The sequence below is a fragment of the Malaclemys terrapin genome, chromosome 6, assembly GCF_027887155.1.
Source record: "Malaclemys terrapin pileata isolate rMalTer1 chromosome 6, rMalTer1.hap1, whole genome shotgun sequence".
In the NCBI taxonomy this organism is placed as follows: Eukaryota; Metazoa; Chordata; order Testudines; family Emydidae; genus Malaclemys; species Malaclemys terrapin.
The window spans coordinates 53,974,718-54,551,433 of NC_071510.1; the positions used below are offsets into that span (position 1 = coordinate 53,974,718).

The 576,716-nt window shown below is 41.3% G+C and overlaps 4 protein-coding genes and 1 long non-coding RNA gene across 6 annotated transcripts; 3 read left to right on the forward strand and 2 right to left on the reverse strand.

Annotated features, from left to right (window-relative positions):
* Positions 1 to 85,296: 85,296 nt before the first annotated feature.
* On the reverse strand, positions 85,297 to 104,013 carry LOC128839351 (uncharacterized). Its single transcript, XR_008445403.1, has 3 exons — positions 103,925 to 104,013; positions 86,632 to 86,859; positions 85,297 to 85,900 (listed from the first exon to the last, which is right to left on the reverse strand). It is a non-coding gene; the product is annotated as an uncharacterized LOC128839351 (long non-coding RNA).
* On the forward strand, positions 103,634 to 371,828 carry FBN2 (fibrillin 2). The gene is made up of 65 exons (XM_054032264.1): positions 103,634 to 104,418; positions 105,300 to 105,382; positions 110,547 to 110,645; positions 111,128 to 111,223; positions 114,317 to 114,412; positions 156,068 to 156,265; positions 169,972 to 170,097; positions 194,778 to 194,903; positions 203,672 to 203,824; positions 204,575 to 204,808; positions 207,317 to 207,454; positions 212,624 to 212,743; positions 213,372 to 213,497; positions 214,709 to 214,831; positions 216,447 to 216,569; positions 221,898 to 222,050; positions 222,824 to 222,877; positions 224,673 to 224,798; positions 227,562 to 227,687; positions 236,237 to 236,356; positions 242,478 to 242,615; positions 245,957 to 246,007; positions 246,545 to 246,670; positions 253,790 to 254,017; positions 255,832 to 255,957; positions 258,479 to 258,607; positions 260,579 to 260,704; positions 261,247 to 261,372; positions 262,295 to 262,417; positions 262,566 to 262,691; positions 265,569 to 265,694; positions 267,060 to 267,182; positions 268,895 to 269,017; positions 271,096 to 271,221; positions 278,581 to 278,703; positions 283,176 to 283,298; positions 287,126 to 287,287; positions 288,455 to 288,523; positions 289,204 to 289,329; positions 292,060 to 292,185; positions 293,868 to 294,020; positions 305,131 to 305,199; positions 307,054 to 307,179; positions 311,506 to 311,631; positions 312,036 to 312,161; positions 313,236 to 313,352; positions 317,063 to 317,191; positions 317,737 to 317,856; positions 331,666 to 331,791; positions 333,049 to 333,201; positions 333,676 to 333,741; positions 334,083 to 334,208; positions 334,338 to 334,457; positions 335,664 to 335,786; positions 336,378 to 336,509; positions 338,956 to 339,081; positions 344,498 to 344,704; positions 346,333 to 346,458; positions 347,082 to 347,204; positions 350,158 to 350,274; positions 350,943 to 351,071; positions 354,705 to 354,824; positions 359,243 to 359,474; positions 360,596 to 360,767; positions 363,454 to 371,828. Exons 1-65 carry the CDS (start codon positions 104,201 to 104,203, stop codon positions 363,826 to 363,828), a joined length of 8,703 nt encoding a protein of 2,900 aa, XP_053888239.1. The 5' UTR covers positions 103,634 to 104,200; the 3' UTR covers positions 363,829 to 371,828.
* A 27,411-nt stretch (positions 371,829 to 399,239) lies between these two features.
* On the reverse strand, positions 399,240 to 520,019 carry SLC12A2 (solute carrier family 12 member 2). Its single transcript, XM_054031296.1, has 27 exons — positions 518,995 to 520,019; positions 478,312 to 478,431; positions 476,103 to 476,178; positions 473,581 to 473,676; positions 469,885 to 470,024; positions 468,071 to 468,181; positions 458,177 to 458,285; positions 457,489 to 457,616; positions 457,317 to 457,401; positions 452,270 to 452,421; positions 436,264 to 436,371; positions 433,157 to 433,280; positions 430,720 to 430,821; positions 427,129 to 427,284; positions 423,146 to 423,245; positions 422,523 to 422,634; positions 418,704 to 418,844; positions 418,334 to 418,440; positions 416,289 to 416,368; positions 412,259 to 412,399; positions 411,565 to 411,612; positions 409,625 to 409,747; positions 408,860 to 408,971; positions 406,707 to 406,793; positions 404,343 to 404,478; positions 403,253 to 403,320; positions 399,240 to 402,178 (listed from the first exon to the last, which is right to left on the reverse strand). Exons 1-27 carry the CDS (start codon positions 519,628 to 519,630, stop codon positions 402,043 to 402,045), a joined length of 3,534 nt encoding a protein of 1,177 aa, XP_053887271.1. The 5' UTR covers positions 519,631 to 520,019; the 3' UTR covers positions 399,240 to 402,042.
* LOC128838850 (uncharacterized) lies at positions 462,954 to 464,710 on the forward strand. Its single transcript, XM_054031300.1, has 2 exons — positions 462,954 to 463,187; positions 464,182 to 464,710. The coding sequence occupies exons 1-2, from the start codon at positions 463,016 to 463,018 to the stop codon at positions 464,655 to 464,657; spliced, it is 648 nt and encodes a 215-aa protein (XP_053887275.1). The 5' UTR covers positions 462,954 to 463,015; the 3' UTR covers positions 464,658 to 464,710.
* Positions 520,020 to 520,692: 673 nt separating the features above from the next.
* Positions 520,693 to 533,944, forward strand: LOC128838849 (uncharacterized). Of its 2 annotated transcripts, XM_054031298.1 has the most exons (5): positions 520,693 to 520,795; positions 523,898 to 524,215; positions 525,304 to 525,796; positions 527,318 to 527,587; positions 532,354 to 533,944. In XM_054031298.1, the coding sequence occupies exons 2-4, from the start codon at positions 524,041 to 524,043 to the stop codon at positions 527,415 to 527,417; spliced, it is 768 nt and encodes a 255-aa protein (XP_053887273.1). In that variant the 5' UTR covers positions 520,693 to 520,795; positions 523,898 to 524,040; the 3' UTR covers positions 527,418 to 527,587; positions 532,354 to 533,944. The 2 variants fall into 2 exon arrangements, with proteins under 2 accessions (XP_053887273.1, XP_053887272.1); XM_054031297.1 differs by lacking the exon at positions 520,693 to 520,795 and having other exon boundaries at positions 522,758 to 524,215.
* The last annotated feature ends 42,772 nt before the right edge of the window (positions 533,945 to 576,716 follow it).

Consider the following 576,716-nt stretch of genomic DNA (forward strand, 5'->3'; position numbering starts at 1 on the left):
TCTTTATTACGGTGCTTTTAAATAGTCTCTATGCTGCTTGCAGACATTTAACCTTTATGACAGCTTGTGGTGAGGTGTCCAGCCCACACTTGCCCTGAAGTAATTAATGTAGGCTAGGAAGGGGGCCAGTTAACCAGGCCATAGCTGAGGGAAATCAGGTATTTTAAATAATCCCCTGACTGAATAATGAGAGAGCCCAGTTGAGGAGGAACGAGATGGGCTGGGTTTATAAAGACAGGAAGATGGTAGTAGAGAGGAGGCTGCAAGGAAGTCGTCTGTAGTCCCTCTCTGGGAGAAGGGGAGGTGTGTTGGGGCTACAGAGGCAAGTAGCTTACAGTTACTCCCTGAGAGGAGGGAGTTTGGAGGCTGGCAAACCCAGAAAAGAGGGGAAAGCAAGAAAGTTAGGAAAGGCTCAGGGAAAAGGCAGTAAGGTCTGGGATGGAACAAACCTTGGCTGCTGACTAGAGGGTCCCTGAACAAGAACCTGGTATAGAGGACAAGCCTGGATTAGCTCACCAACCACTGAGAAAGTGGCACCGCTGGACACTGAAGGGAAAGACACTCTGAGCCCATTCATAAGAAGAGACTTTGATACCCTGGAAAGGGATGACAGATCTGACTTGGTTGGAGGGCTGAGCCATGAACACAGAGCATCTTGCCTCACTGAGAGCCAGGAAGAGAAGGCGGGTCATGTGGCAAGAGGCAGAAAGGAGGTGTCAGACCTAGAATCAGATAATCCCCAGAGGAGGCGCACTAGTGGTGGGCAGACTCTGTTACACAGCTCCTTCTAATTTCTGGCTAACAAGCATCTTCATTTTTGTGTAATTCCCCTTTTTAAAGCTATATGATACCATGTTTATAAACTTTTCCAGTCTTTCCATGAAGGAAAATTGACTGCTAGCTAAAAAGCTAACCTGTTGGAATGTCTCCTATTCTCACAGCTTCCCCCCTCCCCCCCCACCACACTCTCTTTCTCCCCCTCCAACCCTGTCTCTCTCTTTTTCTTCCCATCTATAAAATTTAATTGTAACATATGTACTGTGTGCATATATAAGTAAAAAGAGGGCTGGGAACCAAAATGAAGAAAATAAGAGCATTGGTGTCTGGGCAGCAAAAAACCAAAAGGCTATTTTGAGTACCCACTGAAAATAAAGCAAGCATCATCAATCTTTCAGTCCTGCCAAGATGCGGCAAGAGCAAAACATCCCAGCAAATTTTATTTTCTCTGTTTAGAGAGTACTGTCACTAGTTCTCATGGTCCATTAGTAGGAAAGTATTTTATCATACTCTCTCTTTAGGGTGGTTGCAAAATGTAGTGGGCACCATTCAATCTTGGGGCCTCGTTCTCCCCTAGTCAGGCATAGCTCATGCTGTTTATACTACAGGCTTCATTTCTGTGTTTCCCAGACCAGTGTTCCAAAAGGGTTTGTGGTTTGACCTCCCACTCTTCCCCTCATTGTCAGAAGCTAGGAATTCTACCCTCAGAACTTGTGGATCCCCCAAGATCTACTAGAGTTATAGGCCATCTACCCATATAACTTGTGCCTCCATACTTAGTCTGGGGTACCAGAGACTTCTTGACTCTATCTGCCCCCCAAACTCCATAATATAGAGGGACATTTCACCACCCATAATTGAAAAGAAGGGTAACGTAAAGGAACCTGCAAATCCCAGCTAAATTAGACAAAACTACATGTAAAAGCATGCTGTAAACCAACCTCCACACAGAAAACATCATAGAAATCTAAATTCAGAATTCTGATGCCTATCCAAATGTACAGGGGACCCCAGGAAGCCACATGGCTCAATCTCCCTCCTCCTTTTAACCTGGTGGTATTTTCTTGTGAAGGACTGGTAACTAGCTACCAGCCTGAGTGGCATATTTGGTGGATGTCCTCACCTTTGAAAGATGACAGGCAGAGTTACTAATCACTAAAATTGTGGGTGGTATTCGAGGGATGTGATAAGCAGTCTTCCTCCCACATTGCACCAATGAGTAGCACAGAGCTGCTCCCAAAAGGTTTTTTCCTAAATGACTGAAAGAAGGCATCTACTCCCTCTGAGTAAACAAGTCAAATTGGCTCCTTACAATCCTTTTGAGACTAGACCACATGTGGTAGGCTTAGCAATTCAGAGAATCAGAACCAGTACCTTGTGTAACCAATCACAGCCAGCAAATCCATCGCAATATTTGATAAAGGAAGGTGAAAATATATCAAAATATTTTCACTAATTTTAATAGCAACAAAAATGTTTAATGAAAAATCTAGATTTCATAAAATTGCTCCAATTCTGTGAAAGCTTTGCAAACTCAAAAACAAGAAAATTGACCAAAATCTACATTATGAATGTTTAGCCAGCTCTAAACAGACAAAGCCATATATAAAATTCAGAGGCCTGATTCCTCAATTTACCTGTCTGATTTATCTTCCTTTGTAAAGCACATTGAGATTGATCAAGGAAAAGGCTTAGATTACCATTTTTTATTGTTCCCTGGAATTCTGCAGTAGAGGCAGTCTAGGGAAGAATATTACTTTTTCCTCAACACTGGCAAAGGTCAAATTTCAAATAAAATAAAAGAAAGAAACAGCCCATTAAGAAATTACAAATAACAAAACAATAATTTCTAGGCCTGTCTGGCACCTACATACAGTGACTGGCGCTCTCTAAATATGATAGAGTAGATGCAGTCATGCAATGCTTATGCTACTCAGTAAATAATAATTAGAAAATTTCCATTTTTTCTGATCCAATTTTTGAAAGGATTTTGGCTTGAAGTCATAGGCTTCATGTGTCTTGTTTTTGTTCACATATTAGGGACTTATATATTCTTTCACAGATAGCACTACAGGATGTATGGGAAAAAGATTTGAGTGATTCATTAAATGCAAAAATTTGGCAGCACATATGGGGAAATATTTATAAAGCAGCTCAAGAAATAAGAGCGCAACAAATTCAGGTTAATATTCTTCACAGAACCTGTTGTTCACCATCCACATTTTATGGGGTTGGACTACAGACAGATGCTACATGTTGGAAATATAGAAAATTCATAGGTGCTTTTCTTAATTGCATTGAGTTGTCATAACTTTAATAATGATGCTGTAATTTTCTCAGTTCCAGGCCATTGATAGAATAAGCATTCATAGTGATGCAGCTTTATAAAAAATATTTGAAAGCAGCTTATTTTTAACTTCACAATTTCGAAGGATAGTCAAAGAGCAGGAACTGCACTCCGGCCATTAAGAAAAAATGTCACGATTTGATTTCTAACCAGAGCTGTAATATCTTTTGGGTCAGTAAAGAAGTCTCTTCTCCAGGGTGAAATTTTTACCCCTCATGATTCCTGACAAGTGATCTTTGCCAAAAAACAGCATAACTCTGGGTTTTCTGAGTTAATTCATATCATGCATATCATAGACATAGTAGTATTACCATTTACAAGTTATTTGGTTCCCTCGCAGTCGAAGTGATGACAACAGTAAAGCATGGCCATGTCATTAGTGTTAATGAGAGAACAGGTTTGTTTAATATGAGAACCCAGTTAAACATTTTTGAGTCAAAACAGATTCATAGATTCATAGATTCTAGGACTGGAAGGGACCTCGAGAGGTCATCAAGTCCAGTCCCCTGCCCACATGGCAGGACCAAATACTAGACCATCCTGGATAGATATTTATCTAACCTACTCTTAAATATCTCCAGAGATGGAGATTCCACAACCTCCCTAGGCAGTTTATTCCAGGATTTAACCACCCTGACAGTTAGGAACTTTTTCCTAATGTCCAACCTAGACGTCCCTTGCTGCAGTTTAAGCCCGTTGCTTCTTGTTGTATCCTTAAAGGCTAAGGTGAACTCGCTTTCTCCCTCCTCCTTATGACACCCTTTTAGATACCTGAAAACTGCTATCATGTCCCCTCTCAGTCTTCTCTTTTCCAAACTAAACAAACCCAATTCTTTCAGCCTTCCTTCATAGGTCATGTTCTCAAGACCTTTAATCATTCTTGTTGCTCTTCTCTGGACTCTCTCCAACTTCTCCACATCTTTCTTGAAATGCGGTGCCCAGAACTGGACACAATACTCCAGTTGAGGCCTAACCAGCACAGAGTAGAGCAGAAGAATGACTTCTCGTGTCTTGCTCACAACACAGCTGTTAATGCATCCCAGAATCGTGTTTGCTTTTTTGGCAACAGCATCACAGTGTTGACTCATATTTAGCTTGTGGTCCACTATAACCCCTAGATCCCTTTCTGCCATACTTCTTCCTAGACAGTCTCTTCCCATTCTGTATGTGTGAAACTGATTGTTCCTTCCTAAGTGGAGCACTTTGCATTTGTCTTTGTTAAACTTCATCCTGTTTAACTCAGACCATTTCTCCGATTTGTCCAGATCATTTTGAATTATGACCCTGTCCTCCAAAGCAGTTGCAATCCCTCCCACTTTGGTATCATCTGCAAACTTAATAAGCATACTTTCTATGCCAATATCTAAGTCGATAATAAACAATATTTTTTTCTATGAAAAGGCTATATTAACCCCTTCTGTGCTGATCTTCTGATCCAGCTGTTGCACTCCATTGACATTTATGGAATGTTGGGATATACCATGTGCTATTAGACTGCAGAAGCATAAAGAATGCCATGCCAGATTTGAATAAGAGAATAGTGTCTGACAGTTAATATTAGCAGATGCTTCAGAGAAAGAATCAGTTTTTACCCATAGTGGAGAATTATGCCAATATGTCAGAGACGTGCTTATGTGGCACTGCAGACATTAATTTGTATTTAATTAAAAAGAGACAGCCCAGGTTTCTGGTGACTGTATGCCCATTCCTTTATTCAACAAGAAAGAAGAAGATGTACTTTTATTGCCTTATTTTAAGTAAAATCCTAAAGATTTGTTTTTGTTAGTCAAACCTTTTACCTTGGCAAACTCTCTCATTTCTGATTCAGTGGTGTCACAATAATTTTAGTTTTACTTTAGGAAACATAAATTCTATGGCTGGCCCTAACCAGCAGTGTTAGTATTTTAAAATGATATTGGAGAACTGATAATCCTTTTTATTTATTTATACTACATAAAAAGAGAGTTAATTAGGCGTTTGCCTGTTTGTTCTCAAATAGACTGAAGTTATTACAGTAAATTCCTCAGAATCAAATGCAAGTGACATAAAAATAGATCCCAGGAGGATGAGTGAAAAGAGATGGTCCACATGTACTCTATCCAACCTACACAGCATGCATAAATAGTCTTGGAGCCATCAGCCGGTCAGAACAGTTAGTGTAGATGTTTGCCAAAGAGCCAGATGCTGCTGTTGGAAAGATATCAGCAACACCTCGTGTGTAGGGCCATGGGTACTGAAGAAGGAGACAAGACAGCAAATAAGAAAGAGTTCCTGGGGCTTTGATCCTTTTCAAAACTGTAATTCAAATGACAATACTTGTTAGATAAATACTGGGTCTTTGTTTTCTTATTCTGTGGACCCAAAGATTACTCAGAGTTAAGAGGTAGAGATCATATTTGCAGTAGGCTTGGAATTTTGAGAAGGTAGGAAAAAATGTGAAATTAAACAACTGAAACTGATTTGCACTGAATATAGGAACACATTCCCAGCACTTTCAGAATAAAACGTGTTAATGTTCTGACTGAAAGTATGCTTCAGCAATGACAATAAGCCAAAAAAGCTGCACTCAACATAAATAACATTTTCCATTGAGGTATTTTTTACATTATAGTCTGCATACAAACACTATTTGCAGCAAACCAAATACTACATTCACATGATGCCTCCATTGAAGATAGGCAATATAGCTGAAGTTCAGTGGTGAATAAATCTTGATTTTAAGTCCCAAAGCTTCTAATAGACTGAGTGTGTGAAGAGGCCAATAGTAAAGATTGGCCTAACAATTTCCATTATAAGCCTCTGTTTTCAGTTGCTTATAACTTTGCCAGTATTTAATTCACTTGACTGACATTTCCAATGCTTGGTCCCTGGCTGATTTTTTTATTTTTGAAATTTTCAACAAAAATGGATCAGCCATTTCTGAGAATGAGGTTAGGAAAAATAGCTAATTTTGCTAACGTTAAATCCAAATGTTTCATTGAAGACCTCTGTTCGCTCCACGGTTTAGAGCAAGAACTTGAAATTGGAAGTGGGGGAGGTAGTACTAGGGTCAGAGAGCTGACTTCATTGTCTCCCTGAAATCCATCCACATTTTCAAATCTCTGAATACTGTCATTTGCACATGCTCAGTACAGCTTCAGAGAGATTGCTACTATGTGTGATCATGCTTCTTGGCTCCATTGAACCTTCCCCACTCCTTCAGATGGGACATGGCAGCAGCCACCACTCCTTTGCTCTATGAGAAGAAGTGCTATACTGGGAGCCAGGAATTCATGTCTCAGCTCTTGTACTTACTGTTATAAATAATTTTATGCACTTCACTGCCCTTATTATTAAGCAAGACCTCATTTCCCTGATCCCCATTTTTACAGATGGAGTAATTGAGATGTTGCACAAGCTTTTAGTAGGCAGAGCTGGGAATAGAACTATGTCTTTAATATGGCACACCAATGTCTCACTCACTTAGCTATACTTCCTTTCAGAATTAATATGTAAAATCTATGTACTTGTCTGTGCTGTCTATAACTACTAAACCACCCTCTTCTCCAGAGCCAGGAATAGATACCAAGAATCCTGATTCCCTGCTGTCTAACAAAGCATTGTGTAATCCACTGGGAAAGCATGTATGTCGCCCTCCTCAAATGATTGGTCCACATAGAAGATGACAACCTCCTACTATTGTCAGCTACTCCATTGTGCAAGTGGTAGAAGTCTGTGAAAGAGATCTAAAACCATTGACTCAGAACCTGCTGATGGCCCATGTGGAGGTCAGTGTAATTTCACATAATGGCATTTCTGTTTTTTAAATTTTCTTTTTAAAGAAAAAATAGGAAATTGTGTAAGAAACACTATGTTTAAAGAACATTAAGTTTGCAAAATCAAGCACTGAGAATTAGGAAATGTTAGAAATAAGGGACTCCATGCAACCTTATTTCTGCCCTCTGGTCGAGGCAGAAGGTTATAAGAAGAGGCAGAGGTTATAAGAAGAGCACGGGTCTTCTCTTGTTTTGGGACACTAACCATAAATCCAGGAGAGCTGAGTTGTACTCCTGTCTCTCAGAGACTTCCTATGTGATTTTTGGCAAATCTGTCACAGTGCAAATGTATAAAGTGGATGAATTAAGATTGCATGGGCAACATGATTCTGTCATTTCCTGACTTTTGTTTGCTAGACTTTGCAATCTTAACATTCTATAGAAGTAGGTTTTTTTTTTTTTGTATGTTATTCACAATTCTCCCAATCCTAGAAACAGTTTATCCACAGAATTCCCGTTGACTTCTTCAACTGGAGTTCAACATGTTAAGTATGTTCAGGTCTGGGCTCTTTACTTTGTAATAATAGCAGAGATTTTTGAAAGGTTTTTTGGTTCTTCTCTTTTTCTAAACAATAATTGTAGTTCAGTTCGTATTTTTCATCATAGCTGAAACTACTATATTACTTTTTTTGTTTGACTGATAAAAATTTATACCTTATGATACTGTGCTACTACAACAGTGAGAATCTAGGAAAACCAAGTAAGTCAATCCTGGTGTGTTGGATCTCTGTTTATTTTCGCCATGTTTAAGATTAGGTGGGGGTGTTGTTTTACTGTCACTAAAGACTGGTCTTGGCACTTGCATTTCCCCAAACTAAATTAAGATTATTTTACAACAATGAGAGATTGAGGAAACTGCTAAATTAATTCATTGAGTTTTTTTAAAGCAACTTTGGGTTAAGGCATAAATCCAGTACTTCCAATGGAAAGGAAAGCAACTTCTGAAAATGTGTCCCCTGGTGTTTATTAAATATGTGTAAACTATGTTTGCAGAACAGTATACACACGAGATACTAAACCATGTAATCTTTCAAATGATCTGTTAACATAAATGTTAATATAAACCCAACATCAGCACTAGTTTAAAACTTTATTCACTGAGAGAAGACTGATTTACATTACTGTCTAAATCATGTGTCACTTAAATTATGGTTTGAAAAACATTACACATCCAAGAGTGTGTCTGTGTTTCTGTGTGTATAGAAAAGACCCAGGTAACATTTTTTATGCAGTGAATATCTATTTTTAGTTATTAACCTGATAGTACAAGAAAAAGGGGGGAAAGTACCCTGAGAAATGTGCCATGTGCACAGTGATTTTGATTGTTATCTGACCCCTTTTAAAAATGAGCTTCTTCTGCAAGTCATAGAATCATAGAATATCAGCGTTGGAAGGGACCTCAGAAGGTTATCTAGTCCAACCCCCTGCTCAAAGCAGGACCTAATCCCAACTAAATCATACCAGCCAGGGCTTTGTCAAGCCTGACCTTAAAAACCTCTAAGGAAGGAGATTCATGCTCCTACCCTGTGTCATGTAGCTGGGTCTCCTGTCTCAGGTAATTTCAATGCCTGTTACTTTGATAATTATAGAAATGTCACTTATTCATGTGTGGCTTTTAGCCCCTAGCAATGTTGGCCAGACTAGTAATATGAATTTACTTATCCAGGACTGAGACATTCTGAATTGTCTGTTCAGAATAGTTCTCAAATGCAGAATCACTATGGGCTATGTCTACACTTGGGAGCTGGCAGGTACGATTCACAGCTCACATAGACACACCTGTGCTAGCTCTGCTCAAACTAGTGCACTAAAAACAGCAGTATACCCAAGGTAGAACAGGCAGCGGCTCAGATTAGCCACCCAATTATATAGCTGGGTGGTTCATGCCAGGCAGGTATGTAATTGGATGTTTAGCCCAAGCTGACACCCGTGCTACTCCAGTTACACTGCTCTTTTTAGTGCCCTAGCTCAAACAGAGCTAGTATGGTACATCTACATGATCTGGGAATCACCCCTCCAGCTTCAAGTGTAGACATAGCAAGTTCTGTATGCTTACAATTACAGGAAAACATGAGGCCATACGTGTTGCTATGACATACATTGTCCGTACCTTTCAAATTGCCATCATTTAAAGGATACTACACACAATTAAGTTTTTACTGTTACTGAGTCAGGCTTCCACATTTTCCTCATGCTGTAGCTTGTGTGTGTCTGTGTCATAACTCAGACTGAAAAATCTCATTCTCTTTGTCTTGTGCTCATATGTTGCTATGGTCAGTGCCAGGGTTTTAAAAAAAAGGTGAGAGAATCACTGATAGGCAGCTCTCAGAACATTAGGGAGGCCTTGTACTCTTTGGTCAACCTTTTTGAGGCCCTTCCTACAGTGATACATTATGCAATGCACAATTACATACCTAGAGTCTGTTTCCTCCTCCCGGTCATCTTGAGGACAGAGAAGGAAGAAGACCTCACATAAGGGACAAGAGTGAATCATACCCTGCAGTTCTTAAACAAGTGTTTGAAACAGTCCTCTCTCTGTCAGGAAATAACAGAGACTAGTACTTCTCCAGCTGCCTCACACAACCTCCCCTACAGCTCCAGGAGCAGCTCTAGCTGCTCTCCCTTTTCTGTTGCAGTTGCACAGCTTCTTGCCTGGCCAGCTGCATCACTCCAGAGAGAAAGTAGTTCTGGCTCTTCTATTGTCTGCTTTTCTAAAGCGTTGTGAGACCCCAAAGGAGTGGAGCACTAACTACCACTGCCACATCAGGAGAATTCCTGGCAGGGGGAATTGTAGATGGTTTCTTCCCTCTTTGCACCACCTTAGCAATGTAAAACAAAGCACAGTATCTACTCCAAAATATTGACCCCTTTGTCTTTTTGAAATAACGTGTTTGGCTCTCAGGACACCATGAGGTTAGCAGTATCACCAGGCGTGAACTTCAGTAGAGACAAGGGAATAACACCAATTATTTTCTTCAGTTTTGTGCCAGAATTTTAACAAGGAGTTCTCGTATAGGATTTGCTGTTAGAGGGAAGTCCCTGGCCCTGCTCCAATCTCTCACAAGTAGGATGCCAGTCTTTTATAGATTCTTTCCTTAACCATGTTGCCATTGATGTCAAATCCTATGTATCTCTCTTTGGTAAAGAGATGTTTTATACAAAAGAATATCCAATTGACTGTTCCAGTTTCATTAATCGAGGAAGCTTCTTTCTTTCTCAACATAAAACATTCATTACAAAATAATTTTTTGGGGCTTTATATTTCTCAGAATCTCTCTAGCTGACTCTCTCTGGCCTTCACTCATTGTTTGGGTGAGATTAACTACCCCTTCCTGCTGTTTGTGGTAATTAGTATTGTCCAAACAGTGCTTAAGAATGCTTTATAATGCCTGGCCAGAGAACCCTTTACCTTGGCTAAAATTTACTTACATAAATTAAGTGTTGAGAGTCTCTGGGTTAGGCTAAAAGGGGTAAAAAATAAGGGAGATGTCATGCTAGGAGTCTACTACAGGCCACCTAACCAGGTGGAAGAGGTGGATGAGGCTTTTTTAAAACAAATAACAAAATCATCCAAAGCCCAAGATTTGGTGGTGATGGGGGACTTCAACTATCCGGATATATGTTGGGAAAATAACACAGCAGGGCACAGACTATCCAACAAATTCTTGGACTGCATTGCAGACAACTTTTTATTTCAGAAGGTTGAAAAAGCTGCTAGGGGGGAAGCTGTTCTAGACTTGATATTAACAAATAGGGAGGAACTTGTTGAGAATTTGAAAGTAGAAGGCAGCTTGGGTGAAAGTGATCATGAAATCATAGAGTTTGCAATTCTAAGGAAGGGGAGAAGGGAATACAGCAAAATAGAGACAATGGATTTCAGGAAGGCAGATTTTGGTAAGCTCGGAGAGCTGATAGGTAAGGTCCCATGGGAATCAAGACTGAGGAGAAAAACAACTGAGGAGAGTTGGCAGTTTTTCAAAGGGACACTATTAAGGGCCCAAAAGCAAGCTATTCCGCTGGTTAGGAAAGATAGAAAATGTGGCAAAAGACCACGTTGGCTTAACCACGAGATCTTGCATGATCTAAAAAATAAAAAGGAGTCATATAAAAAATGGAAACTAGGACAGATTACAAAGGATGAATATAGGCAAACAACACAGGAATGCAGGGGCAAGATTAGAAAGGCAAAGGCACAAAATGAGCTCAAACTAGCTTCGGGAATAAAGGGAAACAAGAAAACTTTTTATCAATACATTAGAAGCAAGAGGAAGACCAAAGACAGGGTAGGCCCACTGCTTAGTGAAGAGGGAGAAACAGTAACAGGAAACTTGGAAATGGCAGAGATGCTTAATGACTTCTTTGTTTCGGTCTTCACCGAGAAATCTGAAGGAATGCGTAACATAGTGAATGCTAATGGGAAAGGGGTAGGTTTAGCAGATAAAATAAAAAAAGAACAAGTTAAAAATCACTTAGAAAAGTTAGATGCCTGCAAGTCACCAGGGCCTGATGAAATGCATCCTAGAATACTCAAGGAGCTAATAGAGGAGGTATCTGAGCCTCTAGCTATTATCTTTGGAAAATCATGGGAGACGGGAGAGATTCCAGAAGACTGGAAAAGGGCAAATATAGTGCCCATCTATAAAAAGGGAAATAAAAACAACCCAGGAAACTACAGACCAGTAAGTTTAACTTCTGTGCCATGGAAGATAATGGAGCAAGTAATTAAGGAAATCATCTGCAAACACTTGGAAGGTGGTAAGGTGATAGGGAACAGCCAGCATGGATTTGTAAAGAACAAATCATGTCAAACCAATCTGATAGCTTTCTTTGATAGGATAATGAGTCTTGTGGATAAGGGAGAAGCTGTGGATGTGGTATACCTAGACTTTAGTAAGGCATTTGATACCGTCTCACATGATATTCTTATCGATAAACTAGGCAAATACAATTTAGATGGGGCTACTATAAGGTGGGTGCATAACTGGCTGGATAACCGTACTCAGAGAGTTGTTATTAATGGTTCCCAATCCTGCTGAAAAGGCATAACGAGTGGGGTTCCGCAGAGGTCTGTTTTGGGACCGGCTCTGTTTAATATCTTCATTAATGACTTAGATATTGGCATAGAAAGTACGCTTATTAAGTTTGCGGATGATACCAAACTGGGAGGGATTGCAACTGCTTTGGAGGACAGGGTCATAATTCAAAATGATCTGGACAAATTGGAGAAATGGTCTGAGTTAAACAGGATGAAGTTTAACAAAGACAAATGCAAAGTGCTCCACTTAGGAAAAAAAATCAGTTTCACACATACAGAATGGGAAGAGACTGTCTAGGAAGGAGTACGGCAGAAAGGCATCTAGGGGTTATAGTGGACCACAAGCTAAATATGAGTCAACAGTGTGATGCTGTTGCAAAAAAAGCAAACATGATTCTGGGATGTATTAACAGGTGTGTTGTGAGCAAGTCATGAGAAGTCATTCTTCCACTCTACTCTGCTCTGGTTAGGCCTCAGCTGGAGTATTGTGTCCAGTTCTGGGCACCGCATTTCAAGAAAGATGTGGAGAAATTGGAAAGGGTCCAGAGAAGAGCAACAAGATTGATTAAAGGTCTTCAGAACATGACCTATGAAGGAAGGCTGAAAGAATTGGGTTTGTTTAGTTTGGAAAAGAGAGAGGGGACATGATAGCAGTTTTCAGGTATCTAAAAGGGTGTCATAAGGAGGAGGGAGAAAACGTGTTCACCTTAGCCTCTAAGGATAGAACAAGAAGCAACGGGCTTAAACTGCAGCAAGGGACGTCTAGGTTGGACATTAGGAAAAAGTTCCTAACTGTCAGGGTGGTTAAATCCTGGAATAAACTGCCTAGGGAGGTTGTGGAATCTCCATCTCTGGAGATATTTAAGAGTAGGTTAGATAAATGTCTATCCGGGATGGTCTAGACAATATTTGGTCCTGCCATGCGGGCAGGGGACTGGACTCGATGACCTCTCGAGGTCCCTTCCAGTCCTAGAATCTATGAATCTCTGAATAGGCAAATACTTATAAATAACAAATCCATTAAAATCAGTTTGTGAATATTTCAAATTGTAACTGTATGTGATGGTGTTCTAAGCCCTTTGGGGTACACATGGAGAACTTTTAGGCCAGAAACAACTCATTTCTGTTTTACAGTTTTTTTTAAAAAAGTGGTTCTAGGAAGAGTATATAGGCATGAGTACAGACAGGAAGGAACAGCTGTTTTCCTCCCTTCACTGATTGTCTGAGGTGAAGGAAAGAAGGTGTGCTTCTGACCCAGTCAGTTGGAGCAGGTGGACTTCCTTAGTCTGACAAGGGGATGTTAATGGTTGTTCTCCATACGGAAGAGAAGAAATGCAAGAGAGATGTAGTTAGAGGAGGAAGTGCATGTTGGGGAGGGTATAGACTCAATTATCTGTTTAATCCATTTAATGTTCTGAATTCGTTTTATGCTTACTAGCTGTAAAAAGGAAGCAGTATGATTCAGTCACTTGGGATATAAATACTGTTTGTCTGAGTGACTAGAGGGAGGAGTAAAAATATCAAATTAAAGAAAGGGTATTTTTATAAAATAAAACTGTTTGTGAGCTGTCTTTCTCATTGCCAGATCCTGAGACTTCAATGCTGTGTTGTGAAACAGATTGGAATGTGTATGTCCTTTTGGCACTACCTCTGGCTGGCAGTCAGATTGCTCCATTATTTTCTCCTTCTGTCTGTAGCTATAACTATTACAGGGTGCATGCTCAAGGGTGAAGAGACCAGATACTGATTTGTAAACTTTACTCCCTCTACCCTTGATATAGGATCATTAGGTCTCTTGGAATGATTTCTTCGATGTTGTCTGCAGGACACTAGCAGCCATGAAATGTCTGATCCGGCTGTTTGTAGAGTCAGTGGAATGCCTCAGCTCCCCGATATTCTGGTCACTTTATAACTTCCCCTCCCTCTGGCTTCAAAGAGAACTGTGGACTGCTAAATCTGCAGAAAAACTGCATACTTGTAACCAATCATGTTCTAAAAGGCCACTCAGAATGGCAACCTTTGTATATGGTCAACTTCAAACACCATAATAAAAATTATTACTATTGCTTGGGGGACAAAAGTAAAAAATGTGTACAGCTTCCCTGCCTCCCACAAACATGCAAACACAATCTACTTATCACATCATGGGGATTCCTAGAAGACCACCCGAAGAAGACCTTATTAGACATATTGAAGGGAAGCCATAGAGGGAGCATTTGGAATGTGGGAAGATTAGTGTAGCTGAAGATATTACTCAGCTAATGCTCATTTCTTTCAGATGCTAGTGATCCATACATCACTGACTCTTATTTGTATTCATGGAGCACATATTTTGAGGTGGTGCTTTTACTAATTGGATTCACAGCATATGCCTTTGCTGTACAGCTGAGTGTCGTGTTGCTACGAAGTAGGAGGTAGGTAGCAATAATGGGTGGGATATGGGAATTTTTCCTTTAAAAAAATCGCACAATATAATTTTCAGATAAAAAAGAGCCCTTTTTACTCCAGCTGTACCAGTGATATAAGCACAAAAGTAAATGTTTGGTTTTGAAATGGAAAGTTAGAGTGGTGTTAATGACTTGAGTGGAATGTGAATGTAGAGTTTTTCCCAGGGACCTAGGGATCGAATCTGAGCTTGCTTATGCCAGTGTAAATTAGGAGTAATTCCACTGAAGTCCACACAGTTATAGTATAAAACAAGTCTAAGTGAGATCAGAATTCAGAATCAAGTCCCTACATACTGAAGAAGGGGAAAACTTTTTTTTATTTTTGGCTGCAATTTTCCAGACAAACACAGCTGCTCTTTTGTCCTCTTCAATGTGATAAAACTGTAGCCAAGCAAAGAAATACGATGTCCAAAGACTTGATTTTTTTAAATAATTGAAAGTGATTAAGATAGTAAATGAATTATGTCAGCTCTTGCATATCAAATTCTTGCACTTACAGCTTTGACATTCCAGAGATGAATGGTACAACAAATATCCATAGCCTATGTGCATCCAGCAAATACAGTATCTCTGTGAAGAAAAGCTACATGTGTAGGACTTTAGTAGAGAGATCACAGCATCTATCAGTCATTTTTCTCCAGCACAAGTATCATTCTGAAAGCTGTGCTACTTTTGATAGCTGCATTTTTGACAATGGAGTGGGGGTGAGGGGAGCCACATTAGCACTCAGTGTTTCACAGTTTAGAAAGCTGTAGATATAAGATAGCTAAGCTTGAGTCTTAACAAACTTTCCTTTATATTGAGATTATGGAAATCCAGCAGGCTGAGCTTATCTCTTGTTTCCTCATGAAATCAAAAACTAAACCCTGGAAATTAGAGATAAAATGTGAGTTGAGAAAGAGACCAGCATAACTTGCATAGAAAAAAAATAATCACTACTGATCACAATGCTGCTCTGGGTCTCTTAGATCTCTACACATGACTGACCAAATATCCCCACATACCACTGAACAATATTTCTAAGGATGCCATTGTAAAGATAAAACAAAATTTGGCTGGCTGGCAATTTCCCGATGTAGTGCAACTGTAATGTCAATTACGCCAAAGCAGGGTACCCTTAGATAACCCCTTCATGTTGTTTGCCCACAAACCTATCTCTATGAAACATTTTTTTAACAGTATGTACCTCCTGATATATGTCAGCTTTTCATGTAGCAGCAGGAATTAGTGCAGGGTTTGTTATTCATTAACCTTTATTTCTATGTAGATATATAGACAGCTAGTGAAAAGAATAAAGAGGTGAATGATTACCTTTACCAGTTCTCTTGGTGCTGAAATTTTATGGTATTTTGGAATTGAAGATAGAAGTGGCTGCTATTTATTTAATAAAGATTCTAGTAAATTCCAGCAGCTGAACATGTAATTAGTCCATCTGAGATAAAAATTGATATTTTCCCATGTCCATATTTTTGTACTACATCTATACCCATCTCAACTCAATGCAAAGCTAATGTAAGAATACAGCCGTATTTCACTTTTTAATTGCACATGGACTTCACATTTTGACTTTTAAAAAAATTATTAAAATACGTAATTGTATGCTGTTCCCAGAGGACATTTATAATTAAATTATAGTTTTGTTTCTGATCCAAGCTGTGAGAGAAACACTCTCATTTGCAGTTGTTTAACTGCCAAGCACTCAAATGGAATAAGCAACCAACTGGAATAAGAGTGACTAATTGAGTAAGTACTTTCTGGGAATAATTATGACATTTAGCAAGCAACAATTTTTTCTATATTTTTTTAAAAAACATTGGGTTCTTTAGTATCAGAGGGGTAGCCGTGTTAGTCTGAATCTGTAAAAAGTAACAGAGGGTCCTGTGGCACCTTTAAGACTAACAGAAGTATTGGGAGCATAAGCTTTCGTGGGTAAGAACCTCACTTCTTCAGATGCAAGTAATGGAAATCTCCAGAGGCAGGTATAAATCAGTATGGAGATAACGAGGTTAGTTCAATCAGGAAGAGTGAGGTGCTCTGCTAGCAGTTGAGGTGTGAACACTAAGGGAGGAGAAACTGCTTCTGTAGTTGGATAGCCATTCACAGTCTTTGTTTAATCCTGATCTGATGGTGTCAAATTTGCAAATGAACTGGAGCTCAGCAGTTACTCTTTGGAATCTGGTCCTGAAGTTTTTTTGCTGTAAGATGGCTACCTTTACATCTGCTATTGTGTGGCCAGGGAGGTTGAAGTGTTCTCCTACAGGTTTTTGTATCTTGCCATTCCTGATATCTGACTTGTGTCCATTTATCCTCTTGCGTAGTGACTGTCCAGTTTGGCCAATGTACATAGCAGAGGGGCATTGCTGGCATATGATGGCATATATAACATTAGTGGACGTGCAGGTGAATGAGCCGGTGATGTTGTAGCTGATCTGGTTAGATCCTGTAATGGTGTTGCTGGTGTAGATATGTGGGCAGAGTTGGCATCGAGGTTTGTTGCATGGGTTGGTTCCTGAGTTAGAGTTGTTATGGTGCGGTGCGTGTTTGCTGGTGAGGATATGCTTAAGGTTGGCAGGTTGTCTGTGGGCGAGGACTGGCCTGCCTCCCAAGGTCTGTGAAAGTGAGGGATCATTGTCCAGGATGGGTTGTAGATCACTGATGATGCGTTGGAGAGGTTTAAGCTGAGGACTGTAGGTGATGGCCAGTGGAGTTCTGTTGGTTTCTCTTCTGGGCCTGCCTTGTAGCAGGAAGCTTCTGGGTACACGTCTAGCTCTGTTGATTTGTTTCTTTATTTCCTTGTGTGGGTATCGTAGTTTTGAGAATGCTACAATAGTTGGGAAATGGGCCAAAATAGGAATAGTAGTTGTAATCTTCATAAATTTACTGTAGTTTATGGAGGACTTTTTCTTATGCCTGCTGTTTTAAGGGTTAAACTACCTCTGTACTTTTAATTAACTTTGTTTAGCTTCAACTGGCAAATTAACTTCTGCAGTAAATGTAACTACCACAATCAAAAAAACGTCTAATGTAGCTGAAAATCAGATATCAACTTAGAGGTGTGTCTATTCAATGTGGAGATCTTAGTTACACTTAGTACAGGTTCCAACAGGGCATAAATGTTAGGAAATAATTTTATTTATTCTTTGTTGCATGCTGGCACTTTGCTCAAAGCTATAGTGTACATACAGCTACTTTTATTTTAATTTTGGATTAACTATTTTTTTTTTCCAGAAGATGGAAGAGCAACAAACCGATCTAAGGCTTGATCCACACAGGGACTTAAGCATTTGTAATGGTGAGCAAAATTTAAGTGCCGAGGAAGTTTCACTGCCTACTGGGTTAGGTGGCAGCCAAGCAGTGGATTTACATTTGGGACTTAGGTGCCTAAATCCCTTTGTGGATCAGGACCTACGTGTTTTGTTCAGTTAAAATGTCTGCTGAGAGCATAATATACAGTCTGGTGTGCTGGGCCAACACTGGCATTATGTAGACATCATATAGTTATGTAACATTGGGTATGTCTATGTTGGAGGGGCTAATGGAACATACATAGAGATTGATCTGTAAAGTGCTGCTATGTGTCCTGGACTCCCTCTGAAGTCTGTGGAAGTTAATGGTACTGAGTACCTTTCAGGGTCAGCTTTATCTGCATATCTCTGTACTTACATAAATATTCAAAGGATAATTGAAAGTTTGATGAAAAAGCAAATGGCAAATTCTGTAAGCATGAAGAGAGGGGAGAATGGTATGTATGTGACTATGCACATGTCTAAGCAATTTTAGAATCCAAGTTGCAGGTCCTAGAGAGTATAGTCTGTGCAATGTGGATACCCTCAAGAGTATTGTTAAAATTCTAGGCTATTTAAAAATTACTCAGGCCAGGAAAGATAGACGTGCACACAGACCTCAAAGTGCTGTTCAATCTCAAGGGCATTTAAAACTATCTTACGGTAATAAACCTTGTTATGACAAAATAAAATAAACTTGAAACATGCCTGGGAGCAGAAGGAAGAAAAGAATGAAAAGTGGTAGATGACCTGGCTAAGTGAATTAATGTAGAACAGTGATGTCAGCCTAATGTCTGCAATTGACAGGATCAGCCAATTAAGCCATGAGATCTTTCTTACTCATTTCTGTGAATTCAACAACCTGTAGTCCCAGTAACCTCTCTGGCACCTCTCAGATAGCCAAATGAGCGTGGGGAGAAAATATAGCATGGGAAAGACATCACTGCAATTTCTTCCTCAGTGATGGGTCCAAACTGTTGTCCTTCAAACTCCAGGACCTGTGTAGCAGGGGACAGTGACAGGCCCCTATATAGCTCAAGAAGAAACCTTTTCAAAACTGACTTCCTTGGGAAGAGAATGAGAAGAAAAACAATGATAACAAGGGCAGGATTGATGAGAAGACTTAAACTTCAATATATAATAATAAAAACCTTGCATTACAGAAACAAATTAAGACCCTTATTCTGAGCCTTTGAAGTTCTCCTGTCTTCAACTAAGAATTCATTTTGCTGAGAGTAAGCTATGTTTAGTTCTCCAGATGAACTAAACAGCATATTGATTTGAATGACAATTATTGTATGGTATTGTTTTGTTTAAAACCTTCAGTAAGTGTATATATTTTAAGTGTTCATGAAAAGAGCCAGATTGACAGCATGTGAAATTAATGTATGAAGAGATGCTGGCCTCATTCCAGGATTAGAATGTGAATGAATAGCTGAATAAGAGCTCTGTGTAAGTGCAACAGCTTTTCTCTCTCACCAACAGAAGTTGGTCCAACAAAAGATATTACCTCACCCACCTTGTCTCTCTAGCTTTCCAGGCTAAGCCTTAATTTGATACATGCAAAGCCCTAACTAACTTTGATAAAACAAAATCAATACAACTAAAATGTCTCATATGTGATCCTTTGAGGGATTTTTTAAATCTGAGAGTAGGTACTTATCAGATACAACAGTTTGTGTTATAAGAATTTTTCACTTTTGCAAGAAAAACTCCAAACTGGATTTATTTTTAGTCCCAGATCATAGGTTCATAAAATCATAGAAAAGTAGGGCTGGGAGGGACCCCAGGAGGTCATCTAGTCCATTCCCCAATCCCCATGCAGAGGTAGAATTAAGTGTAGTTCATCTAACCTGGTTTTAAAAAACTCCAATGATGGGAATTCTGCAACCTATGTTTAGAAGGCTTGGATTGTGTGTGTTTAACCTATGAGAAATCAGTGAAGTTACGTGAATTCTGCACGGTTTCTAGTTAAGACTTGAGCAATATCTGCTTAGCAATCCATGAATAAAAAACAGCCACCTGGAGTCAAACAGCTTAGCCACCTGAGGCATTTCTTGTGAGAATAAATTGGGTACCCGCTTCATCCCACGGAAAACAATGGGAGGGGAGAGGATGTGGTGGTGTAGTCTCCCGTGGTTAGTACACCCACCTAAGAGATAAGAGATTCTGGGTCCAGTTCCCCTGCTTCAATCACTCTCATTATTTATCTACAGTGGAACAGCTTCACCAGGCAAGACTGAGGGTATCCCATATCAGATTATCTCATAGCTCAGTGGTTAAAGCACTCTCCTGAGAGGTGTGGGAAACCCCTGCTTGAATCCTCTTTCTGGGAGAGAGGGAGAAATTGAAACTTGGTCTCCCACATCTGAGTCAAGTGCTCTAATCTCTGGGCAAAAACTATAAGGCCACCACTACCAACTCCTCCTCTGGCAGCCCAGATTTTGACTGGGACCAGATCCAGTGGGCAGACTCTGAGTGGTCTTACCAGATTAGGCCTTGCTCGTTACTTAGGGTGTTTGGCAACCTATTTTTCCCCAGTTCATGAATCACTCTGTGGCTTAGGCGATAGGCAACTGAACAGCTAGAGTAAGGCAGCAATGAGCAGTCTCAAAGACAGGAACATAGGTGTCTGGGGAAATTTTACCCCAAAAATTTAGGCACCAAGTGATTTTTGGTGCCTACAGCATTCAGCAGGAGTTTTGTAAATCACAGAGGAGCCAAAATTGTGACTTGAGTGCTTAAGTACCTTTGTAGGTCTGGGCCCTCGATCTTAATGGCATCACCAGTCCATTGAGACATCCCGGAATCACCTACACGCCAAGGATCTAATCAGAATGATTTTCATTAGTTTATAGACTAAAAAGCAAAATTAGATTAGATTTATCTTTAGTTCACTGTTATAAAGTGGGGTTTATTCTACAAGATAAGAAAATAACTATTTTTCTTTACACATAACTAACCTGAGATTTTTCATTCCTTTGCAGGCCAGAACAACAGTTTCAAACCCTTATTTTTAGACTGTACTACTAGTGAATGGTAAGTAAAGGCTCTTTCCAGCTGTTAAATTAATGATAGTTCATCTTTTGTGCTTTTGAGACAAGTGTGGAAGCAGAGAGCTAAGTCATACTATCACTCTTAGCTTGTGCAAGTGCTGATAAAACTCCCATCAGACTTGCCTGAAAGAAATTATGATGACATTTATCATTTTTTAATCTAATCCAAAGAAGCTTTATTAAAAACCAACTCTTTAGGAAGGGTAGATTTAACTTTGCATACAGAATTTCACTTGCTCTTTTGTTCACGGAATAATGTATCCTCATACATTCAAGGAAATTAAAGTCTAGATAAGATTTCAGAATTAAAGGCCCTATCCAGCAGCAAATATTCACCCTTCCCAAACATCTAAACCCCAGATAGTCTAAGATCCTGGCTCAGTAGGAGTTGAATAGGCAGGTGGATCTAATTAGAGGCCTACAGTGAAATCCAGTTTAAACAGAAACACCTCCAGATTTGCAAGTGATGGATGTGGCTGGGAAGTAGAGAGCTACTGAGCTATATACCTACCAAGCCGCACAACTACTTCAAACCTCCCTCTCCCCATTTGTAGCAGTGAAGCAAGTGAGTTTCTGCATGAACAAGGTCTATCTTTAGTCTACAGTTGGCAGTGCAGTTCATCCCAGGTGGACAGACAGGGAGAATCCGACTCCCCATCATACAAGAGGAAGCAGGGGCTTTTATAAATAGCTTTCCCTTGATGTCTTCTGGAATGGACTTGACAACCAATATGACACAAAATCAGTCCAGTTTTCACAATCCTATTCTATGCCAAGGAATCTAACCAATTACCTAAAGAGGTACAATGCTATGTACCTCTATAACAAGTCTTTAGAACCATCCATTACCTCTGCTGCTTACCAAATTTTATTTTCATTCTGGAATGAAAGGAAGAAATCTTATTCTGAATCCCAGAGCATGAGAAGAGACTTTTAGCAGGCAGTTTAGTCTTCCTGTAAAATGAAACCAATAGTCTCATAAATTTAGCTGCCTGATTACTTTGCCTTCTTGGCAGAATCATAATGGAATAATCAAAACCTTTTATTCTTACAACAAAGTTTCTACTTTGTAGAAAAAGCTGGATGGAAGTTTTGTTTTATCTAGGTTAACTTGTAAATTCTTCTTATATTTTTCATTTTTATTATTTGCCCAAACATTGTACTGAAAATAAGGAAATCTGCTATTATTATTAAAAGACTGATAAAATTGGATAGAGTAGAATATAAATGTTGTTCTTTGTTCTGTAAAAATGGTCACTATATTCAGCTACTTTAAAACAAAAAACAAAAACCACTGATTGCATTTCACATCCTGGACTTGTTCAGACCAGAGTAAGAAATGAAACTGGTACGATATAAGGTATGTTCTAGGTGACTCCAGGGAAGTACAGCTACAGTAAGCACATGCAATTTAGCAACAGTTAATGTCAGGGAGCTAACTGCTTAGAACAGTGAAGATCCAGAATTGCTTCACAGTATTGATTACACAAAGTATTTTTAGAAAGACTTTTGCTTTCTCCTAAAAGAGTTCATACCAGGCATTTATTGTAACAAACAGCAAGAGAAACTGGACAGGCTGAGAATTCTGTGGGAGAGAGGGGCATTAAGATGATTTTCACATTTTTTGCTGGCAGTTGGATGGAAGAAGTTATCTCTTTAACTAGTTTTTATCTTGTTGTGTAAGCATCCATCACTATAGTATCTGCATATCTCCCAAGTGTGTGTATTTTTTAAAAAAAAAGACAATAGTTTCCCTCTCTTCTTTCCCACCAAGTAGGAGTAAAATGCTTGAACAGAGTTAAGGGTGAACATTTGAGTGGGTGTATAAGCTGTTTAGTTTTGAACACAATGCTGTTCTTAATCTTACTTCTTGTGGGAGTTAGTTCCATAGTATAAACTCAGTGAACGTTTTGTTTCCTATATTCAGGAGTATATCCTATAACACCTGATCTACACTAATGTTGTAAAAAGCAACAGAGGGTCCTGTGGCACCTTTGAGACTAACAGAAGTACTGGGAGCATAAGCTTTCGTGGGTCAGAACCTCACTTCTTCAGATGCAAGAATGTTGTAAGTTGATCTAAGTCACGTTACTTCAGTTACGTAAGTCTACTTATGTGTCTTCACCAGGCCTGCTAAATCAACACCGCTGTATCGATCACAGCAGTGCCTATTTAGCTGATAATGTAGACATGGCCTTATTGATCAACAATTTAATTATTCCAATGCAATGTAGCTGTCATGGGGGTTCACAGTCATCAAACGAGAGAAGGCAATTGGGGCCAGTCCCATGGTGGGCTTTGAATATCAGGACAGAAACCTTGAACTGGACACTATATTCAGTGGGAAGACAGTGCAGAGTGTCCTTGTGATATGCTCATGTTCTGTTGTTTAGAAGCCAGACTACTACATTTTGTGCTATTAGGAGGGTTTTTTTAGGGCATATAGCTCATTTCTAGATTGCAAAGATCAAGCTGGATAGAAATTGACCTTTTTGGGGTCCAGTCGCAATGAAAAGTCCAAAAGAAGCCAAAGAGTGTGGCCCAGCAAACTGATCATGGGTGCCATTGATAGTGGAAGATGCGATGTGACTTTCAAAGTACATCCCTTGCTCACCAGTATCATTTTCAAATTGCCTGTTATCTTTAGTTAGATGGTCTTAATCCACTGACAAAGCCAGGAGATGGTGATATTTATATTTGAAGTCAGAGATATAGAGCTGGTTGTTGTCTCCTAACCCCTTGCTCTTTGGCTCATATTTTCTGAACTTCTCCAACAGCTACATATAGATGCTGAGTAGCAGTAATTGCTTTGCTGCATCGTTTTCATCATGACCCCAATGTCTTCAAGCTCAGATAAAGTGTAGCATACAGCATTTCAGCAGTTTATCTATTTTTGCTGTAGAAAACATCGGCAAATAAGCATCTGCTCACATTGTGTGAGGAGTATGTCCAATTGATTATCAGCTATAGTCATTCTCACTCTGTTTCTAAATATATTTAGTAAAGTTACAGACAAAGGTAGAGCCTGAGGTAAGTATTTAATGCCTCTTGACACCCCCATCTAGCTGAAAACTCAAGATTTTGAAAACAGTTTTTGTTCTGAGCTAAGCTAAGATGTAAGATTCTGCAAAGCTTTAATTATTTTACCTAGACCATTTACAACCTACAACAAGAATAAAATAGCAGGAAGTTCGTTTTCTTTTTGCTTGGCCAAACTCCAAGGTGATGATTTTTTTGTTAAAATTGGTCTATTCAGTCAGGCTGAATTTGGAAAAGCATGCTTACTTTCACCATAAAACAGCAGAAAGGATGTTGTTAAAATTATATTTGTGATGCTCAGTTGCAACTTTGCAAAGGGCCTCAGATTAGGCAACTAATCTCTATAATTTGTTCTGATACTAAAATTCTGACAATATTTTAACGAACAGAAGTTGTTGACTTATCCCTCTGTAAGCACTTTTTCAGCTATATCTTTTGAAATATGGAAGCAAAATAAATAAATAGAAATTTACATTAGCTTTTAACATTTAAGTATCTGTTTTGTTTTATTGTTAATGAGTTACAGAGAACTGAGTAAGAAGCACGCTATGATTTTTTGGCAAAAAAAACCCCTCTGATTTAAAAAAATTCTGTTTAAAATAAACAAACAAACATAGCATATGTAATGAGCTCAGCTAGAGATTGGTTTGGGACCCAAATATCTGTCAGTACCACCAAGTATTTTCTCATCAACAAGATACACCACTGCTGAAGCATGAAAGAGGGGAAAAAACAAACATTAAAGAGGGAGAAATAAAACTACGTTGTATATTAAATGTTCTGGAAACTGGGGAGGAAAATGTCATGGTGTGTAGAGGTGTTTATGAAACATCCTTCTTGGATGTATTGTATGTTTACATATTGGGTGAAAGTATGTATCATGTGTATATATATGTTCTAAATTTCTGGGTGGATTTTTGTTTTATTTTTGTTTGGGATTTTTTTCCTCCAGAAGAAGTCACTTCCTATGCTGTGGTTTGTTAATTTATCAACATTAGTGGGACCCAGGAACCAGTGTCATTAAACCAATGCCAGATCGCAGACTCTAGGCATTACAACATATATCATAATTTCATAAATAATGGGAGAGACAAACTACAGGGATACTTTATGAGCCATATCTAGGCCAACAGAGAGAATTCAAAGGACTAACAAATGGCAAAAACATCTGAGATAAAAAACAAAAGGTAAATTCATTTTAAAATGCTAACATTGTTAAAATGTTAAATAATACCATCAATTGGCTATCTAAAGGACAGAAACAATCTGAATTTATTTTGAAGACTTGAATAGGAAAAAGACAAGCATGTTTGTTAATTTATTGGTTATGTTAGAGCTATGCAACTGGTTTCAGAAACAGTTGGCCTTGATTGTGGCAGCACAACAATCTTCACCCATGTGGAAAATCTGTTTAAATTAACATGCAATTATGTTTACATATGTTTGTGCTTAATCCCTTTATTTTCCTGAATGAGGGATTTTCTTTCTCTTCTATATATACAAATGCTGTGTGATGACAAGATTGTGATGGACTGGGGGCAGTAAGACTTTATGGCTAAGGAGATTGGTGATTGAATATATTTGCTTTCATCTCTTAGTTACAGATTCAAGTCCAGCCCACGTCAACAATTATTTAAGTTGATGTTACCAGTAGGCAGTCCAGTGTTCAAAATTAATTCAGTTCAAATGGAGAGAGATTCACATAAAACACTACTACAACTGGAAAGAATTAACACACTTCTTAGTGACCTCAACAAAGAGGCCATGGATTAAGTGGTCATGGAGACTGAACTACATTTTTTGTATCTTTTATATCCTTACACCTAGAGAGTTTTGGTCTTTTTTGGAATAGAATTAAAGTGCATTAGTACATTCTTTGCAGGGCCGGCTCTAGGCACCAGGCACCCAAGCACATGCTTGGGGTGGCACCTGGTAAGGGGCGGCGGGGGGAGCGCGGCACGGCATTCCGTGGGGGGAGGTGCTCCAGTGGCGCGGCACTGGGGGGGGCGGGCTCCGGTTGTGCGGGGCTCGGCGAGGGGGCGGCGCGGGCGCGGCGCTGGAAGGGGGTTCCAGCGGTGCTCGGCGGGGGGCAGGTGCGGGGCTCGGCGCTGGGGGGCAGCGCGGGGCTCGACGCTCGGGGGGGGTGCGGCGAAGGCGCGGCGCTGGAGGGGGGTTCCGGTGGCGCTTGGCGGAGGGCGGGGGTGGGCTCCAGCAGCGCGGGGCTCGGCGCTGGGGGGCATCGCGGGGCTCGGCGCTCGGGGGGGGTGGGCTCCGGCGCGCGGCGCTCGGCGGGGGGGCGGCGCGGCGCTCGGCTGGGGGGGGCGGCGCGGCCTGGCGCTCAGCGGGGGGCCTGGGGGGCGGCGCTTTTTTTTGCTGCTTGGGGCAGCAAAAAAGCTAGAGCCGGCCCTGATTCTTTGTCAAGAATCTGGCACTTCTGCTGTCCATGCTGTACCAACTTTCTGACTGAACAGATAATTTAATCTCTAGAAATATTATTAATCTAGGAACAAAGTAAATTTTAAGAAATATTTGGAAAATATTAGCATATATAAATTACCTGGTCTGGATTACATGCATCCTAAGGTATTGGAGAAATTAGTTAATGCAGTCACTTTAGCAGTAACAACTATGTCTGAAAAATTACAGACAATTGGGGGAATGTCATAGGATGAGCTGGCCCTTTAACAGTGTTGGGATTCGACTTCACCTGTGCCAGACTTAGCTCACCTCCCTGGGTGAAGGGGATGAACACAAAGATCATGTAATAGGCCTATTGAGAGATATAAGGGCAGCCTGTAGTCATTCAGGCTCAAGAGGATACTCCATTAAAAACTGGTTGCACAGCTGGGATAGGCAGTAGTGAGGTGGTCAAGGCCGGGTATGTAGGAAGAGGCCCTGGGAAAGAAAAACAAGGTATTTTGGGCTAGGGGGAAGAGAGCCCAATTATTTGGAGTTCCAGGGTCAGAAACTCATAATAGTGGACGGGCGCACTTGGAAGCTGAGTCCAGATAAGAGCTAAAAATTGCTGAGGAAAGCTTGTGCCTGGCTAGAATCTAGGTGAAAGACTATGTTGTGTTTCTTTTTAATTAACTCTGGAAGGAGTGGACTTTTGTGACTTAGATGGAGGGCTAAGAAACCTCTTCACCCCCACCCCGCCCGCCACTCACCCCTACAGCACCAACTTCCCGTCTGCCGGGTGGGTGCTCGACCACCCCCCACCTCTGCACTGCCCTCGCCCTACCCCCATTCGACCCCCTTCCCCCAAGTCCCTGCCCATGCCCTGCCTCTTCTCAGCCTCCTCCCCTGAATGCACCATGTCCCCGCTCCTCCCACCTCCCTCCTGGAAAGCGCTAAGCACCACCAAACAGCTGTTAGGCAATGGGAAGCTCAGGGGGGTGAGGAGGAGCGGGGACGCAGCCCGGTGGGGGTGGGAGAAGGAGGCGAGGAGGAGGAAGCTTGGCTGCAATTTTTCCCCATAGGTGTTCCAGCCCCGGAGCACCTATGGGGTCAGCGCCTCCCTCTCACTCACCTCCTTACCTGGAATATCAGGACAAATGGCATCCTGATCGTACATTGATTGGGACGTGGGACAAAGGATAAAATATCGGGACAGTCCCAATTTTATCGGGACATCTGGTCACCCTAGAAAAGTCCCGTAACCAATAGGAGAAAAAATAGGATAATTCTTGTGCATAAACACAAAATATAGCAATAAGTACAATATTTTATGTGCAACTTTATTTCTTGATTCTTGATCTTTATTGGACTCCAAAAAAATGGAATCACGACATATCAGACAAACAAATTTGGATATATAATACAGAAAATGCATGCTTAATATTTACATCTAGTATAAAGAACTAAAACTTCATAAAATTAGGACGGAGATAAAGATTGATAGAAAGTACAGAAGAAGTGAGAGCACACAGCATTGAGAGAGGGGGTAAAAGACAAGAAAGAAAGTTACACAGCAGTAAACAGAAGAAAGAGAAGAAAAAATGGAGTGAAGGAAGGTAAAGAAAAGAATCTCACATTAAATGTACATATCGTTTGATATGTCTGTGCGCACACAGTGCTAGTAAATTGAAAGGAAATATGAATTGGTATGAATTTTGTTTTTCAGCTCAAAAAAGCCCCACTCATATAAGTCAATCCAGTTCTGACTGAGATTGCTATCAAGGCTGTCAATTAGTTTAAATTCTTATGGTGTTTTTGGTTTTTTTTAATAAGGACAGTTTTGTCCATTGGGAACTGTTCCAAGAATGGGGGCCACCAGTATCATATACGTTACTAACAAGCCCATCAGACTGTAACACCTTTCAGTCACTACACATCTAGGCTTACTCATATTGAGAACCTTTTGCTTTCACATGCTGTCATGTGCAGTTCTTACTAATAAACAGTACTGTAGCTGTATCCTACTATATAGCACTGTGGACTTTTTTCTCCCATCAAATTAACTTTCTGTTACTCTTAACCTGAATGGCATTCTTATCTGTCACCCACTTACTCAAAAAGGTCTTTTTGTAATGTATATCACACTGTCTGAAGAAATCATCAGTTCCATGGGCTTTTGAAAATAGTACTTTTGAATGAACTGTGACATTTTAATAATTTTTAGAGTCTGTCAAGTCTTTAAGCATCTCTTTCTTGCCTGCCCAAGAATAAATCTAGTAGTAATATCTTCTCACTTTTAACAAGCCTCGCCAATTTCTTTGACACTTCATGGAACTAGGTTTCTTTATATTAGAATAACATTTCTTGAGACACTTCATCAGTACTGCTGGTTTCCATGTGTTATCTTTGACAGTATCTCCCTGTTGAGTTAAATATTTGGCATTTGTGTTTATAATATTGTCTTTATTATGGCTTTTACTGTTTCTCTCGCCTTCAAACTTGATCTGGTGCTGGCATCAATAGAAATGTTTTCATTATGAAAAAGGGTTCTGGTTCTTCTTACCAATAGTAGTTAGTTCCGTCAGCAGGAATGTTTCTTAAGTCCAGTAAAGCTGAATAAACTCACACATATGTGTATAGTTGGTAATACCCACCACAGTTTTGGATTCTCTGATGTTGAGTGTAAATGATTCCTTATAGCTTTTTTGAAAGCCAAAAACCTCATCTTGTGAACAGAGAAGGCCAAGAACATATCCAGCATTGACCAATGAGTTAACTCCTGTCTGGAGTTAATGACATTTTGAAAAAAATGATGTTGAGATCCAGTAGATTATGGTACATGTTTATGATGGATTTGGTAGCTGTTTTGAAATGAAAATGCCTATTAAATATTTTAAAACTAAATAGTTTGTAAATGTACTAATTGTGGTGGCATTGTCCCCAACCTTATTTGCATATCTTAAATTTATCACTAATAGCATCTCTGAATCTCAAAAAAATGGTATTGTGAATCATCCAGTAATTCTGCCTTAATTTCATAGATTTTTAGTGCCAAGAGGAATCATTATGATTACTTAGTGTAATTTGCATAGCACAGGCTACAGGATTTTCCCTGTTTATTTTATATTACCTGTAAGTATACTAGGCTTTTCAGAGTAAGTGCTGGTCCCTGCCCCTAAAGTTTATAAACTACTGATGGATTTAAAAGACAAGTGTGTGTAGGTAGGTAGGTATGGGGCAAGCAAATATATTGGTTACGGATGTATAATTACATGGATATTCAGTACACACATAATTACATCTTGGTGGTTCAAATGTGTTTATATTTTTAACACTACTTGTGTTAGGATGAACTTTGTTCCAGAATCTTCTCTTTTCATTCCCTTCCCCTTCTCTTTCCTTCTTCTCCTCTTTTTCCATATTCAACTTTTGGGTTTTTATGTCATTTTAGTTCTTTTTATCTTCCAAGTATAGTCATAAGTAACTTACACATCCAACAACAAATTATATGTAATGCAACCTCTCAGTGTGTATGTGCCTAAACTGAGTATTACCTTATTACTGTAGCCCTCGTCCTTCACCCCATCTCTCCACCGTTTATGAACCTCTTGTTGCATCACATCTAAAATTAGATTGCAAGCTTTTTGTGTGATATTTTGTTAGAAGAACTGAACACCTGGAACTCCAACTGAAGTTAATAGAAACCTTCTGGAAAAGTTTATGTATTTCTGTAAAGTGCTTAACACATGTTTAACCACACACAGACAGCCTCAAAAAGACAATGCAGAGTAAATATTTTATAGATACTCATCTTTTATGGATTGCTAATAATGAATAATCATTTGTCAATCAATAATCAATTAACTCGTAGTTGAAAGGGGTCAAAATTACAGCTATATGTTCAACATAGTGTTTCTATGAGTTTAAATCAGTTATGTTCAACATAGTGTTTCTATGAGTTTAAATCAGTTCAATAATTAAAACCTTGAATAAGTCAGTTTTGATTGGATTTATTAAATAATCAGTTAGTTACAGCACATAATTGAAAGAGGCACATAGTTACCTACAATCTGGGTCCCTGCAGTCTCCAACAGTCTGCTCCTACTCTATTATAGAAGTTCTAACTACCTGCTGTTAGCCTGTCATAATTATACCCCTAGGTTTTGGGGTGCCTGCAGTTTTTGATTTCTAGTGGTTCTTTGTTTTCTTACCCAAATATATCTTGTTTTTCAATGCACTTCAAGACTTCTATCATTCTTCATAACAAATGATGCTTACTAATTTTGTCGGTATGTTATATTTATGTATATTCCTGTCTACTGCAGTTAGGACATTGCTTGTTCAGTCAGAAGAGCATGGCACTACATTAAAAGGTCACTGTATCTTAGCAATTTTAGCAAGCTTGTATTTTTCATTTCTTAGTATGACCATAGAGGATTATCGGAGCCTGGTTCATGATCAAGCTATAGGCTTTCTAAAAGTCTGGTTCATAGGCCAACAGGCTTAATTCTGCAAACTCATACCTTCACTCACATAAATGCTGTGGGATTATTTAGGTGCACAAAATTATCTATTTCAGTACTATGACCCTGATCACCATAACAGCATCTAATGCATAAAGAGAAAGTTCTTAGGCCCTGGTCCTGCAATGAGCAATGTCGGTGCAGACTCCTGTGCCCAATGCAAAGCCCCCTTGAAGTCAAGGGAGCTCTGCATAGAGCTCATTACAGAATCAGGGGCTTAGTTTGTATATGTCTAGTGCTTGTACTGTTTAACACACTCTTTTAGTATGTGCTTAAAATAAGTATAGTTCAGACAAAAAGCTAAAGACACACATGGATTTCTTTAAAACATTATTTAGTCAGTACTATAGACTGATAATGCTATTGCTATTTGGGTATGTAACAAGTTTCAAGTCATGGCTTCCTGGAAAAGCCTGGAATAGTTTTTCCAGGAAAGTGTTGATTCAGGAACCAGCAGTGGTTGAGGTTGTCACTTTATTAAATAGCCCAAGGCAAACATAAAGAGGTTCTCTGAACTTAAACTGCTACATGGTGCTCTGTTTTACGTGTGTGCTTTATATTATGTCCCAAATAGGAAATTTTATTTTGAATTTCTTCAGAGTATTCTCTATCACTATGCTTTAGAATTCAGAGGTAGTCAATAGGCGGACCATGGGCCAAATCTGAACCACCAGATGCTTTTGAACAGACCCCCAAATCTTTTTATTTACTTATTTTTATCATTATTTTTATTATTATTTTCTCTGGAGTCTGGATCTTGACTATACCTTGACCAAGGAATTTGGACCTTGACAAAAATAATTTATTACCCAGATGTTGAGTTACCTGGTGCCTTATTTCAATTTCTACAGTTTGGTGTTAAGTTGATTTTCTATTCTTTCTTAAGGTGGCATGGGAAACATTGCACATAATGGAGACACCTGTCATGGTTCCATAGTTAAGGCTGAGTTTTGTACTTGAATCAGGGTTTCAACCTGTTTGATTTATATGAAAAATACAGTTTATTCTCCCCAAATTGCTGCACCTACCCTGTGGGCGCAGAAGGATTTTTTTTTTTTTTTTTTTGAGAATTTACAAGCAAATCCATAAATTAGACTGGCAATTAATTTAAAAGGGTCCTTTAAGAAATTTAGCCATCTTGTCAGAATTTTTTTTATCCTGAATGGTCTTAATAATGGAATAATACAGACTTCAAACTTTCCACATAGTTAAAACTCACTCAAATATTGTGCATATGCATTTTGAAGAAAAAAATTAGGATTAATGGTCACTTTTTTGCCATTATTCTTCATAAGTGAGTTTTGTTCTTCAGCAGATACGTTAGTAAATTCCACAAAGAATTGTCCTCTTCAGAATGGCTGCTTTGTTTCTCTCCTTGTTTCTCTCATCGACTTATCTTATTTTGTTAATGTATCCTGTGACTCTAGTAACCAAAACCACACTGCTACCATCAACAGATTCAAGAATATTCTTCTTTTGATTCTTGTGAAGTAGGCTTATACCTGTTAGAGGACAGTTAACATTCTGAAAAGGGGTCTCTGTGACTTGTGTGACTATCTGCAGGTACTGTATATCAACTCAATTCTTCCACACAAAACTAAGGACTATAGTGTATGGTATCTGATTATACTGGTCTACAATTTTTGAGAAGTCATCTGCTTCAGAGATAAAATGTGCTATTTATTATGTATTTTCATGTGCTGAATTCAAATATGACAATTAAAAAACTGATTGGCTACTGTTTCTAAGATATTTAAGTTTTTACATTTTATGTCTATGTATATTGTGTAGATAGTAGAGTTTTAATCATAAATTGTAAACCTAGGTCTTTTCATGTGTTTATGGTTGCTTTACATGATAATATTTCACCTGTCCTGTTTATGTAACACTTTAAAAATCAGCAAAAGGGTTATATAAATCAAATTTATTATGAAACAAAAGGCAAAAAACTATTATGTACATAATTTAGTCCTATTCAGTGTCTACTCAGCGCTTCTTGGCTTGTCTCTTGTCTTCATTAAATGGAGCATCTCTTGTCACTGTCCAGCAATAGTCTGCAAGCATTGATGGGCTCCATTTGCCCTGATAGCATTTCTCCATTGTTGCAATGTCCTGGTGAAATCGCTCGCCGTGCTCATCGCTCACTGCTCCGCAGTTCGGTAGAAAAAAATCTAGATGAGAGTGCAAAAAATGTATCTTTAGTGACATGTCGCAACCAAGGCTTTTGTATGCCTTGAGGAGGTTTTCCACCAACAACCTGTACTTGTCTGCCTTGTTGTTTCCGAGAAAATGTATTGCCACTAACTGGAAGGCTTTCCATGCCGTCTTTTCCTTGCCACACAGTGCATGGTCAAATGCATCATCTCGAAGAAGTTCACGAATCTGAGGACCAACAAAGACACCTTCCTTTATCTTAGCTTCACTTAACCTTGGAAATTTTCCATGGAGGTACTTGAAAGCTGCTTGTGTTTTGTCAATGGCCTTGACAAAGTTCTTCATCAGACCCAGCTTGATGTGTAAGGGCGGTAACAAAATCTTCCTTGATTCAACAAGTGGTGGACGCTGAACACTTTTCCTCCCAGTCTCCAATGACTGTCGGAGTGGCCAATCTTTCTTGATGTAGTGGGAATCTCTTGCACGACTATCCCATTCGCAGAGAAAACAGCAGTACTTTGTGTATCCAGTCTGCAGACCAAGCAAGAGAGCAACAACCTTCAAATCGCCACAAAGCTGCCACTGATGTTGGTCATAGTTTATGCACCTCAAAAGTTGTTTCATGTTGTCATAGGTTTCCTTCATATGGACTTTATGACCAACTGGAATTGATGGCAAATCATTGCCATTATGCAGTAAAACAGCTTTAAGACTCATCTTCGATGAATCAATGAACAGTCTCCACTCATCTGGATCGTGAACAATGTTGAAGGCTGCCATCACACCATCGATGTTGTTGCAGGCTACAAGATCACCTTCCATGAAGAAGAATGGGACAAGATCCTTTTGACGGTTACAGAACATGGAAACCCTAACATCACCTGCCAGGAGATTCCACTGCTGTAGTCTGGAGCCCAACAGCTCTGCCTTACTCTTGGGTAGTTCCAAATCCCTGACAAGGTCATTCAGTTCACCTTGTGTTATGAGGTGTGGTTCAGAGGAGGAGGATGGGAGAAAATGTGGGTCCTGTGACATTGATGGTTCAGGACCAGAAGTTTCATCCTCTTCCTCTTCCTTTTCCTCGTCTGACTCAAGTGAGAATGATTCTGGTGCATCAGGAACCAGCAGTCCTTCTCCATGGGGTACTGGGCGTATAGCTGATGGAATGTTTGGATAATGCACAGTCCACTTTTTCTTTTTTGACACACCTTTCCCAACTGGAGGCACCATGCAGAAGTAACAATTGCTGGTATGATCTGTTGGCTCTCTCCAAATCATTAGCACTGCAAAAGGCATAGATTTCCTTTTCCTGTTCAACCACTGGCGAAGATTTGTTGCACAAGTGTTGCAGCATATGTGTGGGGCCCACCTCTTGTCCTGATCTCCAATTTTGCAGCCAAAATAAAGGTGATAGGCTTTCTTAACCATAGTGGTTATACTGCACTTTTGTGATGCAAAAGTCACTTCACCACAAACATAGCAGAAGTTATCTGCACTGTTCACACAAGTATAAGGCATCTCTGCTCACTTTGGCTAAACAGAAATGTGTCCCTTTGCAAAATCAAACACTGACAAATAGGAGAGCACAACACTGTATGATTTCTAGAGCTGATATAAGGCAATTTGTTCAGCAGAGTGATGTAAGCTTCGTTATGATTGCATCATCCATGACTTCTAGGAATAACATGATGCAATTCATATCATGTATGACGCAATACCAGCTTCAGATTGTATCATTCATTGTTTTGCCTAAAAAGCAAGTAGTGTCCAAACCCAGTCATAGATTTATTCATAGATCCAGTCAAAGATGTATTTTAGTCATTTCTGGTTTAAATTGAGATTCCCTTCCCTTTATAACTCACTTATCCTCTGCCGTTCCCAAGTCAAGGGTCGTATATACTGATCCAATAGCATATCTTGAAAACTAGAGCCAATCAACAATTTTAAGCATCATTTTCGTTCTCAGTGACCCAGAATTAGTAAAGTTTGACTACATTTATTTCACAAGCATTTTGCCTGTAGAGCAGTGTTATTGGTGAACATGGAGTATCAGGGAGTCTACAAAAACTGGTTTATCATATAGGCCAGTGGAGTCCACATTTTTAGCATATAGAGTGAATGTACTATTTCAAAAAAGTCAAAGGCTAAAAGCAGTACTTGAAGTCAAATTCTCTTTCCTATTGAGTAGTACAGAGGGAAGAGAGACCTCCTACAAATTCCCTGCTGGAAATTCCCCTGGAGCAGGAGAGTCCCACTAGTAGTCACAGTGCCAGTATAGCTGACTCCTGCATATCTCTCCACACTGTCCATGGTGCAGGAGGTGTATCAAGCACAGATAGGAGTGTGTCAAGGGGCAAGAAGAGAAATGTCTGGAGTGCACTACATCCTGGTTATCCTTAACTGGCGTATCATCCCTTGTGAACCTTAGCCAGCTGGCAAAGTCCCAGGGAAGGGACAGCAGATGCTCTGAATGATGCTGGGCGACTGCAGGGAAAGAGTTGGAGACGTGTCATCCTTTACCACCTTTCTGTAATGGCAGGGCTGATTCCAACATTTTGGTTTAAAAGTTGCAAATTGGGGCTTAGGGAACACATTTGCAATCAAATACATTTTCCTCTTAACACAGTTCTTTTAAGGGCTACAATTTAGAGCAAACAGGAATATATTTTGAGTTGACGGATATATGAGGTTGCGTAGTTAACAGATGCAGTAAAAATAAACCTTCTGATACATTAGGAAATAAAGTGCTGATTACTGAAATGGGCCTCATGGATGCAAGTGGAAATTCCTAGGTGTCTAGTTGAAAAATCTATGAATTCCTGCTCCTGCCTTATAAAGGAGAAGCAAAAGGGTACTAATTTGCAGCAATTGGAACTGTCCATTATTTGTTTTCATTGTACCAAATTTTACAATTATACTAGGGTGACCAGATAGCAAATGTAAAAAATCGGGACAGGGGGTGGGGGTAGTAGATGCTTATATAAGAAAAAGCCCCCAATATTGCGACTGTCCCTATAAAATTGGGACATCCGGTCACCCTAGATTATACATAGAACTATTATATTTCATATTTGTATTACAACATAGCAAATAAGTTATTAGGGACATTGCTAGAACTTTCCTATGATTTTTACCTTATGATAACATTTGCTAATTTTCTCTTCCCTGATATAGTTTTTAAATGACGTAAATGTTCCATTGCGATGCCATGTTTAAAAAAAATGAAAAAGCAATAGTCTATAGGAATTAATTAGGAAACTAGCTCTGCCTCACTTTTGCTTTGACACTGCATCATATATTTGTTAAAGAACTATCCAGAGAATATAACATTGCTTGGTGTTGTGTGACTCTCTGAAAGAGAATTGTATATGCTGAAATGGCAAAGACAATCTGGTGCATAATTAGGACCATAACTCAGGGTATGTCTACACTATGAAATTAGGCTGAATTTATAGAAGTCGATTTTTTAGGAAGCGATTTTATAAAGTCAATTGTGTGTGTCCCCATTAAGCGCATTAAGTCGGTGGAGTGTATCCACAGTACGGTGGCTAGTGTCGACTTTCAGAGCGTTGCACTGTGGATATCTATCCCACAGTTCCCGCAGTCTCCGCTGCCCATTGGAATTCTGGGTTGAGCTCCCAGTGCCTGACAGGGCAAAAACATTGTCACGGGTGGTTTTGGATACATGTCATCAGTCGCCCCTCCCTCCGTGAAAGCAATGGCAGACAATTGTTTCATGCCTTTTTTCTGTGTGCCTCCCCGTGTTCTTGGGCGTCTAGGTGACGAGGCTATGGAACTTGGGGAGGAGGGCAGGCGGTTATACAGGGGCTGCAGTGGCGGTCTGTGCTCCTGCTGCCTTTCCTGCAGCTCCACCAGATGCCTGAGCATGTCAGTTTGCTCCCACATTAGGCTCATTGGCCTCTGGGATGGAGATGATAGGGGGAGCGTAGAAACATTTGCAGCTGCGGGAGGAAAAAAAGCAAAAGTAGTATTTAAAAAGATACATTTTAGAGAACAAAGGGAAGACTATTTCACACTGAATCAAGCGATTCACATTACATACCACATGTGCTTCGCCCTTCCCGCCCCCACCACATGGCTAGTATCAGGAAAGATCCCTCTCTGTCAAACGCGAACAGCTCAGCATGAACGGGCCTCCACCCATCGCATGGCAAAGGCTTTTAGAGTACCTGCAGGAGAGCTTCATGGAAATGTCCCTGGAGGATTTCTGGTCCATCCCCAGACACATTAACAGACTTTTCCGTAGCTATACTGGCCGTGAATGCATCCCAAGTCTTCAGGGCAAAATTAAACATTAAACACGCTTGCTTTTAAACCCTGTATTATATTTACAAAGGTACACTCACCAGAGGTGCCTTCTCCGGCTTCATGGTCCGGGAGCTCACCTTGGGAGGATTGGGAAGGTATTGGCTCCAGGGTGATGAACAGTTCCTGGCTGCCGGGGAGAAGGGATTCTCTGCTTGCCTGCTGTGTGCTTGCCTGATGCATGGATTCTTCTCCCCATACAGCGATCAGATCCAGTACCTCCCGTTCGGTCCATGCCGGAGCTCTTTTGCAATTCTGGGACTCCATGGTCACCTGTGCTGATCAGCTCACCACGCTGGCCAAACAGAAAATGACATTCAAAAGTTCCCGGGGCTTTTCCTGTCTACCTGGCCAGTGCATCTGAGTTGAAAGTGCTGTCCAGAGTGGTCACCATGGAACACTCTGGGATAGCTCCCAGAGGCCAATACTGTTTCATTGTGTCCACACTACCCCAAATTCAACCCGGCAATGTTGATTTCAGCGCTAATCCCCTCATCAGGGAGGAGTACAGAAATTGATTTTAAGAGCCCTTTAAGTCGACAAAAATGGCTTCGTTGTGTGGATAGGTGCAGGGTTAAATCGATCTAACATGGCTAAATTCGACCTAAACTCATAGTATAGACCAGGGCTCAGAATTTATTCTGTATGTGTGTGGGTTTTGTATGTAAAACTCTTAGTATTATTTTAACATTGAGGTTTTTCTGTTTCATACATAGACATTTTTACTAGTTTTTGGAAAGTACTTCTGCACTGAATTAGGTAATTCATTTGTCAAAACACAGGAGGCAGGGAAAGAGAGAGGTTTAAATAATGTACCCCCATATGGAGGCCAAAAAATTCAGAATGCTTAATGGTAGGTGACTTGGCCATTGATTCTGCTGGAAATTGTAGGTGTGGAGTCAATTCTGGTGTAACCCTTCTGCCCATCTAAGTTGGCAGCAACAAGGGCCGGGTTCTGTATCTAGGGGTTCTGTTTCAATAATGCAATGCAAAACTGGCTCGAGTCCCCACCCAGTGGCCTGGGACAATTACATACCACCCCCCTGGGAGCCTCTAAGAGGCAATACTTCCCCTCTCGCAAGCACGGAGTCTGAGTGTAGCAGAAAATGTTTAATAACATGAGGTAAATGACATCAGCATTAAATTGGAAAAAAACACCACAAACAGGATTCATAACACAAACCATGAGCAAAAGACCCACCCAGCAAATTGGGCTGTGTCCTTTCCCTTTGGTTCTTGAATCCAGCAACCCAAAAATCACCCAGAGTCCCCAAAGTCCAACACCCCCAAAGTCTCTTGGGTCCAGCAACCACCCAAAGTCCCAAAAGTCCAACAACTCCCAGAGTCTCTGCCCCTGGTCAGTGCAGCCCCAGAGTAAAAGGGGGGCACGCAGGGTGTTAAGGGCACCTTACGTGATCCAAGGCCGGCCAGCTGTCTCTCCGTGGGGTTCTGCCACAGCCTTCACCACGAGCCAGTCCATTTCCTGCCGTCCCATGAACTCCTCTGCTCTACGAGCCGCTCTAGCCGTCCCCGCAAACAGCTCCACTCGCCGTTCCTTGGGCCGCTCCAACCGTCCCCACAAGGCTCCGCACCGCTCGCTGCTCTTCCAGTCTTCCCTGCAAATTGCTCCGCCAGCTGCTTAGCAATATAGCTTCAGGCTCCCCTACTAGTTAACACAGCACTCAGTGATCTCATCTCTTAATAACTTTAGCTCTTTTGTGATTTCAGCTGCTAGTGATTTCAGCTCATAGTAGGGGAGCCCCAGTGCTGGTGCACCATTGGCCCAAAGTGAATTCAGCTCAGCAGCCTGTAACTAGACTCCTAGTCAAATCAAAGTTAGCTCTGACATTCAACAGTGAAAAGAGGAGGTGGTGCAATTGGTGTTTCAGGCCCTCAAAGGGGGCCCATACCATCAGGTACAAATGCCTGCCCCATCCTCTCTCAATCCACTGGGTTTTGTAACCCATGCCCCTTGTCAAGCAAGTGCTACTTAGGTAATGGTGAGTCCTTCTGTCATACAACAGTTCCACTGGCCTTGATTCACAGAATCAGGGTAACAAAACTTTATTCTTCCTGCCCCAATAACAGAGAAACTGGGGATCCCACACCAGCCAAAGTAACCACTTTTAGTTGCTGTTGTTTCATGCCAGGCGAGTAGGTGTGCCTATGCAAACAAGATCAGCCCCTGGATTTCTTTTCCACACTCGCCATAACTCACCACCAGATGTCAGGGTAGAGCTCATCCTGACTCTGCTTACATCGGTAATATGCCGTGAAATCAATTCCAGTATACCAGCTACCATTGATGGTCCAGCATAGACGTAACAGGAAGCAAACCAGTAAGACTTTTTTTCAAAGTATGCTTGGAATACTTAGAAAGTACTAAAAACCACTATCTGCTAAAAACTTTTTTGAAGTGCACATTGCTGACCCTACAAATCCTCAGAACTGGATTGTTTGAGTAATTTGAATACCATAGTTTACTTCCTTATCAAGACATGCTAGGTGAGATGAAATTCAGTCACTAGTCTTGTAAATATTTTAGAAGGAAATTAATTGGAAAGAATGTAATCTGGTGAGCGATGGGGAAGAGACAAAGATGAAGCCCCAGATTGTCTGCTGTAGCCAGTTTCTGGTGGTCACACAAGAATGTGGGGCAGACATTCAGGAAGCCAGTTATAGTATTCTGCTTCTCTAGGGGATCTATGCCATCCCTCCCCCCTGGAATAGTTATCACAGTCTGAGAACAGCTGTTTAGTTTTCCAGGAGCCACCTGCCAGCTAGGGATTTCCAGAGCACAGCAGCAACACTCCAGCCATGCTCCGTCCCCTCCTTGTTATGCCATGAATGTTTAGGGGCTGATTGTGTTATCTCCATGCTGACAGGGTTTCCCTGGAGGAATCTACAGCTATGGAGACCTGGCCAGTTTCTGGCCCCTTTGTTCTGAGTGATTCAAGAGGGCTGGACTGGACAAGAGACTCCAGCCAAAAGTGAATAAACAGACTCTGCACTGGGAATCTGTTGTCAGAATTGGAGATATCTTCTCCTGACCTCAGAGCACCGGGTTAGCTTGCTCAAATTCCCTTCACCTGATCCTGTATTTGGTCAGTGAATCTACGTAGTTTCACATCCACTATTTACACTCTACCCTTTGCTTTGACCCACACCCAGCCCTTCTTCCTTCTGTTGCTGTACAGACAGATTCCAGAAAGCAGTGTTTTGCAGCATGCCAGGTTATGGAATCTCCAAGCATATCTCCTCAGAAGCTTTCCCCCATCCTGTTGAGTGAAATCATGCTAGTCCTACTGCTTTTAGGGCTTTCTGAGCTTGTAGATGGGGGGGTGAATGGTAAGCGCTGACTCTCAAAGTAACTGTCTTAGCAAAATAATGCTGCTTATGCAATGAGAAATCTTGTAAGTTAGTAATTTTGTGCTTTAACTATAACAATTTAGTGGAACAAAAACTGGAAGTTTTACCAGTTCTGCTCCTAAGCAACATGATTTCAGATATTGCTTGACCTCTGATATTTAATTGCAAGAATTCAGACCTGTTGTAACTATATATGAAATAAGACTTCAGCAGCAGACCACAGAATGAACAATGTACTATACTGTTGTTTTTTCTGTATGTAATTTATGGTTTCCCTTGTAGCATCTCAAATGCCTACGTATAAAAAATTCAGATATGATATTTTTATGATGTCATGATGAGACCAAATAGCTCAAGGGTAGTTCTCATAACAAATTATTTCAGAAATCTGCTTCAAATTAAGTTTCATGGTATAGTTAGAGGTGGGGTTTTTGTGTGTATGTGTGTTGATAATATAGATGTGAAATATCAAAGTTTTAAAATATGTCTCAATTGCTAAACTCTGATATTGTAATATTAAAAAAAGGAAAAAAACATTTACCTAAAGGAAAAATAAAATGAAATGTCTGTTGCCCCTCATTAAAATCTACAATTTGTGGGTGAGTTCTGGGATAAAACAAATACAAACAATGTTCTTCGGTTTTTAACACATAAGTCCCATCAAAGTCTTCCGGTAAATAGCTAATTAATTATTAATTAAAAAGGACAATACCTAAGAACTAACCCCAGATCCCTAGAATAATAAAGTAGAACTACCCTCAGGATCAGAACTGGGTGAATACTGCATAAAAGTACTCGTAGACATTCCAAATATTCCTTGATATTATTCACAAACCTTTCACCAAACATTCACCAGAGTAATTTTGACTACAAGAATGTTCAGGAAAACAAAATTTTCACAAATATATATGTGTTGATGCAAAGGTTTGTGCCAAGAGACTTATTCAATCACTTTTGTTTATAAGTCTCAACCATCTAGTCAGGGAGCAGAAACATTATTATATAGCAAATACATAACACAGGGCAAATTACGAATTGTGAACTGCAGATTTTCAGAGAATATTACAAAGAAACTCTGTGCTGAAATTTTCATAATAAATGCACTGAATTATTTCAATTTGTAAAAATCAGTCTGATTTATGAAAAAAGGGGTTAGTTTTTCTATGAATAGTTTGCCTTGCTCAGTTCAGTATACATTCTGAAACAATAAATTCAACTTTGCCATATATGAAATTTACTTAAGCAATGACTCCAATTAACAAGCTTTAGACAAATTCTCTCCATTTTCCTCAGTTGCTCCCAAAATACATAGTTTTCTATTGTATTTTATCTGAAGTTTTGGTAGGTACAAAAGTGCCACTGCTGTATTTTATACCAAAAAAAGCACCATTTTCAAAATGGACTGTGCAACACTGTTAACTTGTCAATCATTGTTCTGACCCATTCACCCACTGTGGCTGGAGCACTGGTCTTATTTTGCACTTTTCTCAGTGCAGTATACCAGCTGCTCTCCCAGCCTTTAAAGAGATGTTATTACATGTTTTAGCCCATTTTATGATTCCTTCATAACATCTGGCCCATTGGGAGCTGGGAATACTGCAGCTCAGGTTTCAGCCTATTTTGATATATCACCGCCACATGCTTATCTGTCTGACAGCCCATCAAGAATGAAAGAAAATCAGGATCTGATATTCCTGTTTTTTCTAATGTGAAAAAGAAAAGAAGATAACTTTTGTGCAGAAAAAAATTAAGGCCATCATAAACAGTATTTTAATGTTCTAGTTCACGTTTAGACTTAGGTTTATGATGGAGAAATCACATATTTTTGGGAGGGGCGGGGAGGTAAGGAGCGGAGCTTGTCCTGCTATGAAATCCTAGCACCTGATTCTGATCCCAGTTACACTGGCATAAATCAAGAACAACATTGACCTAATTTCAGTTGCTCTAGATTTACACTGTATATGAGAACAGAATTTGGCCCATAATGCTGATCTGAAGGAGAACTCCTAATAAAAACTTTGTGTAATTGTAATAACTTCTGTGGCATACTCTGATATCACAAAAGTTGGAATATGATACCTTCACTCAGTCTGTATCTAGTAGAAAAGGCAGTTGGGTTGTTAGGGTGCAAGCTTTTATTCAAAATCTAATATCTGAAATAATAGATATTTTTGAAACAATAGATATATGGTGGGGGGGGATGATAGCTCAGTGGTTTGAGCATCAGCCTGCTAAACATAGGGTTGAGAGTTCAATCCTTGAGGGGGCCACTTAGGGATCAGGGCAAAATCAGTACTTGGTCCTGCTAGTGAAGGCAGGGGGCTGGACTCAATGACCTTTTAAGGTCCCTTCTAGCTCTAGGAGATGGGATATCTCCATCAATTTAATTCTTAATTCAATAGTAAACAACACAGAAAATTACTGGTTAAATACATTTCCTTATGTATTTTAGTTGTAGGCATATTTTTCCTTTTCACATTTTCTACAGTGCACATAAGTACAGGCAGTCCTCAGACTTACGACACAATTAGTTCCTGAAAATTGCGTTGTAACTCGAAACCGCAATCCACTCCATTGCAGGACTGAGCATTGTAAAGTCAAACCAACATTGTAAGTTGAATCAGGATGTCAATTCAGAAACGTTGTAAGTGCCGTTTGTTGTAAGCTGTATGTTGTAAAATCGAGGACTGCCTGTATTTTGTTAGAATTTTTTTTAATTCAAATACAAATGGATCCCTACCTGAACACTTCACCAGCTACATGTATTTAGTGAACCTAATGAACTCCCAAAACACACATCCCCTTATCAACAATAACATTTCATGTCTGAGTAATACCCTTTTTTAAAAAAAGTCTTAAAATAACTTAGTGTTAGTCTTGAATTTTTATAGTACAAAGTGGGTTTTGATAAGAAAACTATGTGGTACAGAAAATTGATGTGAATAAGCACTGATATGAAAGATAGCAAGAAATATTACATGAGGCAGCTGAATGAAGAAAAAAGTAAAGAAACAGGGCTTTAAGAAACTGTTACAAAGAGAAAAGGGTAAGGCAACAGGAAGTAGGAGTTTACAGTTTTGCCAGCTCCCATGATTTTATCGTGTTTCACAATATTTAATGTTTTTTCTTAAAGCTCCAGCTGCTGGAATCAAGAGATTGCATTAAAATTGCAACTTTCTTTTTTTTTTTTTTTAAAGAAGTTTCTGTCCTCATGGTTACAGAGAAAAAAGCTTTAAAATGTGAAATTGCTGCACCCTAAAGTCTCAGAAACCAGAGGACTAATAAATTTAGGATTCTTTTATTTTTATTTTCTAAATTTTATGTTTTAAGATAATTTTGTGAGTTTTGTGTCCTCACTCAAAATTTCTGAATACTTGGAGTTAAGAACATAAAAATGGCCATAGTGGGTCAAACCAATGGGTCATCTAGCCCAACATCCTGTCTTCCAACAGTAGCCAATGCCAGAAGCTTCAGAGGGAATGAATGTAACAGGGCAAATATTGAGTGATCTATCCCCTGTTGTCTAGTCCCAGAATCTGTCATTCAGAGGTTTAGGGACACGTAGAGTGTGGGGTTGCATCCCTGACCATCTTGGTAATAGCCATTGATGGACCTATCCTTCATGAATTTATCTAATTCTTTTTTTGAGCCCAATCATACTTTTTGCCCTCACAACATCCCCTGGCAATGAGTTCCACAGGTTGACTGTGCATTGTGTGAAGAAGCAATTCCTTATGTTTGTTTTAAACCTGCTGCCTATTAATTTCATTGGGTGACACCTGGTTCTTGTGTTATGTGAAGGGCTAAATAACACTTTCTCCACACCATTCATGATTTTAAGGGCCTCTATCGTATCTCTCCTCAGTCATCAAGCTGAACAGTCCTAGTCTTTTTAATCTCTCCTCATGGAAGATGTTCCACTCCCCTAATCTTTTGTGTTCCCCTATTCTGTACCTTTTCCAATTCTAATATATCTTTATTGACATGGGGCAACCAGAATTGCATGCAATATTCAAGGTGTGGGCTTGATAGTTGTCTTATCTATCTCTTTCCTAATGGTTCCTAACATTCTGTTAGCTTTTTTGAGTGCTGCTGCACAGTGAGTGGATGTTGTCAGAGAACCATCCACAATGTCTCCAAGATCTCTTTCCTCAGTGGTAACAGCTAATTTAAACCCCATCATTTTGTATGGATAGTTGGGATTATGTTTTTCAATATGCATTACTTTGCATTTATCAACATTGAACTTCATTTGCCATTTTGTTGCCCATTCACCCAGTTTTGTGAGATCTTTTGTAATTCTTTGCAGTCTACTCTGGACTTAACTAATCTTGAGTAATTTTGTATCATCCGTAAACTTTGACACCACAATAATTACACCTTTTTCCAGATCATTTATAAATATGTTGAACAGCAGTGATCCCAGTACAAATCACTGGGGGATACCACTATTTACCTCTCTCCAACTGTGAAAACTGACCATTTATTCCTACCCTTTGTTTCCTGTCTTTTAACCAGTTACTGATCCATGAGAAGACCATCCCTCTTATCCTATGACTGCTTACTTTGTTTAAGAGCCTTTGGTGAGGGTCCTTATCAAAGGCTTTCTGAAAGTCCAAGTACACTACTGGCTTACCCTTATAGACATGTTTGATGACCTCCTCAAAGAATTCTAATAGATCTGTAAAGCATGATTATCCTTTACAACAGCTGTTTGACTCTTCCGCAACTTACTGTTTTCATCTGTGTCTGATAATTCTCGTCTTTACTATAGTTTCAGCTAACATGCCTGGTGCTTACCAGCCTTTAATTGCCAGGATCGCCGCTGGAGCTTTTTTGAAAAAATTGTGTTATGTCAGCCTCTATACCAGATGACTGGAGAAGAGCAAATTTAAGTGATAGGTTACTGTGAAGGGGTGTGCTCCCCACACTTCTCCTGAAAGGGTTAATGTAGGCCAGATGGGTCTATTAATCTATTAGGCAGCAAGCTGGAGGATATTTAGGCTGAGAGGAAAGTCCTAATTAGGAGAAGCTCACCTGTGCAGGAACAGCTGGGCTTCTATAAAACCGGTGAGTTGGTAGCAGAAAGGAGGCTGTAGAGAGGAGGGTTGCAGTCACTCTTCCTGGGAAAGGGAGAGGAAGGGATTTGGACCCAAGCGGAAGGGTTTGTCTAGCAGACCCAGGTGATAGGGGTTAGCTAGACTGGTGGAGAATGCGGGCCTAGGATAGTTAAGGTATGAAGTAGTCCAGGGGAGTCGCAGGAAGATTTCTGCTAGTACAGACCTTGGCTGCTGGAGTTAGGGCCCCTAGGAACTCAGACTACAGAGCGTGCTTTGATTCCCTTACCAGGCACTGAATGAGTGTCACAATCTGGGCAGTGAACTTGAAGTCTGTGATAGAGGGAGGGTACAAACTCCCTCTTTATTACTTATAGGTAAATAAGATAAGGATTAATTATTTAAAGCATGATTTTTCAGAGATGCTTAGCATCTGCAACTCATTAACCTCAACTGGAGTTCAGAGCTCAGCACTTCTGGCACATCAGGTCCTCAAGTATATTCATAAAGCACATACTAAATACTTATTGTCCTCTGGTGACTATGCCTTTCAATGGGACAGTCACCAGTGTTTAATAGACTAAAAGTGGTTCTCCACTGTTGTGACTCAATGTGCCATTGCCTTGTTTATGTTATAATTTTGAAAGGGTTGTACACTTTTGTCCTTTGGACTGTTGATGTTAGCATCCGTAAGTGTAGCTTCGATCTCATGATTCAGTGCAGTATTACAGGTTCTTTGATTGAGAAACCAGTTTGTGTATTTTTTAAAAAAAAAACGTATCCAGTCACAGATGCCAAACCCAGAGGTGTGAGGGAGTTTAATGAAAATGACATATTAACTTTCAAGTTATATGATTTAAACTGAAAATTGAGTTGATCTCTTTCATTTTCCCCTTCACATACCTGCTCTACTCAAGTATTTTCTGATGAAATGTAAGCATTTGTGTAGATGAGTTAACCCCCAAAAAGAGGAAGCCAAAAATTGGAATAGAAACAGGAGTTCAGATGAGTGAAGTTTGTGCGGCCTGGCGGGGAGATTTTAAAATATACTCAAGGTGAGGAGCAGGCTCTAGGAGTACCACCTCCTTTGAAAGCTAATGCTCTGAAATCCAGTAGGTGCTTTTAGAAATCTCCCCCTTCTATTTTTAGACCAAAAACCCACAATTATATATTACTATTGAACTTAAAGCATTAAATCTGAAATCAAAAAATCCAATGTCTATTCACAGGTTAAATTCACCATAGAGTCTACCTTTGTCATTGCAGAGGTCAATGGGGGCAAAAGTCCCCCATGGAGTAGCATTATAGTGCTACAGGAATTAGGGTGATGAATCAACAAAAAAGTGCCAATGATCCCATGCGAGAGAGACGAGCAATAATGATACGGGAAGCTTTACGTTATATGGGTTCAGTACTTTTTTATATATATTACATATTCTATAAATTACATGTTCTATGATCTTTCTCTCATTTTGCATTTCTGAATGTTTCACAAAACAAGTGAGGGACAACAACTTCTTGCTGAACAGAAGAAATTCTGCATGTAAATAAGCTGCTGCTTAGTATTTGGGCACTGGTGGAATGAAGTCAATGGAGCTATGACAATTCACAGCAGCTGAGGATACGCCCTTTAGAATTTAATGGAGCAAAGTAAACTGCAAAAGAATTAATCAAAAGATGAATCTCCATCTTCTAAAGGGAGCAATTCAGATTCATTTGTGTTAGAGTTCAGAGATGTCCAAGATAATTATTATTTGCTCTCTTGATTAATTTATTTTATAATAACTTCTCAACATATTCGGTTAATCTTTCTCTAAAAAGAGAAAACATTCTTGTGAAGACAGGCCTTCTTCGATTTGTACAAGACAGAGCTTGTAGAAGGTTGGTGAACTGGAAAAATCAGGAGCTACCATGTTACCTGAGTACACCGAGAAGGACCGTAACCTGAAAGTGTATACTCTATTCTGTGCTTCTAATGTTGAGCCATATTGTTCTCTCCCATAGTAAAATGTCCAAGAGGTGGCTATGGGGGAGAAAAATGCCGCAATGTTCCCCTCATAAAACTTCGTCCACATTATTCTAGCAGGAGTGGTTTGCTCTCTCAGTGTAACAGGCCGTCGATCCAGCCCTCAGTCATCTAGGCTACCAGGAGTCTACAGGAGGTGATGATTATATGCATGGAAGGTCTGTGCTTTTGTCCCTTACTTCTTCCTTCCCTGGTAGCGTGGCTCTAGTGGAGTCTTGCTGTGAGAGACTATCCTGGCTGCAGCTGCCCCAGGGAGCTCCTAGAAGGCAGCTTTGCTACATGGAGGGGCTATGTGGATCAGGTAATACAGCAGCTGTTTCCATTGCCTTTACTCTGTAAATTGCAGGGCTGGTGGGAACCTTTATAAATTCTTAAACCTTATGATGGCAACCAATATATCCTATACAGACCACTTGTATCATTTGTTCAGTGCCTTTGCAGTTATAATTACAGTTCCTGCCAAAAAAGCAATGCTAATCTAAACCATAGAATAACCTCAGCCAGCCCTCACTGTGCCTTCTACCCAATGCCCAAGAAAAAAGGTAAGTTTTGCAATGTGTCTGCAAGGTTAACAAATCCAGGCCCTGGCAGACCAATAGGAGAAAGAAGAACAGGAGTACTTGTGGCACCTTAGAGACTAACAAATTTATTAGAGCATAAGCTTTCATGGACTACAGCCCACTTCTTCGGATACATAAGGTGCCACAAGTACTCCTGTTCTTCTTTTTGCGGATACAGACTAACACGGCTGCTACTCTGAAACCTGTCAATAGGAGAAACACATTCCAGAGTTGAGGGGGTCTTCCCAGAGTGCCAAAAGCTCCCTCAGCTTGAGTGCCTCTATTGGTGGTTGCTGCAGTGGGATGGGACAAGAACAGAGGCAGTCACTAAGATAACCAAGTCTTAAGCCATTTAGGGTTTTTCAGGTCAAAACAATACCAGGCAGTTATACTTCCCCTAAAATTTCCTCCAAATGTGAGCCCCTCAAGAAGAAGAGATGAGAAACTGTACTTCTGGAATAGCTGCTATTTTCTGTTTTTAAAATAATGGGTAATATAAGTGATAATCATAGGGTTAAAAGGGACTGCAAGGGTTACCTAGTCTAACCCCCCCCTAATCTAGTCCAACTTCTAGTCTAAGATGTACTACTACTAAAATAAAATTAATTTAATGACTGGATTATTTTGATAATGCCCTTTTCTGCATGGTATACATATAGTTTAAATACATGAACTAATATTTATATAGTAGGTATAAGGTTAAAGTAAAGAACATCCATAGATTCTCAATATCTTTGGCCCTACTCCAACTGTTTTGTGCCACTCTGGTAGTGCAAAGCAGCCATAAAGTGAATAGTTTAAGGCTTTTGAGGCTCCTCCTTGCATAGGGGAATCTTTGGATGGCACCTCCTGACCCCTGGCATAGGGGTTGTGGCTGGGATAAAGAAGTGGTGGCTGAGACTTCCCTGCATCATGATGGTCCCCAGCAACCCTTAAGGTTGCAAGAAGCCTGGCATAAGTTAGAGCTGCTTTAATTTACACCGGGGATCAAATCAGCCCCAGCCTGCCCTAGGGTCAGGGGAGCACAAAAATGATTTGACCCCAACTTTTCCCCCACTTCCCTCAGATCTTGCATTGAGCACCACTCAACTGGACCATAAAATCTGGTCCCCTAAATCCACTATGGGATAGCATAATACTGGCAATTATCAGCACTGTCATGATGGAGAGCTAGTATTGATTCCTGGTGTTACTTTTTTTATTCTGAAGGGAATCCTGTCCAGCACTCTTAGTGTGTGACACAAACCTTCAGAAGTTGGAGGGATGATAATGTGTGTCAATATTGAGAGGAATTTCAAAAGACAGGTGCAGGGAGTCTTCCACCACAAATGCGAACAACAAATTAATCACATAACATAACAATGCCTACTAGAAATTTTTAGCAGGCTAAACAGCATAGGCTACTATGGTTCATGCTGAAAGGTGAACTGTCAGACTGGAGGGTGGTTACTAGTGGAGCTCCTCAAGGGTCAGTCTTGGGGCCAATCTTATTTACATTTTCATAAATTACCTTGGCGCAAGAAGTGAAAGTGTGCTAATAAAATTTGCAAATGGCACAAGTTGGGAAGTATTGCTGAGTTGGAGGAGGACAGGAATATCATACAAGCAGATTTAGATGACCTTGAAAACTGGAGTAGTAGAAATGGGATGAAATTTAATAATGCAAGGTCATGCACTTAGAGACTAACAAGAATTGTTGCTATAAGATGGAAGCAATCGAGGAGAAAAAATACTGGTGCGCATTGGTCAATCACAAGATGACTATGAGCTGCCAGGGTGATGTGGCCATGAAAAAGGCTAATGCAATTCTAGGATGCTTCAGGTGAGGTATTTCCAGTAGAGCTAGAAAAGTAGTATCACCATTATACAAGGTACTCATCTGGAATACTATGTGCAATTCTGATCTCCCATGTTTAAGAAAGATTAATTCAAACTGGAATAGGTACTGAGAAGGGCTGCTGGGATGATCAGAGAAATGGAGAACCTACCTTATGAGAAGAGATTTAAGAAGCTTGGCTTGTTTAAGCTAACAAAATGAGTGATGGGGGGGAAGATTTGATTGCTCTCTATACATTCATTAGAGGGATAAACACCAGGGAGGGAGAGGTATTATTGAAATTAATGGTCAATGTTGGCACAAGAATGAATGGGTAAAATGGCCATCAATAAGTTTAGGCTTGAAATTAGATGAAGTTTTCCAACCATCAGAGGAGTGAAATTCTAAAATAGCCTACTACAAGGAGTAGTGGGAGCAAAAAACCTAATTTGTATTTTAAGACTGAGCTAGATAAGTTTATGGAGGGGATGGTATGATGGGATTGCCAACAATGGCATATGGCCCATCCGCAACTGCTGTTAGCAAATATCTCCAATGGCTGAAGATGGGATGCTAGATGGGGAGGTCTTTGAGTTACTACAGAGAATTCTTTCCCAGGTGTCTGTCTGCTGGGTTTTGCCCACATGGAAGGGTATAACCTATTGCTATATTTGGGGATCAGGAAGACATTTTCCCCCAGCTCGGATTGGCAGAGATCCTGGGGAGTTGTCACCTTCTGCTGTAGCATGCAGCTTGCATCACTTTCTGGTTTGAACTAGAGTAAATAGTGGGTTGTCTGTAACTTGAAGTCTTTAAATCTTGATTTGAGGACTTCAGCAGCTTACCCAGAGGTTAGGGGTCTATTACAGGAGTGAGTGGGTGAGGTTCTGTGGCTTGCAATGTGCAAAATGTGAGACTTAGATGATCATGATGGCCCCTTCTGGCCTTAAAATCTATGAGTCTAAATAATCACGCTCAGATCATGCTACCTTTAATTTTACTGCTTAATTGTCCTGCTAAAGGCAATATAAAATTCCTTTCAAGAGGAAAAATTTTGAATGGCATTTACTATAGTGATACTGCCAAAATGTGTTACCATACATTATCTTCTTACTGCGCTCTACTTTATGCAACAACTTCATGGACTTTGTACAGACGAGTCTTACACCTCATTTTTTCCCCCCCACCATGCAGGATTGCTTGTTGTGAAGGAGTAGGGAAAAAATCTCTCTAAAGAAACATTTATAGTTATAACACATTTACAAATTCTAGCCATGTAAATATCAGATACAATACAAAAGTCATTATAAAAATGAGTTTTGTTTATTTTTAATTTCTAGAGAGAAAAGGTCAGTATGGTTAAATTACTGGAATGGAACTTGAGAGTGTAATGGGACCAAAAAAATGGACAAATAGTTTATTCCCCCCAAAATTCCTTTTTCATTCACCCAAAAATATTGGTGAAGTAGACCCACAGTTTCATCTGAGGAAACATTTTCCATGGTCAGCTTGTATGTATTCTCTCCCTTTATAACCTTTAGCCCAGTGACTAGGGCACTTTCCTGGGATATTGGAGACCCAGCTTTGAATCCCTTCTCTGGAGCAGAGGCTTGATTTCAGGTCTCCTTCCTCCCAGGTGATCATCCTAACCACGAAAGTTGAGGCTATTCCAGTGTGGTTTACTCTCAACCTCTCCTATTAAAGTTGTTCCATTTTGTATAAATACTTAAATATTCATGGGGCAAGGGGAGGGAATGCTGTGAAAATGATTCTAGCCTAGTAACTAAGGTACTCACCTGGGAGTTAGGAGAGGAGTCAAATCTTCTGTGCCTAATTCAGAGCAGGGGTTTGAATCCACATCTCCCAGGTGCATGCCTTAATCAGCAGGCTATTGAGTGTCTGTCTCTTTCTCTCTCTCTCTCTCTCTGGTCCAATGAATATTTGAGTCTTGACACAGAGTGGACAATGTCAACAGGAGAGAATGATGCACAGTGGAATGGCCTCTAGTCTTTTGATCAGGATCTCACCTGGGAGGAGGGAGACCTGTATACCTGCACACATTATCCCATCCCCCAGTTTGAGTCTTGTACAATATCTGATAATTTTATATGCAGTATTATCATATGAACCTATAATGTGTATATACACACATCTCTGCAAAGCCTTAGCTTTTATTTCCTAAAACAGTCATGTGTAGCCAAAGAATAAGCTTTCTGTTAAGAGCAACAGAGGGTCCTGTGGCACCTTTGAGACTAACAGAAGTATTGGGAGCATAAGCTTTCGTGGGTAAGAACCTCACTTCTTCAGATGCAAGTAATGGAAATCTCCAGCGGCAGGTATAAATCAATATGGAGATAACGAGGTTAGTTCAATCAGGGAGGGTGAGGTGCTCTGCTAGCAGTTGAGGTGTGAACACCAAGGGAGGAGAAACTGCTTCTGTAGTTGGATAGCCATTCACAGTCTTTGTTTAATCCTGATCTGATGGTGTTAAATTTGCAAATGAACTGGAGCTCAGCAGTTTCTCTTTGGAGTCTGGTCCTGAAGTTTTTTTGCTGTAAGGTGGCTACCTTTACATCTGCTATTGTGTGGCCAGGGAGGTTGAAGTGTTCTCCTACAGGTTTTTGTATCTTGCCATTCCTGATATCTGACTTGTGTCCATTTATCCTCTTGCATAGTGACTGTCCAGTTTGGCCAATGTACATAGCAGAGGGGCATTGCTGGCATATGATGGCATATATAACATTGGTGGACGTGCAGGTGAATGAGCCGGTGATGTTGTAGCTGATCTGGTTAGGTCCTGTGATGGTGTTGCTGGTGTAGATATGTGGGCAGAGTTGGCATTGAGGTTTGTTGCATGGGTTGGTTCCTGAGTTAGAGTTGTTATGGTGCGGTGCGTGGTTGCTGGTGAGAATATGCTTAAGGTTGGCAGGTTGTCTGTGGGCGAGGACTGGCCTGCCTCCCAAGGTCTGTGAAAGTGAGGGATCATTGTCCAGGATGGGTTGTAGATCACTGATGATGCGTTGAAGAGGTTTAAGCTGAGGACTGTAGGTGATGGCCAGTGGAGTTCTGTTGGTTTCTTCTTCTGGGCCTGTCTTGTAGCAGGAGGCTTCTGGGTACACGTCTGGCTCTGTTGATTTGTTTCTTTATTTCCTTGTGTGGGTATCGTAGTTTTGAGAATGCTTGGTGAAGATCTTGTAGGTGTTGGTCTCTGTCTGAGGGGTTGGAGCAGATGCGATTGTACCTCAGTGCTTGGCTGTAGACGATGGATCGTGTGGTGTGACCGGGGTGGAAGCTGGAGGCATGAAGGTAGGCGTAGCGGTCGGTGGGTTTTCGGTATAGGGTGGTGTTAATGTGGCCATCGCTTATTTGTACGGTGGTGTCTAGGAAGTGGACCTCCCATGTAGATTGGTCCAGGCTGAGGTTGATGGTGGGGTGGAAGCTGTTGAAATCATGGTGGAATTCTTCCAGGGTCTCCTTCCCATGGGTCCAGATGATGAAGATGTCATCAATATAGCGTAGGTAGAGAAGGGGCATGAGTGGACGAGAGCTGAGGAAGCATTGTTCCAGGTCAGCCATAAAAATGTTGGCATATTGTGGGGCCATGCGGGTGCCCATAGCAGTGCCACTGGTCTGGAGGTATATATTGTCACCAAATTTGAAATAATTGTGCGTGAGGATAAAGTCACAGAGCTCAGCAATAAGTTGTGCTGTGTCATCATCAGGGATACTGTTCCTGACAGTGCCACAGGACCCTCTGTTGCTTTTTACAGATTCAGACTAACACGGCTACCCCTCTGATACTTTCTGTTAAGAGTTCCCTTAACTCACCTCATGAGCTCAACTGTGCTAATTTATACACAAAATGCCTTAGGGAGTTTTTAGTTTTTTGGAAAGTACCCTTCAAACATGGGGAGCTTGGCTGTTTGTTATTTCCTGCATATTTGATAGCAACATACCGTCTGTTTATTCAACAACAACAAAAAACATTAACATCACTTATTATCAAGCATACTTCATAATGCACTCATGCAAGGATGTCAGTAATAGAATACATTTTAGATATTTTTAAAACATGGACATTTTAGATACCACTTTTTATATATATAAAGATTCATAACTTCCCACTAACCAATAAAAAAAAGAACAACACATGCACAATAACACACTTGGAATAGATTTTAGCTTTTTCTAAGAGTTTAAAGAAACTCCTTAAACTCTTCTTGAAAAACACAGTTCATACACTATATAAAATGTTCCCTTACATAAGAAAATGATGCTCAGGACTTGGATTGCCATTTAGAACTGAGGTCATCTATCAGACAAATATTAGGTATGGCCAAACTTCCTGGAGTGTGAGATTCGCCAAATGTCTGGAACTATAGCATTTTGAGTCCCCAAAGTCAGTTTGAGTTGGTAAACAGTTCTTGCTTTAGTTTAAGGCTGTATCTTATTACAAAGAGTGATCAAGCTTTTTTTTAAGTTATGTACTCATAGCTGAAATTTTGAACAATTTATCAGCATTGATCAACATTCTTAAGATAGTACTTGAGAACACATTGTTACAATTGTACCACCAAGGTTGGAACCCTGATAAATACATTTTCCCTGGTTTAGAGACAAGACTTCCTATATGCCTTCTGTTTGCTACTTCTGTTACTATAGGAGCCCTGCAGATTTGGAGGTGTCTTTTCCCCTTGGATCATATGGACCCTCTGGGCTGGGAAGTCTTGCTCAGTGAATACGCTAGTGGCTAGGGCACTCACCTGAGATGGGGGAGATGCAGGTTCAAGTCCCTGCTCCAAAGTGGGGATTTGAACCTTCATCTCTCACATACCAGCTGAGTGCCCTAGCTATGGGGCTTTTGGATGTAAGGAGCGAGGACATCACCACCCCCTTTTTGCAAATGGCATCTCAATCACTTTGTAGCTCTAAGCCCAAAATGGAAACATTTTGTTTTGGAAATGTTGAAGTTGTTTGTTTTGTCATTTAGACTGAAACAATTCACTGAAATCAACCCACATTCGTAGGGAAAAAAAGTTCTCTGAAAATTTTCTCCTGTCTCTAGTACTGAGCTCATTCCAGAAGCACATGGCAAGAGGAATAGTATGGCTGTCCCAGGGTGTGCTTACATTACAAGTGCTACACAGCGTAGCTGCAATGCTACACTGCTGTAGAGAAGACACTTGCTACTGTGATAGAAAGGGTGTTTCCATTGCTAGTAAATCCATCCCCCCCAGAGGCAGCAGCTAGGTTGATGAAAGAATTCTTCTGTTGACCTAGAGGGGTCGATATCAGAGCTTAGTTTAGCTTAACTATGTCTCTCAGGAATTTTTCACCCCCTTGAGAGACCAACTAGATTGGCCTAAATTTTAGGTGTAGACCAGGCCTCAATCACCTCTTCCTACTCTCAGGGGAGGGAAATGAAGGCAGCAATGGATTTTTTTTAAATCTAAGGCACCAACATATGGCTGGTCCTAGTTGTGGGAGAGGGGGTAATTTGGCCCAGTGTATTTATTTTTCATTATAATTTGTCTCCTTTTTTTTCTTTCTTTTGAAGTGGGGTGGCCTGGAAAGAGGAAGCAGGGCTTTTGCTGTCTCATTCTCGACTTTTCCCAGTTCCCTAGAAGCTGTCCACAGATCCTCCATGTGAATCAGGATCTGCAGCTTTGGAAGGAAGGAGCTGGGGTGGGGCTGGGACAACTCTATGTACCACCATCACACGTTCAATCCCATCTGGATTCCTGATCTAAGATGATGCTAACGTGGTCAGCATTAATTTAGGCAGACTCTCCACCCACAATGTCCTCAGGTTGATGAAAGAATTATGTGGTTCATAAATTATTTTAAAATTCCTTTTTAATTATTTTAAAATGCTACCTTCAAAAGAGTAGGATTAAAAAGCTCTTGAAATGAAAGGGGCGAGAGAATGAGCTATATCAATATAACAGGGCAGATCTGAGATCCAGTTGTCTCTAACAACTGCAAAATTGTGAAAAAAAAAATTGTCAGTCAGAATTACAAATTATAGTTGGCAGCATTACTATAGAACATTAAAAATGTTATGCTTCATTCCACAATTAATTCCTGTGACATAATTTATGAGAGGGACTTTGTCATCATCTTTGCTCTTCTGTGAATGATTAGAAGACTTTTTTTGGCACATCTCATAGACTGTAACTGTTGATACTATAAACAAGAGATACTTAAAGACAGATGTCCATGGACTCCACAAAAAAAGAAAAATTCCCCTTACATTGTTCAAGTACATCTTAGCAGCTGCAGTAGTTGGCATTGGCCATGAGATCTGTGCAACATTAAACTTTCTGGTTTTCTAAGCATTTCAGGTACTATTTTATACCATTCCGTTGTATCAAGCTTTCCATTATTTTTGGCAGTACATCCTTAGGAATGTCTGCTTCACTCAAAGGCAGTGCTGGTGCCAGCCTTGCATTGGGAAAAGAAACTGAGATCGAACAAAAATATTATAAAAAAGGAACAACAAAAAAAAATCTTTCACAAATTCACCCTCTCTTTCAGAAGATGGCAGTTCTTATGATATATTTGAATCACTTGGGAAATGCAGTGACCACATTGTATTTGCCAGAATTAGAGGCTTTTCAGCAAGATTCATTCACATAGGTGCTTTATTTAGTTGGCTAAAATACTCAGAAAAATCTGAACAATTCTCAGAGGCAGAAAATAGGCTTCATTCAGTCTAAAGAAAGCAAAAAAAAAATTTTTTTTTAAATTTGGACATCTGTCACTGAAACACCTGCTTTGGGCCCATCCCTTAGAAGAATGTTTTGGCTTAATAAGTTGTGTGATGAACTAAATTACTGATAGTTTGGATGGTGTTTAAAGTACTCTTTAAAGGTGTTTCTTAGCTTTATGTCTAGACTTATAGTCTGAGATCAGCAAACAGCCTTATTTAGCAGCTATGGGATAGATTGTGCTTTTAGGAACAGGCCCAAGCGAGGGGTGGTGTAGGCAATAACACCCCAGGAGTAGCCCCAGATGGCACTGTGCCCTGACTCCACTCTCTGACACAATTCCCTCACCATTTATCCCTTGCTTTTGGTAGGGGAAGGGTAGTAACTTGCAGGTATACATGAGAAGCAAATTACGATACCCCTGCACTACCTCAGCTGCACAACTCTAGTGGTCTGGTCAGGAAGTAACAGAAACATCACACCTCCATACACCTGTGTTCTCAGACCCAAGGTCCAGGGAGACCATTAGGGATGTAACTATGTGTGTGCAATTGTATCAGCTAGGTGGACATGTTCTTTCTCCATAATCACAGTCATAAGCTAGCCTTAGGTAGCTATTAGTAAACCACCGAAGGCCAGATTCTGCCACCCTTCCACATATTAAAGATTAACTTACTCCATGAGTAATTCTGTTGAAACCAATAGGACTACTCATGTAGTTATGTTTACTTGTCAGTGTGAGTAAGGGTTGCAGAATCTGGCCCAGAGTGAAGCAGTGAAACCTGAGAGAGTTGCACCTCAGCTGCAGGTAATAGTTGAGATGGTCCTCATTAGGGGTGTGATATTTATTCTTTGTGGTGGGCAGAAACTCCCATTAAAGCTAATAAGTGTCATGCAAATCCTGCAGGGTGAGAACTGGATCCAGTGTTATGCACTAGATTGAACAGATCCTAAGCAGAGATTAAGTGGACCTAACTCTCTTTTCGTTGAAGCCAGTTCTACACGAGTATAATTCTACTCACTTTGGTGAAGTTTCTTCAGATTTATACCTGGGAGGGGAGAACCAGTTCTGACATAAATTGTCATCCTGTGACAAGTGAATCTTTGAGATTTTGGTGAAAAACAAGATAAATTAGCTAGCAGCAAGAGATTTAGTGGGCTGGCCTATATTCTGTCTACCCATAATGAATATTCATGTAGTGTATGGGGAAGCAAGACCGGGACTAAAATCATCCAGTCACCTTTCCTTTTTAATTTATTTTTATAACTTCAGAACCTATCTATGTCACATTCATCTGCGAGCATTTGTTGTTATTAATCACATTTGTTATGGTAGTGCCTAAAGACCAACCAAGAACAGGACTCCACGAAACGTAGACAGTCCCTGCCCCAAACAGCTTACAATCTAACTAGACAAGATAGACACAGGGTGCAGAAAGAGGTATACACACAAGCAAAGTGAACAATGTGATGACAGCAAATGTCATGTTAGGTCCATGATTTTTTTACATTGTATTTATTTGTTTTGGATGCGTTTGGTTCAGAGGGGATAAGCTAAATGGAAAGAAAGAGGAGACATTGAAGGAAAGAGGATGAAGAGGGGCAGGTTTGAAGAGAAGCTGAGGTGAAGAGACTGTGAGGGAGGTCAAAGAAGATGGTTGGAGCAAACAGTCAATCAACACACGGCAAAGAAAGTCCAGTCAAAACTATAGTAAGTTCTCCAAATGTCCAGAGGTCCCTGGTTTGGATGCTTCTGGTCCTACGGGCTGGAGTCTCTGGCTGGCTCCATTCAGTAGATTTCACCCAAGATTTCACATGACAGGCGGGGGGGGGGGGGGTCACTACCTGGGTCCTCGTTCCTCCAGAGTGTGTGTGTGAGATCTCCCCCACACAGTTCTGTATCCAGTGGGACTTTAACATAATTTCCATGCTTCAGCTATAATGAGCTATAATGTATTTTTATAAAACAAGTGTTATTTTAGACATTTGAATTGGATGTAATTTCTGTACATTTATTATTCATTGTTAGGATTCATCATGTACCCTTGACAGCCAGGGATCTAACACTGGGGATTTGTCCAGCTAACAGGTGTAAATTGTAACAGAGATATTTAAAAAAAAAATCATGCTATATCATATGAACAGATTTATTTAGAAAAACATTCAGGTTTCAGACATATTGGCCTTGTCTGAATAATTTAAATTCTCAGAGATTGGTTTGTCATGTGGTTCCCATCTGATTGGAAGCATTACTCTTTATGATAAACCAATCGCTTCTTTGATAACCAATCAATGCTCACTTGTTGCATCATGTCTTATTTAGTTGCAATGTATAGAGTGCCCAACCATTCCTATACACAAACAAACTGAAAGGGGTATGGAGACATCTTTCACACTCAAAGATGTCATATCATCTGCTTACCCCTATCAAAGTGGAACAAAGTGGTCCTATTTGTTTATCTGAAACAATGCTGCAATAAAAGATAAATTGAAAGTTTGTAAACATACTATAACAATTCAAATACAGTACAGTATAATAAAGATCACTGCTCCCTTGGGGCCAAATTCTTTCCCCTTGCATCAAATAATACCCTATTCAACAAGTAGTTCTAGGGAAATGAACAGGACCACTGAATATGAATAAGAATAGCAGAATCAGACCCTTGATAAGTATGGAAGTATCCAAGGAAAGACAACACTGCCGTTTAGGGCTGGACAAAATTTTCCATTGCATATATTTTTCAACAGAAAATTGGGTTTTGAGGAAATGACAGTTTTAGCAAAAAGTATCTGCTTCTGCAATTTTGGGTTTTGTCCAAAAAGAACCACAAAAATTACTGTGAAAATAAAAATATTTTTATTTGGAATGCTACTTAAGTACCTTATAGGAGTTCAGAGTAGCAGCCGTGTTAGTCTGTATCCGCAAAAAGAAGAACGGGAGTACTTGTGGCACCTTAGAGACTAACAAATTTATTAGAGCATAAGCTTTCGTGGACTACAGCCCACTTCTTCGGATGCATATAGAATGGAACATATATTGAGGAGATATATATACACACATACAGAGAGCGTAAACAGGTGGGAGTTGTCTTACCAACTCTGAGAGGCCAATTAATTAAGAGAAAAAAAACTTTTGAAGTGATAATCAAGCTAGCCCAGTACAGACAGTTTGATAAGAAGTGTGAGAATACTTACAAGGGGAGATAGATTCAATGTTTGTAATGGCTCAGCCATTCCCAGTCCTTATTCAAACCGGAGTTGATTGTATCTAGTTTGCATATCAATTCTAGCTCAGCAGTCTCTCGTTGGAGTCTGTTTTTGAAGTTTTTCTGTTGTAATATAGCCACCCGCAGGTCTGTCACTGAATGACCAGACAGGTTAAAGTGTTCTCCCACTGGTTTTTGAGTATTTTGATTCCTGATGTCAGATTTGTGTCCATTAATTCTTTTGCGTAGAGACTGTCCGGTTTGGCCAATGTACATGGCAGAGGGGCATTGCTGGCACATGATGGCATATATCACATTGGTAGATGTGCAGGTGAACAAGCCCCTGATGGTATGGCTGATGTGATTAGGTCCTATGATGATGTCACTTGAATAGATATGTGGACAGAGTTGGCATCGGGGTTTGTTACAAGGATAGGTTCCTGGGTTAGTGGTTTTGTTCAGTGATGTGTGGTTGCTGGTGAGTATTTGCTTTAGGTTGGGGGGTTGTCTGTAAGCGAGGACAGGTCTGTCTCCCAAGATCTGTGAGAGTAAAGGATCATCTTTCAGGATAGGTTGTAGATCTCTGATGATGCGCTGGAGAGGTTTTAGTTGGGGGCTGAAGGTGACAGCTAGTGGTGTTCTGTTATTTTCTTTGTTGGGCCTGTCTTGTAGGAGGTGACTTCTGGGTACTCGTCTGGCTCTGTCAATCTGTTTTTTCACTTCAGCAGGTGGGTATTGTAGTTTTAAGAATGCTTGATAGAGATCTTGTAGGTGCTTGTCTCTATCCGAGGGATTGGAGCAAATGCGGTTATATCTTAGAGCTTGGCTGTAGACAATGGATCGTGTGGTGTGTCCTGGATGGAAGCTGGAGGCATGTAGGTAAGTGAAGCGGTCAGTAGGTTTCCGGTATAGGGTGGTATTTATGTGACCATCGCTTATTAGCACAGTACTGTCCAGGAAATGGACCGCTTGTGTGGATTGATCTAGGCTGAGGTTGATGGTGGGATGGAAATTATTGAAATCATGGTGAAATTCCTCAAGGGCTTCTTTTCCATGGGTCCAGATGATGAAGATGTCATCAATGTAGCGCAAGTAGAGTAGGGGCGTTAGGGGACGAGAGCTAAGGAAGCGTTGTTCTAAGTCAGCCATAAAAATGTTGGCATATTGTGGGGCCATGCGGGTACCCATAGCAGTGCCGCTGACTTGAAGGTATATATTGTCCCCAAATGTGAAATAGTTGTGGGTGAGGACAAAATCACATAGGACCTAATCACATCAGCCATACCATCAGGGGCTCGTTCACCTGCACATCTACCAATGTGATATATGCCATCATGTGCCAGCAATGCCCCTCTGCCATGTACATTGGCCAAACCGGACAGTCTCTACGCAAAAGAATTAATGGACACAAATCTGACATCAGGAATCAAAATACTCAAAAACCAGTGGGAGAACACTTTAACCTGTCTGGTCATTCAGTGACAGACCTGCGGGTGGCTATATCACAACAGAAAAACTTCAAAAACAGGCTCCAACGAGAGACTGCTGAGCTAGAATTGATATGCAAACTAGACACAATCAACTCCGGTTTGAATAAGGACTGGGAATGGCTGAGCCATTACAAACATTGAATCTATCTCCCCTTGTAAGTATTCTCACACTTCTTATCAAACTGTCTGTACTGGGCTAGCTTGATTATCACTTCAAAAGTTTTTTTTCCTCTTAATTAATTGGCCTCTCAGAGTTGGTAAGACAACTCCCACCTGTTTATGCTCTCTGTATGTGTGTATATATATCTCCTCAATATATGTTCCATTCTATATGCATCCGAAGAAGTGGGCTGTAGTCCACGAAAGCTTATGCTCTAATAAATTTGTTAGTCTCTAAGGTGCCACAAGTACTCCTGTTCTTCTTTTTATAGGAGTTGTAGTTTGGTTTCCTCATGTCTCTCTATGGGCCAGGCTTCCCAGCCAAACTGCCTCTCTTGTCTCTTTTTTTCCAGTCCAAGAAAGGTGACTATCACAGTAGATGTAGTTCAGTGAAGGAGCCTGTCCTATAAAGGAGAATGGGAACATGGCATGAGGCACCAGGCAGAATTTCAATTTAGTTTCAATTTCAGAATTTGAATTTCTACGAAAAATTTGAAATTTTCTGTGGAAAACTTAGACTTTTTTTTTTTTTTGTCTAAATCTTCTGCAGGTGAAAACAAAACAAGACAAAACCAGCTCTACTTAGTTGAGGGCCATATTTTCAAATCTTGTGCTTCAACGTATTTGTGCATTTAGAATCAAGAACACTTGTATGCAATTTACAGATGTGGATTTTCCCATCTTGCAGGTAAATAAGTGCTCAGTTGCAAATACAAAATGTGTAGGCCAATTTCGGAGGCCATTTTTAAAATGTAAAATATGTCCAGGATCATTAAAAGATGTGGAATGCTGCTTGTCCATGATACCTGAATGCATAATTGTACTTGGTTTAGCAAGAATTTTTATTCTAAGATTTTTCCATAAGCTTTTGTGTTTATTATTTGGAAGTATTTTGTTAACTTGATTCAAAAGAAGTAATAGAACTTTTAATCTCAGGCAAGTCTACCATGGTACAAACTTGAGGATACGCAAGTATTTTATTGAGTATTATGTACAGAAATGAAAAATGGCAAAGGCAAATGACTCCCTACACATATTTGATTGCTCTGTGTTTAACAGTGTATATATATGGATCTTTGTGCAAGGAAACAGCAAGGGTGAACTTCTGCTATTTTTAAGGACTTGAAGGATGAGCCATATTCCATGTATCCTTCATATGAAACTTTTTATCCCTTTCTTAAGACATAGGCATATTAGTTCTTAAGAGACAAAAAAAAGTGAAGAAAAAGATGTGGGGGAAAGTAGAAAACAAATTGCAGACAATTCACCAGGCTAAAAAAATTGAATGCATCAAAAATGTAAAAATTCTACATGGCTCAGAAGCATGAGGGGCTGCTTCTACACACACAAGTTTTAAAGTCACCTAAACCTTGCAGGAACTGAACTCCAGACAAGCAGCATAAAAAGCATTTCCAGAACTTTAGGCCTCGGTGGATGAATCCCACCTCTAAAACTCAGTGTTGTAACTATCCTTGATTAGACTAGACTCTAGACTTACCTTTAACCATACCATAGAAACCGAATTAGGGAACTGTAGTTAAACTCTGTTTTTAATACATTCCCAGGTAACATGCTTCTAACATGGTTTTGCAGCCCAATGGGAGTGTGACCAAATTATGGCAATATACAGTTTCACACCAAACTGATTAGCCAAACAATGTTATAAACTAGTTGAGACTGTGTTTAAACATGAGCTCCTTAACTCAATTTCTAGACCTGTCTAGATGGAGCCTTTCTTCCTACGGTCTCATACCATTAAGTATCAAAGTCAGGCATGAGGATTTCCCAAAATATCTGAGTGGTTCTGCTTTGTAGCCTCACATACCACCAACATCTGATGAAGACCACCAAGATAAAGGCTAGGAATTATGTAATCCCCAAATTAACTAGGACCAGTTGGAGAGCAGATGTTCACACCTTGCAGACAGCTCCCCCAGCCCTTATCTTCTCAGCCGCTGAACACTGCACCCCACTATGATCAGGTAATAAATATATGAAATTTGTTGACATGCAATTGAACGCTGCTATGAGAATTGTCTTAGGAGTGATGAAGTCAACAATGACAGGCTGGCCCCATCCTCGCATATATCTTACTACCATCCCTCTAAAGAGAAGAACCAATAATAGGAAAATACAACAGCGCAATAATGAGTGCAGACTTGCTCATCTATGAAGATTCCCAGTGCCCCCCAAGATGTTTTCATAAATCCAAGAATTCCTTCTGGTGAGTGGTCAAAGCTCTCAAAATCTCTGGACTGTCACCAAAAGAAAAGTAGCAGAGGCTATGGGAAAACAGTTGGGTCAAGAGTCAGATCCTACACCAACTACCTACCTTCATCATGCTATGTAGGATATGGACCACAGCGAACCACTTAAGAACCTCACATGGGCAACTATCTGCTAGACAAATAGAAAATGAAGGACAGCTCAATATGCAAATGTGGTGAAGACATCCAAACCATGGAACAACTAGTGAACCACTGCCCTCTAAGATCTCTCTCTGGAGGGACAGCCTTGATTTATTCCATTGTACTGAAAGCCATAGAGAGGATGACAAACTTGGATGTCAACCTTTAATATTGTTTTTCAAATTCATCATACAAAAGAAGATACCCATTAAATATAACCCTTTGTGATATGAGACCACATCTTAACTATCCAGGTGATTTTTCATTATTACCGTCTAAAAACATACCTCCCCCAAGGGCTAGATAATGCCTGTTTTGGAGGCAATATGGAGTCACTTCCTGGAGTTCCTCAATGAACAGAGGTAGTGCTGTACTGTTACATTCCTGTTGAGGAGTTCAGCATATTCCCATTTCAACCAACATTGTCAGACAGCTCTGCTGGCCAACATGTGGAGGGGCAAACCCATGACTTTATGTACTCTTTTCTTTCAATGGGTTTGGATTTAGCCCTAAATAACAGTCTTCTTAGAAATATTAATCTTCAGTACACAGAAAAAAAGACATAAAATTACATAAATACATTTACCACACAGAGTTTGGTCTCATAAAAGCCAGGAGTGGAATCTTGGTCCACTGAGGTCAATCACAAAACTCCCATAGACTTCAATGGAGCCAGGATTACATCCCAGAAGTCTATGGATCATCAAGGGAATCTCATCATAGACTCACACTGAAGCGTACTTACGAAAAAGTTTTATGGAAAACTATAATACCTCTTTGGCAATATCCATGCTAACATAATTTGGTGCTTTACTTACACACACACCCTTTTTACTGGAAAAATTCATACCAAACATTTAACCAGTGACAAAGAGGTAGCAATGGTCAAACATAAACCAGAATGGTGAATAAATAAGGTGTTTTACTTAGCTATTGATAATTCTCTTTAAACTCTCTTTTCAACTGGTACTCTAACTTTCCCTATCAATGCAATAAGCCAATGCTTCTGCACCTGGGGAATGATCTATTTGGATGAATATCAGTTATATGTAAACTGTACAGAACAGTTATTGGAGAATAAACCCCAAAGAAAGGTCTTGGGTTAATACTATCTTTACAAGTGGTAATCACTGAATATCTCCTTTCATGCAGTTGGATATGCTTGGAAAGAATACTGACAAGCGGCTGAGAAAATAGAAGACTAAATTTTCTTTGCCTATTTCTGTAAAAATATAGCTCTTTGTGTATGTTTTTTTTAATGTAGGCTTAATAAATGACCAGATAAATGATTGGATGTGCTGCTGTAAATTGACAAAAGATTCTGGGCCAGATTCTTTCCCCTTCCATTCCAGCAGCATAAAGAGACAAGAATCTGGCAATCTGAGAATTTCCCAGGCATGGGAGAGTTCTCATATGACATAAAGATGGCATAACCAGCATTTACTCATCCTGCATTGGTACTGATGTAGGGAGCATGCTGGGTTGGGAAGGAGCAAGGCTGAAGCATTTGCTGTGTTTTGGTTAACCTCAGCTGGTGAACGGTTTCCAGATAGCATAGGTTAGAGGAGCCTCCTAGCTGCTCTAATCTGAACTGAGATCAAGCCAGGCAGAGAATCAGGTAGTTCTCACCAGCTGCATAACAGCCTTACATCTCTGATATGCTATCTGGCTCTCGCCCACCACAGAGGATCTGGCTATCTCTGTTCAGAATTTAGCCTTCAGTGGACAATTATTGCATTCACTTACATTTTAAAATGTGAGTCATTGAGAGTGATGGAAAGCATTAAATGTCAGAAGTCACTAACTTTAAACAACTGAAATGGGATGCAAATGTTTCAATGAGAACAAAAAACAAACAAAAAACAAAGGCTTTTCCTGCATTTTGTTTAATTACATTTCACAACACATTCTTTAATTACTTCTTTTCATTTGGATAAAGTAGATTTTTCACAAATTTTTAGTTATAGGGAAAAGAACTTGGTGAGTGTGTGTATATCCCTGTAACAGCTTACAGGGCATTGTATACTTTTATTGTGACACTTACAACTGGCATTGTATACTTTTATTGTGACACCCTGGTTTTTTCCTGCATTTTTTAATTTAGTTTCATCATTTTTTTCTACCATTTGAGAACTAAATGAACTATAATATATTGAATGTGAGAATAAGGGAGGGGGGAAAGGAGATTGTTACTTACCTGATCAGAGAAATTTTCACCAGGTGGGCCTTGTGTCCCTCAGGTTGCGAGAAACTGAATTTTCAATCTGCAATGGGTGGGGGGTGGAAATCTTTGACTGGACCCTCCCTAGAGGCTAGGCTTTTCAAAGATTCAGCAATATTTTCTTGGCTCTCCTGCTCCAACTCAGGGAGGAATTTCATGCAGATTTCCTGAGTACACGTTGAAGAAGTCAGTTATAGGTGATCATATAAATTTGTAAATTCTGAATGTATGATATATTTTAAATGAACCTACCAGATTTGCCAAGCAATGGTGCTGACCACAATTGTGCAAAACTCACTGGATTCTATTTACGTGAATTCTCCTAACCCAAAACAAGTGGCTTAGGCTTGCACAAACCTCCAAATTCCAATCATCCCTGTACCTGTCATGAACCTCTGTGATACTCACCAATCACTGTACCCTTATGGTATGGAATCTTTCCTTTCATACACCATCCATCCTCCTAACAGACTTCAGGGCTTCTTACATTTGATGTCTTTTGGAAGGCAATGAACCCATCTGCTTCCCATCCTTCCTCTTCCCAGGATCTTTAACGGGCATCAGTTGGACACTTCTCCGATATTGTATCTTTCTGAAGGAGCCATGCTGTAGGCCCACCTGGTCAGTGAAGGCTCTTACTCTCACTTCTGCGACTAGCTAAATGATCTTGGGACCTGAAAGACACCTCAGAAGTCCCTGAAGGGTAGCTAAGAAAATCTTCTCTACTCCTGTGAAGCTTGAACTGCCTACTTATATCATTATGCTAGGGTCTCTTGAAAACATTCTCAGTGTGTTATTAGGATTTTCTGTCCTGTGATAAGGGGATGCAGTGTGATCCAAGAGTTTTGGCAATGTTGTTAGAAGAGTAGTTTAGAGTCACTGTTTCTTCAAGGGATTGTCTGTGATTTGAAAGACTGGATCCTTTAAATTTATAGAATAGGTCTGGAACCCTACAAGGATTCTAGATTGATGGTGTGCATTTTGCTTTCAGCACATAATCTACTCTTAGTGCCTGGGAGAATCATGTTCAACATCATCACAGAATGTATCAAGAAACAAACAAATTTCCAAATTAGAGAGGAACAAGCAGATTTTAGATCATTGAGATCATGCACAGACCATATTGTTGTTCTCAGAACACACTGTGGAGTTGCAAGCACCTCTTGTGAGAAATATTTTTGATCTCCAGAAGGCTTTTCACAGCATATGCAGAGACAGATTTTAGAGAATTATGACAAGTTATGGAATACCAAGAAAAAATAATTAGAATCAAGGATCTATATGATAATGCCAAATATGCAGTCAGAGATGTTAACAACATCAGCCAATGTTTTGTAGTGACAACTGAATGAATGAAGGGTGCATTATGTTCCTACTATTGTTTGCACTGGTCATGGACTATGTCAAGAGGAAAGTAACACCAGAAGGCAACCTAGGAATTGTATAGATAAATTAAGGCCTGGTCTACACTAGGCGTTTATGTCGAAGTTAGCGCCGTTACATCGAATTAACCCTGCACCCGTCCACACCGCAAAGGTATTTAGTTCGACATAGAGGTCTCTTTAATTCGACTTCTGTACTCCTCCCCGACGAGGGGAGTAGCGCTAAATTCGACATGGCCATGTCGAATTACGCTAGGTGTGGATGGAAATCGACGCTAATAGCTCCGGGAGCTATCCCACAGTGCACCACTCTGTTGACGCTCTGGACAGCAGTACGAGCTCGGATGCTCTGAACTGCCACACAGGAAAAGCCCCGGGAAAATTTGAATTTGAATTCCTTTTCCTGTCTGGCCAGTTTGAATCTCATTTCCTGTCTGGACATCGTGGCGAGCTCAGCAGCACTGGCAACGATGCAGAGCTCTCCAGCAGTGATGGCCGTGCAATCTCAGAATAGAAAGAGGGCCCCAGCATGGACTGATCGGGAAGTCTTGGATCTCATCGCTGTGTGGGGCGATGAGTCCGTGCTTTCCGAGCTGCGATCCAAAAGACGGAATGCAAAGATCTACGAGAAGATCTCTAAAGACATGGCAGAGAGAGGATACAGCCGGGATGTAACGCAGTGCCGCGTGAAAATCAAGGAGCTGAGACAAGGCTACCAGAAGACCAAAGAGGCAAACGGACGCTCCGGATCCCATCCCCAGACATCCCGTTTCTACGAGGCACTGCATTCCATCCTCGGTGCGGCCGCCACCACTACCCCACCAGTGACCGTGGACTCTGAGGATGGGATAGTGTCCACGGCTGGATCCTCGGACATGTTAGCGGACGGGGAAGATGAGGAAGGAGATGAGGAGGACGAGGCAGTCGACAGCGCTCACAACGCTGATTTCCCCGACAGCCAGGATCTCTTCATCACCCTTACAGAGATCCCCTACCAACCCTCCCCAGCCGTTACCCCGGACACAGAATCTGGGGAAGGATCAGCCAGTAAGTGTTGTAAAAATCTAAACATTTATTTGTAACAGAACAGGAATATTAACAATTTAAAAAATGGGTTTCTCATGATTAGTTTGATTAGCTTAACGGTTCAGTCATGGGCAGTGCAACTATTGAAAAAAAATCTAGCAATGTCCGGTTTTGCATGATTGTCCTGCCCAAGCCGCTCTACTGGTTAGTCACTGCTACAGCAGCTACAGTAAAATGCGGTCTATATGTCCGGGGATGGAGCAGAAATCCTCCTGTGACATCTCGAGGAAGCTCTCCTGGAGGTAATTGGAAATCCGCTGCATTAGGTTCTTGGGGAGAGCGGCCTTATTGGGTCCTCCGTAGTAGGACACGTTGCCACGCCACGAGACTATCAAGTACTCTGGAATCATTGCTCTGCACAGCATGGCGGCATACGGCCCTGGTCTTTGCAGGCTTTCCCGGAGCATTCTCTCTTTCTCGCTGTCAGAGATCCTCATGAGGGTGATGTCGCTCATGATGACCTGCTTTGAATGAGGTAGGGGAATGTTAGTGTTGGGACTGCTTTGCCGTTCCTTTACAGAACTGTAACCGCTGGTTTGCAGCCACGCGGTGGAGGCGGGAGAGGGGCAGCCGAAAGGGATCGTTCCCGGGGACAGCCGCGAGGGTGTGGGACAGGAGCAGACTTCCTGCTTGCCGAATTGCTGGCAGCAGGGACCGACATTGATTTCAATGTGAAATGAGGCCATTGCTAATATTAAAGTTTTAAGCTGCCACAAGTCTACGGCTTACCATGTCTGCCTGCAACAGAAATTCCGTTCTCCTGAGAGGCTTCTCAAATGTGCTGTAGAAGACCCCAGGCACTGAATGCGAAGGCCGAGAATTCGACCTTGTGCTGAGTGCGCATGTGAGAGGTGCTGTGCATGGTCTTGTTAACAGAGAAAGACTATGTTCTTTGTTCACAACTACATTTATCTTTCTGAGGAATTCACTCCCTTTTTCCCATTCCCACAGCCCCATCTGCGACTGTCTCACAACCTAGCCTGTCATCACACTCCCAGAGGCTAGCGCGGATTAGGCATAAGAAGAAGAGGACACGGGAGGACATGTTCTCGGAGCTTATAGCCTGCTCCAGAGCCCAGGCAGCACAGCAGACCCAGTGGCGGGAGAACTTGACCCGAATGCACCAAGCCAACATGGATCGGGAGGAGAGGTGGCGTCAGGAAGACCAGCAGGCGACTCAAACCCTGCTTGGACTAATGAGGGAGCAAACGGACACGCTCCGGCGCCTTGTGGATGTTCTGCAGGAACGGAGGCAGGAGGACAGAGCCCCGCTGCAGTCCATCTCTAACCGCCCTCCCCCGCCACCAAGTCCCATACTCCCCTCACCCAAAGTGCACAGAAGGAGAGGCGGCAGAGTCCCTGCTAACTCTCACTCCACCCCTGCAGAGAGCTCGAGCAGCAGAAGGCTCTCATTCCCCAAAATTTGACAAGTTCTTTCCTTCCCGCCTGACACAAGCCCCCGTCCAAGTTTCACTTTCCCAGTTCCATGTTTGGTTGATAATAAAAAATACGTTTCTGTTAACTACTGTTTCCATCATGTTCTTTTGCAGGAGGGGGGGATAGGGGGTTGGTAATTCGACAGGACAGTCACCTTTGGCAGGGTATATAGTCGGGGGCAGGCACAGCAGCAGGGCACATACATAGTGCAGTGATGCAGTGACTAGTTACCCTGGTTAGTCTGGGAGGTTGTTTTCATGTTATGTGGTGGGGGGTGGGTTGCTCTGTGACTTTGTGGCAGGGGAGGGCAGTTACAGATCTTAAGCGGCGGTCCTTAGGCAGGATCACAGAGCCACACAGCAGGGGATCTGTAACCGTCCTCCCCCTGCCACAAAGTCACATAGACCCCCCCATACACACAGTCCCTATCAGGAGGGGTGACAGGCTCCGTTGAAACAACCATCCCACCGCAGCAGAGCCTGTCAATCCTTGAGTTTAGAAGCTGCATTCGCGCCACTACAGTACACCCGCTCCGCACCACAGTCTGCGTCCCAGTTTTAAAAAATTCCCGCGAATACAGTATTAAAGAAAACGGTGTGCTTTAACAAAGTAGAACTATTTTTATTTTGAAACGTGTGTTGGAAGTGGGGTGAAGGGGGTATGTAACTGGATAGGATAGTCAACATTAACTGGGCAAAGAAATGGGGGCAGGTTTAGCTTCTCAATACACAAACTTTAAAGTCACAGGTTACCCTGCTCACTCAGGAACTTTGCTTTCAAAGCCTCCCGGATGCACAGCGCTTCCCGCTGGTCTCTTCTAATCGCCCGGCTGTCTGGCTGTGAGTAATCAGCAGCCAGGCTATTTTCCTCAACCTCCCACCCCGCCATAAAGGTCTCCCCCTTGCTCTCACAGAGATTGTGGAGCACACAGCAAGCTGCAATAACAATGGGGATATTGGTTTCGCTGAGATCACAGCGAGTCAGTAAGCTTCTCCATCTCCCCTTGAGACGGCCAAAAGCACACTCCACCACCATTCTGCACTTGCTCAGCCGGTAGTTGAAGAGTTCTTTTTCAGTGTCCAGGGCGCCAGTATAGGGCTTCATGAGCCAGGGCATTAGCGGGTAGGCTGGGTCCCCGAGGATGACTATAGGCATCTCCACATCCCCAAGAGTTATTTTGTGGTCCAGGAAGTAAATACCTTGCTGCAGCCGTCTAAACAGACCAGAGTTCCTGAAAACACGAGCGTCATGAACCTTGCCCGGCCATCCCACGTAGATGTTGGTAAAACGTCCCCTGTGGTCCACCAGTGCTTGCAGCACCATGGAAAAGTAGCCCTTTCTGTTAATGTACTGGCTGGCCTGGTGTTCCGGTGCCAGGATAGGGATGTGAGTTCCATCTATGGCCCCACCGCAGTTTGGGAATCCCATCGCTGCGAAGCCATCTATGATCGCCTCCACGTTTCCCAGGGTCACTACCTTTGGCAGCAGTACATCAACGATTGCCTTGGCTACTTGCATCACAACAACCCCCACGGTAGATTTGCCCACCCCAAACTGGTTCGCGACTGACCGGTAGCTGTCTGGCGTTGCAAGCTTCCACAGGGCTATGGCCACTCGCTTCTGGACAGTCAGGGCTGCTCGCATCCGGGTGTCATTGCGCTTCAGGGCAGGGGACAGCAACTCACAAAGTTCCAGGAAAGTTCCCTTCCGCATGCGAAAGTTTCGCAGCCACTGGGATTCATCCCAGACCTGCAGCACTATGCGGTCCCACCACTCAGTGCTTGTTTCCCGTGCCCAGAATCTCCTTTCGACGGCATCAACATGACCCATTGCCACCGTGATGTTCTCGGCGCTGGGTCCCCTGCTTTCTGAGAGGTCTGTGCTACTCTCAGACTTCAGGCCATCACCGCGTTGACGTAGCCTCCTCGCCTGACTTTTCTGCATCTGCCTCAGGGAAAGGTGTATGATAAGTTGCGAGGCGTTGAGAGCGGCCACAACTGCAGTGATGGTTGCAGCAGGCTCCATGCTCGCAGTGCTGTGGCGTCCGCGCTGTCACTGACTAGAAAAGTGCGCGAACTGATTTCCCGCCGGCGCTTTCAGGGAGGGAGGGCGGGAGTGATGGACGGATGACGACAGTTACCCAAAAGCACCCTGGACACCTTTTTTTTACCCAGAAGGCATTTGCGGCTCCACCCAGAATTCCAATGGGCAGCGGGGACTCCGGGAACTGTGGGATAGCTGACCACAGTGCACCACTTCCAATGTCGACGCTTTCCCCGTTAGTGTGGACTCACAAAGTCGAATTACTGTCCTTAGTGTGGACACACACGTTCGACTTTGCAATATCGATTCCAAAAATTCGATTTAAGTAAAATCGAACTACTCTCGTAGTGTAGACAAGGCCGAATAAAACACAATCTGCAACAGAAATAGATAAGTAGATCAACTCATTCCAAAATAAGTGTTTGCAGAAGATCTTCAGGGTCCACTGGAAACAGTTTCTTGCAACATCAGAAATTCTAAACAAATCAACCTGCAGCATCAAACATGGCAAGAAGAAGATTGTGGACATATTTAGGACACTCTTTTAAGAATGTCACCACACAACTTCCATATCAAGTGATAACGTGGATACAACTTGGAAAGAGAAAAAGAGGGTGTCCTATTGAAACGTTACACAGAGCAATAGAGAAAGAAGCCAAATTCTTCAACATTACACTCAGAAGCCTGGACAGACCAGGACAATATCCTGTGCACCAGAGAGCAAGGGAGGATAAAGTAAAGAAAGAAATCAAGAATAGATAGTCAAGTGACCTGAAGCATCTTGAGTCAGTGCAAGTGGTCAGAACTTGCATTCACTACTCTGGTGCCTGTATAATCAATATATCTGGCAGGCATAGGCTTATTCAAACATCAAGCAAAAATAAGATGTGCCAATGTCTGGAACATGCATCATGTTACATTGGAATAAGAACTTTAATGGGAAAAGACTGAGTGAAGGGACTGAATTAACAGTCTCCTAGAAAACAAATTACAGAATTAGAGAGTCAGGCAAAATGTTTGTTAGGGTGGTATAAGTGACATTGGATAAATCCTTAATTTTTATCTCATCCATGACTTAGCATGATATAGTGCTTGTTAAAACTCATTTGTAGTGTTTTTTTACTCAGAAAACCAATAAAGAGTATTTAGAAATCCTCAATTCTTTTGGTTAATTACTCAAAAATACATTTAACTTGTTCAGCAAACTACAATCCAGACTTAAAACCCATTTTATAAATAATTGGAAATTGAGATGAAGCTAAATAATCACCAAATGTCTGGTCCTAAAGTTCTCACTTCCACGTAGATCATGCCTATTACACACAGGCCAAAGTAAACGGTGGTGTGAAGTCAGAGGGTATGTCTACACTGCAATTAATACCTGCTGCTGGCCCATGTCAGCTTTCTCAGACTCATGGAGCTCGGGCTACAGGGCTGTAAAATTGCGGTATAGACATTCAGGCTACACTGCAATTTTACAGCTGACATGGACCAGTCACAGGTGGAGTGTAGACATACTCTCACTGACCCTGGGGAGCAACACAATGCAGTCTGCCTCAGAGGCAGAATGCCTTTCAGATCTCTCCTGCAACAAAATTCAGCATGACTGCTGCTGCTCCTTTCACGAGGGGCAATTTGTTTCCCCCTGTTGTGATGGTCTTGCTCTTAAGGCTGGTAAATAGAGCTGGGTGAATCTGTAGTTCCCTGCTACCCTGGGAAGTAGGAACAGAGTAATTCCTGCATTCCTCAAATACAGGAACTATGTTTCTACCTAGACTGCAAGGATTCTTTTGTCCTCCCCCACCTGCCCCATATTCACATATGAACCAGGCATAATCTGGCCCTGAAGGAAAAATCCCATGAAGTACAGAGAAATAGAAAGTAGAGAAATGGCCAAAACCAACTGCATAAAGGGGGAAAAAACAAACAAACAGATTGATTGTTCGTGAAAGAGAAATTCAGGGTAAGAAAATGAGGCAAGAACAGAATAAGCTAACAAATAAGAAACAAAATTAACCTCCCATATATTTTTTTCTTTCAATCACTTTTGCTTGAGCAAAGGCTGCAGATTGTTTTCTTCAGTTATAATTTTCTCTTTTTTTCTGTTTTAATCGCATTCATTGTTTTTTCTTTCTTTTGTTCATTTGGTTTTATCCACTGTTTTTGTTCCTTTATTAATCTATCCTACTTCTCTGATGTCTCATTTGATTTATTTTATTTGCTTAATTATCTCTTTCCATCTCATTTGTTCTTTTCTGCCTATCCGTTTCTTAAGCTATGTCTACATTACAAAGATAAGTCAATCTATGTTAGTTCAACTTACAGCCAACACATTAATTACTACAGTGGCTGATGTCCACACTACCTTCCTTCTGTCGGTGATGTGTATCCTCTTCAGGAGCAGTTCTACCGACCAAAGAGGGACTGTGTGGGGACTGAGAGCCAGGTCTTTCAGCTCCACGCAGCTCCTCACCAGGAGCCCAGCTACTCCCTAGGGCTTCTCGCCTCCACGCTCCCAGTCAGGAGTGGAGGGCAGCAGCCCAGGGCTTCTTGCCTCTGTGATCCCAGCAACACAGGAGCTGGCTTTCTTGTCAAATTGACAAGAATGACAGCCAATATCAGGAACTCAGTGTGTACACAGATACTGTGTTGCCCTAACTATACTGACATAAGCCCTCACCTCTCGTTGAGGTAGTTTTATTATGTCGGCATAGCAGGGGAGTTATGTCGATGGGAAGAGCATTTCAGTGTGTTCACCGCCACTGTTTTGTCGACAAAAGCTGACTTCTGTCAACAAAAGTGTGCAGTGTAGACAAGACCTTACTTTCATTTTCTTTTGCATCAATTTTGTCTGCTGACAGTTCAGTCCACTTCCCCAAGCCAACTAATAAAGTTCAAGCAAAAGGGCAGAGGCAGTAGCAGGCAAGGAGCAAATACTATTAAGGTTTTTAGAGAGGAAACCAAAGTATTTAAGCCTGGGAGAACCAGGATCAAATCAAATAAACTGTGTCTACATTTTTAATACTTTCTTCTATTAAAATTTGAGCATAAACTAATAAAACCCTGCTTTTCAGAGGGCACAGTAGCAAAAGGAATATTAAAATCAAATCTAGCAAGACAAATAAATCAGATCCCCCCGAACCAGATTTTAGACATAAATACATTATGTTGGTGAAGAACAGGGTCAGCAGGATCAGTTTGTCGTATTACAAAAAAAAAAAAAAAATACATTCCAAAAGGTCAGAAAAGTTTTATACAATGAGCCAGAGAAATTTAACAAAATTACAGAACCCTAAAATTGCTTGTTTAAGAATAAATAATCCACATACTAGAGAAAAAATAATCATTTAAGCAAATGTAATGAACTCCTGAGTGTGATTATCTTAAATAGACTCTGTTTTCTAGGACTTTTCTACATGTTGTTTTTAAATTTGTTTTTGCATCCTGCATTATTTGTGTTACCTTCTGGGGAGAATGAAAATCTTGATTTCTTTTGCCCTTCTCTGTTTTTAATAAAAACCTATCTTTCTCTCTTCTGTTCCTCATGTAGCATGACCCAGTGTTCTGTTTTGAGTGTGTGAGGCTTGTGATTTCCAAATTGTCCAGTTTCAGACTTAAATATTTGCTTCTATCAGGAGTTCTCACCTTACTTCACAGGGAATATTGATCTAATTCAGGATATATTTACTGGCAGCCTGAAAGTGGAACCACAGCAGGAAAAGATAATTGTGTTACCTTCCGTAACTGATTGTCTCATAGGTAGAAGTTCTGAAGGCAGTAAGGGCAGTATGTAACATCATGTGTTAAAGGGAACGTTACTGCTATTGGTTGGTTACACCTGAGCAGTGTGCTTGGCTTCACTTTTTCTATATAGCTAATGCTTTTTATAGGGAGGGAAAGCTTTCAATAACCCTTAAATATGCAGTAGTCCAGCCCTTTCCTCAGGAAACCATCACTGGGCACCAGCAATCTCTGAAAACACATCCCTGTCTCTAAACTTCTCTTCATGGGGAAAAGTCAATTGCAGAAACCAGAGTTCAATATCCCCAATCTTCTCTGTGTTGGCAACTGCATGGATACAATAAAGGTTGCAGACTCAGTAAAAAGCCAAGGCCAACAGTAATGCTAGGAGGAAGGGCAAGTTTAGAATCATAGCTCCACATACACCTTTTTACATTAGCCAGCAGAGTGTGTAGCCAGTGCCATTCTGTCCTATACTGTACCTCAGTCACATACAAAAATGAGGAACCCCCTTTGATACAGTGCACCCCTGCACCTCCCCTTTTCATGGTTGGTGGCTGAAGAGCCACAGTCTGGCCATTATTTTTGCTTGTGTACTTTAATGCATGTAGTTTATATTAATGAAAGGAAGGAAGAAGAGGGGTGTTTTACCAAACTCACATAACCTATCATGTACTTCCTATATCTGTAGTAAGGAAAAACCTGGCCTGAAATAGAAAATAAAGAACAAAAATAGCACTCAACAGGATTTTTATGTTGTCTATTCACAAATGCAAGACACTTGGGAAATCAACAAGCACTACCATTAAATGATGAAGATTATGATCTACTGAGCATAATAGAAACCTGGTGGAAATAGTCTCATAACTGGATTGTTAATATAATTAGACAGAAAGGAAAGAACGGGTGGAAGTGCTTTCCTTTCTGTCTAATTATATTAACAATCCAGTTTTGAGACTATTTCCACCAGGTTTCTAATACATGAGATTTTCAAAGTAAGGGAGGAGCCTCACCACACATCTCACATTAAAATTAAGTCAGTGAAAGCTGCTGGGTGCTCAGCACTTTTAAAATTCAGATCACTTATTTAGATGAATTTAGGAGCCTAACTATAGGCACCCATTTTTCAAATCTTGGGCACAGCTTGTGCCTTAAACTCAGACATTACATAGCGAGTGAGGACTTCCTGAGTGACAAAAAGAGAGAGGGAAGAGTGAGAACAAGAGTTATGATAAAGTCAAGCACATGTCTTAGTGGTTCTTAGTGGTTCTGTTAAATTAGTTTTTGTTGGTTTGCATTTTAAAGATCACTTCTCACAGGTTACACAACATTAGTGAATTTAAGGAAGAATTTGAATGAGGATAAAAATGTGGTTTAGCACAGAGTATTTGTGCATAGGGGGAGACATCGGAGAAAGTGCAAATGAGGGAGTGGGAGGAGGTACTGAAGGGAATGTGGGGAATACAAAAAACCCAAGGTCAGAGTTATAGATTGAAGCAGAGTGACCTTACAATTAAGCATAAAGACTTTACAATGGTGAGCCAGTGGAGGGCTGCAAATGGAGGAGTGACACTGTGAACAATGAGCAATAAAGATGATTTATTTTGAACAAACTGGAGCTCGGCAAGGGAAGTGTCTAAAAGACCCAAGAGGAGGAGGTTATAGTAGTCAATGCTGGAGATGTTCCGGGTGTGGGCAAATGATTTAGGATGGGAAGGAAGACAGATATTTTTAAATGTTGTGGAAGAAGAAGCAAAAAAACATTTGGTCACTTCCTAATGTGGGGGCAGGAGTAGAGGGACGAGTAAGATAAACCACAGTTGCTTTGAACTGGGTGACTGAGAAGATGGGGATGCTATCAACAGCAATGAAAAATGGAAATAGAGGTGAGGATTGGGAGGGAAAATTATGAGCTTGGTTTTGGGGTGAACTTGAGATGTCAATGAGCCATCCAGGGTGAAATGTAATTAGATGCAGGGATTAAGAGGAATAAAAAGAGCTTTAAAATATATAAGAGGAAAAGAAGTATTAGAAAGAAAATAGGTGTAGTAAGAAGAGAAGAAATTATTCTAAAAGTAACTTTTAAAACTAGGCTTTGTCTGTTTGATACTTCTAATGTACTGTAAGTAAAGTACTGAATCGGATTTTAAGAAAAAAAAAATAAAGTAGGGTCAAATTTGGGGTTTAAGGTATTTGATGGTTTCTCCCTAAGTAAGAATATAATGTGGCCTTAATACATCAGTTCATTTCCCACCCCACAAAGTTTACTAATCCTATGATGCTAGGAAATGACATTTTTATTGCAAAACCTCTGCTACATGTGGTGTTGTTGATTTTCCAACTTCTGGACATGTAGGGGTTGGTTCTCCATTCTGCTACAGTACTTTTCCACCAGAATGAACTACATTAGTGGAGTTTCACTGGCATAAAAGTGGTGTAATGAAGTGCAGACATAGAAGCTCAGATTGCCACACTGTGAGATTCTTCTGATTTTAAGTATGGCTGACACCCACTAAATGCATAGCTGCAGTGTGACTATAACAATTACTTTAGCATGTTTATTATATCAGATTCTCATTTGGGAAAGTATTTCATTGTGTACTATAGCATGTTTGCAGCTACATAAACACAGTAATGTATTTTAGAAGTTCCTTATGTCTGATCATCATTATCTTTCAGCATTTCCTTTAGCATGTTTATATTCATTTAGCAGGTTTATTTTGTTTAGACCAGAGCCAGATCTTTTCCCATTGAAGCCAACAGGAATTTCACCAACAATTTCAGTGGGAGCAAGACTCCGTACTACATATGTATGGATAGAAAAAGTCAAACTTCTGGCGGAGAGGAACTGGATAACTCAGTGGATTCCCAGTCCTGCAAAGTGCTGAGGGCTTCCTGGAAGGTGATGAGGTTGCTTAGCATTTCAGCAAAGGCTCTTAGCATATCATAGGCTCAGACTCGTAGTCATTTCCTTTCTTTTCTAGGTCAGTGATTCAAATCAATCCATGACAGTAAAGAATGAAAATTGCTACAATTGGAAGATATTTGGTGGCTTTTGTGACTTACATTATAATAACTTATACCAATATATGAATTGCTCAAAGTACCTTCCAAAGGTGGAGAGTATTATTCTCATATTGCCAGTGGGGTTGCTGAAGCATACAACTGGTTAAGTGACAGCCCCAATTCACGCAGGAGGCGGCTGTGGCAGGATCTGGGATAGAACCCTGATCTCCTGACACACTGTTCATCTCTTCAGCCGTCAGACCATGTTGCCTCCCCGGTGTAGTTTGTTCTAGTGAAGCATCCACACCACAGAAAACACCCACTATTAGAACTGCCATTAATTGACAACCTTGTTTGCAGTCTCAGTAGAAACACCAAACAAAGAAACACTGAAGAAATTAAAACCAGACTCCACAAAGTACAAGAAAATATTTAGTAAGGAGTAATCCTGCTTTGCCAGAGGAATGGACTTAATGACCTAATCAGTCTCTTTCTATTGTTAATCTTTGATTCTCTGAATGGAACTGAATTACTTTCTCACCATGAGAAGTGGTATCTCAAGGTGAAGGCTGGATGAGTCACAATAATAGGGTAGTATGAGGAAACTTGAACTGCTCTTGAAATTGCTGTGGCTAAATGGAGGACTGTGGTCTCCAGAGCTGTCAGTTTGGAACGTACACAAGCACTACATTTTAAAACAAACAAATGCTACTCTCTGTGATAAAGTAAATGTATAATGTAGGATAAGTTTAGCATCCCCTAGTATATAAATATTCTTTAATTTTGGAACTGCTTAAAATGTAGATTTATAGCTGATAATGCTGGTCTATGATTGCCACTTCTCACTACTTACAGCTCAGTGCTGAGCGCCTTTAGCTCCTTCAGCTTTAGTCGGAGTTGAAGATGTTAAGCACCTCGCTAGATTGGGCCATAAAACAACTCTTTCTGCCCAACACTTGAGAAAATGCAATCCTACAGGATTGACTCCCTGCATTTTACTTATTTGAAACTTTGGCTCACTGAGAGAGCCTCAAGAGAAACATATTTTAGGATCTTGGGAAACAGGAATGAGACAGTCAATATAATGCAGGGCACTCAGTCTAAAATAGCAGACCTCACTGAGCAATCAAAATCTCAGTTCTTTACACTGACTAGGCTTCTCAAGATCAGAGATCAAAGCTTTATAAAACTAGACAAGGTTGGTGTCCAGTTTAATAGAACAGATAGCTTACTGCAGCTGTTGGGGACTGCAACTCAAAAACAGAGCCTCCCATAAACAGCTTTAACCCTAGGAATGCTGAAGATTTTGAATTCTCCATTGTGAATGAATGTCTCCCCTCCTTAACAAGGTTATATTTCCAGGACAGTTATTCATGGTTTTTGAATACTGTAACTGGAGACAGAAAACACTAACAGAATCCTATCTAAACTGGCTGTGCACTCACTATCTTGGATGATTTCAGGGTCAGTAAGACAGAGGTGATAAATGAGTTACAACGCTTCAAAACCAATAAATTCTGAGGCCCAGATGGGATTTAGCCAAGGTTCTTAAAAGATAATGAGGAGGAAAAATGTAGGCTGGTGGCAGTAATACTGGAAAACTAGATTATTACGAAAGCAATTTTGGAAGTCTACAGGAGGAATAAAAATGACACACACAACATTTGGTAAGCAATGTAACAGAAACTAAATTAAAAAGCAAGTGTAAGAATACTAATAACAACTAGCCCCAAGTATAAGAGTACCTGCTGAATGACCACTCTGGTAATAAATACACCTCTCTAAGGGACCTGTCTCAGCTTAGATTCTTCAGTGGTAGTTTTCCTAATTTGAAAATCAGATGTTCATTTTTAGTTCATTTTTTTTCAGTTTCAGTCAGTATCATCATCAGCTTCAGGAAGGGTGGATTAAAACCTGTCATTGAGTTTGAAACGTAGCTAACCTGGGACTTTCAAGATATCTCAGCAAGAACATATGGAAAGAGAAGGGAAAAAATTAAAATTGCAATACAGTGTGCATCTCTCCATACAGACTGATACTGGACTTCCAAGAAAAAGAGTACTTTTCATGGTCCCCGGATGTATTCTGATTAATGGTGATGACTGTATACATGAGCTCTAATTAATACTAGTGGAAAATCACAGTTGAAATATAATTCTGAAACTCAAAGTGTTTTTAGTGCCTTCTATAACACTGACCTCTCGAAGTCATTAATAGAGCTGAATGGTAATGTGATTTTCCATTCTGTGACAAATTATGAGATTTTGAAAAAAAATTCATTCTGTAGAAGAACAAAAACAATAAATCTCAGAACTACAAGCAGAATGGTTCCAGGAGAATGAGCTGCCAAGGAGCTCAGCAGGCAAGCTGGCAAGAAATCAAGCAGGGTTTGATCAGAATTTTGTTGAAATTGATGTTTAGGTGGAATGTTTCAATTTCAACAAATTGACATTTTCTGACAGAAAAATATTATGTTGGAAAATTTCCAACCAGCTTTAGTCATTGGGTCTATGTAGTTTCAGAGCACTTCACAATCATTAATGGGTTTTATCATTGTAACATCTGTATGAGGTAGGGAAATAGTATCCCCAATTTACAGATAGGGAACTTGGTAAGGGGTCTGATTGTGACTTGCCCAACATCACACAGCAAGTCTGGAATTGAACCCAGATCTCCTGACTCTCAGACTAGAGCCCTCTACTAAACTATCCATCCTCCCCAAATTGTTCCTTCCTCCAGCTGAAGTTGTTGGTTTAAATTTTGTTAATGCAATAAGATATAAAGAGACAATATTAACAAATAGAATAAAGGAGAAGTGGATAGCAATGAATATAAATTAGTCATTAAAATGCAAATAATTGATAAGGAATGCTAAAGATATTAATGAAAAATCCCTCACTGGTAGGGTTTAAGAACAATAAGAAAGGTTTTTAACATCAGAAATTAGAAGAATCCTATCAATGGTTATAGATCCGTCACTGGATGAAGATGATAAAGTTGTCATAATTATGCAGACAAGGCAGAAGTATTCAATAAATATTTCTGTTCTGTATTTGGAAAGAAGCCAGATGACGTATTCAGAGACCACAAAGATGATGATGAAATACTTTCCATTACAGCGATAACTTAGGAGAGTGTTAAACATCATCTCTAAAGTTAAACCATTTAAATCAGTTGTTCCAGATAATTTTTACCCAAAAGTTTTCAAAGAGTTGGCTAAAGAGCTCTCCTGATAATTGAGGTCATTTTTCAACAAATCTTAAAACACTGGAGAAGTTCCTGGGAACTGAAAGAAAAAAAAGTTTTGTCGATATTTTAAAAATTATAGGTCTGTTAGCTTGACATTGATCCCTGGCAAAATTTTACCACACAACACTCGGAATAAAAAATTAGCATACTACAAAATCAGTGTATAACATCTCAAAATGTAATTGTTAGTGGGGAATCATTTTTGAATAGATGTTTCTAATGGGATTCCACAAGGATTGATGCTTGGCACAATGCTATTTAATATCTTTATGCATGATCTAAAAGAGAATGTAAAATAATTTCATATAAAGTTTTCAGATGACCTGAAGATTGGTAGAGTGGTGAATAGTGATATGGACAGGTCACTTATACAGGATGATCTGGATTACTTGGTAAAATGGGCTCAAAGAATGTGAGTTTTAATGTGCCAAATGCAGTCATATTTCTAGGAATAAAGAACGTAGGTCATACTTACAGGATGGGGAATTGTATCCCAGAAAGCAGGGACTGTGAACAGGACAAGGGTTGATGATGGACAACCAAATGTATATCAGATCTAATGTATTGTCAAAGAGTTAAAGGTGTTTATAAACTCTCCAATATTATTTGCTTTGGGTTATGTTTCTACTGAGACCTTGGTTCTACTTGATTATATGACAAACACCAAAAGCATTCATTCTAAACTTGAAAGTTCATTGATCAAACACAAAAAAGAAGAAGAAACTAAAACACGCTCTTATTTTCAGAGCTACCTTTCTTTGATGAAAAGGAAAGGATTAATTTTACTTTCAGTCCTGGTGTGCAAAGGGTATTTACTTCTCTATTTCTAATAGACAGATACACGATAGGGGAGAGAGAGAATAGAAAATGTGGGGGAAATATGATTTTTGTTGTCTCTGGAACACTGGATGGCTGGACAGTCACAAATGGATGCTTTGGCTGGCAGGTCAACCATGACACCTGCTGCTTGGATCCTGGATCATGCTTTGGTCAGGGACATCATCTGTTTGGATCCTTTCCTTTTAGACAAGGCAGGTTTGGATGAATGCACTATAGATGATTTTAGGATTCAGTGAAAAGCCAAGAGAGTGAGAGAGATGATCAGAGGCAAGTGGGAGAGGGCATAAAGCAACAGAACAAGAGAAGTGAAAACAATACAGGATTTTATGTGCCTCTGTGGTGTAGGGAATTAGCTGTCCCCACTGAAGGACTGAGGACTGGATGTCATGGTAATCTGATGGCTTTCAGCACTGACAGGTGAATGCAAAGTTCCTTACACAAGAGCAAAGCCAGCTGGCCTTCTTCTTGAGAAAAAAGTCCTTAGCTTGGTCTGCTCCATCTGTCTTGAGGTCAAGGAAGCTACAATGAGTTGCAGTGCTGCCAGGTTGGAATATGAGCTGGAGGAAGATGATTCTTTTTTTCAGTCTCTTTATAAGAACCCCTAAAAGGGTAAAAGTGGATGACATATTTTATCCTCATTATTTTGTACCAATTAAATCCATTTCCATAAGGCCAAATTTAGCATAAGTAACTTTGTTCCTACATTTTCTTGTTTACCAAGTATGATCTCACATAGTCCTTGAATTATATCAGTAGGTCCTGGTTGTTTAGACTAATACAGTTTCTCTGTCTGGTTTTTTTGCAACTATTATAACATTAATCATCAAAAACAACTTGACCTATTTTTTCATGGTTATTGTAACATCTTATGAACTTTCACATACTTTTTACAGTTGAACTTAGAGTGACTTTATAGGGTCCAATAATCACAACAGATCCCATTGTGTGATGCTCTGGCCCAAAAGGTTCATACTTTTATGGATGCATAAACAAGGATTAGTGAGTAGGGAGATTGTATTACCTCAGTATTTGGCACAGGTGAAACCACTGCTGGAATACTGTGTCAGTTCTGATGTCTACATTTCAAAAAGTGTGTTGAAAATAGATTGTGCAGAGAATAGTTACAAGTATGATTCAAAGACAGGAAAACATGCCTTACAGTAACAGATTTAAGGAGCTCAATCTATTTAGTTTGTCAAAGAGAAAGTTACAGTGTGATTTGCTCATGGTCTATAAGTACCAACAGAGTAAAAGGTGCCTGTAGTAGAAGGCTCTTTAGTAGACAAAGGCATAAGAGGATCCAGTGACTGGAAATGGAAGCTTGACAAATTTATATGGAGATGAGTTGCAAATTAATCACATCCTGCTACAAAGGACGGTGACTCTGGGCAATGTGCAGGACATAGTGGATGGTTTTGCAGCAATGGGGTTCCTGAACTGTGGTGGACTGACAGATGGCACGCCTATCCCTATTTTGACACCAGACTACTTTGCCACAAAGTACATCAACATAAGGGGCTACTTTTCCATAGTATTGCAAGCGCTGGTGGATCACAGGGACATTTTACTGACATCAACACAGGATGGTCAGGGAAGGTGCATCTTTCAGAACACAGGCCTGTTCCGAAAGCTGCAAGCAGGGACTTTCTTTCCAGACTGGCAGATTACCATTGAGGATATTGAAATGCCAACAGTGACCCTGGGAGACCCAGCCTACCTCTTACTCCCATGGCTCATGAAGCCGCACACTGGCCACCTCGACAGCAGCAAGGAGCACTTCAGCTACAGGCTCAGCAGGTACAGAATGACAGTTGAATGTGCCTTTGGCCATTTGAAAGGCCACTGTGCTGTCTACTCATGAGATTAGATCTCAGTGAAAAAAAATCTGAATGGTTATATCTGCCTGCTGCATGCTTCATAATATCTGTGAAGCAAAAGGGGAAAGTTGCCATCCAGGTAGAGGTCAGAGGTGGAATGGCTGTCTGCTGATTTTGAGCAGCCAGATACCAGGGCTATAAGAAGAGCTCAACAGGGAGCTATATAGTTCAGGGAGGCTTTGTTTTAATAGCGAGCTACGGTAATGTGTGTTGCTGTAGTGTGTTCTGCCTGGGTATTTTTGTTTGTTTTTTTGGTTTTTTGGTTGTTGTTCTTTTTTTTTTTGCATCCCGGTACGAACCTTGTAACGAGTGCTTTGTGTGTAGTAATATAACATTGCAAATGCACCTATTGCTATTATCTGTGAACGATGTCAGCTCTGGACAAGATATGTCGTGAACTAGATGAATTAAGTTTCCATAAATAGACTTTTATTCCAAACCCATGCAAACAGACACATTTATAACTGAATGAAACTTTATGAATACAGGGAAGAGAACCTTTGAAGGGGAAAGAATAGTCATTTTCATTTCACAAACACATACACCAACCGTTTGTCTCACAGGTCAGTGTATGTGCGGCTGTGATTGTTTGTACTCTCTCCCAAGGTGGAGTGATGGGGGTAATGCAGTGGCCCCGGATACCACTGGGAATGTGGAAGGGTGAGTAGGGAGGTCCCAGAATGCAGTTCTCTATGGGCTGCAGAGGGAGGCGAACACGGGTCTATTGAACCTGAAGGTCAACAAGAGTTTCTAGCATGTCTGCTTGCTGCTTGAGAAGTGGTAGCATCTTCCGCTGCACATCTCTCTCCTTTTCCTGTGATTTTCTCCTCTCCACTCTATCCCTGTCCATTCTGTCCATGAGAGTGATACTCCAAGCTCTGTGCTCGGTGTCTGAAGCACCAGAAGCTTGCAGGATCTCTTGGAACATGTCATCTCACGTCCTCTTCCTTCTCCTCCTCATTTGGCTGAGCCACTTTGCTGGTGTAGACGGAGACACCCTCCAGGCCACATTTCTAGCTGCAAAAGATAAAATACACAGAGGTACTATTGAGAGTGTATTCACAAGATAAATGGGTGGACTGAACTCACTCCCCTTGATCCACACAAGTTGCAAGCACTACATAAAGCACGGTGGCAGTCCCAGCCATGGTGAGTATGGTCCGGGGGAGGAGGAGGAAGGAGGCAAATTGGGACAATAAAGGCTCAATAAGGCAGCTCACAGATATGAGTACATATCTGGATAGGGCAGTTGAACTGAATACTGGCACTATTTTGCACAGGTGGTGGAGATTTTAGCTGATATCTCACTCCAGAGGCTGAAAGAGAATAGCTCTTGCAGGCATCTGGCTGCAGACTGGGGCCATATGCTGCTAGCCTGTGTGCTGAAATGGTGCCTGCTGAAGTAATTGCTGAGTGGCATGGGAAATTCTCCTCCCACAGCAGAAGGAATAAGGCAGCTCTCCCCAGAAACCTTCAGCAGAGGATGCAGACTACCTACAGGAAAACTTCCTTGAGATCCTATGGAGGATTCATGGGACATCCCGATGCACATGAACAAACTGTTCTGCAGGGCCCCCTCTGCCTAGCTGAACAGGGGAATGAGAAGCAGAGAGCAACTCTGACTCTATTGGTTATATCACTACCTCTTCTAGCATGGTTAAAAAAGCATAAATGAACAGATGTGTCTCTGCCATATCAAAGCAAATTGCAAACTTACCAGAGTTTCCTTCCCCCTGCATTAAGCTCACCTGTGCTGGACTTTATAGGGACTGGCTCGACTGCTCTGGAGTCAAACCAGGTCCTGGCTTGCTGTGCCACTGGATCCCCCAATCGCCTGTCCCCCATACTCCTCCTTCTCCTCTTCCTCATCCAACACCTCCTCCTCACTGTTCACACCAGGGACCTGTGACTCTGGCTTGTCCGAAGTATCCAGGAGGTTCTTGGGGGTGGTGGTGGGCGCTCCGCTGAGGATAGCTCTTTGTAAAATAAGCGGGTTAAGAGGTGTTTAGTTAGCTGTCATTATATCATTGTTCAGAAAGGTTTGAAACTTCTCTTTTTTGACTCAATGTAGCTGTAGTAACTCCTTTAGCATTAATGAAAATTAAGTGCATCCAAGGAGAGGACCAAATTCTGCTTTGAGTTTTCCAAGTGCAAATCAGGAGTAACTCTATGAAAGTCAGTACTGGTTTTCCAGATAAATCGGTCTGCCCATGACTCATTTTTATTCACATTGCCATTTTCCACTACATATGCTTTCAGTGTATCATACCTGATTGCCCTTATTTATTTATTTTGAATGGATGGAGCTGGCAAGATGATAAAACCTAATGGTAACCAGTGAAAGTAAATTGAGTTAACTGGATTTACAGCGGTTTAGCTGAGAGTAGGATTTGACCCAGTTAAAGCTTTTAGTCATTTGGGGGGAGGGGTGTAGAAAATTAATATCCCACTCCTGTAAAAATATGGTTTAAATCATTTAACAGTTAATGGGAACTACTTCAGCTCTTAATAGCATGAAGTCCAAATGTTGATTGCTATTTTCCTTCAATGGTTCAAAGCTATCCAATGGTTCAAAGCAGGGGAGGTCATTCTGAATGAAAATCTCTTCCCTCAAATTAAAAAGTCTTGTGTAGTCAACTGAATTGCAAGCATGGTGATTTTCCTTGCTATATCATATTCATTACATTTGCCAATCAGGTTTGAATATGGGACTGTGGTTGTGTATTGGGGGATGTTTACTGATCTTATATTAAAAGAGGCTGAACTTAGCTCCAACTGGCTGACGTAAAACATTTGCACATAGAAGTTTCACATTGCAGATTTTAAACTGATCACTCTTAAAGGACTCAGTGAGTACTGACATACATAAAACTTCAGGAAAGGCTAGAATTAAGCTTAATGAAATCTTCCAAAGATACCTGTTACATTTGAGCTTGGGAAGGGAAGTTCATTCATCCTCCATTTTTCATAAAATGCAATGGCTGAAGAATAAACCTTAAATCAGTTTTTGGTTTCAGGGATTGTCTTTCCAGCAAGGCAGGTAACTATTTTTATACAAGGTGATATTGTGCTTTTTTCATATTTCCATATAAGGGGAAACAATTATTTCTGTTCTGGATGAAAAAAGATATTAGCTCTTCATGGACCTATTCCTACATAACTTAAAACTTGGTTTTAAAATCCTAGGTACATCAGAATCTTGAAAGGAAATCAACTGAAAAAGTTGTCTTCTCTTCCTTTTTTTCTTAGTATTGGTCAATTTCTCTACACAATGTTAAAATGTACTTATGGCAATGGATATTAATTAGTTTGATGGGGTGTCTGCCCCACACTGGTGGAGAAAGGGTTAAAAGCAGCCCTGGGGAGGCTGTGCAGCAGACAGCCAATCAGTGAGGGGCTGCAAGAAGCAGCCAATCAGGGCAGAGCAGGCCCATATATAAAGAGAACTGCAGGGCAGAGAAGGCAGTTCTCTTTTGGGAACCTATGGAGAAGGGACTGGCTCTCTGAAGGGCTGATGGAACTGCTAGCACCCTGGACAGAGCAGAGCAGAGCAGAGCAGAGCAGAGCAGAGCAGAGCAGTGCAGTGCTCGGTTGGGTTGGGTTGGGTCAGGGGAGTGAGAGGGAGGTCCAACCAGATTGGCTGAAAGACTGAAGCCCTGATACAGGGACAGAGAAGGTGCTAAGGCTATGGGGAACTGTGCCAGGGAAATGGATGGTGGGGGTTGAAGGAGATGCAGTGCATGGCTGCTGCATAGAGGGTCCCTGGGTTGGGACCTGGAGTAATGGGTGGGTCTGGGTCCTCCCCCACCCCCACCTGACCCCACTTGCCACTTCAGCACTGGGCCCCAGCAAGTCTAATGCGAGCCTTGGTGACCCCATTAAAACAGGTCCCAACCCACTTCGGGGTCCCAACCCATAGTTTGAGAACCGCTGCATAGCACATCCTTCTACATCACTTCTGCCTTATACAGACAGAGCTTAACTCTGTTTGTTCTCATCCACCTTCCTGGCTCTGTCAGGCATTGGGAGACAGCAATATCTAGGCCTGACCAAACAGAGATACATTTCCTCCTTCTATTGGTGATGCTGTTCAGGGTAAAGAGCATCTTACTAGTTCCCACTGTGGCCGAACATGTACATTGAATAGGGGAGGTTGTGGGTGGGACCCCAAAATGAAGATATGGGGGGGGGGAGAGAGAGGAGGGAGAGGAAAGGACAGGTACCGATTACCATGATTTGGATCTTTGGGAAGAGAGAACAACCTCAAACTGAAATGCATTTCCACTAGGAAATGTCATGGACAATTGTACTTTATTATTACTATGTTCATAGCACCTAGAAGTCCTAGTCATGGAGTTGTGCTAGGTGTTGTGCTAATACAGAACACAGGCATTCATTTTTTACATCGTCATCCCCTGCAAAGAATTGACAATATCATTATTGAAGCTTTATTGATGAAAGGATAGGTTTTTGAGAATACAAATCAAGATTAAAAAAGAAATACCTTTGCTGTAGAAGCTAATGCTATTTTAGCTCAAGAATCAATATCGGAATTTTCACTTAAACCTGGTTTCAATCCTCAAAATTGTCTCCTATTGATCTTTTAAGCACAACAAAATACCTTAGTGGAGATGGTCAGAAAAATGTTGTTTTGAAATTTCTATGAGAAATGGAAAACATTGACATGGAAAATTTTTAAATTGTGAAAAATGTCCGTCTCTATACCAGACTATAACAAATGAGAGAACCTAATGAACAAATATATTTCGAAAACATCCAAACATACCTAATTTATCTAGGATAGATTCTTCAGCAGGGAAAAGTAACCCTCTGAACCCAACAACACACAATAAGTCACTGACTACTCAGTATTACTGAGGTGTACTCTTCAGTGAGAATTGAAACTTCTCTGGTTCTCAATGTCCCCTAGGGACAAGTGGGGAACTCGAGTCCGCATCAGTTACAAAAAACAGGTTTTTGCTAGTCCTTGCTCTCCAGAAACAACCTGTGAGCTTTGTTGCCAACAACAATTGTGCAATTAGAACTTGGTTAACTATTCTATAGATGAGACACAAGTCAGAGAAGATTTTGCTGTATTCCCCCACAGCTGCACTAGCTCTGCAATGATAAGTAAAAATTAGTGAAATAATATTTCTGTCTGTAACATTAGAGAAGATGTGTCAGAATGTACAGTGGAGGGAAACTGATGAGTGAGAAGGTGACTTTCTAACCACAACCACATTTTAAGTGACAAAGTATCCCCATGGTTTCAAGTATAACTTTTTTTTTTTTTAACCTTAAGTCAATGACCACTTCTGTTTGGCAACTGATTTTTGTGAGTCCCTTGAGCAGTAATTTAAGAGAGGTTTCACCGTACTATAGTTACAAACAGGAATCACATTACCAGCTGCTGAAAAACAAACAGATCTGGGGTGGAAAGTAACATCCAGTGCACAGCACACGTCACCACAGTGAGAATAGAAATTTTGGCCAATGAAACAGTGGTAAGCCCCTTACAATTATGAAAAATGCTATGGAATGTTGAATGTCCTCACAGAGCAAACAGGATCTTGGTTTTAAAGGGTTGGGTCAGATCACCTTGCACCAGTTTGGGTGAATAAGGGTAAATATCACCACCCTATACTAGCTAATCCCCTGAACTCTAAGAAGAATCCACCTTGAGGAAGAGAATGTGAGGCCACTATTCTTGCTTAATTTCTACTGGATCAGGACAGAAGAGTTTCCATCTGTGCTCCTGGTGGATGCTGCAAAGGAGACCTGCTGAATTAGAACATCCCCAGTTGTTATGGACATTCCCCCTCCCTGACCTTGAAAGATGCATGGGGACTGGCCAGGAAGTTGGGTTATGGCTGCTTTGCCCCACCACAGTCTTACTGCTGGTTGTACTTTACACTGATCAAGGGTTTATACCAGCAGAAACTGGTATAGAGCCTGGCATGAATTTAGCCTGTTGTCCAAGAGACTCACATAGTAATCTTATTCTTTGCACTTATTCAGTGCTTGTCATACATAGATTTAAATCGCTTTCCAGAGCTGGGTGAGCATTATTACAGAATTCTTCACTAAAAATCCTACTTACTGTTCTGATGAAGGAATACCATTGAATGACACTAAGTCTCTGCACACAACTTCCTACCTATAGGATGAACTTGAAAGGACAGGACTGTGTTTTTATATTGTTGCAATAAACTCAGTGGGGCTAGATTCTCATCCTAGTTACACTGATGTGTCAATAAAGTGACTCTGAATGTACTAGTGCAACTGAGATCAGACTGTGGCTCAGTGACTTTCCATTGTTGCCATTTAATAACTGTCCTTTAAAAAATATTAAGATGTACGATGTTCATATCTGGACTTTAATCAGAGAATGGAGGTATTTGATTTAAAAGTAGCCGTGAAATGTTAAAAGTGGGTCAAAGAAGCCTAAGATCTTTCTCAGAATTCAAAACGCACATACAGTATGTGAAATGTTCTATCCTAGTCTGTAAGGGGGAAGGGGTGTAACTAGCATTTCCTCTTCTGTAAATTTTCAGACTGGAATGCAATAGCACATCTGTATGGAATTAACATGGCATCTCTCCCTGGTACATACAGATTCATGTGACTGCACAACTAGAGTCTGTGATCTTGAGTCCTGATTTGTTTTACCTAGTAAAAACATCAGGATTGATTGTACCTACAGGTCCAATAATTAAAAAGGATAATATGATCTTTCTTAAAAAATAAAGTCATCAGCCAACCTTGTAGTAGTTTCAGCACTTACACCCTGTATTTGTGCTTCAGAGACACTCTTCAGCAGGCTAAACACCAAACCAAACATTTACATTTTTAGTCACTGCTAATAGATTCTAGACAGTCAAGAAAATAGTGTGCTACTTTATCTAAATCATATCTTGCAACATTTCTGATGACTCCCAATGTCCTAGTTAGTATGTCATTGGTATAAGTGAGTTGCTTTAAAAGTACAGTTTTGATATGTCAGATAGAAACATTCCCCACAGATCTTTGGGTGTGATTTCATCACTGCGTTATACCAGTTTGGCACTGGTCTAGCACTATTGAAATCAATGGAATTACACCAGCATAAAACTGGATTAATGCAATGGCAGATCAGTCCTGATAAATGTTGTACTGATACAAGTTAATGATGTATTCCTCCCTAGTGATTGAGGAAAAAATATTTTTTTATGTATGTATTTATGCAATCTTTTTAAAAGTCACAAACTACCAATTGGAGTTCTACATGCTGAGCACTTGCAGATTTGAATCCTAGATAAATTTAGTATCTGACAATATTTAAATACGCAAGTGGGCCAGAAGTTACAGATTTAATATTCCTTGGAAATGTGTTCATCTGTGTACCCAGGGATTGTCACCATAGTAGGATATGTTAGTACCTAATGTACATTAAGCTTTCACCCTCCTGTTTCTCATAAACAGGACCTGGGTGCAGCTGCATTAAGGATGTGCATAAATTATTTGGAAAAAGGAGTAAACAGGGACATAGCAAAACTTGCAGATGATACAAAACTACTGAAGATGGTTAAATCCCAGGCAGACCGCGAAGAGCTATGAAAGGATCTCACAAAACTGGGTGACTGGGCAACAAATTGCAGATGAAATTCAATATTGATAAATACAAAGTAATACACATTGGAAAATATAATTCCAACTATACATATAAAATTATGGGGTCAAAATTAGCTGTTACCATTCAACAAACAGATCTTGGAGTCATTGTGGATAGTTCTCTGAAAACATCCACTCAATGTGCAGCAGCAGTCAAAAAAGCGAACAGAATACTGGGAACCATTAAGAAATGACTAGATAAAACAGAAAATATTATATTGCCTCTATATAAATCCATGATATGCCCACATCTTGAATACTGCATGCAGATGTGGTCGCCCCATCTCAAAAAAGGGCAACAAAAATGATTAGGGGTATAGAATGGCTTCCATATAAGGAGAGATTAATAAAATGGACTTTTCAGCTTGGAAAAGAGACTGAGGGGGGATATGATTGAGGTCTATAAAATCATGACTGGTGTGGAGAAAGTAAATAAGGAAATGTTATTTACTCCTTCTCCTAACACAAGAACTAGGGGTCTTTAATAGGCAGCAGGTTTAAAACAAACAAAAGGAAGTATTTCTTCACACAATCAACCTGTGGAACTCTTTGCCAGAGGATGTTGTGAAAGCCAAGAATATAACAGGGTTCAAAAAAGAACTAGGTAAGTTCATGGAGGATAGATCCATCAATGGCTATTATCCCTGTCCATCTTGGTTGGTGTCCCTAGCCTTTGTTTGCTAGAAGCTGGGAATGGGCAACAGGGAATGGATCACTTGATTCCCCGTTCTGTTCATTCCCTCTGGGGCAACTGGCATTGGCCATTGTCAGAAGACAGGATTATGGACTAAATGGACCTTTGGTATGACCAAGTATGGCTGTTTTTATGTTCTTATCTAATGTGCTTGAAAATATTATGCATCACAAAACTGGATTATCTCTCTTGGTAACTGGCAGGACTATGGAACAGTTCTTCAATATACTACACATTATTATTATGTATTGATTTATATATATTTTTTCTATTGTAGAAAAGAAATGCCTAAAGGCCTCAATATGACAAGGCCCAATTTTGCTAGGCACTGTATAAACAATTAGTAAGGTATTATCCTTTCCCTGAAGACTTGTGCTAAGATGACAATAAACCTAGCCAGCACAGAGAAGAAGGCAGTCAACATATATAAAAATTGTATACATACCTATAATATATTGTTAAATTTAATACATGCACATGAAATACAACTGGTTACCTGTAAGCCTATACGCTTATTTATTTTTAAAAAGATTGTATTTATTTAGGACTGCATTCACTGGTGAGATTCCAAAACAGGTAAGTGAAATGGTGTGGTTCTGTTGCACTGGGGCAGAAAGGGAGCAGAGGTGGGGAAAGAAGCAAGGGGCAGGAATCCAAGGGGCCATGTGGGGCTGGCATAGAGTTCAGCTCTGTATAGGGTTTTCACGTCCTCTCATTGCCTTTTCCTCTCACACAATGGTTTCCAACAGATTTTAACCCAATGGTCCCCAAACTTTTTACTTTGTGACCCTCTTACTCCTGTCCATGCCCCTCCCCAGCCATGGTTGGGAGTGGTGCCAAGGTTGGGACCAGGGCTGATGCTGGGGCTGGAGTCTTGGCCTGGGTGGGAGTCGGGGCAAAGGCCGGGAGCAGGGGCCATGGCTGGGAGCAGGGCCAGATGTGGAGCTGGGGCCATGCCTCAGCGGGGAGCTGGGAGGTGGGGCCACAGCTGGGAGCTGGGTGGTGCTCCCTCCCTGCTTCCAATGGGGGCTGACCCAGGCCCTTCTGTGTCCCCTAGGCATTCCTCTGTGCCCCCCCAAGCATTCCTCACTGTCTTTCCAGCACATGCTAGTAATTTTGAATCTTTGTTTTATCTGGAGGCAGACTATATAACTGAAAGTAGCCATTTTCCAAGGCATTCAGTTTCCATGTCATTAGCACTTGTGCCAGATTTGGCTGCCACGTTATAAAATGCAGAGGTGTGGGTTATGGCCTTCCATTTTAGCTCTAGTAACTTTTCATTGTAACATCTCTGCCAAGTTACTGACTTATGGGTAGCTTAATGACATATTTTATTCCCAGTCCTTGTAAACTTGGGAGAATGTTCACTGCTGAACTGTGAAGTGTGCAGTTTAATTTGATCTGAAAAGTCCATGTCTGGTGAATATAGAAACTGTGTAATGATTACAGATTTACTTTGTATCCTCTCATTTGATGTCTGAAGTACTTGGAACAGCTGTGTTGTCAACTATCCACAAATATTCATTTCTATTCTTCTACAGTAAACTCACTACTTGATGCTGCTGTGATCTCTGTGCTACTACTAAGATTTCCTTGTGGGAGACTCTGTGGCATTAGCAGATCTCACACTTCGCTATGCTTTTCAATTTTTTTTCCTCATGCCAACCTAGGCTATCGCTTCCTTTTGCCACTTTTTACATTTTTCTTTCTCACAATCTTACCTATATTCAACGTTTTATTTCTTGTTTAATTATCTGAGATAGTATTTTCTTTCCTTTGATCATGAATCCACCCATTTCACAGTTTCTTAGTGGTTTCTTTATGTCTGTGTTTGAGTTGCATTGTCCTGAGGCCATGCTTATTATTATATTATCCTTACTGTGTCTTCTTTCAGGGCATCTTCTTTTTGCTTTGTTTGTAGGTAGATTCTCATTGATTAGATTCCTTTGTGCTTCTACTTCATCTTCCCTTTTCTGTCTCTTGACTTAATTTTATATATGCAAAGGAAAACATATCCACATTACCTTTTTTTCTGGTTTATAGCTGGTTTTCAGTTTACACAGTTGCAGTTTAAGCAACAGCCTCAGAATCATTGGTGTTGTACAATATAGCAGATTGCAATTATCACTGCTAAAGTCTTTTCATTTTGCATAAATCTAGAAAGTACTTCTGCGAGTACTTTAGATGCATATATGTGTTCCCCTATTTCTCTTTTCATCAGCACCACCTTTAGTCCTGATTGCAGTGTATCTCCAGGTAATTTAACCAGATGGATGCATTATAATGGTATTGAGGGCCAGTAGATAAGACACTAGGACTCAGAAGAGGTGGGTTCTCTATTGCTGACCTTGGGCAAATCATTTAATCTTTATACAGTACCTTGTTTTCTCTATCTGTAAAATGGAAATTATGATTAATGTGCTTGTAAGTCTAAAGAAGTAACTTACTGTACAAGATTGTTACTGTTATTTACTATAGCTTAAAACTGTTTCCCTATCTCTTCTCCCCCGCCGCCTTCTTCCCCCCTTCCATTCATTGGATGATTCTCACTTTTCCTCCTAGGAAAAACAAACATTTGTTTCAAAGGATTAGTTACAACCCACTAGACAATTGGATTAACTTAAGGTATATTCTTTAAGTCTTGCATTTAAATGATTTACACATGTACACAGCAGCCTATGCAGACAAATGATATAAGTAACACAAGGGTATTAACTATCTGTTATAATAGGAGATAGAAATCCAGTATTTTGTGCTCCAAATTTATTTGTAAACTAGATACGGTATAGGATAGCTCTCATTATCACAGACAGGTGAAATACTCCACTGATGTAATCAGTGTAGCTTCACTGAAGTAAATGGAGCTCTGTCAGTTCACACCAATGTAGGATTTGGCCCAGGGTGTGATATAGCATCGTTATACACAAGTAGGCAGTTATGTTAGATATGGCCTAGTCAGCTCCCAATGCCAGTGATTTAGGCAGGTGCATGACACTGATCATACATGTGGAACATCTGATTTATTTTATCATTAACATATACACCTCTACCCCTATATAACGCTGTCCTCGGGAGCCAAAAATTTTTACCGCATTATAGGTGAAACCGCGTTATATTGAACTTGCTTTGGTCCGCCAGAGTGTGCAGCCCCGCCGGAGCACTGCTTTACTGCGTTATATCCAAATTCGTGTTATATCGGGTCGTGTTATATCTGGGTAGAGTGAACTATTTTAAAACTTAGTCGAAGTTTTATGTGAATTTAAAGTATACTGGGAGCATATGGAGTCCATCTGATATTTAATGAATACATATTGGAAGATCAAAGTAGTACAGACCTGCTGTGGCATTAGCAAAGTGGGATCAAGGCCAGGCCATGGGTAGATCTTTGAAGCTGCAAGGTTTTTTTTTTATTATTATTATTATACAGTGAGGACCAACCAGATCTCGCTCATTTGGGCAACATTTTAAAGCAAGTTTTAAAGATCTCCAAATGGCAATGAAGAATTTGCAAAGTACTAGTACAGTGGTGACAGAAAACGGGGTGATACATTGTACAAAAATGGGTAGGAAAATCTAACAGTGGAATGGGCAGGATCACTTTATAGCAAGGGTAAAAAAAGGTCATGAATTCTGAGGAAATGGTCCTGCAGAAATGTTTAGACATTGGTGAAAAGGGGTAAATTGATTCACTTTAATACCGCATTATTTTTATTTCACTGCTTTGTAATTCTTGTGAATGCAAAGTTGCATATATGCAAGTGAATAACTTTAAGCAATAAGGTGTTGCTTTCTCAAGTATCACCACACTTATACTACCACTAATACCACCACACCAGTTATCAGTTTTAACAAACATGTCAATGCTCCAAGACTGTTAACAGGGACAGAGACTGGTTGCAAGAAACACAGGCAACATCACCACAGATGGGTGCAAGGGAGAGAGAAGGGATAAAGTGCACTTAAGGAAAATATATCTGCAAAATCAAGGTGGGCTTATAAAGAGACTAGTCAATTATAAGTTGATTGGTAGAAGACATGCCTCACCTCAGTTTACAAGAGCTGTATGTATAATATCAATATATGTGTAATCAAACATTTTGATTATTATTATTATTAAACATAAAGATCCCATTTTGCCACTCTTACTCACATTGAAGAATTATCTTGCTATGCAAGTAGCCCCATTGCAATCAATAGAAGGTGGCAGAGTCTGGTTCTGAGCTTTTGTATAAAGTTCTATTTTGTTAATTCACTATGTCTCCCTTTTGTTCTATTTCCCTTCCTTCATTGGTTGGTTCTTTCTGCTATATACCCCCAATCCTTGTGTATATAGCAGAATCTTTTCAGTGTCTTTTCTCTTTTTTTCTATTATGTTTTATCATTTTAAATCTCCTTTCCTTCCCTCATGTTCTGTTAATGTCTACCTTCTTGTCTGTCTTTTTTTTTTCTCACTTCCCTCCTTCAATGTCTCTTCTGATGTTTTACTAGCTTGCAGGGTAGAGTGGGGCTAAATCATGAAAGGCCTGAAAGACTAGAAGCTTGAATCAGGGTGTTGAGGTGAAGGGGGAGCCAGTGGAGGGACTCTCTGAGGGTATATCTACAGAGCGATTAAAAACCCACAGTTGGCCCATGCCTGCTGACTCAGGCTCACACTAAGGAGCTCTTTAATTGCAGCATAGATGGTTTGGAATCAGGCTGCAGCCCAAGCTCCAGGACCCTCCCATCTCAGAGGGTCCTAGAGCCCAGGCTTGAGCCCGAGCCCAAACATCTACACCACAATTAAACAGTCCCTTAGCCCAAGCCCTGTAAGTCTGAGTCTGCTGGCATAGGTCAGTGGTGGGTTTTTAACTGCTGTGTAGACATACCCAGAGGGGGCTGTTGTGGTCAGGAGTGTGAGACAGGAAAATCATCTTGGCAACAGCATTCTGAATAGACTTGAGTCAAGCAAGGTTGCAGTATACAGGATCCTAAATGAGGAGGTTGCAGCAGTTAAAATGGAAATTGTGTGGTGAAAGAGTTCCAGCTGTGTGGACAGAGAAGAAAAGGCCTGAATGTGTGGATCCAGCTAGAGGACACAGATGACATCCAAGTTACAGGCTTGAGTAACAGTGAGGCTGGTGGTGGTGTCTATAGTTTTAGAGAAGGAAGAGAATGGGCAGGAAAAGTTCAAGAGCCCAATTTTGTCCATGTTGATTTTAACATTGACAAAGGCTGAGATAGCTCATTAGAAAAACAAACTAGATTTCTGAGTCATTGGCACACTGATAGTAGTCAGTCATGCTTCCACATAAGAGCACTCAATGTATGTCTACACTGAAATAAAAAACTCATGGCTAGCTCAGGCTGCGGGGCTATAAAACAGTGTAGACATTTGGGCTTGGGCTGGAGCCCAGGCTTTCGAACCTGGAGTTCCAGGGCCTGGGCTCCAGCCTGAGCCCAAACATGTATGCTGCAATTTTATAGCCCCAAGAGCCAGCTGATACCAGCCACCTGTGGGTATTTTTTTTATTGCAGTGTAGATGTACACTGTGACATTAGGCTCCAAATTCCAACATTCAAAGGTGACTTAGGCACTTAGCACCTGAGTCTCATTGAGACTCAATAGATAATTCATAATTTGCTCTATTGAAAGTGGGCGTGACCCACCAAAAACAACCCCACAGACTTTTTTGGGAGTAAAACATAAATCTCTAATTTCCATGTGTTTGGAATATAACTTCACAATTTACTTTTTTTTTCAGTCTTTTTCTTTTGCTCTATACCTTGCACCCATTTTAAAAATACGTATACTGTACTAGGGGAAGCCTAAGGTTGCTTTTGGGGGAGGGAAACTTTGCTAGCCAGTTATATATCACAGTAGCCATTTTAACAGTTTTAAATGACTAAATGTATGCAAATGTGGTATCAAATGTACACAAATTGAAAAGAAATTATGGATCTAATCCTTCAACCCTTGTTCAGGCAAGTGACTTTAAATTAAATGGAAGACTTTTTGTAAAACACAGGGTTCTTCCACGAGAGATTCAAATGTTCTCAATTCTATAAAATGAAAGCAAGCTGGGTCAGGATTCCTAGAGAAAAGGGCTAGTTTTTATGCTGGCACAGTCTATTGGCATGGGTATTTTTTTTAATACTTGTACAGGTATCTAGACTTGGATAGATGCTTTTAATATAGCTAAGTAAATAATGTGGGTGAATGTGTATTTAAGCTCACTAATCAAATATGGACATGGGAGAACATCCTGTTTAAGATTAAAAATGATCATATGGCCAACAGCTCAAACTTATATGGATCCTATTTTACTAAAGTAATAGTATGACAAATCACACTTTGCACTATTCTCAGAGTACTAATAAACTAGGACTATATATACTTAACTCCTCCTACTCTTTTCCCCAATAAAGGATCTTTTTTGGAAAAAGTCAAGTAGTTAGGAAAAAAGAGTACTTCCCTAAACTAGCCAGTTTTAAATGGAACAGTTTCAAGTGGGAATGTTTGATATATCTAAGTTTAGACTTGACCATTTTCTGCTCAGAGAGGAAATAAGATTTCATGATCTCTGTCACTATTGGTAAGATATGGAATAGAACTTCAGCTACTAGTTGTCTAGCTATTTTCCTTCCAGCTTCATCTGTTACAGGATATCCATATACCATGCTGAAGCTGGCAAGAGAATCTTTAGGAGTCACTGTGACAGTCTACTTTGATCATCGTCATGTTCCTATTATGCCTCCGGTGTTTAGCACAGCAACAAAGCTCCTCCACTCCTGTTTCTGGCAAGTCTTTCAATGGCTCCCCAGCTATGCCACATGTTTTTCAGCTCTGCTTCCACAGTTCTTCACCATGTTATTTTCGGACAGCCTCATTTTAGCTTGCCTTCAAGTGTCCATCTTATTGCTACTCTGGTGATGGAACCAGTTTCCATCCAAAGCATCTGACCGATCCATCTCCAACGCCTCCTGACAATGATGGTGCTCAGATCCTCTTGGCTGCACTGTGTCAGTGGAGGACATAATTATAATGACCTAGCTCTAGAAGAACTAGACCTTTGACAATGTTTGGTTGGCAACACAGTATTCTTCCCTACACTAATTTGAAACAGCAGTGATTCCTTCAGCCTCTGAAGGCAGACAGTGTCTCAAAAGGTCCGTTTCTCCCCTCAGAAAGGTGTGACCAACCTCGTATTGAAGGACAGTTTTTACTGCAAGAGAATAATCCTCATCCCTTTCATGGGTGCCAGATTTGTATAACTTTTGGTGGTGCCCCAAATGAGTCCCAAGCAGAGCCATCCTGGACCAGATAGGAGGGACCGGGCCCCACACTTCAGGGAGATGCGGGGTCTAGGGCAGCCTCGGAGGTTAGCAGGGGGCCGGGGCCTGGCACTGACAGCAGCAAGCAACCTGACCCCAGCCCGCTCTGCTCCGCTGGCTCCTGGCATTGCTTGGGGGAGGGGGTGGAAGCTGAAAAGAGGCAGGGCAGGACTGGGGTCTTGGGGGGAATAAGGGGAGGGGGCAGAGGTGGAGTAGAGGTGGGGCAGGGGTGGAGTGGGGGTAGGGGCAGGAAGAGACTGAGCAGGCAGGCTGGGGCCAGGTGTGATGTTATTGACATAAACTGGGACCGTATAGATCATTGTTGCAACCAAGGTCCTGTAGTGGCACCCAAATCTTGTATAAAGGGGGTCAAATGGGGTGTCTAGGACAAGGTTATGGTTTACTGGTTATGATTATGCTGTCTATATGTGTGTATCAGTTTTGTAGTCGAAGTTATGAATATTGGCTCTATACTGTCTGTATGGCAAACTTATGCTATGCTTCTGGGTGACATCCCAGACAAGCTGAGATTAGCTCTGCCTAGCCTGCTTGATGGCCCATTAAGGACCATCAGCTATACAATGGACCCATTGAGAGAAGGCAGATACGCCTTGTAACTCAGCAAAGTATGCAGGGACTGGCCCATGTGACTCCAGACTCCATTTTGCTGTAATTTTCCACAGTAAGAACAAAGAGGTGTTCTTACACCTGGAAAAGACTATATAAGGCTGATGCCTCATCTCCATCTTCAATCCTGCTTCTTACCTCTGGAGGAATTTTGCTACAAACTGAAGCTCTGAACAAAGGACTGAGGACCCATCCCGGCTGGGGATGTATTCCAGAGACTTGATTTGAACCTGCAGTTTATTCCATCGCTGCTGCAAGCCTGAACCAAGAACTTTGCCATTACTGTATGTAATTGATTCCATTTAACCAATCCTAACTCTCATCTCTATCTTTTTCCTTTTATGAATAAACCTTTAGATTTTAGATTCTAAAGAATTGGCAGCAGCGTGATTTGTGGGTAAGATCTGATTTGTATATTGACCTGGGTCTGGGGCTTGGTCCTTTGGGATCAGGAGAACCTTTTTCTTTTACTGGGGTATTGGTTTTCATAACCATTTGTCCCCATAACGAGTGGCACTGGTGGTAATACTGGGAAACTGGAGTGTCTAAGGAGATTGCTTGTGAGACTTGCGATTAGCCAGTGGGATGAGACCGAAGTCTTAGTCTGGCTGGTTTGGTTTGCCTTAGAGGTGGAAAAACCCCAGCCTTGGGCTGTAACTGCCCTGTTTTAGCAATTTGTCCTGAGTTGGTGCTCTCAGTTGGGTTCCGCCAGAACCGCATTGTCACACCAGGTCACTTGTTGCTGCCGGCACCAGGCCCTCCGCTAATCCCCCAGGCTGCCCTGGATCCGCATCCCCCTGAAGCATGGGGCCCCCAAAAGTGCAGAGTCCGGGGCGGTTGCCCCAGTCCAACCTAGGGACAGGACGGCTCTGAAAATTTAAACCCAAACATTGGTGGAGCTGGGCCCATGTTCCTGACTATTGGTGGAGCCCAGGCATCCTGGGCCCATATAAGTTGCTGCCTATGATCCCTTCTGCATCTCGCCTGCACCTGAAAACAGAAGTAAAAATTGCCAGCTCTGTGCAGGTAACTGGAAGCTACTTGGAAAAAGTACCAAGGGTACAGCAGTAGCCATGATATTGTGAGAAGTCTTCCTCAAGAGCATTTTAATCACTCAGGCCCGTCTTCATAAATGAAGAAAACTGAATGTCTCCCCTTTACTACCAAAGCAATGACAAATGTTTGTAAAAAACAAAACAACCCACCCCTGGTTAGGTTGGTCAGACTCACAAACCTTTAAGGTGAATCTACGCCAGTTTTTGAGCACTTGTTTAATTTTCAACAAATCTAGGTATGTTTATGGTTTTGGGTGGAAACTAAGCAAACATAGACAAGAAATCAGGTAAACAAGCTGATTATTGCTTTGATGTTTGAGGTTTATTTGAAACGGAAACACAAAGCAACCCCAACAAGCAGGAACATCCAAGCAAAGTAAAGAAAGTTTTGCAAATCATAACTTGTTATTATCTAGGCCTTCCAGAGAAGTCACTAAACTCTCATACAAATACACAAGGTTAAAAAAAAGGCAAAAGATGAAAATCTGATTCGCCTCTACAGTGCTACTGGTGTCCTCATTTAACTGCCGAGGTTTAGCTACTCAACCGCACACGCCTCGTGGAAGAATAAACATTCATTGTCTGGGCTCCCCAACCCAATCCCTCCTCCGGATGGACTGAAATTAGAACAAAGTCAGGCAAAAGGTCACGGATGGAAAGAGAGCAATTATGTGCCCTTTCACCGCGGGTAACTGTCCAATTTCCTCAACAGACCTCAGCTGCAGGATGGCTCCCACCACTGAAGGGGCTGCACTGCAGTTCTCCCCTTGCTGGCCAGATAACTAGCCCCAGCTGCCCACCTCCCCCAATGCCCCTTATGTGATCAGGTCTGTGGTCTTCTTGCATGTGAGGGTCGGTGCGTTCGAGATCCACTTCTGTGCCCCAGAGAAAAATAAATCCCTAGAGGGGAAGGGCGGAATTCGCTTTGGGAGCAACTCTGCACTGACTAACTCTCTGCACACGTAGCTCTAACTCCGTGGTCCCCCACCCCGGCACGTGGAAGGAGAGGGTCCTTACTACCCGAGCGGTTGCTAAGGAAAGAAAGAAACCGAGGGACCAAGGCAGCTTTTTCCTTTCCAAGAGAGCCCCCGGCACAGCGCCGTCTCCGGAGCGCCCGCTGCACCGAGCCGCCCCGAGACGCGAGGGGGAGAAAGGCGAAGTTATGAAATCGGGGGCCAAGGGGCCTGTGGAATGAAAGGACGGGGTCAGGAACCCCGCTCGCAGCCTCCTCGCCCCGCCTGCCTCTTATAACCTCATCCTCGCCCATCCCCCCCCCTTCCTCTCCCCGCAGCCCCTCCTCCTTCCACCCACCTCCCCATCTCTTCCCGCTGCACCCCCGCCCTTCTCTCCCAGTCCCTCCTCCTCCCCACCCACCTCCCCCTGGCTGCAGCCCCCCGCCCACGTGCTGGGAGCTGCGCGCTGCTCCCCACTGACTGACAGGCAGGCGGCCGCCCTGCCTCAAAACCCTCCAGCGCCTCGCATCCTTCAGCTCGCTCCTCCGCAGAGCAGCTCTCCGGGCCGCGGCTGCAGCGTCCGGGGCCCCTTCACCTTCCTGGCCTCGCCGCTTCTCCAGGATCCGTCTGTCAAACCGCTTGCTCTTCGGCCAGGATTGCTCTGCGCTCGGCACAGCTCCGGTGCAGCCTGGCTTTGCCCTAGTGACTCCTCGGGGTGCCGGGAGCTTCGCAGGGCCGGTCTGAAGCTCACCTCTGTCCCCGCTCTTTTGTAAATACGAAGCGCGTTGCGGAGCGATGCAGCCTGGAGCCCGCGGCGCACCGGCGCTTGCTCTCCCCGCGGCTTGCTGAAGTCGCTTTGGAAGAGGTGGCTGCAGCACCGTCCCTCCTGGGCAGGGAAAGAGGGAGCAGCGCCCCCCCCCCCCCAGCTGCCGAGCGCTGCGGCCTGAAGACGCCCCCCGAGTGGAAGTTGAATTATTTTGCAGCAGGCCTCCCTCCTGCTCGGGTTTTCCAGCTGTCCAGTCGCAGGATGGGGAGACGGCGCGGGCTTTGCCCGCAGCTTTATTGCTTGTGGCTGGGCTGTGTCGCGCTGTGGGCGCAGGGAGCAGCCGGGCAGCAAAAGCAACAGCAGGTCCGGCCCGCGGGGGGAACATACGCCATCTACCCAGCCTCGGAGAATCGGGAGGACGGAGCAGGGGCCGCCACCAGCCGGGTCCGAAGGAGAGGCCAGCAGGATGTGCTTAGGGGGTAGGGAAGCACTTCACCGCAAACGCACTTCCATGCTGCTCACATCTACTGCACACAATGCAGCATAGCCACCCCCGAGCAGCCCCTTCCCGCTCACCTCTCTGCAACACAGCGCCACGAGCACTTCCATGCAGTCCACAAGCAGCTCCGTATAATCCCCACAACTTCATGGATACACCCCCAATCCCTCCAGGCAGTCCACAGCCCCAGCCAGGCAAGCCCTATTCACCAACACCTCAGTGGAATCTATTACCAATCCGTGTAATCCCCACACCGCTACCTTCACACAATTCACAGCGGTTTCCATGTAACCTCTCCCCACTTCAAAACCGCAGCCGGTGGTTCTTGTGTTTGTCTTCTTCACACATGACATTTCCTTTCAAACTCACTTATTAGTCCAATTCAGTGTTGTTTTAATTCTACATTTTGGCCGCGATTTAAAAAAATAGCCTCTTAGATACTGTGATTATGTTTGAAAATAGTTACTTGCATGTAAAGGTAAACGTAAAAAAGTGGTGCTATTAACAAGTAACAAATATTGCTTCAATTTTGTGATCACTGGTATTACACCCTAAAAAAACTTTGAGGTAGGCTTTGTTTTGCATGTTAAACGATGTGCTTGCAAAAGAGGATGGTTTTGTTTGGTTTGAGGAGGAATTTTGTTTGATTTAAGGTAGTGGTGAAAGGTGCTTTTTCTTTGTTTTTTTATTTTGGGGGGAGGAGGGGAGTTTGCTTTTGTTTGGCAGTTCATACAGTTTTTGTTTTGTTGTGCGTGGACTGTAGATTTTTTTTCCCTTCTGCATATGTAAAAAAAAAAAATGGATGTGCCTTTACATTGACTGACATTTTTCTGTGCACATTTATTTGTATGTATGTGACAGGCCAAACGTGTGTGGCTCTAGATTCCACTCCTACTGTTGTCCTGGATGGAAAACGCTCCCTGGAGGAAATCAGTGTATTGTTCGTAAGTGTCTGACTTTAGGTTTTTACAATCTCGTAGGAAATAATCTTCTCTGAATTTTTCTGCCGCATCCAGTATAAGATAGTGGAATATATCTTGTAATTCATTTTGGCAAGTTCAATCTTCTAGGTTACACTTCAAAAACGAAATGATAGATTTAGTGGCTCACAGTTCCTATAACGGAAGCCTTAGGAATGCCCCAAACAAAATAGTGATTTGCCACGAGACATGGATCAATTTAGTTTTTTTTTTTTTAAATCATAAATTGAGTGATCAATACTGAAAAAACAAAAATGTCAAGCAAATGGGATCTGAAGTTTTCTAAAACTTCCGTGGTAAATTTGGAGTTGCAATATAATGATATGATAGGAAACTTTTTAATATCCAGGTGTGTTTACTTATTTTCCTGCTTGTCATTTTTAGTTGTGTTTTAATAACTATAAAGCATGGAGGCTCAATGATTATTGCACTGGTCATGCTAAATCTTGTGCTGACAGATCTGGCTATTGTTGACATGGTTTGGCAAAAAAAGGAGAGTCTGCTGAGCAGTCTACTTAAGAAAAATTGTCTACCTAAAAAGGAAATATAAAATTTAAGGGTTTTTGTCTGTTAAATTACTGTCCATTTTAGAAGTGTGCGTTTTGCTCTTTGAACTTCAGCTTTAATGAAAACTGCACCTATTCATCCTACCTTTTGACTAACCTGTGTTACTTTATCTAATAAATACATCAAATTTGCAATTCAAGAACACATTGCTCTCCAGTTCTGCAGTGATGTGCTTTGTAATGCTTCAGCTAACAAATCAGACATTCAGTGGGGGATGGGAGGAAAATCTATTGGCTTGTAGAAGTTAGAGATGGAAAGACCTGCCATGTCATTGAGGCCATTGCCTTGGCAGCACATGACTACTGGCCTTTTCACTTTTGTTTATTTTACATAGTTAAGTCAGTCGTGTTAACATTATCTCCAACTACACCAGATATTCTTGATCTTAGGTTGACCTTAATGTTTTACGGGCAAAGGATAATTACAAATTCAGAACATAGAAGACAGCAATACCAAACTAGCTGTTGAATAATAGGAGCACCTGAGTGTGCTTAATTCTATTTTTGTGGTTAATGGTTGACTCTGAAAGTTACTTTAATGTAAAATTTATGAACAGCATATATGGACAAATTTTAAAGGTATTTAGGTGCCTAAAGATGTATCTGGGATGCCCCATGAGATTTTCAAAGCCCCCAAAAACTAATTCTCATTGTAATCTCTAAAAATCTGGCCAGTAGTGCATACTAAGGGCCTGATCCTAGAATCTATTCACATGCTGAATTTGAATTTGACTTATGTGTGACTTATTTGCTCAAAGGGCCCTATCCTACTCCCACTGAACTCAGGATAAAAGTCTCTTGTTGACCTCAGTGGTGCAGAAATTGGGCCAAAATGACTATGAGATTAGGTAAATGGTTTGCACATGATGCTGTTTTTAATAGATGTTTTTGATTATGAAATAGTTTAGGAACACATTTCTACATTCATACTCTGCTTTTGTTGTGACCGGAGACTCCTTTAGAACACTTTGTAGTTAGAGCCTTTTCTGGCCAAACTAAATGGCTACTCCACTAGCAGTACCCTAGTGGAGATTCATCTTATACCAGCAAAGAGTTCTTTTGCTCGTAGAGCTTATACCAGTTCCCCAAATGAAATAAGCATTGTTTGTTTGTTTGTTTTTGTTTTTGCCAGTATAAATACATCTACATTGGGGCTTTTTGCCAGTTTTAAAAATGTAAAGAATCATGCCCCTAACCAACCAACATTATTATACTGGCAAAAGTTTCTAGTGTAGACCTGGCCTTACTCAGGAAATAGAGCTGGCCCATTTTTCTGTGGGTTAATAAATGACTTAAAAAATCAACTCTGGGTCTCTGGTGTTGGCCATGTATTGTAATTCAGATGCCTGACTCTATCTTTTCAGTTAGCCAATGAAAAAGGATTCTGTTTTTTTGCATTAATCAAGGCAATACTACTAATTTTAACAAAACAGTGAATTATCTCTTCCTCTCCCCTCCAATGGGAATTTCTTCAATGATCTTTTTTCCAAATCTGCTCCCTTAGATAGTGATATTTGTTCAGCTACTCTACCCACAACTCCTATAAAAGAGCTGGTATCTGTATATTCTGATTTTTGAATATCATCAGACTCAAAATGTCCTCTTTCTGAATGATAAAGATGAATACATTTTCTGTGAAGAAAATCTGTTCAAGATTTTTGTTGTGGTAACTGTCTGAGAACAGTAAAGAGAAAGAGGCATGTGTTTATGGCTCAAATGGCACATGAAGACTCCTTTGCCAACAAGATCTTCATTCTGCTTTATTTTTAATTCAGTTTTGCTGTTGTATTACTATGATGTCAGATTAGGAGCTGATCTCTCTCTGCTTAGATATCTTAGAAAAGAGTCTATTGAGGTGGAACTATTTAATTTACCCATCCCAATTCTTGGGAAACCATGAGAAATCTATTTACTGATAATATGTCAGGTGGAATTTAGCCTGGGGGTTATAATATAATATATATGTATTGTGACAGACCCAGACCAGTGGGGTACAGGAGTCTGGTAGAGGGCAAATATACTGGTCACTGGATGAGTAGTTTTCTGTTCCCTGAGTGACCAGAGCAGGGACTGCACTAGAGTAATCAGGAACCTGCTAGAACCAGTTAAGGCAGGCAGGCTAATTAGGACACCTGGAGCCAATTAAGAAGCTGCTAGAATCAATTAAGGCAGGTTAATCAGGGCACCTGGGTTTTAAAAAGGAGCTCACTTCAGTTTGTAGTGCAAGAGTGTGAGGAGCTAGGTGCTGTTGGAGGACTGAGGAGCATAAGTGTCATCAGACACCAGGAGGAAGGTCCTGTGGTGAGAATAAGGAAGGTGTTTGGAGGAGGCCATGGGGAAGTAGCCCAGGGAGTTGTAGCTGTCATGCAGCTGTTACAGGAGGCACTATAGACAGCTGCAGTCCACAGGGCCCTGGGCTGGAACCTGGAGTAGAGGGCGGGCCTGGGTTCCTGCCAAACCTCCCAATTGACCTGGACTGTGGGTTCTTCCAGAGGGGAAGGTCTCTAGGCTGTTCCCCAACCCACATGGTGAATCTCTGAGGCAAGAAAATCTGCCAATAAGCGCAGGACCCACCAAGATAGAAGAGGAACTTTGTCACAGTATATGTGTGTGTTCTCTCTCTCTCACACACACACGGATTAGTTGAATTTTTGGTAGGCTAGATTAACAATTTGTCATGTATTCCTTGAAAAGAGTTAATTTCAGCACATATTACCCTGAGACATCACACTGCATTGCAACTTCTGTTTAAAAGTGTTCATCAGTTTAGAAACTATACTCTGGTTATTTGGTTGGAAGGTCTCTGAGTACTTGCATCATTTTGTAATGAATGCATCCAATTATAGAGATACTGTATGTAACTTTTTTTTTAATCAAACTCATTGAAGCTTAGGTCAGCAGAGGGTAAGGATGCGCAGGGACAACATATTCATAGATGGAAGTGAGAGGTTTTTGATGTCCCTCTGTGGTGCACCAGGTAACGAACTGAAGAGAGGTGTCCATGGTCTGCAAATGTGAGCTAGGGATTGTGTGACTTTAATGGAGAATTTCAAGGGGCACATGTGAAAAATTGTGCCTAGCTTGGCATTGATAAGGAGCTTCTGTTTTCAGGGGAAAGGTGTTAAGAAAGTTGATAGGTCTCCTAGAGAGAACATTTTTACTTGGCTAATGGAGCAAGAAAACAATATACTTTATTTTTGCTTTGATAAGAAAGTTAGATTTCTTCTCATTTCATTAACATTTTTTCTTAAGTCAGAACCCAGGATACAAAATTCTGGGACAGATGCAGTCCCTGTCTGGGCTTTCTCAGGTAGTGGCTTGGAACGCAATTTTGCAGACTAAAAATTTCCTTTGCATTCTTCCATCAGGAAGAACAGCATTTCTGTCTCTTTCCCACTCCCACAAAACTAGTGGAGATGTTAGGCCTTCAGAGCATGTGGGTCTCCCAAGAACCATGGGGGCTGAGGTCATCCACATGTGGACTCTGCATGTGTACTGTCTCCGACAAGAACTTGTTCTTCAGTGGTGTTTGTGTGGGGTGCTGGCTCCACTAATGTTCTGGAGCTCAAATTCTGTCCCTTGTACAAAACCCCCCACAACATTTATTTGGCTTTAATCAGGACAGAGTTCAGGATTTGGCCCTTAGCATTTTCATGCTTTTATAGTTATTCTGTGAGAGGAACATCCATTAGAGTCAGTGGGGAAATATGCGCGCATGAAGATGGTTAATATTAGCACAGCCTATTACATAATATGTACGTACTGCCCAGAGGATTTCATAAATCTACCATCCTAATGACAATATGGAAGTGTTTGCATGCTTGCCTAATTTCATTAATTCTTTATAGGAAGGTTTATTTAACGGGATAATACCACATCTGATAGACCCTAAATATGAACTACTGTCCTCCCTCAAAAGGTCAGCTTGAGCTTTAAAATCTATCTTTAATCAGGAAAGGATAAGTAATTCTCCACAATGAGGTCTGAAATCAGTTTAAAATTAACATATTTTTTTTAAATACATGACCCAAACAAAACCCATCCAATAACCTGAATTTGTAATATGTAGTGCTTTTGTATTTAGAGGGCATCATGTGCAGTCAAATCTCAGTTTCCTACTTAGACAGAATGACCTAAAGACAGTCCAAAACTTATAGTTTTTACTCTATTCTATCGCCTGTTTTGGAGGCTGTTGTTTTTAATTAGGAAAAAGTGTGTTTGGTTTTTTTTGTTTGTTTTTTCCATTTTAAGGCTACTATTTGGAGAGTTATATTTTGGTCCTTTCCATCTTCAGAGTGTTGCTTTGAATTTGATCACAGAAATGATTTACCAAAAATCAACTCTTCCTACTATTTTTGAGTTTTATTTTGGCATATATCTAACATATTGTTTAACTGCATCTCTGAATTGAGTAATTTTCTGGCTTGGGTCAAGGCATGCATGTTTTCTCACTCACTTCTCTTTCGAACAATAAGTTATGAGTTTAGCATTAACAAGCATTTCTTTTGTAACTTAATTCTGAAAACACTGCTATTCACTGTCTTAAATGCTTTCTTCCTCAGCAATTTGTAGAAATAGTTGTGGTGATGGATTTTGTTCCCGTCCTAATATGTGCACTTGCTCCAGTGGACAAATATCACCTACCTGTGGATCAAAATCTAGTAAGGACTTAAAATATTTGCATTGCTGTTAAAGAGCTCTCTTAAATTGATCTACAATAAGCATCCATTTTTCAAAAATACTTTAATGTATAGAACAAATACCTTTTTTAAAAAAAAGTCATCACTATATACAAATATGTAATTTATACTTACTGCTTTAGTTCCGTCAATAGGCATTGCTCTCTGAATGATATGACAAACACGCATAGATGTAATACAATTTTCTAATTCTGAATTTTTGCATAAAAAGTTGGTTTCAAAATCCTTATAGATATGTAGGAGTTGAAAGTTGTGCCATATATTATTGGAGGAGTTATTTTCCCTAGATTTTATTTTAAATGTCTTGATGATTTGTCTCACAAATGTAGGCATATATAGCCATTTAAAGAATGTGTATCTCCATTGAAGTATGTATTATGTGTATATGACTTTGCTGTTCTAATATTAAAGCTAATGTGTGTGTGGTATGTGTTCTATTGTAGTACAACAGTGCAGTATCAGATGCATGAATGGTGGTACTTGTGCAGACGACCAGTGCCAGTGCCAGAAGGGGTATATTGGAACTTACTGTGGACAACGTAAGTAACTTCTCTGTTTCATGCTTAAATTTGACACGCAGGGATCAATCCTTGCTCATGTGAGTAGCTTGGCGTGTATAGAAGAACAAAAGAATCCAATTCTATACATAAGGTTACATATGCAGAGACATTGTGCCATGTCTGAGGATGTAATACAGAAGTCCCTCACTATGTGGACCAGATGGGGCTGCAACTATGCTACTGTCTTGAGTCCTTTGCACCTCCCACAGAAAGATGTAAAATATTACATTAATTTGGAAAACAATAAAATTATTAAAGGCAAGAGATTGATTTATGAGGAAACATTAGAAGGACTGAATGTCTTGTGTGGCTAACTGATTACTAATTAGCAGAGAATCTGATAAACAGGTTACAAGTATTTGACAGATGAGACTGTCAATAAAAGAGGAGAATTGTGTAAGGTGGTCTGTAGGTATGCAAGTAGGAGTAAATGAATGAAGTAAAAAGAAGAATTAGATTGAATAGCAAGAAAAAAAAATCTAAGTGGAAGAGCATCCTAAAGAAATAAAGAAACCTAGGCAAAGCACTGGGGAACATTCTGTGGGGCAACCTTGCACGTGTCATTCAGTTTAGCTTTCAACACTGAATTTGCCACTAACTGGAGTTGCTTATTATCAAAGTGCTTAAAAAAAAAAAAAAAAAAACACCTATGCCCTGGATATTTTATTATAAAATGGAGATAACTCAAGAAGAGAGTCCAAGGAAAGAAACCTTGATTTTGAGCACAAAATCAAAGTATAACACTACAGCTAAAAGTTTTAGCAAAAGATTTATACTACCAACCTCTCCAAAGAAGTGAAATATTTTAGAAAGATAGAAAGTAAAGCCACAGGAGAAGACAGTTACTGACTTATCTAAAAAAGTTCTTGTATCTGGATTTGTGAAAACCTCTCCACCATCCTAAGAGGTCACCAATTGATTTGTGAGCCTTTCCTCACCCTGGCAAGACAGATATGTCCCAGTGGACTTGATACGTTTGCAACTGAAAGGTAAATGATGGCAGACATGGAGTACATGTTATCATGTTAGTTCTCTGATGCTGCTAATACTAGATCTGGTATGAACAGGTGGCTGTCACGAACACCAATAATGCAGTTGAACAAAACCAAAGTCCTGTTACTTCTCTGAACCAGTCACTTGTCCACTGAATGATCTTTGAAAAGAGAAAAGATAAGAACTTAAAAACTTACAGCTGGTGTTACTATGGAAACACCAAGCTGAACTGAATCACCTTATTTTGCTAGGAAGTTCATTCTTCATTGGTTTCAAGAATATATATGACATTGATTGGATTAAAATGGATTTATAGGGCGTTCATTGTTTGAGTCACCCAAATTTGTACATGGTTTGTGTGTGCAAATTGTAACCCACCACTAGATTTATTACTGGAGAAGGCACATGATATTTCTAGTGATCTGCATCAAAGTAGATAGCTTTAATATCTGACCAGGACACCTTAGGTGATTCACTATTGGAGGCTACGTGGAGATATGATGGCTCAATGGATCTCCCAGGTGTCCTAGCCATGCTCATTTCTGGCCAGCACTGCCTACTTTTGGGGTTGCACTGTCTGCATACTTGCTGGTAAAGTTGGAGTTTCTGATACCTTTGCCATTATAAGTACCCCATATTGGCAAGCTTGCTCCTGTTGGAATCCCAGGCCTGTGGGGTTCCAACTGACACATCCCAGGATGGAATTTAATTATTGTAGCTTTAGTTTTTGGGAAACTAGTTTTTTCAGAAAAATCATAATTTTTTTAATATATGAAGACTGCATGAATATATAGAGGTTATGTAACTAGTTTAATTTGGAAGGATTCGCTTTCTAACTTTATCTTGGTGTCTAACAAATGATTCCATGGTGCAGTAAAACTTCTTTGGTTGATCCAGCCACTTGAGGCCTCTCTTTGTGTAAAGGGATCCTGTAGTGCTGTGGAACTGCAGTAACAGCTTGTACCACCTCTTTGCCTCCCCTCAGTTGCCTGTACAGAAGTATGGCTGGGAAAACAGGGGATGGCTCAGGAAGACACTTGTACTCTAGCAATCCCCAACTGCCAGAAGGGCTCCTAGGAACCATTGGCAACCAGGGGAATTTACAACAGCCTTCAGGCTGCTTAAAGTCTTGCCTGAGGATAAACTTTATCAGCCTCGGAAGCAGGGAAACCCAGTTAACTTTAAGCCACCTTTGCCCACACAGCTTCTATGCTCTTCCCATGCAGCCCAGGAGTTGAGCTAAAGATAGAGTTCCAAGCATTAAAATATGGCTCTATTCTAAAACCAAAATATGTAAAAGTGGCATCTTTTCATTGAACTGTGATTCTTATGTGTGTTCACGTTGTCTGCTAACTTTATGGCAGAAATAAATTCTTACTACTATTTGTGCCTGTTAGTGCTGCACAGCCAGGGCCATTATTCAGCAAAGCACTTAAGCCTGTACTTAATTTTAAGCAGCTACTTAATTCCATCCCCATTCAGCAGAGCTTTCTAGCAGGTGCTTAAAATTAAGCACATTTAAACAGGTGCAAATGAGGGTGGAATTTGGCCTGCAAAATCTTTATTACTAGGGATGATGTGTAAGAAGGTTTTCAGGTCCAGATTGAGTTTGTAGGGCAGTTTGAAAAACATTTTTACTTGTAAATTGAGGACTGTAAATTGGAAGAACTTTTACATTAGAGCTCATCAGAAAACAATAAAAAGATCAAAAATAATTTTCTGTTTTACAATGGCACTTTTCAGATTTGATAAATATTTTAAGGAATTTTACTTTAAAAAAAAAAAAACTTGGGGAAACTAATCCTAATAAGTTCTTATTCCCAGTTCGGGATTAATGGGTAAAACCGATTTGATCTTTGTATAGCCAATAGTTTTTGTGTTATGAATGAACAAAACATCTCCTTAGGTTGATAGTAAGTATGAAAAGTTTCAGTCTGAAAAGTTTTTGAGCAGATTTGACTGAAAGCTGTCTTTTAGCCTTGACTATCTGCTACTCTGTACTAATGCCAATGAGGTCTATTTATTTACAAAGATAAACTATTAATATTACATCAGAACTTCAACTTTTTTCAAACACAGCTGTCTGTGAAAATGGTTGCCAGAATGGAGGACGTTGTATTGGACCCAACCGCTGTGCATGCGTATATGGATTTACTGGCCCTCAGTGCGAAAGAGGTAAGAAAAATAGGGAGAGAAAGGAATAAACAAATCTGCAATCAAGTTTCTAATAAGCCTTTTGTTGTTCAAAATATGTTTCTTTCCTTTGACTGTAGCATATCTGATAAGCAAGCACAATGCTTTCATTGTGATTGAGGAAAAGCTGAGTTCTTATAGATTTCTCATTAACTTTTGTGTAAAGTCCATAGACAGTAGACCAAACCCTGCTGCCAGTTACACTGAGTGCACTAGGGCAGATCTGTTTGATTGCACTGGAACCCAATAATTGTAACTAAGCAGAATTTGGCCCAGTTTTCCACACAGTAATTGTTTAAGGGAAATGTATAGAGCTATTTATGTTGATGTAAGAGTGCCTTAAAGAAATATTTAAAATAAGAAAAAATGGATAAATTATAATTGTCTAAGGCCATGATTAGGCCTTAGACAGTTGTTATTAATTAGGTCCTAAACCAGGAAAGCACATCTTAAGTGCTTTCCTGAATTAGGACCTAATTTAGTAGTAGTTTTATCATTTTACTATTACCAAAGAAGCCATCAGCTTATTATTACAAGGATAGAGATGTCAGTCCTAGCCATGTCACTCACAACAATGTTGAAAGTATTTAGTACTAAACATAAGCAAAATTTGGTTTTTAGTTGAATTTGAACTATAATCGTCATATTAATCTTGAAAGACAATAGTTCCATATATAAAAAATTTTGAGTAATGCGAATCAGTCAATCAATAAACAGGTTTACAACATATTTTCCTCTCAAAATGTGTTTACTTCAGTTTTTGTTGCAGATAACAGCTAGGAGTATTCTCTTTATTTTTAAACCACAAGGCCTTCAGATGAACAATAATATATCTGACATTATTCATTAACACTGCCAAATACTTCTGACTTGTCAGGCAAACAAAAAGAACACTAATATTAAATTGAGCCAAAAGTGAAATGTCCCTCAACATACTTTCTAATTTTAAAATATTCTTGAAGACTGCTTTTCAAAATAATCACTAGAATTGTACATCCTTTAACGTTAACCTGTCAGCATTAGTCAAAATTGATGCTGGTTTGCTTGGCAAAAATAATGTTCTTTGTCTTTCTCTGGCCCAGTTTATTTTCAGTGTGTTTGCAAATAACTTCTCATCAAAAAGCATAATGAAGAAGGGAGCAACAGAGATGAAAAGCTAATGACTAGAATGCATTATACCCTCTCCTTACAATACTCAATAAGATTGCCTTTTTTAAAGTAGTGGCATTGTGCCTCAAGACCCTTGGGTCATCCTATGTTATTTTAAACACCTAAATTTAGGAGTTTTCTCTCCTGTAGAGACAAGGGCTTAGTTCCATTTGCACTAGGGAGATGTACATGCATTGATGGGGAAAATAGACTTCCTAAATTTGAGGTTCATACTGGGTTAAATTCAGACCTGGTATAAAGAGGAACAACTTCCAGGGAATTATTTGTTTCAGGTTCAATATACAATGTTCAAATGTGATTAGAGAAAACACTATTTTACCACTTACATATATCTTGCACTTATTTGGCATACACTGCATGTGTAACTTACATGCTCAATGGGTAGAAGTGTAGCAGGAAAAGAAACTGACACAAGGGAGTAATATAAAGCAAGCCCTGATTCCTACCATGTATACCCATTGAAAGTCAAATTTACTAGTGGTTACAATACTTTGCCACAAGCAGCAGAGTGACATAAGTGACGAATTTGGCTCTTTGTCTAATTGCCTGTTGCTGTCAATCTGAATATCAGATTTTAAGAGTTGCCACTGTTAGATTAGTGTTTGGTATTCTAATCTATTACTTATCCAGTAAATCCCATGGGGACTGTGAACTCCAGACCTAATTCTGATATTTTGTTTTAGACTAACATGGAAAGTAATATGAAGCAGCAGTCTGGGAATTAGAATTGATATTTATACAAATATGTAGAAATCTTCATTGGATAAAATGTGTGCACTTCATTTATATTGGATTTTCAAAGGTGCCTATGGGAGCTGAGCACCTAACTCCCTGAGGCTGCTTTTAAAATCTCATCTTTAGTTCAGAGTGGAGAAAACTCTTATACAAATCTAATGGTTCAGGTTATATGCAAGGGACATGAAGCTGTTATCTGAATAATAAAACATTGTTTTTGTTGCATTTGGGAAGGTGTTTGTGTGTGAATATTGTTTGGTTTCTCTTGAACATAATAGGCTTGATTCTGATCTCAGTTATGCTGGTTTCAGTAGAATGCCAATGCCTTCAAAGGAATTGCTCCTGATTCTCACCAGTGTGAGATTGAGGGGAGGGATAGCTCAGCGGTTTGAGCATTGGCCTGCTAAACTCAGGGTTGAGAGTTCAATCCTTGAGGGGGCCATTTAGGGATTTGGGGCAAAAATCTATTTGGGGATTGGTGCTGCTTTGAGCAGGGGGTTGAACTAGATGACCTTTTGAGGTCCCTTCCAACCCTAATAGTCTATGATTCTTCTGAGGGCCAGATTCTGCTATCCTTACTCTGAAAATAGTCCCGTTGACTTCAGTGGGACCCTTCATGGAGTAAATGGGCCAAAATCTGGCTGAGGATGATTTGGGATTTTTTTTTATAGATTGTTCTATGAGAGGAAGATGCTCCATCTTATCTATTTACAGTTTTGTTGAGTTTTAGATGTCAGTCCCAGAATATGCTTTCTGACAATGCATTAGGAACTTTAGATTCAGATTTTCAAAGCCACCTGAGGTATTTGGATGGACAAAATTAGGCAACCAAATCTTTTAGGTGGCTTTCAAAGTCTTCACCCAAGTGTACAGGAACAGAGTGGCATGCCAGATAGGGATGACCTCATCACCTGAGGTTTAGCCTGCTGTATATAATAACTGACCAGCAAGAGAATTAGCTTAATTTAAAAATATCAACCATAGTAATTCTGTCCAAATTCCGTTTTCTGTAACACTGTTAAAAGTACAAAGCAACTCCATTTAAATCAATGGAAGGAACTGTGAGCAGAATTTTGCTATATTGTTATATATTCTAGAAGTCATGCAGACTTTTTTCCAGCCTGATGGTGAAAGCCGAACCAGTATTATACTATTACATGCTTTCCTTTGTTCATTTAATATCAACAAAGGTCTGACTGTATGATCCTAATTTGACATTAATTGCTCAGTCTAAATGCATGCTTACTCAGTAATATAATATCATTACTTGAACAGGCAATATGTTATAGGTGTGGTAGCATATTTTTGATGTGTGGTTTAAAGCAATCCTGCTAGAAGTTTCTGAAATAATTAAAGATGGGGGTGGGAGGGGGAAACAATTGTGGATCCGGTCTCAAGGCTTATTTTAAACAATGTATATCTATGGATTAATATACTTAGTAAAATTAAACTGGGGGGGAACACTTTTTGAGGAAGGGAGGGGGAGAGAGAACAATGTTTTCAGGCACAACTTTAAAAATACTTGGAAGATATTTAGAGTTTGTAAGTCTTCTCATTATGGGTGAAATTCATCAATCCTTGCACAGAGCCTGGGTACAGTAGGGATTGGTGGGAGGGGACAGAATCCAACCCCAACTCAGTGAGCAGGTTGCATGGCAGAAGTGCAACCACCGTGTGGCCAATATTTTAGCCTATGGACTGGGATAGCAGTTCATTCTCCTAGTGCCCCCTTGTATGGATGTTTCTGACCACAAGATCCACATGTCCACAGATGTAGTGGTCACATACTCAGCTCACTCTCTATGCTCGCCTTCAGGCTGATAAATCTGGCTTTGGCAATGAGCCCACCTTTGTAGCATGCAAGAGGCATCCAGCTCTCCCTTTTGGTTTGCTCAGTCTGAGCCACCATTATTTAGGGGGTATTGGAGAACTTAAGTGGTACATGAGGACTGTCTGAATTTCAGCCTGTGTTAACAGTAGATATGTTTGCTGTCTTTCAAAAAGGTTTTCCATGTATGAAATATGAATATTGATCCATCTATTCCTATATTAAAAAAAATTAAAGGATAAAGTAATGAGCAACAGTATTGCTCATTAAAAATATATGCCCAACATATATTTTGGTCATTTTAAAATTATGGGAAACATTAATCTCATGTGGTTTATGTAAACTAGCATACACAGAACTCTGTAAAATATAATGCATTTCTGTTCTTTTCAATGGCAATTTGCAATTTACATTCTTTCCTTTAGTAGTAAAATAAGATCATGCTTTACAACATGATGAAAAAGGCCTGATTCTTATGTACAGTGGTGGTAGTAGGCACGTTAATAGTCCACAGTAAAATAAACAAAACAAAACTCTGTAGTTTGCTTCTGAAACAAGCTTTTTAGCAATAGTCCTTAATTTTTAAACTAAAATTTTATAGTTAAAGTTTAGATGAACTTCCCTTGTAAATCACATTAGCATTTTAAAAGACTTCATCTTGTTTACTTTTTACATTACTGTATTTTCAAATGCATAGTTTTTATTGTTCTGTAAATTAAGGTCTTTTAAATTAGGTATTTTCCCCCTAATGTATAACACATGTAGCTTTCCTTCAGATTGGCCTCCCAGACTCAGTTATATGATAAAACGTGACTGCTTATTCAGCTATCTGGGCTCCGAGCAGACTAATTTCCGGGCTGGAGACAGGAGGCTGAGCAGTAACTAATGACTGGCATGATTACAGTATTTAACTTGAGACTAGCTGCTGGGATAACAAGAAAGCAGAACCTGTTTTGGAGTGCCTGCCTTATTTTCTTCTGATCTATACAATGACCTTTTGTACTTACTATCAAAAGCTGTTCTTGTGGTCAACTCCTTCTCTTTGGTTTGTAGACACATTAGGTTCAGTCTGTTGGAAAGTTAAGGCACTTGATTGTCTGTTGCTTAACATTGAATGAGTTATGAAAAGGTTATATACTGAAATAAATATTCTGCCTCCAATAAGCCGGTGTGTAAAATAATCCCACCATTCAAAGGCCCAATCCTTATTGCATGCACGCAAGTAGTCCTTACTCAGGTGAATAGCCCCACTTACTTCTATGAGACTACTTGAGAAAGGATTACTTGCATGAGTAAAGGTTTGTAGGGCCAGGTCCTTCATTCAAAGGAAGTTTGCATCCTTGTATTTCTGCACACAGTGTTGTCTTTTAAAATTATCTGGGAGGTGTACAGACCCAAATCGAAAGACAGAGAGTGTCTGAGGGAAAGAAGAGATGCTGGTTCCACTGTAGGCTATAGGGAGAGGGAAGTTGCGCTGGCCCCCTGCCAGAGCACTGCAGAAAGAGAATCCTCAGGCTTTGGTGCTGTTATGGAGGCTCACTGTACATGGATGTGGTGATGCTGGAAGGGATTGGGGAGTGGGAGGCAGTAGAATAAGGTAGCAGTAAATGCCTCTTGAGTCTTATGTGGCAGGTTGGACTGAAGTCCTCTATGAAAGCTCCTCCTTGTCCTATGAAAAGAGAGGGTCAGACCACACACCAGTATTCATGATGTCTTTTGATGGTAGCAACAGCATAAGAAAGAGAAGCAGTTCAACAGCTTCAGTGCATGTGGTGAAAAGTCCTTTTGGAACCATTTGGAGGTCTTGGACTTGTTTAGTGCCTCAGAGCTCAAAAATTCTGGAGAGCCTGCAGCCACACAGATGACCAGGTTATTTTCAAGATACCTGTGTTATCTGCTAGCCAGCAGTGCTATTGTATTATAGCTCAAGAAAGATATATACCTTATGAAGTCACTTGCTTTATTTAAATTGCCTGCCATTGATCTCTCTCGTACGCATATGGCATCTGCAGAGCAACAGTCTAGAGATTCAGTTGTAAGTCCATAGACCATTTCAAGGTCTCCTCTGGTGCTGGGGATACCATCCATTTCACCTTTGAATCCATATTTGCAGTACTGCATTATGATGTGTGCGACGGGTTGGGTGTTCTCATTTTTTTTTTTTTTCCCCACTTGTCCATCAACTGGGTTGTCCATGGCTTGTTTGGATGCAGTTCAGTGCGATCCCAAGTCTGCCTGGCTGGTTGAAACCAGGAGGGGCAGCTGGTTGGGTCAGTAATAACGTGCTTGTTTGGAATAGTGGGTGAGTTCCAGGCACTTGGCCATTGCCTGGCCGGCTCCAGAGACACAAGGTGGCTGTATGTGGTCCATAGAGGTTTTAGCAATTTGAGGAATAGTTGGGATATATTGTCCAAAACCTGCCAGATGGAAAGTTCAGGTAGTCATTGGCATGTTTATGTTCTCCTGCTGTGGCTATAGGTTGACGGATAGCTGGAGGTTTGATGCTTGCTAATACAGAAAGCCACAGTAGCGGTGCTGATTTTAAAGTTCCTGTGATGATTCACATGGTCTAATTCAGATATCTAGCCACCAGTTGGGTATGGCAGCTTCCTGTCCACACCAGTACACAGCACTGTGCAAACTGAGTACACCAGGGTAAATGCTAATGTTTGTAATAGTGGGGCAGTTGATTAGCAGGAACAAGCTGGGCAACTTTTGGATAACTTTGATGCAAGTTTTCACTTTGGAGGCTACTTTCTTGAGGTGGCCAGTGTGTGGTCAAGAATGACACTGAGATGTTGACTTTGGGCATACTGCACAGTTTCACTACAAAACTCGACAATTAGAGTGTTTGTGCAATTCTGTTCTTAAGGTGGAAAGAAGAGACTAATGATTTGCTTGGATTTGGTCTCAACTTCCATTTTTTGCAAGCACTCCACCAAGATCTTAAGGTCAGATGTAAGGGTCACTTCAAGTTCTTTAAAACTATAGGCCTCATGTGTGAGCGCCAAATCATCAGCATATGCAAACTTCTGCACTATCGCTTCAGGTATACCACTTGTGCAGACATTGAAAAGTGTGGAAGAGAGTACAGAGTCTTGTTGTAGCACATTACTCAGTGTGTGGCTTGCTGGTTTGATCTCTGAGGTATACGTACATCCTTCAGCTACTAGGCATGAGATTCTGCAGCTGGAGAATCTGCATGCATTGGATAAGTTTGAAAGGATGGACTGCTACTGAAACTGGCCAGACTGGGTTGTATGTCACTGACAGATCAATGAAAGCAGTACCAGTCATAAGTTTTCAGTGGAATCTGGCCGAGATGTTTGTAGTGAGAGCCAGGACCTGGTCACAGCAACTTCTGTGCAGTTGGAAACCAGCTTGCTCCTTGTGTAGGCTGGCTTCCACAACAGGACTGATTTTTGGAATCGTAATCAGAATCGTAATCTCCATCTTAAAAGTGGTGCTAAAGAGGGAGATTCACCTATAACTAGAAGGGTCATCTACAGGTTTTCCAGACTTTAGGAGTGCAATGAGCTTGGCTTCTCTCTACACACAGATATAAATGTTTTTATCAGTCTTCAGGATGCTGGTGGAAAAACTGCATCATCCAGTTCCATGCCAGTGGACCCAGAATATATGAGAACTTGGGATAGATGCAGCCTTTTCCCAGTTTGATGTAACCATTGCAGTGACAAATCACTTTACTTGTGAATGGTCCAGACCATGGGGATGATGGAGTGCATGTGGATGTCACCTGCTGGAGTTGATGCCAGACTTGTCTGTGATATTGATTGTCCATTGGCTGTTTTGATGTCCACAGATGTTTAGCAATGATGGCATTAGCTTTCATGTGTGGCCTAGTGGCATGTGCGGGATTTGTAGGCCCCAGGTGTCTTAGGTTCCAGGTGCATCTGCTTGAGCGTGTGAAGTTTAGACTTTCTACACATTCAAGCCACCATTTCCAACCGTGATGCCAGGAGAGCCTGTCCAATTTCTGGATCTCTACAGTCGTCATATTTGTGCAGGAGCTCTTGGGTCTCTGCAGTACATACAATGACCTGTGTCCCTAAGGGATGTTATCCTTGGTGGTGGTGATTAGCAGTTCAGTAAAATGGTCAAAGTTTTCCACATTCCCCCAATGTGGGAGATTGTATTTTCCACAGTTGTAGTGAAAGTGGCCTGGTCTGCTTTTTGAATTTCTAGTGTAGTGCCAGTTTTGAGTAGAGAACTAGGATTTGAATGCCACTAGGGGTTAGTACTGATCTGTGCTGTGCTGTTTGGGAAATTGTCAAGGGCCAACTGCATTGCAGTTATCGGTGTGCCTGTATTGTCTTGAGAGATGAACACCAGGGCAGCATCCCACCATCCATTATGAACTATGAGCTGGTGTTTAGCACAACTGATGCTCTAATTACCAATAGGCTAATTTTCTTCCTCACAGGAGGCACAGTGAGGTACATTTTATTGTTTGCATTACTGTAGCACCTACCAACCTTACTTGAGATAGTAGTCCCATTGTACTAGGTGCTGTAAATACACATAGTAAGTCAGTCTGTGCCACAAAGAGCTTATCTAAATAGACTAGACAAAGGAAGTATGTTTTCCATGTTACAGATGGGGAACTGAGGCACAGATTGGAACTTGCCCAATGTCTGTGGTAGAAAAAGAAATCCAGATTTTAGTTCCAGCCCAGTGCTTTAAATGCAAGGCCATTCTTCTGTTCTTCTTAGAATGAATAATATTTACTGCCATAAGTATGCTCCATGAGTGACAGTGTGACCAGTAGTGAGAGACACTTTGAGCAGAGAAGGAGGAGAGGATAATATGGAAGACTTTTTTGTGAACAGTTACTCAATGATGTCGTCATGTGCACCATGCTGCCCACCAGCTAGTAATCTTGTGACAGCTGCATACTGGTCTCTGGTGTTCCACTGACTGTGTGTGTGTGTGTGTGATGGTGGTTTCAGTGCATAATAAGAACTCTTACCAGCTGTAGTACAGTGACTGTTAGCATACCAGGTTTGTCTGTCAAGTTCCTTTTATTTGCATATAGCTGACAAACATTTGTATTCAACTGCTCAGTGGCTGAAGCTCTCACCACACGAACAGGAAGGAGAGGGTGCTCTCTAACTCTGCTTTTACTAGAGGAAGGGGAGCTGAGCTCTTTATTTTATTCCCTGCAACTGCTCCAATCTTTGAATGTCTGGGAGGCTTCAAGACCAGGCTGAGAGGTCTGTGTAACTGCTGCTGATACTGCTGGCAAAGCTTATTAATTTCTTACGCCTTTGTAGTCCTGTGACTAGATATGTGCAGTGCTCATGCTTTATTCAACAGTTTTCTAGGTGGAGGACTATGTTTAGAGGTCTTTATTACTGCTTCTGGGACAATTTATTCATTTTTTCTTGAACTATGGTTAACTTATTTCGGAATGCCATGACTGCTTATCTCTGAGAAAGTGGAACCTCTTTCCTGCTCGTCTGTGTGAACATGCATTAGACAGCAACTTAATTCTTTTGTCACTACAGAGCTTGTAAGAGATGCCAGATTAACACTCTTGGAGATTGAAGTCCTTTCTCTATCAATGGAATTGGTACAGAATAGGAAAGGGGAGAGCAAGATTTTCTACTCTTTTCAATCAGTGTGCCTCAACTCTAACTTTGAGGAAATACCTCTAAGGATAGTTTAGTCTCCATCCCCATTTAGTCCTTGACCTCTGCTGAGAATACCAAAAATGTACTAGTTTTCATTATAACATCACTTGTTCAGCAGGTACAGAGAACCCCAATTAATATAGTCCACAGAAGAGCCACTACAATGCTAGTTGCAATGAATTGGATTCATTTTAGGGACCTAGAATCAGATTTTTAAAGACCTGTTTAGGTACCTAAATACTAGGGCATCGATTAATCCCAGTTTAACTCCAAAAAAGTAATCACGATTAAAACAATTAATTGTGATTTTAATTCTACTGTTAAACAATAGAATACCAACTGAAAATTATATTTTTGGATGTTTTTCTGCATTTTCATATATATTGTATGTATTTGAAATCAGTGTATATATTTTTGATTACAAATATTTGCACTAAAAATGATAAAGAGTATTTTTCAATTAATGCACTACAGTATTTGTATGAGAATCTCATTGTTGTGAAAGTGCAACTCACAAATGTAGGTTGTGTATTTACATAACTGCACTCAAACAAAACAATGTAAAACTTCAGAGCCTAGAAGTCCATTCAGCTATTGGCTGAACAAGAAGTAGGACTAAGAGGGGGAAAAAAGTTTTACATTTACAGGAGATAATGCTGCCCTCTTATTTACAGTGTCACCAGAAAGTGAGAACAGGCCTTCACGCAACACTTTTGTAGCCTGCATCGCAAGATACTTATGTGCCAGATATGCTAAACATTTATATGCCCCTTTATGCTTCGGCCACCATTCCAGAGGATGTGCCTCCATGCTGACGCTCATTTAAAAAAAAATGCATTAATTAAATTTGTGACTGAACTCCTTGTGGGAGAATTGTATGTTCCCTGCTCTGTTTTACCCACATTCTGCCATATATTTGATATTATAGCAGTCTTGGATGATGACCCAGCACATATTATTCATTTTAAGAACACTTTTGCTGCAGATTTGACAAAATGCAAAGAGGGTACCAATGTGAGATTTCTAAAGATACCTATGGCACTAGACCCAAGATTTAAGAATCTGAAGTGCCTTCCAAAATCTGAAAGGGATGAGGTGTGGAGCATGCTTTCAGAAGTCTTAAAAGAATAGGGTGACCAGATGTCCCATTTTTATAGGGACAGTCCCATTTTTGGGGACTTTTTCTTATATGGGCACCTATTACTCCCCACCCTTGTCCCACTTCTTCAGTTGCTATCTAGTCACCCTCTAAAAGAGTAACAGTCCAATGGGGAAACTACAGAACCCACACCACCAAAAAATAAAATCAACCTTCTGCTGGTAGCATCTGACTCGGATAATGAAAATGAACATGCATCAGTCTGCTCTGGATTGTTATCTAACCATCATCAGCATGGACGCATGCCTTCTGGAATGGTAGTTGAAGCATGAAGGGACATGTGAATCTTTAGCATATCTGGTACGTAAATATCTTGCAATGCTGACTACAACTGTGCCATGAGAACGCCTGTTCTCACTTTCAGGTGACATTGTAAACAAGAAGCAGGCAGCATTATCTCCTGCAAATGTAAACAAACTTGTTTGTCTCAGCAATTGGCTGAATAAGTAGGAGGACTGAGTGGACTTGCAGGCTCTTAACATTTTACATTTTTATTTTTGGATGCACTTTTTGTACAGAATTCTACATTTGTAAATTCAACTTTATTATATTGAGATTGCTCTACAGTACGTGTTAAGTGAATTGAAATACATAATTTAGTTTTTACCATGCAAATACTTGTAACCAAAAATAAAGTGAGCACTGTACAGTTTGTATTCTGTTGTAATTGAAATCATATTTGAAAGTGTAGAAAACATCCAAAAATATTTAAATAAATGGTACAGTATTCTATTGTTTAACAGTGCAATTGATCACAATTCACTTTTTTAATCACTTGACAGCCCTACTAAATACCTTTTAAAATATAGCCCCTCGATGTGGAAATTGACCATATGTCCTTGATAATTCCCTGAAAAATATAGTTCCAGTGTTTCTATAGAGCACACGCTAAATACATTCAGAAATATCTCCTTTTTTTGGGCACTCAGATTTTATGAAAAACAGAGTAACAAAGGAGAGCAAATGAGTGTTACAATATTGTAACAAAGTTCCTCCTCCATCGTGGTGGGTCCTGTGCTTATTGGCAGATTTTCTTGCCTCAGAGATTCACCATGTGGGTTGGGGAACAAGCTAGAGACCTTCCCCTCTGGAAGAACCCACAGTCCAGGTCAATTGAGAGGTTTGGGGGGAACCCAGGCCCACCCTCTGCTCCGAGTTCCAGCCCAGGGCCCTGTGGACTGCAGCTATCTATAGTGCCTCCTGTAACAGCTGCATGACAGCTACAACTCCCTGGGCTACTTCCCCATGGCCTCCTCCAAACACCTTCCTTATTCTCACCACAGGACCTTCCTCCTGGTGTCTGATGACACTTGTGCTCCTCAGTCCTCCAGCAGTACACCCTTTCACTCTCAGCTCCTTGCACCTCTTGCTCCCAGTTCCTCACTCTCTCACACTACAAACTGAAGTGAGCTCCTTTTTAAAACCCAGGTGCCCTGATTAGCCTGCCTTAATTGATTCTAGCAGCTTCTTCTTAATTGGCTCTAGGTGTCCTAATTAGCCTACCTGCCTGAATTGGTTTTAGCAGGTTCCTGATTATTCTAATGCAGCCCCTGCTTTGCTTACTTAAGGAAAAGAAAACCTGCTTGACCTGGGACTAATAGATCTCTCCCATCAATCACTCTCCTGTAGCCCTCTGGCCTGGAGGGAGGGAGGTAGGGGGCTGCTCCTCCTGCTTCTAGGCCCTCCTGGGCTCTCCCTACAACTGCTACTGCTGTTACTGCTCCAGCTACTCCCTTGGCTGGGCCAGACCCCCCGCCCCCCCCTTCTCTGCTACCTGCTTGCTTGTTGCCTGGCTGCTAGACCCTGCCACCCTTGGTTGCTGCTGCTCACTTAGGATTGCCACGCCCTGTTGCCACCATAGGTTGGCTGCTGAATCAGGCCCAAAACTGCCTTTCCTTTTTGTTGCAAGCGCACATGGGTACATGTCTTCCCCCCCCCCCCCCATTCCATTTGGACTAACCCCCTTCCCCCTGCAGCAAGTCCCCAGCATTGCCCCTGCTATCTACCCTTTTGCCCCTCTCCCTTGCCCCAGCTCCTCACTAGCTCCAGTTTGTTTGCCCCACCCTTTCCCTCTGCAGCCTTTGTCTGTTTGACCTGCCCCAGCCTCTGAAGCTAGCCCCGTGGTTCCTCTGCCCCATTCCCAGCCTGATTGTTCCCCTCATGCACCCATGTCCCCTCCCATGCGCTTGTGCCCCTCCCCATTTTAGTTTGAACCTGTCTCACTGCACCCCCGAATGCTGTTATATCCCCCCTTCCTTGGTGCAGCTAGAGGAGCCGGAAACCCTCCCCGAGTCGGTGACTGACCCCTCGCCCTTGATAGTCCCCTCCCCCCCCCATCTAGTCCACCCCTTTTTGGTGCCCTCCTCCCCTGCCTGCAGCCTAGGGGGGAGGAGTGGTCGACCTGCTTTCCCCTCTCCCTGCCCCCCTCCGGTGTTTGTTCTGCCCCCGTCCTCATTATGGCAGGGGACCAGGCGAGTGGGACCCCTTGGGCAGACCCTGCTGCCCCTCCTCCACCCACCCCACCATCGTCCCTCTGCCTCAACCACCGCTGCCGTGCTACCTGCTAACGCCCCTGCTGGAGCACCGGCAGCAGCAGGTAACGAGGTGACCTCTGCTGCTGCTATGTCCCTTGCCCCCTCCGACTCTAGGGGAGCCCCCCCAGCCGGCAAGAAGGGCCAGGGCACAAAGAAAGGTAAAGGCCTCGCCAAAAAGGCCAGGTCCTCCATGGTGGGGGCTGCCCCCAGTGCCGTGGCCCCACCACTAGCCATGGTATCCCTCCCTGCTGTTCCCTCCACCAGCTCTGTGGGTGTCCCTCCCCCGGCCCCCAGGGCATACGCCCAGGTGGCGGCGACTCCCCCCCAACCCCTGCCTGCTGCTGCATCATCATCTCAACCGACCACCGCCTCTGCTACCATCTATAGCGGCTGAGGCCCCTTCCCCACCTTGACCAGGAAGCACGGCGTCCATTGCCTCCTGGTACCTGCCTCGCCCCACGTGGAGACCTACGTGCGGGCGTTGGCGAAGGTGGTGGGGCCCACGGCCATTGTGGCGGCCTCCAAAATGTACGGAAAGGTTGTCTTCTTCCTAACATCGGAGGCCGCCGCCCAGCAGAAGGGCCTGGTGGTGTTTGTCCCCCTGGAGCCGCTAGAAGACCTGGGCGCCTGACTGGTCCTGACTTCTGTCCCTCCCTTCCTTCCTAATGCTGCCCTGTTACCCGCCCTCTCTACCCTGGGGAGGCCGATCTCCATGGTTAGCCCTCTCCCATTGGGCTGCAACGACCCCGCCCTCCGTCATGTCCTCTTGTTCCATGGGCAGGTAGAGTTACAACTGCCACTGGTGGCACGTGACGGATGAGGCGCTCGTGGGGTCCTTGGTCCCCTACCAAGGAGCCCACTACCGGGTGCATTATTTGATGGGGGAAGACTGGTGCTACCTCTGCCGGGTGATGGGACACGTTCGGAGGGACTGCCCCTTGGCCCGGCATGGAGGAGCATCCAGGACCCCCGAGCCCCGGCAGGGCGCCGGCCCTATCATCGCCGGCTGCCCGGCGCCCGAAGCCGTCCCTCCTCCTTTCCGGCCCACCAACATTCCCACTCGGGCCCAAGGGGTATCTCCCCCAGTGTGCCCAGACGAGCGGGAGGGCCCCGCCTCTGCTGCCTGCGATCTGGCGGGGCCTGTGGAGGAGGGTGAGGTAGGGATACGGCCGGGCATAGAAAAGGACATGCCCAGGGAGAATCCTCCCTGCTACATGCTGCCCCACCATTGCCTCCCCGAGTCCCTGAGCCTTCGCTCTTGCTCCCTGACCCGACCCCTGTTAGCCAGCCCCCGGATGATGCCATGGAGGGCTGGTCCTTAGTACAGGGGAAGCGGGGCAAGCGGAAGGCTTGAGCTCCGCTTCTCCTTTCTGATGCGGTAGCCCCCCGGAAGACCAGGAAGGGGGGCACAGATGCCGAGCCTTCTGCTTTGCCCCCTGCCGATTCCCATTCAGTGGTGCCGGTTGGGGATGCCATGGCAGCACTGGAAGGTAATATCGCCCCTCCTCCGGAGTCCCTTCCTATGGAAGCCCCTGATGGGGCCCCTCTCACCCCCTTACAATCTGAAGCCCCTGCAAGCATCAAGGCGAGCGTCGCTTCGGGTGCTGGCGGGGAGAGCCCTGGGGTGGTGGAAGGTGATCTCCCCTCCATTTATGAGGAGATTGAGGCCCTGGGTCTGACCCCGGTTACCCAGGGGGAGGACGACCCTCTGCCAGCGGGCCTCGATGTGAGTGACCTCGCCTTGGCCCCCCCTTTCCCCGTGTTCCATCCCCTTAGCCACTGCCTCCGCTCCCGCCTCCAAGGAGCCGCTGGACTCTTCCACCAACCAGGCCGCAGATGGCACCCTGCTAGCGGCCGCCGAGCCTCTTGAGGCGACGGCCAGTGCCACGCAGCTGGGACCTGAGTCCCCAGGGGACTCCCTCGTGGCTGAGGGGCAGCCGACCTCCTTTACGGGTGGGGGCCCCATTGTTGATTCTCCACCTACGGATGCCGTGGCCTTACCATCTGCCTTGGAGCATGAGCCCGGCATTGCCGAGGCCCCACCTCCCTCCCTGCAAATCCCTGAGCCCATTTGCGGGGTGTCACACCCCCTTCGACCCAGTGGCCTGGCTGCTGGGACCCCCGATCCCAATATTGCCCCTTCCCCTGTCCCTATTCCTGATTCCAGCCCTGCTCCTGACACCGACCCCGTCCTTGTCCCCTCCACTTCCCGTGATGCTTTTGCCGCCCCTGGGGCTGTCTCTTTCCATATCCCAGAGGATGACCGCCAAGGAGCGGCCTTTGTTTTTCTCTGTCCCGACCCACCAGGGGCTGCTATTTTCCCTCTGCCGCCCCCATTGAGCCAGGATCTGAGGCGGGCCACATGGCGTCGGCCCATCGGACGCCACGTCGAGGGTCTGCCCTCTGCTTGCCCGTCTCGGTGGGTGATGGAGTTGTGACGGGCCCCGCTGGGGGAAAGCCATAGATCAGTAACCCCCCCCCCCCATACGCTGAGAGAGGAGCTATGGGAGTTCCTTGAGGACATCCGTGGCTCCTGCAACAAGGTACAGCTTGCACTCCAGCGATGGGGGGGATTTTCATCAGATCCTCCGGGCCGCGAGGGCCCTCAGAGGGGAGGGTAAGAGGACTGGGAGGCAGGCTGCTGCGGCCTACCAACGGGTCCGCCTCTTCTGTGACTCCTTAATCGCCCACGGGGTAGGTCACAGATTGTTGCACAGCCCGACGGAGGCCGTGAGCGTCTCTGCCGGCGAGGATCCCCCCCTAGCCCTCCTTATGGCACCGATCATCTTTGCAACATTAAACACCCGGGGCTGTAGGATGGGTCTCCGCAGGAGCCAGGTGCTCTCCTTCCTTCGGGAGGGGGGGTACTCTGTGATTTTCCTGCAGGAGACCCATAAGGATCCACCCGCTGAAACTAGCTGGCGGCTGGAGTGGGGAGACAGGGTCTACTTTAGCCACCTCACAGTTCATACGGCTGGAGTGGCGACCCTGTTCTCCCCCGACCTACGGCCTGAGGTGCTGGGGGTCGCCGAGGCTGTGCCAGGCCGCCTGCTGCACCTCCGGCTCAGCATGGAGGGGCTTGTGGTCAATCTCGTCAACGTTTATGCCCCGACATCGGGCCCGGAGAGGTTGCGTTTTTATCAGCAGGCGTCCACCTTCCTCGGCACCTTGGATCCTCGTGAGTGCCTGGTCCTGGGCGGGGACTTTAATGCCACTCTCGAGGAACGGGACCGCTCGGGGACCGAGCAGCACCCGGCCGCCGCGGACGTCCTCAGGGAGATCGTCGAACATCACTCCCTGGTGGACGTCTGGCGCGACCACCACCCGGATGACGTTTCAACGTTCACTTTTGTCCGGGTGGAGGTCCATCGGTCGTGTCACTCCCGGTTGGACTGCATCTATATGTCACTCTTCCATCTTTCCCGGGCCCACTCCTCCAACATCCGGCCAGCCCCTTATTCAGGTCACCATCTAGCCACCGTGACGGCCTCTCTCTGCGCGGAGAGGCCGAGGGCCAGCCTATTGGCACTTTAATAATAGCTTGTTGGAGGATGTGGGCTTCGTGGCGTCCTTCCGGGAGTTCTGGCGTGCCTGTCCCTCGGTGCAGTGGTGGTGGGACCTGGGGAAGATGCGCGCCCGGCTCTTCTGCCGTGACTACACCCGGGTCGCCAGCCGATAGAGGGATGCGGCGATAGGGCAGTTGGAACGGGAGGTCTTAGAACTGGACAGGCATCTGGCCGCGAGCCCAGGTGATCCATCCCTCTGCGGAGTGTGCCGGGAGAAGCAGGAGGAGCTCCGGACCCTCGAGGACCATCGGGCCCGAGGTGCCTTTGTTCGATCCCGCATCCGCCTCCTTTTTGTGACTTGTCTGGAATTTAGAGGAGTCAGTGCAGGGCCAGATTACTTGACTTCCTGACTTTCCTGAATTTTAAATGTCATCGGTTATTTGCTCCAGATTTTTATTCAGTAAATTTAGCAGCTATAAATGACAGGAATATCATTGAAAACCTGAAAGTTCAGTGCTATCAGAAATGAAAAAAAAAAAAAAAACAGAAATGTGAGTCTCCTGGAACACACAAAGTATGCTATTAATATGATTCCTGCTGCAATTGCTATAGCTCTTGTTAGTCTATGCATTACTTGATCTGCAATATTCTAGTTTATTGAAGTTATGTGTTAAGAAAAATGGTTATTTAAAAATGCTCATTTAGCTTTTCTCAGATGAGTCTTCTTATATAGTGGATTTTTGAAACATCTGATCCCCTTGTCAGGATTAGCTGGACAGTTTAAATTAGCCAATGAATTTAATAATACCAAAGCAGCTCAAAGGATGAGAAGCTAAACAGATCAAGAAACAAAACCTAGTGGATGTAATAAATGCAAAGAGATGAGTAGAGCCCTTCACGGATTCAAAATTTGTATCTGCATTCGATCCGAGATCTGCAAATACAGTCCATGGATATCTGCAGATTTGCTGGGCTCTAGAGATGAGAGATGAAATACTCATTATACAGCAATGAGCTGTTTAAAATAGGAAGAAAATGAGGTCTAGAAACAGACTGAATACAATTAAAGCAGTGAAGATAAAGAGTAAGGAGCTAGATGAAGTAGGAACTGAGAGAGAGAGAGAAGGTCTTGACAAGTCCTTTGGCAAATGATCATGAACTGGCTTTAAATGCTGAAGCCTTCAAAGCCAGTTCATGATCAACTTTCAAAACATTAAGGATTGAGTGGGTTAATAGTAACCATCAGCACATTTTAGAAAGTTGTAGTGAGGTATTAGGTGAAAACATATTGAGATACTGATGAACTCGTTGAGATGTTAAAAGAAGAGTGGCAAGAACTTTAGGTAAGAAATTGCAGAAGAAGGGAGAACAAGGGATAAAAAGCACTAATGCTTATTAGATTTTTAATGGACAGTGACAAACTAGTATGAAGTAAGAATTCTGCACAAGAAATATTCTTGGAAAAGCATCTTCTTAACTAGCAATCGAGTGGCCCAAAATAAGTGGATATTTTTTTCTAGAGAGATCTTGATGGTTTAAGAAGGAAAATATGCAGGTTGTTGTTGTCTTTTCTGAAGGACATTCATAAGTAAACTAAAATGAGGAAACTTGAATGTGCGCGCGCGTGTGTGTGTGTGTAGTATCATGTGAAAGAAGAAAGGGGATATAACAATGCTTCTGCCAAACAGATGAGCCCACTTAATATAAAAAATTCTGGATATTTGTTTTACAGTATTAACAGATTTACTTGTAAATTCTCAAAAAATATATTCTGTACCCGGAGAGCAAGTGCTTCAATTTGCAAGAAGATATGCTATATTTTCCAATCCATATCACAGAAGCTGAATCCCTTCTTTAAGTGCAGAGTTCATCACAGTCGTAATTATGGAGCCATGATTGGAGTCTCCATAACGAAAAACAGAAATTCACACAGTAAAAAGTGTTTTGCTAGCCAGTGCTCATGAGTTTCATTCACAACAAACTCACTATTATACAAGAAAATCAAGTTTAAAGGACTGTTTAGGAGCTGAACTGCTGATTTTATTAGCCTGGTGGTCATGAACATTCAGTTTCTTTACCTCAAATACAGTAGGCATCCAGTAGGAATGAATTGTAAAGCTAGAGCCAACTGTTAAGAAGTTTGTGTGCCAGCTAGTCAACTTGTCATACTTCTAAAACTCACACATTAATTAGTTTTACTTTCTAATATTAATATTTGTATTACAATAGTGCCAAAAGGGCCTGACCAAATTGGGGCACCAGTATTGTATGGCTGCACATATACACAGTAAGAGACTGTCCCTGCCCTGAAGGGACAGATACAGCAAGTATTATTATCCTCACTTTACAGGTGGAGAACCAAGGCACATTCAGATCTAGTGACTTGCCCATGATCCCCTCGCCCCCTCAAAAGTCTGCAGCACAGCTGGAATTGACCCTGCTCTTCTGAGTCCCATTCTAGTGCTTTAAACACAAGCCACCCTTCATACAAAATGCCTGTCTGACTCTCTATTGCATAAGTACAGCAATGGAATAGTTGCTTGACAATGTATTGTAAAAATAATCGTGCTTTTTAAATTCTAGTTTGGCCTTGATGCTAAATATAAAGTGTTGCTGTTGTGCACAGATTTCCTGTGCATACAGGTTAATACTGTATCATGGTTGTGTTTGAACATCTTTCTTGAGTCATAGAATCACAGAAATGTATGGCTAGAACAGACATTAAGAGGTCATCTAGTCCATCCCCCTCTCTGAGACAAGACCAAGTATACCTAGACCATCCCTGACAGGCATTTGTCTGACCTATTCTTAAAAACTTCCACATCCAGGGATTCCACAATCTCCCAGTCTGTAGGTAACCTACTCCAGTGCTTAACTATCCTTATAGTTAGAAAACTCTTTCTAGTATCTAATTTAAGTCTCCCTTGTGGCAAACTCGGCTGATTACTTCAGTGGACATGGAGAACAATTGAGCACCATCCTTTTTATAACGACCTTTTACATATTTGAAAACTTATCATGTCCCTTCTCTTCTTTAGACTAAACATGCCCAATTCTTTCAACCTTTCTTCAAAGGTTATGTTTTCTAAATCTTATTTTTGTTGTTCTCTTCTGGGCTTCTTTCAATTTGTTCACATTTTCTTAAAATATGGTGGTCAAAACTGGACACAGTATTCCAGCTGAGGTCTCACCAGTGCTGACTAGAGTGGAACAATTACTTCTTGTGTCTTACCTACCACCTTTCTATTCATACATCTCATAATGACATACATTGGAAGACATAGAATCATAGAACTGGAAGGGACCTCAAGAGGTCATCTAGTCCAGTCCCCTGCCCTCAAGGCAGGACTACGTATTATCTAGACCATCCCTGACAGGTGTTTGTCCAACCTGCTCTTAAAAATCCCCAATGATGGAGATTCCACAACCTCCCACGGCAATTTATTCCAGTGCTTAACCACTCTGACAGGAAGTTTTTCCTAATGTCCAACCTAAACCGCCCTTGTTGCAATTTAAGCCCATTGCTTCTTGTCCTATCCTCAGAGGTTAAGAACAATAATTTTTCTCCCTCCTCCTTGTAACAACCTTTTATGTACTTGAAAACTGTTATGTCCCCTCTCAATCTTCTCTTTTCCAGACTAAACAAACCCAGTTTTTTTCAAACTTCCCTCATAGGTCATGTTTTCTAGATCTTTAATCATTTTGATTGCTCTTCTCTGGACTTGCTCCAGTTTGTCCACATCTTTCCTGAAATGTGGTGCCCAGAACTGGACACAATACTCCAGTTGAGGCCTAATCAGCACAGAGTAGAGCAGAAGAATTATTTCTTGTGTCTTGCTTACAATACTCCTGCTAATACATCCCAGAATAATGTTTGCTTTTTTTGCAACAATTACAGTGTTGACTCATATTGAGCTTGTGATCCACTATGACCCCCAGATCCCTTTCCGCAGTATTCATTCCTAGGCAGTCATTTCCCATGCATTAGATGACTTCTGAAGTGTATTCTATTTGACCCTATTCCAGTGGCTCTGAAACTTTTTTACTGGTGACCCCTTTCACATAGCAAATCTCTGACCCTCCCCTTATAAATTAAAAACACTTTTTTATATATTTAACATCATTATAAATGCTGGAGGCAAAGCGGGATTTGGGATGGAGGTTGACAGCTCGTGGACCCCCCCCCCCAATGTAATAACCTTGCAACCCCCTGTGGGGTCCTGACCCCCAGTTTGAGAACCCATGCCCTATTCTTGAGATGTGAATGTCTTTTATATCATTTCCTCAACAATGTGCACACAATTATTTTTAGCATGCTAGCTCAAGCAGAGTTAGAGTGAGTCTGTCTATCCATGCTGGGAATCATACCTCCCAGCTGCAGTTTAGACATACTCTTGGGGTTTGATTTTTCCTGGGTATTGAGTACCCTAACTCCAACTGATGTCAAGGCAAACTGCAGGTGCCCAATACTGCTGAAAGTCAGGCCAAGTGTCTCAAACGGAGCACCCAAAAATGGAAGACCCAGAATAAGTGACCACTTCTAAATATGTTAGCCCTCCTATTAGATTGTTCTTTCAAGTTTACTGGCATCCTGGGTTAGTACATTAGGAAGTTAAAAGTTGCATGATTAAGCTCTACATTCTGAGCTTGTAAGATCTTTCTTCAGACTTCTTCCCAAAATGATGATGGATAGACTTGTACGCTATCACTTTAGGTGCAGTTAACTTAGAGTTGCTGTTGTTGTGCATCTGTGTCGATATGAGGCAAAAGCAGCAGTTTCACCATTAGCACCAAAACATACTATATAGGAGCAGACAATAAAGAATAACATGAGACTTAAACAGCAGTTCCAACTTTTATAAGTGGATTTTGGTTTCTGTGAATGCAAACATTGGTTTTGTGTACAGAATATTACAGGACAAAGCAGTTATATCAGTATTGTGGATACTTCATCTGTGGATTTATAAAAACATTTCCCTGTGATCATAATTTAACTTCACAGTTTAATGCATGCAAATTTTTCCCATGTGTTCACAGCTTTATGTTTATGCAAGTCTTCATTTCATTTTCAAGTGTGGTATGGTAATATTACATGTCCTACACAAGTGGATGACGACAACAGCATTCATCACTCTAGTCAGTGGATGAATAAATATATCCATTACACTTAATCAGAGTTGAGGCAGGATAGAAGATTTGGTAATCAGTAGCTTAGCATGGCCTTGCAATGAACACTGTTGAACACCTTTTTCTCTTCTTAGGAAACAGGTGGTTAATGTCTGTTAGTGCTAGTGGCATATTTGAACAGATAACAGTAACTACATATTTCAGAGTCGCAGCCGTGTTAGTCTGTATCCGCAAAAAGAACAGGAGTACTTGTGGCACCTTAGAGACTTAGTCTCTAAGGTGCCACAAGTACTCCTGTTCTTTTTGAGTAACTACATAATAATTTTACATTTCTCCCATACTGTACTGATTCTTAACTTGTCAGAACTAATTAGGATTAAGTGGCCTGGTTTTCAAAGATGTTGCACACCTGCACCTCTCATTGACTTTAATGGGAATTGCTTAGCACCTTTGAAAATCAGGCCATAATATAACTTAGAGACTTAGTCTCTAAGGTGCCACAAGTACTCCTGTTCTTTTTGAGTAACTACATAATAATTTTACATTTCTCCCATACTGTACTGATTCTTAACTTGTCAGAACTAATTAGGATTAAGTGGCCTGGTTTTCAAAGATGTTGCACACCTGCACCTCTCATTGACTTTAATGGGAATTGCTTAGCACCTTTGAAAATCAGGCCATAATATAACTACCAGGCTATTCTTAGGCCTTTCATTTCCCTCAGGAAGGCCTAGAGAATCAGTTCAATTCACTAGACTTTCAAAGAGTTTGTGAGTTCAACTCAAAAGGGAAAAATCCACGCAGAGCTGATCTCCAAGCTTTCCCTTACATCAGGGCATAGATTCTGGGGGTGCTACCACATCCCTGGCTTGAAGTGGTTTTCATCATATACAGGGTTTACAGTTTTGGTTCAATGGCTCTCAGCACCCCTGCTATACAAATTGTTCCAGCACCCCTGCATTAGGGAAATCTGTGTCGGTAAACAGGGAAGCTTAGTCTACAGATTACTCCTCAGAGAAGTCTTGCTGCTTGTGACAATGCAGTTCTGGCGGAACCCAACTGAGAGTGCCAACTCAGGACAAATTGCTCAAATAGGGCAGTTACAGCCCAAGGCTGGGGTTTTTTCCACCTCTAAGGCAAACCAAACCAGCCAGACTAAGGGGACTTCGGTCTCACCCCACTGGCTAACCGCAAGTCTCACAAGCAATCTCCTTAGACACTCCAGTTTCCCAGTCTTACCACCAGTGCCACTCGTTATGGGGACAAATGGTTATGAAAACCAATACCCCAGTAAAAGAAAAAGGTTCTCCTGATACCAAAGGACCAAGCCCCAGACCCAGGTCAATATACAAATCAGATCTTACCCACAAATCACGCTGTTGCCAATCCTTTAGAATCTAAAATCTAAAGGTTTACTCATAAAAAGAAAAAGATAGAGATGAGAGTTAGAATTGGTTAAATGGAATCAATTACATACAGTAATGGCAAAGTTCTTGGTTCAGGCTTGCAGCAGCAATGGAATAAACTGCAGGTTCAAATCAAGTCTCTGGAGTACATCCCCCGCTGGGATGGGTCCTCAGTCCTTTGTTCAGAGCTTCAGTTTGTAGCAAAGTTCCTCCAGAGGTAAGAAGCAGGATTGAAGACAAGATGGAGATGAGGCATCAGCCTTATATAGTCTTTTCCAGGTGTAAGCACACCTCTTTGTTCTTACTGTGGAAAATTACAGCAAAATGGAGTCTGGAGTCACATGGGCAAGTTCCTGCATACTTTGCTTTGTCTCAAGGCATATTTGCCTTCTCTCAATGGGTCCATTGTATAGCTGATGGTCCTTAATGGGCCATCAAGCAGGCTAGGCAGAGCTAACACCAGTTTGTCTGGGATGTCACCCAGCAGCATAGCATAAGTTTGAAATACAGACAGTATAGAGCCAATATTTATAACTTCAACTACAAAATTGATACACACATATAGACAGCATAATCATAACCAGTAAACCATAACCTTGTCTTAGACACCCCATTTGACCCCCTTTATACAAGATTTGGGTGCCACTACAGGACCTTGGTTGCAACAATGGTCTATATGGTCCCAGATTATATCAATAACGTCACACTGCTCTTTCTTTTTTTTTTTTTGGACAGGCTACAATTCTCAGGCCTCTGGGAACCACTGCCTTCCAGGCCTACACGAAACATCTTAGCCTTCCTAACAAAAGGGATCACCCTGAATCCTGCTTCCTCCTTTCCATTCTTCCGTTCCCTTCATGATGAACCCTTTATGTGGGTTGGGCAGGATTGTCTCTGCTTCCATCCCCACACAGTGTTTGCAGCATCTACTCTAGTTTAGGGATGAGTAATTCCATTCCTTGCTTCACTTTGCATTAACGAGTCCTGTTCCATGGGTTGTTCACTGCTAACCAGAACTTGGCCTTATAGTCATATTTTTGGGGATCACATCTCATGTACAGCTTTGATCTAAACTGTTACTTTCAATAGCCAGGATATTAAACTGTCTCTGCTCTTTCCATAATGTTCTAAATCTAAGTTGCGCTGCCATATATGAAAAGACTTTGAGAGAGTATTTAATCTGTTTCATTTTTTTCATACCTTGCAACATAAAATCTAGATGAAAATTAAAATGAGAGAGAAATCTTTTTGTTAATTTTATGACCTAATTTCAACCTATTGGTAAGGTAAGCGGTAGATCATACTTCAGTACATATTTTAAAACATGATACCAACTGACACATCATATATCTGTCTCACATAGCAGTGCATTGCCCAAAAAGTTCAGTGCTTCTAAGTATTTGCCCAATTCCATCTTAATCTGGAATATCTACAGTAAATGGAAAGTTAAGAAAGGCCTCCCAACTTAACTAAAAACATCTGATAATAATAAAATGTAACAATGGAAGAGACATTTTCCAGTATAAAAATTCTACCATTTGAAACTTGAAAATGTTTTCTTTTCTGAGAAACAACTTCTTTCTGAACTTTGGCAGACTGAAAGCCTGAAGATTAGTAACCCAAACAGAAAAAAATGCTGTTAAAACTTATACTCTACAGGTATTTCTTATTGACTGATGTCTGAAAAAATACTACATTTTAAAGCACTTATTAAAAGAAAAAGTTCAAGCTTCATTTCAGAACTAGAATACATTATACAAATTTCTCAGTTGATAATTAAATTTTTATCTATTTACTAGTTCTTTAACTTCCTTGAAGATTTGTAGAGCAGTAATTTATGTTCATACTTTCTTTTTTTTAAAGTACCCATGTGATAATCAGCCTCTCTTTATTTTCTTATTGTAAGGACATATCCTGCTATGCAACTTTGTAGCGCTCTGGTGATGTAAAGCTCCATAATGCCTCCATAGCCCTGCCATTGGAAGTGTCCTGATATGGCTTAGAGCTGCTTTAGTTGCTCCCGTGCTACTCCACATCCCACTTCCTGAGTAGGGATTGGGTTTGGAATGGAGGAAGCGGCGTAGCCATGGCATTCCTATGTGCTGGCAATCCCCAACTGCTGGATCCTTATGAGAAGTGGCTTTCACCAGTCATTGACCTGATCCAGCTAACCCTAGGATCGGGGTGAGGCAAAGCGCTCTTTGGCTTTCTTGCGCTCTCGTGCCAAATGCAACTCAGATATAGCCCAGGATTGGACCCACACTGTTGCATATATTTGCCTAAATGATAGATCAATTCAAATCTATTTGCATAAACTGAACTGACGTGGACAATCTACATTCAGTAAGTATTCTTACAATCTGTAGTAAAATAAAGACCATTGAAAACTAGAGATCTTCTCACTAGTCACTTGATTGAGCAAATATACTATAAATTTACAGGTCAAACAGCCCTTCTTAATTTAATTATTTGAGCTTTTGCAGTTCTTAAACTAAAAGGCCAGTTATCTGCTCATGTAAATACAGTTCAAGAGAGTTCAGCTTATTAAAACCAGCAGAGAATTTGGTCCACAAGAGTTTATTCTCCAATAAACATGCTTCTCTTTATTCATGTATATTTTTACAAGTCTGTCTCATATACCCACTCCCAGTCAGTTATGTGGGGGTAGTTTTCTTATTGTCTAAATTAAGTATATTTGCCCATAATTATAATAAGCTGAGTCATGGCACCATGAGCACAATATCTTTAGAGCTACATAGAGATTTGCATCAAATATGTGTGAAAACTGTTATAGGTATTTATTGTTATAAAACATTTATATACTGCCATAAATGCCCATGGTGCTTTAAAAACACAAATAAGCCATGTTTCCTGCCACTAAGTGCTTACATTTTGAAAAAGAAGACAAATACAAGAAAAGACATAGAAGGACATGTTGGGGGAGGAAGGATGTGGGTTTTACTGAGGGGAGGGGGTAGAATGAGAAAACTGAGAACAGAAGCTTGGACACAATCTAACTTTATTTAAGTCCTATGGAAAGATTCCTATTCACTTCAGTGGAGTTGGATCAGGCCTCCTGTGAAATACTAATTCGGTGGGGGAAAGAGCATTTGGATATGGGAGGTATTGTTTTGCCTTTGTATTGGCTTATAATGGAACTTTATACCCCTTTAGAAATACTGATAGACCAATACGAAGCTTTAAACACGTTTCGGCTGCTATTCTACTAAATTGCTATTCTAATTGAATGAGTCATCCCATGCTTGTCAGCAGTGCACGATTGTATTACAAAGTTGTAAAGTGGAAGTGGCAAAAGTATTGCATTATTAATTGTGAGTGTACGCGTGTCATCTGGCTTGTTTGAGTCTGAGTGAAGAGTCACTTTATGCTCTCTAGTCTTTACTTTACAATTATTTTCAATATTAGTAAATAGAGGACTTTGGACTACTATTGGAAAATCCAAGAAAATTGTAAAGCTCAAATTGTCTTTTAGCAGAAGGATGTTTCTGAGGAAAAGTTACTCAAATTCAAACATAGTACTGTGTGAAGCTACTGGGAGTTTTGCTTTAGTAGAAAATGCAGATTTAGGGCCACTGTTTGGATTTAAACACTTGTCTGTATTTTTGCAACCCAAATGTTGCAGCATTGCACTAGTGCATGAAAACCAGAAAGGTAAACTGACAAGTACAACATAGAAAGTGAAAATAATTAGCTTGTTTTTGTTGTTGAAGTTGGGGGAAAAAAAGTGAAAAGTGAATAAAGTATAAATGACGAACAATTATATTGCATTTTAAAATGTCTTTCAGTTTTCATAATTTTGTCAGTGAGCAGTAACGTGTTTGTCTCTTTAATTTATTATTTTAGCTTACCTCACTTTAAATTGAAGTTTAATCATGGGATTAAAAGTTCTTTAAATTTGGTCCATTTTAAATTCTTGAATTTAAGAATGTCTCTTCCTTTACCACTAGTTAGGCTGCATTTAGAAAGCTATCATTAATAGCTACCATTCTGTAGAGAAGAACTGTCCAGATGTCTGTCTTAGCATGTAGTGAGATTGAACAGGTCTCTTATGGGGTAAAAGCAGATCAGTAACATATTGTTCTGAAGCTTGGAAAAAACTCCATTTTAGAGGGGAAATCTGGTTTCGTCCACTTCAGAGTAATAGGTTAGGGTATTGCAAAGGTGACATGTTAGCTCTTCATAGACACAATTTGGTGGATTCAGAATTGCTGCCCCTTTTTACCTTCTGTCCTACTTCCTGGTGAATATCAGCAGTGGTCCTGGAGTCCCACTGAAGACTTTACATGAGCCTAATTGATACACACTGGTAGATCCTGTTAGAGCATTGAGGCCAATGGTTGTAAAATGAGGAAAATGTCTTTATTCCTATCAGCAGAAAGGGTGTTGTGAATAAAAACACTGACTGCTGTTTCTAGTGAACTATGCATTGAAACCAACAGAATGTCAGGATAATCCAGATATGGTAGGCATCTTGGGGAATGTTCCTCTTCTAGCTGGACATGAGACTTTGGCAGTTGTGAAATAGTTAAGTCCCTTTATTTTATTTTTTTTTCATGAAGTTAATGACTGAGTGCAGCTGCAGGACTGTGTGTTTTAAAGGGTTTCTACATTTTTTAAAAACGTATATTTTCTCTAATTTGAGCAGGATTTGCTATTGAAATAACTTCAGTTTTTCTCTCTCTCTCTTTTTTTTTTCTTTAAAAAGTTTGGGTGAATTTTGAAGGAATTCTCACATTGGTTAGAGCCAGGCGTAGAGTGAAGTTGGTCTGTATGGCACATGTTAATTCACCTCAGTCCTAACCCACAACACCTCTGATATTTTAGTGTAATGCCTTACTTGAATAGAGGCTCCCAGTCATGCCTAACAGTGCCAAACTGTAAGCTGACTGATATGGCCAAATAGTGACTCAGATGTAAACATCAAATTCAGTTTTCACTTTTGACCTAGCAAGGATTTGAATACAGGTCACCAGTGGTAAAAAAAACTTCGAACCACTGGTCCACCTAGCAGGAAAATTTGAATAAACTACATACCGTTGCTTTTGTGGGGTTTTGCAGCTACGGGGGCGAAATGCAGGTTTAAAGTAATTGTCCTGACTGCTGCTTTACACCTGAATAATTGAAAAATGTCCCAATGTGAATTTCTAGGTTCAGAGATTCTACGAATAATAAGTGTTAGGGTGTTCGCTTAGAGGTACTGATTCTGAACACTCTTACTCAAATGTGTAGTCTTTAATTAAATAAGTAGCTATGCTGTCTTCAGTGGGACTACTGACGTGAATAAAGATTTGGAGGATGGCTTTATAGCTGGGATTTCTAGATTCTGTCTTCAGTATTCCAGGTGCTCATTCTTTGTGCAGTCCTTAAAATTCTGCCTTGCCTATTGGGGATTTCCAGTCTTGGAGGGTGAATTCCACTGAATAGTATATTGAGTTCCTAAAAAACCCCTAACTCTCTCCCTGCAGAATAGGTGGAATTTTAAGTCTCCTGGATTAAATACATGGTCCAAAGGAAAGATTCCCACCCTCAACCCCCAGGGGCATAGCTAAGGCATTGCCCTGTTCACTATTTGGAATATCAAGTAATTCAAGGTTATAATGAACATTGGTCTGATTGTGCAGGGGCTGTGTTTTGCTAAGCAGTATCTTATTTTCTTAGGGGCAAATCTTGGCTTGTGACCCAAGCCTGAATTACAGGTTTTTGTGCAGGGTAGGAAGGTTCAGCAGGGGTCAAGGAATGGAGGAATCCATTGCCATGGCATAGCAGCAGGGCAATTGTGCAGCTCTTAGTGCACAATCAGGGTTACAGTGGATTACGTTGCTGCTATCTCCCACCCTTCAATGTGATTTGGTTGGTAGTCTGGCACATCTTATCAGTGGAGCTGATTTGAATTTATTCTGGTGTAGCACTGCAAAATCTGACTCATGTAGCTTTACAGACTTTTTAGCAGAAATTTATTTGAATACATTGGTGGAGTGTTTCCTTTCCAATATGTAGAAAAGAAATGGTGACAAAGGATAAAGCTTACCTTGAAAAAATATAGCCTGGGTCTATATTATCTCTCCTGTTGAGACCTCCATAGTAGGGATCCCCATTAAAGGAAGGTCTGGAGCAGGTGCAGCCAGGGAGATTCCTTAGTGGCGTAGTTTTGCTGCCAAGGATATCTGGGGACCATTGGGAGCCAGGACCAGTGCATAGGCACAAATTCTGTGCAAATGGCCTTGCCCTCCCTCTGATCTCTCTATGGGCAGGGAGACTTCACGCCCCAGACAGAATGTGGTTTTTGTTATTATATATTACGTGCATTGCAGTAGCTGGGGAGACCCAGTGTGGGCCAGAACCCCAGTGTGCTAGGCACAGTACAAGCACAGAACAAAAAAACAGTTCCTGCCCCAAAGAGTTTACAATCTAAGTTTAAGACGAGATAATCAGTGGACACAGACAGACCCATGGGGAAGCACAAGGAAACAATTACACAGTATTGGTCAGCATGATAGGCAGTGGTCCCCACACATCAAATCCTTAACCTTAGAGTGATATGTAGGAACTCTGGCATAGGGGAACTTTGCAGAGATTTTCTTCTCCTATTTCATATTCCCCTAGGGGTTTACTGTGGGTGGGTGGGTGTAAGGGGTGTGTTGGTGTTGGCGGTAATCAAGCCCTGAGCTTGTTTTAGCATACCTTTTCTAGTGTGTTAGCTTATGAATTCAGTGTTCACTCAGTGTATCTTGATTATAATGCAAGACTTAATTCAGACATACAAAGTATATAGGCGCAATTATAAAATGATAGCAGGAGTAGGATGAAGGATGTAAACTTGGAAAAAAAAAATTAAAGTTCTTGCTGGAGCCAGGATTTGGAGAATGTTCTTTTCCAAGGATAGAGACTTTGATTCCAAGCGTGAAACACTTTAGCACTCATTTAATGATACTGCAGTTCCATATGGCAAACGTTTCTTCAAGCAGTTATTTCTTTCCCTTATTTCATCATTCATGATTTTTAGTTGGTCTCAAGAGCAAATATTTGTTTACATTTCTCTGCTTTTATTTATATCTTCACGTTTAGAAAAAGTTATATATTTTAAATGTTAGTTTTATATGTAGAAATTTGGAAGTGTGTATTTTTGTTCCAAAACTACGCCAAGCTCAAACTAATAAACGCAACAAAATTTTATTTTTTTTCTTGACACTGTGCCAAAGTTTTCCTCATATACATAGGTGTTTAGGACTTAATTATTTTTAATTTAAAAAATGAGCTTTCTGATCTGCAGATGATATTTTGAAAATTGTAATATCCTTCGTCTACTTAAAGCTGACATAATATCAATTATGCTAAAATGGATGTGCAAACCCTGGAATGTTATTTTTGGAAAACAGTTACCTTCTTAGTTCCAGCAAAAGGAAAATAAGAATGTGCTTTGAATGAACCTGACAGCAGTGTGGTAGAAACTGGAATTCTGCTAAAATCTATAAAGCCCACATATACTGCTGCATTAAACATGTTTTTTCTTTAAATTAAAGTTTTCTCTCCCCTGTTTTAATTGCAGTACATGTGCTAAATTGCCTAATCAATCCCAGACATCCATTTGTGTGATGGAAAATATTGCATCATAGAATACAGTCAGAAACTGTCATGTGGGATTGCTAGACTGGTAGTAAATCTAAGCTGTAAAATGAAAATTGTCAGCTGTATGGAGGAGTTTATGCCTTTGGAATAGATTTGTTATATATTTAAAAATGTTTCAGTTGATTTAGCCTTTTTAGATATTACAGATCAATATAAAACTTTGACTTTTTTGTTTCAAATAGTATTTTACAGAACTCAAGTGATTTTTCTGGACTTAGCTGAGTTTTTCAGTGTTCAGAATGTTGGTTTAAAAATGCTTTGTATTAATTGTCTTTTTTATCTGTATCACAAACTTAACTGCATTGAATGTTTAAATTAAGAGTTTAGCATGTGGAATTGCTGAAAATCAGCAAATCCTAAAAAGGGAGACTTATTATTCAAGCTTTGGTTTATATAAAGTTCTTAGTCTAAATAGTTGTACTGCTCAGACTTTTTTTTTTCCAAGAGAAATTAATAGCCCTGCCAAGTCCCTCTTTTTCCTAGAGACTAGCTCTTATTTTCAGCCAACAATCTTTTCTCTCCAATTTGTTGGATATCACCTTTTGAAAAAATGCTTTTTATTTATATCAGGCCTAAATCAGTACAATCCATCAAACTTCTTGTTCTAAATCTTTGAAACCTCCCTCATGGCACCTCCTCAATGTTTATAGCTCAGTCTTACTGCAAAAAAAAAAAAAAAAAAGGCTTTCTGTATTAGAGTAATTAAAATATCGAAGGAAAAACCATTTTAGATAATCTTTAATAAAATAAACCTTGTTCCTTTCTAATGTTTAAACTTGTTTTTGCATACTGCAGTTTGATCTGCAGATCGTGAACTCAGGCTGTACATGAAGGAGAATATTTGCATATGCATACATTTCAGATTCATTGTCTAACTTCAGTTACAAATGTATATCATCAACCCCTTCTCTGTTGCTCAGATGAAAAATTTTAGCAAGGCCAGGCTCAGTTTCCTCAGTTTTTAATATGAACATAAAATTCCTGGTTAAGTTGTCAACCATCCCCAAATCCATAGAACAGTCCCAAATTCTGGTGGTTCATTCCTTGGCCTGCTGACCTTGCTTGCAGTGCAGTTGAGTTATGAATTTATTTCACACGTTGTTGTGATGTTATGACACTACAGGATGACTGAGTACAGTGGTATGCAACACATATCACAATGGAGTTAAATTAACTGACTGGTGAAGAGAGTCCCTGTGTTGCCAGCACAGGTGTGCTCGAGGACAGCAACAGTGGGTTCATTGCCCGGTGTGCTTCGCGCCAATAAAGACACCAGGGGGAGAAGCAAACGAAGTTTATTTGGGATCCCAAAGCGGTGCAAGGAGACTGGCAAGTCTCAAATCAAGCACATTAACAGGAACAGTTTTTCTTCTTTTATACATTTTGCAGTTAAGCCTCACCCCCCCCTTCCCCTCTAGCCCTCCCTTTCTCCCCCCCCCCATTCCTCCCTCTACCCCTCCCGTCCCTGGTAATAGTTAAGTCATTCTTGGCAACTATAAACCTAGCTTGTTAGTAACTTCTTTAAACCGTTATCTTGTCCTTTTTCCCTTCAGCCAGAAACATGCAGCCTCATTATTACCGCTTGAGCAGGGGGTTGCACACAGATAACTGGTTGCTTACATATTCCAATTGCACCTGGCTTTTGAGGTTGATTAGAGTTTAAACATGGAAGGATAGAGTTTGGTTCACTTAGGTCTAGTGCAGGAAGGCTTCATTGACACTTAGTGGCCTTCCACCCTCCCGAGTTACCTAGGGTGAGGCCTAGTGACGTCAACACCTGTCTACTGCAAAATCCCTTCTATATCACTGAGCAGGTTTTGTGTTTGCAGGCAGCTGTGTACAGAGACCTCTGCCCCCTTGACTTCTGTGGAGTTAGGTTACACACTGGCTCCATACCTTAACATAGGGAGGAGTGATGGGGTAGGTTGAGGAATGGGAGCTACTGCATCCCACGTAGGGTTTACTGTAGGACAGCAACTGATACTTTAGCATGTAATAACAGTCAGGTGGGGTCTGCATCCCACAGCCTCTTCACTGTATTTTCTTTTCCCAAGCATGGATTTCATCCTTCCACTCTGCCAATATGGATTTAACTCCCAACACAGTGCGTGGTAGTACCTGGACTCTGTGAGGGAAGTGAATTTCACCCATGTGATTACTTGTCCTGTGGAATAAAATAAGTGTGAGCCCTAATGGTGAGCCTGGTGTTCCAGTGTAGCGTTCTGCCACCCTTAAGTCCAGTCTAATTTCTGGATGCTCCAAGCATCTATTGGTTATCTAATGGCACTCATGTGTGGGAGTGAGCTCTTGGGAGGTCGTTGGAGTCTTTGGTACAATTCTGTCTCCAAAATGAAGGGAGGGTTGAGATTATTTCCTTGCTCATCCCCTTCCTGGCTACTCCTAAATCATGCCTGTCAGTCAGGATTTATATCTGGGGATTATTAAAGTACTTTTGAAGGGCAAATTTGATTTAGATTTGGAATGGAACAGTTTGTACCAAATGATAGGATTTTTTTTTTTTTTTAATCTGGGGCACAGGGGGAGGAGGGGTGGCGGCGATGTCTCAGAGTCCCTATACAAGGCCTTAATTCCATTTTTGTATTGTATAAACTGAATACCATGCTTAATATTCTTAGTAAATCTTCAGAAATAAAAGTGTAAACATTCACAGCAAAGTACAGTTAAATATGTTTTGTCAAGCCAGGCTACCTCCCTCTTTAGTTATTTTTATAAGAAAGTGATTTTGTTTAAATAAGAGACAAAGTTAGAGAATCTGCAGTCCCTCAGTAATCATCTCTATAGCACAGATACACCCTGTTTACCAGGGTTCTCACAAGCTTAGGCCCTAAATCCACAATCCACTTCACGGGGTTTGGATCTCTGTGCCCTATGGGGCCCTGTTAGCATCAATGATCTCTGTGTCGATTCTGGGATCTGCCAAAGAAGGGTCAGTTGCAGGTTCGGATCTATGTGGGAACAGCTTTTTATTAAAATATTGTCAGCACGTCCCTGCCGAGAAGAGGGCTCCATGCTTAGGTTCCCCCCAAATAACTTCTAATAGAGACTGTGTAAATCCGTGGGGTGTCATTTGTTTACTCTTTCACCTCCTCTTTCCTCCCTCCATCTTGCTGAGGCCGGCAGATGTTTCTTTGTGGCTATTTGGAGGGAACTGACCATAATTACTGGACAGCAGCAGTTAAACTGGAGAACTCATTGCCAGAAGAGGTGTCATTGCAACCAAGAGCTTAACAAAATTCAAAAAGGATAGGTGTATCTCCATATTAATATCCAATCTCATAGAACTGGAAGGGACCCTGAAAGGTCATTGAGTCCAGCCCCCTGCCTTCACTAGCAAGACCAAGTACTGATTTTGCCCCAGATCCCTAGGTGGTCCCCTCAAGGATTGAGCTTACAACCCTGTGTTTAGCAGGCCAATGCTCAAACCACTGAGCTATCCCTCCCCCCAAATCCATATTGATATGGATATCAAAATATCCAGAGTTGTCATAATTAATTACAGCAAATTTTGAAAGGGATATTAAACCTTATGCTTCAGTGCTTAAGCCAATCTCTTCCTATTAAGTCCCCCTCATTAGGTCTCATCATGGTCTCTATCAGCCTACTGCAGGGTTCTATATCTTCTTCTGCTGCATCTGGTACTGGCCACTGTCAGAGACAGGATATTGGACTAGATGGATCTCAGGTCTTATCCAGTACAGCAATTCCTATGTTCCCCACCATTAGAACAGACTTTTGTGTCAAACAGGTTTATTTAAACCATACATAGCACAGAACTGATTATTTTTAAAATCAAATAAAAAAATTCTTAGAAAAATATCCATACATCTGTATATATAGTCTCATTGGGTATGTCTACAGAACAAAGAAAAACCCACGGCTGGCCAGTATCAGCCTGCTCAGGCTGTGGAGGTGTTCCATTGCTGTGTGGACTTCCGGGCTCAGGGTGTAGCCGGGGCTCTAGCCCGGAAGTCTACACAGCAATGAAAGAGCCTGCAAGCCCAAGTCGGCTAGCATGGGCCAGCTGTGGGTGTTTAGTTGCTGTGTAGACATCCCCATTGAGTTAATGCAGAATGCACTTAAAGAACAGTACTGCTGTTCGTAATTTCAAAACAAATTTATAAGTACTGTATGCTACTTCCATTTTCTCCATTCTGATGCTTTCTATGCCAAGAAAAAAGTGGTTCTTTTGTTTTTAAATTTACATTTTATTAATAATTTTAATCATTACAGAAGTTTTGTCAGTCTTCAAGTCACAATACATACTGAACTCAGACAGTTTTCTGAGACAAAGAAAACCATGAATAATATACATGCTAGAAGTATATCACCTTCTCTCACCAGGGCATTTAGACTTTCTAAGTAGCAAATAATTTATAGCATATGTTCCATCAGTGCTCTCTGGCAGAATTGTTCCAGTAGCAATACTGAAAAAGGAACAAATGAAGAAACACCTAACAGTAAGACAGGAAAACCCACATGGAAAATCTGATTAATGGTTTTGTAGACTTTTAGGCTAAAAGGGACCATTATGATGATTTAGTCTGACCTCCTGCATAACACGGGCCATAGAACCTCACCCAATAATTTCTGCATCAAGCACATAACTTTTGTTGAGCTATAGCACATCTTTTAGAAAGACACCCAGCCCTGATTTAAAAACTTCAAGTGATGGATAATCCATTGCCTCCCTTTGTGTGTTATTCCAATGTTTTATTACCCTCACTTAAACATTTGTGCTTTGTTTTTAGTTGGAATTTTTTGTCTAACTTCAGCTTTCCACTGTTGGATCTTGTTTATGCATTTTTCTGTTAAATTAAAGAGCCATCTATTAGAAATCTCTTCTTCATGTAGACACTTGTAGTCCATGATCCAATAATCTCTTGACCCCCTTTAGGATAAATTAAATAGATTGTTTCTATAGTCTCTCACTATAAGGCATGTTTTCCAGGCTTTAAATCCTTCTTGTAGCTCTTGTCTGAACATTTTCCAATTTTTCAACATCCATTTTGAAGTGTGGGCACTGGAATTGAACACAGTATTCCAGTAGTGGTCTTGTTAATGCAGTATTCAAAGGCAATACTACCTTCCTTCTCCTATCTGATATTCCCCTGACTATGTATCTAAGAATGGCATTCCCCCACTTAGCTACAGAATTGCATTGAGTGCACATGCTCAGTTGGTTATCTACTATTATCACTAAGTCTTTTTCAGTGTCACTGCAATTCTAGAATGAAGTTAATTATTTTACATGTAATTTGGAGTCTAATTAGAATCTGGTGAGACCTGACCGCCACTGCGGGCCCTATAGATGCTAGCATGATATCTAATGCTTGTGCCCTAGTATCCCAGTGATATGGCAGAACAGCAGCTTCTTGCCAACAGAGAACTCTCTGGTTATAATAACTTAAGTTCTATAGTGATTTGGGCTGTCTCCTCCAGGTTTCTAAATACATTACTCCCCTAATATTATCCCCCCTCCTCTCACCTAATACATGCACCCAGTCTCTCTGTGTTCTGGTCATATTCCCTATCTCCTTCCCCAAACTCCTCTATGGGAATGAACCCTCCTTAGCTTTGATGTTTGAGCAGTGTGGAGTAGGTGAGAGGATTTACATACTGAACCTTTAGGTCTTTTACGAGAGAAGCGGTCTCCTGATTTATTTGAATAAGCCATGAGTTTAGCAAAATTAAATATTACTCCATGCTAGTGTTTGGGGGGGGGGGGGAAGACACTCCTGAGGAGAACACAAATTTTTACATAGCAAAGCTTGTAATTATACTTCTGTCCATATTATAGTTGGTCCACATTATCCAATGTGTCCTCTTTAGTACCCCAAAGTAAACTTTTTAAAGTGACATACATACCAGATATCAGAGGGGTAGCCGTGTTAGTCTGAATCTGTAAAAAGCAACAGAGGGTCCTGTGGCACCTTTGAGACTAACAGAAGTACTGGGAGCATAAGCTTTCGTGGGTAAGAACCTCACTTCTTCAGATACATACCAGACAGCACCAGCCCCCGACCATGCTAATCTGTATAGGGGTGCTGCAACAAGTTATGACAGTAAGATGTAGCAGACCTGATGAGAACTAGCTTTCAAAATTTTTTGAGACATTAGGGTCCTTAGACTCCACAAACCAAATATCCAAATGCTCAGGCTTTAGTTAGGTGGAAGGAATTTTACCCTATATTTGGTTATCTGAACTGTTTCCATTGTGCAATGGTAACCCACTGCTCAGTGTGTTATATATCCTCCTTTTAGTAACTTGTCCACAGAGGATATGAGTCTATTGCAGCTACAAGAATTACTCATTTATCTTGACTGATAGAAATTCATGCTGTTAATGTTGCAGTTTCCAGATTCCGTCTTTGCTGATGAGCCAGCGTGGCAGTTGTTACACAGGAATTAATCTCTTAGCAGCAATGACCCTTAAAATACTCCTGAACCTCTGGTATGATGTCAGAGCATCTCTTGCTTGATATCCTCAATGATGGCAATACTTTTGTCAAGGCTCCTTCCCCACTCTGAACTTTAGGATACAGATGTGGGGGCCTGCATGAAAACTTCTAAGCTTAACTACCAGCTTAGATCTGGTCCGCTGCCACCACTCCCGATGTGCTAATTCCCTTCCCTGGGTAGCCTTGAGAGACTCTTCACCAATTCTCTGGTGAATACAGATCCAAACCCCTTGGATCTTAAAACAAGGAGAAATTAACCATCCCCCCTCCGTTCTCCCACCAACTCTTGGTGGATCAAGATCCAACCCCCTTGGATCTAAAAACAAGGAAAAATCAATCAGGTTCTTAAAAAGAAGGCTTTTAATTAAAGAAAAAGGTAAAAATCATCTCTGTAAATCAGGATGGAAAATAACTTTACAGGGTAATCAAACTTAAAGAGCCTAGAGGACCCCCCTCTAGCCTTAGGTTCAAAGTTACAGCAAACAGAGGTAAACACCCTAGTAAAAGGTACATTTACAAGTTGAGAAAACAAAGATAAAACTAACTCGCCTTGCCTGGCTGTTTACTTACAAGTTTGAAATATGAGAGACTTGTTCAGAAAGATTTGGAGAGCATGGATTGATGTCTGGTCCTTCTCAGTCCCAAGAGCGAACAACACCAAAAAAAGAGCACAAACAAAAGCCTTCCCCCCACCAAGATTTGAAAGTATCTTGTCCCCTTATTGGTCCTTTGGGTCAGGTGTCAGCCAGCTTACCTGAGCTTCTTAACCCTTTACAGGTAAAAGGATTTTGGAGTCTCTGGCCAGGAGGGATTTCATAGTATTGTACACAGGAGGGCTGTTGCCCTTCCCTTTATAGTTATGACAACTTTGCATGTAATACAACCCCATTCTGTTTTCACCTCATCACAGAGTGCTTGTCGCTTAGGGCACTCCAATAGTCTATGATTCAGTTTAATTATGTAAGGCATATTTTTCCACGTAGGGTGGCTCATAGATCTTCCTTTTAATTATTTTCCACCCATGCCCTTTTAAGACAACTTTTCAGCTCCACATGTTTCTGAATCTGGTTGGTGTGGAGTTCTGATCGTTCGGAAGTCTCAGAAAGGATTTAACCTTATCACTCCTGGTCATTCCTGTCATTACCCGACCTGATGCAAAGCAATGCGTAGGCTGCTGACAGTCAGAACACAAGCACGCATTAACTTGGCTTTTGATGCAGACATGAGTACCCATTTAGGAGTAGGCTATACCTCTTTCTTTAAACTCTGGGACTACTGCACTGGAGGAGGGGAGAGGGTAAAGTGGATTCTAGCCGGGGTATCTCTCCCTCCAACATCCCCTGCATCCAGAACTGTTCCAGGGCAGATCCCCACTACTCTGGAGGCACTTGGACCGAGGTGGTGCCTCCCTCCATTGGGTCTTGGGGGAAAACTGCAGAGAGGAGCCAGCCTGGGCCTCCAGCCAGTAGCAACAAGATCAGCCAAAGCAGAGATCTCTGGACAGTCAGAGAACGTTTTGGGCAATTTTGACTGTACTTTTTGTGCCCTGTTCTGATTGGCTGTTTGTTCCAACTCTCTACCACCTCCTTCTTCACAGTCCATTCACCACAGCTTCACTCTATACCTGCCTCTCTTACCCTCTAGACTCTGCCCAATCCCCCTTCCTTTCCCTTTTCTTTCCATTTAGCTTATCCCCTCCTAGGTTAAACAGAACCAGAACAAAAACCAGAACTGCCATGATGTTTGCTGCCATCACAGAGTGCACACTCCTTCCCCCACCCTGCATGTCTCTTCTCTGTTTACATTGTAAGCTCTTTAGAACAGTGACCATTTACTGCTCTGTGTTTGTACAGTGCCTAGCACAAGGAGGCCTTGCTCCTATGGCCATTAGGCACTATAATTATAAACGGGATTAATAATGATTTTCCCTCATTTAAAAAATAATAAATGCAGTTCTGGTCATCATTTGTATAATTAATATTAGCGGTATTTACAATTGGATATTCGAATGGAAGTCTGCTCACTGAAGTAATAGTATTAAAACCTCTTGCCGTGTATATGAAGAACATTGGCTTCATGTGCCAGGGAGAATATATATTTTTATAGCTGATAGTAAGTAATTAATTGCAATACCAGTCTTTGTTAAAGAGCATGTTATTTTCCACTGGTGAAATCCTGACTCCATTGAAGTTAATGGCAAAACTCCCATTGACTTTAATGGGGCCAGGATTTTACCGTCTTTACATTCTTATTTTCTGAACAATTCTGTTTTTCTTCTGATAGCATTTGTATTTTCTCAAAGTAACCTGACTATCGACAGTGATTTGAAAGCTGAAAGCAATGTACCATATGATATTCCCCTCAAGCTGCATGACACCTGCACAAACTTTCATGAAGGGAGTGCACAATGGTAACATATGATAGAGCTCTTTCCTAATCCTTAGCCTTTAATTAAAATTCAGGCAAGATTCACAATGAGTTCATGGTACTGAAATCCCTAATGGGATTATGGAATTTGTTAATATTTCAGATATTAGTCGTTCCTGAATGAGTTTGTTGTGTGACAAGGTCATTGTCTTCTCTTATCATTCATCAATGAGAGATATAATTTCTGTACATTTTTAAGAAAATGCAACAGCCATTGGTTTGACAGGGAAGAACCCTGGCCCTCAGTGAAACTGAAACCGTTGTGGAGCTGATACTATAGCACTTCCTTTAGATAATGTAGGTACTGTAGCAAAAAATATTGCTCTGTGTATTTGAGTATTGAAGAGAAGGCGGAGAAAGCACAAAAGCCTTAATATTTCCGTATAGTTATTCACTTGAGACTATCTAGGTGGATGGAAATCCTCCAACATTACAGACGTTTTTCTTAATAATTTAGGCCCTGATTCTGCAAAGACTTACGCACACATTTAACTTTATGCACTGTGAATACATGCAGTGAAGTGAATGGGGCTAATCACAATGTAAACCATATGGGCCCGATCCTTGGTGCGAAGGAAATGTAAAGTCATCATAAGTGGGCAGCTGAGATTACCTCTGTGGGGGAATCCTGGGCTGGCATAATCAGCTGGCACCCTCTTTCAGCAGCAAAGCCTACGGGATGTGCCACAGGAGGAGTGTGTATGGACGAATTACTGTTGCTTTCTTTTGATCTGGAATGACTCCTACAGGTTTGTTGTAAATCAACATAAATTTGAACAGTCCTGAAGCAGCTCTGATTTACATTGAGTGCTACAAGGATAAGGGGAATGCAAGGATGCCTTTGAGCCACATTTCCTCCACTCCTCAGTCCTGCACTCAGCACAGCTCAGCCGTACCTGAGGATGTGTATGCTTTTACTTGTTAAATGTAAAGTACAATGAAGATCAGTAGTAAACTAAAATAATCTCAAAATGAAATGTGCCATGGCTTAATTTCTAGAAAAATCCAAAATAATACAGGGTAGATATTATGGGGAAAATATCCCAATTGACCATTGCTGTATGAAAAAGGAAACATTCTATCGTGGAGGAGTATGCTAGTTGCTAAATTATATATCTGGCTGTGATAGATCATATAAATATTGAATTCTTATCCATAAATCACAAATTGTGAAGACATGGTTATGCAAATCATAACAAACAAGTGGGATTTAAAATGGAGGGGTTACGCTTTCTTTACTAAATGTTGTAATCCACCAACTTGATGTGACATCTGTAATTGCATATTTGCAAATGCTTGTTTTTTCCACTAGTTCATCAGCATAGTGTGTACAAGTTCCATTTCCCTATCACTTCTCTTTGAAAATAATTGATAAACTATTTTGCATTCTGTGAGAAGCATGCAGTTAAGTTACTAGTTTGTACTAAGCATTGCAAATGGAATGCTAGCTGTGTGACTGTTTCTTGCATGGCCTCATTTGATCTGAAATGAACCCATTGGTACCAGTGGTCTGGATTTTCCTCTGGTAAATTGTAATGAATTTGCTCAGCAACAGGAAATCCCAATTCCCAGATCTCCCAGGAGTTAATAAAATGATTAGTTTATGTATTTTTTTTATTTGTAGCTTTTCATATAATTAATTTTACAGCCGATGTTCATTTGATCACCTAAAAGCTCAGTTTTGGGGGATGAGCTCCCTTCATCTTCCAGCATCTTTCTCAATAATAGCCAAAATGTTGAACTGACTTATTTATTTATCTTTACAAAAATTAGTGCTTTTTGTGGAAGGTTTACTACTACATCTGCATACAAGACCATGATTTAAATGTCAAAGATTTGCTGGTATTTTCTTTACATTGATATCTGTTGGGAAAAAATGTATTCCCTCTGTACTACGTGGGTCAGTTAGTGGAGGCAACATTGTGTTTGCATCAGACATTCCATTTTTCCATTCTTCTTTTCCAGATTATAGAACAGGCCCCTGTTTCACTCAGGTCAACAACCAGATGTGTCAGGGCCAGCTGACTGGCATTGTTTGCACGAAGACTCTTTGTTGTGCAACCATCGGACGTGCCTGGGGCCATCCTTGCGAGATGTGTCCTGCCCAGCCTCAGCCATGTCGTCGTGGCTTCATTCCTAACATCCGCAATGGAGCATGTCAAGGTAAGCCTTTTGGTTTGGCTGGTCATGGTTACTGCATCGTGAATGTTGTCTAGAAAAGCACGTATCCACCTAAAACCAAATTACAGTTTGTATTTTGCAATGTTTATTATTTCAAAGTTTCAGAGATTTCATGAATCTATGAAATAATAAACACAGGAAAAAATATAATATGATTGCTGTTATTCACAAAATTCTAATAATCGTGGAAACACCAAAGTTTTAGCTGGGATACATGCACCTAATAATGAAACTAATAGTATAGAAAAAAATGAATACAAACTATAAGAACATAATGAGAGAGCTATCCACCAGCTATGATATAATGCTAGTACTGAACCTGAGTCTCTCACTCTGGCCTTTGATTAAAGTAAAAATGCCCATTTACTTTGAGTTATGTCTAGAAAAAGAACTGATGGCATCTGTGTTACTGTTGAGCAGTTTGCTTTGTAAAGTGGTGGTTGGGGTCCTAGTTCTTTATCTTTGCTATTTATTAATTATTTACTTACCTATTTGCACAACCTTGGGGACACACAGATCTTGTAGTTGGAGCCACTTGTGGTTTGTCAATCAGTTGGGTGCAAAGTCTGAAGACTGCTTTAGCAGATGTGGTACCAGGAACATTGCTTTGTGAATGGGCAGCAGCCCCCGGTGTCTTTGACTGGTAAAGAATGGTCTAAGAACTGAGAAGACCTGTCAGACTCCTTGTCTGATGCACCATCCCCTTCTGCCTTTTCTCTAGCAATCAGTGACTGATTGTTCCACTCCCATGTGACCTCATATATATGATGATGAAGGCAGACATATCAAGAAAGTTTCCGTCTTGCCTGCTCTCTGTTTCTTCCTTTGATTGAATTCTTAAACAAACTGCATGTAGAATGAAATGGCTAAAGATAGCAGAAATTCCAAATAATTAGGAGTTTATTTCCTTTCTGTTGCATAGGTGGTGGTAGTCTCAAGTTGAGATATGTAATGAATTATAGACTGTTGTTTCAGTACTTTTCCTGGGATCCCTAGCAGCCAAGTTGGCAGAAATACTCTCCGGAGTGCACAACTTCTGTACATTTTCTCTAGTTTGGCCACAAGACACATATAATACAGGATCTTGTTTGCTGTCAGTGTTCTAGGACCCCAAGGCAATCTCTCTTTCTGACTGGGCAAGTATCCACAGCTAGAATGAGGTCTGGCTCATTATCAGATCTAGGGTGACCAGATCACAGGGATGAAATATCGGGACGCGGGGAGGGGCGGAGGGGGGGCGAAGCAAAAAAAATGACGGCGGAGCAAAAAAAAAAAAAAGCAGTTTTGCAGGGGCGGGGCGGGCGCACGTGCTGCCCACCCCAGGGCAAAAGCTGGCCCCGATGCAGAAGGGGCTGGGGATAAAGAGGGCATGGGGGGGGGGGCACCAATAAGAAGCACTGTGAAGCAAAGTCTGGGGCTGGCCGCGGGGCAGCGGCAGTGCATGTGAGCCGGGGACCCTGGGGGCAGCGCGGCGCGGGCGTGCAGGGGGCCAGGGCTGGCACAGCTGAGCCATAGCAGCGGCCGGTCTCCTGAGGGGCTCCCCGGGGCTCCAGGCTGGGCAACGGGCAGGAGCCAGGGCTTTTCCCAGCCCCGCAGAGCCTCCCGCCCCCCAGCCCGCCGTGGGCACATGCGGCGCGTCCCGCTGCCGGCAGGGAGCCCCGCGCCTCTCCCGCTCGGCTGCGCTCCAGCGGCTCCTTCCCGGCGGGGCGAGCCGCTGGAGCGCAGCCGAGCAAGAGAGGCACGGGGCTCCCTGGCAGCGGCGGGGAAGTTTATGGCAAGGAGAGGGTGGGAACAGGAAGGTTTATGGGGACCCCGGCTGGCCCCTCGCCCCTGTCCGCCGGCCTCCCTGCCTGGGACAAGTCTCGCCCCCGCAGCCCCTCTTCGCCGCGTGTCTCCGGCGGCCCACGCTGCCCACCCGGGCCAGAGCCAGCCCCGGCTGCTGCCTGCACGCAGCCCGGGCCATGCCCAGCTAGCCCCCGGCAGCCGCGGCAACTTTCCCTTCCCCTCCCATGCTCCTGGTAGTTGCCCGACCCTCCTCCCTCCTCCTAACCTCCTCCCTCCATGGAGAGATCCAATGGGGGAAGGAGGGGGCGGAGTCGGGGTGGGGTGGGCGTGAATGCCGGAGCGGAGGGCAAAATTGCTTTTTTGTCCAGTGTCCCGACCAAACATCGGTCGGGACGCGGGACAAAGAAGGAAATATCGGGACTGTCCCGATAAAATCGGGACGTCTGGTCACCCTAATCAGATCTGAAATCAACTGTTATTACAATACATGCATGGTTACAATCTGACAACCCACTCTGAGTGCTTGTTGCATTGGCTATAAAGTGTTTCACAACTCTGCTTGTAGCATGTGGTAATGGCACTTTGCCACGTTTAGAAAACTGGGGTTATTCGGGGCTTGGGATTGTGAATTGGGCTTCAGATTTTGTGTCACTGAAATATGTACATCTCCAATGAAATCCTCAAACCCTACAGTCAATATGCAGCACCTAGAAGATGATGACACAATCTGCTCTTTCTTTCATGGATTATTATAACCATTATATGCACTTTTACTTTTTGTAACAATAGTATAAATGGATATAGCCTGTTAAAGAGATTGGGGAAGTTTGTTACTCAGGGGAATCTCAAAATCAGCTACATGCATTGATCTGCCTGTGGGCGTCAATATCTATTAAGTCTTATGATTTCCCAAAGCCATCTCAGAAAACATGGTTTGGTTACAGTGGTCTCTGTACAGACAGATCCCAAAATGTAACTGAGAGAATGCCTAACACAGTACAAGAGAGAATGGTTATAACTAGGAGAACTCTTTTCTCTAAATAGTCCAATATAAATACTTCAGTCAGCGCATCATTAGGGCATCCCTATAGCACTGGAGAATTCTGTATGTAAACGCTGGGATGAAAAATTTACTAAGATTCCTCTATGACCTAAGGGAAAGTATATAAATGATGCAATAAAAACATGCCTACAGTACTAGGGAATTTTTAGACTAAATTCTGCATTCACAGAGATTCAGAAAAGCCTGATATTTTGGGATACTATAGCTAATATTAGAATAATGGACTCAGGAAGTGTATCCTGTAATACTGCAGAACTGGCCACGTAACTTGTTTTAATATGCTAAATGTAAATATATACATCTAGGAACAAAGGATGTAGGCCATATTTATAGGATGGGGAAATCTCATCTGGGAAACAATGACTGAAAAATATTTGAGGGTCCTGGTGGATGATCAGCTGACTATAAGCTTTCAGTTTGATGCTGTGGCCAAAAGGACTCATGTGATTCTTGGATGCATAAACAGGGAAATTTCAAGTAGGTGTAGAGAGGTTATTTTACTTCTGTATTTGGCATTAGTGCAAGTACTGCTGGAATCCTGTGTCCAGTTCTGGTGTCCACAATTTCAAGAAGGATGTTGCTAAATTTGGAGAGGGTTCAAGAAGAGCCAATAGAATGATTAAAGGATTAGGAAACTTGCCTTCTTGAATACAGGACACCTGGTAAAATTATTCGTATTCAAGTGAGTTCAATGGCAATCAATCAGAATATGCAGTAGAACCATTCAAATTAACATCAAGTTGACTGAGTCCCTGTTAAAAAGAAATACTGCATAGTTGTATTTTTTTTTTGTTTGCCTTCTTATCTTTAAGGCTTTACGGGTCGCACGGGAAGGGATGACACACACACACACACACACACACACCCTCCTCCTCCACCCCCCCCCACACAGATGGGGAGAGGTGACACACACACACACACACGCACACACGCTCCCATACACCTCTCTCACACAGGGGGGGTGACCGACCAACTCGACCCTCCCTGCCTGGTGCTCTCCACCCTCCATGCCTGGCTGGGGCTCCTGGACGGACCCACCTCTCCTGGTACCTGGCGCCACATCTTCCCAAGGCAACGTGTATGGCGGGGGGCACACAGTCATATGCCCCCCCACCCCAGATTTCTGCCAGGGTTCACACCAGAATGTGGCCAGCAGCAGTCTTTCGGCACTGTGCAGGAGGGAAGGGATGGGAACTGCTTCCAGCTGCAGGGAAGGAGGAGGCGAGGAAGGGATGACCTGGCCCATGTCTTTGCAGAGCTCATCTCTTCTTTCCCCCCCGCCATGTGGCTGGCAGCAATTGGCCCTTCTTGCCCGCACGGTGTCGAAAGGCAGCTAACATCTCCAGCTGCTGATGGCCATGGACATAAGCCAGCCGCCTCTGGCTACACCAGGGCCCAAGGAACCTGACTGCAGGGGCTTCATGGAACCTGGCCAGAGAGGTGGCTCAGCAGGGGACAGTCAGGGTCCTAGAGCCCGGGCTCCAGCCCCAGCCAAAGTGTCTATACTGCAATTAAAGAGCCCCTTAGCCCAAGCCCTGTGAGCCCAAGTCAGCTGGCACAGGCCCACTGTGGGTTTTTAATTGCAGTGTAGACATACCCTTATTGATAATGTGGGGTGAGACAGCTTCCCATCCCAGCCAGAAAAGGGGGTTAAAGAGCACCTCTGGGCACAGTCAGCCTCAGCCCAGCACATCTAAGAGGCCTGTTGAGCCTGGAGGGTGTGGCTCCTTAAAAGTGAGGATTCAAGTTCAATACCAGGTGGCATTCAGAGGGAAGCTCTCTAGCTTCACAGAGCTGGAGTTGCTTACCTGGAAAGCTGCTTAAAGAGCCTCTGCTGCCTGCACCTGCCTGGAGCCTTTGAAGAGGCAGAGGGATCATCTTTACTTTGTTTTCCTTCTTAAAGCTCGGGGTACTCACCCGTGGCCCCTCAGTCATACAAAGGGTTAGGAACCCATCCCCCTGCACAGAGACGGTTTCCTTTTGCCTTGCAGGGTACAGCCAGGTAAGCCCGGACTGCTTTGTAGGTTTTTTCATTTGAACTCCTGTTGCATCCAGGAGGGTTGCTTTCTCAAGCTTCACAGCTGGAGGCCCACACCCCACACTGCAAGCCAACTCAAATGTCTACATCCAGCGAAAGACCTCTGGGATGAGAGAGGTGCTCACCCTCACCACTAGGGAGCACCCTAAAGCAGTGGTTCTCAAACTTTTGTACTGGTGACCTCTTTCCCATAGCAAGCCTCTAAGTGTGACCCCTTGTAAATTAAATCACCACTTTTTCATTTTTTTAAATATATTTAACACCATTATAAATTCTGGAGGCAAAGTGGGGTTTGGGATGGAGGCTGACAGCTTGCAACCCCCAGTGTAATAACCTCATGACCCTTTAAGGGATCCAAGAACCCCTGCCCTAGAGATTCAACCTATGGCACAGTGGCTGTAAGAAACATGAGCTTTGTTGAGAAATCATTGAATTCACTGAAATCTAGTCTAAATAATCTTCATCTGCAATAAAGAAGTTTTATATGTGTTGCTAAAATCCCCAAAGATGAGAGGTGGAAATGAAAGGGGGCATGAAAGATAATACCAGATTAGTGATTTCTAATTGGGAGTTAAACAAATAAACAAACAAAAAAACCCGAGGAGTCCTTGTGGCACCTTAGAGACTAACAAATTTATTTGGGCATAAGCCTTCGTGGGCCCACGAATTTTTAGTCTCTAAGGTGCCACAAGGACTCCTCGTTTAAAAAAATTTTTTTTTCTCCCCTCTTCTCCCTCCTCTGATACAGACTAACGCGGCTTCCACTGAAACTAATTGGGAGTGCCACTGTTTGCCTAGATGCTTCCGGTCACACATACACAAAGATCAGAAGAGGATAGCACTAATCGAGGGGTCGGCAACCTTTGAGAAGTGGCATGCCAAGTCTTCAATAATTTAAGGTTTCGCGTGCCAGTAATAAATTTTACATTTACAGGGGCCCCCGACAGAACCCCAGACTGGCAGCGGACTGAGTGGGGCCGGCGGTAGGGACCCTGGCTGGCAGGAGCAGGTGGACGGAACCCCAGACCAGCAGCGGGCCGAGCGGCTCAGCCCACTGCCGGCCCGGGGTTCCGTCCATCCAGGTCAGCAGCAGGCTGAACGGGGCCGAGACCCTGGCTGGCAAGGGGCCGGCAGCCGGAACCCCAGACTGGCAGCAGGCTGAGCGGGGCCGGCGGCTGGAACCCCAGACCAGCGACGGGCTGAGTGGCTCAGGCCGCCGTCGGTCTGGAGTTCTGTCCGCTGGCTCCTGCCGGCCAGGGTCCCGGCCCCACTCAGCCCGCTGCCGGCCGGGTTTCCATTCACCCAGGCCGGCAGCGGGCTGAGTGGGGCTGGCGGCCAGGACCCAGGCTGGCAGCAGCATGCCAGTAAAAATCGGCTCGCGTGCCGCCGGTTACCAACCTCTGCACTAATCCATTTCTAGCTTTATTTAAGGGTTGTAAAAATGGAGAAATTAAATTCTCCACTTAAGTAGGTAATTTGGCCAATGTCATAAGCAAAATTAATGGAAAAACTGGACACTAACCATTAGGAACTGATACATTATGATATAGAGGCTCTTTGATGTAATGGGCACTATATAAAGACACAGATTAGACACATGTGGATGAGATTGACAGATAACCCATTTGAAGGAGGTGGAAGGCTGCATGGTGAGAAAGTTGCATGAAAAAAACAAAGAAAATCAGAACTTGCCAAGCCTGAAGATCGGGAGAACAGATTTACCTTATGAGGATCCATGAGGCAGCAAAGGATAACATCAAAGTCCCTGGTCCAGATAGAGAGGGAATTGGCTTGAGTACTAAGTGGGGAGCTATCCTCACTTATTATTAATTGTATCAACTATTGTGTGTCTAACTTCTGGTAGGCTTCTATATACAACTGTTAGCCTTTCTGAATTGCAGATGAGTTTTATCCATATCTATATGTGAAAATTAAACCAGAATAAGGTATGGTGTGCACTTCCAAAGATGAGTTAATCAAGAATAGCTATCCAGAATAACGCCATGTAGACAAGCCCTTACTTAAAGAACAAATAGTTCTGTATCTATAGCTATATCTATCCTAATATATATAATCAGAGAAGTAAGTGCTGATGCAGTTTATATGGTGTTAAGTGATGTAATTTACACAGTGAAGGAGCCAAAGGCTGAGGTTGGAGCAGGAAAATCAACAAGAGGTGTAAAAATAATGCAGCCTGCCTTTATTTTTGTATGGCCTTGGGCCATTCATTTCACTTCTTTATGCCTGTAAAGGATAAAAGCCTAGCTGGCTGGCTAGAGACAAGGTGGATGAGGTAATATATTTTATTGGACCAACTTCTGTTGGTGAAAGTGACAGGTTTTTGAGCTACACAGAGCTCCTTTTCAGGTCTAAGAGAGGTACTCAGCTGGATGGCTGGCATTTTTTGTGGATTAGTCAGTTATGTTTGCAGAACAAGTAGAATGCTATAGATTTATTTATTTATTCATTCATTAACGATACCATGGCAACCTAAAGAGGAATTTTAAAATAACCCAAATCTTTAAAGCTCCCCATAGCAGTTCTTTTTGCTTCAACAATAGGCTTTATGACTGATTTTTAATTCAGGAAAGGATAGAAATGACACCTGTCATGTTCCCAAGAGATCAGACAATCCCTCATCCCAAAGTATTCAGACAAGAGACAGTCTTAGTTGAAAATATTTTCTTGCCATTACTACATGGCTGTGCAGCAAGGTAGTGGCAGGAATCCCACGCTGGAAGATTTCTCAGATCTTCCCAACATTTCTTAACAGTCCATTTTTTAGCTACTCCCTTTCCTCTTCAGACAGTGATTCTTAGCACCAGGGAAAGGAAATAGAGAGCTCCTACATCTTTGCCCACTACCGAGTGGCTAATCCAATTTCAAGGGTTTTCCCAAACATCTTCCCTCCTGCTGCCCATTGTTCTTATGAAAATGGGACAGAGCTGCAGGAGATGATATGCTGAGAAATGATACAGTAAGAATACTTCCAGTCAGAGATGGCAGAATACATAAAAACTTAAAATTCATGATGGAAAAACAACCGATATTATTTTCCTGATAGGTCAGTTCTGAAGATCTACTGTATGTGTTAAAGTGACCCTTTTAAAACAGGTGTCCCCTTACCTGGGACTCCATCTGGATCCCATTGAAGTCAATGCCATAACTCTCAGGATCAGATCCCTAATAACTGATAATACCTCAGTTTTTTTTTTCTTGTTTTAATAATTTAATGTGATTTTTCACCATTTCTGCTGATTATTTACTTTTGCATTATTTTACTCATCTAGGGCACACAGAAAAGGCTAGTCTTTTCAACTGTATTCTAGGCCATTTAGCTTTCTGATTCTCATGCACCAGGTTAATTAAAAAACAACCAAATCTATTTTAATTTAAATGAAAATAGAACATTCAGGAGACTGTTTCTGTTTAGTAAAACTTTTTTGTTTAAAAAAACAACGAAACCAAGCTTCTTCCCCTAAATTTAGGGTCTAAACTATCTGATAGCATTTCTTTAAGTATATTTGAAAGAGCCTCTATTTCCCTAAGCTTTTTTTTTTTTTATCTTTAGGGTTCTCTGAGAAACTGTCCACTCATCAGAGAGAGAGGCCGAAGTTGGCTAGGTTTTCAAAGTTGCATGTGTAAAGTTAGCAATGCAAATCCTGCAGGCAGTTACCACTTACTCAGAAAACTGTCTGAAAAAGCAAAGAACCTTTTTTCACCTGCCAGATATTAGCAGACCCATGAACACATGGAAACATTCTACCTAATCTTTAGCATATTGAATCTCTTGGTATATACAATCGGGCCTAAAGGATAATTCATTTAATTTTGTGTTTAGGGCCCTAAGAATGCTTTTTATTCATTTGGCCCTCAGAAGCATGAACAGTTTGGGAATGAATAATGTTGAAATTGAGGTATAGTTAAACCTGGCTGACAAGGTAGAACAAAAACACCCAAACCACCTGTCTGTTTGATCCCCTGTCTATTTGATCTCAAAATTGTAGTGTATGCAGACAAATGATTCCCGTGGCTTAAAATGGTATTCAGAAAGTAATTCATTGAATAAGCCATTTTAAGAATATATTGTATTAACTTTGCTCTCTAGCCTTTCCAAATTCCAAAAGGCTAATAGCATAATTCTAAAAACCCTTATTTGGACAAGCGAGGGGAGGGGGTTGTGTAATGTGAGACACAAGTAATAGTTTCATTGACTTGAGCTACTCCGATAAAAAGGAACTACTTGCAGGTTTAGCCCTCTAGGTTTTATTTCTTTTAACTAACAATGGTGCTTAATGTATTCATTCACTTTATATTAAAAATGATTTTAAACAATTCCCTTACAGTGAAAATATAACACCTACCCCCACGCACACATTTGGATTAACATCTTTCCTAGAAGTTGCTGAACATGTAAGCCAGCTCATGTGATTGAGGCTTTGCAGGATCAGTACCTCACTTAGCAAGACTGTATTCATATTTCTTCATTGGACAGGTTTCCTTCTTTGTACAGCAGTGGGCTGTGTAAAATAACCATCCCCGAGGTGGTCTTTCTTTCCTCCCCTTTCAAAAATAATGGATTTTTTTCCAAACCATGTGGATTAAAGTTGTAATTAATGGAATTACTTGAATTCTAAAACTTTGTTCAAGGCCAGAAAGAAACCATTTCTGCTTCTGGAACTTATTCATTTCCTGCTGCTACTGCAATTAATTTATAATTACTTAATATCTTTGGCTTATAAGGCAGTGAAGTGTACTCTTATGAGATTCAAACAGAGATCGTCTTTGTGAAGGCCACCAGTAAACTCAGATATTGCTGTTTTCAAATTAATCTGCTTTTTAACCACAACTTTGCTGAGGTAGCATAATTTAAACAAGCAGCAATAACTGACGGGGTGCATTTATATTCAGCATCTTAAGTTCATTTTGAGGCAAAAGAGTCAAAGGCCATATACAATAATTATGTGCTGGAGGGGGCTATTGGGTGGGTTTGGTATGAGTGAAGCTTATCTTCTCTCTGGATACTGCTAAATCAGACCTGCCAGGTCTGACTTCACTGGCCTCACAATTAGAAGGGACAATTTTGAATTCCAAATACAGTAACTCCTCGCTTAACGTTGTAGTTATGTTCCTGAAAAATGTGACTTTAAGTGCAACGATGTTAAGCGAATCCAATTTCCCCATAAGAATTAATGTAAATGGGGGAGGGGGGGTTAGGTTCCAGGGAAATTTTTTTCACCATACAAAAAATGAGGTGTGTGTGTATATATATATATATATATATATATATATATATATATATATATATATATATATATATATATATATATATATATATACATATACACACACACACATAGTATAAGTTTTAAACAAACAGTTTAATACTGCACACAGCAATGATGATTGTGAAGCTTGGCTGACGTGGTGAGGTAAGAGGGTGGGATATTTCCCAGGGAGTGCCTTACTGCTAAATGATGAACTAGCACTCGGGTCTGCCCTCAAGGATTAACGTTGTTAATGTAGCCTCACACTGTGCAAGGCAGCACGAATGGAGGGAGGGGAGACAGCATGGCACACACCCTGTGTGTGTGAGAGAGAGATGCGCATTGCCCCTTTAAGTACGCTGACACCACATTCTAAGTACATTGCCTTTAAAAAGATCAGGAAGTTGAGACAGCAGCTGCGGCCAGCTCTCTCCTCCTGAGCCCTGTTGTGTATCCCTCCCTTCTGTATATGGAGAAGGGGGGTAAGCGGGGGGCAGGAGCAGAGGGGAGGGGGATACCCTGACATTAGTCCCCCTCTTCCCCCCTCCCCTGCACAGCAAGAAGGAGGCTCCCAGGACCATCTCCAAGGCAGAGGGCAGGAGAGCACATGGCAGTGGGGGGAGGGACAGCTGATCTGCCGGCAATTGGTAGCCTGCTGGGCAGCTGCCGCACAGGGAACTTAGGGGAGTGGGGAGCTGATGGAGGGGGGGCCTGCCGGTCCACCCTGGTTGCAAGCCCCCACCAGCTAGCTCCAATGGCCACTCTTCCTGCATGCAGTGGACAAAGCAGGCGGCGCCAAACAATGTTATAAGGAAGCATTGTACAACTTTAAACGAGCATGTGCCCTAATTGATCAGCAATGTAACAACGAAACAGCATTAACCGGGACGACTTTTTAAGTGAGGAGTTACTGTAGATCAGATTGCACTAAGTGATGTTTTTTAGAAAAGAATGTTCCCAGGAAGGATATGCTGGAATCCCCACCCCTTATAAGAGCTTCAGCACACGCACGATCTAAATAATGTATTTGCACACTGCTGTGTGAAATAAGGACAGTTACAGGAAAAAAAGTATAAACACTTCCAGCAAATGTACTTAAAATACGTTTGTTTGCCAAGCAGTGTTGCCTCCTTTCTTCTTCCCAAAATCAGTCACCCAACCTATCTACAACACAGAAAACTGGGGTCACGAGGCTGAGGTTTTTTTACTGTTCGTTTGTTTTTTTGGTGGGGTGGGAAAGGACAAGACTTTGTTAAAATATTGGCAGTGCATCACTGGAAAGAGTAGAGGTAGAGGAGAGTCAAAGCCAAATAAAATGGATGTCAATGTGAAAGAAAGAATGAGGGAAAAGTAGATGCTTTTGGAACCACTTTTTTTCTTTTTTAAAATAGTTTTATCTTCCTAGTGCTTGATTTAAACAACACGAACCAAAAATAACAAAACTAGAAACCTCCCCCCCACAAACTGAATAGGGGGCAGGCTGGCTGACTGTGTACGGGAAACAGAGAAGTGACTGTGCACTGAGTGCTGTTAATGTGCACACTAAACCAACTGAAAAAAATATTTTCCCCCAAATCCTTTCAGTTATAATAATCCTAAAGGGTTCTTTTATCAGTAATCGATAAAGGAAGTTTTAGATACAAGTGTTACTTTTAAGTAGACAGTGTATTTTTAATGTTGCTGGCTACTCTGGATTCTATATTTAAATAATTGAAGGAGTAATCTAAAACTCACCCCAATGCACATAAAGCTCTTTGGTGCCCAGAGGCCTAGTGGCCCTCATTGTTATTGCTTGTATGGAAAATTGTCCTTGATATTTTAAAAAAATTGATAAGTAGTACAAGCAGCTGGGCTCTACTTCTTCTTCAGAAGAGGAGGCTGGTGGTAGTGTGAAGATTTATGGTGCCAAAAAGGATTATCTTGAATGCCCTCATCAAAATCCTAAAACCAGTCCTTTGCATAGTCGAGTGATCAGAGTCGGAGGGACAGGACAGGACCACGCAAAAATGCTAAAGCCAACTGTGGGTATCTGACCTTAATCTAGGACTGTAGACAAAGGAATACCCTCTAACTTTTGAACTTGAACAAGGTTCGTGCATAGTACTTTGCTGATGCAGAGTGAAGAAATTTGCACTGCTTTTACATCTGCTTTATCTGTTTTTTTTTTTTTTTTTGAAAGAATAAAGCAGTTTGTTTTTCAATTCCAACATCTTTTATAATCACTAAGCGTTCTGTTCTCCTGTATGTCGGTTATGCCCACATATGGGCTAGGAAACAGCATGGGTTTGGACTCAGTTTTCTTTTCATTGCTCTATCAGTAAGGAGCTGGGGAGCAGCACAGTTGCCCCAACGCTGATCCAAACTGCCTTCTCTAAACCTACAAATATGGATGTCTTTTGAGCTCCCATAGAGGAACGTCTGAGATTTTTGGAGACAAAGGTACCACGTAATGGAAATGCCTCCACACAGCTAGGATCTGCAGGTTTTGACTCCCCAGAGTTCACAGAAGTGGAGTGGAGCCTTTGGGCACTTAATCAAATTATTTATTGTGAAGGAATTAATAAACATACAACTCCAAAATTTCATAGCGCTGTAGTTTAAATGAACTTTTGAAAGGAGAGCTGTGAGAGCTTATGAGAGGCTAAGTATCTGAATGTATATGTCATGCATTAGCCTGAAGCTTGCTTTCCATACTCTTCCCCCCCACACCTACACCCACCTTTGGTACAAAGAGTTCCTCTATATGGCTCTGGCCTACACTGGTTAGTTCAGAGAGATCTCTGTAAGATACTCTGTATTACTTTAACTACTCATCTGATTTAGCAGTACCAAATTCAGTCATTGGGGCTGTGCTGATAGTAAGCTACAGAAATACAGGATGTTTTCATCTATATGGAAAATGCTTTACATGTGTGGAACTATTGCACTTTAAAAGTATAGCATTGTAATAGGTGTTTTTGAAAAGTTCTTGGCTCATACCTTATTGTGTATACTGTAAAAAATTTTTTTTAAAAAGCAAGGGTTTTGCCCACTTGGCCTAATTTTGCAATGAATGAGCTTGCAATAACTAACATTATGGGCATGATGTTGGTTCTCGTATTTCACTAGCAGGATATATGGTTTTTGAACTATGTTGTAATGAAGTTGGGAAGAAAACACAATTTAAATTGGAAATAGTGCATGTTAAAGCACAGTAGAAATCTACTATAGACAAACTGCAAAGGAAGAATGAAAATGGAGTGAAGTACAATTAACAACTGTGGAGCTCCACACTAACAAATCTGTCAAATCTAGCAGACCCTGAATGTTGCATGCTTTATCTAATATATCACAATTTATAGCTTAGGGGAGAGCATGGGTAAGGGTCAGTGCCAGACAACGTGGTCTCCAAATTCACGACGAGATGCAGAAAAGTGAGGTAATGCAAATAATGGTTATTTTTCAGAATTCTTTCAAAGATGGAGCTGTCCATCTGTTTATCACAACTGTAATTCAAGCAATGTCTGATTTCAAGCAAACTGTTTTCTCTTTATAGATGTTGATGAGTGCCAGGCTATACCAGGGGTCTGTTCAGGAGGAAACTGCATTAATACAGTTGGCTCTTATGAATGCAAGTGTCCTGCTGGTCACAGACAGAATGAGGCAACTCAGAAATGTGAAGGTAAGTGTATAATGTCTGAGAACATTCCTAAATGGTGATCATTGACTCAAAGTAAAGTGTCTCTTTGTGCTGTGTTTTTAGAGACTTGTACAGTGGATCATGATTGGAGCCTTTCTGGTAAAGAAAGAAAAAGGTTTCAAAGTTCTGGGTTTTACTACAGAGAATTTTAGCTATGTTTGATGTAGGGAGGCACTACTGGTTGTATTTCTGCTGTGCTCAGTCATCGTTATTGGGCTCATCACATCATGCGTATCTGCTTTGTTCTTCATACTTTCTACTAGACAGTTTGCCAGCTTACCTGATAAACTGAATAAAGCAGAAAATAATCCTGTTCCAAAGTTTAAAAAAAAAATTAAGATGAAAAGACTGAATGTACAGCATTTGGAAGCAATTGTATTATCATGGTTTATTTTTTTAAAAGTTCAAAATATTCTAGTATTGCTTGCTCATATCGATTCCAATTAGGTGTGCGCACGCCATGTGCACGGCTGTCAGAAAGTTTTTCCCCTAACAGCATCCATCAGGTCAGCTGTGGAGCCCCCTGGAGTGGCCGAGCCGGCACCCTCTCAGTTCCTTCATACTGCCCGTGATGGTCGTTGGAACTGTGGCGTCTTGCTTTTCAAGTTCTCTACGTTTTCCCTAGCGTTCTAGATAGTTGTTGTTTGCTTTTGTTGGTAGTTCTTTGTTTTTGTTGTAGTTAGTGGTAATTGGGTTGGGGGTTTACCCTCCACCCTGACTGTTTTTTCTTCGGAGTTCTCGTGCCCAAGTCCCCAGGATTCAAGCCCTCCACATCCTGCTGTAAGCCCATGCCCACAGGCGACCCCCATGTCTCTTGTCTAAAGTGTCTGGAGAAGGCTCACCAGGCTGAGAAGTGCAGGATCTGCAAGGGTTTTCATCCCCAGACTAAGAAGGAGAGGGACTTTCGCCTGAAGTAGCTCCTTATGGAGGCGGCCCTTCAATCCCAGCCTACTTCAGTGCGGCAGGACCCAGCAACGAGTTCTTGGGTGCACAGCGCCCCGGCGGTGATAGTGGACGATAATGGACTCTGGCCGAGACCCACGGTACCGAAGTCGGTGACATCGACCCGGCACCACTCCCATTCCCCGGCACTGAAGCAACTCTGGAAGCTGGAGAAGGACGGCTCTCCTTCTCAGAGACCCACCCCTCTGGAACCAGCCACCGTGGTGTATCCTGGAGGGGAGCACCCGGGAGCGAAGGTCATGGACATGGCACCATCGACTTTGGCTCCGCTAGGGGAACCGTTGAGTTTTGTGCCGCTGGACTCCACAACCCGCAGCATTATGAAAGTCCAACTGCCTTCCACCCCGGACACCTTTGCGGCTGTGAGGAACCTCATCGCCATGACGGCACCGGGGTCTCCTCTGCTCCACGCCAAGCCTCTGGTGCCTCCGCGGATGGCACTGTCTCGAGGAAAGCTGGCGTTGATCCGACCATCAGCACTGCCAGCTCCTTTGGCCGAGCCTTGGTACCGCTCCCGGTCCCACCACCACTCCCTATCGCGGCGCTGGTTGTACTCGCGGCACTGCTCCGGATTGCATTGACACTCCTGATCGTGGCGCTGCTCCGCACACTGGTCGATGTTGCGGAGAAGGTCCCGGATGTGGCAACGATCCAAGCACCGTTCACCATCCTGGCGCAGCACCAGGCAACAGTACTGCTCCAGGTCCCGGTACTGTTCCAAGTCCCGGCACTACTCCCCAGCATCGCGACGCCGCTCACTGGTGCAGCTCCGCTCGGCGCCGCCCTGGCTCTCGCGGTTCGGATCTTGTTCCTCAGGTTCGGAGACGGTGTCGCAGTTTTCGGAGCGGGACTGCCGCCAGTCAAATCGTAGCCATCCTGATATGGGGGCAGGACCGTGGCAGGCTCAGTGGCTGTTCTGGACCCCATGGACGTATCACCAGGCCCAAGGTACACAGTCTGGAGCTTCCTGGTCAGCCACCTCTGAACCACAGGTGCCGGAAGCCTCAGCTAGTCGGCCCGCTCCTGGAGGTGTGGAGGAAATGTTGGGCCTCCTCCCCACCTCAGGACCCCCTCTGACTCCGGTTCCTGAGCCTGCACCTGCAGTCAGCGACATGGGACATCGGGCCCCCGTGGAGCAAAGGGTCAGGATGACCCTCTCCCCCCCTTGGCCTCTTCATCCTCCTCCCCTGCCGAGGCTGTAGCGGGCACCTCCATACCTCCATCTCCAGGTCGCCCCCCATAGACTGTGCCCATCAGGACTTCCTGCGCTGGGTGGCCCACAATATGAATTTGCAGGCTGAGGAGCTGGTGGAATCCGAGGACCCGGTGGTGGACATTTTGGCCCAGGAAGGTCCGTCGAGGGAGGCTCTGCCCCTCATCAGGACCATCCAGACTAATGCCAAAACTATTTGGCAAACCCCGGCCTCCATTCCCCCTATGGTTAAGGGGGTTGAGCATAAATACTTTGTACCCTTGAAGGGGTACAACTATCTGTTCACGCACCCACAGCCCTGCTCACTGATGATTGTGGCTGTGAATGAAAAGGAGAGGCATGGGCAGCCAGCCCCAGCGCCAAAGTCGAAGGATGCCAAGTGGCTGGACTTGTTTGGCAGCAAGCTGTACTCCATGGGTGGGCTCCAGCTCAGGATTGCCAATCAACAGGCTCTCCAGAGCCGCTACAACTTTAACTCTTGGAACTCCATGCTGAAGTTCAAGGAACTTGTGCCTCCTGAGTCCAGAGAGGAGTTTGGGGCTCTTGTTGACAAGGGCAAGACGGTGGCATGGACCTCTTTGCAGGCCTCACTGCACGCTGCAGACTCAACCGTGCGCACCTTGTTCTCAGAGGTTGCCATGAGGCACACCTCGTGGCTGCAAGCCTCTGGCCTGCTTTCTGAGGTGCAGCAGACACTGTAGGACCTGCCCTTTGATGGGGAGGGCCTGTTTGCAGAGCAGACTGACTCTAGGTTGCATAGCCTTAAGGACTCAAGGGCGACCGTGAAATCCCTGGGTATGCATACCCCAGCAACCCAGCGGAAATACTTCAAGCCCCAGGAGCTGCAGCAGTGCTCCTACCCTCCTTGGGAGAGGCAGGACTTTTTCAGGCGGCAGGGGCAGAATGGAAGAAGGAAGCCCTCCAATCCCCCGTCTGAGCAAGGCCAGGGCCCGACCAAATCATCGTCGGGTTCCAAGCAGGTCTTTTGAAGGGATGCCTGAGAACAGCATACCAGACTTATCCCAGATCCTTCTCCGCCCTTTTTGAATGGTTTATCCCACTTCCACCATGCATGGTCCCAAATAACCTCAGACAGCTGGGTCCTTCACATGGTGGAAGCAGGATACTCTCTCCAATTCTGCTCCTACCAGCCCTCCCACCCCCCCCTCCCTGTCCCTCTTCAGGGACCCCTCTCACGAGCAACTCCTTATTCAGGAGGTTCAGGCGCTCCTCACCTTGGGAGCGGTAGAGGAGGTTCTGCGGGAACTGAGGGACAAGGGGTTGTACTCACGATACTTCCTGATTCCCAAGGCCAAAGGGGCCTCCAGCCCATTCTGGACCTGTGCGGGCTCAACAAGTTCACCGTAAAGTTGAAGTTCCGCATGGTCTCCCTGGGCACCATTATCCCTTCTCTGGATCCTGGAGACTGGTATACCGCCCTCGACATGAAGGATGCATATTTCCACATAGCGATTCATCCGCTGCACCAGTGATTCGTGGTCAACCGCTAACATTACCAGTTTATGGCCCTTCCCTTCGGCCTTTCCACAGCCCCCTGGGGTGTTCACCAAGTGTATGTCAGTCATGGCTGCCTTCCTCCTTTGACGGTGGGTGCGAGTGTATCCTCACCTCAACGACTGGGTCGCACCAGAGAGCAGGTAGGTTTACGTTCAAACAGCTGGGTCTCCTTCTCAATGTACTGAAATTGACCCTGGAACTGATCCAGAGGATTGAATTCGTCAGGGTGGTGCTGGACTCCGTTCAGGCGTGGGCCCTCCTACTGGACTCCCGTTTCCAAGCCATCGCGGGCATCATTCGAGGCTTTCAGCGATTCCTGACGTCGACAGCAAGGGGATGCCTGAGCCTCCTTGGCCACATGACTTCATGTACATATGTGACCCGGCACACCAGGCTCCGACTCCGGCCGCTGCAAGCATGGCTCGCCTTGGTCTACCGCCCTGGGTGCAACAACCTGAATTTGGTGGTCACCATCCCGGAGCGGGTCCTCACCTCCCTCCACTGGTGGCTCGACCCTCGAGTGGTATGCGAGGGAGTCCCCTTCCACAGCCCTCAGCCTTCCTTGTCCCTGGTCACGGAGGTGTCGGCTATGGGGTGGGGAGCTCATCTGGGGAACCTTCAGACTCAGGGCCTGTGGCCGTGGGCCGAGCTCTCCCTCCATATCAGCGTCAAGGAGCTGATGGCAGTACGCCTTGCTTTCAAAGCCTTCCAGGCTCAACTGCTTGGTCTTAGTGGGGCGGTTCTCATGGAAAACACCTCGCCCATGTTCTACATCAACAAGCAAGGGCTATTAGTTGCAGTGGCGGACTGGATGAAAGGCTTCCCGGTCTCCTCTCAAAGAATATCTTGGATCACGTCCTGCATCCGCACTTGCTATGAGCTGGCGGGGGGTGTCGACCCCAACTCTTACTGCACACTCCACTAGGGCCCAGGCCTTGTCAGCGGTGTTCCTGGCCCAGGTACTGATCCAGGAAATCTGCAGGGCAGCGACTTGGTCCTCGGTACATACCTTCACCTCGCACTACACCATCGTCCAGGGATGACGCGGCTTTCAGTAGAGCGGTGCTTCAGTCAACATTCCTTAACTCCGACCCCACCACCTAAGTAAGGCTTGGGAGTCACCTAATTGGAATCGATATGAGCAAGCACTCGAAGAAGAAAAAATGGTTACTCACCTTTGTAACTGTTGTTCTTTGAGATGTGTTGCTCATATCCATTCCGACCCCCCCCTTTCCCCTGTGTCAGAGTAGCCGTCAAGAAGGAACTGAGGGGGCACCGGGTCGGCTGGATCATATATTGAGTGCCAAGGAAGCGCCACTCCAGGGGGCTCCACAGCCAACCTGACAGATGCTGCTAGGGGAAAAGCCTTCCGACGGCCATGCACACGGCACGCACACACCTAAGTGGAATGGATATGAGCAACACATCTCGAAGAACAACAGTTACAAAGGTGAGTAACCGTTTTTTTAATGGATATCCTCAACCTACTGATCATAGTAACAACTGATTTGATGATTTTTTGAGAAATTACTACTACATACAGTTTCTGTTAAAGAAGGGCTTGGGTACATACAAGCCCCAAAGGAGACTATATACTTTTAGTGCAGTAGAGTTTAATTTTTGCTTTAATTTACCAATCCAATTGAGACTCAAACATTGTGTATTCTACAAATAGATTTTGCTTACTTGGTAAACACGTTGATTGTTTAAGGGCAAAAGCTTTGTGAATTTTTGAAGCAATGTAATGGAAAACTGTTACGTGTGTATAGCTCTAGTACTATATATAATCTTAACTGTTCTAGTAATTTATGAACTGTTTGAGGTGTCACTGTAGGTTGCACGTGTTAGATGTACACAGTAGTGAAAATATGTTTACAGTTAAAATTATTACTTGTTTGTTTTTTTTACCTTCTGATGCACATCAGTTTTATTTCAAGATTTATTTGTGTGGATTTACTGTTACCATGTGATAAAAAGAAACAAGAATATGGGAACTTTACTTGTTCCAGCAAACATTTTCTTAGAAAGCAAAGGCAACTTTAGTTTCAAGTCTGATAGGAGAGAAAGTGCAGTCTTTTGGTTTGCCGTTAGGAGGCAGTTTAAGTAAGCTACTAGTTCTTTGATACTGAGTTGAGTTCATTTAAAAACCAACAGATGTGGTTAGATGTCTATGGCCAAATGTTGAAGTAGTCTTAGCTTGGTAGTTTTGCTTGCAATCAAATACAGGGATACAGAATTCAGAATGAATTACATTTCCATATAAAAATTTTTTGCCTATGTTATACAAAATATCTAACGTTATTAAAAAGACTAAAACAAAAAAAACCTACAACAAAAGTTAAAGGATTTTGTTCCCTCTGCTTTTCCAGTTTGTTTACTTTATGCATTTGACAATATTTTCTGTATAGCCAGTTTTCCTCTTTTGTTGATGATCAGTTTCACTTCCTTTCTCATGGTCTTCTAGCATGATGCCATTACGCTCATGCATTGCTTTGGGAGAAGCTTGTGTGCATTTTCTTCCCCAAGCCCTTCAAGAAGGTGTTAACCAATAATATTCAGAGTTGCTGTTGTTTCCGAATTTGAGGCTAGCAGGGCCTTTTCTTCTGCAGGCCCCAGCACCATGGCTGAGAAGCAACGGGAGCTGTTTGTATGTATTTGAGGTTGCCCCTGTGCAAATGGCCGGGGAGTTCCAGAACCCTGGCAGGTAGACCAAGGGGGCCTCCCTTTGAACCACAGATAAGCAAGGGTCAGGGAATATTAGGAGCCTTGTAGGGCATGCCTACACTGCATTGTAAACCCAGGTCTGTGGGACCTGGGCTTGTGGATCTGGTGTTTCTAAACCTGCACTTGAATGTCCACCTGGGCTTTGTAAACCTGGGCTTATAGTTGCTGAATATGAGACTTACAGCATGCTATTGTAACCCACACACCTATTGGGTGTGGTGTTGTGTCCCATCTAGTGGCACCGAGACCACTTAGAGTTAAATGAGTCTGCTCTACAGCCTTAGCTAACAGCCAGTTGGCTTTTAGCTCATGCTGTAGAGGCTCATGCACTAAGCTCCAGAGGTCCTCGGTTCAATCCCGCCTGCTGACAACTAGGGTCTGTTAATGTAACACTATCATGTCCATACTGCATTATGCATACCTTCTGACTCAGATCTGTGGTTTGAGCTGCAAAATGACAGGGCTTAGACTGAATTTGCAGCAGGACTCCACAAGAGCCAGGCTTTATCTGGGTCTGGGCCAGGAGGAGCAGCAGGAATAGCCTGACTCTAGAATACCTTGGTTATCTTCACAGAAGCTATGAAGCAGCATCTGGGCAAGGCAAGGAGCCAGGTGGTGGGTGCTTGTTTCCTGGGCACTTGCAGGAGTCTGGGGAGCAGGTGGAGCATGGGGTCGGAGGTTTGAAAGTCATGCTTTACCTTTCCCTGCCTGCAAAAATGTGGGGGAGGAAGATGGGTGAGCCCAAGAATATTTGTTATTGTGGGTCTCAACCTGCCCAAAAGCCTGTTCAAAACAACAGTATAGAAGCAAAAAAAAAAAAAAATCCTGACTCCATTGAAATCAGTGGCCAAACTCTCTGACTAATGTGGGGTCAAGATTTTACTTGGGTATTTTATTTAATGGGCACATTATTTCAACACTTACTTTTTTAAAAATAGTCACTTTTTAATCATTTCAATTCAGTGTCCCCTATATTGCAGGTGCAAATCACAGCATTTACGTTGTGATGATCTGGAGTTAGAGAATAAAGGAAAAATTTATAGTGCCTATTTGAGCAAAGGAAGAGAACAAATCTATCCAGTTGCGTGCCCAGTAAATGAGCAACACACTGTTAACAGCCACGTGTGAAAAGTCTGGTTTAAGTGACTTGCCTACCATCATGCAGGAATTTTGTGGCAGAGGCAGGGATAGAATCCAGGTCTCCAGGTAGCATACAGCTGTCTTATCCATGAGATCATCCTTTGTCTTCCTGCAGTCCCTTGCCCCATTCACTACACACCTCCTAAATTCTGCAACCAAAAAGGGAAGGGTCCTACAGACAACTGTCTCTCCTTCACTACAAAACCCTTATGAATCCCCAGAGCAAATCCATTCTGTGAACTGGAACAGTTAGGGGTCCTGTGGAAAAAGTAGTTTGTGATTTGTGTATCGTATGTGACTGTATCCTAATGCACATGCACAAGGGAGGGGGTGAATGAAAGTTACCCATGCAGCTTTAATTTTGGCATTTTCTACATTTTTGAGTGGTTGACTTTGAAACCTTAATAATGTTCTTTTAATATAATGTTTTGTGTGCACTTTCCTTTTTTGTTTAAAAAAAAAACCCTGAAAAAATAGAAGTTCTATTTTGTGGCAACATATTGTCACCAGCATGGGTCATCAGCAGGATTGGAATCTTTAGATACATTACACAGATCTCTGCCTTGAGCTAATGGAGTAATTGATAGCAATAGTAGGTGATTATCCTCTGGGTAGAAAAGCACTAGAGAGCAATAACACACAAATATACATCAGAGATTTTCACAGATATTTGCTGACAGTAGAAGAATGGTGAGACTCAGAAATCTTGTGTTCCATTGCAGGCTGAGAGAGGTGTGTATTTTTGTGGGCACAGACTCTTCTGGGCATTTGCCTAAGCTTGACCCCTTCTGCTCTGTCCCCTCCAATCTGTTCCTGTCTAGTCTCTTCTCTACTCTTGGCTCCTTGCCTGCCCAGTCCCAGTCTACGCTTTTCAGGCTTCTCATCCCATTCCCAGCTTCCTAGTCTTCCTTTTTGGACTTGCTGTCCCAATCTCCTCCCAACTCCCACTCTCTCTCTCTCCCCACACCAAGTTCCAGTCGTCTTGCCCAGCCAGTCCCAATTTTCCCCTTCCAGCTCTTTGTTCAGTCTGTCTCTCCCTTCCCCCACAATGGCTTCTCATCCCCCTGTCTCCCTTACTGGGCTTCTCATCCAGTCTCACTCAATTTCCCTTCTCTCATACTCCTTGTCACAGTCTCTTTGCCCACTCAATTTCAACTCTCTCCCCTGACCTCAGGTCCTTGTCAGCTCTCTTCCCCCATTCCCTAACCACTGGTTCCTAGTCCTGGTCTCCTTGTCCAGCCAATCCCAGACTCCCCACTTCCCTCCAACATCTGATCTTAATTTCCTTCCCTCCTCCTCCCATTTCCTTCATTAGCTCCCAGTCCCAGCCTCCCCGCCCAACCAGTCCCAGTCTGCCCTCCTCACTCCAGCTCACATTCTCATATCCAGCCAGTCCTAGTCTCCCCCTCCAATTCACAGTCAGTTCTTCTTTGAGTGCTTGCTCATGTCCAGTCCATGTTAGGCATGTGTGTGCCGTGTTCAGCATAAAGGGAGATTTTTCCCTCAGTGGTATCCATCGGACCAGCTCTAGCGCCCTCTAGTCTGTGTGCTTATGTGCTGGTGTAAGGGGTGCCGCTGGCCATGTGCCCTCTCAGTTCCTTCTTACCGACAGTTACTGGAACATCTACTCTTGCTTCAGCAAGGTGCCTATCAGTGGGTTTTTTTTTCTTCTTCTCAGTTCCATAGTTGTCTGTAGTGTATATATTGTAAATAGTGATTATGTAAATAATTAGTACCCTCTCCCCTTATCATTAAGGTGCTTTCTTTGCCCCTGGGAATGGACATGCCCTGGTCCCCGGGTTTCAAACCTTGTGCCTCCTGTGGCAAACCTATGCACATGAGCAACTCGCACTCCAGTTGTCTGAAGTGTCTGGGAGAATCTCATGTGAAAAACTGCTGGCAAATTTGTTGGGACTTTAAACCTTGAAACAAGAAGGACAGAGTGATTAGATTTAAAGCTATCCTAATGGAAGCCGCTCTTAGACCGGCTTCATAACCAAGCTACTCAGATTTGGCACCAAGTACTTTGGCCTCGGTGCGAAGCACTCCTCTGGCACCATGCACATCCTGGCACCACTCTCCATCTCCGGTGCCGAGGAAGAAGCATAAAAAGCAGCATACTGACAGAGGGTGCTCACCAGTGCCAAAGAAAGGCAAGCAGGGGGAAGGCTGTGGAGTGTGACCTGCGTCGGATCACTCTTACAGCCCAGTTCCATGACAGCACAGTCGACTCCAATGAGATTGAGTCTGGTGAGGAACCCCTGCCGATGCCAGGAGGTCATCGCGGCACCAGCAGGTTTGCGATGCCTTCATTCTCACAGGGTTTCACTGCAGCCAGAGACTTACTGTCACTCCCAGTCCCGCCGACCCCATTAAGTCAGCTCCATTGACCTTGAGCAGGAGGGAACATGGTGCTCAGAGTTTCTTCCCGGCACCGGGCCCTCTGCTACCCTCTAGAGAGAATCAGTGTCTTCTCTCCTCTTCAAAGTCCGCCCTGGTCCGCCACTGGTCACTGGACCTTTAGCAAAGTGAGGTACCGCTTCTCTGTGGCTGCCTAAAGATGATTCTTCATCTGAGTCTGGCCCTACGTTTAGCTTAAGAGCCATCAGTACCCATCCTACATGCCGTTGGACATCGGTGCGGGTCCCCCTGCTGGTGCCTTGCCAGGAGGACAGTGGCTTATGCAATGGCCATTCTGGTTTCCCCAGGGTCAACTAACCTTTCCAAAACTGTTGTTCTTTGAGATGTGTTGTTTGTGTCCATTTCACAGCCCACCCTCCTACCCCTCTGTTGGGGTTGGTTGCCAAGAAGGACGAATACCAGCAAGAGAAATATCTCTGGTAATGGTGCACGTGGCGTGAATACACCTAACGTGGAATGGACGTGAGCAACACATCTCGAAGAACAACAGTTATGGACAGGTTAATAACCATTTTTTTTCCTCTCCCACCATTTCCAGTTCCAGTTTCACCAGACTCATTGTCTTTTCCCCTGCACCAGCTCTTATTCCCTCTGTGTTTGAATTAGACGGCTTCCTCCTCCACACTGCCTGGGTGTCAGCAGAGAGGGATCATTGAGAGCACAGGAGAAGCAAGCTCCCTGCTCTGTTTGGTGCTTGGCCCCACTCCAGCCCACAGCAGTTGCGAGAAGTCATTCCCGGAAAAGGTCTTTTGAGTCCCTGTAGCCCTCAGCTGGAGCATGCTTCGTCACTCTGTGGGGATGGTGCATGCACAGTTTCAGTCAGCACAGAGAGTTCTGAGAGGTGCAAATGTGCTCATTATGACAGCAGTAAAAAGCTCAGAAGATTCTAAGCTCTAGCAAGTCTCTACTGAGCATGTGTGAACTGTGATTTTCAAATGCTTATAACGTGAAAATCTGTCCAAATTCAGCAGGTTTGCAAACAGCACATACCTGACACAAAGGCTTGCCCCTGCCAAACTTGAGGTCTCTCCAGGGGGGTGCACTAGATGTTTCCAGAGAAAAGGTTGCCAGAATTTTGTAACATGGGCAAAACAGCATACTTTCCCCTAATCTTGTTCTCAGAAACAGTTGAACTGTTTTGGCTAAAAATTTTACAAAAAAATTCAGTCTGAGATAGAAGTTTGGAAAAATTATAAGCAACTGAAAACAGGAGTTTATAATGGGAAGTGTTGAGCAACCTTAGTACTTGGTAGTGCTGACAGTCCCACCTATTAAAATTATTACAGGATATCTGAATAGAAACAGAATTATTTATGCTTGTAAAAATATAAGCAACACAGTATATTTTCTCAATTGGCATCCAAGCCAACTTTAACAAGTCTCAGACAATAAGTAATCTGCCCAAAATCCAAAAGTATTTACTTGCAATCATATCACCAACAAATATATTAACGTTAGAATAAATAATAAGCTGAAATGGTGAATAGAAAATTTGAGAAAACTTGAACAGACTAATCTTCAGCTTGTCAATTGAAAAATGGAGTGAAGACAATTACATGCTAAACAAATATACATTTTGTTTGGATATTGTGCCAGTTAGAAATAGTATATTTTGTTAGTGTTTATAGCCATCTTGGCTCCATTTTTTTTTTTAAATTGCTGAGTGGAGGCTTTTATTCAATGTCGGGTTCTACACTTTATGCCTGTATACATTGTACACCAAGGGCAAGATCCTGCATTCCTTGCACACCTGCAATGCCCAATAAAATCAGTGGGAGTTTTAGGGTGGATGAGCAATACATTATAGGGTGGAAGGGAATGGAAGGCCTGACTGCTATCTTCAGTCTGACAATATTCTCCTGGGAGCCAGTGGGAGTCTTTCTCAAGAAAAGGCTGTAGGGAGAGGCCCAAAGAAGGTATTTTTAAAATGAAAAAGATAGCACCTGAACAAAGATAACATTCGTTGGTGACCATTATGATACAGTTTCAGATCAATGAATCAAATCCTGGTCCTGGCAATGTCTGCTGCACAGAGCCTTCAGCAGCTTTGTATTGTGTCCAGGTTCTGTAGTTGATGCTTCTGCAGATCCTGAGGGGTAGCCCCTCACTTTGAGGTAGCCATGGAGTGTGTCTGCTGGCACTCACAGCCACCTCATCTCCAGGAGTAATGTCACAGACTCCACACGCCACCGTGGTAAATATGACAGTTAAGTCATTGGAGGTGATAAACAGAATGAGCAGAAAGTGTGGTGCTTCCCCAATATCTTCCTGGCTGTCTGACTGAATGGGCCAGGTGGTGTTCCAACATGGCTTTTCAAAAGGGGAGCTGTCATCGAGGACCTCACATAGGGCTCATTGGACTGAAGAAACAGAGATCCCCCTCTTCTTCCCTGTGGCCCTGACTTTCAGGACAGTGAAAGAATGCCTCTGTTTAATTCCCTTCCCACTAGTAAGGTGAGGGCTAGTTATATTTTCTGAGGACAAAGGCTTGAGAATGGGGCCTTCTCCACTCTGAGAGTCACAAAAAAGTTAATAGATTAGATGTAACTAAAGCCAGATCTTAGTGGCATCTACGTTTTTCAGTTTAAACTAGACAATGAATTGATAATATGTATGCATCCCCTTTACTATCAATCATATTACCATCTAATTGCTCTTTGTACCAATACATTTAGGATTAGATTGAATCCCATTTTATGGCACCTTGTCATTAGCGACTGAGGCAGAAGAGATGTGAACAATTCATTCTTGACAAAAAGTAAACCAGTTTCAAAATGAATGTGCTAATACTTGAGGTCACATTTTAAAGAAACTGTGAAACTATGTTTGTGTACTGTGCTCACTATAACAGATGTGAAACACTGAAATCTATCAGAGGTTTGCATGAGGGAGGAGTATAAAGTGGTTATATAATGGAAAACATTTTGGGTTTGCTTTAGACTCACAATCCAAATAGTTAATGAAACCGTATTGTAATATTAAAGCAAAGTAATAAGCTCACAGAAAATAACCACTTGCAAATTGGGGATAAGTATTCACTGAAAAATAGTTTGCTCTTTTTCTTTGGTTTAACAGAACAGAGTAAAACAAAACCAAAAAATACTCATTATGTTAAACGGTAAAAGGAAAGCAGATTATGTATCATTTTAATGTTTAAACTATTTTTGTTGTGTTTTTGCATTCAAGTTTGATCACTTGTTTGTTCCCTACCCCCTGATGTTTCAAAAGGATATGCTTCTTTAAAATGACCTGTTCAGCATGGCATGGGGTTGCATTTTATTAGTGTCTTGGATGCCAATGTATCCAAATACTTACATGAGTTTATATTGGCTGATTGTAGGTCAGAAATCTGAACATGTAATGTTTGTGCCTGGCATCAAATAAAGTATACTAATGCCAAGAGGAGAACTTGTTCAAGGATATCCCTGCTTCTTAAGAGGGCAATTAAAACATGCTTTGCATTTTGTTCCTTTAAATCATCCAAAGCTCTTTTTAATAATTTTTTTTAAAAAGACTATTAAACAATTCTCCCAGATAATGTTCACAATGAATGAACTAGGTAGAACCAGTAAAGAATGTTCCCTTTACTGTATATGATGTTTAAATAAGGGAGTGTAGGCAGTTTAAGTCAGTGTACATGAAAGAACTGAAATCAGATAACAGTATGTGTGGTTTGAAGCACTTGTTATTTCAACTTGAATAATCAAAAAGGTTTTATTTCCTACCTGGCTAGCATCCTACAGTACTAAGATGGAGAGAAGGAAGAGCCTGTCTACATTAGAGAAATTTGTGCTGGTGTAATACATCAATATTGTGTTATTGGTGCAATTTTTTTAAATTTTCCTCATGTAGAGAGAGCTTAAAATTGTAGCACTTACTCATCTTTCAGTGATTGTCCGTCCACACACATTCTACGCTTGGGGTGCAAGCGCCCCATGCATACGAGATCAGATTATTTTGAATAGTAGTGCCTGTTGTAGCCACTCCTTCACTGTTCTTGCCCTCTCCCTTCCCAAAGCAAGGGTAAAAAAGATGGGGCAGCTGCAGCTCATGCTCAGTTTCTTCTTACCTCCTGTAGGTGCGAGACAGAACCCACAATATCAATGTTCTTTGCTTATGAAGTTACTAGTTTTCAAGTTTGAAGTTTCACTAGTTAAATTGTTAGGTTTTCTTCGATTATTTAATCTTTCACTGCAGTTAAGAGCAGTGTACCAGGGGTGTTGGACAGCCAGTAAGCCTAGTGGTTTGAGTACTTGACTTCCTGCCCCCTGCTTCTATGGGGAAGCTGGCTGGATGAGTGATACAGAGAAAAGCTACTCTGCTGCAGCGCAAGACATTCTCCTTTGTAGCAGGAAACCCTTGACCAGGCTAACTTATAGAGCCAAATGGAAGAGATTCTCTATCTGGGCAATGCAATGTCAGCTTTCACCAGTAACAGCCCCAGTACCTGTGGAATAGTTCACCAGTAACAGCCCCAATACCTGATATAATATTTACTCTACTTGAAACAAACCAGATGTTCCCTTAGTTCAGTTGGGGTGTATCTCTAATGTTATCCTCCAATAATCCCCCTCTTCTGTGCTACATTGTTTTCTCACACTCCAGGCTGTTGAGATTTATCAAAGGGCTCCCCCATATGTTTCCACCAGTTTGAGAGCCCCTCCTTCATGAGACCTCAATCTGGTTTTGTTGGTATTGTTGAGTTCCCCATTTTAACTTTGGCTACATGCTGTCTCTGACATCTTTCAATGAAACTGCCTTTCTGGTGGTCTTCACATCTGCTAGATGGATAGGAGAGATTCAGGCTCTCATGGCAGGCCCACCATATAGAGTCACGGTCCCACCTCACCCAACATTTCTGCGTAAGGTGATCTCAGACTTTGTCATCTGCCAACCTATTCACCTCCTGGTTTTCTTCCCCAAAACACATCTCTCTACAACCAGAAATAAACTCTGCACACTGGATGTTGTGAGTAATTAACCTTTTGTTTGGACATAATCAGACCATTCAGATGTGCATGCAGACTCTTTCTTTTGTGATATTTGCTGAAAGGGTTAAGGGTCAACTGGTATCCTCATTGAGGCTATCTAAGTAGGTCTCGGACTGTATTTAGACTTGCTATACCTTAGCTAAGAAAGATTCAGCTGGACAGGTCAGCGGTAACTCCACCCATGCCCAGGCAACTTCTGCAGCCTGTCTAGTGAAGGTCCCCATATCAGAATGATGCAGAGCAAAAAGGTAGAGTTCAGTCCTCACATTTTTCCCTGGTGCAAGCTTCCATGCAGTGAAATTTAGTAGCGGGGGTCCTCTTTCAGTGGGCCTCCTCTCACACATCTCCTGACACCGGTATAACTGCCTACTTGTCGCCAAGAGTGGAATCTGTGTGAACAGTTGCTCGAAGAAAAAATAACGATTACTTACCTTCCTGTAAATGTACTTCTTCAAGCTGTCTGTTGTCCACACAGATCCCATGTCCTGCCCTTCATTCCTGCTGACCAGTGTCCTGTTCCAGGCATTCTTATTGGTGAAGAAATTGAGTGGGGGTTGTGGCCTTACTTGGCCACAGGAAGTGAAAGGGTGTGCAGGATGTAGGTGCAGTCCCACCAGACACTGCTATTCAAAAGAATCTGATCTCACGCAGATGGTGTGCATGAGCATCAAGTGTGGAATCTGTGTGGGCAACACATCTCAAAGAACTATAGTTTCCTATAGGGAAAATAATCTTTATTTCCTGGCACCTGACACCCTGAAAAATAGAATGCATATAACAAAAAGTTGTACACTTAATATACTGCAATATGAACATTATAAAGAGAGTTTATATTTCTATAAAGCCAATGGTTGAAGGGGATAGCTTACTGGTCCAGCATATATGTTTTGACACGGAACCAATAAGCTCAGAAAGGTCACTTGTTCTTTTGATTTAGTAAAAGGTATAACATAATCCTGTCTCTACCTCCCACCCATTGATGCAGGTTCAAACATTTTCTTATAGCGTTGCAATTTATAGCTCATTGGCTTATGTTTTCTGCTGAGTAAAATGATCACGAGGTGGTAAAGAAATAGTTAAATAAAATCTCCTATATGTAGTCGGGCCAGTCTTTGGAATGATTTTAGTTACCAGAGTCATAGCCTGTGTTTTGGGACTGGAGTACACCTTTTTAGTTTTTCATTTCCCTCTAAGGCACTAAAAGATCTGGACAAGTGCTGATTAATACTGGGCCAAGGCCTGAGGTCTTTATTCTGGGCCAGATCATCCCCATAGAAGGGTATTTTGGAAGGAAATCTCCCCTTTTGCTGCTCCACCCTCCCCATCATCATCCACCAGGAGGAAAAAGGGAGTGGGTTGTGGTTTTCCCCTGCAGAAAAAACTATGTGCATCAGCGCATCTGCTCTGTCCCCAAGTAGGCACTGGCTATGTGACTGGGCATGGTACCAGGGATTCCCTGGCTGCAGCATCCCTGATGGGATGTCGGGGAGGAGAGGTTGATGCAGAAAAGAAGCTATAACCCCAGATTTATATTATCTTCCTAAATAAGCTCTGTGGGGAGATAGGGGGCGGGGGTGGGAAATTTCACGCAGCATCCTGGTGTATTAGGGGAAAGAGATAATGTATATTTACACTGCACATTTTTTTCAGCAGCGTGAAGAGTACATACACTATATGCCCCCCTGACATGGGTATAAATAGCAGCGTAGATGGTGAGGCTCTGCTTGGGCGAGTAGAGTACACCCTGAACCCTGTGGATATGTGCCTACTCATTCAAGCAGTGCCTTCCTTAACCCTGCCTCTCCCCCCCCATCTATGCTGCTTTTTTTAAACCATGGAGCGTCCCGCTGCTAGAGCCTTTTCCCATCACAGGGGAAAATTCCTGTTGTGGGGAAGGGCACAGGCAGCTCCCCACTGCCACAGCCTTTCACTGACATGCATAGCTACACACTGCCTTGTGGATGCAGCCACTGCGGCATGTAGCTACATATGTCCTACAGGCCATTATTAGTGGTGGAGTATAGACATAGCCATAGTCTGAGGGGTGGGAGGGATGAAATTGATGCATGGGAGGAACCAGCCATGCACAGATTTTGGGGGTGACAATCCAGGCCTCAATTTTTACTCAGGCATTTTTTGGTTAAAATTTCTTTGGCTTCAATGGGAGTCTGAGTAAAAATAGAGTGACCAGTCAGATGATTACAACTGAACTTAACTGGAACTGGTCATGTAAGTGTTTGCAGGTTAGGGCCATAGGGAAGGACATCTGGAGCTGGCCCTCTGTGAGGAAATGTCTGAGAAGAGAATGTGTGTATAGAAGGAGGATTCAGTTGTTAGAGGGTCCATTGTTTTAATGTTACTTTTTATTTAAAATGTTATACAAAACTGATCTCACTACTGAGTATTCTACCCACTCCCTTCCCCTCCCTCAATATGGAAGGCCAGATGAAACATTACTTGCTGACTTAAAAAGGGCAAAACCTACAATCCTTACCCAGGCAAAACTCCAGTTTTCAATGGGAGTGATAGGAATGTAACATTGACTATTCAGCCTTTTTTTAAAACAGTAAGCTTTACACCTACGAGGGTGAGATTTCAAATTCTCTGCTATATCCTTTGGCCTTAAGCATCCACATGTACTTTTGAATTTTTTTTTTTTTTAATTTTATCTTCTGGCAGCAATAATTAGAATAAATAGGAGTGTTCGTGTCATGCTTTTTCTACCTTAATGTATATTTCCCTCAGCTGTGTTGAGCACTAAATCCATTTATTTCTCTGCTAGACTATTACTTTGCATTACTCGCCTGTGTTCCTTTTTTGAAAGATCAGTAAAAGATCTACATTCTGTTTATAGAGTATTTTGGGAGGCCAGAGCTAGCAGTTCTTACTGAGGCAGAACTCACTGAAATAAAGGGAGTTTTCCCTGAATAAGGATTACAGGGCATACACAACAGATATATATTGTATATGCAACAGTCTGTGCGTGCCTACATATACCTACATTCTGTACATAGCTTGGACACCTGTTTGGGGGGATTTGGCCCATAACATTTACATAGCACAGGGTTCTAATTTTTTTAAATTTATTTATAGTCTTTTCATAGTATCTGAGTAGCTCATAAACATTTACAAATTTATCCTCACAACACCCATGTAAAGTAGGGAAGAATTATCATCATCATCCTTGTTTTACAGGAAGAGAAACTGGCAGAGAGACAATAAGTGACTTGCCCAAGGGGACATGGAGAGCTAGGATCTCCTGAGTGCCAGTCTGGTACTGTAACCTGACAAAAACCCTTCCTACTTCTTTGGCATAAGCTTATCGATCTGCAGTATATTAGGTGTCATCTTAGGGCTACAATTGTGTTTATTTTGAAGACTATCAGTGTATACATGACCCTCTTTTTAAGAAAGAGATACATTTGACTCATGTGCTGGTGCTCATGCAAGTTACACATATGGGTCCTGAGGAGAATGTACTCTTTCAGAGCTAGATTCTGCCTCCTACTTCTATGGTGTTCAGCGAGGGGGAAGGGGCCCACCGCTTATGTGAACCACTGTGTTTGCCTGGTGGTCTACGTAAGTGGTGGGTAAAATTACCATACTTGCACTTAAGGAAATGTAGGGACTGTGCCCTAATTACTCCCTTGTGGGTGAGAATACACCTCATCCCTTGAAGGAGTGTAGCAGTTTGTCCTCCCCCCAGTACACCTGGATGCTGTAGGAGGCAGAATGCCACCGGTGCTCTTTCCCTGCTCTTGTGTGGTATGGTTCTGCACCACCCTGCAGGGCAAGGCCTATATGTCACAGTCTAACTCTCTTGATGAAACTTGATACCAAAATGTAAACAGCCTTTTAAAGAATAAAATTCTATTTCTGTTTTTCCTTCCTTGTATAACATACCAGTTCATTACACCGTGTGTGTTAAATTCAAACTTGACACTACATTAGACGAGGTAGAATATAGCTAAAACACTTCCACAGCAGCCTTTTTCAGCGTTCAGACATTTCTGAGACCCTTTTTTGGTACATTTGCCAAGATATTCATCATATCCTGCCTACTGTAAGCTTTACAATAAAAAGCCATGAAATCTGGCCGACAAGTGGCCAGGCTGTTTTCTTTGGCAGACAGATATCCTATTAATACCTGCAGCTGGGATGTTTGCTTCATACATTTAGAGCCAGGTCTTAACGGAGTTTGCTCCGTTTTATCTTCTTAGGTGAAACACCAGAAGGGCAGACACTCAGACCTTAGGTTTGTTTCATACTTAGGGCAAGGTCCTTTTTTACAACTTAAGTAGCATTTCCCCATAAGCCTTAATTTATGCTTGTTTTATTGTGAACTGTGTGGCTCTTCCAGCCAACCAGTCTACTGGTCTTTCTGAAATAAAATCTCAAAATTTCCAGTCAGTGCTAACTGAAATCTTGTTATGGGTATGTCAATGCACAAGAATGGGGAGGGGAAACGGAGTTTAGCTTAGAAACTAGTGGCAAGAAAATATCCTTAACATGGTGCTGGTAAAATGTGCGATGGGTCTCTTGTGCAAGAAATCAACCTGGGAATTTTCTCCAAGAGCTTCTGGTATATTGTTTGGTCAGGAGAGTAGGGTTTGCCCTCCCCCATGGAAAAGGTTGCAGGATCCATTTTCCAAAACATGGTAGATCCTCAGGGAATTGCAGGAGGCCACATCAGCTCCCCGGCATTCAGTGGAGGGTACGTTGTAGAAAAGATAATATGGCCCTACACTGATAACCTTTTCAGGGGAATCTGCATGGGGCCAGGTGAGGAGAATGATGTGCAGTCTGCCCCTAGCCCTCTAGCTCCTTGCCCTGGTTTGCCCAGTCTTCATGCAGTCCCTGCAGACTGGCAGAGCAGAGCACCCTGTGTGGGCTGGAAGCAGGGGAGTGATAAAACAGAAGTATCTGGCCAGTCCTCTCCTATTCTCACAGGGCAATGCTCCAGATTACCTGGAGTGAAAGTGAGTCCCAAGCTGTAGTTAGAATTCCAATAAAGGGTACAAAATTGTATAGTCTTTTAAAGCCCAGGTTTATTGCACACAGAGATTTTCTAAGTAGACGGTGCTGCCCATTAAAGTAGCAACAACCCATCTATGCAAGATAAAGTGAAAATAAATGAGAAATGCCTACGTTTCAACAAGCGCCTGTTGTTTTTAGAAGGCAGTGTTATACATGTAATTCAAGTTATTTCAATCAATTTCTGTGCGTCACAGCTCTTTTCCCCCACTAAGTCAGCAAAAAATAAAAGCATCCTGCAAAAGATTGCTGCAGGTTTGGAGGTGTCTATGAATGGTGCCAGACAGATAGTCCTGGACAGTGAATTCTTGTATCTATTTGCAGAACCAGCACAGTATCAAAGATGGACAGTATAATTTTCCTCACACTACATTGCCATTGTGCTGGAACCTGATGTGCAGGGTTTGAGAGAGTAGAGAGCTTCCCTGCCCATGCAATCTGTGACATCTCTGCTGAAACTGCCAACACAAGAGGCACTCTATTCAGAGAACATGAAAAAGATCCTCGTGGATGATTTGTCCTTGCCAGTTTTCCTTTCTTTGTCTGTCTTTGTGATGTGCCTTAATTCTTGCTTGGTAGAGGGGTTTATCATTCTTGTTTTTAACCAGTTATCAGTTATGATAGAAATGCACTGCATAGAAGATATCAAGACGAGGCATGCAAAAGATTCCAGTTCTGCTATGATTTACACACATGGTTTCATTTCATTGGATTAAATAGGATGGTAACCCATTCGCCACATCAGATATTTGGTCATAATGTAGTAAATTCATGCAAGATTTTGTAGATTTCCTGGGGGAATTAGTTGGTTTGGATTTATACCACCATTTGGGATTCCGAAACCTCTGTGGTGGTTAGCTATGATGTCACAAGTGAAGCTATTATTTCTTAGAATGTTTTGATCTGGCAAAAATGGCTTTTTTCTTACAAAATGCCTAAATCTCTACAAAGTGTGGATACCATATGTATTATAAGATGCCAGTTAAAACTTGCCAAAGTTAGATGCTTTTTTAAATTAAAAGACAGTATCAAAGTAGTGGTATATAAAATCTAACAGAAAACAGTAAGTGAAAATGGATAAAAATATGTCTAATATCTTCTTTGCTCTTAGTGTTCTTTTAAAGCTTGAAGATTCTTCCCATTCTGATATTCTTTTTTTCCATTTGGCATATATTTTAAACTATATACAAAATGGATTATAATTCATTATTTTTATTTATTTATTCATAATAATTTATGTAGCTGTTTCTGGTAGTCCCTCAGTGTGGTGTTGGGTCCTATTCAAAAACAAAGGACGATGCAATCTCTGCCCTAAGAGTTTACAAGCTAGCTCTGTACTATTTGTTTTATTATTGGTATAATAAAAGCCTCAGAAATTATGTGATCTGCAACAAAAATACAGTTAACAGCTGCTGCTGAATCAGCAGAGGAAACACAAGCAAAAGAAGTATTAAAAATATTTGGTCCAATTATGCCCTCTTCCCCCTTCTTCTGCATGGAGACAGGGGGTCAGCCGCTGAGCTATGGGAGGAATAGGAAGATTGTTCCTCAGTCTGTCCTGCAGAGTTCCATACAGAAAAGCAATATTTTAAATAGCCTAGCTGAAAAGATTAGAATTTTTCACTTCCTTTGATTAATATTCATAGTGTAAAACATGCTATAAAGGTCATATGATCCTCTAAGATATAAACTATCTGGGTGCTTCGGTGGTAGAGCAATGATAGTTGTAAGGAGATGTCTCGTGTACAAAAAAAGGTACCTAAAAATCCCCTGAAAGTTTTACAGTGAACATTTCACCATGTTTTTTATTGGTTCCCTCACAGTGCAATATTCACATGCTCAGTAGGGCTGTGCATTTTCCTTTTCAAGTACAGTATGAGATTGTACCCTCTAGATCAGTAGCTCTCAACCTTTCCAGATTACTGTACCCCTTTCAGGAGTCTGAATTGTCTTGGATACCCCCAAATTTCATCTCACTTAAAAACTACTTGCTTACAAAATCAGACAAAAATACAAAAGTGTCACAGCACACTGTTACTGAAAAATTGCTTACTTTCTCATTTTTACATATAATTATAAAATAAATGGATTGGAAGATAAATACTGTACTTACATTTCAGTGTATAGTACATAGAGCAGTATAAACAAGTTGTCTTTATGAAATTTTAGTTTGTACTGACTTTGCTAGTGCTTTTTATGTAGCCTGTTGTAAAACTAGGCAAATACCTAGATGAATTGATGTAGACCTCTGTATACCCCTAGTTGAGAACCATTGCTGTAGATCCACATTAATGGATGGAGGATTTCTTTTGTATCTCTACCTAGTGTGCTGTCATCCCTGTGACTTTGTTCCCACACTTCCTTAATCCCATGGGCACTCTTTGTTGGTCTGGAGTCTCCACAGTGGCAAGATTGAGGACTGGATAGAGTGGGGGAGATGAGATGCACATTGTACACTCATTGGGCCCCCAACTGTGTTTCCCTAGAGGAGACAACACAGTCCCGGGCTCCGGCGGCGCAGGGTCCGGAGGTATGGGGGCTGCCCAAAGCCCGTAGCGCTCAGCTCTTAAACAGAGCCGAAGAGTCAGGGGAGGAGCAGAGCCGCCGCGGCCGGAGGCTCTGCTCCTCCCCTGACTCTTCGTCTCTGTTTAAGAGCCGAGCTGCCCGAGCGCTACCGGCTTCGGGCAGCCCCCATGCCTCCGGACCCTGCGCCGCCGGAGCCCGGGAGGGGAAGTGCCCGACCGGTGGCTGGGGTCCGGAGGCAAGGGGGGCTGCCTGAAGTCCATAGCGCTCAGGCAGCTCGGCTCTTAAACAGAGCCGAAGAGTCAGGGGAGGAGCAGAGCCGGCGCCGGAGGGGAAGTCCCCGGCCGGCATTTTCCCGGACATGTTCGGCTTTTTGGCAGTTCCCCCCAGACGGGGGCTTGATTGCCGAAAAGCCGGACATGTCCGGGAAAAACCGGACGTATGGTAACCCTAACGTTAAACCCTCCCCCACCCCCATCTCCTGGTGCAGCCATGACTAAGGAACCAGAGGTACTCATGGGTCAGAGCCAGTGCAGAAGCAATAGGATGATCCTTGGAGCTCTGCCAGGTTTGGGGCTGTGTCCCAGGACTTTCTTTAGTAGGAGTGAAAATTCCAAGTCCTGAAGGGACTGTCTGGGGGACCTCTGCAAATTGATCCTCTTTGAGAGTTCTTTCTTCATAGCTTCTTCTGAGCTTTCTTTATGAAAAATGATGTGGGTCCAAAAGTTTGACTTTTTTTGAGGGGGGGGGTTGTTTTATGGGGTAAAACTCTCTTAATGTCACTTTGCAACCAAGAACTTAAATGCAAACTGAGCCAAAAACACCAACGTTTTCCAGGCTTTGGGTGGTGCAAAAGCCACAGAGTTCCATATGCTTTCAACTGGAAAACATAAGTCAGCCCAAGTTTGTTGGAAACTTGGCCCAAGCTTTCTCAGAATTCATCCCAGGTTTAACATGAGCCAGGTTTCAAGTTTATTACAAAACCTGAAAGATGGCAACTTTAATTTGGCTGCAGGTTACATTTAAGAGAGTTACTCAGAGCTCTAATAAACGGAGGTCACCATAAACAAACCCAGTGTGGAACTAGAATTACAAAACAACAATAAAAAACAAAACCACTACCACCAACGTGCCTATCTAAAAAAATGTTCAGGTTGCAAAGTGAAGCACTCAAAACTTAGGAAATGCCTGATACTTGAAACTGCCCCCTTGTACTTATGCATTATGATGCAGTCTTTACTTACTATGTGATCAGGTATTTCTTACATCCCAGCCTACTCCCCCCCCCCCCCCCCCGCTGCTCACCTCTCAGCATTACAGTCAGACTGTCTCGTCCTCACTGTGTGGGCACCAATATGGGGAGCATTGAAAAAACAAGTGTGTGTTTAGCTCCTAGTACATGCTCTCAGTTCTGATACCCAGCATCACGTCACTCCACAGGTTTTGCTCTGGTCAAAACTTGCTCCATTGACTTGGTGGTATCTCCGTTCACATGAGATGCGACCACTGCTTTTAATGGGACTGTTTGCGTAACTAAAGATTAATTCTATGAAAGGATGTACAATGATTGAGTCCATTCTTCTGAAGACTACAGTACAGTTTCTTTGAACTACTTGTGGCTCGCAAAGCATCAGGAATGCAGCTGGCTCTGGCTAGCTCACACCATGGGGAGCTCTTAGCAGGCGCAGAGCCATCATATTTGACCCCTATTCTGCGTGCCCACATTCAGCCCTAGAGCAGGGGGAATGTTTGGGGTAGGGCTGATCGGTGTTGCATCTCCGCTATGCTCACCTGTTTTATGGTCCCAAAGCGACCACAGCCATCTGATGTGAGTTAGAGCAGCGTCCAGACTGCTTTAACCTACTTCAGGATTTAGGGTGGCACAGAACTGGAACATATAAGGAAAGCTGGCACTGTGTGATCAGTCAGTTTTAAACAGACGACCTGCAACTACTGCTCTGCAAACCACAAGTGTTCCATCAACCACAATTTCTGAACCATTGCAGCACGTTATTAAACCTGAGCTGCATTCTAACTGAATGTAATGCCCTTCATTTTTTTAAAAAAATCTTTTATTTGAAAAGCATTATATGCAAGTGTTTTGTTAATCACCTGCTTCTTCCTTCTTTGAATAGATATCGATGAGTGCAGTATCGTTCCAGGAATCTGCGAAGGTGGCGAATGTTCTAACACAGTGGGAAGTTATTTCTGCATTTGTCCACGTGGCTATGTCACATCTACAGATGGATCCCACTGTATTGGTAAGTACATCCTTCTGTGGGTTCTTGGGGCATTCTCAAGCCAGAGGGAGGGTTAGCTCAGTGATTTGAGCATTGGCCTGCTAAACCCAGGGTTGTGAGTTCAGTCCTTGAGGGGACCACTTAGGGATCTGGGGCAAAATCAGTATGTGGTCCTGCTAGTGAAGGCAGGGGGCTGGACTCAATGACCTTTCAGGGTCCTTTCCAGTTCTATGAGATAAGTATATCTCCATATAATAATTAAAAAAAAAAATAGCTTACAAGCTGGGGCTATTGGCTGAAGTTCTCTTCTCTAATGGGAATTTTTGCCAGGTGATCCACACTGTACACAGGCACACTGGCCTTTCTGCCACAAATCCGAAGTCTGTTCACAATGTCCCAGTGTGCAGTCCTGTTTAGAGTGCCACTGCAGAGCGGGAGACTCTGCATGGGCTCTCTTATGGCCCAGGACCCTCAACCAATACAGTAGAAATATAGTTTGGTTTTTTTACAGTTATATTTCCAGTTCTGTGCCTCTGCAACTGGGAGCAGGATTAGACTCTTAGCTAGGAAATAATAAGCCACAGTTATGAGGACAGACATGAGAAATTAGAATCACACTCGTTGCTTAACTCTGTTTCTGTTGAAGTCAAAGGCAAAACTCAACTTGATTTCAAAGGAGCAAGATTGAGTCCTTGCTTAATATTTCAAGGTCTGCCTTGCATAGGCGTACTTTACCTTCTGAATGCCAGCGGTAGAAGTGCACTCATGTAAACTTAGAAGACATCTACAGGAAATGAAATGAATTGCTATTTAATTTGGCTTGAATGGCCTTTTTCCATTTGTAAGAATAAAACAAAGATCAAATGTCAGTAGTTAGAGCTCTCTGGATCTGACTTTTTAAAAAATCTGTTTCTGTCCTTTTTAAAATATGTGTTTGTTTTTAGATGTGGTAACGTGTGTCATGGATCTTTTCACTATGTTTGTTTTACAGCCGCATGTATGCCAAGTGTACGGTTTTAAATGTAACGTTGACTTGGCTGAAAATATCGTTTACCCTGTGCAATAAACCATTAGCTGTTAACCTACCATCTTGTGTCACTTATAATGTAATATCTTGAGGTGGTTGTGACACTAAGAAGTAGCGTAGATGTTACATTCTCAGGCTCAGATCCAGCAAACACATAGGCGTGTGCATAACTTTATGTGTTGAGTTGTCCAATGATGGTAAAGTTTCTCATGCACTCAAGAGTTTGCAGGATTGGGGTATAATTTGCTTGCAGAATTCAGGTGCAAAGTAAGTGAAGGGCAGAATGGCAGCCTGTTCTGTTAATTTAGATGGAAACAATGGGCCTAAAGAGTCAAAGCATGACGCTGCCACTGTCCAGTATCAAACAGCGTTAAACAAGATTTGGGCTTTGATACACAGAGACATCAGCCTGCTTAGTACTTAAACAGAGCCTCAGTCTGCTGTGCTGGCAAATACACCATTAAAAATCCTTTTGACCTTTTATTAAAAATACAGAAAAGATGGGAAAAACAGTTAAAGCATTTGAAATATAAAGTATTAAGTATGGCATTCATTTTAAAACATCCGTTGTTCCCTTTCGTGTTAGCTGGAGAGAGTTTTTTTAGAAGTGCTCCCCACCCACCCTTTCTTTGACAGTCTCTTAGATGGTAATAACTGTCCTGTTTGGGGAAAAGCAAACAGGTTACTTGAACTGGGCTGGAGTTGTTGTTGCGGTTATCGATAAAGCCCCACCTCATTTCCTAGAAGACTGAACAAGACAAATACACGCAAGGGGGAGAGAAAAGAACAGCAACGATTAAAACTATGCAGCTTGTTTCTGATGTTGACTTTCACGTGTAATCTTGCTTCTGGAAAAGCCCAGGCATAGACTCATAGACTCATAGACATTAAGGTCAGAAGGGACCATTATGATCATCTGGTCTGACCCCCTGCATGCTGCAGGCCGCAAGACCCTTCCCTGGACTCTACCGTTGAAGTCCCCAATCCTGTTTTTAGTGACTTCAATCGGCTGAGACCCTCCTGCTAGTGATCCCTGCCCCATGCTGCGGAGGAAGGCGAAAAACCTCCAGAGGCTCAGCCAATCTACCCTGGAGGAAAATTCCTTCCCGACCCCAAATATGGCGATCAGTAATACCCCGAGCATATAGGCAAGAGTCTCTAGCCTGACCCTTGTTGGCCATTATGCTGTTCATGTACCATTGCTTGGTTTTCCTTGGCTACTATGTTTTATCATTAAACCATTCCCTCCATAAACTCATCCAACTTAATCTTAAAACCAGACAGGTCCGTCGCCCCCACCGTTTCCCTCGGAAGGCCGTTCCAATATTTCACCCCTCTGACGGTCAGAATCCTTCGTCTAATTTCAAGCCTAAACTTCCCCCCGGCCAGTTTGTATCCATTCGTTCTCGTGTCCACATTAGTACTAAACTGGAATAATTCCTCTCCCTCCCTTGTATTAACCCCTCTGATATATTTAAACATAGCAATCATATCCCCCCTCAGCCTTCGCTTTGTCAGACTAAACAACCCAAGCTCCTCTAATCTCTTTTCATACGACAGGTTTTCCATTCCTCTGATCATCTTAGTCGCCCTTCTCTGCACCCGTTCCAGTTTGAGTTCATCTTTTTTAAACATGGGAGACCAGAACTGCACACAGTACTCCAAATGAGGTCTCACCAGCGCCTTATACAACGGAAGCAGGACCTCCCTATCTCTACTAGATATACCTCGCCTAATACATCCCAAGACCGCATTGGCTTTTTTCACCGCCACGTCACATTGCCGACTCATAGTCATCCTGCGGTCCACAAGGACCCCTAGGTCCTTCTCCTCTTCCGTTACTTCTAACCAATGCGTCCCCATCTTGTAACTAAAATTGTTATTATTCGTCCCCAAGTGCATCACCTTACACTTTTTACTATTAAATTTCATCCTATTTCTGATACTCCAATTCACAAGCTCATTCAAGTCTCCCTGCAGAGTATCCCTATCCTCCTCCGAGTTTGCAACTCCTCCCACCTTCGTATCATCCGCAAACTTTATCAGCCCACTCTTGCAATCGGTCCCGAGGTCAGTTATAAATAGATTAAATAAGATGGGTCCCAAAACCGAACCTTGAGGCACTCCACTAGTAACCTCCCTCCAACCCGACAATTCACCCTTTAATACGACCCGCTGCATTCTCCCCATTAACCAATTCCCTATCCACCTCTGGATTTTCATATCGATCCCCATGTTTTTCATTTTAACCAATAGTTCCTCATGGGGTACTGTATCAAACGCTTTACTGAAATCCAGGTATATTAGGTCCACCGCATTTCCCTTATCTAATAAGTCCGTTACTTTCTCAAAGAAGGAGATCAGATTCGTTTGGCACGATCTGCCCTTCGTAAAACCATGCTGTAATTTATCGCATTTGCCATTAACTTCAAGGTCCTCAACTAGTTTCTCTTTCAGAATCTTCTCCAGCACCTTGCACATACTGTCTTATTAGCCACTCTGAGGCCTGGCAAATTTGTACAAGCAACGGGCATTGTTCTTATCTGCCTCTCGTGTTGCAGGCTTATAATAGCAGTTTTGCAAAATATACAGTCTTGGCCAGTTAAGCCAGATTTTTATTTGACAGAAGGAAAAAGTAGAAGGATAGAAAAGACAAGAAATAAGGTGATGACGGAAGAGCATATACAGGATCTGTGTGTCAGGAAAAAGTTTTACATCCCAGCTGGGATTCAGCAGAAGCCAGTGGAGGTGGAAGTGGCAATGTCATGGGGGGAGGGATAGCTCAGTGGTTTGAGCATTAGCCTGCTAAACCTAGGGTTGTGAGTTTAATCCTTGAGGGGGCCACTTAGGGATTGGGGGCAAAATCAGTACTTGGTCCTGCTAGTGAAGGCAGGGGGCTGGACTCGACTCAATGACCTTTCAAGGTCCCTTCCAGGTCTAGGAGATAGGATATCTCCATTAATTAAATCTGGGTCCCTCTCTTGACCTGTCTGGTCAGGACATCTTTCAAGATTAAGACAAAAAAGATCTGATGGTGTTACACTAGAAGCTGGGATCCTAGAAGACAGTGGGGGTGGCAGCCATGATGGTGGAGCTTGCCCCTTCCCCTTGTTTCAGTCAGTACTTCATTCACATTCATCCCAAAGTCTCTTTCTTCAGAATCTCAAAAGTGAGTGATGGGTAGATTAGCCCATCCCCTCATTATTTTAGCCCCTCCACCAATTAGGCCTAGTTTCTGACACACCAGTTTTGGTTAATTGATTTCTGGTACCACACTTCTCTTATTTGTCAGACCCGATCTTAACCCAGCCCTTGAGTTATATCAGTAGGCCTTTTTGTTTGGACTAATTCAATCTCCCTTTTGCACCTTTTCCCATCAACATTGATTATTATATTCTGATATTTTATGAACTTCCACTCACTTTTTACAATTTCACTATTAGGGTAAATTTACAGTTATTACAACAAGCCTTATAACTGTGAATTAACCTTTTTCTGTCAATTTAAAGTAGACATTTGAAACCATTGGAACAATTTTGGGTCAATAATTTTCTAGATTTTATTTTTAATCAAAATACCAAGTTATTTTTATGCAAATACCTATTTTACCATTCCTATTAGTCTTCTTAACCTTCCAATTACTTCAGTAATGCAACAAATCAGTAGTTGAGACTATGGCAGTAAAATAGTTCACTGCTTTTGAAGGAACTAGGGTGTCACAAGCATTGGCATGTCACATGCTGAATAAATGCTCTTGTTTTATATTTTTCCACCCAACTCAATAAAAATATAGACAGAAGTCCAAATTTTAACTTCTGAAGCACATATATGATTCCCACTGAAGCCAGTAAGAGCTGCATATGCATATTGTGTGTGTGTAAAAATTTCCTTCTGACTTAAGTTCTAATTTAGAAAAATAGGATATCCATCTGCAACAACTGCACTTTCTCTACGAAGAAAACTTATTAACACATCTTATCAAGTAAACAGAAGATTCCTTCTCTTCTCATTCTTTTTTATTCTGGAAAAATTACTTGGCTCTTAAATTATTAGAGTTCATATTAAGTCAAAGAAAGCATTCTGCCAAAATTAGATTATTTAAGAGAAGCCTGAATGGTACTTCAACAGCCAGGTGCAGTGTATTAAGTAAAACTTCGCTACATGAGAAAGTTGCTGACATTAAATTTGTTGCATGAAATATTAATTCTTTGGCTTGGATAGGAATAAAACACATGGGAAAGTGTACGTCTAGGAGTCCGATATTTCTGTACTGGCTACGTCGTCTGTTAGTCTGAGCAGACTCAGGAGTCCTTAAATCCATTACTGATAGAGTGTGACTTTAGATAATCCACTTATTCTCTGGTGCCTCAGTTGCTTCACCTGTAAAATATGGATAATGAGCCAGTTTGTCTCCAAATTATTTTTTTCGCTGATTGTGTCCTAGGAACAGGCAGTAGAGGTATGTTATGGAGAACAAGCACATATGTGCCCACACACACACAGCTGTAGGGCATAGGTCCTGCCATACCCACTGGCTTGAAGTGGTTTCCATCATATATAGGGTTTACAGTTTGGTTCAATGCCTCCCAGCACTCCCACTACAAAAAAAAAAATTTTCAGCACCCCTGCAATGGGGTTGGTCCATGAAACTTCCAATCTCCTGAGATCTATCACAGACTATGGTCATCACTGCCAAGGCCCTGTGCTGTTTCTTGTCCCACTTCCAGCCCCTTCTAGCTATGCTTTCATACTAAGCAACATAACACTCTTAGTCTTTAAGATTAGACAGTCAATACAGTTTTAAAGTGCTTAATGACTATAAGTGTGGGACTGAAGAGTCTTTTTAACTTGCTGCACCAAGTAGTTGGAATGAAGTAGTCTTAAAATTATAAAGGGCTTTTAGAAGAAACACGAATTGCCATTTTTAATGTCATATTTGTTTGCTTCAGCTTGTACCTTTATATTTTATAGTGCTGTATTGGTTTTTGTTTGCTTTTTTGGTTAACATCCTAAAACCTAATTTGAGGTAAATCTGTAGCCTTTACATTTAAAAAAAAACGGAATAAAGCCCCTAAAGTTCAACTGAACACTCAAAGAATATCTTGATAATAGTTCTTGTGTTTAGAAAGGCCCTGTGAATTTAACATGACACTGTCAAGGCTGTTAGGCCTTAAAATTAACATTCTGGACATTACCTCACTGTAATGCTTACATGAAGCTTAAATTTGATTTCAGTGTTTGTAATCCTCCATCACTTCTGGACCTTTTTTGCTCCTGCTTATGTTGAACTTCGGAAAACAGTCTGATAAAAATTCACAGCCTGTTTCTGCTGCCATTACTCAAACTGAACAATACTTTTTCTTTGCTAATAGTCCTATTGCTTTTGGTGGGACTACTCATAGAATAAGATACTATTCATTGTGAGTAAAAGTGGTAGATTCTGGCCCTACATATTATATCATATATTACATCATGAAAGAAACATCAAGAGCCACATTTTTAAAAATCTTAGGGCAATTACTCTTTTTGTTAGGACAACTACAGTTTTTTCTCATGCACAATTACTAACCTCTGTGTCAAGCCAGTTCTAGAAAATTTATGCACATTTGTTGTTAGTCAGTGGAACTTTTGTTGTGAGTAGAGCAAGGACGGTTTGACACATCATTTGCACGTGTAATTTAGATGTGTAGTTTTGAAAACCTGCCTTAAATGTTCTGAATTATATTCTTCAGGCCAAAGTAGCTGGATGGGCAAAAAATACTACAAATTGGGCAGTTCAATTTAGCACCTAAAAAAAATTGATCAGGAAAAATTTAGCAGAGTCTAATGTTATTAATCCAAAGTGAATTGATTTCAGATATGTTATTTAACAAACCTAAAAATGAAAAGGTTTATTGCACTGTTGAAACGTATATTGTATACCATATATTGATAGTATAATTGCAATGTAAGCTATTGTATGCAATTTTTGATAGTTGGCCACTAATTTTGATAACATACATTTATCTTTTTCATTCATAGATTATAGGACTGGAAGGGACCTCGAGAGGTCATCGAGTCCAGTCCCCTGCCCGCATGGCAGGACCAAATACTGTCTAGACCATCCCTGATAGACATTTATCTAACCTACTCTTAAATATCTCCAGAGACGGAGATTCCACAACCTCCCTAGGCAATTTGTTCCAGTGTTTAACCACCCTGATAGTTAGGAACTTTTTCCTAATGTCCAACCTAGACCTCCCTTGCTGCAGTTTAAACCCATTGTTTCTGGTTCTATCCTTAGAGGCTAAGGTGAACAAGTTCTCTCCCTCCTCCTTATGACACCCTTTTAGATACCTGAAAACTGCTATCATGTCCCCTCTCAGTCTTCTCTTTTCCAAACTAAACAAACCCAGTTCTTTCAGCCTTCCTTCATAGGTCATGTTCTCAAGACCTTTAATCATTCTTGTTGCTCTTCTTTGGACCCTTTCCAATTTCTCCACATCTTTTTTAAAATGCGGCGCCCAGAACTGGACACAATACTCCAGCTGAGGCCTAACCAGAGCAGAGTAGAGCGGAAGAATGACTTCTCGTGTCTTGCTCACAACACACCTGTTAATGCATCCCAGAATCATGTTTGCTTTTTTTGCAACAGCATCACACTGTTGACTCATATTTAGCTTGTGGTCCACTATAACCCCTAGATCCCTTTCTGCCGTACTCCTTCCTAGACAGTCTTTTCCCATTCTGTATGTGTGAAATTGATTTTTCCTTCCTAAGTGGAGCACTTTGCATTTGTCTTTGTTAAACTTCATCCTGTTTAACTCAGACCATTTCTCCAATTTGTCCAGATCATTTTGAATTATGACCCTGTCCTCCAAAGTAGTTGCAATCCCTCCCAGTTTGGTATCATCCACAAACTTAATAAGCGTACTTTCTATGCCAATATCTAAGTCGTTGATGAAGATATTGAACAGAGCCGGTCCCAAAACAGACCCCATCGGTACCCCACTCGTTACGCCTTTCCAGCAGGCTTTGGTCCAGTCCTGCTTCCCTTTAGCCAATTTGAGTACTATCTTACTCTGTTATTAGTTCCAGTTCAATGGCTCTACTTGCCGCGTAAGGGTGTAGGGTGTGCACAGGCTTTATGTTGGGCTAGATTGTGCATCTACAATACCCCCTTTGTAAGGGACTGCATGTAAATGCATTGCCCCAACAGCAGCACAGGGAGGAAATTATGCCTTGGCGGCTCCAAAAAGTAGCAGATTACTACTTCCTGGCCAGCAAGTTAGGTTGTGGAGCCACCCACTTCCTGACTATATACTGGGGGAGGGAACAGCAACCATACAATATTTGCTTACTTCTAAATGCCCAGAACAAAGATCTGAGGAGGCTGCACAGGTTTGTTTGGGTATGTATGGAGGAGAAGAGGGGTTTCTTACTCTCCCCTATGTTCCAGGATACCTGCACCATGTTCTGGCTAATAGAGATTAAATATGTGGTCATTTCCTTGAGGAGTCTGTGAAGGGACTTGAGGGGTTTCCCATGGCTAAAGTGGAAGTAGAGGAAGATGACATTTTGGATTAATGCAAGATTAGTGTCACTGAAAAATTATGGCATTGCAATAAACCAGTTGTTGATAAACTTTGTCTGACTGTATTTAAATTTGTTTTTATACAACTTTTCAATTGCTTTTCTTGCTATTACTCCTAGTGTTTGCAATCACGGGGGCAAATTTCTAAAGGACAATTCATATTAGTTTGTTTTTTTAATTAATGTCCAGATCAAAGGGCAGGCACATGTTTCTCCAGCTTGGTGAATGGTCGCTGTGCACAAGAACTTCCGAATAGGTTTACCAAAATGCAGTGCTGTTGTGAATCTGGTCGATGCTGGGCCATTGGATCTGTTCCTGAGATGTGTCCTGTGAGAGGCTCTGGTGAGTGGTTTTTGCTGCCCATTCCAGTTATGACAGAGGTTGTTGGAAACATTTTAAACTACCTTAAAATCAAAGCTTAAAAAAAGTTAGGAGTTACATTATTATTCATTCTTGTGTTTTCAGTATGGATGTTTCCATCTGTGAACCATTTTTTCTGGTCCATTATTACTTAGGACCAGTTTCTGTAACCCCCTTTTGTTGACATTGGAAGTAGTTCTTGTGAACTGATGAAGATTTTGTGGTCAAGCTCAAAGAGAAAATGAGTCTGAGGATCCATAGTTCATTACAATGTAAAGGAACAGCTGCTCTCTTTTTCTATAGATTTCATGTTTCTTTGAACTGGCAATGTACATGACATGAATAATCTCTCAGCCTGGCACTCACATAGCAACTTTCCACACTGGTGGCGTAAATGTGTTTTCATTTTACCTACGCTAAGATATCTGCAGGACAGGGGTTAGCATACTTTTTTATCCATTCCCTGCCAAATGCTACCCCAAACAGCTAGGAGTAAATTATAACACGTCCTAGTATTACTGTACATGGTATTCATTAAGTAACACCTGTTATGACTGTGAATGCCTCATAAACATAGGAGTAGAAGAGAGAAGACAGTAAATTCCAAAATGAGGAGTTGTTACTTTATTTTTTTCTTATTATACAGAGTTCTATGTTTCAGCATCTTCTTTACACACTGAATTAGGCAAGACTGTTTTACTGTATGTCTCTCTGTGTGTTCTTTTTTTGTAGATGAATACCGCAGACTTTGCATAGATGGAGTTCCTGTAGGAGGTGGTTCCAGACCTGGTGGACCAGGAGGCAATGGATTCCTTCCTGGTGGAAATGGGAATAGCTATGGCCCGGGAGGAACTGGATTTATTCCCATTCCAGGTGGCAATGGCTTCTCCCCTGGTGTAGGAGGAGCAGGTGTTGGGACTGGTGGCCAGACTCACACTGGAAATGGTGCAATCATTACTGGGCTGAGTATGTTTCCTTGTTGTTTTTTAATTGTTTCCCTCTGTTTTTGATTAGTTTTATTGCTTCTTGCTTGTGTTTCTTAGGCTTTATTCTGAAAATGAGAACCTCTCTCTGAATACACATCCTTACTAATGTAATTGCATATAAGAAATTTTGTATTCTTTCATGACAGTGAATTTTCTAGAGCGTTTGTCCCTTTTTTCCCAACAAAGATCACAATACAGACATGTTCAATATTTCTTTATTTGGGTTACAGAGATTAGCTTTCTTATTGGTCCTTCATACACTGTAACTACCTCTATTTTTTTTTTACAATCCCTCTGTTTACCAATTATTTTCACCTTTTACTCAATGAACTCCTCATTAAGTTGTATACCTGCAGTGGCTTTAACCTCAAATTTCTGTTCATTATCTATGAAACCCACACACCTTCTGAGTATGGTGTTCTGTCCCATTTAGTGGCACCGAGACCACTTAGAGAGAGAGATTAATGAGTCTGTTCTACAGCCTGAGCTAAGAGCCATATGGCTTTTACCTCATGCAGTAGAGGCTCATTCATTTAGCTTCAGAGGCCCTAGGTTCGAGCCCGCCTGCCAACAACTGGGATCTGTCGGTATTACATCTACACATTTGGTAAAAATATAAATTGAAGTAATATACATGTTATAAATTATACAGGGGTGTGATATATTTATCATTCACATTTCTGGATCCTTTACACTCTAGCCATTATTCCCTCTACCTGGGGCTTCTTCTAACACTCCAAACCCATGAGTTGCATCAGCTACCCAAGATTTAAAAAAAAAAAAACTGCCAGAAAATTGTCCATCAAATTCCACCTTCCTGAATCAGTTTCAGTCCCCAAAATCCCCAACTACTGGAGATGGGACACTAGATGGGGAGGGCTCTGACTTACTACAGAGAATTCTTTCTCAGTTATCTATCTGTCTGGTGGGTCTTGCTCACATGTAGCTGATCACTATATTTGTAGTTGGGATGGAATTTTCCCCCAGGTCAGATTGGCTGAGACCCTGGGGGTTTTTCACCTTCCTCTACAGCATGGGGCACGGTCACTTGCCAGTTTACACTAGTGTAAATGGTGAATTCTCTGTAACTTGAAGTCTAAAAACCATGATATGAGGCCTTCAGTAACTCAGCCAGAGGTTAGAAGTCTATTTCAGGTGTGGGTGAGGTTCTATGGCCTGCAGTGTGCAGGAGATCAGACTAGATGATCACAATGGTCCTTTCTGACCTTAAAGTGAGTCTGACTTGAAACAGTTTTCTTTTTTTAAAATAAATAAAAACTTTATTTTGTTCATAGTCATAAGATCTATAATCCTGCTACCCTGCAGAGGTAGAAGAGGAAGTTTCATTCCATGAGAGAGAGGAGATTTCTAGCTTCCCAGTGGGGATCGAACATTTGCTTTTGGATCCTGAAGGGTCTGAGATGTCAGTTTTTGAAGCCCTCCCCCTCTATATTTTTATATATAGAAAATCCATTAAGTTATTTTTGGAGGCATTTTACATTTATTAGTTTTAATTTTTCTCTCCCTCTCAGACTTGCAGAATTGGACTTACAGAGATTAAAGCTTTACAGAGAGAGGGATACAAGAAATAATTCCATAAATGTTTTTAAAATTACCTTAAACATTCCTAATGTAGTTTTTCTGTAACATATAGCGCATATACAAAATATATAATGGCATGGTGTGATATAAAAGCACTCATTCAGGATTACCTGCACATCTCCCCCATTGCAACTTGTGAATAAAGCAGTCATAGCAAATTCATGATGCTAAAACCTTTATACCATGCTATCATGTGTTGCCGGTACATATAAAATCTGTGTGGTAGTAACATCCATGCGATACACTGTAGACCTATTTTATCAAGCAGCTTTGAATATCTTACTTGCGTACTGTCCACCAATCCATCGCAGTCAGTATTACTAGCATTCCAAGCCACTGAGCCGCCAGTACTTTTGAAACATACTACTAGAGGAAATCTTTCCTTCTTTTTCTTCCAAATGTGGAATTGTCCCTTCCCCCCAAAAATTACTGCTTTGGCCCAAGACCCAGGATGAACAATAATCAGTTACTAATACCTTCTGCAAGTGTTGCAGGATCAGGGACATAGTACAAAACAAAGTATGGAATATTAGGATAAATACACCATAAATAATAAAGTCATAGTAATGAATTACCTGGATCCAAACCCAATGATACCCCTCTCATCAGACATTCAATGTAAAAAGTGTATCATAACCAAGGCCATTTGTTTAATTTTTTTCTGATTTTAATTTATGTCTTTGTTATCTTACTGTCCTATCAATAGTTCTTGGAAATACTTCTTTTTAAGTATTTAAAGAATACCTAAACTCACTGATTTGTTTACAGAAAAATTGTAAACTTACTGATTTGTTTAAAAAAAATAGTTAAAAATAATTACAGATTATGTTATGCATGCCTATTTCACATTCTGATTCAACTTTCTCATCTCTGTAATCTGTTTCAGCAATCCTCAATCAGACAATAGATATATGTAAACACCACCCCAATCTCTGCTTAAATGGACGCTGCATACCAACAATTTCCAGTTACCGATGTGAGTGCAACATGGGATATAAGCAAGATGCAAATGGGGATTGTATAGGTAAGTGTACATTTTTACAGTTAAATATTTCGTTTTTAAATCCTTATATATTTCATTTTTAAACCCATTTCTCTAAAAATGAGATTTTAATTTTGAGTGCATTTTATTGTTTTCTCCACAGAATGTTGTTAGTATCATTGGTCCTTGTGAAAAAATAGTGTGAGAATTATAATTCTTTATACTGGGACAATGTGTAAGTCTTAAAGGAACAAGCTTTTCAACTAAAATTGCTATGTATCTCAGTAAAGAATAGATCTTTTTGTTTATTATATGTTAGTTGGATCATTGTACATCTATCCTCACACTTTGTGGGCCAGATTCTGCTCTCATTTACTCTGAATTTACAGTGTGGTAACTCCATTGTTGTCGAGTTAGTGTGGATATATACCAAAGTAGCTGAGAGCAGAATTTGGTCTATATGTGTGTTTTACTCACTCTTGAATGTGAATGGTAAAGGGTTTTTGTAAAGATCCCAATTTGTTAACAGAATTTATGTACAGACTTAAATACCAAATGCATTTACATTATAAATCAAAATACTTGAAATTACCTGTGAAGAAGTGAATTCAGTATTACGTGTTTTCCCTTGAACTGCTGATGGCTTGACACACTTTTAAAAGGCAGAAAGAATGCATCTCCTACTCTATTTTAGTGGTTTGTGATGTCATCAATTCTTGTAAGGCAACACAAAGCATGGAACGATAACAGAACTGCTAAGAAGAATTCTGTTTTCAGATATATTGTTTGAAAAAATATTTTTAAGTTTTAATAATTATTTCTGTGCCACTGTGGAAGAGAGAAGTTAGAGACAGCTATGTGTGAAAAGATTCATGTCCCATTAGGGGGAGACACTTCAGAATGGCAAAAAATCTTACTGCGCACATCTGTTTTCAGTTATTCCCAGAACATAGGACAAGAAAGAGGTCCTCTACAAAGGGGACATCTTTTGCCTCCAGTCATGCTTTGTGTATTCAGGATCCCTCTCAACCTGGCTGACTTCTATTTGCTTACTGTGCAAAATTATTTTAAGTACAGGCTAAAATAAGTCATAAGTAGAGTGTGCAACAGCTCCTTGTGCCTCTGCCCTGGCTGGCAAGGTGGTTATAGAGCAATTTTGCTGGCATAATTAGGATTTAAGAGGAAGTGTCCAGGGAAGTGCATTGTGCAGTGGGAGATGCATAGAACGTCCCACCTTGCACCCCTGGCTGAGAAGATTGGGAGGGTTCACACTGCTGCTAAGCTTTCCTGCCCCGGGCACCAACGTGGGTCTGCATAGTTGGGATTTGGATGTCAGGAATTGGTCTCTACTAGCTAAAAATAGGGGTATATTTTTGTGTTCATGTTGTAGTGGAGATTCCTGAAGGTTTCTCATTTAGCATCTGATCCTGTACCATTGAAATCAGTAGGAGTTTTAACATTGACGTTAGTGAAAGCATGTTCAGACCCCTAGGGAGTAATGATGAAATTTGCTGAGCACATCCTGAAAGCTGCTATGTACCCTGAATTCATAGATTGTTAAGGCCAGAAGGAACCACTGTGATCAAGTGTTCTTTGACAACCAGTAGTAGATAGGCCATTGAATTTCACTAAGTGGTTCCTGCATCAAGCTCTTAATTTCTGAATTCCTATTTGGTGTTATATGAGGGGGGGAGCATATGTAGGGGAGAATTGGTCTACACATATGTTCTGTTAATTATTTGGGATGTACAGTATATATTTTTACATTTTTATGACTATTTTGCCATTCACTGTTAAATGAAGAAAACAGAGTTTTGTACTGGCAAAAATCTGAAATGACAGCTACTCCAGGAATAAATTTTGAGTTGCAGTAAGATGAAAATAGAGTCAGATAGTGACAAAAACAGAAGGTGCTATACCATCTGCAGGAGAATCTCATACAAAATCAGAAAATGAGGAAAGACTAGGTGTGTATAAGAAGGATTTCAACAGGGTCAAGTCCATCTAGGTGTTGCAAATATCACAATGCTAATTGGGGGCTTCATTCTGCACTGATCTACATTTTGAGTAACCCTGTGGGTTCCAGAGGGATTGTACAGGGTGTATTGCAATTGGCATTAAAAAGTCAACATTTATCAACAGTTACCAAGCAGAGTTATCTGAGATCTCCTGTTTGAAATATAGCAAAACAATCATAGTGTCTCAAATGCTATAGTTAACTGTTGACTGGTGAATGGCAATTGCTGTATGTCAACCCAGAGTTTGAACCTGGGACTTTAAGTGGGAACTTAACAGCATGAAATATCTGTGCATAATGATATATATTAAATTAAATTAAACTAAAGGACTTGTTCAAATCCAATTTGGATTCTCTTCTGGTTACTGAAAGAACAGATTGAGGCATTGGGAACAGCTACATTTCACTGTATGGGGTAAGGTTAATAATATAAAAATGAACGCTCTTTCCAGACTATTATGATCTGTTTGGCTCCTTACCCAGGGAAAACCCCAAAGGATATTTTAAGAAGTTAAAAAAATTATTAAAGAATTTTTATGGGGTAAGGCAGAAAAAGAAAGTATGACTTTTTCCAAAATGGTCCTGCCAGAACAAAAGGGTAGGTTTATACACAACTTCCAGTCCTCCAATTATACTGTACAGCTTTCATCATGAATCATTGTCTACCGATAAAGAGATAAGATTCACAACAATCCTTAGTGGACTGATACTGAGCAGTCTAATAGACCATCAGTTCCTCTTTCTGAATTGATAGAAGTCTGTGTTGTAATAACCCTTCCTTGTTATCACTGTGTTTGCAAAAACATATTGAATAAAATGGTAAAAATATTATAGAAGCATCAGTAGCAATACCACAGTTACAATTGTGTTGAGATTGTACTTACAGCTGGATTCAAATCCTTGTATTTTATACTTTTTTGTCCGCAGATTTGGCACAACAGATCTTCAGAGAACAATCAAACTTTCCATAGAATATTTTAGTGAAATTTTTGCGTACTGTTGCAGATTAAATATTTAAAAATTGAGAGATGTGGGCAACAGAAGGGAGTTAGTTGAGGTTGAAAAGGGAAAATGATGAGGGGAGTATACATGGTGGAGGACTGTATAGTCTGAATGCTTATTTCCTTGCTTTTGACAGTTTGCTTTGGTGGGGATATCCTATCTACTAACCTGAACTCAACGTTAACAGCTTTTTTTTTATTAGAATATATTTAGCCTGAGGCCCTTTTATCACTAGTATGTAATAATATAGGAAAAACCCAGATTCATATTTAAATACAAGGAGTCATCTGGCACACATGGATTGAAAGGGATTTTGTAAGCTTAAATCCGTTATCTCACAGGGGAGTATTGTTTTCCTTCTCTAGGGTTTATGAATTCATTGATAATGAGAGTAGTTGGCAATGCATATCAATTTGCTTTACATTTAAGCAGCTGACAAATTTGCCTAGAACTTTTATTCTAGAAAAAAAATAATCTTTTTCTATACTAGAAACCTTAACAAAGTAGAGGAGTATAGTGTTTATATTTATAAATTGCTCCTGTTCTCCTCTGTACTAGGGCAGGATAAATATATAATAGAAGTCGTTGGAAGTAGGATGTTAGATAAAACGTTCATGAGAAACTCTGATTCAGAGTTTGACATACTATCAGTAGATCTACAGTTGAGGGGCTTTGTTTTGAAGAAATTATGAGCAATCCTTCTGGGCAGGCTGGCTGAGCACTGAGCCAAAACATCCAGAGGACGGATTGGTCCACTGCTCATGGGAATAAAACATTCTTTATGGCCAAGAATTGTAGAGCTGCCTCTGAGTGGGGATCTCGTGTAAATACATAAAATTCTATTCGAGGACAACAAATGGCTTGTCTAAACATATACAGACTGAAAAGCAGTTACAGTCACTGCTTTCTATATTCTTTCTAATTCCTTGATTTTTTTCTCTTTTCTTCATTTTGCTTCATTCTTTTGGCTTTCTTGCAGCGATGCTATCAACTGCACATTCAAATGTGAGTGTTTTAAAGAGCTAAATGCTTTTTGCATGAGGAGAAGGTCTGTCTGAATCCTTCATTTCTTTTTCCTTTTATTCTCTTTGCTATTTACCAGAGGGCCCTAAATTCATCCAGCCAAGAATATTGCTATAAATCAGCTTGCTAAAAGCACTGTTCTGTGTAATCCAAAATCTGTCTGAAATGTAGTATGTACATGCGATTATTTATAACAATGTGAGCATTCACTATTGCATCCTGTGCAATGTGTGTTCTTGCTTTTGCCTTAGCTAGTAGAAAAGCTCAGCTGCTGCGATTTTCAGTCTCAGAACAATCCTAGAACAACATTTTTATGTTGTGAAACTCCAACAGCACATGTTCCTTTAGAAAATGGATAAAAATAAATCACCTTATTTATTTACCTTTCCCATTCCAGCCAGTTACTTCCAACGTGTAATGAACTGAGATTTAACGTCAGGCGTTATTTACAAAGTCCAAGTTTGAGATCATTTGGAAGGCAAGCAAACTACATCCCAACTCAGGGCCAGATTGTATCTGCCTGCTCCCAGGTGTGAAAATGTGGGTAAAGGATACAACTGGACTTCCTTCATCCTTATGTTGGGGCCTCAATAATCAGGATACGTTGCCCAGACATTGCTATCTCAGCTGGAATTCCTCTAAGGAGTCCTGCTGCTGCGTGGCCCTTCTGCACACTCCCACAGTACATGCCATGTCTTAAAACCATAATCTGACCTCAACTGTATATGTGCTGGGTAATACTCTTCTTTAAGTACTTAGTGTTTGCTTGTTGCATTGTAGACCCTGCTTATTATTCAAAAGAAAGAAAGAAAATAAGTGGTTGTTCAGTTAAACAACTGAATATGAAGCTGAACAAAGGATTTTTCAGTTCTGTTAGGCCAGGAGTTTCAAATTCTTCATAGCTTTCTTTTTCTCTTCTCTCTTTTAGGATACATTTAAGAGATATAAAATACTATTTGTATTCTCTTCCTTTTTTGAAAATGTGATTCCATAGTTATACTAAAAATAGGTGTGTGTGTTTGGGGAAGTAATAATTTTGCACCAAGAACAGGCTTCAAACTTCAGTGTTGGACTTTTAATTACCTTATTTCTTCAATCATAAAATGCTGTACTTGAAAGCTAATTTATGCTGTGAAGTCTCTAATTGTCTTATTTTCTGATGCCAACAGATGTTGATGAGTGCACATCAAACCCATGCACTAATGGAGATTGTGTTAATACACCTGGATCCTATTACTGCAAATGCAATGCAGGTTTCCAGAGAACACCTACCAAGCAAGCTTGCATTGGTAAGAAAATTTGTTTACACATCTGCATACTATACAGATGTTATGCTATATCAGATTCTATTGGAGTTCAGAAAATAATTATTAGCGTTCTCTTTTTCAGTTAACAATGACAATGATGTAAGTGCTTTTTAATTACAGTTGAAATGTTGGCCTACCCTTGGATTTATTCTATAGATACAATAGTGATTTAATTTTTGGCCTTTGCCATTCATCTGTTTCTTCTGGTGACCCAGTTCACTTGGCTAGCTGGTTTAAATTGGAGAATACACAGAAAAGTAAGGCTATACGTATTTTAATAGACTAATTATTGAACATCACTACAAACTAACACTGTGCAATAGTCTTATATCAGTATAATAAATGTTTGACAGTGTAAAGCTATATTCATACTGGGAGTTCAGGATAATGAGGTCTTTCCATCTTCTAAATGTTTCTTTCTAGATAATATTTACTGTCAGGCTCTTTTAAAAACAATAGCTAGTAATGTGTCACTTTTAGTTCATTGATGGAGAGTCATCTTATGGAAACCTTGTAAAGTGCTGTGAGGAGGTACAATGTTTTCTTAATATTGTTTACTCATTGAAACTCTTAGAAGGTTTTTTTTAATGATTTTTTCTCTCTCACTTAGATATTGATGAATGCATACAGAATGGCGTTCTTTGTAAAAATGGCCGGTGTGTGAACACTGATGGAAGTTTCCAGTGTATTTGCAATGCTGGGTTTGAACTAACAACGGATGGAAAAAACTGTGTTGGTATGGAGAGCTTGTCTTTATACAAGGATGAAGCGCCAAAGGGAGACTCTGATTTAACATTTCTAGAAGTTACACTTCACAGAGTATTCTTGATCTTCAAAGATGGAATTTTGTGAAATAAGATCTGGTATGAGGTGAACTCAGAGCTTCACTGGGGTCAAGTTGACAGTGTGAGGAGCTGCACCAAGTAGATGGTGTATGGAGCTGCACCATCCCAAAGGGAGTTCAGGAAGGAATTGTCCTTCGCAGGGTGCAGTCTCTCTGTGTGTGACCCAGTGCATAAGTGGGTGGGGCTGGGGTAGAAGGAAAAGGGAGGGTCAAAACCATGATCCCACCTCCTCCACAGCCCTACTTGCCCCCTTTAGGTTACTGTTCACCTCTGGAAGAATATCAAGAGAGCAGTCCCTGTGTTGTCCTGAGCAAAAATCCTGCAATTGTGATAGGTATTTGTGAGGGTAGTGCAAAGGGTAGTGCAAGTGCCTGCTTCCCCTTCCTCTTAACTTGCACCAACATAAGGACTTGTAACAGTTTATCCCCATAATGGGCCATTGGCCTATTCATGTTTCTGAACAATAAGTTTCCTATTTTTAGATTTTAAACTCTGGCTGTGGGGGCTCAGCCTTGGTAGGAGTTTGTACAGCACCTAGCACATTTTAGTCATTGCTGCAATAACAGTAATAGTAATACATTTAATATAAAGGCATTTAGATGCTATAATATATTTATATAATTTCTTGTTAATGACTAGGAAGAAGGTTATACTTCTTGCTGGTTCCTTCATATTTAAATGCTTAGCATAAATTGTTTCATTTTCTGATAATTCCTGATAGTCACAGAGTTTAGTACAGAGTGGACCATACAATTCCCGTTGACAGTTCGGGGCAGACTCTAATATGCAATCCACAGGTAACAGCATGTCTCCCTTTAATCCCATAGCCTGAGTTTTACTTCTTTGCCTTGTTAAAGAAGATGGGTATTTTTATTTCTATTAAAAAGATGAGAAACTTGCATCTGCAACAAGCTTTGAATTCTTTAAGGTAGTTGAACCTTTTGTTCTCCCTTCTCCTAAGGTAAGAGGAGTCACCATTTACTACCGTGCCTTCTCTGTTGAAATATTCAGGGTAAATGACGTTTTAACTCTGATGTCTTGCTCCTTCTGTTTCCTCAAGGCTAAAGGGGTATATATCATTTTCTGTGCTCTGTTTCTGCAGATCATGATGAGTGCACCACCACCAACATGTGTTTAAATGGGATGTGCATAAATGAGGATGGTAGCTTCAAATGTATCTGTAAACCAGGGTTTGTCCTGGCTCCAAATGGGCGTTACTGTACTGGTATGTATGATTGTAAGATAACACATTAGGACAATCTTGATTGAAACCACCTTTTCCTATCTAGTGAATCATGTAAGAATGCAAATCTTTTGTCACATGGACTTAATAATTTTCCAATATCTTCCTTGTTGGTACAGTAGTCATCTAAAACTGCCTAAAATACTCATTTATAATTCTAGAAAGAAATTACAGAACCATATAATAATGGTGTGCAAGATACAGTGGTTGGATGGCTTGTGAAAATTTGTGGGAAACACTGTAGCTGTAATTAATTGTTTAAATTTTATTCTGTAAAACACTTCAAAAAACAGTAACAAGAGTAGCAATATGAAAAAGTTTCAAAGGTTTTACTTTTTATGAATATTCAAAAGTAAATTCCCACTTCAGTTGCTTGTTGCTCTAGAATTACATAATGTTTATTAGGACACCATCACATAGGGCTAAACACAAGCTTCTTCATGGAGAAAAGGAAAATTTTGAACATTTAAAGAATGGAGCCTAATCTAACTCCATTTAAAGACAACTGTGGAAGTTGGATTGGGCCTTCAGTGGAAAGGTATTTCATGACCAAACTCATCTGTGAACATTTTTTCTTTCTGTACTAAAATTGGACCTCTTATGTGAATCTGGTTCCCTTTAAAATAAGCATGTAGCTTTCCAGTTCACACTTAAAGGTTCTTTTTAAGCTGTACGTTTAGATTAAAATTAGTATGGCTTGACCATAAAAAGATGAATCCACACTTTTTTTTTCAATTGCAGAGATATACGCTATCTGCAGACAAAATAAAAAGTGTAGGGTTAAACCCTGTAACTTAAATCAAATTTTAGAGAAAGGGGGAAGGGAAATCCTGACGTTCTTATATTTCTGAGTTGCAAATTACCCATAAACTTGCTGAGCATAAAGAAAACAGGGGAAAAGAAAGATAGGCTGCCTGAACTAATGAATGGTATTCATGAGCAGAGGTTAGCTGGCTTTGATTTAACTCAAGTGTGGTATGAGACTGGCATTGAGTAACAAAGTATTAGTTCATAAGAGGAGAAGACTTCCTTTCCTTGCTTCTTAAAAAGCACAAATAAATTGTCAGGCTTGAGAGAACAACAAAGTCTTACCAGGTTTTGAATTTTAAAAATCAGTTATTTAAAATTTAAAAAATCAGTGAAAATTGCACGACTGGCCAAAGTAAACCTCTCTTTGCAGAGTTTGATCCTGCACCTTTGAAGTTAATAGGAGTTTTTTGTCACTGACTCCATGGAGGACAGCATCATGTCCTTAGTGAAGTTAAGTGAAGCACTGGCTTTGCTAAAAGATAATTATGCCATAATTATTTATATTCTAACTTCAATTTTGAAACACAGTATTACTGTGAAATAAATGGCAGAAAATAAAGTGAAAAATCTGCAATTGACAAGCTAAATATAGAATCTCTGATACCTTTAGACTCAACATTTTTTCTGAAAATTTGTTTTAAAGTACATTCCCTTTGGCTGAGACCTTGCATATCAAGTTTAACAGGAAAATGCAACAATCTGTCAATTACTATGGTGCCATGAGGCAATGCTTTAATGACATTTACTCAAAAATGGCAATAAGTGAATTATGTTTCCCTCTGGGCAGATATTGATGAATGTCAGACACCAGGAATTTGCATGAATGGTCATTGCATCAACACTGAAGGTTCTTTTCGGTGTGAATGTCCACCAGGCCTGGCTGTTGGGGTTGATGGCCGTGTTTGTGTAGGTAAGTGAGATTTCTTCAATGAAAAGCAATTAGAACTTCTTATTATGATTTACCAAAGTATAACATTTAAAAAAAATCAAAAGACATTCTTCTTGATAATGTTGACATTTGTTGTAGATTAAAATAATTATATAGGATTCATTCTGCCACATGGTTGATAGTCTGTGATTACAGGATCAGACACTGGTGTGTCTTCATCTTCGCTGTCTCCTGTGTCTTTTTAAATACATTTCCATTCCCGAGTCAGTATTTTCACTTGTACATCTCACCCTTTCCTCTAATGCCAATCACTCACCCCAAATCATTGGAAAAAATAAACCACTTTGGTCAGGGGAGGGGAAAGAAGTTGTATTCTTTTGAATATATTGTTTCTCTCATTTTCACCTCTTTCCCTCATCCTATGAAGATCAAGTAAAGCAAACAATACTCCAACAGGAGAAATATAAGAAATTATCATAAAAATGCAACCTAAGTAAACATTATTTTATATGGACTCATAAATATTTCAGAATCACTGTGTTTGGTGGCGTGAAATTATGCTGCACAATGTGCTGAAAATTAGAAAATAAAAAAGATTAAGGGAAAAACTGAGCTTCTCTATTCTTAAACTAAGGCTACCAAATCACGTAGCTCTCAGCTTCATCCAGGATGGGTTTTAGATCACTGACAATGATCCCTCACTTTCACAGGCCTTTGGGAGGCAGGCCAGTCCTCGCCCACAGACAACCTGCCAACCTTAAGCATATTCTCACCAGCAACCAAACACCGCACCATTGTAACTCTAACTCAGTAACCAATCCATGCAACAAACCTCGATGCCAACTCTGCCCACATATCTACACCAACGACACTGTCACAGGACCTAACCAGATCAGCCACAACATCACTGGTTCATTCACTTGCACGTCCACCAATGTAATATACGCCATCATGTGCCAGCAATGCCCCTCTGCTATGTACATCAGCCAAACTGGACAGTCACTACGTAAAAGGATAAATGGACACAAGTCAGATATTAGGAATGGCAATATATAAAATCCTGTAGGAGAACACTTCAATCTCCCTGGACACACAATAGCAGATTTAAAGGTAGCCATCCTGCAGCAAAAAAACTTCAGGACCAGACTCCAAAGAAAAACTGTTGAGCTTCAGTTCATTTGCAAATTTGACACCATCAGCTCAGGATTAGACAAAGACTGTGAATGGCTAGCCAACTACAAAAGCAGTTTCTCCTCTCTTGGTGTTCACACCTCAACTGCTAGAAGAGGGCCTCATCTTCCCTGATTGAACTAACCTCATTATCTCTAGACTGATTCTTGCCTGCATATTTATACCTGCCTCTGGAAATTTCCACTATATGCATCCGACGAAGTGGTTATTCTCCCACAAAAGCTTATGCCCCAATACGTCTGTTAGTCTATAAGGTGCCACAGGACTCTTTGTCGCTTTTTACAGATCCAGACTAACACAGCTACCACTCTGATACTTGACAGTACTGTAAATGTGCATGTTCACTGTGTTTAAAGATGTGTATTGGAAAAAAGGCAATATAGATAATTATTATTGGGTGCTAGCAGATGTTGTCTGATGGCTTTTTATCAGATTTCTTTTCTGTAGTTGGCTGTTTGCTATTACCGAGAGATCAGATTGGAAGAAGAACATGGTGGTACTTAAAATGATCAGCAGTGAAGTAGTTAACTGTGTCAACATTTAAATTGTCATAATTATGCTTCTAAGTTAAGATAAATGTAGTTGAGATAAATAATACAGCAGTTATCAGCAATCTTAGAACTATTCAACCAGATCAAGGATAAAGGGATATAAAGAACCATAGTTCTTTATAGTTGAAGCATTCTGTTCTCTGCTGATCCCTGCTAGAATTATGGCCCTATAGAGCACATTATAAGCCTGCACATCTAAGAACAACCCTGAGGCTGAACTAGGCCCTGAGGATTGGGATAACACAAAGGTGGCTTAAAACTAATGTTAGCTCCATGTACTGAAGACGCAGTCCATTATTCCTACCTGCATGTCTACAGACACAGGAAGATTGTACTGCATCAGTTAATATTGGAAAGGGTATCTCTAAAACCATAAGGGCTAAGCACTTTATATTCTTATTTTAAAACTAAAATTTTAATTCTGCAGAAGCTGGGGGATTACCAAAATAAAACCACTGCAGTGTTCCACCAAGTGCCAGCTCAGTCTGACCCATTCAATTACAAACTCCATTTAGAAACTCCAATAGGAAAAGTCTGCATGGTTCAAGGAGTGAAAGGAAGCTAATGTGAAAAGCAGAATGTTCCTTTACTCTATTTCTAAATGAGAATACTAAATATGTACAGTATTTTAATAAATGCAGGAATTTTATTATAGTTAATTAAACTTATGCTAAGGTTTAAACCAAGAATTGTTCTCACTGATGTTTCAGCCATGATATTTGCTTATATCATGTTAATAAATATTGCCAATAAAGTATTCAAATGAGCACAAACAGCCTGAGATGGTATTGTATTAGGGATTTCACAATTAGGGCACAGTAGCAGAGCCAGCTTTCAGTACTAGCTATGCAACAACTTTTTGTGGTCCACACATTTTGGGGTCCAGGCTGGTCTGATCTCACTTTCTGGGAGTGAGACAATAGTGGGAAAGGTTTCAGAGTAGCAGCCGTGTTAGTCTGTATCCGCAAAAAGAACAGGAGTACTTGTGGCACCTTAGAGACTAACAAATTTATTAGAGTATAAGCTTTCGTGGACTACAGCCCACATCCAAAGAAGTGGGCTGTAGTCCACGAAAGCTTATGCTCTAATAAATTTGTTAGTCTCTAAGGTGCCACAAGTACTCCTGTTCTTTTTAATAGTGGGACAGACAGTAGTGGGAATCAACTCAGTGTTTAGTTTTCTGTGCTCTCCTTTACCTCCCTCCCCCAGTGTTCCAGCAGTTTGGGGCTTTACAAATTGTAAGGCAGCTCAGCACAGTATTTCACTTGTGAGCATACACAGCTGCACATATTTATATAATAAGATTCTTTGCTTCAAGAAGGAAGGAAGGAAGGAAGGAAGGAGGAATCTTATGTAATAGCTTTGTGCTAGCTTGTGGTGAATTTGGACTAACCATCAGTCTAAAGAAAACCTTGATTATGGCCCAAGGTCTCTTGACTGCACCAGAAGTTTTAATAGCACCATGATAGAAATTGTGTACAAGTTATGCTATTTGAGACCAACTGTATCGGATAACTTATCTCCAGATGACAAGATTAATTCTGGCATCAGAAAGGCAAGCACCACATTCGGCCAGCTGACCAAGCGTGTGTGGGATAACAGGAAACTAACATTGAACACCAAGATACAGGCCTACCAGACTTGCATTCTGAGCACACTGCTGTATGGTGGTGGACTGCCCCCAGCAGGCTTGAGCAAAGGCTAAACATCTTCCATACCCGCTGTTTTCACTGTATTGTAAATATGAAGTGGGAAACATAAGTCCACAACACCGAAATACTTGAAAAAGCAAAATTGCCAAGTCTACTCATCGTTCTTAGACACAGGTATCTCCACTGGCTTGGTCATCTGCATTGAATGCATGCATTCCAAAGGATCTCCTTTATGGAGAATTTGCAGATGCTCCAAAGCTACTAGGCCAACCTAGACTCAGGTTCAAGGACATTTTGCAAAAGGAATTTGAAAACTTTCAACATCAAGCTGGGGAGGATGCAGTTAGCAACAGGTTACACTGGAGGATTGTGCTGCAACAGGGAGTCAAAGAGGTTGAAAAAAGGTGGTTGAGAGAGAGGGGAAAGTGAAGAGAGGAAAGCACAACAGGCCTCAAGTGGTAGTAGTGCCCTGACTTCATCCCTCTGACCCTGCATCTGCATTATCTGTGGCAAGGACTGTTACTCGAGAATTGCATTTTTCTAGTCACTTGCGATGTTATAGCATGGCACACAGTAACTGAACGGCTTGGAGCTTTCAAGATGGACTGCTGCTACTTATAAGATTCCAGAATTGCCACTCTGTCTGTGTCATTCTGAAGACCAGAATGTCTATTCAGTCAGTGTGAAGTAATGTATACAGCTACATGCATAGTTGAGAGCTCTTTTTTGTTTAGAATATCCCCAGAACCTGTCATTGCTGGGATTTGCAATCTGTTGCCATCCAGTTTTTAAGTTGTTGGCTATTTTGATTTTATGAATTACACCTGTGTGACAGCTACAGAAAGGCCTCTATCTTTGTCATACCAAGAATTCTAGACAATCACTACTCTTTCTTTCCATCTGACTTGCATGTTGTAATTTCATTGGGTGTATGAGGGAGACTGCAGGGATGGGGGATTACTTGGCCCAACTGCCACTATTCAACCTATGCACAAATCAGCACAACTCTGCCAGAACCACACACACATTTGTCCACCTCACTCATAGAACCATACCCATGGGTCATCACTATTATCTCTTAAAGATATACCATAAATATTACAGTTTCAACAGGAAATGCCCTTAAGATGCCAAGAAATCATGAGGCAGATTCATGATCATTTGGGAATTTCATTTTTACAAAAAGATGATATAATTGTTCCAGACATAAAGTAGGTTATTTCAAATAGTGTGTAACAAAATTTTCATTCATACGAAATCCTCTGGATAGAATTTCAAGGAGTCTGTATGGTGTTTAGAAATCTACAGTATTGCAGGATCTGACACAGGAGCTTTCTATCTGACTATGCTACATGATTCACTGAATGATCTGAATAATATTATTCAGACATTCTAGCTCGCGGAAAAGTATTTGTAATCTGAAAGTTATCACATTACGTGGGGCTGATTTTATCTTATTTTATTTTATGTTAGGTTTCAGAGTAACAGCCGTGTTTAATACTCACAATGTCATAGGCATTTTGCAGAAAAGTGCATCAAAGAACTTACAATCAAAAGGCTCCTTTCTGCTACCCTTACACTGAGTATTATCTTGCTTCATAAGTAGTGCCATTGAGTCCGATGGCACTTTTCATGGAGTAAGTTACTGTACTATTAAACATAAGCATGCAGAATCAGCCTCCAAATGACAGATGAGTTTGGAAAGAACATACACCACAGATGGGAACATATACTTGGAAAGGGAACATTCAGATAACTATTTAGAGCCAAATTCTGTTCTTCGATGCAGGCACTTGGCTTTCTGTGGCTTCTAAGTGAGCCATCCTTCATACAGGACAAAATGTATCCCTTTCACTGGCTAAGATTATGACCTCAGGTTCTTGTTGAAAGAGTATTCATTCATATCCTTCCTAGTGTAAGAAAACATAATTATTTCTCTGCCTCCCCTTTCTTAGATACTCATATGCGCAGCACATGCTATGGAGGAATCAAAAAAGGAGTGTGTGTCCGCCCTTTCCCTGGGGCAGTGACAAAATCTGAATGTTGCTGTGCCAATCCAGACTATGGCTTTGGAGAGCCATGTCACCCATGTCCTGCCAAGAACTCAGGTAAAGTTGTATAATTCTTCAGCTAACATAGACTAATAAGTCTGTTTCAAAGCAGATTCATAGCATTTATTTTCAAGGTAATTTAAATTTGTAGTATTTAATGTGAACAAAAGAAGAAAATGTTTGTTTAAGTTCTTCTATGCCCAGTGCTGTCTAGAGTGCACCAAACTCCAGAGCTGTCCAGACTATGTGAGAATTCAGGGTGTAGGCACCAAGGTCTAGATTGATGCAGCTGGGCCTCATAATTATCTTTAAGTGTAGGGTGAGCCAGAAGAGGTTATGTTGGATCGGAGAAAAGGTACCTTAAAGGCGTTAGACAAGGAGCTGTAGGTTCCCTAACCAAATCAGTCCAGTGTAAAGTACAGTCACTATTCAATTTGGAATTAGGGTTGATGTTCAAACCACTCTTTTTTAATTAATTTTTTAATAAGAACTAGTTCACTCATCTTTAGTAACAGCAAAATGCAGAGAACATGAAGAAACAGTTTATTTGCCACATACACCCCTTGAAAACAGTATTCATATCACCATATTTTGGAGAACAGTCCATGTTGCTTTCTGGGGTGACATTGCTCTGTTGTGAAGCTGTCAATTAGCATCATGTGTGATGTTACTGTTGTAGGTACTAACTCGAGGAGATGGTACTTTTGAGAGGATAATACCATATATTTCCTTTTAGTGTTTCGTTTCATGATGTCACAATTTTCATTCAAGTATGTACTTGGAGGTTTAGAACTAACATTTTTTATATAACTTCTGTTTCAATCGAGTAGCTGATTTCCATGGCCTGTGTAGCAGTGGAGTAGGCATTACTGTGGATGGACGAGGTAATGTTACATTTTTTTTTCTTATATATATAAGACTCATGAAAAATAATGAAAGTAAAACAAATATTCAAAAGTATGAATTCAGCATTTGGATTTTTCACAAGATACAAGTGGCTAAAGGCTTTTTTCAAGATATGGTATGTTTTTAATATGGTACAATATTAAAATAAATCAAAGGTTCCTCAGAAAGATGAGAATTGTTCCCATCCAAGTCAGGAGTAAAACTCCCATCACTTCAGTGGGAGCAGTATGATACCCTACTATAGTACTTTCAGCAATAGCATAGTTAGCATTTAAAAATAATACTTAAATAAAAAAGAAAATGTTATTTCTGTTCAATATTGTAAGCATATGGGCCTAGTTTTATCATTTTACAGGCTGTGATTTTTAATGTCTTCACGTAAGTAACGTGAAGTACATAAGCAGAGTTTGTAAATTCTCTGAGATGAGTACTTTATGGTTTACTGACTGTAGAAGCTCCACTAGTGCCACTTGGTGAGCCTGTAAATCTCTCAAGAGAAATAACCATTTCCCGCAAAGCTACAGTTTCTAACTATGGGAATTTGTATGAGGTCCTCTGTAGAGGTTACAGTCTTTATTCAGTACCTGAAGACTGTAACTCTTCACAAGGGATATAAGACAGATCGTAGTCTTTGCCAGGTGCCTTCAGAAGATTAATCTCCTCCAGGGATCAAATATAAATTAAAATCCCTTTTGGAGACCTGAACGAAATTGTAACCTTTGCTGTGGATCTCATACAAGTGAAAGCAGGTTCACATAGGACCGTGCTGCTGCTTACTCTGAAGAATTTGGCTTGCTCAAGCAGGGGAAAATTGAACATCTTCAAACTGGAACCCCCTACCCCAACCAAAGCAGTGTTTTCCTCCTCATCTGTTCCCTTTACTGAGAGCAGGCAGGAAATCCCCCTTACAGACAGTTCTCATTCCCAGTCATATCCATTTGTCTCTCCACCCTAGTCATACTCCTTTTACCACACTGCAGTAACAGTCACCCAGTCCTGCTCCCTTCATTCTATTCATGGACCCTTCCTGGTTGCTCCCTGAAGACATCAGAAAAGTTGGGGCATAGGAGGGTACTGAACTTCTACCAAAAGAAAAAAAAACTCTTAAGGGAAAAGGAGGGTCTGGACTTGTTAGGCGAAATCTGTGCTACAGGGAGGTAGGATTTAGCATGAAATATGCCTTGTGTTCCCCAAGATTCCATCAAGGTTAGTGAACTTTGGTTATAGATTTGTAATAACACCATAAAGTAGACCAGATTCCACTGATTTCCATTTTCCTATGAAAGCTTTGGACATCTTATAATCTTTAATGCCAGGTTAACAAAGTGTTTGTCTGAGTATGTATCGGTGTACACATAAATTGCAGGCTAGATACTGATCTCAGATGCACCATTGTTAATCAGTCCAAGTAAATCATGGAAATAAGTGGAGTAGCATCAGTATAAAAGAGGTTTAAGTGAGATCACAATCAGGCCCGGCATCCTTGTTGTTCTTTCCAGTGTTTCTGAATGGATCTATATAAACCAGAGGAATCCACATATAGAAAGAGTATTTTTTTGTTTTGTTTTGTTAATGTGGAAAAGTCCTGGATCCTATGAGATGAAAATGTGCAAAGAATGACTCTTCGGCCCTCAATCCATAGTCACTACACTTACAAAATAGATATTTTGAGTTAGAGGCATTTCTATGTGTGCAACTATTCCAAGATAAGATGTTTCACAGCATTAAATGTGTAATACAATTGCATTAAACTTCTCTATTATATTGATACAGATATTAATGAGTGTGCATTGGATCCTGATATTTGCGCCAATGGAATTTGTGAAAATCTACGTGGTAGCTATCGTTGTAATTGTAACAGTGGCTATGAACCTGATCCCTCTGGAAGGAACTGTGTTGGTAAGTTATTTGAGTTATTAATTAATTACTAATGGTTAAACTCACATTGATTTTAGTGGAAGCAGGAGAGGACCTTTAGTGTGTGAGGAAAGTGGATATTACGTTTAGCTACAATGCAAAAGCACAAAATCTCTTTAGAAAACCTACCCCTTTCAGTCTGTACATTCAGGAGCGGCCTTCTTACAACCCATACTCTATGGGGACTACAGCCTGAAATAAATCTCTCCTTAACCTCCTCTTCTGGTTTTCAAACAAAACCCCAGCCTCTCCAAGTTTGTCATCAGAAGCAAGCTCCCCACAGAACAGGCCATACCAACTCAAAGCAGCACCAGACTTTGACAGAACAACAGATGTAAAACCTAGAGAGAGATCTCCACTGCTGCGATGGTCAACACCTCCCACAAGGGTGGTGTACCTCATCCAGTTCACTAAATGCCCCAATAAAAACTATATGGGTGAAGTGAAACAATCACTATGCTCTCAAATGAATTCACACAGAAAAATGCTAAAAGACAAAAACACCATATCAACTGTGGATGAACCCTTTTCACAAAGTGATCATTCTATATCTGACCTCTCAGTCCTCATCCTCAAAGGAAACCTGCACAACACCTTCAGATGACAAGCCTGGCATCTTAAATTCATAACTTTGATAGGCACAAAAAACCATGGACTGAATAGAGATACTGGTTTATTGCAACAATCTGTAACCCATTTAAACCACACACCTCACCCTGAGCTTCCACCCCTTCCCCCCCCCCCCACTTTCCTCCCTATGACTGGAAAAGACACTTCCGTTTGAATTGTCCCATGAAATATCATAGAATCATAGGACTGGAAGGGACCTCGGGAGGTCATCTAGTCAAGTCCCCTGCACTCATGGCAGGACTAAGTATTATCTAGACCATTCCTGACAGGTGTTTGTCTAACCTGCTCTTAAAAATCTGCAATGATGGAGATTCCACAACCTGCCTAGGCGATTTATTCCAGTGCTTAACCATCCTGACAGTCAGGAAGTTTTTCCTAATGTCCAACTTAAACTTCCCTTGCTGCAATTTAAGCCCATTGCTTCTTGTCCTATCCTCAGAGGTTAAGAAGAACAGTTTTTCTCCCTCCTCCTTGTAACAACCTTTTACGTACTTGAAAACTGTTATCATGTGTTAACAACTTATACTAAACAATCTGTTCTAGCTTGTACATAGCTCTGGCACCCTGAGGACATTTCCTAGACCTGAAGAAGAGCTCGGTGTAAGCTCGAAAGCTTGTCTCTCTCACCAATAGAAGTTGGTCCAGTAAAAGATATTACCTCACTCACCTTGTCTCTCTAATTACGTCATTCTGTCCTTTTTTGCTTCTTTTTCCTCTTCTTAAAAAATTTTCAGTTAAAGAGGGAGATAGACCTTTTCTTTACCGAAACATTAACCTTGAGAAATCAAGCAGTCAAAAGACTGGAAATACCAAAAGGTTGCTCCTACAGTTTTAAATTGCACATACATCGCTACCTCGATATAACGCAATCCGATATAACACGAATTTGGATATAACGCGGTAAAGCAGTGCTCCGGGAAGGCGGGGCTGCGCACTCCGGTGGATCAAAGCAAGTTCGATATAACGCGGTTTCACCTATAATGTGGTAAGATTTTTTGGCTCCCGAGGACAGCGTTATATCGAGGTAGAGGTGTATGTTGTATGAGAGGAAGGGTGGTCTTGTTAAAGCATTGAACTGGAACTCAGAAAGGCTGGATTATTTTCTCAGCTCTGACACAGACTTCCTGTGTGACCTTTGGCAACTCACTCAAATCTAATGTTCACTGAAGTATCTTGAAATCAGTTTATTGGTTTTGATGGAAATTAGATTAAGCCCTTAATTTCTGTTACATCCCCAGCTGTATAATGGGGATAATAACACTTTCTTCACAAATTGGGAGGATAAAGTGTTTGTGAGGTGTTAAAATACTACAGTAATGGGAATCACAGAATAACTTTTAAAAAATTAATTTTATAATTTTGTTTTCATTGTTAAGCATAAGCAGTTTACAGTAATATTGTTTGTTAATGTATATTATAGAAGATTTGCAAATGTCTAAAGTAAAGTTAAGGAGCAACATTAACATTTGGGTTTTCCGGATTTTTCAGCTTTAATGTTAGCTTGTGGTAATATATCTGCTATCAATCAGTAGCTAGGTAGAAATATGGACACTCATGAGACAATCATGGTTGCAATATTTCAGCGTGTGATCAGCTGGAGTGTAGCAGGGTATTTTTTATACGTAGATATTAGTGTAGGCGTTTCCTACTGTACCTCCTCTGATAGCAAATACTTGCACAGAGAAAAGGATTAGCACAGTGATGTAACTCTTAATGAATTTTTGTTAAAAGCATGTTTAACATCACTGCCGGCTGCCAAACAGACAAATCCAAGGGCAATAATCATGGCTGTTTATAAACTGCTAAATATCCCAAGGTCGCCATGTTCTAATGGAGGACATGCTGAGAACATAGAGCTGTGCTTTACTGAAAAACTGATATGTATTTACAAAACAGTAGTGAAAATTCTTAAATGGGATATAGAATATGGGGTAAGAGCAATTTGAAAGTTAATTAACTTCTTGAAACCAAGTATTGGCATTTCTCCTTGTTCAGATACAAATGCAGAAAACGGAATTTCAGACACATGACTGCTGCTGAGAGTCCAGTTAAAATAATACTTGGAGAAAAGGAGGGCAGACTTGTTCGTTAATATGTCTACCTGATCTTTTCCAGACATTGATGAATGTTCAGTGAACAGACTGCTGTGTGACAATGGCCTGTGTCGAAACACACCTGGAAGCTACAGCTGTACATGTCCAAAGGGTTATGTATTCAGCACTGAGACTGACACATGTGAAGGTAAAAATGCTGCAGTGGGAGCCATCTGGATAGTGTTGATCTAATCTGTGATATTATAGTATTGGAGTTTATGAGATGAGCAGAGAAGACTTGGGGTGATACAAAACAATGAAGGGAAGGGAAAGAAAGGCCTATATTATGGTATAAATCAAAAGATGCATCTTGTAATTGCTCTCAGTGGAATTTTGTTAGAATGTTGGGGCATGACTGAATTTCCTCCAATATAGCCAGTTCATTGTCTACATGACAGTATGTTTTGTTAGACAGAATACTTTGAAGAGAAAGTTAAAGAAAATGCACATTTATCTCTTGGGCATTCTGTGAGTTTAGATCTTTGGTGTTGATTGTGCTGATAAATTAAGTTGGAGCAGAGGTGTTAATTTCTGTTTTATTTTGAACAGAAATGCATAATGCTACCAGGAATAGTGGACTTTTGATAACTTTCAGTGTTATTTTTGGGTTGGCCACTTGAATTATATAATTCAGTATTATCACTGTGAATTGCCCTTTTCCAAAGGGAATGGTTTGCAAGTTGAAGGCTTCAGCTTTGGAATACTTAGAATCTCATGAACCAGTGGTTCCGTTCCTGGCAGGGTCAACTCAGTCCTTTTCCATTCAAAGGGAATTGTGTTCCATGCATCCATTAAAACCTGAGGGTTTGTCTGCTCTCATTGTCTGTTAAAGATCCAACTGCATTCTTTTCAGAGTAGTCTTTTCCTATCAGTCATATCCATACAGGATTTATACTGTACTCATCACTATACTGTGTTTTTCTCTCTATGCTTAATATGCTAGGGTCTTGAGTCTGCTGCAGACAGACATTATATTACCAAGAGAGATGATGTTTGCATGTTCATCTTGATATTTAACTTCAAAGCTTAACTCTGACCATAAACTTGCTAATGTATTGAACAAGATACCAGAACACAAACAACTGAGCTGAAATCATTGAAATGGCATTAAAAAGGACATCTCCATCCAGTTTTGGTTTTCAGTCTGAGAACATAACCAGACAAATTAACGTATTAATTCAAAAATTGTGATAGGGTTGGTATTTTCAGGGGAGCATGCAAGGATATGTCATTAGAAGCCTGAAAGTCATTTCCATTCATCAAGAAAATTCAACTCATAATTTGAAAGAATGGCCACTTTTAACTTTTATCTAACTTTAAAAGGTGCATTAACTAAATTAATGATCAGTTTAAGCAGCCTGCATCAAATATAAAAATACAAATAGTGAGCAAGTCTGATTTATTTATACTTATTCAGCACAGTGCTTCTGACTATAATTTCTGGTATAACATTTCAGTATAATAGGTACGTGGGGTATACAGAGATATTTCACAACTAGAGCAAGCAATGACTGATGGGTAAGGGAGGGGAAGCGTGCAGACAAAATTGTAGCCCAATTAGTGGATTGTTATGTAAATTTAAAATGTACCTGTATTCTGCCACTGAAAGAAAAAATATTTGAATGATCATTCATGATTCTTCAAAGTGATAACAGGTCATAGGTAATGTTTTGCTCTGGGTATTCTAATGAATAAACAAAACTCCTGTTTGTTGTTTACCTACAGCAACTTCAAATTTTCATAAGAAAACTTCTGCATTTTCATAAGTAAGCAATATATCACGATAGGGGCTGGCTGTGGTTACAGTATTAGTGCTCCCTTTAGTACCAAGACTACATTGGGCTAGCATTGTTACACCAAAAGGAGCTAGGAGAAGCTAGGGTTGTGGCCCATTCACCCCTTTCAGATCAGTCACCAGAGCTGGTTGGCTACTTGAGGGAAGCACACCCTGTTACAGAGAGCAATTGTGATTGAGTGGCTGTGCTGCCCATGTGCAGTGAAGTTTTGTGTCTCAGTGAGACGTATTGACATGCATTACTACTTCTGCACTGCTCTCCACAATAAGCAATCCTTGTTTGGTAGGGCACATTTGACCTTATAGTATTGACTACTGCCGTTACATATGTACTATTTTAAAATTAATATGGTAATTTTGTGATCATCAGTAATGCTATTTATTTGGAATCTAATAAACCCAGAATATTAAAGATATTTCTATCTACTTCTCCACTTGGCGAAACTGACTTAGTATCTCATTCCCCAAAACTTCAGGTTTAATATAAACCTGAACTTTTGGGGAAGTTTTCCTTCTGAACATAATTATTTTAATCCAGACACCCTAAAATATATTTTGTTTACAGCAGGAGCTGAAGTGTTTTGTCAGTTATTGTTAATATGCTTGTGTGCATATTAAATTATACACACATGCTTTATGAATGATCTGTTGTATCCATCTAAAAATCCCATAGTTAGGCAGAAGTTTAAGATTTAGCTGATCAGGTAAAAATGATCCAGTAATGGTTTGGCATAAAGCTGTCTATGAAACTATAAAATCTGTTACACTTTTTCTAACATTGAGCGGCTTAGCAGTTTGAGGAATAAATTCATTTCACTCTTTTTTTTTTTCTCCTGCCAAATTCTGTTCAAAGGAATGGTAAGCCATTCAGTTTACTAGTTGTAAAGTTTTGCTCTCAATAGTAACATTGTGTCATGCTTTTATATTACTCAGATGCATGCTGTTCAACAATATAGTTTTAATTAATATAACTTTCAGCAATAACCATAATGAAACATTAAAGCCTGTGTTGTTTTCTATTCATAACCAAGTTATGAAAACTTTGCAAGTTGTTGTTGGGTTTGTTTGTTTGCCTTGAGAGTTTGTGAAAGTAGAAATTTTTACAACAAGCTCTGTGGTTTAGATTGTGTTTCCACAAATGTAAACCAGACGTGCTTTGAAGTTTATTTCAAGGAATGTAAAATGGATTGTTTCAATGTTGGTTCTATGACAATATATACATACACCACACTTAAAGAAAAATAGTTGTTTAAAAATGATAAATATGTTCACATATGCTTGCTTTGCATTTTAAAAATTAAAGGAATATTATCAACTTAAAGTCACATTTATCTGAAAATATCTTACTTCTTAGCTGTTAATTGTAGCAATAGTATTATTACAACAAAGAGGGGAAAACATTATTTCCTGTTTGTTTCCTTTGTGCGCTCATTGGCCTCAGTTCAGCAAAGCACTGAAGATGGTGTTCTGCACATTTAAGTGCCTTGTTGAAAGGGGACCTTTGTAATTTTCCCCCTGTATGATCATTTAGGCTATCAGTCAATTTGTTACGCAAACAATTCTATATGTGATTAACTTTCAAAATGAGTGGTCCTGTTGACTTCAGTGGAAGTTAAGCATGTGCTTAAGTGCTTTGCTGAATTGGAACCAAACCGTGTCAAATGCACAAAGTAAACAAATTGGAAAAAATAGAGATGGGGTGGGTGGGTTTGTGTTTAGAAGATCAGCGTCTTAATCATTTTCCTTTTTGTTTGTGTGGGTCTTCATACAGAAAATTGGGAAAGAAATTTTTTTTAATGGAAAATGTAATTGAAGAATCACAGAAAGCATCATGGAGATTTAGAGATAGGTGTAGTATTTTTATTTCATTTGTAAATGATTACATTGCAAGTTGATGATATCTCTTTAAACAAAACATTTTAAACTTTTTATGTTTTTAACACTAGATATTTTAAGTGTGTTTGGACTGATGATGATCTATTTGGTTAGCAGAATGTCTCTTTTTTTAAAATGAAGGCACTTAGAGTGTGTGTGTGTGTATGTGTGCGTGCATGCGTGTGTTTATATGTGCAGCTGTTTTCAGTTGCTTTATAACTTTTGCCATACTTTTAAACATTTGGGCTGAAATATTCCATGCTGGATGTCTGCCTCAGGCTGAATCTTTTTGCAAAATTTCAGACAAAACAGTTTAGAAGTTTCTGAGAATTAAGCTAAAGGAAAATGTGTTTTGCTCATGTTAAAAAATCCTAGTAATCATTTTTGAAAAGCTCTAGCACTCAGGTGGTTTAGAACAGGGACTCAAAATTTGGCAAACAGGTGGCCTTTATGCCAGTACTGTGCCGTTAGCTATTCCTGTGAAAATCTGGACAAATTATAAATGTTAGAAAAATCTCAGTTCACGCATTCTCAATACAGGTATCTTAGATTTTAGCTCGTAAATTCCTGGGATTCTGTCAGTACTGAACATTCCCCAGTCCAGGGTTGAGAGAAGGACTTTCCCTGCAATTGCAGCTCAGGGCTACTGTGGGCAGGCTAAGTCTTCGTATCTGGACTGACGGCAGAGATCCTATTTCTTTTGTGCTCTCAGTGACATCCTTGCTATGCCCAGGGAGCATGAAGAAGGAAGATGCCCACTTCTAATACAGAGGGGACAAGAACCAAACCCGAGGGAGGTGGGGAAGGGTAGCAGGAACAGGGGGAATAGATTGGGACAAAAAGCCTGGGTGTGGAGAATATAAACTGGGAGTAGAGGCTGGCAAAGAGGAGAGAGAAACTGGGATAGGGACCTGAAGTGAAGGGTGGAGACTGGGACTGGCTGGGAAAGGAGACTGAGAACCAGTGGATAAGGAGGAGGGGAGGTAGATCTCATAAAGAAATGGGATGCCATAGTGGCAGAAATGTGACTGGCTTGACAAAGAGATGGGTATAGGGAGCCTGATGCTGTGGGAACAGGACACAAATAGAATGAGAAGGTACAGGAAGGAGATTGGGACTTGGAGCCAGTGAGGATGGGGAATGTGGGTGGTAGGAGTATTTGTGTGCAAGTGGAGGAAAGTGTGGGGAGAGAGAGTTTGGTATAGGATCCAAGATTCCTGAATTTCACTATTGCTCTGCTGTCAGCAAATATCTGTGTAAACCCTCTGGAAGCTTGTGTGATTCCTCACTAGTGCTAGTCCATTTAGAGGATGGCAACCTACTACTGCCATCAGTTACTTCTCTAGGTCAAGTGGCAGAGGTTTGTGGCCTGGATCTAAAGCAGGGGAGGGCAAATTACGGCCTGCGGGCTGGATCCGGCCCGTTAGGGCTTTCAATCCGGCTTGTGGGATTGCCAACCCCGTGGCGCAGTGGGGCTAAGGCAGGCTCCCTGCCTACCCTGGCCCCGTGCCACTCCTGGAAGCAGCCAGCACTATGACCCTATGGCCCCTGGGGGTGGGGTGGGAGGCCAGAGGGCTCCTTGCACTGCCCTTGCCTGCAGGCGCCCCCTGCCCTGAGCCCCCTGCCACACCCTTCCTGCACTCCAACCCCCTGCCCTGAGCCCCCTCCCACACCCTGCAGTCCCTCCCACACACCAAACCCCTGCCCCAGCCCTACATTCATGGACCTGCATACAATTTCCCCACCAAGATGTGGCCCTCGGGCCAAAAAGTTTGCCCATCCCTGATCTAAAGGTTCCAATTTTGCTGATGATCTGTGTGGGCGTCAATATTATTACAGATGAAGGAATTTGTTTTTTCAATTTACTTTTTTAAAAACCTAGGAAGTTGCACACCAAAAATATGTTAAAATAACATTATTAAGGTTGCAAAGTCAGCCACTCAAAGGCTAGGAAATACTAGAATTAAGGTTCCTGTGCAACCTTAATTCATCCCAGTGCAGTGCACATGCCTTATGATACAGTCGCATACTACATATAAGTTACATACTTTTTTTCAACAAGACCTCTGCCTCTTTCAGTTCACGTATGGACCTACTCTAGGGGTGAATCAGGTTGTGTGGAGAATGAGACTGTTGTCTGTAGGATCCCTGCCTCATTTGTTGCAGAAGTTGGAAAGTGTGTAGTGAATGTGGAAGGCTATTGCAGGAAGAGAAAGGGGGGTCTCATTGTTAAGGAAGCTGAATGTTTCCCTGAAGAATTGGTTTCTATCCCTGCCTCTGACACAGAGTTCTTGTGTGATGCTAGGCAAGTCACTTAAACCAAACTTCATGATGGCCACTAATTGTGTGTTCCTTGGGTGCCTATCTTCAGACCATTAGTCTGGTTTGTAGAAGTTCTGAACACTTGCAGCTGACATCAGTGGGAGATGTGCTGTGAACATATAAAGTGCTCTATAATGCTAACTACTCTGAAAAATCAGGCCGTAGGCATCTCACATTGAGCACCTACAATAATTAGAAACTTTTAGCTTTATATGTCTGGGCACATCTACACTTCATTGTAAACTTGAGTCCGTGGGATCTGGGCTTGTGGACTCAGTTTCCGTGCCCACGCTTGAGCATCCACAACTGCATTGTAAACCTGAGTTTATAGTTGCTGGACCCTCAGTCTCTATAGGGAGAGACTGAGACTGAGTCATGCTAACATGTCCGTACTGCACTATGCAGACTTTAACTTGGGGCTGTGGCTTGACCTGTGTGCATACTACAAAATGACGGGACTTGGACCCAAGTCTCAGTAGGACTCTGGGTCTGAACCCACCCACTAGCAGGGCCCTAGGACCCGGTCCTGAGTGCTTGCAGACCTGAGAGATGCTGATTTGTGAGTGGACAAAAAAAGGATTTGGGTTCAGACCTGAGTCAGAGTCCAGGTTTAGTGTGCAATGTAGACATGCCTTCTGTGCCTCAGTTTTCCAGCTATAAAAGGAAGGTAATAACACCATCCTTTATCTCACGAGGGCATTGTGAAAGTAAATTTATTAATATTTGTTGAAGCATTGAAATATTCGAGTGCTGAACACCATAGAAACAACAAAGAGTCTGGTGGCACCTTAAAGACTAACAGATACTGAACACCATAGAAAAGCCCATGAGGAAATTAATAATTCACTCTTCAGAGCAGGGTTTGAATAGTGTGCAGTAAATAAGATGCAGGGCTACACACCTGCACAGCAAGGATAAAATAAAATATTGAATAGCTGTTCATCAAGTGGGCGCTATCCATCCTGGTGCACTGAATGAGGCAGGGTTCCTGGGGAACAAAATAGTATGTGATCATATAAGTAAAGATTGTAGCACAGTGGACAGTATGCACAACCAGTATGCACAAATTAAAGTTAGGAAATGCCAGAATTAAGGTTTTCTGTGCAACGTTAGAGTGCTTGTCTATGCAACCTTAATATCGTCTATTGTATTTGTGTGTGTAATATACATATATGCATATGTAATATACTATATGAATAGCGAAAAAGAAGACTGCTCTGTTTCTCCTGGTAGCCCTTTTGAAAGGGAGAAGCTACATGTCCTACCATAGTTTAGATACCCTCATCTCCCTGTTTGTTTTCTCAGTTTTAAAGAATGTATAGCCATTGAAAACAAGGTTTACAGAGGTACATTACGTGTAGGTTCTCCAAAGTTAATTCTATCTTGAGAATCATTTAGCAGGTGGTGAATATTTAAGGTATCTCCAGCATCACTCTGTGATCTGCCTCCACCAAATTCTTTGTTCCTGCTAGTCATATGGGAACAAGAATATTGAATTTATTCTCAAAAGCAGCTGCTCTGTATACTAGCATAAAGCATTGTCACTATTCAAAAACCATTTATATCAAGGGCCAAGTCCTGATCACTTTATTTAGTTGAACAGTCCTATTAATTAAAGAGAGTGGGTTTGTCCCTCAGTACAGTATGTTTTAGGGGGATGGAGAGAGAAATCAGTTTCCTAAAGGTTTCAGATTTCTAGATGTGAAAATGGAACCTTTTGTACTACTTCTATAAAATAAGCGGAATAGTTTGTTTTCTCTTGAAAATCAGCCATTGATATGTTTCCTGTTTCCAATACTTTCTTAGGTACTTTATTTAATTTTTAATTAATTTGTGTCAGGCTGTTTTAGGTTTATGGGCTTGGCATTATTTGTATATCACTATTTAAGAACATAAGCATGCACCCAAACTTTTCATTCGTGACCCATGACAGGAACTATCTGTTAGGATTAGGATGCCTAATTTGATTTAGGATCCAAATCTAAAACAAAATTGGTGAATTGCAAAAAGACATAATTGGTGGTTGTTAGGAAGAATTTGCTGGTATTTATTTTTTATTATTTAAAAAGTAATTTCATTTTTTAAAAAAGGCTAATGCTGACAGCAGGAGTCTTATTCTTACATGTGGACGGGCTTAAAAAAACCCATGTGGGTGAAAGTGAGAAGAAGAGTAGCTGGAGTGGAATACTATTTAGAATATTACAGTTTCAGTCTTCTTTCTTGAGCACTTTCCAGGACTATGGAATTGCAGCCAGCATTGTAATACTTTGTTTCTGACAAGGTTTTCTTAATTCTTCCAAAGCCTCATGGAGCCTAGATGACAGGAACAATAAGGCCTTTGTTTGTGCACAGTGTGTTGTGGCTGGGAATGCATTGCTTTCCATGGAAAAAGGATTTTGATTTCTCACAGGACAATTATAAATTATTCTGGAAAATGTTTTAGTCCAAGTTCTTGGAAGTTTCTGGCCTTTCTAAGAAAGCGACATTTAATTAACACTTACAAAATATACAAATACTTCTTTACACATGCACATACATACACAGTGCTTGCCCCAGCATACTGTGTACCTCATCTAAAAAAAAGTAAAAAAGCCAAGTTTACCAGACATTCTGGCATATCGTGGTTCATGGCTTCATTTATACAGCATAATATTTTCCAGAAATGCATGGCTGTCCTAATGGTACCTTTTCCTTCTGGATTTTAGATATAAATGAATGTGAAATCAACCCATGTGTCAACGGCGCCTGCAGGAACAATCTTGGTTCTTTCAATTGTGAGTGTTCACTTGGCAGTAAACTGGATTCTACTGGATTGATTTGCATTGGTGAGTGTATAGATGTGTTGTTTGTTTGGTTTGATTTTTTTTATTGTTATTAACAAAAAGGGAATTGATCACATTGATTAAAGAAACTGAGAAATAAACAAGAGAGTCCTGGTAATTTGTACTTGGTAGTAGACTAGCATATCTGACTGTGAGGCATTTTGGACTTGCTTTCTGAATAACACTGATCAAATCCAGACAAGTTTGCCTGTTTCCATCGGAGCAGAGGACACAAACGTAACAATTGCATTGATACTATTTCACCTACACAGGTACAGGCTACTATGGGTCCATGCATTTTATGATTGGTGAGAACCAATGGGGAGGTTTATTGACAGATATTGTTATTGCTTCTCTCCAAGTGGGCTAGATGTCAGTTTAACCAAAGGGTGGTTAGTCTGTTGCTTATACAGCCATAATTAAATGTTGTTGGCCTCCCCAATTACTGCACTGTCTCACACCTTCCTTTTTTGGGGAAGGATATTAAGTAGGACATGTCAAGAGAGTTCTGGATTCATCTGGAACACTCTTCCTGGATCTTTGTCTATCTGGTAACAGGTATTGCAATGATTTGGGGATAAAATATGTATCATATTTATGTCCTTGATTGATGATCTCCAGGAAATGGAAAAAAAGTCAAGTGTCATTGATTTTGTTAGATCTAGCAACACCCTTTGAGATAGTTGCCACAAGGTGTCATTCTCACAGCTGCAGAATCTGGCTTTTGGGACATTCACCAATGGCTCTGTTCCTACCTTTCTGAAAGGTCTGAAAGCATGGTGTTTGGCTGACCCTCATCCACCTTAAGTGCTCACAAGCTTCCATTTTGTCACCCCACTTGTGCAATATTTATTTGAGGCCCGTAGGGGATCTTGTGAGAGGAATTGGGCTAGAGTCCCAGTGGTGTTAGGATGACACAAAGCTCCAAGTCTCCAATTTGTTTGATCCTGATATTGCAGTTTCCTTGCCTTTCCAGTGCTTAGTTGAGAGAGGAACCTGGACGAGAAGGATTTGTCAGACACACAGTCCAGAAAAGACAGTTAGCAGGGAGAAGGAATTTAAGGAATTGAGAAGAGTTTATGATTGTTCATCTGATGGGTTGGTGTGTCCATCTCTTACCAAAAAGGTTTGCAATCTAAGGTTATTTTTGGACCCTGGACTTCTTAGATTCCCAGGTAGCAGAAGTGGCTTATGCATTTTTTATTTTGGCGCATCTGTGGTTAGCTAAGAGGTTGTGTTCTTTCCTTCATGTGAACCTCACCACACTCATCCATGCGCTTTGTCTGATTATTTTTTAAGCATTTTCATGTTTCCAGATGCAACACTGATGTGAAATAATTAAGGACCAATGCTTATATTGATTTGGACCTTACTACATAAGTAGTCCTGTTGATTTGTTTAGTATTATTTGGAAGTCTACTTAGCTTCAGTAATTGTGGCGGAAACTGGCCCTAAAGTGAATGAAAGACATTAATGTTTGGAATATGAAAATGGACAAACATTGGAAGGAGTAGCCAGATATGGTTTAAACAATATATACATACATTCAATACATTAATAACTTAACTTGAAAGAGAGTATGATGGACCCAATCATGAAGTCCTCAAACAGGTAAAACTTCCACTGACTTTGATCTGGGTTCTGTCTGTGTCAGGATTTAGAGCATTTATGTAACAATTAGAGTATTTATGTAGGAGCAAAAGTGGTTTGGAGGCAAAGCAAAATTGACAAATACGGATTTACAAAATTAGGGCCTAATCCTATCATTTTTAGCCAGGCAAAATTGCCATTGGCTTCAGTAGTGTTGCAAGAAAGGGAATTTGACCTTGGTTATTCCTATGTAAGGATTAAAGGACAGAGCTCTTTTATTCTGAAAAAAAAACTTGATAAACACTTTTGTTAAATATAAGTAGGCTTGAAAGGATTGGATTTTTGTCAGTAGATATCTGTAAACATCAATTTCACTGTACACACTCAAACCACTGAAAAAATATTTCCATTGATGATGATCAAAATTTACAGACTGGCAAAATAAGAAAACTGCTGCCTGAGAACTTATTGGAGTTTGATTTTAACATACTTTGTATATTTTTGACAGCTGCTGTTGCCAATTTGTGTATTAATCATTGTAACACTTTAACTTTTTGAATCTCAGCATCTGTCATTAAATAATTGTCTGATCCGCACACCTATGAAATTTCCTGCAAATATGGACATTGACAAAAACAAAAAATGCTTAAAAATCAATATTATCTGTCAAAAATATTTAAAAAGGAATAAAAATCAAATTCTGCCAAACCTAAATATATGCAGTTTGAAAAACCAATAAGCTAATGAAACAACTTTTTCCCTTGACCTCATCCCTACAATGAAAGGCCTGGGTCCTGAATGTACCAATACTCTCTTGCCCCACTGTTCTTTGCTGTGTGCCCCTGTCAGCTTTGACACTATAATGCTACAAATGGAGAGGAGTGTGTGCTGATAAGCTAATTTATAGCAGAAATGCTTCTCTGATATGACAGTAATGTGAAAGTGTATTGATATAGTGAAAAAGAGAATCTAATGAGACTGAAATAAGTAGACAAATACAGATATATCAGCATGATACTGATCTCACACCAATTTTACTCTGGTGCTACCCCTGATTTATGCTGATATCAGAGATCAGAATCAGTCCTTATGACATGAGTGATCTGAGGGTTTTTTCTTTTTTTCTTCCCTTAATGATTAAGGATAAGATGATGTCACAGAAGTCATGGATTCTGTGACTTTCAGAGCCCTCTGTGATATTTTCCGCCCAGGGCAACGGGGCTGGAGCTGTCAGCCCAAGGGCTAGAGCTCCCAGCCACTGTAGGCGTCAGGGGCACCCAAAGTCGTCAGCTGCCACAGGCATTGGGGGCCCCAGAGCTCTGAGCCCTGGGGCTGTAGCAGAGGCCCTGGGGCTGTCAGTTGCCACGGCGGTGGGTGCTGGACTCCCTGCCTCTTCGCAACAGGGCTTGGGCTCTCATGCCCCCACTCAGGTCTCAGGCTTCAGTTGTCCCCCTTGTCAGGACCGGCCCCCTGATTATATTTAGTAAAAGTCAGACAGGTCACGGGCTTCCGTGAATTTTTGTTGATTGCCCGTGACCTAGCCATGACTTTTGCTAAAAATAACCATGAGAAAATTTTAACCTTATTAATGATGATAGAAGTTATTTAAAATGTAATTGTAGCACACCACATGGCATTTAAGTGAAAGTGTATAACAGTTGTGTTGGAATAATGCTAACAATATTGTACCGAAGCTAATTTTATTGTTTTAGTGCACCACTACCAATGGCCAGACTGTAGCACTGTTGCTGAATTTCACTATCACCCTAGAATGGATGGGTCCGGTTTATCTGTTTTGTGGAGAGAGGACTTTGGTCTCTAAAGGATGGCAGTTCTGCAACTATCATAAACACTGTTTTAAAAAGCTACTTTTAGCCACTGGTTCATTTTACTTTCACATTAATAGTATTCCCAAATGAATGTATCCAGGGAGGACAATTCTGATAATGGAGTTGTAGTCAATCACCTACTGAGAAAGGAGACTAAATTTTTTTTTTTTTTTTAAGATGGTGTACTTGGCTGGTGGTATAAATGCTACATTGCCATTTTGGGAAATATACACACAATAGGAATACTGTCATTTGTTCTCTTTGAAATAACTTTCTATGCACTTCTGAGTTATGGTTTATGAAATTCAGACACCATTCAACCGTAGTGCACAAAGCAGTAGGCTGCCATCTGCCTGTAGCCTGGATACTTTTTTTTATTTCAAGTTAGAATCAAAGAGATGCGAGTGGCAGAAAGAATGCTTTGATGGTGGGTAATAAATAACTTTCTCACCAGAGGAAAAAGTCAGAGTGACTACCCTTTGTAAATTTTGTCTCTGCAAGAGAGATTGTGTAAAATAAAGGAAATTGACTCATAGGCTGAAATAAGATAAGCCTTGCAAGTTTTGGCTGGAAGATCCAGATGTAGCTGATATGAGGGAAATCACCTGTTAGCTGTATAGTTTAAATCATTTTGAATATAGCAGTTTCTCAGATATACCACCAGAACAGTATTTGCTGGAGGAGTTTTGCCTACAGTGGACAAAGGAATTCAAAATGCTTCTGATAAAATAAAAATTATAAATAAATAAATAAATAAATGGAGATATACCTATCGCCTAGAACTGGAAGGGACCTTGAAAGGTCATCAAGTCCAGCCCCTTGTCTTCACTAGCAAGACTACATACTGATTTTGCCCCAGATCCCTAAGTGGCCCTCAAGGATTGAACTCACAACCCTGGGTTTAGCAGACTAATGCTCAAACCACTGAGCTATCTCTCCCCCCAATAGTGCTACTAAAACCAAATTTACACAAAATGACTCTGAGGCAATCTCTTCTACACCTTTTAAAGGGCATGGCCTCCCGCTATTAATAGGCATGACAGGGTGAAGGACTCTGACTCCATCTTCCCCCTCTGGGGTGTCTAGGCATCATTGGCAGCTCTAACAATACTGCACAACTTTGTGTTCTGGGAGCACAACAAACAGTGGGTGAAATCCTGGTCCTATTGAAGTCAATGGCAAAATCCCCATTGACTTCAGTAGGGCAGGATTTACTTTGATTTAACATGGATATAGGAGACATCAGAATCTGGTCTATAACATTTTATTTATGCCTACTGTGACGGGTTGGATCACAGAAACCCCCTTGGGAGCTGCCACCTGATGTACCAAGACTACCCCTGCTCCTGTTTTCCCTGCCAGCTCAGGACTCCAGCACCCTGTCTTGCTGAGCCAGACACTCCCGTCTGCTCCTACACAAACCCAGGGTCTGAATTACTTGTCCCAAAGCTGCAAGTTTACCTGAAAACAGCTCACAGAAGTGTCCTTGTCTATAGCACTCAGATGCCCAACTCCCAATGGGGTCTAAACCCAAAGTAATCCATTTTACCCTGTATAAAGCTTATGCAGAGTAAACTCATAGATTGTTCACCCTCTATAACACTGATAGAGAGATATGCACAATTGTTTGCTCCCCTAGGTATTAATATATACTATGAGTTAATTACTAAGTAGAAAGTGATTTTATTAAATACAGAAAGTAAGATTTAAGTGGTTCCAAGTAGTAACAGACAGAACAAAGTAAGTCACCAAGTAAAATAAAATAAAATGCACAAATCGATGTCTAATTAAACTGAATACAGATAATCTCACCCTCAGAGATGCTTCAGTAAGTTTTTTCTCAGACTGGACACCTTCCAGGCCTGGGCACAATTCTTTCCCCTGGTACAGCTCTTGTTCCAGCTCAGGTGATAGCTAGGGGATTCTTCATGATGGCTCCTCTCCCCACTTGTTCTCTTCCACCCCTTTATATATCTTTTGCATAAGGCGGGTACCCTTTGTCCCTCTGGGTTTCCACCCTCCCCCCCCCCACTGGAAAAGCACCCAGGTTAAAGATGGATTCCAGGTCAGGTGACATGATCACATGTCACTGCAAGACTTCATTACCCACTTGCCAGCACACACATATACAGTAAGACTAACAGGTAAACACAGCCATCGGCAGACAATGGTCCTGGTTAATAGGAGTCATCAAGATTCCAAACCACTATTAATGGCCCACACTTTGCATAATTACTATAGGCCCTCAGAGTTATATTTCATATTTCTAGTTTTAGATACAAGAGTGGTACATTTATACAAATAGGATGATCACACTCAGTAGATTATAAGCTTTGTAATGATACCTTACAAGAGACCTTTTGCATGAAGTATATTCCAGTTACATTATATTCACTTCTTATTATGTTTTTATAAAACCATATAGACTGCACAACGTCACACCTACCCTTTTGAATATTTAAATCATATTTGTACTAAGAAAAATAATCTTATGACATAAGTTAAATGCTCTAACCATAGATCTGTTAAAGATGTATAATGGAGTATAGCATCCACTATATTCAGAAATATATGTATTTCTGAGGGTGTAGAGATAAGAAATTGAATAACTCTTCCTTTTTGATAAATGTTCTTTACCTTAAACAGATTTGAAAATAAACTCTTTTTTTGATTGACAGCTCCCATTCTTTTCTAATCCACTGCAGATAGTCTGAAAGGAACGTGCTGGCTGAACATCCAAGACAGTCGCTGTGAAGTAAACATTAATGGTGCTACACTAAAATCAGAATGTTGTGCTACTTTAGGAGCTGCTTGGGGCAGCCCTTGTGAGCGATGTGAATTAGGTATGGTTCTAGGCTGTAATGTCTTCCAGCTTTCAGGGGGAAGGATAGATGTATCACTGGGTAAAATAATTGTGCCTCAATTGAATAATCTTTCTCATCAGAGTATTTTTCAGTAGAAGAATAATAAAATGAGAACAGTTGGTTAATGTAACTTTTAACCCTCACTGTGTGAACCCTTTGTAACCATGAAGTCCACCTGTAAATTACATTTTTAATTAATTTCTACAGGGATGAGTTTTCATTCTCTCCATAGCGTGTCTATGTGTGTGGGCAAAGGTAAGGATAGCAAAGAAGAGAAATATCTAGTTAAAAATCTGTATGCTTTTGGAAAAGTCCAAAAACGCAGGTATTTAAAAACAAGCAACCTTTGTACTGACACTACTGCTGCTTTATGCAGGGTTGTTTTAGCCATCTTGGTCCCAGGATATTAGGGAGATGAGGTATGTTAAGGTAATATCCTTTTTTGGACCAACTTCTGTTGGTCAGAGAGAGACACTTTCCAGCTTACATAGAGCCCTTCTTCAGATCTGGGAAAGTAACTCAGAGTTAAGTACAAGGTGGAACATATTGTTTCGCATAAGTAGTTAACCATTCAAGGTGAAGTGGCCTGCTAATACCCCTCCAGTCATGGGGAGGAGGGAGGCTGCTGCAGGTGTGGGGGAGGATTGTTAGTGGGTTATAGATTGTTATAATAAGCCATAAATCAAGTGTCTCTATTCAGTCTCTGATTTCACTTTTTGAAGTGTTCACCCACGGCTGATATGGTGTTTTTGCCTTTTAGCATTTTCCCGTGAGAGTTCATTTGAGAATGTACTGAGTGGTTTTGCCTTGGTTCTCTTGTTTGTATATCTTGGGAAACATGTATAAGGTTCTTGGGGTGGGTTCTTGGGGGATGAGTTTGTAGAGTTTCTCTTGAAGTTGTTTGGGGAAGGATTTAATGATATCCTTAAAGTCCTGGTTAAATTGTGGTGTGGGATTGTCTCTGAATTCTTTATAGTATGTGGTGTCAGAGAGTAGTCCATTAGCCTTGTTAATTTAGTCATCATGGTTGAGGAACCCTGGGACACCCACCATATCTGGCCACAGCACTCTTACGGAAGGAATATTGGGACTCAGAAACCATCTTAAAACCACTCAACAGGAAAAGGGCCGGTTTCCTCCAGGACACAACTGACTTTCTCCACAAACTCCACAACATTAACAACCTCCCTCAGAACACCATCCTTGCCACCATGAATGTCACCTCCCTCCCTGCACCAACATTCCTCACAATGATGGACTCGCTGGCTGCCTCAAATATTTACACGACAATGGACAATTCTCAGATAGCCACTGCACACACATCGCCAAACTCATCCTCACCCAGAACAATTTTACATTCAACAAAAAATGCTTTTGGCTAAACCATGGGAACAGCCATGGATACTCGGATGGCTCTGCAATATGCCAACCTCTTTATGTGCCACCTTGAGGAAGAATTTTTGGACAAATGCACCATGAAACTACTGATATCCTTGAGATGCATCAATAATATTTTCATCCTCTGGACAGACGACCTAAACTTCCTCAGAGATTTCCACCACAACTTATACAGCCACTACCCGTTCATTGAACTCTCTCTGGAACACTTCCACAGTAGCATCAACTTCCTGGACACAACAATCGGCTTCAACCATGGAACCTTACAGACAAATACATACAAGAAACCCACAGATCACCACACCTAACTTCACAGATCCAGTAACCACCCCATACACACCACAACATCTGTTTATCTAAATCCAGGTATTCAGATACCACAAAATATGCTCCGAGGAGAAAGTCAGGGATATACACCTTAACACACTCCAAACCACCTTCACCAAGGACACTCCACCAGAGAAGTAGATTGCATCATGGAGCAGGCCACCCAAATAGCTGAGGGAACCTGCTTCAATACAGAAATAAAACCCTCTCTGACCACGCATCCTAGTTGTCACTTACTACCCCGCACTGGAACCCATATGTATTACAAACAACTACATCCCATACTTAATGGGGATCCCATCCTGAAATAAATCTTTCCTGAACCTCCTCTTTTGGCCTTGAAATAACCCCCCAACCTTTCCAAGCTCATCATCAAAAGCAAGCTCCCCATAGACCAGGACACACCAACTCAAAGTGGTACCAGACACTGACAGAACAACAAATGCAAAACTGGTAGACATATCTCCACTGCTACAATGATCAACACCTCCCTTGACACACCTCTCAAGATAGATGGGTACTACACATGCCTATCACAACATGTAGTGTACCTGATTCAGTGCACAAAATGCCCCAATAACAACTATGTGGGTGAAACCAGACAACCGTTGTGCTGTTGAATAAAGTCACACAGGAAAATAAGACAAAAACACCATATCAGCTGTGGGTGCACACTTTTCACAAAGCGATCACTATATATCTGACCTCTCAGTGTGTATCCTCAAAGGATACCTGCACAGCACTTTCAAAAAACAAACCTGGGAGCTTCAGCTCATAACTTTGCTAGACATTAAAAATTATGGATTGAATAGAGACACTGGATTTATGGCTTATTACAATAATCTGTAACTCATTAACATCACCCCGCCAGTTGCCTTCCCTGCCCCCCAACCTTTTCCCCTTATGACTGGAAGAGTGTTCATGGGCTACTTCACCTTGAATGGTCCCTTGAAATATGTGTTAACGACTTATGCTAAACAATCTGTTCCACCTTGTATTTAGCTGTGAGACTCTGGATATGTCTAGACTGCAGTTAGACACCAGCGACTGGCTCATGCTAGCTGACTCAGGCTCACAGGCCTCAAGCTAAGGGGCTGCTTCATTGCAGTGTAGATGTTCAAGGTCAGGCTGCAGCCCAAGCTCTCGGACCTTTCCACCTTACGGGGCTCTATAGCTCACCCACCTTGTTTCTCTACTATTGCTGCTTGTAAGATAGCATAATTTCTAAATCACAGAGCTTAATATCTTCTGGGACTGGAGACTGAAAGCAGGAATATTGTCTGAGCTCCCGATGTGTGAAAAAGGAAGGATCACAGCAGTTACTCTAAGGAGTTGGACAAATAGGAAAGAGACAGAATTAATTTATATGCCCTTGCATCATTGAGCTAGTCATGCCACCCACTACTGAGACAACATCAGGGCATTTCTGCTCTTGCTTTTTAAATGGGCCCTTAATACTAAGAATATGCCACTGTTCCGCTTTGTTAGGCCATTAATATAAATTTGAGGGGGGGAAGGTCACAACGTTTCTGATTATGATTAACTATTATAGTCGTATAATTCTGAAAATAATTGTTCCTTTTTTTTATTTCCAGATGCAGCTTGCCCAAGAGGATTTGCCAGAGTTAAGGGAGTTACCTGTGAAGGTAAAGTAATTCTTTCTTACTCATTTTTTTTTTAAACTGGATAAAGAGGATTCATTACATTGTATCCTTGTTTTTGGAGAAGTTAATCAAATGGACATTTGGTGGTTGTCATCACAGGCAACGGTGACTGTTGAAAAGTGTTCCCCTACCCTAAGGTATTTGAGGAGCTAAAGGAAATCAAGGAAATCTTTGTTCTGATGGTACAGAGCAGATTGAAACTTGAGCACCCTCGGGTTTCCCCCTAAATAAGTGGAATCGCTGTTGCTTTATCCACCCTCACCCCCAGTGCAGGAGACCTTTCCACAAAAAAGGAAATGTGGGTGGGGTGTGTTTATACCATGGTGATTCATAGATGTTGGAACAACCCCTAGGAGGCAGTTGGCAGCCAAGTGTAAGAAAGAACATTCTTCAGATCCTAATATTGTATAACTGAAAATATTTTGATTACTGTGACATAACTTTAAATCCTCAATAAGGCTGTAGCTACTTTAATAAATTAAGAACTTCAACTTTTTTTTGTGCTTCATTTCACATCAGATGTAAATGAGTGTGATGTTTTCCCGGGTGTTTGTCCCAATGGACGTTGTGTTAACAGCAGAGGATCATTTCACTGTGAGTGTCCAGAAGGCCTGACATTGGATGGAACAGGTCGAGTGTGTTTAGGTAAGAGCATGGTCACCTCTCACTGTTCCTTAGCTCTATGACTGACTTCTCATGTTCTTTGCACAGTTTAAAATAGTCCTATAGTTTCTGGAGTGCATCATTCCTTGAGAGGAGTTTTAAACTTGAGCTAGCTGGCCTGTCATAGGATATGGGTTGAAGCTTGAGTACTGCTGATGCTCATGCTAGTAATGCAGTTGGGATGCAGCAGCTCTGTGCTGCTAATCCAAATACTCTGTGCTGCTCAAGTGTTATTTTGCAGCATATCGAGCTAGGCTTATCTGAAAGGAAATGGCTTGTCTTTATTGCAGTGTTAGATCAAGTTTTTAGATTTCAGCATTTAGTCAACAGAAGAAACTGACACTCTGACACAGAAAAGAAGACCTTTAGGTATCAAAAAATGTAAATCTCTGTGCTTTAAAAAAAATTAACCAGTTGAAGTTGTATTATTCATTGCTTCTGTTAACCCCTTCATTCTTGAATTGGTTGCAATGATGAGCAAAGCATGTCACACATGTGGCTCATGGAGGCTAAGGGACTCAGGTTCAAGCATAGAAATTACAGAGAAAGTAGCACTTTGTTCTTCCTTGTGGCGCAGAAAGAAATAGTAAGTTTAATACATAATGCAATTATTATAGTAATGTGATTTTCCTGATCAATGAGTCAGTGGTAACATTATATTTTATAGTTTTCTAATGGCCAAATCTTGAACCTGTTAGCAAATCCTATGGAATAGGACTTTGTCCCCTAGAATTGCAAAAGTGATGGGGCATGTAATTTATATCTCCAATCTAGAAGTAGGGCATGGCACACCCTTGCAGAAAGGCCGTAGCCTATACTTCTGGATTAGGGGAAGAGCAGTGGACCTGATCTGTCCCTGCCTCATATGCAATGTGACACAGACAGAGCCACACTGTTTTAGGCCATCTGGACCTTCTGGAAGATTATCAGTTTGTATCTGGACATTCTAGCTGGTTCAGAAAGTGTCATTCTTCTTGTAGCATAATGTGTTATCAGTGCTCCGTAATCTGCACTGCCTGGCTGTCTGTTTCCATGTGGAGTGTAAGGGAATGATGTGATCTATAAAGTCCTAAATGTCTTGGGACCTGCCTACCTGAGAGAGACTGCCTCTCTTTCCAGGCCATATTGCCACAGTTGTGATCAGTAAAATCCTCTGATCTTGATTCTCCCCATTGTAAAAGATAGGGTCTGCTTGCAAAGCATTCTCTTTAAAGGACCCTTTCCTTTGGAATGCTCTATCCCCCAAGGTCTGAAATAGTCTGCATATGTTGACATTCTTGGCATGCTGTGAAGCCCATCTGTTTTCAGGATGTTGATGAAGGGCTGAGAAGAGGCAGTTGAAGCTGGGATTTGCTTGGTGGTGGTTTTAGTCTGTGCTGGTCATGTGAAAGATGCGATCTAATGAGTAAGAGACTGGGTGTGAGGAAGAAGTACTGCTGCCTTGGTTAATTTTTACATTATATCTCCTGTATTATTACTGTTTTTAAATGTCCGTCCAGGGTGCACAGAGCTTTCAATGTGCTCCATTTGGTGTGGAGTTTATATAGGACTGATATCTAAATAAATAAATAAATATAAAAACTCTTTAGAACTCTACCATATGGGTACAGGCCCCATTCCCTATCTCATCATGGTGAGTTGTGGAGACTCACTGCAGCAATTGCAAACGAGGGGAGTTCCCGGACACAAGGGTCTCTAGCTTTTGTATCCTTGCATAAGCTAATGTCTTTTAAGCAACTTTTGGTCCTGATTGCATATATATGCCTCAGGGCTTAGATACTATTGTAATGGTTGCTGTATTAAAAACAGAGATAGTATCAGGAGTTGGATGCAAGATCTGAAGTTGTTCCAATAGAAATGAGAATATTTTGCAATGGATAGAAAAGGAACATTTTTTCTATTAGAGAACCTGCATTTTACATAACTGAGAAGCTATAAAACCTGTATTCATACGCCCCAAACTCTTATATAGTATTAAATAAGACTTTTACCTTGCAATTTAAATAGACGTTTATTGGCAAAAGCTTGGCAAAATACAGTAATGGACTTAGGTGATTTGTGATTAAGTACATGTTTAAATGAAAAGTCTGAAACTTTTTCATACAACACTCTTCACCTCTGTCCAACAGCTGTGAGCTTCACACTGCTGCTTGCAAGTTCTCTGTTTGGAAATGGTACGGGACCAGTGGACGCAGATGGGGAAACTGGCAGCCAAAGAACTGTGCACTTTGAATAGATTCTGGAGTTTATATGGTTTTAGTGGAGTTAGTGCGGTTCTGGTGACTGAAGTATGAAGAGCAACATTTTGACTATTTTCTAAGAGAGGACAATTATTTTTTAAACTGAGCATTTTGTAGAAACCAGCTGATTTGCCTTTTTGGATTTTTGGCTCTGAGTGAAAAATGCATTTAGTTAAAAATTGAAATCAGGTTTCTGGCAGGTACCAGGTAAAATAATTTAAAATTAACTATTTTATTTCAATTTTTAGAAAGTCTCAGCATGGATGACTGTGGCTCTCTAAGAGATTGTCCAAAGTGATATGCTCCAACAGTTTTAAATTATCCTAGTTTTTCAGCTACTTTCAAACTTGTGAGCTTATAATGCTTTTTGGAGGGCTCTACTGTTTTATTGCTATAGCCATTATATTTGCACTTTCTATACATTTCTCCTAGGAAACTCACATTCAGTTTGGAAGTAAGACAACCAGAATGTTGTTATAGCAGCTCAAAACATATTGAATACATTTAAAAATGTAATATCCAAAGAGAGAGAGAGAGAGAGAGAATTAGAAACAACATCCCGTTTGGGAGTGGAGGTGGGGACTTAATTACGAGGAAAAATTCCACCTGTCAGTTCTAGGAAACAACAAAATAAACCTGTGCTGGGCAAGTCAATGGACTCAGGCAAGAGAAGTTTTCCTTAAAATTATTCCAGTGTGGTACATTAGGGGTACTGACTTATCTTGGAGGATGTGGACTGTTGATGAGGGTATAACAAGCCGGCTTACTAGCTTCTGTTATCAGGTTTAGGGGGGGTTTCTTCATAGAACTATATTTCCTCTGATATAGTGAACTTGAGAGAATATATATTTCATATGTATGCTTACTCTTAGTTTTATATTTGTTTTCTTAGCTGCACATCCACTCTTGCCATTTATATAGGTTCCTGCTGGGGAGCTGAGCTCTTTTGAAAATCTGGCCCTTAAAGCTTGATTTTATACAGGACATGTGTAGAGTGTTACACGTATAATAAGCTCAAGGACAGGGAGGGGAGTGCAGCATTAATGGGAGCACTAATGCTCAGCTGCTTTGTCACTCCTGCACAGAAGCCGGTGTAAGAATAGAGAGAAAAGTGCGCTGCTAATTTGCTCATTAACTTGATGAGCATCACACTAGGTGTTCTCTGACATGCCCATGCCCTATACCCAATCCATTTTTATCACAGTAAGAGGTCAGCAGAAAAAGCTCTTGAAACTTATTTTCAGTCATTTTAGACGTCTTTGCCTAGTGTTTAACCACACTTGCACCTATGTGTTCACTCAGGCTTGATAGTGCAACCCACCTTGCATTCCCTACTCTGCATCACACCTGGACTTGTAGGATCAAGGCCTTCATATTTTCCTTTGCTTTAAGAGCAGTTGCCATGCTTCAAGGAATTCCCCTCCACCCCCTGTTAAAGATTCAAGTTGAGCATGATAGTAATTCTGTTCATTCTATGTTTCCTATAGTTCTATTTATGCTATTAATTAGCAGCAGCTGATGTGAATCAGTAATTTGCTTTTCAGGGGGAGTAGGGGAGCTGAAGATAATGTAGAACAGGGGTCAGCAACCTTTCAGAAGTGGTGTGCCGAGTCTTCATTTATTCAAGCTAATTTAAGGTTTTGCGTGCCAATAATACATTTTAACGTTTTTAGAAGATCTCTTTCTATAAATCTATAATATATAACTAAACTATTGTTACATGTAAAGTAAATAAGGTTTTTAAAATGTTTAAGAAGCTTCATTTAAAATTAAATTAAAATGCAGAGCGCCCTGGTCCGGTGGCAGTGTGAGTGCCGCTGAAAATCAGCTCGCGTGCTGCCTTCGGCACGCGTGCCATAGGTTGCCTACCCCTGATGTAGAGGATGTAAGGGTGAGGAATTGTTGGAGGGGGATTCAAACTTTTGCGTTGCTTGATTTGTTGGTAGTAGTTTATAGTGAATTATGTGTTGCACTTTAGTAATTAATTCTCGGCATTAATTCTGTTTATTTTTAAGTTATTTCACTTACAGCATGGGGCTTGGTGCTCTTTTTTTTAGCATGTGTATATAAAAATCAGAGTTTTGATAAGAACTCAGATATGCATATAGTGAATGTTAATGTAGCAAAGAAAAAGGAAATGACTCAAAATCCAATCTAGCCAGTATGTTTGTTTATGGTGTGGGCTTCCATTTTCCCATATTTGTTTGCTCACAGAAAATCAGGATGTGTATGTATAATTGGCATCTTTATGTAGTTTTGTACAGTAGGTTTGGCTTAGACTTTTTTCCACGCTTGGTAATGTTATTTCTAGAATCTGTAGGAAATGTTACAAGGAGCAGTGTGACGCTTATAGTTGGTGGATGGAGGTGAGAACTGACATGAGGGACTTTGATTTTAAAACAACGTATATTACAACTTTACCTTAAGTCCACCACTTCATTTTGCCAGGGTTTAACCAATAAATGTCCGTTTAAATTACATGGTCTTAGTCTTCTATTAGACTACCTAGGCAATTTGGGCCACATGATACATTACTGAAGTAAGTTTACTTGCTGCAAACTGCTTAATGTACTACAGTGATTTTAATGAAATCAAGTGTGTATTAGCTCAGTCGTGTGAGCAGAAAATAATTATACATCTTGAGGGGACATGGAAACCATGAGGATTACATTTCCAGTTCTTACATTTGTGTTGTAAATTGTTTAACTCAAGATGCATATACAGGAAATTTACACAGGAAATTTATATTATTTTGAAGGATTTGCATGGAAAATATATCTATAACTCATCTGTGTCATTTTTAGCTCTTCCATCTTTCCTCATCAGTCCTTTATTTCCCCTGTTGAGCATTAAAAAACCCAGACAATGCTTATTAAAACCTAATTCCTGGTCTAGTCTGTCATATGACAAATTAATACAACATATTTTGTTTTGGAGCTGTAGATTGGTTTTCTCTCCATATCAACAATGCTCTTTGTATCATAGTCTGAGTTGTGTTACTTACGCAATGCATTTGTCTTCATGTTTTTCCTTGCACACTGTAACTGTCCCCCTTTTCTGTAGAATACACTGTTTCTTAAGGTCTAATCTAATTTCCATTGATGTAAATGAGAATCTTTCCATTAACTGAAGTCAGTGACTAAAGCTCTTTTGACCTGAATGGGCGTAGGAGCAGGCCCTTAGTACTTACACTATTCTACAGCTGCTAAATCATACACTGGTACTGGCAGAGTTCTGGAATGCTAACAGAGCATTGTCACAGATTTGTCCATCAGGTTTCAATCTGTATGTTTAGAAAAGTAAATCTGGGAGGAATCAGAACTGGAAAGGGAAATCAATAAAATTAAATGGAGTATTATGAGCTCAGAAGAGTCAACCAGACCTTCTTTGCTCTGTTGGAAAAAATGTAAATAAAGATGTAGATTAGGGACAAACTTTGGGATATGCTGTTATGTATTTTCTTGAAACTTCTATAACTCAATGCAGAGATTTGATAAGCCCCCTGCCATGCCCTTTGGGCTTATACAGCTAGCCAGATACATAGGAAATGGGTATTTCCAATATGCTTGGAATCAGTACATATATGTGGATGTCTTGTCGATGACAAATCTTTCAGTAAACTTCTGAACAGTATCATAGAGGCTTACAGTAGCATGTTGTCAGCATTTCTATTATGAACACTATTTTTCAAGTATTCATGACTTGAACTTAAAAATTCCCCTCCATGCTAGAAATTAGCATTTAGGGGCTTAGCTATAAAATGAATTTTTATATTGATTTAATCCTTTAAATTAAACAACTTTCTTTAAAAAAAATGTGTTATTTCTTGGCATGATGAAAAATGCATAAGAGATTTGTGAAAACAGTGAGATATTCTGACATGCTCTACTGGGAGATTTTTGTCATGTTTGGTGTGTAGAACACTGCAGCTTATTTTTAATGGGTGATACAGGTAAGCTTGGAAAAATGTACACATGCCCTTTGAGCCTTAAAATATGAATGCGCACACACACATACACACACACACACAACTACATATGTAAATAAGAGATGTAATACTTCTTTAGATAGTACATACAGTATGCAAATGTGGATTTTGTAGGTCCAATTAGTGTATGTACCTTTTTGGTAGACCCACCCATTTCTATACACATTAGAAAATTTGTCCTAAATCTGACTGTAAATGAACTTCCATTAAAGTATTCTAGGGTTTTGTTTTGGAGGGTTTTTTTGTTACTACTTTGAACTATTAACACAAGGCCAACAAAAACCAGCAGAACTGGAACAAAATTTTGCTTAAACCTGTATCTAAAATCTTCTGAATTCTTCATGTTATTAATCCAATATCACAGATTTTAAAGAATAGCTGATTTTTACTATATATGCCATACAATATTTATAAATTAGAGTATCTTTGAACAGTGAATAAATATATTTCTGCTTCCTACCAAATACACACAGACAATCATGGGAGCACATTCGTGTCATGACAACACTATATCTTGATGGTGTAATAATGCAAAGGTCATAACATTTGCATTGAAACTTTGTGATCTGTACCTCTCTTTCTGGAGATACTTTTACTCAGTGTGAAACAATATACATCTAGAAATCCATCAATAATATAACATCAGCAGCAATGGTATTTATGCATCTGTGTAGTTCATATGATGTAATATCAAACATACATGTTGGTGTCTCAAGTACAAATCTGATCTTGTACTCTCGCTCCGTAGAGGTATAAAGGCTGAACATCACGCATGCATAATTAAAAAATAACTGTTTATTAAAAAGTCATTAAATTTAGCAAGCAGTTACTCTGTAACATGGTATAATTGCCTTTGTTGTATAAAATGTGCAGATATCCGCATGGAGCAATGTTACCTGAAGTGGGATGAAGATGAGTGCATTCAGTCTGTACCTGGCAAGTTTCGTATGGATGCCTGCTGCTGTGCTGTTGGTGCTGCTTGGGGCTCAGACTGTGAGGAATGTCCTAAGCCTGGCACCAAAGAATATGAGGCCTTGTGCCCTAGGGGACCTGGTTTTTCCAACAGGGGAGATGTTCTAACTGGCAGGCCATTTTATAAAGGTAAAATCCATACTTTGCTGCACATAGCTTACTGGAGCTGAAAGTGGGTGTTATTTGTAACTTTCAATCATTAAAGGGAAAACACCAGGGTTTATATGATTAGGGATGTTATCAATTATATAGCATTAAAATTCAAACATAACAAATATTAGTTAAGAAATAACTTCCCCTCCATGTGTGGAATGTGTTTTGTGGCAGCAATTTGGACATACTGGAGTAGGGGTAAGATGAGTCTGGGAAGCCAGAGAGGAGAAGTTTATGGTAGTCAAGGCAAGAGATTCGGATGTAGTCATGGTTCTTGAGCATGTGAGTGGAGAGGGATGGATATGTTTTGGAGCTGATAATGTAGAGGAAAAACCTGCTGGATTTAGCAACAGCATCCATTTTACATGAGAAGGAAAAAAATGGCTAAGATGATACTGAAGCTGAATATTCTGGTTAGAGAAGATAGTGAAGACAGTAGCAGCAGTGAAAGAGAAAGGAAGGAGAAGGCCACTGTCCTTCCCCTCTGCATGCTGCCTAAGTGGTTCTTGCTTCCTTCTCAGACTGAGAGGGATTGGAAACTGCCTGAGGGGCTGGAGGTGAGATATTTATTGATGCCTGAGTGAGGCCTGGGTTGTGGAGGGAGAACTGTGGATTGTTACATTCTTGGAAGGTATATGCGTAACCAGCAGTTGGGCTACGGGGGATGGAGGTGAGAGGTAGAAGAGGACAGAAACACCAGTTTCTCCCTGCCACAGAAAATTGAAGACTTAAAGTAGTAAGTATAGTCTCACCTTTTTTGTCCTCATTTCATTTTTATACAAGGTGAGATTATTCTGAAATATTTTTAAACAAGCACGTATACTGCAAAGCCTTTGTCTTGAAAAACATCATATTGTTTGGAGGAACTTTAACATGTTTTTCATTATGCATAACCATCAGTTCTGATATTTAATTGTTACTGTCCTTACTCAGGTAAAACTCCTATTAAATTCAGAGGAAGTCAGCCTGAACAAGGATTAAGGACTAGTATTTTGTCCAGGATTTAGCTCTGCTTTTCTCTGCCTATTGTTTTCTCTTGTACTCGCACTAGCACTTTCTTCTGCACATACTGCTGTCTCCAGGCTACAATTTTGTTCCATAAAATGGATGCTTCTCAGTTAAGGGCATTCATCCAGTAGAATGGTACCTAGAAGTAATGTATAGTGCTCATCAGATAGTGTTTAGGGCCTGAGTGACTCTTGTGTGTACAAAGAGGTCCTTTTATAAGCCCTTTGCAAGGACTATTACAATTGCAGTCCCCGTATTATGGAATATGTGGGGACTGCTCTCTCCATACATTGCAAGGGACTGTTTTGCCCCAAAGAGGAGTGAAAGTGTGGGACTATACCCCTTCCACTCCACTGCACTAGTCTGCAAAGCTGCTGAAAAGTCCCCATGTGCTCTGGGAATCTCAGAAAGAGTTTCAGGGAGCCACAAACTCTCTCACCAAGTTATACCTGGGCTGGCATGTCTCCTCACTGCCTCTTTCTCAGGCTGTGTCTTGCAGGCACAATTTATTCCACAGGGTTTCCTCATTCTCTTTCCTGCTTTGTTTTGAATTCACAACCTCACAGTGGTAGCTGAAGTTTAGTTTCTAGAAAAGAATAACTTTCAGCAGCAGGAATAAAGCAACAATGTCTTATACACTGCCAGATCTATTTTGCAGGGTAAATCAGAATACCGCAGTTTGTTCAGATAACAAAATGGTGCTCAGGAATGGGAAATTACTACTCTTGACACAGTTTCCTCGTTAATCATTTAAATGTTCTGTTTTATTTTTTTCTTCATAGATATTAATGAATGTAAAGTGTTCCCTGGTATGTGCATGAATGGCAAATGCAGGAACACAGTTGGAAGTTTCAAGTGTAGATGTAACAGCGGGTTTGCTTTAGATATGGAGGAAAGAAACTGTACAGGTAAGTCTTACATTTTCCCTAGTGTTTAAAGGAAGCTGCACCCATTTTGCTCAGGATGGTGATCTAAAAACTCACTATCCAGACCTTGCAGTTCTTGGGAGTTTTCCCCAGTAAGAAATGCAAAATTTGGCTGTTGGTGTGAAGCTCTTGAGCTTCTCTTTCAATGAGGGATTCTCTAATAATTGTGTCTTCTAATGTATTCTCATACACCAAAACTTTTGTTAAATTACTGTTAAAGTTGCTTCAGTTAAACTCCTAGAAATGAAATCACTAAAATTCAAGAAAATTGCCAGTTAAGGCAACATTAACATCCCTTACTGCCTAGGCATCGTAATACCAGGTGGACTCGGAGACTCCTTACTTTCACCACAAACTCACTTTCATTTGCAAAATGCAGCGCAAAATGCTTATATCCAGTTCCTTACAATAATGCTCACATGTGATATCAGGCATAATACTGACAGACATGTAATATGTGTTATTGGTACTTAAAAAAAATCTGAGGTCAGAGTTAAGCTAGTAAGCTTATGTGATTGAGGAACTGGATGTGTGCATTGTGAGTGATTGCATGTTGGAAAGGAAAGTGGTTTTATTCTGGAGCTCAGGAATCTCTCTGTGTGTGTTTGGGTTGTTTGATGTGTGTGTGATAAGGCATCTGAGGTTGGTCTGGATGTTAATGTTCCCTTACCTGGTGTTTTCTGTGGTTTTCTAGTGATTGTATTGGTGGAAAATGCACTTAAGCAACCTTATTTTTAAGTTAATGAGAGGTCAGAGAACATTTTTTCACAAAAGTTTTTTTTCCCACTTTTTCATTGAAATTTTGTTCAGATGAAAATTTTCTGCTGACCAGCTCTAGACTTAATGATCTTTTAATGTGTTTTTGTGTTTTAAATTACTAATAAAATGGGATTAGTGGGTAAAATTTGTAGTAGGCCAACCGTGCTGTGACATGAGGCCCACCGCAGTGTATTGCTGTCCAGCACACCTCTGCACATCTGTATGTGGTATATGAATTACTGTTGGGTTGCACAGAGGGGAGTGAGAGGGAATGAAATGGCGGAAAAAGGGAGAGGATTTTAGTGGAAGTGTAAACAATGTGTGAAATGTTCAATGATTCCCTCTTCTCTCTGTCTCCCCATGTCCCTCCTCATCCCTGCCTCCCCACCTCCACGTGTGTGTCTGCCTCCTGCAGCTCCTCTATAAACACTTGAATTTCTGCATTCCTACGTCTCTGAACCACCTATCCAGATACCACCTCTCTACAGTCTCCTGACCACTTTCATGCCTGACACCCACAACCCCCCTTTTGCCCCATGTGCTCCTCTATTCTTGTCTTCCTCACGCTGTCTTTCTTGGACCTCAGGGAGAACTACACCAGTTCTCTGCTGCCCAATGCTCTGCACTTCTCTGGGGCTCCTCTATTAATCAATTCAGTGTTCTCAGATATCTATAACCCCATCTTCTGATTTCTGTTCCACTTGTACACTTTTTATAATTTTGCATTGTTTTACACATTTTTACTGTTTTTAAAAATAATTTTAAAAAGAGACTTCTATATATAAAAATAATTAATGGGACCAAGGACTGAGAATATAGTGGAAAGCGCAAACCAGGGAGCCAGTTTGGGTAGAAAGAGTGGACAATTGGGTGAGGCAGTAGGCCAACGAGAAAGGCAAGCAGTATGGCCAGTGGGCTGAGGAGTCAGTGAGGAGTACGTTGCTCAGCCATGCTCCCTAGTCCTGCAAATCCATCACCCTGTTGCACACCCTCTTCAAACCAACTCCTCAGCTGCCCACCTTGCTTCCCTGGCTCCTTACATGGAGCCCTTCCAATACATTATCTCTTCCACTTTGGTTTTCGACAAATGTGCTGTGGTTCGCCAAGTTGCATATTTAGACATAACTAATAAAGTACATCGATCCAAAAGAAAAATTAAACTGCAAATCTAAATGTGAAAGGAGTCATTTTAACTTCCTAACTTCTAAAGAAGTGAAGCAATATACTTCTAACTTTCCAGAAAATTAACTTTCTATTTAGGAGTAAGTGTTGTGAGTTTAGATACTCTTGATTTTTGCTTACATAATATATTAAAGTAATCCCCATATTACTGTAAATCTCAATGCCTCTTTAGCTATGGAGTCAACTGACATCTCCATAATAATGACAATTCCAAGAGGGGTGATGATAATCAGAGCTTTTCTATAACTTTGGAATTCTTGGTATGGTGCCTAGTGTATAAATATCATCCCATCAAAAATATGATCCTAAAATGATACCTGATGGAAACACACTTGTCACAAGGTTTCAGATATAACTTAGATTTCTGAAGTCACCTTGTTCCAAATCTTTTATGACTCAATTGGTTACTGACTCATTCTTTTAAAATATTAAATGAAATATTTGAATGCCCATGTATACACTTCAGATTTCACTGGAATGAGTCACTTCTCTATTTGCATGTAAAGAAGGATACACTTTAAACTATGTTTGATTTTTTTCCCTCTTCATTAATGTAAAATAGACATTGATGAGTGTCGTATCTCCCCGGACCTCTGTGGAAGTGGTACCTGTGTCAACACTCCAGGCAGCTTTGAATGTGAATGCTTTGAGGGCTATGAAAGTGGATTTATGATGATGAAGAATTGCATGGGTAAGTGTTGTCAGAATGTATTGCAGTCCTTCCATTTACTGTTTGGATCCTGATATTTTAAACTGTGTGCACTAATGCACACTTAATTAGCATCCATGGTTACTGTATGTATAAATCAGGTTTGACTGTACACAGATGTGCAGTTAATGGTACAAATACCTGTATTGTGCATGCAGTTATGGTAATTGTCTACATAATTAGGTTTACAATTCCCTGCACATATTAGGGAATCATAGAAATATAAGTCTGGAAGTGCCTTCATGAGGTCATCTAGCCAGTACTCCACACTGAGGGGAGGACCAAGTATAACTAGACCATCACTGGCAGGTGTTTGTTTAAACTGTTCTTAAAAACCTCCAATGATGGGGTTCCACAATCTCCCTTAAAATTCTATTTCAGTGCTTAACTATCCATATAGTTAGAAAGCTTTTCCTAATATCTAACCTAAATCTCCCTTAGAACAGATTAAGCCTGTTATTTCTTGTCCTATCTTCAGTGGACAAAGGGAGCAATTGATCACCATCCTCTTTATAACAGCCTTTAACATATTTGAAGACTGCTATCAGGTCCTCCTCAGTCTTCTTTTCTCAAGACTAAACATGCCCAGTTTTTTTAACATTTTTCTCAGGTCACGTTTTCTAAACATGTTATTAGTTTTATTGCTCTTCTCTTGACTCTGTCCAATTCTCCGTATCTTTCCTAAAGTGCGGAGCCTACAACTGGACACACTATTCGAGCTGAGGCCTCACCAGTGCCTACTAGAGAGGAACAATTACCTCCGATGTCTTACGTACAACACTGCTTTTAATTTTCCCGAGAATTATATTAGCCTTTTTCGCAACTGCCTCACATTCCCTACACTTATTCAATTTGTGATCCACTATAATCTCTAGATTCTTTTCAGCAGTACGATTACCTAGCCAGTTATTGCCCATTTTGTAATTGTGCATTTGATTTTTATTTCCTAAGTGAAGTACTTTGCCCTTATCTTTACTGAATTTCATCTTGTTGATTTCAGACCAGTTCTCTAATTTGTCAGCTTGGTGTCATCTGCAGACTTATAAGCACATTCTTCCCTCCATTATCCAAGTCATTAATGAAAATATTGAATACTAGCAGGCTCAGAATTGTCTCCTGTGATACCTCACTAGATACATCCTCCCTGTTTGAGAGCAAACCATTGATAACTACTCTTTGAGTACAGCCTTTCAATCAGCTATGCACCCACCTTACGGTAATTTCTTCTAGACCACATTTCTGTAGTTTGCTTATGAGAATGTCATGGAGGATTGTGTCAAAAGTCTTACTAAAATCAAGATACACATCTACTACTCCCCCCCTCCCCTCATCCACTAGGCCAGTAACTCTGTCAAAGAAGAAAATTAGGTTGGTTTGGCATGATTTGTTAATGATAAAACCATGCTGACTACTACTTATTACATTATTATTCTCTAGATGCTTACAAATTGATTGTTTGATAATTTGTTCCAGTATTGTTATAGGTATTCAAATTAGGCTGACTGGCTTATAATTACCCTGGCCCTCTTCCTCTGCATCCCCGCCCCACCGGCCCAAGAAAGATATTATGTTAGTCGACATCTGTCGTCTGGGAGTTCTCAAAGATAATTGGTAATCGTTCTGAAATTTCTTAAGCACCACAGGATGAATTTCACCAGCTTCCGCCAATTTGAATCCATCTAGCTTACCTAAATATTCTGAATATCTCCTTCTTAACGATTAAACTTCATAGTTATTTCTTACAAAACAGGAGAGTAGAACTCATTCGAGAGCCATTACTGTACAATTTCATTGCTTACTATATTACAGGAGGTGGAGAAGAGCAGTCATTACTTCATTTTAATCTCTTTGTAAGCCTCAGATTCTGAATTACCCCCTGATGCTGACAATTGCTTTTCCCTTCTTTTTCCCCTCACTAATGGTTCCTTAAATGCCTGTCCTGTTTCCTTTCAGACATAGATGAATGTGAACGTAACCCTCTCCTTTGCAGAGGTGGCACTTGTGTGAACACAGAAGGCAGCTTTCAATGTGACTGTCCTTTGGGACATGAACTATCACCATCACGTGAGGATTGTGTGGGTGAGTTTGTTACCTGAGGATGGCATGTATCTGTGGTATAAAAGCTCCTTGGGACTGACAAGGATGTGGCGCCAGGAATATCTACACATTCCTGTTCTTCCTTGTTTCTGGATTGCTTCAAATTGAAGCCTGATACTGAAAAGTCCTCAGTACACTCAGCATCTATTGACTTCAATGGGAATTGAGGGCTTAGAGCACCTTGCAGGAAATGTTCAGCACTTCACAGGAGTGGACTCTCAGAAATTATAAAAGAATCTTGTCAACTTTCAATTAAAATACATAAAAGATAAAAATTGGTTCCTTTATGAAATGCAGCTCTCCTCTCTCCATGTATTTGGAGTACGTTTTTGCTTTGTTTCACGTCTTCTATGAAATATCACTTGTTCAGTTGCAGTGTTGTTTTGTTACATAGTCACTTCCAGGGATAATTTAAAGTATAGTCTCTGTCCATGTTTCCTTCGTGGCTCTGGCGTTCCAGCAGCCATTGCGGAACTGGCCTTTTGAATGGCAAGTAATTGATGTGAGCAATTCTTCTTTTTCAGATATAAATGAATGCTCATTGAGTGATAATCTCTGCAGAAATGGCAAGTGTGTGAACATGATTGGAACATATCAATGTTCCTGTAACCCCGGATACCAGGCCACTCCAGACAGACAAGGCTGCACTGGCAAGTATTGAATGCTTCCACCATCATACTTTTATGTCATCTCTCTTTACGTTTAATTTCCTGTTAAAACCAGTCAGAGCCAGCTTTTGTCACTATCCAAAGCAGCAACTGTTGGGACCTTCTCTACCCCAAGAGTTATGAAAAGAGCAGATTGTTTCAATTTAAATATAGAGGAAAGAAGGGTGTGTTGCCATGCTGCAAAACCTCTGTGAAACAGTTTGAGGAAAAATCATTCTCATTATACTAATCCAGTCAAATCTTAAGAGATTTAGCTAAAGTCCAGATGGTGGTGTTCAATTTTATTCCCTGATCAAAAACAGCAAGGGGTCCCATGTTACCACTTTTGTTACTGATTTTCCCCTTTATCCCCTCCCCCATCACATGTGGTACATACAGTTTTTTTAAATGCAACACTATCTCTGTAAATACTTTGGGAGATTCTTCCTGTGTTTTATAACTGCGATTCTGTAGTTTAACGTTTGTTTATAGCACTACTGAGTTATAATAATTGGTAGTATGCACATACTGTTAGGTTACCTAACTGAAGGGTTTTGATACAAATTTGTGCTATGGTTCAGTGCTTTTACCTGGATGTCTTAGAGTCTCTGGAATTTTCTTTCTTCTATTTCATTTCCTTTCAAGTTCTCATCTTTACTTTCCTTGGATCTTAGAGCAAGAAAATCAACAAATATCAACAAAAACAATGCCTAAAAACAGTCACTTGCTTCCATAGATAAAAATGAGTAATGAAGGAGGGAGAGCTAAACAAAGTGTAAATCAATTATATAAAGTGAGAATAGAAATTCAATATGAGCTCATTGTTGAAAATAATTCCCTTGCTAAATAAAATGGCAAGCAAAAATGACTTCTCCTTATGAAAACAGAAGTGTCAAATAATGTAGTCCAAATGTTATTTTCCCAGATATTGATGAATGTATGATCATGAATGGAGGCTGTGACACACACTGCACCAACTCGGAGGGCAGCTATGAATGTAGTTGCAGTGATGGCTATGCTCTCATGCCAGATGTGAGAACATGTGCAGGTAAGAGAGGGGATAAAATAACATTGTAGTATCTTCATGAGACTTCATTAAAAGAAATTCTTACATCGTATCCTGTAGCAAAACAAAACATATTATTTTAGCAGATCCTTATCTGTATGTGCTGTAATGTGATCTGCTTTCATTCCAGATATTGATGAATGTGAAAACAACCCAGATATCTGCGATGGTGGGCAGTGTACTAATATTCCAGGAGAATATCGCTGTCTTTGTTATGATGGCTTCATGGCTTCTATGGACATGAAAACCTGTATTGGTAAGTACCTACAAGTTATATTTTAGCAGTTATGTTATTGTGTGTATTTCCTGATGAATCACTACAAGCAGAATCAAATTGTGTAAGAAAAAATTGCTGAAAACAAAAATGTATAGTTTTTCTTAAGAAACAACCTTAACTGCTTTCCCCTGAAGAGAAAATATTTTTAAAAGTCTAATCTAATTTGGGTCCATTAACACTAAAATGCCTTACTCATAATCTAAGTATTACTGCATGATATCACTACGGGGCAGAGGTAAGGCTGTTTGGGTGCCTTCACTCTTTATTTCCATAATGTAACAGATTTGAATTTCCTGAAAGTGTAACCTTAACTCTGAACTTCCTGGGTTTGTAAGGCTTGATTTGGGATAATTACGTCACCCCTGTAATTTTTTTTACCCTTAAGTTACTGAAATATACTCTCAAATTTAACTCTGTTTTAACAGTTCTTTCCAGTTTTTTTTATCTGGGTGGGTGGGGAGAGGGGAATACACACGTTCATAAATTACATACAGAAAACCTGTGAAGATTTAAAGGTACAACTTTTCCCTCCACTGTTCTCCTCTTGGAACAGAAAACCTCAGGTTAGAATGTTGTATAACAGTGCGCTATGAGTCTAGGTTTCATACTTCGTTAACAGCATCACTCACTTTAAGAAGCTTGTTAAGCTGTTCCTGTTTCTTATTGTAGCCTGTTTCTGTCTGCAACAAAGTACTAGTAGTTTGATCTGTAGAAATATTTGTAACATTTTCTATTTACTTAATAGCATGTGGAGTGACTGAGGTAATTAGTTGTGATTCTGATCTTATACAAGTGTAAATCTGGGGTTACTCCAGTGAAGTTAGAACATTGATGTAAAATGGGTGTCAGAGCAGAGTCGTGCCACGAGTGCACAAATCTACGAGGTTGCAACTAGATCTGCAATTTGGAGGATGTAATAGGTTTCAAAGTTAGCTAAACTTTGGGCTCAAGCTACAGTCTTGTAATGTAATTGAGAACCTAGTTATTATTCACAATGTAGTAGAGAGCCCTAAACACAAAGCCTAGGTGTACACTAAATTTATTCCTGTAGTCTAGTGGGTATTCTTAATGGAAAATGTTATCATATATACAACACTCTCATTCTAACTGGGAGGAGTGGGTGACCCTCAAAAGCAAACTTATTTCTCTCTTGGAACTTCAGGCTGTACCACACAAGCTGGTGATGAAGAGACATGATATTGAGGTGTCTGCAAAAGGGATTTGTGACAATAGCGCTATAAGAGGGCGATCTGATCCTTTAATAGCCCAGAAGGGAGACAGGAAGCAGCTGACCCTACCCCAGAAAGCCACACACAGGTGCTAGGAATCAGATGATGTAGCTGATCCACACCTCAGGATTGTCCCACACTCTCATCTGAAATATAAAGGAGAACTCAGCCATGAAGGGGGCGTGGGGAGAGTCAGGAGAGAAGATAATCTCTGGCAAACAGTGCTGGAGACTGCAGGCAGGCCCCATGGAGCCCCTCTGGCTTGGAAAGGGCCCTCCCAGCAACTGCCAGAGGACCCCCCAGTCTGAACGCCTAACCAGATGGTTGCTAGTGCTGCTTTTTGTATACTTGTCTCCCTTTGCTTGGCAAAACAATAAACAGATTCCTGAAGAAAGGGACAGAAACCTAACCAGGTATTAAATCTGTGTGGAAACCCTTTCTGAAGACCAAATAGGAAACCTTTGCCACAACTGCACCCAACCCATGGGAGTTCCCTAGACATGTTAGGGCCCCCTCTTCAATCCTCTCTGATTGGGACTCCTCCACTGAGACCCTGGAAAATGCAGAAGAGTCCTTACCTGCATTGAAGTCCCAACAGATCAGAACTACAGGGATACGTCTGAAAATCCCTGGAAATCATACGGGCCAGTTCACTTCCAACTCCACTCCTGCCACCCCTATTTAAAATTGTGCCTATTGGAATTTATACTTACCGGTATTTTATTTCTTTCAAAACCAAAACAGAGAAAACACCAGCAATGCCTTTTTTTTCTTACCATAGTAATTCCCTTCATTGGCATACCCTGGTGTTACCATTTCATTTAAAAGGAGGTATAAAAATATCGGGCAATATATTTGGAAAGTTCCATCTCCCCTAGCATCACTGTATTGTTTAGTAATCTGAATCACTGCATCTTTATGAATTTCCTCATTTGGCTGTTTGCCATTTACCTGATTTTAATGCTTGTCCTAATATAGAGGATTTGCTGTACCACGTAATTATAAACCACATTTTAATCAGGGGTAAATGCTTTCATTTAGATTTTACTTATGTTTCAATTATTATTTTAGTTTTATTTTTTTACTAGTGACACTCTGAGGCCTAAAATACATTCTCTCATATGTCATTCATCAATTTTAAACGATGAACAAACCTGTGAAAATTGAAGTCAGTTTGCAGATAATACAAGACTAGAAATAGGGTTACATTTGTTAAATAAATTGTTCTCTGGAAGAAAGTTTTAATAGCGTTGCTACAATATGATGTTCATGTCTGAGTGTTTTTAAATTGACATTACATTATTCTTTTAACAAATAATCAACTTCATAGTTAAACATTCAACTCTTTTATCCATTTGAAAATGCTAGTGTAATTGTGCAAGAGTATCATCCCTACCTCTTTAGAGAATTGCAGAAATGAAGTGAGGAATGGTTGAAATGTAGTATGTTGAAGACTAATATTACCTATCAAGTCTCAAGTAAACCTTGAATATCTTACTAATAGAATTATTGATTACTTCTGTCTTTCATTAAATTCACCTGAAGGGTGAAAATATTTCCCCAAAATAGATTATGCTATTAATTGGCTGTAATATTCAAGTAATAATTAAACTATATGCACCTGCAGATGTGAATGAATGTGACTTGAATTCCAACATCTGTATGTTTGGAGAGTGTGAGAACACCAAGGGATCCTTCATTTGCCACTGTCAGCTAGGATATTCAGTCAAGAAAGGAACCACTGGATGCACAGGTATAGAATATTTCCAGCATTTGTATTATGCATTATAGTTGTTATATTTCATCTTTAAAGTTTTAGTCTTTGTCACAGTGGGCAGCTCCTGGATGGATTTCACATTAATTGAGAAAAAAATGTACATCAAGTAAATCTAAATAGCAAGAATAAGATCAAAGGAAAGAGAGGAGAGGGAAGAAAAGAAGGTAAAGAACAGAAGTTGAAACACATGCAGTCCTTTGATGAACCACCCTAGCAACTGTACAGTATTAAAGTCATACGGGCTTATATTCTACAAATCCAGTAGTGGAAGAAAATCCTTCCCCTGGACACAGCCAGCTACTGTGCTAGGCTGCTTGATGGAGGCTGTTTCAGCCAAATGACTCTCATCCTATTCTCTATGCATTGCCATGCCGGAGACTTCCATGACACCCACCTATCTTACCCTCCATTTTTCTGCAGCTAAACATCATCCTTTCTATTGTAAATGGGGCCGTCCATAGCTGCATAGCAGGAAACTGGATATTTCCAAAACTGCACTTCTTAGGAAAATTGGCAACAGTTATTAAATGGAAGCAAAGTTCTGATCACAAAAGAGGAGGGTTTCCCTGAGTTATTGTATCAAAGAGAAATTTCAGTTTGCTCTTTTACTTACTGTTTTTTGCAATGTTTGGTTTTATTGTATTATGCAAGACAGACATTATGGGATATATAAAACTGAGAAACAGATCTTCTTGAATGTACATATTCGCTATATTTGAAAGATTTCGGTTTTTAAATATTTTTGTTTTTCTCCTATTTATCAATTATTTGAGTCTAACAAGAGGAATATATGGTCTTAGGTCCTCAAAAGTGCTATTAATAGAGACCATTTTACATATTTTTGTCTCTTTTTTTTTCTAGCGGAGTGTAATAAATATTTTTCTGTATATTCCACAGCTGTCACCCACTTACAATAACTAAAGATTTTTTTTACTATAACTTAGCCTTTAGGGATTTTTTGTGTAATTGTCAAGTCCTTTTTATGAATAAGATTTGCATGTGTGCTCAGAGGGCTGATGGGCACATTTTTAAACAAATACAAATAAATAACATTTGTGTAAGTTTACATGAATATCAAATAAAAACCTGATATTGTAGGAAATAACAAACCCATATATTTGCAGATAAAGAAAAACCTGGAAATATAATAGACTATATACTTTCTAGTAACACAAGCTATAAATATAAAACAACCTGATTAAATCATTATAAAGTATTTTTATTTTGAAACTAAGCAACGGACATATGCAGTATGTTGGAAAAACATCACAAGTCAACTTTCCAATATTTATGAAGCCTTGGAATTGAACTTTTATTGATCAATTTGTTTTGCCTTGTTAGATGTGGACGAGTGTGAGATTGGTGCCCACAACTGCGACATGCATGCCTCATGTGTTAATGTCCCAGGAAGCTTCAAATGCAGCTGCAGAGAGGGATGGATGGGAAATGGCATTAAATGTATTGGTGAGTGTGTAATTAGTGATGCATTTGTTTGGCTGAAAAGTTTTTAAATTGGACTTACTTAACTATTTGAAAAAAATCATTCTATTCCTTTACATGTAAAGATCTATGGACAGATAGAGAAATAGGATTCTTGTATTTCATTTATTTATTTTTTGTTCTGTGAAGAAAAAAGTTTACTTCTATCTCAAACTCTTGTCTGTCTAGCAGTTTACTTTAAATAACTTAATATGAAATGATTCAAGTCAGAATACTTATGTTGGCTTATAATATTGGAAAGAAATGGAACACTTTAGTGCAGACATCCTTTGATGCATGTCCAGCATTTTTAAGCTAAATTCAGTCAATTATAGAATGGAGAATGAATTAAATATTTTTTTCCAAAGCTTAAGGGTAAATGTCAAGCTGTGTAAAATGTTAAGTTCATTTAAAAACAAATGGAAGAAACAAAATGTTGTGAGATTCTGTACCAGTGACTCATAGATCAGTATCTATAAGTTAAAGGAAACTTAAAAAACATCTCTTATTGTTCTTTTTCTGTCTCTGCCACTGGCTGCTGGGTGACCTTGGGCAAGTCACTTTACCTCTCTGTGCATCAGTTTCCCCCTCCTTAAAATGAGGATAATGGTACTGACCTCTTTTGCAAAGCACTTTAAGATTTATGGATGAAAATTACTGTATAAGAACTAGGTATTATTATTTTATTTTATTATTTATATAAAAGATAAGTCTGAGTATTATGAGACAGCACTACATGCTAAATTTACAAAGGTTTAGGCATTGGTGGATACAGACAGGCACTAAGTCTGATTTATAGATGCGCCTTAGTGATTCAGGCGCCTAATTTCCATTGATTTTCACCCACATAGGTGCTTTTGTAAATCTCACTCATGTGACTATCAGTGTCTTACGGTGGCTAAATACCTTTGTAAAACTGCCCCTAAAGCTCACTGTGGTTAAGCCATTGCTGAGAAGAAGGGAAAGCCCCTCTCCCGCAAGCTTTTTGGGGCAATTTATTATTTGAGGTTTCATTGCATCTCCAAGTAAAAAGAATTGTTCTTCTTTGAGTTGTTGCAGTTGTGTGCTCCACACCATGAGCCAGAGACTTTTTTCCTGCAGCAGCTCCCACCAAGGTGGCACATGCATCCTGCTCCTCCTGAAGGCCCCTCCTTATATAAGGGCAGTACTGCCCGACTCTCCTTAGTTCCTCCTTACTGCCACTAGCCTAAGTCAGAGCTCCTTGTGTAGTTCTCTCCTCATGGTTTATTACCTGCGTCACAGCTGCTGGCTGGGACTTTGTTAGTGTAAATAGTTAGTAGGAGTCAGTACCTGTAGTATGGTGTAGTGTTAGTTTAGTAGAGGTTTTGCAGCATTCTCCAGGTTTTAAGCACTGTTTTGATTCCAACTTCTCTAACAAAGTACTAAAATTGAAGTTATTTAGGGTATGTGTCACTTGAAGTGGAACCACTTCATTCATGCATATAAACTTTATTGTAAGAGGAAAATTTAAAATTAAATCAATTGTTTATTAACCAAGTATCTCCTACTGGTATTTAGCATTGGTACAGGTGTCCTCCTGGCTATAATAATCAACTTTGTGTTTTTTGGTGTGTATCACCTCACAGGTTAATTGCGAGTACAGCATATTACCTGCTATAAATATACAGTTTTACTCTTTACTCTTTCTGATGTCTTGGTTTTCTTCTGCTGTACAGATCTTGATGAATGTTCTAATGGAACCCACAAGTGTAGTGTGAATGCTCAATGTGTGAACACTCCTGGGTCATACCGTTGTGCCTGTGCTGAGGGATTCACTGGAGATGGATTCACTTGTTCTGGTAAGAAAGGTCTAAGAAGTTTCCTGCAAGGGTAGTTTGGATACTGATTTTTCCCATTTTTTTCTGAAGCTTTGCAAAATTAGGACTAACTCCCAAAGGTGGGGAGAAAATTGTAAGAGCCTCTGCCATACAAGATGCAAGTCAAGAGCCCTCCAGATCATTCAAGAAACTTGCTAGCAGAGACTCCTGGCTCTCACTTTAGCTTGTGTACCAAATCTGCAGGTGGCTGATTGGCTAGTGTTCTTGTCCACCGAACCCTCCTCCTGCTCGCCCACACCCATCAGCCAGTAAACTCTATAGCCAGGAGCACACACTGCTCCAGCTCCCCATTACACATCCTGTCCCTGTTGGCAGGATCCCTATAGCAGGGACTGCAGAGGGCAGCATCTGTTTTCCCTTCAATATACTAGTTGGGGGAGGATTTGGTCATTATTGTATGAAAAGTTACGTTTGGTTAGAATTGAAAAATATATCATGCTTATTCCTTTGCATTTGCTAATAGTTGGCTTCGAATTTCTGTTTTAAGAATTAACTTTTTCTCATATGGTAACTGAAAATAATCTGAAATATTGAAAATTATACTGATTTTATATATAAACACTGATGAGATTGTGTATTTGCATGATTACAGTTTTGTCACCCTTTCCATCCACAATATAGACCTGCAGTAACATCTGTTTTCTTTCAAGTACTAGCGCATTTTGTCCTGCCATAAGTGCAGGAGGCTGGACTAGATGACCTCTCGAAGTCCCTTCCAGTCCTATGATTCTATGATGTGTGTTCAGTGACTTTTTTGTGAATACATCTAGAATATGCTATAATAGCTAGAAAGTAATGTTACTGCATACTATACTTTTCAACTAACCTAAATATAGACCCAAATTTTCTTCCATCCTAAATAGATAGACACTGTCTTCTTTCTGTTTATTATGGTCAGAATCATTAAAATATTCTTTTAATTGTAGTAGATGTAGTTGTAGTTGATAAATATGTGGTTTTAAATCAACTTTTTCCCTCTACTGTTTATATACTTCATTCTGGGTCATTCTCATATATTTTAAAGACTAGTATTTTAACATTTCGTTTTCATAATTTTGAGAGCTAATCATTAATGAATAGAGCGGAGGGATAGCTCAGTGGTTTGAGCATTGGCCTGCTAAACCAATCCTTGACGGGGCCACTTAGGGATCTGAGGCAAAATCAGTACTTGGTCCTGCTAGTGAAGACAGGGGGCTGGACTTGATGACCTTTCAGGGTCCCTTCCAGTTCTAGGAGATAGGATATCTCCATTAATTTAATTTATTTTAAGAACTAAGAAGTCAGATTTAGTATCTGGGTATACTTAGTCTGGGTGATCAGGTTCATTTTTCATGTGGTTACAATGACTGCACTCTTGAACAACATTCCCATATATATGAAATGTTTATAAATCTAAATGATGCTAGCAAAACAGTAAAATTTTAAAGGCCAAATGTTGAAAGAACACCTGCAAAAATTAGCGTACTATGATGTATGCACAGAAATGATAGTTTAAACCCACAGATCCAACTGGTGTTCAGTTTGTATATGCAAATAGTGTTTGTGTATGTATCATTTGCTCACACAGTTAATAGTGTTAAAAAATTGTGTGAAAAAGGCAATTTACATTTGCATAAATACAGATTTCATTTTGAAAATTTGCCTCTAGAATTGTCTTATTCAGAAATATTTCATCAGTCATTATGATGCACGTTTATGACTTCAGAAATTAAATATCCACCTTATTGTTTGTCAGAATTGCCACTAATGGGTTTGGAAAACTTGCATCGGTTCAAAATTAAATACTGTATGATAAAATCTATTAATGAAAATGTCAGTACATGGAGACCCAATAGGGGAAAAGATATTGGAAATAGTTGTTGCCTTTTGTTTTTCTACATTCTTTTATATTCTATCTTTGAATGGTGTACCTGCTTTGCTTTATATCAACAAATGTTGAACAGAATTTATTTGAATGATAAATGGGAAGAAACAGAATCATACTTTGATGATAAAATAGATCACAGAAATTTAATGGCTGCTTACTTCTTTTCCTGCAGATATTGATGAGTGTGCAGAAAATGTTAATCTGTGTGAGAATGGACAGTGCCTGAATGTCCCTGGTGCATATCGATGTGAGTGTGAAATGGGATTCACTCCAGCTTCAGACAGCAAATCTTGCCAAGGTAAGTTACCAGTACTTCAACCTTGTTTTCTGAGTTTGGATTGGCTGCTGTGAAGGAAACCACAAGAAGTGCTGGAAGAACCTCAAGCTAGAAGCAGAATACACATAGCATGCTTCATATGCTTCTCCAGCAAGGATTATTTTGCTGTATGAATTATGGTGAAGGTAGCTTTCATCTCTTATGAAGTTTTCCTGGTCTTGGGCCAAGAAACCTGGAGTAGAGGTTTGGCTCAACAACTTTGTTTTCCTTAATCATTTTTCTTGTTTTTGTCTTAGTGAATGGTTTGTGGAAAAACTCTGCTGACCACTGTTTTATTTAATACATTTATACAGGAAATATAAACTATGCTGATCACCGCTCTATTTAATAAATGTACACAGGAAATTTGAACTGTGCTCTTCACTTCTGTGTTTAAGTTACAACAATCCTAAAATTTCTCTGTTGTCTGAGACATAACTTTTAGCTGACAAAAAGAAGAACAGGAGTACTTGGGGCACCTTAGAGACTAACAAATTTATTAGAGCATAAGCTTTCGTGGACTACAGCCCACTTCTTCGGATTACAGCTTATGCTCTAATAAATTTGTTAGTCTCTAAGGTGCCACAAGTACTCCTGTTCTTCTTTTTGCGGATACAGACTAACACGGTTGCTACTCTGAAACCTGTCATTTTAGCTGACAGTGATTCCATTCCTTGTAGTGGTCTGATGTCATCTCTCACTTTACTATAACAGAAGTATATGCGGACTCTGTTCTAGACTGATTTCTGTGTACTGAGTGTTCCAAAACTTTTTAAATCTTGTTTTAAAACACAAAAATGTTAGTAGAAACCTCATGACATCTTGGAAAGTGTAAACCTCTTGAAAAGGCATCTAAAGCCAGATTTTTAAAAGCATTCTCTAAAATTGCACTCACAGTTTTGCATATGCAGACCCCCATATATATGTACATAAATCAATGTTCTCACTGCTGTAAAACTTAGAAACTTCTGAAAATTTGGCCTGAGAGACAACTGGTCTGATCCATTGCGTTACCACAGTCTTGTCAATAAGCTTGTTTAGGAGATTTTTCAGTGCAGTTTTTGCAGCTGCTTTGACATCATACTGATACTTAAACAAAAATCCTAAAATATCAGAAGCGATGGATATATTTTGTAAACAAGAAAATCTGGACAGCCATGGCAAATATTTATTTTTAATGATGCTATGTAGTGAAGTCCTTGAAAGAGAAATTTGAGAATTTTGCCTAAGATATTGGGACACAGTTGTGTTTTTTTTAACAGTAACATGGAGCACCCATGGAACCAAACTATGGTATAGGAGGTTTTGCTGATCTGGTGGGTGCAAAGGAAGGACCTTTCTTATGGGTGAGCAGAAATGGTTCCTTGCACTTGAGGTATAATCCTGGCCATGTTTGGTACATCTACTCTGAACTTAACATAAGAATGGCCAGACCAATGGTCCATCTCGCCCAGTATCCTGTCTTACGACAGTGGCTGATGCCAGATGCTTCAAAGAGAATGAACACAAGAGGGCAATTATCAAGAGATCCATCCCCTGTTGTCCAGTCCCAGCATCTGGCAGTCAGAGTCTTAGGGACACCTAGAGCATAGGATTCCATCCCTGACCATCTTGGCAAATAGCCATTGATGGACCCGTCTTCCAGGAACGTATCTAATTCTGAGTTACTACAGAGAATTCTTTCCTGGGTGCTGGCTGGTGAGTCTTGCTCACATGCTCAGGATTTAACTGATTGCCATATTTGGGGTTGGGAAGGAATTTTCCTCCAGGGCAGATTGGCAGAGGCCCTGGAGGCTTTTCACCTTCCTCTGCCCCATGGTGCGGCTCACTTGCTGGAGGATTCTCTGCACCTTGAGGTCTTTAAACCACTATTTGAGGACTTCAGTAACTCAGGCATAGGTTAGGGGTTTGTTACAGGAGTGGGTGGGTGAGATTCTGTGGCCTGCGTTGTGCAGGAGGTTAGACTAGATGATCATAATGGTCCCTTCTGACCTTAAAGTGTCTGAGCCCTGGTCTACACTACGAGTTTAGGTCGACTTTAGCAGGATTAAATCAAATTAAGCCTGGACACGTCCACACGACGAAGCCCTTTCTTTCGACTTAAAGGGCCCTTTAAACCGGTTTCTTTACTCCACCTCCGACGAGGAGATTAGCGCTAAAATCGGCCTTTCGGTTTGGATTTGGGGTAGTGTGGACGGAATTCGATGTTATTGGCCTCCGGGAGCTATCCCACAGTGCTTCATTGTGATCACTCTGGACAGCACTCTCAACTCAGGTGCACTGACCAGGTAGACAGGAAAAGCCCCGCGAACTTTTGAATTTCATTTCCTGTTTGCCCAGAGCACAGGTGATCACGCAGAGCTCATCAGCACAGGTAACCATGATGGAGTCCCAGGATCGCAAAAGAGCTCCAGCATGGACAGAACGGGAGGTACGGGATCTGCTCGCCATATGGGGAGATGAATCAGTGCTAGCTGAACTCCGTAGCAGTAAACGAAATGGCAAAATATTAGAAAAGTTCTCAAAGGCCATGAAGGACAGAGGCCATAACAGGGATGCACAGCAGTGCCGCGTGAAAATTAAGGAGCTAAGGCAAGCCTACCACAAAGCCAGAGAGGCAAACGGAAGGTCCGGGGCACAGCCGCAAACATGCCGCTTCTACACGGAGCTGCATGCCATTCTAGGGGGTGTTTCTCCTTCACAGAGTCTAGTGAAGAAGATTAGAAGGAGAAAATGGTGGACTCGGGATGATATGTTCTCCCCCTTACTCTCACAGATATTGTGGAGCGCACAGCAAGCAGCAATAACAATGGGGATATTCTTTTTGCTGAGGTCTGAGTGAGTCAGTAAGCTGCGCCAGCGCGCTTTTAAACGTCCAAATGCACATTCCACCACCATTTGGCACTTGCACAGCCTATAGTTGAATAGGTCCTGACTACTGTCCAGGCTGCCTGTGTACGGCTTCATGAGCCATGGCATTAAGGGGTAGGCTGGGTCCCCAAGTATCACGATAGGCATTTCAGCATTCCCAACGGTTATTTTCTGGTCCAGGAAGAAAGTCCCTTCCTCCAGCTTTCGAAACAGACCAGAGTGCCTGAAAACGCGAGCATCATGTACCTTTCCCGGCCATCCCACATTGATGTTGGTGAAACATCCCTTGTGATCCACCAGGGCTTGCAGCAGCATTGAAAAGTACCCCTTGCGGTTTATGTACTCGGTGGCTTGATGCTCCGGTGACAAGATAGGGATATGAGTTTCCGTCTATCGCCCCATCAGAGTTTGGGAATCCCATTGCAGCAAAGCCATCCACTATGGCCTGCATGTTTCCCAGAGTCACTACCCTTGATATCAACAGGTCTTTCATTGCCCTGGCAACTTGGATCACAGCAGCCCCCACGGTAGATTTGCCCACTCCAAATCGATTCCCGACTGACCGGTAGCTGTCTGGCATTGCAAGCTTCCACAGGGCTATCGCCACTCGCTTCTCAACTGTGAGGGCTGCTCTCATCCTGGTATTCTGGCGCTTCAGGGCAGGGGAAAGCAAGTCACAAAGTTCCATGAAAGTGCCCTTACGCATGCGAACTGGGAATCGTCCCAGACCTGCAACACGATGCGGCTCCACCAGCCTGTGCTTGTTTCCCGGGCCCAGAATCGGCGTTCCACGGCATGAACCTGCCCCAGGAACACTATGATTTTCACATTGCTGGGGCCCATACCTTGTGCGAGGGCTGTGTCCATGTCAATTTCCTCATCACTCTCGTCGCCGCGCTGCAATCGCCTCCTCGACTGGTCCTGGTTTTGCTTTGGCATGTCCTGGCTCTGCATATACTCCAGGACAATGCGTGTGGTGTTCATAGTGCTCATAATTTCCGCGGTGATCTGAGCGGGCGCCATGATCCCAGTGCTATGGCGTCTGGTCTGAAAAAAGGTGCGAAACTGACGAGGGAGGGGCGAGTGACGACATGGCGTACAGGTACAGGGAATTAAAATCAAGAAAGGTGGCTGTGCATCAGGGAGAAACACAAACAACTGTCACACAGAATGCACCCCCCCCAAAGATTGAACTCAAAACCCAAGGTTTAGCAGGCCTTTGATTTCACGGAGGGAGGGGGAAGCAAATGAATACATCTATTTTTTACATCTTAAGCTGGCAGCAGATGGTGCAACATGACTGATAGCCCTCAGCATCTTCTGGGTGCTTGGCAGAAGATACTGTACTACGACTGCTAGCCATCATCGTCAAGACGGTTCAATTGGACTGCCGGCAGGACTGAGTTTCCAGGAGACAAAGCATGTCTGCCCAGGTGCCTCTGATTTGAACTGGAATACGACGACGACGGATATCCGTCTTAGTACACCATCTACTGCCAAAAGGCAAGGGGCTGCTGCTGTGTAGCAATGCAGTACCAGGTCTGCCGGCACCCAGATGACATATGGCGATGCTGAGCTGAGCTGAGCGGGCTCCATGCTTGCCGTGGTATGTTGTCTGCACAGGTAACCCTGGTAAAAAGGCACGAATCGATTGTCTGCCGTTGCTCTGATGGAGGGGGAGGGGCCTGATGGCATGTACCCAGAACTCCCCGCGGCACTGTTTTGCATCATCAGGCATTGGGATCTCAACCCAGAATTCCAATGGGCGGCGGAGACTGTGGGAAGTGTGGGATAGCTACCCACAGTGCAACGCTCTGGAAGTCGACGTTCGCCTCGGTACTGTGGACGCGGTCCACCGGCTTCATGCACTTAGAGCATTTTATGTGGGGACACACACAATCGACTGTATAAAATCGATATCTATAAAACCGGCTTCTATAAATTCTACCTAATTTCATAGTGTAGACATACCCTGAGTCTATGACTGTGTGTTGTTTGAAGAAGTACTTTCTTTTGTTTGTTTTAAACCTGCTGCCTATTATTTTCATTGGGTGACACCTGGTTCTTGTGTTTTGTGAAGGGGTAAATAACATTCCTTATTCACTTTCTCCACACCATTCATGATTTTATAGACATCTATCATATCCCTCTTTAGTCCTCTCTTTTCTATGATGAAAAGTCCCAGTCTTTTTAATCTCTCCACATATGGAAGATGTTCCATACCCTTAATAATTTTTGTTGCCCTTCTCTGTACCTTTTGCATTTCTACTATATCTTTTTTGAGATGGGGCAGCCAGAAATACATGTGGTATTCAAGATGTGGTCGTATCATGGCTTCATATAGTGGCATTATATTTTCTTTATTATTATCGATGCTTTTCCTAATGGTTCCTAACATTCTGTTAGCTTTTTTTATTGCTGCTGCGCATTGAGCAGATGTTTTCAAAGAACTATCCACAATGACTCCAAGATCTCTTTCTTGAGTTGTAGCAGTTAATTTAGACCCCATTATTCTGTATGGATAGTTGGGATTTTGCTTTCCAATGTGCCTTGCTTTGCATTTATCAACATTGAATTTCATCCTTTTTTGTTGCCCAGTCACCCAGCTTTGTGAGGTCCCTTTGTAACTCCTTGCAGTCTGCTTTGGACTTACAAAATTACTCAAAATAGTTATCATCTGCAAACTTTGCCAGCTCACTGTTTACCCCTATACCCAGATCATTTATGAATATGTTGAAGAGCACTGATCCCAGTACAGATCCCTGGAGGATACTATATCTATACACATTATTTATGTAGCTTAACTTACCTTTATTTAGACTCTTAATTTTTACTATATTAGAAAATGATAGATGATGCACTTCTTTACTAGATGATGATAAAAATTTTTTACTTGTGATTTATGGCAAACTCTATTTGGATGGAAATTAAAATAAAATGCACAAAAAAGCATTTAAATAGTTTTATGTAATAAAACAATTTTAAATGTGCAGGATATATAAACAAAAAGTTTATCAAAAATATTTTGCATTTAAAACTACCTGATTCATTAAGCAAATGGAAGTATTATTTGTAGTTAGTGAATTGAGCTGATTTTCGAGATTTTAGAACTAGTAGATCTCACCCTCTCACATCTCATTTTTATTAATAGATTGGAGAAGGAAAACAAGTTTTTCTGCTTTTTCAACTTCCAGTTGGTTTATTACCTTTGAATGAACTAGTTGAATAAACTGAAATGAAGAAAATATTCTCTCTGCACCTACAGAAGAGGCTACTTCTGCCCAAAGCTTGTTTAGCATTTCAACAAATTCTGGTTCCATGTGCTTAGCCAGTGACTTCTACCAATTCAGTCATTTAACTTTCCTTAGAATATAGCAGCAAACATGTGCTACTGAATATTATTTTTGTATTCAGTTTAAATTATTTTAATATATTATACTAAGGCTAGGCCTTAAAATAGGTTGTCAATTTCAACTTTAATTTTAAATAGGTATATTTTAAAATATAAACCTGTATTTAATTTAAATTAAATTCATTTTTTTTTTAATTTTCAATTTTTATTTACACTGATGCACATGTGCAGACATATTAAAACAGTCTGGACTTGCTTTAATTTGCCTTCTCCATTTTCCAGGTGTTTATGAAACTAGGTGGAGGCTATGTCCATATCTCCAGTTTACTCTTGGAGGGTATGTCTACATGGCAGCTAGACACTTGCGGCTGGCCTGTGCCAGCCAGCTGAGGCTTTTGAGCTGGGAGGGTCTCAGATCTCGTGCTCCAGGCCAAGCCCGGAAGTATACATAGCAATGAAACAGTCCTGCAGCTTGAGCCCCATGAGCCTGAGTCAGTTGGCACAGACCAGCTGCGGGTGTCTAGTTGCTGTGTAGACATATCCATAGTGTCTCTGGAAAAATGGGAACACTATGGGTATGTCAACGCAGGAACTAGGGAGTGACCAGCCTACTGCTCTCTTTTTGGTGTACTTTGCATTCTTTCAAGGGGAGTTTGGTGAACCTTACACATGTGCTTACCTACATGCTGGAAACGAGGAGCATGGCAAATGATCAGTCCCTATCATTTGCATTTGTTTAATGATGTGCTTTTCTTTTCTTTTTTCTTTTTTGTATATTTCTAAAAAGTCATTTAATAGTATTTTGATTTTAAAATCTTTTTTTTTCCATTTGGAATCCGGGGGATTAATTCCTGATAGCATAACTTTTCTTGGCAAATAGAAATACTGAACGTTCTCTTTATATCTGAAAATATGACAGGAATAAGTGATGTGGTGTCTTTAAAACTACTCCTCAAAAATTCCTATGTTTAACTTCTAAAGTATACAAGCAGTGCATCTGATTTTCCAGAAATTCTATTAGTGTTTTATGTGTTCTTTTGAGTGTTTTTAGTTGTTCTTAAGATAGTGGGTGCTATTATGATGAGCTGTAACTAATTGCTCTTCCTCTATTCCTTCAGATATTGATGAATGCACCTTCCAGAACATTTGTGTTTTTGGAACCTGCAATAACTTACCAGGCATGTTTCACTGTATCTGCGATGACGGCTATGAACTGGATAGAACTGGAGGAAACTGTACAGGTATATCCAATTCTATACAGAAATGTGGCAGGTCTTTCAAAGAGGAGTTTAATGTCCAGTAACTCCTCACTTAAAGTCATCCCGGTTAATGTTGTTACATTGCTGATCAATTAGAGAACATGCTCGTTTAAAGTTGCACAATGCTCCCTTATAATGTTGTTTAGTAGCCGCCTGCTTTGTCCACTGCTTGCAGGAAGAGCAGCCTGTTGCAGCCAGCTGGTGGGGGCTTGGAACCAGGATGGACCGGCAGCCCCCCCCCCCATCAGCTCCCCTAAATTCCCTGTGCGGCAGCCGCCCAGCAGACTATCAATTGTCCGCAGTTCAGCTGTCCCTCCCCCCCACTGTCCTGTACTGCTCCTGCCCTCTGCCTTGGAGCTGGTCCTGGGAGCCTCCTGCTTGCTGTGCAGGAGGGGAAGCGGGGGGCTGATGTCAGGGTGTCCCCCTCTCTCCTGCTCCTGCCCCCCGCTTACCCCACCCATAGAGCAGGGGGGACACATGACAGGGTCAGGACGGAGGGAGCTTGCTGGCCGCAGCTGCTGTCGCAACTTCCTGATCTACTTAAAAAGGCAATGTACTTAGAGTGTTGTCAGCGTACTTAAAGGGGCAATGCGTGTCTCTCTCTTTCACACAGGGTGTGTGTCTCTGTCTCTGTCTGCCATGCTGTCTCCCCTCCCTCCATTCGTGCTGCCTTGTAGTGTGAGGCTACATTAACAACAATGTGTTAACACTTGAGGGCTCAGCCGAATGCTAGTTCATCATTTAGCATTAAGGCATTCCCTGGGAAATATCCCACCCTCTTCCACTGTCTGACTTCACCACCTCAACCAAGCTTCACAATCATCATTGCTTTGTACAGTATTAAATTGTTTGTTTAAAACTTATACTGTGTGTATTGTGACAGATTCAGACCAGAAGAATATAAGAGAGTGGTGGAAGGCAGATATATCAGCCTTCAGAATGAGCAGGTCCCTGTTCCCTGGATAGCCAAACAAAGGCTACTCCAGGCCAATTAACACCGGATGCCAATTAACCAATTAAAGCCGTTAGGCTAATGGAGACAGCTGGAACCAAACAAGGTCCCACTTATACTGTTTAAAAGCACTCCTTCCAGTGCCCTCTGGGGAGCCGAGGTGAAAGGAGCTGGAGGAGAGGAAGCATTCCTGAATCCAGAGATAAGGCTGAAGCTAGGAAAAGGGGACCACAGGGGAAGTGGCCCAAGGAATCAAAGCAGCGTCAGTGGTGAAGGGAAAGCCAACAATAGCTGTTACCATTAGGGTCCCTGGGCTGGAACTCAGAGTAGAGGGCAGGCCCGGGATCCCCCCCACCCCAATACTCTACGGAGATCCCCTGGAGAAGGGAAGCAGGAGTCGGTCCAGGCAGGAGGCCGAACTGCGCCTACTGAGCTCTACAGAGCAACAGAAACTGTGGGGTATTCCTCCTTCCCAACTCCCATACTGGCCGGTGATGAAAGTAACTCAATAGGCTGATTCACTACATGCATCTGATGAAGTGGATATTCACCCACAAAAGCTTGTGTTCCAATACGTTAGTCTGTAAGGTGCCATAGGACTCTTTATCGCTTTTTACAGATCCAGACTAACATGGCTACCCCCTGATACTCAATAGGCTGTGACTCTTGCCACTACACTGAGAAAGGGAAGTCACATTGGGGCCTTATCGAGTTTCTGAATCCTCCCAGAAGCGCGGGACCCACCAATACAGGCTCGGAACTTTGTCACAGTATATATATATATATAGAGAGAGAGAGAGAGAGAGAGAGCTTTTTGTCTGGTGAAAAAAATTTCCCTGGAACCTAACCCCGCCTATTTACATTCATCCTTATGGGGAAATTGTATTTGCTTAACATCGTTTCGCTTAATGTCGCATTTTTCAGGAACATAACTACAACGTTAAGCAAGGAGTTACTGTACCAATTCATCTATTTTTCCATTGTCCTTTCTGCATGGTAAAATCAGTTGATGACTAAATGGATACATTTTAAACTCTTTTTAACTCTGTACAATTAAAAGATTCAAGCTCAAAGAATAATATTTAAGAAAACAAGTACCCCCCCCCCAAAAAATGTTTTTTCCTATGTTTTCATCTATATTCCAGACTTAGTCACCCTTTCCTTCAACCTACCTACGCCTCCAAACAGAATGTTTTTGTGAGCATGTATGTGTAAACATTCCTATATGTGTGTGTGCGTGTGCATTTTAAATAAGAACAAAAGAGAATGAATATGGTAGTTCTTAAGTATTCATATACAATTTAATTAAGATACTAGCTGGATTTATTATAAACATTCAAAAAATATCTCTGGTAATGGGCCTCAATCCTGGCTGAGTTGTTTCAGCAATCCTTCTTTCAATCTAATACTTGTTCTCTGTTTGATAAGTGCCGGATGTGGACAAATGTGCACTAAGGAAGTTAACTTTTTTTTAAATGTTCACTATTCATTAATATGTATGGAGCATCATTCTATAAATGTACATGGTGCTTTGCAGACATAGAATTAAACATGGTCCATGAGGCTCGTCTATTCCAGTTTAGACAGATACCCTAATACTTAAAGTGTTTGCATTGTAAGAGTGGGAGCAGATTCTGAAGAGATCAGTGATGAAATCCTAAACAAAAAAAGTGAGTTTTAAGGAGCGATTTGAAGGAAGACAAGAAAGTTCCTTGATGCATTGGAAGAGCAGTTGTAAGTGTGGAGGAGCAACATGAAATCCTTCACAAAACTGAGAATGGGTAAAGCGTCTACAATTTATTTTTAGAAGTCTGGACCAAACTGTACTCATATTGGAAGTGGTACAGAATCAAAGTTTTATAATAAAAAGGAGATTTTTTTTAAACTCACTCTTTAAATAAAAGAGGGTGGGGGGCGATGCAGGGTGCAGACAGCAGCAATGTCCGATATAGAAGGCCCTCCATTGTGCATGGCAGACACAATCATTCCGTTATAGCAGTATAATTCACACATTGTCACATGTTATGCAGCTTAGATACTTCAAGTAAGAGTGGGCCCCATCTCATTCATTTTATTTGATGTTTCATTTTCTTGAATTGCCTCAATTATTATTGTTTGCCGATCATACAACTGTGATATACTCCTTACATGGATTTCTCAGACATGCTACTAATATGCAGAGTAATATTTTAATGAGATCTATAATTAGAAAGAACTAGTTTACAACATTGCAATTTTTTCCAAACACTTTCGGACTTCCAGCATTGCCTTATTTACTGAGTACTAGAAATCATATAACCTAGTTTATCCAGTCTCCAGTTAACCAAGTCTCCTGTTTAATTAAAGCTGTATTATGTCCTCCGGCAGAAATTGGTACTATGCATTGTTTCCCCAATTGGACAAAGTGCTATATAGCAGAGCCCTGCTATATAGCAGATCCCGCGGGTCCATAATAGCAGGAGTGGGTAAAAAGTATTTTGTTGCAGATGTGATTAAGTGGGCAAAAAAAAACCCAGACTGCAGTAATTGCAGGAAAACACTTTTAAACTTTTAATACTTAAATTTATGTGAGGTTTTGAACGAGATTTGATGTCTATTATAAGGAGTTAAAGTATTTTTACATGGTTTAAGCAAGATTTGTTTTATTCTTTTAGTTGTAAAAATTGTCTGAATTTTATTTGTATATTAACTGACCACTTTTGTTTTTTGTTTAGTGGCCTCGGGGAATCTCTCTATCTTGTGGGGTCTAAGGTTTTGCAGGTGGGAGAGGGATAAAAATGTAAGAAACAGTGTGGAATTAGATTAAGCTAGATAAGTTTATGAAGGGAATGGTTTAATGGGATAACATAATTTTAGTCAAATGAACAGCGTGCCATCGCTGGTAAATAGTATCAATGGCCAATGAGGGTCTGGCTGGAGAATCTTGCCTACATGCTCGGGGTTCTACTGATCGCCATATTTGGGGTCGGGAAGGAATTTTCCTCCAGGGTAGATTGGCAGAAGCACTGGAGGTTTTTTGCCTTCCTCCGCAGCATGGGGCAGGGGTCACTAGCTGGAGGATTCTCTGCTACTTGAAGTCTCTAAACCAAAGGATTTGGGGACTTCAACAGCAGAGTCGAGGGAAAGGGGTTGGGACGACTTTGTGGCCTGCATCATGCGGGAGGTCAGACTAGATGATCATAATGGTCCCTTCTGACCTTAAAGTCTATGAGTCTATGGAAGCGGGGGAAACAGGATAGAAAAACAGTCCCAGGCAGGGCTCTACTATGTAGGGCTATATGGTATTTTGGTTAAATTAAGAACTGGACAAAAGTAATGTTTCTATTAAATGTGCAACTGTAGAAATTGTTCCTGAGTGTTTCATGAACTGTAATTGCTTCAACTTCAGCTAAAAATAAAAGGTTTATCTTTCTCTCTCTCATTTGAATCATACCCTCACATCGTTCCCCACATCGTTCCTCCATTAAATCAACAGATTACAAATGTAGCTTTCCCATTTTAGATATTGATGAGTGTGCTGATCCCATTAACTGTGTTAATGGTCTCTGTGTGAATACGCCTGGGAGGTATGAGTGTAACTGCCCACCAGATTTCCAGCTGAACCCAACTGGAGTAGGTTGTGTGGGTAAGTGAAAACTATTTCAAATAAGTATGACCCATAGAAGTGGATCCAGAGGCCTCTTGTACTGATACTAGATCATTTCTAAAGATAGAGGGCCAAATTTTGCCTTGTTTTGCATCCTGTTCAAAATCAATGAGTGCAGATTTTGGTCCAGAAAATATGAATCTGTTACTGTCATGTTAGATATCAAACCATGCTCCTAAATATAGATTTATCAGTTTTAAATACTATAAACATTGTCCATTTTCTTAAAATATATTTTCTGTATATACCAGAGTGTTTGTTATTTGCATTATTGATTCCATTTTCTGGATGGACCCATGTTTCTTATTTTAGTAATTGAGTTTTAAATCTAAGAGTTCTCATGGGGCTGATGTACACTTCCTCTGAAGTAGATTTTCTAGACTTGGCTCACTGATGTGGTTAAACCTGTATCTGAATTAGAACTCCATGAAGTAGCCATTTGGATTGAAACCAACCTGTGAAAGATACACTTCAATGCAGTGTTTGTGTAATTCCCTCTGGTGTACTCTGGCTTAAAGTAAGCTTATGTTTACTTGTCCCTTTGCAACATGATATAGAAAGATAGTCTTGTGATTACAATACTTACACTAGCACCTAAATTGCTTGACTTCCAGTAATGGTGTCACAGACTTATTGAGTGAACTTGGGTAAATCATTTAACCTTTCAAATTGGAAATGGCACCAAAGGCCTCTTCACTTTGCTTTCTGGGGATGTCGTGGGTTTTTTTTTTTTTTTTTTTTTTTTTAAGCATTTATATCTGTAGTAATTTAAAAAAATATTATGATTGCTATTGGTCTAAGTCAAATAAATAAAACCTGATTAAAACTTTTGTTAAAGAAATGTGAAGTTCTGTCAGAATGGATTCTGCTGCTCAGCTCTTCCCTCGTTCTACTTTTCCCTGTAGAATTCAAAGGGGCTAACTGTCATTGCTCAAGGTTCCAGGACCAAGCCCCACTCTACACCTCAGGCCACCAGCAGCAGAACAAGTTGGCAGCTCAGCTTATCCCAACCAATTTATTTTACAATTTCAGGCTGCAATTTTCAAAGGTACCTAAGGAAGTTAGGTACCCAACTCCCTTTGAATTTCAGTCAGATTTGGGTGCCTGACTCCACAAGATTCTTTTGAAAATCCCAGACTCAATTTTTATTCATTTTTTGAGCCATTGAAATCACATTTCAGTGTCTAGTTCCCCTTTCCAGCTCATAAGCTGAGGACTCACTGGAGCACTGAGAATCTAATTTTCTGGGTCCTCTGGTGCAGAACATTTCTTCTAGGATCCCTCAGGCCTCCCTCAGCCAGAGGCTTCTCTTGGGCAGCTTTTCAGAAGTTTCTGAGTGTGAGTCCTGCCCTGCCTGTTGCCAGCTGACCCTCAATCTGCCAGAACATGGGTCCTTGAGTTGGAACCACAGTTCTGGCATGGGGAACTTGAGCAAGAGCTCCAGGATTCATCCAGAGTTTGTACCCAAACCAGAAGTCAGAAGTAAGAACTCAATTTCCTATGCAGCTGCACCCGTATAGGATTACAGAAGGATAAGTGAGAAATCCTTTTCCATGGATAAAATTTAGATTAGTGTGCTACTGCAGGAAGCACTTTTTAAAACAAATACAGCCCTTTGGGGTGGAGAAGCAATAGTTCATTAGAAATTCGCTAATAATATAAAATAATCATTATCATCCTTCCTCATTTTCCTTCTCCAGCAGCTCTTCTCCTGGAGGATGAACTATATGATTCATACCATGAACTCTAAAGGTGGACACTCAGGAGAGCTTTCTCTACCTAAGTACTGTAATACTATAACCTGCAAGATAATACTCATAAACAGACCAAAAAGAGGAAGGAGTTTTCAAAACTAAGGGAAAATATCTTCCTCTCCAAATAAAGTTGGATACAGCATTTCCCATGCGCTTGATCTTTGAGGACATCATAGGATCTGAGTGGGAACTGCTGGCTAAAACTACCATGTTAAATAAAACATATACTGTAGAATTTTCATAAACTGTGGGAACTAGTGCAGATAGTAAAAATCAGTGCAGTCCTGATCTCATCAGAAGAAGACATTGTTCACCTTTCAGAAGGGCTTTTTTTCCCCAAAAGATCCCATAGACCATCTGAGAGCAATGCTCCCAGTCTCAGTGGCTACACAGAAGTTATCTGTATGCCCGTAGATAGTAGAAAATCAACCCAAGTCATCACAGGCAGATGAGTCCAGAGGACATGCTGAAACCTAACCCAATTTATATTCTGAACTCTTATATATACACACTGTGGAAGAAAGCCTTACAGGATGGGGAGTGTAACTGGAAGACAAATAACAGGAGTTATGGGACCTCACCAAGAAAAGGAAAGCATCATCCATCTTGAATGCACAGTTTGAGCTGAAAATGTCCACACATTTCCTCAAAGGATACCACTTTCCAGTTCTCTTCAACGGCACCACCATTGATGTGTATGAACAAAAACCAGGGATAAACCAGAATTCAAAGTCCTTCTCAGAAGCAATGGAAATAATGTCTTTGACAGAGAAGAATTTTGTGTTTTGCAAGGCAGTTCATGTGAAGGGTAATCTGAAACCAAAAATAAGAAAAGAAAGAACCTTGGTCATCCTGCTAGATCCACACTAATTTTTGGACTTGATAATGCCAGCCAAATCACCTGGAGAAAAGATTAGACCAATTGAAATGGGCCCATTCTTCATCCTGAGATGCTGAGACCATCTCTGATTGAAATTTTAAGCGCTAATGAAAATGAAGCATAATTCAACAGGAATTGTCTGTTAGAGTGATTGATACAGTTTTGGTATCTAGACAGTTCTCAACCAGAAAATTCATTCATTTATTTAGATATCTGGGAAACTGTTCCATGAGACAATCAAGACTCCATCTGCAAGGTCTCTAGTGGTAACATAAAGAGGAAGAGTCTCGGCCTTATCAGAGAAAAATTGCAGAGCAGCATTGTGATCCTCATACAATGCATTTACCAACTTCTACAAAGTGGGTTTCTATTTCTCTGTAGAGTAATCCTTTAGTGGTAAAGTGCTTCATGGGCCAGTTCCTTCCCTACTCTGATTCACTAGTTGCTATTTCTCCTTAGTGAAGAATGAGGGGAGAATCTATGCAGGAGAATGGAAAATTCCTTACCATAATTTTCTTTCTGTTAAAAGTTTCTTTCCTCATTCTACCAACCCTAGTTATTTTAACGGCCAAGCTATAGTTTGTAACAATTTTTTTTAAAAGTCTAAAGGAATACTACTAATACACAAAATTCCCTTAAAGTTAATTAATGCAGTTTCAGATTATTGTCTTACTGCCAATAACCAATTGTTGAAGAGTTTCTAAAGAGTTTGAAGCACTCTTCTGGTGGCTTGAGGTTGTGTCCTGTATTCCCGCCCCCAGGAGCAACACTGGCCCTCCTCTGAATTCCACAGGGAAGAATCATTGCCTTTCATGGAGCATAAGGGGGAGGAGTTACTAATAAAAAGAAAACTATGGTAAGAAATTTTCCATTCCCCATATTAAAATACTGGGAATAGTAAAAGTGTTATACCGGTATATGTTGTGAACTTTGAAGACATGCAAACACCTAAATACTTTAAGAAGAAGAAGCTTTGTTGACCCTCACCGTGTCATTTCTCTTGATACCCCTGAATATTAATGTGCATTAGCTTTTTTACCTTACCAGTAACTCAGAAGGCTACTGTAGCCTGGGCCTGCCATCCACTAGTAGCAAGTATTAATATGATTGTCTGATCGTTCCTTCATCTAGGCCGGAAAGTGCAACTATAGTTGAATGTGTTTTACATGTAGATAATCGTGTTGGCAATTGTTACCTGAAATATGGACCCCGAGGGGATGGGAGCCTATCCTGCAACACTGAAATTGGCGTCGGAGTCAGTCGCTCCTCATGCTGCTGCTCTTTGGGGAAGGCCTGGGGGATCCCCTGTGAGACTTGTCCCCCTGTAAACAGCAGTAAGCATTTTTTAAAAATTTTCTTACAAAAGGTGCAAATATGAAAATGTACTTATAATCATTTAGTGTATGACCATAAACAGACTATGAAAATATCTGGCAAATTACTTCATAAGCTTATTCTCTAATGGTCTTATTGTTGAAGAAGCTCTCCATCTTATTCTCAAAGGTGATGCATAGGCCACGGACCTCAGAATCAAGAGACCTGAGTTTTGTTCCCAGCTCTGCCTCAGTGCCTGTTCCTGCACCAGTGAAGTCAATGGGACCAAAATCAAGCCCTCACTGGGTGACCTTTGGCAAATCATTTCACTTTTCTGTGCCTCATTTTCCCTTGCAAAAATAGGAATAATGGATAAAATTTTCAAACATGCCTAAGTAACTTTCACGCATAGGTGCTCTTAAAATTGTATCCATTAACTGCATTTTTGCAGGTGAGGAATACAAGTAATAATGGTTGGTGCTTAACATCATGCTTCTTATCGAGAAAACGCCAAGTGCTTTATGAAAGTGAGCATCACTGGATAAAATTTTCAAAAGTGCCTCAGTAATTTTGCCCAATGATACTTACCTTTGAAAGCACTCAAGTTTTTAGGTATGAATAGTGCAATGTAAGTACGAAGCATTATTGTTTTATTATTTATTAAGTTATAATACTGTACAATCTAATTTTAACAAATACTCATCTCTATTGTACAGAAGTAATAATTTCTAGGCCCTAGTTAAGATGGGAGCCACTTTATACTAGGCATTATGCAAAGAAGACACAGTCCCTGCCTTACAGGAGCTTACAGGTTAAGGCTTCATATGTGCATGGTTACCAGTGTTATCTTAGGCTTCTATCCTGCAAAGTCTATGCACTTTCTTGACTTTATGCACTGTGATTAGTCCAGTGACTATTTGTAGTGTATGTCGTTGCAGTTCAGGGTACTGTTAGGTTAAAAAAAGTTAAGCGACAAGGGGCAGGGACCATGTTTGTGCATTATGTTTGTACAGCGCGTAGCACAATGGGATCCAGATCTTTGACTGGGGCTTCTTGGTGCTACTGTAATACAAATAAGAAATAATAATGGCATTAAAATACCAATGAAATTATAAATTATATAAAAAAAATTCCTTAATACCAGTGTTTTATTCTACAAATATGTAATAGCCTTTTTTCCCCCCTAGCGGAATATAATACTCTGTGTCCAGGGGGTGAGGGATTCAGACCAAATCCCATCACTATCATCTTAGAAGGTGAGTTCATCCTGAATAATGGCTGTTATGGTTGCTACTTTACAAAAGGTGACATTTTCAAAAGTTTGCACAATAGGAGGATCATTGACGAAGTGTTCACATTCATTGCATCGGAAAACCACTTATTAACATCAATAATACTAGAGTGGCAAGTTCAAACTGATGTTTGTGCGAGCAGTTACTCAATAAGGATACTCAAAACCCATTTGAGTAAGTAAATATGGTGTTTTATAGGTGAAACAGATTTACATATATTTTGTCCACCTCATTTATTGAACAGGCCTTCAACATTTGCCCCCCAAAGCATGAGATGACCTACAAAAATTATGGTTTAATCAGTGAAAGGTTAATGTTGCTGCAAACATCTATCATAGAGTGAAAGCCTGGTCCCAGTGAATTTCCCATGCACTGTCAGCATACAGGAATGAAGCGTTAGATACCAAACTCCCATAAACGATCATGGAAGCTGAACTCCTTACGTTCATCTTGCTGAAAATGTGCTATAGAATACGTGGGATAATCACAAACCCTCTTCCCTTTGATAATAAAGTGCAGATTTAGAAGGGAAAAAACCCAGTGAAGATTAACAGTTACTAGCACGTAACATTCCAATGGAATGGTTAAGATCTCTTGTTTCTTTACACTTCAGAGTAAGCATATGGCCTTTTCTCTCTTTGCAGATATCGATGAATGCCAGGAGTTACCAGGGCTCTGTCAAGGTGGAAACTGCATCAATACTTTTGGCAGCTTCCAGTGTGAATGTCCACAAGGCTACTACCTCAGTGAAGAAACACGGATCTGTGAAGGTGAAATTCTGCAGTACCTTGTCCCACACCAATACACACTTGTTTGCATGTTTGAAAATATTTTGGTCTTTCAGAGTTTGTTTTCTCCTGATGCAGAATATTTCATACATAGAGAGTAGTCAATTACAGATTCATTTTCCCTACAGAGTGTAAGGGTAATCTTCTTAGCTATTATGATTCCCTAATATATTGTCTCTCTTGTTTGTAAATACGAACATGCAATGTTTGTGGTACTGATACTAACAAGGAAAATGTGTGTGCAACTTCACAAGCTTCACCTTGTGATGTTTCCTCATTGTTTTTCTGTCAAGTTGGAATGTTTGGGGGGGTTCATGCTAGGGTTGATCTAAGCACTGGAAACACCTCAGAGCCTGCTGCTACCCCATCTAGACCCTGTATGATGCTCCCTTGCTCCTCTTCATCCTTAGATCCATTACCCCTTTCCTGCAGATGTTAGGAGGTGTACAAGAGTAAGACTCCTTCTGAGTTAGTGCATCAAACCTAGACAAATCTTAGAGGCATATTGTAGGTTCCCCTAACCCCAGCCATGCAAGCTGTGTAGGGAGCTTGTCAGGCCCCATCAGCCTCTCTAGACCTTAAGAAACTCTTGGCCTACTTCACCTCCAGAAGCCTTATGTGGCTTATCTCAGGCCCTACACCTCCATGGTGACTTTTTGTAGTTACCCCCCTCATTCCAAATCCCCCTCCTACCTCTGCAAATACTAGGAATCCCATTCATTCTGACAAGTCTAAACAGGATTGTTATTCCTCACCCAACTAAGATATTTAGATTTGTGAGGCAGATTAAAGCCTATTTATGCTTATCAAGTGTGGTGAGCCTAAGAAGGAACCCTGAGGTTGAGAGAGTTTTTAGGGCCTTAACAAGATGTCTAAGGCTTGCAAGGGGATGGGATGTCTTCAGCATGTGTCCCAATGTTTTCAAGGTGCTGGTGGGCATTGAGACTTAGAAACGGGCTCCAGACTACATTCTTAAGTCTATAGGAAGGGTGAAATATCAATAGTTCTTCTATTGCCTTATTGCCCCCCCCTCGGCTGCCACATAATCCCGTGTTAATCTAGTCCTATGCTCCCCTTCATTTTCTTTCACTGTTCCCCACTCTGCCAGCACCCTTCATGTCCCCCTTCTACATTGCCCTCTGCTCTGCTGCTTCAATGTCCCTCCAGTCTCCTTCTCCCACACCCCACACTTGCATCTCCAATGTCCTTCCCAAGGACTGTAGGAAGTGAGCACTTTTTAGATAGTCAACAATGGGAGGTGGTGGGGTGTGGAAATAGTGGGCTAGCTGGGGCTTGTGAGGGCAGCATAGCAAGGAACATTCTTCCCTGGAGTATATGAATCCAGTAAACTTTTAATTGTCTCCCACTTTCTATCTCAAGCCTGGCGCTGGTGGAAATAAATATATTTTAGAAGAATAGTTTAGCTGGTGACAACCTTTTAAAATGTATCTTACTTTATGTACAATTTGTCTGATTAACTTGAATTGTATTAGAAACATTTTCCCTCAGGATTGGCTTACATTTTGAGGTCTGTCTTTGCATGGAAAAGGGACAGAGACTTACTGTTGTTTTGAAATCAGTGCTTGGGTCTCCGCAATCATTTGCTGGCATACTTTAAACTCATTGGAGCAATTCTGATGTTAGTATATTTAAATGTTAATAAGTTGGCAAATGAGAGTTTTAAGTAACTAAACTTTGTTCTTTTGTAGTAGATCTCAGCTAGGTAAATTCAGTAAACTACGTTTTATTTCTCCCCATCTTTGTTTTTGGGCAGATTGTTTGCTACCAAGTTTCAAAAAAGTTATAAGGATTTTTAACTGTCATGATCTCTGTTTTAGGATGTCATAAATTAGTTACCGCTTCTTCAAATCATTTCAAATTTGTTAGGAAAAATGCTACTGCAACTTCTGACCAGCCTACCAATTCTGAGGCCAACATTCCTATATTCACTGCCTTTAGGTGAAGAGAGAGGGCAAAATTGAGTTTGTAGTGGAAGCTCTTGTTTCAGATGTAGCTATGGAGTATGCTATGCTGGTTACACACCACAAAGAAAGATAAGGCCCATACCTTTGAGGTTACAATATCAATGTAGCTGTAATGTGATAATGGAGGGTAACACACAATAGGGAAAACGATGGGGTGAGGAAGAACAAGGGTCACAGCAACAAGATTATATGGTTATTCAGCATATGCATGTGCATTACTAAAATGTGTTTTGAATAGATATTGACTTTCTCCTTTTAGGCAGCATGGTAGAAGTGAATCTCAAGGAGGGATTTGAATGAAGAGAGGGTCATGGGTTGGTTGGTCACAGTAGGGAGTTAATTGCTTACATGAGGAGTGGGATGGAAAAAATGGTACTGAAATGCCTCTGGAAGTGGCAGGCAAATGAAATACTAAGGTTCACATCATTGATGGAGTAGATGGAACAGGAAGTGACTCAGCCTCAGCAAATCTTGAATTCTTGACAAGTGCTGTCTTTTGCTTCAGGGATTGGAGGAAATCAACCATACAGGAGAACAATAATACATTTCAGCTGCTGCCACAAAACCCTGTTTAAATCAAAGCTGAGCAATGCACCCTGTGTTTTGTAAATATTTCTTCTTTGCTATGTTGGGGTAGTTTAATATGTACTTATTTCTTATAATTATTTATTTGGGATAGTTCCTCTTGTCTCTTTGTGAACTGTACTTTTTCATTTGTTCTCTCTAGATATTGATGAGTGTGTTGCACATCCTGGTGTCTGTGGCCCTGGGACCTGCTACAACACTCTGGGGAACTACACCTGCATCTGTCCCCCTGAATACATGCAGGTGAATGGAGGACACAATTGCATGGGTATGTAAAACTTGTTTACCTGACATGCTGTATTGATCAGAGCTGTTTTGGACCTCATCTGGCTGCTTAAAGTCTTCCCTGCAACAAGGCTGACTTTGAAATCTTAGAAGTGTATAGCTTCTTTTAAGTACCTTATCAGAACATTAAACTTAAATGATTGCAACTGCAATGCTTAAAAGCTCTTGAGACAGTATCACCTTTTCTAACCTTTATTGCAAAACTGCCACATCAGATAGCCATGAAAGAGTAATATGAAATGACTACGTGTGTTCTATTCTCTAACAGAAGTCAGAGCTTTTCATTTTCACACATAATTTTTCGTGTGTATATTTGACTTCCAGTTGGTGAGTCTGCTAGGAAATGGGTCTTAAGAACATCTACTTTTTTTTTTTTAGTTTCTTTGAAATTTTTCTCTCTTGTAAGACATCCGTGACCGAATGGAGACAGAACTGTATCAGCTTGAACAAATACACTCAGCTAAAGTAATAGGGAGACAAAGTATAGTTTAATTAAGGTGATTTAATCTATAGAAAAAGTTTTTTGTTTTGTTTTTGGTTTTGTTTTTTTTAAATGTATGCTGCTTGCAGTCTCAAGGTCACTCTGAGTCAGAATTCATGAATCACAGTGGCTAGATCAGTAGTTGAAAGGATTTGACTTTCGGCCGAACTACTTTGTTGGTTACTACAATGTGCCAGCTGCTTCTGCCCAAAGGCAGCCTGCCTTATTTTCCCCTTTTGGAATGTTCAAAAAAAAACTTCTCCCAGGTTTTTTCTTGGTCAAAAATACCCCTCCTTGGGGACTGGGTTTATTTTTTATATATATATAATGCGAACCGATATAACACGAATTTGGATATAACGCGGTAAAGCAGTGCTCTGGGGGGTGGGGCTGTGCACTCCGGCAGATCAAAGCAAGTTCGATATAATGCGGTACGATTTTTTGGCTCTTGAGGACAGCGTTATATCGGGGTAGAGGGATGTGTGTGTGTGTATATATATAAATTTACTGTAGAGGCTGTGTAGCAAGCTTCATGGTTTGCAGAGAAAGTGACAAATAATTATCTTCTCTTGGACCCCACCCACTGTCAACCTAGGTTTGATTTACCATGAAGGCAATGGAGCCTTCTGAACCAGCTTCGTACCAGATATGGAATTTGTGCTGCAGCAGAATTTCAGTGGCGTTTTAGATACAGTCCACTATGTCAATGTGGACAGCCACAAACCATGACACCAAATAGTTGAGGACTGCACAATGACTCAATTTCCGGGAGGTCTTCATGCCTTGAACCTCATTGATAAGAACGCTGTGGCTTGGCTTGATCGGATTACATATTCCAAATAAATATAAACAAACTAAAACTCAAAATCCCAAACCAAGTCAATTCATAAACCCACCCAAGACAAGGTTTCTCTTACTCCTCCCAAGCCTCCCTGCCTGAGGCAACTCCCTTAGTTTTGGGTCTTCCCTGAAGGAGCCTTTCCTTACTCCTGGAGAGACTGCCACAGATTCCTGAACTTCTCCCTTCATTGCAGTCACCTGCTGCCCTTTATAAGGAATTGCCTGATTCAATCTAGGTGTACCTCATTCTGTAATCAGGGCTGGCTGGCCCCAGTCCTCCAGCCCTTAAGAGGATAGCCTCCCTGTTGCAGTTACCTTGTAACTCTGAGTGTTTTCTCATGTAGATATGAGAAAGAGCTTTTGCTATAGAAGCTACAATGGAACCTCCTGTGAGAATGAACTGCCCTTCAACGTGACCAAGAGGATGTGCTGCTGCACGTACAATGTTGGCAAAGCCTGGAACAAGCCTTGTGAGCCATGTCCAACCCCAGGAACAGGTAAGACTTCCCCTAACAATCCTGTTACATTAACTTCCACATCATCTTAGCTCCCTCTCTGTATCAGTTAGTGTGAGTTTCAGTCAAGATTATGCCATTGTCCAAAGGGAATGCAGAGTGATGCTATTCATGTTAGCTGCCACCAACAGTGCATAATCTTCATGGGCTAGTCTGAGTTCAGGCATCTGCCATCATGATCCCCATGGTTGAAAGTCTGACATGGTACAGTAATGGTGTTGGCACAAAGCAGCTGCAACCTCCCCTCTGACCTAAAGGCAGTCAGTGTTGCCCAAATATTGAGCAGTGGTGGATGTGGCCAAGACAGCTGGGTGATATGACAACTCCATTCACCTGGCTGAAGCCTCTTCCAGAGAGGTGCCTAGAGAGCACATGACAGGAATTAAAGATGTTCCTGTTGGCAGCAAGTGGGAGTGAGGGCAGGCAGCAACACCAGTATCTGACCGTCCTTGGGTGAGTTGTCCCCAAGGGAGCAGGAAGATGTTGATTGCATCCCCCATCACTGGCAGAGTGAATCTGGCCCGGGGGCTATAGGGACCACACAAGTTTTTGTTTTATGTAGAATGGAGTACAGTGCTGTGGATTTGTTAATTTTTGGATGAATTGTATTCTTAATAATTGCCAAAGCACTTACAGCCTCGTGTAGGTATTTTACAGACATAAATCTAATTATAATTGAAATTAAAATATGTGTGTATAACAAATTATAATATAAAAAGCCACAAGATGCATGCCAAAAGGCATGTCATGGGCAGTGCCCTTTCTCCATGCATTTACGCTGCCATGTAGATAGCTGCAGAATTCTCACTTGTAAAGCTGATGCATAAATTAGCACCCAGAAGGCTTGGAAGAGAGAGATGGTCAGGCAGTGACTGAGGTGGCCTAAGATGCAGACAATACAATGATTTTTGGAAGAGGTGCTACAAGAGCAGAGTCCCTACTCCAATGGAGTAGCAGACCTCAGCAAGACTGGCACCTTCTCCAGCTATGGAACTGCTAAGGTCCACAAGTGAGGGACACTCTCTTGTAGACTGTCAAAATAGTGGCAGGGCAAGTTTGCCGTGGGGCTGAGGCATGCTGTCTCCTCTCCTGTCTAAATTAGAGACTCTGCAGCTGGAAGTGTACCAGCTCTGTGGTATTCCTATCGCCACCAGAGCATAGGCTCAGCTCTGGCAGAGCTTAGGAATGCCATAATGCAAGCTCCTCCACCTACTTGGTTTTCATTTTAATGGTTTGTTGAGTGCAACCCACTTCTCAGACACTCACCCACCATCCCAGATCTTATAGTCTGTAAACTCTGTCAGCTGCTGTTGCATGTTCCCCTTGGAAGGGGAGGCTCTTAGAGCCAGCTTGTGGTGACAAACTGAACAGTGAGATGTCTGTGAATGGAAGAGAGTAGGGTGGAGGGCTCTCTGCTATGCAGAGCCTTACCACATAAATCTGGTAGCTGCATAACCTATCTCTAATGTGCATGAAGAAGGGGCCTTGGTCATCTGTCTGCTCTGTGTATTATCTGATATTATTTTCTCAGCACCCTGCAAAATTAGTAATCAAATAGAAAGACCATAGTGCATTTGTCAACATGATAAACCCCCACCAGAATACCTTTTTCATCCCAATGTATGGGATTTCAGGAAAAGTGCAATTGAATGTTTTTTGCATCCCACTTTTTTCTGAAGCTCAAAATGAGGAAGGAACAACTTCCTGGATTACAACACCAGCAGGAAAATCATCAAACCTATAGTAATTCATGGAATTCATAAATAAATGCTGACATTCAGCAATCAAGCAGAGGTCTCATAATGTACTAGGATAAAAATAATCACTTGTATAGCAAAAGATGCTTTTTATTATGTTACTGGTTTTGCCCCTAAATCAGTGATACTCAACCTGCAGTTGTAGTGCTGGATGCATCTTTAGTGGAGTCCATATAACTGAAGTGGTCCTTTTGCTCTCCCTTGTCTACCACGTGGCAGAGGACAGAATGATATCCAAATGGATCAGAACCGCTTGGAGACACCCTGTCCTACAGGCAGCCAGGAAGGAGCAAAAAGGGACTGAAAGGAGAAACACTTTCCTTCCTTCCTTTCAGTAGCAGGAGTATGAAGAGTGAAGATACGTACTCTTCTTCTAGCAACTAAATGTGTGAAATGAAAGCAAGTGTGAGAGATGAAATACTATGTTGCAGTCGCAGAAAGCCACAACATATTTATGGTGGAATATCCTAACGTAGTATAGTGATGCTTTCGTCATGATCTTGAGCTGCAATAACAAAATCATGATAAAAATATAGTATCACAGTGTCAGGATCTCCTACAGAGAGTATTTATGGCTGTGTGACAACATTGAATAAGAAAGTGTCTCTGTAGCTGTTCTTAAATGCTCTTTAAAACCTCTCTGCCTCAGCAATTCTGCAAATAGTTACAGAATTAAAATATCTCTGTTTCAGGACTTTGCCTGGTTGGCTTTTCTCCTTTAGATGTTTTTGCTGCAGTTAGAGACATTTCTGAGTCTCTAATTCCACTAAGGAAGGGGTTTGTGTGCGGGGTATCAAACACAAATTCCAATTGTAAATGGTTGAATAGCTACAGTTATTATGAGATAATGAGTATGTTCTGAAATCTGGGTGTAGGCTGCACATCACAGAAGCAGAGGTTATGGTGCATTGACCGTAACCAGATTGCTGGCTTCAGCCCAGTAGCTCATTAAAAGAGGTGTTATGCTTTGATGCGAGCTATATTGTTCATCTCAATGAACTTAGCCTTTACATCCTCTCTTTCTGAATAACTTTTGTTTTTTATGTTTGTTTGACAAATAGTCTCACTGTCTCGTGTATTTGGGTAACAAAGATTATTTAGTTTAATGTTGCACATGAATGTGAATCACATCTATTAACATTAGACAGGCCCCCAACCTTCAAAAATAAATGCTCTTGTAAGTTTTTACCCTCTCTGCCACTTCTCATTTATGACCAAATTGTATCTGACTGGTTGGTTCATCATTTGAGGTATAAGTAAATCATGAGGGATTAGTTACTGTTAACTCTCGGATCTTACTGTCTTTATGAAATGTAATGTAGTAATAAGTACAGGATATGGTATTTGAAAATTACATACAAAAATCTAAATTTAAAAATGTTAAGGTTGCAAAATCAAGCAATCAGAAGTTAGAAAATGCCAAAATTAAGGCATTTTTTGCCTTTGCATATGCATTGTGAAACAGTCTTTAACTAGCCAATCACATATTATTTTTTCCTGCATTATGCCTGCTCTTGCCCTGTGCACACACAATGCATCCAGAGATCCCCTAACAATCTATTAATTGTTTTCACTTTCAGATAGCGGGTCACCAGCAAAACATTTAGAAAAGCTAATTTCAACTGAAAGCTTAGGGCCAAATTAAGACTACAAAAGGAGCTAACATGGCTGCCCCTAGAGGAGCCTTGATTTGTCCCAAAGTTTTCAGAAGAAATTGGCTTTTCTAAATGTTTTGCTGATGACCAATTATCTGAAAGTGAAAATAATTGATAGATTTTAAGGTCACAAGAGGACCACTGTTAGGCTTCCTGTATAGCACAGGTCATTGAATATCACACAGTGACTTCTGCATGAAGCCCAAAAACTTGTGGTTGAACTGGAACATGGGTAAAAATTTGAAAAGCATTGACATGACTGAGAGTCAATAGTACTAAGGCTTCTCAGAGCGTAAATGAGACTTAGACGCTTACATCACTTAGGTGCTTTTGCAAATTTAACCCTTTGTCTTTTTGAAACATATTTCTTCTTGATTTAATGACTCCCAAGTGATGGAGAATCCACCACATCCCATGGAAGGTTGTACTAATGGTTAATTAGCCTTAACTGCTGGAAATTGTGCCTTATTTTCTCATAATGTTAGTAGTATGGAAACTTAACACCAGAAACTATAAATCAGTTTTCACTTTGTTTTAATGCTGATGTAATGACTGAAAGAAAAGCTTAGTAACTTTTCAACATTGTCTCAAATTCTGCCTTTAAATACATCATGAAATGAATAGCAACTGTACGTTCACATCCCAGGGCAGTATTCGGTGGTAAGTATTCATACAAAAAGTTATTTTGTCCCAGCTCCCCTATTTCACTGCAAGATGCACGAAGCTGCCAATAGTCAGTGTTTTACAGATTCGACGTAGGGAGAGATGTTTCTTGTTACGCGAAACTACACATGTTGATCAAAATGGGTCCATTTTTCCCTTTTAAAAGTTCACCATGTATTGTGAAGATTTTCTTATGAACATTGCTGTGCTGGTAAAGTCTTATTGACTCAGAAGTTTACTAAGAAATATTTTACTAACAGAGGAGGTTTGCTGTCACACCCTGCACTAAATGATTCCACTAAAAGCAATAGTCATTAGTGTTATCTAGCAGTTATCAGTTAGTTTGTAGTAGTGTTGAGCCAGTAGTTAACAGCTTATTAGGGTACTTAAAGTTCCTGCCGGAGTTGTTTGTTCAGCCCCGGCACCGGCCCTGGGCGGCGGGGTATGCCACACACCCAAGGCTTCAAGGCTTGTGCCACGTGCCGCAGGCCTATGCCATTGAGCGACCCCCACGCTTCGTGTCTCCGTTGCCTGGGGGAGGCTCACCAGAAAGAGTGCTACAAGATCTGCAAGGCCTTTAAGCCCAGAACTAAAAAAGAGAGGGACTTTCGCCTTAAGCAGCTGCTCATGGAGACGGCATTACAGCCCTCCACTTCTACGGCACCGTCTTCCTCCGTGCGGAGTGCCCCGGCATCGGTGTGGGAACCGGCGCCGGCGGGTCACCCGAAGCCCGCGGCACCGACCCAGCGGGGAAATACACGACGCCGATCGTCTTCGCCGGTGAAAGCGAAGGGCCAACCTAAGGCCCGAGGACGCTCCCCGCACAAGAGGGCGGCACCGGTAAAGACCTCGAGTGCCCCTAAGGCCGATATGGCCCCAACATGGACCCCGGTAGTGGCTCCGGCGCCGAAAGGCCCGTCGAGCCCCGGGATGGGCGCGTCGAGCGAGGATGAAGGGCTGGAGGAGCTCGTGGAACAGCCCTCCACTCCGGACACGTTTGAGGCAGCTAAGGACCTCATTGCTTTGTCCGTTGAGGCCCCGGCACGCGCTGAGGGCGCCCCGCCGATGCTGCCGTGCAGAGGCAAGCCGGCGATGGTGCGCCCATCACGGTCACCGTCTCGGCACCGCTCCAGGAACCGGTCCCGGTCGAGCTCCGCCTCGGTGGATTCCCGGTTGCCCTCGGCGCAGGAAGCACCGCAGCAGTCGGGCTTCAACAAGCGGTCGGCACCGACTCAGCAACCGAGCACGAGTCGGCACCGCGAAGCGTCGGCGGTTCGTTACCCAAGGCCGACCAGTCGTAGCCGTTCCCGGTCCCGCGATCACCGGTACCGTTCCAGGTCCAGGTCGGCGAGGTGCTATTGCAGGTCCTGGTCGCGGAGGCGCTACTCCCCAAAACGGGACCGGCACCATCCTACGGCTCCACCGTGGCCTTCCAGGTCACCGTCCGTGGTCTCGGGGACTGACTCAGACCGGTACGGCGGGTATGCCCATAGGTCACAGGCCAGCAGGGACTACGGTCAGTCCCAATGGGGCCAACCGAGCCAATGGCCATTCTGGACACCCTGGGCCTACCACCAGCAAGGGCCCCCATCGAGGGCCTCGAGATCCGGGCCATCCGGGTACCGATCCCGCTCCCCGCGGCACCGTCCGCCATCGTATAGGGAGGCAACGGTCTCTAGACCACCGGAGCGGGAAGGAGTGGACTCGGCACCGAGTACGGTGCCGTCCCAATCCCACGCTGCGGGTCAGGCCGCAGAGGAACAATTGGCTGATGCCGGATTGCAGGACAATGAGGATGGGCAGAAGGCCCCGACCTCTTCCTCCTCGCCAGACGAGGCGGTAGCGGGCACACTGGTGTCCGGCCCTCCCCCGATTGACCATCGGGCACACCAAGACCTGCTTCGCCAGGTAGCCCTCAATCTGGGCTTGCAAGCGGAGGAGACTGTAGAGCAGGACGACCCCATGGTCGATATCCTGAGCCCAGAGGGCCCCTCCAGAGTCGCTCTCCCGATTATACGGACAGTACAGTCCAACTATAAGACGGTGTGGCAAACACCGGCCTCCAGTACGCCAACTGCAAAAGGCGTGGAGAGGAAATACTTCGCCCCATCTAGAGGGTTTGACTTCCTCTTTCTACATCCGTCCCCCTGTTCGCTGGTGGTCTCGGCGGTCAACGAAAAGGAGCGGCATGGCCAGCAAGCTCCTGCCCCCAAGGGCAAGGAAGCTAAGAGATTGGACTTATTCGGGAGGAAAGTCTATTCATCTGGGGGCCTTCAACTGAGGATCGCCAATCAGCAGGCGATTCTAAGCAGGCACAATTTTAGCTCTTGGGCATCAGTTGCCAAGTTTAAGGACTCCCTCCCACCTGAAGTGCATCAGGAGTTCACGGCCCTGGTGGATGAGGGAATGGCAGTGGCCAAGACCTCATTGCAGGCCGCACTAGACTCAGCTGTCGGAGAAAAAATGAGTTCTCACTATTTGTTTAGGTATAGCAAGTCAGATGTTTTATTAACTCTCACATGTGCAGAGGGAGAGAGGTAAACAGGTCTCTCCCCGGTAACTAATTACAGCAAGCATTTATACCTTTCATTACAAAAATAATGAGGGACAGCAGCATTTTTGTTTATATATAGGCCATCTTGATATCTCATTTCCTCAGTTGTTTTGACTCTTGCCAACATACAATTATTTTCTATTCCTTATCTACACAAGGTCTTCTACACTTTATCTATGCTGAGGTCATCATAACTTCTCACACAGTCCTTTCTCACCCGCCTCACACAATCCTCGCTTCTACAAATCTCGCGTTATCAGGGTTACAGTTAGCCTGACTTTTGCTAACAAACGTCATGCATTACAGTTCCCTTCTGTCAGTTCTTTTCTCTGCTTCCACACAGCCGACGCTGCGGCTAGAACAATTGCGTCGGGAGTCATGATGAGGCGTTGGGCATGGTTGCAGGCTTCAGGTCTCCCGCCAGAGGTGCAGACCACGCTGCAGGACCTCCCGTTTGAAGGTTCGGGCTTGTTTTCCGACCAGACGGACGCCAGGCTACATAGCCTTAAGGACTCACGAGCGACCCTTAAGTCGTTGGGTATGCACACTCCGGTAACGCAGCGTAAGCCCTTGAAACCCCAGCCGCCGCAAAGGCAATACCACCCTCGCCCCCGACACGAGCCGTACCGCCATCGAGGCAGGGATAACAGGCGGAGACGTAACAATACGCCTAACCAGGGCCAGAGTCACGGCCAGGGCAAGCCACAGCCAGGGAATAAACCAGGCTTTTGAAGCTACGCCCGAGGACAACGTACCATATTCCATACCGGATCCTCCTCTGTTTTTCAAAGACCGCCTGTCCCATTTCTACCGGGCATGGTCGCGCATAACATCGGACCAATGGGTCCTGCGCACAGTGAAGGCGGGCTATACCCTCCAGTTTTCCTCGCCTCCTCCCTGCCATCCCCCTTCCCCATCCCTCTTCAGGGACCCTTCTCACGAGCAACTTCTCACGCAGGAGGTTCAGAACCTTCTCGCTGCTGGAGCAGTAGAAGAGGTCCCAACAGACCTGAGGGGAAAAGGATTCTACTCCAGATACTTCCTGATCCCCAAGGCAAAAGGAGGCCTCCGTCCTATTTTGGACCTGCGCGATCTAAACAAGTTTCTGATCAAAGCTCGCTTCCGTATGGTCTCCCTGGGAACTATTATCCCATCCCTGGATCCGGGGGATTGGTATGCTGCCCTCGATATGAAAGATGCCTATTTTCACATCGCAATCAATCCGGCTCACAGGCGATTCCTGCGCTTCATTGTTGACCAGCGCCATTTCCAATTTACGGTCCTGCCCTTTGGCCTGGCGTCAGCACCACGAGTGTTCACGAAATGCATGTCCGTGGTAGCAGCCTTCCTTCGAAAGAGAAGGATGCGTGTGTTTCCGTACCTGGACGATTGGCTACTCGCGGGCAGGTCGGAGGCCGAGGTCCGATCTCACGTGACGCTGGCCTTGCAGACGTTCGACAAGCTCGGCCTCCGGGTCAATGTGCCCAAGTCCACGTTAGTCCCCACACAGAGGCTGGACTTCATAGGTGCAACCCTGGACTCGGTAACCACACAAGCGAGCCTACCAGAGGCACGGTTCATGTCAATTCACAGAGCCGTAAGCTCGGTCCAAAAGTTCCCCACGACAACGGCAAGGTGTTGCATGCAGCTTCTGGGGCATATGGCAGCTTGCACACACGTGGTCAGACATGCCCGCCTGAGGCTCCGGCCTTTACAGTTGTGGTTCGCCCACACGCATCGCCCCAACAGAGACCCATTGGATCAAGCAGTCACCATCCCAAACCAGGTGCTCGGCTCGCTACGCTGGTGGCTCAATCGCCAACAGGTATGCGAAGGGAACCCCTTCGCTGCCCCACAGCCCACTCTGATGTTGGTAACAGATGCATCGGACCTGGGTTGGGGGGCGCACCTGGGGGAACTGCGGACCCAAGGGCTGTGGTCCAGAGAAGACAAGCTGCTTCACATCAATCTGAAGGAGCTAAGAGCGGTTCGCCTCGCCTGTCAGACCTTCCGCGCCACCTTAAAAGGTCACAGCGTGGCAGTCCTGACGGACAACACTACCGCCATGTTCTATATAAACAAGCAGGGCGGGTCCCGGTCTTCTCCCCTCTGTCACGAGGCACTCCAATTATGGAACTTCTGTATAGCCCATGCGATACACCTCATCGCGACGTATCTTCCGGGGATTCAAAACGGCTTAGCAGACCGCCTCAGCCGATCCTACCGAATGCACGAATGGACGTTGAGGCGAGACGTCCTGCATTCGATCTTCCGGAGGTGGGGCTTTCCCCGGGTGGATCTATTCGCCACCAGGGACAACAGCCAATGCCCTCAGTTCTGCTCGTTCCAGAACCTCAGCCGGGGATCATTAGCAGATGCTTTCATGATCCCATGGGGAGGGAGCCTGAGATATGCCTTCCCTCCGTTCCCACTCATACACAAGGTTCTCTTCAAGACCCGCAGGGACAGGGCGACGATCATACTTATCGCCCCGGCCTGGCCACGCCAGCATTGGTTCACGTCCCTGCTGGAACTTTCCATAGCCGATCCAATCACCCTCCCCCTCCATCGCGACCTAGTCACGCAAGACAAAGGTCGCCTACTCCACCCGAACCTGTCTTCGCTACATCTCACGGCATGGTATCTCTCTGGCTGAATGATGCAGAACATAGGTGCTCTCACCAAGTTCAGCAAATCCTCCTTAATAGTAGGAAGCCCTCTACAAGAGCGACCTACCTGGCAAAATGGAAAAGGTTCTCCCACTGGTGTGAGCCTCAACGCATACAGCCTTTACAAGCCTCAGTTCCGTCGATCCTGGACTACCTACTGCACCTCAAGAATCAAGGGCTTGCGCCCGCCTCAATTAGAGTTCACTTAGCTGCTATCTCGGCTTTCCATCCAGGAGAGTTGGGAGTGTCAGTGTTCTCCAACCCCACAGTGGCCCGATTCCTCAAGGGGCTGGAAAGGGTGTTTCCCTACTCGCGCCCGCCTGTCCCGGCGTGGAGTCTGAACCTAGTCCTAACAAGACTCATGAGTCCCCCCTTTGAGCCCCTAGCCACTTGCTCCCTCACGCACCTCTCGTGGAAGGTGGCGTTTCTCGTGGCCATCACATCGGCCAGAAGGGTATCGGAATTGAGAGCCCTCTCTTCGGAACCACCCTATACAGTGTTCCATAAGGATAAGGTGCAACTGAGGCCGCACCCCAAATTCCTCCCAAAGGTGGTATCACAGTTTCACATGGGGCAGGACATTTGCCTACCGGTGTTTTTTCCTAAACCCCATATGGACCCTCACCACCGCAGCCTACATACCCTGGATGTCCGAAGGGCGTTGGCATTTTACCTGGAACGGACCAGGCCGTTCCGCAGAACACCCCAGCTGTTCATTGCTATTGCGGAACGTATGAAAGGCTTGCCTATCTCGACACAGCGCTTGTCGGCATGGATTGTGAATTGTATATGCACTTGTTATGAGCTCGCCAATGTTCCGGCCCCGGAGATCCGGGCCCACTCGACTAGAGCCCAAGCGTCCTCAACGGCCTTCTTGGCGCAGGTCCCTATCCAGGAGATCTGTAAGGCAGCCACCTGGTCGTCCGTACATACGTTCACAGCCCACTACGCGATCCATCATCAGACCAGAGAGGACGCGATGGTTGGTCGGGCTGTGCTACAGTCAGTTGTACCTTGACTCCTACCCACCTCCAATGGTAAGCTTGGGAATCACCTAATGTGTAATGGACGTGAACAATCACTCGAAGAAGAAAGAACGGTTACTTACCTTCTGTAACTGTTGTTCTTCGAGATGTGTTGTTCACGTCCATTACACTTCCCACCCTCCTTCCCCTCTGTCGGAGTCGCCGGCAAGAAGGAACCGGAGGGGTCGGGTCGGCAGGGATTTATATACCCTGGAGCAGGGCGCCGCTCTGGCGGGAAGGAGGGGGCCCTGCCGGCCCGACGGGAGCCGCTAAGGGAAAAAGTTTCTGACGTCCGTGCACGCGGCGCGCGTACACCTAATGTGTAATGGACGTGAACAACACATCTCGAAGAACAACAGTTACAGAAGGTAAGTAACCGTTCTTTACTGTTAAGTTACTTTCTGTTTCCGTAGTAAAATTGCCTCTGTAGATCCTCAACTGTAGGAGATTAGAAAGTAGTAACAAACCTCAAGAAGTAGGGTGAGGAGTGCTGCTTAAACAGAAAATGAAGGCCTGCTCTCCCAAACTCAACATCTGATCTAGCTCCAAATGGAACAAATAGTGATATACAGAAGTGTGAATGAATTTCTGAGTGGCAGCTGCACTTATTGGCAATTTTGCTTTTACATTTTACTTAGAATGTAAACGCAGTTTCCTATCAATACTAGAATTGACTGGAAGAGCTCTTGGAAAGCTGAGAAACTTAAAAAATAATTATTGAGGGACTTATACATATTCTTCACAAATGCATAATTTGTTTCATGTTTAGCGGAATTTAAGACCATATGTGGGAACATTCCTGGCTTCACCTTTGACATCCATACTGGCAAAGCTGTTGGTAAGTTTTACTAAATGTATTTTCAACAAGTAATTTTTTGCAGCATGGTTTGTCATAGCAATATAATAATACTGCCATGAACACTGTATACCAAATGTATGTAATAAAACTCTAATTCCATCATGGGGTTCTGGTGACATCATAAATTGCAAGAGTATGTGGTTTGTGCAGGTCACTAGAACTCATGTTTACTTGGATTTATAATGAATGTTATTTTAATATAACAGTTGTATGAAAAAATCTCCCTTCCCGCAACTGGCATTTTAGGTGCTTCCCTCTCTCCCTTTGGAGCTGTATAACCGTCTGCATTTCTCTGCTACATTCTGACAATTTCAGAAAAGTTTAGAATAAGATTTTTATTATATATCTCAGTTTTTATTAAGTATTTTTCTAGTGCCAGGTCTTCTTATGACTGCTACCATTCCTTTCCCTCTCCATCCCAGTACATGGTTATGACTGATAGACGCTTTAAAAGAATAATTGTTATGCTATACAAAGCACACGGGATCTTTTAAGGAGGGACAGGCAAATATGCCACATTTATTGAAAATACAACAGTTAGCATATGCTTTTCAGTCACACACACACACACACACACTCCTGCCAGTTGATGTTTATAGTTACCAGTCTGTTGTAGCTCGAGTCAATCTAATGGCCAGTTAGATTGAGTACGAGTGAGGAGCTGGGCTCTGTCAGTTGCGATCTGATGCTCCGAGGCGTTGCAGGACTGAACCCAGAGTTCCAGGGCAAAATGCCCCGGCTTTATAGTTGTAAATTCCCATTTGAGTCCATGCATTTTGCAATGTCATCCTGTAATCATTAGTCCTTACGTGGTGTTAATCTTGGGTTTTTCTGCTGTTTTCATTTGATGGTTATTGTCAGGCTTCCCATTGTTATCTCCTATTTGTTGTCTTGCCTTCGGGGGTGCCTGCCTCACCTCTGAGGTCGTCAGTGCTACTAACATGTTTAGCATCGGATACAATGGATGTTTTCTGATAGACTTGGAAAGACCAGGAGACAATCACTTTTTCTTGACCATCTGGACATTTGTGATGGGTTTCACACCTTATCTTTTCCTGATGCACGTGTTCCTCATTCACACAAACAATCTCTTACAGAAACCTTCAAAGGTATACGGACAGCAGTATTTTATATTCAGCAGAATACATTGTAAATCAAGCCTTGCTAAATCTTATAACTAAAACAATTCACATTGGGGCTTCAGGCCCTCAATATTCTTCTTATCTCCTTTACATAGATACAATACAAGATCCTGTCTCTTACTTACTAAAACCTTAAAACAAAGAAATGTATATTTAACTAGAGTGCCTAATTTATAATACATATAGGAAACCATAGTAGACATTATAGCTTATCCTAAAACAAAAGGGTGACCATAATCAGTCATAAGGATTGTTCTGGCCTGTCATTCCTTTCTGCTATTCAAAAAGGGTGGCTGGCAGGATGAAATCAAATCATACATTGATTCTCATAGTACAATTATAAAATCCTGCTCCTACATAATTACCTATAAGAAACTTCCCTCTTAAGTTTCTTTGGGACTTTTCTGCATGCATAACGCTGGAAACAGATATTTAATATTCAGTGTTATCCCATTACCATATCTCTTTTCTTCCTTCTTTCAGCTTCCTAACTGATTTAAATTAATAATCCAAATCTTGAGCTTCTTTATTGAATATCATATAATTTATTTGCCCCATCTCTCACAACAGCAGCATGTTTAGGTTTTTTTCTATATATATATATATCTGAAAGCATAGTGAAATATAGAGAATCCATGTGGTACATAAAGCCTTACAATACTCTGTGTGACTAATGTATATTCACTTTCAGATATTGATGAATGTAAGGAGATCCCAGGAATCTGTGCAAATGGTGTTTGCATTAACCAGATTGGCAGTTTCCGCTGTGAATGTCCCACAGGATTCAGCTACAGTGACCTACTCTTGGTCTGTGAAGGTGATCTGAATGAGAGGTTTTTTTCTGTTTTGTCCCCACAAGCATGCTTCAGGAGCATCAGGGCATAAGTCCAGTGCAATTAATACCTTAGGAGGAACAGGTTGTGGGCATTCTTTCAATGGTTATCTCATAATGATCTTAGGAGGTACTTATCTTTAAAGAAATAAATGTATGTGCCAGCCAATTTCTGACACAGGTTTTGTTATATTGGTTTTCATGCAACCTACTAACTCTTAAACATGTTTCCTTAACAGTCCCTTCTCCTTTCTAGACTAGGCATTGTTTTGTTTTCTTATTTACCTTTGGGAGTGTATTTAGCACTCCCGAATATGAGGGAATAACAGCACTCTCTTGAACACCACACTTTTGCAAATGCATCTCATTCCTGATCTACTCTTCCAGTACTCTCCTAGGTAGAGACGTATTAGTCATATCCAGTTGTGCAATGTTGTTATGACAATAAAACATGAGAATTAGAATTAGATCACTATAATAATTTTCACTTTTGCCCTAACTTTGGATTTGAGTTCAAGTCTAAAGGCGAAATCCTGCTTCTGTGGGAATTTTGCCATAGCTTCAGAGGAGTCAAGATTTCACCCCAGAAGATTAACACACTAACACACTGCACCACTTTCCTAGTGTTTTAATTAAATTATTATTTTAATTATATAAAGTTACATAGGTATATTTATTTACCCAGACATTTATTTATTTATTTAATTTACACAGACTTTTACAGTTCCATTGTCAACACAATACAGAGGGGCTGTTGTATTAATTTAGATGGAATATATGGGCCCAAAGAGTTAAAGATATTAACATGATTGTGGAAACTGTTTAATGTTAAAAAGTTTTAAACAAGGTTTGGTATACAGAGACCATAGACTACTTAATTTGATAGCAAACACACAGTTCAGAACATGTCTCAAGATTAGGATGAAGAAGATCTGGGGTCTGAGGTGATGGGAGAGGGGGGCAGCCATGATGGGGCATCCTTCCCCTTCTCTTGTCTTTTCATCAGCCAGTGTCATGGTAACCAACTTTTCTTCCCAGAGTCTCTTTTATTTTTATTTTTTTTAAAGGACCCATCCCCTCATTATTTTGTTTACCAATTAGGCCTAATTTATGATACATCAATTTTGCTTCATTGATTTCCAGTTCCAGGATTTTTTTGTTTACCAGGCATGATTTTAACACATTCCTTGAGTTATGTTGGTAGGTCTTTTTGTTTTGCTTTTGTACCTTTTTCATGAATTTTTTTGTTTATAGGTTGTTGTGACATTTTATGAACTTGGATTTTCTTTACAGTTGAGCTCACAATTAGGGCAAATTTGTAGACCAAATTATTGCAACATAATCCCTTTTTTATGAACCAGTTCCACCTCAGGTCAGACTTTGGTTCATAAAATTTCAATTACAAACAAAAATCTTATTTTACTTTGAGCATATACGGGGGAGAAAAGGCACTTGGCTATATTTTTAATTGCAAATATTGCAATTTTTTTATTTTAAAACTGGAATTTAAAAATATATATATAATTAAATATTACAAAAATTACAGTAAAACCTTTCAGATAGTAACAAAGCTAGAAACTTGCAACTTTATTTATAGCTAAAACAAAACTTAGATCTGGTACTCTTATATGTTTTAAGATGTTTAAAAACAAACTGGCTTTTATTACTTTTTTGGCTGTACGCCCAGAATGGGTAAAGATGGAAAAGACTTTCTTTACTCCCCCTTCCCTCCTCCCTCCCCCCCCCCCCCCCGTGACACAGTTAAAACTATTTAAAGCTGCACATTTACACAACTGTAAAAAATTTAATTCACGAGTGGTTAAACTTGCTTATTTGGGGAAAAGCTTTACCCCGATGGCATGTTTACCTAAGTATGTTGCCCTTTATAAAAAGAAGCAACAAAATGATGTCTTTGGAACCTCTTTTGCATTCATGAGCCTTTTGCAATGTTCAAGGGTGGAAAAAATTTGCAGGCATTTTTAGACTATGACAGATCCTGCCCACCTGCTTCATCAACATTTGTGAGGCCAACATGGCCATTGTGGCAATTTACCCCACTTTGGGGATCCAACCTGTAAATACTAGCATCGTCCTATCTTACATGCACAAAACAACAGCAATAATTATTGACATTAAAAACTAAACAGGAAAAATTAATTGCAAAACCCAAAACAATCACAAGAAGGTTTGGTTCTGCAAAACTCCTTGTTTTAGGGGGGCTTCTTGAAATTTAATTCACAGTCAGTGCAGTAGCAGTGCTGAATTAAGCTGGCGTTCTGCTAACAGGAGGGTTTACCCAACATGTACTTTTAGTAAAAATTGCTACACTATAACTACTTTTTGCCTTTACATTAAACCTACGACATTTTTACCATTTACAAAAACTACAACCCCTAAAATAAAAGAAAAAGGGAAAACAAAACAAAGCACATGTAAAAAGATTAAAAATGAAGTGCTATAAAACAATTGATAACATTCTGATACTTCTGGGGTTTTCCTCCAGTTTAAGGCTGATTTTTAACACATTTTTGACAACTGAAGTTGTTATACTGTAAAAATATGGCTTTTATTCAAAAATTGGCAAACTTTTTCCTTTCCCTGCTGCCCCACATTTTGTACACCCTTTGCAACGTTCCCACACTTTCTCGTAAGGATTTTTTAAATACACTGTTTGACTTCTGCATTGTATCAAGAACTTAAATTCCCAATTTTATGTTTATAAACCCTTGTTTTTTAAACTAACTTTAAAACAATTGTCTGTTTGCCAGGTTGCCAGCTTTTTGAGTACATATTAACCCTTTAGATTCACCCAGGGACATAAAATGTTGTATTAATTTAGATAGAATTTATGGACCCAAAGAGTCAAAAAGTGTTAACGTGACTTTGAAACTCTTCAGCATTAAACAGTTTTTAAAAAGGTTAGGGTTTGGCATACTGACCTTAGCCTGCTTAGTACCTTGGCAAACACACCATTTAAAAATCATTTTAACCTTATCTTAAAGATACAGAAAAGCAATTAAAGAAATGTAATGTGTTAAATAAGGCTTTTAGTTTACTAACACTCTTTGGGATATTTTCCCTTTATCTGGAGAGAGATTTTAGAAAGAAAAAAAACCCTTGTTTGACTGGATTTTTTTAAGATGCCATTAAAGATGGTAATAACTGTCCTTTTGTGGGGAGAGAAATAGTTAGTTGAAATGGGCTGCACGTGTTGTTATTGCTATTGTTGTTAAAGTCAGATTCCATTTCCTAAGACGATAAAACAAGACAAATACACAAGAAAGGGGAGAGAAAAGAACAACAAAGAGAAAATGCAGTCACTGTCTCCTGGGGTTGACTTTCACAGTTTCACTTACAACCTTACCACTGGAAAAGGACAGGCACCACATATGGTCTTATCAGGCACTGCCTGACTTAGCAAACTTGTACCAGAATTGGGGCTGCTTGGGGCATTGCTTTTTGCTACCTCTTTATGAGCACAGACTTACAGCTGTGTTACAAGATATACAGTCCTGACCAACTAAGCCAGACTCCTATTAGACAAAAGGAAAAAGGGGAGAGAGAGAGATGAAAGAGAAGACATAAGGTAGAGAAGGAAAAGGACATTGGGACAGATGGTGTTTGAGATTTAGCTGGTGGTAGCGGTGTCATCTGGGTCTCTTGCTCTAGCCCGGGCTGGTCAGGACATCTCTCAGGGTTAGGTTGAATCAGATCCTAGGTCTCAGGAGATGGTGGGGATAGCAGCCATGATGATGAAGCTTGCTCCAGTTACCAATTTTTCTCCCAAAGTCATATTTTAAGGACCCAAAAAAGGTTTATTAATTAGGTCTAATTTCAGTTCATTGATTTTCAGTTCTGCACTTTTTTGGCTTCCCAAGCATGATTTTAACACACTCCCTGAGTTATATTAGTAGGCATTTTTTGTTTGGACTAATTTAGTCTTTTTGTTTTGCTTTTGCACCTTTTTTCATTAACATATGTTGTTAATAGGTTATTGTAACATGTCTTGAATTTTTACTTACATTTATATTTAAGCTTACAATTAGGGTAAATTTGTAGGCCCAGTTATTGCAACAGGGCTTAGATCCATAATGTCTGATTCTCTCTTAACCCCACTTTTTTATTGATGGAATTCTATTAGCTTCAGTTCATTCTATTGACTAGCTTACACTGGTGCAACTGAGAGGAAAATCAGGATCAGAATCTCCATTCTCCGTGTTATCCTTCCATGGCACTAAAAATATCTGCACACTAGACCAAATAAATATATTGTGGTACTTGACATTTGAATTAGGATTCTTTATGTTTCAGATATTGATGAGTGCAGCAATGGAGACAATCTCTGCCAGCGAAATGCAGACTGTATCAACAGTCCTGGGAGTTACCGCTGTGAATGTGCTGCAGGTTTCAAACTTTCACCTAATGGTGCCTGTATTGGTAAGAAATCAATTGATTCCACTGCTTTGCTTGACTCCATTTGTATCTATCACATTTACATGTTTCCTGTTGAGATGCAAGAGAAACCATTTTTTTTTAGTTTGCTTGCAAAAACTATGTAAAAACTTTATGCTCTAGCCATATTTCTCTGTTCATAATAATAAGAAACTCCATGAGATTTTAAAACAACTTTCTTAAGGTCAAGCTATTGCTAGAATATGTTTGACCTCAAAATGTATAGACAAAAAGAAAGTTCCTATAAAAAACAGTTTTGTAATGATTCAGTTTTGGTTATGGATAATTCTGAGCATGATTTAAATAATTTACTAACTTTGTAAAAACATGTTTGTGAAAAATGAATGAAAAAAATAAAGTATGTCATGTGTTTTATATTTTTGTTATAGATCGCAATGAATGTTTGGAAATTCCTAATGTTTGCAGTCATGGCATGTGTGTGGACATGCAAGGAGGTTACCAGTGCATCTGTCACAATGGTTTTAAGGCATCCCAAGATCAAACCATGTGCATGGGTATGGAAGGGATATGCTTTGAATTCTAGACAATGGAATGTATCTAGAATTTGAATTGTATTAGGAGGTTATATTCCTATTAAAGTACTGATTTCATATATTAAGTATCAATTAGACAAATTAGAATTTCCTTTAAGAAAGTGCAAAGTGCTTTGGAGTAGCCACAGGGCCACACATCACTGGGCCACATCTTCAGGGCCACACATCACTGAATAAAATATAAAATCAGTATTCACAAAGATATGTGATGATGAATGTCTTCATATTGAAAGGAACTTAATATGATTAAATCCTTATTCTCATTGTGCTCATATGGTGATGTGAAAGAGATGTCACTAAGATACATAAATCACAAAACGAAAGGTTCTTGTTCTTGACTTTTTGGTCTGTTTAGATTTTTAAAATTGTATACATTGTATTATTATGAAAAGATAATGCATGTATGCAGCTCCTTTTGTGTCACTGTTTGGTTAATGCTTTGAGAAAACAGCCAAATATAGCAACTGCAGCTTTTGTAAATAAGCTCTCGTGTAAATTCTGGCTCCAAATAGGAATTCAGTGTCCCTCTGGAAATATAGGCAGTGTTCCAATTTTTTTATTATACAAATATTGGAAACTTCTTCATATGCTGCTGTGTGTCCATGTGTGTCTTCCTTTTCTCAATTTTTTTTTAAACTGAATCACATTCAAATTATTTGTGCAGGGTACTTGGCAACTGACTTGTTCTAAGTCCAAATATCCAAACTTCAATTATTTAAAAAAGTAACAATATTTCATAACTTTAAACTAACAGTTTTTAAGCTTTCAAACATAAATCCTGAAAACAATTGCATATGGTAAAAATATCCCTATAATCCTGCCAACTGTTACAAAAAAATTTCAAGTCTCCCCTTCCACATTACAAAAAATAAATTTAAAAATTCTGCAAAAAATCATGAAAACTGCCATTCTTAAAAACACACTAGAAACTAATACTTCAATAAAGAGTGTTTTCAAGACCCTTTTGTGTGCATACCACATTAACAAACAATTGGGAAGACAAGTTCCTGTCTACAAATTTCTTTGTCTTTGCAGATGTTGATGAATGTGAACGCCATCCATGTGGAAATGGAACTTGTAAAAACACAGTTGGATCATATAACTGTCTTTGTTACCCAGGATTTGAGCTCACTCATAATAATGACTGTATGGGTAAGTACTTTAATCCAAACTTTAATTTAATTGCTGCTGATTTGGGGTCACATAGGGTTGTATTTAAAGAAACGTAAAAAACCTCACAACCATAGTCGGAACTGATCAGGGTACTAGCAAAGGCAAGGAAGTGCTGAAAATGATATTGTTACCTCATCTGTGCACTTCTGTAGATAACACTTTCTCAAGAAATCATTATTCTGGATATCATTTAAACAATTTTCTTGTTTCATTCTTTAAAAAGATGCAAGCCCTCATTCTTTGGTACACTGGGAGTGCTTTGCTCTGCTCTGATAGTGCAAAGCAGTCCCAGCCACTGGAGGATTCCTCGACATTGAGAAACTTTTGAGTAGTGTAGCCATAGTGGCTTTTTTGCCATACGCCTCTCTTGGCTTCTGGTGTAGAAGGAAAGGAGGCATGACTGATACTCCCTTACACTCTACTGATCCCCAACTGCTGTGACAGTTCTTGGGGGCCATTGGCAACCAGCATAAATCACATCAGGGACTGGTCCAGCATCTTCAGGGGTTGCAAATATGGTTCAAAGTATCTTTTGCATCACTCCTCACTCCCACTGGAGACTTGTGCTGAGCATTCTTCAGCCATAGTAATGATTCAGGGCCATTACTGTAAATGATACTTCATCCCAAGTTGTATGGCACTCTTCCTTATTTACAATTGGGCGTTTGCCCAATGCATTAATAACATCTAAATCAGTGGTTCTCAATGGTCCTTTGCGTCCCAGTCAGCACACAGCTGCGGCCCGAGTGACATTCTCAGGGCTGTAACTAGGGTGAGATGGGAGGGGTACCTGACCTGGGTGCAGAACCAGTAGGGGGGTGCAAAAATGGGTGGCACAGGATCAGGCCCAACGATGTCCGGCCCTTACCCCAGCAGGATTGGGCCCAACAGCATTGGCAGGAGGCCAGGATGCTCGTCACTCCCCTACCCTGCAAGATCGCAGGTCCAGTGACCCTGGCTGGAGCAGGCTCCCTGGCACCAGGACTGCAGTGGCAGGTGGACAGGGTGGGTTGCACAGCTGAGCTATGTGTCAGGGTACAGGTGCAGAGTGGGTGGTGCAGGGGTGGGAGTGCTAGGGCCGTGGGAGTCACAGGCAGGGTCTGGGGCAAGGAGTGGGAGTGCAGGGAGTTAGGGCCATGGGAGAGGGTGCAGCTGGTGCATGAGGGACGGACTGGTGGCTGGGGGAAGTCCTTGGGGGAGATTGATGCTGGGGGCAGTTGCTGGGCGGGGGGGCCGGATGCTGGAGGAGCAGTCTCTGGGAGGGGCATTCTGCCCTGGAGAGGGCACCCTGTCTCTACAGGGCAGGCATGTGTGCCAGCCCAGTGTTGGTGGGGGTCTGAATGCTGGGGGAGCAGTCACTGGGTGGGGGGGCTAGATGAATGCAGGGCAGTCATCTTTGTAGGCAGGCTCTGGGGCTATGCTCCCTGGGCACTCAGACCAGCTCTGCGGAAGTGAGGGTGGCAGTACACCATGCCATGCTACCCTTACAGTAAATTAATTAATTTTAACAGTGAATGTTTTGCCTTATTTTGCTAAATTATAATGCTCTTGGTAAACATTTGCCAGTGTTGAAAAAAAGGTACTATATCTATTTGAATCATATTGCTATCATATAACAAATACTAAAGCTTATTTTTTGTAGCTGTACAGGTAGTATATATATTGTGTGGATGCAGCCCACATAACACATAGAGAGCTGCATATGCAGCCCACAATGTTAAATAGGTTGAGAACCACTGATTCAAATAAATAATTTTCTTCATTTGCGTTTTTTCTAAGTTAGCTCACTTCAGTACCTCTTTTCATTCATGTTCAAACATTGCAAAAGTGTTCACGATATCACTGTCTGTAAGTTATTTTTTTCTTTTTGCTCAAGTCACATAGCATTCTTCTGGAAACTTGGGTTCTGGACTCCTTCTTGTTGTTGTTAAGACTTCCTCCCCTCCCTTTATACTTCCTACCCCTAGTCTAATAGCTTGTCACCAGCCCACCTCAGATTTTCATAGCTGAACTTCCATACCAGTGTAAAAGAGGGAGTGTCCTCAGTAGTAGGGAAAAAGGGAAACCCCAGTACCAAGGAAGCAGTCTCTATTGGCCTCCCAAACTATCTTGCCCTCCCAAGATTACTTCACTTACCTACAGTCACCACTGTTTCCAGAGTAGAGCTAAGCTTTTGATAGTTTTGTACAACCATGGGTCCTGGATCATCTTTTTTAAGAGGGAGATTAAAGCCTTCTTGGGGTGGAGAACAGACTAGGTCAGTTGACATCCTTTCCTTTAAGGGGGAAGTAAGAGCCTTCACACAGGCTGAACAGGGGGAAAAAAGTCTTTAAATTCCTTCCAACTCCCGGAGAAAACCAAAACACAGTCTATACATCATTTTTACATCCTTTTCTCCCGCAGCAGAAGGAAAAAAGCAAAACTTGCTGCACATGGGCAACAGAATGCAGCTTTAAACAGAACAAAATCTACAGCACTGAACTGAAGTCCCTTCGGTGTGTCAGAATGGCTGTTGATCCACTCCCAGTAGCCCCAGCAGCTATGCTCCTCTCTCATAATGGCTCCATGCTGTTTTCAAGGAGGCTAACAAGCTCAAGTTGATTCATAGCCCAGGGTCATTCATTACTATTCGCCTTCCTGGCCTGGAGCCCCATGGCATTCTCCCTTAGCCATGTCCTTGCCCACTGAAGGATAGAATAGCTCATCACAAGGAGATAATAACCAACTACAAATATTTGAATGGAGTAAACAGCGTGGAAAGAGAAAAATGGTTCATGCGCTGTAACCAGTAACACAGAAAGTGCCATACTGCATCAGATCAGTGTTCCATTTAGTTCAGTATTATGTTATCAACAGAAACCAGTATGAGATGGTTCAGAGGATGGTTGAAACCTCTGCAGTAAACAATAAGGATTATATACCTGATAGAAGAAGCATTTAATTCTCAAGTCTCAAATTAAAATATTTTAAATAACAAAGCATAAGTTGTCTCCAAACCAACTAGAATTAAAAGCTAGCTTCTTATTCTACCTAATACACACTCTTTTCCTTCCATCCACCCCATACTTTCCCATCTGCACTGTTGTTGTACACTTGTCTTTTTAAATCTATGTTACTAAAATGGCTCTGTAGAGCTAATTGGGCATTTCCAATGCTCAGTCTCCCACTTGTCATGGTCTCCTGAACTACAGAATCAGCTTGCAGGACGCAGGATGATTCAGTGCTGACTGCATCTGGCTAAGAGAGGTGAAAACATTATCTACTACATTTCCAAAAACGTGAAAAATAACAAAACAAGTTCAGTGAAAACCTGAGCACATCTAAAACGCCAGATAAAATGCAAAATGCTCCATGGAACATTTTCTTCTCTGTGTCTGAAGGTAGTATTGCACAAAGAATCACCTGGCAGCAACTGAACATATCCAGATGCAGTAGCTGATGTAATGCTGCAACTTTAAAAATTTTAATACCCTATAAAATGGGGTGTTGTTTAAATAGAACATATGCCTTAATGTACTGAAGTGAGAGTTACTTTCCACTAGCTGCCAACGCTTCCCATGCTGCTCAGGATTTGTCTCTTCCATGGAATTATATATTGCAACTTTAGTGTGTTTATATGATACTGTGTCTGCATATACATTCTAACTGTTAGACGTCTTGGAAAGGCTCAACCTCTCATTTATTTACAGATATTGATGAGTGCAGTTCCTTCTTTGGTCAGGTGTGCAGAAATGGACGATGTTTTAATGAAATTGGTTCTTTCAAATGTTTATGTAATGAAGGATATGAACTTACTCCGGATGGCAAGAATTGCATTGGTATGTACTAAACCAACTGGAGATTCCAAACTAGCTCAGTGGTTTGAGCATTGGCCTGCTAAACCCAGAGTTGTGAGTTCAATTCTTAAGGGGGCCACTTAGGGATCTGGGGCAAAATCAGTACTTGGTCCTGCTAGTGAAGGCAGGGGGCTGGACTCGATGACCTTTCAGGGTCCCTTCCAGTTCTATGAGATAGGTATATCTCCATATATTATTAAAAAAGAAATAATCAAACTGTTGGCCCCATTTAGAAGTAAATATTACAATCTGAATATCCAAGATAGAATATTGAGAACAAAAGACTTACATTAAGAAAATTGGTGGCAAAAGCATGAGGGTTTAGAATAATGTCATTTGTTTTCCTTTCCCTAGCTTGTTTAAGTCAATGAAGTTAGGAAAGAAGGCTCATAAAAGACAACCCTCTTGCTTACATCTCTGTTGTGGATGACAGTATTATCAGCCAGTGTTACATAAACATAAATAATTCACTGTTGCATTAATTTCAAAATTTCCAAATCCTTATATATTCTATTTATTCTTTTAAGATACTAATGAGTGTATGGCACTTCCTGGTGCATGCTTTCCTGGGACTTGTCAGAATTTGGAAGGGTCATTCAGATGCATCTGCCCACCAGGATATGAAGTGAAAAGTGAAAGCTGTATTGGTAAGGCTAACTGTTAGTGTTACTTCGGAATGATTTACCAATATAGTAGAATATCTGGTGCAAACTTGATGAAAAACGTGTAAATATTGTTGATGAAAAGCCTCCTCTATTTTAGCAAGTCATGATGACCCGGAATGTGTAATAATGAATAAGCAGCAACCATCAGCAGCTGTCCTTGTAGTCAGCAGGCAAGATATTATGAGCTTTGGTGAGAGAAAAGGATGTAAGAACTCTCTTTTTTAATTTGGATTAATGAAAAACATTTTTTGTCAAATGCTCAAAGAATTTATAGTGACTTTTTCTTTTCCTAATCTTTTTTCCAAATGTAAAAAGAGAGATTATCTACTGAATATATACAGTGAGTACAAAAATTGTAATTTTTGGCAAGCAGTACATTAAACAGCTATTAGAAGTATCTCGTATCATAGAATTTGAAGTTTAAAAATCTTAATAAAACTATTGAGCTACTCTTCCCTATGGAAACAGAGTTTTCTAAATCAGTTTCTCATACCAGATGTTTTCTGTTTTTGAGTCTTACAGCCCGTGGGAGCACGTGCATCAAGATTTCAATCCCACATTCATAGCAGAGATGGCGAAACAGATCTTTGTTTCAGTTTTAGAATATCTTTGAGAACCTGGCTGAAAATCAGTTCAACACTTTAACATCACCTTTCTTTTCTTGTTTTGTGGAGGAGAAATACAGAGCTCTGCTCCAGTGCAGCAGGGAATTGAAACCATAGTTACCAAATTAGAAACAATACCAAAACAAGTTCAGTCCTCATCAGGAAAACTAAGAGGGCTACCATGAACCTAAAAGTGTGTGTGTGTATAAATGTATAATGAAGTCAGTGAGAGACTCGCTCAAGTAAGGCCTGAAGAAAACCTCGGTTCATACTTCAAGATTTAGTCTGTAACAATTTAATCTATCTAAATCTAGGAACAGAGGCGGACTCAAAGACACTGTAGATTTTCCTCTTTTAAAAGTATGATGTATTTTCTAAGCTCACAAGTTTTTCATGCCAGTATCATTCTACATTGTTCAGTTTGCCTGCCGACTTTGCAGCTTCTTTTGGCTGCTGCCGCCACCTATATTAACAACTGAGTTTGCGATTAGTCCAGCTCACCTACAGTTATAAAATCCTTCAAATGAAAGTTGTTGCATCCCCAGGGATATCACTGTTTAAGACCATGTTTAATTTCCTCTCAGTGTCTTGTATGTTTTAGGACAACACCACAATAAAAGTGTCAAATATTCCCTTTAATCAACTTTTGCAGTTCCAACAAAAAACAGAATCGCAAATTCCTACTTTCTTCATCCTGACGGGTTAAAAAAATTCTATTAATATTTTGACTTATATCACAATGTTTTGCATTCAGTTTATTTAATGTTGCTTTTCTAATGTGCAGCCTTCTTTGTAATGCTCTGTTACTATATCTGAAATTTGTTTATTATTGCTAAATTCAATTCATTTACAGCTGTGCAACTAGAGCTAGATGTGTGAATGAAGGCAGAGTTACTCCTGGGGGATTTCTTTGACAAAAAAATAAAAATTATGCAAAATTCTGCAGATTTTATTTGTGTGCAATATAGTCACACCAGTTTCAATTGTTTTGGTAAGTTATTTAAACTACAATACAGAAAAAAATCATAATAACTATTCAGCATTTCCTAAACACATGAAAGATAAGTTACAAATACTTGGTAACTAATACCCTGCATTCCAGTTATAATCCTGGATTTTCATTTAAATTACATTACAGAACACCAAACAGGGAGGGAGAAGGTAGAATGTCATTATAAATAGCTCTGACTTTCACACATGAAAATCATACAGTTTTGCTAATCATTGTCCTGGATCTAGCTGGGTACTTTGGGAAGTGCTTGGCTCTGATTATCCTGACATTTTATTGACTGCTTGGTAAATGTTTTATTTGCCCTCAAAAGTCTTTTTTTAAAATGGGTAAGTAAAAATCTAACTCCATTGTGCCACTTTGGCACAGGAAAAAAAGTGAGAAAGTGCATAGATCTTCCTAGCTGATTCCCTTACGGTCATTTATAAGGCTTTACATCACTCTGGCAATATAGGGGCCTTAAAACTTCTACAAGTTTTTATGCTCCTGGGGGAATTGACTGAGAACGGGAACAGTTAACTAACAGAATAATTACCAATGTTACTATGCAGACCGGTTGCTACATTTCTTCCTCAGAGAATGAGATCAATTAACCATCAACAGCAACATTAACAAAATGTGTTTCATTTTTTTTTTACAAAAGCTATTTTCTTTAACTTAAAAACAAACAATTTTCAGTAACATGATACTAATATTTAATTGTTTTTTTCAATTCTCAAGAAATTACATTTTACTAGGCAGGGGAACTGCTACACTTCTGCCTAAGGGACAGAGCCTTCCTCCTGGATAACAAAAAGACCTACCCTCCTCCGTGCCCCCGGAGCCACAGTATCAAGAGAGGGGGACTGAGTCTCTCTCGCTTGTTGGCCAGCCTTGCCCCCTGACAGTAATCAACGTCTCCCCTGCATGCACGCACACCGATCCCCCACTTCCCACCAGAGTGATTTACATCTCTGAAGCTGCTCCAGGCAGGCTGGGCTGCTGGGGAAGAAACACATGTGCCCCCGCAGATTTCTTTTGCATTTTTCTGCGTGGGGGGAACAGAAATATGTGGGCCATATGAATTCTGCACCCCCACATTGGCACAGAATTCTGTCAGGAGTACAGTGTGTCTCCTTGCATGTGCAATTACATCAGATGTTGTACCATAAGTCAGTAATTATTGTATTTTTTTCTAAATGTCATTATTTATCATCATTCTCTCTCAAGACTTGGAGAGCCTTTTGATCCTCTAGAGGTCATGAGACAGAGTTACAAAATGCATGACCCCTGTGAGAAGCAAAGACTAATTAGGGGAGCTGGTCAGGCTTTTAGGTTGACCACCTGGAAGTCCACCCAGGCCTGCAAAACTTCTGGACCCATATTGCTTGTTGAAATAAATGTGAGACAGTATCTATTTTATAAATTTTATTAAAACTGTTAAACTAAAATCAAATCACCAAAGATAAGTTATTAATATTAAAATAAGAATCAAATCAATTCAAGCCAGAAACAGGTTCTTAGAGTATCCTATGATGTTTAGAACAGCAGTTAGAGCTATGAATTTTGCAGTTGTTTGAGAAAACTTTCCTAATTGAGAATGTCTGGCCTTCCCCAAGAAGTTCAGGTAATGGCTATCAGCTTGCCTTTTGAGGGTTTGGATCTCTCTAGTTCCATGCTGGAGAATCTGAAAAGGACCAGAAACACAAGAAGATCCCTAGGGTTCACCCATTTCACCTAGACTTCATCTTTTAAAATATGTGACTACTGGGAAATTATCAAAATAGTCCATTATAACCAGGTGATCATGTCTTCCCAAAGTTGAGTATGTCAATTCTAACTTTGCTGCATGAAATTGTGAGTTCCTATCGAATCATTGGTTCTTTCTGCTGGGAATTTCTGTACTTCTGAAACGTTTCACCGTTCTGCTCACCATTTCTTCAATGCCACTATTCATCTGTGACCAGAATACAACTTCTCTATCTCTTTTGATGTGGTCATTCCAAAGGTGCTCTTTGTGTATTCATTCCAATGTTTTTCTTTCTCACCACTCTGTGAGAACCACAATCTCTTGCGAGTGTGTCTGCCATTACTTAGTGGTATCCAGGTTAGAACTTCAGGGTCACATCATAGTTCTGTATTTTTTAAAGTAGTCACTATATCCTTGATAGTGCTTCTACAAGCCACTTTTTGTGTATTGCAATCAGAGATTTATGATTACTTTCTGCTTTGAAGCTATGGCCATAAAATTGTGAAATCTAGTACATCCATATGCCAGACTTAATGTCTCTTTTTTTCAATTTGCAGATACATCTTCTTTGCAGCCGTTATAGCCATACATGCATATGAGACTGGTAATCAATCAGTTCCATAACACTGTAATACTACTCCCAGCCCTCCTTTCAAAGAACATGTGGAGAGTTTGATGTCTTTCAGGGACCCAGAAAATTGCAGCTCTGGAGCTATCATCAGAATGTTGTTTAAATCGTTGTACTCTCTTTTGTGTTCTGGCATCCATGCCCATTATGGTATCAGTGTTCACTTTCATACCTGCTAGATTCTCTAACATCTGTCTCATAACATGAAATATTTCTGGAGCCTAATATATTCCCAAAGGCAGTTTTAGGAAGCAGTATCTGCCAAATTGTGTGTTGGAAGTGCAGTTCTCCTTTGTTCCTATGTGTGCTCCACCATAGAATGTGCATGTGTTTGTGCACTCTTGCGTAGAGATTTTAGTAGCAGAGTCCATGCCTGCACTCTATATATCCGTGGATTCTGATGCAAGGGTATAGGCAGAGGCAGGCATACCGCTGCTCCAGTTCCTTCTCAACTGCCCTTTGCTTGAGACAGAGCGTAATGGAGTCCACTGTTAACTTCTCAGCTCTTACCTTTTTAAGAAAATAAGTATTTTATTTATTGTCTTCCTAATGGTTATATTTGTTTTTTATTTGCTTTAGCACGTTTTTGTTTCTGCCCCTCTCCCCCAATCACTTTTCTTTTACCATCACTCTGGTTGTCTACAGCCTCCCTGCTTGGGTTATGCCAAAGACCCAATGTTTTCAAACCCTGTCAGACCTGCCACAGGTCTTTCCCCTTCAGCAACAAGCATCCCAGCTGCCTTGGAGAGTCATATGTCTCATCTAAGAGCAAGAGCACTAGGCTTAAAAGCAGATCTCACAAGCTGGGGGAGGATAGGTTGACGCTCCTCCTGATGGAGTGCTCATTGAGACCTGTGGGGGGGGGAGGGGTCCAACTCCCTTCCCTCATGTTGGCCTCAGTCACTTGATCCAGACTGATCACTTCAAAAGACCATAAGGCAGATTCAGAAGTGAAACACATAGAGGAAGAAAACCCGTTCCCCCGAAAGAGACTCTCCAAAAGGGGAAAGTCACTTCTTTAGGACAGGGAGCAAGAGACTTTGCATCCCAGTATGAATACTGCTAAGGCTTCTGCAGGCCCCAGTACCAAGATACCAGTATCCACCAGAAAAGACTTTTGGTATGCCTCGTGCCGAGATGTCTTCTAACAAACCACCATGAGTGGTACCATTGTTAGTACTGGAACTGGAGACCTGTAGGAGACTTCTTCAACCAGTGCTCCAGTACTGCTCTTCTATGTATGCAGCCACAAGAAACACATGGACCTTACCTCCATACTGCACCCGATTCTGTCCCCCTCAGGTCACATGCACTCAGACTGTAATTTTTCATTGTCCCCAGTGCCATCTCAGGTTCCTGTTGAGCACTGTCCAGGCTCTCTGGTATGATCCAGGTTCCTCTCCTATGAAGCTCTCTTAGTTACAGAGGAACCTAGGTTTCCCCTCCTAAGGAGTATCCAAAAGGATCCCTCTGGTACCATCTCACCGTTTGGAGCCAGAGTATCCTTAGGTTATCCTGCATCCTAGCATACAGTCTCCTCCCCCTTGGTACTGATATACAGCCCCTCTGCTGATCCCTGGGTCTTTTTAGTAGGACATGGAGAGGATACTTCCTCAGATTGGGATGTTTCCATCCAGAATTCTACCTCCTTTGCCGTCCAGCTCCATTCTGTGGAGGTATTGCCCTTTATGCACCACTGCAGTGGGCTTTCTGGAACCAACAGACCAGTTTTATAGGATACCCTCCCATAAGAAGCCCCATCTTTATCAACAGACATCGGTACCACAGGAATCTTCTTCCCAGGATGAGAGGAGCTGGAGTTAGAGGTTTAGAAAGTCCTCCTCCTTGCTTTCTTGCAAGGAGGCAGGATGGTAGCAGGATTCTGCCATACAGTATGGGGTGGTGACCTATTAATGAGGTTTTATGGTCACCATGCCATACTGTATGGCAGAATCCTGCTACCATCCTGCCTACTTGCAAGAGAGCAAACAAAAATATTATGTACTGGCCAAGGGACTAGAATATATTTTCTCCCATCCCACCCCCAACTCCTTGATAACGGATGCTGTCAACGAGAGCAGCCAACTCCCTTGGATAAAGAGCTCAATAGTCTGGACCTTCTGGGCCAAAAGAGCTACTCATTGGCTGCTCTGCAGTTTAGGATTGCGAATCATCAGGCCTCAATGGCAAAATATGATTCTACAAACTATGCTAAATGTACACATTTTAGTGACTACCTGCCACAAGATCAAACAGAGCAGTTTCAAGCTCTCATCTTGGAAGGCCAGATGATTGTGAAGACTTCCCTTCAAACCTCCCTCAACGCAGCTGAGACAGCCTCACGTTTGATGGCAACCGAGTGACGAGCCTCTTGGGTACAATCCTCCAGCTTCCCCCGGGAGGTTCAGAATATAGTGGAGAACCTTCCTTTTGAAGGGTCTAAGCTCTTTAGTAGTGACACCAACAGTTCACACCACTCCTTTAAGGATTCCAGGGTGACCCTGTGGATCCATTCAGAGCTATATGCCTACAACAAAAAGATGATTTAGCAACCCGTAGCTTGCTCAATGTTCTCAATCTTTTTAATACCAGACCTATATGAGACATGCATAACTCTTCCAGACCTCACAAGAAAGGGCTCTTTTCAGTGGTGACCTCCCAGTATCAAATGGCCACTTTGATAGCATGGTCGAGGGTCATGAGCCACCCCTTTCTCTGGATCTCATGTTTCATGAAACCACTCTCCATCTGTTCTTTGGGGATGATCTCCCCTCTACCTGCCTGGGAACTCATCACATCAGACAGCTGGATCATAGAGGTGGTTTCCACAGGATTTTCCATTCCATCCCCCACCCCCCCGGCCCATTTTCCTGCCTCTTCAGGGACACTTCTCACATGGGTCTCCTAAGGCAGGAGATTCAACCTCTACTTTGGAGAATGACTGAGCCATTTCCCCCCAGAATTTGTCAGAAGAGGGTTCTGTTCCCCTCTTCCCAGTTCCCAAAAGGCTAGGAGGGTGGAGGTTGATCCTAGACCTCAGAACTATTAATATCTTTATCTTTTTGCAGCCTTTCAAGATATTGTCCCTAGCAACATTAATTCCATCCTTAATTCCCAGAGATTGGCTCACTGTCCTCAACCTCTAGGCTGCACACTTTCATGTAGCTAAGCACCCATCTCATGGTTTGTTGTTGGTACAGAGCATTACCAGTACTGTGCCTTCCCCTTTAGCCTTTCAGCTGCTCTGAGGACCTTTATAAAGGTTCTCTCTGTCATTGCAGCTCAACTTATCTGGGGGAGGATAATCATCTTTCCCTATCTGGGCAACTGGATCCTCCTTGAGGTCCAGTCAGAAACAAACATGGCCCTAGTCTTATTTTACATCCTGGACCTTTTTCTAAGCCTGGAAACATCTATCCTAACACTGGTACAGCACACAGACTTCACTGAAGCCACTCTGGACTCCTCAACCACCAGCGCATACTTACCAGCAAAAAGGTTCACCACAATGGCCATTCTTATCTCTACTCTACAACAGAGCACAAATCCAAAGCAAGGTCTTGCCTGCAGCTCTTAGACCACATGTCAGCCTGCATGTATGCGATGCTCCATGCAAGACCTCACCTTCAGTGCTTTCAGGCCTGTCTCTGAATGGTTTACACCTCCATCAGTCTTTTCAAGTGAGTGACCATACCTCCAAGAGTTCTCTACTCTCAGTTGGTGGAAGGGTCCTCTCAGAGTTTGTGTGGGAGTTCCATTTTTGTATCCGTCCCCATCAGGGGTCATCACTCGGAAGCTTCTCTACTTCATTGGGATGCCAGGCTCCACAGCCCATTGCAAATGGACTCCTCAAGAAGCTTGTCTCCACATCAATGTTCTAGAATTCAGGGCAGTTCTCTATAAGTGCCAGTTTTTCCTCTGCTCAGGCAAGGTAATACTGGACAAAAGAGCAGCAATGTACTAGATAAATCATTGGGGGCGGGGCGGGGGGGAAGTTCCTAATACTTATGTGCAGAATCGCTAAGACTGTGGTACTGGAGCTTATCCCACTGCGTAGCTAACTCAGTGGTCTACCTTCCATGCCCCCAAAATACCATATCAGATTCCCTGAGCAGGCACTTTCACCAAGCACAGTTTTGTGATCTGCTTCTTTCTCTGCAAGTGTATTTTTGCTTTCCTCTCGCAGCAGGTCTCCTGATACAGGACTTGGGCACCATAACCCACCCCAATCTGTTAAATCTGCACCCCAGGGCCTGGCTCCTCAGTGGTTCTCAGGCATGGAACTGGGCTGCTATCCCAAAGTTCAGTCTGTACTCCTGAGTAGTAGGTAACCAGTCATGAGGAAAACCTACCTGCAAAAGAGGAGGCACATTCAAGTCTGTTGTAAGCATAAAAGGGGGGTCAATTTATGAGTATGCCAGGGTGCCAATTATATTTTTAAAGCTGAAGTCTAACAAATTAGGTTTGCCACTATATAATAGAATTCAATAGGATAACTGCTTTTTATTGAGTCCAGGGAGCGTTAGCTTACTAGATCAACTTTTAACTTGAACAGTATTTCTCAAATCAGGACACTTGGTTATTTTTAATCAACCAACAATTTATTAATTCACCCAGAACCACATAAATATATAATAAACCATGCACCGCTGAAATGTAGACACAACCAATTGTATATACTACACACACAATGCAGACCTGCAAGAAATTATCACACATAAGAGTTGAGGCTCAGAAGTTATATTAAAGAACAATGCAAATTACCAAGATTTCTTATTACATTTACTTATCATCAGCAATTCTCAATTATTTAGTACCTAACACATTTATCACATGTCCAAGGGTGGACTTGTCTTTAAGGCACTTTGAAGAGTGTGGTTACTTCTCTTTGACTACACTGGTCCAAAAGGGACACATTTTGAATACTAGAAGTAATTGCTCAAAACAATTCTTTTCAATCTCTCTCAGGTCAATTTGCTTAGATTTATAAAGGAGTTAAAATATAAAATGTTTACACTTGAATTCTCACTAGAGAGTGTAGACTCAGCAAGATAACCTACAGTTATATATATTAACAGATCGAAGGGGAAATACAGTCTTTGAAATGAAATTTCACCACTTCTTATCCTCTTAATCCTGGAATGGGGGAAGAGTCCTTTCCACACAGCTGATCTGGGCGTCGGGCACATTTAGGATTGTGCAGCTTCTTGTGTTAGGTTCTGTCAGTTCTCTTAAGTATATAGTGACCTCAGTTTTATATACCCTAGTTTCAGGGTTTGTTGGAGGGGGACACCCTCTTATTCCTACTGGATACTTGCCAAATTAGTGGTTGGGTTTTATGCAGTGTAGTTGTAGTCAGTCCCAGGATATTAGAGAGACAAGGTGAGTGAGGCAATACCTTTTATAACAGGTAATACCAGCTCATGTGTGTTAGCTAATCTTGTTACCTGCTTGCAGAATGACTCATCCACTTCCTCTTCCTGATTCTATAATAGACCCCCACCATGATATTGCTACTGTTCTTTTTCCTTGTTATTTTCACCCAGAGACTCTTGTTAGGTCTGTTGTTCACTTCCCCTTGGACCTTGGAGCAAGTGTATACATTCTTGATGTACAGCACATCACTTCTTCCTTTTTCCCCCATACCTATCCTTTCAGAACAAGCTATATCCTCAATGCTGGTACTCCAATTATGGAAGTTGTCCCACCAAGTCTCTGTGATGCCAGTTAAGTCATAATTTTCTTCATGTACCATGACTTCCAGTTCATCCTGCTTGTTCCCCATACTCCTTGACTTTATATACAGGCATCGAAGATATTTTGCAGACTGCCCTGTTGCTTTTCTTTTTTGCCTTTTTAATACAGTTGTGATTTCTAGACCCTTCTCCAGAAGTTTCATAGATTCTAGGATTGGAAGGGACCTCGAGAGGTCATCGAGTCCAGTCCCCTGCCCTCATGGCAGGACCAAATACTGTCTAGACCATCCCAGTTAGACATTTATCTAACCTACTCTTAAATATCTCCAGAGATGGAGATTCCACAACCTCCCTAGGCAGTTTATTCCAGTGTTTAACCACCCTGACAGTTAGGAACTTTTTCCTAATGTCCAACCTAAATCTCCCTTGCTGCAGTTTAAGCCCATGGCTTCTTGTTCTATCCTTAGAGGCTAAGGTGAACACGTTTTCTCCCTCCTCCTTATGACACCCTTTTATATACCTGAAAACTGCTATCATGTCCCCTCTCACTCTTCTCTTTTCCAAACTAAACAAACCCAATTCTTTCAGCCTTCCTTCATAGGTCATGTTCTTAATCATTCTTGTTGCTCTTCTCTGGACCCTCTCCAATTTCTCCACAGCTCTCTTGAAATGCGGTGCCCAGAACTGGACACAATACTTCAGTTGAGGCCTAACCAGCGCAGAATAGAGTGGAAGAATGACTTCTCATGTCTTGCTCACAACACACCTGTTAATGCATCCCAGAATCATGTTTGCTTTTTTTGCAACAGCATCACACTGTTGACTCATACTTAGCTTGTGGTCCACTATAACCCCTAGATGCCTTTCTGCCGTACTCCTTCCTAGACAGTCTCTTCCCATTCTGTATGTGTAAAACTGATTGTTGATTCCTAAGTGGAGCACTTTGCATTTGTCTTTGTTAAACTTCATCCTGTTTACCTCTGTCCATTTCTCCAATTAGTCCAGATCATTTTGAATTATGACTCTATCCTCCAAAACAGTTGCAATCCCTCCCAGTTTGGTATCATCTGCAAACTTAATAAGCGTACTTTCTATGCCAATATCTAAGTCGTTGATGAAGATATTGAACAGAGCCGGTCCCAAAACAGACCCCTGCGGAACCCCACTCGTTATACCTTTCCAGCAGGATTGGGAACCATTAATAACTACTCTCTGAGTATGGTTATCCAGCCAGTTATGCACCCACCTTATAGTAGCCCCATCTAAGTTGTATTTGCCTAGTTTATCGATAAGAATATCATGTGAGACCATATCAAATGTCTTACTAAAGTCTAGGTATACCACATCCACCGCTTCTCCCTTATCCACAAGACTCATTATCCTATCAAAGAAAGCTATCAGATTGGTTAGACATGATTTGTTCTTTACAAATCCATGCTGGCTATTCCCTAGCACCTTACCACTTTCCAAGTGTTTGCAGATGATTTCCTTAATTACTTTACTCCATTATCTTCCCTGGCACACAAATTAAACTAACTGTTCTGTAGTTTCCTGGGTCGTTTTTATTCCCTTTTTATAGATAGGCACTATATTTGCCCTTTTCCAGTCTTCTGGAATCTCTCCTGTCTCCCATGATTTTCCAAAAATAATAGCTAGAGGCTCAGATACCTCCTCTATTAGCTCCTTGAGTGTTCTAGGATGCATTTCATCAGGGTCTGCTGACTTGCAAGCATCTAACTTTTCTAAGTGATTTTTAACTTGTTCTTTTTTTATTTTATCTTCTAAACCTACGCCCTTCCCATTAGCATTCACTAAGTTAGTAATTCCTTCAGACTTCTCGGTGAAGACCGAAACAAAGAAGTCATTAAGCATCTCTGTCATTTCCAAGTTTCCTGTTACTGTATCTCCCTCCTCACTGAGCAATGGGCCTACCCGGTCCTTGGTCTTCCTCCTACTTCTAATGTATTGATAAAAAGTCTTCTTGTTTCCCTTTATTCCCGTAGCCAGTTTGAGCTCATTTGGTGCCTTTGCCTTTCTAATCTTGCCCCTGCATTCCTGTGTTGTTTGCCTATATTCATCCTTTGTAATTTGTCCTAGTTTCCATTTTTTATATGACTCCTTTTTATTTTTTAGATCATGCAAGTTAGTCCCTTCCCCTTGTCTTCATTACTTGAGCCTAGATGTGCATTGGCTGGATTTTTGTCACCATCTCCCATAGGACCTAGCTTAAAGCTCTCCTTATCAGGTTAACCAGACCACGTCCAAAGATGCTCTTCCCAGTACTTGATAGATGGAGCCCAGCCCAGCATAGTAATCCTCTTTCCTGGAACATCAGCTCATTATCAAAGAAGCCAAAACCCACTCACCAACACCACCTGACACACATTTACTTCCGCAATTAGATGGTCCTTGCCTAGGCCTTTTCCTTCAATAGGGAGGATGGACAAGAACACCACTTGTTCCCCAAACTCTTTCATCCTTCTTTCCAGAGCCATGTAGTCTTCAGTGATCCGCTCAAGGTCATTCTTGGCACCATCATTGGTGCCAACATGGATAAGTACGAAGGGGTAGTAGTCTGAGGGCTTGATGAGTCTTTGCAGACTAGCAGTCACATCCTGAATTCTAACTCCAGGCAAGCAGCCCGCTTCTCGGGATTCCTGGTCCGGACGGCAGATGGATGATTCTGTCCCCCTTAGGAGAGAATCCCCAACCATCACCACCCTTCTCCTCCTCTTGGAAGTGGGGGTCGTGGAACCCCCGATCCTTAGGACAATGCATTCCACGCCTTCCAGTCAACGGGGGTCTCCTTCTGATCCTTTCCCCCAGATGACCCTACCAAGGCATTCTCAGCAGTAGTACCTGTGCAGAGAGCCTGAAAGTGGTTGCTTACTGCTATCTGCATTGGGGGTAGCTTACCTCTATCTGCATTGGGGGTATACTGGTTCTCCTCTTTTTCTTCTTCTGGAGGAATATGCTGCCAAATTTCTTTCTTGTTCTTCAGTCCCCCCTGTGCTGTCGTCTCCGATTCTTTGGCATGCTGTGCCCGCAGTACCAAATCCTGACATCTATCCAGGAAGTCGTCATTTTCTTAGATGAAATGCAGGGTTATTACATGGGTCTTTTTTACTCTAACCTTTTTTCCAATATGGAGACCAGATTGCACTTTGTACAGAAAAAGTCACTTCTATTGTCCAGGAGAACTTGGCACATCCCATGATGATCTCAACAGCCAACCTCACTATCTATATTTCCTACCTTGTAATGTATCAAGAGCCTCTTCAGATGTATTTATTGCTCGCACAAGCCTGAAAGGCAAAATCCTGTGTGGGCTCACCCCCTAGGTGAACTCTCAGGCAAACTCCCTCTGTTTGCTTCTCCTCTGTTCGTATCTTACTTCATAACTAGAACTTAAAAAGTATTTGTAGTAGAGTAAAGATTCCTTTATTTTTCTTTGTTTAACTTATGCTATGTTTAAATCCCACATGTTTAAACATACCTAGCTGTGTTTTTTTAAATAAGTGATTGAAAGTCAAGTGTTTAAAAGAAACATTTGTATATACTACAAATCAACAGTGGCTGCAGAAAACATTCGTAAATATTAATGTGTGCATGTGCCATGGGGGCTCCATTCTTTCTGAAGTCAGGCGAGAACATTTAGAATTTAGTTTCAGGTTTAGACTCACTCAGAACTTGAAAAAAAAAACCCACCTTTTTTAAACTCTTCTTTGGCTGTTTCATGTTTACGAAGAATCTTTTTTCCCCTGGTCCTAAAATATCTGCTCCCATTGTGGTTTGAAAACATTTAACATTTATAGTATGAATAAGACAATAAGATGTGCCCAAAGTGACGTCTGATGGCACAGGAAAGATACAGATTCAGAAGACTAAAAACAGACACTGTTAGAACTGTACAGGATAATGAAAACCAATAAACAAGAGGAAAATTACACATTTCAATCGCTATTTTAAAAAGGAAAGAAGGGGGAGCTTTTTTGTGTCTGTTTTGCTGCTTGAACAGAATACTGAGTGTGGCTGAAGTCAAATCTTCTTTCAGATATCAAAGAAATACATAAAATTTATGCCAGGTGGGCTAATGATGAATCTTTTCTCCTATTATTTTGCAGATATTGATGAGTGCAATGAAGACCCCAACATCTGTCTCTTTGGCTCCTGCACTAATACTCCAGGAGGCTTTCAATGCACCTGTCCCATAGGCTTTGTGCTGTCTGACAATGGACGAAGGTGTTTTGGTAATATGCAGGGTTAAACTGACAGCAGTAGTTAACAAACTTTGCAAGAAGAGTGGGGACTATGTAGTAATGTCTCACAGGTTGTCAGGATTGTTGCCATGTCATGCTCTTATTACAAGTTTATGATGTTAAAAATAAGTTGATTAGGTTCTCCCAGCAAAATAAATGTTTGTCACATGGTGCACCATGCTCTACAGAAGACAATAAATCTCTTACCTTCTAGTACAACTTAGCAATACGACCAACAGTCACAGTTCCCTTTAATCCTTTTTATAAAACTAAATCCATTGGTTCTTTTAAGGGTGGATTCCCTGCCCAGATGTGCTCCCTTTGTGCCACAGGTTATGAGCTTCTACACCTTTCTCTCTACAGCCCCTGGCACTGGGATGCCATTCACCTCTGCCAAGATGGTGTACAGTCCTGCTGGAACTAGCACTGGACTAGGGCAGATAATCATGGAGCTGTAACCAGCTTCCTGATAGCACCGTGCTCTGCTGCATCCAGCAAATGCTAGGCATGACAGGAAACTTGCCTCAAAATATTGCAAGAAATCCTTTTCTTTTTATACTCCAAAAATACTTCTTTACTTGTAGGAAAACTGCATTTGCGTCGTGAGCTCAGTTCCTTGTTCCCTGGGCTGGCAGAGTCTGGGGCTATGTGGAGCTGTCATTTGTAAAGGCAGGAGTGGAAGTATTTTTTACCTGTGTAATGATGATCCCTGCTGTCCTGCAGAGGGTGAATAATGTGCAAAAAAGTCTTAGGCCTGGTCTACACTAAAACATTAGGTTGACCCAGCGATGTTGCTCAAGGGTGTGAAAAATCCACATCTCTGAAGGGTGTAGTTAAGCCAACCTAACCCCCACTGTAGATAGTGCTAGGTCTATGGAAGAATTCTTCCATTGACCCTAGCTACTGCCTCTCAAGGAGGTAGATTACCTACGCCAATGGGAAAATCCCTTCCCTCAGTGTAGATAGTGTCTACATTGAAGTGCTACAGTGGCACAGCTGCAGTCCTCACTTCAACACTGAATGCAGCAGACAGCAGTTGTGCATAACTGGGTTGGTATCCTGTTGTCTGGGTGGGAGATGTATTCCCTAATATAATGGGGAAAACTCAGGCCTAGAATTATCCCTGTTATTTTCAGCTACATTTTTCTCTGATCAGGTAGGAGCCTGTCATATAGTATGTGTGGGTTTTTTACTTACCTAGCTTATTACTGTTGCTTTTTGTTTGTTTGTTTGTTCTCACTTTTCTAGATACCCGGCAGAGCTTCTGTTTCACTAACTTTGAAAATGGGAAATGCTCTGTCCCAAAGGCTTTCAACACCACCAAGGCAAAATGTTGCTGCAGTAAGATGCCAGGAGAGGGATGGGGTGATCCTTGTGAGCTCTGCCCCAAGGAAGAAGAAGGTATGCATCGTGGTTTATAATAAGTGTAGGAAAAGACTGAAGGAAAAGTGTAGGAAAAGACTGAAATGTGAAGGCAAAATAGTGCCTCTGCACAGCAGTAAATTAGCCTCCCGCAGTAGTAGGGAGAAAGGCAAAATGTGGGTTAGTGCCCAGAAACACAAAAGCGTCACTGGCATGTTTTGTTACCCTACTATTTGGTTTACACTAAAACTGAGGGGGACACATTAAATGATTATGTGCTAAGAAAGCTGCTCTATAGGCTCTGACACGATTACTCAGGCTTATTACTAGTAAAGGTTGTTGCAGTTGAAACTAGCAAGAAGGGAAAAATACAACTCAATAACGGGGAAAATATGGTGGGAATATCTATCCAAAACTCACTCTTTCATGGGTGTTAATTAAATTCAGCTGCCTTAATGGTGTTATCACTTTCATCCTTGTTTGTTTATAATTGTTTAAAATGTTCCTCTACAGTTGCTTTCCAGGATTTGTGTCCCTATGGCCATGGAACTATCCCTGGGATTGATGATACACGGGAAGGTATTGTTTTATTTCTGACACCACTTAGAAAATCTTTAATTCCCAGTTAAGCGAGGCGCCATTGGGTAATGCTGTTTTATTCTTTCTGGTAAAGCTTTTTTTTATTTTGTGGTTTTTGTTTTGTTTTCAAGTGTGACAGAAGTTTTGGGACACTGAGAAAGCTTACAAGATATATTCTATTTTTGAAACTGCATAGTTATATTTTGGCCCAAGACACATAGAACAAGATGTTTACTTTTTGGTCATTTCCTGCTTTTTATTAGAAACGTAATATTTAATATAAAAAACAGTGAAGTTTGAGAGCTGAAAGATTGCAGTTTACGTGGCTTTCTATTTTTCAGATGTCAATGAATGTCTTGAGAGCCCAGGCATTTGTTCAAATGGTCATTGTATCAACACTGATGGATCATTCCGCTGTGAGTGCCCCATGGGATACAACTTAGATTACACTGGAGTGCACTGTGTGGGTAAGTTCTGATTCTACATTAGGCAAACTGTATTGCAAGGATAGCAATGCTTAAAGTTCATAAACTTAAAATACCCCTTAGCCTGTGTCCCAGTTCTCTTAAGTTTGTGTTTTACTTATTTCATCCTAGATACTGATGAATGTTCGATTGGCAATCCATGTGGAAATGGCACATGCACTAATGTGATTGGTAGTTTTGAATGTAACTGTCATGAAGGATTTGAGCCAGGCCCAATGATGAATTGTGAAGGTAAATTATGATTTCCGCCTTTTTACCTCCTCTTTGTCTCTTATATTTAAAATATTTTATTTACCATCACACTATCGAGGTGGTATACATTGGGTTTTTATTACAAAGTCAAAGTTATAAGTTAAAAGGAATCTCTCCTCTTGAAATACGGCAATGAAAAATAAAGCTTAGGGTTCTGAAATGAGCTGTGTAAAAGTAAATGTTGCAAAAATAGTACTTTTCATGACTAGCTAGTGTGTGGTGCAGTGTAACCCTGCTAACATTCCTTTTGAAGGAAAAGTTTTCTCCTCACCCAGCTCTAGAGAAATATGTTGCCTGAGAGAAGTGTTTCTAAGAATAACTGAACATCTTAAATTTCCTTATCAATACATTGTAATGGCCATTAACGTGGCATGTGAGTGCAGATAAGTACGTTTATTTTAATAGTCAAATATGCTGCTTGTTAGTTTTTTCCCAAATCTTAGGGTGTGGCCTCCAGCGATGGAGGGAGAGAAGGGACATGGATAGGCTACTCAACTGTTCTCCAGCGTCTCAGCTTTCATTTGAAAATAAGGGTCTAGCTGTTACAAATAAGGGGTGTAAAGAAAACCTTGAAAATGGTACCAGAGTGTAGTTGGTTCAAAAGTGTTTGCCTGAGTTTGAAGAGAACCTGACACAATAGCTTTGGAGTGTGACATGCCCCATTCATTTCATTGGGTGTTAAGTCAAATGCCACTAATAATACTTTAATTGTCAACATTAACTATTTCACTGCTCAACAAAACATGTAAGAAAGCAGAGAGAGGATCATATTATGAAGATCTATTCATTTTGGATAGGCCTTTAACAATATATGGTGGGTTTGAAGGAGGGCATGATTAGTTTATTTTCCTGAATAGGAACTCAGCTTTCAAAAGCTTGGGAAATGCAAGACTGTCTATTGTAAATAGTGTCAGGTAGTAAAATCACAAACCAAACCAAAATACAAAACACCTGCAACTCTAACCTTAAAGGTGACTTTAGAAGTGTATGTTATAAAAGTCAATATGTATGAGGATATATTTATTTCTTGTTTATGCTGCTTCAGAAATACACAAAAAAATTCCCAGGATTTCTAACACTTTTTAGATGGTAACACAGAAAATGTGGGTATAAAGAAAGTTCTAGTGGTGCTATTACAATTAAACTGGAACATAGCATTCATTCTCCCTTTTCCTTACTACTCAGACATAAATGAGTGTGCGCAGAACCCTTTGCTGTGTGCTTTTCGGTGCATCAACACTTACGGTTTCTATGAATGCACCTGTCCAGTTGGCTATGAACTGAGAGAAGACCAAAAGATGTGCAAAGGTAATTAACTTAAAAAAAGTTTTAGAAAGTAATGGCTATTGAAATGTAATTTTTTCCCCATGCCTGTTACCCAGTAATAATCAAAGTACAGTCAAAAGTTTTTTTTTCAGTGCATCCTGTATCCAGCCTTTTTAATAAAATGTTGCAACAGGACCTACCATATGATGTACCAAATTGATACACTCAGCATTGTGTCCAAGACAGAATATCACCTGGTGGGCCTTGTTGTCCACTTGCCACAAAAACTTGGATCAAGATGGAGCATTTCATGCTGGAGCATGTCCTCTCTGTGGGTTATACTGTAACAATGTTAAAGATGGAGGTTACTGCTATTTGCTTAATTTTATACAAATTAGGAGTGGCTCTCAGGCTTTTGATTAATTGCAGAGCTCACATGCCCCCTCAATCCTCCCCAAGTAGCCTGTCACCTAATTTACTCTTAATAAAAACAGTTTGTGGTTAAGAAGAAAAATAAAAATGATATTTTCTGAACAACAAATACTAGTTGTCTTCTACAACTGAACCTACAAGAAAGCATTCATGCTAGGTCTTTGTTATTTGAAATACAACACATACTACATTTTTTTTCAGACCTGGATGAATGTGCTGAAGGTCTTCATGATTGTGAATCAAGAGGCATGATGTGCAAAAATTTGATTGGCACCTTCATGTGTATCTGCCCTCCTGGAATGACCCGTAGACCTGATGGAGAAGGCTGCATGGGTAAGGCTTGGGAACACTTCATATATTGCTCCAATATTAAAATGAAAAATTAATATACAAGTACATTTGGAAAATAACTACAGATGGTCCCCGACTTATGCAAGCGTTCTGTTCCGGAACGCCTTGTGTAAGTCAGGAACGTATACCCAAAAATTACGGAGGTGGGAGGGGGAAGCTTACAGAACTTACGGAACCTTTTCCATAAGTCCAGATTTGCATAAACCGGGTTTATGTACCCAGGGAGCGTCTACTCAGAGCATTCTTTGGTTAGGTGTCAGAATTATATACCTCTTTGAAAAGTAATTGAGATAACCAGAGACTTATTTCTCTCAAGCAGTCCAAGATCACTGAAAGGGTGGGAATTTTTAAATACAAAGAGATACAGAAAATTTACTCTGTGTTGTACTGCTTGACACTGAAGTATTGCTATAAAGTTGTTACTCTGATTTTGAGCCAACTTCAGTTATCTTTTGGAAAAAGCCAACTCCCTAAGCGATATTATTATCCCTTTGTGACTTGGTTGTTTTCTGCATTGAAACATTAAAGGGCTAATTTTTTGCACAATTTTACCCCTCCAAACCCGCTCCTAAAATGATGAATTATTGAATTGTAGGCTAACAGGGAGACCGCCAAAATCATAAATGGCAGCTAGGTGCTAATTAATTACACCCTTTGCTACTTGACTGTGGGTTTAGATAAAGTAATTAGAGGCACAACTCCTCAGAATTGCATCTGCAATATTTTGTAGGGACAAAAACACAACATTGCATCTGTGCTCAGCTACATATACCCAAACATCTGTTCATGGGGATGGAGACACAAGGTCTCTTGAACTTTCCACTTGACAAGTCTACTCTAACCCCGTTCCATCCAGTCTTTTCTTGTTTTAGGGCTTGATTCTCTAATCTTTACAGTCAGTAATTCTTACACAAGAAGTCCCAGTGAACTCAGGACTACTTATCATAAATAACAGTTAGGGCCTTAGGTCTATATTTGTTTCTTTTTCTGTGTGGCCTACCTTTGCTTTCGGTGCACAGGGTTGTAAGAATTAAGTCTTAAAATTACTGAGACTACCCATTAAAGCCTTAATTAGCTAGCCAAAAGGTATCTCTCTTGATTGTTCTTTAAATATGAATAATAAAAGTAGAATTATTGTAGGTAAATAAATGATATATTTGCAAAAGACTGTATTAATAGTAGACAAATTATATGTACGTATCCAGCTTTTTCAGAGTTAAGGGGTAACGATCTAGAGCAAAATATGAACATTTTACTCCAGCCATCAGCAGCAAAGAATTCATAGAAATTAAAAACCACCAAAATTCAGAATAATTCTCTCATCTTAAGATGAATAGGCAAACAGCTTCCCTTGACCATTACTGTAATTTGTTTAGAGGGAAAAATGGATAGATCTTGCCAAGTGCTGCTGTGTCTGGAATCAGAATTTTTCCCTTGCAATGTCACAAATCCATTGCCCATTCTGAAGCTTTCTGTATTGACAAAAAGTACTGGAATTCATCTCCAAGTTGAAAAAAAAAAAAATCTTTAGTTCTCTTCAACAGACATCCTGGTGAATGTGTTCAAGAGAACAGTAATAATCTTCCCTCAGCAGCAGAGTAAAATCTCTCCTTACAGAATTATTATTTTATTGTGCATTCAAGGAAAACAGTCTTCTTTAATCATAAAGTATATCAGTCTATTTGCTAGTAAGAAATCAAGAATTGTGCCTTTACGCGAGAGATAGCTGTGGGATTCAAACCTACCTCTGTTTTTGTCCTGAGCAGGCAAACCTTCCAGTGTTGTTCTTTTAAGCACCTATGGAAATTACTGTATCAATTTGTTTTTTGCAAGCTAATATGGGAAAAATAAGGAGCAGACACTTTGGGATTATAAACCCTATTTTAGGAAAGCACCTAAGCATACTTAGTTCTTACTGACTTCAGTGGGACTTAAGCATGTGTTTAGGTGCCCTTCCTGAACAGGCACACTTTATAGAATCGTGGTCATGTGACATACTCTTTAACTATTGATTTTCTGTTTCTTAATGGCTCACACTATTTTATTTTGAATGACTTCATTAGTGTATAAAATTTCATTTTAATGCTAATTGCTGGACAAAGTTGTAGTGCAGTGAGCTTATGCCATGATTCATTTAAAACTTACCATAATTGGTAGGAAATTGACAAGGTTTCATCTTTCTAAGTTGCTATATTTTTCCATACCTTCTTCAAAGCACATGTGTGCTGAGTTCTCAACAGAAGAGTGAACATCAGCTTTTGGAGGCTTACTCAGCTGTCTTTTGGCCACAGCATACAAATATATTAGTTACCAAAATGTTTGAATTTTCTTTGCCTGCTGAGTAAATAACTGACAGTTTTTAGTCTGTCAATTCATATAAGTTTTAAATCACATTTATTGTGTGTATATGTGTGATATTTTTGTAAAGATGAAAATGAATGCCGTACCAAGCCAGGTATCTGTGAAAATGGTCGCTGTGTGAACATTATTGGAAGCTACAGGTGTGAATGTAATGAAGGATTCCAGTCAAGCCCATCAGGCACTGAGTGCCTTGGTAAGTTGATTTCCTTGGCATACATTTCCCATTACATGAAAAAGTATAAACTCTGTGCAATAATATTTAAATAAAAAATATTTTATGCTTGCTGCTTGCTAAGATTTCTACCAATAATGCAGACCCTGAGTACTTCACATGTCTCCTGGCTGTACAATAGATTAAATCACAATCCTTGATCTGTTTTTCAGGATTAAGATAAATTGAGTTTTCAAAGAGAAAACAATGATTTATTTTATTTCTGGGGAAAAAAATGATAATTAACATAGCCAGGAAAAATGGTGGTTTCATGCTGAAGGAAAAAAGCATATAGAGTAAGCGAGGCTAATGCTAATGTTAAATAACAAATCTCACATTAAGAGCAAAATATTTCTAATTATTCCATTTATGAGCCAGATACTGCTGCTACAGAATTCGAATGTTAGATCTGTTATACTGTACAGTTGTGTGTAAAAAATAAATACAAATCATTACTTTTCAGTAACTATTTTGATTAATTTTTTCCTAACTCACTGTTTTTCCGAAATGGAGATTATTATAGTATGAACATTTAAAGTAAGAACAGGAAATGTTACTGGCAAAATTCTATATGACATAGGCTCTAATTTCAGTCTGTAAATTAACATTTTAAATAAATTCTAAACAGTTAAAAGGGAGCTAATACCAACTTGAAGGATCTTGTGCCTACCTGGAAACAATTTTAGGATAGTCTAATAACCTGAAGAGGAAGGCAAATGAATGCAGTCACTGATAACTTGGGAGAGAGGCAGGAGTGGTTGATGAAGCTGTTACTGCATGCTGAAGAAAGGAGAGTGACTAGAGTTGTTAACTGTCCAGCAGGGCTTAGTTTGTTAGTAACTTCTGGAAGATAGCAGGGCATCTGATAATATCTTGGTTTTTTCCAGTCTTCATAGTGTTGAATTCACAAAGGGGTTTCTCATTTTAATTAGTAAACACAAAAGCTACCATTCAACAGAGCAAACAACTGGTTATTGTTTAATATTTTGGTGACATCAGTGTATCAATTTATCTGATTCAAAATGCTTAACATTTTAAGAAGTGGGGGGGGGGAAGCAATTGAATGAACTGAAGTGATGAAACAAAATAATTCTTCTAAAGCAAACTACAACTGTAAGAATTGTTGAGACATTAGGATTTATGCTTCTCCCAAAAAATGCAGGAAATCAGTTTCTTCAAGAGTAAATGTGCCACTGAATGAAACTGGGTTTCATGATCCTGCTTGTGAAATATTTTCAAGGGAAACATCTTCATCCAAATGTAGTTGCAGTGATAATTTAAATCCCTGTTCTGAACCTACAAGCAGATCTTCAGCATCGACACAACCACCATCAGCATCATGACTGGTTCAACAGGTGGACTGATATCCCTGCTTCCCCATCCTACACAGGAAGTTTTCAGGCTAGCTACGAAGGGGACTAAGACTAGGTGCTGCAACATCTGACTTTTAGGCACCCTGAGGCCCACTGGAATCTGCCACTCTCACTTAGGCACCCAGGCGGTCTACACTGCGCATTGGAAAAGTTAGAGCAGGGACCCCCATTAACTAACCAATATGATATGCTGATGAGAGGGATGTAGCCTGCCTCTCAAAGAGAGTTAGATGCTTAAACAGGTGGTGCCTCCCTCCAGTTGGGAATTTCAGCTGTAAACTCTCACCTGGATTTAGGGCTGACCTGGCGTAGGTGCCTGAGGAAGAGGAGGGTATGTGGTGGTGCTTTTAGTCAATTATTGCCAATGGATAGGACACTCACCAGAATGTTAGAGACCTACATGGTGTGGAGAAGGGCTTGGATCCCAGGTACCCCACCTCCCAGAAGAGTGCCATCACTATAGGATACTCTGGGATGAGTCTCTTCTCAATCTCTCCTGTTAGGGCACTCACCTGAGATGGGGGAAGACCTGGGTTCAGCTCCCTACGCCAATGAATATTTAAATATTTACAGGAACATCCTCCCTCCCCCGCATGCCTACTGGATCAAGCCTTGAGGATTAGGTAGGCAGGGGAATGCCTAGTTTGTGACTCCCACTGGGGCTTAGGCGTGAATGAGGCACTAGGTGTCAGGACTCAGGTGGTTTTGTGCATGCCCAACAGCAGAAATGTAGGCACTTGAGGTGTCTATCAGTGGAAACAATGCCTAGGGACTTCAGGAGCCTATAGGGTTAGATTGTTAATCCCCCCGCCATCTGACTTTTGGATTTGGGCACCTAAAGTAGCAGGTGCCTAAACCCCTTTGTGACACTAGCCCTCTGTCACTAAATTTGCATCCAATTACCATAAGTACTTGAAATTTGCATTGAGAATATGGAGACCTTTGCTCGAAACCCAACACATCAGACCAGCAATCCCTATGGTTCACAACATTATCAGTATCAGGCGCTCCCATTCAACCTGGCATTAAAATGATGTTGCTGGTAGCAGACTAGAAAAAGGAAGGCCTATGTGCATCTCTGCTTGGATGGCTAGCTAGTCAGAGCCAAGAAAAACCACCAGATGAGGGAAGCCCTTGCCAGGATATGCTTTCTACAAGAGAACCATGGACGGATCATCAGCCAGAAGAGCTGATGATTTCTGTCTTGGCAGCTAGTGTTACGCAAGCCTAAACACAGAAGCCAGCAGATCTTTCTTAAAACAGGAGCGGCATCTGAAGCTGCAGTGCCAGAATCAAGTCCTGCAGGTGAGGCAGGGTGCATTTAATCTCCCACCTAGGTGACCAATTATGAATCCAAAATAACAGATTTTACAAAAAGTTAGGAAAAAGATTTTGTAGTTACTATTACATGCTGATTCAGTATATTCTGGCACTCTGCACTGTGTAATTGTTTTCTGGTTGTTCTTTTATTATCAAATGAAGTGCAGCTGCAAGATCTACTCTGGAGCAATATTCATGGTAATACAGTACATTGTAAAAACATGTTACAATGCCAACAAGTGAAAGTGAAAGTATATTTAACGGAATTTTTGCATTAAAAAAGGATTGTGATATTTTTTCCTACTTACTGTATAACCAGTTCTCATGTAAATTGTTATCAACAGAGTGTTGATTCCATAAAAGAGTAGTAACATTCAAGGTGCAGGGCACTTCTGAAGATTAGTGACCAAACGGAACGAGGATGGCTCAGGCTATTAATCCCAGCCCAACATCAATCCCAAGGAAATACACTGCTCTTTTGAACTAAATATATGAACAGATATTTTCAAAAATTACATTTTGGGGAAGTTTGCTTGGTGCTGTTTCCCTTCAGTGCTTTTAGGGTCAAGGTATCACTGCAATGCATTGTGCTGGGTATTTCTTTAGAATTAAAGCCCAATACATTTGCTGATCAGATTGTGCAGTCTTGTGGCAGAGTTCCATTTAGCTTACGTATGAATCAAAGCTTTGTATGAACTCCAGGTCAGCATGTACTCAATGAGCTCTAGCTTTCAACATTTCTTGCATAATATACCTATTTAGTTGACTTCAGCTATTTCTTAGTTAGTATATAGAAGTGAATCATGTTGACATTTTCAAAGTATGGCTCCACAGTAGGAAAACTCAGTCACAGGTGTAAAGTTTTACTGATATTTAAATTAGTTAAGCATAAGCAGAATTAAAATTGATAGCCAGAGGCTTTAATCAGTGTAACTGCACTTGACTTTATTGCCTTCTGTACAGTATTTTGAACTGATTGAAATCCAATAGATTTCAAGATAGCTAAATGTGGACTAATAAAATTAGGGGGCGGGAGGGAACAGGGCAATGATTGCTTGTCTTTGGTAAATTTAATTAGATGACCATGGGTAAAAATTTTCAAAAGCACCTAAATGACTGAGGAGCCTAAATCCCATTGAAACCCATCAGTAGTTAGGCTCATAAGTCATTTACAGGTTTCTGGAAAAAATTTCTGTATATCTACAATTATTAAAATCAGTTTTCATAAAGTGATTAAAAAATCCTTACTGCCTTAAACAATGGATGCATAAGTGGCCATTAGGTAAAGGCTATAAAGTAATTCCCTAAAGGACTGAAGTAATATTCAATAAAATATATAAATACTTTACATTTCAAACTATTCCCCACACTAAAAATCTGCTGCTCCATTATTCAGGTCCACATTCTAGCAATATTTCATGGTAGCTATGACGTCACCACATGATGTATGCTGGGATATCACAATTAGTTACCTAATTTCCTTAATAAAGATTTGTAGCTTCCTTTTTAAAACGGTGAAATGTGAAAGCTTTAAGTCAGGAACATCTGTTAATAAACAGATACACTGTGTTTACAGAAAATAATTCTCTTCCAACCAAATTGGATCTTGTTAATCTCTCTAAAGTTGCTGCAATACAGGTTATATTTTTAATGAGGAGACCATTTAATATCATGGTGTAATTTTAGCTGGTGGTTCAAATTAAGTGGAACAATAAAGGCATACCTAAAAAAACCCTAACTTATGCAGGGAAATGTAAGTTTAGCTCTTTGTACCTGCTGATTCTATTCCTCAGTAGCTTTGCACAGAGGACGATCAGGCAATTTGCTGTCACCTGTCCTCCCTCACAGTATCTAACAGAACAAATATAAAAGATGTGAGTAGTGCCGCACCAGCAGGAACCACTCATCTGAATCAGTTTAGCCCTGTGTCTTTTGGGGGTTCCCAGCAGAGAACAAGTTAAAATTTGCTCTGCTTCCTCAACATCCCTCCTGATGGATTTTCTTACACTGCATAGGTGTAGGATGGAGATACTATGCTTCCACAAGCCAGTGAAAATCCAGGAATGAATATGATCTATGGTGTATCACTTTTAGTAAAATACAGCTGATTTTTACGTTGAAAGGAAAAATTTTACCAGTGAAAGAGCTACTTTCAGAGAATAACCTGCAATGAGGCAATCCAGTCCATTTTAACTAACAAATCAGGCAGATGATACTGGACCTATTACTAGTGTCGGTATCCTCTGTTTAAAAAAAATATGCTAATTGGGGGATATTTAGCATGCTAAGGCCATGTTTACACTTAAGTTTTGCTGGTTTATTTTATCATTCACACAAGTAGGCTGCTCTGCCAGGTTCACTGGGGGATGCTCCAGGATGTATTATTCTGAGACATAACGGATACCAGGTCTCATGTAACCACTGACTCACTTGGGAGTCCTAGCAACCCTTTAAGAGCAGTAGATTATCAAAGTATTTGTAGAGTAAGGTAAGATAAACCATATTAATATGCTAAATGCTTCCCAAAGACTGGTTGCTATAAGAGTCACTCAGCACATAAATCTGGGGTCACCGCAGTTTTTTTCTAGTTCACTTTTAAAAGCATTTATATGTAACAATAATGGACCATAATAGTATCAGTGAGACTTCCTGTTTAATACACATCCAGCTCACATCCTTTCTTGGCCCCTCCACTCTCCTTTCAGATAACCGCCAAGGATTCTGCTTTGCTGAAGTTTTACAGACAATGTGCCAGATGGCTTCCAGTAGCCGTAACCTTGTCACCAAGTCAGAGTGCTGCTGTGATGGAGGGCGAGGCTGGGGTAACCAGTGTGAGCTTTGTCCACTGCCAGGAACCACCCAATATAAGAAACTCTGTCCACATGGACCAGGATATACAACAGATGGAAGAGGTAATTGTGGGAAGAGCAGGTAAAGAGGTAGAGGAGAGGAAATAGACAAAGATAACACAGAAAGTACCATGCTTTGTTAAATCTCAGATGTTTAGCTGAAGTTACCAGCATTTCTGAAGTTTACTGCAGAATTGCTCGGCTTGGTATTTTCTATACATCCAATAGTTTATTTCATATGCTTTTCAATGGGCAGCACCTACAAATCCTTACCTAGTGCCTGCTGTGGGAATATTCATATAAGCAAGGATTGAGTCCTAAAACAGGAGACGATGACTAAAACTGAAAGGCTAAAACCTGTCTAGAACAGGGGTGGGCAAAATATGTCCTGCGGCCCGGATCTGGCCCATCTAACATTTCTGTCTGGCCTTCTCTTCCCCCTTGCGATCTCCGAATCCAGGCCGCTAAAAGTCCTGTGGCACAGCGGGACGCTCAGGCAGGCTGCCTGCCTGCCATAGCCCCACGCCACTCCCGGCAGCAGCGGGCTGCTGCTAGCATGTCTCTGCACACCCCTGGGAGGGGGAAGGAGACGGCTCCATGTGCTGCCCCCGCCCCCAGCACCATCCTCACAGTTCCTATTGGCCAGAAACTGGAGGTTGTGCTTGCGGGTGCAGGCAGCGCACGGAGACCTGCTCTCCCTCCCCCCAAAGGGTGCGCAGATAGGTGCCGGCTGCAGCCACTGGCCTGAGCCTGTACCTCGCACCCCCTCCCATACCCCAACCTCCTGCACCAAACTCCCTCCCAAAGCGCATACCCCTCACCCTCTCCTGCACCCAGCACTTTGCACCAGCCTAGAGCCCCCTCCTGCACCCAAACTCCCTCCCGGACCCCGCACCTCCTCCATTAATATAGTAGAAATGTGCGGCCCATGACAACTTACCGAAATTCGTGGAGTGGCCCCCCTGAGAAAATTATTGGCCACCTCTGATCTAGAAGCTGTTGCATGCTACAAAACATATATACATGAGCCAAAAGGCATCAACAGCTGAAACCTGTAGCTACACAATAGTTTCATTGTATGATCTGCGTATTTCTACAAAGAAATCATAAACATGTGTTTTTAATTCTTATGATTGTTAAAAGAAAGTCAAACCAATCTAAAGAAAATCCACTTCTATTAAATATAAACATTGTGTAAATTAAGTTCGTAAAACTGGAGCTTGGTTTCTCAGCACATCAGCAAGAGAATTAGGTTGGACAAGTTACAGAGTTCAGATCCAGATGTAGAACAGAATTTAACAAAAATATGGAGGGTGATTGGATTGGGCCCATCTCTAACGACAAAGTAAGGAATACGCGTTTGTAGTAGAAGCATGGTGGTGGGAAAGTTTGTAGAATATTAGGGTAAAAAAGGAATCTGTATACACCCAGTACTGTTTCAATGTCCTGTAATTCCATCAGGGTCAGCAAACTGGAGTTTATCACTGAGAACAAGATCATTTTATCAGCTCTCAAAAAAGGCAAGTGAGAGAATTAAAAGAAAAAAGGGGGGGGGAGGGTAATGAGCTTGGTTTTAAAAATTAGATGTTTCTAGATTCAATTAGACTGTAGATGCCACATTCAAATGTGATACTAATGAGCTTCTGCTTATCATATTTTAAAAAGGTGACATGTTTATATTTCCTCTCCAGATATTGATGAATGTAAGGTCATGCCAAATCTGTGTAGAAATGGCCAGTGCATCAACACAATGGGTTCCTTCAGATGCTTTTGTAAAGTTGGCTACACCACTGAAATAAGTGGGACATCCTGTGTGGGTAAGGTTATCACTGTAATGCTTAATATTTTTGCAAATCCAAGACTTTTTTTTAAATGAAATGTTTATTTTCATAGTGAAATTCCCAGGTAAATTCTTTAAAGCCTCAGAATACAAAAATTATCTCTCTTCACAAAATACAGTTTTGTCTTCACATTTAGTTTTGGGGAGCTCTGAGACCTGATTTAGGATATTACAGTCCAACTAACCTAGTGGTATTTCAGCAACAACATGAATGAGATACCACTGAACTGGCCACTAACAAGACAAATCATGGTTTGGAGAATAAGCTTTTGGCAGGTAGAGGCTAATAATTAATTGCTCCAAAGGACATGTCAGAAGTTACCATTAATTAAGACTAAAGGGATCATAAAGTAAGAGGCTTTGTCTTTAGAAATTAGTTTCACTATTCTAGCTGATCCTCTAAGCGAATGCACTGTTGCTTCAGTTATCCACCCCCTCAGGTTATTTCATTGGTAGCTTGCATCTGTAAAGAAAAGGACAATTCGGAAGCATGGAAAGAATATAAAAATAATTTGGAAAAATTAGAGATTTGTGCAGCTGTTCAGTAGCATCCTTGTAAGTAACTGAATATTTTTACTAATTACTGATTCTCCTACTTAGATCTTGATGAATGCTCCCAGTCTCCAAAACCATGCAACTTTATCTGCAAGAACTCAGAAGGAAGCTACCAGTGCTCATGTCCCCGTGGCTACATCCTGCAAGAGGATGGAAAGACATGTAAAGGTGAAGAAAGTTGTCAGTTACATCTAGCAATGGCTACTTTATAAATACTAGGGCTGTCAAGCGATTAAAAAAATTAATCGCTATTAAATCACACTGTTAAGCAATAATAGAATACCAGTTATTTAAATATTTTTGGATGTTTTCTACTTTTTCAAATATATGGATTTCAATTACAACACAGAATACGAAGTGTACACTGCTCACTTTGTATTTATATATGTGCATTGTAAAAAACAAAATAGTATTTTTCAATTCACCGAATACAAGTACTGTAGTGCAATCTCTTTCTCGTGAAAGTTGAACTTACAGATGTAGAATTATGTACAAAAATAACAGCATTCAAAAATAAAACAACGTAAAGAACTCTAGAGCCTACAAGTCCACTCAGTCATACTTTTTGTTCAGCCAATTGCTCAAACAAGTTTGTTTACATTTGCAGAAGATAATGCTGTCCATTTCTAGTTTACAATGTCATCTGAAAGTGAGAACAGGCATTCTCATGGCACTGTTGTAGCCAGTGTTGCAAGATATTTATGTGCCAGATGCGCTAAAGATTCATATGTCCCTTCATGCGCCATTCTAAGGGACATGCCTCCATGCTGATGATTGGTTCTGCTCGATAACAATCCAAAGCAGTGCAGACTGATGCATTTTCATTATCTGAGTCAGATGCCACCAGCAAAAGGTTGATTTTCTTTTTTGGTGGTTCATGTTCTGTAGTTTCTCCATCAGAGTGTTGCTCTTTTAAGACTTCTGAAAGCATGCTCCACTCCCCATCCCTCTCAGATTTTGGAAGGCACTTCAGATTCTTAAACCTTGGGTCAAGTGCTGTAGCTATCTTTAGAAATGTCACACTGGTACCTTCTTTGCGTTTTGTCAAAGTGTCCTTAAAATGAACAACATGTGCTGGGTCATCATCTGAGACCGCTATAACATGAAATATATGGTAGAATGCAGCTAAAACAGAGCAGGGCACATACAATTCTCCCCCAAGGAGTTCAGTCACAAATTTAATTAATGCATTTTTTTTAACGAGCATCATCAGCATGGAAGCATGAAGGAGCATATGAATGTTTAGCATATCTGGCACGTAAAGACCTTGCAATGCCAGCTACCAACGTGCCATGCAAATGCCTGTTCTCACTTCCTAGTGACATTGTAAATAAGAAGAGGGCACCATTATCTCCTGTAAATGTAAACAAACTTGTTTGTCTTAGCGATTGGCTGAACAAGAAGTAGGACTGAGTGGACTTGTAGGCTCTGAAGTTTAACATTGTTTTGTTTTTGAGTGCAGTTATGTAACAAACAAAAAAATCTACATTTGTAAATTTCACTTTCACGACAAAGAGATTGCACTACAGTACTTGTATGAGGTGAATTGAAAAATACTATTTCTTTTATCATTTTTACAGTGCAAATATTTAGAATAATAATAATACTTTATAGTTTGATTTCAATTACAAACACAGAATACAATATATATGAAAATGTAGAAAAACATCCAAAATATTTAATACATTTCATCTGGTATTCTATTGTTTAACAGTGTGATTAAAAATGTTCAATTGTGGTTAATTGACAGCCCTAATAAATACCCTCAACTCCAAGAAGTGATATAACAGCTGCAGCTCCCAGGGAAATCTCTGGTCCAAAGTCAGTGGTGATATAGAAGGTGGTATATGTTGCATGTCAGGTATAAGTGGCATACAACTTTCAGGAATTCGGCATTCAACTCGGTATAAAACAGGTATAACTTGGATTTAAAAAAAAAAACGGTAGAATGACTCAGAAAAAGCCTTGCACCAATTCCAACTGCAGTAGGAAGCGAATGCTAATTTACTTTAGGTGCACAATGGTCAGAAAATGAGTGGCTGTAATGGTCCCTCGCTCTCCCACTCGGAGGGAGGCCACTCAGGTTGGTCCTGTCTGGCCAGGACCAGAGTCTGCAGGACAGTCAAGAGCCACAATAGGGCTGGGCAATCACTAGTCACTGTCAGGCTATAGCCTGAGTTTGGATGGCTCAAGCTGTCAGCCCTTAAACAGAGTCTATCAGTCTATGGCTTGGGTCTGGGCAGAGCTCAGGCAGCCAGCAAACTGCCTATGGGGGTGAGCCGGTAAGGGAGGCTCCTTCCTCAGGGTTAGAGCTTTCCTGCATAGTGTAGGGAGTCAGCCACCCCAGGGTGGGGTGGCAGGGGGACGCAGGCCCACCCTACTCCACCGCGTCCCAGCCCAGGGCCCTGGCAGAGGCAGGATTGGCTGCCCCTGCATCGGCGGGGATGCAGCCGCAACACGCTGACGGAGCCATGCCTGGCTCTGCAGCTGGCTGCTCCGTGGCTGTCCCTGAGCCACTTCCTGCCTCCCCGGGGTTTGTACCTGTAGCCTCAAGGCCTCCTCTGGCTCCTCCATGTACACGGCAGCAGGCACTCTGGGACAGTCCTCGTCGGCTTCTGGGGATCAGGAACAGGCAGGCATAGGTTCCCCTCAGGGCCGCAGCGGAACGGGTGGAGCGTCCTCCTCCTCCACAGGCTCTGCCCCAACTGTGCTGCAAGGCCTGCCTTTTATACTTCCGGGTGGGTGGGGGGGTGGGGGCGATCTAGGCTCCACCATCCAAAGGGAATGTAATCGTCCCTCACTCTACCACTCGGCCTCACTACAGTGGCTAAGAGGCCTGATTTGCCACTCCATTACACTAGTTCTACGTGTGTAACTTTGTTAACTTCAAGTTGTATTAACACCAATTTTTATGCTAGTGTAAATAAGAGTAGAGAATCAGGGATAACACTATTTAACTTGCTCCAGCATGTACTTCCCTGATGAATACAGATTTAAGCTTCAAGTGATAAAAAAATTATTAAGTTAAAAAGGAAGTACTTTCAAATGATCTTTTTAAAGAGAACAAATATGGTTAAATCTTTTTCACTGAGTCTTACTAAGATAAATCTGCTACTTTCAGATCTTGACGAATGTCAAACCAAACAACACAACTGCCAGTTCCTCTGTGTCAACACTCTTGGGGGCTTCACATGTAAATGTCCACCAGGCTTCACTCAACATCATACTGCTTGTATTGGTAAGAACACTTCAACACAAAGTTTTCGTACATTTTTCTTTGTTATAAAAACAAGGGCAATACTTAATATGAGCCTTTTGATAGATTTATTTTGTACCACAGATTTAATATGAATACACAGATGGAGAGTATTTTATTTCTCAGTAGTTCAAAAAGGCAAATAATTATGAAAAGCAAAAATATCTGAAGCTCAACTACAATAAGCATTTTTGTAGTGACTATTTGAAGGTAGTTTCTAAATGTAACCACATAGAGACAGAGGTAAAATATTAAAATCTGACTTAAAAAAAAGCAATCAAAAACAGATTAAAGATATTTTTCTTTCCCTTGATAGCTACAGATGTCTTCTAAAAAACATTGCAGATATGTCTTACCAATTACAGCCATCCTCATCTGTAGTGTACAGTGGGCCAAATGTTCAAAAGACCATCCTCCTTTTTCCTCACCCAGTCTGTACCTGTATTTTGCACCAGAGACTGAATCACAGTACAAGCACAAATATTTAAGTACTTATGGCTCTAAATCTGCAAATTAAGTAATTAGACTTGCAAGTTTAGTAGGTGCAAACTACTCTGTATGTGTAACCTCTTAACCCCATCCCTTATGTACTTTCTTTCTCCTCCTGTACCTGTATACATTTTTTTTTTAATCACTGCATTTTTTTCTAGATAACAATGAGTGTGGTTCACAGCCATCACTTTGTGGATCAAAAGGAATCTGTCAAAACACTCCTGGAAGTTTCAGCTGTGAGTGTCAGAGAGGCTTCTCTCTGGATTCTACTGGATTAAACTGTGAAGGTAAATTTTGAAGGCTATACCTTCTCTGCTAAGGCAGAAATCTGCAGTTCTTTCTTACTTGAGTAGTCATACTGAGGTCAAATGGAGTATTTGCATGAGTAGTAGCATCAGGCCGTTAGCCTTAGAGTAGACATATGGAAAAAAAAAAAAAAAACAGGATTGTAGTTCAGAAAATTTGTATTGACAATTTGCTTAGCCTACTCTTTTGTTGTACATACTCACAGTTCAATTTGCAGGTAGTATCATAAGCAGAACGCTGAGTACTCTGCAGAACAACAGGCACTAGCTGTAGCCCCCACATTCTATTGCAACAGTAATGCATACTATCTCCATAAAATACCCTTCATTCCTGCCCCCCCCCCGCCAACCTGCAAACACACCCAGTCTATCTCATCACTGAAAATACTCAAAAAAGACACGTATGACTATTATTTCTAAAGCTAAGGTCTGGTCTACACTGGGGGGGTGGGCAGGAATGAAGAGTATTTTACACAACTTGAGCTACGTGAATAACGTACTTAGATCTATCTACTCACTGTGGTGAGTCGACTACTGACACTCCCCCGTCGACTCCGCATGCGCCTCTCACTCTGGTGGAGTACTGGAGTCGCCGGGAGAGCGTTCAGCGGTCAATTTATCGCATCTAGACTAGACGCGTTAAATAGACTCCCATTGGATCAATCGCTGCCCTGCTCAGAACCAGCTTCCCAGGCCCTCTTCCCATGTGCACCAAGGAAGTGGGGAGCAATTTATTTCCTTTGTTACTGCACATTTTTTTTCAGGCAGCCTAACTGCTTGCCTACACTCCTGGGAGCAGCTGGACTCCAGGTCTGGCTCCATGGAGCAGTGAAAATATTTAACAGGGACATTTTGGTTTCAATTTCGCAACTCAAACAAATGTTCAGTTTGGAAATTGTCAAAACACCACATTTTGACATTTTTAAATGGAAAATTTTCTGTTTTCTGTTTCAAGACAAAATTTACACAAATTAGAGTAATTTTTGTAACTGATTTAAATTCAAACAAAGTTTCAGTTGACCCAAACCAACATTTTTTCCAATTTTCTGTTCACAAAAATATGGTATTTCAACTTGCCATCCCAATTCCAAGTGGGAAAACAATTTCCTGACAAGCTCGAACTGAAAACCAGTTCCTTTGTAGGAAAATTAGAGCATAGGTAGCAGCTGCAGCCAGATCCCAACAGGGCAGCACAAAACAGCAAAGTGAAAAGTTCCACGGCAGACATGCTGAACTCTCTGGCGTCTTGGAAAAATGCCAAATTCCATCGCTATTATTTTAGGCTCTCTGCAAGCACCATTGCATCCGTTAATCTGAAAAAATTGAACAGATTATAATCTTCACAATGATAAGCACTAGAAACATTCTATTTTATATGAAAGTTGGGATTTTGAAGCACTTTTCCACAGGAATCTTGGAATATGCATGGCCCCTGGGGTAGGGTTTTAGCTTGAAATGTGCGACAATAAAATTTTTTAGAATATGATGAAAAGTGTTTTCCAGTCACTGTTTATAAATGTCCAGAATAGGAAGAGTCAGAGTCTTACATAAACATGTTAAGGTGTTCTAAACTAATGTTTCACCCCTTTTTTTCTACAAGATAAATGTCATGCAAGTGCTCTTTTTTGCTCATAGTGAATATGATGCTAGCCATTTATTTACACAAGTGTGGGGGTTTTACAGCGTAAATACTACACAATTACAAGGTAAATACACAAAAGCTAGAGTAATTAAAGAAGACTGCAGTTCAATCATCACAAAATATTTGAGTTTTAAGTGCTGCAAGTCTGCCTCAAATTTTTGGAGATCACGTGTAGTAAATTACATTTCTAATGACAAGACACAGAAATCTAGTTGGGAGTTTGATATTCTAGTGAACACAGTATGCTTTCCCTGACATTTGTTAGGCTGCTTACAACTTGCTGTTAGGTGAAACTTTTAATGAATACACATTTTTTTTTAAAATAGGAGAATTCCATACGGAAGTGGTTTCTTGCCTTCTCTTTTCCCTTATGGCCGTTCCCTTCACTTTTCTTCGCACATAGCCCGGGAACCTTTTAATTTGGCTTTCCTTACTGGGTATAGGTAGACAAATTAGACCACCTCTGTCCTTATCTTACATGTTTGTATTTCTAAGTGCCTTTCAAACTAGCAACAACAGCAAAAGTCCTTGCAAAGCTAGTTATTGGAAACTAGATGTATGCCCAAAGATTTCTACTTTAAACTTAGAAATTTAAATGGACATGGATGTTCCAAAAAACATAATGAAAAACTAAGGCTAGGTCTACACTACCCGCCTGAATCGGCGGGTAGAAATCGACCTCTCGGGGATCGATTTATCACGTCCCGTCGGGACGCGACAATCGATCCCCGAATCGACGCTCTTACTCCACCAGTGGAGGTGGGAGTAAGCGCCGTCGACAGGAAGCCGCAGAAGTCGATTTTGCCACCGTCCTCACAGCGGGGTAAGTTGGCTGCGATACGTCGAATTCAGCTACGCTATTCACGTAGCTGAATTTGCGTATCTTAAATCGACTCCCCCCTGTAGTGTAGATGTACCCTTAGAATCCCTCTTGTGACTGGCAGTCTAGAAAAGTCTTGTCCCAATTCTGGAGAAAGTTCTGATAATATTATTTAATGATTCTAGATCTACAATTATTGTGCTATAGTTTAAGAGTTCTGCAGCGTTTGTGGAAGTCTGCATAGCAGTCCTGCAAATTCCTGCACACTTCCCTCACAACTGCCATTCTTAGGTTCCCCTCTATTGAAGCAAAACATCACAGATGCATTACTATGTTCAAAGGCTTTGTTTTCAATTCAGAGAGCATATTGGAACATAGGCAAGAAGCTTCTAATGAAAGCTGCAATAAATAAATAAATAAATAAATCTGGATTTGCACCGCAGATGCAAACAATGGTCATAAGAGTAAAATTTCCAAAAACCACCCAAGTGACTTATGAGCCTATGTGCCTGACTAACTTTTGAATAATGGGACTTAGATTCCTAAATCATGTAAGCACTTCTCAAAATTGTATTGAGTTCCTGGACTCCATGGCACATTGAAAACCCTGCAGTTTGTCCTATGCGCATTCAATGTTTTTCAAGTCGCTGGATAGTTTATTCAGCAATTAAATAACTTGATAATCACACTTAATGGATGTAATAATTATCTTAAGAAACATAGTTACTGAAGTAACAAATCGTCAAGAAAACATGGGGATTGTGCCCTATAGAACCCAGTCCTGGTAGGTCTGAACACCGGCCTCCCAGGAAACACTCAGCACTTTGCAGGGTCAGGACCTATGCATGTATCCAATATTCACCAAATACACCATGTGCAGTTACCGTGTATGGGCCCAGTCTTGCAACTCTTACTAAAGCAAATATTTCCATAAGCTTCATCTGAACTTACTAGTGTGTGTAAGGAGCCAAATTACGGCTGCAGCATCAAGCTTGGGTGAAGAATCTTCTATGGATAAAGTATGGTCCTTTAATTACAGTTATTGAAGTAAGTTGCGTGTGGTGGTGGGGGGGTTGGTTTGCTTACTTGTCGGCAGTTTGTGCAACCATCTCTTCTTCCACATTTTGTTGGGTTTTTTTTTTTTTTTTGGCAGATGTGAATGAATGTGATGGAAACCATAGGTGCCAACATGGCTGCCAGAACATTCTGGGTGGCTACAGATGTGGGTGCCCACAAGGGTACATTCAACATTATCAGTGGAATCAGTGTGTTGGTAAGAATAATCTTTTGATGCAGTAGTCCAGAAGTTACATAACAATAACAAAATGCTCCGATTTTCAGAAACCCTATGAACATCTTTTAGGTTCAGCGGTACCTACTTCACTTCATTAAACTTGTGTAGCCCTTCTCTGACTTATGAAGTTGAAAGGGGTATAGTTACATATAATCATGTCAGCTGACTGCTACTGCCTTGCAATGGGAGGAAAAGACATAGAAATTCAAGATGATTTCCACGGAAGGCCTGTAAAGCCCTTGCTAAGATATAGTTAGTACTTTAGCGCTTTACAGCTATTGACTTAATAGACACAGATAACCACAAATGTACAAACCTTTCAGTTGATATATACAGCAGCAATAGAAGCAAATGAAATTAAATAAAGACAGAAAGGTTAACTATAAGGATTTCTCCCCCACGCACTCAGGATTCTGTAAAACACAATTAGCAAGAATACAATAAAAACATAATAGAACACCACGTTTTTCAAATACAAAAACAAATAGATGATGTGATCCATATATCTTTTAAGGGCAAGAAGGGAAGGAAAGATGATCAAATGTAAGGTCAGCAGTGCCTACTCAATAATATTTTTGGGAGAAAAACTGTTTTTTAAAAGTGGGGAAGGATGAAATTACATAACATCATAAGAATATAACTTTACTTCTAAATCGATCCCAAGGTTTATAATGAGCAAGAGATTTTTCCTTATGTAAAAATCCTATCTGGAATGGATGGATGAAAGCAGTATGGCTTAATGTAAATTCTATAGCAATCTGACAGAAATGAGTACAAATGTCACCCCTCTCTGTGCTTTTTTTTAAAAACCATCCTGTAGCAGGGATAAAAAAAAAAATTATGCCGGATAGTTACAAAAAGTTCTATAGAAAACTAATAAGCAATTCTATATGATATTTCCATAAGGTTTACCATTTGGCATCTGTTTGTTTGGTAATCTATGGCAGTGGTTTTCAACCTTTTTTCATTTGCGGATCCCTAAAATATTTCGAATGAAGGTGTGGATCCCTTCTTAGATGTAGTCTGCAGACCCCCAGGGGTACCGCAGACCAGTTTGAAAACCACTAATCTATGGTATAGGGAATGAGTTGGTGTTTTCAGTCTATTACAGAAATCAAGAACTGAATGTGAATGACTAAAGAGGCAGTTATTCTAGCCATTTGAAGTATTTTGGTTCATATTCCACAGCCCATTCTGTATCTGTTCTCATAAGAAACAGAGGATATTAGCATCCAGGACTGTCAGGCCAATAGTTGCACACAATTCACTTTCTAAAGACCCAAAGATGCATAAAGTATACCACATTTAATTTAAAGGATAAGAAGGATCTCAGAAATGCTTATATTGATCAGATTGCTAGTTTTTCGAGTAGGTTTAAGGTATCCACTTATAATAAAAGTTTACATTTTTACAATAAAAGGTGTTTTATCCGGCACTTCACCAACCAGAAAGCTCTATAAACCAGCATTTCTGATCTTCATTGAAATTTCAGTTTATAGGCCGGTTGCCAGTTAAGTAAGAGGGAGGGCGTTTGCGTGCAGGAGGGAGTGAGAGACCGGAGTGTGGAGCCTCGCCCCAAGTGCTGCCGCCGTAGCTCCCATTGGCTGGGAACCAGGGCCAATGGGAGCTGCAGGGGCAGTAGGCAGCGCACAGAGCCACCTGCTGTGCACCTAGGAGCAGCCAGGAACCACCTCAGGTGAGCGCCTCCTGAATCTGGCAACCCTCAACTCCTCCCACACCCCAACCCCCTGCCCCAAGCCTCCTCCTGCACCCAAACTCCCTCCCCAAGCCTGCACCCCCCTCCTGCATCCAAACTAACTCCCTCCCTCTTAGTTAACGGCATTTTTCACTTACCAGCACCCCCCATTCTCCAACATGCCGGATAAAACAGCTTTTACTGTATATAAAAGAATCAAATAGCATGAAAATAGGAAACTGGAGGATTGTTAAATATTTCACATTGTTTTTATAAATTACAAAAATGGATACGCATTATAGGAAGAAATGGGAAATTTAAAAACTAGTGTACAAATGACACCAAAAATGATTTTTAAAATACCAGAAACTTCAATTTTGCAAAGCCAGACATCAGAACAGCAAGAAGAGGTGTAAAGAAATGGGACAGCAACAATGTTCAGTTCAAGAGACTGCACTAGGATCTGGAAATGAGTTCTCTAGATACCATTTGAAAGAGCTCTGAGAAACTTTCAGTGAGGAGTTATTTAACATCCTAAAAGGGAGTAGAGAACCTAATAAAGTGGGGAAACCTAATAAAAGTTCACTCACGTGATATATTTATAGTCTCTAGCTATTCATGAACACTCCATTCATATGTGAAACCAGTTAGGTTCAAAAAGTTTAGAGCTTAAGGGACCTTGTCAATTTTTTTTTTGTGGGGATGGGAGAGGGATTTACAAATAATTGAATCATTTCCATTGCTCTGCTGCTGCTTTTTGTAGAGCATTTTGGTCTCTCCAGTGGACATTTTGAGTCTATCATGATTTGACTACTGTTACTGTGGTAATAGTTTGAAAATTCAGTTTAAAAATTTAATGAGACTCTCAACTATGGTAAAGAGTCATATCATCATATGCTTTAAAATGACCTAATATAGATCTACAACAGGATATATCAGAGGGAAGTGAAGGATCAAAAAAGTGCTAAATTTATGACAATGTTTAAAACAATCTTCTAAGTATTACTTCAAGTATTATTCCTACACACTGCAATTTCAAAAGTTATTTTTCTATGGAATCACTTCATGTGGTGCACCTCAATGTAAACGATAAGATTAACTTCTATTACATGGTAATTTGTCTGCATACCACAGCTGCACAGACATGGAGAAATTCTTACTTTGTTATAAAAACAGCTTTTTCACCCTTGTTCATTTTGTTTCTGTATATCTGATTTGGTTTCCCAATTAGGAAAGACATTCCACATATAAATGTCAGATCTAATTATATCAGAACAACACAACCTGGTTACAAATCTACCAAATGTGCTTTTGTTGGCAACATTCCAGCTCTGCTAAACATAGCAATAAAATACCCAATAAACTTGTGCCAAATGTAATTTTTTGAAGCATTTTTAAAACCATCTGCTGTTTAGGATATTTTAATGAACAGAGATATAGTATATCTGTATACATACTTTTAACTTGTTCATGCAGGATTCTGGTTTCACCTAATTTCTCTCCAGTGAGATACAAAGTAAATTGTGAACAAGGATTCTAGAGTCATGTTTAGTGAAGCTTGCCCTACCAACGTATCTCACTCTCAGTGAGGAAAGAGCAAAGATGGCCTTGTGTTTTAAGGCACAGATTATGAAATTTCTGGTTGTGACTTGCAGTGTGTGTTTGAGTGGGTCAGTTATTTGCTCTGTGACTCAGTTCCCCAGCTGTAAAATCAGGATGTTAGTATTTCCCTACCTCCCAAAGGTTTTATAAGAATAATCCTTGGGAAGCACTCCAATACTGCAATGATTGGGCTAGATACCTACCTCGATAGACTGACTTCTGTATCCAATGGATGGAACATTCGGTGACTTGCGCAACAATCCATGTGGCAGATCAGAATGACACTGCTGGCAGTCTTTTCTGAGAGAGAACCACCCAGTTTCCATAAAATTCAGATGAGGACAATTTACTTGATTATCCCTCAGTGTGCACGCTCTTTTTACGTAAGGGTTTACTAATAGCCGGTCAAAACAAATGAAAGAGAAGATGATGAGATGCCCAAACAGCCATCCCATTAATACTGTGTGTGAGAGAAGCACTGGTTTCTTTTAGAATATTCTAAATCCCCCACCCCCTCCAGAGTAAAATAGTTAAGATCATCCAATACAATTATGGGTGAAGCACTTAGTCTTTGCATGAACTCAAATGGCTTTATTTTAAGGCGGGAAAGCCACAAAAATACTCTTCTCCACTTAAGATTAATCCTCACCTGATAGTACCCTAGGGGAAATTGTGGTGTTACCGGGAAAAGAAAAAGAACAACAAAGAACATGATCCTGAACTGGCTGAAAACATCTCAATGGAAATTTGAGTTTATTACTTCCAAAAAACAGAGTTGAGAGCCTCTGAAGCATCTGAAACCTAGCTGTTGTCAGAGACAGAATACTGGACTAGATGGACCAGTGGTGTATGAGGGAGGCTGAGCCTCGGTTAACTTGAATGTCAGGGGGAGAGGGGAGGCTTACAGCTTGCATTTGTAGTCAAGAGTTGTAAATTGGGAAGGACTACATTTGGTACATGCCCAGGCCCTGTGTGGGGCACTAGAAATTCTAGCAATAAATACTTTTCCCTCCCTGGAAATCATAAGCTGTTTATGACTACAACCTGCCACGATGGTATCTTCTCATCGGGATAAACAATCTTTTATTTTGCTTATTAGATGAAAATGAATGTACCAACCCTAATGCTTGTGGCACTGCTTCCTGCTACAACACACTTGGAAGTTACAAGTGCGCTTGTCCATCTGGATTTTCTTATGACCAGTTCTCTAGTGCGTGCCATGATGTGAATGAATGTTCCTCCACGAAAAATCCCTGCAATTACGGCTGTTCCAACACAGAAGGTGGTTATCTCTGTGGCTGCCCTCCTGGATACTACAGAGTTGGACAAGGGTGAGTCTCTTTCTCCCTCTTACAAACACTCTTCCTTCATAACACTTATGATGATTGCATAACACATTGTAATAAGTGGTCACCATAAAAAAGCAAGAGCTACCAAAGCAAGAGCTGCAGAAAACTCAGTTGGCAACAGAACTAGTGCAGGAGCAAATAGGGCCTCCAACACCTCTGCATGCTACGGTCCATACAACCCTATGGCAGTCTCTACAGTAGGCCTGAAGAAAGTGGAGGCAAAGACAAGCCAGGAAATGGAGCAAGGCCAGTGCATTTGGAGCCATGCAGATCCACTGGCCTGACCTGCCTTGCAGGGTCATGTAGCAGGCCATGGGTGCTGCAGAAGTCACTGAGGAGACACTGCACCAGTGCTATGTGCCTTGCTTCTGGGTTAGGGAAAGAATTCCAAGCCTATCTGCATAGTTCTTCTGTGTACCACCCATGTACTTAGGTTGTACATAAGAACAACGAATTGCCCTTATATATCTGTGGTACATAGGAAACAAAGTATTGGTTTGTGTGTGTTCACTGCAAAAGAGCATTGTTTTACATCTAGCATATGAGCAAAATTAAGTAATAGCTGTGATTTCCCCTTTTGATGGCAGTACATTGTGTATTTGGAGCACTTTCCCAAATGGTACGAGGATATTCCTCATCTAACTGTACTTTTCCTTTGAAGAAACATCTTTACAATGATTAGTAAGGAATTTCTATTGCACTGATCAACCCAAAGACAAAGCAGAAAAAAGAGAGAATGAATAATTCAAACTGAATATAATAGCCCATTGGCCTGAAATAGTAGTCAGAACATTTACTTTGGATGCTAAATGTCCTGTTGGAAATATATTCTTTGTAATGTATTAGTGTTCTGTGTTTTGAGAATTAGGGAGCTCTATAACCATCCTTTGTTGAGCATGTTACACTATACAGGACAAATTTTAAAATATTATTCCGCAGACATCTTGGGGGGGAAAATGGAGATATTGTGTAACAGTGTAAGGGATTATGTGGGCTTACCTCCATCTAAATGAGGACATAAAACTGAAGTGAAAAGAAAAATGTTATCTGTCTATGAACATTTTGAGAAATGGGTCACTCATATGATCATCCCTATTCAACAGCCATTGTGTCTCAGGAATGGGATTTAACAAAGGCCAGTATCTCCCTCTGGGTGGAGATGTAGATGAAGAAAATGCTTTGTCCCCTGAAGCATGTTATGAATGCAAAATCAATGGCTACGCCAATAAAAACAGCAGGAAGAAAAGAAGTGTGAATGAAACTGAGCAAGCAGAGGTGAGTGAATACTGTAACGAATTAGCTAATATGTATACTTAACAGTCCTGGAATCAGAACTACTCCATGGTATGTCAAACACTACACAGCTGACACAAGGAGGAGTGAAGTTCTATCACCACAGTCATTTTGAAGTTCCAGATGAGTATCTTGTACAGCATTCTGTAGTCACAACAGTGTGGGCTTATGTGGCCATCGAGTTTTTACAAGATGATGATTAGCTTCTAAACCTGAGCTATTTGTATATGTGTGTAAGGGTAAATTAATCATATTGTGATGTAATTGCCAATATCAGAGAACCATACTTCTGGATCAGGCTCAAGACTTTCCTTAGTGAATTTCTAACAAATGGAGATGGGGATCAGTGGTTGACTCCCACCATAGGATGTATTTTGGGCATGTCTCCTTGTTGTTGTCCAGTTTTATTGAGGTACCAAGAAGCCTTAGGGCAAAAGCACATCTGTTAGGTTACGCAGCGCCAGTTTGGGAGACAGACTGCCCGTTGCAGTGTGTACTGCTCAAGAGCTTCCCCCTACCCCTTACAGCATCATGCAGAAAATCAGTGGTTATCTGCATTACAGGATGTTGTTTTATGGCACTAATCCAACTGCTGAAAGCTGCAGTAATGAGAAACTATTGATTTGGTTTAAAAAAAAAAAAAAAAAAAAAAACAGCAACCAAGAGATATAAATCTTCTCATAGTTTTTACAAGGGCTCTGATTGAAGATGAAAAGCATTATGGACAATTAAAGTAAGTTTTTACTGCTAGATTTACATATGATAGTAGTGACTAAGTTTCTTACATAAGCAAACTGTGGCGCTCCTCAGCCAGACCACCCCCCTGACACAAGGAGTTAGCATTTCCACTCTCTGGTCAACAAAAGGTTGGTCATAGCATGGAAGTGGTCTCCACCACTCCCGAAGAGGAAGGCTGTTGCATAGCATTCTAAAGCATTGTTCCAATGTTGATCCAAGGATTAGCTTTGATGGCAGTTTCTGAAGAGCTTGTTAGTGCTGCCATCCCTGCCTTACAAGGAGTTGTGTGTGGACTTGGCATAGTGACCAGAAAGTAGAATGTGGAATGAAAACATCTAAATATCTCGGCGAAGAGAAGAGCCTTTTGTGCACGTCTAATATAAAGCATGTTATTGCTAAGGCATCCCATGAAATAGTGGCAGAAAGAGGAGAATGAATTTCCTCATTTATATCTGGGGGAGGGGATAGGATCAGTTAGCCACATTAACAATTGTAAGAGAAAAGTGGTTTCTTGTACTTGATACTTCTGATGATGATGTACAAACAGTTACCTGGTAACAGTATGGTACCCCTAGTCCATTACTTCACTCCTATCTAGTGTGTTCATCTTGTTACCAAGCTATCCATTTACTTATGTTCCATTCATGGCAGTGGAACATACAAGCACCTTCCAAATAAAGTAAAAAATTCCCTCATACAGCATTAATTTTTCATCTAGTTCACTGTACCCTAGTCTCGTTACTATAGCTCTCACATGGCAGTAAGCCATATTGTTATCTGGTGCCTTATGTGAAATCCCCTAATTTCACTTTGGAATTTTCACAGCAAACAGAGTTTGGGTTGTTTGTTGTTGTTTAAACAAAATCTAAGTTGGGATCGTCTGGGTCCTGTTGGCTAGCAGCATGTCCAAGGTTCAGTGAACACCTTGTCACAGCACCTGCAGCCACCCTCAATTTGCTTTACTTAACCACAGATTTAATCTACAGTGCTTAATGGTATGTAGTGTGATAGGATTTGACCCTTTTTGAGAGCATCCTGTTCCCAGTTATAGCTGCAGAAGGACTTGAACTGGTAAAGTTCTGCTGTGCAGCAGAGTGAGAACAGTGGTAACCCAGTCATTTCCTGAGAAGTAAAGATCTATCAAAAAGAGAAAAGCAAGGAAAAGGCTTCCCAAAGAAGTCACAGCCTTTTATAGCTCTTTCATTAGATAAAGAACAGTTTTCACCTACAACCACCTGCTTTTTGTTATAACAAAGCTATTAGATAAATTAATCTTTCCCCCCCCCCTTATATATAGTCACATCAAACACAGTGGGACAAATTCATGCCTGTACTAACTCCATTTGTGTTACATCAAAGCAAAAATTTCCCCCTTTGGGAGGATCAATTTGCTAGTAGTGCAGATTTTTTTTCCACTGCTCTTATCTCTGTCAGCTGCTGAACGTAGTTTCTCATAATGCCGGGATGTAGACTCTCACTGAAGCTTCTGTACAGAAAACATTCTTCAAAGAACTTCCAGTATAGCGGTTCAGGGTTCCATAATCTTTCATATGGAAGTATGATCAGATTGGAAAGTGGGATGCTTCTCATTTCTTTTCTGCAGAGTTAAACCAGTACTTTTTTTGGAGCAAGCATGAAATTATGTCAACTCTTAGGCAAGAGTGAAATCTGAACCTTTTGTGGACTTGGGTTTTACAGAATAATTAAAGTTACAGCACCATGTGAGAAGCCTTAAAGATTTACAGGGTGTGTTATGTGGAACTGAGTAGATCTCCCAGCTGGAAAGGATTTATAAATGGCTTCTTTCACAGCTGCAGTTTTTGAGAGAGGAATTAAACTGTTACTAATCAAAGTCACTAACTTGCATTGCTTTAGGAATAATATAGAGAGTGTCTCTCACCAACTATCCTTTCCTTCTCTTTCACTTCAGATTGAGCAGATTAGCTTGGAAAGTTTAGACATTGACTCTCCTTTGAAGATGAGGCTGAACTTCTCTGGACTTGGTAACAAAGAACACATTCTAGAATTCATGCCAGCCATACAGCCCCTTACGAACCATGTCCGCTACATCATCTCCCACGGCAATGACTATGGCATCTTTCAAATCCATCAGAGGGATGGACTTAGTTATCTGCACACAGCTAAGAAAAAGTCAGTGCCAGGCACTTACACACTGGAAATCACTAGCATTCCTCTATACAAGAAGAAGGAGCTAAAGAAACTGGAAGACAGTAATGTGGACAACTACCTCCTAGGAGAGCTTGGAGAAGTGCTCCAAATGAGACTGTGGATTGAACTCTATTAGCCACCTCTTCTAGACTTAATCCAGTTCTTGAATCACTTCTGTTCATCTATTTATCCACCTGAGCATGTCTACTTTTCAAAAGCTTTAAGGAGTCAATGACTTAAAAGAAGAAAAGAAAAAAAAGACCTATCTTTCCATCCTGCCAAGACTGCAGAATGACCCTGGCAGAAGGAATGACTGACTCTGCCATGGTCAAAAGTTTGATTACAAGGGCAACCATGGTTACTGTATCCTTTATATAACCTCAATTTAAAGTATATTAAAACTAAAGTTCAAGAGGTCAACACATGGCACTAAATGGCACAAAAATGTGAACAATTTTTTTCCTGTGAGCAGTCTGTAACACTTTGGGTATTTTGCTATAGGTGCTAATTAAAAAATATAGATGTTTATTTATTTTAATGCAGTAATATATGGAGAAATTACAAACTATGTAAACAAAAGGGAAACATTTGTTTTTCTTTAGATTTATAAATTTGAGCTATTTTAGAGGTATTCTTAAAAAAAATCCAGTAGATTTGAAAAAGGTTTCCTTTTGTTTGTGTGCCAGTTGTCCAAATACTTTTTAAAAAACATTTGCATGCTATTACCAGCTCTGATACCATCTTCTAAAAGACATTGAAAAGTACGCTTCAAAAACATTGAGTATTCAAAAAAAGTTTTAAATGACTAGAATTACAATATTAGGCTCTGTAAAGATGATCATATTTCACTGCCGGTCACTAGGACTATATTCTGTATCAGCCACCTGAAATAATGGAAGCTGAGGCACAACCACTGTAGCAAAATACCTTGACTGCTTGTGATACCATTACCATTGCAGGCCAACCTGTACTGTATTTCCTTCCGATAACCTCAAGGTACCACATGTGCTACCACAACACCTCATTCTCACAAAAGGTGCTCTACATACTTGCATTACTGTAGGCAGCTGAAGAAAAAAAAGTCTTTCCTTTGAAGGGAACACCTGATGTTTCACTCCGTTTGGTGCTGGCTTGGATTAATGGTGCATTTACTAGGATTGAGCTGTTTCAGGACTGCCATATGTGCAAACTAATTACGCAGTGCAGACCAGGAAAATATATTTGAAATCATGTTTTTAGAAGTTTCATTAATACTGTAGTTATACACCATATGCCTCATTTTATCCTAGCCTATTTTGTAAGAAAGATGTCTGTACATGACATTTAGTTTTCTTTAGCAATTTTTTTAAAATGTTGTACCAGTCTGTGTTACATGTATGTCGCCATGGTGCTTTTTTTTTTTTTTTTTTTGGACTGCTGGTGCCTGTAACTCGTCATAGAACAGAACCTCATTATGTGAGCAGCCAAAGCACATGCAGACTCCAGGTTTATTTCAGTCATGTAGCTGTGCTGACCAAAGATTAGTTACAAGTTACACTCTGAGTTTTTGGGGAAGAGAACCCTTCTACATTTTAAATCAACTGTTTGTGAGTTTATTTTATTTGTAGGTCTGTATCACTATGACAACACTTTTCTTGCAATAAAGCTTATTTTGGGGTAGGTGTCTTGAATTATACATGTATTTTAAAGAGAACACCTGCTTAACTGCATAGTTGGATGGTGTCACTAATGAAGGGCAGAAACAGCAGTCAGTGTAGGTGCCTTCTTCCCTGGCTGGATACTAACTAGGTTCTTCAGGGCACACTGAGGAACTATGCTAAATATTCTGTCCTGGCACAGTGTTGAATTAAATTTATCACACAACATTAGAAAAACCTAGATCCTAAGTCTGTTTCCCTTATACTGCTATACATGGGGAGTAACTCCAGTGAAATCTCACACTTACTTGCAACCTTTGCCTATAAACTCAGAGTGCAGTATTTGACTCAATTACACCTCTTTCCCGATATAACACAGTAAAGCAGTGCTCTGGGGGGGAAGAGGGGGGGAGGAGGCTGCGCATGCCGGTGGATCAAAGCAAGTTAAATATAACGCGGTTTCACCTAGACTGTGGTAAAAAATTTTGGCTCCCGAGGACAGCGTTATATCGGGGTAGAGGTGTATTTTTAAATAATGCTTCATAAGTAGTACAACATTCATTATTAAATGCAATGTCCTAGAATCAGACGGCTAGATTCATAAAGAGACTTGGATGCTTAAGTCCCAAGATCAGGCGCCCCTAGTAATAACACAACCCCACTTCATCTGCTCAAGGAGGCGGCAGGGTTTGAACAGGGATCTTTTTCTTCCTCGGGCATTGGAAAGGACTTGAAGCAGGGGCTCCCACATCCCAGATGAGATTCCTAACCCCAGGGCTAAAAAGAGGGAAAAAAGTACATAGGCACCTAACTTAGAAGTGTAACAGCTGAGAACCCCAAGCAGAGATACACACCTCCCACAAGTGCAGATTAGGTGCTATACTCCCTGAGAAGGGTCAAGCTTAGGACACATCCCTCCCCTCAGTATCTCCCACTGACTACCTTAGGCAGGGAGCTGCCTAATGTCTTGGCTTTTGTGAATCCCATTTTAGAGGTCTGTCTTATTCACTGTATAAGGAGCCTGAGTGCCTAATTTAGGGTTTCTAAATCTCAGTGATTTAGGCACCAGCATCCTAACTTTAACACAAACTCCTTCAGGAATCTAACCCAAAGCCTCCTGAGCCAAAGACGAGACCATTCCCAAAGAATCCATTCCAGATTTTACACAGAGCAATTGCATGCTAGGTTAAGATTGGTGCTTCAGATTATACTATCCAGCCATGTGTTTATGTTCCATCAATTGTAACATCAGCAGGGATGGAGGAAAGCAGCAGCATGGGACAGAGCACTGGACCGAGAATCAGGAGACCTGGATTCTGTTACTGTCTCACACTTTTACCCTGGGCAAGTCACATAGAATTCATCTACATAGAGAAGCTATTGTGAAATAGGCTGAATGGGAATTTAAAGTACAATAGCTTCCCATGATGATACTCGTTCTGCACTAAGTTTGCCTTTTTTGCACTGTAGCTTAATCCAGTTCCAAAAGTGGATTAAGTTAAACTGCATCTAGACACTTTGTCTACATGGCAGAAAAAAAATGTGTGTTCTTAACTTGAGTTTGCTAACTGGGGTTTAAGAAATGGCAGTGAAAACAACAGCTCAGCTTTTAATTTTGGTTAGCAGTTCAGAGACTGAACTTCAACTACTAACAAGAGTTAAAAGCTGAGCTGCGATATATCTTCACTGCCATTTTTTAAACCCCAATTAACATTTTTTCTCTGCAGGGTAAGCATATTCTCAGTGTGGAATAGGAGTGTCCATAGCGCAAGCTATTCCAGGCAAGATCTTAAACCCTGTAGCTCAGATTTCTCAGTCTCTGAAGTACAAATGACTTCAATGGAAGATGAAGAGACTCCACAGTTTGCAGTATTAGCCCTACTTACCCTCAGTGCTACTCAGAGAGAAATGGCACTATACAAATCGAAGCTATGCTATTATAAAAGCCAAGTTCCATGATTATTCCTACATTAGGTGTCTAATTCAGTAGTATTTAACTGGGTACATTTGTATTAGAAATAAATGTCATTTCTTTTCCCTAAGATAATGAATGGAATCAGTAACAACAACAGGTAGTAAAATACCACTGTAATATACTGCATGAACAATGAGAACATTAAATTGCTCTTCCCAACTGTTGGCACTAATGCTATTTGCAGATTAAGTAAAAGTCATGACAAGTTTAAGAAATCATGCACTTAAATTTAACTCCAGGGGAAATAAAGAACCAGGAAGTATGGTATAACAACTGTTCCCAATATTACCTTTTGCCAATTAGCTGCAAAGAATGATTGAGCTATTTACTCTTGGGATAGTCTCTCTTAAAATGTGCATGCGTTCAAATCCATGTGGCACTTGTTAGTACTGCAATTTAAGTATTGCAGTATGAAATTACCTGGAACCAAAAACAATGAGGAGTCCTTGTGGCACCTTAGAGACTAACAAATTTACCTGGAACCAGCTATTTAACACTAACTTTGGATATATTGTCATGGAAGCTGTATTAAAATTCAAACCTGCTCCTGGATAGAATGATTGACATATACACCAGTAAAAGCCCATCTGAGGCTTTACAAGTATCTCTAGTAATAAAGAATGGTAATATCAGTAACTAGTTTTCAAGAAAATTACTCGTTCTCCCAACATGGGAGCTCTCCAGAAGTGCTTATTGCAGTAAGAGACAATAGTGTGAACCATGGAGCGTGGTTATCTTTTGTTGCTGCTCGCTATTTGCTTTCCATTGTTAGCATTCTTATTAACTGTTCCTTAGAGGATACAGCATTTAAGCATTAGTGTATTTTATATGCACTATAAACACTTTGGGCCATACAATATGCTGAAAGAGTGTATTTTGCATGGTCACCAGGTGAAAAAGGTTTAATGATTTTTAGGACAAAAGTACCACCAAATTCTGAGCTCATTTACCTGTGTAATTTTTAGGTAACTTCACTGATGATACAGTGGGCACAAATTAAGACTCTTATCTTTTTACCAGTAGAGAGAAGATATAGCCAGTTGGGGTCAATATTCCCTATTCTTATAATGGGGCATATGGCTAGAACCAGGAATATCCATTAACTGCATGTACTATACTCCAAAGTTATACTGATGTAAATTAGCTCAGCATCTGGCAGCAGTTATTTAAACACCCACCCACCCTTAATGCTAGTGTCTTTTCATTTGAAAATGATCTCTAAAAGTGATGGGACGTGATTACATATAAACTAATGGAAAATATTGATCCCCTAGAAACCTATAAAAACAATAATGCATGCAGTTAAAAGCAAATTGAGAATCTCCCTGTTCTCTAAAGGAAGTTGCAATATTAGACGTGTTGGCAAATTAGAGTAAAGTTCTGGACCACACAGAGGCCTGGTCCCACCAACAAGGAATCTATCCATTGCTGAGTGGTGATCTTTACCTACAGTGAGCAAGCAATGTTGTGGCAGAGTTGTGTGTTTGTTGTTGGGGTTTTATACACACACCCCTACCCACACACACCCCTCTGGTTAAGAGAGGCTGAATTCCAATCACCTGGTACGTACTGGGTTATTCACGTGTGTTTTGAACTATGTTAAAGCAGAAATTGTAAAATACACATGTATAATAATCCGCTTAAAGGTGCTATAAAATTGCAAAGATCTTTTCAAATGTAGGCATTGTCCTGATTTTACAGATTGGCAGGCTTAACATTTTTGTGCCTCAATTTCCTAAGTCACAAGACAACCTAGGACTGGAGTCAGGACTCCTAGGCTCCTGCTGCACTCACGGGATCAACTCGTACATGGGGTAGGGAATAGTAATTTACAAGTATGTCAGGTTTTTGATGCTGGATGAATTTTTAAATCCTAGGGCTAAAGAGACTCCTGTATATAAACCACAATTACAATGTGGAGGTTTTGTTAGATATCCATCAATGGCAGCACCATATTAATCAGGGCCAGTTTTCCATGTCACAGAATCAGCAATATCATTAGAATTCCTGCTTCATCTCATGTTATTTCTAGCCCAAAAATTCACTCTATCATCTTGTCAGCGTCCCCTATTTACCCACCCCTGAGGGCAAATTTATTAGGAAGCTGCCAAAAAGATATTTCAATTCCTGTGTCAAATAATGAACTTGGGGGAGGGGAGTTGAATTGTACCTGAGAAGATTTATTAGTAACAATAGGATTCAGGAAAGGTTCTGAAGCCCTTTTAAGTATTTTGTTTTGGACCAATGCACCAGGCTGACATCTGAATACTACATGCATGTCCTCCAGGCCTACAGTACTTGGAATAAATCCATTCTGGGCCAGAGGGAAAGCCAGAACTCTGCACATTTGTTCTAAATTTAATTTTCTTCCACTCTCATTAAAGTCCTAAACACCAGGTTGTATTTGGAATAGAAACTCTGGCTGATATCAATTTTCACCACTTGAAACTGTGTGCGCTTCTGTGAGCCCTGCTCTTACCTCAAGATTTTTTTTCTGGGAGACACTTTTCAGCATGGCTGCTTTGCACCATTCTTCTATTTCTGCAATCCAACCTTATTTGGAGCAGTAATTTCATTGCACCTTTTCATGTCCTATGCTGCCTTTCTAAGCTAAAGTGGCAGATGGGAAGAGAGGCTTTTCATTAATAAAAATATGTTTGCATCATGTAGGTTTTTAACATCCTGGAGGCTGGATCCTGCATCAATGAAATCAATAGGACTTTCACCATTGACTTACATAAGCCCAAGCCCCTAGTTTTCTCTGTATGGTGATGTTGACAGGAAGGTTCATTTTTCCTTTATAGTCTTCTAAGGTACGCTCACCATTAATAAAAGTAATCCTTTTCAGCGTTAGCTACTGCCATCCTGAGTTTCAATTGGATGGAGCAGGCTGTCAGAAGACCATCGATATCAGGGATCGGCAAACTTTGGCACGCAGCCTGCCAGGGTAAGCCCCCAGTGGGCCGGGCTAGTTTGTTTACTTGCCGCGTCCGCAGGTTCGGCCGATCGCAGCTCCCACTGGCTGCAGTTCACCGCTCCAGGCCAATGGGGGCTGTGGGAAGCGGCGGCCAGCACATCCGTCAGCCCGCGCCGCTTCCCGCAGGTTGCCGATCCCTAGTCAACATTCTTCAGCAACACCAAAGGATTTTATCACAACAATGAAGTAATTTTAGTAAGTGGAAAGCATATGCTTACAATTCTAATGGTTTTCAGGGTCAAAATTTAATTAATTCTGGGCCAAATCTGGATATCAATGATAAAAGTTGGGGGTAAATATCTGGAGTTCCAGGCTTTAGGCCCAAATCAAAGGTATTTAGGCACCTAACTCCCAGGAGAGCAACAAAACCAGACGAAAAAGTAAAGATTTAAAAAAATCAGGCATGTTTAGTCTTGAGAAAAGAAGGGGGGGGGGGAGGGGGCAGGAGCCTGATAACAGTTTTCAAATATGTTAAAAAGGACTCTTATGAAGAGGCCAGTGATCAACTGTTCTCCATGTCTACTGAAGCTAAGACAAGAAGTAATGGGCTTAATCTGCAGCAAGGGAGATTTAGGTTAGATATTAAGAAAAACTTTCTAACATAAGCTCTGGAACAGGCTTCCAAAAGAGGTTGTGGAATTCCCCATCATTGGCAGTTTTTAAGAACAGTTTGGACAAACACCTGCCATGTCCTGCCTCAGCACAGGAGGCTGGACTTGATGACCCCAAGGTCCCTTCCAGCCTTACATTTCTATGCTTCTATTATTATTATTTAAAGTTGAACCACCATGCAGGTACAAGACTGATTTTTTTAATACCCTCATTACTCAACTAAATCAAAACAGATTTTCATCAGGCAACTGAAAGACATCAGCTTTGTCAATGGTTTATCTTCTAGCCTAATTTAAAATTTTCTATATAGAGTTTGGAGTAACAGTGATCAAGTGGTCTCACACATTTTATTTATATATATATTATAGGAAAAATAATGTTTTCACTCAGCACTTACTTTAAAGCAACAAAATAACTGCTTCATTCTTATTCCCTTTTTTTTTTTTTTTTTAAATATATAAAGGAAGATAAAATCACCAGACCTGGAAAACTTCAGCAAAAAAATGAAAGTCTGAGAAAGTTCTGAGCAACTGATACAGGGCAATTTATAATGGAAACACTTAAGCAACATGGGGCTACCATTACATCTATAATGCCTTAGTCAAGGGATGGTGGTAATAATGGGCTACAGCCATCTACAGATATCTGAAGTTTAATTCTTCATTCTTGATGTTAACATTTAGCAAAATACAATGGGTTATTTACTAGGATATAAAGTAACTGGGTGACATTAAACAATGGAAAGTTTTTGTTGAGTATCAGAAAAAAATTCCTGATAGACCTTTGAGTATGCATTATTACTTGTGTGTACAAATGATAGTTTATATGTGCAAATATGGAAGAAAATACAATTGATAATGCATAAAGAATGACTGTGCAAGTGCTTTGTGATGGAAATCTAAATGCACCCAAATGCAACTGGATATACAATCCTATGAATATTTGTCAACTCAAGTTTTTAAAGGGCCAATTCTCTGAAAATCTAGTTTGGGGAACAATATATATTGGCAGGGGGAGGACACTCTATGACGGCTCTCCTACAGACCATCTCTAACTGCTATAAATCTATATTTTCAAGGCCATTAACTATAACACAGTAGGCACCACTAAAGTCTTTTTCTTTAATGCTCTTCCTTTTTGGTTTTTATTTTTTCCCTTGGAATTTAATCAGTATTTATTACTACAACAACAAAAACAGATGAAAATCGGTGCAAAAACTATTGATTTTTCTGGGTAAACATTGAGGTTTATTTTGGTGGATGGAAGGACAGAAGAAAAAGTATTCAGGAGATTAATGCTTTGATGAACACAATTCAATCTGGTTTGCTGCAGAACTAAAACAACTCAAAACACAATGCCACCTCTGAGTTTAAGAAAATAATATATCTCTAATGCCCAAATAAAACTTTTCATTTGAATGAACGGTTTACTGTTGTAGACTTAGAACTATTAGCCTATAAATATTTACATTTAATAATCAGGCCACATGCAGTGCATACACTCAACGTCATCCTTTTCTCCTGTTTTTGTTTTTTTTAAACTTCTGAATACTTCCTTGTGTTCTAGAACACAAGATTTTCATTTTCTTCCCATTTTAGTGTGTCAAATCTTTAAACTGTTATCTGTTAACAGCTTGAAATGTGTACATGGTTGGCATGAAATTCATCAATATGCTCAGATGTGCATGCACTACAGAGCTTGCGTGCATGCCTGTTTGTTTATTGTGTGCATCTTCTAGACTAATACATAGCCTTATTTCAACAGGCAGCTTTGCATATACATAGACTACTGTATTATAATAATACATATATCTCATGCAATGTATTGTATTTTCCTAATAAAACAAGGTTTATTTATATATAAATAAATAAAAGTATGGTGAAAAATCAGGGGGAAAAAGAATAATGCTTTTTGTAAAACCCAGGATTTTTTTTTATAAAAATTGGTTTAAACTGAAAATGAAGGGGTTTAATTATGTGTCAGCTCTCACTGCATTTCAAATGGCTTTTTAAAGAGATTTTGAAATAGTAAAAAGCCCTCCACCCCCATTTTCTGCAGTGTGTGGGTGATTTGTTACTCATCTTGTTTGCTTATGTTTTTTCCTTATTGCTAAAGAAAGTGTTGAAAAAAGCAGCAAGGCTAAATGGTACTGGCTGCCTCTACAAATATCAGAAAATGAATGCTTCGCTAATGGCACATATTAGACATTCTGGTTAGTAAAGAAAGCACCCAATTAAATTTCAGCACGTAATGTAGACAACTTCCCAAAGAAAACATGAACATGCTTTACAGACAGAAAGAGCTTGAGCCTGTATCGTTGACATGAGTGGAAGTTTTGGCATTAGCTTCAATGGGAGCAGGATCAGAGCCAGAGTTTTTAAAAACAGTAATGAAAGTTTAAGACAAAATTCCAGAAAAACACAAGTCAAGGGAAAGTTATCATCATCAAAATGATTACTGCTGTCTAATCTGTGTGAATTTGTGTAATGAAACAAGAGCAAAGGCCGTGAACGAAGTGGGAATAACTAGAGAAGAATGTGCGTCTACTCACTTTAAAAAGTCAGTAGCCCAACCTAAACTTCATCAGCAGAGCTAATCAAGACCCACAGGATCGCCAGTGGGGGCTCAGTATGGAAAGGGGTTAAATACCTTTAGTATTCTGGAGTTAGGAGGATAGGTGTTTGAATGCTGAACTGACACGGCTATAATGCTAAGTCTACTGCAAACACTGCTCAAACTACTTCCCTTTCTAGGAATTGTTTCTGGTCTGAGCTTTGTATGTAACAGAATTTCAGTCAGAATTTGTGTACAAAATACAGAAGTATAATTCACTGGATCAGCCTCTTTCAGGTTAGTCACCTCTCAAATGGGACCGCATAGTGCATCAGACTCAGTGGTCAAGAAGAGGGGAATACTGAAACAAATATTATTTATTTTAGAGAACATTGATTAGTCAATTTAATGTCCCTTTCTCCTGCATACTACAAACCATTCAAAAACCAAGGAGATATGCAGAAAATCCCATCTTTGAGATACTTTTTTTCCAAGCCCTCAAAACATTCAAGAGGAGGATTAAATTTAAAAAATTTTAAATTAAATTTTTAAATTAATGGAGATGTCCTATCTCCTAGAACTGGAAGGGACCTTGAAAGGCCATCAAGTCCATCCCCCTGCCTTCACAAGCAGGACCAAGTACTGATTTTGCCCCGATCCTTAAGTGGCCCCCTCAAGGATTGAACTCACAACCCTGGGTTTAGCAGGCCAATGCTCAAACCACTGAGCTCATTAGGATGTAAGGGAAAAATTAGTGATGCTCAAGGTCCACCCAAAAATCTACAGTTGTACACACAGTCAAAGATCTGGAAGTTTCTGCTAAAATGATCAGCCATGAAATAATTTGCTGTTATTTATATGGTCACCATTAGCTTCAGGGGTAACATGCCACAGAGGAAAATAGAAATAATCTGCAGACTCAATAAAATAGTACTTCTACTGGTCAGATTAAAAAAAAGTTTTAAAATCACTAGGACTATAAATAACAAATAAAAGTTTGATTCAGCAGAAGTTGATTAGGTCATAAAGGAAGGCTGGTACACACCGTTATTTGTGTGTTCAACCAAAGAAACTTCCCTTTTACATACAGGCACATTGTAATCTAGAAACCTTTGCATCACAATGAAATACTCATGAAGTTTTAATATCAGAGGGCTATAGTTTTATGCTCAATCCTTAAAATACAGCGTACACCCTCTGATTTGTTGTCAGATACTGAGATTAGGACACCAGTGAGAAAATTACCTGAACTTCTCGTGCCAATTAAAAATTTAAAACTAACAAGCAACAAATAGCCCCTGAATAGTTATATAGTGATAAGTCCCACCTCAAACAGCTGCATTACTGTCTATATGGAAGCCTGAAACCTATTCTTCATAAGTAATAAGAACATAAAAATGGCCATTCTGGGTCAGACCAAAGGTCCATCTAGCCCAATATCCTGTCTTCTGACAGTGGCCAATGCCAGGTGCCCCAGAGGGAATGAACAGAACAGATAATCATCAAGTGATCCATCCTGTTGCCCATTCCCAGCCACTGGCAAACAGAGGCTAGGAACACCATCCCTGTCTATCCCAGATTTTCCTTCATTTGATTCTATACTTTCTTTCACACATAATACCACTCCCACACCAGCACAACCCGTTCTCGCCTTCTGATATATTTTGTCCCCTGGTATTACAGTGTCCCCACTGAATATCTTCATTCCACCAAGTTTCCGTGATGCCTATGATATCAATATCCTCATTTAATACAAGGCACTCTAGTTCACCCATCTTATTATTTAGACTTCTACCATTTGTATGTAAGCACTTTAAAAACTTGTCACTTTTTAGCTGTCTGCCGTTACACGATGTAATTGAATGGAACTTTTTTTTCCATTTGACTGTTTTTCATCAGATCCTACCCGTATTTTATCATCTTCCATCCTTTCCTCCTAACTAGGACATAGAGAATCTCCATTAATAGATCCTCCCAAACCACATGCTCCTCCGCACCTGTTGGCTTTCCCCCATCCCTTAGTTTTAAAACTGCTCTACGACCTTTTTAATGTTAAGTGCCAGCAATCTGGTTCCATTTTGGTTTAGGTGGAGCCCATCCTTCCTGTATAGCCTCCCCTTTCCCCAAAGTTTCCCCAGTTCCTAATGAATTTAAACCCCTCCTCCCTACACCACTGTCTCATCCACGCACTGAGACTCTGCAGTGGCCCTGTGCGTGGAACTGAAAGCATTTAAGAGAATGCTACCATAGATAGGGTGACCAGATAGCAAGTGTGAAAAATGGGGATGGGGGTTAATAGGAGCCTATGTAAGAAAAAGCCCCAAATATCAGGACTGTCCCTATAAAATCGGGATATCTGGTCACCATAACCATAGAGGTCCTGGACTTCAATCTCTTACCTAGCAGCCTAAATTTGGCCATTTGGACCTCTCCGCTATCCTTCCCTAGGTCATTGGTACCTACATGTACCATGACCACCAGCTCCTCCCTAGCACCACTACACAATACTATCTAGATGTCTCGAGAGATCTGCAACCTTCGCACCACGCAAACAAGTCACCATGCGGTTCTCCCGGTCATCACAAACCCAGCTATCTATGTTTCTAATGATCAAATTGCCCATTACTAATACCTGTCTCTTCCTAATAATTGGAGTTCCCTCCCCTGGAGAGGTATCCTCAGTGCGAAAGGATACCACAACATCTGGAAGAAGGGTCCCAACTATGGGATCGTTTCCCTTTGCTCCAGCTATATGTTCTCCTTCCCTGAGACTTTCATCCTCCTCAATAGCACAGAGGCTGTCAGACTGGGCATGGGACTGTGTCATAGAAAGTGTCATCTATGTTCCTCTCTGTCTCCCTTAGCTCCTTCAGTTCAGCCGCTCTGGTCTCCAAAGCCCGTACATGGTCTCTGAGGGCCAGGAGCTCCTTGCAACAAATGCACACATATGCCACCTGCACATAGGGAAGGTATTCATACATGCTGCATTGGGTGCAATAAACTGGACAGCCCCCATTCTGTTGCTGGACTTCTGCCTGCATTATCTTTTAACTCCTGAAGCTTGCTCCTTTGTTGCTGTTTTTTTTATTAGGGGGTGTTTTTGGCTTTAAGTTTAAAGAATGGTCAAAGTATCTAGCCCCGCCCCTGCTCCCGCCCCCTCTGCCCCCCCACACACACACACCACACACCCATGTAAACTCCCTTGCAAAACTCCAGTTAGCCGCTCCTGCACTAAGGAGCAGGCTTTTTAAAGCCCTGGTCTTCCTGAGTAGCCCGCCCCCTGGTTAAGGGTTGATGAGTGCTAAAAGGCTTATGGATCGAAGCCTCATTAAGAAGCTCTCAGCCTTGCCTAGCAGGCTGCTAAGCGCAGCACATGGTCCCCCAAACAAACAGACCACACAGTATATTTCTGTCAAGCAGCGAGCACACCACAAACACACACTACAGACAACAAGCTTACCCCAAAGCTCACATGTATGCTCCTCCTTCACCTGGAGAACTCCCTCCCAAAACTCCTGTTAGCCGCTCCTGTTTGCTAGCCCTGGTCTTCCTGAGTAGCCTGCCCCCTGGTTACGGGTTGATGAGTGATAAAGGGCTTGGGATCAAAGCCTCATTAAGAAGCTCTCAGCCTTGCCTAGGTCATCTGTATTGGACGTAGGCTTTTGCTGCTCTTCATGCTTGTTTGTTTGCAACTCTTTCTCCAATACATGTTTAATTGGTTTACATGTCCTGTAGGACACCAACTTCTTCCTCTAACCCACTTGGTTGGATTACTCATTGCAAATAACTTATCTAACAAATTTAGTCCTTTTTCTTTTCCCAAATTATTTATGAATGGATACATTATTCAAAATAAAATTCTGCTTTGATAGGATCACCAGAACATGTACTCTCAGGTACTGTGCTACTGTCATTTGTAGGAAAGTTTTACATGCCAGAAACCTTCTTGTAAATAATAAGCCTGTTCACCTGGATGTTCAAAAATAAAGGGTCATGCATACCAGCAAAGCAAGTCAGTAGGATTGATTTGCAAGAACACTCAGGCACACTTTTTATGGGTCCTCCAACTCTACTCATGGCATCATGCTGGCAGATTTCCTTAGTTCTATTGCTATTAAAGAAAGCTTATCTGAAATGCAACAAGGCTAGTAATTTGTTCCTCTCTATATTTGAAGAATTGACATTTTTGTAAAAAAACTAAACAAAAGTAAAGAAAAAAAAAAACGCTGCACACGAACTAACTCTTTTGTTTGCCTTTCAGCACATGAACCATTGGCACCCAGTGGGCTGTATCCCCAGCTACGATGGGTTTGTATCTTGTTCAACTGGCCAGGTACATCACCCCGAAAAGCCTTGTTGCATTCAGTATCACCAAGCAATATTTATGTCATTGCTTTCACACCTGAAGCATTCTCATGCCTCAGAAGAGGAATGCTTAATATCCCAGAAGCTCAATAAAGTCTACACAAGTCTGCTTGCTCTAAAGCCATGACTTCAACACCCATACTGTCTTCCTGGCGGTGAACTACGGTTTTGTCCATTTTGTCTTTTTTTTTTTTTTTTTTTTAAAGCGATAGTCAGTTAAGCTGCCCCATGACTCACTTTCATCCCAGGGGTGTAAAATCTTATGTAAAATAAATAATTACAAAAGACCTTTTGGGGAAATGAGTAAAAGTATTTGGCCAATCAAGACTTAGGACTGGCCTACACTACACAGTTAGGTCAACATAAGGCAGCTTATGTCAACCTAATTATGTCAGTGTCTACATTACAGCCTTCCTCCCACAGATGTAAGTGCCCTACTACACTGACATAACTCCACCTCCAGGAAAGGCGAAAAGGCTTATGTCAGTGTAGTTAGGACAACAGTGTCTGTGTGGACATTGCATCCCTTACATTGGCTGTCTTGTCAATTTCACTGCAGGAGCCATGAAAAACAAAACAAAACAAAAAACACACAAGAAAGCCCCTGCTCCCCTGGAAAGCTGAACCCAACGCCCAGCTGTGAGCCAGGATGAGAAGCCCAAGCAGCCCTCTGCTGGCTGGGAGCCAGGCAGACTTGCCAATTTCAGGGCTCACTAAGCTGTGAAATTGACAAGGCTACCTGGCTCCCAGCAGGGAGGGGACCAAGAAGCTGGAACACGCTTCCTGGTGGCGAGAAGCCCTGGATGGCTTCCCTTGTACTCCTGGAGGGCATGGGGAGCAGGCAGCCCACCAGAAGCCTGTAGGGCAGCCAGGCTCCCTACGCTGCCGCTCTTAGGTCAGTGGAAGCACTCCGTGTTATGACACGCACCACTGACGCAAAGAGGATAGTGTGAACATTACTGCACTGTAAGTTGACTTAAAATGCAAGTGTATCTCTACACTACAAACTGAATACTCAACTCCCAAAATGCCAATTATTTCAGCTAATTGTTTCTCCAATGATGGTAGTGCTTTAGTTTCATTGACCTTGTTTGCTAGACCATGTCATGCATTTATGTTTTTCCCTGAGAAGAAATGCTTTCTGGCATCTGTTTTTAATTGGTTGCTCTACAATTTCTGTGTAGGTCTCTACATTAGTATTTGCTTTACAGTGAAAAGAATAACTAGGGGGTTTTACATCATTGATGCCTACTTAAACTTACACAGTCATTTCCCCCATTTCCCCCCCTCTTTGGATAACAGTGTAATTTTAAAAAGATTTCCCAACTCATTCATCCATCCATCCTGGCACCAGCTTTTATAGCCTTTGTATCTTTATACTGGAGATGATGAGAACAGACCATAAGTAGAACAGCGCCATTCCTACTGCAATAGTCAAGCATCCCTTATTGTTTCCAATGTAAAAGCCCTATAGGTCAGAGTCTTGTAACACAGCTGTAAAAACTCTTTGAAGCAAGTGAGCATATAAGATCATTGTGGAGCTGTGTAGGGATTTTTCTGCACAATTAAAAAAAAAATCGGTTCAACCACGGTAAAGTTATATAGCTCTTAATTTTTTTTTTGAAAGTTGCATGTTTCAAAAGAATTACGGTAATTCACAAACAAATTCAATTCAAAAAGTAATTAAACTGGTTTCTAATGTAGCAAAATCATGTAAAAGAAAACATACTAGGACAAAAAGCCTTTTTATTATGGTCAAGATGGTGTTTCAGAATCTGCCATTGTACACACACACACACACACACACACACACACACACACACACACACACTTTTTAACCCATTTTCCAAAAGGACTACATACCCAGACTTGGTGTACATGCTAGCTGTCTATTAGGTCAATAATCCATGATCCTATTAAAGATCTAGTCAACAGGATGTAATCAGAATGAGGGGTCCAAGTTTTAAATCCTCTTCCAAAAAGATTTAAGCTATTAAAATTAAACTAAATATTAAAAACAATGTTAAGTGTCTGCCTTCCACTGAGAAACTCTGGGAAATTCAGAGTTAAGTATGGCAATTCAATTTTAAATTAATTCCATTAGCTGCATGATATTCTAGTAGATCAATAGTGCCCATCTTTTGGGAGAACTGTGGAATTTCAGGCTCTGTGTATCACTATCTTGCTGGCAGGGCTAATACTGCCAAACTGCTAGAAAGCACACGGTGTTGCCCAACATGCTTTCACATGCTTTGTAGGGATGGACCCTTCTGAATCATATACAACATTTCAGGATTATAGAACACTAAGCCTTTCATGTTATTCATAGGAACATCAGAATGGACATCCTGGGTCAGAATAATGGTCCAGCTAGCCCACTATCCAGTCTTCCGACAATGGCTAGTGCCAGGTGCCCCAGAGGGAATGAACAGAACAGGCAATCATCAAGCGATCCATCCCGTTGCCCATGCCCAGCTTCTGGCAAACAGAGGTTAGAGATACTATCCCTACCCATCCTGGTTAATAGCCATTGAAGGACCTATCCTCCAGAAACTTGTCTAGTACTTTCGTGAACCCTGTTAGCATCTTGGCCTTCACGGTATCATCTGACAAAGAATTCCACAGGTTAACTGTGCGTTGTGTGAAGAAATACTTCCTTTTGTTTGCTTTAAACCTGCTGCCTATTAATTTCATTTGGTGAACCCTAGTTCTTGTGTTATAAGAAGGGGGTAAATAACACTTCCTTATTTACTTTCTTCAAATCTGTCATGATTTTATAAACCTCTATCAGATCCCCTCCTTAGCTGTCTCTTTTCCAAACTGAAAAGTCACAGTTGTCCTAATCTCTCCTCATATGAAGCTGTTCCATACCCCTAAATCATTTTTGTTGCCCTTTTCTGTACCTTTTCCAATTCCAATATATCTTTTTTGAGATGCGGCAACCATGTCTGCATGCAGTATTCAAGAGATGGGCGTACCATGGATTTATACAGAGGCAATATGATATTTTCTGTCTTACCTATCCCTTTCTTAATGATTCCCATTAAGCATTCGGTTTGCTTTTTTGACTGCAGCTGCACATTGAGTGGGATGTTTTCAGAGAACAATCCACAATGCCTTCAAGATCTCTTTCTTGAGTGGTAATAGCTAATTTAGATCCCATCATTTTATATCTATAGTTGGGATGTTTTCCAATGTGCATTACTTTGCATTTATCAACACTGAATTTCATCTGCCATTTTGTTGCCCAGCCACCCAGTTTTGTGAGATCCCTTTGTAACGCCGCGCAGTCTGCTTTGGCCTTAGCTATCTTGAGTAGTTTTATATCATCTGCAAATTTTGCCACCTCACTGTTTACCCCTTTTTCCAGATCATTTATGAATATGTTGAACAGCACAGGTCCCAATATAGACCACCATTTACCTCTATCCATTCTGAAAACTGTCCATTTATTCCTACCCTTTGATCTTTTAACTCAATTTCCATATCCTCTTAACTAAATTAAGTCTTTACAATGTGCCTTTGTGAACTGTCTAAACACAGAAAGAGAGATCCAAGACCAACAGTTTCTCAATATCAACACCTTAATATTCTCAATATCCAACTGAGAGTTGGACTACAGTAGGACAGCCTCTAGTCTAGCACCTCTATTGGTGTTAGTACATGGCAGAGGCTGATTGCACCAGAAATCCATTTAACCAAACAAACACATTCTTTTATGTCTGTTCGCCACAAGATGCAAAGAAACACTATTTTTCAGTATCCCACAGAATAATAAAACCCGTTCCATCTTAGTACAGATGGTCTTTGGCAACACAGTAGTGATCCTGGAATCCAGTTGTCAAGCCAGGATGAAGTCAAAGAAAAGTGCTGGAAAGGAAACTTGATAGTTACAAATAATTTTTTCAGCTGGTGAGAACACAAATGTACATTTTAACAAATGTGCCCACTTCAAAATACAAGAGTTTGTGGAATATGGAACTAACCACACATCAATCTCTTGTTTCCTTCTGAAGTGGGTTACATCTACCACTTCCTCAGTCTAGACTCCTTTCATAGGATGAGAAACAACACTTGCTTCGTGGAACACTGCATAAAAGAATATGATAGTGTTACTCATGGTCAAATTATTGATGTAAATTCAGCATGCTCAACAGTGTTCTCTTCATTGAAAGAAGCTGGAGAACATCCAGAAATAGGCTAAAAGACAGAATGTTACACCCAAAATTGTATTCAAGAGATTCAAAAGCAAAGTTAATCTTGATCAGGACACATGCTCTTACAGAAGATACATTCTAGAGGAAGAAGAAAAATGCAGACTGAGCATTGCCAAACCACATAATACAAAAAGAGCATAATTCCCACAGAACTGAAGCTAAATAGGGGAAAAAAGAAACATTTCCATACTAGCTTGTGGGACAAATGCCAGTGAGAAAGGAAAACCTAAACGGACCTCAAGCATTTATATAGCTTGGTTATGGATAAAACAAATTCTTCTGCAGAAACCACAACCAATTTTTATATTATTTTATATATACACATTTTTATATTCTTGAAAAGTGCTAGAGTGAGGTCCTGAAAATCGAAGTCACTTATATATCCACAGACCAAGCATATGATGGGCAGAGTCAAGGCAGCAGCTTTGCAAGCTCCCCCTACTGCCTGGAAGAATTTCCTAAACCTAACCTAGAAGGAAACTCTTCCAGGATTAAAAAGGTAGTTCAATCTCATACCCTTTCAGTCCTTGGTCTCTGCTGAAACTACCAGCAAGGATGTCAGCTATTAATAACTGAAGAGGTGTGGCCAAGAAGTGGACACCAGCCTCCTAGAAATTGTTGTCAGATGACTGCAACTTTCAGTCATCAAGTACTGGAGTAACTAAAGGCAAATAGAATTTCAATACATCAGTTTCTGCCTCGTTTCTAAATTTCCTGCCCTCTTTTCTTTTATGTATCTCGGCTCAACCAGAAGGAAAAGCGTCTGATGGGATAACAAAACCCTATATGCTCCTCTCCAAAAATCAAAAAATCCTCTCCAGAAAAAACAAAATCCCGCCACAGAGTTGATTAAAAAGAAAAAAAATATTTTTAAAATTTTGTTCTTTACAGAATAGATTTTTCTTTTTTTAAATAAACCTGTTTAAAATGAAATCTGAAATTAATACAATATATGTTAAGGGCTAAAATTATAATCTCTTAAAATATTTAAATAAAAACTAAATATGCTGAATTCATGAATTTCTACCAAAAACTCTTAGTTAAGGGCTGCTAATTTTAGAAGTTTGAAGGACAGCCTAAGTAAAGTAGGAGACTATTCTCGTTTTCAAGAGACTTAGAAGAGTAGGAACGTAAGCCCAAATCACTTTCATTTAGACAGATTTGAAAATTTTCCCAGGCTGACCTGAAATAATCAGTCTAATTCACTTACTACAATTAGTCTCTGTTTAATAAATCATTGAGTTATAAATGTGAACCATATTTTGATAAGAGAAATTTATGTACCCAAAACATTTAAGCTGTATTGTTTTTTTAAAAAGTATAGGTTGTGTGTGTTTAATTAAATTCTCGTTACCATCCTAAGGCAGCTGGACACAAACCATGAGCAAAAAGTTAATCACTGACCATTTTCTAACATACTAAAAATGTACAATAAGAATCTGAAGCTATATAATTGCTAAAATAAAGGTATATGGTTATAGTGTAACCTCCTAGGTAGTAAAATGATGTACCAAATCTAGTGTAAAGCCTCTATTTAGTTGTAAATCAATATGTTTTAATAATTATATTAACCAATGAGAATGTGCCTTTCTTTAGAAAAAATTGAATTACAAATGATAAAGTTGATTAAAATTGATCATTTAAATCGAGGCTCTCAACTGGGTGATTTACATCGCTGATTTAAAATTATCTCGATTTAAAATCAATCCAGCCTACCATCACTGAAAAAGCTCACAAAGCAATAACAGAAAGAGACTATTATGTTTCTTTTGGCACACCTAAGAGTAAAAAACTACATGTCCAGACACAAAATACACATTGTTTCTCGGTTTGATGTAAACATCATAAATAGTGAAGAGGATAATGCAACTGACCAAGGACAAAACAAGAATTCTCCAGTGTGCAAGATTCAGAGCAGAAATAAAAAGACTCCCTTAAAAAAAAAAAAAAAGGAAACAGTTTAGAAAACAATAAGAAACAAGCTGTTTGTAGCCTTTTGAAGTCCAATGCATTTATTTTTTAAATTTTTTCATGAACCCAAAATTCACTTTGAAACGTTAGATTAGCAGCTGTGGAAAGTGAAGTCTTCTATTTCTCCACAGAACAGGCACATCACAAGGAGCAGAAGCATAAGTCTGCACACACATCCCTATCACCATACCTCGACCCTTCTTTTGGCTTGAGTTTTTACAGGACTTCAATTAATGAAATACTAGTCCTTCAGAGCATATTTTTTAATATAAATTCAGAATTAAATCCCCTTTATAAACAGGTATATTACTACTTTCATTCTTTATTCTATTATATAGTCTCATACATCGGAGTCAGGCTAAACTGATTTAAATCAAAGGATTTAAATCACTAATTTTATCATGATTTAAATCAGCAAGCAGGAAACCTTGATTTATATCTATTTTAATTGTGTTTTGTACTTGTACTTTGAGTTATTTTCCCAAGGAAAGGTTTATTTTAATTGGCAACTATTAAGATGGTGATTTACAACTAGTCTTTCCACTAAACTTGGCGCTTCTTTTTGCTAACCAGGAGGATACACTGTATCTATACACATTTATTTAACCAATTATATATCTTACCTTACATGTATTCAGATTCTTAATTTTTACATTTTTATGGTGTTAGAAAATGGTGAATGATAACTTTCTTATTTACTAAATAATTTTTTGTGATTTATATTAATCTCTATTTCCATGGAAATTCAATTAAACATACACAAACACTGCATTTTAATTTATTTTTATTTAAAAACTAACATTTTTTCCTTATGTATCCCATGCTTTTATCAAACGTTTTGCATGTAAAGCTGATTTATTAGACAGTTAGTGTAGTATAGTGAACTAATTGTGTCTGGTCACCATGTGCTTCAAGATTTCAAAACTCATCCTCAGCCTCTCGCCCCTAGTTTTTATTCATAGATTGGAAGGGGAAAACAAGCTTTTCCTGCTTCTTCAACTCCCCATTGGTTTCTTAAATTGTAATGAACTACTCATTGAACTGAACTGGTTGAATAAACTGAAATGAAGAAAATATTCTCTCTGCAGAAGATACTACTGCTATCAAAAATTGGTTTAGCACTCAGCAAACTCTGGTTCCAGGAGCATAGCCAGTGACTTCCATCAGTTCAGTGGCTTGACTTTCTTTAAAACTTGGGATAAAACACGTACTGCTTAATTTTTTTTTTTGTATTAAATTTGTATGATTTTAATATTGTATAGTATACATACAAACACCCACGCTGTATTTTTTATAAAGAGAGTGAGTGAGTAGATAAATAAATTTAGGCCTTAACAGGGGTTGTGAATTTCAAATAGGTGTATTTGTAAATAGGTGTATTTAAAGGATATTTAAAAAAGTAAATCAAATAAACTCAATATTTTAATAACTGATTTTTATCCACTCTGGCAGGAGCTTAAGTAATAGCAATCACACTTCCAGGAGACATTCATTCTTTCTCCTACTGTCAGCTCTAAAACAATTTCTTACTCTCCTACCCACTTCCAAAGAAACAGGAGGGAAGCCGGCCAATCACATTTTTCTGGATTCCCTAGATCAGCCATAACAACAAGTTACTGAACCAGGTAAAATAAAAGCCTTATGTATAAGACTGGTTACATGTCTAGCAATGGACTAGTTTTTATTTCAGATTTCAGCTGAATTGAAGAATAGCTACAGAAACAATTCTCATTTGATGGACTAAACTACAAAGAAAGGGATATTTAGATCTAAACTTTGGACTGCAATAACTCCCTGGAGGAGGGGATAACAGCACACTGCTTCCACAGTGAGATTTTCTGCCAATCCATGAGGTAAATTTAAACAAAATACAAAGACCTTCATCATCCAGAGTGTCTAGCAACTATCCGCTTCCTAAGAACTACACACAGCAGTGCTCCATCTGTTACACAAAACAGCATTTTCTAGGCTGCCAGCCCAATGAATGCCAAGCAGGGCAGGTACCAATGTCTCCAGAGGATTAAAAATGCATTTCTCTAGGTCACAAAACAGAAAGAGCAACAGACAATACCAGGGCCTTGTGGATCAGCTTGCCATCGGAGGAGAAATCAGCAATTTAGAGTCTGGATATATTCGTAGTACAACTTGTTTATTTTACACTTTGTGTATATATATATATATATATATATATATACACACACACACACACACACACACACACACACGTGTATATACAGATCCTTAAATCAGAGGTGGTTACTAATGGCACGCCAGCAATCCCGTCTTTCCATGCTTTCAGCCAAAACACTAAAGCCCGGTATGCAGGGAGCAATTTTACCTCAAGAATTGACACTAGTTAGAAAAATTGAGGTAGAGAACAAACTCCCTTGCTATTTGCTACAACTCTCCCAAGAAAACTCACCAAGACCACAGCATTTTCTTCCCAGGCTTAATAACTTGCTTAAATGCAAAGAAAAAGAATTTCAAGACTATGTGCAACAGCTCTTCCTGCTGGCACTGCGGTAACAATATAAACTACATTTCAGATGTAGAATTAATTTATTCCATCACTACTGTCCTCTAATATGGAGAAATATTCTCTGATTTACTTACACTGATTTCACAGATCTCTATATAGATTTTACTGAATTTGATGAGTACATTATTTCCTTTTCCCTGGACAGACTTGGGAATTACACAGCTTGAGTCTTACCTTTCTCATGAAATGACATGCTTTAATGGGATAACAATACAGTTCTAAACCATTTTTAAAGGAAAATGTAAATTATTTAAAAAATAGTATTAGTTTAAAAAAATCCCATTCAAAGAGAGGGAATGTATTCCTGGAATTTACATCAGGAGACTGGAAGTCAGGATTGTTGAGTGTTGTTCCAAAATCTCCCCCCCCCCCCCCCCAATTATCTTATTTCTCTGTGGCTCATAGTAAAATGAGTATAATCCTACTTACCTACGTCCTTCTCAGGGATATTGTGAGCATTAATTTAATCTTTACAGCATGCTGAGACTCTGAGATGTAAACAGTTATAGAAAATGGTTTATTACTATTAGTAGCTAAAGTTAGATTCCCCTATTATAGAAAGGGAAATAGATACAAACTCAACAAACAGCCATAGAATTTACGGTTTTGTGTGCCAGTAATACATTTTAACGTTTTTTAGAAGGTCTCTCTCTCTAAGTCTATATTATATAACTAAACTACTGTTATATGTAAAGTAAACAGGGTTTTCAAAATGTTTAAGACACTTCATTTAAAATTAATTTAAAATGCTGATCTTACATCGCCAGCCTGCTCAGCCAGCTGCCAGCCTGGGGTTCTGTTCACCTAGGCCGGCAGCGGGCTGAGCGGGGCCTGCAACTGGGACGCCAGCTGGCAAGCGACCAGCAGCCGGGACCCCAGACCTGGGTGGGAGTTCAGGGGTCAGGGCAGAGAGATGGGGGCTGTGGGGGTGCAGGGCAGAAAGCTGGGTGTGGGGGTTCAGAGGTCAGGGCAGAAGGCAATGGGGGGGTTCAGTGGTCAGGGCAGAGGGCTGGGTGCTCGGCTCGTGGGGGTGCTCCCAGCCCCCTGCCCTGAGCAGCTCAAGGCCCTGTCCCTACCTCTTCTCTGCCTCCTCTACGGCATAGAGACCACGTTGCCACTCCTCCCCCTCCCTCTGGCAAGGGCCATCAGCTGATCGGCGCAGGGAAGGAGAGGAGGAGGGGCAGGAAAGCACCATGCTGGGGGAAGGAGCGGGGAAGCTTAGCTGCCACAGGGGAGAGCAGTGGGCGGGAGGGCTGAGTGGGGCTGGGGGCCGGGACCGCGGCAGGCAGCAGCGTGCCACTCAAAATCAGCTTTCGTGCCGTCTTTGGCACACGTGCCGTAGGTTGCCGACCCCTGGCCTATACCTTTCACAATTCTGTTTGTTAACTACCATATTGCTGAGATTATAGTAATACAAGATGGTTTTGCTAATACTGTTTTATCCTGGGAAAGTTAAATTTGTTTACGATGTGTTTGGAATGATGCCACATAGAACAGATATATTAGCAAAGTAGACAGTAAAACAAAAATGAATGCTAGGAAATTGCGTGTCTGGACAGAATTAGTTTTGTTTAATGACCTAATGATTTCAAGGTCAGCCAATAGCTCAGTATGGAAAGAATCAAATCTCCGTTTTCCGGTTAAACAGAGATGCCCTGGTTCTTGGAGTTGCTGGGGCACCCACAACTCCAATTATTTATTCTCATTAATTATTTGTATCATGGAACCCACACGTCACAATCAAGAATGTGGCCTTTTTTAGCTTGATGCTGTATGAACATATAGGAAGGAAAAGTCCCTTCCCCAAAGAGCCTGCAATCTAATTTCAGACAAGATACAAGAGACAAGTAAACAGATATGTTTGGCCTCCAGCTGCCAAAACTTTAGTGTGTTTCTGATAATCCTTACTATACGTAAGACCATATTGTTGATAGCTGGAAGAAATGAGGAGATTTTAATCCAAGTAAAAACTGTCAGAATGACCACTCAAGCATCCAATAGTAAGCAAAATGAAATTCTATATAAGGTTACCCAAAAATCCCATGGGAAACCCACACTTCACTCTGTGGTTAGCCTTGATTTCACATAATTCAGTGAATGGCTGTTGTTGGTTGACTCCATAAAATGTCATTTCCTTTGAGGTACAGGAATTGTGGGCAAGAACTGCATTTTGTTCTGTTTTGATTTCTAGGTTACCGGTGCTGAAATTGTTTCACTACAACCAATGATGCTTTACTTTGATTAATTATATTAAAGAAAGCCTGTCATATTTATAACACACACAGGCTAGGACTGGATCAACTCCATTCTTTCACACACACCCCTCACATAACTTTTAAAGCTGTATTAAAGGAAGTTATGGTACAAAGGAATAGTTCAGAAAAGTTTTTAATTAGCATCACCATGGTTAAAATATCACAGGAGCCTGCATGATCAGGAGGATTAAATATACGTGATTGAGAGAGAAGAATTTTTGAATTCTAATACTAGCTGTACCACTGATTTACCATATGGCCTTCTCCAAGTCTTTTACCACTCTGACTCCATTTCCACATCTGTAAAGCAGGCGTAATACATTGTACTTTTACAGATGGTGCAATGGTTAATATTTGTAAAGCGCTTAACAATAAAAAGTGGTACACAAGTACTGCAGGATTAAAAATTACTCTCATGCTTAAAGGATTGACAGCAGGATAAATATTATTCACTCAACTGCTGTAGGACTTCTGTTTTGTTTTTTAAGTTTTCACCTAATCAGAACATGGAGCACTTTAAGGTGAAATGAGAAAAGCCTTATGTATGTCTCCTGCTCTCATAATTTTATTTTCCATTTGCCTCCTTAATTGTTGCTCAAGTAAAAATGCTTCGCAAAACAACTGAATTAAGATTCATCCAGGACTAGGGTTGATAGTCTTTTCGTAGCCTGCAAGGTCAGAAGGAACCATTCTGATCATCTCATTAGCCCTTCTGTACCACAAGCCATGGAACTTTCCCAAATAATTTCTAGAGCAGATCTTTTAGAAAAACATCCAATCCTGATTTTAAAATTGTCACCTTGGTATATTAATTCCAACAATTAATTACAGTCACTGTAAAATAATGTATGCTCTATTTCCAGTCTGAATTTTTTCTAGTTTCAACTTCCAACCTGTGTGTTATGTTATACCTTTCTTTGCTAGAGCCCATCATCAGATATTTGTTCCCCATGTAGGTACTTCTAGACTAATCCTTTAATCATTCTCATGAACCTTCTCTGAATGCTCTCCAATTTATCAACACCCTTCTTGACTTGTTGGCACCAGAACCGGTATTCTATCAGCAATCGCAAAACCAATGCAAAACAGAAGAAAGATAACTTCTCTACTCCTAGTCAAGTGTCCCCTGTTTATGCCTCCCAGGATCACATTAACTAGCCCTTTTGGCCACAGTGTAGCACTGGGAGCTCAGGGTTCAGCTGATTATTCACCACAACCCTCAAATCTTTTGTTTAATGGTTTCTTCTCGCTCGCTCTATAAAGGTGTTCTTAGACCAGCTCTCTAAGGGTATGTCTTCACTACCTGCCGTATCGGCGGGTAGCAATCGATTTATCCAGGATCGATATATCGATCCCCAAACGCGCTCACCGTCGACTCTGGAACTCCACCAGAGCGAGCGGAAATAGCGCAGTCGACCGGGGAGCCGCGGCAGTCAATCCCGTGCTGTCTGGACCCCAGGTAATTCGATCCAAGATAGCGTAGCTGAAGTTGAAGTATCTTGGATCGATCCCGCCCCCAGTGTAGACCAGCCCTAAGGGTACATCTTCACTACCCACTGCATTGGCAGATAGCAATCGATTTATCTGGGATCGCTATATCGCGCCTCGTTAAGACGCGATATATTGATCCCTGAACCTGCTCACCGTCGACTCTGGAACTCCACCAGAGCAAGCGACGGTAGCGCAGTCAACGGGGGAGCCATGGCCGTCGATCCCGCGCCGTGTGGACCCCAGATAATTCGATCCAAGATACTTCGACTTCAGCTACGCTATTCGCGTAGCTGAAGTTGCGTATCTTAGATCGCCCTCCCAGTGTAGACCAGCCCTAATATTAATGAGGTTGGAATTAGCCATTCAAGACAGAATTGCTCTTGTGAAACAGTAGTTACTGCCTAGCTCAAGCAGCCCTTTGAAGAAAATAGAAGTTTCAAACACGTGAAGTGCCCTGTCCATCCTTTGTGACTGAATGTGGTATCTCCCCAAGAGGAATAAGATATTTAAAAAAAAAAAAAAAAAGTATCTAATATATTCCTTTCCTCCAAGAATATGCAGTCACAACTATTACAGTTTAGAACACTAGTGTATGTCTAAAATGTATTCTAAACATTACAAATTATTTATTCCCTCACATGCAGAAGAGACAGTTTATGTCAACAGGGAAACTATGCATGCACTCAAGAACAGCAAACAAAGTGAGCTAGTTTAATATTCTATGTTGCAGTCTCACCCTCACTCCTTAAATAAAATAAATAACTTCTTAACACAGCAGTGCCATCTGGTGTTGTAAAGTATAGTCTGAATTGCTGAAAGTAAATTCTCCCAAGAAGTGTGGTTCCTACTACTTCCAGGAAAATCAAAGATGTTATAATAATGCTATCAAAAACTTAGTTATTGACTGCAGAATGTCAATACTGTATTACAAAGAAGAGGTCCCTGCTCCAAGGAGCTTACAGCCTAATATTTGCTCCATTCTTCTTCACTGGAAAGAAGAGTCTGATGGCACCTTAAAGACTAACAGATTTATTTGGGAATAAGCTTTCATGGGGAAAAAAAAAAACAAAAAACCACTTCTGTAATTTGCACTCCATGCATCTAAAGAGGTGGGTTTTTTACCCACGAAAGCTCGTTAGCGCCATGTGTTTATCCCCAGTATACTGATGTTACTAGGTTATTTTTTATTATATGAAATTCTTTAGGAATTTAGTAAGTATAACTCTCATGCAACAATATATAATGTTTTGCACTTACAGAGTACAGCACCATGAATAAGAAATTATCAAAGGACTATACAAAGGAGGGTGAATATAATTATCTCAGTTTTCCACATGAAAGGTTTTTAATCTTTCTTGGTGAGAGGTCTCTGGCTAGACACAAGGGTTGTTTTATTTTATTATATTCAGAACTTCCCCCCAAAAAAATTTTTTATAGCAGCCTACGTTTTACCTTTTGAACACCATACAAAACAGAACTGTTTGCAAGGAAAAAGAATAATCCTATGTAGAGGAATGAACTTGTTGTATATTCTCCTATTAATTAACCAATGAACTACTATTTAGTTCATCTGGTGCATTCCAAGGAAACACGCTTAAGTAGCTTTTCAAAAGTATTAACAAAAAATCTACATATTAAAGTCAGCCAGGAAAGAATAATTTGATTTAGCAGTATCCCTAGGCAAGAATTAGTTATACCAGAGTTAGGGAACCACATCACACCCAAACTTGCAAAGATCCCCAGGGACAGACAAATCCTCAGGTACACTCGAGCTCCACTCAGCGCACATGAGGGGAGTGGGGAAAGGCATAGAGAGCTTTCCATAACACTGCACCTGAGGGCAGCTAGAAGCTAGCCCTTGGTGCAATTTGAAGCAACCTCAATGCTGCTTTAATTAGTGCTGGCTAGAACTGCTCAGCACAGCAGTCTCCCACCACTCTTCCTCCCCATGGCCTCACCCACTATGCCACTGTGGGCCAGGAGCAGGTGGCATTGCGCTGCCTAAACCTGCTCTAAGTATTAGGAAGGGGAGTCGCCAGCTGGCCCTCTTTAAACCAGCTTCCCATGCCCTTCGTGCAGCAGGGCTGGCACAGGGCGTTTTACTAACATTACCACGTGCTCCACTAGACCAGTCACACAGTTTACTCACCATGGCGGCTGCTTCTGGTCCCTTCTTTCCCTTTGCAGCCTGCCCCTGCAAGTCACGTGCTGCTCCCTCCTGTCTTCTCCTGGGCGCTCTGTTGTTAGCTCTGCCCCCTCCTCCGCAGCTCTCGTTGCCTTTTAGCCCCACTACCATGCACTGTATTCTCATCCCCCTCCCACTGCCCTCCCTGGTAGCCCCGTGAAGTTGTTCTGTCCCCCAGCAGTTCTACCTCCTCAGCCACCCCCTGCAACCAGCGCCCCTCCACAGCCTGCAAACACAGCCGCGCCCAAACACTTCCCACGGCTGGAGGAGGCGTGTGCGTTAATCCAGCAGCCTACAGCACCGCCCCCTGCTGCTGCTCCTCATTGGAGGGATGGGAAGGGGAGGTACTTCGAGCTGTCCGGGTTTGCGCTGCCTCCTATTTCTCCAGCTTGGAGCCTTCCCTCCCCACGTGGTAGAAGCTGGAGGCGATGCTTTCTGCACCTTAGAGGAAGTCCCTGTGAAGGGAGGCAGTACCAAGCCATCCCCCCCCCTCCCCCCCCGCTAAATCTTTATGGCGAGAAGAGTTTAAGGGGCTGCTAGGATTCCTCACCCCACCCAGTAGGAAACACTGCGCTCTTGTGAGCAGCCAGGCTGGAGAGGGGGCTGCAGCTAGGTGACCCAGTTGCATCCTCCAGACCAGGGGGTCAGACAACCTATGGCATTCTTGCCAACGGTGGCACGTGAGCTGATTTTCAGTGGCACTCAGACTGCCTGGGTCCTGGCCCCCAGTCTGGGGGGCTCTGCATTTTAATTTAATTTTAAATGAAGCTTCTTAAACATTTAAAAAACCTTATTTACTTTACATATAACAATAGTTTAGTTATATATTATAGACTTATAGAAAGAGACCTTCTAAAAACATTAAAATGTATTACTGGCACACGAAACCTTAAATTAGAATGAATAAATGAAGACTCGGCACACCATGTCTGAAAGGTTGCCAACCCCAATGCCAGACTGTCAGCAAGATTTTCAGCAACTTTTAAACTGAGCCCAGAGGCTGTAGGGACTGCCTAGCCCTCAGCCACGGGCACGTGCTTACTGTTGCATGCTTTCGGTAACTCAAGCAGGAGTAGCAGAGTGCTCCTGCTCAGCACCTGGCTAGCCATGCAACAGCGGGGGAAGGAATTGCCTGCTGCCCTGGTCTGTACAGCTCCACCTGTGTGACACTTGATGCAGGTTATATAATGCCACTACAGTGCCTGTATAGAACACTACCCTTTAGTTTATGATCAACTCACTGCCCCAAGCAGGGAGAGGTTTGAACTACACTAGGCAGCTGTAGACAGGGCTGGGCTTTAGGGCCGGCTCTAGTTTTTTTGCTTGGGGCAGCAAAATATTTTTTGGCTACCCCCCAACCTCAGCTCTGGGCTCTCAGCCCCCACACCAGTGCCTTCCCCCACACGCACCCCCTGATGCCCCAAACCTGGGCTCCCCTCCACCAGTGTTGACTCCACCCACTACCCCCTCACCTCCAGCCGGGCCGGGGTAAGCAGCAGGGCTCCTGGGCTGCGTCTCAGCCTAGGGTTCCTCCAGCCAGGGCTCCCGCCTCCAGGACCAGCCTGCACCCGGTAGGGCAGAGCTAGGGGACCACCCTGCAGGGAGCTGAGGATCTGGGTCTGGGCAGCCCCAGAGGGAGCAGAGCTCTGGAGAGCGGAACGCGGACCCTGCATGGCAGCACCCCACCCTCAATGGCCGCGCTGCTGCTGCCCAGTCTCTGGGCGGCTCAGGCCACTTCGCCCAGCCCCGGCTGTGGCGCTGGGGGGTGGCCACCCTGCAGCACCTGCAGGCGGCTCCATGTGCCCCATGGGGTGGCCCCCAGCCCGAGTTTCCCCCGCTTGGAGCCTGCCCAGCCTAGCCACAAGGTGCGGTGATGCTGCTGCCAGGGCTGGCTCTAGGCTTTTGCTGCCTGAAGGAAAAAAAATGGCTGGAATGCCGCCCCTGAAAGTGTGCCGCCCCAAGCACCTGCTTGGTTTGCTGGTGCCTAGAGCTGGCTCTGCTGGGCTTATAGGGGGCACCACTCAGGGCCATGTGGTCACAGAAGCACTGTCAGTGCTTAATTTTTGCCAGGGGGCTGAGTCCCAGCACCTCTAGGTTTAGCAGTTCATAGCACCAGCACCTCCCGGCCATCAACTTCTGCTCCTTGGCCACCCAGCTCTGAAGGCATGCCACCCTTACTGCCATGCTGCTGCTGGCAATGGCCATGCCTTCAGAGCTAGCTGTCATTCAGCAGGCCTGGGTCTTTGCTCAGGAAGTGCTGAAGCAGCCCCTGGTACCTAAAAGGAGCAACTGTAAGCAGCCCACCTGAGGGTTTGCCTTGACTAGGAAAAGTTGTCCATGTTTAGGGTGGCCTTAGTGAAAAGCTATACCTGATCTGAAGTTGACCTTTTTCCTAGTGTAAATGTAGAGCTTCAATTTAATTTTAACTGGTCATGTGCTACCCTGGATAGTCACCTAGGCCTACATTGATAAATACATACATTACACCGCTTTTCTGAGCGGCAGGAGCAGACCAACATTAGAGGTGAGAGAGGAGACACCTGTGCTATGTTATCACTTCTAAACCACATTTTGCTACAAGCAGTAGAGCTCTGCTATCCAGCCATGGATGAAGGTAGGGCCAGAGCCCAGTGTCACTACTGGGTTCCCTAGAGCCTGCCCAAAGGAAATCCATGAAAATCATGCTGCTGCCAAGCTTCCTCAATCTTTGCACTATCGACAGCTTGGAGCATTTTTCTCCACTGTTTTTGGAGATAGTGTTCTGCTAAGTTAGATGGAGAAAAGCAAGGAGTTTGCAGAGGAGTGATACGAATTTAAATTGAGTTCAGGAAAATTTTTGAAATATCAGATATTTCTTCCTAGACTTTAGAAAAAGATTTCCGGTAAAATACCACCCACTCCCAAGCAAACCTGCCTTCTAAAAATAAAATCTTACTCACCACTCCCTTTCTACAGTCAATAACTTTTAAACTATACATATAAATAAAGTCCACAACTCTTTGAAACAGGGATATCTTTGCATACTTTCTGTGAAATACCTACAGAAGTGATTGGTGCTGTAAAATAACGTTTAGTTGGCGGGAGTGTGAACTGTGGTAGGCACTTCTCTGTCAGTTTTTCTTAACTTTATTTCCTCATTCCTCCTCAAAACATCTTCCATTCCCTTCCTTCCCAGTTTTCATCCCCTTCAACCTCGTTCATTATTCTTTTCTCACCACCACTTCTGAACTTGACCATAGTGACTGGTCTGGGCTCTCCTGATCTCAGTTCTGTGTGCTCTGCCACATTTTGCTTGCTCTGAGCCCACTAGCTCTCCCTTCCTGGGCCTACTTCCTCCCTATATTGCATTCTCTTCTCTTGTGTTTCACTAATCTCTTACCCAATGTGCTTGTTGGGGGTCCCCTATTTCAGTTGTGCTCTCCCTGCATTTGCTCCTATTCTCCAAACACTATTTCTGTCCAGTCTCTCCAATCCATCCTCTGCCCCAGCCTCAATGGACTGTCACTTTTTATCCACAATCAGTCCTTTTCTTCACAAACCATTCCCTGTTCTCCAATCACCAATGCATTTTTTAGGTCCCAAGTCCTGTGTAACCTCTTGTTGTCACAACTAGGCAGGGAAGAAACTGTCCCACAGTGGAAGTGATTCAACAGGCAGCAGGTACAGCAGAGGGGATACAGCAGTTTGCTTAGCATACCCCATTCACAAAAAAGGAGTTGGGATGGAAGGATAGTCCAGTGATTAGAGTACTAGCCTAGAACTTGGGTTCAAGTCTCCACTTCACTACAGATTGTTTCTTGCCCCTTGGGCAACTTACTAGTCTCTTCACCTCAGTTCCTCAGATGTACAATGGGGACACTTGCATCACAGGGGTATTGGAAGATAAATAAGCTAAGGATTGCAAAGCACTCAGATACTATGGTACATACATTAGATAGACCCACTCTTAAGGAATGGTCTTCTCTCCTAATACCAGGAATGGTCCTGAAGTGTGCATCACCCTCTTGTGGTGAGCTGGGAAGACTAGTCATCTAGGGAACAATTCTAGCTCTGTACAGATACTGGCATAGGCCCATCTATTCCATGCTCAATACCATGCTATCTTAAGGTCTCAATGCACCAACCAGTGTGTTCCATGGAAGTCCTATCAGGATCAGCACACTGTATTGATACACCCTGGAGGGGAAGATTGATGAACAGTTATTCATATAAAAGGATCCATTTGAAGTCAATCAATGGCACCTACCGAGTAACTGTTCTTCAATGAATATATCATATGCGCACTGCGTAGATGTAGGCACTAGGGTGACCAGATGTCCCGATTTTATAGGGACAGTCCTGACTTTGGGGTCTTTTTCTTACATAGGCTCCTATTACCTCCCACCCCCTGTCCCAATTTTTCACACTTGCTGTCTGGTCACCCTAGTAGGCACTAGAAAACATTCAGCTCACATCTGAGCTCATGTACATAGTAAAATGTTTAAATATTAAATTTTCAAAAGCAGGTATTTTCACTGAGGATTAAATGCACCACAAGCAGACATTTTATGTATTAGCCCATCATAACAATAACATTTAACATTTTTAACAGCTGCATAACTCCAAAATGCTTACAAATTTGTCAAAACTTATAAACCAACTCCATAAGTGGGTTGCGACTAAGCATTAGTTATTTCAGGTCTAAAGGAAGTCTATTAAAATTAGAAGGGAATAAAACAGACTTGGATGGAATGATTCCTGGAACCTTAACTCAGGACATTACAGACTCCATAAGCGGAGAAGATACTAGTAAAATTTAAGTCTGGTGTGACTTTCGCAGGTAGATGTCAGTGGTAAATTTTCTCAAGAGAAAATTCTACTACAGACCTAAATCTAACAGTAGCTGTTCCTCAATTGTGTTCAGTACACATTAGCAATTAACATATGGTATGATTGTCTTGTGACTGGACTCAGAAAAATCCTCAATACCTGCACAATTAGGAATGTGTCTATAGTAACTCTTCCATACAAAAACATCTAAAAAAAGTACACTTGTTCAGCTGAATGGTTATATAATCTTCAATGAAGAGAGATTGCAGAAAAATTACACTTCACAGTTAAATTTCTTTGTATATGTACAATACATTTACTTACTTTCTTAAAGAACATTTTTTAAAAAGCAGTAAGATAACCTAACCATTTAAAAACCACTAATGTGAGCCAGTTATCAGAAGCATCGGGCAGAGTTTATTTATAGAGTTAATAAAGTAAACTGAAAGAGGAAATATATTTGCTTTTCATGTGTGTGTGTGTGTGTGTGTGTGTGTGTGTGTGTGTGTGTATATATTATATATATATAAAAAAGGAAATACCTTTTTCTCTCAGATTTTTTTTTTTATTTAAACACAACTGGTGGCTACAGAAGGCAAGGGTCACAGCAATACTCTTCCTTTTCCCCAGATAAACTTTTCCCCCCCTGCATATGACAACTCCTTACAGCAGTTCTCTGCCCTATGAATCCAACAGCTTTGGTACCTACCATTTTTCTGTAGAGGAATAAAGAAATTTGCAGACAGCATGAATTCTGCGCTCCCCACAGGGGCTCAGAATTCCCTGAGCAGTAATTGTAAAGGGCAAAACAAATATTGCTTTGCAGTTCACCTTTAACTCAGTTCTCATACCTCAGACAGCAGTTTTGTGTAGGCATGGGTTGATTGCATAGATCTTGAAAATGGATCAAAAAAGTATTTTATTTTAAACAGTCAGGAACTATTTCAACAAAGCAAAGGCAAAAGATGGGGTATTCTGGATTCACTAGGGATTTTTTTTGCAATAAGAATTTTTGTTCTCATCCAATCATTCATACTAGGAACCTGAAAAATTCCAAAATGAATTAAGGAGGCTAAGTCCTCCAGCTCTCTTGGGGGAAGTCATGGCTTTGAGAGCCTAATTATTTGCCTGCGTTCTTTCAAATAAGAGTTCTCATTCCTATTCATGCTTTCTTAGTTTTCAAATTAGAAGCTTAGAAACTTGGGAGCTTAACATGACAATTTAAATGACAGAGATACAATTAAAACTCATGAGCAGGTAATAAATAAATTCTCTCTCTTTTCTCTCTATATTGTCACTAGAAAGCACTGAAAATGTAGCCTTAATGCACAATATAGAGGGGTAAAATGGAAATACTGGGGGTTACTCAAAAGGAGACTCCTAAAAATTATTTCTCCCTATGCCATATAAATTTCCAGTTTGTCAGAAAAAAATATATTTAGGAGTTGCATCTAATACATTCAGAAGCAAAGGAACAAATAGCATACCTATTGTGAGTACATTTTCAAGTATCTAATATCACATTTAATAAATATATTATCATCAACATTCTATATACGGAGGTAGGTCTGAGATCTTTCTAGTGGACTTTGAGGAATGTACAGTGTTTTGGGTGGGGAGGGCAAGGAGAGGAGTTATTTTGTGTAAACATATCTTCCCTTCAAAGGTTCTGCATTCAGCTAAGGAAGGTTAGATGCTATTCCTTTCTAAGCTTATTAACATCATTTTAACAACTTGGTAGAGAGTAGGTCTGCCACTTGTCACCACCACCAGTTGTATCCCCAAACCATTCACTGGCAGTGTGGTAATTAGAAATAATATATTTAGTATAATAGTGGTCTATGTGACCTCATTACAAAACTGCAGTACAAAAATTCACATATCAGGAATCATATAGCATGCTTGTCATGCATCAAGAAAGGACTGAAAATATTGAAAAAAAAATTTTCAATAAAAATAGGCTATGTTAGACAATTTTATTGAATTCACTTCCTTTTATTGCAGTGTCCCCTTGTACAAAGTAGTAACTGCAATATTCAATGTTAAAACATTAGAAAAGCATGTGTGACAGTTACAGTACAGTATTATCAAAATATTACATTTTCAGACCCAGTGGATAACTAAATACCCAACCAACCTCAAATCTTTAAATTATTTCCATCGTTCATTTTTAAATATGTAATGTCAGAAAAGCATATAAAAAGAATGTATGTAAAAGTAAAGAAACCTAAATACAGTCAAACAAATGAACAAAAAATAAATAATTGATTTCTTCAGCTATAGTTGCTCTTTCTAAACCCATAAAAAGAAATTTAATCAACAGAAATAATGCAATTGCCATGTGTCAATGAGAAATTTTATATTTCAAGTCATTAACAATGATTGGAACTTAAAAAAAATTTGGCTTCAAAATCAAAGTTCATATAGACTAAATAGAAATTGGAATGACTGTCACTAGCTAACATCTGTTGCTCACAATTACTAGTAACTGTTGAAGTTTATTAGAGTGTTACAATAAATCTTGAAACTGTTGATCTGGTGTCTAGTGTTAGTGAAGTTTTGAGAGTGCATATGTGAAAAGCATCCTACATTATTTCACAGACTACAATTCCCTCCCCATCCCCAAATGCATATTTAGATATATTTTATATAATTTTATACACATATATGCATGTATGCACACACTTCATTTGGTTCCTGCATTACAGATAACAAGCAATAGTTTCCTGAATGGACAAAACTTTAAATAAGTGTACCTGTGTACATTTTCAAGATAGCAGCACTAAGTTCATGCCTTATTGTCCATCTGTTTAAAAACAAAAAAAAGAACGAAACATGGCAACAATTCCATGTTCACTGAATAATGAGACATCCCTACCACCTTAACAAGCACTGCAAAACCTGTAACAGACACAATGAGGCTGTTAGTTACCTTTTTTCTTTCTGTAATTAAGCAGCACTTTTATTAGAATTTGTTTGATTATAAAATTGTGTCTTAACCAGGCCCACGTTAGCATTAATTTACTTTGTATTTGGCAGCAAAACATGCTGCTTATAAAAAAACTGAAACAATGTAACCAATTCAGATCCAGACTGGTTGAAACCAACAGCAAAAATGGAGATTATTTTGTGACTTACCAATGACCTGACTACAGCATGCACTGTGGATAAAGCGTAGAACACATCTCCAATTGTAACTAGTTCAAGCTGTATCTTACTTCACAATGACTAATAGCTTTGTCCTTCAAAAGGAACTATTACTGAGTATTTAATATAATGCTATGTTAAGCATAAAAATATACCTTTTCTATGGATCATCTTCAATGAAAATCATTAAAGTACTAGCAATGTGACCCAGTAGTAACATGGCCAATACTAATATCTAGAGGTTGTGAAATGTTTTTAGGCAATCCTTTTCTGAAAAATATATAGGAATTTTAAAAATAGTTCACATTACTCACCTTAGTATAAAGGCTCAAGTGAAGTTTTTTATTTATGTGTTAGAAGACTAAATTAGAAAGTAGTCAAAACATACACTGGAAGGACACACAAATTGGCAGTTTTTATTAAACATGAAAAATGTGTAAAGTATCATGTATGATAGTCTAAATTTATAGATCAAGCCTGAGTATTTATTTAGTAAGACTAAATGTAATGTCTGACAACTGAATGAACTGACCTAAAAACATCTCCCCTAATAACTAGTGGTCCATTTAACCATTTGATGAAAGATTCAGAATTTTAGTTTTTACGTTTTATATTAGATGGCGTAGCGAGATTCCACATAGTGTTTACAGTATTCTCTTAGATGGCATCACATTGCTCATATTTGCTCCTTCAAGCCTTAGGTTAACACTTTCTTCAAATAAGCTAAATTATACCAAGATCTGAAGGCCAAGAATTAAGACAGGTCCTCTTTTTTAAAAAACTAAAATAATCCAAAAAGCTATCTTCAGCCTACAACAGGAATAGTTTCATATTAGAGCTAGAGTAAAGACTGACACACTAACCTTCACCAAGGTAGCCAAAGTTATATGCATCTCAAATTTTGAACGGAAAGAAGGGCACAATGTCAAATCTGAGAAAAGGGTCCTCCCATCATTTATCTAGCACAATTACTTTTAACGGTACATGTTCAGTAAAACTAAGTCTTGGACAAAAACATTATGATTTTTTTATTCCAACTGACTTGACCTACCTTTGTTTCAAATCTAACAGATATTACAAAATTCTGAATAGAAAACATACAGTACTAAAAATAATAGCTTGATGGAAGACTGAAAAGCAGCATTAATTTTATTGTAAGATGGAAGAGACTAGAAACTAAAGGAAGTTTGATCTAAAGTCTTAGTTGAAGGCAGATTTTGACATTCTATATAAATTTACAAAATAGGGTGTATGGATGCAGTTTGGTTAACTTCAGAAGGCACCTCAAGGCTAAAAGGCTTTTATAAATCTATAATCCTTTCATTGATCAAAAATAAAAACACTTTTATTGCTGCTATTCAAGTAGCAAAGAAAAAGCTTGTTGTTCTTCAGTCTAACAAGGAATCCTCCCTCATTAAGCAAGATTAAGTTATAGAAGAATTTGAATAAAACTGAAGATTTCACAACTTTAGAAATACAGTGACTTTCCTTGTGTGCTTTCAAGTCAGTGGAACAGTGAAAGAAGAGTCACTTTTTGCCTTTGTGATGTTAATCTTAGTCACTCTCTTCCAGGCACTGAAGTACCATTTAATCACAGTTGCGTGTTGCGCAGTATGTTTAGGAATAGAAGGTAAGAACACTCTGATGATTCCCACGAACAAGAAGGATCGGTGGCAGGTCTTTTGATAGAGCTTCTAACCAGGCCATGTATAGTGCACTAGATACTGCACCTTTTCGTGCAACTGGCAAACTCCTACAATTTGAAGAACAAAGAAAAAAGGAAATGGAAATGAAGAATGGTTTAAAAAGCAAGTCAGAGTACTAGTAGTACTGCATAAATACAAAAAATACAATTTGAAATAAGGTAGAAATTACTAAATGTTTAATTCGATCCCATTTTTATAACCTTTTCATTTTTTTAGGCTACATGTAGTCAGTTCACAATCCTGAGTACAAAGAAATTAATTAGTTATGAGCCAAAATTGTCTTTAAAACAAAACAAAACATACTCTGCTACATTGACTTAATTATAACCTATTTTTTTTTTGGCATCTCAAGGTTCACCTTAATTCTACCCGCTCCTGAAATCTTAGCCTCCACATCAAGAATTTTCTGGGGGTGGGGCTGGGGAAGTGACGGAATCAGCATTTCACTTGTGGCTTCATTCAGAATGGTCCTCTTCACTTGGCCAAGATTTGGAGAGTGACTGTTTTTCTACAAGATAATGCTTTTGCTTCAGACTGCAACAGTCTATAGTCAAATTACTCTGCCCACCAGCCCCTCCAGAGTATTGGCAGAATACTTCAATTCTTGCCTCACCGGAACCAGTTAAATCTTGTATTGCTCAAGTTTCAACTTTTTACTGCTTCAGAGAGAACTGAAACCTTACATGGCTTTGTACAGAGAGCAGGATGTGTGAAATTAAAAAGAATTTCTACACTGAAGAGTTTGTAATCCAAATGTACTGTAAGTGGGGACAACAGTACAAAAGAATATGTAGAGACAGGTACAATATAGGCAAATGGGATATGTGGTAACTGTAAATCTTCATGGAAGATTTTTGTTTTTAAAGAGCAATATGAAGGAGATGGAGAGCAGTTAATATACAAGCAGCAGAATGCCTGTATGAGTCACAAGCCAAATTACAAAGCATTCTCTCTGTAATTCTACCTTGTACTCTAAAAGACTGTACCTAGGAGAATACACAAAATAAGTTGTATTACCTATATAACAGATACAGTAATAGAGTTACTGTATCACCGTGAAAATAGTAAAAAAAAAAAAAAAAAAAAAAAAAACCTATAAAAAACAGTCAACCGTTACTTACATTACAATTACATTAGCTGTGCTTGAATGTTCTTTCAGCAATTCATTTAGCCTAATCTGGCGGTAGCTCTGTAATTAAAATGGGGAAAAAAAAAAAAAAAAAAAAAATCAACCCAAACTTGTTAGGGAGATCTATTCATTATTTCAACAATCCAGAATCAGGTACAATTCTCATTCATTCAAGAAATATGCAAAAGGAGGTCAAAATGGATTGCTGTGTTGTTTAAAATAGTGCATCCTTTCCTCCAACTTTTAATAAATCACTCAGGTTTATAAAGTAAACATATGTCCCTTCTATCCAAACTTTTACCTCCTCAGCTGCTTAGAACAAGAGAGGTTGCTGGATTCCTTCCAAGGTTCTGTTCTTGAACACTCATGTCAGTTTCTAGCTAGCAACTTATAAAAGTGAAGTCCTCATCCTGGCGGACCTCTGGCTGCTGGAAGGGAGAAGATTCCTTCCCATTTCCCCATTCCCCACACACATCTATATCCTAGAACCTCCTGCTGTGAGGTTACGCTACTCTACCCTCCCTCAGTATTCTAAATAGTGCTGTGCAGGCCTGTGCCCGCTATCCAAGTCTCCTGTACTAATCTACCCCTTTCTCAAGGCACCATTTTGGGTCCTCATCCTCTTCTTCTCCTCCCAGCTCCAGCACCTGCTTCTGCAAAAGTTTACCTAATTCTTGTATTTGCTCTGCTTCTGAGCAGCAGCAGTAGACCGTAACAGCTGTTAGTCTCCTTGTGTTTATATTTGCAGAAGCAATCAAGCTGGTTGCAGACTCAGGAAAAGAACACTGCATTGGTACATACCCATACAGGTTATCTTTTTAATTATAGGGGCCAGAAACCCCTTTTAAATTAATTTCTGCAGTTACTGATGACTTAGGTCCCCCCGGGAGCATTTCCTGCTGTCCAACAGTGAGTGAGCAAGTGAACTTTTCAAACCTTTTCCTACCTGACTTACTCACACCACACCCACTTTGTAATGGAGCAAAGAAGCTTAAAAAAAAATCAGCTCATTAAAATGGGGTACATGGGACAGTAGGATCACCACTCTGTCAACTTAATAATTAAAAGGTATAAAGGGATACCTTAGTTTTGTAAAGCTCAAGTTCATTATCTGTTATTCTCCAAGGCTCATCTTCTTTCATTTTATCTGCAATGTCTTGTTCTTTATCGTCTTCATGAAGTCTGAATGGCTCAACCATTTCTTCAAAAGCTGCAATACTAGAAGGATTTTTTTAACCAATGTTCACATTAAAAATAGATACTGTTACGCTTTTCAGTGTATGTGTCAACTGTGATTTTCCATGCAACAGAAAAATATTCCTAAATATAAGTCAACTCTTGTATATTTTGTGGTTAATTGCCAGAAGTAATGTCAACTGGAATTCTCATTCCTTTGTTTTGATACTAGAAACCTGCTCGTTTGTGGAAGATAAATAAACAGCACCTATGAATATTAATATTTTAATCAGATGTTAACTATCTTAAACTTAATACTGTGGGAACTGTCTTTTAGATTTCAAAAGTTACATAAAAATTGATTTGTTTTTTCTAACAACGATCTAGACTGACGATCATTAACAGAGAAGAAAGTGCCACACTGGCTTCAACTCCATTTAGAAATGTAAGAAAAAAGTTTAAAAAAAAAAATACAAAAATTAAGAGAATTACAAGCTTCAAGAGGGAGAGTATCATCCTTCTAGAAATTTAACGATACAGCGAAATGAAGAAGGGTAAAAAACAGCCATCAATTTAACTCAAGTAGATATGTCAGAAATTGGAATTCAATTAAGTTTTGATGACAAACGTTTTGGATAAATACATTTTACATTTTTATTATTCCACATAGATCACACAACACATGATCTCCGAGTGAAGAAATGAAACTAACTCCATGGGTCACCAGTATTAAATGAGAACAATAAAAAATACACTTCTGTAATCATGCAGTCAGCTATCTGTAGATACTTCACAATTTATAAACTTCACTGCAGCATGCATCATAAATACACCTAAGCTACTTGAACTCAGCACACTCTGGACACTCACTCTTGCCCCAAGCCCATTCTTACCTAATGGGGCTATGAAAAGGTGATAGACAGATGTACACCATCCAGAGATTTCTGTGGGAATTCCCAACAGCTCATTTACAGTAACTTTAAATCCACTTTGTGCTACTGGACAGGCACAAATGGGATTTCATAGGGCAGAAGACCTGGCCCAGTATATTTATCATGGATGGGTCATACTGCAGAGATGCCTGCATCAGGGAAGATTTAGGGAATTTGCTCAAGATGAGAGCAAGGCTCATACCTACTGTGCATATCAAATTTATCGGAGATCAAAAATGTCCCTAACTGTACAGCTAAAAAGATAGAAAGCTCTATAGCCTGATTTTCAAAATGGTTGAGCAGTTCCTCCACTGTCTGAATTTTAAGACTCTGCACTTTAGGCACCTTTGGAGTTAAATTCTGCATCACTTTGTGCCAATTTCTGCTGTAAGTCCCTGAAGATAACATACATGTGTCTCAAAACGCTTTACCTGCCCCCAACAGCTGTCATATCAATTAGGATAGTTAAAAGACAAACACTAGTGATAATCTAGGAAGCTATTTAGTTTGCTCATCTACAATATGTAGTTTCAGTATAAATATTTTAATCAAAAAGTTTCTGATGATTAATACTTATCCATCAAAATAATGAATATGTACAACTCATTTTAGGAATTCTAGACAAATATTTCCAGCACCTGCCAGGCTTTGTTGAAAAGCTACTGGCTCAGATTACTCTGCTACAGGAATTTTCAAAGACAATATATATATATCTTTTATATACTGGACAAGATTTCAGGTGGAAGATGATGCTCAATCTTTCGACCTCTTAGGTCTTATAGGACATTCCATCATAAAATGGCACTAGTAGTATTAGGAATCAACTGCAGTCAGCCAAATTGTTCAAGCTTGAGAAGTAGAAATATTTAATGATTCTTTGGATAAGAAAATTTCAGCAGGGCTTGGATCTTCTCATGCATTCACGGAGCTGATTAACACTGATACACAATTGATTTAAAGATCAGGCTATATAATCATTATTTTGGGTTTAGAGATGTATATGAGTATGGATAAGATAAGTATACACAAGTTTTATCTTAGTTTCCATCATCTTTCAATTAGGGGAGAATTACTGTAGTTAACTGCTCATTTTGTTGAAATTCGAATCTAGCACTTTTGTAGTCTCTCTCTAATTATGAGATTCTAAACCAATACTGAATTCTTGGCACGAGGAGCTCACCACCTGCACTGTTCTCCGAAAGCTTATGTCTTTGTAACCATCTAGTTTAGTTATCAAAATAGATATGTAGAGAATTAAATACTGCTTTTCATGTTACAACAGAAAATTAAGAATGCAACTAGTAAATGATGTGTCTTTCTGGAACATTTTCAACTCACTTTTCCTTCTTTGGCTTTGTATTAATATCTCCAAGTACCATAATGTCTGAGAAGTCTATCCGAAATTTGCTGAGCAGAGTAGCCATCCTAAATTTAAAAAAATTTAGATATATGTTATATAATATATTTGGTCAGTTAACATTTTTATAGGGCTGTTTTTACAGCACAAAGAGACATGGACATTCACTCAAAAAGCAATCTAATTTGGAACTACACAGGTAAGATAAAAACAGTAGAGAGTGAGGCAGGGCAAGGGTTTCAACAAAAATCATACAAATACTCTGTTTAGACACTGGAATGTCTGGATGGCTCATTTAAAAGTATGCTTAATACAAGGTATTTAAAGTTTTTAAGAAACTGAACACTTCACTGAAAACCGCCCATAAAAAATTAAGACACCTGAACACAAAAGAAATGTTTAGTTTGTGATCTGTTTATCACCAGAAGTTGGTATTTCCTGCAACAAAAATTAAATGCAGTCTCCGGATGTTTAAGAGTAATTCAAACAAAAATACTGCTTCATCAGAGGATGCAGGAGGAGATTTAGCACAGCTTTATGTACTTAAGCCAACACAACTTTTGGACAATGGAATCATTCTAGTTATGCCAAAGGTTCATATATCATAACTTATTTGTAAACCAGATAGCTCTTTCACAGAACAGAACCAACAGACTTTCCAAACTTTTAATTCCAATCACTAGAAACGCAGCATTAATTTTCTTTAAGCGTTAGGGTTTTCAGGAAAGAAAAAAAACAAAACAAACAAAAAAACCCACAACACTAGGGGAACTTCTAAAAAAATACAAATAAATTGCTCTAAACACAGACACAGACTCTATAGTAATGCTCTCTAAGAACTAGTTGCCTTTATATAATCATACCAGGATGTACCTGAGCATCCGGAACTGTCTGGAACATAGTACGCATTGGGGCCACAAAAAAACCTTTGCATGGCACCAAATATTTGGAGCAGAGGTTATAAAAAAAACTAGTCTCAACCTCTTCAGGCCTTCTGCTAAACCCAAGAGTCCTATGAGAGTAGAACTCCAAGGAAAAGAAGAAGATGGGAGAGAATTGTGATTATGCAGAGGCTCTTGAGGAGCTGTAGTTACTAGAATAATTTTCTTCTTCTTCTTCCTCCTCCTCCTCCTCCAAGTGGTCTCTTTCTATTCCCACTTGTTAAAGTTTAAGCAAAGACTGGTGAACTGCCCTCCAAAAGTAATCAGAAGATCTAAATGCCATATCAAGAGATTAGTGATATGTTAAAGTGTGTACAGAATTTCAGGTAGCAGCCTTGCAGATATCTATGATGAAAACACTGAGATATGCCATCAGTGCCACCGTAATTCTGACAAGAGCGATCTTTAAGACCCTAACGTACCTTTCAGTTTCTTGAATGCCCTCTCATTCTGTTTAAGGATATGTACGGTACAGGTGCAAAATTTACCACTTTTTTTTTTTAAAATAAGCATGTCCCATCCTAAACTAAATAGTCAAACTCTTCTGTAATCACCCTCGACTGTCCTGTATTACCTTTTAGGGAAAGGATGAGAAAAAATTGTAAATATCTCAGGGCTCAGTAGACCTGTCTTAACTTAAGGCCCAATTCTGTGGCTTTTCTTACTAAGGTGAGCTAGGGCTGCCAATTTGGGTCCCTGTTTCTTTACCATTATTAGATGAGCTATCTGGCACCTATCAGTTTTGTGTCTAGGTGTTTCCCTAATCTAACAGACTATTCTAACCTTGCAGAAGTGGGGTAGTTAACATATCATCATAATGGTTCTTAGACTTAGCTTTGTGGATGCAAGTGAACATTTATAATCTGTTGTGGTTGGTCATATTAGTTTCTGCTCCCTTTAAAAACATAGCAAGAAACAAAGTATTTGCCAAATTGGAAAAAAAACAACAGTAGTAAAGGCAAAATTTTCTTTAAGCTTTAAAGATGTAATCATAAAGTAGCTTAAAATGTTTCAAATGCTGTTTGTTATTTTAAACAACATGATCATGTGCTACGTTAATTAGCATTCAGGTACCTCCCAATTCAAGTGCAATAGGAAAAGAAGAAAACAAGAAAAACATTTATCTATTGTGCATGATTACAAAGTTCCATAATACCATAAATGTTTCATTTAAAATTTAAAGGGTAACTTACGCTCTCCTATCATGATCAATTCTGTTTATTTTTCCACCAATAAACACTCTGATCTTACAGTCTTTCCATTTTTTCTTGGTTGTCAGAAGATAAGGAATCAACAATGTCAAACCTGCATTAGACCATAATATTTAGAAATACATTGAGTAGTTAATATGCAATGTCATCTTTCTATATCTTTCTATTTAATAGCATAAATCCACAATTTATATATGGTATGAGTAAGGCTTCATGTTTGTCACAGAGATCACAGATTCCATGACCTCCGTGACTTCTGCAGAGGCCGGTGCATGTGGCCTGGGGGCCGCCTGAACAGCCCGTGGGCCAGACGCACTGGCCGCTGCTGAGGCAGTCTTGTCCCCCCCCCCGCCTCCCAGCAGCAGGAGTTCGTGTGTGTGTGTGGGGGGGGGAGGCGCCTTAGGGCTGGAGTGTGCGGTGGTGCTTACCTTGGGGGGGCTCCCAGGAAGGGCGACAGCAACTCCTCTCCATCAGCTCCTAGCTCCAGGTGCTGCCACTGCCTGCAGGCACCGCCCCCGTAGCTCCCATTGGCCGCAGTTCTCAGCCAATGGGAGCTGCAGTTCTGGGCTTGGGGCAGAGAGGAGGGAGCACACAGAGCTAGGAGCTGGGGTTGCCGCTGTGTAGGGAGGCAGCCCAAGCCCCACCAACCCTCCTCCCGAGCACAGTCCATGACTTTTACTAAAAATACTCATGACTAAAACATAGGCCATTGCCAAGTGCTTTTATCATCATCACAAATAATCTTACCCCCATCATCAAAAAGCCACCAGACATCAATAGTATTTTTGCCTTGTTTCTTCTGAAACTGAGAACTAGAATCAAGAAGTCTTTGGTCAGCCAAGTTTAAAGGAGCACGTGGGCCTTTCGAGTCTAGCAAATTGAGAAAGAGAGAATTTGTAAAAGTTTTAAGAAAAAAAACTGTTGCTTATCTTCCCAATCTCAAACTCAGCATTGTAGAATTGCTAAGTTTTCCAATATTTGCATTGTTAAAAAAAAATCTAACTTTAAAAATATTTATTTCCAGACTTTATAATTTGCTTAAATGGACTTGTAAAAATGCACACAGAGATAAGTTTAAAGAGTTATCAGACTTCACCAGCTGATGAAACTGGCTGTTTTGAAAGATAAAAAACTGAGCAGGAACAACAAGCAGACCTTTGGTGGATAAGCACAGTTTGCAAGACCTTCTCTCTCTCTACACTTATAGCTACATCAATCTGGTCCAAACATCAAAAAACATACTTCTGAGCAACAGTGGGTGTACGGTTGATGCTCCATACATCTCTTATACTGAAGAGAAGACCTGCTGCTCCTGTTTCACCAAAACACATCTGTAGGTTCTTTAATATTGTCAAGTTTTTTTTACCAAGACAAAAATCTTAGAAAACTACAACTTCTGAAGTATTATTTTAATTTCTTCCATTTTTAAAAAAAGAAATATATAGTTAAATGCCTTAAGGAAGTTAAGATTGTAAACAGAGTCCATTTTGATGCTGAATATTTATATAGTATTTTATGTACAGAATAAGATGGTTTTGTAGGTTCCAGGGCTTAGAAAAATTTTACAAAACATTTAGTGGCTGTAATTAAAAAGGTGGCATTTTTAGTTAGATAATGAAGCTATAGATATAACTGAGAAAGAAACTAAAATGACTTTCTGAATAAACCTAACAGACACAGAAGTGAAATGGATGGATAAAAAACAAAAACAAAACCCTCCTTCTCAGTCAAATTTAGATTTGGATACAGCAGCCAGCCACTTTATTTGGTATTTAGCTTCTAAGCCAAAAGGTATGAATTTGATTTTACAAAAAAAACAAAAATATTCCTGATGTGAATTACAATTGACTGAATTTATACAGAGCTTGAATTAGGTCAGTACACAATGGTACAGCACACTGGCACTTCTCCCAAGCCACCATCTTGTGCTCCACAATCTCTGCTTTCATTTAAAAGAGGTAAGTTCTCTAGCGATTATAATTCTGAAGAAATTCTCCCTTCATATTTGAGGTTAACTGATTAAGCAATGTTTGCCCGAATCTGTGGAGAGCCTAGAACAATAACTCTGAAAAGTGTGAATAGCCCCATTCATTTCACTGAAGTATTCACTAAGATGCTCAAATGTGATAAACTAAGTATAACATTGTTAACCATTTCATTGCTTGTGGATGCATCAAGTGAGCTGCATAGTTTACTGAGTGATGTCTCAGATATTATAATGATGATTTTATTAAAATCTATACAGAAAGGAATGAATTAGAAGTTTGGCTCCAGGACTGAGCACCATTTCAGAAAAGAACTACTTATTCCTCCCCTCCACCCCAAATAATGGAGCCCAGAGAGGCATGTGAGCCCCACCAAGGAACCCAGCAGACTTCATGGACACATTCAAACCCCATTGAGGCAGAACCAAGTTCAGGAAACCTCATAAGCAATCAATCATATTTTGAACATATACACATGTAGTATGTGCACTGTTTCTGCCAACTCATGTGAAGAAAGCTTATTTTGTTGGAGGACTTAGAGTACCACCACCTTTTTCTACAACCACAGTTTGACCCCTGAATTTCCTAATCCAGGATACCACCTCACGGTTGATACTCTATACATAAAGAAGTGAGAAAAAAAGAAAATTGAAGGTAGCAGTATGAAAAAATGGATTGTAACAAAAAGATGGAAATGCCTGCCTTTTTTCAACAGTGGTTGTGTTGGAGTCTTGCCATCTTCTTCCTCCTCTGGAAGATGTTTAAAAAAAAAAAAACAAAATAAAGGTTAATATCCTTTGTGGTGTTAATGAAGATAAAAGTAGTGTACACATTCAGAAAATGAGACATAAAATGAAGCAGTACACCATGAGAAAATAATCACAACATGGATGAGGTCCAACATATCCTGCAATAAGGATTAGCTCTTTAAAATGTGTTAATACTTCACATAGCCATAGCGTTTGTCTTCAAAAAAAGACAAGAAAAACATTTCCTCCATATATAAATGTAAGGTGTCTTGAATCATTTTTTAAATGTTCTCTTAATGTGCATTTAATTAAATGTTCTAGTTTAAGGCCAACGTTTCTTAACCTTGGTGGCCTTAAAGTTAAGCTTGAGTATAAAGATTTGGCCAAATTTTCAACAAGTGCTGAGTGCCTACAGTTATCATTACCTCTACAAAAAATAACCTAAGCTTTTTATTTAGGTGCCTAAGATCTTTGAGCCTTACTTTATGCATCAAGGTTTTAAAAATTTTGCTTACACTTTCAAAGTGACTACTCAAGTAATACGCAGACAGCATAAATGCCCGGGAACTCCAAGAGAAAAAAAAAAACTATTGTAATTCAACTGTGTAAAAAGAATGGTCCAATCTCACAGCTCACTAGAAAGTTACCTTTATGCAGACCAGGAGTTTTTTCACTGGATGGTGGAGAAAAAGCCTTGGATGTATCTGTCTCAGTCTTTTTGCTATAGTCCACATTTACTATAGCATCCTTTGAACTTGGAGATTTCTCTTGAGAGGACAGTAATTCTTCTGTGAAGCGATAAATGATTAATATTGATATAATTTCTGATTGCACCATTAAACATACTTATAGCTTGCAAAAATTATGTTTTATGGATAATTAATGATGTAATAGATTATAAGTTATAGCACTCTGGAGAAAATCAACTGTTTTGTACAACTTAATGAACAGCAGCAACATGCTACATACATAGAAATTCTACCTCTAAAAGTAAGGAATTATTTTAGTTTAGTCCCTGATTATACCTTTTCAAATTCTATAGGCGTTGAACTACGTCACTCTGTGGAGACAGAGCTAATTCACCTCTATGGACCTGGAGAAAATAAGGGGTTTGAATCCTCATATTTACGTTATGTCAAATTGTTATGAGAAGGGAACTGAAACCTGAGGCCTTTGGTATAAAATAGATCCTAAAAATCTATGATCAATTTCTACCTCAAGCTGAGCATTTTTCCAAAAATATTAAGAGTCACAATACTACATTTCCATAAAGTTGCTTGCTGAAGGTGGCTTGTCCAAAAACTAGTGAGTAAGAACACACCTCCTTTCAGCAGACAAGCTCAAGCAAAGGCCTTTTTTAACAGAATATGACACTAACAGAGGTAGTTAACTATTGATTGATTGTAATAGAAAAAGGCACAGTAATTTTAAAAAACCTAGTCAAAAACTGATTTCTCAGCCAGAAGTTATCAGTTAAGTCAGCAATGGCGCTGACCTGTTGAGACTGCCTTAAGTCTGAGACCAGTAGTAAAGCTGTCAGGAACATATGATCCCTGCCATGAGGTATTATATTAGTGAGGGGTGGCAGAACTGCCTATTATTAAGAGTGCCTCACACTTCCCATTATAGGACATAGTCTTCAGTTGCTTATAACTAAAGCTACGTTTTAGTAACGGGTATTTTTAATAAAATCACAGACAGGTCACGGGCAGTAAACAAAAATTCACTGCCTGTGACCTGTTCATGACCTATACTAAAAATATCAGTGAATAAAAAGGGGGGGGGGCTGCCCGGGGACCCATGGGTGCTGGAGGAGGGCAGACTGGCTGCTTGGGAGGGCCGCGGGTGGCAGCACGCTGCCTAGGACCCCCGCAAATGCTAGGGGGGATTGGCTGGGCTGGCAGGCAGAGGTGTGGCCAGGCAGCTCTGCGCGCCGCTTCCGCCCAGGGCACTGTCCCCGCAGCTCCCAGGTTCCTGGCACTCTGGGTGGAGGCAGCACGCAGACCTGCCTGGCAACACCTCCGCTTAGCAGCTGAGCGAGGGGGATGTTACCGCTTCCAGGGAGCCCCCAGGTAAGCGCCACCCAGAGCCCACCTCGCCCAGTCCCATGCTCCAACCCCCTCACACACCCAAACTCTGCTGCTGCTGTGTGGGGGGCGCAGTGACCCGAGACTGCCCCAGCAGCGGCCAGTGTGACTAGCGCAAGGGCTACCTGAGCTGCCCCTGAGCCAGGCACACTGGCCACTGCAGAAGTCATGGAGGTCATGGAATCTGTGACTCTTGTGACAAACCCACAGCCTTCCTTATAACTTTACCAAACTCTAATTGTTTGGGCTACAGTTTTCGATGTTAATTGTCTACCTCAAACTGAATTTTTTGGGAAAGTTTTAGCCAAAATGGGTCAGCCACTTCAAAAGAATGTGGCTAGGGGAAAAATGGGTTGTTTTGCCCATGTTAATTCTGTCAAGCTTTTATTTGAAAACCTCTAGTGCCCCTCTGCTTTAGAGTGGCCTTGAAGTTTGGCAGTGGGTGGCCTTTTTGTCAGGGATCTGTTTTTGCTGTCCTCTATGAAAATCCACCCAAATTTGGTCAAGTTTTGAAAAATCTGTTTGCACAATGCATACTTCTTAGATTATGGCAGCTAAATTCCACGAAGATTTAATCTGCACTGGTCATGCTCCAGCCTAGGGATGAGAAGAATTTTCCCTACAGTTGCAGCTCTAGGTTGCTTTAGACTGGAACCCACTAGGTCGTGGGCAAGACTGAGATTGGATGAATCCATGTGGTGAGAGTGAAGATTCAGAACATAAGAATGACCATACTGGGTCAGACCAAGAGTCCATCTAGCCCAGTATCCGACAGCAGCCAATGACAGATGCTTCAAAGAAAATGAACAGAATATGGCAATCAAGTCATCCATCCCGTTGTCCAGTCCCAGCATCTGGCAGTCAGAGGCCTAAGGACACCCAGACCCTGGTGTTGCATCCCTGAACATCTTGGCTAATACCCATTGATGGAATTAGCCTCCATGAACTTATCCAATTCTTTTTTTAACCCAGTTATAGTTTTGGCCTTCATGACATCCCTTGGCAATGAGTTCCAAAGGTTGACTCTGCATTGTGTAAAGTACTTCCTTTAGTTTGTTTTAAACCTGCTGCCTATTAATTTCATTAAGGTGATCCCTGGTTCATGTGTTGTGTGAAGGGGTAAATAATACTTCCTTATTAACTTTCTCCATACCATTCATGATTTTATAGACCTCTATCATATTCCCCTCACCCAGTCATCTCTTTTCCAAGCTGGAAAATCCCAATCTTTTAATCTGTCCTCATCTAGGAGTAGGACTGGCTAGGCAAGGAGACTGGGGACAATAAGCTGGGTGTTTGCGGAGTAGACTGGGAGCTCCGAGGGTGAAAACTTGGACTGGCTATTTTAGGAGTAAAGGACTGGATTATTAAACTTGGGGTGGGGAACAGACAGGACAAGGGCAGGTTGGAGGGGATGGGCCAGAAGGGATCACACTCAGGGGGAATGGGCAGAAGCTCTGTGGTCACTAGAGAACACTCCACTACAGAGCTCAGAATGGAACCCAAGAATCCTGAGTCTCACCAGTCTTCTATCAGCAAATATCTGGGAAACCCTCTGGCAAAATATTTTATCCCCCCCTCTAATACTGGTCCACACAGAATATGAACCTATTTCTGCTATTAGTCACTCAGTTAGCTCAAGTGGAAGAGGTCTTTGTGGTGGATTTAAAAGGTTCCAATTCTGCTGATGACCCATTTGGTATCAGTATGACATCACATGATAAAATATCTTTTTTTCCCCCAATTTTCTTTTTTTAATGTTTAAACCTAGGAAATTACACACAGTAAAACTACCTTAAAATAACACAATTAAGGTTACAAAGTCAATATATGCCTGAATTAAAATTGAAATCCTGGGATAATATTAGATGATGTCATTAAAAACTAAGTTAAGTGCTTGATTTTGCCACCTTAATAATGTTCTTTTAATATAATGTTTAATAAAAACAAACACTAAGTCTATAAACTACTTCCTTTGAATCACCACTAATTTTTTGTATTACAAATGTATTATCTTTATTGTTCCTTATTTGTCCAATGCAGATGTACCATCTCCAGGCTTTTTATATCACTAGAACGGAAAAAAATTGCCATGAAAGAATCCAAAATGTCTTTGGTCATGCAACTTTTGTTAAATCAAGTTTAATTTTCTAGACTGCAGATACTTTTCTAATATGCAGTATTGATTTTCTGGCCTCATTTGAGTTTGAGCATGTATTAGTAAAAAATTAAATCCTTGGGGAAATTTAAGTATGTAGGTGGTTACAAACTGAGAAGAAAATAATGTATGCAGTGCGATTTCTAAAAAGTTACAATACAAAATATAGAACATTTATCATTAAAAGCAACCCATCAGTAACAGAAGTCATACCTAACTCCACCTAGTTTTCTTTTGTACAAGGTTCACAGAAGTATTTTTAAGTTGACAAAATATTAGAAATAATTATAAACACTAAATCTCTATACTTCACTTGTAGACGTAACAAATAGTTTATAGAATACTTAACTATTCATTGAACTAATGTCCAGAAAACTGTGTAAAATTTGGCTGTTCTATTTTCTCTTTTCTAGGAGGCAAAATAAAGCATACCTTGTCCCTGAAGGTGAGAAATATCCAAACCTTCCTTTAGGCGGATGACAACTACACCATACTGAATGTCAAAGGCATCACTGTAAAAGGGTAAAAAAGTTGCATTTTTGTCTTGTTCTATTTTTATTTCTCAACAATCCCAATTGAGATTTTTCTCTTGGAATTAAGCTTCATGTACATAAATTGTACTTTACAGATTTCAAGTCCCAAACTATTAAGCCACTTCAAAAGACTGAATACCATATGCTGAAGTGTAATAGACAGCAACTGTCTCAATTTCACTTCCTTTCTGTATTGCAAACAGTGATCAAATGAAATACAAACAAGCCATTCTAAGCTCCATGGGAAAGGTGAAAGAGTGTGTGGGAAATTTAATCCTTTTGAGTAGTACAGGAAAATTCTTTTCACCAGAAGTCCCAAAATATTTTATAAGAGATCCCCTAACTTGACAACTAAAAATTCCAGAGAGGCCTCTGAAAACTATAGGCACTGAAAGAAGTTTCAAAAATATACACAGTATCAATTAATGAATGCAGTGTGTATGGAATTTAATGGTAACTATTTTTACAAATTATAGCATTTATAATAAAGAAGTCAGGCTTCAAGACAAGTTCTAGCTAACTCTGGTTTCCATTATGTGTAACTTACAGGAAAAATTCTCTCCTTAAAAAAGCAAGGAAATGAAAAGGACAAACTTTGTTAATGAAAAGTTAGGCTGCAAGTCTGAACACAAGTCAGGAGAGTCCAAATCAAAGTTCCAATAACAGAGGAACCTACCCATATTGGACATTTTGTTTTTATTTGACATTAATACTTAGTATATGAAGTGTCACAGCATCGGAAGACATCCAACCAATAATGGCAAACACTTCTTGAATCTCTGTTGCACAAACACCCTAAATAGAAGGCAAATTCTTCCAGCACAAGTGGATTCACAAGCTCACATGGAAATCACCAGACAATGCGAGTGTCAACAAGACAGACCATATGTATATTTAAGAGATGGGCATCTTCTCTGAGGGATGTCAGAGTTAGCAGAGGAACAGATGTTAGCTGAGATCATTATTATTAAGTGGACATGTTGCAACCTAAACTCAAAAAAGATCATGAAGATGGTAAAAAGAGCATCACAGACCCAGAGCAGTTCAAAGGCAAAGAAATGTAGATCAGATTCCACCTAGCAACTGTTCCAGTGTTTTACAGGATCAGACTGATGAAAGTCTGGAAGACACATGGTCAAATTAGAAGATGGCAGGGGAAATAATGGGCCACCAAAAGAAGGCGGAAAAAAGATGTATGGATTATATCTGGAACATGGGCAGTGACTGACTAAAAGAAAGCTTTGAAGGCAAAAACATAACAGTGCAAGACAGGTAGAAGTCTTTGAGGCTGATGTAAGATACAGAAAAAACTACAAAGAAATAAAAAGAGATGCAGGCAAAATAACAATGCCTGGGTTCAGGAGCAGGCTGCAGAGGCAGCAGCACAGAAGGGAGAGTACAAGCAGCTCTACACAATAGTGAAAGACTTCCCAGGAAAAAACAGACAGTCAGAGGTCTCTCCAGGGACAGATGCTGAAAATGCATGACAAAAAAGGTAAAGGCTGGAAAGAAGATTTCCATTGTATATTAAACTGTTCACAACCAATGATCACGCACAGGTTCAAGAGGAATGCTAACACTAAGTTAGAAATAGCAGAGGGATCAACAACACCTGCTGAAATTAAAGCCACCAGAGGCCTCAGATCGGGGAAAGCTCCTGGGGTTGACAAAAGTAATAGTTGACCATCAATAATACCTATCCACACTGAAAAACAGCACTAGATATACAAATTTTTGTACATTTACTGAGGAGATTTCAATATTAATTATTTGAAAATTATATATGTTTGGGAATACTTGGAAACAGTTCATCTCTATTTCAAAGTATTCATCTAAAAACTGATTACACTCTTCTAGAGGTACAAGTAGTTCTTCAGGTTATATATTCTTGTTTACTGTATTTGGTAAAAACAGTTCGTTCTAAGTTCTGCATTTTGTACTCACTGAAATAAATTGATATAGGTTTCCACATCCCTCATGTCAGCTTGTTTCCAATCTTTCTTAAATCCAACAACAAGAGTGTTTGGTCTCATTCGACCCAGACCAGCAGCCTAAGAACAAAGCCAATCAAGCATTTTTAAAATACTAAAAACTATTATATTAACTGCAGGTAAAATAAGAAAATGTTCTTACTTGCACTAAACACATTTTTTAATAAAAGCTTTTTAGCAGCAGAGTGAAAATATTGCATAATTACAATTCATTTCAATATGCATGGCATGCCTGAAAGTGTAAAATATAAAATGCAAAAATGTTTGTACTTTTCTGATGCCAATCACCCATTAGCTCAAACAAAATTGCAAGAGAAGTGTACCTGCATCAAGTACTGTCCCCCATCTCTCAAATCCTCCGCATGTACTGGTGCATAAAAGGCCTTCATTTTGTTTTTAATAAGCCACCGCTGATATTTGGCCAAGTCGGTTGACAATTCTTTCATGGCTTGTCTGCGCGGGCCCTTTAAAAAATGTACTACTATTAGTCCAAAGTGCATTTTAGAATAATCACTTACAGGTTATTTCCTGAAAAATAGATTTCCTTTGTACTGTTGCATGAGTGCGTTGATAATTAACCCAAAATAAAATCTAATACACTTCAAGTTCAAAAGATACTTTTGTCACTTCAAAACAAGAGACCTATCAACACAAAGTAAAATTGACTCAGAGGGCAACAATAGGTCTCCCTTTCTTAGATACGCCTCTACCCCGATATAATGCAACCTGATACCCGAATTCGGATATAACGCGGTAAAGCAGTGCTCCGGGGGGGCGGGGCTGTGCACTCCGGCGGATCAAAGCAAGTTCGATATAACGCGGTTTCACCTATAACGCGGTAAGATTTTTTGGCTCCCGAGGACAGCGTTATATCGGGGTAGAGGTGTACGTGCTTCCTGTTCTTTACTGGAACAAGAATTCTCAAGCTCCAATTGCTTCACCAGCAGGCTTGAACTCTTCCATAAAAACATGGGTATTTTTGTTTTGTTTTTTTGTAGCAAAAAAAAAATATAGATATGGGCATAGCTATAGGCTAAGTACACATCAGGTTTTGTGTGGCTGCTTGTGTCCCAGCAAGTTTAACTGAAATTGGTGATCTGCTTTATTTTCCATATAAAGCTGCTAATCTTCTCCCCTATGGCAACCACTACCTTAAATAAACCCAGATCTCAGCCACTTCTGATGGGGTCCTGTGACATGCAGCTGTTTCCTGCCAGATTCAATATACATGAAATAGTTCACAACAGAATCAGGGTAGTCAATCCTGGAGCACCTCAGATTACAACAGCAAGGTGAGAGGATCAACCACTCTTACTATTACACCTCTACCTCGATATAACGCAGTCTTCGGGAGCCAAAAAAAAATTCTTACCACGTTATAGGTGAAACCGCGTTATATCGAACATGCTTTGATCCACCGGAGTGCGCAGTCCTGCCCCCCCCCCGGAGCACTGCTTTACTGCATTATATCTGAATTCATGTTATATCGGGTCGCGTTACATCGGGTTAGAGGTGTACCTACAATTTAACACATATTCCTTCCAACCTATGAATCCTCCCTTAACATCTACAACTAGCTGGACCCTTTGCCAGTCTTTTGTAGTTGAGTTAATTTGACTCAATTACCATAACCCCTTCAAAACCCACTGAACTTCCATCCTGCTAACAGACCCTCTTAATTCTCCAGTTTTTAAAATCACTGCCCTTATCAGAATAATAAAGTGTTCTGTTTAAAAAACAGCACTGTAGCAGAACTTTGAGCTTAAAGATTTTGACTCCAGTGATCTGAAAGGAGCACCAACCCAAATTGTGGGTATCTTTAGCTTTGTAGAAAAGCTTCAAATACAAAACAAAATTTAAAAATAAAGATCTGAAGAAAATAGTCTAAACTTGGTAATTTACACTGGTATTTTTACGGAAACTCAAGAGAGTTAGGTGCCCAGCTCCTATTAAATTTCAATAGGATTTGGGTGCTTAAGTCCCTTTGGCTTCTTTGAAAATTTCAGTATTAAAGAACTAGATCTGAATATACAGTCAAAACAAAATCATAAGTGATTTTAACTACTATCAAAACTGATTAGGGGATAACTTCTATGGGATTAGGAATGTGACTGGTTTGTGTACAGCACCTCACAAAACCAATCCCAACTAGTTCCTCTATGCATGACTGAAAAAAGTGTTAAAGCTACATTAAAGACCAAACTTTGATCTCTGTACCACATCAACAGCTGCATGTCTCTGAGACAATGGAGATCACAAAGTTTAGGATGAATGTGTGAGAGCAAGGGACCAAGTGTTCTCAGTCAAGAGGATCCAGCTATGGTGGGGGGGGGGGAGATTTCCCCCCTCCCTGCAGCCAGGCCAGTGTGGAGCCCACCCAGGGACCTGCGGCAGACCCTCTACCTGCCCATGGTGCAGTGGGGGAGGGGAAGGGGGCTGAGAGCAGCCTCCGGCCGTGACACCGTCCTCCAGGATTCCTACCCAGCTGAGGGCAGGTGGAGGGTCCGCGACTCCACGCAGGTTCCCCACAGCTGCCCACACAGCTATCCCCAACCGCGCTTCTGCCTTAAGTTTTCATGTTATACTAAACAAGTAAAAGAAAACTGGACAACATTGAAAGCAAATATCAAACTTATTTAGCCAAGCATGCTGTATCCCCCAGGATTAACAAGTATCAGATTATGTGTTTTATACATCAATTGGAACACTGTTTATCTTTAAGCAAATCAAGATCTAGCACCTTCTTTGTCCGTAAGGTAAGATCTGAAGTGAAGTTGGTCCAGATATACTTGATTTATCAAAAACACAACACCATCTCCATTGGTATATCAATCACTGTGGAACGGATCATGTAGCAGTAGACGCCACCCTATGCTTAACGGTGTAGTTTGCTTGCCATTAGGAGCCTGATTTTCAAACATCCTCTTAATTTTGCCAAAAGAAACCTATTTGAACCTTTCACGCTGCATCTCAACTGAATAGAGTTTTCTGAGAAGCTTGGATTAAAAAAATTTTAAAAATCAGAAAGCAATTTTATCATTGTGGTAAAAAAATTTACCTGAAATTCACTTGTGAAAAATTTTGTATCTTCAAAATGGCTTGGCCTAAAAAACCCTCACATTTATTTTGTTGTCCTTTCTGAAAAGTGCCTTTTACTACTGTTTTTTAATGAGGTAGTAGATTACAGGAGAAATTACAATTTTCTATAAAAAAAAAAACAACTTCTTGCATTCCCACACAGTAAGGTAGGGAGGGAAAAGCCTCATGAAGGCAGCCAATGGAATTCTGCAAGAGGGGCTGTGAAGGGCAGCAGAGTAAGTGCTTGCCCAAGCAACTCATACCACAGGGTCAAAGCAAAGAAGAATTAAAAACTCTCAGGCTATTAGTTGAGAAAGGCCCTGGACTAAGAGCTTTGCTAGACACACTTGGAACAGAGAACTTGTAGTCAAAATGACTAGCAAGGCATGGAGGAGGTGCAGGAAATTGGAGGAGACATGGACAGGGCAGAGAAACTCAGAGATTGTAATCCACATTCACCATTAAACATTTTGACATTTTCTACCTTTACAACTTCCCAGATATAAAAACTAAGTTCTTAATGTGTACAACATGGATAAAATCCTCCATCACAGGATTCTCTCATATCCCAAAGTATAAAAAAAAAAACCTCTCCTTCTACCTCCAGACTTGCTACAGCCTGGAAGAGAAGAGGGTCACTTTGATGGAGTACTAAATGTTTCAGAGCAGGGGCCTCCCTTCCTGCAGATGTTAAATTTTGATTGGATTGATGTACATAATGCTCATTTAAAAAAATCCAAAACACATATTGTTAGACCATCTTGTGTCCAAAACTGTTCAATTTATAAAGTTACAAAATTATTCCAGGGGAGGAAAAAAATCTAACAGTGATGTACATATTAACATTTTGAAGTTATCTGCTATGCTAGCATGTCTAAGGCTAGCACAAAATTACAATATACTTTGTGCTATTATGAAAGATAAATCCCATGATAGGTTATCAATAAATCTCAGCTTCCAGAGAAGTGGGAAATTTGACACTTTACATTTGATAATAATAAAGCAGTTATGGAAAGAAGCCAAGTTAGCTTTTTTTTTTTTTTAAATGCTGAAAAAACACTTACCATGTGTATATGACCACAGATCATCAAACCCACATTTTTTGTGAAAGCATGGACAAGATGAACCAAAGCAGGACGTGAGTTTGGAGCACCTGTCATAACAAGGCATTGAGGCCTAGAGTTTTACATTTAAGAGAAGAAAAATTAGAATTCACTTATTTCCTTTGTATTGATAAAAACAACTTTCAAGTAATTTGCAACTGACTTAGAATTGTGAAGATAAATATCTCCTAATCTAACCACCATGAAATCACAGAGTATTTTCTCATGATATGCTCCCTTCACATATGGGCCGATTTCCAAGGAATTAGCAAGAATTCTGCATTGCCTGGCTGCAAATCCTCCAAGATTGTGTTGCCGTTGCAGTCTCTGTCAAGAATGGACATGCTGCCAGAGGCAGGGGTAAAGGGAAACTGAAATACAGCCTTGTGATGGGTGTTCCTGTTCCAAGATCCAAGCATATGTGAGAATATCCATAGACTTAAGAGATTTAAAGCCAGACAGTTTCATATAAAGAGTGGTGGATATTGGAAGCATCAAAACCCTGCTTTGCTGAGTGCACAGTTTAGTGAAAAGAGATTTTTCTAACCCCTACACTATGCCTCCAGCATGAGCATATCTGTTACCTGAAGTTTTTTACATGGTCTTCCACGCCTGCAAGACGAACAGTATGCTGCAATGCACTTAGGTAAGTCAAGGCTTGTGTAGAGGATCCCCAGTTCACATCTGTGGGAAGATTTGTTTAAACAAAATTATTATGCCACAAGTTGTTTTGACTAATATAACCATTTTCTCAAACTAGAAATTCAGTGTCTAATTGTTTAGCTCCAACATCAACTGAAAATTAGGTAAATTCAAATTAAAATCAGAGTATATTCCCACTGAAAGTAGGCTAAAGTAAACCCAACTTGTGTTTAAGTTAGGGGAAAAACCAGTTAAACTCTACTGTAAAGAGGATAATAATTCTGTAATCAAATCAAGTTTTCTAGATAACTAGATGTTTCATATTATACAGTCAAATTTAGAAGTTACTTAAACTGATCTATTTCAAAGAATTCTACGGTGTTTGACAAAAGCTATGAAATCTTTGTACAAATAGGTTTTGTAGCTATGCTACTCTACAGCAAAGGAAAATTTAGCAAGGTAAGCATTAGTTTTAAATCAACAGGCAAACTAAATCATGATGGAAAAAACTGGGTCAAGGAACTATCCTTTTAGACTATCACTGTATAAGAGAAATTGAATGCCTACAGTATAATGCGTTTACTAAAATTAAATAGCTATAGGAGTCTGGTCTCCCATGTTCTCATGCAAGCAGTCCAATTTTTATAATTAAAATAATAACCAAGTAGAATTTCAATTCTCACAAGCAAGTAAGGCCTATTACATTTAGAGAATTTCAATTACAGGAAATTTTCTCAAGTTTAAATTATAGGCAGGGCAAGTCATCCCACCTCTTAAGGTTGCCTGACACAGGCGCCAACTTTCCCTGGCCCCGGTGGGTGCTCGCACCCCCCTGCCCCGCCCCCATTCTGACCCCTTCCCAAAAGTCCCTGCCCCAGTTCTGCCCCCTTCCTGCCTCTATTGGACCCCTTCCCCAAATCCCCACCAATTTTTCCCCATGGGTGCTCCAGCCCCAGAGCACCTACGGAGTCGGCCCCTATGATGCCTGACACGCCTCATTATAAGTAAGGTCCTACCAAATTCATGGCCATGAAAAACACGTCATGGACTGTGAAATCTTGTCTCCTCCATGAAATCTGGTCTTTTATGTACTTTTACCCTATACTATACAGATTTCATTGGGGAGACCAGTGTTTCTCAAACTGGGGGTCCTGACCCAAAAGGGGCTCTTGGGGGAGGTCAGAAAGTTATTGTAGGGGGATCACAGTATTGACACCCTAACTTCTGCGCTGCCTTCTGAGTTGGGTGGCCAGAGAGTGGCAGCTGCTGACCAGGCGCCCAGCTCTGAAGGCAGCGTCCTGCCAGCAGCAGCTCAGAAACACGGGTGGCAATGCTATACCATGCCACCCTTACTTCTGCGTTGCTGCTGGCGGCGGCTCTGCCTTCAGAGCTGGGCTACTAGCCAGCAGCTGCCATTTTCTGGCCGCCAAACTCTGAAGGCAGGTCTGCCACCAGCAACAGCGCAGAAGTAAGGGTGGCAATACCGCAACCCTCCTACAATAACCTTGCAACCTCCCCACAACCCCTTTTTGGGTCAGGACCCCTACAGTTACAACTCCCTGAAATTTCAGGTTTAAATATCTGAAATCATGAAATTTACGATTTTTAATATCTTATGACCGTGAAATTGACCAAATGGACCGTGGATTTGCTAGGGCCCTAATTATAAGATCCTCTTTTCAGTTGCTTATAACTTTGCCAAACTTTAACCATTTGGGCTGAAATTTTACATGCCAGAAGTATGTCTCAGGCCAATTTTTTTGGAAAATTATAGTCGAAATAGTTTAGCTTCAGAATGAGACTACGGAAAAATATGTTTTCCACATGTTAAAAAATTCTGCCTATCTTTTCTATGAAAAGTTCTAGTGTCCACATGCTTTGGAGCAGGGGCTTGGAATTTGGCAGGAGGTGGCTTTTTTGTCAGGAACATGCTTTTTGCTGTCCTCACGAAAATCTGCTCAAAATCTGACCACGTTATAAGCCTTTGGGGGAAAATTTTACAGTTTGTACATGCTTAGTAGAGACTTTTTTTAAAAAAGATTTTAGCAGCTAAAATCTCAAAGATCACATTCTCACTGAGGATACTCAAGCCTCTAAAATTAGTGTCTGAAGCACTCGGATACTCTAGCGATGAGCACAACAGTAAAGCCCATAAGGAAATAAATAATTCCGTTTCCAGAAAAGGGTTTGATTAGTGTGTACTTCAGCTTGCATGCCAGTCTATTTCACATTTAGCAACAGAGCAATATATTATTTTTCTTCAGATGACAGTCAGTGAAGATCAGCAGCTAACTTTAAGCCAAGTTACTGGCTTGTAGCTAAAACGGTCTTCTGACCAGAAAAGCCAAACCAACAAAACTTTTAAAAAGTGATGCAAGTTTTTTGAGTAGACTTCCACAACTCTTTCCAGGTCTCACAAATAATAATAGGACAAACACAATAGAACAACTGTATTGGGTGCATATGCTTTTACTGCTTAGATTTTCAACTTAAACACAATACTTTACACTTTTTGGTATTACCATTCATAGTTTCTATTTTCTCTACGTGATCCCTTTAAGAGGAAACGTGATAGCTCAGTCTGGAGCCTGGTTCTGCCAAATCAAGCAAATGCTTTTTACTTATGTGCTAATTGTTTAGATCAATATGCTAATTGGCAGATTTTTCTTTTAAGCTTGCATTAAATTCTTTGTACTTTCTGTATCTTATTCTGAGCTCTTCATTTTACATAGCTCAACACTTCCAATACACTTTTGATTTTCGAAGTGAGACAAAATTATTTCTCATACTTGTTCCCATACTTAGTGTTCATAAAAGCTGTTTTGAATGGGGAAACTGAACTTTTATCATTCAAGAACTTCACTTACCTTCAAGCCCAATACTTCAGGATTTCCTTATTTCTAATTTTAACAAAACCCTTTAGCCCAGCTCTGTTCCATCTCATTCTTGTTGCAAAAACAGCTTAAACCCTTCTTGGCTTAAAATATTTTTGCTATCTTACTGTGAGGTGTCTGGTCATCCATAGCTATAGGTATGGTTTACCAAGACACCATCCCTAATCCTGTACCATTCCAGGTTGGAACAACAGTAGAGGATCCTCTCTCAAAAAGGCACATTACATTTCCATTACCTCTCTGCAGAAACAAGCCTACATGGTCCCTTGGGCCAAATATTGCTCATAACTAAGGCTGCGTGTCTGTCACGGAGGTCACGGATTCCGTGACTTTTTGTGACTTCTGCAGCAGCCGGTGCTGGCTCAGGGGCTGCCCAGCCCCTGAGTGTGGATGGGGATGTGTGTGGGAGGAGAGTTGGGGTGCAGGACTCCCACCAGCATGTCCCTATATCTCCTAGCTGGAGGGGCCAGAGGACTCCACGCACTGCCTATGCCCACCGGTGCCGCCCCCAAAGCTCCCATTGGCTGCGGTTCCTGGCCAATGGGAGCTGCGGAGCCAGCGCTTGTGGTGGGAGCAGCGCGCAAAGCTGAGCAGTTACCCTGCGAGCCCCACCCTGCCCCCACCCCGAGCCAGCGGGGGTCCTGGCCCATCCCCCCAGAGTACTCCCGGCCCAAGTTTTAGTTAGGGGTATATAGTAAAGGTCACGCCTATCCATGACTTTTACTAAAAATGCCCATGGCTAAAATGTAGCCTTACTCATAACTCCTCCCAAATGCACCTGCAATGCACACACTACTTCCTCTCAATTTCTCTTTTACAGATTGAGTACATTACCTTTTGAATGTATATAGTTAATGTATGTGAGATGCTTTTCTCTTATTTTGAAAATAGAGTTTTCTGTAACTAACCATGCAAATAAAACTGTAAATTTAAAATACAAAAACACAACATTTAACAAAATTAAGTAATCAGATTTTCTCAAATTTGCCCAGATTATTATTTTTTTTTTAAATTGAAAAACACATACCTACCTGGTTTCTTGTAAGTGACATAAATAAAGAGTCCAAGGACTATGACACATGTTAGCAATGCTGCCCACCAATTAATGATGAACATCACTATGCAGCAGAGAAACGCTCCAATAAGAGAAACCCACATATTATAGTACTTAAAAGCAGGACGCCAACCTAATCAAAGCACAAATAGGAAAAGTTAAAGAATTTGAGAGAGAGAGAGAGAGAGAGAGAGAGAGAAATATATTAAAAATTCTGGCACATATTTATCCTTCAAGCTCATCCAACAACTTCTTGCAATATTTCAAAGAAAACTGCATCTATGTTATTAAGGACAGGAGCAGAAATGTTTATATGGCAAGAAGTATAGGTCACTTTTTAAAAAGCAGAGTTTGACATTATTTCTGTGCTAGATATTCCCAGCAGCCTGGTGAGTGGGAGTATTTGGCATAGAGGTCTATACATTACTCAGATTTGATTTTTTCTTTGCAGTATACCTTTAGAAGATGGTACAGCATGAATCACAATGCAAATGACTTCATGATATGTTAGTGGGTGCTATCCTTTTAGTTCTGCATTATCACTCCAGTTAAGCTAACTAGTACTACTAGCTAACTACTTTTAATGTTTTTGTTTATTTGGATAAGAGCAACTCCTGAGCATTCAAAGAAAAAGGACAAATATCAGGTGTAGAGTATTGCCGGACACATTCAGGAAGAAAGTGTAACTGTCAAAGAGAAGTACTGAGGTTGCCAGAGTTTGACGCCATGAGTTGCTGAAGGGCTGTTCAGAAAGAGGTATAAGGATCATCTGTTCTGATAAAGACAGCGGTGACTAACAGTGTATTTAGGCTTGGAAGCATTAGATTTTATATCGGTAACTGTCAGTAAACATCACTGTACACACACAAACCGACAAAAATATTTCCACTGATAATCAAAATGTACAGATTAAAAAACACTGCTTCAGAATTTAGAGTTTGATTTAAGGATATTCACTTCCTGTGTATTTCGACATGATGTTGACCATTTTTGTTTTAATGGTTACAAAGCTTTACCTTTTTGAATCTGTGTCTACTGTCATTAATTGATTGTCTGACCCTACCCCGAGTTTCCTGCAACTGAAATCTGAATTGATAAAAATCGAAAAATGCTCACGATTTTGCACAATTGAAAAATTAAATATGAAAAATTGCTTAAAACACTGATTTTATCCATATGAATTATGAAAACAAACATCAAATTCTGACAAGAATATTAGTCTTAATATGGCTAAGCTGCAAATACTGCATCATGATTTGTGATCTACACATATGCTTCCAGAAGTGAATATACCCATACAGCTCAACATACAGAAAATTCAAAATATGCCTGCTTATTTACATATACAATTGAGCAGGCTTAATTGTAAATAGAAATAGGATTTACATATCTATGTGGGCTTTCAACATATTAATTTTATTGCTTGCGTGTATAAGCAATAGAATAAAATAAATATGTGCGCAAGGTTGCGTAAACACAAATCGAAGGCAACTTAATGCACCTTTATAAGTTTGGCCCCAGAGTGAAGATGACTTTTTTTTAAAAAGGGCTCCAACCTAAACTTCAAAACAGCTTCAAAAACAGACTCCAACAAGAGACTGCTGAGCTGGAATTGATATGCAAACTAGATACAATCAACTTAGGCTTGAATAAGGACTGGGAATGGCTGAGGCATTACAAACATTGAATCTATCTCCCCTTGTAAGTATTCTCACACTTCTTATCAAACTGTCTGTACTGGGCTATCTTGATTATCACTTCAAAAGTTTTTTTCTCTTACTTAATTGGCCTCTCGAAGTTGGCAAGACAACTCCCACCTGTTCATGCTCTCTGTATGTGTGTATATATATCTCCTCAATATATGTTCCATTCTATGCATCCGAAGAAGTGGGCTGTAGCCCACAAAAGCTTATGCTCTAATAAATTTGTTAGTCTCTAAGGTGCCACAAGTACTCCTGTTCTTTTAACCTAAACTCAGTAGGCTAAAAACTGAAAAAGAAATTCCTATTTATGTTGAATGCAATTCTTTTATAGGCATAACAATACTTTTGTTACAGATAAAATAAAAACTGAAGCATAATAACTTTGCTGCCCCATTTCTTGCAATTCGGGTCATCAACTTTTAAGCCCTGGGGCAAAGGAAACAAACAACACCATAAGGAATTCTTTTCCTGAGGGGCAAGTAGTAGTCTCTATAAACAGCTCCTCTTTTCATCAGGATTGCTAAAGTAAAAACTGAACAATAACACTCCCTTCCCACCAGCGTCATCACACAATCCCACTGACACCCAGTGTCAATGGGAGGGAAATAAAAAGGACAGCGAGTCCTGGTCCAATATTCTGTTAGGAGAAAGTATCACTCCCTCCTAGGAGCACCTTCCTCTCTCATTGAGGGCTTTAGTTTTCTTATGGCTTCCTTGTTCACAAGGCATAGCTCTTGGCTCCATTCATCACCTGCTTAATGAGCCAGCATTTCAGACTCTCTCTCTCTCCCATCTCCCTCCCCCCCGCCCCCCATAACAAGCAGATGTGACCCTTAAGGCAGTTCCCTTAGAGACTGAGTCCTAGTCTCTTTACCTAGTGAAGTTTTACTCCTTTGTAGTTCAGGCTAGGATGAGGCATACACACCTCATTAGCTGGGCACTCTCAGAGGTCAATGAGAGATGATGGGTATTCAGAACTGACTGTGTACACAGAGCCGTCAATTGTTTTGATTCAATATGTATCAGTGTCTACGTGGCTGGGACTTTGTGCGATGACAGCAACAACAGTACTGCTGGAATTCTGAGGTATACAACGCCAGAAGCAAATGGACAAGTCTTGGCCTTGTGCCAGTATTTGAACAGGAAGGGGATATCTGTTCTACATGAGCAATAGAGAACACACAGACAGATGGTCAGTCCTGGCATCATGCAAAGCAGCATGGGATAGCAGCAGGTATCTGCCAAGCTAATGAGAATGAGTGATGTGTGCACGTGAACATTAGTCACACTAACTCAATATGCAGTGAACTTAACACATTTTCAATGTGGATTATAGAATACATATTAAGTGGCCAATTAGTATGCCGTAAACCTTTGCATCATGTGGACATGGGTCATTCGAGTGTGTACTCACTAATGTTAGTGTGGACTAAATCCTCCACGTAAAGAAGCCCTTATGCTCCTAACTTAAAGCACCCATTTTTTGAAAATCCTGGCCTTAGTCCTTAAATACTGCAGAGCTTTCAAAACAAACGGAGAAACAAAAATCAAAGCTCTAGTCATATTTTACATACTGCACCCACACACGTGGTTTAGAATTAGTTGCTGGAAGGCATATTAGGAGGAAAAGATATCTTACTCAGGTTCCCAAGTTGTGACAGATACAACCACAAGTCTCCTACAGTTACCAAAGAGGCTGCTTTAGTGTCAGCCTTAGGTAGGGGTTTGATTCGGCTAGTCTAGTAATTTTTCTAAGATTGTTTTAATAAATTCTTCAATTAGTAAATCAATAACTTCTGTGCAGAAATACTTTGTTTCTAGGGTAGCTTTAAAATGTGTTAAACCCCCAAATATGAAGTTCCTACCTGGAGATTTTGCAAGTGAGGCATGGAATACAGAGAAATTAATTAAGGCATATGAAGCCAAGAAGAAGTTGGAGATTATTGGAGCAATGACATTCAATTCAGCTGTAAAAACACAAAGAAAAACAAATAGTTATTAAGCTTGTTGTCAAACTGCTTTAAAAATCCAAGGGCCAAAAGTTTGCTACAAGGGCCTCCTTCTCTCTAGTGGAAACAATAAATTTGTAACACATTTTATTTTATTCAGATCTATATAATGGTCTAATACCATAAACAGCTCTAAACAATTTCTGTAATCATTTCAGCTACTATGGGAAAAACAAACACATAAAACTAAAATCTGCTTCAGAAACAGCCTATTCTGCCACCAAAATCCTGTCACCTTTTTGTCTCCAGCCAAACTCACTTTAAGATACTTTTTAAGGAGATTTGTAGAAAATCTGTTTTCTCAGTTCAAGAGTCCAAATATTAAGATGTTCAATTATATCTTGATAAAGTCGTCTAGTTTAATCAGTAATCTTTACCTTTCTCTTCCTCAGACACAGTCAAAGAGTGCTTCCCACTCAAAGAAATAAGTTTAGTCTCCATTTTATTTTCTCACAGAATCATCATAAACTTTGAATTTAAATGTTTCAAAGCTTTTAATGCGAGTTACAATTCTTTGTGATCAATTAATGTGCAGCAGACATTTGTTCAAAATATTCCCTATTTAACTTGCAGGCACTCAAGGAATACCAAAGTTGTTTGAAATAAGATATGTTTGCTATCTGACTACACTGTTTGCTAATTCAGGTTATTTAATTTTTTTTCCAGAATTACACAGTTAGCCCATGAATATTAAGTTTTCATTAGTCTGCAATAGTGTTGGAATGTGAGAGGGAGACATTGCGGTTTAAATAGAGGTCTGTGGGAGCTATAACAGGTGAAATCATATACCTGTGGGCAAATGGAGAAGCATATTTGCCTGACTCCCACCTTAACAAAAGACTGAAGCAAGGCTACTGTTATTGCTGATGTGACCCTTTAATGGTGTGTGTGTGTGCGCGCGGGGGGAGAAAGGTATCCTTCCTTCTGCAGCAGTTGAGGCTGTCCCAAGAGTAAAGAGGGTCTTGGCAGATTCAAGTAGAGGTTTGGAATTTGAGACGCAGCATCTAGGCTCTCTGTAACTGCAGTCAGACAGAGAGGGGTGCAGCCTCTGCCCTCCTCTGTAGAGAGAAGAAAACTTACTTTTCTCCCTCTTTTCCTTCCTAAAAGGATTAGGTGGTGGGAAAGCGTAGGGCTCTCCTTTTTACCTGGATAGAGAGCAGTAGTAGTAGCCATCACTAGTCATTTCCCACCACCACAAAGGACTGAAATCAAAGATACAGCAGTTCAAGAACATGACACTTTAGTCCACTAGGACCCTCTTCAGTCTAATGAAACCTCCAGACCACATGTGGCAACAGTGATAACTTGGTCTTTCCTTCCTCCAACAGCCTTCAAAAATGCAGAATAAGCAAGATGGGGGAAGAGATAAGAGTAACAGCAACAGTTTTTAACGTAAGCAGTCCTGGAAGGGGCTACAGGATGATGTGGAAGATCTTTTATCTGCCTGCAAGGAATGTATTACCACTTGGGCTGGCCCCCACCTCCGGCAGTACCAGGAAAATCTTGCACTTAAGTGGTTCAGTGGATAGCAAACTTTAAAGACCTCTATTTGTGCAAGTTTGCCACTTACGGAAGCATAGATTAGTGATGTTTTATTGTCTAATATGTATGTATTAAAAAAAAACTGTAAATAAATATAAAAGGCTTTCACATCATATAACAGCTCTCTATAGTAGGCTAATGGATAAGAAGATAATACAATAGGGTTGGGAAAGGATTAAAAAAAATCTGATTAGCTAAAGTCTGTGGATATTAACTGTTACCTTCCCCCACTAATTAAGATTGAGGCCTTGACTACTACCAGGGTAAATTGACCTAAGTTACGTTACTCCAGCTACATGAATAATGTAACTGGAATCGATGTAGCTTAGATCAAGTTACCGTGGTGTCTTCACTGCGCTGCGTCGACTGGAGATGCTCTCCCATCGACTTCCCTTACTCTTCTTGGGGCGCTGGAGTACTGGAGTCGACTGGAGAGCACTATATTGTCGATTTAGTGGAAAACCCGCTAATCAACACCAGCTGCATCGATTGCAGCAGCGTTGATCTCCCTGGTAGTGAAGACAAGCTCCGAGATGAATCTGAAGTAACTTCTGAATATGTAGGAGAACAATCCTCAAACCCCATCCACTGAACATGTTTCCAAACACAAGCCAACACCTACAATTTTTAAAATAAAAAAATCTGTCCCCAAGACTCCATGGACCCAGTCATCCAAGCATAAGACAGTACAGCATTTTATAGCACAAAAAGAATACATTCTAAATTTTTACTCCAATTTAAATTAACTAACCAATTAATATGAATCCAAGAGCAATCAAGAAAGTTAGAATATATCCTCGTAATGGTTCATTGTTCTTCCCATAGCCTTTAGCAAACATTAGAAGACCTGGATAGATATTGTCCTTGCATAAAGCCTAAGAAAGAAAATACAAAGTTAGTAAGGTTTAATTAAGATAAATTTTGCATGAGATACACACTAATGCATTCAATGAGGGCTAGTGTTGTCTAGTTAGAGCATGGGATTGAGAGTCAGGACATGCTGACTATTCCTTACTCTGCCTTTGCATTACTGTGTGATCTTAGAGCAAGTGACACCTTCCCATTCCTGAGTTTTCTCTTCTATCAATACAATGAGGATATTTTCTCTTCTTTGTGAATCACTGAGATTTGTCATGTGACAGTAATAAAAAAAAAGTCACAAAATTAATCTCTTTTTTAATATTGAACCAGGAATTTCATCAAGATAGGGAAAATATTCTCAAAGCTACTCTCTCTCTCTCTGCTTTACTCTAGTGCTTTTGTGTCAAACCTTTATCCCCCTTCGCTATCTGGCTTCCTGCTGCAGGGTTGTTGGGTTGGTTATTTTGGTTTGTTTTTGTTTAAGTGTATGGTATCCTCTCATGATCCTCAAACATGACACATTCCTACAGTAACTAAACTGCAGTTATTCAAAACACACACACACCCCTCCCTACACCTAGGTGGGGGCATTATCTTTAACTCTGAAAAAAAAAACACGGAGCTCTTTATTACATACCTCAATACCACAAGTGAGGGGAAAAAATGTGTAACAAAACAGGACCTTTCAGCTACAGCAACTAGCCAAGTGTGAAGTCATTTATAAAGAATAGATACAACTTAGAGAATTTTTCACTTGACCACAGCTCAAAGAGCAAGACTGTGAAATGGGTGAGTATTTGGTATAAAAGTTCCTTGGGAAATAAGTTTTACAAGCTCTACAATTTTACTCAGTTATTGTTACAATATCTTTAAGCATTCTGAATTGCAACTAACTGCAGTGCATTAGCTCCGAAAAGGAACCACCAGTAGATATGGAGGATATGCAACTATTAACAATGTTAAAAATTAATTTAGTGCTCACTAAGAAGGAGTCAAACTACCAGCTTCTCTATCCACAGAAAATGTACAGCAAAGAGTGGAGTAAACCACTCCATATTGCCAAGCAACATTCCCTTAGCTCTGACCTAGAGGAACCACCCCAACAAGTGACAATCTCTTAACCAATTCAATCCATGGCCTCAATGCAAGGACAGCCAAAACTATCACCACCTAAAGCAGTAAACTGAATATTTAACAGTGCAGAGTTTTGTAATTACGTCATCACTTACTGCATAATAAACAACTCTGGGCTTAAGTCTTGGCAGATAAAAGCTATCCAATTTATCTTGAAATCTAAAACTTTAAGGGCCCTATACTCAGATGGAAGAGGCTGCATATGATCATCAGCAGCAGCACCACAATTTGCATAAGGTCTCGTTGTGGCAATATTTTTTCCTTCTTTAAATTCCAGATCAAACACATTAATCTTTGGTTGCTTCCCAACAGTTTACCTTGCTCTTCAACCATAGGACTTTTTAAGCAGACCTCGAATATATCACTAAGCTGTGGTAAGCAGGATTCTTTCCCAAGCGAGTGCCAACAGCTTCTGCAGAATTTAAACCTCCATTTTTTAGCCCATCTGGTTGCTAAGAAAATTTCAGTTGACATTTTGGAGGCTTTGTGTAGTGCTTTCTTCCAGAGAGTCTGTGCAGACAGGCCCATTGCCTCTGCTGCTGCTCATAACTTAAGGCTATGATTATGCCACAAAATCCATGACTTCCACTGACCTCCATGACATTTTCTGCCCTGGGGCTGAAGCTCCCAGCCAGGCCTGCCCATGCAGCTGCCCAGCCTCCAGCAGGTGGACCCCATGCAGCTGCCCAGCCGCTGCTGCAGTCGCAGCCAGTGGGTGGGGGACCTTGCAGCTACCAGTTGCCTGGAGCAAGGGCACCCCATAGCAGCCCAGCCCCAGGGGTAGGTGGACCCTGGAGTTCACATGCACCGCATTAGTAGGGAATGCGGGAGCCCCAGCAGCAGTGGGTGCTGAACCCACCTACCCCTTTTGTCAGGGATATTTTTAGTAAAAAAGTCAGGGACAGGTCACGGGCTGTTATTTCCCATGACCTGGTCCCTGACTTTTACTAAAAATATCCGTGACAACTTAGCCTTACTTATAACTTTGTCACACTACAACAGAGTAGAAAATGACCACACTTGTCAGTTTTAACTGCTGGTATTCAGAGTCCAGTGAACAGTGAAACTTAGGAATGAAGTCAAATGGAGTCTGTTGCTTCTTGGCAAAGCTTTGGTGGGGGACAGAAAGGGAAATATTAGATGCCTCCCTACTTAACATCAAGCAAGAGGGCCAAGTTAAGAGGAGACATCTCAGCACCAAAATGTTTTGTTTAAACATAAAAGCCAGTTCCAGTAGCACAGAGGCCACTGCCATATGGTCACTACTTGGACACTGATACTGAGGTAGTAGCAATAACCAACAGAAAAAGACCTCTCGGGACAGCACTGAAGAATTGTGCTCATGGCTCTGATACTTCCTCCTCCTTCTTCAGCACTCAGATAGGAAACCAATACTGGAGGCAGCATTTCTCGTGGCTCAACAGGCCTGCCATGAAGGCTGAAGGCAAAGGCTGCAGTGGTACTTAGTACTGGAACATGCCCCTGTTTGCCCAGGACTCCAGATTTAGATGGAATGGACTTGCTGAATCCAATAATTCAGGAAAACTTGGCTGAGTCTCTTTGCACCAAACCAACTCCATGCCAGAACAAAACACTACAGAATCTCAACTCTACAGATGGCAATACCAGACATAAGGTCAGTATGTCAGAAGAGCAGATTTGAAATTTACATCTACTAGCTCCATTTTAGAAGGCAATGGTGCTAGTGTTTTATTTCCAAGTAGAACAGCTGAGAATCAATGTGTGACTCTCAAGTGATATGAATCAAGACACCAATATACAAAAGCTCTCTGTTCCCAATATTCCAGTTTAAAGCTGATTCAAGTTATTTTGTTATGAAACAAAGACATTATATATGCTTACCTGAAAAATCTTAGGTGCACTCACTAAAGATGCCAATGCGGAAGAAAGGGTGGCTGAAAAGATGCCAGCAGAAATCAGTGGTGCAAATCCTGATACCATGCTCATTACCTGAAAGCAGGATATAAACATTTTAATTTCTTTTACATGTACCAAACAGAATGGACTGAAAAACATCTACCTCCAAATAAAACAATTACTTTAATAAAAATAAACTAGAATTCTGTAGACAAATGTTTCAGTTGAACTCCTTCAGAACTGTTACAATAGCATTCACTCAACACTGAGGAGAGTTGGCAGTTTTTCAAAGGGACACTATTAAGGGCCCAAAAGCAAGCTATTCCGCTGGTTAGGAAAGATAGAAAATGTGGCAAAAAGACCACCTTGGTTTAACCACGAGATCTTGCATGATCTAAAAAATAAAAACGAGTCATATAAAAAATGGAAACTAGGACAGATTACAAAGGATGAATATAGGCAAACAACACAGGAATGCAGGGGCAAGATTAGAAAGGCAAAGGCACAAAATGAGCTCAAACTAGCTACAGGAATAAAGGGAAACAAGAAGACTTTTTATCAATACATTAGAAGCAAGAGGAAGACTAAAGACAGAGTAGGCCCACTGCTTAGTGAAGAGGGAGAAACAGTAACAGGAAACTTGGAAATGGCAGAGATGCTTAACGACTTCTTTGTTTTGGTCTTCACCGAGAAGTCTGAAGGAATGCCTAACATAGTAAATGCTAATGGGAAGGGGGTAGGTTTAGCAGATAAAATAAAAAAAGAACAAGTTAAAAAATCACTTAGAAAAGTTAGATGCCTGCAAGTCACCAGGGCCTGATGAAATGCATCCTAGAATACTCAAGGAGCTAATAGAGGAGGTATCTGAGCCTCTAGCTATTATCTTTGGAAAATCATGGGAGACAGGAGAGATTCCAGAAGACTGGAAAAGGGCAAATATAGTGCCCATCTATAAAAAGGGAAATAAAAACAATCCAGGAAACTACAGACCAGTTAGTTTAACTTCTGTGCCAGGGAAGATAATGGAGCAAGTAATTAAGGAAATCATCTGCAAACACTTGGAAGGTGGTAAGGTGATAGGGCACAGCCAGCATGGATTTGTAAAGAACAAATCATGTCAAACCAATCTGATAGCTTTCTTCGATAGGATAACGAGTCTTGTGGATAAAGGAGAAGCTGTGGATGTGGTATACTTAGACTTTAGTAAGGCATTTGATACGGTCTCGCATGATATTCTTATCGATAAACTAGGCAAATACAATTTAGATGGGGCTACCATAAGGTGGGTGCATAACTGGCTGGATAACCGTACTCAGAGAGTTGTTATTAATGGTTCCCAATCCTGCTGGAAAGGCATAACGAGTGGGGTTCCGCAGGGGTCTGTTTTGGGACCGGCTCTGTTCAATATCTTCATCAACGACTTAGATATTGGCATAGAAAGTACACTTATTAAGTTTGCGGATGATACCAACTGGGAGGGATTGCAACGGCTTTGGACGACAGGGTCATAATTCAAAATGATCTGGACGAATTGGAGAAATGGTCTGCGGTAAACAGGATGAAGTTTAACAAAGACAAATGGAAAGTGCTCCACTTAGGAATCAACAATCAGTTTCACACATACAGAATGGGAAGAGACTGTCTAGGAAGGAGTACGGCAGAAAGGGATCTAGGGATTATAGTGGACCACGAGCTAAATTTGAGTCAACAGTGTGATGCTGTTGCAAAAAAAGCAAACATGATTCTGGGATTTATTAAAAGGTGTGTTGTGAGCAAGACATGAGAAGTCATTCTTCCGCTCTACTCTGCTCTGGTTAGGCCTCAGCTGGAGTATTGTGTCCAGTTCTGGGCACTGCATTTCAAGAAAGATGTGGAGAAATTGGAAGGAGTCCAGAGAAAAGCAACAAGAATGATTAAAGGTCTTGAGAAAGAACGGTTACTTACCTTCTGTAACTGTTGTTCTTCGAGATGTGTTGTTCACGTCCATTACACATTAGGTGTACGCGCGCCGCGTGCACGGACGTCGGAAACTTTTTCCCTTAGCGGCTCCCGTCGGGCCGGCAGGGCCCCCTCCTTCCCGCCAGAGCGGCGCCCCGCTCCAGGGTATATATATCCCTGCCGACCCAACCCCTCCGGTTCCTTCTTGCCGGAGACTCCGACAGAGGGGAAGGAGGGTGGGAAGTGTAATGGACGTGAACAACACATCTCGAAGAACAACAGTTACAGAAGGTAAGTAACCGTTCTTTCTTCTTCGAGTGATTGTTCACGTCCATTACACATTAGGTGATTCCCAAGCTTACCATTGGAGGTGGGTAGGAGTCAAGGTACAACTGACTGTAGCACAGCCCGACCGACCATCGCGTCCTCTCTGGTCTGATGATGGATCGCGTAGTGGGCTGTGAACGTATGCACGGACGACCAGGTGGCCGCCTTACAGATCTCCTGGATAGGGACCTGCGCCAAGAAGGCCGTCGAGGACGCTTGGACCCTAGTCGAGTGGGCCCGGATCTCTGGGGCCGGAACATCGGCGAGCTCATAACACGTGCATATACAATGCACAATCCATGCCGACAAGCGCTGTGTCGAGATAGGCAAGCCTTTCATACGTTCCACAATAGCAATGAACAGCTGAGGTGTTCTGCGGAATGACCTGGGACCCGGGACCCGCCCTGCTTGTTTATATAGAACATGGCGGTAGTGTTGTCCGTCAGGACTGCCACGCTGGTCCGTTCCAGGTAGAATGCCAACGCCCTTCGAACATCAAGGGTATGTAGGCTGCGGTGGTGAGGGTCCATATGGGGTTTAGGAAAGAACATCGGTAGGCAAATGTCCTGCCCCATGTGCAACTGTGATACCACTTTTGGAAGGAATTTGGGGTGCGGCCTCAGTTGCACCTTATCCTTATGAAAAACTGTATAAGGGGGTTCCGAAGTGAGGGCCCTCAATTCTGATACCCTTCTGGCCGATGTGATGGCCACGAGAAACGCCACCTTCCACGAGAGGTGCGCGAGGGAGCAAGTGGCTAGGGGTTCAAAGGGGGGACCCATGAGCTTTGTTAGGACTAGGTTCAGACTCCACGCCGGGACAGGCGGGCGCGAGTAGGGAAACACCCTTTCCAGCCCCTTGAGGAATCGGGCCACTGTGGGGTTGGAGAACACTGACACTCCCAACTCTCCCGGATGGAAAGCCGAAATGGCGGCTAAATGCACTCTGATCGAGGCGGGCGCAAGCCCTTGATGCTTGAGGTGCAGTAAGTAGTCCAAGATCGACGGAACTGAGGCTTGTAAAGGCTGTATGTGTTGAGGCTCGCACCAGTGGGAGAACCTTTTCCATTTTGCCAGGTAGGTCGCTCTTGTAGAGGGCTTCCTACTACTAAGGAGGTTTTGTTGAACCTGGTGAGAGCACCTGTGTTCTGCATCGTTCAGCCAGAGAGATACCACGCCGTGAGATGTAGCGAAGACAGGTTCAGGTGGAGCAGGCGACCCTTGTCTTGTGTGACTAGGTCGCGATGGAGGGGGAGGGTGATTGGGTCGACTATGGACAATTCCAGCAGGGACGTGAACCAATGCTGGCGTGGCCAGGCCAGGGCGATGAGTATGATTGTCACCCTGTCCCTGCGGGTCTTGAGGAGAACCTTGTGTATGAGTGGGAACGGAGGGAAGGCATATCTCAGGCTCCCTCCCCATGGGATCGTGAAGGCATCTGCTAATGATCCCTGGCTGAGGTTCTGGAATGAGCAGAACTGAGGGCATTGACTGTTGTCCCTGGTGGCGAATAGATCCACCCGGGGAAAACCCCACCTCCGGAAGATTGAATGCAGGACGTCTCGCCTCAACGTCCATTCGTGCATTCGGTAGGATCGGCTGAGGCGGTCCGCTAAGCCATTTTGGATCCCCGGAAGATACGTCGCGATGAGGTGGATCGCATGGGCTATACAAAAGTCCCATAATTGGAGTGCCTCGCGACAGAGGGGAGAAGACCGGGACCCGCCCTGCTTGTTTATATAGAACATGGCGGTAGTGTTGTCCGTCAGGACTGCCACGCTGTGACCTTCTATGGTGGCGTGGAAGGTCTGACAGGCGAGGCGAACCGCTCTTAGCTCCTTTAGATTGATGTGAAGCAGTTTGTCTTCTCTGGACCACAGCCCTTGGGTCCGCAGTTCCCCCAGATGCGCTCCCCAACCCAGGTCTGATGCATCTGTTACCAACGTCAGAGTGGGCTGTGGGGCAGCGAAGGGGATCCCTTCGCAGACCTGTTGTTGATCGAGCCACCAGCGGAGCGAGCCCAACACCTGATTTGGGATCGTCACCACTTGATCCAATGGGTCTCTGTTGGGGCGGTACGTTTGGGCAAACCACAACTGTAAAGGCCGGAGCCTTAGGCGGGCATGTCTGACCACATGTGTGCAAGCTGCCATAGGCCCCAGGAGCTGCATGCAACACCTTGCCGCTGTCGTGGGGCATTTTTGGACTGAGCTTATGGCCCTCTGAATTGTCAGGAACCGTGCCTCTGGGAGGCTTGCCCGCGTGGTCACCGAGTCCAGGGTCGCACCTATGAAGTCCAGTCTCTGTGTAGGGACTAACGTGGACTTGGGCACATTGACCCGGAGGCCGAGTCTGTCGAACATCTGCAAGGCCAGCGTCACATGAGATCGGACCTCGGCCTCCGACCTGCCCGTGAGAAGCCAATCGTCCAAGTACGGGAACACACGCATCCTTCTCTTTCGAAGGAAGGCTGCTACCACGGACATGCATTTCGTGAATACTCGTGGTGCCGATGCCAGGCCGAAAAGCAGGACCGTAAATTGGAAATGGCGCTGGTTGATAACGAAGCGCAGGAACCGCCTGTGGGCCGGATTGATTGCGATGTGAAAATAGGCATCTTTCATATCGAGGGCAGCGTACCAATCCCCCGGATCCAGGGATGGGATAATAGTTCCAAGGGAGACCATACGGAAGCGAGCTTTGATCAGAAAAACTTGTTTAGGTCGCGCAGGTCCAAAATAGGACGGAGGCCCCGTTTTGCCTTGGGGATCCGGAAGTATCTGGAGTAGAATCCTTTTCCCCTTAGGTCTGGTGGGACCTCTTCCACTGCTCCAGCAGCGAGAAGGGTCTGTACCTCCTGCATGAGAAGTTGCTCGTGAGAGGGGTCCCTGAAGAGGGACGGGGAAGGGGGATGGCAGGGAGGGGGCGAGGAAAATTGGAGGGTATAGCCCGCCTTCACTGTGCGCAGGACCCAGTGGTCCGATGTTATGCGCAACCATGCCCGGTAGAAATGGGACAGGCGGTCCTTGAAACTCAGAGGAGGATCCGGTATAGAATGTGGTACGCTGTCCTCGGGCGTAGCTTCAAAAGCCTGGTTTGTTCCCTGGCTGCGGCTTGCCCTGGCCGTGACTCTGGCCCTGGTTAGGCGTATTGTTACGTCTCCGCCTGTTATCCCTGCCTCGACGGCGGTATGGTTCGTGCCGAGGGCGAGGGTGGTATTGCCTCTGTGGTGGCTGGGGTTTAAAGGGCTTGCGCTGCGTCACCGGGGTGTGCATACCCAATGACTTAAGGGTTGCTCGCGAGTCCTTAAGGCTATGTAGCCTGGCGTCCGTTTGGTCGGAAAACAAGCCCGAACCTTCAAACGGGAGGTCCTGCAGTGTGGTCTGCACCTCTGGGGGAAGGCCTGAAGCCTGTAACCATGCCGAACGCCTCATTACTACCCCTGACGCGATTGTTCTAGCTGCTGCGTCGGCTGAGTTGAGGGAGGCCTGCAATGAGGTCTTGGCCACCGCCATCCCCTCGTCCACCAGGGCCGTGAACTCCTGATGCGCGTCAGGTGGGAGGGAGTCCTTAAACTTGGCGACTGATGCCCAAGAGTTAAAATTGTGCCTGTTTAGAATCGCCTGCTGATTGGCGATCCTCAGTTGAAGGCCCCCAGATGAACAGACTTTCCTCCCGAACAAGTCTAATCGCTTAGCTTCCTTGCCCTTGGGGGCAGGAGCTTGCTGGCCATGACGCTCTCTCTCATTGACCGCCGAGACCACCAGCGAACAAGGGGACGGGTGTAAAAAGAGGAAGTCAAACCCTCTAGATGGGGCGAAGTATTTCCTCTCCACGCCTCTTGCAGTCGCTGCACTGGAGGCCGGCGTTTGCCACACCGTCTTATAGTTGGACTGGACTGTCCGTATAATCGGGAGAGCGACTCTGGAGGGGCCCTCCGGGCTCAGGATATCGACCATGGGGTCCTCCTGTTCTACAGTCTCCTCCGCTTGCAAGCCCAGATTGAGGGCTACCCGATGAAGCAGGTCTTGGTGCGCCCAATGGTCAATCGGGGGAGGGCCGGACACCATCGTGCCCGCTACTGCCTCGTCCGGCGAGGAGGAAGAGGTCGGGGCCTTCTGCCCATCCTCATTGTCCTGCAACCCGGCATCGACTGGTTGCTCCTCTGGGGCCTGACCCACAGTGTGGGACTGGGACGGTACCGTACTCGGTGCCGAGTCCACTCCCTCCCGCTCCGGTGGTCTAGAGACCGTTGCCTCCTTATGCGATGGCGGGCGGTGCCGCGGGGAGCGGGAGCGGTACCCCGATGGCCCGGATCTCGAGGCCCTCGATGGGGGCCCTTGCTGGTGGTAGGCCCAGGGTGTCCAGAATGGCCATTGGCTCGGTTGGCCCCACTGGGAATGGCCATAGGCTTCGTAGTCCCTGCTGGCCTGCGCCCTATGGGCATACCCGCCGTACCGGTCCGAGTCAGTCCCCGAGACCACAGACGGTGACCTGGAAGGCCACGGCGGAGCCGTAGGATGGTGCCGGTCCGGGTTTGGGGAGTAGCGCCTCCGCGACCAAGACCTGGAACAGCGTCTCGCCGACCTGGACCTGGATCGGTACCGGTGATCGCGGGACCGGGAACGACTACGGCTGGTCGGCATCGGGTAACGTACCACCGACACTTCGCGGTGCCGACTCGTGCTGGGTTGCTGAGTCGGTGCCGACCGCTTGTTGAAGCCCGACTGCTGCGGTGCTTCCTGCGCCGAGGGCAACCGGGAGTCCACCGAGGCGGAGCTCGACTGGGACCGGTTCCCGGAACGGTGCCGAGACGGCGACCGTGATGGGCGCACCATCGCCGGCTTGCCTCTGTGTGGCAGCTTCGGCGGAGCGTCCTCAGCACATGTAGGGGCCTCGACGGACAATGCAATGAGGTCCTTAGCTGCCTCAAACGAGTCCGGAGTGGAGGGCTGTTCCAAGAGCTCCTCCAGCCCTTCATCCTCACTCGACGCGCCCATCCCGGGGCTCGACGGGCCTTTCGGCACCGGAGCCACTACCGGGGTCTGTGCTGGGGCCGTACAGGCCTTAGGCGCACTCGAGGTCTTCACCGGCGCCGCCCTCTTGTGCGGGGAGCGTCCTCGGGCCTTAGGTTGGCCCTTCGATTGTGCCGGCGAAGACGACCGGCGTCGTACATGCCCCCGTTGGGTCGGTGCCGTGGGCTTCGGGTGACCCGCCGGCGCCGGTTCCCGCACCGATGCCGGGGCGCTCCGCACGGAGGCAGACGGTGCCGCCGAAGTGGAGGGCTGTAATGCCGTCTCCATGAGCAGCTGCTTAAGGCGAAAGTCTCTTTCTTTCTTAGTTCTGGGCTTAAAGGCCTTGCAGATCTTGCAGCACTCTTTCTGGTGAGCTTCTCCCAGGCAGCGGAGACACGAGTCGTGGGGGTCGCTCAATGGCATAGGCTTGCGGCACGTGGCACAAGCCTTCAAGCCTTGGGCGTGCGGCATGCCCCGCCGCCCAGGGACGGTGCCGGGGTTGACCAAGCAACCACAGCAGGAACTTTAAGTACCCTAATGAGCTGTTAACTACTACCTCAACACTACTACAAACTAACTGATAACTGCTAAATAACACTAATGACTATGCTAAGGGACACTCTCGGACGAGAGACAGAGTTGTTCCAACGCCGCCACGGACAGTAAGAAGGAACTGGAGGGGTCGGGTCGGCAGGGATATATATACCCTGGAGCGGGGCGCCGCTCTGGCGGGAAGGAGGGGGCCCTGCCGGCCCGACGGGAGCCGCTAAGGGAAAAAGTTTCCGACGTCCGTGCACGCGACGCACGTACACCTAATGTGTAATGGACGTGAACAATCACTCGAAGAAGAACATGACCTTTGAAGGAAGGCTGAAGGAATTGGGTTTGGTTAGTTTGGAAAAGAGAAGACAGAGGGGACATGATAGCAGTTTTCAGGTATCTAAAAGGGTGTCAGAAGGAGGAGGGAGAAAACTTGTTCACCTTAGCCTCTAAGGATAGGACAAGAAGCAAAGGGCTTAAACTGCAGCAAGGGAGGTTTAGGTTGGACATTAGGAAAAAGTTCCTAACTGTCAGGGTGGTTAAACACTGGAATAAATTGCCTAGGGAGGTTGTAGAATCTCCATCTCTGGAGATATTTAAGAGTAGATTAGATAAATGTCTATCCGGGATGGTCTAGACAGTATTTGGTCCTGCCATGTGGGCAGGGGACTGGACTCGATGACCTCTCAAGGTCCCTTCCAGTCCTAGAATCTATGAAACACTGTCTGCAGAATCTTGTTTCTTTTATTTCTACAACTCCTAGATTTTTTTTCAAATACCATTTACCGTTCAACGTATGGAGAATATTTCAGGACAGTAAACTCTAGTTTTTTTTATTCCAACTCAAATTTTTTTTAAGCCATATATATATTTCTTAAAACAGACTGTTAGCTGCTCTGTTCAACCAAGTCTGAGCTCTGCAGCTAGAGAATCTGGTGGGCCAAATTTAACTGCATAAACTTGCAAACAAACATAATTCAACTACCAAATCAAAAAATGTCTCATTAATGGTCTAAGGAAAGAATTCACTTTCCTGTCAGTTACATCAATAAGAGCAATCATAAGTCAAAAGAGAATGCAGTTTTAAGAGGAGTATTTCAGCTGTCTGACAAAATATAATATTTTATAAGGTGTGGCTTGAGGCATAGAGATGGTGTCTGTTTGACAGAAATTTCTGATACCTAAAATGCTGAGGAAGAGGAAGTCACGTTGTTGAAAACCAATATCAGTCTCAGATTTTAGACCGTGGAAGCTCCACCTGGAAGGTGGCCAGCATCCTGGAGACTGAACCTCTTAAAATTTATAAATAGGGAAATTGTTTCAGTTAGACTCTTCCTCAGGGAAATTATCCCCACCCTTTCCAGAAAAATCATCCCTGCTTATGGAGCTGCTAGAAGCTAGGGGGAAGAACTCTTTAAAAGGAAGGTGGTCTGTTTGTGGAGGATACCTGTCGGTAAGACTGAACAAACAGCTTTTTCCACCTAAGGCTAGAGGAACAAGCAATTAGCAGATACAGAGGAGACACTAAAAAAAAAAAAAAAAAAAAAGGCAAGGAGGGCCCCCCAGATGCTGTATGGGAAAGAAATCAAGTTGTCATAGTAGCTAACAGAGGAGTGTTATGACCAGCAATAGCAAGCAATCAGGCACACCAATCCCCATCCCCCACATATGGAAAGCCAATAGAAAAAAAAGCCAAAACTTACAGGGAAGTCTGACTGAGGAGCAAAAGAATTAGGCTGGGTCTACACTACCCGCCTAAATCGGCGGGTAAAAATCGACCTCTCGGGGATCGATTTATCGCGTCCCGTCGGGACGCGACAATCGATCCCTGAATCGACGCTCTTACTCCACCAGCGGAGGTGGGAGTAAGCGCCGTCGACGGGAAGCCGCAGAGGTCGATTTTGCCGCTGTCCCTACAGCGTGGTAAGTCAGCTGCGATACGTCGAATTCAGCTACGCTATTTGCGTAGCTGAATTTGCGTATCTTAAATCGACCCCCACCCCGTAGTGTAGTTGTAGCCTTAGAGCCTCACTTATGTGGCCTGAGAGAGAAAACCAAGCAGAACTCTAAGAAAAAGCCTTAGTCCTGTGGCTAAGGAGAAGAAAGTATAAATGGAGGAGAACGTATAAATTCAGGCGTCCCCTATCTTCTGAGAAATAGGAATAGGGAAGGAAAAAACAAAAACAACTCCCCAAAGGTCTGATTTCTTAGGGCTCGGGGTGTGTTATTTGGTGGAAAGAGGAAAGAGGAGAAAATGAGACAATCCCTGAATGTCACTGGATTTAATACTTAGTTTGCTGGAAGAACAGTGCTATAGTGGCCATGAGATCCTCTCCCAGTTTCTGGTGTGCATTAGAGCTTCAGCAACCCAGTGTTTTAACTATATGCCACAAAAGGGAGAGATATGATGAGGTCCAGTCTGACAGAGGAGACAAAAAGTATTCGCCTCCCAGGACCAGGAGCATGCAATCTCTGTGGATGGTCCAACATTTTCTTGCAAACATTTATTTCATAGATTCTAAAGACCAGAAGGGACCATTGTGATCATCTAATCTGCTCTCCTGCATAACACAGGGCATAGAACTTCCTCGAAACAATTATTGTTTGAACTAGAGCATTTATGTTTTAAAAAAAAACATCCAATCTTGATTTAAAAATTGCCAGTGATGGAGAATCCACCACAACCTTTGGTGTATTTGTCCAATGATTAATTATTCTCACTGTTAAAAAATTGCACCTTATTTACAGTCTGAATTTGTCTAGCTTCAGTTTCCAGCCATTAGATCTTGATATACCTTCATCTACTAGATTGCATCTTCAAACATTTGTTCCCCATATAGGTATTTACAGACTGAATCACCCCTTAACCTTCTTTTTATTAAGCTAAATAGATCGCGTTTCTTCAGTTTATCATATGGCACATTTTCCATTTCTTTTAATTTGTCTCGTGTCTCTTCTCAGAACCCTCTCCAATTTATTAAATGTATTTATTTGAATTGTGCCCTTTGGTAAGTGCCTCTAATTAAACTTCCTTCTTTTTGTCTTTCAATGCTTCCATCTTTCTTCACAGAAATAGGGCTAGAAATAAAAGTAGTAGAGGACCAAGCAAAGATTATACTTTCAGGAAAGGTGGCCAAAAAAAATCCACAAGAATAAAGCCTGGAATTTTATCAAGAGAGCGAGGAGCATGTGCACCTCTTTTCACTTCAGCTAGAATGCTTACTGGGAGAAAACTTGTATCCTAGGATGGTAAATGAGGAAATGTATAACAAAAAACTTCACTAATGAGGAAAACGAGTAAGGAGATGCTACTAGGATGTTACCTAGCAGAAGACTAGAAGATTACCAGAACTTGTTTTTAGTTAGGCAAATGCTACTCAGATTAAAATAAAGATGTGATTGTTATTACAGTGCATCAAAGATAAAAGCACAGAAGATAGCAAACAAGGTAAAACTCAATAGTATTTACAGCTGAAAAGAAAGTAGTAAACCTAAAAGACACACACTTTGGTACCATGTGAGAAAAATAAACTATTTCTAGCTCCATATACCCTTAATGCAAAGAATTCTTTTTGAATAAGTTTAAGTTGTTTGTTAATTGCACTAACTATGCATTACGATTGCTTAAACAGATTGTTAGTGACCAACAGTTAGTCTCTGCCCAATAGCTGTATGGCGTCTAGCATTTTAAGTTTGCAGTTTCAGCTTAGTTTTAATAGATCAAGCATCTACATTAAATAAAGAGGTCACCATCACAATTAGTATATTGTTTGCAATCTCAGACAAATAAAGAATATTTTCAGTGAGTAGGTCATGGAAAAGAAATCTGCCCATAGTTAGAAATACTTCAGTGTTAACATGGAAAGATTATATTTGTAGATGAATATAATATACATCCTCCTGTGACATGACTGCTTGATGGAGGATTTCCAACATGCAGTGCCGTTAAATCAGACACCTTTCATGTGCTGCCCTTGAAATCTTCATATTGTACCAGAGGTCTGGCATTTTGGCTGGATCTCAAGTTACTTTCCAGTATATGGCCACAGTTTGGTAAACACAACAGCTTTTTCCTTCCCCCAAGAGATTGCTTTTCTACTAGAGCTCATTTATATATTTCCTTCATTATAGTGGGTCATACAATACTTCTAAACAAGAGATATAGCAAGCAGCTAATTTCATTCCAATGGCGCTTTATAATATAAAGATTTTAATAAGCTCTTTTGAAATTCTTGTTAATTATGACAAAGATGCTATTTTAAAGGCCTATTCAGTCATGACACCTCAAAAAAAATTACAAGTGACAATGTAAACAAGTCAGGAACTTTTTTTCTGTATGTTCTCTCACTGTCATACAATAATGCCTAAGGAAACTAAGATGTGAAACTACATATTTAAGAATTATTACAACTTAACACTGGAGCTACTGTTCTGTGCATAAGACAGACTGAGACCAGTTGAAGACTGACAAACTATTGTACCTTTGATAACATCTTGAAAATCTGACTGGCATTTTCAGTCACTGGGTGAAACCCAACATTTGTGTTTGAAAAGTACAATATCAATGTCAGAATGAGATCATGCATCACTTGCACTGAATGAATACTTCTTTCATCCTAGAAACCTTACCCTAGTTTAGTAACGAGAGGAGCAGTGGGGTGGGGAAGAAAATAAGGAATCTGTTTCAATATTAATACTCTGTGTGTCCAAGTGTACTGATTGTTTTTACATTGATAATTTACGGTGAAGACTAGAAACACCTCCCATAATAGTTCATTTTTTTAAAGGAAGAAATGAAACAAAAAAAATCTTCATGCATCGTGCATATTTTAATGTACACTTATCAGGTATGTTTTATATATAAGCACATGTTAATTATAGCTATATGTTCTTGAAGTTCAAATGCAATTTGATTAACAAGTAATTAAACTGCCATGCTCCCACAAGTCGTAAGATTACTATAAGTGTAATTACTTGCTTTGGAAGACACTTTAGCGGTTATGAAATTAGAAAAACCTGGTTCCAGAACATAAATTATCAATTGAGCTCTGAAAATGAAGTTTAGGCATTGGATTGCATGGAAAATAAAGTTGATGGAATAAATATTGCAGCAAATGGGTTAGAGAAACAATAAAGGATTTACAGATGTGAGTTTCTACATTACAAGAAAAAAGAAGATTAAAATAATCATTTTATTAAAAATCAAGTATCTCACTTATGAAACTCCAATATATTTACTGGTAAGGATGACACAGAAGTCTTAAACATATTGAAAAATGATTGCTGATATATTAGCAATGTATTAATTTTCCTACTGTATTACTAAGCACTTTGAATTGCTCTGTCTTGAAATATTCAAATTCTTGTATGTAAGGAATGAAGCAGTACACCGCCTGTGATTGGGATTAGTTTTTTTTTTTTTTACTATCACAAAACTAACTACAGATGTAATACTGAAACAATCACATTCTGTAGTCACTATTTTAAGCGGTTGTTAAGATTGAGAGTAGATATCAATGTTTGTGAATCACTCAATCAAATACTCTGGTGAAATCACCATTGAAATGCCCATGAGGAAATTAATTTTGTATTCAGTGAAATTTTTGGATAGTGTATATAATAAGGCCTGGGGTCACACATTAAATGTGGAGAAATATTCAGTAAATTACCTGTTCATTGAATGAGGCAGGGATCCTCTGGAAAAAATAGTATGTGATCACGTAATTAAAGACAATTATAATCCAGACGGCACAGAGGGCCAAATTAAAGTTGCACAGGCATCCTTAACACTGTCATTCCTTAACTTTTGAGTGCTTGACTTTGTAACTGTAATGTTATTCTAATAGTTTTTTGGATGCAACATGTATTTATATTAAAAATAAAATGAAGGTACCAGTTCTGACTACAAAGATGAGGTCTGGTTATCATGTGGGCTTTACACAGGCTATACATTTTCTACACTTAGGTAGATTTTTAGTGTGACATTTCACACCGGTTGTATGCCCCTTGAATGCATTTAGTTCAATTTATTTTCCTACATTTTTAATACAAAGTGATCTAGTTGTATTTAATCTGTGTTGTTGTAGCCATGTCAATCCCAGGGTACTAGAGAGAGAAAGTGGGTGAGGTAATATCTTTTATTGGACCAACTTCTATTGGTGAGAGAGATATGCTTTTGAGCTTACACAGAGCTCTTCTTCAGGACTGGGAAATGTACACAGGGAGTCACAGCTAAATACAAGGTGGAACAGATTGTTTAGCATAAGCAGTAAACTCATCTTTCAAGGAAGCATTCAAGGTGAAGTGGTCCATTAATAGCCCTCCAGTCATAGGGGGAAAAGGGAGAGCAAGGGACTCGGTGTACATTTCCTAATCCTGAAGGGCTCTGTGTAAGCTTAAAAGCTTGCCTCTCTGACCAACAGAAGTTGGTCCAATATTACCTCACCCACCTTGTGTGTCTGATGTATTTATGACAGTACAACTCTTTTTATTAACAGAAAATATTTTAGCAAGATTTCAATTAACAGAAAAATTGGCAGAGATCTATCTTGAGTAGATCTGATGCTACAGGTAAGTTTTTAAAAACTATTTTAGATATCAGGTATTTTTAGATGTGTTAAGTGCCAATGTGCAGCAGACAGATTGAAAATCTGTCATTCTCTGTCAAGACCCTTGACGCTGGAATTCACTTTCCCCCTGGTTATCCTTTGACATTCGGCAACAGGCGGGGGTGAGGAGAGAGAGACAGAGAATTAGGTTGTAGAATAAGAGTAAATTTGATGACTGAATCATAGGAAATTAGAGTTCTATCAGGCATATTATTGTGATTACTGACCATTTTTAAAAGGACACCATTACTTAAAATTTTAAGTGACATTTCTGTCTGAAAAGTAACCTGCAATAAAATTAGTTTGAAACAGATTGGCAGAATGAAAGTTGCCTGTATTTTCTATTGTGTGTATTTAAATAGCACTGTTTTTCCTTTAGGATTTATCTACATGGGGAAGTTGACCTGCATAATTATTTTAGTATGCTCACTTCAAAGTTTAATTGTTTTGCATACAAATATATTACTCCAAAGTAGCTCCCGATGCAGACAATGTTCTGGAATAAAGAAAAGTGACTTTATTCCAGAATAACTACTCTACTCACACAAGGAATTAAAGTCATGTATTCCAGAATACAATGTCCACACAGGGAAGTTACTCTGGAATAGTTATGCCAGTCAGTTTTCCCTTATAGACTGGCCACTGTCCCCTCCATACAGTCAGTTTCACCTGTTTGTGGGTTTTTCACAAAGGAACAAGGGAGAGAAATAAATATAGCAAAAAATACGAAAAATTATTGTAAAGTCACAAAAACTGGTGTGTGTATGGGGATGAGGAAGCACAGAACTAGCCTCTTAAATGCATATGCTAAATTTCAATTTAATGGGTTCTCCTTTAAGTATGATAATATGATTTAATTTTTACAAAAGAGTTTGGTATCCTGGATAAATATTTTAAATTTTTCCTTGAATTCAAACATATCCTGGGAATATCAGCATGGTAACAAAAGTTATAAAACTTAAATTAAACCAAGAAGAAGGATGAAGATAGAAGAAAATTTACTTAGAATAGATAGGGAATGAACAGTAGTATTACCAAAAAGCTTTTAACTTGTTAGAAGATAAAAAGCAAGGTATAGTTAAAGTTGATGACTGTAAAAGCCTTGTTAGGTTGCATACACCAATCAGCTAGAAAGTTTTAATGGCTCAGAGCTTTAAAACCACAAACGTTCTGCAACCTACCACCCACACAATTTGCTCATGTCAAAAACAGAGTTCTACTCCAATTACAATATCTGGAGATAAAAGTAAAATTCTTTACTACAAATGTACCTTGCTATTCTTGTATACAGTATAGTGAAAATGCCTCACTAAAGAAAGCCTTTAAGAAACACACATGAAACAACATTTACAAAAAAAGGACATGTTTTGTTCTTTAGGAAACAAATTCCAGACTTTGCTTAAATTTACAGTAGATGGTCTATATTTTAATCTAGGCTTATTTCACAAATTTGCTATACTCATTAAATACACCTCCCCCCCCCCCCCCGAAAAAAAAACAAAACAACAACAACAAACAAAAAACATTCAATTGATGCCCTCTCAAGCCTTAAAGCGTCTCTCACCTGGAAGCTATTCAGCAGACCATAGTGACACTCTGTCTTCTGACAAGATGAGAAGTCAAATTTTAACTTGCAAGCAGCAGTAGTGCAATTTGTCAGTTCGGTAATGATGGTGCTATTGAGGTTACCCGTAGCATCCCGAACAACACAAGCACCTAGTGTGGACCCAAACAAAATACAGGTTGTCCAGTGGCCACTAACCAGTCTGTTAAAAAAAAAAAATCTATGCCAATTCTTTTTTTTTTGGGGGAGGGGGAGGGGGGGAAGTATAGTCTAACAGTTCAGCATTACAAAACAAGAGCATTTCCTTTAAATTACTCCTGACGGTTAACAAACAGACATATGCTTCATTTTCTTGGATGGAAAGGTAAACAAGAAAACATCATGCATTAGTTATTGCATAATATTTTAGCAATATCATCAATACAAAGCACTTGTACATTATTTGACACATTTAAACTGCTTTTTAATATATTAACATAAGCAATCTGCTTTTGTTGGCTGCATCTCAAATAAGCAGAGAAATTATATAAAAAGATTTACTTAATCCATAATTAATAAAAGTAAAGCAAAAACAAACATGGAGAAAAGTTAAATTATAAAAATCACCAGTTATAAAATTTCCATATTGTTTTCCTGTGCTGTGCATGTCAATTTCTTGGGCAATTTTTATTTACAACTGGTATTGTACACCCTCATATTTGGTTCTGTTTTCACTCTTGCTGTTCTACATTTGTTACTTTTCATATTACGAGTGCTCAGTCACGTTTTGCACAGGCATTCAAATCTTTCTGAATACATTTGTAATTTTATTCGTTTTTCTGGAAAATAAAATGTTTTAAAATGCTGATTTATCATCTAGATAGGGTTTGTTTTTTGTTTGTTTGTTTTTTTAAACTCGTGACTGAGGCTGGCCTGATGGAGGCAAAGGGGATGTAGGTTGAGTGGGAAGTGCCACCTGTTGGGTTGCTTTGGGGCTAGAGTTTTACTGCTGTTTTTTGTTTTTGATAGTATTTTAACAGAAAGAAGAGACACCTATACGAGTACCTTTGTTCTAAATTACAAAACAAGTTTTACACTCACTTTTAAACCATCATTTACCTTTTTTTAAAAAGGCAGTCTAGTCATGTTATTGAAAATGTGTTGTTATCCCCCCATACACTAATAATTTTGGCTAATCAGGCCGTTATAACTTAGTTTGTGATACTATGGCTCTTGTATCAGTCTGAGACTAATGTCATGATATGATATAAACCATGTCTATATATTCTTTCTCTCGCTCAGATATTCTATACTGGCAGGTGCTCAGAAAGAATATTTCCTTTCACCAAATGTAATGCCATTCTTATATGCTCACTTCAAAATTTTCTTGTTTTGAATACAAATGCATTATTCAAGTTCTCCATTTCTCAATAACTCAAATCAGCCATAACATTCTGTAAATATTAAGTAGCTTAATATAGGCCAGCTAATTTATAGGACTAAGAGTAACACAGCTGACCAAAAAAACAAACACAAAAAAACCACTACCCAAAACAAAACCACTTAGTGGGCAGTAACAATAGATGAGCATCCAGGTAATAAATGGAATTACACCTGCTTAACAAGAATAAACTAAGCTATTCAATAAACTCAGTTTCAAAAACCCTGCTGTATAAAACATGCAGATCACTACTTTGACATTTATAGCTCTTTTATCTTTAGTAAAATGGTTATTGTTTAACCTTGTAATTCTTGAAATTAAGTTAAATGGAGCTTGGCTAATAGCCAGTAGTATCTACTATTTAAGGGGTAACAGATTTATTTAATTAGGAGTTTTAAAGACTGAATTAAGGGAATTCTCTTAGTCTTTGCTGATCTGCAGATCAAGTTTCTTCAAAGAAAGAATGACAAGAACGTTTTAGGAATGAAAGAAAACATAGCATGTGATATCTGATGGCTTAGATAGCTTCACCTCTGAAAAGGAAATATTTCACCAGTATATTACCTCTGAAAGTTACCAGAATGAGATTTAATTTCTAAAATGATGCTCAGTGATTTCAATTTAATTTTTCTGTTGAAATATTTGTGTGTGTATATATATATATATATATATATATATATATATATATATTTTAAATATTCACACACATTGTATTCAACTATAAGCAGCTATGAAGTAAGTAAACTTCAACACATAAAACTATCATGGACGGGGCTGTTAGCACTGCATATTAAGATTAACGAACATTTCTTATTAAAAACTCTGTTTTCAGCTGCTTATAAAAAAAATTGCCATATCTTAACCATTTGGACTGAAATTTTCCATGCGAATTCTCTGCCTCAGGCTAACTTTTTTGGAAGATGTCAGCCAAAACACTTAAGTAATTTGAGAATGAGATTAGTGAAAAATACACTGTTTTACCCATATTAAAAGTTTCACTGATCTTTACTTTGAAAAGCTCTAGAGGCCCCATGCTTTGGATAAGGGTCTCAAAGTTTGGCAGGGGGTGGTTTTTGTATCAGAGATGTGCCTCTTTTGCTATCCCGAGGAAAATGGACCCAAAGTTCACCAAGTTATAAACCTTTAAAAAAAGGAAAAAAAAGATAAAAAAAACAGTTTGCACAATTTAAGTAAAGACTTATTAGATGTTTGCAGCTGAATTCCCCAAAGATTTCATTTGCACTGGGCATGCTCCAGGGGTGAACAGGACCTTCCCCACACTTGCAGCTCTGGCCTGGGTACCAGAACTGAAACCTGGGTGAATGCTGCATTCTCAATAGTCAGTCTGCTGACACCCAGGCAGCATGTAGGAGAAAGCTGCCTGACTGAAATGAAGAGGTGGCAAGAGCCAGACTAAAATGGGACAAGAAGCCTAAAGAGTGGAGACTGGAACTAGTTAGGTATAGAGAATGGGACTGGAATGAGGAGCTAGAAATGGAGAAGAGTCAAGGACACATTGAAAGGGACAGGGGAGAATGGTCTAGGACTACTACAGCTCCACCTCCAGAGGATGGAATGGAACCCATGATTCCTGACTGTTTCCCTGCTGTCAGCAAATACCCATGATGCCCACTGACAGGCAGACGAGGGGGGGGAAGGAGAGAGACAGACAGACCCCTCCCTCTAGTGCTAGTCCACATAGAGGGCCTACTTTTTCTATCAGCTACTCAGTTTGCTTAAGTGCCACAAGTCCGTGTGGTGGATCTAAGAGCTCCAACCATGATGAACCATGCCCATATGGTTGCCACATGATAGAATTTGTTTTTCCAGTTTGCTTTTATAAAAACCTAGGAAAATACACACACAAAAACTACATTAAAAGAACATTACGGTTGCAAAGTCAAGCACTCAAAAGTTAGGAAATGCCAGATTTAAAGTTGCTGGTGCAACTTTAATTTGATCCCTCATGTGTATGCATTATGATAGTATGTGATCATGTAATTAAAGACTATTTTTTCCACAGTACCCCTCCTTCATTCAGAGCACAAGAGGGACTGTACTCTGGGAATCAATTAGGGTTATGTAATGAAGAAGACATGCCGTTTGTAGGACCACTGCTTCATTGACTGTAGAAGTTAGAAGGCAGGTAATGAATGAGGCAGGTGACTGCAGGAAGAGGAAGGAGGGTCTCATTGTTAAGGCAGCTGAATGCTGCTTTGCAGAACTCTATTCTATTCCTGCCTCTGCCACAGAATTTTGATGTGATGTTGGGAAAGCCACTTAAACCAAACTTTTCAGAGGTAGCCACTATCTATTCCTCATTTTCGGGGGGGCCAACTTGATAGCCTGGGTCTGACTTGCAGAAGTGCCGAGTGCTCACAGTTGCAGCTAAAGTCAATGGGAGATGTTCCTGAATATGTGAAGTACTACATAATGCTATATACTCTGATAACTCAGGTCCTAGGTGTCTGAAATTGGGTACCCAAAATTAGTGGATACTGTCAACCTTAATCTTTGCCTACATTACATTTTAAAACCTGCGGCAGCAAGTCTCAGAGCCCTGGTCTACAGACTGAGGCTTGTGCCATAGTGCTAAAAACAGCAAAGCAGACATTCGGACTCAGGCTGGAGCTTGGGATATGAAGCCTAGGGAGGGAGATGGGTTTCAGAGCCAGAGCTCCAGCCCAAGCCACAACATCTACACTGGTGTTTTTAGCATCATAGTGCGAGCCTGAGTCTGCAGACCTGGGCACTGAGACTCGATGCCACCAGTTTTAAAATGCAGTGTAGCCAGACCCTTATTGCTTTTCACCGTCTCCAAATCAAAAGGGTTTGAACGCAAGACCTTTAGATTCACAGCACAGACCTCTACTTGATCTAAAAAGGAGGAACAAATAGCAGTAGTAGGCCATTATTCTTTATGTGGAACAGCCACTAGAAAGCAACAATAATTTGGCATTGAGTTACGTAGATATGTGCTAGTCATGAGAATGCTGTCTAAGTTTAAAGGGCTGTAACATAGGTGGACACCAAGATTTCTAGCTCTGGGCAGGGAGTGTTGTCTTGGGGTTAGAGCAGCAGCAGCCAGAGATTTGATACATTATTCTGAAAGACAGCATAGCTAAGGAGATGAGACTTGGGTCTGCCATGTGAGTAACCTGGGTTTTTTTCTGCCAGAATTGACCATATGCTTAATATTTAGTGTTGTGAAATACTCAAATATTAAGGCCAATCAACAGAACAGGCATTTGAACTCATGGTTTCCTATTGAACTCAGACTCCCAGCCCAGGACCATTCCCTAGCTTAAAAGATTGGTGGGGGGGGGGGGGAGGGGGCAAAAAAAAGAGGGGATAAAGAGTGGCATCTCAGTAAGGCTTTGGAGCATGCCTAGTGCAGATGGACTGTTCAAAGCGTTAAGGACATGTTCCTCTGCAAGTGGAAATAATGATTTTCTGGGGGTTATCCCAAACCTCAGTCAAATCTGGGTGAATTTCCCCCCAAAAACATTAGTTATAGGTATCACTATACATTCTGCCTATAAAGCTAACAACATAGCTACAGCAAAACATATTGTAACTATATCAAAGCATACCTCAGGAATTAATAAGTAAAAATCAACCATTTACCTACAGATACTGCAATTCCTATGTAAACCAATGTGGTAATTAAGATGGCCCACAGTGTTCCTTTAGGTATGGCTGATTGGGGATCCTGAAAGAAACATTTAAATGAATACCTGCAGTATAAGTAAATATGCAAACTGTACATTAAACAGTAACATGATAACATACTACTTACTGCAAGATCACCTGAGATATTTGCACCAGCCAGAATGCCAGTTGCAGCAGGGAAGAAAATAGCAAATACAGAAAAGAAAGTTTCATCTGCTCGGAAATCTGGTCCAAAATTCTCAGTAAATATTTCAGCTGTTAGAGAAAGGAATTTTTTAAAATGTATTATCCTTTACTGTGTTTGTATACAATCTCAATATTTACCAATTCAACCTAAAGCAGTTATGTGAAAGCAAATACAAACAGTCAAACTAACCATGGCCTGATATCATAGCATTTGCATATAAATTACATAAATGTCTAAAATGGCAATATTTTACACTTGGAAACCCTTAGAATGTCTTTCCAGCCTCAAAATAATAAAATCAGCAAAGTTGAACAGAAAAATCTCTTAAAGTAATAATAAAAATAAAATACCTAGTTCTGACAGTGAATACAATTTAAATGAAGCGAATGATAAAAATTACCAGGTTTAAAGAAGCTTTAGGAATGTGAATACATAAAGTGTATGGAGGAATTAGGAAAAACTGGGCTACCCACAATGAAACTTTTTGGGGGTTAGAACTCTCTCACTTTGCAATACTGAAATACAAAAAGTACAGCAACATAGAACTACATTACAGCAAAATGTGAATTTTAACTCATTTTTTCTATGAAGTTGTTTGTATTCAAGATATTCAAATGTTATAGCATACCTTTATAACCAAAGAAACCTTTAACCTTCTTGCTATCCAGTGGAATAAATGTTCCTATGATAAAGTCACCAATAGCGAATAGCAGGATCACCAGCAGAACAATCTGTGCCTGAAATTTTAAAAATTACAATCAAAGTCACGTATCTACCGTATAGTCTGTGAACTAAAAGATTTGGTCCTAATAAGTTCCTTTAAATCTTTGTGAGTCCATTTTCACTTATTAGATTTAGATAAGTCATGTGGAAAACAACATGACAAAAAACACCCACAGGGAAGAGGAGAATGGGAGAGTGAGCAGAAACTCACACATTTCTAAAAAGTAGAACGATAACAAAGTTAAGAATTAAGCTGGCCTTGAATAAAAAAAGATAAGTCCTAATATTCTGGGAAAGTGTAATGATTTTTATTAATGTCTACAACCAGGTGTAAGCAATAAAAATTGATTTCTCCACATTTTTCTACAAACTGTCAATGTATATAAATAGTGATTAAGTGATTACAAAAATTAACAATCATTACTTTTTGAGATTTCAACACTTGATATTACTGAAAAAAATCAAATCACACTGGTTTTATTTTTGTTGTTTTAATCAATTCAGACTAGTTGATTTTCTGATTCTCATACAATATAACTGGGTTGCAAAAAGTACAGAGGAAGATTTGAATTTAAACAGTTTTTATTCATTTTTCTAACAAAGTTTTGCAAACAAACTTGATTTTTAAGAAGTCAATGTTGAGGCACAAACTGCTGGACAGCATCATGACTCATTGTTTGAATAATTACATTTTTTAAATATTCCACAGACAAAAAGAGAAAGTTTTCAGCAATACGCTCTTCTGGAATTTTACAGTTGAATTGCAAAGGGTAAAAATAGTTTGCTGTGCCCTTTGAATTTTCATAACAGAATACACTATCTGAGCTGAAAATCAGTCATGTGATAAGATCCACTCATTCCAACATAGTGCTAGGCTCCCCTCTGCTGGATTGTTGCAGCAAAATAAGAGGACTTCAGAAGGGTACATCCTAAACTGAAGCTACAGAAACTAAGTTGAAAAAATTACGACCACTACATAAAAAAAATCAAGTTTGTAGAGATCAGTCCTACAAATAATCTGATCTAGAAAGAAGGCCTGCTCCACAGCAAACAATATGTTCAATGATGAGAAATAAAAGTTACAGGTATAGAAGCTAGTTTTCCTTTTCGTACATTGGTATCCACCCGTCTTGCCATCACCCATGGGAAGCAGCGAGCAGTAAAAAGCCAAATCCTATAGAAGGAAGAATCAAATACAAAGCAACAAATCCCTCTACGAAGAATGTTTTTTTTGTTGTTGTTTTGTTTTTTTTACAGATTTAATTTTATTTGCTTGCTTTGTTCAGATCTAGGACAGCTCGAAGAACTAAAAAAGAAATACCCATCCTGTAGTGCTTGATGATGGAATTGGAAAATTTCAAGTGGCCAGACTGCAAGTCTCATTGGTCAAAGTCTTGCTTTTCAGCCCAAAACTCTTTGTAGAATACACTTTAGTGTATCTCAGAGGGGGTCTTACAAACCAACCATGAAAAGCATATAGTCATTTTATCTTATCCCAAGAAAAGGGGTCTCAAACTTAAGAGTCCACTTCACATCCAATGCTCAAAGTTTATTCATGATATTTGGACCTGAATATGTAAGGAAAAGATGGCTTTCATTTCAACTCATTTGTCTGTCTATGCACACAGTCAGGTCATGCCCTCAAATAACCTCTTCTTCCACAGAACAACTGAAGATGGGATTTTATAAGACAGAACTCCCAAGTCACTTACCCTTACAACTGAACTGCTATACTGAAATATGGCCAGGCATCCACTAGGGGAATGTAAAAAGGGTCTGCAGAAAAAGGTTTACAGTTCCATGTTTCTATTAGTCTCCCCTGTGCAAGATTGACAGATAGGGTTGGGGGTGGGGGGAAGAAGATGTCTGCTGCCACAACTCTGATTAACAACCCCAATAATGGAGAATTGAGTAATTGAGTAATGGAGAATTTAAGTAAACAGAGTTTAATCCCTCAGGGAGGCCAGCCACAAGAAGTTAGATTTCTCCAACAGATTCTGAGGAGATTTAGGCCAAAGTCTACATACACGTAAATGATTTTTCCCGAATGCTCTTGCTTGCTCTAGGACAGGAGTCGGCAACCTTTCAGAAGTGGTGTGCCGAGTCTTTATTTATTCACTCTAAAGGTTTCGCGTCCTAGTAATACATTTTAGTGCTTTTAGAAGGTCTCTTTCTATAAGTCTATAATATATAACTAAACTATTGTTGTATGTAAAGTAAATAAGGTTTTTAAAATGTTTAAGAAGCTTAATTTAAAATGAAATTAAAATGCAGAGCCCTCCGGACCGGTGGGCAGTATGAGTGACACTGAAAATGAACTCACATGCAGCCTTTGGCACGCATGCCATAGTTTGCCTACCCCTGTCCTAGAAGATTTCAGAGATTTGAAAAGAAAGTTAGAGTATCTCCCAAAAGGTACCCATACTCTCAAGCTGAAATATCAAATCTGTGACCATCAGAGGAATTTAGGGGTCACAGCAAAGAAAAGCATTCAGAAATAGAGATTCTGCAGATTGCTATCCGCCATGTTTATTAGCCTAAGGAACTAGAATCTGTGAAATCAGTATGGCGTGATCAGGATTACAGCATTTTTCAAACCATTTTGTGAATTAGTAGATGGATGTCCACCGACACAAGCGGTCTTCTATGCACCAGAATGCCATTATTGAGAGCAAAATATTAGTACCTTGCTGTTGTATTAAGCTGCATATAAAATGTAGATGAAAAGTGGTTGGAGAGCAGATTATCAACAAAATATTTAATTTAGCTCCCACTTGTCGGTTGCCTCCCTCTGGTAACTGAGCCAATTGGCCTTAAGGTAAGTCTTGCCCACCATGCAAGTTGCTCTGACAGGTAGGCTCTGTTTCTCCAGGAAAAGAGATATTCTAGTGGTCTTGTGGTTCAAGTTTGTTTCTCCTTGGCACAGAAGCACTATGTGGGCAAGCATATACCATGTGCCATTGTTGTCCAGTTGTTATTTTTGCTGTGCAATGTGAAAATATTGCTAGAGATTTTAGTATGATGGCTTCAAAAGTTTTGCCGATTACTTTGGAGGCCCTAACAGAGACTGAAACAAGTTAATGGTAAAGGTTTAGGAGTTCAGCATTGTCCATTGGACTTATATGTGCACAACACCAACATGAATAGGTATTAAACAATAGACATTGGAGACTACCTGAGCAGAGTATTGGAAAATGAAGATTATAAACTTCATTTATATACATTAATAAAAATATTTTTCAATAGAAATTGAAATGAAGTGCTTTAAAAAATTAGCTCCAAAATGGGCAACATCCAGAGAACTCATTAAGAATCTGGGGTTCTGTTTTGTTTTTAAGTTATTTGTGAATTGTTGCTAGCACTGCTACTGGATTACCTGGAGAGAAATTCCCTTTCCCTGGATAACCTACTGCTAAAAATATACTTAAATGTACTAAGGATACCCTCTTTCTTCATCTGGACTATAAAGATCACATCAACTTGGATAACAGTGTCAGGAATGAGGATATGCCAAATAATATGTACATCAACACAATGTTTCCGGTGAATTCTTAGTTACAGAAAATGGCAATAATGATGACCTGATCATCTACCATAAGAAGGAAGATAAGATTTTTGAGATCTATTGTGGTTAAGAATGTAGATCAAGCCATTTCTTGAGTGATTCGGGGAAGATATTAAAATGGCAGATGGCTAGGCTGCACTGACACTGTGGGGAGGCATAGAGAAAGGACACTGGGAACAAGCAAAGTGGAAGGTGTGCCACATTCAGCCATAAAGCGAGCATATCAAGTGGAAGATGTGGTAAAAGTGGCAAGCTGGGCTAGGGCAGGCCATAGCAACTGCTCCACCACATGCATGAAAGTAGATTCAGTAAACAGAATCCCCAATTCTGAGAAAAAGAGGACAATTTATGTGGTCACCTAACTGAATTATCCACCGAGGCCTGGTCTACACTAGGCGTTTATGTCGAAGTTAGCGCCGTTACATCGAATTAACCCTGCACCCGTCCACACCGCGAAGCTAATTAGTTCGACATAGAGGTCTCTTTAATTCGACTTCTGTACTCCTTCCCGACGAGGGGAGTAGCGCTAAATTCGACATGGCCATGTCAAATTAGGCTAGGTGTGGATGGAAATCGACGCTAATAGCTCCGGGAGCTATCCCACAGTGCACCACTCTGTTGACGCTCTGGACAGCAGTCCGAGCTCGGATGCTCTGACCAGCCACACAGGAAAAGCCCCGGGAAAATTTGAATTTGAATTCCTTTTCCTGTCTGGGCAGTTTGAATCTCATTTCCTGTCTGGACATTGTGGCGAGCTCAGCAGCACTGGCAACGATGCAGAGCTCTCCAGCAGTGATGGCCGTGCAATCTCAGAATAGAAAGAGAGCCCCAGCATGGACTGATCGGGAAGTCTTGGATCTGATCACTGTGTGGGGCGATGAGTCCGTGCTTTCCGAGCTGCGCTCCAAGAAACGGAATGCAAAGATCTACGAGAAGATCTCTAAAGACATGTCAGAGAGAGGATACAGCCGGGATGCAACGCAGTGCCGCGTGAAAATCAAGGAACTGAGACAAGGCTACCAGAAGACCAAAGAGGCAAACGGACGCTCCGGATCCCATCCCCAGACATCCCGTTTCTATGAGGCATTGCATTCCATCCTAGGTGCGGCCGCCACCACTACCCCACCACTGACCGTGGACTATGAGGATGGGATATTGTCCACGGCTGGTTCCTCGGACATGTTAGCGGACGGGGAAGATGAGGAAGGAGATGAGGAGGACGAGGCAGTCGACAGTGCTTACAACGCTGATTTCCCCGACAGCCAGGATCTCTTCATCACCCTTACAGAGATCCCCTACCAACCGTCCCCAGCCGTTAACCCGGACACAGAATCTGGGGAAGGATCAGCCAGTAAGTGTTTAAAACATCTAAACATTTATTTTTAACAGAACAGGAATATTAAGAACAACAACAATGGGTTTCTCATGATTAGTTTGCCCTAGGTGCTTAACGTTTCAGTCCTGGGCAGTGCAACTATTGAAAAAAAATCTAACAATGTCCGGTTTAGCATGATTGTTCTGCCCAAGCCGCTCTACTGTTTAGTCACTGCCAGTGCAGCTAGAGTAAAATGCGGTCTTTATGTCCGGGGATAGAGCAGAAATCCTCCTGGGACATCTCGAGGAAGCTCTCCTGGAGGTAACTGGAAAGCCGTTGCATCAGGTTCCTGGGGAGAGCGGCCTTATTGGGTCCTCCGTAGTATGACACGTTGCCGCGCCACGAGACAATCAAGTACTCAGGGATCATTGCTCTGCACAGCAGGGCGGCATATGGCCCTGGTCTTTGGAGGCTTTCCCGAAGCATTCTTTCTTTCTCGCTGTCTGAGATCCTCATGAGGGTGATGTCGCTCATGGTGACCTGCTTTGCATTAGGTAGGGGAATGTTACTGTTGGGACTGCTTGCCCGTTCCTTTACAGAACTGTAACCGCTGGTTTGCGGCCACGCAGTGGAGGCGGGAGAGGGGCAGCCTACAGGGATTGTTCCCGGGGACAGCCGCGAGGGGGTGGGACAGGGGCAGAGTTCCTGCTTGCCGGATTGCTGGCAGCAGGGACTGACATTGCTTTCAATGTGAAATGAGGCCAGTGCTAATATTAAAGTTTTAAGCTGCCACAAGTCTACGGCTTACCATGTCTGCCTGCTACAGAAATTCCGGTGTCCTGCCCCGCTTCTCAAATCTGCTGTGCAAGACCCCAGGCACTGAATGCGAAGGCCGAGAATTCAACCTTGTGCTGAGTGCGCATGTGATAGGTGCTGTGCATGGTCTTGTTCACAGAGAAAGACTATGTTCTTTGTTCACAACTACATTTATCTTTCTGAGGAATTCACTCCCTTTTTCCCATTCCCACAGCCACATCTGCGACTGTCTCACAACCTAGCCTGGCATCACACTCCCAGAGGCTAGCGCAGATTAGGCGTAGGAAGAAGAGGACACGGGAGGACATGTTCTCGGAGCTTATGGCCTGCTCCCGAGCCCAGGCAGCACAGCAGACCCAGTGGCGGGAGAACTTGTCCCAAATGCACCAAGCAAACATGGATCGGGAGGAGAGGTGGCGGCAGGAAGACCAGCAGGCGACTCAAACGCTGCTTGGACTTCTGAGGGAGCAAACGGACACGCTCCGGCGCCTTGTGGATGTTCTGCAGGAACGGAGGCAGGAGGACAGAGCCCCGCTGCAGTCTCTCTCTAACCGCCCTCCCCCGCCACCAAGTCCCATACCCCCCTCACCGAAAGTGCAAAGAAGGAGGGGCGGCAGAGTCCGTGCTAACTCTCACTCCACCCCTGCAGAGAGCTCTAGTAGTAGAAGGCTCTCATTCCCCAAAATTTGACAAGTTCTTTCCTTCCCGCCTCACACAAGCCCCCGTCCAAGTTTCACCTCCCAGTTCCACGTGTAGTTGATAATAAAAAATACGTTTCTGTTAATTACTGTTTCCATCATGTTCTTTTGGAGGAGGGGGGGGGAAGGGGGTTGGTAATTGGACAGGACAGTCGCCTTTGGCAGGGTACATAGGCGGGGGCAGGTCCAGCTGCAGGGCACATACACAGTGCAGTGACTAGTTACCCTGGTCAGTCTGGGAGGTGGTTTTCATGTTCTGTGGTGGGAGGTGGGTTGCTCTGTGACTTTGTGGCGGGGAGGGCAGTTACAGATCTTAAGCGGCGGTCCTTATCCTGGATCACAGAGCCACGCAGCAGGGGATCTGTAACCGTCCTCCCCCGCCACAAAGTCACATCGCCCCCCCATACACACAGTCCCGATCAGGAGGGGTGACAGGCTCCGTTGAAACAACCAGTCCACCACAGCGGAGCCTGTCAATCCTGGAGTTTAGAAGCTTCATTTGCGTCAGTACACTACACCCGCTCCCCACCACAGTCTACGTCCCAGTTTTAAAACATTCCCGCGAAAACAGTAATAAAGACAACGGTGTTCATTAACAAAGTAGAAGTGATTTTATTTCTAAACGTGTGTTGGAAGGGGGTGAAGGGGGTATGTAACTGGAGAGGATAGTCAACATTAACTGGGTAAAGAAACGGGGGCAGGTTCAGCTTCTCTGTACACTAACTTAAAAGTCACAGGTTACCCTGCTCAGTCAGGAACCTAGCTTTCAAAGCCTCCTGGATGCACAGCGCGTCCCGCTGGTCTCTTCTAATCGCCCGGCTGTCTGGCTGGGCGTAATCAGAAGCCAGGCTATTTGCCTCAACCTCCCACCCCTCCATAAAGGTCTCCCCCTTGCTCTCACAGAGATTGTGGAGCACACAGCAAGCTGCTATAACAATGGGGATATTGGTTTCGCTGAGATCACAGCGAGTCAGTAAGCTTCTCCATCTCCCCTTGAGACGGCCAAAAGCACACTCCACCACCATTCTGCACTTGCTCAGCCAGTAGTTGAAGAGTTCTTTTTCACTGTCCAGGGCGCCAGTATAGGGCTTCATGAGCCAGGGCATTAGCGAGTAGGCTGGGTCCCTGAGGATGACTATAGGCATCTCCACATCCCCAACAGTTATTTTGTGGTCCGGGAAGTAAATACCTTGCTGCAGCCGTCTAAACAGACCAGAGTTCCTGAAAACACGAGCGTCATGAACCTTGCCCGGCCATCCGACGTAGATGTTCGTAAAACGTCCCCTGTGGTCCACCAGTGCTTGCAGCACCATGGAAAAGTAGCCCTTTCTGTTAATGGACTGGCTGGCCTGGTGGTCCGGTGCCAGGATAGGGATGTGAGTTCCATCTATGGCCCCACCGCAGTTTGGGAATCCCATCGCTGCGAAGCCATCTATGATCGCCTCCACGTTTCCCAGGGTCACTACCTTTGACAGCAGTAATCAACGATTGCCTTGGCTACTTGCATCACAACAACCCCCACGGTAGATTTCCCCACGCCAAAGTGGTTCGCGACTGACCGGTAGCTGTCTGGCGTTGCAAGCTTCCAGAGGGCTATGGCCACTCGCTTCTGGACAGTCAGGGCTGCTCGCATCCAGGTGTCCTTGCGCTTCAGGGCAGGGGACAGCAACTCACAAAGTTCAAGGAAAGTTCCCTTCCGCATGCGAAAGTTTCGCAGCCACTGGATTCATCCCAGACCTGCAGCACTGTGCGGTCCCACCACTCAGTGCTTGTTTCCCGGGCCCAGAATCGCCGTTCCACGGCATCAACATGACCCATTGCCACCGTGATGTCCTCGGCGCTGGGTCCCGTGCTTTCTGAGAGGTCCGTGCTACTCTCAGACTTCAGGCCCTCACCGCGGTGCCGTAGCCTCCTCGCCTGACTTATCTGCATCTGCCTCAGGGAAAGGTGGATGATAAGCTGCGAGGCGTTGAGAGCGGCCACAACTGCAGCGATGGTCGCAGCGGGCTCCATGCTCGCAGTGCTGTGGCGTCCGCGCTGTCACTGACTAGAAAAGTGCGCGAACTGATTTCCCGCCGGCGCTTTCAGGGAGGGAGGGCGGGAGTGATGGACGGATGACGACAGTTACCCAAAAGCACCCTCGAGACATTTTTTTTTACCCAGAAGGCATTTGCGGCTCCACCCAGAATTCCAATGGGCAGCAGGGACTGCGGGAACTGTGGGATAGCTGCCCACAGTGCACCGGTTCCAATGTCGACGCTTTCCCCGTTACTGTAGACTCACAAAGTCGAATTACTGTCCTTAGTGTGGACACACGTTCGACTTTGCAATATCGATTCCAAAAATTCGATTTAAGTAAAATCGAACTACTCTCGTAGTGTAGACATACCCCGAGTTGTGGACAGTATCCATATTATATGCTGACTGTAAACCTTTATGGGTGTGGGTCTCTCTCTGGCTATCTTGAAGGGGTGTTTCCTCTTTAAGGGCTCCCTTACCGCAGGTGGGTAAATAGGGGAAAGATTACAAGCATGTACACAGGAAGGGCAGGAAACAGCTGGGGCCAGGTTAGGACTAGGTCACTGCACTGCCCTTTGTGCTGTCTGGAAAAGTGGGGAGATATTTATACCCCATGCAGACTCGTAGATACCCTCTCTACCAGGATTGCGCTGGCAGCACCCACTCTGTACTTGGCAAAAGGACCGGGTTCCATTTTGACCCACTGTGAACATTATGCTAGTTGCCCCTTTTTTTGGGGGGAGCTAGGGAGGAAATTTTCCCCTCACTGCCAGATTGGCTGACATGGGATGGGTTGTTTTTTTTTTTCCTTCCCCACAGCTGGTCTAGGACTCAGAGCGGTGGAATAAGGAGGTTAGGTTGTAATGTCGCAATTAATATGTAAAACTTGTGGCAGATGTCCAGTGCAGGTACTCAGTATGGATGGAAGGGATACAGTTATTGGAGAAAATGGATTGGAAAAGGATTTGAAGTACAGCTTCCCATAAGGGAGCTGAGTAAGGGGGGCTTGGGGCTCCTACATCTCATCCGCTGAGCCGCCCCCCCCCCTTTTCCTGGCCCCCCTTAAAGGAACTGAAGAAAGGGGTTGCGATTTTTATGTACTAAACAGGAGGGAGCCAAATCCCTCTTTCCTACACTCTACAATTTGTTGCCAGGTACTCTCAGACATTATAACTGAATACATTTATGACCTATTTAAACCACATCCATGGCCTCTTCTCTTTCTTTCCAACATGGACAGAGAGAGGTGTGTACTAAGTACAAATGTATATTAAAAAGTATCAACAGAATCTGGAACAGAATGTACATAATAAAACAATATGAGCTCCTCTAGTGTCTTCATGTAAGTAGTGTCACTATTTTAAATTTTAGATCATAGTTACTTACTTTTGCTTCCCATTCCATTCCTGCTACAGAGATACCTAACAATACAAGTACTGTGATGGCTCCTATAATTCTGATGTCATTCGTCTGATCCAACATAAGTGCACCATTTTCCTAGAAGAGAACAATTTTAAAGACAATTACATGCAGTGCAGAATGTATTTTTCCTACTACACAATCTAGAGGGAGTAGTGGTTTAGAAATTGAATACAAATAGTTTACTTTTACACCATTGGTTCAAACCTACTGATGTTAGTGAGCAAAAAATAGGACCAGCTGAGGATTGTTCAGAGGCTTCAATGAAATAGCTAGTGGACCCATTCACATGAAAATGAGTGAACAGGCAGTGACTGCTTTCAACCAACAGAAGGGATATCAGCCAGCAACCTTATTGACAGGCTCCATAAAGAAGCCAGTCACAGAACTAACGTCCACAAGCTGCTCCTTGATGACAATACAAAGCCTTCCACAATGCCGTGCCACTACTGCTCTTCATGCTATAACTGCTCTGTAGATAGGGGGTTCACAGATTCTAGAGCTTTTTTTCTGGCACCTCTGAAGCAGTAGCTTTTTTCTACTAATATGTTTAAGAACTCAATTACCATCACTTAACTCTATATTACACCCGACTTAGGAATGTATGAGAGCCTGTGTGACACAGCAGCAGCAACAGCTAGAGATGAAGGAAAACCTTAACTCATCTTCCTACCAATGCAAGATCATCCTCTGTATTACATTTACAAAGGTTCTGAAGTATCTAGGTGTGTGTGTGCTTTACTAGTTTTAAATATCCCCAGCAATGGAACCTCCACCACTTCCTTTCAAAGACTATTCTACAAGCTAATACAATTTATAATTGGGAAATCCTTGCTGGTATTCAGATGGCATTAAGAACAGGAACATTTACATCCCCAGCCCACTCCTCTCATACTACTGTGAATAACTAAACTACTCTTCTTCCTTAATGTTTACACCTTTCAAATATTTGTAGATTTATGTACCCCAGCATCTTTAGCAGCCATTTGCCAAATTATATATATTTAGCTTTTTAAGCCCTTAATCATTGCTGTCACTCATCTGAATTATATCCTATTTACCAACAGCTTTATGGTAATATATATTGCCCCAAACTGAATAATCTATTATATGCCAGGTGTGGTTATACCATAGGATTGATATAGAGAGGGATATTACTTCCCTATCACTGTGTGTACTGATACCTCTGTGTATACAACCCAGAACTGGCCTTCTCTTGCTGCCATACTGCTGTACAGACATTTTTGGTATTACTCCCAAGTCTCTTCCTATATTACCACGTTCCAGGTTTTTTTTCTTTTCACTAAGCATGAATTTTAAGATTTTTCTCAATCAAATTCTGCCCCAGGGAAATTAGATCGTACTTGTAATTTTTAGTTAAGTTCATTCTATTATTTTCTGCCCATTTTTAAATCTTTCTAGATCCTTTAAAAGAAGCTTGGAAACATTCTACAAGACAACCATTCATTTTAAGCTTTAAAAGGACTGCTTGACAACAACAAAATGCTTATTAGTAACTCGTATTTCATCAACCTTTTTTCTAAACTGTCAATTTGATTTTTATTACAATTTTAACTTAGTCCCACTCAAAAAAAGGCAAAATTCAAAAAGCTTTTTAATATCAAACTGAATTCATCATAATTCAACAATGTATTAATGTAAAAAGTAATATTGCAGCACATCCTAAACCTGTATCAATACATGCTGCTGTTAACCAAAATTAACAAAAATTAGCATAAAGTCATGGTAGTCATACAGATTAGCAAATGCAATCTATTTACCTGCAGCAGTTCTACAACTGTCTCTGCAAAACCAACCACATACATAGCTACTGCAACAGCATTAGCAAATGCGAAGATTAGGCCTATTGCGCCACCGAATTCAGGTCCCAGGCTTCTGGAAATTAAATAATATGCTCCTCCTAAAGAAAAATTGTATGAAAAGGCTTTAGAACTCTGGACACCAACAGAGCTGTAATTATTCATGTGGGCAGCAAAGTCACTAGCATCAAGGACATTTTTAAATCCTATGATAATACAAATAATAAATAATCTCAACTACTTTCCTTATTTCTGTTTAAAAACTCAGTATGTAACAGTTAGTGACAACTTATTTCTAGAGATTATACTTCCCCAAGTTACTAAAATTTCTTAAACCTGGTGCCTTACATCATCACCTGAGACATGCATTCACCAGAAATGCTCTGACTTATTGTTCAAGTACACAACTGATTTAGAATTTTACAGATACTTGCCTGTCTGAACAGGCGAAACAATTTTGAAGGATGGAGGCAGGTTGAATGCTTTGTTACTTAGACACACTTTTACCGATAGATAACATGGAAGTAGAATTTTCCTCAGTGAGGACTTGTGCCTCTGACATGCACTGAAAAAATTATGACTTGTTTGTAAATCTATGTATTTAGTGTGCTGTTTATTTTTTTCTTTTTAAATAATCCATCAGGGATATTATTTGAGATTAGCGTAAACATGCATATATAGTCAAGAAATACTACTTTATTTCAATTATTACATGCTACAAAGTACTTTCCCCCTTCGCTTCCCTGAAAACAGCTTGGCTTTTCGCCCATTGGGAACAACGAGAGATAGCCAAAACTCCTTCTTTTAGAATGGCTACTAACAGTAGCCTGAAGCTTCATTTCTATCAAAAGTTGGAGGTTACAATCATTTTAAAAAGAGGACAAATCTTCATGGAATTCTCTGCAATATGTTATATCTAAAAAAAAATTTCCAATTAGGAAGCATAACTGCAGATCATTAATCCTAAAAAAGTTCTTCAAATTTAACCATTTCATGAGATTTCAACAAGTTTATACTACATGAAAATTTGAGAAGTCTTCATTATAAAGATCATTTGGGACTAAAAACACAGTGCAACATTTCTTTTGGCCTTCCCACTCCACCCTTACCCCCCAGCCTTCAAATTTTAACTCCAACTAAGTTAAGTTAACTTGTACATTCTTAGAAATTTCATTTCTTACTCAAAACATAAGTGTTATAATTTTGAGGAGGCCAGCTATGGACCTGACAAGTCTGGGCATATCTGTTTAGATTTTCAAAATGTGACATTAAGTGAAAATCTCCTAATTTTCAAAAAGAAAGAATTTCTAAAAAAATCTGTTGAAATTCAGACAGTCCAGTATTAAACAGGAAGTAATCTATATGAAATGCTGGAAATAAAATTGACTGGTATAGCACACAACTTGATAGAAAGTAGTCAAAGCAATTGTGCAGAATGACTTATTTCTTGGGTTATAATTGCTACCTGGCTAGAAAGAAAATTCTCACAATTCAAGAAATCCTAGTACAACAGTATATTAACATATGCATTCAACAAGAATGAACGCTGAAAACAGTGATAGCTGATAAAATCCTTTGTCTTATGATAAATCTCGAGTCTATACAATTTGGAGTTTCTTTAGCTTTCAAATGATGTCAAGGGAGTCTTCTGTACTGCACTGGGGACGTCATGACAACCAGAAGACAACTATTCAGTTTGAAAACTGTTTCTTTATATTATTCAACTTGAAATATATTCTCTGTGTCTTAATTTCCATGCACAAAAGCTTTTTAAATAGAAAATGGGGCATTGGAGGCTAGATAGAAGAATAACATCTAGAAAAAAAAATAGAAATTTAAAGAACTTATTTGACACTACAGAAATGCATGTTTTTTAAAAAAAATTCTCAGTGGTTTAAGAATAAATCTGCAGGCAAACAACACACATTCCCTTAATGATATCTCCCTATACTAGCCTTATCAGCAAAAGGTAGCCTTTGCAGGTCATATTTCTATTTTTTAATAATGACTTCTGCATGCTGAAAATTTTTCTTTTATATGTCTTTCAACAACAAGACATAACCTCTCATATAGGGCTTCATTTACTTAGACACTTAAAAAAGCTGTATCCCACTTAAAGAATACAACTTTCGCAAGGAAAAAAATCCTCAGATTTCTATTTCAAGAGATAATTGGAGGGATGGGGAAATACAGAGCAAAAAACTCCATTAATTTCATAGAGTTGCAGATAATGGATGTTATAAGTTGAAGATAGCATACTCTGACTCCAGTAACGGGTCAATTTCAGACTAGGAAATATTAACTATGTGTGCATAAAGGATGGGATAGGGGAAGAGAAGAAACAGATTTAAAAATAAATCCTGGAGTCTACCAGAAGAGAAGCAAGAATATAACTTTACTCTTTAATACACAGAAGAGAACAGTGTTAATTAGAATTGACACATTTAACAGCTAAATGCCAAATGACAATTTTATGCTTGTGACAAGGCTAATGTTTAGTTGTTGGTATTCCTGCTGTCTTATTTCCCTGCAATAGCAGCATTTTTGTCTGCATGTCTAATAGTGAAGAGTGGGATAGGTACATAAGGAGCTTTTTGTAACTGCTACTGCTTTACTTTGTTACTGTTTTTTATAATAAAATGGCTGACTGAATACTGGTGATTACTCTGCTCCAAAAGTATTTCATGACAGTAAAGTCCTTCCCTGCACCTTAAGCTCTTACTGAAATCATTTTGTAGATACATAGTTCCTGGCTACAGGACATAAGCATGCATGCTAACAAAAATGCCAGTCTCAAACCAATACCTTCTGGAGAGAAAAGCATTAACATTATCTAAAGGGTAACTTTTCAGAGCAATTGAACTTCTTTTGGAAGAGTCTTCCACCATAAAATTATGTGTGCCCAGGAACTTATATAGTTCTGAAGAGAATAAACTGAAATATATTCTACTATAGGACAAAAACAGATGTTTTCTGAAACAGTAGATCTGTTTTTACCAGGAAATGCATAAATTTCATCCAATGGATTCATCTATAGGAAAAAGTTAAAATTACTCTTAATTTTAACCAAGCCATGTAACAGAAGTGGGGGATATTTAATAGCATTCATTTTTGAAAAAATAATACTTTAAACAAAAAAAAAAAAAAAAAAAAAGACATTACTGAGCAAATATATGAGCATATGGATTTATTCCTAAACAATTTTATTTCCAAGGTGCCTTTTGCATTAAAAAAAACTTAAATTTCTTGCTACAGAACACTAATTAGGTTCTGAAACTATAAAATACTTAAATAGCAACACAAACAACAAGGAAAGGACTTGCTCTCTCCCCCTACCAAAAGTCTGCAGGAAAACAAGGCAGCATTTCTGTGAAATTGGGAAGGGGAGCTACAAATTAGAACTACCATGCAAGTTATTCAATTAATTCGTTTTTTAAAAAGAGGGGGTGGGGATAGGTGAGAGAGACATTGCAGAACAACAGATATTTCCTAAAAAGGGAATCCTTTTAATTATTTTCTCTTCATGCCATCAATACTTATTTATCATTCTTAAAGACAAGGGAGAAGAAACCGAGGTTTAATCAGAACCTTATCTTATAAAGACACAATTTTAACCCCAGTTAAAGTACAAAGAACTATTTACAAAAGTAGTTTTACCTCCTCTTACAAATCCATTGGTAGCTATTGCTGAAGTAGACAATCCTGTGATAGTTGTCACAACAGTTGCCATTGCAATAACCAAGACAGAAAGAGCTTTGAAAAGAAAAAAATAGTTACAATATATTAAAAATTAAAGCTAGCTTCAGAAAAGTACATGTGCCTGGTATTTCATTGTGTCAGAATTGTGACAGTGTACTTTCCAAACAGGTTTGGATAACATTAGGCTGGGCAGAGCTCTTATACAGATATGGAAGAAACCTCCTTTCCTACTACCCTCTTCTTCTCTACTCCCCCACCCAGAGAGCTGGGCACAGTGGGATTCAGGGAGAACTAATCAGACTTGGTACGGAGAACACACTGCACCTTCTTATCAATAGCGTAGCAGCTGTGCTCCCTAGAACCTGCTACAGATATGAGGCTTTCTGTAGTCCAGTTCCAGCTAAGTATAAGTATTTCCACATACTCTCCATATCTATCAATCTCTACTTTTCAGACCTAAACTAAAAATATGTAACTCACTCTGAAGAACTATGAAAGAGAGGAGTCAGATTAGGCATTCTAGCAAGTTTTCCCATTTAGCTTCTTAAGAATTTTATGATCATGCTGTGTAACAGGCAACACATCATAGACTCAGACTTAAGGTCAGAAGGGACCATTATGATCATCTAGTCTGACCTCCTGCACAATGCAGGCCACAGAATCTCACCCACCCACTCCTGTAACAAACCCCTAACCTATGTCTGAGTTATTGAAGTCCTCAAATCGTGGTTTAGAAAGAAAGAAGAAAAGAAAGAAATAATGGAGATATACCTATCTCCTAGAACTGGAAGGGACCTTGAAAGTTCATCGAGTCCAGCCCCCTGCCTTCACCAGCAGGGCCAAGTACTGATTTTGCCCCAGATCCCTAAGTGGCCCCCTCAGGGACTGAACTCACAACCCTGGGTTTAGCAAGCCAATGCTCAAACCACTGAGCTATCCCTCCCCTCTGCCAACCTCCAGAGCCTCTGCCAATCTTCCCTGGAGGAAAATTCCTTCCCGACCCCAAATATGGCAATCAGTGAAACCCTGAGCATGTGGGCAAGACTCACCAGCCAGCACCCAGGAAAGAATTCTCTGTAGCAACTCAGATCCCACCCCATCTAACATCCCATCACAGACCGCTGGGCCTATTTACCTGCTAATAATCAAAGATCAATTAATTGCCAAAATTAGGCTATCCCATCATACCATCCCCTCCATAAACTTATCAAGCTTAGCCTTGAAGCCAGATATATCTTTTGCCCCCACTACTCTCCTTGGAAGGCTGTTCCAGAACTTTACTCCTCCAACGGTTAGAAACCTTCGTCTAATTTCAAGTCTAAACTTCCTAGTGTCCAGTTTATATCCGTTTGTTCTTGTGTCCACATTGGTACTAAGCTTAAATAATTCCTCTCCTTCCCTGGTATTTATCCCTCTGATATATTTATAAAGAGCAATCATATCTCCACTCAGCCTTCTTTTGGTTAGGCTGAACAAGCCAAGCTCTTTCAGTCTCCTTTCATAAGACAGGTTTTCCATTCCTCAGATCATCCTAGGAGCCCTTCTCTGTACCTGTTCCAGTTTGAATTCATCCTTCTTAAACATGGGAGACCAGAACTGCACACAGTATTCCAGATGAGGTCTTACTAGTGCCTTGTATAACGGTACTAACACCTCCGTATCTTTACTGGAAATACCTCACTTAATGCATGCTAAAACCGTATTAGGTTTTTTAACCGTCATATCACATTGGCAGCTCATAGTCATCCTGTGATCAACCAATACTCCAAGGTCCTTCTCCTCCTCTGTTACTTCCAACTGGTGTGTCCCCAATTTATAACCAAAATTCTTGTTATTAATCCCCAAATGTATGACCTTGCACTTTTCACTATTAAATTTCATCCTATTACTATTACTCCAGTTTACAAGGTCATCCAGATCTTCCTGTATGATGTCCCAGTCCTTCTATATGTTAGCAATACCTCCCAGCTTTGTGTCATCCGCAAACTTTATTAGCACATTCCCACTTTTTGTGCCAAGGTCAGTAATAAAAAGATTCAATAAGATTGGTCCCAAAACCAATCCCTGAGGAACTCCACTAGTAACCTCCTTCCAGCCTGACATTTCACCTTTCAGTATGACCCGTTGTAGTCTCCCCTTTAACCGGTTCCTTATCCGCCTTTCAATTTTCATATTGATCCCCATCTTTTCCAATTTAACTAATAATTCCCCATGTGAAACCGTATCAAATGCCTTAATGAAATTGAGGTAAATTAGATACACTGCGTTTCCTTTGTCTAAAAAAATCTATTACCTTCTCAAAGAAGGTGATCAGGTTGGTTTGGCAAGATCTACATTTGTATTAGTCAGCCCCCTTTCCCCAATTGCTCTAAAATCATGGATCATTGATAACTCATTTAAAAGTTACCCAGTCTCCATACCTATAACTGCATTCGCTAAAACTAAATAAGATGTCAAATTTTTAAAAATTGCATACATACCTATCCCAGCCTGTCCTACAATCCATGACAGTCTGATGAAGAGCATCACACCCCAAATATTCAACATACATCGTACCTAGGAGAACAAAATACAAGACATATCTTCTCATAATTCCGTGGTTTTAACATATACATAGAGTTATTTCAGCTAGGTATTGCAAACAACATGTTAAACCTACAAATACATTCATACTTAAAATTTTGAATGGATTAGTTGCTGTAGCAAAGCCCCCTTTCCCTCCTAAAATGTTCCATGACTGAGTGACATTATTAGGTATATACAAGAGTTACTGGCTTGGTTGGATGGAGTTTTTCCATTTTTCATATCTTGAGGACTAGGAATTGTTTTCTGATCACAGTTTTCTTACCCACTTTATCTTCATCGGGGATGGAAAATTACACTAACTCAAGAACTGAAACCTAATATTTTTGATCCTAGACCAATTCCAGAAAAAATGCCAAATTGTTCACAGAGAACAATGAGTTTCTCTTCCTCACTAGGGTTCAAATTCATACTAGAATATACACCACTGCAAAACTGACAATCCCAGCTTTCTAACAGTCTATTAGAGCATTGGTGCTAGTCCTCTGCTGCTTCTGGTCCCAGTCCTATGTAGTGCCCTTTGTTCCTCCTTTGTTTTCAAACAAAGACAGGAACAGTTTAGTTATGGCAAGAGCTGGAAAGGCATCTGGAACAGGCCATATCGCTTCTTCTGCAACTTTGTCGTTCTGAACATTTTGTTTCTGAACCCTACTCTTCTGCACTCAATTTTTTTAAAAAAAGGCTTTTATTATTGCCTTTTTGTGTTTTGATTTTGGTTTTTTTATTCCTCAACAGAATTTAAGTAATAAAAATTAGCACCGAGTCTTAAAACAGATAATTAAATTGTTCTCTTTTGGCAATGTTGTGAAACGTTTATTTAACAAATGGGTATAGACTGGGAGACATGTGCCTCTCTTCAAATCCCAGGAGCTCCAAGAACAAGAAGCATGTCTAGGGATTTGCCAAGATCCAGAAAGCCTATTCAAAGGCTCTTCAGTGAGACATAATTGGAATGGAAACACAGATGCATAGCTGGGCTCTAACTATCTGTCTGAGTAGCATATCCCAAGTAGACAAGAATCACTAAAGAACAGTTCTGAGGACTTTGCCCAAGATTACAGAGCAAATCCCATTGTGTAATGTAGAGGTGGGTCTTCCAGCAAGCTTTTAATTAAAAGTTTCTTGGGGAAAAGTGTGCATTTCCTGAATATATATTTGTGGGAGGGGGGAAGTTTACATCAATTTCATGTCAAGATTAAACAAATGCATTACACACTTTGAAGACCAGGATTTAAGTTTATCGCTCACAAAGTCAATGGAGACCAGGTAATTGGTCCTTGGTCTTACAAAGTTTAAATCAAATGAGCTCTGACAGCTTTAAACTCTATTTCACTCAACAAGTTTATAATCAGCAAGAAAATGGATAACCTTTAATTATAGCTAATGAAAAGGAAGGGAGGGCAAAGTTCATTTGATTAAATCCAAGTCAACAAAAAAAAAAAAAAAAAAAAAAAATCCACCCTACATGAATAAATTACTTCTATATAGCTGAATATGGCAAGAGATTATTGTTTTGAATTTGCCTGCAAATTCCAGTCAGAGAGGATGAAATTTTTGTAACCACTTCAGAAACTGAGAATTTATTAGTTAATATATGCAAATAACCTGCTTCGTGTAATAATGCTTTTTTTTTTCCTGGTATCAAAAGAATTAAATTTTCTTCCATTTCAATCCAAATAATCTACCCAGGCCCAAACTGATGTATAATTTTGAGGTAAGGATTGAGTGCCCCAATATAATTCATAATTAAGTCACCCAGTAAGTAAGTATTTCTAAGGAAGTGAAGACATATACAGAAGGAAGAAAAGGGAAAATAAATTTGCTAGTATCAAAATCCTAAGCCAGTGATGGGATAGCAGTGAGAGGAAGATGATGGTCACATTCCCTTCAAATCCTGAAGCACTAAAAAGCTAGCAAAGATTACTTTTCAATACTTCCCCTGTAAATGTTTTCCTTGTTTCTTAACCTTTGATTTAATTATTTTTAGCAAAACAGATCTGCAACTGGCCTTTCATACTTGCTGAAAAATACACTCACTCAAAATATGTAAAGTAACTGGCAAGGTCACATCTATTAAAAGGCTTGACATACCATATATTTACTTACCAATACACCTTTTATCCAGCCAAACTTGACTATTCCCTTACTGTCTGCAGCATAAGTAGCATCAGCTTCCCCAGGAGGAGTCCCTTCTTCCCCATTTGCATATCCATCCTCAAAAGGTTCCTACAGAGAGGGTGGGAAAATAAATTAAAACACCTTACCTCTATTATCCTTAAGCAAGTGTCCAAAAGGTGATTTCAGAACTGGACACTCGATGTCTGCATCAAATTTAATTATCAGTTCATAAGTAAAAGTGATCACAGACAACAAATTATTAATTTTTAAGACCACATCTATGTAGTGTGTTCTAGTCACAATTTATGTGACTATTTTTTACATTTTCATACTTCAGTAATTTTTACAATTTGGATATTTGAAATCCCTATAAAAGATTTTTAAAATAAAGTCTATGTTTTTACTTGAGGCACTGAAAGCTTACTATAGTAGTTGAGCAGTACCTACAAAAATTAAGTTGTCATCAACACTGTAGTTACAATCAAATTAGTATCAATCTTTTTTTATTGCAACTATGCAATCTATTACTGTGTAGATTAGTGCAATCACATGTTATTCAAATATTTTCCCTAGATTTATAAACTGTGTCTTCATAGATCTTCAATCTGATTTAAGATTAAGAAACACAACACTCTCATAAAAGGACCAAATGAGACCTTTATCATCATTTAGTCTGACCTCTTGCCTAAACACAGGCTATAATATTTCACCCAGTGAAAATAGTCCAGCAGCAGAGGCAATTATTCTTCCCTACTATATAAGTGAACACAACTGAGCCCAATAACTTGTAAATGAACTCAGAGGATCTCTTTCAGAAAAGACAACTAAACTTGATTTAAAGTTAAGAAAATGAAGATGAATTGATCACTTCTTTGGTAGTCTGTGCAGTGAACAATTACCTACACTGTAAAAAGATTGTATCACATGCCAAGAAAGTTTCCCCACAATGATCAACTCCCCTTTAAGTCACACTCAATCCCCTTTTTAAACTAAAATGAGAAGAGAGATGGGTCTTGCAGAATGCCGAGATCTAACTCTGAGTCCCAAAGTGCAGACGTCCTTTACTATTGCCTAGCATTCAAAAAAAAAAAAAAAAAAAAAAAAAAAAAAAAAAAAAAGTTGAGTGACCAAGTGGTTTTGCTTTAGGGTATGTCTACACTGCGCAGTTGTCGCCAAAGCTTTTGTCTTTTGGGGGTACTTAAAAAAGCCCTCCCCCCCCAAAAAAGACTAAAGTTTTGCCGATGCAAGCAGCAATGTGAATGCGGCTTTGTCGGCAGGAGTGCTCTCCTGCCGACAAAGCTTATGCCGCTCACGGGGCAGGAAGAATTTTGTTGGCAAAAGTGCTGACAAAATACTGCAAAAGAGCATTCACACTCACTGACTTTTAGTCACAAGGCTATGTCAACACAGCTCTGTAGTGTAGACAAGCCCTTAGATAACTAGGTAAATGTTACTTTCAATATTTCTTATATTACTTTCTTATATTATCAATATTGCTATAAGAAATACCCAAGGAATACTGTAAATATGAGGTAAATTAGTAACCTAAGACAACTATAACATTTAAGGGTGACCACTACAGAAATGATCCTTAATACTGTTCTTAATACTATGCAACATACAATACTCATACAGTATTAAGAAAGCAGCTTGCATCCCAAATGACCTCCAGAAGCACTTTACAAACTATAGGCTCAGGCTTATTCTCAATGAAGTCAAGAGCAAGACTCCCTTTGGTTTAACAGGAGGAATAGGCCCTATTATATGCAAAACACATTCAGCTTCAAAGGCTTTAACATTATGAACTTAAAAACACATAATTCAGGAAGTTAGGGGTCTCACAATGATCTAACTTGTCCACAAAGCAGAAAGGTAATTTATAGTCCTACCTTGTAAATAGTGTTTGAGCAAAAAATTAGTGAAAAAACTGGGGTGCTGCTGGGCTACAGATTGCCCCTTGGCGGATATCAGACTCTTGACTGCTAGGAGGAGAGGCTCATCTGCATGCCACTACTCCACTCCAGTTGAAGATGCCTTAGCCTCAAACAGCAATTAAAAAACTCAGATACACAAACTAGATAAACCAATTTGTACATACCAAGATAATGGAGCAAATAAATCAAGCAAATGCCTAGAAGATAATAAGGTGATAAATAACAGTCAACAGGGATTTGTCAAGGAAAAATCATGTCAAACCGACCATGTCAAACCGGTTTTCTTTGACAGGGTAACAAGCCTTGTGGATAAGGGGGAAGCAATAGATGTGGTATATCTTGACTTTAGTAAGGCTTTTGAAACGGTCCCGCAAGACCTCATCATAAACAAACTATGGAAATACAGCCAGCCTAGGTGGAGTTACTATAAGGTGAATGCATAACTGGTTGGAAAACCATTCCCGGAGAGTAGTTATCAGTGGTTCCCAGTCAAGCTAGAAGAGGATATTGAGTGGTCCTGGGTCCAGTTCTGTTCAGTATCTTCATAAATGATTTAGATACTAGCATAAAGAGTACACTTACTGATACCAAACTGGGAGGGGTTACAAGTGCTTTGGTGGATAGGATTAAAATTCAAAATGAATTGGACAAACTGGAGAAATGGTCTCAAGTAAAAGGACAAATGCAAAGTACTCCACTTAGGAAGGAACAATCCATTGCACAGAAACAAAATGGGAAATGACTGCCTAGGAAGGAGTACTGCAGAAAAGGATCTGGGGATCATACTGGATCACAAGCTAAATATGGAACACTGTTGCAAAAACACCCATCATTCTGAGATCTATTAGCAAGAGTATTGTAAGCAAGACACCAGAAGTAATTCTTCCACTCTACACCACGCTGATCAGCCTTAACTGGATTAGTGTGTCCCATTCTGGGTACATTTCAGAAAAGATGTGGGCAAACTGGAGAAGGTCCAGAGGAGAGCAACAAAAATGATTAAAGGTCTAGAAAACATGATCTATGAGGAAAGATTGAAAAAACTGGGATTGTTTAGTCTGGAGAAGAGAAGACTGATGCAGGGCTACTGCTGGGGGGAATTCTGCGTCCCTGCAGAAAAATGGGGGAGCAAAGAAATCTGTGGGAGAACACACACCCCTTCCCCAGCAGCCCAGGCATGTTTGCTGCAGGGGGGATGAACGACTGCATGTGCATGTGTCCATGAAGAGACGTTAAGGGGTAAGATTGGGCGGGTGCCTGCATGGGAATCAGTGAGAGAGAGAGAGAGAGACTCACTCTGTCCCTCTCGCTCACTGTTGCTGATCCCCAGCTTGGAGGAGTAGGGCTGTGTGAAGCAGGCTATCCCTGAGGCAGAGCAGAAATGTAACAACTAAGCAGGCAGACTGCTAATGTTCCCATTTTTAGTTAATTGTTCCCATTCTTAGTCAATTAAAGATCCTTTACCTTGCCAGAGTGATATAAAGGAGACGTATAGTAAATGACAGTAACAGAATCCTCAGTTAGGCTTTGTCTACACTGCCACTTTGCAGCGCTGCAACTTTCTCGCTCAGGAGTGTGAAAAAACACCCTGAGTGCTGCAAGTTTCAGCGCTGTAAAGTGGCAGTGTAGACAGTGCACCAACATTGGGATGGGAGTAATGTAATTTAAATAAAAATCCAGAATTATAACTGGTTTCAGAGTAGCAGCCGTGTTAGTCTGTATCCGCAAAAAGAACAGGAGTACTTGTGGCACCTTAGAGACGAACAAATTTATTTGCGCATAAGCTTTCGTGGACTACAGCCCACTTCTTCGGATGCATAACGAAGAAGTGGGCTGTAGTCCACGAAAGCTTATGCTCTAATAAATTTGTTCGTCTCTAAGGTGCCACAAGTACTCCTGTTCTTTTTGAGAATAATAACTGGTTACCAAGTATTTGAATTTAAGTTCCATGTGTTTAGGAAATGTTGAACGGTTATTGTGATTTTTTTTCCCTGTATGGTAATTTAAATAAATTACCAAAATAAGTGAAACTGGTGTGATTATATTGCATTATTTTGACAAATAAAATATGCAGAATTTTGCATTTTTGGCACAGAACTCGCCCAGGAGTAGAGGACATGACAGTTTTCAAGTACATAAAAGGTTGTTACAAGGTGGAGAGTGAAAAATTGCTCTCCTTAACCTTTGAGGATAGGATAAAAAGTAATGGGCTTAAATTGCAGCAAAGGCGGTTTAGGTTGGACATTAGGAAAGTCTTCCTAACTGTTAGGGTAGTTAAGCTCTGGAAGAAATTGCCTAGGGAGGTTGTGAATTTGTCATTGAAGGTCTGTAAGAACAAGACAGACAAACACCTGTCAGGAATAGTCTAGTTATTACCTGAGTGCAGGGGATTGGACTAGATGACCTATTGAAGTCCCAACCAGTTCTACGATATTACCCAAAGGGAAGGGGGCACCTTTCAGCCTGATGTTCTTCACAGAAAGGTAAATTACATAGCAGAAATTATCTCTTCCCTCCAGATGTTAGAGCCCTTCCTCTAAGAAACCACAATTTTTCTGAAACAAACATCAAGTCTAGTATCTATACTAGGGCTACCAGTATCCCCGTATAACACCAGGCAGCATTACTCAGACCTACAGGGGGATACCTTGGACCACAACCCCTAAGGTTGTGCTCTCCAGCACTAATAGTAATCCTATAATAACAAGGGACAGGGCTGGCCTTACCATGAGGCAAACTGAGGCAGCCGCCTTAGGTGCCAGACCGGGGGGAGTGGGGGGGGACACCCAGAGTGTAGAAAATTGTGTCTGCTGCTGGTGCATATGTATTCTCTCTGCTCTAGATGCACAGAGATGGTGGAGTGCTGTGCTGGAGGAAGGACACAAGAGACATAACAGGCAGGCAGAAGAAAAGGTGAGAAAGAATAACAGAAAGCAGCAGGAGCTGCAGGGAGAGAGAGGAGGAGGAGGAGGAGGAGCAGCCTCTTATGTACCCCTCTAGTACCCCCAGTAGCCTGGACTGATTAACACCAGCTTCTCAGGGAGCTTCCTGTTTCCTGCTGCTTCCCTGAACCCAACTGAGGAGAACAGGCAGTCAACTGAAGTAGTAGGAGCCAATTAGGCTCTTAAGATGCTGATATCTTCCCTCACTCAGGCCCTGCTACCAGCCTACTTATTTGTCCCCTTTAATTGAGTATTGAGAGCCACTATAGCTGGCACAAAACAGCAGTCATGAGTGAAAGAAGAAAACGCCCCTGTGGGGCAACATTCAGAAAAAGAAAGAAAGCAAAGGAAGCTTTTCTATCTAAGTAGGAAGGAGCTCTTCTGAGATACATAGACACAAATGTTCACGGTCAGCCTTCCGGCCCCAGTGAGGATGTGAGTGGTGAGGAGATGCCTGATCTTCCAGTTAGTCAGAGTGCAGGTGACCTGGCAGCTACTGCAGCATCCATATCTCCAACTCAAATGGATGTAATCATGCACATGCCTGAAGAAACATGTAGCTCAGAGAAGAGTTTAGTGGAGGCGCAAGAAACAGCTGCTGCCGAGTTTAGTTCCTTAAGGGCTTGGCTACACTTGCGAGTTAGTGCACAATAAAAGGAGCCCCGTGCGCACTAGCTCACTCCCCAGCCACACTGGCAAGGCACGGAGAGCGCTCTGACTCCGCAGCTAGAACGCTCCTGGTGCTCCACCTCAGCGAGAGGAATAACGTTTGCTGCGCCTTGGCTACAACGCACGGGCATCAGTGTGAACGAGATATTGCATTACTGCGCTCTGATCGGCCTCCGGAAACATCCTATAATCCCCTTAAGTCAAGTGGCCACTCTCGTCATTGTTTTGAACTCCTGTAGGAATGCGGAAATGCCCTTTCAAAGCTCCGTTTCTGACAGCCGGCATGCAAGCCGTTACTGTGGAATGCTGTGTGTGAGAGAGGTGGGGGGGCGGGGAGGAGGTCTGCTGCTGTCTGAACTTACAATACAGCATGCTGACATGCTCTCAGCCCCCCAAAAACCCACTCTCTCTCCCTCCCCCCCCCCGCATACACACAACACACTCCCTGTCACACTCCACCCCACTCCACTCCCATTTGAATAGCATGTTGCAGCCACTTGCATGCTGGGATAGCCACAATGCACTGCTCTCTGTGGCTGTTGCAAGAGCTGCTAACGTGGCCACGCCAGTGCGTTGGCAGCTGTCAGTGTGGACAGACTACAGTGCTTTTCCTACTGTGCTCTACGAAGGCTGGTTTAACTCAAAGCGCTCTACATCTGCAAATGTAGCCATTCCCTAAGTTTAGATGATCCAGGACTGTGGACCCACTTGACCAGTAGCCTGAGGGACTTCCTTGTACTGCATGGGCCACAGCAGTACAAGGAAGTGGCATGGGCCACAGCAAGTGGAAAAAAACTTCATGTTCTCCAAAGACAATGAAAATAGAAGTTTCCATCCAACACACTACTGCCATGAAATCCCCAATGGTGACAAAGTGGAGAGGCTATGGCTTATGTACTCAGAAACCCAGAATGCTGCATACCGTTTTTGTTGCAAACTCTTCCAGTCTAATGTTCCAGCCACATTGGGTTCTACAGGAACAAAGGACTGAAAAAAACTGGCTAGAAATCTGGCATGCCATGAGAAGGCAGCAAATCACCAGAGAGCATTCCATAGGTGGAAAGAGCTTGAGATGAGACTAAGGTTAAAGGCCACCATAGATGATCAGCATCAAGAGACAATTGCATCAGAGTCTCTTTACTGGCAAAAGATTCTGAAAAGGCTCATTGCCATTGTGAGAATGCTTGCTACCCAAAACCTAGCACTGCATGGCTCTTCAGATCAGCTGTACATGCCAAACAATGGAAACTTCCTTAAAATTGATGGTGGAGTTTGATGCTGTACTCCAGGAGCATCTAAGAAGAGTCACCACTCAAGAAATGTACACACGCCACTACCTTGGAAAAACAATTCAAACTGAGATCATACAGTTACTGGCAACAAAAGTCAAACAGAAGATTGTGGCAGATCTGAAGTCAGCAAGATATTACTCTGTTATTCTGGACTGCACACCTGACATCAGCCATACGGAACAAATGACTTTAATAGTGCGTTTTGTAACAATAACAGAACCTAGTGAAAATGTCCCTGCAATGGTGGCGGTCAGAGAGCATTTTCTAGAATGTATTGACATTGATGATACTACAGGAGCTGGTATGACAAAATGTGCGTCTTAAAAAGCTGGAAGATACGGGAATTGCGATAGCCAACATGAGAGGTCAGGGCTACGATAACGGTGCCAACATGAGAGGAAAGAACAGAGGAGTGCAGTCACGGATCAGAGAGCTTTTTTGGTCCCATTCAGTTCTCATTCATTGAACTTGGTGGTCAGTGATGCAGCATCAGCTTCTAGTGAGGCTGCTGAATTTTTTAATGTAATTCAAAGTATCTATGTATTTTTCTCGGCATCACCTCACTGATGGCAAATTTTGAAGCAACATCTAGGAACATCCTCTCTGACACTGAAACCAAAGTGCCACATGATGGGAAAGTCAAATGGAGGCGATAAAGCCTATCAAAAACCAAACTGGGAAGATAGATGATGCCATAATTGCTATTATGGAGGATAAAGCTATGACAGGAACTGTTCGTGGGAGAACAGTGGCAGAGGGAAATGGAATCACCAGAAACATACATAACTTCAAATTTCTGTGTGGCTTAGTGTTGTGGCATGACATACTGTTTGAAATAAATGTTGTAATCAAGAGTCTCCAAGGTGTTGACCTTGATATATCTGAAGCAATGGAACAACTGGACAAAGCAAAGTCATACCTACAGTCTTACCGGTCAAAACGTTCTGAAGAGTGCACAGAAGTTGGCAGAGGAACTTCACACTGAAGCTATTTTCCCACCCATTCAAGAATACAAGAGTCACCAAAGAAGACGACATTTTGATTATGAGGCACGGGATAATCCCATAAGAGACCCCAAACAACAATTCAAAGTTGAATTCTTTAACCAGGTGCTAGATTGTGCAATACACAGTCAGTTGAAGAACGTTTCATGCAGCTCAAGGAACACAGCAGTATATTTGGGATGTTGTATGATATTCCCAAACTCCTCACTATATCTGAAGAAGACCTACACCAGCAATGCAGGGCACTAGAGACAGTGTTGATACAGGATGACATGCGCAATATTGATGCGAGTGATTTAGGTGATGAACTGAAAGCCCTTTCAAGATACATTTCAGCAGGATCAACTCCAAAGACGGTTCTGGAATATATGTGCACAAATAAGATGACCACCCTCTTTCCAAATGCTTTTGTTGCTCTGCGCATACTTCTAACATTTCCTGTAACAGTTGCGTTCTCCACTGGCAGCATCCCCAAGCTGAAGTTAATAAAAACACATCTACGCTCCACAATGACGTGAGGAGAGGCTGGTTGGCCTTGCAGCCATCTCAATAGAGCATGAGCTGTCCCAGACTATGGATCTTCAGGAAGCAGTTCAAATCTTTGCAACCAAGAAGGCACGGAAAGCACCAGTTTGAATAATCAAACAGAAAAAAATGCCAGTGTTTACTATTCAGACAAGAAAAGTTAACTTTCAAACACCTGAACAGCAAATGTAAGTGTTACTTAAAATTTTTGAACAAGGCATTTTAAGTTGTTAGTTCTCCTTTACTGGGGTAGGTAGCAGAGCAGTACCATGAGAGTAGAACAGGAAGAAGGCAGAATTGAGACCTTTCAAAGTTTTGGCCCAAGCGAGGGGACATGGGGGCCTCATTTGAGCTCCCCGCCTCAGGTTCCAAAATGATGTTGGCCGGCCCTGACAAATTCTCTTTCTAGTCAAGACAGAATCATTCCCTCAAAGGGTGCTTTTAGAGCACAGTAAGAGGGCCTACACAGGTAGGCAGGGTAGAGTGTCTAGTGTGCTATAAATTCACTAGCTTACTGCATATACATTTCCCTGTGTAGACAAACCCTACAAACGGTGGTCTAGATCAAGTATTCTTGAGCACCCTGAAAAATCTAGAGATTATGGGATGGAACCACAGTTGTAGCTGTGGCTCACACTGCCTACCTCACACCCCTCCAAGAGTGTTTTGTTGGAAAAGAGGACTGTCTCCATCTTCTGAAGTTCTAGGACTTGAACAGAAACCAGCTCTCAAATGCCAACATTTACTGATAAGCCAAGAGATGCTAATTTCCAAAATATATTAGTAGGTTCTATTTATTAGAACCCTCTCTGAATTTTAGTATGACTATACCACCCATTGATAATAATATCTATCTAACATGGGCCTATTTAAGAGCCAAGATTTTAAGTAGGAGCTTTTCCCCCTAGATACTTATAAGCAGAAGACTAACTGAAGAGATTTGAAAGGAAAGGGTCCACTAACAGAAGGATCACAATCTCCAAATACCATAACTCAAGCCAATCTAAAGTGATTAACACCAGAGTCAGTGTCTGCTTTGAGTTTCCTGAGGACAAGAGGATTCAAGGTGCAGATCTTTTTCTGGGAGGTGGCCGGGAGGGGGGAATAATCTAGAAAACAGTGAGTCACCCAGGCATACATGCGTGCGCTCTCTCTCACACACACGAAGTTTGACATTTTTGGTTGCCGCAAACTGATCCAATAGTATGCTTCATCATTTGAAGACCTAATAGATCACTTTCCATTTTAGCTCTTTCTAGTGTCATGAGTCACTCAGTGTATACTGTGCAGATCTTTAAGAACACTTTACACTACCAGAGCAATATAAAGAGGCCCTCGTTTAAAATAATAATCAGGCCCTTTTTTTGAACACCGCAAAATTGAACACCTCAGTGTCCTACAAAGAGGAAAGATTGGATACTCTATTCATGAGCAAACTCCCTCAAAGCAGAAAACTTTGCACTGACAACACCAAGGAACTCATTATCTGATGTAATCCACCTCTGGATTGTGCTTTGTGATGGGGAGGATGGGGCCCTATAATACAGGAGGCTAGAAAAGTTGCCACCATCTGCCCTAATCTAAATTCTCACCAGATTTCCTATGTCAGAAATCTATTTTCTCCCCAGACCTCTTTTGGGCCCCTTTGACTAAAGTGAGTGACCATGGCAGTGAGCAGTTTGAGCAATGGCAGTGATCCCATTACTATTTTAATACTCTCAAATATGAAGCTCAGAAAGCCTCCTATACATCTTAAGAGGATTCCTGAACCAATGTTTTAATAACCCAGCAAGACAAAAATGAACTCTTCATCATTGCTCTGAAATCCATAATTGCCAAAATTACTATGTATAAATACTTTGTGCAAAAAACCAAACACATAGTTATCCTTTGTTATAAAAAAAAAAAAAAAGCACCAAACTACTTGCAACTGATTTAATTTTAAAAATCAAAACAAAAAAAGACCCATGTGTTTATATTACCCAAGCAGTTTTTATGCTTTGGCCAACAGAGAACCATCAACATTTGATATCTTTTGCTTTCACAAAAAAAGACAATGCCATGTTTCTAATAAGAAACAAAGAACAGAGTGTTATTGAAAAGATCGGGGAGAATTCTAAGAGGGGAGAAAAAAGAATTTTGAAGTGTTCCATGGTGCTCAAATCATCAAGCACATTTATATTCTCAGTACCCTTTTAAGACTAATAAAGACCCTTCATCACTATTATGTGCAATAAACAACTAAGTAGGCTACAGCAATACCACGGCTCTCATCTTTTTTTGGTAGATTCTACAAACAGCTGAACATTTAAGAACTTTACTAGAAGAGCCCTGTGTGGATACAAAAATGTGGATCCGCATCAGATCTGTAGCTGCCAGAATCAACCTGCGATCCACTAGCCATCTTTTACCTGTATCTGCATCCGTGTCTCACAAGGGATAGTGATGGGGGGGAGGAAGGGGAGAGAGATGAGCGAGCAGGGGGCAAGGTCTCTAGGAGAAGGGGTGGCGCAGGGTGGCGGGCTGGGGAGAAGGGGCATCATATCACGTGCTGCACCCGGGGACTCACAAGCAATGGTAGCAGCACATGTTGCATCACAGCAGGGTGGAGAGGTGGGGCACTGGAGCCCCGCCCACTTCAATTCCTGCAGCCGGGGGCAGGCCCTGTTGCCCAGGAGCCGGGAGCATGGCCAGTGCTGCTGGGCCATGGTGGGGATACTGGCACTGTCTGAGGGGCCCGAGCTGCTGGACGAAGCGGTGCAGCAAGTAGGTGCTAGACAGCCCCAACTCTGGCCTGCCGCCCAGCCACTGGCTGCTAGCCACCGGCCCCGAGCATGCTGCAGCCCCCAGGCTGCCCAAGCTGGATACCATGCGACAGGCACCACTGGTGAATAGAGCTTTGCATGGTTGTATCCACATCCAATACGCTATTCGCAAAAATGGTCCACGGATATGAAGTGGATATCTGCAGATTTGCAGGGCTCTATTTATTAGCTTTTAAACCAATTTTATGGTTCGGGGGGGGCGGGTGAACTTATGATGTACATAAAGGATCATAGCTAGCTTTTCAGTGACTTATGAACTATCAAGTCAGCTCTAAATTACGTATACTATGAATAAAAGATGGAAGTTGTGTCCTGTATGTCTTGTCTTTCTCCACTATGCAATGTTTTGTAGGGAAGTATTTACAAGTACATGAATTGTTTAAAGGTTATTGTTGGTTATCAGTGCCAGTGGGCGCCTTTTTAATAATGCACAAATGAGAACAGCGAGACATTCTGAAAGTATGTGGGTGCAAAAGCATTCCACTGTTTAAGAAGCCAAGCTTAGGCTTACTATTTTTCATGGTACAGATTAAGGGCTTGTTTACAGGGGAAGTTAGTGTGCAACAAGCCAGGGTATGAATCTACAGTGCACCAGCTGACCAGGCATTAATTCACCATGTACACAAACATCCCTACTGGGCCGGGGATGGAAGGGGCTTCCTCAGCCCCTGCATAGAGCAGCCGGGGCTGGGTCAAGATCAGACCCATCGCCAGAAATCTCCCCTGGCTGCAGAAAGCTCCGCCCCCCCCACTTCCTGTCTCCATTTCTCTTCAGCCATGGGGGGAGGGGGTCACTGTACAGGGAGTTGCTCAACCCCTGTGCACCTAGGCCCCCACTCACAGGTCAAGTCCCCTGTATCCAGACCCCCACCAAGCCAATACCCCAGCATCTGAACCTGCACCCAGATCACCCTCTACTGAGCTCCACACAATTGAACTCAAACCGATGAGCCCTCCATACCCAGACCCCCACCCCAACCAGCTGCACCAGACCTCCACCTCACTAAGCCCCTTTCTTTCAGCACCTGGACCCCTCTGCTGAACCCCCCCCCACAACCCAGACCCCCCTGCCAACCCCACTCCCCTATCCTCCCCTGAGCCTCAATTACCTTCACCTGGACCCCCTGCAGAGTCCCCTTCCCCCTGCACCTGGAACCCCCAATGAGCCGCTGTGCATCCACATGGCACCTGGAGCCCCCACTGAACTGCCCACACCCAGATTGCCCCACACAGAACCCTCTCAATCCACACCTGGATCCCCACACACTAAGCTCCTCCACATCTGGATCTGCCAGGCTGAGCCTGCCTGCCCATAACTGGTGTGCCTGGCATGGAGGGGCAGGGCCCCGGGGTGCTTCTGGGGGAGGCCCAGCCCTTGTTCTATGTCAGGGTCTAGCGCAGCCTCACCACCAAGTCCTTGTTCTGGTGGGGGGTGGGGGAAGCAGAGGGAAGAGGAGTGTGACAGGGTGATCTCCCACCTCCAGGTGCAGTCAATGGCCTGTGTCAGGCTGGAGCCTCTACATTTATTTATTGACCAATAAAATTTGCAGAATTTTGTATTGTCTACACAATTTTTTTTGGTGCAGAATTCCCTCAGAAGTAATTTTTAAATGTAACATTCCATCATTATGTACTGTAATTAGTACTATTTTAGAAACAGTACACATTCAAACAGGATCTTATGAAGTGAACAGTTACTCATTATTTACCAGCTTCACAGGTGAAATCTTCTTAGCATATGTACAACGTGCTTCAGATGGCATGTGATCAGGATGTAAAAAAGACTTTAGTCTCAAATCAGTGAAACACCTACAGTTAATGTTTCTTTTTCAACATATCTCCTCTGCGTACTCTCTCTCATCCATTGAGCCCCAGATGCATTACACTAAGGAGAATATAAAATCCTGCAAGTAATCCGACAAGCTCTTGATGCTGATAATTCCATTAGCTGCTGAAGAGGATCTTGGATTAGAGAAAATATTTAAAAAGAAACTGCATATTAAAAAAATTGATCAGTTAAATAGAAAAATATCTTATTCTACACAGCAGTTTGGATTGCCATACCAGAGCAGTTTCGTTAGTCTATCTAGTCCCACCACCCATCTCAAGCAATGGTATTGCCAGATGCTTCAGAAGACAGTATAAAGAACCCCATGTCTTGGAAAGTTACAAATAATCTGCCCATAAAGGAAGTCTCTTTCCAACGCTTCCAAATTATTATTTTAAAAAGTTACAATTATTGTAGTGCCAAAGGATCAAGTGAGAACAGGGGCTCCGTTCTATTTTTTTTTTTATACCTGCTCAGGTCTTACTGCTTGCGACATTGAGGTACATAAGTTAATTATGCAATGTATAACTGGCCAAGCTCAAGAAGGGCTTATATTCAACTTGATGGTATCTCTGGCTGGCTTCTTGCAACTAGATGGATTGACTGGGTGCAACGTTCAAAAGCTAAGATTTCAAGGAATGTTCTAGGCCAGTGATATTCAGACCTAAGTGGTTCAGGAGCCAAATTAGCAATCAACATTTCCCAAAAGTAGCATGAATTCATTGTTTCGTTCACTATATATTCATATTTAAATAGTATGACAGGGGAATATTTAGTTATATTCTCCCAACAGCAAAACAACTGACCAAGTATTTTATCAGCTACAATTGGTTAATAACATAGTAAAAGCATCCTGATTGGTTAAGAATTAAAATCACACAGTGTTTTAATATGTGCTGCAAAGAGCAGCAGGAGACACATTAAAGAGCCACTTGAGGCTCATGAGTCTCAGTCTGAGTATCACTGTTATAGGCATAATAGACAGAACCCTACTGATTTGGGACTGAAAAAATGGAAAAACAGAAAGGGGGAATAGGAGGGACAAAAATCCCTTGCAAGCGCTTGAACATAACCACAGCTTCAAGCACCTCTTCAGTTGTTTATAGATCAAAGAACTGGTTGAGGATACCCAGCAACACTTTCCAGCACAAGACCCCTGTTCATCTCTCTTACCCTCCCAATAATTTAAAATGTTGACATATTAAATGACACCTCTCCCTGTTAGAAAAAAGAATGGTGGCAGGAAAGGAAATATGCAGGGGAGGTGCACATAGCTCCTGTAATGTGAAGGTAGATATGGAGCACACAGAACCCCCCCCCCATATGGGGGAAGTAATTGGGGGACCCTGGTATAGGGAAGGGGGAAAGGTGGGCACAGAGCTCCTCACAGGGGGTGATGGGGATAAATGAGTTCACACAGAACCCCTGTCAAGAGAGAATAACAGGGGATTCTGAAATGGATGGAAGGGGGAACCACAAAGAACTCATGGTATGGAGGGGGGGGGGGGGCAGGACAGACTAGAATTCCCTGGTATGGATGAAGGGCAGAGTAGGGGCACACAGTCCCAGTCATGGGGGGAAGAATGAGGGACCCAGGTATGGAAGGAGGGAGGCATGAGGAAAAGTAAAGAATAGGGGTGCATACAGCCCCGAGCATGATGTACAATGTGGTGCCCAGGTATGGGAGGGGGAAATGGAGGGCACACAGAGAGCTTATGGAGAGGAGGGAAAGAGATGGAGAAACGTAAGGAGCCCCTGTTATGTTTAATGATCTCAGCCTACAGAAACGACAATGAATGCGGTCCCCTAGTGTGGAAGTAGAGAACTCTGTTTTTCTCCGACAATAGTTATACCTCCTAACATTGTTTGGATTCTTTTTGACCACTACTGCACAACAAGCAGAGGTTTTCACTGAGCTGCTTACTGAGACAACTCAGGGTCTTTTCCTTGAGTAGGTACAGTTAATTTAGAACTCAGTAATGTATATGAATCAGTTGTATATTATTTTGCATTTGCAACATTGGATTCAGTCTGCTACTGTGCTGCCCATTCACCCAGATTTGTGTGTCTGGAGTTCTTCATGGCCTTCTCTAGTCTTGAAGACCCCCAACTTCATCTGCAAGTTTTGCCACCTTGTGGCTTATGTCCCTTTCCAAAATACCAATATTAAAAGCTGCTTCTAATATAGAAGCACTATTAATCTTTTATTGTGCAAAAAATGGAACAATTTATTCCTTAACTAGATTTTAATCCATGACACGTTTTAACTCAGAGTACTAGCAAAAGGAAGTTAGATCACAGTATGTCTTTACAAAATTATGTTTCTCCTTCCTAAAGTAAAGGTTTTTATTCTGCTGCCTGGATGTTTTATGGAAGGTCTTTTCAGAGAGGGAGAGGGCAAGCTTGAGGGCAATAGCAAACAAGCTTGAGCCCACTTTCCACCCACCAACGCACATCCTTGCCTGCAACTTCAACAGTATTAGGTGAGGTCTCCAAACTTCTGGACTCTACTCAGGACCCAAATAAACATCCCAGGAAATGAAGAATCCCCTTAATCTGGTCTCTCCATTACTCCTCTTCTCTCCCCACCCAGCACCTGTTGTTTCTCCATTCTTTGGGAGAGACCCAAAGGAAGGGAACAAGGAAGGTATCTCAACTCCACCAGCTATACAATACTGGTAAACATTCCCATGTAGTATCTGGGAAACAGCAATTACATGAGCTCCCTCATAGCAGTGTAGGAACATTATCATAGTTAGGCATGAAAGAGAGGATATTCAACTGGCATTACTATCAAAAGTGCAAAGCAACCCAGCTGGGTGGTTGTGTGTGTGTGTGGAGGGGGGGAATTGGGACAAAAATAAAACGCCACTCACTGTCCTCTCATTAACTTTCAGTTTTATAAATATTAGGTAAAAAATTTCAAAATAGAATTTTCAAGTTGACCATTTATCTTTAAGTGAAGGAAGGGCCTTTGACACATCTAAAATACAATTATATAATCACAAGTAATTATTCAGGGATGATCTCTTCTTAAATTACAAGATTAGCTATTTATCCTAAATCTCCTATTTGTTTATACAATCTTACTACAGTTCCTCAAGTTGCTACCACACTGGTCACTACTCTATTTTCCATAAAAAGAGCAGCAAGAAAATGTTAACGGGCTACGACTGCTAATAGGTTGCTTTAGATGCACCAAGCATTTTTTTAAACAAGAGAGAGAAAGAAGAAATCTTTTAGGGAAAGAGATTGGCACCCCTCATTGCTACTGAGCAAAAAGGCTCTGGCAGCAAAAAAACACCCACCTCCATCTGTGGCTGGCCAGGAAATGGTAAAGCCCATCCTATCGAGCACAGACCTGGCCAGAATGATCCACACATTCATGACCACCAGGCTTGATTGCAACTCTAATAATGATGCTGTGAAGAATATGGGAAATTTCTTATATATTTAATAAGAAGTATGACGTAATTTCCCTACTCACTTTTATATTGTTACCTACTAGGACTGAATTGGTTAATTTCTTTCCTAGTCCGTGGAACTCTTTGCCAGAGGACTTTGTGAAGGCCAAGACTATAAAGTGGTTCAAAAAAAGAACTAGATGAGTTCATGGAGGATAGGTGACTCAATAGCTTTTAGCCAGGATGGGCAGGGATGGTGTCCCTAGCCTCTGTTTGTCGGAAGCTGGGAATGGGTGAGAGGGGATGGATCACTTGATTCCCCGTTCTGGTCATTCCCTATGGGACACCTGGCACTGGCTACTGTCAGAAGACAGGATACTGGGCTAGATGGACCTTTGATCTGACCCAGTATGGCCACTTTTGTTTCCTGAGGTCTGGGACTAGGGCAGTAGGCATATCAATTAGTATGAATTGAACTGTCAAGAATTGTCAACATTTGGCATAACCTTAGCAAGACAAAGTAAGATCAATGACTGGAAATTAACTTTTAACAACTGACAGCCAAAGGAGGCAGAACACGGGAAAACAGCTTGCCTGAAGACTGGAGATGTATGCAATGGGAGAGGCAGAATCCTGGACACTTTGTCCATATTGGCAGAATTACCCGAATCTCTTGTCCAGGCATACTAGCTTTGCTTTCACTTTCTAAATGAAGGACCCCAACCATACTGTATTCTAGTTGACTAATAAATGCTGGGATGTTCTGAAAATGCTGTCCTGCAAAACATCTGCTGGCTGCATGACTCCCAGGAGGAGTAAGTCTCCAAATGGTATCTAAACTTGTTTCTTGCTGCTTCTCTAACAGGTCCAAATAAGGTGCTAAAGTCAGTGACCCAGCCTCAGGATAGTGGAGCTGCAGAGCTCACCTTTGGAAAAAGTGTAGGCCTACCACTAAACGAGAAAGACTGTGTACAGGTCAGAGGCTAAGCATGCCTTGTGGATTCATGATGGAAGCCAAACAGCCTAGATAGAGCTGAAATGGCTGCATTAGCCATTCTACTCAGCAACACATCACCACTCTACAGTGCTAGTTCCCCTTTCAATGTCTCTATTCCAATATTCAGAACCCTCCCTGAAATGGACCCTAACTACCTGAGAGTAAGGAGACCGTCTTCACAGACCTGAACCCAGACTGTGCAACTCCAGAGTGACCAAGCAACCAAACACTTTCAGAATTAAATGTAAAATTAGACTCTTCAACTTGCTTTCCCTCAGTAATTAGCACTTCCCAAATGTTTGTGCTGATCGTGCACTTCTACATTGTTTAAATAAAGGGACAGGGGGAGTCCACAGACACTACCATGATCAAGAATATGCAAATGTCTAGACAGATTCTTCTTGAGCCTTAGGTATTTTACAAGAAATATGGACCAAACATAGGGAACACTAACTTGTAAGAAAGGTAAGATTATTTTATTTCAAACACCTCTCATCTTGAGAATCCATAGCAATAAGTGGACAAAAATTGTATAAGTAAGGGAAGCATTTGAAAAAGAGTTACCAGACACCCTTTAGCTAAATAACTAAATATTTTACCCAGCGACAGACACAAAAAAAAGGACAAAGGGCATTAGATCCCCACCAGGAATGTCTTTATAGAAGCTCAGTTCCACCACTGACCCAAGCTACTGGAAAAGGGGATATGCTGAGATTTCTACTCTGAGGGCTTATCTACATTTAAAAAAACTACATTTTGGAACAGCTGTAGTGCTTCAGGGAAGACACTACCTACACCAACAGGAGGGGTTCTCCTGTTGGTGCAGATACTCCACCTCCCCAAGAAGCTGTACCTAAGTCAATGGGAGAATTCTAGATAGGTCAGTTTAACTGTGTCACTCAGTAGTGGGGATTTTTCACACTCCTGAGCGACAGTTATACCAATCTAATTTCCTAGTGTAGACCAGACCTGAATCATACATGGGGACTCAGTCTTTCCCATCACCTCTCAAATTTGAGTCTTCTTCATACACCCTGTCCCAACTCCTGGAGAGCTTCCTGGCTGCTGCCAGGGAGGCAAGAGGGAAAGGTCTCTTAGAGCGATTCTGCTCCGTTCCCAAACTGCTCTTTTGGTCCTCCTAACCAATGACTGAGGCCTGGTCTACACTAGGAATTTATTTTGGTATAGCTATGTCTCTCAGGAGCATAAGAAATCCACACTACAGAAACACAGGCTTGGTCTACACTCACCCCCCAAATCGAACTAAGGTACGCAACTTCAGCTACGAGAATAACGTAGCTGAAGTTCGAAGTACCTTAGTTCGATCTTACCTCGGTCCACACGCGGCAGGCAGGCTCATCCGTCGACTCCGCGGTACTTCTCTCGTCTAGCTGGAGTACCGCAGTCGACGGCGAGCACTTCCGGGTTCGACTTATCACGTCCAGACAAGACGCGATAAGTTGAACCCAGAACTTCGATTGCCAGCCGCCGAACTAGCGGCTGGGTGTAGACATACCCACAGTTATACAGAACTAAGCCCCAGACAGCACTAGGTTGATGGAAGAATTCTTCTGTAGACCTAGGCACCGCCTCTCAGGGAGGTGGATTACCTACCCATCAGCATAGGTTAGTGTCAATAGTGAGGCGCTACAGTGGTGCAGTTGCAGCAGTGTAGTTGCGCCGCTCTAACATTTTAAAGCATAGAAAACCCTAATCAGTGCATGTCTCTGCTACTTTTCACAGATTTCTCAAGCAATAGCATGAAATGTATGTTTGTGACCGTTTCGATGCTGCTCAGAATTCTAAACAAAGAATACCAGCAAAAGCAATGGAACTATCTGCAAACTTCAGGAGATACCACTTCATTGGTTTACCCATTGCAGCAAAATCTAAGGGTTTTTTGTGCGTTATATTTCTAAATCTTTAAGAAGAAGGCCTAACCTTATGATTACGCAGATGCAAAATTGTCTCTCTCATGTGTGCAAAATAAACGACTAAGAGGCACCATATAGATCTCTGTTCATCTTAATGGGATGTCAACACTAAAGCTCAGTTGTGACAATCCAAGTGTCAATATTGTTAACCATTTGACTGAACGGATGCATTGGCAACATTTAAATTTGCATCAGGGAAATCAATTAAAAGAGTTAAAGCCCACTCCATATTTAGGCTTGGAAGGATTAGATTTTTAACAGTAAATGTCAGTAAACAATTTCACTGTACACATACAACCAACAAAAAGTATTTCATCGATATTCATAATTTATGGATAGGCAAAGCAAGAAAAGGATATTTCCTGGATATTTGTATATTTTCACATGTGATGTTGACAATTTCTATTTTAACAGTTATAAAACTTTAACTTTGAATTTCAACATCTACTGTCATTAAATTGTTTTAGCCCTCCCATAATTGCCCACAACTGAAAATTTAAATCACTAAAAACAGAAAAAAATGCTTAAAATAAACACTGATATTATCTGTCAAAATTATAAAAAATAAAAACAGAATACTGCAAAACCTACCCATATTTAAGTTAACTTTTTGCAGATTGGAGATGAAGAGATGCACTGCCTCCACATTGCCAGAATCTACTATTCGGAAGTGACAACACCCCAAGCACCTACTATGCTTTGCAGGGTGCATTGCCAAGTTCTCGCCTCTCCCCCCGCCCCATCAGTTTTGACAATAGAACTAAGCATTCAGCATAAAAAATATGACTCATTGTGAAGGGTGAAGGTTTGAGAGAAGTACACATATTGAGACCTTTCTTCATTTCTAATTAAATAATAAATAAGTACCAAGCAGTACTGAACCAAGGATAGAAACACAAAGCAGATATTTGTATGAAATTCAGACCACCATTAGGTCTCAGAGAAAATAATCACTTCCTCTTTAAGGCAGTGTCTTAGGGATTCATCTGACAGAGAACATCTCTATAAGGAAACTAAGTGGCTATCAATGAAAAGAAATTAATGAGCAATTATTGATTGATTTGTTCCTCCCTTTGAACCTTTTTACCAAGAACAAAGGCTATTGTCTACACTAGAGACCTTACTGCAGCACAGCTGTGGAGATGCAGATGTGCCACTGTAAGACCCCTCATGTAGACACTAAGCAGATGGGAGAGAGCTCTCCCGTCAACATAATTAAACCACCCCCAACAAGCAGCAGTAGCTATGTCAGCAGGAGAAACACACTACCACTTATACTGGCTAAATTTATGTTGCTTGGGGGGAGGGGAGGTTTTCCACTCTCCTGAGCAGTATAAATTTTACCAACATAAGTGGTAGTGTAGACATGGCCAAAAATTCCAAGATAGACCAGAAGGAGACATTAACTGTGAATAAAGGGGGGAAAAGTCCTTTCTAAAATATTTTAGGAGAGGGTGAGAAAAAACAAAACATTAACTGCTGTCATGTAAGAAATCCTATTGCGACTAGAAAGAAAATAATTTGAGATTAGAATATTTGATACCATTGTTAAAATAGTTAGGTTAATTGTACGGATCAGAACTGGAAGTTTTTTAGTCAGTTATAAAACACAACTACAATCCAACATAAAATTTCAGAGTTGAGATTAAATTTAAACTGAAACCCAAACCTCTTAAAGTATGAAAAGGCATAATTAAGACATACAAGCAACCATAGCTCTTCCCCAGTAGGGGAGCAGCCTTCCATCTTCCCCTCCATGCTTACATTCTAAAATTACTTTTTGTAAAGCAATTTTTCTAATAGCATGAAAAAGTTTACGGCTGGAAGCTGTGGACATCTTATATATGAAAAAGTCCTGCTGATATAGTGACCATTACATTAACATACTCCCAACCAAGGCTTGGGGGCAGCGGGCGGGAGGGGGAAGAGGAGGGGAAGGTGACTGAAGGGTAAAATAAAATGAAATACCTGGAGGGATTTTAAAATGGAAGGCTATGCTCAGTTTGTGGGTGATGTATTAAAACGTTCACCAAAGAACACTGAAATCTATTGTAAAACAGATGTCAGATACTTTGCATTGCTTTGTCACCACACTAATGTTTGAACTTATTCAAGTGTTATAACTGCCTGATCTATACTGAAGAGGAATGCATACAGTAGCTTTATGTTTAAAAGACCCTCATCTAGCTGGTGGTCCTGGGAACCTTAGAGAGAGTGAGGAATACTGCTTTCAGTTATGTCATATGTCTAGCTAGGAACTTGTGAAGAGGTCTCTCTGTGGATAGCATAAAAAGGCTAAATTTGCCAACCACCTAAAAGTAAGATTTACCACTTAAAATCTGTATTTAAATGACTGGCTTGAGACTTCTACCAATTTATTTTGGATACTTCTGTTCCAGCCATGAAACAGGATTAGGAAGAGTATGAGAAATGGATTAGTAAATTCCTATGTCAGAGCAACATCTGTTTTTTTCAAACATAGGGAAACCAGCAAGAGCCAGATATGGCCTGCAATACCAGCGCACATGAAAATAGGTTTCCAGAACCTGAAAATCATGTGCACTCCATTAGTAAAGTTTCCAGCCTAGGTTGGATATATCTATCTATCGATCGTAATGGAATAGCAAGGCATAATTGTTTTAAAGGAATTCCTTGTGTATGTATGTATGTGTATTAATGGAATATATATTGCAAGCAGTCAACCCAGATAGCTAATTCCGTGGGATAATTACTCAAGTCTGAAGATGTTCTCAAACACTATAGGATATGATATATTTCACCTTTTGAGACTAAATAGTGTAACATGTACCCTATCTACTACTGTCTGATCAGAAAGACTGTACTCTACCATGTTCTGGAACCAAACCCCGTGAAGAAAAACTGATTTCCTGATAGAATTAAGTACAGTGTTACAAACATTAACTGATGTTTTTAATACAGCTGAGACTAACAAACTGAAGAAAATCTAGCAAAAGGTACGAAGTCACTGTTGCTTCTTTGGACCAGGCTTTTATAAACTATCCAGACATAGCTTCAACCTGCAGACCTAAGTGGAAGTGAACAGCCATTACTGAATACCTACAGAGATGCCCCTCCTCTCCCCCCCCCCCCCCCCAAAAAGGTATTTTCTACAAGTTTTATTAATTTAGATGTTGAGTATAAATGTTAAAGTTGGGAGTAACAAAAGATTTCCATGCAGACACAACAGTCTGGGATTGTTTTTAAAAAAATCAAACTGTAATAGCAGTAAGAGCAAATCCCCCCAAAAGTGGGTCAGAGTCTCCAAAATAAAAGTTAGCTGAGCATTCAGGCAACCAGAAATGCAAAGAAGTTATAACTCTCTAAGAGATGTAGACAGAGACTTACAGGGATGGAGCAGATTTATAAGCTTTTGAGAATGTCCTCTAAACTACTTAGAAGTATTGCTTTAAAAGTTGAGTTTAATATTAATTATCCCCCAAGTTTCCTAGCATGCTCGTAATGCTGCCAGTAGCATTCCTGGCAAAGTATGGCAATTTCCTTCTGCACTTGCCAATCCTGGTGCTAAGAGTGCTAATCCTACAGATTTAGCAACTGTTCCCATTTTCTTCATTTTGACCAAAATGTCAGTTTAACCTAATTCTGCTTGAGACAACTGATCCTGAACCTCTGGAGAGAAGCCCAAACTCCTGCTAGTAGGATATAAAGAATGTCCAGTAGATTCAGACATTCAAAACTGCCTGATGAACAGTAGCTTTTAGAGCAGTTTAAGTCTTTCTAATAAACACCCAAAAGGACTGCCCACATGACTTCAGCAAGAGACACACTATCCAGAAGCATTCTTATTTCATAAATGGATGGGAAGGATCCCAACCATCACAGTGAAACAAACCAATACCGAAGGCTGAGGCTCCACTGGTTATGATAAATTTTGGTATGAATGACATTGCTTCGGGTGACACTTGAAAGATTTTCCAAGATCTCAGGGACTTTGTAAGAGCTAGAAGAAAACAAAAGTACAAGAGATTTTTGATATCTTTCCTGTCCCATCAACAAAAGAAAAACAGGAAATCTGCAGGTAGGTTGTTAGTTATGCAAGTACTGTAAAGTAGAGTTTTGGTTTCATAGAACATTGAGCCTCTTATATATTGCTTCCATTTCAGTAGAAGGCAAACCAAACTTCTGAGTGACATTCTAGCTAAACAAGTGAGAAAGGTGTTAAACAGAGCAAAATACACAAACACAGGTGTCTCAAGGTATCATTGTGTCAATTCAGACACACAGGACCTGAAATGTTTATAGACTGATGTTAGGGTCAGATACAGTCCACAAGATCAGAATAGAGAACAGGACAAACCCCTCTTTCAACTTCTGTAATGGTATAAAAAGAAAAACTAACATACATTATCATGGAGGATTTCAACCTGGGGTACATACATATGCTAGAGTTCTCATGCTGCCACTCCTTGGAGTTTCTTAAAAAATTAACAAGCTAGTAAGCCCAACTCAGGGTAATTTTCCATTAGACTTCATTGTGATAGAGAATGATGAATTAAATACCAAATTATAAAGTAGCAATTGCCAGTGATCACAACCTAACTACATTTATGTGCCAACAGAATATAGTCTGAATCAGTATTTTCTATACTTGGCATTTTGAAAAGGCCAATTTCCTGATGCTGAAAGGAATTGTGAGTAAAAGTTTAAATAAAACAATGTGAATGATAATAGGAAGTTGTATAAATCCACAATTCCAGTGTCACTAAAGAAGGCTTCTTTGGTTAAAAAAAGAGAAGTGGAAGGACTAGAACTTTCACCCAAGAGTTTTAGTAGCCACTGAGATTGATGACCAATGGAAACAATCAATGGATGGGTGAGGGGGGAAAAAACAGAGACGGAACCAATACTATGAAAACTAGGAGTGCTAACAAGAACACAGACGTTTTAAAACTCATCGGTGCCTCTAGGAATTCTTATTTTATTGAGAAATTGAAGCAATACAAAACCTACTGGCAAATTACATCATTCAAAAGCCACCAACACTTCCTAACCATGCTTCTGGTGATTGCTGCATTATTTACAGAGTTCCCAGTACCAAATTATCCTTTCAAAACAAAGTATTGTTTCACAGGAATCTCAGCTCCTCTTCATAAACAATGCTCTTAATAGCCAAAGGCATTAAGGTAAAGAGCAATTCTCAACAGCTACAAATTAAACTGGGATGGTTTGACCATGTGACTTAATGCTTTATAAAGTCAAAACTACTGATTGTAGTTGAGAGGATTTCACCTGACATATGTTCTTTACGCATAGGTTTTAAGCCAAATGACTTACATCAGGAACATTCCTAAACATTACAATCCATGTTGCTGGTCTCAATTGTGATTAGTTTCTCCTCATTTTAGGTAGAAGTGTAATGCAATATTACAACAATATTGTCTCAGTCTCCTGAGCAGTCAGTAAGAAGTAGACAAAATCCACTAATTGATAAAAGCAAATGCAAAGAGTTGTCTACAGTGACAGTGGACAAGTTACCCAAATAAAAGTGATCTTGTAAGAGCTCACACTGTTCTTCATATTTGGCTCAATGAACATTAAAAGATTTCCTTTCATCTAGGATATTAACTACGAGATGAGATTTAGCAGCCACAGGACCAAAATCTTGGTTTTAGGCTATTATTTCCTCCCTACAACTACTTATTTAAAATACACTAACAGACTTTTTACTTCATCTTTTGACCCCGTTTTCCACTGATTTAAAGATATTAACTTTGTGACAAAAAGAATAACACTATTTTAAGCTGAAAGTAAGCATTGCTTTGACTAAAATAAAGTGATTTTAAAATAGGCAGAGAGATAAGAGCAATTATAAATTTAACAGTTCAAATGTAAGTCAATCGAAGGATTAACCAGCTACCATCCCTGCAATCAGCAAATATTTTTCAGCCCACAACTCACAATACCATTTTTAATAAAATGAGTATTGAGGATCCTCTTGTTTTAGAAACATAGGATATTTTACACTTAGTAGCCATTTTTATTTAATTATTTCTAAAAGGAAAACAGTGATCAGTTTTTAGAAGTACTACTTGGAAAAAATGTGAATGGATATTTAGTAAATTTTCATCAAGCTGGTGAAATGGTGGTCCCACAGTTATTCAAGAACGTTGGCTCAAATGTTAAGTCAGTTGCTATTCGTCCTACTGGGATATCCCGACAAATTGCTACTCAGACACTGGATCTTATAACATGATAGTGCTGATGGTGAGGAAGAGTAATACAGGAGGCACCTAAGTCTTAAATAAGGAAAAGTGCCCACTTAAATGCTCATTAGCAGATCCTATCAACAACTAATAAAGGATTTTCCCTTCAGAGTCTGGATACCATCTGTTTCTCTCCCACACAGAAAAGGATGTAACGGTTCTCTCATATAAAATGGTCAAGTAGAAAATGAGTGATAATCTAGAATGAAACAGCAGCGAAGATGGCACACACTTAGAAGTCTGTCCTCCATGCTGTGCACTTTATCAAAAGTTATTCTGAAGCTGAATATCTCCAGTTGTAATCCCTTGTGAAAGTACTATGCACTTAAAAAAAGGACAATGCCCAGAAGAGATCATCCCAATGTTTAAAAAATAAGAGTTGGAAAGAAGAGATAGATATTTCATAAGGAATGGGGAGCTGACTGGGAGGCAGCTGAACAGAGAAAGAATCCAGAGGTGGGACTGTGGCCCTTCAAAAAAGTAAAAGGAAGTGAGATTAAATGTCATTTACCTGAAGATACTATCTTTGCCAGTTCCTTACTCCTGGGTCTTAACACCTTAGAGAAAGTTTATCATTCATGCACTAAACTCTAGAATGTGATTCTTGAGTGCAGTGGTAGAGTATGATCAAAACCCAATCACTTCCCATGCTCTCTGAACATTTCTTCTTTATCACAGTCAGCAGAGGAGCTCTCACAAGAGACTTTGCTTCTTCAGCCATTGCTCTAACTTGTCAGAGTCCCAGGGGAACTGGTTATTTTTTAAACCATCGTTTATCTTCCCTTCTAGTCAAGTCTCAAACAGCTATACTAAACAGAGGCCAAAGCTTTTGAGTGCATATCTGTGGTGTTTTGACACCTATTTTCCCCCTCAATACACAACACAGAAACATTTTTGTTGTTTTCCACCTAACTTCTTGTTTTTGTTTCAGGGTGTTTCCCCTCCCCTCCCACCAGGTTGTGGTTTTGTTTTGGGTTTTCTTTTTGGCATTTTCCTAATGCCTCATGAGATGTATTTTGTTTTGGACATTTCAACAATCAGTCCCATCCCAGAGGTCAAGTTCAGGGCAGAAGCATGGGAGTAGTGAGCTGCCACTCACAGTAGATTGTGCAAGCGTTCAAACTACAATCACCCATGCTCCACTGAGTTCAGTTCCCCGTCAGGGGGCCTCAAATGCCCTACTTGGCTTCTTAGACTGCGCTCCTTCAGGACTGGAGGGGGGTGGGAGGGGGTGGGGAAGTGATCCTCTTCCAAGTGTCCCCCCTCAAGTAAATTACGCTGATCTTCATGATATGATCCTTCGCATCAGCTGTTTCACTGCTGATCAAAGCATGAAGGGAACAGATCACTGGGCATCAGAGTCAAGATGAATACAAGAACAGACCTCTCAGTGCTGTTGTTTCAGGCTCAGACAGATGTCACTGCATTATTTAGTCTTCAAAACAGGAACTGAGTAAATTTTCACAGCCACAAAACACTTTTCCCTAGGAAAGCTTAGATCTGAGAGAAAAAAGGTGGCAGCTCAAAAAAGGTGGTGAAATACAATACTGCTATATACTCCCCTTACTCCTAATTAAAGCCTGACCTGTTCTCTGTACACCAGTATCAGGTATGCTATTTGGTTCAGCACCTATTTCAGCTCAGTAACTATCAAAGCATTTGGCACACAAATTCCCGGATGGTTCAGTATATGAATAACTTCTCTTCTTTTGCAAGTACAGTGTAGCATTAAAAAAGGAAGGAAGACTGCTTAGAAGCTTCAAACCTTATCAGTGCAACAAAGTGTTGAAATCAGACTACTCTGATTGTTGCATGTCTACCTCACTTGACCACATTATGCATATTTGTTGCCCCTGACAAGCATTACCCAATGCACTAGAGAAAGATCAGCAAAACCTCCAAGCCCTGCTTGAGGCACCCAAGGGAGATTTTTTTAAGTCAGCATACAGCCAGACTGAAAAGCTTCGAAGGTCAAAGCTTTGAAACTGACGCATCAGGACTCGGTTCTAGTCAAGCCCACATCAGCACACACCTCCCTTCCATGTCCCCATAAGCCCAATTGTCTAACTGACCCACTGAAATGCCCAGCACTAACAACACTGAGTTCAAGGGCTCCGTTATGAATCTGCTTAGACACTTCGAGTCTGTGGTAGGAAATTTCAGTTTACTGAATGAAGCACAGCCTTCTTACAAGAGGCTCATCTAAATCAAGGCAAACCACCCCTCCTAGATCAAACAACCAGTTTACATCAAGGAATTCTAATTTTACCCTCCTGCATTCTCAAGCTTGAAGTGCAACAGAGAACAACAATTCAGGTCTCACTGGATGTTCCAGTGGAGAGTTAGGATCTCTCCATGCAGTTGGAATGCTTTTTTGCCTCCATTGATGTTCACAGTTGGGGGAGAGAGGGGGGAAGAATTCAGCATAAAAAGCTCCGGCCTCAACCCCAACATGCCTGTCCCTCTTATACTGATGCTTCACAAACCACTTTCAAGGCTCCCCCTTGAATAGGGACAGGTTGAAGATAGTAACTCACCCTATCTGGACTTAGATGAATCAGAGGATCCTGATGTTAAATACATCCCTGCCTATAGGGGAACAGAGACCTTGACTTTAAAAGGGAGGACCTCATTCTCCACCAAACCTCTCCCCAAATTCTTACCAAAGTTGCCCAAGATAATTGTTGAAGCCAACATAGTAATCTATAAGGGCCATAAATGAGGGACCCAGGAATCCCTATGAAATATGAATTGTGCCCTTACACCCATTTTGAATCAGGTGGTGAGAACGTGTGATTGACTTCTCCCACAGCTGCCTCCGTCCTGAAGGCAGACAAAGGGGAGAGAAATAAAGGCTACATGACCAAAAGTCAGGTTGAGCTTTGTATGAAAACCGCTATCCTAGTCAATTCTCTCATCCTCAAAGGCACACCTGGCTCATCTTGAGGAATGGGCAATATTGGATACTATATATGGTGACAATGGACACACCCTCACCAGTCTGCAAGCACCTGGGTCCCTAGAAAAGTTCCAGAGAAACTGGGTAGCCACCTTAGATCAGAAAAAGGCTGTTTGGGGAGCATGTAGAGTGGTTTTACAAAAGGAAGAAACATAGCATTGCATTTTCTATGGCCTGCATCTCACCCCAGGGGTCCTTCCTTCCAGAGTAGGATAAGATAGGTTTTGCATCAACTGGCTTCCAGGGTTTACTGAGCCTTTAGTTTCAGAGTAGCAGCCGTGTTAGTCTGTACCCGCAAAAAGAACAGGAGTACTTGTAGCACCTTAGAGACTAACAAATTTATTAGAGCATAAGCTTTCGTGGGCTACTGCCCACTTCTTCGGATGCATATAGAGTGGAACATATATTGAGGAGATATATATACACACATACAGACAGCATGAACAGGTGGGAGTTGTCTTACCAACTCTGAGAGGCCAATTAAGTAAGAGGAAAAAAATTTTTTGAAGTGATAATCAAGCTAACCCAGTACAGACAGTTTGATAAGAAGTGTGAGAATACTTACAAGGGGAGATAGATTCAGTGGTTGTAATGGCTCAGCCATTCCCAGTCCTTATTCAATCCTGAGTTGATTGCGTCTAGTTTGCATATCAATTCCAGCTCAGCAGTCTCTCGTTGGAGTTTTTCTGTTGTAAGATAGCCACCCGCAGGTCTGTCATTGAATGGCCAGACAGGTTAAAGTGTTCTCCCACTGGTTTTTGAGTATTATGATTCCTGATGTCAGATTTGTGTCCATTAATTCTTTTGTGTAGAGACTGTCCGGTCTGGCCAATGTACATGGCAGAGGGGCATTGCTGGCACATGATGGCATATATCACATTGGTAGATGTGCAGGTGAACGAGCTCCTGATGGTATGGCTGATGTGATTAGGTCCTATGATGATGCCACTTGAATAGATATGTGGACAGAGTTGGCATCGGGGTTTGTTACAAGGATAGGTTCCTGGGTTAGTGGTTTTGTTCAGTGATGTGTGGTTGCTGGTGAGTATTTGCTTTAGGTTGGGGGGTTGTCTGTAAGCGAGGACAGGTCTGTCTCCCAAGATCTGAGAGAGTAAAGGATCATCTTTCAGGATAGGTTGTAGATCTCTGATGATGCGCTGGAGAGGTTTTAGTTGGGGGCTGAAGGTGACAGCTAGTGGTGTTCTGTTATTTTCTTTGTTGGGCCTGTCTTGTAGGAGATGACTTCTGGGTACTCGTCTGGCTCTGTCAATCTGTTTTTTTCACTTCAGCAGGTGGGTATTGTAGTTTTAAGAATGCTTGATAGAGATCTTGTAGGTGCTTGTCTCTATCTGAGGGATTGGAGCAAATGCAGTTATATCTTAGAGCTTGGCTGTAGACAATGGATCGTGTGGTGTGTCCTGGATGGAAGCTGGAGGCATGTAGGTAAGTGTAGTGGTCAGTAGGTTTCCGGTATAGGGTGGTATTTATGTGACCATCGCTTATTAGCACAGTAGTGTCCAGGAAATGGACCGCTTGTGTGGACTGATCTAGGCTGAGGTTGATGGTGGGATGGAAATTATTGAAATCATGGTGGAATTCCTCACGGGCTTCTTTTCCATGGGTCCAGATGATGAAGATGTCATCAATGTAGCGCAAGCAGAGTAGGGGCGTTAGGGGACGAGAGCTAAGGAAGCACTGTTCTAAGTCAGCCATAAAAATGTTGGCATACTGTGGGACCATGCGGGTACCCATAGCAGTGCCGCTGACTTGAAGATATATATTGTCCCCAAATGTGAAATAGTTGTGGGTGAGGACAAAGTCACAAAGTTCAGCCACCAGGTTAGCTGTGACATTATCGGGGATACTGTTCCTGATAGCTTGTAGTCCATCTTTGTGTGGAATATTGGTGTAGAGGGCTTCTACGCCTTTAGTCAACACCATTACCTGGACTTTATTCTCAGAAGCAGACTGGAAGCCTTTTAGTCCTGATTGTCCCTGCTCAACTCAGACACACAGACATTAGGTTTCAGAAAGCCATCCTGACTGCATGCATTTCACCCCCCTCTCCCCCCAAAAACACACCACAATGTTTTTTTGTTTATCAATGCCAGGAAGAATTGCTGCAGGGAAATCCAATCTGGCCTGGCAAAGAGCAATCAAGGCAGTGTCACAGGTGAAAGACGAAAGGGGGTTTACTCTAGATATTTCCTGACACACAGAGATCAGGAAACTGCATCAATATCTAGTCAAAAAAGTTCAAGGTCATTACCCCAAGAACCATCACTCCTCTTCTGGATATAAGAGAATGACTGTGCATCCTCTGGACTTTGAAGATGCTTACAAGCATATAGAGATACTTCCTAAACAACAGTAGGATTTGCTGTAGCGAGAACAGCACTGCCAGTTATGTCTTGCCTTTTGTGGTGGCATAAGCTCTGCATTTTTTTTATTAAATGCACTCCTATCCTGTGTAGATACTTGGACAATTGAGGGATTAGAGATAACACTCTGGTGAGTGCTGAAACATCAATCTGTCACCACTGGGGTGCCGGAGTTGTTAGAATTCAAGACTGACTGCTGGGATTCTGGTAGTTATTGGTAGGGCTCCGTGTCTGTCACAGAAGCTGAGGAAGTCATGGATTCCGTGACTTTCTGCAACCACCATAACTTCTGCAGCGGCCAGTGTGGCTGGCTCTGGGGCCAGCTGATCAGGTGGCTCCAGGGACAGCCACACTGGTGGCTGCTGGAGCTGTCATGGGGCCAGCCGCACCAATGGCTGCTCAGGTGGCCCCAGGCAGGTGGTCCTGGATACCGCCCGAGCAGCAGCCGGTACGGCTGGACTTGGGGACTGCCGGCTGCCTCCAGGACCGCTGCTTAGGATCAGCCGCTGCTCAGCAGCCCCCGGCAGCTGGTGCCGCTGGCCCCAGGGCACATCCCCGCCCCCCCGCAGCGCCTCTCCCAGCAACAGCTCCCTCCAGGGACCTCCCAGAGCAGCAGCCCCCCAGCTAAAATTTAGTCAGGGATTTTTATAGTACAAGTCATGGTCAGGTCATGGGATTTTATTAAAAATACTCATGACTAAATCGTAGCCTTAATTATTGGAATACAAAGCCTCCCAAGTAGTTTCCATGGCAGATCACTATTAAAAGGTTTTCAAGTGGACTTTGAGGTCCTAATGGAAGAAAACAATACAAGGACTTTCACAGCACACCTGGCTAACAGACTCTAAGCCTCTTTAGCATGGTAGGAGACAAGAGGCAATATTTAATTTGAAATCCATTACTAAGACACCTCTCGTCCAGACTGTAGTGATGACAGATTTGTCCACCATGAGAGAAACTATGAATACAGAACGCCACACACTGAGAACATGGTCTATCCAGAAACAGTAGTTGCACATCAGATGTCCTGAAAATGCAAGCAGTCTAAGAACCTTTAGAGACCTAGTATTACACAAGGTGGTCCTGGTTCAAGTAAACAAAACAGAGAGACACCAAGTCGCACCTGCTGGCAGCCCTGCAGCACAGGAAAGAGCTTTATTCTATAAGATTTTCCAAGCTGCCACATACATGGCAGAGAAGATCGTCATCATGCAATTTATATTACCGATTCTTACTGGTGGTCCTTAGATAAGAGAGAGTCAGCACAGCTTTGACTAGTCAGGGACACCAGAGATGAGTTTCTTTACTACCCACTGCTACAAGCTGCCAGTCGTCTCATGGCATGAAGGAGACCACATCAGCAAAGAATGTCTTCACCTATATATTTCCTTTCCACCAGCCCAACTCACAGAATAGATTCTGCAATTCTCAATAGAAAAAACACTCAGTGACCATATACCAACCGGCCCAGACAGATTTTAAACTGTTACAGATAGCCAAAGGCAGTCCCATCAACCTGAGAATTTGGACTCAGATCTCTCAACCAGGGTATTAGCCCAGCCTCTCCGTCACAAGGTAGAGATCATTAAGCATAAAGGGTAACGTTTTCAAAAGTTAAAAGTTTAAATAACTTAGAAGCCTAAATCCTCCCACTGACTTTCAATGGCATTTAGGCACTTTTGAAAATGTTACCCGCCAACTCCAAGCCTACCATTTTCAAGGTCATCTTCCATACGAACCTGTAACTCCAAAGAGAGAAGGTTTGCAGGGAGGTACGATCAGGCCCAAGGGGACTCCTTCTACTTCAGGGGTTCTCAACCTTTTTCTTTCTGAATACCCTCCCCTCCCCCAACATGCTATAAAAACTTCATGGCCCACCTGTGCCACAACAATTGTTTTTCTGCATATAAAAGCCAGGGCAAGCATTAGGGAGGTAGCAAGCAGGGCAATTGCCCAGGGCCCCATGACACAAGGAGCCCCGTGAAGCTAAGTTGCATAGGCTTCAGCTTCAGCCCTCGTGGCAGGGCTCAAAGCCCTGGGCTTCAGCCCCATGTGATGGGGCTTTGGCTTTCTGCTCTAGGACCCAGCAAGTCTAATGCCAGCCCTGCTTGCCAGACCCCCTGAAACCTGCTCACAGCCCCCAGGCTCCTGGTTGAGAACGACTGCTCTACTTGGCTCACAAAGACTGCTGGCTCTCTACCTGCAATCCCAACTGAAAGTCTAACTGCATCCTAGTTTGACAGCTATTACAGACTAACCAGAGATAGACCAACACTTTAGCAATCCCGGTCATCAAGTTAATACAGGGATTGACACTTTTGTTGTTTTTAATAAAACCCCCTATGCCATCCAATTATTAATGTGATCCTGACAAAGTTGATGAAAGTTTAGATTGATCCATTCAGTACCTGAAAACTCAGGTTTCTTCTATGAAGGTCAGTTTTCTGGTGGCAGAAACTTTAGGTTCTTAGTTTCTCTCAATTTGAGCTATTTACCAATTTATTTTATGCCAGATTATATAAGGAAATGCTGCAGACTCATCCAAAATGCCTCTCCAGAGGCAGTGTTGGAAATACACATTAACTCGGTGTTTTAAAACAAAAAAGTGGTACTTCTTCCATGCTTTGCCAACAAAGTAAGTTTATCAATGTGAGACATCACTCATAGAAGTTCGAGTGGATATCCAAAATGCATGTTCTCCTGTCTCAGGTTCCCTTCACTGGAGTCCAAATACATACATGGCCTTTATCGAGTGGACTTCCTCGAGGTATCATATGATCCACTGAGCTTCTTCAGCTTCACTTCCCTTTGAGGGAGCTTAGATGCCCTATTTGACCCTGTGGATAGGTCTATGCCACAATTAAACACATGGGGGTTAGCCCGTGTCAGCTAACTTGGGCCAGCCATGGGAGTTTAACTGCGGTGTAGCCATAGTGTGTTAGGCTCCTTCTTGAGTAGGGTTGGAAAAAAAGGGGAAGTACTCTCTCAAGCCTAACAACCAGTGGTGCCAAAAAATGCTGTCATAGTGTATTGTGCAGATCTTCATACCATGAACTTCCCTCATTTGTTACATGCTCTGATGAGCAAGAAGTAAACAATGTTGATATTTAACGTATTATGAGAGGCATCCACATTAGCACCTATGAGATGAACGGGATAATTTGGACCCCTTAGAACTATTGTTTCAGGTTCTGCAAATACAGGCAGATGTGACTTCATCCATTAGCCTCAAATGTGACCCGAGTGGAACTCAGTGACCATAACAGCAGAGACCTTTTGTTAAAGAGTTAGATTGTGGAGAACAAGAAAAGAGCATGAAAGAATTGCCTGTATGCTGTAGTGTTACATACCAGTTAAGCCCTGATAACCCTACAGTCTTGTCAGAATTCTTTCCACACCCATCCCATTGATATTCCTAAGAGGACCATTTCTAAACAGATGTCTAATTGTACATCACAGTGCAACGATCTGGCTGGCCTGAAACTAGGCATTGTTAAGGCTCAATGAGTTGACGCAAAACTGCCCCTTTGGATTGTTTCAAAGATGTTTCCACACAAACGTCTCTAAAGTATAGCTACATGGTCCTCTCAGTGCATTTAGAGCATTGTTGGCTTTGACATCCAGGAGGGGATCCTGTTTCAAGGTCATTTTTCTTTTCAGATATCCCTCATGCTTACCATGCAGAAGTGAGAATCTTACAGAGACAATGGCCCTGATTCTCATGGCATGCTACTCTTACAGTGCTGCAGCTGCACCAGTATATTTGTGCTGCTGTAGCGTTTACTGGTGACACTAAGAGCTTCTCCCATCGGTGTAGGTACTCCATTTCCCTGAGAGGCAGTAGCTATGTTGACGGGAGAAGCCCTCCCATCGATATAGCGTTGTCTACACCAGGAGTTTGGTCAGTATAACTGCATCACTCGAGGGGGTGGATTTTCCATATCCCTGACTGACATAGTTATACCAACGTAGGTTTGTAGTGTAGACTAGGGCTGAGAAGCAATAATGAACAGCAGCCCTAACACTGGCAGATCCAGCCACCCAAGGATTCCCCCCTGCATAAGGCAATCCTCAGGTGGGATAGAGCTGCTGTAGTGGCTATTGCCATAGTCCCCAACAGAGAGATATGGCTGGGGAAGAGGCACCACAGTCAGAGGCCCCTGAATCTGGCTGATCCCATTGTCAAAATGACCCCTTCGGGATACGGGCAACCACCAGGCTGTTCGAGTGTACACTAGAAACCAGGCTGGCACCTGACAGCTCCAGGTGAATGTGAATGTGGCTGGAAGTCACTTTGGCTCCACCTCAAAATCTGTACCAAAAATAATTTGGCCAAGCTGGTGAATCTGGCCCAGTACCTCTAAAGAGGGGAATGTTATTTACTGTCATTCTGCTTCCCTAATACTGTCACAATGCCAGATTCCCACTTATCCACCCGACTGCCCCTCTGAGTTTGTAGGTGTCTCCTTTGTCTTCTCCCCACACTATTTTCATTATAGGCATAACTTTACTATCCTGTTGATCATCTTTAACTTTTTCTTTCCCCTTAGAGCTTTGCCCCTTTGCCAAAAGAACAGAATAAAATGTTCAGAGAGCAGCATTTATACTTGCTAGAAAGTAGAGAACAGCTATCAGGAGAAGGCTTGGCTCAGAAGCTACCCAGTTACTACTGCCCTTAAGGGTCAAACAAGGGGCACTAAGGAGTTGGAGTACTTCATGTGTTGCATTAAAAACTAAGTTCTTTCTCATAAAGTTTAAAATATTAGGATGTTACACTACTGCTTCATCTACATTTAAAAGTTAGATCAATATAGCTACTTTGCTCAGACTGCGGAAAAATTTCACACCGTAAGTACCGGAGTTAGGTTGACCTAACCCCCAGTGAGACGTGGCTAGGTCGATGGAAGGATTCTTTTGTCAACCTAATTACCACCTTTCAGAGAGTTAGTTTAACTACAGGGATGGAAAAACCCCTTCCATCGATGTAGAAAGCATCTACATTATGGTGCTACAGTGGCAAAGCTGAGCCAATGGAATATATACATACCACAGGTGAAGTTATAAATATATTTATGTACAGTCATGGTAATCCATCACCTGCAATACTGTCTAGTTTTGAGTACCTTTAACTGGAGATGTTCAAGTCCTGGATGAGCGGTAACCAAGAACTGTATTATAAGCATGATGAAGTCTTCAGCTTAGAATTTAGAACATCTCTCACCTCATGTTCTTCAAGACCAAATTTCCGACCCTCTCCCCCTCCCCCATTCTCCCAGTGGCATATATGTAACAGAACCGGCTCTTACATGGTTTTAAAGAAAACCACAGCGAAAGTCAGACAACACCAAATAGCTCCACAGAACAGAACTTCTCTGCAGTTTTCTTCTCACTCTTCCTGTCCCACCCCCAAATAACCCCTCATTTCAATTCTAGACCTCTGTTCAACAGGGACCGGCACTTATGCTAAGCAGCATTTTAGTGATAGGAGAAATGACTTCTGGGGTCTCATGCCTGTCCCTCTACCTAACACCCTATAGTAACTCAAGGGGAAGAAACTGTTTTAAAGGATCAAGTCACTAATCAGATCAGCAAAGGACAGACTGATCCACCCAAAGTTGAGCTTGGCTCTCTCACCCACCCTCTGACTGGTCTCTATCTGAGCACAAAAGCCTGACAAATCCAGCATGTGGCACCCTGTATGTCCATTTCAATATGAGACTTGAACCAGGGCTTTGGAGCGGAAACCCGGAGCTGGAGCGCGGACCAGTAGGTTTTATGCCTGGAGCTGGAGCAGAGCAATTCAAAAATTTAATTGCTCCAAATCCCTGTGGAATACAGCAGAAAGCAACTCATCCATTTGAATTTACTAATTCCTAGTGCTCACTCCCCCACTGATAAGAGCTGGAAACAGCTTCAAACACCCAAAATTATATCCGAGCCTCTGTTTCCATTAGTAGAAAGTTAGGCTGATCAACTCAAGTATCATCCAGATGCCAAACCAGTGCAACTGTTCAAATAAACATATGAATTTTATACAACAAATAGTTTCAGGTACTACATCTTTCCCCCCTCCCCCAGTCACACAAATTATAAAAAACACAAAAAAGGACTTCTAAAATGTGTCTTCCTCCACCCACCGAGTGAGCTATACCAGAACCACACAAGCAAAAAAGGAAAGAATGAAAATGATACAAAGTATTGTAAAATACAGTAAACTAAAATAAGATAAGACAAGACTGTTTTCCCCCTCATCTTTCAATTAGAAGTAACACACCAATACTGGCCTCAATGAGTATGTCTACACTGTAGCTGGCAGCAAGACTACCAGCGCAGTAGACAGACTTGTGCTATTATGGTTCAAACCTGCACACTAAAAACAGCAGTGTGGACACTGATGCACAGGCAGAAACTCAGGCTAGCCACTGAAACTTGGCTCACCTGACCCCCTAGGTCTATCTCCACCAGTGCAACAATGTCAACACTTAGCACACTAGCTTAAGCCCCACTAGTGCAAGTCTGTTTACCCAAGCCAAGAGGCTTGCTCTCAGCTGTAGTGTAGACATACCCAAAAGGCACAATGACAATTTACGTGAGCTGCACTACTAAGTCTTTGCCATCTCCACATGTATATGAAGATAGTTACAGTTATTGTGAGAATCACAAGTTATAATTTTTAACTGTATTAGATTAATATAACTTTTGTATTACAAAAAAGCTGGAGAATATCCTTCACTGATTGCATCATGTTCAAGTGTGCAGATGTAATAAAGGCATAGTCTAGTGGTCTAAACCCATGACTGGAAGTTAGAAGCACCTGAAGTTGTGGGGGGGGGGGGGGGGAGAAGAGGAGAGGGAGGTTGTTTATTTTCATAGGGTTTTAAAAAAAAAAAAAAAAAAAAACCAGGTGAAATTGACAAGGCCATGTTGTGCCATCTGTTTCTAAACTCGACACCCCAATGTTTTAAGAAATGGCAGCATTGTGTGGCCTCCAGATGCATATATAATAGAAATACCACAACTACATGCTTCAAGAGAGGTAAAGACAGAGGCATTAGATGCAATTATATATAACATACACATGTATTTAGAATGCCCAAGTTCCTTTATCAGACAAACTACATCTGTCAGACTTACCCTCACCATTTCACTTTTCGTATCTCTAAAACTAAGGATACTTCTCTACCTGACGGGAGAGTTGAGGGCATTTACTTGCTACTATCTATTAGGTGCTTTGAAGGTGAAGCACACTGAAGAGCTAAATATTATTCAATGTGCAGCGTTCCAATTATAACAATTATCTTTTCATACATTTGTAATACCAGATTGTTCAAAAATTAGAGGAAAATGCATATTACACTTACAGAAACAACAAGTTGTGTGTTTGAAAAAGTATCAAGTTTTTTTTACACAGACACTTGTCTACACCAAGGAACAAATCCATGACAAGTTTTAAAATTATTAAATTTGATATATATTTTTTTTAAAGCAAAGCATCAAAATAATAAGTGGTTAAGTTGTGAAGTACTATCTCCCCACATATACCCCTGCTGTCTCCCTGCCCCCCACCCCCTCCCCGAACCAAGATAATAACTCAGGAAGCTTAGTAAAACTCTACCTAATAAAATGTGTTCAAGGAATCATGCTTGTTTAGAACAAACATGCAAAGTTTCACCCCAAAATGTAGCTTAAGGAAGTTGAAAAGCTCATGAAGTCATAGGCTTAGAATTAGATTGCTTCTTCAATTGCTATGCTGTAATCAAAGCCGTGAAATCCTGTCGAACCTCTGAGGTTCAAATTCTAAATCTTATGGTTTAAATTACGTTGGATTGTGATGGAAAGAATATTTAAGCACTATCCCTCTTCCCATCCCCCCAAGAAAGATTTTTTTTCCCCACCCCACATGTTGGATTAATGCCAGATACTCCACGCACAAACTCTATATGTTGTATACATGAAAGAAACCAAAATAATGGTAAATGGCCACTCATGTTCCACATTAATTTATAAACAGGATTCTAAGGGAGAGAAATATGAATGAGATAAGACAAGAAAGATGATAGGAACAACAGTAATATTTAATTGTTACCGATAAGATAGAAAACACACATAGAAAAACATCACATTTCAAATAAGTGTGTTAGCATTTACATTGGACACGTGGAAACTTCAGCACTTTTGGTGATACAGCGGTCTATTTAAGTGGCTCTAGATTCAAGGTTTTAACAGGACTCAACAAACCTGCTCTGAACTGCATGAAACACAGCAGTTGCCTCTTCCCACTGCCTTGGGTCAAATGTTTGACTCTATCTATTTTTTATGAAGTTATGACTTGAGAATTATACTGTATAATCTGTTCACAATGTGTGTTACTCCTACTAATCTTAGCAGGAGTTATATAGTGCACGCAATGAGCATTTTTAAATTAAGTATTTAGAATTCAGAAGGAAGTAGATCAACGATGCAGACTATATGAGCTAGTGTCAAATACAATGCATCATGAATTTAAAACAGGCTAAGCTCTAAATTAATTTAGGTGAAATTCTATTAGAAATATATGAGAAAAGGAAATAGCTTTGTGGTATGCACTAATCAGTAGTACAAAGGGGAAAAAGTTACTGAAGACAAAACAATGCTATTAAGCACAACTGCTAATACAAAGCATTGAGAGCTAGGATGAAAAGAGGTCAGAACACACAATTTTCCTTATATTTATCTCCAAAGAGTCTTAACAAAAAGTAATTCACATTTGCCAAGTTTTACCTAGACCAGAAATAGTCTTTAATTAGTAATTTAAAATTAAAAAGTCTCTAACCCATGTCCATAAACGCAGGTTTCATTCAGCAAGATATCAGCATCTTAAGATATTCAGAGATTATAAAGCCAGAATGAGCCATTGCTATAATTTAGTCTGAACCCAGTATAGAACAGACCATAGAACTTCCCTTGACTTCTGTTTGAACTAGATATCTCTTTTAGAAAAGCATATCTATACACTATGCAGAAGCTTTAACTGTTATGTCTCCAGCAACATACTGACTACTCCAAAAGGTGGCAGAAGCTTAAAGTCTTGTTATATCTAGTACCCAATAGAATTTAAAGGAACCTGCAAAGAAGATAGACAAGGAAGAGACTCAATTACAATAATGAAACTTACTTTTCCTTCCCTTCCAAAACAGGCTTTAATTCAAAATAAGGGGTAAAGAGTGTTTCATGTGAGCTCTTCTATTTTTTGTGTAAGGAAGGAGAGCAGAATGATTTAATGACTCCCACTTGGGAGAGCGAATCTCTTACTTGTAATTACCTTTTCCCTATCTACCCGATCATAGATTCTCCTCTCAGTTGCAATAAACTCATTACAGGTATAACTGTGACTAGTTCCTACTGCTCCGTGCCCCAATTCCTGCACACCTTTATATCGCTGAGTGGCAAGTTATTGTTGTTTCCGTTTTCCTCCCAATACAAATCTACATTTATCTCAAACCGGCTCGTGGACAACGGGAACAGACCTGGGGCGGGGGGGGAGGGATGTCTTCTAGTTGTTTCTCCGTTGGCCAAATTCAGACGGGCGGGGGGGGCAAAGGCCTCCTATTTCAACCCAGCGGCCCCTGCTCAGCTCAGATCTGAGTTATCTGGCCCCCACGTGGAAAGAGGAAGGAAGCGGGGCGACTCTAAGCATGGGCACCATCAGGCTCTGAAGCACTGGGCTGAGGAATGGAGATGCCTGCAGTCTCTTACCTTGTCTAGCTCATCGTGCAGCTCGGCCAGGCTGGGCCGGATGAGCTTCTCGCCCAGCTCGGCGGCCGTGTGCCGGTAGTGGTCTATCCTAGGCACGGCGTCCATGGTGTTGTGGCCGAAGGTGCGCAGGTAGTAGGTGTTGGTGTGGGTATCATAGTAGTAGTGGTGATGCCCGCCGCCACCGCCCCCAGAGTGGAGGCTGCCCTCACTCAGCACCGTGTCGCCCCCGTTCTGGAAGCTGACACCGCCGCCCTCCAGGTCCCCGCCGTGCTCAGCCGGGCTCTCATCACCGGCCGATGGGTCCACAAAGTTCACCCGAAACCTGCCCTTGGCTTCCTCGCTGCCCTTCGCCGCCGCGCCGCCCTGCCCGCCAGGTTTCTGGGGCTCGTCCGCCGCCGCCCGGCCAGAGCCCTCTGCCACCAGGTCCACCTGGAAGCGGCTCTGGCTCGGACCCAGCGGTCTGCACAGCGCATCCCCGGCCGCTGTCGCCGGAGACAGCCCCGCTTCGGGCTCAGCGCCTGCGGCCGGCGCATCCCCAACGCGAGCCGGCAAACGTGACGATTCCTCAGCGCCTCCCGCCGCTACTGTCGCCTGCTGCTGCCGGGTGGAGCCGGACGGCGGCTGTTTCCCCTCCATGTCTCCGGCTCAGGCTGCAGCGAACAAGCGACAGCCCCGGCTGTCTCTGAAACCCGAGCGGCGGCTCCGCTGCTTTAAACGTCCAACCACCAGCCGGGCTGCCCCAGACCACGCAACGCGCCGCCCCTCCTCGCCTCTCCCCTCCCTCCGCCGCAGCGCCAGGTGATGATGATGCTGCTACTGCCGGGGCGGCTCTTCTGTCTCGTCCGCCCGCAACAAGCCCCTGATCCCGGAGAGACGGGCAGTAACAGCCGCCTTGCTGCGCGCTCCGCACCGGCACTCCGCGCGGGGCCAGCGACCCCCGCCCCCGGCCAGGCGTCCCGGCTGAGGAAACACGCGGTGCCCGCTCCCCGCTGAGCTGCCTGACCTAACCCCAGAGCCACCCTGACGCCGGCGAGCGGCGAGCCCGACACCCCGAGCAAGGGCCCCACGCACGGCACTGATACCCCGAGCAGGAGGCGGAGCGGCGCTCGCCCAGCCCCGAGGCACTGACAGCGCCGCGCTGCGAGCAGCCGGCAGAGCGGGCCGGGCTCAGCCAATCGCCGCTCCGCGCCGCGGCTCGGGGCTGGGTCTTTAAAGCGACACGAGGCCGGGCTGGCGGCGGAAGTGGCTCCTTTCCACTCCCCGTCCACTGGGACTCGCTCGCCTTCGGCCCCAACGGGCCTGGCTCCGCTTCCCTTCCCGGGGCTGGTGCGGCAGCTGGGGGCGCCGCCTGTCTCGGAGGCTCCTCCTGCACCTTCCTGCCGGCCGCGTTGCGGCGGGAGGAGACACCCCACTCTGGGGCGGATGCTAGCGCCGCTACTGCTGCATCCGCCGCCTCCTCGGAGGGAGGGGGGAGGCGGCAGGCTGTGATCGCGCTGCCCACGCAGCCTCAGCCTGACCCCGCGGTGGCGACTGGTGCTAGTGCCGGTGGCTCCGTCCTGCCCCCTGGGGCCTAGCCTCGCGCTCGCCCGCTCCCCCGGTTTGAAAGTTATCAGCCCGCCGGCTCTGAGTCTGCAGGCTGCGGCGCGGTGCGAGATCTCGCGAGAAGAGCCAGAGGCGAAGCTCTTGGGGCGACGGGGAGGTGTGGGCTAGCCGAGGCGGGAGGGGGCTGGAGGCTGCTTGAAGCAGGAGGCGTCGGGAGTAGGTCAGGGGGATGCTGAGCAGCAGGAGCCTGGGGGTTACGGTAATTACTGCCGTTTTCCATGTTCACGTTACCCTTCTTCTGCCTGTGGGGCGAGACGGGTCCTCACCAGGAGTGTTCCACCCACTTCAGAGGGGCCGTGTGGGGGCTGAGAGCCCAGGCTCCCACCTCCCTGCACAGCTCCCGGCTCAACGGTGCTGGAACACTTGTTATAGTGGGGGTGCTCAAAGCCAGCTAACCAAACTGAAAAGCAGTGGTCCCCAAACTCCCCCCCTTGTCTGTGCCCCCAAGAGCTGGGTCTGGGAGTTCTGGGGGGGGGGGCATTGACAGCGGTAAGGGGGCCGGCAGCTGGGACCCCAGATGGAGGTGGGCAGCGGTTGGGACTCTGGGCACAGGCTGAAGGTGCTGCAGCAACCCCTGCATCCTTAGTTCCTATACCTATGTCCTCACTGAGAGCTCACCTGCCCCCTGGGCTCTCAGCTCTGTGCTGCTGGGAACTAGGCTACTGCTCAGGCTCCCTCCTGTCATCCAGTCTCAAAGCCTGGCTGCCCCCCCCCCCCCCCCAACCCCTCAGCTTCCTGCTCCCAGCAGGGAACCAGGAATCTGCATGCAACTGGGCTCCCAGTGCGGAGCAGCGGGGATCCAGGAGCCTGGGGGAGCAGCTGAGCTCCAAGTGGAGCCCCCTCCGGTGTGACAGCTGGAGTTGTGAGCTGGCACTGGGTTCACAGTAGGGAGCCTACTAGCCTTTTTTGTCAATTTCAAGGCTCCAGCAGAGATCTGTGAAATTGACAAGAATGACAGCCAACAGCAGATGTAAGAAATGCAGTGTCTACAGCAGGGGTGGGCAAACTTTTTGGCTACATCTGGGTGGGGAAGTTGCATGCAGGGCCATGAATATAGGGCTGGGCAGGGGGTTGGGATGCTGGAGGGGGCTCAGGAAAGGGGGTTGGGCTGCAGGGACGAGTGGGGAGTACTGGAGGGGGCTCAGGAAAGGGGGTTGCGCTGCAGGGAAGAGTGGGGAGTACTGGAGGGGACTCAGGGCAGGGGGTTGCAGTGCAGGAGGGGTGTGGAGTGCGGCAGGGGGCTCAGGGCAGGAGTTTGGGATGCAGGAGGGGGTTGGGGGCTCAAGGCAGGGGGTTGTGGTGCAGGAGGGGTGTGAGGTGCAGCAGGGGGCTCAAGGCAGGGGGTAAGGGTGTGGCAGGGCCTTGGGGTGCAGGCTCCAGTCCGGCACCACTTACCTGGAGCGGCTCTGCGGTGGCAGCGGTGTGCAGCAGGACTAAGACAAGCACCCCACCTGCCCTGGCCCCACACTGCTCTGGGAAGCAGCCAGCACCACATCCCTGCGACCCCTGAGGGAGCGGGGACAGAGGGCTCCATGCGCTGCCCTGGCCTGCGGGTATCTGCCCCCGCCCCCACGGGGGTGGCAATTCCACGGGCTAGAGGGGCTGGATCCAGCCTGTGGGCCATAGTTTGTCCACCCCCTGGTCTACAGGAACACTGCATCACCCTAACTACACCAGCATAAGCCCTATGCCTCTCATGCAGGTGGAGTTATGTCAGTGGAATAGGGCACTTACATCAGCAGGAGCAAGGCTGTAGTGTAGACACTGACATAATTAGGATGACGTAAGATGCCTTATGTCAACGTAACGCTGTACTGTAGACCAGGCCTAAGTCTTGCTCTCTGCCTGACAGTCTGAGCTGGGGGGATAGGTGAAAGGGGGAGGAGTCCCTAGAGACATAATGTCATGCAGGTGTGTGACACTTGGCAGGTACACAGGGGTGACTACCTGAAGAGAAGAGTGTGGCCTGCCCCCGTGTCAGTATGAGAGTTACCAGCCCTGCCTGTTCCTCCAGGCACCATGGCACAGCTTACCACATTCACTCCAACTTGCTTCTTCCAACCCCCCTCAAATCAACTTACATTTTGCCCTCATCTGCCTACCCTCCCTGTCACCTGCTCCAGTTCTCTTCCCCCCCCCCCCCCCCCCATCTGCTGGCCCCCTGCCTCCCTTGCTGTCCCAATGGCCCTAACATTCCCGTTGTCTCCATTTCGATGCCAATGCCCACATGGGGTCTCTCCAAGCTCTGCCTCACAGGCCCTGGCTTCTCATACCTTAAAAAGTTAGCTGGGGAAGTCTGGTAAGATAACCCCTCATTCTAAATCTTCAGGCACTACCAAGGGGTCACTTCTCTTCTTTTTCCAGTCCTCAGGGACTCTGGGATCTTTAAAGATGTTATTGCTCTTCTTCTAGTCTGCAGGACAGGAGCCCTGTTGACACCAAAGCTAACTGGACTTGGACTCTGCCTTTTATAAGCAGGACTTGGGGGAAGCCCATTCTGTAATGGGCAATGTGTTTTTTCTCTCTTCAAGGGGAAACTCCATGCAATATGTGTAGGTCTTCCTCTGAGTAGAGAGACAAGCTCCACCCATACGGAAGATTCTATATTCTACCCCTTAGACCCTGACTTTAAAGTATCTAGAGGTGGCAAAAAAATAGTAAAACAATTTCACAAAAATATGCAAAGTTTCCATTATACAGGACTTAAAATGGGCCTGTCATTTTGTGGAATTTTCCATGCGACTTTTACTAAAAATAAGGTGGTGGTAAATGAAAATTTTCAAAAATGATTTGAGTAAAATCGGTAAAAAAAATTGCAGAAACTTCACAAAAAGGAACATTTCAATATCAATAATTCATAATTTTTTTTTAAAAAGGCCATTTTTGTAATGTAAAAACTTTTCATACAAAATTATTTTGAGCAGCTCTAAAAGTATCCTTTCCCTTTTTCTGAGGATGTGTCCCTTTCCCACTATACCTGCTCTCCTGTCAGGTGGGGAAGAAAATAAATATCACTGGAGTGAATGAGTAGAGAATGAGTGGGTACCTGGAGATGAGTGAATGATAAATGGAGGAGAGAGCGGCTGGTGAAGGAGGGTGAAGTGAGCATCATTTTCCCCACCTCAGCTTCCAAATCCATTCTATGCGTGCAGTAAAATTCTCTCCCTCCTTGTATGACAGATACACTTCTTTCCTTCATATGTTACAGATGTTCCCATTCTCTTCCCTTTCTGTGTGGCCCAATTGTTCATTTTGAAAGTTTGGTCATTCTATTTCTTTTCTCCCCCTCAACCATCCTGAGCCATGGAAGGTGTGATGGGTTTGGTCACAAAAACTCCCTCAACACTGTCACAAGATGTGCTGGGATACCACTGAGAACAAAACCCCCTGCCAGAGAAGGCTTCCCTCCACTCCTGTCTTGCTGAGCTAGACACTCCAGTTGCCATGCCTGAGGATTTTGCGGACAGGGAAGATGATGAGGAGGAGGATGACGTTGAGGAGAGCATACGGCACGCTGTTCTCCCCGATAGCGAGGATCTTTTTCTCACCCTGACTGAAATGCTCTCCCAACCCTCCCAAGGCGGTATCCCAGACCATGAAGCCATAGAAGGTAGCTCTGGTGAGTGTACCTTTGTAAATATAAAACATGGTTTAAAAGCAAGCGTTTTTTAATGATTTATTTGCCCTGAGGACTTGGGATGCATTCGTGGCCAGTACAGCTACTGGAAAAGTCTGTTAACATGTCTCGGGATGGAGCGGAAATCCTCCAGGGATATCTCCATGAAGCTCTCCTGGAGTTACTCTAAAAGCCTTTGCAGAAGGTTTCTGGGGAGAGCAGCCTTATTCCATCCTCCATGGTAGGACACTTTACCACGCCATGCTAGTAGCAAGTAATCTGGTATCATTGCATGACAAAGCCTGGCAGCGTATGGTCCTGGTGTTTGCTGGTATTCAAGCAACATCCGTTCTTTATCTCTCTGTGTTATCCTCAGGAGAGTGATATAGTTCATGGTAACCTGATTGAAATACGGGAATTTAATTAAGGGGACATTCATAGGTGACCGTTCCTACTGTTTGCCTATGGCTGAAAAGAAATCCTCCCCACAGTTAGCCAAGCGGTTGGGGGAGGGGAGGGGCATTGGCGCTGAGCTGTTCGCGTTTGGCTAGCAGGGATCTTCCCTGATGCTAGCCATGCGGTTGGGGAAGGGTTAAAGCGATCATCACAGAGAAGAGGATGGGGGGGGCTTCACGCTGAGCTGTTCGCGTTTGGCTAGCAGGGATCTTCCTTGATACCAGCCACGCAGTACGGTGGGGGGAGGGTTAAAGCGGTCGTCCCAGAGAAAAGAATGGGGGGGGGTTAGTTTGGTTTCTGCTGCTGCACATTAACACGAAAACCACAGCCCAAAATGGACAACTCAATGGGCTTTGCTTGGTATGGAAAATGAGGGCGCTGCTGTTATGAAGGTTGCAGAAGCCGAAAGACTATGGCTTACCATGGCTGCCTGCAACCTGAATTCTGTTGCCAGGCGTGTTTGATCATTAACACCAAAGCCGCAGGCACTCAATATAAGATGCAAAAAATTACCTTGTACTGAAATCACATGTGCTATGTAATGTGAATAGTGTTGTTCACCGTGAAAGAGTATATCCATTGTTCTTTAAAATGTATCTTTTTAAATACTTCTCTCCCTTTTTTTCTTCCCGCAGCTGCAAATGTTTCAAGCCTCCCTCCTCTGTCCCAAATAAGGTGGCGAAAAAAACGCACGCACAATGAAATGTTCTCTGAGCTCATGCAGGCATCCCACACTGAAAGAGCTCAGCAGAAAGTGTGGAGGGATACAATAGCACAGGACAGGAAAGCAGTCAGTAACCGTGAGGAGAGGTGGCGGCAGGAAGATCAGAGGAGGCAGGATGCAACGCTAGGGCTACTGCGGGAACAAATGGACATGATCCGGCGTCTGGTGGAGGTTCAGGAACGTCAGCTGGAGAGACTGCTGCTGCAGCCCCTATTTAACGGCCCTCCCTCCTCCCCAAGTTCCATAGCCACCGCCTCACCCAGATGCCCAAGAACGCGGAGGGGGGGAGGCTCCGGGCACCCAACCACTCCACCCCAGTGGACAGAAGGCTGTCATTCAACAAGTATTGAAGTGGCCTTTTCCTTCCCTCCTCCACTCCTCCCACACCCCACCTGGGCTATCTTGTGAGTTATCTCCCTATTTTTATAATCAATGAATAAAGAATACATGGTTTTTAAATGATAGTGACTTTATCATCTCAAGCTGTGATTGAAAGGGGGAGGGCGGTTGGCTTACAGGGAATTAGAGTCAACCAAGGGGAGTTTTCATCAAGGAGAAACAAACAGAACTCTCACACGGTAGCCTGGCCAGTCATGAAACTGGTTTTCAAAGCTTCTCTGCTGCGCAGCACTTCCTGGTGTGCTCTTCTAATCGCCCTGGTGTCTGGCTGCACGTAATCAGTGGCCAGGTGATTTGCCTCAAACTCCCACACTGCCATAAACATCTCCCCTTTACTCTCACAGAGATTGTAGAGCACACAGCAAGCAGCAATAACAATGGGGATATTGGTTTCGCTGAGGTCTGAGCGAGTCAGTAAACTGCGCCAGCGACCCTTCAAACGTCCAAATGCACATTCCACCACCATTCTGCACTTGCTCAGCCTATAGTTGAACAAGTCCTGACTACTGTCCAGGGTGCCTGTGTATGACTTCATGAGCCAGGATGTTAAGGGGTAGGCTGCGTCCCCAAGGATAACTATAGGCATTTCAACATCCCCAACAGTTATTTTCTGGTCTGGGAAGTAAATCCCTTCCTGCAGCCGTTTAAACAGACCAGAGTTCCTGAAGATGCAAGCGTCATGAACCTTTCCCCGGCATCCCACATTGATGTTGGTGAAACATCCCTTGTGATCCACCAGTGCTCGCAGCACCATTGAAAAGTACCCCTTGCAGTTTATATACTGACTGCCTTGGTGGTCCGGTCCCAAGATAGGGATATGGGTTCCATCTATCGCCCCAACACAGTTAGGGAATCCTATTGCGGTAAAGCCATCTACTATGATCTGAACATTTCCCAGAGTCACTACCTTTGATAGCAGCAGCTCAGTGATTGCGTTGGCTGCTTGCATTACAGCAACCCCCCACAGTAGGTTTGCCCACTCCAAATTGATTCCCAACTGACCAATAGCTGTCTGGCATTGCAAGCTTCCAGAGGGCTATTGCCACTCGCTTGTGAACTGTGAGGGCTGCTCTCATCTTGGTATTCTGGCGCTTCAGGGCAGGGGAAAACAAGTCACAAAGTTCCATGAAAGTGCCCCTATGCATGCGAAAGTTTCGGAGCCACTGGGAATCATCCCAGACCTGCAACACTATGCGATCCCACCAGTCTGTGCTTGTTTCCCGGGCCCAGAATTGGCGTTCCACGGCATGAACCTGCCCCATTAACACCATGATGTCCACATTGCCGGGGCCCGCACTTTGAGAGAAGTCTGTGTCCATGTCCTTGGCGGCGAACAGCAGAGGCTAACAGCGGGAGTTTGCCTGGGAGTTCGCTTGGGGAGAGCGCACTGAGGCTTTCATCTGCAGGTTTCTCTGAGTAGTTCCTGCAACAGTTGAGGAAGCTCTTAAGAGGACGGTGATATGGAAGGTGAGCGATCAGCTGTTGTAACCTGCACAGGTTGTGCCATGTTTGTCTTTCTTCCACAGGACAGAAGCGACTTTGTCTGTACAAAGTGCAAGCTGGTCTCCATATTGGAAGAGGTGGTTCGAGGGCTGGAGAAACGAGTGTCGACTCTGTGTTGCATAAGGGAAAATGAAGATTTCCTGGACAGACGTCAGGAGATGCTTCTACGGCCACAATGTTCTGAAGATTCAGAGCAGGCGCAGCAGGGACAGAAGGATTGTGAGGAGGTTTGGCAGCATGTGACGTCCAGAAGGAGAAAGAGGAGCGTCCATGCACCAGCAATGGAGATACAGGTGAGTAATCGTTTCCATGTTCTCTCTACAGGTACTAATGCGGAGAGTGGACTAGATGACCCATCTGAGGGAAGGGAGCAGAAGGAGACTCCACCGATTGGAAGGCAAAAGATGCACTGTCCTAGGGATGGGGGTTCCACGACCACCACTCCCAAGAGGAGGAGGAGGGTGGTGGTGGTCGGGGACTCCCTCCTCAGGGGGACTGAGTCATCTATCTGCCGCCCCGACCGGGAAAACAGAGAGGTCTGCTGCTTGCCAGGAGCTAGGATACACGATGTGACAGAAAGACTGCTGAGACTCATCAAGCCCTCGGATCGCTACCCCTTCCTGCTTCTCCACGTGGGCACCAATGATACTGCCAAGAATGACCTTGAGCGGATCACTGCAGACTACGTGGCTCTGGGAAGAAGGATAAAGGAGTTTGAGGCGCAAGTGGTGTTCTCGTCCATCCTCCCTGTGCAAGGAAAAGGCCGGGGTAGAGACCGTCGAATCGTGGAAGTCAACTAATGGCTACGCAGGTGGAGTCGGAGAGAAGGCTTTGGATTCTTCGACCATGGGATGGTGTTCCAAGAAGGAGGAGTGCTAGGCAGAGACGGGCTCCACCTAACGAAGAGAGGGAAGAGCATCTTCGCCAGCAGGCTGGCTAACCTAGTGAGGAGGGCTTTAAACTAGGTTCACCGGGGGAAGGAGACCAAAGCCCTGAGGTAAGTGGGGAAATGGGATCCTGGGAGGAAGCACAAGCAGGAGAGCGCAAGAGGGGAGGACTCCTGTCTCATGCTGAGAAAGAGGGACGATCGATGAGTTATCTTAAGTGCCTATACACAAATGCAAGAAGCCTGGGTAACAAGCAGGGAGAACTGGAAGTTCTGGCACAGTCAGGGAACTATGATGTGATTGGAATAACAGAGACTTGGTGGGATAACTCACATGACTGGAGTACTGTCATGGATGGATATAAACTGTTCAGGAAGGACAGGCAGGGCAGAAAAGGTGGGGGAGTTGCGTTGTATGTAAGAGAGGAGTATGACTGCTCAGAGCTCCGGTATGAAACTGCTGAAAAACCTGAGAGTCTCTGGATAAAGTTGAGAAGTGTGAGCAACAAGGGTGATGTCGTGGTTGGAGTCTGCTATAGACCACCAGACCAGGGGGATGAGGTGGACGAGGCTTTCTTCTGGCAACTAGCAGAAGTTGCTAGATCGCAGGCCCTGGTTCTCATGGGAGACTTTAATCACCTTGATATCTGCTGGGAGAGCAATACAGCGGTGCACAGGCAATCCAGGAAATTTTTGGAAAGTGTAGGGGACAATTTCCTGGTGCAAGTGCTGGAGGAACCAACTAGGGGCAAAGCTTTTCTTGACCTGCTACTCACAAACAGGGAAGAACTAGTAGGGGAAGCAAAAGTGGATGGGAACCTGGGAGGCAGTGACCATGAGATGGTCGAGTTCAGGATCCTGACACAAGGAAGAAAGGAGAGCAGCAGAATACGGACCCTGGACTTCAGAAAAGCAGACTTTGACTCCCTCAGGGAACAGATGGGCAGGATCCCCTGGGAGAATAACATGAAGGGCAAAGGGGTCCAGGAGAGCTGGCTGTATTTTAAAGAATCCTTATTGAGGTTGCAGGAACAAACCATCCCAATGTGTAGAAAGAATAGTAAATATGGCAGGCGACCAACTTGGCTAAACAGTGAAATCCTTGCTGATCTTAAACGCAAAAAAGAAGCTTACAAGAAGTGGAAGCTTGGACAAATGACCAGGGAGGAGTATAAAAATATTGCTCAGGCGTGCAGGAGTGAAATCAGGAAGGCCAAATCACACTTGGAGTTGCAGTTAGCAAGAGATGTTAAGAGTAACAAGAAGGGTTTCTTCAGGTATGTTAGCAACAAGAAGAAAGTCAAGGAAAGTGTGGGCCCCTTACTGAATGAGGGAGGCAACCTAGTGACCGAGGATGTGGAAAAAGCTAATGTACTCAATGATTTTTTTGTCTCTGTCTTCACGCACAAGGTCAGCTCCCAGATTGCTGCACTGGGCAGTACAGCATGGGGAGAAGGTGACCAACCCTCTGTGGAGAAAGAAGTGGTTCGGGACTATTTAGAAAAACTGGACGTGCACAAGTCCATGGGGCCGGATGCGCTGCATCCGAGGGTGCTAAAGGAGTTGGCGGGTGAGATTGCAGAGCCATTAGCCATTATTTTTGAAAACTCATGGCGATCGGGGGAGGTCCCAGATGACTGGAAAAAGGCTAATGTAGTGCCCATCTTTAAAAAAGGGAAGAAGGAGGATCCGGGGAACTACAGGCCAGTCAGCCTCACCTCAGTCCCTGGAAAAATCATGGAGCAGGTCCTCAAGGAATCAATTATGAAACATTTAGAGGAGAGGAAAGTGATCAGGAACAGTCAGCATGGATTCACGAAGAGGAAGTCGTGCCTGACTAACCTAATTGCCTTCTATGATGAGATAACTGGCTCTGTGGATGAGGGGAAAGCAGTGGATGTGTTATTCCTTGACTTTAGCAAAGCTTTTGATACGGTCTCCCACAGTATTCTTGCCGCCAAGTTAAGGAAGTATGGGCTGGATGAATGGACTGTAAGGTGGATAGAAAGCTGGCTAGATCGTCGGGCTCAACGGGTAGTGATCAATGGCTCCATGTCTAGTTGGCAGCTGGTTTCAAGCGGAGTGCCCCAAGGGTCGGTCCTGGGGCCAGTTTTGTTTAATATCTTTATTAATGATCTGGAGGATGGTGTGGACTGCACTCTCAGCAAGTTTGCAGATGACACTAAACTAGGAGGCGTGGTAGATACACTAGAGGGTAGGGATCGGATACAGAGGGACCTAGACAAATTAGAGGATTGGGCCGAAAAAAACCTGATGAGGTTCAACAAGGACAAGTGCAGAGTCCTGCACTTAGGACGGAAGAATCCCATGCACTGCTACAGACTAGGGACCGAATGGCTAGGTAGCAGTTCTGCAGAAAAGGACCTAGGGGTCACAGTGGACGAGAAGCTGGATATGAGTCAACAGTGTGCTCTTGTTGCCAAGAAGGCTAACGGCATTTTGGGCTGTATAAGTAGGGGCATTGCCAGCAGATCGAGGAAAGTGATCGTTCCCCTTTATTCAACATTGGTGAGGCCTCATCTGGAATACTGTGTCCAGTTTTGGGCCCCACACTACAAGAAGGATGTGGAAAAATTGGAAAGAGTCCAGCGGAGGGCAACAAAAATGATTAGGGGTCTGGAGCACATGACTTATGAGGAGAGGCTGAGGGAACTGGGATTGTTTAGTCTCCAGAAGAGAAGAATGAGGGGGGATTTGATAGCAGCCTTCAACTACCTGAAGGGGGGTTCCAAAGAAGATGGAGCTCGGCTGTTCTCAGTGGTGGCAGATGACAGAACAAGGAGCAATGGTCTCAAGTTGCAGTGGGGGAGGTCCAGGTTGGATATCAGGAAAAACTATTTCACTAGGAGGGTGGTGAAACACTGGAATGCGTTACCTAGGGAAGTGGTGGAGTCTCCTTCCTTGGAGGTTTTTAAGGCCCGGCTTGACAAAGCCCTGGCTGGGATGATTTAGCTGGGAATTGGTCCTGCTTTGAGCAGGGGGTTGGACTAGATGACCTCTTGAGGTCCCTTCCAACTCTGATATTCTATGATTCTATGATTCCTTATCACTCTTGTCACCGCGCTGCCGTCGCCTCCTCACCTGGTTTTTCAGCTTCTGGTTCTGCGTAAACTGCATGATAATGTGTGAGGTGTTTATAATGCTCATAACTGCTGCAGTGAGCTGAACGGGCTCCATCCTTGCCGTATTATGGCGTCTGCTCGGGCAATCCAGGGAAAAGGGCACGAAATGATTGTCTGCTGTTGCTTTTACAGAGGGAGGGTTGACTGACGACATTTACCCATAACCACCCGCGACAAATTTTTGGCTCCATCAGGCATTGGGAGCTCAACCCAGAATTCCAATGGGCAGTGGGGACTGCGGGAACTGTGGGATAGTTACCACAGTGCACTGCTCGGAATGGCAACACTTGCCACGGTACTATGGAAGCACACCGCCGAATTAATGTGCTTAGTGTGGACGCATGCACTCAACTTTATACAATCTGTTCCCAAAAATTGGCTTCTGTAAAATCGGAGTAATTTCGTAGTGTAGACATACCCTAAGATTCACTTAGCCCAGGGGCTTTTCAGTTAACAGAAAAAAGCCTTGTGGCACCTAGAGAGTAACAAATTATTAGTCTCCAAGGTGCCACAAGGACTCCTCGTTGTTTTTGCTGATACAGATTAACACGGCTACCACTCTGAAATCAGTTAACAGAGACTTTCCCAGCACCCAGTATTCAGTCTTTCTGGGAGCCTAAACCCCAAATGAATCTGTTTTGCTCTGTATGAAGCTTATACAGGGTAAACTCATAAATTGTCCGCCCTCTATAACACTGATAGAGAGAGATGCACAGCTGTTTGCTCCCACAGGTATTAATTACTTACTCTGAGTTAATAAAATTACTTTTGCTTATTAAGAATAAAAAGTAGGATTTAAGTGGTTCCAAGTAATAACAGACAGAACAAAGTACAGTACCAAGCAGAATAAAACAAAACATGCAAGTCTAAACCTAATACAGTAGGAAACTGAATACACACACTCAGAGATGTCCCAATAAGCTTATTTCACAGACTAGTCTGGGCCCAGTCCGTTTTAGATCAATGTTGTGGCTTATGGCCTGGGTGCAGCAATCACTCACACCCCCATAGTTACAATCCTTTGTTCCAGTTTCTTTCAGGCATCTCTTTGGAGTGGAGAAGCCATCTCTTGAGCCAGCTGAAGACAAAATGGAGGGGCTTCCAGGACCTTTTATATTCTCTCTTGTGGGCGGAAACCCCTTTGTTCTTCCGTGCAAAATCACAGCAACAAGATGGAGTTTGTAGCCACCTGGGCAAGTCACATGTCCATGAATGAGTCAGCTTTTTGCAGGCCGATGCCATTGTTTACATGTTAGTTTGAACGTTCCCAGGAAAGCTCAGATGTGGATTCGTGTCTTCCAAAGTCCATTGTCAGTTAAGTGTTTCTTGCTTGGGCACTTACTCAGAATAGTCCTTTCTCAAGAAGCTGACCAAATGCTTCACTGATGCTACTGAGAATCAAACATTCAAATACAAGTACATGGCCAATATTCATAACTTCAAATACAAAAATGATACACACATAGAGACAGTATAATCATAACCAGCAAATTACAACCTTTCCATAGACACCTTACTTGACCTCCTTTGTACAAGATTTGGTGCAACTATAGGACCTTGGTTGCAACAGTGATCTATATGGTCATAGTTCATGTCAATAACATCACAGAAGGGATGAAGCAGGACCAAATGGTAACACCTTCTATCCTCAGACTTGGAGGGGAGACAGCAGGAAGTCCCACCACCACAGTCACTAACTACCACTTACACAGTGGAGGAGAGACAGGCATAAATTATTTTTTTCTGCTTCTGTATTGTCAAAAAATAAAACCAGATAATGAAGGTTTTCGTTATTTTTATTTTCCTTTACAAATTCTCACTAGTGCAAATTTGAAATCTAGTGGTTTCTTTGGGTTGAAGATACTGGTTATCATTGATACATAGTTTTGCTGAACTTAAATGTCAATACCGTAACCTTAAACATCACCTGGAAACTCACAGCCAGCCAGAGCAGAGCATGGAACACAGGTTGAATATGCTCACAGTCAGATTCTCCATTTATCAAACAGGTTGCCACATGTTTCATCAGCTTTGGTTTCTGGAGGGTTGTAAGGTGTAGCCCACAAATAGAGTGCACTGCTATTATAGTATTATAAAAAAGAATTCCAAGTAGAGGACACCACCTAATCTCCGTTATATAGGACAACCTTCAAACATAGTAGATATTTTTTGCAAGTTGGCAAAAAATGGTTTAGGTGCTTCAATACTACAGTGATGAGAGCTGTTTAAAAACGTGAATGAATAGATGGCTTTTTTCTGTTTGTATTTGGGTTGATAGACCCAAAAGAAAGAGGTGTGAATTATGACAATAGCCACCAAAATAAATATCTTAGTTGTTTTTAAAATGTCAGCCTAACACCTGTTTAGGACACTTTCTTGATAACTGATAATGGCAAAATGTATTACTCTCACATTTGAAAACTATTTTCAGGATAAGGGATGATTGCAGCGTCTCACAGGCAGTATCTGAACTGAGTAATTTAAAGAAGAGGGTAGGAAATAACATCTTTGGCCAGTTTTGAAGCTCCTGGAAAATGGCTTGACACAACATTCAATCTGTGACATTGTAAATGCAAAATGTTCTTTAAAGGGCAATGAGAAATAGGACTGCTGCTGTTTATTTGATTCAATTTTTCAAAATGTATAACTTGTTGCTATTATTTTAAAATAATAATAATAAAAGGCCCGGACGCTGCAATGAGCTCTGCATGAATGAAAAGGTCTGTCGATATGTAATTCATTGAAAAATCAAGGCCTTCATTTCCAGAGCATGATAGTCCAAACCTCCTACCCAATTATATTTTTAAAATAATAAAAAAAAAAGTGTTTACTTTGCGCACAAAAGTCTATAAGGTGCCAAATTTCATTTTTCAACTCCTTCACCTCTAGATGCATTTAACTTCTCAACAACAAATTTGGTGACAACCTAACAGGCTATCCAAGGCCCGAAGGGCCCATTGTGATCCTCTAGTATGATCTCCTGCATAACACAGGCCTACAACTTTCCCAAAATAATTCCTAGAGCAGATATTTTAGAGAAACATACAATCTTGATTTTAAAATAGTCAGTGATGGATAATGTCCCACGACCATTGGTATATTGTTCCAATTGTTAATTATTCTCACTGTAAAAATTTATACCTTATTTCCAGTCTGAATTTCTCTAACTGTAACTTTCAGCTATTGGATAGTATTATGCCTTTCTCTGCATGGTTGAAGAGCCCATTATTAAATATTTGTTCCCCATGCAGGAACTGATAGGTTGTAATCAAGTCACCCCTTAACCTTCTCTTTGTTAAAATGAACAGATTAAGTTCTTTGAGTCTATCACTAAGGCGTGTTTTTTTTAATCTTTTAATTGTTCTCATGGCTCTTCTCTGAACCCTTTTCAATTTATCAACAATTTATCCTTGAATTGTGGGCACCAGAACTGGACACAGTATTCCAGGAATGATCACACCAGTGCCAAATACAGAGGTAAAATAACCTCTCTACTCCTCAAGATTCCCCTGTTTACTCATCCCAGGATTGCATTTGTTGTTTTGGCACATTGTCACACACTAGGAGCTCATGTTCAGCTGATTACCCATCATGACCCCCAAATCTTTTTCAGAGTCACTACTTCCCAGGTCAGAGTCCCCCATCCTGTAAGTATGACCTACATTCTTTGTTCCTAAATGTATACATTTAGTTTAGCCATCTTAAAATGCATATTATTTGCTTGTGCCCAGTTTACAACGTGATCTAGAGCACTCTAAATCCGTGACCTGTCCTTTTTATTATTTACCACTCTCCCAATTTTTATGTCATCCGCAAACTTTATCGGTAAAGATTTTATGTTTTCTTCCAGGTCGATAAAAATGTTAAATAGTGTAGGGGCAAGAACTGATCTCTGCGGTACCCTACTGGAAACACACCTACTTGATGAGGATTCCCCTTTCACAATTACATTTTGAGACCTATCAGTTGACCAGTCTTTAATCCATTTAATGTGTGCCGTGTTAATTTTATACTGTTCTCGTTTTTTATTCAAAATGTCACGTGTTACCAAGTAAAATGTCTTACAGAAGTTCAAGTATATTACGTCAACACTATTACCTTTTGCAATCAAATTTGTAATCTCATCAAAAAGGGATATTGAGTTAGGTTGGCAGTATCTATTTTCCATAACCCATATTGATTTGCATTAATTACATTACCCTCCTTTAATTTTTTATTAATCAAGCCCCATACCAGCTTTTCCATTAGCTTGCACGGGATCAATGTCAGGATGACAGGCCTATAATTAGCTGGGTCATTTGGTTTACCCTTTTTAAAAATTCGTACAAGATTACCTTTTTCCAGTCTTCTGGAACTGCCCCAGTGCTCCAAGACTTATTGAAAAATCAATATTAATGGTCCAGCGATCTCTTCAGCCAGCTCTTTTAAAACTCTTGGATGCAAGCTAGCTGGACCTGCTGATTTAAAAATGTCTAATTTTAGTAGTAGTAGAGAGAGAGCAAGAGAGACCATAGTGGATTCAAAAGATGGGGATACTGGTCCTTTCTTAATTCCTGTCCATCAGAGGACTTTGCTGGAGGTGAACCTAAACATAGTTTGAGTTTAGTCCACATAGTTTGTGTTTAATACATAAACATATTTTAAGCTTAATCCACATAGCTTGGTTTACATCACATACCTTTGTCTTAGTCTATAAATTTCTTTATGGTCTCCAGTACTTCTTGAAAGGAACAGATAATAAAAGAGAGAATGCAGGAGATTTCTTCCAAAGTCCATGGGGTGAACATAAAAGAGAGTAATTGAGCTGAAAAATATGGTAAACTATGGTGAAATTTTGACTTTGTTCAACAGATAAGAGCTTGAGAAACACAGTGGATGATGCAGAAAATAATGTCAGAATAAAGAATTTCAGGCTAGGTCTGGGAGAAACCGCAGGAGCAGTTTCTAGGGGTTTTTTTCAGCATAGTTGACTTAAGTTGTTCAAGCCAATAGCATGACATTCCCTTTTAGCAGCAAGGATCTCATTTTCACACACACACACACACACACACACACACACACACACACACACACACACACACACATCCCTGCACCATACCTATTGTATAAACAGGCATAAATATCACATGATCACCTCAAAATAACTGCTCACAGGTTCTTAAGGCATTTGTAAGCTATTTCAATTTGGAAATTATGATTATAACTAGCTTAATGCCTATTTCTGGTTTAATAAGCAAATGTTTTCGTAGATATATAAAAAGGGGGTAACCTATCAAGTCATATTATAGTCATGATACAGAACTATTCATGAACCCTTCAATATATTAATTCATCATTAATCAAATTTTCATGTGTTATAAATCTAACAGTTTTCATTGTACTTATTTAATAAGCTACTGCAAATAAATATTACCATACATCATTTTTCATTTACAGTATTTTTATAGTAGCTTATTTCTTTCTGAAGTACTTGATACACTTTACACACTGCATGGAATATATAGCAAGGACTTAATTCATATATAGCAAGGATTTAATTATGGATGAAATGCAGCTACCTCTGGGGTGGAATACAGAAGTTATGTAATAGTATACTGAAACATTGCACAATAATTCAGAGAAGAAAGTGGTATATCCAGCTGAAATAGTTAATTAAATGTTTCCTAATACAGTTCCACTTACATTATTACTATAATGAATTGCAGGTATCGCTGGTGAACAAAGCATAATATAACACATTAACATCTCAATGAAATCAAAATGGTATAATGCATGATTAAAGTTCTAGAAAAGATTATTTTATCACAATATTACATATAAAATATTTCCTCAAAATGTGACTCAGGCTAGGTCTACACTACCGGCATTAATCGGCGGGTAGAAATCGACGTCTCGGGGATCGATTTATCGCGTCCCGTTGGGACGCGACAATCGATCCCCGAATCGACGCTCTTACTCCACCAGTGGAGGTGGGAGTAAGCGCCGTCGACAGAAAGCCGCAGAAGTCGATTTTGCCGCCGTCCTCACAGCGGGGTAAGTCGGCTGCGATACGTCGAATTCAGATATGCTATTCATGTAGCTGAATTTGCGTATCTGAAATCGACTCCCCCCTGTAGTGTAGATGTACCCACAGCACTAAAGATTTGTAGGAGTGTCGCTTCAAAATCCTGTCAAAGATTATAAAAACAGAACTAGTGAAAAATCCAACTTTGCTTGGAAAGTTGGAAAAGAAAGGAATGAGCCAAAAATATGCACACATGGAAAAATAATAGGACATTATTGGATGAGGGCCTTCTTATTACCAGACATATTTTTTTTGGCAGGAATCAGAAATAGATTCAAAGTTAAAGTGGCTCTGATTATTAGCAGAAGACATGAAGAAGGAAATGAAGTTTCACATGCCATACTATAAACTAATGAGCATGTGGAGGGAAATATGTGGTTCACTATGTATGAAGTAGTTCAAAGATACAGAAACTGCCTTCAGGAATGGATATATCTGTTATTGGTCTAAATATCAAGGTTTAGTACCAATACCTATTATTTGAGGCATGTAACTAAATGAGCAGCTAAATTTCTTAAACATTTTTTATCTCAAAAGTTATAGTATTCAAGGACATCATATTCCATGTTCATTATTATAATTAAACCATAAGATCTAATACATACATATTTGCACTTACATTATTTTATATGGTCCTGATCTTCCATCCCTACATCAGTTTTATGTTGGTCTGACTCCATTCACCACAATGGAGTCACAGCAGTGTAAGACTGATGTAACGAAATGGAGACTGAGGCCCATATATATTTCAGCCACATCTGATATCCTGAACTTGAGGATGTTGAATATGGAGCACAGGTGTTTATCCCTGCATTCACCCCTTCTACTCTCCTTCCATTGCACTACAAAGGTAGGTACACATAGTATAGTATTCTGCTACTGTGTTCTTTATTTTGTCCTTTACATCTATTGCAGATGTCTGTCCAAATGAATGTATTAAGTAATACTGTATTTCTCTTCCCATATTACTGGATGAATTCCTGAGCAATTCTCACGTAGTCATGTGGCAACTTACCTGTATTTGTATTAAACTAATCCTAGCCACCAGAAAAAATATTAATTATAGCACCACACTTCTGAAAGATTGCCAGACAAATCCCATGATTAAGGCCCTCTGGACTGAAAAACTATGGGAAAGCTGTACTGCCAGCCAGCTGTAAAGGTACAACAATTTATTTCAGGGTACTTGCTTGTTCTCTAGAAGCTTTTTGATGTATCCTTGTATACATTCAGGCTTCCATTACCCCAACTCGTACTCTTCTACATGTACTCTATTTTTGCCATTTTTTTGCAACCAGGCTGCTTTCAAGGGTGCCATTAAAAAAAATCTGGGTATTATCAAAATTCATCTTCTATGTTTCAATGTTATCCTTTAAGGGACATTAGCAATGTCCTCTCCCAGGAATTTCTTTTGATAATACTATAATAGCGGTGCAATCTACTTAGGGGCTTCACCTGACATCCATCAGGAAACCAAAGCTGATGCAAGATGTGGCTGCATGTTTGGTAAATGGAGTATCTGACTGGGAGCATATTCAACCTGTGTTCCATCCTCTGCACTGGCTGGCTGAGAGTTTTCAGGTGAAAAGGTTCTGGTTTCTGGTTTTACCTTTATAGTCAAACTGACTTAGCACCCAAAGGACCATCTCTCTCCCCCTACTATACCACCACAGTTGAGATCAACAGAGGTCTCCATGTGTATTGCAGAGCCTCATGATATAAATCAGAGGGGGCTGCTGGCAGGGCACTGACTGTAGGGGCCCTACAGTTATGGAATTTGTGCCCCTTCCTTGGTCTGGCATAGGCTTTCTGGGATTCCTGCAAAGCTCAGCATTTTTCCCAGGCATTTGAAAATAAGGGGTGAATTGTTCAAATTAAGTTAAACACAAGGGACAAGCAACACACACTGCTTTTATTATATGTTAGTAGTGTTCTTTTATTAGTCGCTAAAATATATCAAATTTTGGATGGTTTTTTTTTTGGAGGAAGCTCTGCACGTGACTTCTTTGGGGATGGAGGACCCTGGGTGTTGTGGGACTTGGGCAGTTGTACTGGAGGGGAGGGAGTGTCAAGATTCTGAGATTCCATTCAGGGAATCTAAACCCCTGGCACACCATTGAATACAGGTCCACGGGGGGCTATGCCCCAGCATGCAGGGAGATTTAGGAGCATGGATAAATGGGGGGGACATGAAGGAGGATCAGATGAATCTATTAATATGCAAACTCACTGGCCATTTCTGCTAAGAGATGGTAAAGAGCAGAGTGGGGTGGGAGGAGAGAAGGGAGGCTACGTAGTCCTGAGGAGTTTGGTGAGCACAGCCAGGGGAATCGAATTCTACCTAACTCCCAAAGCTTTGTGTAGGGTCCAAGGTTTGAACCTTCATTATGGAAAATAAAGTATTGTACATGGCCTAATTTCTTACTGCCATTATTTCTCAAACAAATTCTTTCCAACTTAGAAAAGCATGCACTCCTCACTAAGAACCATGTAGATTATACCAAGTACGAAGTTTTAAGATGAAGTGTCTTTAATTATCTTCGGGAGTGGGGAGGAAAAAAAGACAGTGCTTTGGAGCATTGGTGAAGCTTTGCACAACTCTGGCAGCACAAAATAGTTGTAAAGCTTCCTGCGGCAAAGAATCTCTGGGTAACATAGAAGAGCCACCACGCCTCCTACACTACCACGCCTTCCAGCAGCTGGTACAGAGGGCATGGCCAGTGAAAAGGGAGTAGGGTCAGGACTCTTTTACAACCCAGTGAATTCCAGCTGCAGGAACTATTCCTTTGGATGAAATGAAACATGAACAATTTCATCATAAAAGGAAAAAATAACATTATAAGCAATTGAAAGCAGAACTATAATGCAAATCTATACCTACACTGATCTCAGCCCCATAAAGCAAGGACAATGAGCTTTTACTTTACATAATAATGAGTGAAAGAAAACAGCTTGAGTTGAAATTCTTGTGTGTAATTAGAGATGGACATTTTAAAACATACAATAGCCTCACAGTTTTCAATTTTACACTTGTGTTCCTCCCACAGACTTACCCAGGACATTACTAACACCAAAGGCAATCAAATCTATTATAATCCTATAAATAGTAGAAGCTGAAAGTATAAGTTTGTACTAATGCATTTGTTTCTCCTTGCTCTCAGTCCTTATCTTGGGAATACAGATTGTATTACTGGTATTAATTGTACGTCTTTTGTGTGGCTTCTCAAGATATGTTGGCAGGATAAGATGCTATATAAATTATTGAATCCTTGAACAATGCTAAGTATTATAGTTGAGCTTTTTTAATTTCTTTTTTTTTTAAAATGAGTTCTTGAAGCATTTTAGTGCTTAGGTAGTGACTCACCTGTATCTATTCAAAGAATTGGACACTAGGGTACTGAAATCACTGGCAAATCATTCCAAACTAGAGAAGCCTGGTAACGTCCACTGTATAAGGTATGCAGCCATTTTCCTTCCATTCATGAAAAGTTTTATTGAACTTTTCTAGGATAAATTCAGGATTATCAGAGGGACCTAACAAAGCTAGGTGAACGGTCAGCAAGATTGCAGATGAAATTCAGTGTTAACAAATGCATATTGTAAGGAATAATTTGAACTACACATACACATTACTGCATTCTACGTTAACTGTCACCAATCAAGAAAAAAGACCTGAGTGTTCACTGAGCACAGCTTAATGAAAACCTCTGCTCAATGTGCAGCAATGCTTTAAAAGAGAAAACATGTGTAGGGTGAATAAGGAATGGGATAGAAAATAATACTGAAAATATTATAATGGCGTTAAATTAAGGAACGGTACATCCTTACCTGGAATACTACACTGAGTTCTGGTTACCCTGCCTCAAAAGGAAATAGCAGAAATAGAGAAGGGTTTCAAGTAATAGGTGACTAAAATAAATAGAGGCATGGAAATGAGAGGTTGAAAAGATTGCGGTTCTTTAATTTAAAGGAGAGAAATTAGGACGTAGAAGGTATATACACCTCTACCCTGATATAACGTTGTTCTCGGGAGCCAAAAAATCTTACCGCATTATAGGTGAAACCGCATTATATTGAACTTGCTTTGATCCGCTGGAGTGCGCAGCCCCGCCCCCCTGGAGCGCTGTTTTACTGCGTTATATTCGAATTCGTGTTATATCGGGTCGCATTATATCGGGGTAGAGGTGTACAAAATAAAGAAGGGGTGGAGAAGATAAAATGGGCAACTCCTATTTATCCTTTCTCATAACACAAGAATGGGGCATTTGATGGAATTGAAAGGCAGAAAATTTAAAATTGATAAAAGAAAATGCTTTTCACTTCATGCATCATTAAGCTGTGGATCTCATTACCATAAGATCAAGCAAAAAAGTATTAGACATTTAAATGGATAATGAAAATGTCAAGAGTTACATTAGATAGAATAAAAAATTAGGGATATAAACCTTTATGCTTCAGGATACAAGCCAATTTCTAAATGACTGGATTAGGAAAAAATCTTCCCCAGAGGGCAGGTTATTCCAAATTGCTACTTTGAAGTTTTTTGTACCTTCCATTGAAGCATCTAACACTGGTCATTGTTAGAGACTGAGTTTCCAGACACTACTTTTAATATCTTACTTTTTACATAGTATCTAAATATACTACCCTTTGCTCACATGGGAACATGGCTGAGGAAAAAGGAAGTATGGCCAAAGAGTCACAACCTCCACCTGTATCAGAGGGGTAGCTGTGTTAGTCTGAATCTGTAAAAAGCAACAGAGGGTCCTGTGGCACCTTTGAGACTAACAGAAGTACTGGGAGCATAAGCTTTCGTGGGTAAGAACCTCACTTCTTCAGATGCAACCTCCACCTGCTCATCTGCTGGAATGGTTGATGCAGCCAGACATAAGTTAAGCAGGCAGTCCTGAAACTCTGCTATCTTGTGCCACATTGACTCAGCATCCAGGAACCATGGGGCAATGTAAATATGGAACAAGTTTTATTGTGAGGGTGCTGATGATGGAAACCATAGAAACCATGGTGTTTGTTGTTACTACTTCAAGCTAGGGGATGCGGCAGCCCCCTCAGCACCTCTAGTTCCAGTACCACTGAATATGGGTTTAAGCTATCAAGAACTGTCCAGGTGCAGCCTGGACAGTGCTCAAGATCTGGTCCACAGATTCTTTTGGTAAGTATGGCCAGGATATGTTCTAAATTCTTAATTTTCCCCCTTGTTGAAAGCTGGATAGATAATTGACTAAATATACACCAACTTGCTCTTGTTTCCCATTGATCTTTCTTTCATCTATTAGCTGCTTCATGTGAGTCATAGGTCAAGGATACCTTCACAACATATACGGTAAGCATTTTGTTTAGACCACTAGGTAGAAAATTACTTTAACTGCAACTCTTCTTTATCTCATATATCAAGCCATAAAGCTTAGGTTTTATCCAGTTTCAAAAATAGACACTTCAATTGTGTCTGAAAAAACATATGGCAAACGTCTCCCCCTCACTTTGCTTTCTATTGTAATCATCCATCTGTTCCAAAAGGAACAAATATTATAGGCACTCCTTAATTCTCTTAGACATAGGCTGGAAGGAAATGTGTAAGAAATACTTCCCTACAGCTGTCTCTGGACATCCTCCGATTGTTAATCCTGGTTATCCTAACCTAAGAACTTCTCTTTTTCCACAGCAAAGCATTTTCTTGCTGCTGTCTCTTCAGATGTCAACAGTGCCTGCCAACAAAAATGGTTTCCTCTTGTCTCTTGTAGATATTCCCAGGAAGAGTATCTGATTTTTTTTATTTATTTATTTTTTGCAATGACAATTGATTTTAACTATTATGGCACTATTAATTGACACTATAATGACAAATGTTACTAAGTCATTCTTTGTCTAGCTAACTGTCCCATATTGAAAAGATGCAGCCTTCTTTTTACAACCAAAGTTTACCACTATTCCATTTCATTGTTATGGTAATCATTTGCATGATAAATTCTGAATCCCAAACTGTTTATTTATTCTAAAGCAGTTGATAAGTTACATTTCCTGAATTGTTTTTTGGTTGTGTCTGTCGTTTTAGGCCTTTATTCCATAATGTTCCTGCAACTTGGGTCTTGACAGATTGAAAGGTAGTGATTCTCACAATATGATCCTCAGTATTGCTGCAGATTACTGGGTCAAGAACCTATGTAATGCTCTTTATTGTCATGCTCCGAGTTGGGTGAAATCTTGTGGCTAGTGGGCATAACTTGATTCAGCATAAATAAGGAAAAAACAATTAATCTCCTTTATGGAATAAATAGCTAAAATTATAGGAGCCACTGCCCAAAATGCAGGCAACATGATGAAATCTGAACTATGTGGGTAAAGGGGTTTCACTAAGGACGAGGTATTGTTGGATAATCTGCCTGTGTGAGAAGAACAGAAGCAGCAGAAACACCAGAGAAGCTGAGAAAGAAGGGAACAAAAAGCTTAGGACAGAGAAGGACTTCTAGCATGATCTTGAGAAAAAGCTAAGGGAGAGAGCTTTTAGATAAAGTGCTGGCTGGAAAGAGGCTTGGAACTGTGAACAAAGAAACAATTCTTACTCTACCAGGGAAACAGGACTTTATGTACATTCTTTGTAAATAAACTGGATTGTATAATAGAAATACCTGACTCCATTGTCATTTTTTCCTCCTAACAGAAACAACCCATAGGACCCCAAATGTTGGATAACTGCTAAAGTCAAAAGGTGTAACAGTATTAAAATAAATTGGCACATAAGAGATGGTGTTCTACAAATCTAGGCCCAATTCAGCAAAATATTTACATATATGCTTAACTCCACTCCTATTCAGCAAAGCACTTACACGTGTGCTTAACTTTAAACATGTTCATAAAACCCTTTGGAGTCTAGCAAATGCTTATGTGCTTTGCTGAATGGGGTGGATTGATGAACAGGGGCTCTAGTGAGCACTGTATTTTACAATTTGGTATACTTCTTAATGTGGTGCAAGGGAGGAAGGTATTAAATGAGCAGGTATATAAAAGACATTTTAGAGGTTATCAGACAATGCTTTCATTGTTTCATTGAGGTTAAATTTTTATGTAAATATGCATTAAATTCAACCAGGAAGTTGCAATCAGCAGGGGTATACAAGCTGACATTCCCTGGATTTTTATGTCCAGAGGGTGGGCTCAGAATGCTCCAGCATTGATGGCTCAACACTGGAATTCACTTCTCCTCTTGGTCTGACACAGCCCAAGTTTGTTAACCTTCAGGTACATTACAAAACTGATTTTTTCTACTCAGGCTGTTCCTGAATGGATCGTTTGAGAGGTGGATCTAAGGGAATCTAACTGGGATTTTTGTAACCATTAGATATATTGATTCAACTAACATGCACATGTGATTTTATAGTTATTTATTGTATAATGCCCATGAAAGACATAGTATGACATTTTTATAAATTGAAAAATAAATCAATAGACATTTTGCTATGCTACTGGACGATTTAATTTAATACTTGAGTTGTTTTTCATTGATGGAGTTCTGCTACCAATAACACACTGCTTTAGGCTATACCTGGTTTGTACTATGCTTTTATTGTTTAAATATTATAAAGCTTATTTTAAAAGAACAGGAATTCAGGGCTGTATGAAACTACATCCCCAATTTCTACATACAATTACCATGATTGACCACACAAGTCAGAAATTATAATCAAGGTCCTTCATTTTTGGTTTTTATTTTGTTTAAGACTTCCTGGGACTCTATCAGTATTTGTTAAAAATAAAAAAAAATGGTAAAAATTGGTGCAAAAATTAACATAACAGTTTTCCGGGAACATTGGTAACAGTTGAATTCTAATGGCAGCTACTGCATATAATTACACCATGGTGACTTAAGTATATGAACAGATATCCAAGATTGCTTTTTCAGTAAAATATCATTTTGAGAATATTGCAGCAAGCAAAAAATAAAAATCGAAATTGAAAAATGGCATATTTGATAAGAGATTGATTCACCATTTTTTTCTAAGTTTGCAAATTGTTTATAGTTAGATATAATATTGATATGCCAATGTCTGTGTTACAAGATAACAGGTGTTTTCTTTTCTTACAATATCACATGAGTTAATGCATTCGTTAACCATTTTGGAAGGTAACACACCATTCCACTCTTTCTTTGGCACCGTGTCAATAAGTTGATGAGGTGACAAGTCTGGCATTTGTCAACTATGTACTAAATTAGTGGTCTTATCAATTCATGAAAGGTTACACTGTCATCTTCACAAATGGAACAAGAGCATAGGCAGTATTAAATGTATAATGAATATTAAAAGGAATTGCTACAAGAATGACCCCATAATGGGGTTGTCTGAAACCTGACCTGACTCATGCTGTGTGAAATTCACATTTGTTTCCACAAATCCTTTTGTTTCACAATATTAACATTTTTGATAATTTTTCACCTTTTTTTCAATCCAGTTGTTGCTTCATTCAGGTCTATCATTACTTTTTTGTTTTGTTTTTAATACAATACTTACCTTTCCTCCAAAATTGGGTCCATATTCACTAGAAAATGGGGCAAGTTTTGTTTGAAACACGTACTGTGATGACATTTCCGTTAAAAATTATTGTTGAATTTCTAATGAAATTTAATAAAGTCTTTCCAGCTGTTTTGCATTTTAATAAAGCAAAATTTTTACAAATATTTTAACATCTTTAATCTTTACCTTTGTGAACAAAGTGACCTTCCTAATGAACAAAGAAAGCTTTTTTATGTATCAAAGCTTATTTAAGTTAGCTTTCGCTTGTAAATCCAAATACGATTTGTTGAGAGTTCTACAGTACAAACTATGCTTCATCTTTGATGTTTGTGCAATGTGTACAGGAAGGAAAGCTTAGGGCCAACGGCAGAAAGTTAAGAAGTCCATGAAGAAAATTCATGGTTCAAAGGTTTTTTTTTTTTTTTTTGAAGTTTTGCAGCTGCTGATGTCCCTGTTTATATAATAGCCAGCTGTACCAAAATTCACATTTTTATCTGGCAAATGTCAGATTGTACATTAAACATTTCATACACCATTGGGAACACTGTCTTGATATCATCACCTGCATTTTAACTTGGGAGATGGGTCAAAGTTGTGGGCTATTTTTATTAATCAAGCCATGCTCTAGATATTAGGAAGAGAACACTATAAAGAGAAGAAACTGTCTCAGCCTGCTGATTTTTCTATAATTCTGTCTTTAATCTCATTAAGTTTTAACCAATATTGCAATTTGTGAGGCTGCTGCTTTATTCATCTTGTGGATGTAAATTGACCAATGCTAAATTTCCTAATTAACTTATCAAGTAAGACCTATATGTGATTGTTTAATCTATTGCTGATCTTTTTTATCCAGCTCTACATGTGAAATATTACAACAACTATTCAAATGTTCTTCAGATATATAGACTTACTTGTTAGTAGACATTCTTGTATCTAATTCTCAATCTGAATAGTACATTTACGTAAGTCTACAGCTTTGTGTACATCTTGGGTTCACGAGACCTGTCTCTAAACTTGAATAAACTTTATTCACACCAACAAGTTTTCAGATACCATTGCAAGTTCATCTAAATATAGCAAACAAAACACATACAGGTACTGAATAGACAATAATGTTAAAAGGGGGAAAGAAAGCACAAGTAATTTTGCATTAAAGATCTCCCTATGAAATATGACTTTAAGGGCCTTTTTTTGGAAGGGAGAGAGTTTAGTGACTTTCTCCTCTCTAAACTGTTTCCCCCTTAAAGACACAACAGCAGAGTGGTGGCTGGATTCAATTTAAAGGACAATTTGAATGTTTGATTTTTATAACTAACAGACTGGAATATTGAAAGAAAATGAGGATTCCTTAGCTAAATATTATTAGAAATTATTCTTTCATTTCTTAATTATATATACTGTAATATTGATTTGGGTAGTACTGTATTGGAAAACTATCACAGTATATGCCATTCATACACTTCTTGGCAGAAAGTTATAACCAGTTTGGTAAGTAGCAGTCAGTTTTTTGTTGCCGTTTGAACTTCACTTAGGAAGCTGTATTTGGGATTTCTATTTACAGTAGGAAAAAGTTTAATTGTCCTACACCTCAAAAGATCACAAACGATTCTGGAGTACTTAAATTAAGTGATGGGAATAGTGTTAACATTTACAGCACTGAATATTAGGGCCAGGTCGTGGGTGACCTGTGGGCATGGAGTTAATTGGTATTGGTCTCGGTATTGATGCCAAAGATCAGAGATCACTCTTTGGCCAGGCTAGGTCAAAACCACAAAGTCAGAGTTCGTTACCAAACTGACAGCATGAGGCCAGAATTGGGGTCAGGCCTGTCCAGGATATTTCACCAGGGGCAACAATAATCTTAAGCTGGGGACAGTAAACCAGGATCAGAGTCACCAAAGCTGAGTCTAAATTAAGAACTGGGAGTCTGGGATCAAGGTGAGTCACAGTGAATAGCAGCAAGCAGGATCTAAAGAAGAAGCACACCAGAGGTCTGTATTGCTCAAACAACTCCTAACAATGGCTTCCTGGTTTATATGGGGACTGCCAGCCAGTCAAGGAATCGCAGAGAGCTGTCACTCATGCCTACTAGAATGAGACTTCCTGGAGAGTTCCTCTTGGTGGCAACTGAACCCTGGTTGTGACAAGGAAGCAGTGCTCCTCTTGAACCCCACAGACCTTGGTTCTAGACCCATAGGATCTTTCACTGAGGACAAATAGACTCCTGCTTTTGACTCAGGGACAGATTCAGAGACAACTCTTCTAGTCCCTCTTTCCTCCTCTTTTCCTGTCAGGATGAACTCTGCTTCCACCCCTCCTCTTACTTTCTCCCTCTCCTTCCTCTTAAATCAACAGAAGCCATGTTTTCCTTTTTGCCCACACACCAAGTCACCTGCACAAACACACCTCAAGCAGGCAGAGAGCAGTCTTCTCTGCACAGATACTGCTCTGCACCAATCTGCTGCTGGTTCCATGGTGATTCTTCCCTAAATATGGCCTCATTTTATGATGTAACCTGCTTCCCTGCTTCAGGATCCTGCCCAAGGAAGTGGTCTGAAATCTGTAACTAGGAATGTTACATGGACATGGACAAATCTGTACTGCATCCTGGAGAAGGAGTAGAAGCTTGTGAGGTCCAAGCAGCAGGTGGCACAGCAGGCCACAATAAACTCCAATCAAGAATGCTGATCTGATCCTACCTCCACATACCAATAGCTTAGATATCCTACTTCCTGCATAGAGCCCTCTCCCACTCTACTAGCTGCAATTGTAACTACCCTATCCCAAGGTGGTAAAATACCTGGATTAGCCAAACTAGTTAAAAGCTAACTCAAAGAGTACTTTAGTTTTATTGTTCCTCTCTCTCTCAGGAAGCTGCACCAGTTTACCAAAGTCTTTGTCTACTACCACCCATTTAGTTAACTATGTGCCCTCTAAGGCCTGGTCTACACTGGGGTGGGGGGGGATCGATCTAAGATACGCAACTTCAGCTATGAGAATAGCGTAGCGGAAGTCGACGTATCTTAGATAGACTTACCTCCCGTCCTCATGGCGCGGGATCGATGGCCGCGGCTCCCCCGTTGACTCCGCTTCCACCTCTCACTCTGGTGGAGTTCCGGAGTCGATGGGGAGCGCGTTCAGGGATCGATTTATCGCGTCTAGACAAGACACGATAAATCAATCCCCGATAGATAGATCGCTACCCGCCGATCTGGCGGGTAGTGTGGACGTACCCTAAGAAAGGAGCTCAGTGTTACTGTAATGGGTTTTGGAGACCATCAGAGAGCTAAGGTTTGGAGCAGCCCATACTCCACTGCATGTTAGAATAGAGAGGTGTTTCAGACAGGGGTCCACCACAAAAATGGGAGTTTTGATACTGACTTCATTGGGACCAGGATTTCACCCTTATTCTTTCCCTTTCTTGAGGAAATGCACCAGAGTTACCCTGGCCCTAACTTGCATGGGCTGTATAAACCCTAGAAAGGCAAAATGGTCAGAAGAGCTCTGGAAATGGAGAGGTCATTTGAATAGGTATTCTCCATCCTCCTCACTCCCACATTGTATAGCTCCACAAGTCCTCACGGCAAAGTTTTGCTTTTAGTGTTTGTTCTGCCTTTTCATGTCTAGCTAATCATTCACCCAGACAGGTCAGGTGTTGTGTTGTGCTGAGCTTATCTAGCCCCAAAAGTCGTAGATATGTTTTGCTGGATCAGGCCCTATATTCTTATCAAGATCACAAATATGTGCGTAATATGTTTTTACAGACTTTTAAAATCTGTACTAATGAACCATGAGTTATACCTTATAAATATTTGCCTCTGCACTGAGTAAACACTTTTCAAGGACATTCTTGAAACAAAGAATAAAACACCCTAAGGGGCTATTTCCTTGTTAAATAATCAAAAAAGACAGTGTCTTCCAATACCACTAGCTTCCAAGTACTATCACCTTTTATATCGTGTTTCTTAATTTTGTCATGGCAACATGTCATCTCTTAAAGAGTCATCCAATAGCATATCATCACAGTTCTTGAAGTAACTGATCCCTTTGTGGCCTCCACTTAGGTCTCAGGCCTCTTGCCATCATCTTTCTTGGGGCAGAGTCTTACATCTCTCTTTCTAGACATGGGAATTTAGGCTGCAATTCCTCTTGCAATTCACTGTGTTCACATTAGCAAGTGTGAATTTAGTTTAGCACTCGCAGTCCTGTTTGCCCAGGAGCAATGACAGGGTTAGCCAGTGACCAACTAGCCTTCATAAACACAAAGTATTATTTATTCAGAACAAAAGCATTTCAGAGAAAGCATATCTTAAAAACAATAAACAGCTTACATGCAGAGTTTGGCTTATTATGTAATCATCCATCTTTCACTTGATGATCCTGAAGGAACAAGTACTTCAGATCCTGTCCACAGAGTTTGTCCCCTTGGTCAATTCTTGGATCAAGTGGGAGTGATGTTGGTCTAGATCCACAAAGTTACTGAGGCACCTAACTCTGGGGTTAAAGTGTCTAAGCCCCTGTTTTAGGCTCCACCAAACTCCTGCCTAACTCTGTAGATGTCTAGATTCACTCTCTATGGTACAAGTTCCTTAGGTACCTATGTTTGTGCCTCTGGATATGAGCACTGTTTCCTCCCTCTAGGCATCCAGATGCCTATCTCCTATCTAAGCCCCAAAGTGATCCAGGAAAAATAGATGTTCACTAACCTATCTTATGTGCAGGGTCCAATCTGGTAGGCATGCTTAGAGGCTGCCTACCAGTTTGGGTCCCATTCAAAAATATCTCTGCAGGAGGCGGAGGAGGAGATGGTGGGGCTGATGTCTACTTTGTCCACTGGTTAAAACACTCACATGAGATGTGGAAAACTCAGGTTCAAGTTGCCACTTTAACTGGCAGAAAAAAGATTTGGACAGGAATCTCCCACCTCTCAGGAGAGTGCCTTAACCATCAAGCTATGTGATATTCTAAGGCAGGGCTCCCTGACTCTGTCCTGTTGAAGCAGTTCCAGTGACAAGGTGGGCACCACCTCCTCCTCCTCTGGCCACTTTGTGTGAAATGAGGCAGGCACCAGAATTTAGGCACTTAACCCCCAAACAATGACTTAAGTGTTAAGAGTATGTTTATACTGAAAAAAAAAAAAAAAAAAAAAAAAAAAAAAAGACCCTTGGCAGTAAGCCTCAGTATCCGGGTCAACTGGCTTGGGTATGTAGGACTTACACTACAGGACTAAAACTAGTGTGTAGACTGTGACGTTGCACTCCATATGTTTTATGGAAATATGCTTATGAGTGTGAATATGATGTAACTGTAATATGCTTTAGGCAAAAGGCCTCTTGTAAGGTATCATAACAAAGGTTATAATCTACTGAGTGTGTTCATCCTATTTGTATGCATGTATCATTCTTGTGTCTGAAGCTAGAAATATGAAGTATAACTCTGAGGTCCTATTGTAATTATGTAAAGTGTGGGCCATTAATGGTGGTTTAGAATCTTGATGGCTCCCACTGACCCAGACAATCGGTTGTAAATGGTTTATTTACCTGCAAACCTTCCTGTGTATGTGTGGGCCAACCCAGGAAGAATGGAGACTAGGGGTCTTACAGTGACATGTGACCATGTCACATGATGCTGGAATCCATCTTAATCCTTGTACTTTTCCACTGATGACGTGGGGGTGGGGTCAAGCACAGACACAAGATTCCCACCTTGTGCCAAAGCTATAAAAGGGGGTGGAGCAAGACAAAAGGGGCTGCCAGTCATGAGAAAACCCTTGCTTACCATCTGTTGATTTCCACTGCGAACTGTTTGATATACCAGTATCACTAATTCAAGCTTCCTTTCATTCTAAATTACCATTTCCTCAATACAATCCCAATTCAGTTTCTTAGTTATGCCCAGAGCACTCTACAGTCAGCGTCAAGGAGCTTTCCAGGATTGGCACATGTTAATGTTAACCCTCTCTTTCCTTTTGCAATGTTGAAAAAATCCCTTTAATGATGCTCCTGGGACACACAAATGGAGAACACGTTCCAAGGTAAGTACCAAACTGGAATTTACATATGATACAGTGTAGGATTATCAATGAGCCAATGAAACAGCTTGATTTTTTTTAACTATAACAAAAATGAAAATTGTAGTTTCCAAGGCCCAAATTCTACCCTCAGCTGCTTCAGCATAACTACCAGTAACATCAATGGACTTGAGCATATTTATGTAATGGCAGAATGTTTCACCAGGAAAAGGATAAGAAATTCACATTTTAAAACCTTTTTTAGGTTGGGCAAGAACTATTCCAAAATATTTATGAAGCACTCTAGAACAGTGAAGTCCAGGAAAAGAGTAGAGTAGAATACAACACTCATCTAGAATAGCAACCAGAACAGTCAGGATTTAGCATGTTTCTTTCACATTCAGAAGAGGCTTGACAAAAAATGTAGATGAGCGACTACTCTACAGTAATGCAAATGGAGTGAGCCAATTTCATAGATTCAGAGTGTATAAGACCAGAAGGAGCCACTGGGATCATCTAGTCTGACCTCCTGTGTAACACAGGCCATACAACTTTTCTAAATTAATTCCTATTTGAACCAGATCACATCCTTTAGAAAAATATCCCATCTTAATTTAAAAATTGCCAGTGGCAGTGGAGTTAGACTGTCAGATCAAAAGAGCCAGGCTTAATATCATACATATTAGAGGTGCTAAACAGGACTGGGTTTTGATACTACCCAAGATAGCCATCTATAAATAGAAGTCAGAACCTAAAATATATACTCTGGTGTAGCCATCAGCAATTCAGAACTGTAATTATCATAAATAGCCAGCAGATGCCATTTGCTTTGTAAGCCAATACAGCTGAAGGGGTATATCTCTGGCACTGAAGCACTTTGATTATTAGCACATTGGGGACAGAATTTTCTTACAGCTAGGAATACATTTTTAGGAATGTACAGTAGTAAAAACCCAATTATATTATTGAAAATTGGACCTAATTTCCCCATGCACCATATGGAACATTTACTTTTTATCCGTAATGCAATATTTGTGAGTGCTTAGCAACTTTAGTAAGAAGCACATTTCCTTCTAAAAGATGCAGTTTCAATTCAGGTGTGTTAAAATTCAGTGTTAAACCAAGAAACCTGATTCAGCAAAGCACTTAAGCACATGCTTAAGTATCACTGAAATTAAGCATGTGCTTAAGAGCTTTGCTGAATCAATGTCTAAATGGCTAAATACTGCAATACCTGTTTTCACAACGACCAATACGGATGCCATACTCTTCTTCCCACACATATTTATACCAGTAAATACCTGTAAATAAACACGTCTAAATTTGCTGTCTTGCATTTGTACCCTCTGGGTTTTTGGTTCTATTTGGTTTATTTTCCATGTGTAAGGAATAGGACAAACTATCACACATGCAGAAGAAGCTAGTTACAAATAGCTCTTTCAGGCAGAATTTTCAGTATTTTAAACTTCTGCTGGTATCTGAACCATGAGTCAGTTTAACCTATTGCTATGACCCAAATGTGAACAACTAGTTTATATATCCTTTCTTTCAATACTGAGGGGGCATTCTTATATAACCCTCTTTAACAATAGAATTCATATTACACGCTAAAATAAAATCCTTATCTTAAATAGCTTCATGAGTTTGTAAATTCTACAGGGGAGGAATACATTTTCTACACCCAATTTCATATACAAAGCCTGTCTGAACTTTATTAGACATTATGCTTGAGGCTTCTCTTTTAAATAGATGATATAGCTCTCTCTTAACATATGTTATCATACTGTGACAGCATTACTAAATTACACCTTTATTACCAGACACTGAAAACAAATTGTGAAATTTGTGGGGAATTTTGCAGGCGCTTTATATGCGGCACAATTATTTCCTACCACCTGTTAACTAACTTTTGCTTCGTTTCTAACAGTGTAGACACAGTGTGACTGCACAGTGAACAAATCTGCAAGTGTGAGCACTGAAAGCCACTGCTGGAAAAACAAATGGAAATCATAATGAGTGCTGGAATCATCACTCAGAAACAGAACAATTCTGGGAGAAGGTAAAGGAACCTTCGTTAGCTTTGGGTCTAGGATGTTATGTCCAGAGCAGTACTGGGGGCACTAAGCAACCAAAGCTGGTCAAATGGTCATGGAGCCTGAGAGATAGTATCAATGGTCAATGAGGGTCTGGCTGGAGAATCTTGCCTGTATGCTTGGGGTTCTACTGATCGCCATATTTGGGGTCGGGAAGGAATTTTCCTCCAGGGTAGATTGGCAGAGGCCCTGGAGGTTTTTCGCCTTCCTCCGCAGCATGGGGCAGGGGTCGCTAGCTGGAGGATTCTCTGCGACTTGAAGTCTTTAAATCACGATCTGGGGACTTCAACAGCTGAGTTCAGGGAAAGTGGGTGGGTCAGCTTTTGTGGCCTGCATCATGCGGAAGGTCAGACTAGATGATCATAATGGTCCCTTCTGACCTTAAAGTCTATGAGTCTATGAGACAGGAACACATGCTTGGCATCCTCTTATTTTAGCTTAATGGGAAAGTCACCTAGAGCTGAAGCACATAGGAGCCGCACACTGTCAGAAGTCGTAGCAAGCACTCAGCAAGGTTGATTGATCAGGAATGAAGAAACTTTTAGTTCCTGTTGTGGGAGCCATCTCAGAAGGGTCAATTAGAGGTGTCTGGACTTAACCCAAATGACATGGATCTATAGGGATCCATAGGGTTTCTGTGCACTTTCAAACAGTTGCTTTGATTCACCCTACATGTGACTAGGTAGAACAGGGGTCGGCAACGTTTGGCACGTGGCTTGCCAGGGTAAGCACCCTAGCGGGCTGGCCCAGTTTATTTACCTGCTGACGCGGCAGGTTCGGCCGATTGCGGCCCCCACTGGCCGCGGTTCACCATCCGGGCCAATGGGGGCAGCGGGAAGTCGCGGCCAGCACATCCCTCGCCTGCGCCGCTTCTCGCCCCCCCATTGGCCCGGGACAGCGAACCGCGGCCAGTGGGGGCCACAATCGGCCGAACCTGCCGAGTCAGCAGGTAAATAAATTGGGCCGGCCCGCTAGGGTGCTTACCCTGGGGAGTTGCATGCCAAATGTTGTCGACCCCTGATGTAGAATGATCCCACACTTTAGAGTTTGTTGGTCTCATTCTCCATCATATTTATAACAGTTTTTCACAGGTATGGTTCCACTTATTTCAACAGGGTGGAAAATCAGGCCCAGCTTTATATTTTGTAAAGTGCTTTGGGATCCTCCAAGGTGAAAGGTTCAATATAAATATAAGATATATAAGCATGGTGATTCTGAGCAGTACCTACTGGTTGCTCAATTTGTTGCCTGTGCAGTCACAGCCCTGAAATGATTTATCTGAGAATGCTTTGCAATAAATTCAGGATGAAAAGCACTATAAAAAAATCACATTTTATGCTAAACATTAAATAATTTATATAACTATTAAACAGCAAAGTTCTTATTGCTAAAGCACAATAATGTAGCTTTTGTTAATTGTATCAATTATTTTGAAAATTTTTTATAATGACTTCACAATTATCAGCCACTATTTTATAGTGCCATCAAAATTTGCAGTAGAATTATTTAGATTGTAAGCTGTGTGATGCAGCGACTTTCTACTACTACGGTGTCTGTACAGGGCCCTGTTCTTGTCTGGTCTTTAGGCACTACTTTAATAAACATTATGATGATTGTGATTATTAATAATAAGATGCTGAAGATGGGATGGCATGCAAATTATAATAGAAATTACACATTCCATTTTCATCCACAAACACTAAACTACTTTAGTTTGAACCATATTCCTAGAATACGGAAAAGAGATTAATTTAATTTAACCTACTAGAAAGAGTTATTTTAATGTTTGTGGCTAAGATTTTCCAAATAGGAGCCTAAAGCAAGGATCCTAAATCCGTATTTAAGCACCTAAATTAGTGGCCTGCTTTTCCGCAATGGGAATTGTGGAGTACTTGGCACTTTTGAAAATCAGCTTATTTCGGTGCCTATATATTTATTTTTCCTTCAACATTTTAAAATACATTTATAGGCTTCCATTCAGATGTACCTAGATTTAAGCTCCTATTTTTTGAAAATCTTGGGAATATATATTTGTACTCTGAAGAGTGAAAAATGTTGAGAATTCCAATACCCATTAATCCCATTACCTACAGTGATATTAAATTCAAACTCAATCTGAATTTTTAAAATAATTATACAGGAAAACTGTAGAGCTGAAAAGGATGGAAACTGGGATGTATGGCTGTGTCTACTCACAATAGTTGTATTTTAATCATACTGACCCTGGTTCATTTCCAAACAAACAATTACTGAAGTAGATAAACAGAAGCCTATTTAACTCTTAGGAATCTGTAGATATATTACTTTGCACATACTTCCCCATGTCCTTGATTTGGCTAGCAGTTTGGAAAAAGGAATAATAAGTCTATTACAAATATAATATGATTGTAAGGTGATATGTACCTGTAGAGAGTCACAATTGTATGTAACATAGGACTAAAACTGAGCAATGGTCGTTCAGACTGAAAATCAGAATACGAAGTACTACAGAATAAAAGTTAAGCCTCTTTCATGTTGCCCAGAACACTGATTCCACCCAGGAAATGTGTTCACCCTTTGTTTATCTGCTGCATCTTTACCCTGCATGATTGGAATGGATATTCTATTTAAAACTGCTAGGTAAATATTAAACTTTTAAGTTTGTAGTCTGATTATTTGCATTTTTTGACATCGGGCTCCAGTGCTGCAGGCTTCTCAGGTGAGGTCATTTTTAAGCAAGATGACAGGTAGCTTAGAAATAATCATCACAATTAAAAACTTGAAAAACTAAAATTCACATTTCCTAAATGTTATAAAGTGCTTCTTGTCACATGCACTTTTAGAGCTAGATCGTGACATTATGATCCTCCTAGCATAAGGGGCAGTGCATTGCTGTGCTGTCCCCAGTCAGCTTGGGAAGAAGACTGTGAGTCAGGGATTTGCTTGCCCACTATTCCAAAGAGGGAGTAAAGTGTGCTGTATCTATACCTGGAACAGCCTATGCTCTCTGATGTATTGCACAGCTATGCTGCTGAACATGTTACCAAGGTTCGTCCCTGTTCCTGACCCCTGCCAGCCACCTGTGAGGAGGAGAAGCAGCAGCAGCAGCTTTGTGGAGCTTCCTTCTCCTCTTGCTGCCCATGATATGAGCCTATGTTATCATAAGCACATTTGGAAAGTAGTGCTTAGCAAAGAGGTTTTTCACAGGGACGTTTTGAAACACAGCACAAGTTACCCATTTACACAGTCATTTTAGTGTTAATTGCTAGGTAACTTGATATTATTATACTATAATATATCAATATTTATAAATCAGGTCAGCTTGTATTTACCGGAGTTAATTTTGTGAATCTGAGCCTATTCATTTTAAGTTTCATTTGTATAACTTCACTTGTCAGTGGATTTTATTTGATAAGATCAGCATTTAAAACTTGTGTTTTTCATGTGTGTGCAAGAATTTATGACACCCCTGAAGACTGATGTTCAGTTTGTACATAGAATAAATATGTCAGAGTCAAAGCTTAAGGCCAGAAGGGACCACCAGATCATCTACTCTGACCTCCTGTCTATCACAGGCCACTAACCACCATCCAGTCACCCCTGTCCCAAGCCCAACAACCAGAATTAGACCAAAATATTACAGCCTACAGGAAACTAGACTATTATGTGCCACAGGCAGAGAACAGGAGAGGCCAAGATGCGCCAATGCCTGAGGCCTCTCCAATGTCAGGGAATTAATTTAGTGAGCTATACTCTGATGTTCCTAGCAAGTGATCCGCGCCCCATGCTGCAGAGGAAGATGACCCCCCCACCATGTCTCTGTCCATCTGGTTTTGGGGAAAATTCCATCCCAACTGAATATGGTGATCAGTTAGACCCTAAGCATGTGAACAAGACTCACCAGGCAAGCACCTGAGAAAGAGAATTCTCACTACCACCTCAGACCACCACGCCACCCTGTCCGGTGTCCCACCATAAGAATCACTGATACTTCAGAGGGAGGAGACAAAAAACCCCTACAGAATACACAATTCCCTTCCAAACGCTTACAGGAGACCCACTGAAGCCCTAAAATATGAGATTTTAGGAACACAAGCCATGAATCAGAAGGTTGTTGTAGTAAGATGAGGCACTGAAACATAACCTCTTGTGTCAGAGGCCCAGTCTGAGGCCTGAAGCCTGAACCAAAGTACTTCCAGGCATTGCTAAGCAAAAGCTGGGCTGTGAGCCAGAGGCAGGCCCCGCTCACAGAAGTTGGCAAGAAGAGGGCTGCTAGAAGTAGGTGCATCTTAAAGACAGGGTCAAAAGGACAGCATGATGGATAGAAACAACATGATCAAAGGAAAAAGCAACAGAGGGTCCTGTGGCACCTTTAAGACTAACAGAAGTATTGGAGCATAAGCTTTTGTGGGTGAATACTCACTTCATCAGATGCAAGTAGTTCAGTACGTCAGTAGGGATGAGTAATCTGTCCTGTAACTGTATAAAAGTAGGTCCTGGAGTGCGCATCTTTGTCTGGCCTACGGGGCAGTGGAAAGTCCTGCCACTGACTGAGCTGGTCCATTGCCAGGGGGCACAAATTCGTAATATGTCTTGTAGAGTCTACAGGAAACTATTATTGTGCTTCATTTGACAATAAACCTGACTCAGGTTCCTTCGTACCTTACTAGAGTCTGTGGTCTTTGGGGGTTCTCTTGGGGTCTGCTGTGTCAGCTATCTGCGCAGAACTGGGGCAGCACACAGAGGGAACACGCACGCAGTCAACTGTTATCAGCATCGAACAAGAGCAGAGCACCACACCAGTAGCTACTGACAACAGTTGTGTCTTTTGCCTTTTACCCAACAACAAGGACATGAAGGTGGGGGGGACAGCTCAGTGGTTTGAGCATTGGCCTGCTAAACCCTGGGTTGCAAGTACAATCCTTGAGAGGGCCATTTAGGGATCTGGGGCAAAAATCTGTCTGGGGATTGGTCCTGCTTTGAGCAGGGGGTTGGACTAGATGACCTCCTGAGATCCCTTCCAACCCTGACATTCTATGAAACCATGCAGGCAGAGCTGGGCTCCAAATACCAATGTTTACTAACTATACACAAACATGCATGGCTGCTCTGACTAGTCTCTGGACTCTTCTAAAATCCACAGTGCCTCGAGCACCACTCAAAAATAGGGCTCAAACTATTTAAAGGTAAATAACCCTATTCTTATACATTATAATGTACATCTCAACTCTTCCCTATTGGCACCTTGGCAGAAGATCAATGCCTTGAACACCTTCCTGGTCTCCCGTATCTCATTTGTCCTGAAGGGATCTGCTGTGGTGAAGGTACCTTTGAACAAGGCAGACAACACTATCCAGCAGCTGGTGAAGAAGTGGATGTTTCTCCCCCAGGGGGACAGCAATGACCTGGTGTACATCTTGCACAGGTAGGGTGGCACCAAAATCCCTTGAATGGGTGATCTGTGCAAAGTTGCCATGATCATTCACACCTTCCAATGTGCCCAGACGCCACAGTGAGGAACATTACGGAGAGCACTCTGCAGGATGCCATCAAGAAGCGAATAGCCAGGACCCCCTCCAACCAAGATGTCGCCACCTACCTGAGTGGCTCACTGGAAGGTGAATTTGGAAGAGACGGGGAGACTTTGCTTCGCTCTGGACTCGTGCCCGCAATGCTACGCGGTGACTGGAGAAGCATACTGACTGCCACTGGACATGGTGCGAGGAACACCAGGAGCTGGGAGTCCTGGTGCCACAGTTGAAGAATACAGATCACACTGTCATCTCTCCGAGAGCTAGAAGCATGCTGGAGAGGGCCCTGAAGGATGCCATCCACTCCCAAATATGTGGAAAACCTGAAACGGAAGCTGGACCAGGGCAAAGCATTCGAGGTGATGTGCAAGTGGGATGCCAGCAACCACTTCCTCCCCGGGGGCTGTCCAACAACCTACTGAGCGAAGGACAACCCCTGCCCTGGGGACCACCCAGCAAGATACTACCATTGAAAGAGTAAGTGCTGCCTCAAAAATCCCTTAGCTGGACCCCGCTAAGAATAGAATCAGCGCTCCCTTGCAGCTTATGCAAGGCAACACCATCTCCAGATGGCTTAGAGCTTTCTCACAGAATGTCCAGCACGATGCCATCATCAGAAGGGTCAGCGCCCCCCCACAGGTAACTTCACAGGACCCTGTCCTCAGGAGAGCTAGCGTCACCGCACAGGCTACCTAGCAAGACCCAGCCAGTGGAGGAGCTATCTCCGCTGCTAGGACCACACAATGGAACCTCACCCCTAGACAGATACTGCATCAAAGACCCCCCCAGAGAGAACTCACCCAAGAAGGACCAGCATCACTCCAGAAACTCCCAAGCAAGATTAAATCTCTAAAAGGGCCAGTACTGCTGCCTCCAAAACTGTCCTTCCTAAAAGGACAAGTGCTGCCCTGAAATCTGTAAGGGAAGACACTGCCCTCATTCCGGAGATCACGCCTTAAGATCCGGCCAAACGGAGTACTCAACACAGGGAAGAAAATAAGCACCAGGCTAAGCCCACAGTGATTTTCCAGCCTGAGTCCAGGGCTGTCCTTAGGCATACGCAGCTGCATAGGGCACCCAAAAATTTGAGGCACCACAAGGACAGCAGGTAAGAGTGGGTCGCCTCCCGCACACCCAGCACACGCTGCAGTCTCCTTAGGCAGAGGCCGTATTCACAGAGCCAAATGTGCTGGTGCGACACATTCTGCATTAGGGAGAGGATACGGGGTCTCTGCAGGGAACTGTGACTCTCTGCTGCCATGAGGTGGGCCTGACGGCTCGGTATCCTTTGCTGCCTTGTCCCTCCCTCCACCTCCCCTGGGCTGTGATCCCGGGCTGCCGCAGCGTCTGCTGCATACAAAGCTCAGTATATGTCAGCAATGGGGGGTGTTTCTTCTGGGGGTCTGTGGGTGGGAGTGGTGGCTATGTCCCAAGTCGGGCATAGGAGCACCAGTTTAGTGATACTGCATAGAGCCCCATAAATCCTAAGGACGGCCCTGCCTGAGCCTGTGGAGATTGAGCAGCCAGAGGAGCAGCAGCCTTTGGGGCCGCAACACCATGGCAAGCCGCTTGGATAGAGGAGTTGGCAAGGACAGCCTCCTTCGATGACTTTGACCTCCTTGTAGACAGATTCACTAAAGACCCGTCTGCAGAAATTGTATCTGATAGGAGGGGAACTCAGGAGAACACACTGACTGCTCACAGAACTCCTGCACAAAAACATAACAACCACCACAGGAGAGAAGCCAGGAGAAGGAACGTCAGTCGCCGCTATGACCCAGCAGCAGCATCCAGGATCCAGAAGCTCTACCGGTCAAACCATCCTAAGGCTATGAGAGATCCTCGATGAGCCCTCATCTTACTGCGCAATCCTGTCAGAGAGACTATTCTGATACTTCAAGGGTGTGTTTGACCATGTAGCGCAGTATCCACAGTGCCTTCATCCTTTACCCCAGGTTGACTGTGCAGGGGACCTCACGGGAAGTAGAGCCCAGACTTACAAAAACCAAAAACACAGCCCCAGGAAAAGATGGCATTTACTATAACATCCTGAAAAAACGAGACCCCGGCTGCCTGGTATTAACTGCATTTTCAACAAATGCAAACAGTTCTGCCGTACTCCCAGCTCCTGGAAGAAGTCTATGATGGTGCTCATCAAAGAAAGGCCAGCGAGATGACTCCAGCAACTGGAGACCTATCTCTCTCTGCTCCAACATGTACAAACTGTATGCCAGCTGCCTCGTGGTTAGGATAACAGACTGGTCGGTGAACGGTGGAGCCATCAGCTCCATCCAGAAAGGCTTCATGTCATGAGAAGGCTGTTACAAACACAGCTTTGTCCTTCACACTGACATCCACATGGCCAGGAGGACACAGAGGCAATGTGCCATAACATTGAGGTGGGGCTCGATCTGGCTAATGCTTTTGGATCGATGCCCCACCAGCACATTGTTGCCACGCTGCAAGAGTTTGGGATGCCTGAAAACTTTCTCCAACTGATCCAGGAACTTTATAAAGGCTGCACCTTCCACTCCATGGAAGGAGAGATGCCTGAAATTCTTATCCATAGTGGCGTGAAGCAAAGTTGTCCCCTCAGCCCCATCGTTTTCAACTTAGCCATGGAGCCGCTCATTCGAGCGATCTCCAGCGGTCTAGGTGGTTTCGACCTGTATGGCAACAGCGTGAATATCCTGGCCTACCCAGATGTTCTGGTCCTGATTGCAGACAACTCCAAGTGTCCCCAACAAATGCTCGACATCACCAGCCAGGCTGCCAACTGGATGGGACTCCGCTTCAATGCTAGGAAGTTCGCATCTCTGCATATCAATGGCAGTAGAAGGGACTCAGTCCAGGTGATGTCTTTTCAGATCTAGAGTGAACCTAGCTAAATTTTTCCATCTTTCCTCGAGGATGGGCAAGCATACCAACATCTCAGCATGCCCACAGGTTTCCGCATCCAGCAGACACCTGAGGATACCATCGTGAAGATTCTATGAGATGTGGCCAGGATTGACTCCTTCCTACTGTCACCATGGCAGAAGATCAGTGCCTGGAACACCTTCCTGATCCCCCATATCTCATTCGTCCTGAGGGGATCTGCCATGGCAAAGATTTCTCTGAACAAGGCGGACAACACCATCCGGCAGCTTCCCCAGAGGACCAGCAATGAACTGGTGTACATCTCACACAGGCAGGGCGGCAAAAGAGAAGCGATGAGAACCACAGTAAGGAAAGTAACTGAAATACTTCCCTGACAGATTGTATTTTCTAAACGGACAACCTACCCTAATTCTCAATTACTGAGGGACAATCTCCACTCATTGAAATATTTTGCTTTCCACAACCAAATCGCTGTACAATTTCTCATGAGTGATGTACTCGAATACTTGGATGCTAATATCTAAACTTTATTCTTAAACTTATTCACTTAAATTTAGGTTATTGTTGTTTATGTACTCTATGTATCATATGACTTTTAAAAACAAACACTGTATTTGTGGATAATCTAAGCATTCTCCCCAGATGTACAGACACTCTTTTCTCAACCTATGTATTACATACTTTTTTTAACATTAGCTTTAATAATGATCTATGCCTCCATCTAGAAAAAGGAAGACCCTTTTCAAGCGAGTGTGAGCCCAGGGTGATAAATTTCATTTAAGTTATTATCACAGATAATTTGAGATGATGCAGAACAGGAAAACTACAGTAGGCTTCAGTGGGGGTGTAGGAAAATTAGCATCACCTAATAATGGCACTACCAAACTAAAGCAATGGCTCTATCAAAGATTTTCTGAGAATACTCCAAAGGATTGGAAGACAATTAAGTCTGAGAAATTGTTTTCTCTGCTAGACTGCTAGCCCACATTTGGCAGCAAGGTGTTGGACAGAGCCATGATTCAACACTCTCTTTCCTCTTTGCCCTATCTGTGTTTGCTGGATGACAGTTTGTTATGAGATTTTTAGTATATTTGCTCATGGTTTGTGTCATAACTATAAAGGGAAGGGTAATAGCTGTCCTATAAATCCCTCCTGGCCAGAGACTCCAAAATCCTTTTCCCTGTAAAGGGTTAAGAAGCTCAGGTAACCTGGCTGGCATCTGACCTAAAGGACCAATAAGGGGACAAGATACTTTCAAATCTTGGGGGGGGAAGGCGTTTGTTTGTGTTCTTTGTTTTGGGACGGTGTTCCTTCTCGGGGACTGAGAGGGACCAGACATCAATCCAGGTTCTCCACATCTTTCTAAACAAGCCTCTCCTATTTCAAACTTGTAAGTAAATAGCCAGGCAAGGCGTGTTAGTTTTCCTTTGTTTTTCTCAACTTGTAAATGTACCTTTTACTAGAGTGTTTATCTTTGTTTGCTGTACTTTGAACCTGAGACTAGAGGGGAGTCCTCTGAGCTCTTTAAGTTTGATTACCCTGTAAGGTTAATTTCCATACTGATTTTACAGAGATGATTTTTACCTTTTTCTTTAATTAAAAACCTTCTTTTTAAGAACCTGATTGATTTTTCCTTGTTTTAGATCCAAAGGGGTTTTGGATCTTGATTCACCAGGAGTTGGTGGGAGGAAGGAGGGGGGATGGTTAATTTCTCCCTGTTGTAGATCCCAGGGGGGGGTTGGAACTGATTCACCAGGAGTTGGTGGGAGGAAGGAGGGGAATGGTTAATTTCTCCTTGTTTTAAGATCCAAGGGGTTTTGGATTTGTTTTCACCAGGGATTTGGTGAGGGTTTTTCAAGGCTTCCCAGGGAGGGAATCCATTGATGGTGGCAGCCGAACCAGAGCTAAGCTGGTAGTTAAGCTTAGAAGTTTTTCACGCAGGCCCCTACATTTGTACCCTAAAGTTCAAAGTGGGGATCTCAGTCCTGACATGGCGAATAGCGGTGGGATCATTTTAAACCCAAAAGCCAGTGAGATTTTTTTTTCCTTCTAGCTGCTTGGAAAGCCGAGCTGGAAGTAGATAGATGCATATCTTATCTCTCCTTGCCTGAAGGCAGAGGTGTTAAGTTTTTTTTACAGGTCCTTTGTTAAGAGAAGGGTTCAATTAGCAAATGGCTGGTAAAAGGTATTTACAAGCTGAATTGTTTTTTTTTTCTTTTTACATCCTCGGGAGTAGCTAGTTAGAAAGTTACTGTTAACTCTGCAGCAGCCAGAGCTGAGAGCTTCCCAGTTTGTCAACTGCAAAGGGGGTTACCCAGCACAAGAAAACAGGAAAATGACTACCAAAGAAGTAGCTAACAAAATAGAACTGGCCAAACTAGAAGCAGAAGAAAATGAAAGAAAACATCAGAGACTGCTTCAATTAACAAAACTCGAGACAGAGCAGAGAGAAAGAGAAGAAAAAGCCAAAGAGGAGGCCCACAAGAGAGAGATGGAGCTGAAAGAAAAAGAGATGGAGGAGAGAGAAAAAGAAAGGAAGCATGAACTGGAAGTAGCAAAGGCTAAGCAGGATGCACCAGCCAATGCTAACAACCCCCCTCCAGGTACCACTTCCCATCCCAGAAAATTCCCCATCTACAAGGCAGGCGATGATACTGAGGCCTTCTTAGAAAATTTTGAAAGGGCCTGCCTTGGATACAGCATCACTGCAGACCAGTACATGGTAGAGCTGAGGCCGCAGCTCAGTGGACCCTTAGCAGAGGTGGTGGCTGAAATGCCTAAGGAACACATGAACAGTTATGAACTTTTTAAAAACAAGGCCAGACTCAGAATGGGGCTAACACCCAAGCATGCCCGTCGGCGGTTCAGAGCCCTAAAGTGGAAACCGGATGTATCATTTACCCGTCATGCCTACCACATTGACAAAAATTGTGATGCCTGGGTATCAGGAGCAAATGTTAAATCTCTGGAAGATCTGCTTTCCCTAGTAAAAATGGAGCAGTTTTTAGAGGGTGTTCCTGAGGAAATAGAAAGGTACATCCTAGATAGGAAGCCCAAAACTGTAACTGAGGCGGGGGAGATTGGAGCCCAATGGGTGGAGGTGGCAGAAAAGAAAAAAACTAGTAGCAGTTGGAGCGAATATCAGAAGGGGCAAGCCGAAACAAAACCTTACCACCGGGGACAACCCAAGGCCCCACCCACATCCCAAGGGAAACCCCAGACGCCTTCTCACCCCACCACACCAGTCTCCACCAACCAACCTCATCCCAGTGATACCTTAGCAGGGCGATGTTTTAAATGTAATGGACTGGGACATATAAAGGCTCACTGCCCCAAGAACCCCAACCGATTACAGTTCATTACACCCCAATCACACCAAAGATCCCCAAACCCAGATGCCTCTCTCATACCCTCGGAGCGAAGGGAAACCTTGAGAGTGGGCGGAAGGAAGGTTACCGCTTGGAGGGACACTGGGGCTCAAGTGTCAACTATCCACCAATCCCTAGTGGACCCCATTTGTACCCTAAAGTTCAAAGTGGGGATCTCAGTCCTGACATGGTGGCAGCGGTGGGAAGGACCATTCACGGTCCAGGAGCGCCTAGGAGCTGTTAACTATCTCATAGCCTCCCCCACCTCCAACATAAAGCCTAAAGTATACCATGTTAATTCTCTTAAGCCCTTTTATTCCAGAGAATTAAACGTTTGCCAGTTTACAGCCCAGGAAACAGATGACGCGGAGTGGCCTGAAGGTGTCTACTACGAAGGAAAAAAGGATGGTGGCGTGGAAGAGGTGAACCTCTCCATGACCCTTGGACGTCTGCAGCGACAGCAGATCAAGGAGCTGTGCACAAGCTTTGCACCAATTTTCTCAGCCACTCCAGGATGGACCGAACGGGCATACCACTCCATTGACACAGGTAATGCTCACCCTATTAGAACCCCACCCTACCGGGAGTCACCTCATGCCAAAACTGCTATACAAAGGGAGATCCAGGACATGCTACAGATGGGTATAATCTGCCCCTCTAAGAGTGCATGGGCATCTCCAGTGGTTCTAGTTCCCAAACCAGATGGGGAAATACGCTTTTGCGTGGACTACCGTAAGCTAAATGCTGTAACTCGTCCTGACAACTATCCAATGCCACGCACAGATGAGCTATTGGAGAAATTGGGACATGCCCAATTCATCTCTACTTTAGACTTAACCAAGGGGTACTGGCAAGTACCACTAGATGAACCCGCTAAGGAAAGGTCAGCCTTCGTCACCCAGGCAGGGGTGTATGAATTCAATGTACTCCCTTTCGGGTTGCGAAATGCACCCGCCACCTTCCAAAGACTTGTAGATGGTCTCCTAGCGGGATTGGGAGAATCTGCAGTTGCCTACCTCGATGATGTGGCCATTTTTTCTGATTCATGGGCAGAGCACATGGAGCACCTGGAAAAAGTTTTCGAGCGCATCCAGCAGGCAGGACTAACTGTTAAGGCTAAAAAGTGTCAAATAGGCCAAAACAGAGTGACTTACCTGGGGCACCAGGTGGGTCAAGGAACTATAAATCCCATACAGGCCAAAGTGGATGCTATCCAAAAGTGGCCGGTTCCAAAGTCTAAGAAACAGGTCCAATCCTTCTTAGGCTTGGCTGGATATTATAGGCGATTTGTACCCCACTACAGCCAAATCGCCGCCCCGCTGACAGACCTAACCAGAAAGAACCAGCCAAATGCAGTTCAGTGGACTGATGAGTGTCAAAAGGCCTTTAACCAGCTTAAGGCAACACTCATGTCTGACCCTGTGCTAAGGGCCCCAGACTTTGACAAACCGTTCCTAGTAACCACAGATGCGTCCGAGCGAGGCGTGGGAGCAGTTTTAATGCAGGAAGGACCGGATCAAGAATTCCATCCTGTCGTCTTTCTCAGTAAAAAACTGTCTGAGAGGGAAAGCCATTGGTCAATCAGCGAAAAGGAATGCTACGCCATTGTGTACGCGCTGGAAAAGCTACGCCCATATGTTTGGGGACGGCGTTTCCAACTACAAACAGACCATGCTGCGCTACAGTGGCTTCATACCGCCAAGGGAAATAACAAAAAACTTCTTCGGTGGAGTTTAGCTCTCCAAGATTTTGATTTTGAAATACAACACATTTCGGGAGCTTCTAACAAAGTGGCTGATGCACTCTCCCGGGAAAGTTTCCCAGAGTTAACTGATTAACAATTGTTCTTGGAATGAAACATATTGTTAGTTTTTATATAATCAGTAGTATGTCTAAAGGTACATGTGTCTTATTAACTCTGTTTTCTCCTAGAACTCCAGGAAGAAATCACAGCCAGTGTGGAACCGAACATCCAACACTATCTGTGATTTGGGGGGCGTGTCATAACTATAAAGGGAAGGGTAATAGCTGTCCTATAAATCCCTCCTGGCCAGAGACTCCAAAATCCTTTTCCCTGTAAAGGGTTAAGAAGCTCAGGTAACCTGGCTGGCATCTGACCTAAAGGACCAATAAGGGGACAAGATACTTTCAAATCTTGGGGGGGGGAAGGCGTTTGTTTGTGTTCTTTGTTTTGGGACGGTGTTCGTTCTCGGGGACTGAGAGGGACCAGACATCAATCCAGGTTCTCCACATCTTTCTAAACAAGCCTCTCCTATTTCAAACTTGTAAGTAAATAGCCAGGCAAGGCGTGTTAGTTTTCCTTTGTTTTTCTCAACTTGTAAATGTACCTTTTACTAGAGTGTTTATCTTTGTTTGCTGTACTTTGAACCTGAGACTAGAGGGGAGTCCTCTGAGCTCTTTAAGTTTGATTACCCTGTAAGGTTAATTTCCATACTGATTTTACAGAGATGATTTTTACCTTTTTCTTTAATTAAAAACCTTCTTTTTAAGAACCTGATTGATTTTTCCTTGTTTTAGATCCAAAGGGGTTTTGGATCTTGATTCACCAGGAGTTGGTGGGAGGAAGGAGGGGGGATGGTTAATTTCTCCCTGTTGTAGATCCCAGGGGGGGGTTGGAACTGATTCACCAGGAGTTGGTGGGAGGAAGGAGGGGAATGGTTAATTTCTCCTTGTTTTAAGATCCAAGGGGTTTTGGATTTGTTTTCACCAGGGATTTGGTGAGGGTTTTTCAAGGCTTCCCAGGGAGGGAATCCATTGATGGTGGCAGCCGAACCAGAGCTAAGCTGGTAGTTAAGCTTAGAAGTTTTTCACGCAGGCCCCTACATTTGTACCCTAAAGTTCAAAGTGGGGATCTCAGTCCTGACAGTTTGACTTTTACACATTTTTTTCAATTCTTGGCTACCATTTTTAAGCAGGTCATATGGCATAGTTCACTCAGCTGCTCTGAACAGCTTGCTATGAACTTCTGTCTCGCTTGGAACAATTGTCCACACAGCCTATCATGGAAGGACAGTGCTGGAAGAGGGGTGCAAAGAGGGCTGAGAAACGTTACAGTGTCCAGAGGGACCAAAGAGAGGTTGGGAAGCAGCCACTTGTGCTATGGTGGCAGAGCTGGAGGCAGGGGTGAAAGTGAGTCGGTACGGGCTGGTACTCCATACCGGTAAGAACCCGTACCGGCCCATACCCAGCCCACATTAAAGCGCGGCCTCGGCAGCGCTTTAATGTCCCTGCCCCTTTTCCTTTTGCCTCCCCTGTTGGGGGCCCTGCTGGTAGGGTCTGTACCAGCAGGGCCGCCAACAGGTGGGGGGGGTAGGGTTGGAGGGGGGAAGGGGCAGCAATGTTAAAGCACTGCCGCGGCAGCGCTTTAAGGATGGTCCTTTGCGGCGGCAGCGCTTTAATGTTGCTGTGCCCCCCCCCATTGGGGGGGCTGCCGATGGGGGGAGGGCGGGCAAAGGGAGCAGCTGCCCTGGGGCCCGTGATTTAAAAGGGCCCAGGGCTCAAGACAGATCTCTGGACCCTTTAAATCAACACGGGAGCCCCAGGCGGCGCGGGCCAAGGGCTGGCTGAGGAATGCTGACCCCCCCAGCCCTGCCCCTTCCGCCCGATGCCCCGCCCCTTTCAGGGACCAGAGCCACCCCCCCTGTACCAGTAAGTGTCCTCAGTTACTTTCACCCCTGGCTGGAGGGGAAAGTGAATCTCTGCCCTCGTGTGATGAGGCATCTCTTCATTTCACAACCAAAATGGTAGTGTTCATAAAAATCCAGAAAGCTTTTTCCTCAGCTTCTGAGAATACTAAACCAGCCATTGGCTGGTCAAGGTAACAAAAAGCAACATGCATTGGGAAGAAATCTTCTTGTCTCCCTCCTTCTGCATCTTCTCTGTTGCAGTTTCTAGAGTCAGAGACTTGTTGCAGAGGTTTTGGGATCCTGACAAAGCCTCCAGGTCTTCCAGTTCCTGGTCCCCATCTCTGGTTTGCACAAGGCCACTGAGGCAGTATTCTTCTCCCTTCTTGCTAGTTCTTCAGCAACCTCGTGCCCGGTACCTTGGTGCTGTCCAAAAGTATCTTGGATCTGTCCAAAAGAATCCACCTACCTGCGCTGGAGCAGATATTGGCACCATGGGTCTTTTTATGGGGCATCTACAACCCATTCATTTTCTACCAGCACTGATTTTTCAAATGAATGATGTCCAAATGTCTTCCTGAACAGGCTATCTCATTTAAAATTATACAGTTCAGCTGGGGCTGCATCACCTCTTTGCTTCAGATATTCACAGCTGCCCAGATGTCTGCCAAGATGCAGCTGGCAGCATGCTCATACAACAGCTTCTTCTGAGACATGCTGCAAAAGAGGCTTTGCTAATGATCACAAAGAAGTGGATACCAGTGAGAAATGGTGCACAATGAGATCTCTGCTACTAGTACAAGTAAAGGGCTTAAGAAAAGTGTGACCTTCTTGGGCCAGAAGAGTAAAAAAACTGTCCCCTAAGCAGTGTGTATTTGTGCTTTGGTATGAAATGCACTGCGGGGACAGGACTAATTGCATTACCTGAGCTATTATGCAAGCACTTGTTGTCTGCACTGGTGCTGTCATGCTGGAGGTAGATGATGTGGTGGTTAACCTAGCTTGGTCTAAGTGCAGTCCAAATGGTGGAGTGAACACCTGTCCACTATTGGGACCCATATTTTGTATGACACTTGGTGTATTGCAGACTAGAGCTGTTCGTGAATTTTTTGACAATTTTTTTTAAATCAGAAAGTTTTCTCAGGTCCAGGATGGAATTTTGTGAGAGACACCCCAGAATAGCCAATAACCCCATTGTTATGGCACTCACCTGGGAGGTGGGAGATCCATGTTAAGTCTCTGTTCCAATTCAGGTAGAGTAAGGACATGACCCTGGGCCTCACACATTTCAAGGGAGTGCCTTAACCACTGGAGTGGATCTGGCTCTGTTTTTTCATCCATTTCAAAAGGTCTAGGTTTTGTTTGCATAAAACAAATGTTGAAACATCTAAATTTTTCAGCTTGTTTTCTGGCCAGGTTTATTTCAAACATACTGGGTGTCCAAACAGTAGTTAGCATCTAGTGGTCTTTTGTATATGCAAAATTCCTAGTGAGCATATCTCTTACCATTCTTTGCTCAGATATTTCACAGTTTCTTATTAATTTTCCTTGTTTAATGATTTGCCTAACACATCCAGTAAACAAAAAGAAAACTTATTTTATAAATAGATGCTAAGCTGCAGTTTGGAATCAATATATTTAATATACTCAGCAAAATTCAGGACTGCATACATTTATAGATATACCCTGACATTCAGGTTTCAGAGTAGCAGCCGTGTTAGTCTGTATCCGCAAAAAGAACAGGAGTACTTGTGGCACAATATATGTTCCATTCTATATGCATCCGAAGAAGTGGGCTGTAGTCCACGAAAGCTTATGCTCTAATAAATTTGTTAGTCTCTAAGGTGCCACAAGTACTCCTGTTCTTTTTCCTGACATTCAGATTCAGTCTTACTTAATAATAGAATATGCACGTAAATTTGTTAGCAACGCACCAGGTTACATTGTAAGGTATTTCCAGATTATAAATAACAATAAAACGAATATTGCCTCTTTTAAAAACATGGTATTTTTAAAATGCCTCACACCTAGATTTTTGAAAGGCCTCACACCTAGATTAACAACTGATCACAATAGAAGAAAGAAACCTTTAGCAGACTTTGAGCTAAGTGAGTTTCTGCACTCACTGTACTACTAAACTGCACAGTTGGAAGAGTGAGTCTGAGGAGCATTCAACCCAGAATTTTCCCAGTGTGTCACAATTACAGCAACACTTACAGTACATTAAATAACTTTGTGTTTGAACTGCTATGAAACCACAGTATTCAGTAGACTGCAACATGTCTTTTCTTAAGTGTCATGGGTTAATCTAGTCCAGGTGTCTGCAACCTTTCAGAAGTGGTGTGCCGAGTCTTCATTTATTCACTCTGATTTAAGGTTTTGCATGCCAGTAATAGATTTTAATGTTTTTAGAAGGTCTCTCTCTATAAGTCTATATTATATAACTAAACTATTGTTGTATGTAAAGTAAATAAGGTTTTTAAAATGTTTAAGAAGCTTCATTTAAAATTAAATTAAAATGCAGAGCCCCCTGGACCGGTGACCAGGACCCAGGCAATGTGAGTGCCACTGAAAATCAGCTCGCATGCCGCCTTTGGCACACGTGCCATAGGTTACCTACCCCTGATCTAGTCATTATGCATTGTGCTGCATTATAAGACTACCAGGAAGAATTAACCCATTTTAGTGATGAGGATTCCAAGCCATGATTGTAAGTCTATAGGATCATTTCAGATAATCACCTAAATGTTTGGATGTTTATATCTTTTCAATCTGCAACATTAGGTTGGAAATCTAATTTTGAGCATCTTTAAATCATGGTTGTTGTAAGACCCCAGTACTTCAAGCCAGCAGCAGCTTTCATTTCTAGTCTCTCCCTTATCAGCATCTCTTTGCTGATGACATAAGAATAAAGAAGAGAACAGCTGTATTTTTAAGAGAGGGGAAAGATGGTTTTGTGGCTAAACTACAGGGAGTCAGGAGATATAAGTTTGACTCCACTATGGACTTCTTATTTTACCTTTGGCAAGTAACTCAACATCTCTCTGCCTGATTTGTAAAATGGGGATAATAATATTTCTCTTGGGAGGCTTAATTAATACATATTTGAAAAATACTTGGAAATTCTTGGATGGAAGATACTACAGACGTGTCAAGTGTTATATTACAAAGCAGTTTTTCAACTAACTAATGTAATTTACTGATCATAGCTGAGTTTTAAGCTCTTTTCATCCTCCCTCAACTTCAATTCTTAGCCTTCAAACTCAGTTCTGCTTTTACTTGAGATTATGCATGCAGAGGAGCACACTAACACCATTATTACATAATACTTCAGAAATGCTCATATATCTCAACAAAGATACATCTCATTCACACACCTTATGCAAACAATTGCTACGCAAGTGAGGACATGTACTGCTATGTTTGAAAAGGCTGTTCGGATGAAGTCGTCATGGCCCTTCCCTAGGCCAATACAATCAAACTCTCCCCCCCATAAATTGTTTTCCTCTGTTTCTCAGGTTGGCAAGATGCTGCTACTTCACTGCTCGTGGAAAAGATCTGTACAATGAAAAACAATACCTCGTTCATGTTCAAGGTTGTGTTGACCCCTATTGCATACAGTAGTGTGCAGCAGATATGATTGATTAATGGTTTCTAAATAGCTAATTTCAATGATGTAGATTATGAGAATCTGGATTTGAATTAGTTTGTAATCTTGTAAATCTTTGCACACCCCACTATCTTCATCACAATCTGCATCTGGTTGTAAGAAAAATATCCCAGAGGTCTTTCTTTTTGGATTGCCACCCAGGCAAAGAGAACAGACAAACTTTTTTTCACAAACCTTCACACATGGAAAGATTTAATTTTTATATTTAATTACAGCCTGACAAGCACTATTCTGCAGGAAAGAGCAAAGGTGACCAAAACTGTTTATCAGTGGCAGGGCAACAACAAAGACGGTACTCATGAAAATGAGCTTGGACCTGGATTCCTCGTGCTTAGTACTAAAAAAACAGAAAATGTCTTTATCAGAATGTTGCCAAATTCATAGTTACATGGAAGGCTTCTACCTGCAGTACAAGAGACTCAACCTAGTAATAATTTAAATTAAGACAATTTTCCTCAGATGTCTATATTGTAAAACAGAAGAAATATTCCAATGAAAGAGTGAGAAACAAATATAACAGGCGAAACACTGGAAGCATTTCTCTATTCCTCCACTGTTCTCTGCTCCTTCTCTATTTCCAGCACCGGTACTTTTCCTGTAATGCTGCTCATTGGCAGGACAGCTTAGGAGTATTTTGGCATGGAGTAGTCTGTTTATTCTCCCTGGAGACTGCACATAGATCATAAATCCTTGCTAGCATTCTTAACCCTTAAATGTAACTCACAGTGTTCACTTTCTGAGTTACTATGCCACAGCAGCTAAAGTGCTGGAACATGGGGAGATGGAGTAAGTTTTCAAGTTGTCATGTGGGGAGTCATACACTTTTCTAATCACTTTTATTAAGGAATGCCTTGTTCGACTCAGATTAGTGACAACTGCCACAAATTTCCTTAAATCCTGATTTCTATTGGTTTCTCTGTGTTTGCTTCTTGGCAGAGTTGGTGTCTACTTCATATTTTGTACTGCTACAGTACGCAATGAACTGGCTCACCCCCTCAATATTACAGCATGATGCAATATAAATGCTGATGATTTTATGGAAAGTGCTAGATTATAGATTTTTTTGGCAATGGTTGAACTATACAAACTACTGAACTAGTGATATTTCTCATTTTTACAATACTTTCCTTGTCTAGATGTCAAAGCACTTTTTAAAGATGAGTTAGCATTATTATTCCTATTTTACAGGAGAAACTTGCCCAAAATAACACATCATTCATAACACAAATGAAAACTCATGTGTCATGTCTCCTTGTTACACACTCAGTCCACTAGATCAAGATACCCCTTTATGCAGGAACCATTCATGGATGATACAGTAATGCTGAAATGTTACTTGGAGTTTATCTGCTATTTTAGAATGTCTGGCATTTATTTTTGACCGAGTATATTTTTCTTGTATAAAATAGGACATTGACTGTTTTTGCTTACAATTCCTCTTTTTGTCTCCTTTTCTTTTTCACAAATACTGCTTTAACACTATTGATGGCTTAAGGCAGGTGCTTAAAAGATGAAACAAAGTAGCAATAAATGGTCAGTTTGCACAATTGAGAGAGGTAAATAGTGGGGTCCCTAGTACTGGGACCAGTGCTGTTCAACATATTCATAAATTATCTGGAAAAAGGGGTACACAGTGAGGTGGCAAAGCCTGCAGAAAATAAAATATTATTCAAGATAGTTAAGACCAAAACAGACCATAAAGAGTTACAAAACTGGGTGACTGGGCAACAAAATGGCAGATGAAATTTAGTGTTGATAAATGCAAAATAATGCGCATCGGAAAACATAATCCCAACTATACATATAAAATGATGGAGTCTAAATTAGCTGTTGCCATTCAAGAAAGATCTTGGAGTCATTGTGGATAGTTCTCTGAAAACATGCACTCACTGTGCAGCAGCAGTCAAAAAAGGTAATAGAATGTTAGAAACCATTAGGAAAAGGATAGATAATAAGACAGAAAATATCATAATGCCACTATTTAAATCCATTGTACGCCCACACTATGAGCACTGTGTGCAGTTCTGCTCACCCCATCTCAAAAAAGATATATTAGAATTGGAAAAAGTACAAAGGGCAACAAAAATGATTAGGGGTATGGAACAGATTCCATATAAGGAGAGATTAAAAAAGACCATGACTTTTCAGTTTGGAAAAGAGATGACTAAGAGGGGATATGATAGAGATCTATAAAATCATGAATGGTCTGGAGAAAGTGAATAAGGAAGTGTTATTTACCCCTACGCATAACACAAGAACCAGGGGTCACCTGATGAAAAGGAAGTAATTCTTCACACAATGTGGAACTTGTTGCCAGGAGATATTGTGAAGGCCAAAACTATAACTGTGTTCAGAAAAGAATTAGATAAGTACATGGAGGATAGGTCCATCAATGGCTATGAGTCAAGATGGTCAGGGATGCAACCTCATGCTCTGGATGTCCTTAAGCCTCTGACTTCCAGAAGCTGGGACTGTTCTGTTCATTCTGCATCTGGCATTGGCCACTGTTCGAAGACAGGATATTAGGCTAGATGGACCACTGATCTGAACCAGTATGGCCGTTCTTATGTTCTCTGGAGATGTGTTTGATTGTATTTAGTTTATTAGAGACATGTTTTGCAATTCTGTGTGAAAATCCAATAAATATACAGTAATTAAAAAAGAGATTATGAGATTCAGAAACCTGTTTGCCAGCCTGTTAATGAAAGGGCACTTTACATACTTAAATATTTGCCAATATAATCTCTAAAAGAATGCAGCAGTTCATAAACTCATTCTACTGCGATGCTTCATTGTCAGTTAGATCCAGTGTCACCCCGCTTGTTCAGACTGTGGAACTTGGTACATACTGTTGACAATAAAGAAACAGCTTTTGTTACTAATCTGACAAACATTTTACCAAGCCCCGGATAATGGCTTAAACACATTATTTCCGCTAATTACCAGTGAAACCACTTTTAAACTATCTCTGATAATTTTGATGATAGACTGCATTGTGTAATTGACAGCAGTTGGAAATCCTTCAAGTTTTTTTCAATGAGAGATTAATACTTAGAGACTAATATGAGATCATTAAACACAGCATATTAAAATTATAGTTTGAACTCAAGTCTACTGAGATATGATGTTAGTATATTATATAACAAAACTCTGGGCTTTCTATAAATTTCTTGATGGCTACATCAATGCCAGGCCAGTTTATAAAACAGCTTCTATTGTGGCTGTGACAACATTAATTTAACACTAAAATAGGTAAAATTACAGGGATTAGTTGATAAGAATGTTATATGAAGTTTAACTAATTTGGCAATCCAGCAGTTTTCTCTATATCTTGAGTATATTGGGCCACTTACATACTGTAAATTATACGACTACTACATATTTTAAGGCTTGTAGGCTAATAGTGTTGCAAGGCTGATACGAGAAAACCTGGACGTTATATATTATTTACCTGGCATAATTAGGCTCTTGCAGCATGAAAGCATCTGGACGTCAAAGAATACCTTTTGGGTAAATGAATAAAAGGTGGAGGTTTAATATATGCATATTCCATAAGAGATGATCTTTTTCAGGTTGTGTGTAGGAGATTCTGGCTATTATCCAGGATGACTCAGCTCTTGTCTGGCTTT

Excerpts from the sequence above, each read along its gene's own strand:
- FBN2 (XM_054032264.1), top strand. The coding sequence starts at position 104,201 with ATGGGGAGACGGCGCGGGCTTTGCCCGCAGCTTTATTGCTTGTGGCTG. Across the intron at positions 261,373-262,294 it reads AGACAGACAAGGCTGCACTG|ATATTGATGAATGTATGATC; the intron begins GCAAGTATTGAA and ends TTATTTTCCCAG. Across the intron at positions 292,186-293,867 it reads TGGAGGACACAATTGCATGG|ATATGAGAAAGAGCTTTTGC; the intron begins GTATGTAAAACT and ends TTTCTCATGTAG.
- LOC128838849 (XM_054031298.1), top strand. The coding sequence starts at position 524,041 with ATGCCTGAGGATTTTGCGGACAGGGAAGATGATGAGGAGGAGGATGAC. Across the intron at positions 524,216-525,303 it reads AGCCATAGAAGGTAGCTCTG|CTGCAAATGTTTCAAGCCTC; the intron begins GTGAGTGTACCT and ends TTCTTCCCGCAG. Across the intron at positions 525,797-527,317 it reads CACCCCACCTGGGCTATCTT|GACAGAAGCGACTTTGTCTG; the intron begins GTGAGTTATCTC and ends TTTCTTCCACAG.
- SLC12A2 (XM_054031296.1), bottom strand. The coding sequence starts at position 519,630 with ATGGAGGGGAAACAGCCGCCGTCCGGCTCCACCCGGCAGCAGCAGGCG. Across the intron at positions 478,432-518,994 it reads TGCACGATGAGCTAGACAAG|GAACCTTTTGAGGATGGATA; the intron begins GTAAGAGACTGC and ends CCCTCTCTGTAG. Across the intron at positions 422,635-423,145 it reads GACCATGTAAAAAACTTCAG|GCCTCAATGCCTTGTTATGA; the intron begins GTAACAGATATG and ends GTAAAACTCTAG.
- LOC128838850 (XM_054031300.1), top strand. The coding sequence starts at position 463,016 with ATGTTAGCGGACGGGGAAGATGAGGAAGGAGATGAGGAGGACGAGGCA. Across the intron at positions 463,188-464,181 it reads ATCTGGGGAAGGATCAGCCA|CCACATCTGCGACTGTCTCA; the intron begins GTAAGTGTTTAA and ends CCATTCCCACAG.